Source organism: Zonotrichia leucophrys, chromosome 3 (genome assembly GCF_028769735.1).
Source record: "Zonotrichia leucophrys gambelii isolate GWCS_2022_RI chromosome 3, RI_Zleu_2.0, whole genome shotgun sequence".
Lineage (NCBI taxonomy): Eukaryota > Metazoa > Chordata > Aves > Passeriformes > Passerellidae > Zonotrichia > Zonotrichia leucophrys.
The window spans coordinates 50,335,564-50,886,038 of NC_088172.1; the positions used below are offsets into that span (position 1 = coordinate 50,335,564).

The 550,475-nt window shown below is 41.1% G+C and overlaps 6 protein-coding genes and 2 long non-coding RNA genes across 22 annotated transcripts; 7 read left to right on the forward strand and 1 right to left on the reverse strand.

The window, feature by feature from the left end:
* Positions 1 to 1,007: 1,007 nt before the first annotated feature.
* Positions 1,008 to 51,996, forward strand: PPP1R14C (protein phosphatase 1 regulatory inhibitor subunit 14C). Its single transcript, XM_064708137.1, has 4 exons — positions 1,008 to 1,401; positions 40,451 to 40,534; positions 41,881 to 41,913; positions 50,687 to 51,996. The coding sequence occupies exons 1-4, from the start codon at positions 1,117 to 1,119 to the stop codon at positions 50,759 to 50,761; spliced, it is 477 nt and encodes a 158-aa protein (XP_064564207.1). The 5' UTR covers positions 1,008 to 1,116; the 3' UTR covers positions 50,762 to 51,996.
* A 54,594-nt stretch (positions 51,997 to 106,590) lies between these two features.
* Positions 106,591 to 119,089, forward strand: IYD (iodotyrosine deiodinase). 2 transcript variants are annotated; one of them, XM_064706940.1, is made up of 5 exons: positions 106,591 to 106,902; positions 113,041 to 113,235; positions 115,317 to 115,476; positions 116,676 to 116,832; positions 118,522 to 119,089. In XM_064706940.1, exons 1-5 carry the CDS (start codon positions 106,725 to 106,727, stop codon positions 118,702 to 118,704), a joined length of 873 nt encoding a protein of 290 aa, XP_064563010.1. In that variant the 5' UTR covers positions 106,591 to 106,724; the 3' UTR covers positions 118,705 to 119,089. The 2 variants fall into 2 exon arrangements, with proteins under 2 accessions (XP_064563010.1, XP_064563011.1); XM_064706941.1 differs by having other exon boundaries at positions 117,006 to 119,084.
* A 7,419-nt stretch (positions 119,090 to 126,508) lies between these two features.
* LOC135444871 (uncharacterized) lies at positions 126,509 to 129,624 on the forward strand. Its single transcript, XR_010439329.1, has 4 exons — positions 126,509 to 126,719; positions 128,144 to 128,235; positions 128,671 to 128,796; positions 128,986 to 129,624. It is a non-coding gene; the product is annotated as an uncharacterized LOC135444871 (long non-coding RNA).
* Positions 129,625 to 180,483: 50,859 nt separating this feature from the next.
* On the forward strand, positions 180,484 to 307,477 carry PLEKHG1 (pleckstrin homology and RhoGEF domain containing G1). 6 transcript variants are annotated; one of them, XM_064708139.1, is made up of 20 exons: positions 180,484 to 180,721; positions 192,499 to 192,583; positions 217,687 to 217,761; positions 260,920 to 261,458; positions 278,071 to 278,171; positions 282,713 to 282,782; positions 289,779 to 289,825; positions 290,263 to 290,413; positions 291,392 to 291,523; positions 293,828 to 294,010; positions 294,099 to 294,194; positions 294,311 to 294,397; positions 296,221 to 296,254; positions 296,714 to 296,809; positions 298,044 to 298,082; positions 298,545 to 298,567; positions 299,414 to 299,632; positions 300,733 to 300,840; positions 301,650 to 303,318; positions 304,281 to 307,477. In XM_064708139.1, the coding sequence occupies exons 3-20, from the start codon at positions 217,713 to 217,715 to the stop codon at positions 305,375 to 305,377; spliced, it is 4,740 nt and encodes a 1,579-aa protein (XP_064564209.1). In that variant the 5' UTR covers positions 180,484 to 180,721; positions 192,499 to 192,583; positions 217,687 to 217,712; the 3' UTR covers positions 305,378 to 307,477. The 6 variants fall into 6 exon arrangements, with proteins under 6 accessions (XP_064564209.1, XP_064564210.1, XP_064564211.1 ...); XM_064708140.1 differs by lacking the exon at positions 180,484 to 180,721 and adding an exon at positions 180,844 to 181,038; XM_064708141.1 differs by lacking the exon at positions 180,484 to 180,721 and adding an exon at positions 183,183 to 183,269.
* A 1,450-nt stretch (positions 307,478 to 308,927) lies between these two features.
* On the forward strand, positions 308,928 to 453,661 carry MTHFD1L (methylenetetrahydrofolate dehydrogenase (NADP+ dependent) 1 like). Of its 5 annotated transcripts, XM_064708145.1 has the most exons (27): positions 308,928 to 309,062; positions 311,685 to 311,735; positions 311,813 to 311,866; positions 314,421 to 314,545; positions 315,580 to 315,680; positions 316,561 to 316,685; positions 323,777 to 323,888; positions 328,621 to 328,700; positions 329,409 to 329,506; positions 333,356 to 333,529; positions 341,270 to 341,406; positions 342,629 to 342,675; positions 343,537 to 343,644; positions 344,550 to 344,624; positions 345,966 to 346,068; positions 349,006 to 349,082; positions 353,252 to 353,392; positions 359,908 to 359,976; positions 367,239 to 367,350; positions 387,258 to 387,397; positions 389,085 to 389,126; positions 390,174 to 390,274; positions 390,674 to 390,851; positions 403,690 to 403,797; positions 405,207 to 405,359; positions 447,041 to 447,149; positions 450,785 to 453,661. In XM_064708145.1, exons 1-26 carry the CDS (start codon positions 308,928 to 308,930, stop codon positions 447,128 to 447,130), a joined length of 2,736 nt encoding a protein of 911 aa, XP_064564215.1. In that variant the 3' UTR covers positions 447,131 to 447,149; positions 450,785 to 453,661. The 5 variants fall into 5 exon arrangements, with proteins under 5 accessions (XP_064564215.1, XP_064564216.1, XP_064564220.1 ...); XM_064708146.1 differs by lacking the exons at positions 308,928 to 309,062; positions 311,685 to 311,735; positions 311,813 to 311,866; positions 359,908 to 359,976 and having other exon boundaries at positions 314,516 to 314,545; XM_064708150.1 differs by lacking the exons at positions 308,928 to 309,062; positions 311,685 to 311,735; positions 311,813 to 311,866; ... (5 more) ...; positions 329,409 to 329,506; positions 341,270 to 341,406 and having other exon boundaries at positions 333,494 to 333,529.
* A 25,886-nt stretch (positions 453,662 to 479,547) lies between these two features.
* Positions 479,548 to 487,000, forward strand: LOC135445552 (uncharacterized). Its single transcript, XR_010439553.1, has 3 exons — positions 479,548 to 479,616; positions 483,202 to 483,322; positions 485,857 to 487,000. It is a non-coding gene; the product is annotated as an uncharacterized LOC135445552 (long non-coding RNA).
* Positions 487,001 to 489,423: 2,423 nt separating this feature from the next.
* AKAP12 (A-kinase anchoring protein 12) lies at positions 489,424 to 519,324 on the forward strand. Of its 2 annotated transcripts, XM_064708151.1 has the most exons (5): positions 489,424 to 489,679; positions 498,909 to 499,095; positions 510,241 to 513,914; positions 514,679 to 516,555; positions 517,083 to 519,324. In XM_064708151.1, exons 1-4 carry the CDS (start codon positions 489,542 to 489,544, stop codon positions 516,551 to 516,553), a joined length of 5,874 nt encoding a protein of 1,957 aa, XP_064564221.1. In that variant the 5' UTR covers positions 489,424 to 489,541; the 3' UTR covers positions 516,554 to 516,555; positions 517,083 to 519,324. The 2 variants fall into 2 exon arrangements, with proteins under 2 accessions (XP_064564221.1, XP_064564222.1); XM_064708152.1 differs by lacking the exons at positions 489,424 to 489,679; positions 498,909 to 499,095 and adding an exon at positions 501,779 to 502,053.
* Positions 519,325 to 536,345: 17,021 nt separating this feature from the next.
* ZBTB2 (zinc finger and BTB domain containing 2) lies at positions 536,346 to 543,780 on the reverse strand. Of its 4 annotated transcripts, none has more exons than XM_064708154.1 (3): positions 543,683 to 543,780; positions 539,809 to 539,992; positions 536,346 to 537,830 (listed from the first exon to the last, which is right to left on the reverse strand). In XM_064708154.1, the coding sequence occupies exons 2-3, from the start codon at positions 539,979 to 539,981 to the stop codon at positions 536,468 to 536,470; spliced, it is 1,536 nt and encodes a 511-aa protein (XP_064564224.1). In that variant the 5' UTR covers positions 539,982 to 539,992; positions 543,683 to 543,780; the 3' UTR covers positions 536,346 to 536,467. The 4 variants fall into 4 exon arrangements, with proteins under 4 accessions (XP_064564224.1, XP_064564225.1, XP_064564226.1 ...); XM_064708155.1 differs by lacking the exon at positions 543,683 to 543,780 and adding an exon at positions 543,404 to 543,482; XM_064708156.1 differs by lacking the exon at positions 543,683 to 543,780 and adding an exon at positions 542,241 to 542,351.
* Positions 543,781 to 550,475: the final 6,695 nt, after the last annotated feature.

A 550,475-nucleotide genomic window follows, 5' to 3' on the forward strand; every position in this document is an offset into this window, starting at 1 on the left:
CTCATGCTAGCCTCTTTCTGAGCGCTGTGTCACATGCCGAGAGCAGAAAAAGCCGAAATGTCACTGCTACCACATGGCCATGCCAAACAGCAGCAAGGATCTGACTGAGGGAGATACACCCAGGCAGATGTGGCCAGCTAACCATGCCTCCTTCCCCTCTGCTTCCTGCTGACTTAAGACATTCACCCCCAGGGCAGTGTGGACAGTAGATAATTGCCACAGCCATACCCAAACTTGGGACACCAAGCTCTTTCAGACCCAGCTCTGCACATGCAAGAGGTCGTCTTCTGCCCCTTGTCACAGGCGAACCTCTTTGCTAATGGGGATGCTTTGGCAACCCTACCCAGTGCCTGTGCTATGCTGGCTGCTTGCTTGCAGTCATAGGCACATTATGGTGTGTAGGATGGGCCATCAGTGATTTCACTCAGTATCTCCTGAGAGACGAGAGGCTGCTGAAAGCACTGATGCTAACCTGAGCGTTTTAGAAAGCCATCTCCACGTGGCTTATTGTTACACTGATTGCTGATAGCTTGAAATATCAGCTCTTGGGATTCACTATCCTGAAACCATCCACGCACACCCACGCCCGCACACACCACGAAGAGAAGAAAACGGTCGCATTCAGCGTTTTAGTGCTGCAGGTATGCAATGTATATAAACGTAGTGTGCCTGACGGGGCAATACTGCATTTCCTTACAGAAAAAAAGAAGTATAAACCACCCAGCGAGCCTATGGTCCGCGGGAGCGCCCTGCCGCGGGCACAGCCGTTCCGCCTCCGCCGGCAGCGAGCAGCGGCCGCCCACGTTTCGCCGGCACGGGGCAGCCCCGCGGCGCTCTCGGGGTGCTCCCCGCTCCGCTCGAGCTGCTCACGCCGGGCACGCTGACCCGTGCTGTGCCAACCCGAGCCGAACCGAGCCACACAGCCCCGCCTCTGTCCCCGCCCCGGCCGGTCCGGGCCCACCCCCGGCGGCGGGGCCGCTGCGCCGCCGAGCCGTGCGAGGCTTTAAGCGGCAGGTGCGGGGGAGCGGAGCACACGCGTGAGCGGCGGCTGCTGCGGCCCGGCGGTAGCGGCGGCGGGCGCCTTTCGGCTCGGCGGGAGCCGCGGCGGAGCGGAGCATGTCGGTGGCGACCGGGGGCAGCGAGGCGGCGGCAGCAGCGGGCGGAGGCGGCGGGAACCGCGTTTTCTTCCAGAGCCCCCGCGGCGGCGGCGGGAACGGCGGCTCCTCCGGCAGCTCCTCCCGGGAGGACTCGGTGTCGGCAGCGGCGGCCGTGGTGCAGGTCCAGCAGCGGCGCCACCAGCAGGGGAAAGTGACGGTGAAATACGATCGGAAGGAGCTGCGGAAGCGGCTGGTGCTGGAGGAGTGGATCGTGGAGCAGCTGGGGCAGCTCTACGGCTGCGAGGTGCGGGGCCGGGGTCGCGGGGTCCCCGGCGCGGTTGCTGTCGCCTCAGTCCCCTCGCCCCCGGCATCCTCCTTCTGCTCTAGTCGCATTTCGGCGCTGGGCAGAGGAGCGCTGTCACCGCCACCTCCAAATGACATTCCCGGTCCACCGCCTCCACCCTGCCGCTGCCCCGCGCCTCAGTGGTGCCTCGGCTCGGGGAATGGTGAAAGGTGCCCATGTCCTATAGAAAGGGTGTCCCCCGTGCCGTCCCGAGGGGAATAGGACGGGACCGCCCTTTGGGGACGGGCGGTGGCTGCCGCACGGCCGGGCACGGAGGGGTTCTTTTCCCCCGTGGGGGCCCCGGCGGCTGCGGCAGGTCCGGGAATGCCAGGAGGTTCGTTCGCCCGCGGCTGTGGTGATCGGGAGCCGCTGTCCCCGCAGCTTTCCCGGGCAGGGCGGACCGGGGCTCCGAGGCGCCTTCCTCGGGCTGGGCGGGCGTCGGTCTCCGTTAGACGCGAGCTGGCCCAGCGCCGGAGCCCGGCGGGTCCGGGAGCAGAGCGGTGTGCTGGGCACAGGGGGAGCAGGAGGAGGGAGCGGGACCTGCGCGGGGGTTGTGCGGAGGCGGCTGGTGTGGAGGAGAGACTCCGGTGCGGGTACGGTCCCCTCTGGATCGTGGGTTTGCGTTATCCCGACCTACAAGAGCCGGGTAGAGACTGGCCGGGAAATTTCAGTGAGCAATTCGGAGATCATTAGGACGAGAATCGAAAATGCTGGGGGCTTGTATGTACGTGATTTGTACGTATCAAATCTGTTTTTCTGTTACTCTGGGCGAAGAGCGAGTGTTGCCAGAATGAATTCTCTTCTGTAGAGGACAGATGAGCAGGAGGATGTTTCAAGATTGTTCAAAGAAATGGCAACTGTTGTCTTCCTTGTGGAGATAACGATGTTGTAAGCCTAATCCCCAATGGATCGTATCACACTTCCACTTCGGGTATATTTACTCTTACCCAAACGTTAAGGCTAAACTGAGGTTCACACACACTTTCCCCATCAGTCGTCTAATTCACTTTTGTTAGAGACTTCTGAAGTGAGATTTGTTGAAGCCAGATACAAATTTTGCAACTAGCATGTCCAGGAGCCAACATCTCACTCCTGAGCATGCTGGAGCTAGGAAGACGAGAGCTTGACAGTCCTTGAGGGGTGGATGTGAAAATATAAATAACCTGGATGGAATATCTAGCACACACATAATACAAATGTTTAAAGAAACTCCTTTAATCCCAAAAGTGATTTATTGGCAAATTTGTTAGAATGATACATAAAAGATGTGTATGTGTCAAGTTAAATGTCCTTAACTGTTCACATCCATGAGCTGTAGGAAGGAAAGATACAAATGGAAACTCCAGTTAGAAATAATAAAAATAAGCAATTCTTAGTCTTCATCTTGGTGTGACTTGCCTCTCCAGTCTCATGACTTGTTTGGCCACATAGCCTGTAGGCTGTGAGGGTTTTCTGAGGCAGGAAGTGTTTACAGTTGTTTGTGTGAACTGATGATTCTGTGCCTGTGCAGGCTGATAACGTAGTTAGTGTCTGGCCTGCTGGATCCGTCCTCTGGTTTGACTCTCACTGCTCACAAACACCAGGCCTGTTTGGGCTGTGTGCTTTTGACATACGGGTGAACTTGTTCTGTTCATAAGAAAGGATGTGCTATGTAGGAGCAAAGCCCAATGGAGTTGTTGCTGCTCTTCGCAGTATTCAAATCACAGGCTTGTTGGACGAAAATAATTCATTCTTTTCCTTGTTATAGTTATTGCTTCCAACTAAAGTAGAAGGATGTATGCTTTAGAAGGTATCCATTAAGGTGGAGACCATATATAGCTGAATAAAAAGAACTTGTTAGATGGTTTGGTTTCTGAAGTGACTTTTAGGGGGAAAAGTGGTTTAGCATAACAGAACAGAATGCTTTTAGATTTGAAGGCCAAGGACAAAATATTCAAGTCATTTTCTGCTCTTCTTTGCTATTATGCATCAACTCTATCCAGAGTCAGCACAGATGATGGTAGCGAAAAGGTCAAGCTATTAATATACTATCAGAATAAAGTTGAAGATGTATGATGAGTGTAGTGATTAAAGACAATAGCAATTTAATGCAAGATGCTTTGCTTGAATCTGCTTGAATTACTTCTAGGCTTAGAGATGTAGCTCTCAGGCTGAAATTTAATCACCTATGCAGACAGTTAATAACCCTGTCTGAGGGCAGGTTGGGAGGGGGTTGGGAATTGCTCACTTCAACTTCTATGGAAGATCTACAATAACTTCCCAATGCAATGACATTTACATTCTGTAATGATCTAAAATCTTCCAGATTGTCAGAAATAGCCATTGAATTTTTAATCCTGGAAGAGCTAACCAATGTCAGTGTTTCATTGTTATTCTGATTCAGAGCTCTATTTCTAAGGAGCAGTGCACTTCATTTCTGGGAAGTGCAGAAATAAGTAGAGGGTGCTTGCAATGTGGTGCACTGAAAGTCTGTAAGAAGACTTGCATGTCTCTTTGTTAGACTGCACAAATGTAGTGCCTGCTCACTGTTTTCCATTTAAATAATGTTTGCTATTATGCTAAGATTCATCAGTAAGTGGATACTTACAGAAAGATTCCCTTTATTTAAAACTAAACATGTACTCAGTCTCTCAAGTACTTGCAAGTTAAGTCAGCTATAAGCCTGTCTTGGCATGGCAACAGACTTTAGGAGATGAGGTTGGGAAATAACGAGACAGGTTTGTTTGTGTTCTTTTTCTAGTGGATCTTGTCTTTACTGGTACATTTCTAGTTTTAAAAATTGGATGCCAAGCAATATAATGGTGTTGGGAGTGTGACTTAGAAGGAGACTATTTTTAATGCAGACCTCAGTTATATGACACAGAGTTTAGCTTTAGAAAGGTTACTTCCACATGATGCAGACTCTAGGGATAAAAGACCCTTTACCTGAATGGTAAAGGTTATCAAGGTAGAAAACTTTAACAGGACCAGAGAGACTTAAGCAGGATTTGTTTGGCACCAGAACCTGCCAGGCTAACATACTCAGGTCAGGTGCTGCAGGTGATGTTGGTCTGGCTGTCTGCTTCTGGGACTGCTTCATTAAAAAAAAAAAAGGTTTTTAACCAGTTTGTTCTGGTTTCTGTGAATGGTGAAACTGAGGTTATGGTTGCAGGTTAGTATATTGAAAATGCAATGCTTCAGTTGCAGGACTTGAACTGGCTTCAGTGTTGACCTTTATTAGGTATCTTGGTACTAAAAATAGTTTCTCCACAGATGCTTTGTGTTTTGGGCTAAGTCCATTATTGGCTAAGAATTGCAAAATAATGCTGCATAAGTGCGACTTACACCATCACTATTCATTCCCTGATGGCTTGCAACTTGTAGCTGAGCATGAAGGTGGTGACAGACCAGTTTTCCAAATGTATGATCTATGTTGTGTGCACCTGCCAAACTTGTATGACTTTGTATATGAAAAACAGAGACCACTGGACTTGTCCCCAGAAACCATTCAGTTTTGCAGGTGAATTTCTGTGTTCTGGGGTCCTGTCTATCCAGAATTATAGCATTTGTTATAAATGGTACACAGATTTTGGCACAATAATGAAGAAAGGATTTGCTTGTGCTATGGATTTGTTGCTGACTATTTTTTAATGTAGAGATTTACATGTACAAATCAAATGAGCCCCTAGACTTTGCATTCTAAAAGCTAAACACAAGACTTGCCTTCTGAGATATTGCTGAGCTTAGCTGAGTAATCAACTATTTTATTAGAGTATGTCTAGTGATATATGGAAGTCAGTGCTTGGCAGGGCATATGATGTTGGTCTGGAAGTACCGGAGTGTTGTGTCCAAGCTTATATTTTTCCATTCCAGGAATGGCAATATGCTGAGATTGTGTTTAAAAATTCACTGTACAATAAAATGCAGTTGGAAGAGCTGCCCATAAAGGCCCTTCAGGCGTTTCCATTAAGAGTACAAATCCATGTCAGACTGAGAATTGTTTTGTGTAAGATTTTCTTCCATCTTCTGGTATAGATATTGCAATGACAAGAGTGGCATGAAGCACTGAAATGGGCAGGGATTTCATGTTGGCAATGGAGTATGGGAGGGAAAGGAGCAGTTTAGCTCAGTCCTGTACAGATCAAGAGCTCCCTTTGCCTGGTTGCTCGGTGACTGCAGAGAGCACCCTCTTTGTCTGTCTTCCTGGAGCTGCTGGGATATGCTAACATTTCCCTCCACACACTGTCTTTTCCAAAACAGCCTGGTCAGCATGCTGCTAAGGCTGCCATGTGGTGATGTGGACCTGATGGTATGATCAGGTACTACTTATGCCTCAGGCTCTAGTGAGGTAATGTTTGAAATTTATTATTCATTTCTCAGAAAGGCGTTTGGTAAGAAAATCCACTGAATAAAATGCTACAGAGGCAAACTTTTGCCTACAGTCTCACTCTTTGAATAGACTTCTAACTTGGACTAAGATCTCAGAAATGGTAATTGGATGTGGATTCCTTTCTCAATGGATTAGAAGTGGAAAGAGGATGGGAAGGACATGAGAACTAGAGAGAGTGTCACTCCTTTAAAAAGATGCAAGTTAGTAGGAGGCATAATAAAGGATTTCTTTCTTTAGGAGATTGAATGTTGCAGTTCAGATGCATTGGAGTAAGGAACTCGTAGATCCACCGAGGTGCTTAGAAATTTATTTGAATTCTTTATTTTGGACAGCTCTTACAGATCTCCATGTTGTACAGCACAAACTTTGGTGTACTCTCTTGAGGGCAAGGAATACTGGGCAACATACTTGTGTCAGTTGAAGAGTTTCTGTGATCAGAGATCTGTACAGGACACAGGCTAGACAGGTGTAGCAAAGGCTTATTCTATCATGTAACAACCACAGAAAGGCATTTGAATCCCAAGAGCAGAAAATGGGAAAGCTAAGAAATGCACGTTGTCTTAAAACAGACTTTGTAAAATGCATGCAGTTCTTTTTGGAGGAGTGGGCTTAAGGATCTGTGAGGGTGGCAAGCACTTGATTGTGATAAAGCCAGAGCCTTTTGTTTCTAAATGAACTTAAGATCTTGCCTTAAGTTCTAAAGACCCTACTCTAGCAGGAAGTGTACCACTGTTCAGCTACTGAACTTGCCTTCTTTTTGCATGCAACAGTGCAAAGGAATTCAAGGAGAGAAATTCATCACAGTCAGGTGCAAGGTTCTGCACATGAGTCAAAGCACTCCTGACCACAAATACAAGTGGGGTGGAGAATGGATTGAAAGCAACCCTCAGCAGAAAACTTGAGGGTGTTGATTGACAAGAACCTCAATGTGAGCTGGCAGTGTGCACTTGCAGCCCTGAAAGCCAATTGCATCCTGGGCCTCATTAAAAGCAGCATGGCCAGCAGGTCAAGGGAGACAGTTCTTCAGCATTTGCTTCACTCTTGTGAAACCCCACCTGGAGTACTGCATCCAGCTCTGAGGCCTCCAGCATAAGAAGTACATGGACACTTTGGAGTGAGTCCAGAGGAGGGCCACAAAGATGATTGGGGGCTGCAGCACCTCTCCTGTGAAGGCCAAGAGCTGGGATTGTTCAGCCTGGAGAAGAGAAGACTTCAGGGTGACTTAGAGAGGGCCTGAAAGATAGTTTGAGAGGGGCATGTAGTGAGAGGACAAGGAGGAATGGCCTTAAACTGACAGAGGACAGGCTCAGATGAGGTAATAAGGAATAAATTCTTCACTGTGATGGTGGTGAGGCGCTAGAACAGGTTGCCTAGAGAAGTCGTGAACTTTGCATCCCTTGAAGTGTTGTTGAAGCTGGATGTGGCTGGCCTAGTGGAAGATGTCCCTGACGATGGTGGAGGGATTGAAACTAGATGAGCATTAAGATCCCTTCCAATCCAAACCTTTTTATGATAGCAAGAAAATTATTTTTTCTACTATTTGATCTTTGTTTAGTCTAGATGTCATTTCTGTGCTGGTCACGGTTCATTGTTGTATCTGAATTAGCAGCAATATTCTTGACTTTCAATTTAAAGCTTCACAACACAGATTATTGCTCAGCAGCTTTCCATGGCAATTTTTTTGTCCTTTTCCTCTCTGTTCAAGATTCAACTGGTTTCTTTGCTGAAGCAGTAGGTGTGGTTGTTTTATAACAAGGTGAATAAATAATTGATTGCTTACATCACTTAAGATTTTATAATTGTACTTCTTATTAACAGTAGCTTCCAATCTTTGTGGCTACAAAGACTCTTGTGCCTTTAGGCAAATTGTTTTACATAGAGCTGGTTCTTGATTATCCAGGGTAACAAAAGAGAGGAGGGGGTGGGTGGGAGAATATGGATACAATGGAAAAACTGTGGATAAAAAAATAAATGGTAAAGTCTGCCACAAATCATACAGTGAATGTACAGCTGAAGGGGAAGAGGGGGAACTGGTCATTAATCTGCCCCTTTTAACCGTTCAGGTGTATAACAAAAATTCATTATGTTGCTTTTGGGCTTGAGTGTAGCTTGGATGTGTTTGTACTTGTAGCACAATTAAACTACAACATGGATGATCCATCCCCAGGTTGTTCTTTGTTGAAGGTGCTGGGCTGACTTAACACAAGGAACCAACAGTGCTCATGACAGTCTCTCCTTATTCTCTGTGCTTTGCGTTAGCTGATCTAACCTGTGCTGTCAAAGCAAATGCCTGAAACAGAAATAACCCTGTTTAAATGAGGAAAATACCTATTTCATGGAATGTTTGACTCCTCTTATAAGGCATAGGGAATATTTCTAAATAGGTCCTGAATGTAAATAAAAAGATGTGAAGTTAAGTCTTACTTCAACCAGAACAAGTAGTGTGATAGTTGACTCTCATGACCACCCTAAACTCATTCTCTTTTGATTCATACCTTGCAAAGACTGGCTGAGCATGTTGCATTCTCACATTTCTCACTTAAGAACAGGTTATCAGCCACTTGAAAACACTGTAATGGGACTTAAAACCTAACCAAAAAAGCCTATGTGGTTTTGTAGAGCATACTACTGTACATAATGTGTACATACTTTACATAATGTTTTGACAGTGCAGGAGATAGCAATGGGGGAGAAAAAGCTATCCTGTCTCTAACCCGATTCAGTCTGAGTTATGGTCCCCTTGTCTCTTGTCACTACAGGTGATAAAGCAGCAGCAGCAATATCAATACATTCTTCCAGTCTTCTCTTGCCTGCAGTATTCAAAAGCCAAGCTCTCATTTTTCCCTGCCTTACATCTAAGTCCAGAAACTTCTATTTGAAAGCACAAATTGAGCAGGTTAGATGTGGCCATCCATCTTTGTCACCGCAGCTTTTGGCTGCCTGTTGTAAAACATGAGCAGCTTCTTTTGCTGTTCTCCCATGTGACACATGGAATTATGGAAGTCAAGATTTCTAGAACATATTAATGCTGGAGAAGGGGGTATAAAATCTTAATTGTATGCAGTCCCTACAGCAGCAGTACAACTTTATTTCAAAGGATAGAATAAATTTAGCCTGTTAAAGATCTTCTTGGAACAAGGAATTGCTTGGGCAGAGGTACACACTGAAACAAATCAAATCTTCTTTGAAGTGATAAGTATTTAATTCTGAGGATCACATTTCATTAGCAGAACTGTTACCTCCCCTCCCCACCACTCCCTCCCACCCTGGAAGCATGATATCTATTCTAGGAACCAGTTCAGCATGGCATCTTAAATTATTTTCAGGGAACACACAGATTGCAGCCCCAGAAGGCATCTTGTATATTTTCAATCCATGTGATTATTTATCAGTAGCATAGATCTAGTGGATCTAAATATAGAGAAAAATCATAACGTGTTACTATAGGTCTTTAATTATTAGAACACTTGTAGATTTTTAATTCAGTGCAACACTGTTCAGCCTGTAAAGCAAAGGTAGTATAGAAGATAGCATTAATGAAGAGGCCTAATGGTAAGTAAGTGAATGGCTAGTGTGTGTAGTGGTGCTAGTCTAGAGATGACACTTCTAGTGGTGACTCAGAAGAGTTCACCATTCCAAATATGCTGCCAACAAGAGGATCAGACACACTTCTGTCCTCTGTGTTGGACTTCATGAAGTGCAAATGATGGCACAATCAATGCCTAATGAAAATCCTCTTACCAGACTGTCTTAATAGGATTACTTTCCAGAACACAGGACTGGGAAGGATCTCCTAGGTCACATGGTCTGCCTTCTTATTTGCAGATAAGCTCTTTGCATTTGATGTAATTTTTTAATGGAGTAACTTGGCTACATGATGTTTCTTTCCACATTATTTTATGTATTTAAATATTACTTTTAAACCCTTTAGGCACTAGGATCTTTCCCATCCTTTCCATAAAATGTAGAAAGACATAAGTGAAAGACCAGTACTTGCTTGGAATGTGCTTGCTTGGACTTTCACTCTGGGGTGAAGTTTAAACAGATTGTAAATGTGCTTTACTGCCTCCTCTTACTCTGGGCATCATCAGACTCAAGTGATGACCACACCTAAGGGGTAGAAGTATTAAGACAGTGATTCTCCTGTAGGTCACTTACTACCTTATAACAAAATCCATCTTTTGAGTACATCTGCAGACTCTGGGAGAAATGTACTTACTAATATTTCATGGAATTCGTTTAGCACTCCGTAGAAAATGTTAGTAGCTTAAGATCCTAACTTATTTTAGCACTTGAATGATAAATTTTTTGAAGTAGATATCTAAATTAACTCTAGCATGATACAAGTGATTAGTTCTACTTTAGGTGACTGGTATATAACATTTTTGACATACTTTAAACACAAGAACAAGCCTTTACAGTTGGTTGGTTTACATTTTAAAAGAGTACCTGAAGCATATAGTGCACTATTTTTTGTCAGAAGAGAATTCCAGATGTTCTGAAATAAACTATTGTCTTTTTATTTTTGTTATGCTATCATGCCATTTTAGGTTTATAGTAAAATTTTGTACTCCTGTTTTAGGTGTGTTGAGGTAAAACTGCATACATAGTCTTCTTTCTTAAAACATTAACAAAGATCCCTAGAATTTGGATTATGTTGATATTGAAAACTGAATCCTTTCTGAGTGCAGAAACTGGTGAGGGGAAAGAGTGCTGGTGGTAACTAGCTCACTGGCAGCCAGAAACAGTCCAGCTCTTACTTCAGCTCTTGCTGCAGTACTGCCTAGTCTGCTTAGCTACAGATTTAATCAACTTGCTTACAGCTAGCCAACTACTTTTTGTTTATTAAATCCAAACTCTTAGGCAGAAGATTTGGTTTAGTGTCATGAAGTAATTGTGATAACCAGAGAATTCATTTATATGAGGAAGCAAATCCTTCACTGTATAATCTGGAGGCTGTCTTGTCTAAGGCTGGGGGCAACAGAGGCTTCCAGGACTCGTTTTGTAAAAATCAACACCTAAACAACATCTCTGCCTTTTGTTCCCCAGTATGTCTCTGAACACTTTTTATTTTCTTTATTTTAGGTTCTTATCAGATTTCACCTTAAAATATGTAATGATTACATTGGAATTGTTAGCTCTTGCTCTTAGTTAGTAGTTTGCAGTGCATTTAATGTAGCAAGTGGAAGGCGGTGAGACTATGTGCCAAAATACTTTTCTGAGAATCTGACAGTAAGAAGCAGCTCTGGAATCAAATAGGGGTCCTGTATAGTCTTTAGCTCCCTTCTCTTTTTGTCATCCTTGGTGGGATAGTCACAGCAGGTTATGCCACCTCCTGGATCTGGAGTTGTTTGTGAATTCATTTTAAAGATCCCTGAGGCACTTTTCCATGTTTTGCAGTTCAGGGACTTGCCCATGTAGCCAAGTGGTGTCTCTGGCCCCCAGGGAAGAGGAGTGTCTGCTTTAAAGCATGTTAGAACTCCTGCTGATATTTCTTGACACCGGTGGACCAGAGCCAAGATGCATTGACTGCCAGTCCCTGGCCTGCCTGCTGCTCCAAATGAGTATCTGGGGGGAGGGAGAGTCGTCACTGTGTAGAGCACACTGCTATGCCCAGGCACCACTTGGAGGAGAAAAAAAAGCATGAGAAAATCTCTGTATCTCTTGCATGCATGAATTTCTTCAAAAAGATTACATTGCTTCTAGATTCTGCAGGAATGTAAGTGCACTTGTTTTGTTACCACTGAATAAAACATTCCTCCCCCCCACCGCAGAAAACAGACTTCTTGTCTCTCGTGTTAAATCTTAAAAGACCTAATACTTCTGGCTAAAGAAATAATAATGATTGAAAACTGTCTCCTGTTCCAATCAGTAACACTTTAATTGGCTGGTAAGACAAAAATGTGGTGAGAAGACTATGATTGTGTCAGATGCTTGATGTACCCATACTGTATGACTTTTATTGCAGAAGTCAATTTACATGCAGCTTCTCAGTGTAAAGAAAATCAATACCGGAGACTGACAGATTGTTTTTACAGGGCTGCTGAAACTGAGATGAGGAGAGCCATTTAGAAGGCCTCATTATATCACGTGCTCTTTCCTTGTGTTCTTTCAAACAATCTGATGGAGTAATTAATCCTTGAAGTGCCCCAAGAGGCAAACCTACTTAATTGCACTGCTGTTTAGCCTAAATTCCCAGACTGCAAAGGACCTGGTGTTGATCCTGTTTGATCAAAATTTTTACATGGAGCATATATTCCTTAGTTTTTTTCCATCTTCTCTCATAGAAAAATGCAATCAATCTGTCAAATTTGACCTAGTGTGGCATGGTCCTAGTCGTTATTTCATTCTTGCTGTAGGCAGAATTATGTACAAATTGCAGGGAAGCAGTCAGCTGTGCCTGTTGTTGCTTGGAGATGGAGAGTGACCTGCTCTTGTGAATCGCAGAAGGGAGGTATGTCCTGTGACTACTATGTGGAAAATCATTCCACTTGCATAGTCATCAAGGCAGCAACATTTAAGCCTGGTGGCCTAAGCTCTGTGCTTCTCAAGAGTGGCTAGGTAACAGTGATTTGGTGTACAACCTGTATTTGCTAAACTATTTGCCAAACTATTTCTGCTTGATGGGAAAGTGGATGATGACAAAAAACCATGATGTGGTGTTTTGTTTAGCATAAGTGACATCCAGGCATAGACTTAGCACATCCTATTTTTGTATTGAGAACACAAAGCATTTGTTCTGGAGACAGCCCTTGATTTTCAACAAATGTCTTGTTGAGATTGAATCTATGTTATGGGTATGGTTAGGAGGTGTTGAATGCTTCTCTTCCACTGCTCAGTATAGTCTGTGATCAATGCCTCTTCTTCATTTAGCAATTTCACACTCTAGTGATTCCTTTAGACTTCTGTAGAGATGCACAAATTAGACAACAATTCCTTAACCAGCATGTTCTGGCTGTATTTGGATAAGTTGTTTTGACAGTTCAGTTATGAAAACAGCAAAATAGTGGTGTCAGTACTGAAGAAGATTAAATGAAGTCTGTGACTGGGTATCAGTTTCTTCTCTATGCTTACTAGTGACATTGAAGCTGCAGAGTGCAAGGTTCTTTGAATAATGAGCACAGATTTAATTTTTTAAAAAAAATTAACCAGCGGAATTGGACAAATGGAATACCTGGTGTGCTCTACTATGACTAGCAGTTCCTTCTTGGAAAAACAGGCATTTTGGTATTGTAAAATTTTTTCCCTATAATCACATCATGTCACCGATGATTTTTTTTCTGTACTGTGCTAAAGATGATAGAGCTGCAGCCATTGTAGCAGGGGATTGACTTTAATTATTGAAGTTATGGGCACAATGAGGTGGAGAGTTCTCAAAATTGTATTTCATGTGATGATTTTTTTTTCATCATTTAGTAGCAATGGCATGAATCCCAGAGAACTGCTCTGCCTTGTGTCTTGCCCACACCCCCACCTGCTGGCTATAACCCCGTGTTCACTGCCCGTGGTGGATGATTTATCCTCTTAGGATGCATACCACAAGGACACATCTCCTGCCTTGAGAACGGCTTTGAAATGTAAGTGCTTGAGAAGTTGGAGTAATTGGTAACTTTTAAAAAAATCTTTGTCCTAGCAAGTCCTAGCTGTCATAAACACCATGCCTTTTACTAGTGGAGAACAAATACACCTCTCTCCTCTAGAGCTTGTTTCTGTGTCTCTGCACTAGGCAGCAGAAGGATTTCCACTGCCTCTGAATGGGAAGTGCTGGGTTATCAGGGCCAGGTGGGAAGAGATTGGAGAAGAAAGTGGAATGTTGTTCCTGGAGAGGCAGAACTAAGGTAGAGATGGCAGTAAGCATGTATAAAGTGTGTAGTAGGCTGCCTGCCTCGTTTCCTCGTTTTTCTTTCACACTAGCATGTACTTCAGATCCAGGTATGTAGGTGTTTGTCTCTTTGGCCAAATTCTGCTGGCTGGCTTGTGCCAGTTTGATAAATAGAAGTAATTTTTCTTCTGGATTGCTTTCTTCCTGTGCCCTCAAGTCTCTGATCAAACTTGTCCCCTCTGTCTTTCTCTACTAAAGACTCACAGAAATATTCATGGTAGTGAAAGAGAGAGCTACAGAAGTCAGGGGTTGTAAGGACAAACGGGATTGACAGTAGTTTGCTATAAGCTTGCTTCTCTTCCTCTAGATGTTGCTCTTTGGACAAACAGGAGCTGGAACGTAGGAAGACTTGTTTGAATAATGTTTGAAGCAGTGCCACTATTGGAGAGCCCATTGGAGGCAGGTTAGAGGGAGAAGTAATATGGTTGCTATCAACAACTGCTAGTATTTTCTACAATTAATAAGGATGTCTGTACATTTAACTCTGAAGACATATGATGTACTGAAATGCTTCTAAAGCATTTGTCCAGTGCTTTTTCTAACTTGTACATCAGATCCGGGCAAATGTCTTCAGGTACACTTGTACAGTTGCCCCATCACTCCACGCCTATTGCCAACAGATGAAATGGTCCTTGTAGGTGGCTCTTTCTAAGATAGTTCTGGGATGATAAGTGTTCAATAAGATAAGTTGTTCATGGCCTTAAGATTTTCTTATGGATCAGGAACCAGGTCTGAAGGTTTGAAGTGCTGGCTGCAGCAAAAATGAAATAATAGGTTTGAATACATGTTCTGCACTCTGTCCCTTTTAAAGGCATGTTATGAGGCAAATTTTTAATAGTGGAGATTTGCCACTCATGAAACTCAGCTAAACACTTACTTAATTTTAGTATTCCACCTCTGATACAGTGGCTAGTGTTAGAAAATTGCAGCCTTACACCATTATTATTGAAGTGACCTGTTCACCCTGTCACATTATGGCATCTGCTTCTGTTACAGAATACCACTATTTTCTCATTCTTTTGAATTTTAATTTTTTTTTTTTTATAAAAAGGCATAACCTGAACAATATATGTAATTATTTCTGTAGCACTCAACAGGAGAATTAGGGATGTATTTTGGAAGCATTGTAACAGACTGGCTGGCTATGCCTTGAAAAAGCATATTTCTTCCTTTTTCATTTTCACAGCTGCAGTGTTAAGCATAAAAGCAGTGAAGTTAGGGTATGTCTGACTCTGTCCTCCCACACTGGCTTGTTTTTCATGTCGTGTGTTTGTTACTTTTAGGAGTCATTCGTGTTTATGTGGGTTTTGGTTTTGGCTTTGATTTTCAAATGGTCAGTTAGCAAATCAACATTAAGAAAGTTGCATGAAAGCCTAGCCTGGGAGTTTCTTGCCCTGGAAGAGAAAATACATTGACATATATATATAGACAAGGCAAAAGAAGGGAAGCCATCTGTGCGTTAGCAAAGACTGACTTGCAGGGTTGCTGTGTGCAGAGCAGTTGGCTCTCAGCTCTGCTGCTGTAGATGAGGAGTCTTTGCTTGCTATAGTCTAAGGAGAAGGGGAAGAATAATAGCAAGTGGAGGCTCTGTGTTACTGGAGAGGAACTAATATATGCAAATATATTCTCATTTGGCATTACTCTGACATTGTGTTGGAGATATTGCAGGAAATGAGACATGGAGTGGAAGCTGGAAGAAAAGGAGTGTGACTTCTTGTCTCCTCTCTTCTGATATACAAATTCTCCCCTCTCAAATCTTGTAATGCTCAGTGTAGAACAGCAGTGATGCTGGAGCTGACTTCTGATAAAAATGCAGCTGCAGAGCAGGGGTGTTGCTGGTGAGGTTGTCTGGCAGTGAGGGAAGAAAAATCTTAGCATCCTTGGGAAAGGAGGATGGTTGTGGAATCATAGAATTGTTTAGGTTGGAAAAGACCTTTAAGATTATTAAGTCCTAACATTAACCTAGCGCTGCCAAGTCTGCCTCTAAACCATGTCCCTATGTGCCACATCTACATGTCTTCTAAATATGTGTGGGTATAGTGACTCAACCAATTCCTTGTACAGCCTGTTTCAATGAATGGCAGCCCTTTCCATGAAGAAATTTTTCCTAATATTCAATCTAAAACTCCCTTGGCATGGCTTGAGGCTGTTTGCTTTTGCCCAGTCAGTTGTTACTTGGAAAGAGGGACCAACACTTCCTTTCAGATACTTGTAGGGAGCAATGAAGTCTCACTGAGCCTCCTTTTCTCCAAGCTAGACAGCTCCAGCTCCCTCAGCTGCTCCCTGTAAGACTTGTGCTCCAGACCCTTCACCAGTTCTGTTGCCCTTTTCTGGACATGCTGCAACACCTCAATGTCTTGTAGTGAGAGGCCTAAAATTGAACATAGGATTTGAAGTGTGAAGTGAAGGGCTCAGTACAAGGTGATGATCGCTCCCTTGTCCTGCTGGCCACACTATTTCTGCTACAGGCCGGGATGTCATTTGCCTTCTTGGCCACTTGAGCACATGCTGGCTTCGCTTCAGCTGCTGTTGACCAGCACCCCCACCTCCTCTTTTAATCAGCAGCTTTCCAGCCACTCTTCCACAAGCTTGTAGAGGTGCATGGGACTGTTGTGACCCAAGTGCAGAACCCAGTACTTGGCCTTGTTGAGCCTTAGTCCAACAATCCTGCCTGCCCAGATCCCTCTGCAGACCCTCCACCAGATCAACATTCCTTCCCAACTTAATGTCATCTGCAAACTGACTGAAGGTGCACTCAATCCCCTGATCCAGATCTTCAGTAAAGATATTGAGCAGGACTGATCCCAATACTGAGCCCTGAGGGACACTACTTGTGACTGGCCAGTGGTCACCAGCAGTGGCAGCCCTGTGTCTGGTTCCCAAGAGCTGGGCAGGAGGTGTTCTTTGCATGAGCTCAGCTCGGGATGCCTCTGCCAAAAATGACTACAAAAATGGTATTTGGTGGAAGATCTGCTCTTCAGTGTTGGTTTATGCAGTGGTCTGGCAGTGCTCACTGCAGTATGCAGCCCTGGGCCTGGCTGCAGGTAATCCACCTGCCACTCCTGTTCCATGGGCATTGCCTGGAGCAGGCAGCCAGCCAAGGACATAGGGGCAGCCCCAGCCCTGGCATCTCCCTGGGCCAGGGGCAGGCTGGGGTGTGGATCTGGCTCAGCAGGGCCGGTGGTTGGGCAGGGCTGTGGCACCTGGCCCTGCTGGGACATGGCTGGGCAAGGACTCATGGCCCCAGGAGCTGACATGGCGGGCGGTGGGGACGGCCCTGCAGCCCAGGCTCTCAGTTTGGCTGCCTGGTCTGGCTTGCCTGTGGGCAGAGCCTGTTTTAGGATGCATTTTTATAGGGGCCTTTGGGCCTGGGTGTTTCTTAAGGCTGTTGGGGGCAAATAGAGGAAGTTTGTCCTTGAAGGGAGAGCTCCAGGTCTGGACTGCAGGCTGTGGGTTGTGTTAACATGTGTGTCATGACTGAGAGTTTGAAGAGGTCATGAAGAGGTCTGAAGAACTGCAGACCCAGTTAAGTTATCATAATCAAAGTGGCCATATGAACCCTGATGAGAAGGTGTGTGTGGCACCATTACTTTAGTTTTTATGTAAAGACCTGTTTTTTGAAGTGCCTTTGTTCAGCCATGAAGCCCATTTAAATGTCATCTTCTGAAACTGCGTTTCTTATTTTAATTTCATCGCATCACAACAGTTTGATATGCTGAAAGATTTTGCTTGCTACAGAGTCTTTGTTGCTGAGGCTGAAATAGCTGTAAAAGGCAGAGCAGGAGACAGGAAGGGAGAAGAGGGGCAGGCTAAGCCCAGAGTCCATCAATGCTGCTTGGAGGCCCTGCAGTCCTGTCAGGGACTGGGGGCTGGCTGGAGATGTTAAAAGAAGAAAAGAAGGTAGGGGCATGAGTACTATACCTGATCCACTGAAGCTGGCCATGCACTCTCCTCCCATCACTGTCATGCAAGTGCAGTGGTAGATAACACAGGATTAAAGCAAGTACAGGAGCTGATTACTTTTCTGGTTGTATCTTCATAACATTTAGAACTACCTGACCTGCGAAGATTTCTGCAAAGATTCCTGTAGGTAATAAAAAGGACTAAATTTGCTGGGTAATAGTTTCTTTGCAGCAGTTTAAGCTGGTCTTGACTGCTGCTGTGTTAATGGTGCCTTAAAGAAAACTATCAGCAGGCTAATGGCAGCTTTGAAAACAAAAACTTAACCCTGCTTCATCCTATTCATATCCAAAGAGATGTACATTTCCAATCCTAATGATCCATTTAACTGCAAGATTAAACACAAGAAAAAATTATATGCAATTAAAAAGGAAGAAGCATGTTAATGCAACATTGAGGCTGTGTGATTGAGGACAGTCAAGCAACTGGAAGACAATCTTTGAAACTAGGTTAGTTTTCATTTGGCTCTTAGAGAATTTTATTCTTCCTGTTTCCCAGATAAATATTTACATTGCTTTAATTCTGAAGCACAGTCTGAAGTGCTCAAAGGTTAATGAACAAAGCTTCAGCATTAAGGGCTAGCTAAGTATTTCCTCCATGTCGGAGATGGAAACAATCACTTTATGACACACATACTTGATGGTGAGATACTACTGGAAGGTTGTTGGAATGATTCATCTGTTTAAGCTGTATTTAATTTAGGACCACCTCCATTTACTGTTTGTAATTCCTGTTTCCTAGGAGTGGAGCTCCTCACTCACTTCAGAAACCCAGTTCCTTGTGAATTGCAGACTTCTGCAGGGTAGCAAGCTTGTAGTGTACAAGCATGTTTCTTTAGTGTGCAAGACAGCCTTGCATGTAAACAGCCAGATGCAGAGCAGGTGCACTGACCTGGGCTCCTGGATCCAGTGCACTTGTGAGCAGCATGGATCACTGTGTACTTGGCCACTTCAGTCCCATGTGCCTGTTGCTAGGACTGCTGGTGTCTTATTCCCATGGGGTTTTTTCTGCATTAAACTGAGCTGCTTTTTATTTCCCAGGGAATTGTGGGAACTTGTCTGTTCTTGAGGCATGTTTTGAAGGGGATGGGAAGAAGATATTGTGGGAAAGCATCAAATAACTGAATTTGCTTTAGGGCTGAAATCAAAGGGCTATAATCATCAAAAGGTGGAAGAGAACTAGCCCACAAGAAAGCAGTAGTGAGGGTTTTGCCTGTAGCTCCAAATAGGCCAGGGTGGTTGGGAGTGGATCACTGAATGCAAGGTGCAGTGACTGCTTATGTGAGTGAGTGCTCATTTGGAGCAGTGCATGAGTAAAGGCCAAAGCTAACTTGCAGTAAAACAAAGTGTTACAAGAAGGCCAGAATAGTTTCCTGTGAATGAAAAAGTTAAATGAGACAGCTACTGTTGCCTTGGCTACTAGGGCAATGTGAAGATGCTTTGATGTAAAACTTTGGCCCCGTGCTCTTCTCACCTAAGCCAGATTGAGTGTGTAGATAACATAAACCACCAAGCTGCTCTTACTGAGAGACTGGTAATTTTTAACTGCAGCTTGTTTCTCTGTACATTTGGAATCTTGTAGATTGGAAGTTCAACCGGCTATTATTTCTCCTTTGGCTCTATCTGCAGTGTTTCAGGGCTTCATATGAGTGTATATATGGATTTTCAGTTATGAAAAGTAGGGTTTTTTTCTTTGTGTATACTTTCTGTTTGTTTGTTGAAACTTAAAAGTTAACCTGTATTCCTTAGTGTATTTTCATAAATAGTTACCCAGATCTACAGCAGAAACCACAGTAGGAAATGAGTTCTGGTCTGTGTAGAAACAGGGTGAAACCAATGTCCTAATTTTTCTAATTAACTACATAATTGTTTAATCCCTTTGGAAAATGGTGGTGTAAATGTGCATACTTTGGTTTTGAATATTTTTGTTTTACAAAGTATCTTATGCCTTGGCTTGTCTTTATTCAGTGGTAGATGCCAAAGGCATTATATGAAGCATCTTCAGCATTTTTAAAGTGGAATAAATATAGAAGTACTCTTGGCACAGCTATCTCCTTCTTGCAGCTGAAGGTAATGGGGATTTTAAACAAAGGGATATTGGGTATGTTTGATTTCAGTGATTGGCAATGGGTTCTGCTACCTTCTTTTTACTCTATGTTCCACAGGCCAGCTAGAAAGCTTGTGTTTGCCTCTTTTCTGGTTACACAATCTGTCCTGGTTGCCTGTATTTTGCTCTGCTGAAATGATGAGGCAAGGACTGCTACACCCATTCCATGTTCAGTGGATTTTACCCTGTGAACTCCTGTTATGGAAGGCAGCACTGTTTATTAGAAATGTAGGATTTATTAGTGTCCTGATTTCTGTGCTTTGCACTGTGTGTGCAGAATTGAACCATTTGTGCTTTATCTAAGGTACCTGCCTGTGGGAGGAATATGGGTACAGTGTCTTTTACACAGATCTTCTACAAGCTGTGAAGATGCATTTGAGGGGGCTGTTCCATCTTCTATCTTCCAAACCATCTGGGTTTGGAAGAATATGAGAAGGATTAAAAGTAGATATTTGGCAGCTTTGGGCAGTAATGAGAAAGTGGGGTCCTCAAACAGTGTCCAAATGTAGCTTCTTTAGAAATGTCTCAACCTTTTTTGTCTTTTTTATCTTCAGAAAAGTTCTCACTCCTCTAAACCTGTATGTTGTCTTTGAACCTCATAAATGGCCCAAGCTTTCTAAGCCCTCCACCAGAGGAGTCAGACATTTTCTAAGCTGTTGCGTTGACTGTGAAGTTCAGAAAACAGGGGCATGCAGGGGTGGAAAGTGTTTGCTGCGCTGGAGGAATTCCTTGTGTTTAGATGTGCTCATTGTGGAGACATTCTGAAAGTGATGAGGTGAACTTTAAACTCTGCTTGCATCGGCCATTTGAAGGATTAAGAGGACTGGCACCAAGTGAAGGTCAGTGGGAAGGAGCTGATGGTATCACTTGTGCTGACTTGTAGGTCCCTGTGCCAGCCACTGCCTTCTTTGAGCTAAGTTTCAAATGCTTTGATTTGGTTTGCTGAAGCAAAGCTTGCCTGTGGAGGCTGCATATGTGTGCAACCCAGCTCTGCTTAGTTGGAACAAAAAGTCTATCCAGGAGCTTGGATTCAGGCCAATTACTGCATGAGAAAATTCTCATTCTGCTTCTGTATTTTCACATGCTCACTCAGCCTGACCAGCTCTTGGAAAAGAACTGGTGTTTCTTTAGAATTCGAGGGTGTCAGTCAGCTCATCCAAACTTTATAATTTGAAACTGGGTATTCTATTATTAGCTGTAGCCTGAAGTGGTTTTCAGAATCCACCTGTCATTTTGATTATGCTTACTCTTTATTTGTTTTGTTTCCTTGTTCATTGATATGAGAAAATATTAAAGAAATGTGCATCCCTTGCAGCTTGTGGCTTATGTGGTATGCTAGCATGTTTTAGAATGCCTGAAAAGAGTTTTAAAGGAATCTGGTAATGTAGGTTGGACAGAGTGATTACATTCAACCATGACTATGCATGGGAGTTGTCTACAGATCAGGCTTTTGAGTTGAGAGGAGGGAAAAGAGAGTTTGGAGATAACTGAACACCGATTTACCACTACCAGGTATTTAAAAGCTGAGCAAGAGCGTTTTTTTTCCCCCCCCTTTAAAATGGGCATAAACACTTTTTCCAAGCTCGGGACAGTTTGCTGAACTCCCTCAAATACAAATCCTGAAAGCTTCTTCTCTGGCCTGTATGAGTTTGGATTGTAACTAGATCAGGGTTGGCTGCATTTTGAAGGAATAAAGTTTATTTTTTTCCATTATCAAGCTAAAATGATGTGTTAGAAATGTTTGACAGAAAATTTTGTCTGTGTGTCTTCTGCCACGCTCTTATCACCCTAGCTTGAAATTGGCCAGAGAGATAATGATATTATAGCACAATGATACCTGTAGGATTAAGCTGCTTATTTCCACAAAATTTACACAACCTTTGAGTATCTTCACTAAAGCGAAGAACTTCATGCTTTTTTAGTTGGCAGTGAATCCACACAGGTAAGTTGTTATAGCTTCAATTGTATTCTTGAAAAGGAAAAGGCTTTATTTGGGCACCTGAGAATCAAGACATGAATTACAGGAAACCCACACTTCCTTAGCACTGGTGCTTCCCAATCTGTGTCATTGTTTCTACTCCATGTGAGAAGAGACAGGAGGAATTCAAACACAGATGTGATACACAGCCTTCTTTTGAGTAGCTCCTTTGTTGGATACTGACAGACTAATCATGGCAGATTTCTCTTTGTTTGTTTTTTGGGTTTTTTTTGTTTATGGAAGACCATTCACTCTAAAGTGTATGTTTTATTGAAGAAAATTACCTGCTAGCAACAAGTCCCACACTGATGTGGAGCATTGTCAAGCTACCAGTGGTTTTCTGGATCTCCTTTGTTGATATGCCACTTCATTGCTCTTTGGTGTGCCACAGTGTAAAAAAAGCAAACCACAAACAAATACCAGAACAAAATGATCCACCTGAAAATACACCACCTCACTTCCCCAAGCCCCAGTGATCCTGGATGGTACTCTGGGAGTACCAGCAATCTTGTGGAAGTCAGTACTTTTTGTATGCATTGGATGTGGTTTTCGTGAAAACTCCTTTGACAACTGAAATCTTTTAAAGTGGAAAACAACAGAAATATGAGACAGTAGCAGCACGGAGCTTCCTCTCTTATCTTTTTTTCCCAGGGAGGGAAAGGGAGTGCCTGACTTTGATCTTATTACCTTCCTTCCACCTGATTCTGCGTGCATGTTCATGCAGTTTCATGTCTGGAGACTTGATTATCCTTTCTGAAATATCTCCCATTTGAGAAAATCTGTAGGTGGAGATAGAAAACCCTGTGAGAATTTGGAGGAGCAAAGATTATAGGAATCTTCTTCATTAACATATTTGTGTCCAGACTGATCTCTACAAGGGCTTCAAACCTTAAGACTTTGTATATTTATAAAAAAAGTAGCCAGTTAAAAATAACTTTGTTTGTTTCACAGAGTATTATACTTCGAATTCAAAGTTCATTTGAGCTGGAAATTCTGTATCAGATGTAGACTGGCACGAAGCTGGTACTTTAAAAATGCACAGGAGTGCTTCTGGGTTCCTTTGACGGCAGCAGTTCTGTAACCATGACTATAAGGTCAGGCTCAGTGTTTGCAGAAGGCGTGCCTATCCGAAGGCTTATGCCTATCATTTTGTCCCTAGAATGGAAATGGGCTGCTGCAGGTATTTGATTTATATGCAGATGTTTTGTAGGTGTGGCCCAAATTAAGAAGGAGCTCTACTGAAGGACTGTATTTTGGATTCCTTGGAATTAGTTCCTCAGATATGCCCTTTAGGGTAATGATGTTATGTTTCTTACATGTACTTCACTGGCACTTGAAACTCTGGGTTTCAGAGTATATGCTAAGTACAGTGTCAGTGAGAACACTGCTGTCCTTTACACCTACCATTTTATCTTAAGTTGCAGTGTTTACCTGCTTGAAGTTTTCTTCTCCTGCATTTCCAATCCTATCTTTTATTTCAAAGGTGGAGTAATGTGAACAAAATGCAAAATAGTCAGCTCTTTGTCTGAGATGTACTAGTGATAAAAAAGCTGAACTCTGAACTATGTTTAAGAACTGGAGCAGAAAGGATGCTCAGATTGTATTAGTTCCTTTTCTTGGAAGTCGAAAATAATTTTCTATGGAAAAGACTATAGCAACATATAGACTATAGCAACATAGACTATATAGACTATATTGAGTATATTAATTAAATCTGTCCAAGTTGTATGTTTGATTTGAGAAGGGTTGAGGTTATGGTTTGTTTCTTTGGGTGTTGGTAGTGTTTGTTTGGGGTTTTTTGGGGTTTTTTGTTCGGTTTTTTTTGTGGGTATTTTTGTGGGGATTTTTGGTCACTGAAATTACCATTTTTTGGTGCTCAGAGTAACCAGCTGGTAGTGTCCATATTCAAAACTTTTGGTGTGGTAGAAAAATAATTAGTCTTAAGATACAGTGTAACAGATGGAAAAGGCAAATTACATTAGTTATGATTTATAATATGTGTCTTTTGGTCAAGCATTATGAGCAACACAATCAGACAGCCTTTGACAGTCTGTGCTTAGTCCCATGTCCTGACCCAACCTTTATCATGGTACACTAGTTAACTTTATCAAGGTCTGAAGCAAAGGACTGTGTCCAGATTTTCTGGGCTAGGATAATGCTCTCTGTTGCCTTCAGGATCAAAAACAACAGCAGTGAACTTCAGCTACTCCTGTAACAGGAGGATGTAGGTCTTCAATGTGGTTATATGAGAGAGACCATTGGTAAGGTTTATCTGCTGGGAGACAGACCTCTGTGCTGTAGTGCTTGATGCTCCCTTCCCCCTGTTGTTTACTGCAGATGGATGGTTGCTCAGCCATAGAATCATTGAGTGGGTTGGAAGGGACCTTAGAGACCATCCAGTTCTAACCCCCCTGCTGTGGGCAGTGTTGCTCAAAGTGCCATCCAGCCTAGCCTGGAATAATCCAGGAATGAGGCATGATACTATTTCTATGGTAGACATAGAAAGCCTGTGCAGACATAGAAAGCCAGGTGAGAGAAATCCCAACTTGTGAGCCCTGGGCCTTGGTTTAAAAAGAAAAAATCAATTTGTAGCTTAGCTTTAAAATATTGTCCAACATAAATGATTTTGACCAGGTGAAATTCTCATTCTGGAAGATGTCTGCTCCTGAGTTAGATATGACTCTTTACATATGAAGTGGCTTAGTGTGTATGGATTTTAGTTGTCATGTGATGAATGTGTGTATTAGATAGCAGGGAAGGTGAAGAATGGAAAAGGCTAACCTCCTAGTGTTTCCAAGAAGCAAGATAGTTAAAGAAAAATGAGACTCAGGAATGAGCAGCTGAAGTGTGAATCCAGGTAAATCCCTTGAATGGTTCCTTGAGAGTGTGTCAGAGGCTAGAAACTAGCTAGCATTGTCCAGAAGGATGACACACATGTTAGTCTCACCTGATGGCTTGTTCAAGCTGTTCTGGCTCCTTGGTGTAAATGTATTGTATTGGCTGAGTTCCAGATCCAGAAATTTTGAGCCCATATTCCAGAAATCATGAAGTAATTTAGAAAAACAAAGTTGGTCTGTCTCTTTACTCTTAATTGTTCTTGCCAGCAACTTTTGAATGATGCCCAAAACCTTATTAAAAAGGCTTTGGCAGTTGTTACAGGTCCTTTTGGAGGACAAAGTTACCATTATTAGAGCCCTACTGTGAGAGGCACTTAGTCGTAAATGCAAATGAGATTTAGTGCCTGCCTGAGACTGCCTGAAGAATGTCTAGTGATGGTGACTGCAATGCACCCAAGTGAGATGGTGTTCAATCCATCCAAAACTGTTGGTAGTCTGCAGCTCTCATCTGAGGTGGCTGACCTCAAAATAGGATATTAAAGATGAGCACCATTTTGGACCATGAAAAGATTCTGGGAAGCAGAAGACTGAACTAATAATACTTTGTTTGTGAACACAAAGGTGGATTTCTAGAAGAACACTTCAAAAGGACACTTGCCTTTCATGAGCTTGCAGAGACAGGGGAATCAGCTCACTGGACATCATCTCAAGACTGTATAGTAAAGTTCCCAGTTTGTCTGTTAAGTAAAAAACTGCATTTTAACTTCCAATCACAGTATTTTTTCTGATGCAATTTCATGTGTTCTGGGGCCTGAAAGACACGTTTAAGCTTTTAACATCTCCTCGTGGGGATTTTCAGAAATTTGGGCTCAAAACTTCTTAACCCTAAGCACATTTTAGCCCTGGTAGCTAGGTCTAGTGCTGAAGCAGGATATGTGTTGTTTTTAGACACTGTCTGGCCAGGGAGCAGTACACATGGGCATGGCCTGGCTTCCTTGTGGCCCTGTGAGCAAAGCAGGATGGAATTTTAAAGAATTGTTAAAACACTTAGCTCTGGAGATGGCTCAGAATGAGGCCCCTACACAATGAGCAGGCAAAGAGGCTACTGTAGCACAAACAGATGGATTTTAGCAGAACAAAACAAGATGTAGCTGTATGTACTACCAGTAACACTTCCTCTGATCTGGCAAAGCTTGTGCTCTTTGCTGAACCAGACTTCAACTCTGTTTGGCTATTTGTTTGGAGCATCTGTCTTTGTTGTGAGGATCAAAGTACTATCTGGAGGTACATGTGAGGTAAAGTGTCTGAGATTGTTTCAGAGTTTATATGACAACAACATTTTTCATGAAGAGAAGAATGTATTTTGAAATTTGACTTGTTAAGCACTCCTTTTAATAAGACTTATGCTGTGTTGGTTTTCCTGTTTGGAATTCAAAGGCTGAGGAGTTAATATTAAATTTCAATCCCACCTCTCCTGATTTACTTGCTACACATTTTAATTTTTTGTATTTTTTTAAGATGCAGACCACAAGGTTTCTTGGTGTAGTGCAGGTGATACTGGCTGTTTTCACGTTTTTGTGGCTTTTAATGAACTTGAGCATCTCTTAGCATGGTGCCTGGCATGCTCTGAATTTCAGGATTGGAGCCTTGAGAAAGTTACTATTTTAACCTTGACTCTTGGTGACAGCTCTTCTAGGAGGAGAAACTGAGCTGAGGTTGCTGAGATTTAGCTTAAAAATTTTGGAACTAGCAGAGAGCTGTTTTGTGTCTCTTCATAATAGCTGGCCCTGACAGTTTAACAGAGCTTATTGACCATCTGCTTTGTCTAGTTTGCCACATGGCAGAGTAACAACTAAGCCAAAATACTGGCAGGGCAGTGTATTAATTAAACAAGTTTCTTGTGAACACTATCAAGATACGAATTTGATTGATGTTATACATTTAACTTGAAGAGTTTTGTCCTTTCTCTTGCTGTAGTTGCTGGTATTGAGCTGAAGACCACAGGGTAGTTGGTGAGGAAGGAGATGTTTGACTGTGTGTTGGAGTCCCTATTTGTCTCCTTGCCCTCTGTCTTCTGTTAACCCACTCTCAACAGATGGGGTCCGGACAGTATTACAGTCTTGTTCCCCTGCTGCTACTTCTGACTGCTGTTCTTTGCCTCTCACAAAGCTGGCAAAGCAACAGCTGTTTCATAATTTCTCTGTTTGAAGGGAGAAACATAGCATTGGGGTGCAAGGGGAGAGACTGAAAGAGCAGTCATCTTGCTTGCATAAGACTAGAGAGAAATACCATTCTTGTCTCTTTTTAGAGAGCCAGTAACTCCTCTGTGAACAGATTTCCTATTCTCCAGTGTTTGTGTTCCTGGAAATACAATGCATCTTTCTCCAAGGTGAGAGGAGAAGTTGAGAGCTTTAAGCAAATAGCACTGGTTCTGTCTGCATGTACTTAGCTGGAGGAACCTGACTGTGGGCTGCTTGTTAATGTGACTAATTCTGCTCAGAGGCACAGCCCCCTGGGAAGGCAGATTTTAAATCCACACTGTGCTGGTGGCAGAGATGTGTAACATGCTCTCTGAAAGGGATATGGTAAGACTTTGGCAGTATCCAACAACTGTCTGCTTGATCAAGGGACATGCTGTAGGTAGCATCTCTGCATCTAGAAGATGAATCCTGTTGAGCTTGTTATAATGAACAGATGGCTTGTTAATATGTTCTGCTGTGCTATGGCAAGTCATGCTTCTTCAAGGCATTGCTAGCTACACATTCATTGCAGAAATTTATGTACATTCTCTTTCTTCTGATAATTTTCTGTAACGATGGGTAACTGTTCATGCATATGTGGATGTAGGTGTATATTTCTGGTCTGTTAACACGGTCCTGAAGGGTTAGTGTTTATTTATGTGTGCACTGTGTATATAGTATGCTCTTGGATGGTGTAATGTGAAACAGTATTGCAATTCAGTGCAACATCAGTCTCAATGAAGCTACTGTTTGGTGCTATATTTAATATATCTAAGCTGCTGGAAAGGCTTTGCAAAGTATGGAAAGAACTTCAGGAGCAAACTGAAAGACCACTGTGCTCATTTGGGCTCTGTCTGAAAAGCTGTGTGTAGCTGGCTGCAGACAAAGCCTCTGATAACACACCCATGTTTTGGCCTCTGGAAACTCAGAGCTAACCAGAAACATTGCTCTGATTGTGTTCAGGACTCCCAGGAGCTGCAAGACTGCACCCAGGTAGTCTTGGTGCTTGCCTTGCCCTACAGAACCAAGAAACTATTTAAGAAACGAGATCTTGAGTATGTATGTGAGTTCTCTCCTTTCTGGGAATCTTTGGTATTCCTGATAACTGAAAGTGGCGCCTTCCGGCATTTAAGGTATACTTGAGAAAATTACATTCCTCTTAAAATCTTTTTGTCCTCTTCACATATTTTTCTTTTTTGTTGTTTTTGGGGTTTTTTTTTCCTTATCCCCCTTATGTGTTAATTAAGATACTTAACAGTAATCTTTCACTCTTTTGTTAACTTGATAACATGAGGGTTATAGTCCCTCTGCTAGGGCACCAGCCCTGGAAATGAAGGGCTAGGCTTGATACAGCTTGAAAAAAGTAGTATTATCCTGCAGCTGTAGTTCACTGATCGGAAACGGTTTAAGAAGTTGTTTTCTTTAGCACATTCAAGGGAGTGGCATTGCTAAGAAGAAAGGGTGTGGGGAATAAGTGCTCACCCTTCAGCAGCCTGTTGGAGTGCTCACTCCTCAGTTCAGCCCAATTGTAGTGTCTCTGTTTTTGCTATTGCCAGTCTGCAAAGTCATCTATTTTAGGGGCTCTCATCAGCCCTGGACTTTGTTTGCCTACATCATCTTTCTGCTACAGTGATTTGTGAGGACTAGCACCTGTTGCATGAGCATCTGGAATTTTATGGTTGTGCTGGAAAATGCCTGTTTGTGTATCAGAGGAGCAGATGGACCCCTCAGTGCTTTGGCCCTATTCTGTTTTGGGCTTGCTAACACTGCCATGATCATGTATCTCACTGCAGTTTTTCATTATCCAATATGAAAAGGTCTGTCATGTGTTTGCTGCTGGTGAGAGAGTATGTTGTGGAAGATGATAGGCTCTTTAGCATTTAAAAAGTAAAGCTGTAAGTAAATTAGAAGCTTCAGGAATTGCTTTGGTTTTCTACTTCTATACAAAGCCAAAACAACAAATATCTTGCCTTACATTATACTTTTCTCCTTCTGTATGTCTTAAATTACTTCTCAGGCTATGGTTATGGAACTAAAAAGCATTTATTTCTTAAAAAAAATTAAAATATATGCATATCATCATACTTACTTCTTTTGGAATGCCATATGGAAGAAAAACACACTTTTTTTTTTTCAGCCTGACAATTTCCAAAAATGAATGTGATTAGAGATTGCTGACAATTCCTGACTTTGCATGTTTGTGTCTCTGAAAAATAGATGCAAATATTTTCACATATATTTGACATATTCTTAACAAAGATAAATCTTGAAGTGAAGTAGGAGAAGAGAACAAATTTTAGGCTGACTACAGCAAAGTGAGAGTTCAGTTGAAAAAGTGTGCTGTTTAGGGATCAAGGGAGCTGAAATGGGAGCTCCTGGTGCTGTGGGCTGTCTTGGAAGGCAGTTAGGCTGATATCTGTTCTTAAAACAGTTGTTGCAGATCATCTGCAGGCCCTGCCAAGGGACACTTGCTCAGTCTGCATTTTCAAGATGGCAATGCAATTTATAAGGTTTGCTGGCTGTTCAGAGTGCAATTCTTTGGCAGTGAGCAAAGGTTAGCTTCTCTGTGGTAAGTAAATGTGCCCATAGGGGCCTTTATAGTGAAATGGGTACAAGAATGTGGGAGGAGTTGGGAGTCAGAATGGTTTGCTGGAAGCCTTTGTTTTACCTGGGCTTTGGACTTCTTTGCAATGAATTCTTCTCTTGCATCCTTGCTCAGGTGGCAAGGATGTGCTCTTGATGTGGAAATAGAGTGTCTCCTTACAACCCACTTTTGGAGACTCTCAGGAAAGTGTGAATGTGTATGCTTGAAACCAAATGAATGGCAAGGCATTTTGACAGACTCCTGAGAGTTTTTAAATTGAGGTATCCTAAAATGGTAACTAAAACTTAAATTCCTTTCAAGCATGCTACATTTGGATATAATAAAAGAATTTTGGAAAGAGAGTGGTTCAAAGCTTGCTGGCAATTAGATATTGACTAAAACAAGATAAAAATGACAGAGAACCCATGAGCACAGATGTCAGGCTGTGAAATGTGTGAAGGAAGGATGGTTCTGTGTGATGGAAATCCCAGTTAACAAACCAGCTGGGAACATAACACTTCAGTGCAAGAAAGAGATCTGAATGACTCAATTGAAAATCCTTATTTTGAAAGGAATTAATGCAACATTACAATGGCATAGAATATAGTCTGAGCTTACATGTTTAGCTTCACCTTGCAGTACTTGTTTTCTCTATCTTCCAGTGATACCAAATTTTCAGATGAGACATTTATTAAATTGTGAAGTGGTAATGAAATGGAGCTTTCTTTGTATGTTTCTTACTGGCTTGGCCTATTTTGTCTGCAGAGAAATGTTGGGCAAAGCTGGTTTTTTCTAACTTAATAGAAGCATCTGCATTGGCATCATGATGACTCTTCCTTGGAGATTAGGCAAGAATTTCCCAGCCAGGAGAGGAAAGCACAAAGAGGTGTTCTGCATGTTAAAGAGAAGTGGCCATGTTTCTGCTGCACTGGGTAGTTGCATCAGTGTCACAGTCAAAACCATCTGATTTTTAAGGGCTGTCACAATTTTTAAAGTTGTCAAATACATGATAAAAGAGAGTAAATAAGTTGTATCTGATTCTCAACTTCCATTTCCTAAATAAACTGATAAAAGTATTTAAATGAATGATGGGGCCATGAACCAAGCAACTCTTGCAAAACTGTGTTTTGTTGGCCAGCTAGGGATCCCTATAAACTGTTCCATTCCAAGTCAGAGCCAATTTTGGCTACTCAGTGTTGGATGTTTTATGGCAGGGGCTCTGAGCAAGTGCTTCCTAAACAGCTGCTTATTCAAGAGCTACTGTAAATGGACAGAGCAGGGTCAGCACTGCAAGTGTGTGACCCCTGACTAGTGTTTCAGTCACCCATTCAAGCAACAGATAAATACCAAACTAAAAATAGTAAGTCCAGGGCCCAGGATAAGTATTTTCAGTTACAGACATAATAGGCTCTTTTGAAAGTTGTTAAAACACAGGATACCAAGAAACTGATTTGATTTAAAAAAACCCTAAGTAGTGTGTGCATGCATTTGTTTTACCTTTAGAAAATTCCATTTAGCAGTTAATTGGAGGAAAAATTAGTCCTATTGATTCTTTGCAAATTACTTCCTTAACTCCAAATAATAATGAATAAATAAATAAAACAAAAACTGAGAGGGGGAAAAATCTTGAACAGAAGCAGGGAAAAGAAAAATAAAAGGATCTGTTATTTAAAGTAAAAGGATCTGTTATTTATCTTTCTTGGCCAAGGCACCTGCACAAGCTGCCAATGCTGTTCATGGAGTTGCAGGCTGCATCCAACACTGTATGAGTTACCTCCCTGCTGCTGATGGGAGAATGCAGCCAGTGAATTGTGGCAGGCAGCCCAGGCATCTAAATAAAGGGGTATGGTCTTCTCAAAGGGCACAGAAAGCCTTCCTTCCAGCAAGAAAACTCGATGGGTGTGCTGGTGGCCAACAGTAGGCAGTGTGTCTGCTAGGCAAGCATGGCCTCAGCTGAGTTGGCAGAGTTCAAAGTGCAATAAAACTTAGTTTTTCTCCTAGCACATTTTTCTTTCAATAGCAGCTTTGTGGCCCTGCTAGCAAGCAGGTTGGAGAACAGTGGAAAGAGAGGACCCAAGATTTCTTCTTCTGCAGAGGCACTCCAGAGTATTTGACTGAGGTCACCATGTCACCATTTTCATATGGCCTATGTAAACATAAAGGCAACTCTGACAGTAGTGGTCACATTGGTGCAGAAATGTAATGTGAATTTTAATTAAAGAGAGCCCTTGATCTCTGTTTGAAAAATCCCATTGCCACCAGTTCTGGGTGTAGGTAGGCCTGAATCTACATTGAAACAGCTTGCAGAAATGATGATGTTTCATCTGTTGCAAGCTGCTAATATTAAAAAGCTCTACCTATCAATGTTTTTTCAACTACTTGCTCTATTGTTGTTTGGGAAGTGGTACCATGTTTTGTTTGAAGCTTTGTGTTGCCATAACTGTGTGGCACTGAGGCAGTTTGGGCGTGATGAGTAGCATCTGTCTGTGATGCAGTGGAACACAGTAACTCAGTGGAACTGAGTAACTTCAGTAGGGGTTCTGGCAGTGCTTGTGTCTCACTGTGCTTTAGCTTAACTTCCCCTTTCCCCTCCTCCAGCTGACTTTTTGACACAGTTGGCTGTCTTATTTTTCCCCTCATTCTTTATGCAGGTTAAAATGTTGTGCTAACCATGTTGTGATTTAGGACCTAGCAGCTGACTTGAATTGAGTGCCTGTAACTGTAAGAGGTTTGGGGGGAACCATGGTGTGTTGCCATCATTTTTCTGCCCTTTAACCTTCTAATTGAAGGAAAGGCAAAACTGCAGTGGCATCTGCAAAGGCAGCAGCTGACTCTGTGTTGAATGTCAGTGCAGGAAGGCTTGTGTTCTGGGGGAGGGTGAAGATATTCAGGGAGGCTGGGTAGGGAGACTTGTGCTCTGGATGTGGACGTCCATTCCCTGTCCTCTTTCACAAGGACTTGCCCATAATTGGAGCTTTCACAGGAATTGTATTGAGAGATTGGTGTTCTTATCTCTGCCCAAAACCCTGATCCCTCCTTGCTGATAGAGGGACCCCACCTGGAATAAGGGCACAAGAGACTTGTGTCTTTCTGTATCACCTGAGTGCCAGGATTGTGTTGTTTCCATTTTTGTGTATTTGCATGTGATTTTACAGTAAAAACTTTGGGGTGTGTTTGCTGCTTTAGAGGGGCTGGTTCTTGAATTGAACTTTTAATTGGAATAGCATCTGTCTGTTTCCTCTGCTCTACTGTCACTTGAGAGCCAAGAGGAGAGGCTGATCTAAGATAGTGCCAGCTTGAGACAAACAATGGTTTACAGTGACTGAGGCAAGAAAAAGAGCCCACTTGGGTAATGAGATGGAAGAACTTGGCTTGAGTGGATGATCCTCCCCTGATTATTAAAAATATTAGTTGTTAATTGCTTTAATGAGGTTCACAGCTAGAATGTGTTTTGTGTGTACTGTATATCCATTGCCATGTTAATTTATTTTTCACTTCCACTTGAAGTCTGAAGTTGCAGCTGTACCTAACTGCTGGCATGTACATTGGCATTAAGATGCCTTTATACTTAAGAGATTTGCAGAAATTTTCAAGTGTTTTACACCAGGCTTTTTATTTGTAATTGTTTCTAAGTAAGGAAGTTTGAGCTGTTCTTGACTATTGTTAAGTAACGTTAACATACAGGATTAGTGTTCCAGTTTGCTTAGGGTGATATCCTTATACAGGGTTTGTCCTGCTTGAGATCGTTCTGATCTGAATTCCTTCCTCCTTCTCACCACCCAAACTCAAACCCCACAAATCTGTGACCCTCATGACTTACTCTTTCTAGGCAATTTGCAAAAGTACTGATTGACAGTCATGTCAGGTAACATATCTCACAGAGAGAGCATGTCCCTTTTGTTTGACTCTAAATCTCTAAATTTGTCATTTTGTAGGCTGATTACATCAAAACTGATGTCCCTCTTTTTTTCTGTAAGGAAAATACTGCTCAAACTGGTCTCCTAACTGTATGACAGGAAAAGATGATGGTGATGGTTATGGAGGAGGCCAAGAATTCCTAACAGTGCTCTTTCAGGGAAGGCTGACTAGGCTGTGGGATAGGCATGCTTTTTCAATTATCCAAGGAGCATGGTGGTATCCTTTTGACATATACTCCTATGCTTTTTCTTATAGTGTGTCTCTAGCTGGGAGCAGCACACACCTAACTTTCATACTGGCCTGGATCTGGGATGCTGTTATGCTTTAGATCTTGGAGCTTGAGAGTGCTTCTTGTTCCCTGGGTTCAGACATGAATTTCCAACAGATTTCCTGGTTGAGATTTCCTTGTAATATTATGTGTACTTCCTAATATAAGCTTGGGGCTCTTTCCCACTTATCTACTAACCAACATAGGGTAAATTGGCAGATGCAGACAAGGCTTTTCACAAGCAGTTTCTTTCTTCTCTGAGCCAGGTGGTTGTGGGTAAGCTTTGGTCTGGAAATCTAATTGCTGTGTTAATAAACTATGGCACTTGAATATAAATGCTCTGCCAACAGGGCTTGTTCTTTTGGTCTGAAAGCTGCCCTAATGCAGCTATGTTTTTTGGACCATGCAGTTTGTGCACACTGGCTGAACAAACTGTGGTCCAGCAGTGCCTGCCTGTGTAAACAGCATCACTGTGTGTTGAAGTGTCTGTCCATCTTCTCACCTTTTCTGCAGCTTTGTTTCATCCTCTATATTGCTAGACTTTGCAAATTCCTAGGTAATCTCCCCCTCTGCTTCACAGCAAGGTTTGTAGTTCTCCATGCAGAGCTCTGTAAGCATTGTTCTTGGCATTACTCTTGATTTAACAACTGGCAAACACACTTAAAATGTTCAACTTGTCCAAATTGAAATAATCTGAGCTAAGGAGGTTCACAGTATGTGTCTGCCTCAGCTGGAATATCTTGAAAAGCTTTTTAGGTAAGATTTCAGTTATTTCTGATGTTGAGATTAAAATAAGAAAGAAAAAAATGTGGTTTCCCACATTGCTTGAGGACTTTCGACAGCCAAGTGGAAACTCTGGTATGTGTAATCTTGGAAATTTTGGAGGGACCAGATTTGCTGTGCATCGGAGATGCGTGTGGCCAGTTTATGAAAGTGTTCTCAGTTTAATCAAGCAACTCCCCTCCTCTTTCACTTGTGCTTGTCATGTGCCTGAACTTGTTAAAGTTTGGCAATAAGCTCAACGATTGGCATATGTGAACAAGCTTGCTCTGTGGGTAACTAGAAGGGGCTGGGCTCTTGTAGTTTCATCTTGGCAGGGAGCTCTCATCACGGTGCCTGGGAGCTGAGTTGCTCCTTTTTCTGTTTCCAGCAGTCCTTTCTGTGGCCCTCAGATGCAGAGAAGGGGTACAAAGGATGGATGCAGAAGCAAATATCTGATAAGATAGGAGCGGAGGTGGTAGGATTTTGCAGGAAGCGACATGTTAAAGTAAAAGCTGCGGACTATGTTTTTAAGAACAGGAGCAGAGGACAATGTGTACTGTAATAAAATTAGACTTGTTCTCCAGACCAAGAAGTGCATGTAGGGCTCAGAAGACCTTTCCGTGCTTTACCAGCAGCTCCAGGGGCCCTTGGTGTTTGCAAACTGTTACCTCCCTCTAGTGGTGTGTGCACAAGGCTGTGGGCTGCTGGCTCCTGGGTGAGGCTATGCCAGATCTGCACCATATGGATAAAACACCGTGGTCTTGACTTTTATCCAGCCCTTCATACCATGTTATGTAGATGAAGATGCATTTGGTGCACCAGTGAGATACTGGGCAGCTTGCATAAGCCGTTCTGTTGCCAGGGGTGCACTTTGTGTCCCTCCTTTGTTGTGCATTTAACTGGATCCATGTGATGTCCGACTTGAGGACAGGCTCAGCAAAGAGAAGATTTCTGTTAAGGAGCCACACTGCCACAGATAAATTATGATTATTCATAAAGAGTAGAATTATTGACTCAAAATGAGTGAAGAAATCTGGTAACTTTGTCTTGAATGTCTCTGCGCTTTTATTCAATAAACAAGAGTGATAGAGGAAGATAGACTTTCTGTTGGAAGAAGAGGCTGCTGCTCTGGTTAGAACAGTGTTGGAACACAGGGTTTTCTACCTCTTAGTTGGAGCCAAGACTGAATGGCATGTGCTCTGGAGTGTGGGGCCTCTGTCTCTGTGGTGCCTTTGAGATTTCACATTCGCTGACTGGTTGCAAATGAGATAAGTGCCTGATGGGGGAGAAAATAATATCTAACTGCTTGCTAAAGATTGTATCATACTGGGAGCAGCGTCCTAAATGTGTTCACTGATTATCAGCAGTGCAAACTAATATTCACTGTTGCATGAACTGCTTCACCTGGACCAAAACAAAAAGCCTTTTTTAAAATCGTGTTCAACATTAGATCATCATGTCTGCTATGGCATTACTGCTCTTAATTGGAAAAAACATGCTGTCATATAGCAATTGGGTTTTAGCACTGAGGATTCTTGTTCTTACCGCAAATTTCATGAACCCTGGCACTTTTGAGTACCTTCTTGCTGTTTTCAGCATCCTTTCCTAATGTTCTTTTCCTCATACCAATCAATAGACATAGCAGTCTTTTTGTCTTGCAAATGGCTTTATTTTAGCTGTGTATTTTGACTCTGCACTTAACTAGGAATGGCTTTAAACAAAAAAGAGCTTTCTTTAATTCTGGATTAATAATTTTTGATCACTTAAACTATTTTTTTTGTTTCCACTTTTATCCACTTTTCCCCTTGTGCTTAAGTTCCCCAAAACAACTGAATGCTTTGAAATGAGAAGCACATAAGTTTTTCTTTTGAAAAACTACTACTGTTTGGTCATATTCATTTACCTGGACTAAGTGCAATCCATTCATAATCCCACCAGGCTGCATATGCAACCAATGATTTCTAGTCCTGATAATTTGTGGTTTTTTTTTATTTGTCATTCTGAAACTTGCACCCCTGTCTTGCAGTGCCATCCATGCCTGCAGATGAACTGGTTTAGAGCTGCCTTTATTAGATGCCCAGCAGATGCCTGTTCTAAAATGAATAAATATTTTAATATATTGAATGGATATTTTCAGAAAAACTGGTCCTATTTTCTACTTTGATTTTGATCACTTATTGGCGATCTTCCAGAACTCTGAAAGAAATCCCTGATTAGTACAATCTGAAACTTTCATATGTCTGAACTGTAAAGTCATCTTTCCTTCCTTTTCCTTCATTTTTCTCTTGCTATCCTTTCCTGCTGTTTCCTAGCTCTTTATACAAATGATGACTTTAACTTTCCTTGCTGTGTTTAACTTTTCTTTCCCAGATTTAAAATCTAAAAACAAAAATCAAGCAAGCCTATTTAATTATTAGCCAGCACTGCAAATGTGATGATGCACAGTGAATGACAGTGAGGATGTGGGATCATGGATTAATTTGCCAGTTGGATTTATAGTGGGAAGTTATCCATTGGGCAACCATTGCCCTTTAAATTTTAAAGCCTCCAATAATTGTTTAATTAGTAGATACTTGGAATGAGACCTGCTTTTGCTGGTTTTGTTTAATTTTGTTTTTTGTTTTTTAAATTTCTGTTTAAACCTGTTTTTGTTTAATTAGTAGATACTTGGAATAAGACTTGCTTTTGCTATGTTGGAGGTGCTCTCCTCAGGGTCAGCAGGCTGGAGTATGCAAGTGTTCTTCAAGATGCCCCTGCAAAATTCAGCCCTTTGGCTTAAGCTGCTGTGGGAGCTGGTTTTGAAGATCTTTTTCTGGTCTCACTAATGGATGTTCACCTGTTTCTGTTTCATTCACCAGTGCCAGCTGAAGAGGTTGTCTTAAACTGCTACAGCTATTTACTGCTTAATGCACGTCTGTGCCCAAGGTCTTTTGCCAGTAGCCTGCAAAGAATTCAGGCAGTCTAAAGAGTAATGGGGCTGTCTTTCAATGCAAGGTTGAATTTAAGTTTTATTAAATATCATGCCAGCTGTCTTTGATATTTTCTGACTTTTGAATGATTAAGCAGAAATCAGCTCAAGTTCTGCCTACATTGGCAATGCAGACTGAAGAGGGTGCTTAAAAGGAGAGTGTCCATCCTCCTCTCCCTCAGAAGTCTCAGTTGATAGATGTTTGCACCCAGAACCCCCACACCCCTGTTTTAGCTTTTCTGGAGGCTGCTCCCTGTCAGCATGCTGCTAGTGGTTCCTTGTCCCCCCATCTGCTATTTGCATCACTTTGTCTCCCTCTTACTGGAGCAGAACTGGTGGCAGTGTTTGTGTTTTTGCACAGCCTCATGACAGTAACAAGACCCTTAAAATACCATCCTTTGGCTATGCACAGACCCTTTCAGGCTTGGCCCAGCCCAATCTGTATCTAGCTGCTGAATTGTAGTTGGAGCAACCAAACTAATCTCACCAATAAAATCTGTCAAACAGAAGGCATGACTTTGTCTTTCCTCCCTCTGTCATTACAGCTGTTATGGAGTGGTCAGGCTCCTGACCTCAGGGCATGTTTTTCATGCCTTACATAAAACTATTCAGATTGTGCAGGCACAGTAGTTCAGATGGAGAAAAGGTGTTTTGATTGTTTGTTCATTCAGCCAAAAATAAGAGCAAGAGTTACCTTTTTGGGCTTCCCTCTCCATTTGTGTTATGTATCAGAGTTCTGCTGAAATTCTGCTGTGAAGTGAAGAAGCTACACATGATGTTTTACAGAAAATATAATTTAATTGAATGCCATTGTGTCAGATATAATTATAGTTACTTGTTTCAGAAACATTTGTAATTTATTTTGTTATCACTTTTTGTGATGTACAGGAGCTGTGTTACCTCTTATACTGAAATTTCAGTGAACTGCTGGTGCAGTTGCCCTCTGAATTGATGGCACTGTGAACTTTGAAGATGTAGGAGAAAGTTGATTTGAAAAAGAGGGAAGAAGCAAGGATTTCTTCCATTTGACTGGTACGATTCAGAGTAAAACTAACCTTTCAGGAGCACTCAACTTCGATGAAGTGTGATCACAAAAAAGCATTATATACCTTCTAGGCAATTTCCCCTCACTGCTGCTTTTTAACATTGTTTCAGTTTGCTAGAATGCTGCTCCAAGGGACAGGAGTTCAAAATGTGTATCTGACAAAATACTCAATGTGCTGAACAGCACTTCTGAATGCAAACATATGCACAATTGCTATTTACACAGTTCAGTGGATGTGTATTTTGATAAGTTTACAATATTAGCAGTAACTCCAGGCACCCTGTCTTAACAGTATTTAGGCTGAGCTGCTTAGATTAAATGTTCAGGAGATTTACTACCTATGTGGGGAATTTCTGGTTCTTGGTGAGATATGAGAATTAGTATAGAGTTGGGATTATAAACTACTAAGTAACTGTACTACTGTTATGGATTATTCTTTATCCTTCCAATTCTGATGGCTTTTACTGAATATATACCCTATGGAAGACTTCTCTTCATCTTCTTTAAATTGCTAGTGAATCTGTTGTATTGGTTTAAAAACTCCCATATTGCCAGATTGTGTTACAGTAATTGGTGTTTTTACTTCGTCTCAGCAAATGTCCACACTTCCTTTCTGACCAGGCTGACTGGGCAAAGGGTGTGCCTTGTGTATTTTTGTTCACTGGGTCTAACTGCCTGCATGACTGCCCTATGGTGTCACTGCACACTTTCCTTCAGAGATGAGGAATGAGGAACTTAATCATCCAACTTCTGTCCTTCCTCCTCACACTCAAAAAGATGTTGAATAGTTGGCATTTTAGCTGGAGTTTAATACAGTTAGTTGTTTGCCACTTTGGTGCTTAACTTCTCTTAGATTAACTTGAGCTAACTTACCTTTGTTGGTAATATTTAGACTGTCTTTTACCCAGTAGAAGAATAATTTGATATTACCTGAAGCAGTTGCTATTGGAGCTGTTAAATTATTTCATGGTTGTTGAAACTTCTGCAACTTGCTAGAACCACCACATTTTTGTAAAAATGCTTCTTTAAAGGATCTTGAGAAGTGTTGGTGGGGTGCAAGAAGGGGGCAGCTGCTGCTGTGATCTTTTTGCTTCATCCTGACTCTTAAATCCACCCTCTGCTTTGGAGACCTTCAGGTCCCTGTTTTCATTAGGTTGTGCCAAAGTGATGCCACATCAGTGAGTCAATTGATGGCAGTGCACTTGTGAGAGAGGAGAGTCTTGCAGTGCCCATGTGTTGGCTTAAATGGAGGAGGGGCAACAGAGGAGCTGTGTGCCACGGTACTGAGGCCACTGTCAAGGCTGGACTTGGTGTGGGAGAGTGTCTGAGACCAGAGTTTTTATGTGCAGCAGGGAGCTGCATAACAATTTTGATGAGAAAATGTATAAAGTGGCCAGCAGAATGTTTTTTGCGTAACTGAAAATGCAATACATGGTGATATCTGTGGATAATGAATTCTCATTGAGATTCTAGAGCTCAGAGGTCCTTCAAAATGTATGGACTGCTGCTCTGGCTCAGGGAACAAGGCATCTGATGTGTTGGTGATGCAAAGAGAGAAGTGTGTGGGTGGAGGAGGTTTAAGAAAAATTCTCTAAAGTACTCTATGCCTTAGACTTTGTGCTTTACTGCAGGTACTGAAAATCTGAGTTCTTCTGATGGAGCATGTATGCCATCCTTGTAAGCCAACTTTATGCAAGGGACATCTTCCACAGTGTTATCAAGAAAAGCAGTCCAATCAAAAATGCTTTCAAAACAATTTTGTGGCTTGCTGCAGTTGTTATCTACTTCCTTTTCCTTCTACTTTTACTTCTTCATCCTCTTGCCCAGTACTGTGAGAGTAGCATGACTTGTGCTGCTGGCCATGAGTTAGTAACAGGTCCTGGCTAAGAGCAAAGGATTTCTTAAGAACTGTCACCTTCTGTGAGGCTGGTACTTGGCCTGATGCTGGCCTGGGAGCAAGGAATCAAGCCACCATCCCCTATTTATTTCCTTTTCTGGCTCCAGGAAGATGGGTTTGTGTGTTATCATCAGGCTGCTTTTGGGGCTAGTTAAAAGATAGCTCTATGGACTAAGTGGGTATTTTTGCATTTTAGGAAGAAGAAATGCCAGAGGTAGAAATTGACATTGATGACCTTCTTGATGCAGCCAATGAAGAGGAGAGAGCTCTCAAATTACAGGTAATATTATTTTGTAATTTTAAATCAGAAGGTGGCTGAAGTAATGCATCTGGATCAATATCTTGTGTTTGATTGAATCCACTGTCAATGTAGAATGGAGAGATTCCTCGATCCACTCTAGCATAGTCTACCAGACTGTTCAAAGTTAATAAAAATCCTTTTAGATAAATCCTTTTAGAAGGTAGGTGATAACACTAGTAAACAAAAGTTCAAAGAACCCAGTAACAGAGGGAAACATGCTAAGCCAAATTAGCCTCATTCTAAATTGTTCAAGTATATAAAATAAAGAACAGAAAACATAGGAAAATTAAGAACAGCACATGGAAAAAGCTATATGACTGAGAGTCAGTTATGATGACCAGATAGTTTCTGTGATTCACTTCAGCAGTAGAAATGTGTATACAGACCAGAAATCTTCCCTTGTGCTTAGATTACTGGCAATTATTTCTTTCTATACCAGAAAGAAATTGGAACCCATCAAAAGGTTCAAAGAAAGGATAAGATGGTCAGGAACAGGAATTAGTTGGGAGATTCAAAAGCTATCTGCCAAAATTAAACAGCTTAAACCAGCTCTCTAAACTTCTGAATCTTGTGTGAGGTAGGAATTAATGAATGGAAGAATGAGGGGGAAAAGAAAAGAAATATCATTGCCTTAATATAAATCTCTCTCTAAATCAATATATAAACCCAATAGGAAATGTCTCCATTTATAATCTTTTCAGATGCACTAAGAAAAGGCAAAGTGTTCTAGAGTCATGGCTTGCCCTCAGCGTGCTCCTGGGAGGTGACTAATGTGGTGCTTCGATGCAGCACATCTCATTTTGGTGCCTGTTAGCCCCTTTGCTCAGTGCCTGCTGGCCAGCCAGAGAGACTGGGGCATGGCCCCAGGCTGTTTGCTCAGTGTTCATAAATAGCTTTGCTGCTTCTGCCTGAACTAGCTGCAGCAGCTCCCTGCTAGGAATGCCCTGCTAGGAATTACTAACGTCTCTATTTCTGCATTGCAAAGACACTCATGTCCTCACAGAAAGCTGCCTTTCACATGTCTGTTCCTGGGAGAAATGTTCTTGGATTCTCCTCCTCTTCTCAGTTTTCCTTGGAGACAGGGGTTTTGTAACCTCCTACAGGGAGAAAGAAGCCATTCTTTCTCTCCTGGTACAAATAATTCTGATCCACATAGGGAGCAAAGGTGACTTGTATAACTTTGGGTTTTCACTAACATCTTCATTCAGTGATTTCTGTTCTTGCTTATTTTCTTTCTCCCCTCCCTTGCCAGGTTTCATACCATGACTTGTTTATGTTCACTATTACTCTGTATGGATACTGACACTTTCATATTTTGCTTCTAGGAAACTCTTGTAGATTGCTACAAACCAACAGAGGTAAAAGACTTTTTAAAAATGCTATTAACCTGTGGAAACTGTAGTTATGTTCAAGCTAAACTAAATTTATTTTTATTCTTATAATAAAGTAATTAGATTAATATTAATGGCTAGCTGATAGACTTTATATCCTAAAAATGCTTATGCCTGTCACTTAGCTACAGTAGGAATGTGATTGTACCCTGTGGAGGAACTGCTGGTCATTCCCACTGAACTATCAATATTGTTTGCTGTAATATCCTTCTGGCTATACTGACTTTTAAAGCTGCTATGTTACAATAAAACTAAATATAGTTATCATCAGATGGCAAAAATATTTGCATGTTGGACTGTGCTCTTGGTGGTGAAATAATTTAATTTCATCTAGGACAACAGTAAAATTTATTCTGAGAACTTTTATGCAGATATGCAGCTCAGGTAATTGTTTGTGTGAATGGACTTGAATAAAATTGTGGGATAACCTGTACTAGCAGGATTTAGTTACTCAACTTTTAACTTGTGTATCTATTGATGTGTCCATTGCTATTATAGCCTGCTTTTCATACAGTAATGTGTGCTTACTAGGAAGAGTAAATATTATAAAGAAACCCCTTTGACTCACTGTAAAAATCAAAAGTCTAGGTGATGGGTCACTTAGTTCCATTTGTAGAGTCAGTTCTTTCCCAGAAGTGGATGCTGCACAGTGTTTAATAGAGGGGTTGGCTTACAGGATTCCTCTTGTCGCAGACCTTTCAGCTGTGCATGACTAGAAGCCAGGTGTTTGGTTTTGAAATAAGGCTGCAGATAAGTTGGTTCTTCTGTAATATCTGCAGCTGTAGCCACATAAACTGGTGGGGCTCAAGGATAATCAGACTATCAGGAAGAACTGCTGGTATGGTTGAATAGGCACTTCACAGTCCATGACACATTTTCTTCAAGGCTTTTCCATTTTTATTTATTCCTATGGTAGATTGGGAAGATTCTCCAGAATTGCTGTTATAGTTGCAAACATTTTGACAGTGGGGAATTGACCCAGAAAGACTCAGCTGATAACACCTGTAGAGTTTGTTGTGTGCTGTATCTCGGTTGTCTTACAGCAGATAACACATCTTCCATTATGGAGGTGCCATAATGCCAAGTCTTCAGGTGTCTCACTGTTGTAATGCTACACTACAAATGACCCTGACAGCCTTCTCCAGCCTTCTCTAAGCAAGTGCCATTGAACCTTGGTGCTTCTTCTTAAGATAGGTGTGAAGATGGACGCAGCATATGAAGCCTGGTGTAGTAAGAGAAAGCTGAAGTCATGACTAGGTGAGAGGAACAGGTTGCCAGGGGCTTACCAATCAGTCATGTGCTGACCTCTTATCTCTGTGCTATCTGAAGGCAGAGGAAGAAGGCAGAGATCCTGTAATTACTCTTCTTCCTTCTTCGTTAAAGATGCCATATGAATGATTGTTTTTTAGCTGTGAAGTTTGACACAATGCAAGGACAAATTTCAGAGAGTTGATAAGGATACATGACAGATGGCAGTGAGTGTTCCACTGGAAACCTTGGTTCTAGAACTACAGGGAAGATTTGTGCCATACTGGTAAATTGAGTTGGTGTGGCAGTTCTCAGGAAACAACATCCTGGACACATCCTTGTCTGCCCTCAAGGCACCTGGATCAAGGTGAGATTTTAGTACTGAACTAGTGACCTGTGTCTTCAATCCTTTGTGGATGGGATGGAGGTAGCTCCCTTATCTGTGAGAATTTTCATCTTCCTTGACAATCTATAGAGATAGCCAAGTTGAGACCTCTCACTCTCTACAACTAGCTGAAAGGAGGTTGTAGACCGATGGTGTTGGCCTCTTCTCCCAGGAACTAGTGGTAAGAGAAGAGGACATAGCCTCAAGCTATGGCAGGGGAGTTTAGGTTAGAAGTTAGGAAGAAATTCTTCACAAAAGGGTTGGTAAATATTGGAATGGCTGCCAAGAGATGGAGTCACCACCATGGACGTGTTCAAGAAAATATACTTTGTGCCATGGTTTAGTTGACAAGGTGGTGTTTGGTCGTAGTTTGGACTCAGTCTTGGAGGCCTTGTCCAACTTAATTGATTCCCTGATTCTGTGAGGATAGATTCCAAAATGAGTCACATCCCAGGACTATTTTACAACAGCAACTTTTCTTTATCTATGGCATGGTGAGCTCAGTAGTACTGCATAACTGCTAGCTTAGGCCACTTAAAAATGATGATTTTTATCCTGCCATGTGTGGACTAAAGAGCCTTTTAGTTGACTTAAACTTGCTATATAAGGATCCACATCTTGTCTAGAAAATCTGCAATCTTTTTATATTTGCAGACCATTCAAAACTATTGAGGTAGTTGGCTTGTGGAAGGATTTTTAGAAGATTTGTGGAGAATGGATATGAACTAATGGAATTTCTCCTGACTGATGAAATACAATCTGTCAAGTGCACTAGGGGTTTTATCATCAAGAGTTATACAATTTGCAAAAGATAGTGATCCCTAACTGGGGGAAAAGTTATGTAATATGATGTCCCTGCTATTCAGAATATCAAGAGAAATAGTACAGGCAAAAAGGCTACTAACTCAAAGCTCTTACCCAGCTGTGGAAAAAACCTTCTAAATCTGCAAGTGTATATCTTAAGTCAGTTTTGCTCAGTATCTTCCATTTAGACTAAAGGTTAAGGAAAGACTGAGGAATGTTTATATGTGTCCTGGATTGACTTTTTGTCAGGAAGCTGAGTTATCCAGGTCACTTAAAACATGGAAAGATTCCCAACTTCTTTAATAATTTGGCCAAAGATAGTATCTGACAGTAACTAATGAGGAACTGCTACAAAACCTTTCTTCTAATGAAAATACTACTAGACTGTTGAACATGCTTTAAAATATTAAAAGCTTTTCTTAGGTAGCAGTTATGGTTGTTTTAATTTGTATGGAAATATGCTTAATGTGGGACCTTTATGTAAAGAATTACTATGTACACAAACTCAAAGGATTTAGTATCTGCTAAATCAGTGCCGTAATCAAATTTTGGGTCTGAACTTTTGTAATTGAAGAGGAGCAGGGAGCAGCATCCTCTTCCTGCATCATCTGTGTGCCAGTCAGTTCTTCATACAGTCCCACATGTCAATTGTGGAAAGTCCCACTCTGACCTTTGTTGAGTGGCTGTCTCAGCTCTGTCTGATGTTCTCTGTCATCACCTGATGGTGGAGAATCTTAATGTTCACAGTGACTATAACAGATTTAAATATAATCTCCAATCTTGATGATCTTTAGATGATACTTCACAATAGATTCTTATTTAGGACAGGAAGACAGTTGTGACTGTGAAATCCATGAGGTGTTTTAAAGACCCTTATTTTGAAGAAGGCTGACTAAATCTGTATTGCTGTTATCTCTGCTATTGGTAACAGCAAGGGCACTTATTTAGACTGGGCATTGGAGAAAATTTGAAGTATTTATGGCTGATGTGAATTAGAGCTTCCAGTAGTGGGAAAGTCAAAGTGATGACAGGAAAAATTACAAGGAAACTCTTAAACTGCTATAGGAGAGAAATCCAATGAGTGGGCAATTTTTTTTGCTCACTGGCTCCAAAAGATGCAGCTGAGCAACACAAGGTCTGCAGATAATGAGTATTTGAAGAGAACTGAATAAATTAGATTTGCAGTTTATTTACTTCTTTCTTTTCTTATAGAAATACACAAAGCTTAAGATGAATGAGCTGGAGATCTCTCCCATTCAGGCAGGATTAAATCTATTTTGTTAGTACAATTCTTCACTTAGTGCAAAATGGGAGAAAAAGGAGATGAAATTGCATCATAAAAGGAAGTTGCAAAGCTGGAAGCTTCTAGTAATAATTTTTAATATGGTTTGCAAACAAACTATGTTGAATTGTTGTGCATATTTTCTGGAGAACTTTAGCAGAGATTTGATTACTGACTACTCAATTACTCCAGTGGTTGGACTATTTCAGCAGCTTCTAACATTTTTGAAAAAGGTAGAGATGCATTTGCTTAACTGTATGTTTCTCCAAGTTTAATTCTTAGTTGGAGCAAATGACAGGCTTGTGAGGCAACTTTTTAGAGTTAGCTAGGCGCTGTGGTTTTAAAGATAAAAGCTGTTTTGTGTATGTATTGGCATATTGTACATTTTTAGTATACAGGCATGAATAGAAAGCTCAATGCTTCTGAAACAGAACCCCATAACCCCAAACCGTAAGGTTTGAAGGATCTTATGTTTATTTTGCTCCTAATGTGTTATCAATTAATGTTACTGTTTGTTTTTTCTATTGCAAGCCAGCAAGATATAGGGATACCCACAAGAAGCAATAGTCAGGGCAGACGTGTCCTAAAGCCTCAATGCACTGCGCTGCCTTACATGCGGGCAAGCCAGGGCAGCTGATAAGTGGTAAATTATTAGGACACAGCAAATGTATTTTATGTCCATATTACTTGAAATGAAATAGGAAAATTTGTAAAGAAAAAAGGTTAGAAAACGTGCTTGTTTAAAAGCAATGCAGGCAGATGCATTTGAAGTAAAACATGATTTCTTGTTCATCCATTTTACCACTGAATTCAGTGAGCTAAACCTTTTTATGTGTCTGCTGAGATCTGCCCTATATTGTACTACAGCGTTGGAGGGAATTTAGGTTGCATGTTTTCATTTCTGCAAGTAATCATGAACACAATTGATAAATACCCATAGCAATATCAGAAGGGAAGAGCAAGTGGTGATTTGGCAAGAATAAGCTGTGCTTGTTTACGTGCTGCCCAATTGGAGAATCATTGGGCTGCAAGTCTTAACTGTAGCTAAGCTTTGTGGTATGTAGTTAGTGCCTCAAACAGAGCTCACCAAAAAGCTCAAGTGGTGCAAAAATGTCGTGCTCTGGTCAGTGATGGTGCTGTGGCCTTACTGGAGAGGGCATGTTGAGGGTATCATTCAGTGAGGCTACAGAGATGCTGTGATGGTTCTTGCTAATAGAAGGAATCTTCTGGTCCTGTTCTCCCAAAGCAGGGAGAACAGTTCCCTTTTCTCTGTACAATTGGCTTTAGGGGGGGTTTGAGCCTGTGTGGAAGAGGTGTTTGGCAGTAAGATGGGTTATTATTTAGGTTCTTTCCCAACCATTTATGGGATTGCTCTCCAGGCTGACTTTAGTTTTTACATCCAACTAATAAAGCCATCTCCAAGAAACAGCCTTGGGCAAACAGTTAATCTTGGTTTTTGACCTGGCTACAGGGAAGTAAAGCTGTGAAGGAAAGCTGACTTAGGATTCATTTCATGCTCTAGTGAAGCAGGAGGACTAGAAACTCTAAATCTTAGTTTAAAAACTAGTCCTACTACATGTGTACTGTTTGAGGAAGAGAAATCTGGAGAGACAGAGTCTAATTAGTCTCCAGAATTAATTGGAAGACTTGAATAGGAAGCCTGGAATTCATTGTCTGTCAAATGACCTCGTTAAAACAATGTCACACCACCAAAGAGGTGAAGTGATTTCCTCCCCTTTTCTGAATTATCATTTCACCTTTGTTTTTTGCCTTTATTATTTTTTTGCCTAAGGCTGAATATAGATGAGTTCAAATGAACTATAGATTTTGTCTGCCTCTCATTAAAATTTGCCTTTAGAATTAGAAAGATGTCTTCTAGAAACAATGATTTAGTATTACAAATTAAAAAGAGTCTCAATACTTGTAATAAGGGTGCCTCCTTGCAGAAAATCTGTAAAAAAAATTTTAACTGAGTCTTTTTATATTTTTGCACTTTGTAAAAACTTTGTTTTTTATTTTATTTACCAAGGCACAAAGTGCTGGTGTGAGATTTTTCTTGCATTAGAAGTGCGTGTAGCCTGTGTATTCCTGGCTACAACCCTTCAAGGAATAATGAATAGGTTTTTGAATCCTTAGCTGTATTATTCTTGTTTTTTAACTCCATGAATTACATCAGTATATATAGGTAGATAATTCAAGCTGTATTACAGAAGTGCTTTTAACATAGATTAGTACATGATCGGCTTTCAAATGTCTGATGCTGAATTTCAGCATATCTTGTTAGGGAGGATTTCAGTAAAATGCTTTGTGTAAAATGATTTTTGTTTACAAGGTAGAGATAGATGTGGATATTAAGTCTTGACTCAAATGGCCACAAGGAGCAACACTGCAATTTTTGAGTGATGGCTTAAGGAAACAAAATTGGTATTGCTGACATCAACCTGTTTTGGTTAGTTATAAGGTGAAGGTTTACTGAAATGCTGTGAAGTCTCCTTTCCTGCCTCCATGAGGGAAAATGTGCATCTTTTCTAGAACGCTGATTTTCCTTCATGGGGAAGGAAAAGCAAAGCAAGAAAGGTGCAAGCACCAGAGCACAACTGTGTTGATGACAGCCAGCTCCATGTGAGTGTCAGATGCAAAGTGATACTTAAATCAGAAATGTGCTGAACCAGTGCTGTGGTTTGGGTGTCTGTGGAAGTGCGCAACAGCGCGACTGCATTATGCAAAATGCTCTTGCTGAGTTTTACTCTTTGGTTACTGCAGACCCTTATTTCAAGGGGAAAAAAAAGTTTCTGGGGGATAAAGCTTTTAAAATTTTTATATGTACTTCTTCAAATGAATGCCTTCTCTGCCTTAAGAATACTTGCAGTTGCTTCTGATCTCCTTTAGGAGGTTGACCCTACACTTTGGTTCATTTTGGCGATATTAAGTTTCTGGATAGTGTTAAACTTGTCTGAAAACTTCAAGCAAATATCTTGTTTTGCAAAAGAAGGTGCTTTTGATAACTCTTCAAAGTTAAGGGGAGGAACTTTTTTTTTTAAGGGGAGAACTTTTGCTATAATGTCATATTAAAAAGCAACTGACCCTTGCCTACATTTGATATCTAAGAGAAATTTGCTTCAGACTCTACCGAGATGTGGGAGAATGGGCAGAGGAATGGCAGGTTGGGATGTCCCTGATGACTGCAGAGTACCATAGATATTCCTGTCTGCAGACGTCCCTTCCCATAAGGCTTTTACTTCAGTGAAGCTGCTGGAGAGTTTCCAGATGCAGTGTCTTCTTGTAGAATATTTGTGGCTTGAACGACAATTTTAAAAGTTTTTCTAAGGGAAGAACTGCACTTCAGCCCATTCTTCTCCAAAGCTGTCTTAGTCTGATAGGACTATTTTTTTAAATGGAAAGACGTGCTGAGAGGCAATACAAATGACACTAATCCCAAGTAAAAATCTGAGATTGCTTTATTTCTTTAATGATTGTACTGCAGGGCTTTATATAAAAGTTTGATAGTAAAAAATCCTGAAGTGTGTTTATATGCTTCAAGAAGCACCATGCCATATAGTTTTGCATTATGTAGCAGATCCTTACAGCGATGATATGGTGACACAGAATTAATGCAAAGTTTGTTGAAAGCTGTGAATTTTTACAGTAAGCGTGTCTTCCTCCTAATTTTTCAGTGGAGAAGCACTGGACTGTGACAAGTTTAAAGTTGATATTGTTCCAGTGGTGGCTTGTGCCTTTGTGATGTAAGACAGCCTCAAGAGGATGGAGCGAGAGGATTTGGGGGTCTAAAGAAACTCTATTTCTGATCATGTCATTAGGCTGTCTGTCCAGATGGGAGGCATGATATTGATATGAATAGATGTATTCCTGAAGTGGCCTTTGCTTAGTTCAGGGTGGAGACTTCAAGCACTCATCCAGGAAGTCATGCTTTTAGTTGTTTCATAGAATCATAGAATGGTTTGGGTTGGAAGGGACTTTAAAGATCACCTAATTTGACTGCCAAGGGTGGGGACACATCCACTAGGCTCAAAGCCCTGTCCAACCTGGCTTTTCACATCAACTTAACTGAATAATTACATTCCATATTTACAGCTAGCTGATTTCATAAGAACCTTTTTGTGTGTTCATACACGGTACTGTGGAAAAACATTGTTTTCCCAATGTGACAGTAAGGATGCCTTTAGCTTTTAATCCACCTGCAGGAAATTGTATACCAAAAGAATTTCCAAGAATGATGCAAATCTCTAAGCTTCTGTTCTAACATAGTCTAAAAAGAGGAAATATGCTGAAACTAGGGAAAATATAACTGTGAATAAAGGCCTTTAATTTGTTTGTTGTGTTCTGTTTTTTTTTTTTTTCCTGGGAAGTGTGGGGGCGTTGGCATTTGTTTGTTTTCAAAGTAATGTCATTCACTTAGTTCTGCAACCAGTTTAACCCATGATAAGCCAGTGGTGCTACCTCTGGCTCCTTGTTCCTGCCTTGCCTTGGACTGACACAAGTGTTAGTGTGGGCTGAGGGGTGGGCTGGGTCAGAGAGCTGAGCCAGCTTGGAAAGTAGCAGGAGAAGAGGGGAAACAGCTGAGTTCTTTAGCCAGATCAGCTTTCTTGTACAGCTCACTATGCAGCCAACCAAAATACTAGCTCCAGCATGGAGAGTGGCAAGAGAAGCACCTCTTTTGGCAAAAGTGGTGATTTCTGTGCAGGCTTAAGCCTGGAAGTCTGCTTTGACTGTTTGCATTGTATCCAGTCATAGGTTTTGCTTCATTCAGTAGTTGGCTTAAGGCCCTGTGAGTAAAAACCTGAAAGATGGGTGATAACTGAGCCAGCATAATCACAAGGACAAGCGCATTGTTCACACTTCTGCTGGATGGGATGGATATGTATAAGGCTTCTGGTGATCAGACAGAGAAATTCCAGCTTAGCAGTAAAAGCTTAAATAAAAATATGTCATTTGTGTTTTTTAAAAGAACTTGATTATAGCATTATGGGATCATTAAAATTGCTCTTTTTTTTTTTTCCTAGGAATTTATCAAAGAGCTGCTAACTCGGATAAGAGGAATGAGGAAACTCAGTCCCCCTCAAAAGAAGAGTATATAAATAACTCAAAGTAATAGCACTCCCTGAAAGACATGGCAAGGGAAATGGGACTTTGAATACAAGACCTTTATTAAAATAATTGTCTTTCTCCACAACTTTTTTGATTTTATTCAGTTTTAACTCAAGGAATTTTTTTTGTGTGTTTTAAGGGTTCTTTTTTAAGTGTCAATTATTTTTTATCAAAAATATCAACAATTTGGATGCTGCTCAACTTTCACCTGGAGGATTACTGAAGCAAGTGAAGAATCCAAGAGTTAGAGATGAGGGGCAGCAAGCCTATGTGGTGAACCAGAAGATCTTGTAAATTTACAGAGCTAGGAGACTTCTCCTTGCAACTAGTTGGATAACTTTCTTAAGTTGGTTGTACATTTAACTCATGGATGTCAAGTTTCTTGTGCTTGTCTGTACATAAATTTTAAAGTGGGTTGTGAATACTGTTTCACATGGATGGAAGGAGAAGTTTGTTATAGTAAATTATTTAAATGGTGGTTATTGCAAATTTGCTACCAAAAGGTACCAATTTAGATTGCTAAAATGAATGCTGCCATTTTTCTAAATACCCTTAAAGCAGCCCAGTGAAGAATCTCATCATATCTCCTTGTTTAGACCGCAGTATATGAAAATTGGGAGTTTTAAGGGCTTAATTTGTAGACTTAAAAGTTATTTGATTGACTTTGATGCTTTGCCAGGATCACTTCCTCTCCACCTCATGGTGTCTTGGAGCTGTGCTGACCTATGAAAATGGGCCTGGAGTGATATCTAGAGAAATGTCCACGAGCATTTAAAAGCTGGTTCATGCTGGAGGAAAGGCAGTGATACCAAAATGAATTGCAAGTACTGTATTGCATTTAAAGATGTGGTCTTAATCAAATGCAGATTCCTCTCCTATAAAGGTAGGCAAAGAGTAATACAGCCTTTGTTTATGGCTCTGCCCTGAGAAGTGGGAGACTTCTTAACTTGGGCTCTCTTACTTGTAAGAGCAAGAGCAGAGATCCCTGCTCCCTTCTGGAAAATGTCCTAACTAGAATGTTTGACAAGCTACCATTTACTGGTAGGTGACATTAGTCAGGCATTTTATATCAAGGGTGCTCTGAACATATTTTATTTTTCAAAAGAAGTACATGTTTGTGAATTTTATGTATACTGGCAAGCTTTTTTAATGTATTTAATTTTGTAATGTTTACTGATGATTTTATTTACCAGATATTTACTCAAATAAATGGAACAACTTGTGACTTGTTACATGTACACTTTACAAGACTACTGTTGCTGAGTAGGTTTGTAAATGGAATTGCTTGTCAAAAAGAGAAGCCTGTAGGGTGGTAAGTATGTGGGAACTCAGCTGTATTGACCTTAACTGGCTTTTAATGTAGCCAGTATCACTCAGCCCTTGCCCAGTATCACTCACACTCCTGTAACCTGGTGCACATTTGAAAGTCTCCTCCAGATGAGGCTTTCCTTCCCTGTGCCTTAGAGAATTTAACAAAGGGTGGGGAAACAAAGCTTTAGAAGTTCTTTCAGATAAATGCTGACAAATTCAGATTTTTTTTTTGTCCACCAGAGATGGACTGTAGGGGAAGGCTTACACTGGGTGGCTCTCAGTTTCCTAGTGAAGGTGTGGCAGAAGGGGATCTTTCAGAAGGAGACACTCTACCTTTCTTCCTTTAGGCACCTTTTGGGATTCTCAAGAAATTCCAGCACTCTTGAGAAAATACTCACCTACAGCATTTTAAATTTAAATCTTGTATCTTGCTGAAGTTGCAGTTTATCTCTGGTTTGGACTTGCTGGCAATTCTCATGTTCTCCTTTGAGATGGAGTCTGAAACAAGGCACAGTTTGAACAATAAGTGTTCTAGTAATTTTCACATTCACGGACGCATTTTGTGACTTCACTGACAATTTCAAATATCACTTTTTTTCCTTTATAACAGTGTGCCAAATCAGATGTCAATTAATGGCAACTATACCAGATCTCTCATGACCTACAGCAAAAAATGCTATCCACAAATATTTTTACTTTCATGTTGTTTGGCTAAAAGCTGTCCACTTAGCTGTACTCATGACATATTTGTCTCTTTTATTGTATTATTCTTGCACAGAGTAGCTGTGGAAAGTAGCAGTGTACCCCTTCTAAAACTAATAGGTCTGGTGGTGCACTTAGAAATGGTGAAGGCTGAGACAGTCCTTGCTGTTGTTGCCTCCTGGAGATGGGTTAAGTCACTTCTGAGAAGAATTTCCTCCAACACCACAGGTTTTGCTGTCTTAGAACTGTCAGGGAGCAAAACCAAGCTCTAAATAGCTTTTGTTTGCAGCTGGCCTGATTTTCCTGGGCATTGTGGGGTCTCATTCTTGCTAATTTTTACTTAATGGAGCTACTCTTGGCCTTGGTGTTAGTGAGGGAGGAATTGACCCATTCACTAAAGATTTAATTGTGCTTTATGTCTTTATACTGCGTGGGTGTTCTTGGCTCTGGGGAAATACTCAAGGAGCATATAAATAGCACTCTGTTACTGAAACAACTTGAAATGAAATCTTACAGCCCAGTCTCTTTACTGTCTTGGCTGGACAGCTTTCCTAAGAAGGGCCAAGTTGCTGCAATGAGAGCTTCCTCTGAGCTTTTTAAGTGGCTAATGAAAGAAACTGAAGTTCCTTCTTATAAATACAGAGTGAAGCTGAGGTTTTTGTTTTGGAATTGAAGTGCCCTTGCAGTGTTAAAAAATTGCCTTCAAAAGCATGTGTTTCTGGAGTCTGCTTTATGACATAATTAGCTTTTGCATGTTTTACAGCAGGACCTGGCAGTTGGGTTAGAAAGAAAAGCAAAGTGCTTGTGTAATCATACTGAGTGTGCCTCAGGAGGCTGCAGTGACAGGGTGCTGTATTCCTGTGGCACAGAAGAAAGGACATGAGCCATTTGCCTGCCAGCATTATTTTTGTTCCTTCCCCCCAGCAATGGGCTTTACTCCTGAAGCTGCATTCATGTAGGGAACGTCATGCAGAATGTGAAAGGGAGATTTTTTTCTGTTCTCAGAGAATATGGTCAAGAAAAGCAGGAGCAAAATATCTGCCCTGTTTGTGCACTTGAAATTCTTTGATGCAGAGTCTTAGTAAGAATTCTTAGTACTTTATGCTGGTAGGTAAAATAGCATAAGTGAAATTGAAATTACTCAGCAATTTATTTCTAAATGGTTTTTCAGAGTCAAGACAGTCTTAATGTAAACATGCAGCTCCAGGGTAAAAAAAAATTGCTAGCCACATCAACAGAGACTTATTTGAGTGGAAGCTAGAAGAAAATGCAGGTCTTATTCTGAACAAACAGTGTTTTGAACTGAAAACTCTGGTGAAGTGCTGTAACAAAAGGAAAAATTGCTTCTTGGCTGCATAAGATTTGTCATTGTATACTGCACAGATTGTTTACAGGTACTGAGTAACTGCATGCAGTACTTTTCAAAAGATGTTGAGATTTGGGGAGGAAGCCAGAAAAGAAATCAGATGTTGGGAAGTCCAGGAAAAAACATCACTGAGAAAATTTCCTGTTAGGAAAACAGAAAATTTGTGTTACTGCTTATATTTCTGTATGGAAATAAAAGGAGAGATGTCAATGCTTTCATGTATTGGAGAAAAGCATGAAGAGGAGAAATGCCTGGAAGATAAAGGAAAGAAACTTGAAGTGTTGAAGAAAATAGAGCATCCTGATGGTGATGACCCCTTTGAGCTTGCTACTGTGGGAATAGGTGAGATTGACATATATTAGTCTCTCCAAATGGAAATCAGATGCTTTTCTAGATCAGATGTCGTTGGACAGTTACTCAGTTTCAGTCAAGGTAATCAAAGGCCTTAAAACTCTAGACTTCCGCTTTGTGGGGTTTTGCTTGTTTGATGGGTTTTTTTCTATGATTGTTTTTGGTTTTGTTTTTGGTTTTTTGTTTTGTTTTGGTTTTTGGTTGGTTCTAGATTTTATGTTAAAGCAGAGGAAACTAATAGGAAACTGATTTCTATGTATTATCACAATGTAATGACATACTTATGTAGTGATTAAATCAGATTACTAATACTAGCTACACATTTTATATATAACTCAACTACTTTTTACTTGACTTTCATGGTACTGCTTTTATTTTTTCTGGAAGTAAGAAACTAGGAATTGTGAATGTAATTAAAGTTGCTGTTGAAAGCCAGAGAGAAATTGAAATGAGGAAGAGAAAATGTGACAAGTACTTACTGCAGCAAATTTTGTTTTTGCCACTGGAGGATTCTGTCATCAGTGTGTAAATAGAGTGTTTCTGAAGTTCTGAAATTGCTATTTGTAATAATCAAACCTAGAGCTGATGGGGTTTTAATTGTTTTGTGGTTTTTTTTGGTGGAAGTAATATCCAAATTCTATGAAGTTACACTGTTTACAGACTTTACTGTTTTCCAACAAAAACTGACATCAGTTTTTTAATGAAAGTGAGCTATTTAAAAAGTTCTCCTAAAAAATGTATATAAGACTGAAAAAATCTTTTGGAGCTGCAGCTAACAGGTTTTGTTTGGTAGCATTGAATTGGTCTTATTGAATTGGTATTTTAGTTAAACTTTTTATCTTCCATGATCAAAATCAAAAATATTCTGTGGCAGCCCTTACCAGAGGTTTCAGTCTGCCTGACTGTATATTACTGGGTTGGACTTGAAGCCCATCATTACTTGGCAAAAAACGTAGCAGCTGATCCTCTTCAAGGACAGAGAGTTGTTTTACCACCCCTTGTAGGGCCAAAGGGGATGAGAGCACAAGGGGCTTTCCTGCCTTCCTAAAGGAGGATCCTACAATCAATGTCAGCAAGGCTTTGGCTCTTGCAACCGTTTTGTGCCCAGTTTCTGCCACTAACCCAACAAACTGCATGTTTTCTGTTGTGTCTTTCCAGACTTAATTTCAAGCCTGCCAAAGCAAAAGTTACTAAGTCAGTTTTGGTGCCCATTGTCTCCTGTACCTCATGATGTGTTTGCCAACAGTCTGCATCTTTTTTCCACATTTCTTCAAGTTTGACAGCTCAATTATTTCTCTTAAGAGAAAGAATTAGTACTATATGGAAATGGAAATGTGTCATGGTGCTATTTCTGCTACAGTGTTTCTGCTGTCAGTACCAAATCAATCCAAAATACTAGAAAGAATGCTGTAAATTTTAGTGTCTTCTGATTTATGGCCTCATGCTGCTGAAGTTTATTCACTTTTTGCATTATTTCTTTATTTCCTTGAGTAAGTTTTCATCAGTGTGTACATGCAACTCAGCCACAGACTATAGGAAGAGAACAAAGCTCCTAGGAGTAATCAGTTTCTCTTACATTCTGAGAAAGAAATATAAATGTGGTGTTTATTTTTTTCCCCCAAATATCTGGACGATGCATTTGCAGTGCCACAGAAATGTTCTTGCTTAGAAACCTCAGGGTGTGGTGTAAGTGATGAAACTAGGGCTGAATGGTGCAGACACACAAACGCACCAAATGGACACACTCCTTGTGTCCTTTAGAAAAAGAAAAAATAAAACCAGATTCATGTCTCCTGAGCTCAGTGCTTGTCAGAGAATAACCTACTTCTCTTAGGCTCTGCTGGGCTTTGTGCTGGTCCAGGCAGGGACCCTGTGGTGATGAGTACTGGTCCTTGAGGAGTACTGCAGATATGAGCACATTTCTGTAATTGCAGACCAGTTAATTGCTCAATCCTGAATCCAGTGTTTGGGCTGTTAAGAAGCCAGTGTTTCAGGCAGTGTTGGTAGGATGTGACATCTCCCTTTTCCATTTTGCAGTGACTTGTGATGTGCACAGTCTCTGCTGCCACTGCCACTAAGGAATACTGCAGTTTTTCAGGCATTAAATCAGGAAAGAGCATGTTTTCATTTGGGAAATGCAGTAGTTTGTTACCAGCCCACACATACCAATGACTTTGTTCCTCTGATGTAGATACCTAAAAAACATGCCTTTCAAATGGGTATGGCTGTAAATACACTGTTACTAACTGGCAGTGTCGGGTTCTGTGAGAAAATGAAGCTGTTCAATGTTCTTTTTTCTGAACTAATTTAATTTATGCCTCCTAAACTCCAGTTAACCTTTTAATATATGTTTCATCATCATAAGAAAAGCTTTAGCACCTTTGGAGAATTTTTCTGGTGCTGGTTTAGATTTAGAACCAGGTACAAAATGATCTGATATTGGAAAAAGGCTATAACTAGTTTGTAAGATTCCCTTCTTTAGAGTTGTCTCAAAAAGGTGTTTCTGTTTCCATATCAACAATGTACCACAGTAGTGCTTGTTTTATAATGGTAAATCCTTAGAATTTTAATCATTTACCTCATGTGTCGGCTCTTTCTTTTGTCCTCTGATGTGCCTTGGCCAAGAGCTGATATTTAAAGTATTGATTGTTTCTTCATCTATGAAGTTGTATGTTCAGCTCAGCACTTAATCAGTCTGAGGCTGGGTTTTTGTGCTTGGCACAAGGACAACGTGTTTAAAAATATGTCAACTTCTCAAAAATAAAAGTTTTAATGCCAGGGTTGAGTGAAATGATAATTTTCCTCTCTTGGTTACCTTTGAAACTTGGAAAACCTGAGTGCTTCCTGAAATTTGCATGATTTTTTCAGTTCTAATCTTGTTAGATGCTTCCTAATTAATTTAGTACTTGTATTTCTTACAGTTTTTATTTATAGTAGCATTTAGTATCTGCTCTAACAACTTTTCACCCTCCCTCAGAATCTTCCTCTTTTGCAACAGAAATTCAGGTATGTCAAAATTATGCCACATCTGCAGCACCAGCAAAGATAACTAGGCAGGGATTCAAGAGAGATCAAATAAATCAGACTAACCCACAGTATTGCTGTCTTTTCTTTGCTGGAGACAGTTAGGCTATCATGCCCAGCCCACTCCTGAATTTCACATCTTCTCACACAAGCAGACTCTTCCCTAGGAAAGTGTGTTTACTTTAGTTGTTTAAGCACCCAAATTGACACACTTAAAACTCCGAGATTTGGTTCAAAAATCTCAGATGGAACTAATTTTTGAGGTTGGCTTTAAAAAAAATAAGTTTGGGGTTGTCCCTTGTATCCAACCGTTCGCTCTTGATAATTAGAAATGGTGGAGCAACTGTCAAATATGCAGGGGGGCAGGGACCCCAGATCAAGCAGCAGGCAAGGAATATGCTGCCCTTTCACTTCTTTCATAGCTCCCTCACTGTCTGAACCTTGCTCATCTCAAATGCTCAGGAATTACAAGCCAAGTGAAACAGGCACTCTGAGGCTGGAGTCCTGAATCTTTTATAATGCTTTGATTGTTCCTTGAGTTGCTTTCTCAGGGCCCACTTGTAATTTGTTCATACTGTTGATGGGGGACTGAAACTTCCTTTCCCAGCTTCAACAATTTCAGGTGCAGGAATTCTCAGAAAGATGCTGGGCTTGTGATAAAAGCATTAAAGTCACAGACAATCAGGGAAATAACATCTGTAGGTGCTGGAGCTGATATTACTCCTGATCTGCTACAGTGCCCTTTTGGATGCATCTCACGTAGCCCATGGAGCTCCCCCTGTGCTGGTAGAAGCTCAGGCCTGCTTGTGCACAAAACTCTACAAGGCAGACAAACTAGGTGAAATTAAAATATCCTGGTGTTGCTTGGCATCAGATGGTTTACTCTTTATCCATTTTAGTGGTTTACTCTTTATCCATTTCAATGCAGGCAGCTCATTTCATTAGCTGGAAAGCAACCTACCTTTAAAGAAGGTTGGGGATGGAGGCTTTTATATATCACTTCATCCCTGCTTTACTGCAGTACATAGGGACCCTGGTGGAAAAAAAGCAGCTCTTCAGTGAGTACTAGAAACAACCAGCTCTCTCTTTTTGGTATAAATAGTTGAGGACAGAGAGAAGCAAGCTCATTTTTAATATGTGTTTAGATTGAAAGTGAGTTGCAGTGGAGCCTACTAACACCCCAAGCAATTATACTTCCAATTTTTGCCCTTTGGGGAGAGAAGAAGGCTGTCAAATGCTGGGCTCCCTACAAATCAAAAAAGTCTTTTGAGTTCTCTGCATTTTTAAAAGGGTCACTTACTGGCAGCAAACAACTCTAATAAATGAATAGTAGTTGATGCTCAAAACTTGGCAGAAAGTATCAGAGCTGTGTAATGGCATTTGAGAGATGGGTACACAGCTTTTTATGCCACATTTGTGGGGAGCTCCATAGGGGCAGCAAACTGAAATGACAACATTTTCATTTTATCCTTTTTCTGTAAATGACAAAAATTTAGGTGTGGGGTTCAGTTATCCACAGATCTTTCCCTCATGTTCTGGGACTGCAGTAGTGCTGAGGGAAACAGATAATCAGCAGTCACTTTCTGTATAGAGCTTTGGACAGGGATTATTTTACAAGATTTGTGTGAGTGCTGTTGCGAGTTATTCAAATTAAACTGGAACCCTCCCCCTGTTAGGGTAGTGCAGGGAATTAAAAGGGTTCCCAGAGACAGACCAGGTCTGCATGGAAGGGGGCAGGTAATCCCACTGGTTTGTGTGGTGTCAGACACTCGATGCTGAGCCAGAGGTCAGTGCCGCAACAGCATATGAAAGACTTGACGTTATTTACTTCGACATATGTAAATATTAGCAAATGACTGAGCTCTTGTTTTTAAAGACCACAAAATACTTTCCTCCCTATTTGTTGGCATTAATTAAGCAGAATTTAGTTCTTTACTTCATCTGTTATTCTGGTGCCCAGTGACCTGGGTCAAGGCTGAGATTTCTGCCCCATCCATTCTGTTCCAACCTAAAAATCTGTCTGCCATTTTGTCATCTGTCTCCTGTGTTGAAGATCTTGGAGAAATGTTTCCCACAGAGAGTATAAGACAGCATTTTGCATTTACCCACTGCCATGAAACTGGATGTTAATTCCTACTACTTGCATGATCCCCACATGGATCACAACAGTGTGCTATCCATCACCACTTAGGGAAAGAGAAAGACTCCAGTGAGCACAGCCTGCCTACTGGCTCCAGCTGGGACTCAGATAAAACACACAGATTCTCACAAGCTCACACTTAAAGTGGTGTCAGCAAGGCCCCTGGCTGAAAGCCTGGGCATGGGTGATGCTCCCACCTACAGATGTCAGGTGAGCCTGTCAGCAGCAGTGCCAGGAGCAAGGAACTTCCTCTCCTCCTCACAGAGCTCTGCACAGTCAATGTGCCAAAAGCTTTGTGTAAGACAGTCTGCTGCCTTTAGGAAAACAAACGTGAACTCTCCTGTGTCTAATGTCAGATCACATTGTCAAAGCAGTTTGTGATCAACCTCTTTGAAGAAAGGAAAGGAAATCCCGGTGCCCCTCGTAAACTTCAGTGGTAGTGCTTCTCAGGACAGACATCTAATGGTATATCAGTATTTTTCCTTCCTTATTCCCTGATTTCTAGTTCCCTAAAGGAGTGGAGTTGGTCCTTTCAGCAGCTGATATGTCAAAAGCATTCAGGGGGAAACTACAGGAAGCTGGCAGTGACTTGGAAAAATGAAGCAAATCTGCAGGGAATCTCTTGGCTGATTCAGTGGCTTTCTAACATCTTTCCCTTCCAGCTGGACCTGCCTCCTGGTAGCAAAGGCCCTGTCTAGGCTGAACACATCAGAGACAGCACACTGACCTCTTTAATTTCTGAGGATTAATGAGGTTTTACTGCTTAAGGTAAACACCTAAATTAATGCTGAGAAGCTTTGCTCACATTTCTCTATCTTTTTCCATTCTCCATCACCTCCCAGTTATGACTCACTGGCAGGAGTCATAAATAATGTAGTGGTTTTAAAATAACTCTGAAAAAATTGAACTGTGCAGTATAAGATCACTTGTGAAGGAGGAGCTGTGGCAGATGTAACAAGTGGGAATCCTGCTGAGGCACTGTTGTTGTTTGGATATATTTCAAAGGTTTAAATAGGATTAAGGTATTTATTATTATTAATGGGAAAATAATCTTTATCTTTCCAGAACACTAGAGGTATGATGGTTCTTTATGCCATAGAGGAATACTCTGTGAGCAAGTACAAGGTTCTTGTAGTCTAAATAGTCAAGCTTGAAGCTTATGCAGACTGAGGATTTTCTCTTGCTAGCAACACACACTGCTCATTCTGCTGCAACCTTGTTGAGGCCAAAGGCTGAGGCATTCATAATAACCACTGACTGAAGTGCCTTGATTTATTGGTGTTCCACATGGGGCACCTTAAATGAGCCTTTATTTTTAGAATAATACTCTTTCACACCTGGAGCACCATAAATTTGAGGCTCCCAGCTTGCTGGCCATTCTTGAAAACTTTTGGAATATTGATGGATGAATAAATAGTACATGCCTAGGTGAGAAGGTCTGTGACTGCTTGGTGCTATAGCATTAAGAGAGAGAGAAAAAAAAAAGAAGATAGGCTTTATAGTTAAATAAACTGCCATATTTTGACAGGATAATGCTAGCATCTGATTTCTAGGGCAAGCCAAAGGCTTTTTCCCTCATAAAAATCTTGGATTGAATTTGAAAAAAAAAACACCCTCTCAAATGACCTTCTGTTACCCCAAGAACTCTTAAGCTTTCAGAAGGTAGCATTATGTAAAATACTCCTTTTACACTGACCACTGCTTCCTCCTTTGTCCCTGGCATGTGTGCAGCACTTGCTGCCATTTGAAGTGGGGAGAGGTGTTTTGGTGCTGTTGCCTGCCTCAATCCAGGACATTTGAATATTCTTTTCTGCTGGGGATGGTCTTCTTGGTGTGTGGAGAAGAGCAAGGTCATCTGGAGCAGCCTAAGGAAGGGAATAAATTAATGAACCAAGCAAAGGCAGTTGCTGGTAACTAGCTAAGAATAAAGAGTCAGGCTCGGGTGTGCAATATTCACTGTCAGCAAACAGAGCTTGAAATCCTCAAGCCAAATGGTGAATTTCTGAGCTCAGGATGGGCTTGGAGGAAGTGGAATTGTAATTGGATCTTGGGATGCTGTGGTCTGAGTGAAGGTCAGCTTCAAACAGTGTTTGCTGACAAGTGCAATAGATGAGTTGCTGTGTGAGCTGGCTTTAATGGACCTCAATGAAATAAGAAACGTTGGACCCTGAGTGTTGTTAAAGGGTTTTGTGTACGAAGCCATTATCTCTTGGTTTTTTAGCCTCACTGGTTTTGTCTGGGAGATGGCAGAAAACCTTTTGGAGCTCTTTCTGACCCAGCTGGTGGGTAAGGAGAGACCTGAGTGCCTGAGTGCAAGGTTTCCAGCCCAGTGAGTAGTCTGAAAAGACCTGGATTATTCAAACACACTATTAAAACCCTATAGATAGTCTGGGAAGGAAATAGCACATGTGAGGTTTCTTCAGTGCTTAGTCTGGCTTTGGATTCACATATTGCTCTTTAGTTTAACTGGCTGCTGTGGTTAGGTAATGCTGCCTTGACATACTTGTTTTCAGATGGTAGTAGCGTGCACTAGACTGGGGCTTGATCCAGCTCAGTAGAAAAGTAAAATAAAATATTCCTGACCTGTTACAGAGAAAGTCCCAGATTGCTTCTTGCTGTGCTTGCCCCCAGGGTCACTCCTCTGTTTGTCCCTTTAGCCTTCAGGCTCTGGTGGCCATCCCTCACCCATGAGCTGACCCCTCCTGCTTTGGCAGCTCTCCTTTGCCCACAGGGGGGTGACTGAACTGCCTCCTGCCTCACCCCCCTGCTGCCCCCAGGGCTCTGTTCAGCTCTAACATCTCAGTGCTCTGCAGCACTGCCAGGTCTCTGTCCGAGCTGGGGGCTGGTGCTTCCAGCCAAGCAGCTGCACAGCATCCTCCTGTGAGCAATTACAGGGATCTCCCAGTCTATTCCTGCTCTGGTGCACCTGGGTGCTGTGCTGGGGATTTCCTGCTTGGCAGGGAGGAACTCGCAATACAAATGAGCTTGGGCTGCAATAGAGAAAAAAAATGCAGTTGATAAAGGATGTTTTCTCCTCAAACTGTAATTTAGGCTTGCTCTTGTGCCAGCAATCTTCTGTGTGGCCTTATGACAGTTGTTTCTGTGTATCAACTCCCCCTCGCACTAATGGTCCAGGGCTGGTTTTGTCACAGGGATATTGCCAGGATAAATGCAGCTGGGGCCACAAAGCATTGTGGTGGCATGAAACACTTCACTGTCTTGATTGATTGCTTGCCATAAACAGGATGTCACCTAACTCTCGTCACCTCACTCTCACCTTGATGAAGCAGATTTTCTGGGCTTGCCTGGAAATTGTGTTGATATTGTAAAGCAGAAAACAAAAGCAGCCCTGAAGTCCGGCGCATGGAGACAAGGAAGGTTATTTTTAACAGTGTGGGAAGTGCTGTGCTCGCAGGGCTAATGCTGCCCACGGGACGTGCCTTGCATTTTGCTTAACAGAAGCAGAGCCCTCTCCAGTTACAGAGCTGAAGGGGAATAGCAAGCTGGTGTGCTAATAATTCCCATGTTACTATTTTTAAAGTTCTGCCTGTTGTCTGGAGCACTGTTACCCAGCAGTGCCTCCCAATGCCAGGTTATTTCAGGCAAAGTTGGTGTTTGCACTTAAATCTGTATTAATTTACTTGCTTTTTGTTTGCTTCCATTCCCCTCATTATAGTCTTATGCACTTGCACATAAAAAAAAAAAGATAAGCTTATAGACAGAAAATTGAATTTGACAAAATTCAAGTTTCTTGTCATGTTCAAATACTCAGAGCTGTATTTACAGAGCCCCAGCACCCTTCACCTTAGTTGTAGGGACACAAAATGACTTCCATGATTTTTTTTGTCTTGATGGCCCAGTGCTTTCCTAGTCACCTTATCTGTGAACACACCACTGGACGCATCCAGGCAAGCTGATGGGTCAGATAATTAGAGGTACAAAGCTGCTTTTTGCATGCCTGTCCTGGTCCCCATTGGGGGCTTGCAGGGAGGCTTGCCCTGCTGCTGTGGGGCTTGGTGGAGCCTCTGCTCTGCTGGAAAGCTGTCTGGGAAATCTGGATCCCTTGCAAAGGCTCTGGTGATATGTACCGACAACTGTGAGGGTGCCCCTGAAAGGAGAGCTGCTGGAGGAGCAAGCAAGGCTGTTATTAGCAATAAAAGCTGAAATATTTGTGAGAGTCTCTCTGAAAGTGCTTTTTCTATGAGAGTGGGGAAAAAGCCAAAGTACAGCTTGTCTTCTGCAGTAATGCTGTTTCTTGCCCCTTCCCATGCACAGGGAGATTCCAGCATGTCCCTTTTCTGTCAGCCTGTTAGTGCTGTGATAAAGCATCAATTACCTGAGGGTGGTAATTGCTGACTTCTGCCGTGTTCCTATAGTGACAAGCAGCCTTCCCAGGTGCATGGAGCAAATAGGGAAGGGGGAGAGCTGAAGGGGAAAGGAGGCAGCTCATTTTTGGGGTCTCAGGGGCAGGAGGTGAGAGCAGAGAAGTCCTTACATGTTGAGCAGTCTTGCCGCAGCCTCTGAATCCCCTTGCTGTAGTCTCCCATCTGCCAGCACACAGAGGTGTAATATAAAGGTTATTCCAGTGCACCAATCCAGGCTTCATTTTTATTCCACAGGGGGTTAAATTATTTATGTGCAGTACAGCAACAGCTGAACCTGCTGTTAGAAGGTACCTTGCAAGACCTTTTTAAATATTTAATACTTACTAACAGAACGAAGCAGGAGTAGCTAAAGTGTTGAGGATGCACTCAATTTTTAAACAGTTAAAACAAATTAGGCAACATTTCCAAAGACAAGTGTGCAAAGGCCATTTGCTTCATACCAAGTGGTCTGCACAGTGACAGGAGACCATCTGGCTGATCTGGATTTTTATGTGGGGCTGACTGCTCTGTACTCTTAGAATGATGATCCTGTAGATTCAGCTGCTTGGCAGCACCTGGGTCTATCTCTTGGGTAGCCACAATGGGAGCCAGGCACTTTCCTTTCTAAAGATGCATCTGCTGTGGGCAAATCTCGCTGTGGTACGTCCTTGTAGACCTACGCTGGAGCTCTCGCTCTGCCAGCTTCCCTCTATTTTCCCTTCTGCGTGGGTGGATGTTGCCAAAGCGAATGGGTAGCGATCGTGCTTCCCCCAGGCACAGAAAATAGAAAACATTCTCTGGCAGCTTTCTTGATTTCTTATTCCAAATTTGTGTTTATCTTATCAATATTCATGGTGCTCTGTATATTCTCAGGGTTTCTCATAGGCCAGTGTGAGACTAGGTGGGTTCAGCAAAGCTCTGTTCTCAGGAGGGCTTGTGGAGAAACTGGACTTGCCCAAGGTAATGCAGGAAGTACAGGGCAGGGGGCTTTGCCTCCAAGTTTGCTGGATATGTTATTGCTCCTGGCTGCTGCCACAGGAGCTCCGCAGTGTCCCTGCCACTGTTGCTGGTGGCATCCAGAAACAGTAAGGGACAGCTGCCTGTGTGGCTTTACAGCACCTGGGTGGGAGGAGTGGGTATGGCTTCCTGACCTCAATCTTCCAAGAAAGGCCAATGGCTTTTGTGGAATGTACAACAGTGATCTCGGGTCCCTGCAGGGAAGGAGGAAAAAGCCAAACAAACCCAACACCCATCTGAGGCCTGGATGCAGGAACAGCCCTGTTTAGAGCGTCTCCTCTCTATCCACTGAAGCCAAGGGGCAGGAATAGCTCTGCCAGAGTCAGGAAAGGTTGTTGGCTCTGTGGGTGGACTGAGGACACCTCTGCACCTGGGTCAGGACTGCGAAACACAGGCTGCCCAGGACAGCTGGCAGCCATCAGGATCAGGGATGAGGTTAGCACAGAGGACAAAGGGGAGAGCAAATGTGTCCTAGGGAAATGCTGCGCTTGAGCTTTGCCTCTCCCCACAGCAGGAGGGAAGATAATGTGTGACACTGGATTGCTCTGGAACAAAATCATATGAACAAGAGCTTGTGTCAAGCCAGAAGAGAAGAAATTTCTTCTCTGTGTCTGAGAAGAAATATGAAGATAGGAACTGATTGTGTGAGAGAGCTGCAGGGGAGAAGCAGGTGAGCAGCAGGAAACAGCTTGAGATGAAAAAAAGTGGAACAGAGTACAAGCAAGTGACATCAGATGCAATAAAAATCTTGGCAAGGACTAGAAAGCATAAAATGAGGTGTGGCTGAGGGAAAAGAAGATATAAATATTAGAAATAAATTTTAAATGTCCAGGGCTGAAGAAACAGTGGAAGACAATGCAATAATATTAAAGAGAGCAAACACTAGCACTCATTTTCTAGGACAGATCAGTACTGTATTTATTTGAGTAACACAAATACACTTCAGGGTTGCTTAAAAGGATTATATGGACAGAGCATAGTGAGTGCTGGCTGCAATAGCTGACAGTAAATAATTACAAGTGGGAGGGCTAGAGTTACTAATTATTGAAATTTTCTGGCCCTGCTCATTACAAGATGCTCATTTTGGTTACTGGACTATATGACTGGGCTGTAATTTGTCATACCAGCTGTCTGCCCCAGGCTGAATGTGTCTGAAAAACAGCATTTCAAGACAACTTCAAGACATTTCAAGACAACTGGGATGAGACTTGGGGTCACAAAGAAGATGGAAGTGAGGACAGACAATAGGAGTAGAAAAGCATGCCCTATATGCCTAAGGATGAAATCAAGAAGACAAAAGCCCAGCTGGAGCAAAGACTTGAGGCAGGCTTTTAAGGGTAACAAAGAAGGAATCCTGCAGGTATGGTAGCTGCTAAAAGAAATTGAGGGTAAATATGGATGTGCTGACAGAGAGAGGAGGCAGCCATGTTCGACACAGAAAATGGTGAAGGGCTCAAGTACTTGAAAAATAGTTACAAAGAATGCAAGACCCAAATATCTCCCAGTATATCAAGGGATGATGCCCACAGACTGCACCATGGGGTGCTTGGGTTGGAGCCCAGGTAAAAGGAGATGGATTCTGCATAGTAAAGATACCTAGAGGGGTTTTGAAAGTTTTTGGGGCTGAGACAGACAAAGCTGTGACTGACTTGATGTGGCTTTACTGATAGCCCTGCTGTGAATGGGGACTGGACTGCCCTCCAGCCAGCATCTCCTTGGTTCCTCTGAAGCAGTTGTGGAGAGTGTTGCTGTGACTATGCTGGTAAAAGCATCTTATTTGAGAAGATTAAGTGTCTCTGTATATTAGATTTGAAAGGCAAAAGAGGTCAGGTTTTGGGTCATGGTAGAGGACCCAAAACACTGTCCAGCAAGGCAGCTTTTATTTCTAAGTCTGTGATGACAACCTGAGGTTTTCCCCTTTGACTCTTATTCTGCTTTCTGGAAGTGTGTGCCATGGGCAAAATATTCCCTCTTCCCTGGTGCTGCAGATGGTAAAAGGAGCAAACCAGGTCTGGCTCTCTGATGTGCTTTTCTGCAAGTGGGAGCAGTCAGCTGCACGTCTAAACTCTGGCAGGGTTTGGATGTATTTTTCCCCATTTGACATCTGAATGTTTCTGACATGCTTGCAGATCTGATAGGATGACAGTCCTGAAAAACACTGGAGGAAGCAAATAATTATTTCTCCAGAGCAGGGATTAAGTCATACCTCATGCAGAAAAATAAAGGTGAAACCAAAGTAACTGTGAAGTAAAACCAAACAATTCTGTGTAGTAAATAAATGGAAGAGCCCTGTGGAAAAAATAATAAACCCTGTACAGTAAACAAGAACAACTGATAGAAGTAATGTCTTTTTTTTCTCAGCTTTCAATTACCCATGTTTTGGCTGGTGCCTGGCAGTCAGGTTTAAGCAGGAAAGATTTCTGCAGCAGTCTTACACAACAGACTCTAGTTTGCCCTGAAACCAGGAGAACAGCATCTTGATAAAAACAGCACTGGTGTATTTGTAGACCTCCTTTTAACTTAGCAGGCCTTTGGCATGTGAGGAATGGGTGTAGGCAAACAGGAAATGTACCAGTGTATCTCCTGTCTGTAGGGCAGTAGTTACCAACAAAGTTACAGGAATTCAGAGATGTGGTTTCAGCTTAGTGGGTCAGAGAGACAGAGCCCAGCCAAACAAGCTGAATCTCAGCACAGAGTAGAGAAAATTCACTTGCTGCTTCCTGGAATATCATTCTTGGCCAACCCACAGAAGGGAAAATCCTTACACAGGTTAAAAGTCAGGAGCCAGGGCAGAAGAAATTGTGCAGTTCTTGGATTGGAGAAAAAATCACCAGAGAAGCTTGTGGAGTCTGTGCAGTTCAGCAGATTTTGTTGTGACCTGGAAAAGGGGTCAGCTGTGAACTGCCAACATTTGCTGATGGCATTAAATTGTTCAAATTAGTAAGAAGCAGAACCAGCTGTGAAGACATGTAGAAGAACCTTGTAATAGTGGGTGACTGAGCAAAAAAAAAAAAATTGCATATGACATTCAGCATAAATGAATGTTCAGGGATGCATGTAAGAGCAAAACAGTTATGACTCCACGTATAAAATGATAGCCCTGATAAGAGCTGAGGGAGCAGGGAGATATAAGTCAGGAACTTGATCTGGGATTACATCAAACACCTGACACACTGGTAGTGATCAGTGCTCTGTGATGGTTAAATAAAACTGACATACAAAATGTTAGCAGTTACTAACGTGTTAGGGGACAAAATAGAACATACTAGTTTTGGTAAAACAGCACTTTCTGCTCTGACTTCACTAGATTGGTTTCCCAGATGATGAGTGTTCACAGCCTTTGTGCCATTCCCTTTTCTCAGAGGGAGAATGGGGAGGGCTAAAAAAGGAGAAGTTTCTTCGCCTAGTATGTAATGTGAATTTCCCCTTGACATCAAGGACTTGTTCCTCTGTCAAAAGAAGCCAATTTTGCAGTGTGTGGAGGAACAATGTGAGCCTTCCAACAACTGCTGTGGGGAGAGCCCCATAGCCCCATCCTATTTTCGTTCATCTCACCCCAAAGGTTGCATGAAGGATCCTCATTAAATGTAGTAAGAACAATACAGGTGAAAGCTGATATTGGGGGTGAGGTTATAGCTCAGGATTATCTTTAAAAAGAATCTTCAATAAGATGCAGTAAGGAGTTCTCGGAAGAAAAAAGTTCAATAGTATTACTGAAAGGAATACTGGAGGTCATTTAATCTAACCAATTTCTAAAACCAGCATTAACTTCTGAGTGGGATAGAATGTAACAGAATAGAGAGAGTAGAGAAGGCAATCTCACCCCTGATGAGTCGCAGCTGTGCTAATTACCAAAGATTAGGAGCAGGCCTGCCCTTAATAGGCCGCAGCTGCATCCAATAAGGATGAGTGCTATAAAAGCTGGCCAAGAGGAGAACTGCAGTCTTTTGGCTGTGCTGTGAGGAGATGTCCGTGAGAAATCATTGAGAAGATGGAACTTTTGCAATTTTTGCAAAAAGATGACAATAAACCTCAACGTGAAAATAGGTTGGTCAGGGGCTCTTTGTGATGCAGTTACTGTTGAGGAGTTTCAATGGTCAGCCATGGGCTAGTCCCAGTGCAATGAGTTCTGTGTGGATCACAGTGTCTTGTCCAGGATTGTGAAGAAGTAATGAATCTTGCAAGGTCAGATTTTTTTCTTATATCTATTCACATTATCTGTTTCTCACTGGGGCTGTGATGTTGGTAGTTTATGTAGAATGTTGAGATAAAAAGACAATTAAGTTGTCAGCCTGGGCTGGGGGGGTTAATGGCAAATATGTGCTACAAGCAGAGCACTTCAGGCATTTGAGCCAGCCCTAAGAGAGAAGTGATTGGGTAAGACTGACTCCCGAGTGCACTGCGTGAGGAAGGCTGAGGAAAATTAGCAGCATTTCCTGTCCATGAGAACTAGTCCTTTCCCAGCTGTTGACTGGCAGGAGGGCACTGATTGATTGTCTTGTGTGTTTTCTCTGGTTGCTCTGAGAGTACCTACCCCAATAGACATAACCTCTAGGCCTTGCTGTCTCCCAGAAAAGCTGGTGTGTGGGCTTTAGGTGAAACTTCTTCCTGGGTTGGAGAAGCCAGCTCTTGCTCCCTATGGGTCACTTATTTTCAGCCTCCCTTACTGTTGTGTTGACCACTGCTTCCAAAGTAGGTTTGTATTGGGAGCGAGGGTCAGCGTGTGTGGGGATTGGGGGTGGTGTTCAAAGGCAGTAGACACACGATTGTATCTTAAATACCTCTTTTGACTGCCTTCTGTGTGGTTTGCTGAACAGGATGATGAAGCACAAATGAAATCAAGTACCCTGGTTGCGTCCCTTCCTAGTCCCCTAGCTCAGATGTATAGCAGCAGCTTCTTGCTGGTGAGCTTGTGTGGCAGAATGAGGGCTGTGGCAGGACAGTGTCCCAGGAGCTGGGCACAGCACAGGGGGCAGTGAGCTGCCTGCTGCTGCTGCCCAGCTCTGCTCTCTGCTGTGGCCCAAACAAGGGCTCCCGGGCTGGCTTTAATCTATGCAAGCTTTCTGCCACCTGCTCACAGAATGAAAAATTAATATGCTTATGCACTGACTAAATTATGCTGTACACTAATTCCTGAAGAAAATGTTGATAAGAGTGCTTTGAGAAAGGCTTTTTAATATCCTTTCCTAGTGACTAAAGGAATTCCAATTAGACCTTACATGTCATTTTCATTTCCCTTGTCATTGCTGTCCAATTCTGAAAAATGCTTCCATCTCTCCTGCTTTAGTGTATCATCTGCTTTTCTTATTTGTCCACCCATAATCCTGGTGGGTGACATGACAGCTATTTCCATGGCAAGAGCATTACAAATTCTAATAATATCTTTCACTGAAGTAACACTTTTATCCCTAGTGGAGCTGTGCAAAATGAAGTTTTATATACATCATTTCATCACTTCATATGGTTTTCTAATCTCGCATTGTGCAGTTCCTGGTTACCACATTTCATGTAACTTGCTGGAAAAAACCCACAAGGCTCCTTTTTTACTTTGTGGTTCTAATCTAAAAAAAAAATCTTTTTGCTTGGAAGTATGATTTATTTAGGTTTTGGATTGGAAACAAAGCTATTCAGCATTTAAAAATGTTAAGAAAGTGTCCCTATTTTGGTTTGTGTAACAGAAAGAAAAAACGCATCCAACCCCTCTGAGTTTTAGCTAGACAGCTTTGCATTTGGTTACTTCTATCCCATGCATCTTTACTCTGAAAATTAAAAATGCATTTTTATGCTGAAGATTTTACAAATAATAATTGTTTCATCTGCCATTGAGACGCAGCTTTGTTTGGCAGGAGGTGTGGCTGGTGCTGAGCCTTGAGCTGTAGCGCTGCTGTGTGGTAGGGGCTGGGGGCTTTGGAGGGAGCACAATGCCCAGGCATGAGGATAGAGAGGGTCTGTGTAGGCTGCATGTTAATGACTCAAACTGCAGCTTTTCCAAGGCATGAGGCTCAACTTCTCTCAGGATGGAGGACAATGAACGAGAGATTTTCCTGGCCAAGTGTCACGGTTTTAGTTCAGCCCAGATGTGGGGGGAAGGTTCTTGCTGAACACTAGTGCTGGTTTGCTGGGTTTTTTGCAGTACTTGGGATTTCATTGTTCTTGCTAATTAAAAACATGTCTTAGAAATGAAGGAATAATGAAAAATAGCCCATTACTTCTTTGGGTGTTGGCTTAGGACAAAAATGGTATTTCCTAGAATTCTCTAATAGTTCTGCTCTGTGACTGAATATGTGTTGTTTGAATTGGATAACTACTGCTGCAGCCTCCTCTCGAGAGGAGAGAGGAACTAGAGCTCATTTGTTGAAACTCTCCTCTGCTACATTTTTTCTCACACAGTACTGAGCTTACCCTTGGCTGGTTTCTTATTTAATTGCTGTTGATCAGGAATAATTTCACAGGAGGCAAAAGACTGCTGCTGCAAATAGTGCCAAAGAGAACTAAGTAATGCACAAGGACTAAAAATCTCCTTGTGCATTACTTTATTAATATGCTTGAGAACAAAGAATATCATTTGAGTCAGTAAAATGTTCAGTGAGTCACTGCTGCATAGCCCCATCAACTTGCCAGGGGTGGCTGTGCAATTTGTATTTTGCCCCTGGAGAACCTGCTAGCTCAGTCATGTCCAAATCAGTATTACTTATGTATTTAGTCCATATTTGAGTTCATTTTTATTAATCCAAGGTTAAGTATGGATTGCCCTTTTACTCTGTGGTGTTACATCACTTGAAGGAAAATTTTACTTTTAGTTGTCCTACATTTTGCAATGTGTAGCCCCAAGTATCTTATGAAGGGGGTATTTCACAAGCAGTAAGTACGTACTTTTTGTTAAAGTGTGCACAAAAGACATCAATGAATGATGTTTGAAACCACTGAAAACTGACGTGAATAGTCCATGAAATTCTGGGAGAAATCACAGCATGACCTGTCCACTGCCCTTGCCAGCCTTGGATCCAGGGTCCAAAGAAAAGCACCTGTGCAGTGGTTTAAAGGAAAAGGAATTACACAATATATGAGGGCATGGCACAATGTACTGTGGCACTAGACAGTGTCCTTGGTCATGCAGAAGAACATTTTTGTTCAGGGAAAAGTGTTGCATTTTCAAGTTCATATTGCATTTGAAAGGGACCTGCAGGCATGGTAGCTGTGTGAAAAAGCAAAGCAAATTTGATTACATGTTCAGCAGCAAGTTCACCTTCTTTTGTTGTTTTTGTGTAGATGTCGAATGCCCCCAAAAGCAGAGGAATTATCCTACAAAACCCTTAATCAGTATACTGAAAGTTCTGGGTTTGAAGAACACTAATTATGATGTTAGAGATAGTTATTTCTGATTTTTTTGAGATCCCTTATTTTGTGCTTAAAATACAAGGCAAAAGTGCTACAAAACTAACTTCAGAGAATTTGTGACTAATAACAAAACATAGTAGATAACATCCTTGATCTCAGGGATACAAAAACTTCTGGAAAGGGATGATCAGAACTGTGATGTAAAACTCCAGTTCATTCTAGGATTCATCTAGATTTTTGGGAACTTTTTGCCTGCCCTTCACTGCTGTCCTGCTTAGGAAAGCTGATTCTGCCATGTTGTGTGCACTAGGGGCAACCCAGAAGAAAGCATCAAGCCTGAAACCTCTGATTGCTTTGCTCTGCTACTTCCATTTTCACTGCTAGACCTATTTTTTTTTTTTTTTAATAGCAGCTCTGTCTAGAATCAAATTGATTTAGTATCTCTGCTCTGGAAAAAGTTGCTTTAATTCTTCCTTTTTCTTCCTTACTTTCCTCAGAGGAAGTACCATCTATTGTCTGCTGTAACTAGCTCTGCCAGAGCATCTCTCTGTTTCCAGTCTGGCATCTCTTCCCTGCTGTTCCAGGGCAAATCTCACATTCCTAAGCAGCTCGGTTCAGTTGCCTAAACAACAGCCATCTAGTGCTGTTTAAGTGCCTTGCAGTATCAGCAGATGTGACACAGAGCCTGTGCATAGTCCATTCCCTACAGAGGAGAAGGATGTGGTAAACCTGGCATCTTAGGGGGAGTAGGGAGAAGTTGTGGATACCCTGAAAGCATCCAAAACCAGGTGGATGGGCCTCTGAGACACCTGGCCTAGTGGAAGGTGTCCCTGCCTATGGTGGGGGGCTTGGAAATACATGATTTTTAAAGTCCCTTCCAACTCAAACCACTCTACAAATCTAAATGTCCCAATAATTAGACAGAAGAACTGGTCCCACCCTCTCTTGGTAGTATCCATCTGTGCCAGAGTCAGAATGAGGACCACATGGATGGATGAACCTTGGCCTTCTAGCAGGATGCTTGCCTTGCAATTCCCATTGGCAAAGAGCCTTCACAGAGGAGGTGATAGGGCAGGAAGGTAGGATTAGTGTCTTAGGAAATAAGGACACTTCTGGGACAAGAGGGACCTGTGCAGACTATGCCATGGTTAAATGAGGTCAGGCTGTGCCTCTGAAAAGGCTGGGAGGGAAATAAACAGATTGGAATGAACAAGGAAATGAGGCTGCCTGTGGTCCCTCTTGGCCAGCAATGCTCAGTGACAGAGCTAGGCAAAAGCAAACCCATGCTTTTACAGCAGCACTTAGTGTTTAAAAATGAGGATGGGAGAATGAGCATTCCTGGACTCAAATGGGAACCCTGGCAGAGCAGTCATCCCAGGGACATGGTGGGAGGAGTAGGATCAGTGGGATATGGTGTTGCCAGGCTACCAATCTTACAGGAAAAGAAAGCAGGACATATTTGTGGGGGAGTGATGTTGTATTTGAAGAATAATATGAGGTGTAATGGCATAAAAATGTTCCAAGGAAAAGAGGCATGCAGTGGAACCCCTAGTTAATGGTGGCATGGTGAGACTGTAGTGGCAAGCTCCTGATTAGGGGACTGATCATTGTAACAGGACGGGGCAATGTGAGCTGAGAGGGGCTGCACTTGCAAAACAGAGAGCAAAAGGGGATGGTTGTGCTGCTCCTCTGTAGACTGGATCGATGCTTTGTCAGGGCAAAGTGTGGAGGTAAAAAAAGTTTGACATGAAGTGTTTCCTGCTCTGTAGAACAACCTGCAGAAGTTACTGATCCCTGTTTGGACCCAAGTGGCTCATGAGACCTACTTCAGGAGGTAGCTGTCTCAATGTGATTAGATTTCAGCAAAAGCAAGCCAAGTGAATTCAGAACATGAATATTCAATTTCAAGACAGGGCACTCTGTGGAAATGAGGCAATTTGTCAAAAAAGAAAATAAAACAACCTCGAAAACACTAGTCTAGGAAGTGAGAAAATTGAAGCTTCTAAAAATTACAGTATTAGAAGTTGAGGTAAACTTTGCATTACAATTAGAAAGAAAACAACATAAATCCAGTGAAATCCCTTCTAGACTTAATAAAGCAGTTGAGCCTATCACAAAGAGTGGATTGATATTAAAAAAATGGGAAAATTGCCCCAAAGGAAGAGAGTCCATAAATTATGACCAGCCAATAGGCAATTAGGAGAAAAGATAAAACTTGAAGATGGCCTTGCTAATATGCTTGAGCTGTTAGTGACAAGTTCCTCAAATGCATAAGAATTGGGAAGCCAATTCTTCCCGTGGGATCAATGGGACCACTTGCTGGCCAAAGGTGCTCTCAGGGCTTCATAGCCAAGAACCTCACTGTGTTTGCACGTGTCTTTGCTGCTGGGGAGATTCCTACACACAATGATCTTTTTTCACAACAGGAAGGTGTGTAAAAAAACCACACAGGACCCAGATGAGGTTTGACTAAGCACGTGAATGAAGACGTTCTGAGGACTAGATGGCATCTGTCCTGGAGATCTGAAGGATCTCCAAGGGGAAGTTACTGCTCTTCAGCCTGTGTGACACATTGTACCTGCTGTGGCAGCAGACTGGCGGGTCTCCCTGGCAATTCCTACCTATGACATGGGGCTGGAGAGGATCAAGGGATCTACAGTGAGTCTGATTTCCACCCTTAGCCAGTTAGTGCTGGAAAAAAGAAGGTCACTGAAAGTGTGGATGAACAAAGCTGGCTTGGAAAGTCTCCGTCACTGCAGTGAGATCCTGTCTTGCTGCTCTGCTCAAGTTTGGTACATGCGTCAAAGAACATGGATAAAGAAGTTCTAGTTGGCACACTGTAGTTGGATCTTCCACGTTCAGAATGCCAACGTAGATGGACCATTGCTCTAACCCAACAGGCTGTCTCCTGTGCTCCCAGACACAAGATTTAAAACCTTGCAAATCTTTGCAACAGAATAATTCCATGATGCAGGGCACTGTGAAGTGAAAAGCCCCTGAGGGCTGCTGCTTTGGCATGGCAGTCTTTCTCCTCTTGGAGTCTACCTGCTCATAATACAGAGAAATGTTTATTGTTCCTTTCTCCAATTTGTCTGAACACTGGACAGACAAATATATATCTGATCCCTGAGAACTTACATCTAGTTTCCCCAGACTGACAAATCACCAAATGTAATTTTCTTGCTGTTAAGAATTGGCAGAGATGTCCCAGCAAAAATGAATTTATAGAATCCTTCAGAGCAGCATGTGTTGTTAATGGTGGTTTAATTACCCAGACATTTGCTGAAAACAAACGTGACAGAACACAGATGGTTTGTCCAATTTTTTGTGTACTGGTGGAGAGTTGTGATACCAGGTGGTAAAAGCAATTGGGAAGAAAAGTACTTAAAGACTTATTTCTTACTAGAAGGAAGAGTTGAAAAGGTTATGCCGGGGAGCAATTAATATGATGGTGATCATGAAATGATACAGTCTCTGATCCTCCGGATGAGAAGAAGAGGTGACAGAACAGTCAGGGTCCTGGACAATGAGAAAATTACAAGTGTGATACTGATAATTAAAAAAGGGAAAGCAGGTGAGTTATTTTTAACCTGTCACCAGTTCTCTGATAAATTCTGAAACAAATAATTATGTGATATTTTGTAGGTACCCTTCAGATAACAAAATAAAGATTACTGTTGTGAATTTGTCAAGAACAAAGTGTTAAGCCAGTCTTTTTTTTTCCTGAAATAGCAACCCATTGGCAGGTAAGAAAGAATCAGCAGGAGCTGACATTTGATACTCTTTCACATGTCCTTATAAGTAAATGATAGAAAAATGGTTAAAATGGAATTGCTGAGGTGTAGAATCAAGATATGTACAGTATCCATTTTCTCAGGCGGCATTAAATGTTTGTAGTCAAAATGACAGGATGGATCAAGTGGGGGTTTGGGTAGTATATATTGGGGGTTTTCCTCCTTTTAGGATCCCAAAGCATTTTTGATAACTTGAGGGAATTTCTGGGAAATACAGTGAGACAGTTCGATAACAACAAGTTCAAAGTACTTGAACTACCAACTTCCATTTATTAACTACCAACTACATTGGTAGTTAATAAATGGAAGCAGTCAATATTTGACCTGAGGCAGTCTGATGATTCAAGTAAGACACAGGAAAATCTTTCCAAAAACAAAGCACTAGAAAAGATTTCAGAGTGGCAATGTTGGTGATGCCTCATCACTACAAGTGGTTAAGACAGGTTAGCCAAATCTGTCCTGGAAAAGGTAGAGGTAAAAGGTGATCCTGCTGTGGGACAAGATTATTCTGAGACTGACTTTTCTTCCCATCCTACGTTGTTCTGACTCCTTAATTTTAAATTAAAAACCTTTTCTGTGCTGCATTCCCTTCCCCTCTGCTCTATTTTGTGTTTTCTTTGAAGTAATATGTTCTTTGAATAGTGCCGCTGATACTTCTCTGTTCATCTGTTTCACCCATTTCAAAATCATAGGAATTGTTTGCATGACACTTTTATTCCTATTCTGCAGTAACAACCTGATCCTTGACACAATAATCACTGAGGGGCACAATTGCTTCAGTGCTGGATGAAAATCTCAGCAAATAGTGAAGGAATTGGAAATACCTTCCTGTGTTTGTTTTCTGAGTACCCTTTGGCTTTTTTTTTGATTCAATCCTTTAAATATTTTATTCTTCATCTCTTCTACCTCCACTTGTTGTATTCTGTTCTCCAAAGCCAGTAAATTTATTAGGAAGGCATTTCTTGTTCCCTGTGCTTGCACAGTCCTGTTCCCTCTTTAAGCACGTTGCTTCCCTTGTTGTTGCCTGGGCTAAGTAAAGGAGGATTTAATGTAATTATTGAGTGAATTTGGAGAGAGTGCTACATTGTTGGTAACTGGGATGAATTTAGGAGTTTGCTGTATGTCTATCTGAGCAGAAGGAGTTAAAGAGATAAAAGGCTGCTGTCTGGTCTCCTGTGTGCATTGTTTTACTCCCATGACAATTTTTTACCTTTGTTGACAAGCATGTGCCCACCCATTCTTTCTGTCTCTCGTATTAGGAGAAGACAGAGCAGTGAGTCAACATGTTTCTGTCCTCTGTTGGGAAGTATTAAATTTCTACAAGGCTTGTAAGATAGTATGGTGAAGAATCTATTCCTGTCACCATGACCAGGAGGTTTTGTGTGGAAAAATTGCTTCCAAATATGTTCAGCCATTTAGTTCTGCCTCTGAAAAAATGCACCTTTTATTCTGTGAGACACAGGGAACTTGTGTTGGAGCCACCTGTTTAAGTAGACTCTCAAAAACCCATCGGAGGGTGTCTCAAAACTCAGATGGGGTGATGCCAAATAAAGGGTGAAAGAGGAAAATGGGACTTCTGTGAGCGGGAAGCACAGGTAATCTGTACCCTGCAGCAGGCAGGAAACTACATCTGTGCCTCAGCCACCCCAGATGTGTGCCTGTATGAGCTGTGATGTGTGTTGCAGAGTGTGGATGGGAAGATCTCAGGTGCTGGTCACCTCAGCAGCCTTGGGAATGGCCGGCTGCAGCTGCACCTCTGTGCTGATGAAGGCTATAGAAGATAAAACAAGCTTGCAGAAAGGCAAATGAAAAGATGAGAGTCTTCAAATATTTGCTTTTCCCTTCTGTCAGGGTTTCTCACTTCTGGAAGTGAATGGGATATCCCTGTGAGATTTAGCTTGTTTGCAGGAGGGAGAATTGTGCTCTCTGCAGCATCCTGCACAAGGGCAGCAGCTCAGGGGAGGATGAGAAGACAGCTGGGCATAGAATAATCAGAAAAAAATTTCAAACTACTGAAGGCCATGAAAAATCTTTTCTCTGTCCTGCATGTTAAATTCACCAGCAAATTGCTCTGGGGCCATTGCAGGCAGCTCTGCCCTTGGGTTTGGAGTGGCTGGTGAGACTGGCCACTGTTGTCCTGGTAGGGCAGCTTTTCCTGAAGGGGCTGGGAAGGGATTTATTGTCTGCTCAGTCCATTTGTTGCACAGCTACACTAAAGGCAGGCCCACATAAGATTCAGCAGAGTGGCTCTGGCTGGAGAAAGGGCTCTGCTGTAGATATATGGGGGCATCTGTTTGGTCTTCACACTGCAGTGGTGATGTTCATCAGGGTGTGACCCGCTCGGCAGGCGCTGCTGTTTTGGAATAAGTGTTAACATTGATGCCTTACTTATTGCTAGGCTTGATCAATGATTTCAGTAATCTGGGGGAAATCAGTGCTTATCTATTAAGATTCCTCAGTAAATCAAAGAATGACAGATAGATAATAGACCTTGATGGGTCTTTTAAACCTTTTGTTTCCTTAATAAATGCAAGTAAATCATATTGCTTATCCAAAAGCAAACTAAGCAGCTGCTAAAGGAAAGAACTGGTATCCTTGCACCCCAAAGTGTGCCAAAAACAGGTGGTACAGAGAGCACAAGCACCCAGGTTGCTCCTGGTGGGGCCAAGATGGAGTGTATTGATTACCAGCAAGATGGCAGTACAGATGCCAAATTGGTGTGGCCTCCTGTGGAGAGTGGGAGAGTTTTGATCACTTGTTTTCCATGAATCAGCTCCTCTGACTGTTCCTGTCTAGGAGGGATGGGGGGGAGGATGGCAGTCAGAGGCAGCAGAAATTAAATTACAGCAATTTGGGATAGCAAAGTAGCATTTGACGTGAATTCTGAGGTTGAGATTCTTATAAAGATCACAGCTGGCATCAAAATGTCTGAGCTTGGGGAAATGAAAATTATTTGTGTTGCTTAGTTCTTTGTGACAGGGAGTTTAGTTCCTTGCATTCTAAAAATATGCAAGACCTCCCCCTGCTTTGAACAGCAGCATTTCAACATAAAATATTCCCCTCTACACAACCACACAACCTTATTTCTCAATGGAAGGGTCTTCTTCTGTAGATGCTATTTTAAATTTACTGTACAAGAGACATGTCAAATAAAGACTGTCTCTAACATTATTTATTGAATATGATTTAAATTGACTTGAACAACAGTTCTGTCAACTTGAAAATATCCCAAGTCATTCATGTGTTATAACAAGATGCTCATTCCATGATTTCAGACAAGCAAGTGTCTCCATTCTGGGGTTTTCCTTTGATTAGCGCCCATTACAATGCTTCTGTGAATGAATTCTTTTAGTCCTCAAAAATCTCATGCTGTTCAGACAGTGCTGTAGGAAAGAAATGGACCTCTTCTTTCAGTGTGTGCATTGAAGTATACAGCAGTGTTTTACAGCATGCCTTGGAAAAAGCAAGAAGTCAGGAGACTCTGTGAATTGCATTAATAAAACCACTGGACTGCGCTTGTGATGCTCTCTTCTGGGTGACCCATTACAATTCCAGGCAATAATCCCTCCTGCTAAGAATGCCACCCTGTGTGATTTAACCAGACCTGCTCCCATGCAAGGCTTGCTTCTGCCTCTGTGAGAAGGGAGCCAGGAGCAAGTGCTTGGATTTCAATATAGAGAGGAGGAAGGGCTGGTGCAGGATGTGGGGCTCAGCCCATTCTGAGAGAGTGGAGAGCAGCACGCCACTGCTGGGATCCAGGAGGGATGGGGAGAGGGTGTGTGTGTGCAGGTGGATGTGTAGGAAACAAGGACAGACAGGGATTCTGCAGGAGGACTGCTGCACATCCAGAGCTTGCTGTATGTTGACCTTGGGATACATGGAAGGCTTCCACTTCAGAACAGAGATAGCACAGCCAAATACAGGAACAAGTTGTACATTCTGAACCTATTTCATCACATTCAGACACATGAATGGGTGAGGTGTGCTCAAACCTCTGCAGCAACTTCTGCCAACTTAGTCCACAAGAAATGATGCTTGTATCACCTTGTTAGGAGCCTATTCCTTTTTAAAGGAAACCTTTGAAACCTTTAAACCTGTTAAACCTTTTCCTCTTTAATTTCTTGTATCTCACGCGTTTCTGTATTAAATGTGGTGCTGCATTTTCTGACCATGTTGGAAAATGTTCAGTGTGCTGTTCAGTGCTTTCTTTTTTCATCACAAGAACACTGCTTTAGACTTAAATATCTGCACTAAAGTAATGTGAGCTATATATTGAGTCAATGACTGCTAAATAAGTGAGGCTGTAGTTCCCTCCACAGTAAGTGTGAGTTATTCCAGATTTTGCAAGACCATCTGTATTCCAGACTTCTAGCTGAACTTAGTGCAGAATATGTTTGACAGACAATAGTGTTATTAGATAAATTAAGTGTTAGCAATTGGCTGTCAGCTTAATTATGGTAGCTGGCTGCTCCTAAAAAAACAGTGAGTTGTTTGGGATGAAAGTGTCAGTGTGATAACCTTCTCCAACTTCTTGCTGATCTTGAAGTTGGTACAGCAAGGCAGGAAAATGCCTGCAGCAAAGCCCTGCTCAGAGGCCCTATTTGTAGGTCCCTCATAGCATTTTGTGTTTTGACATGAAACAACCATTGACTGAATCATAGGATGACCTCCACAGCTACTGAGCCACAGCTCTCTTACAGGGCACTTGGAGATTCTCTTCTGTTCAGTTGGCTTGGCTGTTAGATTTTTGTTTTCCTTTTATCAGCCAATTCATATCAGATGCCCTGTGTGTTAACATGAGGCTGAAATGGTCAGGAAGCAAGATGTGCATGAAGCATCCTGGAGATGCCTCATGCTCTCTGTTGATGCTTGACAAGTACATTCATTCAAAAGTGAGCAAGGGGCTTTTTTCATGGACCTGTGCCCTGGGATTCATTGCTCCTACCTTAAATTACAACCCAGTCAAAACCTGTCTGCTTCTGCAGTCTTTTTCCTTGCTTGCTTCAAGGACTTGAGCTGGAGATGAGCTTTTTGGTAGGAATAACTAGACTCTGCAGTGAGGGCCATCACCAGCACTGGGTTTTGCAATAAATAGCACTGGTAGTTGAAACTTATTACACAAATGTCTTATATTCTAAAGCAATTATTATAGTTTGCTTATAAATGATGTTTGCATAATGTCATCTGTTGCATTTCAAGACTAGGGCTAAGGCAGTACCCAAGAGCCACAAAACCTGACTGTAACAGGGTGCTGCGCTCTGGGCAGTGGGAATGAAACTGGGGGTTCCTTCAGGCAAAGTTCCACCAGGTTGTCCAGGAAATGACCTTGTGCCAGCTTCTTGGCTATGCAGCTGTGTGACCAGGCCTTTTTCCCTGCTAAATTCTCCTGACAAACTTCTGTTCAATGGCAGTGAGCTGTGCTATCTCTCCCAAGCACTGCTGAATGGAACGTCTCTGTCTCCTCTTCATCTCGTTTGCCCATTTATGTGAAAATATTGGGTTACTCTGGGACTGGATTTCTCCCTCCTTCACTATCGTTAGTTACCATGGGGACTGCTAATAGGAGAAAAATCAGTGATTTACCCAAGTAAAAGCTGAAAGCACTTCCATGTTTTGTTCATGCTGTGCACTGAATATAAGGTTCCTGAAGGATGGATATATGAGTGAGGATTGTTGTGTGAATGGCTGTAAATGCTAAGTAAGGGGAGTGTTGTTCTTGCCTTCAATATATCTGGCATCATAAAAGAGTGTTCTGGTACTTTTGCTTCCATGTACTCTGTGCCTTTTAGTAGAGGGATTTTTCTATGAAATTGTATTTTTCCTCCTTTCAAAGCACTCATAAAATGCATATATATCAGTTAGCTGTGACAGGCATTTTTAGGATAACAAATAAATTCTACAAAGTTTCAAAGAGAAAGAATGCTCAGATCTTAACCAATGACTTTATTTGACCTGAGGTGAGGCAAAAGGCAGATTCCCAATGAGTCTCTTGAATGTGGTGACAAGTGCTTTTATGTGTACGCTGCTTGCTGAATGGCACCAGGCAAATGCTCAGAAATCTGAAACTGTGTTTTTTACCCTTATTTTTTCTTTTTTTTTTTTTTTTTTAAGTAGAAGTTGTAGATGACTGAAAGATGTCAAGAGTGTAATTTCCACTTTTCAGTACTGTGTAAGATTTTTTTCCTTGTTGGTGGCTTTCCTATAGAGGACAAATTAAACAGAGAAAAGAAACTGCTAGGAAAAATTTCAGAACAGCCCAGCACCAAAGATTTGCTATTTGGCTAGGGCTGCTGCTAAAGAACGTGGCTTCCAGGTAGCCACTGGCTGGGTCATCCTGTGTGATGTGATGAAGAGGAGGGGATGCAGCTCTGTAGCTTGCCTCTGCAAACCTGTGCCGCCCTGGCCAGGGGCAAGGTGAGCTCCACCCTCTGTCTTTGGTGCCAGGCTTGTTCAGGCACTGATTCTGGGTACAATACAGGTTTGGTGCATGCTGAAAGAACTGAGCAGGAAAAGGGAAGGTGTTGAAGTATTCTGCTTCAATCTTCAGCTTGCCCTTGGGATGCATTAGGTGTGGGTTTCTGGTCTAAAGTCAGCAAATGGTCCTTACAGAGTTAAAAAATCCCCATGCTGGTCTTTCCCCCACAAAAAATACCCCCCAAAATGTACATGCATATAGACACACATGCAGAAGAAAGGGTGCAGTGAAGGAATTTGTATGAAAAGCTTTTTTATTTTATTTTTTATCCCTATTAAAAGCTTATATCTAAAAATGTGATTTAGAGTTTTATTCTTCTCCAGCAAAGCAGAAAATTTATGTAGGCTTTACCTGCTCAGCCCTGTTTCAGTTCTGTATAGGATCTCTTCCAGCTGACCTTTCCCAAGCTGGCATTTATGTTTTGAGGGATTGTCCTTGAATCCTTCACCCTTATCCTGCCTCCTTCTGTCACTAACATCACAGTGAGTTGGCAAAGTCAGCATGGAGTGATTTTCCTCTCCTCAGACTACTGCAGAAGTAAAAGTTGGAAGCTGTGTAAAACGCCGTTACCCAGACTGAAATTAGTGAAGACAAGGCCCCACATGCCAGACTGGAAAACAATAACTGGGTGATGAAGGGCAGGGTTTCCAGGTGGAGACCCCTGTTCTTGATCTGCCTGCTTTTTCAAGGGGCTTGCATCTGGGGCTGCAGCACTGCTGTGGATGTGTTCACTGATGCAGGATGAGTGCACTCTTCAGCTCTTCTTTGGGCTTCTTCCTAAAGCCTCTCACATTGCCTTGCCCAGTCCTTCAGTGAATGCTTCCAACTCTAGTTCAGCCCAGGGAATTCTCACATTCCAAGAAAGTAATCCCAAGCTCTAAAATATTTCATATGCCCCTTTTTATAGCAGGAAGGGAAAATATGCCCTTGTGTGGGGTTTTCCCAGTGTGGGTGGTGATGGAATATGTCCTAAGCCAAGAGCAATTTTACAACCCCAGCTCTGCCCAGTGCAGTTGGTTTGAATGGCTGCTTCCAAAGAACTGTTAGAAATGTTTATGGGCCTTTCTGTCTTTTTTTCTAATTGCATCTGCTGTAGAGAAGCTTCCCATTGCCTGCTTCTGTTATTGATATAAAGCTCTGTTAAGGTTTTTTTAAATGTTGTATGGTGTTTCACTTTTTCTATAGTAAGAATTAATTCTGATTGAATACTTTGCTTCACTGAACTGCAGATAAGATGAATGGGGAGCTGCTGGCTAAGAAAAGGCTCTCACAATGTGTTTTAGACCTCTGTGTCCCTGAGCACTTGATCTATTGATGGGTTTTGTAATGCTGTTATCCTGCTGATCTAGTTGCAGGATTTTACCTCATGCTGCAGAGTGCCTGAGGAAGAAAAAAGGGAGGAAGAAGTAGTGGTGACCCAGTTATTGGCACGTGTGTGCACACAGAATGTCCTGGATGCCCTACAAGTCATTGTTGGTGGACAGTTTCCTTTGTGCTGGGGTCGGTCTCAGAGTTTGTTACTCCTGCTGATGTTCTTGAGGAAAAAAAGGAGCAGGACAGAGTGGATGGTATGCTCTGTGTAATTTTTTTTTTAATAGCCAGGGTTGTGGCCCTCATACTACCTTATAGAAGGTGAAATTGGTGTTTTAGGGCTGCTTTAGGAATGTCCTCAGATGTGTTTTTTGAGGCTTAATGCCCTTTGGTGTGAGCTGTGCAGAGTGAGGGAGAGAATTAGTATTAACAGTACTCTTAAAAAAAATGTGGTGGCTAACCCTCAAAATCCCAGTGCTGAAATTGCATTTATCTTCTTCCAAATGCTTTCTAAAACCATAAGCTTAATAATATTTGCTTGGAGGGAAACCAGAGATATTTTTAACTGGAAGACACCAGGCTGCAGGGAAGGGGTGTTTAGCCCAGGACCACGAGCATTTAGTGCTGCTTCTTGGCTCCAGCCCCCCTGAAGGGAATGAAAGGCAACTTATTTGCTTTGTCCTTGTACCACTGGCACCAACACAGCGCCCGTGACAGCCTCATTACCTCCTGGAGTTCTCTTAGCTTAAATATTTCTTTAAAGCAGATACCTACAGGGCCAGATTCCAGATTGTATATCCCTTCTCATTGGATATACACCCACATGGATAATTTACATTTCAGGCACTCTCATTATACATTTTTCTTGACTAAGCAACTGATAGAAAGTCCAAAGTATTAATTACAAGCATGATATCCAAAATATGTGCAAATAGTGAATGTTTTGGTCTTATGAAATGTCATATGGAGGGGCTTTACTGGTTTGGACCCCACTGTGCAGTGTGTGTAGAGAATTACACATGACTGGCCCAAAGTAAGGTCCTGTTCAGGTTCATAGCCATTGCCATTTATATCAGTGATGACAAAGTCACAAAGCTGAGGCATATCTTTCAGTGTCTGTTAAAATTGTTATTTTTTCTGTCAGATATGAAGTGCAGTTGGTAGCTACCTCGATGCCTTCAACATGTTTTCACAGCTGGCATGTAAATACACATATATCAGTCCTTCCTGGTAACTGGCTGGCTGCCAAAGCTACTGAATGCACTCACTGCCCTGTTTGAGTCTGGACACACATCTTGCAGCCTCTGAGATGCTAAATAAGCCATGAGCTGTTGCAGGAGTCAAACTAGTATTTATCCACTCTCTTGTACACAGTTCTTGGAGTTCTTCAAAACTTCCCAGCACTGTGTGGGTTTTCTGTAGGGCTTCTTGCAGGGGGCAGAAGATCTCTACACGGTAATTCTGAGGTGGTGCTGTGAGAGACAAATGACTACACTAATCTTTAAGAGCACAAGCACTGCATTGGTTGCAAAGCTGCACATAATTGGTTTTCAGTTTGTTTGGTTTGGTTTTTAATTGCCTCAATAAATTGATGCTTTCTGGTGTTAAGGTAGATGGCCCATGAGAGACCTATCAGGAGCCCCTTGCTTGTCTGGGCTTCCCTTGAGCAGCAGTGGCCTGAGACACACAGCTTGGGTGCGTCAGGACATTGGGGGACTTACATGAACTGCCTGGCTCATCTGTGTGCTCTTTAGACAGAATCAATTACATCTAAAATCAGAGGTGAAGATCACTGGGATAAGTCTCTGCCACAGGCATGACCTTCACATGTAGTAGCTGCCCTTGTTCCAGAGAATACAGTGCAGATGTAATTTAGCACAAAACCAGATGTGTTTGAGTGTGTTTCAAAGTTGATGCTTGCCAATATAGATGGTTCTTTCTGCTCTAGACATCAGCCTTTGAAATTAAAAAGAGAGCTGAATGAGCTTTTCTTGTAAATGGGGCATTTCTACCTCCCTTCCATGGGGCTTCCCTGCTTTCTAATTAAATGCGTGTTAAGCCAGAGCAAGAAAAAAGTCACTTTTCTTTGTGGCTATTTATTGTGATTATCTATTTTCAAACAACTTGAAATAGATGAAAATTACTGAGACTGCATAAAGGTATTTTGCTCCTTTGTGAAATTTCATGGAATTTGGCCTGTGGGTTTAAGAAACCCGTAACCTGCACACACTAGCATTGCACTGGGTGTATTTCCACAAAAAAATTGGGCTAAGAAGGTCAAGCTGTGTTTAGCCCCGAAGCCAAATATCACACATTGGAAAATGTGCCTCAGTTCTTGGCTTACATCTAAATGGAAAATATTATTTGTTTCTAACTCGTAACAATTCCTAGTGCTGCAGTGTTTCCCTACTTTATTTAAGGTTTTCTGCAATTAGAAGAAAATGAATAATGCAAAAATGGATTTGCAAATTAATAGGTTGAATTTATGGTGCTAAAAATGAGGCTGCGTTATGAATTATTAATGTATACCTGAATGAGCACTATCTTTTCTTATAACATTTGTGAGGTCCATAAGATTGAGTCTCTTTCCTCACCAAAATAATCTTGTTTGTTAGCCAAAAATAACAGCATCAAAATCACATAAGAATAACAAAAAAAACCCCAGATGAAATAGGTTTTATGAGTCATATTCATTAAATATGTAGAAACACAATGATCTGTTTTAAATACAGACTAACTTTGAAAGAAAAAAATAGTCTAAATATTATACAAATCAACGTGGATGTTAGTCTTTGTAGAAAAGAAAAGGTTGTTAGAGGGTGGCATGAATTATTTGTTCAGAAACTTGCATTAGAAGATGTTTAAAAAGGCTCAGCATATTTTATAAAAGGGCAGAAAGCCTATTCCAGCACAACTAGCTAAATGAAATTCACCTTGGGGATTCAAGTGCCCTGAGGACATCTACTCAGCACTCAGCTTCTGCAGCATTCCCATTGCTGTCCTTGGCCAGAGGCCCCAGAAGCACAGGAACATCTGACAAAGGTGACATACTGAGTCCTGTCTTCTGTCCTTCAGATCTGAAAGGGAAAATATTTAGCACTACAAGAATGGGACACATGAATGTTGAATGGGACACACAATATTATGAACTACATGCCATCCTTATGTTTGTATTTAGCAGGAGCATCCTGTTAATTAGACATGAGGAAAATCCAGAAGTCCCTACCTGAGGTGCTCCCCTCTGGTTAGTGCTCATTTTCAGGGCTCTGCACCTGAGTGACATGGTGATATGACCTCTGTGAACCCTTGGAGGAGGCAAAAGGCCTGGACCTTTCTCCTGGTCTCTTCTGCATGTGTGTGGAAGATTCCTGAGCTTGTTTGTAGAGATAAAAGTGGGCTCAAACCCTGATGCTTTGCAAATCACCATTTAGGTTTCTCCTGTTTAAAGACAGATCAGTTTTACAGCCCTTTGGGTAGCCTCTGCAGATGCTTGCCTTGTTCAAACCAGCTTCCCGAGAACTGAAAATCCCAAATATACTGTGGGTTTTCTTTGCAGTAAGTGTCTCCAGCTTCACTTCCTCTGTAATCCCTTCCTTTGGGGCAAAGTGACTCAATACTGCTGGTGGTAATGAGCAGACCATTTTGACTGATGAGCACTTCACACTGATTCTGTGATGCTGGGGTAAAGAGCACAGAGAATTCCCAGAGTGCAGCCTAAAAATGTGCTGCACTCAAACCTCTTTCTTCACACTGATAAAAGGAAGGGGAAAAAATGGGTGTGAGGTTAAATACTGTTCTACTTTCAGGTCTTGGCTTTTAGATCCATCCTTTTCATGAACAAATATCACTCTGTTTAAGCAGTTATCTATGCAGCTGGAGCACACCAGGCTTTTGTCAGTGCTGGGGTCCCAGTTTGCCAGGTGCTGGGCAGGGGGTGCCAAATCATTTAGAGCCTAGTGAAGCCAAGACACCATGAATGGACAGAGCAAAGTGCTGAAAAGAAAGGAGAAAAGTGAATGGAACAAGGAGCTGTGGGAACAGATGTACATTTGCAGGCTAGAGGCAAATAGTAATTAGGAGGCTTTGAATGATTTGTAGTACTTGCATACAAACATCACCTCTTTAACTTGCTTTTCTCACTTTCTCCCTAGATCTCATCTGATGTGGCACATCAGATGGACACTCAAATAGAATTTTGTACAAAAGGAATTAGAGGAAAATAAATATTCTATTTGTTACATCTGGGAGACTCTTTACATCTGTTTTTGCAAAGATTCATGAACAGGAGGTGTTCCAAGTGGGGAGAATTTGGTTGATGACAAGATGTTGCTCTGTCAACATCATAGGATTTGAAGAGCAGCTGCTGGTTGTATTTGAATCTAGAAGCGGGGGGAGAGGAGCAGTGCTAGCTCTGGGCTGGTAACTGCTGAGAAAAGGAATAATTTCTAAATCACTCTTTTTCCAAAATGTGGTGACTATGCACTAGGGACACTAACTCTGAAACATCTTGGTGCCTTTTTTCCCATTTATAATACTAATCCATCTCTAAGACCCTGGCTATGGCTTCCTTTTCTCTCTCTCATGATATTTGTCAGTGCTTTTACAGCCTTTGGCAGCTTCCCAGCCAGAGCAGGTTCCCTGCCAACAGAGTCCCCTCATGGCAGCTCATCCTATAAAGGGCTGACTGCTTTGATGGATGATAAGGCTAAAGAGAATGAAGGAACAAGGGATTTTTTTATTTTTAAGGCAAAAGTCCCTCTATCATCTGAAAGACACTTTGTAAATCGAGTCAGTCCAAACCTTGCAAGCTTTTACCAAGAGGGAGCCCATTTGGGGGTAAAAGCTGTTCCTGTGGTGCTATATGTGTCATACTGGTGTGGGAGGTGGAAACATTAAGGCAGGAAAGGTTAGGAAATTAAAAACAGAGCAAATTAGAGTTTTAGGCTGTGAGAGAAAAGCACAGTGAGTGAAGGGAAGAATAATCAGTCAAGGGAGAAAACTGGAACAAAGAAGGAAGGAAGTTGGAAAGCAGAAATAGAAACAAAAATGGTTTGTAAGCAGGAGAGAAGCTCAAGAGAAGTGCTGGATGAAAATAAGGTTGATATATACCCATCCATGTACAGACACTTGGTAGAAGAATGAGGAAGAGCTGAAACCAGGATGACAAATAAATCATTAGAAAAGATAAAATCTTTTTCTCACTTCCCTTCTCATCAGTCCAGCTGGTACCCCTCAACATCAAATCTATTATTGATGTTCTGCAGGTATCTGGTTGAGCCTAAAAGGCCTTGGCTATAATCTTCTTGTGGAGATTTGCCTCAGTGCTCATAATTGTTGCAGACACAGAAGGAAATACATGTTACAATCAATCCAGTGTTTCCTTCATTTTTTGTGTCCTGGCTGGACTCTGAAGTTGTCAACTACTCCAGCTTTGCCCACCTTACCTTATCTTACCTTAATACATTTTTTGTTTATCAGCTATTCAAGAACTTCTAGTACAATGTGAACCTCTCCTGTAGATTATGGTTCACATCCTCTGGCTATTGAGAAACATAAAATGACATGTTCCCTCAATGTCCATATGATCCTTCCACAGCATCAATCTGTCACTTCATTTCCTTGCTCATTCTAACAAAACCCCTCATATGAGTGTGATTACTCACGAGCATGTAAATTGTAACTTATGGGACAACTCCCTTGGTTGCTGGTTGCTCATACTGTTACAGGGATTAGATAACGTGTTTATACCTCAGCCTGGTTTGGCTCTTGTTACCCCCTACCTTCAAGGTTCATTCCCTGCTTCTGTCTTTGATCTAGCCTAGTTTACAAACCAGTTTCCTTAGGATACAGGTGGAAGTTCTGAGGTTTAAGCAGCAGTTGTCTGCTTAGTCACAATTGAGGTTTTATGGAACATAAGCACTGACCTGGACTCTGGATTTTTTTAAAACCAGCCTTCCTTGGATTCCAGTGAAGGTGGCAGGTTCTCTCCAGTTCATGTTGAAGTGTAAGCATTCCAGCCTAATCTCTGAGTTGCAAATGCATGCAGATCCTTCCCATCAGTGCCTGGGTACTGTAAGAATCATCTCTTCTGGGATTATGCAGACTTCAGTTTCTATGATGTGAGCATCCAATCTGACCTCCTATACTTCAGGCTTACTCCTATAGATAACCCTAAAGTTCCTGAAAATAATATAAATGGGTTTTAAAAAAATATGAATGTAAAAGTGAAATAAATGAGTTAAGAAAATTCTAAAAGTGAAATTCAGTGCGTTCTGCCTGTGCTTATTTTGTGAATCTTTGCTTCCTCTATCAATCAAAAAGAGATTAAATTTATTCACTTGCTTAATACTTGGTTAAACATTACACAGTCCATCGGCTCCAGATAAATATGTCCCCAATTACATGGGACTTTTACTAATAGAACTTGAGCTAAGTAGTAGTCATTAGAGTAAATCAAATACCCCAGTAAAGTGGCTTCAGCTGAAGTTAGGTGCAGTGCAATCATGGCCCTCAGGGCATGTGGCTTGATTGCTTACAGCCTGGCATGTATGTTTCTATAAGTGCGATTTTCTAAATGAAAAATGTCTTCTTTTTTCTTTTTTTTTCCTGTGGATCCTTTCAATTCGTAATAAAGGACCTCAAGTACTTTTTGAAGCCTCCTTGAGGGAATTCTATTTTTACTGGGATTTTATAAAGGGAAGTAAATGGGAAAACAGGGAGAATTACAGTGTTTCATCTCGCTCACCAAAACCTCACCTTGTTTGAACTCAGCAGTCTGAGTATATTCAAACATCATGGAAGCAGAAAGTGTTCAAGTTTGTGGAATAATAGCCTTTAAAAATTCACAGAGTGTTAAATATTGGATGAATAGCTGAATGAAAATTCCAGACTTAGAATGTGGAAAGATTAGTCAAACTTCCCAAAGGAAATGTAGCTTGGGCAGCTACACTGTCTTTCTAAGCTGCCTATCCCTCCTCCCCCAGGTGTAATTTTTGAATCCGGCAGTCACCTGAGCAGATTTGATGGAAGCATGGGGTTTCAAAGGACATGGAGCTGTTCCAAGCTCTGGCAGGGTGGTTAGTCAGAAGGGAGGAACAAAGAGGCTCTGCAGGAGGATAGAAGCTTCTCCATGCAGATTCTCCATGAGGCTCAAGCCCCTTGCAGCAGGTGCTGCCCTCAGTTCAGCAGGGAGCAGGACAAGGTGGGGGGATGTGCAGACAGCCAGAGGTGTTCAGGGTGGCTCCAGGGGGCCACATGGTGGAGTACCACAGGCTGGAGGTGGTGTGCTGAGGTCAGCAGGGTGCATGGGATGTAGAACATTAGTCACCAGGAAACCAGCTTCATTCATCTTGTTGGGAATAGAACAACTTGTTGGTGCCGTGTGAAGGAAGGGAGAGAGGGAATGAATCTCTGTGCATTTATATCAACAATTTTAATGTGTAGCTCAACACTCAAGAATACAAAATACTGCTGCAGCCCTCCTCAGCCCTTCCCTGATTAAGACATCAGGAAGAAACTGGGCTGCTAGAGCAGAGCAGGTGGGATGGGGAAGGCCCAGCTGGGATGATGCAGGAGGCACCCAGGAGGGCCTGGGCACTGCAGCTCAGTGTGATGCTCCTGGGACACTGCCTGTGCTGTGCTGGCCCTGTGGTGGCCACTGCTCAGCTGGCTGCAGTGATCACCCAGTGCCACAATCAGAACTGTAACTACATCAGGAATTTTTTTAGATATCTCTTTTGTGGTTGTTGGGTGTTTTTTGTTTTGTTTGTTTGGGGGTTTTGGGGTGTTTTTGCAGAGGTTTGTTTGGCTTTTTTCAGGGCAAGAGGGTAGGATGCTGCTGCTGAGCAGGAACAAGATGTCTTCCACTTACAGCTGCTCCTGCAGAAGCTCTGTCTGGTGATGCTTTGTTTATCTTCCTTGTGAGGATTGTGAGAAGGGAAGCAAAAATACCAGGCAAGCTCTGCTTTAAGGGATAACCTCTATGATATCTCTGCTTTTGCATTAGAAATGTGCAAATAGAAAATGACAGCATTATTTTCCTTTCCCTCTTTTTTTGCTGCAGTATGCTTTCTCCCCTGCCTGGCATACTGATTTGCTAGAGAATCCAGGCAGCAATCTGGTGGAGAAAAAAATTAAGTACACACAGGCTTTGCTCAGCACGATATCATGACTGGACTCCTACTAGAATCTAATAGGTTTTGCCCCCAGATCTCAAAGTACTTCATGTGTAAAATAATGTCCCATTTCAACAATTATTTTTTTCAAGCTTTAAACAAAGAGAATGACTGAAATATATTTCACAAATCATCTCATGGATGTCTTCCTTGTCCTCACATGTGCCTCACATGTGTCACACAGTTTTGCATACTTGAGATGGCATTTTGCAATGCCAGGATATTCTGGTTGCAAGGCCTTTCTTCATTTAAACTGAACTTGAGCAGCATCTGTAAAGCTTTATGCAAGCCTTGAAATCATCAGGAGAGTAGCCTAGAAGATGTAATTATGTTTGTGCTCTTTTGTGGTGGTGCTCTTATTTGTGAGCCTGAGAGACGTAGCCAAGCTTGCCTCTGGTATGAAATTTTAAAAAATATGCAATTCAGACAGAATTTAGAAAATTATTTGGGGGAGGAGCCAAGGAAAAGGGTAGATTTGACACAGAACCCCAGAGGTAAGTCAATCCATAAAGAAAGATGTTGAAATTTCCTTATAAGAGAGAGAATTTAGTTATTTTACAATATAACATTGGTGATGCAGACCCTGACCCAGGTTTGCCAGCCCAGAGGGCTATTTCTGACAGTATCCATAGGTGAAGACCTAGGGAAGAGTCAGAGCAAGACAGGTACATGTGGTACTTGATGTTCTCCCAGCCTTCACGTTTTTGAACTCGGAGACTTGGTGGCTAGATGTGGCCCAGGCAGCTGCCCTCTGTGAGAATATGTCCAGCCTTCCCTTGAAGCCACAAAAACTTGTACCATCTGTAGTGCCCTTTGTCAAGGAGCTCCTGCTGCCCTTTTTGCTGCTATTTTGGCTCCTTCAAGCTTCAACTGATTGACCCCCTGTTGCTGGTACTGTTTCTTAGAGAAGCAGACAATCAGTCTTTTTGCAGACTTTTTTTTGTATACCCAGAAGTCACCTCTTTCACAGACTGATGTGTCCTACCTCACTCATTTGTTCCTTGTTCAGCAGCTTTCTCTACCTTTGATCTTCTCTTCTGCCTTCCTCTGAACATTTGCCAGTTCTGCTATAAAGCTTTTGAGGGATTTTCTTGCTCAGTTGTATGAGATTCCTCTGCAATTTTTCGCAGCTGGTGCTAGTCCTTACTATCTTGAATAACTTGGTATTCTTGATAAGTTTTCTCACTTCACCCTTTTCTGAATTTTCCATGAAAATACACTGAACAGCAGTGTATTTATGGAAATTCAGACTCTTCTTGAACTTTGCTTACTTTTCATTGAGAAAATGTTGCTACTCTGTTTCCTAACCAGGCAAAGACCTTCCATGGATGTTTGGTTTCTTGTGATGTTTTAGAAGATGTTTTTGAAAACCAAGGCAGTCAGTGTCAACCAAATTACTCTTGTCTTCAGATCTTTGGATCCCTTTGCAGTTCTCCAGGGAGAGCAAGAAAGATCTTCTCATTACAAAAGCCTAACTTTTCATACTGTGATCATCCCAAGTAGCTTGTGCTTCTCTAGTTGACCACTAATTTTTTTCACTATTACCATTCCTCTAAATTGTCTTGGTTCAAAGGTCAGGCTGCTTTTCCTATGTCGCTTCTGATGATTTTTTTAGGAGTTGGTGCCACTTTGGCCCCACAGCTGTGACTGAATGTTGCAATGCATTCTAGAGCTGAAGAGATGGAGGAGCTCAGCACCCTGCTGGTGTCCTGGCCCCATCCTGGGCTAGCACTCAGGACACATCACACTGCTCTCAAGTGAAAAACTGTGTGCTCAGAGAAGGAAAAGGTATTAAAGCATAGATAGGTAGGCTAGGCTGGGTGCTCACATGGGAGGGGGGTATTCAGCCCCTGCTGTGCCACTGCTCAGTCTCTCTCTGCCTCTCTCCCTGCATGTGCTGTGGGTGCAGTGGTATTTTCCCAGCTCACAGGGTGAGGGCTGGATAAGTAGACTGCAGACAGCAAGAACCTTATTTACTACTGGAATCTGTGCCATAGTAGAGCCAAAAATAGGTGGGTGAGTGTACTTACAGTACCAGTGGAGCATTGCTAACCTTGTGTGACAGACTGAGGGCTAGCATGCTACAAATGTGCTGTGCAGAAGGAGTGGGAAAGCCCTGGCTCAGCACAGTAGGATCAACCTCTTCTCATGGAAAAGGTGCTGGTTCCCCTTGTCAAAGCATTGCCATAGGCAGGACTTTCCAAACAGGACATTTTTTGTTGGATTTGACCCTTTGTATGTGAGCAATAGGGCCTGCCTAGGGTTGTCAACATGTACCTTCAGACATGCTGGAAGTTCTTCATGGTCTGGAGATGAAACTGGGGTGGCAGAAAGGGCCAGGCCTTGTGAAACACAGAATGACAGAAAGGGACTGTCACAGAGGGGCACGCTGGCCACGAGTCTGCAGAGAGTAGTTCAAACTGGCTAGAGAGCAGCTATTCCTTACATTAGACTACACCTCTAATTTAAACTTCTCTGTGGAAATTACTTTCAGCAGATAGTGATTTGCAGGAAAAATAATATTATTCTACTTGGCATTATGAGAGATATCTTGGGCTGTCTGAGGCACATTGAACTGTGTGCTCTCCCTGCTCCATGCATTGTGCATTAGTCCAGCCACACCTCACAGAGGCATTTGCATGAGTAATTAACTGCCATTTCCTGCAAATCAAATTACTTGGAATTAGAATTTAAAATTACTTTCCAATTACTGAACCACACTTGTTAGTGAGAGCAATGTTTTTACTGTGCCATATTTAGAAAGGGCAGAGGCTCTTAACTCTTTCAAGAGAGCAATTATTTCTGAGAAGCGCAGTGTGTCCAGGGATCCCAACCTTATTTGCTTTACACTGCTAACAACCACTGCAGCTGGTGATGCTGTTCTCACAAGTGAGACAAATTAATTTGCTTCTTAAGCTTTATGAGTTTAAGAACAACATAAAATTTCCTTCATTAGCATCATGTTTCAAGGATGGTTGTATGGGCTTCAGTGCAAAGTTGGTTTTTGTTTTAAAGGTGATACAAGCAAAATTGTGCAGAGCCTTTTCATGACAGGCTGTATAACTGTATGTGCAGATATATATATAATTCTAAATGAAGATATCCCTACTATCACTTAGAGTATCAACTTAAATTTCCAATAGGAATGTTGCACTTATATTAGAGAACAGTATTTTCTAAAAATATTCTTTGAAAATTTACAGACCCTGAATTTCCTCGTGCCTTGTGTCTGATAGTGATCAGAAAAATTGCCTTTCTGTCTTCCTGAAACAGAACTAAATAATAAAAGGGATTTTGCAAAAATGATGAAGCTAGGACATCATATTTTAAAGTTGTGCTGCGGGAACTTTGGCTGGCATCAATGTGTTAAAGAAAATAAATGCATTCATGTTTCTTGATTCCAGCAAACCAAGTCTTGCATGTAACTTAAATGACTTCCTGGCCTATCTAGTGTGGTTTCACAGAGTCAAAGCCTTATTATTAATGTCTGCTTGAAGAACACAGTACCCTGTTAACCGTTAATAGGAGTCAATGAATCCTAATTGATTCAGCGACCAGGGAATATTTGATGTTCAAGATCATAAAATATTATGAGAGCAGCCATTAATTTTTGCTATCTCCTGCCTAGAAAAGGAATGGATTTAGTTAAAGGGAATACTGGAAGTACAACTTGTTTTTTCTGTGTTATATATAAAAGCATAATGACATTGTGTAGCTAACTTGAACTGACAGGAGCAATGAAATGTAAGGTTAAGATTCTTACTACCTCTAATCTTGCTGAGGCTGGAAGTACTGCAGTGCACTAAGCAACAACACTACGGAAATAAAGAGACCAATTATAATTGTAAACAGGGGCATGGAAAAAGAAGAGCTTGACTCATTTCTTGTCAGAATTATTGGCTGACTGTTAATATAATCATAGAATAAGCCCTTCTGAAACCAATAGAGGTCCCCAAATTAACAGCAAAAAGAGAATTTGCCCTATATCTGTTTCATCTTACCCCAAATGTTGCCTTTAATTTACCCTGTGAAGTCAGGGCATGGGTTTAAAGAGGAGTGATGGCACAAAAGTCATGTCATTGGTGCTGCCTCCTTTCTTTTGCTCAGGCCAGATGGCTCTGCTCTGGGGAACCTGCAGTGCATCCTGGAGGGCCATCATATTATGGGAAGTGATTGCTGAAGGTGAGCTCCTCTGCCAGCACCCAGACAACTAGAGCTAGGGTTTCACTGACTCTCATGTCCTAATTGTAAGGAAAGGCAATATTTGTGCTGTTAAAGGGTGTTCAGACCTGTGATGGAGGCTGAAAAGGGAAGAGTGCTATGAAGTTGGACATTGGAAAATAAAAGGAGAGGGAAGAGGTAGGGGAAGTGAGAGGAAGATGAAGCAGGACAGCATCGGTGGATGGAGCAGGTGAGCAGGCGGATGGTAAATGAGCAGATCTGTTTGCTGCCAAGCAGCTCCCAGAAGACAACACTGGGAAAGAGAGACTTGTCTCTGTGAGGCCTGAATGCACTGCCTCCCCCTGGGCTATGGCTGAGCTTGTCAGCTTGTGTCAGCATATTTTCAGAGCATCCTCAGGAGGGTTTGATTCAAGGGTGATGAAGAGTGCAGAAAAGAAGGCTTTTCTTAAGCCAGCTACTAGCACAAGAAGCCCATCAAGCAGAGGGTCATGGTAATTCAAACCTTTACCTTCTGAAGAGAAGGCTGACATACTTTCAGTGATCTGCCTTAACCATTGCCATGAAAGGACCTGGTTTTGAAAGAGATGAGGACTTAGCATCTGAGGCATTTTTTGCCATCATTGCCAGGATGCTGGAACAGCTGAACAGTTGCTTGGATCTGTTGGTTTGGTGTCTTTTCATTGGCTCATCACACAGTTTTGCTGAACAATTAGCTCCCTGAACCTTTTCTAATAGGAATAATGCTGGGCAGAAACCAGCCAGGACAGTGCTGGGCAATGTATTTAGACAGTTAAATGGTTAACAACAGAGCTCCTGTTGTGATTCAGTCATGCCAGTAGCATAATGCCAGCTTCTGTCCTCATCTGACACTTTCATGCTGCTCGGAAGGAACCGCTGGGGAAATATGCTTTCACAGATTGTTACTTGTACAGCCACAGCCCTCAGAGCCCTTGTATAATAAGGCACTGGCTGAGGAAAGGGAAATAACCAAGTGCTGGTCACATACCATGTCTATTTTTGCTATCAGCACAGCCTCAAAGGCAGCTGATTCTGGGTGGGAGGTAAGGCTTCTCAGAGGGCACCTCAATTAACACCAGGGCTTGGACAGGGGCCCCGCCTGGTTTCGTAGATAAAGCTTTGCTGCTTTTTCATTTACTGAGACAAACCTGACTAAAATGAGTAATTGGGTTCTCATGCTGCAAAAAGGCACTGACAAAGCTCTAAAGTAGGATCCTGGGTGTGTGTGTGTACCTGCTGGCAAGGCACAGGATGACAGACTACCTCACAGTTAGCAGGGGCAGGACAAATCTGTGGCACAGAGAAAGCAGTATATAGGGCCTAATTATTTTTTATTTTGGAGTGAAATCACACTGAAAAGCAAACAGTTGCAGTCAATACTGAAAAACGAGCTTGTTTATCTCTTTGGACACCAAAGAGGCTCCAGCATTGATTAACTGTAATGGACTGCAGGGCACTGATTGCAAGGTAAGATATGATTGATCAAGGGTGGGAAGACCCTTGGTATAGGGGCAGCACCTTGGCAACCTTTAAAAGACCATCAGCCATGCATGCAGAGCTGTCCCAAGCGAGCTCCATGTGCAGTGAGCAGGGACTGTGCTGCTGCTGCAAGATAATCTGGGACCATCAGGCAGGGCAGAAGTCTGTTCTGTCACTGTGCTGGTGACAAGGCAAAGTGAGGGTGAGGATGCTGGCAGAATGCCTGGATCTCTGAGTTCACTCATTTATGGTGCATGTTGTATTTTGCTAGAAATACCCATTCATAAGTTTTTAAGTAAAGTAACCTCTGTGGAGTCGGAGTTTCTTCTTCTTCATACCAACAACTACAGTCATAATATATCTGTGATGTGAAGAGTTTCACAGTGGATTTTGCCTGTGTAGTTAGTCTGATCTTTTCAATGAACTTAGATTCCAAAGATACAGAGGAAAATTTTAGATCAGCCCATTTCTAAGCTCAGTATGCATAATCTGACCCCACTGGGAGGAACCACATGCCAAGTTCACTGGCTGGTAGAATAGCAAACTTCAAGAAGTTTTATTGTCCCACACAGCTGTATTTTTCAAACAGTCCAATAATATCCAGTTTCAATTTCAGGGAGCAATTGTCTGTAAAGAAGTGTTGGCTGACTAAAGTGAATTGTTTGAACAGTGCTGGGAGTTTGAACTGTCCTTGTGAGAAAGGCTGTGTTTTTTTGTTTTTTTGGGTTTTTTTCTGGACCAGCCAGGGAAAGCTGCAGCTCCTTTCTATAGGAGGGAAGATGGTGGATATTAATCACCCCTTGGCAACCTGTCAGGTGGTGGATTGCAACCCCAGAGAAGTAATTTGCTGATTATCTGATGTGACAGGTTAATAAACAAATATTTACACATAGGGTAAAAGTAACAGCAGAGTTAGGCAAGAGATCTGCATCTCCTGAACTCTTAGGTCAGTGATTTGTGTGGGAAAAATGTTTTGCTTTCTGGCCTTGGGGAAAAGGGCGGAAATATTTTTGTCAGGAAATATTGTTTAAATTCTCTGTGTGCTTGGGATTTCTCTTTGAGCAGATCATTCAAGAAAATAACAAGATTGGCAATTCTGGGTTTCTTGGCTGACTTTCCAGCCTCAAGACTTCTGTGGCACATGCTGACCTGACTACACAGCTATCCCACCCTCTCTGAGTACCAAAATATTTGACATTATCAGACTCTCTAAAAATGTCTCCCATGGTGTCTGATGTCTCTGTGGTTTACCTGAGAGCTGGGTCAGCACGTGTGCTGTTCTGGGCTTTGTGCATTGCACAGGCATTTACTTCCCAGCTTCCCTTCATAAGCAACAAGTGCTGGAGCAAGGGAGAGGGAAACAGTGAACAGCATCATCCTTGCTGCAGTGAACCAGAGTCCCAGCTGATCCTTGGCCACTGATTCCACTGTGGGAAGGGAGGAAGGGTTTCACTTGGAGGTAATTCCAGAGAGGTGCAAAGTGCCCTTAGGGAGAAGCTCTCTGTTGGGCTGGGTGAGGAGCCCCTGTGGCAGCTCCGCCATCCAAGCCAAGCCTGCGGACAGCAAGGTGTGACTCCTGTGGAGGAAAACAGCAGGAGAGGGTAGAGCCAGTGATGGGCACACCCACCTTAATAATGAAAGGAAGCTGTGGATGCCCTTGGCAGTAAGGACAGGCCTTCAGACTCGTGATAGATTTCTTCAGGGGGCTAGGAGATGAAACTCATTCAAAGCATGTAAAGAAGAAGAAAAAAATTCAAAACAAGCAACCCACAAAAAACCTGAGCCCTTTGAACATTGCTATTTATGATTACATAGGAATTCAGGGCTTCCTTCATGTTCATAGCTAGAAACTGTTTTCCTAGATAAAGTTTTAGAGGCTTAGATGTAATCAGCTAAGGAACTCTTCAAATAAGCTAAGCCGTGTTTTGATTTGGTGCAAATAAGAAGTGAAGTAATAGGAATAGCTATTCCTGGAACAGCTGAAGCTTTGAAATGCTGATTTAAAATGCTCCATGCTGCCATTCAGCTGTCCTGTCATAGCAGTATGGAACAAAAGACAGTTTTCCTCTCTGTGAACATACAAAAAGAAGGATATATTAGCAATTGGAAATAAAAATCCAGCTCTAAAAAAATAGGAGAGATAATTTTTGTCCTCTTTTACCTTTTACTTTATATTTTTATTATTTTTTTTCCTCCCTGTATTTCTTCTTAGCATCAAAAAGACAATAGCAATGTTTCTTACAAAAGACATCCAGTTATCATTTCGCTACTGCTGTTACCTCACTCGACATCATGATCTGAAAAGCCTGATCGTGTGGGGCACGGCTATGAGTTTGCTATAAACACTCATTCTCCTGACGAGGAAGAGAGATCTGGGATGATGCCTGTGCTGCAGCCAGAAGCCCAGGCAGGGCAGGTGTGGGCTCTGTGACCCTGAGGATGAAGGCTGGGGAGCTGCAGGGTGCCAGCACGAGGAGCTGTCAGAGTCTTTGCCCAGGTGTTGGGTGAGCCTTTGGCATGGTGGTAAGTGTGTTGGCTCTGATGATGGAGCTGGTTTTGGTCTACCTATACATGTGCTTCAGCCCCACACCCTGGGCAGTGTGGTCAAACACAATCTGCCTTTTGGATTTCTGTCTCTGCATTCTGCCCCTGCCTTCCCCTCTTTGGCCCAATATGCAGAGAATGTTTCCTGTGATATTTGATCCAATGTTTCCTGTGATATTTGATCTGAAAGAGGCTATTCTCAGCCTGCTGGCCATTGGGAGGAGACCATTGCTACCCCTCCTTCCTGTTCCTTAAACACCCCTCTCTGAAGAGGTTTTAACAGCCTCTGTTAGGCTTTGTGCTCACACAGGGCTGCTCAGAAATTGACTTTACTTTCCCCCCTCAGCTGGTATCAAAGGTAACTCACAGAATAAAACAGATTTGAACACAGCCTATTATGAGTCTGTGCCTAAAAGTGATTGTGGAAAAACAATATTTTGTCTTTATTTTGCCCCCAATTTGGGGCATATATCTTCCAAGGTCTGAGTTATCTGCAGACCCTTGGTGGTTTCCATATAAGTTCAGTGATGTTATTGGGATTTTTTGTTTAGAGTTTTAGTGAGTTTCTGAAAACTCAGCCATGCAGCTTTACTTCAGTGAGTAGCACTACTAATGTCCACCAGATTCCTGCCATGTGGAAACTCATTCCTACAGCTTCATGGTGGTAACATTGGTACAGCAACAGCAAATTTCTTGTTCTGCTATGAATCTGGGGGCAAATTATTCTCTGGGTTAAATTTACTTTCTGAAATCAGAAATATTTTTAGGAGCACTTGTTTGTCCTTCTCAACTTGTTTGTTGAGAACAACTAATGGTGTATCTGATAAGACAGATCCCAATAAATGGATTATTCTATTTAGAAAGATTCTAGTGAATCATGTCTCTAGTTAGGTTACTTCTTCTGCCTGTGGTACATAAACACAGGGAGTTTGCAAGTGAAGGGCGCTATACTGAGGACAAATGGAAAGAATTGCTCTGTTGCATGGTGCTCTGTTGTCTTGTGCTTTTGTTGCTATGGGATGTAATTCTATTACCCACTGTACTGCTAGATTTCAAAAGGGTAGTTCATAAGCACTAATAACATTTGTGGCAATCTGAGCTAAGTTAATGAAAAAGATAATCAAATCTAATGCTCCAGGGCAAGATATGTGATATCTCCAGGGGTCATAAAGAGATCATACAGCTGTCTCGGGGCAAGGGGCAGTTGTATGTGTGAGTGCAAGAAGAGGCAGGAGGCAGCAGAAAAGTGAGGGTCACCTTGCCCACAAGCACTGTGTGCTGGTCACTGGCAGAGGCAGGAGGGGATTGCTAGGTATGTCTCAGAGATGGAGATGCTTATTAAGCTAATGATATTTTTAGTAATGCCAATACCTAATAGATAAGTTTCAGCTGATCCCAGACATTTGTCTCAATGTGTTGATTGGGAAATTGGATTAAGTAGCTCATGCATGGCTCTGCCTTGCCCACAGCAGGCATATACTGACTTGGGAGCTGACCAAGGATTGAAATGGCCTTTGGAATTTGTGTTTTGGAAAACACAAGCTTCAGCGTGAAACTCACTTTTGAAGCAAATGCCGTATTTTATTGCATCTCTAGATAGTACCCAGTGGTGAATTTGTCTTGCTTCTAGCTATAAGCACAGCTTATTTTGCAGACCCTTTCATCACTACATACTGGTATATGACTTGAGGGTCCAAGCAGGGGCTTTGTGTTCCTTGCAGGTATGTGACTGATGATGTTCAGCTGAGGACACTTGCAATGGGAATTATAGCCAGCACCCAAAGCCATGTTTGCTCTCACAGACTCATGCTGTATTTATTGCAAGTACCTCCTTCATCTTACTCTGCACTCCTGTATGTTCACTGTGAGCATTCTTCTATTTCTACTACTGTTCTCTTCTTCATATCTGCTTTTTGCTACAGTAAGATTCTGTCCTAGTTTCAGCCAAAGACAGGTTGATTTTTAGCTGTAGCCACGAGGTGGCAGAGCCTAGAGCTGTGTGGGTGTGCCTAGGTTGTTACTCTGTACAGTGCACTTCATCAGGGGGAGGCAGAAATAAGGGATTCTCACTTCCAAGGAGGATGATGTGGCTTGTTGACATTGCCAATGTGTTTTTCTCCTCTCCTCTGGCAGCAGAATGCAGGCTGAAGTTTGCTTTGACCTGGAGGGGCGTGCAGTACACCTGGAATTGACTCTCATGGACTGATCCAGACTGCAATGGAAAACTGTGAGGCTCCAGAACAACTGCAGTTCTTTGATGACATCATTGTATGGAGCAAAATGGCAGAGGAATTTTTTTTTTTATGGAGCAACATGGCAGAGGAGTAAAATGATGAATGCAAGGTGAATGTTGCCACGTTCTCATGGACATGGTCGAAAACCAGCAAAATACCAATTGTGTTCCCACCAACAGGCAAGGAGGAAACATGGTTTTCTATCTCATTGCTGTTTCCAGTAAATTTTTTGTATCTCCACTAAGGATAGCTGCCCTTGTCTGTCTCACTGGAGGCAGGGCTAGGAGGGGAGTTGGTCGTGGCTTTCATTTTAGTGGGAGCGCCAAATTATGTAATTCCATTCCTACACCACGACTCATACCAAATCCTAGCCATGTGAGGATATCAGGTACCATGCACACAGCCTGTGTGTATATTGCCAAAGGTAGATGATTAGGAAAAACAAGAAGGCTAAGGACTCATGAAATAGTCCCTCCTTCCATATGCCTTCCTAAGCCTCAGAAACTTCCTAAATTAGGTGTTTTAACTACCATACTTTATCTTTGACTGTTAAACAATTCTGAATAGACGTGTTGGATCCCTTTCCTAATGTCTGGATCTTACTAATTTTCTGTAGCTCTAAATAAGGAGCCCTAAGAGTTCTCCAGTAAAGAGACTTCTCAAAGTAAAAATGTGTGATGAGCAGGTGCCATTTGTTGGCTTCAGGTGTCCTTGCAGCCTACAATGGTGCCCATGCCCACCATGTGACAGTCTCGTGCCCATGGGTGATCCTTGTGTGACTGTCCCACCATGGGTCCACCCATACTGGCATTTGCTCATCACAATTTTTTTCTTTGAGGAAAAAAAATAGAGGGCTGTATTTGACACTAGAGTACTTTTTTCTTTTTCCTTCAGAACAACAGCTATCCACAGAATTTAATGCGAAATATTAAAGTATTTTGGGACCAGAAGCTTTTAGTATGATGGTCTGTACCTTTTAGGAGTGCTTACATGTTTTTCATGCAGTAATAGTGGAGTACTTTGCTGTTCGCAATTGTTGCATTTCTATCAACATTTTCTTTCTTTCCATGTTTGTCAGAAAAGCTCCATTAATTTCTCGGAGTAGGATTATTTGTAACATTTCTCCTGACTTTTTTGAGACTCAAAAAACCCCCAAAGATTCAGCTGCTAGTTTTTAGGATTTACTGTAGAGCAGAAGAAATTATTGTAATAACTTTTCTTGAATTTGCCATAACATTAATCACATTTCTATAAATCTTGGATTGAAAAAGTTTAACAGAAAAACTGATTGAAAGCTACTGTACAAAATTAACTGCTTCCACCCACCCCTTCCCCCAGTTCCTCAAGACACCCATGTTTCTGTTTTAAGTGCTCACAATATAAAGTTATTTAAACTATTTTAGGTTTTAATTAAAACAAGGTAGGCTGGGGTTGAAATGCAACCCAACATTTTTCAGTATGTAACACCACATAGATTTTGCTTAAGTTACTACCAAAGTGACTTTTATTTAACTTCCTTTCTTTCTCTGTTCCACAAAAGAAAAATTATTATCACCTGAAAGGAAGTCAAAGTTATTCTGGAGCAGTGAGCCATTACAAAGTTTCCAGCATTGCAAATAGAGGTAGTTATTTTAAACAACATAATTCACCCTTCTGTATTGCTCCTCTCTCTTTCAGCACAGACCTGTCTCTTCATAGGTTGAATTCTCAGCTGCAGAGCATCCAGATCCTAATTTACGTGTGTGTGAATAATCAAGGTTAATACATTCCCTGTGGGAGAAACAGTCAGTGCCATTCAGACCACATTCTGTTTTCCTCCCTTGCCACAGAGTAGGCTGTTGAAAATGTGTCTGATGAAATTGCAGGTTCCTTCTCTATTCTCATGAATTAATTTAATGTTTCTAATTGGGATTAGGTAAAGTACCTCTCCCCATGACTGGACAACCAGCAGGTGGGACAAATGAGTTTAAATATCTACTCTCAATCATGGAGAGAGAGGTTGAATTTACGTATTTTCTTTTTCCCCCACATGATAATTGTTTCTATTCCTATAAAGTGTACTGGTTTGGGGGCTTTTTATACATGCAGCCCAAATCAGTGACCCAAGCACGTGTCCCGGGTCACAAATTGAATGGAGAGTAGGAAAGACAAAATTCATGGCTTGAATTTTCAAGAAAATAGTCCTCTTAGCAGAGGTAAATGGAAGTTTATTGCCGACTTTACTGTATTAGATTAAATTAGGAAACTAAACACAACTTTCTCATGTCCTCTTTATTACATCTCTGATGGATTTGTGCAATCCCTTGGCTGGTACTGGGGCCACCCTTCTTACACAGATCCGAAATACTGCCCATAAGGACTGGTACCTGCAAGAACTGGGGGCTTGTGCGTTGGAGTAGGATGCAGTGGAACTGCAGTAAAGTATTTATTCTGTATCTGAGCTGGGCAGCTGAGAAAGCCCAGCCTGGGTAGAAGCCTTGAGGCAGTTTCATTTTGCCTCTAAGCACGTTTGGACAATATGTCCACAGCTGTGGAATTCACTTGACCTTGCCCTTTTAACACAAGGATCGTGTGTTAACAGAGGATACAGGTCTGCACTGTCAGCCAGACAGAATATCATTGTGTGTAGCCAGCCAGTGTGGTCACACATTCCTCTTCTTGTGCAGCAACCTGGCCACTAATCTGTGCTTCCCAACACACAGACCAGTGCTCAAGGCAGCTGGCAGTATCTGCTGGGGCACTGGAAGGCAGGGAGCCCTTGGAGTGACAGTGCCAAATGGGAGCAGTGAGGGTGTGCCCAGTGTGGCAGAACTGGTGGGGTGAGAGGCGAGTGGTTGGGCACGGACTGAGAACCTGTCAGGATGGAACCTGCGCATGCCCCAAATTCTCTCTCCCCTTTGCATCCTGGTTTCCATGTTGAGGAAAGGGGGCTGCAATGACCCCTGCAGGTGCCAGCTGGGACTCACCATCTCCTGGTATGGCTACACTCACAGCTGCTCCCACTTGTCTTGGGAGGGCTTAATCAAAATGTGAATTATTTTGCCGTGGATGCCAGGAGATCAGAAATGGCCCTGTGTGGTATGAGATGAGGCTTGGCAAGGATGGTGCATGGCAGGTGCTAAGGAGAGCTGATGGACACGGGTGACTGCATGCAGAGAGCACTCCTGCACCCTGCACAGCCCTCAGCACCCACTACATCTGACATTTCATTATCCAGTATGTCCCAACAGCCCCAGACAAAGACAGCAAATCAGTGTTGCTGTGTTGATGCAGATCCCAAGCAGCAGGCTGAGGTAAAAATGGGTTAAGCATTTAGACATTGACCATTATTGGATTATACCAGGATCCTATCGGTTTTTAATATTTGATAGGATGCTGAAGCATGCCTTTTAAATTCACTGCAACGCTCACATATTTTTTTACTTTGATTCCTTGAATTCTTCCTGTCAGTTACCCCAGAACAGCCAGAATAAATACAGGGCTCTGTGAATGGTTTCACTCACACTTTATAGAGAGGCAATGCTGCCCTTTTAGTTATCTGTTTTATTGACCCATTGACATAGCTGAGGGTGGTGCTGCAAACTGATTTGTGATTGGTGATATTCTGGATTCCTAGGATACATGTAAAATGTTAATTTTATGAGTTAAACATTGAAGAGGGATCATTAGTTTTTAAAAGTCATATTCCCACTTGGCTCTTCTCATAATCACTTATGCAAGGAAGATTACTGGGATGACCATGACAATAAAAAATAAGAAGGGAGAAGTCTTTTGCCTTAGTCTGGAGCCTGAAAACATCTTAAGGTTTTTAAATTTATTTTGCACTGGACTGCATTTATGTGTATGGTCAGTGCCTCTGCTTGCTGTTTGTAAGATGTTTCCTCTCAGAAAATATATAAACCTGGGTCTGGAGGTTTTTTGAACTGCAGGAGCTATTTATTAACAGCAGGAGCCCATCACAGATGAGATTGTGGGGGCGGTGTCTGAAAAGTAGAAGCAAGATAGGGTAGAGGACTGAACCTTGAGTCCACCCCTTTTTGCTTACTGCTTTGCTGCTCTTCCCTCTTCAGCCTCTCCTTTTCATGAGAAACTACTGAACTTGGAAGAAAGGCTCTGCATTTCCATAGTCATGGCACTCTTTTCTTCCCTCACACCAGTATTTATAGCCATTATATGTGTTTTGATTGGGGTAATAATGAAGAAAAGTGGAGAGAAGGAAAAACGTGACACTAAAAGCAAGCATCCATCTCGCCCGTGGGTGGATGAAGATTTAAAAGATGGCACTGACCATCCCTTAGAAGAAGAAGGTAAGAAAAATCTTATCCCAAACACTTTTATTGTTTGAATCCTATCTGCTGATATGAATAAAGGAAGTGTGGACTTCGGGACTTCTCCACAGTGGCAGCAATGCTTAATGCAGCACTGCTGCTGTGCCCTGAGCTTGTCAGCTCCCAGCCAGGGAGGCAGACCTCATGTCATGTCACTCTTGGTGTAAACTTCTATTCCCAAAAATCAGAGTGCAAAAAATATATATAAAATATATTCTTAGAGACTCCTGTCTGTTCCTCTGTACAGCACATCTCAGACCTATGAGGGACTCTAGGGACAGTGTAAGGAAAGACAGGAGATCCTGCTGAATTCCCCACAGTCTCTTCCCAGGTCTTATTAGTGTGAGCAAAGGGAAGGCCTGAGCAGATGTTTCTACCTGCAAGTAATCCCACTTTATCACTCAGTGGTATATGTTTGGTCTCAGCACAGCTAAAAATTTGGAAATGGGTTTATTACTGCTTTTACAAAGCTCCTCCCTCTGCGGCTTCTGAGAATGTCAATGACAGCTTTTTTGGGAGCTGTGTTGATCAAATATTTAAGAACAAAATGTGGTGGTGGTGATAATCTGGTCACTCAGCTGCCTATTTGAACCCATACAGAATGTCCTTTATTTTCATTAGCTTTTTCTGATTCACAGCTTGGACAAAAGTCTACGCTAAAAATGTACCCTTCCTTCTTCTTACCTCCTAACTATCCTCCATAAACTCACTTTATTTCTTTGTAAAATAAAAATCTACAGAGTTCTGGTCCTATCAATTTTTGAAAGTTGTAGTTAATGCAGCTCTTTTTTTTTTTCTGTTTTCTCCCTCAAGCTGGCTTCAAAGACTTGTTGAGGGGTCTGTCTGGGTTAGTTTTTTCCCCCATAATAGCACTTCCCCCAGTCTGCTTCTAGGAATCTTAAAACTTACAGTGTCCTTCTGCATATAGACCTATTTCTAAGAACTGATTTAGCTCTTTTCTCAGTGTTCAGTGTACTTTGAGCTAGTGTTGTTTATCAGTTTCTGAAAAGAGTTGATACTTAGAAAGGTTTAAACCCTGTTGACTATATTCCAAATATATAACATTTCTTTACAAATCAGTTCACCTATTGTATCCTCCTTTGTTCAATGCAAAATAGATTCTGTGTAAAATTATTCCATAATTTCTTTGTCATTAATGACTTACTATTTCAGTTAAATTGCTGCAAATTAGAATTCCTGTGGGTAGTTGAAATGATAATCTATGAATTATCATCTTGGACTATAGCTGTTTCTATCAGTTAAAAAATTTAGATCCTTTGCATAAACAAGCCTATTAGCTCTTATCAAGGAGCCTCACTGCTGCAGCTCCATATATAAAATTTTGATCTTTTATGTGTTAGTTGTTTTGGTCTTTTATGTGTTAGTTGTTGGTTATTCAGTTACTAAATTCAAAACTGTATTAGTTTTTGTTGCAAAAAAAATTTGCTTGCAAAAAAGTTTTGACGGGTAAACATGTTGGTACTGTTGCTAAGTTTTATTTACTTGCTAAGTTTTATTTACTTTTAAATAAAACCTTTCTCAATATACTATGTCACCCAATATTAAATTTTCTTGCTCTTTTAGTAACAAATAATGACCTTTCCCTTAGTGGTGTGTGATTCAAAGCAATTTCTTTGTAAAATAGTTGTGTCTTTTATCTCTAGAAATATTAAAAGGTAAATTTTTCTTCAGCCCAGCCTAAATGAGAAGAGTAGCAAGGAGAAGAAAAAGAGTTAGCAAGGATCTGCTACTTTGCTAGAGCCTTAATTAAGCATCAAAACATGTTGACCTTGTTGTCAGTGTTAAAATTTTCACTGACTGCACTACGTGCTGAAATGGAAACATGGCTGTAAAAAGAGATTTTTTTTAAAATACTGAAGAATACCTGATGTGTAAATTCTGTTGTTTTATTAATGTATCTTACTTTATCAGACAAGCTCAATTCTACTTAAACGTCTCTGGCTGGCTTGTGTTTAAAGATTCTCTTCAGTTCCTCTGAAGAGAATTTGAGTTAGGTAACATGAAGGTGACATTCTTAAGGCCTGCTCTAAAGCTAGAATCTAAGGTTGCCCCATGTGAACAAGCTGAATTTTCAGCAGCCCCCTGAACAGGAAGGTGCAGCTGAAGACCAAGTCTTTTGGTTCATGTCCCTGACTAAAGCAAGGTCTATTTGCTGAGAGAGTGAAGCACTCAGCTACAAAAACAGAAAAGCATTGACCTCACTTGTGGCCCCACGAGCCTTCCCTGCAGTGGAGCCCTCAGGGATGTTTCCCATGAGAAGGACATGCCTTTGAGCAGCAGAGCATTCGGGGCAAGGAGCTGAACTGCTTGGGCAGACTCAGTAGGGTCACTTATTGGCAGTGAAGGGTGGAATGGAGAGGGCTAAGTGCTCCTGAGCTTGTCTGTGTTGTGTTTTCCACAGCTGAAGAGATGGATGTTTCTCATGGCAGCCAGAAACCCAGTTCTTTTGTTAAGTGCAAAGCACTCAGTCCATTTGTTTAATGCTTTAACTGGCATTACTTCAGATTTCTTTGCACACCCATCTATCCCATAACCTTTTTCTTCATTTATATTATTAACTTTTTCCTTCATTTATATTAAGATCCAGAATGAGAGATTGTTATGCTGTGGATTGGCAAGGACACTGATGATGTACTCTACTTAAGGACTACAAAACAACACAAAGTCCCAAATGTTCCATTCCTCCTGAAAATTCTCTGCTTGTTGCTTGTGATACTCCTTGAAATAGACCTGTCCCACTTAAAAGCATTCTCCTCTCCCCAGTTTCAAAAACTTCCCATATCTTAATAACACTACTACTGACATGGATGAGGCAGTAGCAATTTAAACCTCCTTTTCAATGATAGTTCATGTTTTGCATCATTTGGGAACACAGGACTCGATGGGCACAATGCATTACAGTGTGTATCTTCCTGCTGCTGCAAATACATCCAGCCTTTGTCATCAGCTGAATGAACATGAAAACTGGACTTTTGTCACCCCTTTTCTTTAACCTTGATGAAAGGTTGGTCCAGAATTTCTTAGGATAGGGTTAAAAACCCTCCTCTACCTTTCTGCCTACTACTAATACTACTGTATATCTATTTAATCTGTTCCATCCTCTTGATTTCAAAGGATTCTCTTCTAGCCCTGACACATACTCTCCTGTGGTTTATGGATTGCAACCAGATTACCTCTCAGCTTTTCTTATACTAGGTTTTCTCTTTATATAATAGCCACTCTATTTACCCTAAGATTGTAAGAAACCTTCAGCAACTATATTCCAGTTGAGGTAATTTTCACAATATTTTGATGCTGGGTTATTTTTTCCAGGGTCTGTGCCTCTCCAACTTGGTACTTCTTTTGCTTAAGATCCCTGACCCACTCATGAGGTTTCCAGGATCAGCCTGCTAAGCACTATTTATAACCCACTGGTAGGGTAATCCATCTCTTTTAGTTCCCTATTAGTCACACTCAGTTCAGGGCTGGATTCACTACTGGGATTCCTGTAGTGGCCCATTTTGCAGCAGTCTGCCATTAATCAGGTAAAGAACCCACAGGGTCAGTTACCCAGCATTTAAGACTAAAGATGTGAAAACTTTCTTTACATACATTGAATTTTTTTCCTATGCATCATGTCTTTACACAGGAAAAGAGAGTTAGAGAGGAATTGTATGCTCAGGAAGCAATTCTCTAGAGAAGAAACTTGTTTGGAAAGCAAATGCAGTAGTCTTGACTGGGGTTTCTCAAGGATCAGTCTCAGGATCAATTGTTAATATTATGTAGTGGTCTTTGCATAAAACCAAGGAGAGTAAAAGTGAAATATCTTAATGACATACAACTGGAAGCCAGCAACACAGAGAAGTGTCAGTGTAGGTAAAATAAATGGCCAACAGAAGTGAAATGACAACTTACTGTTCTCAGTATGAGTTTTTAATTAAGAACTCATGCTTCAAACTGAGGTAAAATTTATTACTTGATTTGCAGGCTGATAATAACCTCCCATATGGACTGCTGGGAAGAACATAGTTGTCATCCAAAAATGTATCCAGAGAGGAATTTCTGATAGAGATAGAAAAATGTACTTTTAAAATGAGATTCCATTTGGGATGTGTGAGCCAAAACCATTCCAGATTTACTTAAAAAGCAGGAAGCTTGATGACTACTGTAAATGGGAATTGATGGAATTGATGACAATCTTGAGAATGCTAACAAGGTAAAAGACTTGCTAGCAGGATGTCTGTTGTCCATCAAGTGGTGGAATACAAAGAGATATAAACAAGACACTTATGGTATTGTGTAACGTGACTGTACAAACAGGAGAGTGTCTAAACACAGCAATTAGAGATATAGAGTGCATGCACCAAACAGATGGTGCTCATAATGATTTAAAGTTAGCATATGGATCATGTTATCTGCTAGGAAAGAATGACAGACACATGATGGAAAAGAATATATAATAGATTAATTTATTTTAAGAAAATAAATTTGCCAGGAGAGTTTTGGTTTTGTGTGTCAGTTCCTGCACTTCCAGGTTTTTCTGCTTCAGCCAGTATTCCCACATTGAGTGTATTGAGGTTTTCCATTCTCATTGGTCCTGTCACCTTTGTCCCATGTTCAAAATCTCTGAAAGTACATTTCTTTTTTCACCTTATTATTAAGTTGAGATTTCTTGACCAAACAGCAGCTTCATTTCTCTTCTACTTACACAGGAAAACCCCGCCACAGCACTAAACAAGCAAGCACTCACTATTTTACCAAGTGTAAATCACACAGGGAACATTACCAAGAAGCACCCTTTTACTTTTTGAGCGTGCACAAGATGATCACTGAAATAATTTTTACCAGGGCTCACTGCTTTCCACTAACCTGGAGTCAGGTCCTTGCAGACCAAGAGCGCATAACACAGGCATGAAATGTTAAATAAAACAAATTCTCAGGGTGAATTCTTTGTACACAAAATGAAATGATGGTGGTTTGGGGACCAGAACCATTCAGTTTAGATTCAATTTATGAAACTGGATTTATTTTGCCCCTTTGTGCAGGCTGAGCCACACGTGAATATTTCACTGCTTTTAAAATGAACAAAAAACCAGCCTGGTCTCTAAGGCAACTGCATACTACTAAAACACAGAAGTAATTGCTGTTTGAATTTGTGCTGGAGATTGCTATGATTTGGGAATAAAAGCCTAATAGCAGCAGAAAAAGAACTGGAATATTTTTTCCTGACTCAGCTCTCTGTAGCAGATTGCTCAATACTATTGACTAGTCAAAATGTAGCATTTAAATAGCTTTAACTTCCAGATCATAGCTGCAAAAAATGCTATCCATGCTGATTCTAGGAATATGGGGGAGAAAGAGGCCTCAGAGACAACAGAATATTCATTTTGCGATATAAACAGAGAGATTTCATTGAAATGGAGAATCATTTTGAGTTTTTAAATTAAAGCCAAGAAACACAATATCCTACATTTGATATGTTGTTATCCTAAATATAGATGCCTGACATCCATTTCCTCTTATGCTGAAAGTATCAGGAAACCAAAGAGCTTAACCACAAAGTCACATTTCTGCAGAGCCAATGCTTGCAATGTTTCTGCTATGAAACATGAATATGGAAGAAGTTGACATTCAGCTCTTCAGAGGGGATTTTACACATATTGGTAGTTAAGCTCTCTCCTTAACTTCAATAATTTAATTGATTTTTTTCCTTATTAAACAGCTCAAGAAGGAACACACATGTTCACATTTACTTGCTGAGAAAATTGGGCTGGAAGCCTGTCCACTTTTTCAGAGCTGTTTCAGCTTGCAACCCATTTTTGCAGGCAGGCTTTCAGGCTGAAGCGGAGAAGGCAATGACTTCATTGTGGATCACGCTTGCTAGAGCAGGTCAGGACCCTCTTGCCTCTTGGTATTCAAACAAGGTGTTTATTCAATAGCTGGAGCTGGGGATCCGTGAGTTGTGTCAACTGGAACCTCAGACTTTGCCTTACCAGTGGTGTAGAAGTGCAGCGTATGCCAGGGCAGGACAAGGTGCCTTACAGTGTGAATGCCAAGGATATCAACAGCATTCTCCAGCAAAAAAAAAAATCCCTAACCACTTGTGTTTCCTTGCAGAGGGTGAGGAAGAGTGGCAAGGACTTGAAGAAAATGTTGCTCATGTCCCCTTCACTGGCGAGCGCTACTCTGAGGCTGAAATGATCGAGAGGTCACAGACATTCTATGAGCTTCTAAACAAGAGACGGTCTGTCAGGTTTCTCAGTGATGAGCCAGTCCCCAGGGAGGTCATTGATAATGTCATCAGAACAGCAGGTAGGTACTGAGTGGTTCAAGGGCTGGGGGAAAATTAAAGGTCCAGCACCGCTGTTCAACTCTGTAACTGTGGTGTAAAAAGTGGTGTGGAAAAGCCAAGGGAACTGGAATTTTGCTTGTGGTTTTCCTAGATTCACCTGTAGCTGGAATGAATTAGCACCCATTGATTGATTGGAAATTACTCAGCTTGAACAACTGCATGTCAGAGACTCCTTTGGAGTCTCCCAATTTCTCTGTATTTGCAGTTCACCCATAAGGGAAGAAGAGCATTTCAACAGCAAGAAACAAAAAACTTAATTTTCAACTTATAAAAGATGTTATTTAAAATTAAATTTATGTGTGGTTTACTGAGATGTCTTTCAAATAGAAATATTGAAGTGTTTTCTCAAAAATGTCAAGCCACATGTACTTCACATGCTCTAAAATTTAATGCATTATAATGCTATTTATCATGTGTGGGTTTTGCATTTTGGGGTCCCTCCACAAACAAATAGATGAAATTGTCTTAGCCATGCAAAATATTCCATACATATTGAATGTATGTTGGCATAAATGGTTGGTGCTTAATAAAGGAAAGAATTTCACTCTAATAAACCTTTTCCAGTCCTTCCAACATTAGTGCCAGACCCCTGTTGCATACGATTGGAGTGTTATGCTGAGGACCGTAATAGAGGTTATTTGACTGAATATCAGAAATGGATTCCCTTTGTTGTTGTTGTTGTTGTTGAGATTTTATGTATTTCAAATCATTACTGTCATGTCCTGGCCAAATCTCATCTCTGCCTAACTAACATCAACTTCAGCCAGGAGTGGTTTTGATTGTCATGATTTCTCTTATTCTATGAGCCAGCTGCTGCTACTATAGAGAATATTCCCAAGCTGCCTTAGAGAAAAGTTCAGTAGCCTTTAGCAGGGTTAATAATCTAAAGAATCTCCACATTTGAGGTGCATTATTTTCCCTTTAAGAACTGTAAGCAGCTTTGTTACTGCACTGTAAAGACTTTCCATCTCCCTCTAATTAACTAGGCATCATTAAAACACTGAGCATGTTTTGGCAAATGCAGCAAAGCAAACAAGCCTGGCGTGCAGATGAAGTACTTAGTAACCCTGAAAGCTTTGGGCTGTGTAGAGAAAAAGAAAACAAAAGGAAGCATAAATGCCATCAGTTTTTACGCAAATCTGAGGTGAGACAAGGTTCACAATAAAAACCATTTTCATATATCTAGAGAGTTCAAGCTGCTTATTTAGTGTTTCTTGAACTAAAACCAGTCCTTAGTATTGTACGCATTCAAGTTCTTCAAATGTTTTAAAATGTGTATGAGGGACCAGAGAGATCTAAATAGTCTTCTTAATCTATATATCTGTGAACCTGTGCAGATATATATTCTTCAGCTTCTGGCTTTTAACCTCTAGGCAGTTGAAATATTTCTCCAGTGGTGTTGGTGGGTGAACAAGTACAGATGTAATATATATAATATATATTAAATATATGTACATAATATATATATAATATATATGTCCACACCTATGAACACCAGCTGTCTTTGGGACAACAAACTCAAACATGTACACAATATGGCAGATGTGTGTGCTGCACAGCTCCTTATCTTTGTCAGTCAGCAACAGGTTCCTGCCGGGGATCTCTCAGCCTTGTTTTCCTGAAAGCCATTGTTTTCTTCCTTTAGCTAAAACCACGTGTCAGAGTTGGCTGTGTATTTGGACAGAGCTCTGCTTTTGGTACAGCACTTTGTAATAACATTACTGCATTAATGTATATTGCACCATATTGCTGCCTCATCATAAGAACCACCACAAAAGGAATTTTTACAAATCCTTAACACTGGCTTCCTGTAAGATGGCAGTATGAAAGGACTAACCTCTGTTCTTCAATGGGATTTCACATTCTTTGAGAAAGAAATGAACAGGATTGGCTGCCAAAACTTAGTCCTTTTCTTCCCATCTCATCCACTTGCTTTACTATTGCTCACTTGGTCAGCCTAAAAGCTCACAAGAAAGAGCTGATACCTCTCACTGCTCACCCTCCTTCCTGGGTTTTTACTTTTCCTTGGTTTTGTATGAAGGTACTTCACCTAGTGGAGCACACACTGAGCCCTGGACCTTTGTGGTAGTGCAAGATCCATATTTAAAACATAAGATTCGTGAAATTGTAGAAGAAGAAGAGGAAATAAACTACAAAAAAAGGATGGGAGACAGATGGGTAAATGACCTGAAAAGATTGAGGTATGAAAAGTCAATTACCTAAGGGGTGTGAAGATAGCTGTTGTTTCAATGTAGGAAAGGCTTCTATAATTTTCTATTTCTTCCACCCTCTCACTTTTAATGTTTTTCTAAAATCTATGTTTGGAAACAAAAATTTCTAAATATATGTAGAATTGTGCCTTGGTGGCTGGTTCATAAAATTGCTTCCAGTAAAAGGGATTAAATGCTCTCTATTTTGAAAGTTTTCCAAGCGCTTGGCTCCATCATTATTTTTTCCTATGTAACCTCTGTGGCTGAAACTCTTGTCCCAGATTTTTTCTGTTGTTTGCCAAACAGTCAAGCTCCCAAAGTCACTGGAAGCTTTGCCACCAACTGAGGAAGCCCCAAGGCCTGTCCCTATCCAAGTGCTAAATTATGCAATGTTTAATTGTTCCAAATGCCCTCCCAAGTCTGACTTAACTTCACACAATGGGAAGATGTCTACTGAGCCTTGCTTGTCAAATGGAGCACGGGCACAAAGCTTTGTAGGGTTGACTTGCCCTGCTTGTTTGATTATATTGCTATTTTTCGGGTGCTTATGTGCTATGCAAATTTATGTGCTATGCAAACAACTGTCAGAGGTTCTTATGTTTTGAGTGACAACAGTAGAAAGCACTTATTTTCTTGTCTAAATCCTATATCACAATTGTCATTTAAGAAATTGGGAACCAAATGAATTGTATCAGGGATGAAATACCCAGGAACAGAAAAGCAATTTTTGCCATTGGAATATATTTAGGTTTAGACCTTAGACAAAAATGTTTTGAACTTTTCTGACAGCAGGCTTTCCTGCAATGACAAAAAAGTTGGTACTGCTGGTAACAGGCAAATCTGCAAAATTCCAGGAATTAAATAATCACAAAGGCAAATGCTCATGAGGCCAGTTCATAGATAAGAGGTCAAGAGCTATCTCTTATTTGTATGCAATTCCACTCTTCAGAGTGAGCACATCAACTCCTCAGCCAAATCTGTTAAAACTAAGAACTCTCTTCCAGCTTTTTTCCCTTTCTGAAATGTTTCTATTTAAGCTGATAATACTTAATCCTTCGCAGTAAATGTTCTAAGGTTTAGCCTGCTGCTTTAATTGTCATGTACCTTTAGTGCCACTTTGCAGACAGTAAATGTAACTTACAGGAAAGTGTAAAAGTTGCAAAATAAATGTCTTAAACATTCTTTCGCAGAACGAATTGGATCAAAGAGTACTTGGACACTGCTCCGTATCTGATCCTCATTTTCAAGCAGGTGTATGGGCGGCTTCCAAATGGCAAAAAGAAGACCCACTACTACAATGAAATCAGTGTTTCCATTGCATGTGGTATCCTGCTTGCTGCACTGCAGGTACGTTGACAGAACCAACATACAGTCCATATATTAATTTGGATTACCTAACAGGACTGTTCTGCCCAAATGAGGGTGGAACTCAGTTTAGATTTTAACATTTTTAATCTCCTGGATTACTCCAATTCCTGGCAATATGTCCTAGTTTTGAGTTTTAATGTTATTCTACACAGGTCTGCATCTGAGAAGGTGATTCCTACCCTCAGTACTGGTTAACAGGAAGAAAAATATAATGTAGCTTCCAGAGTGGTCACTCTTTTCTTGGCACAGGCTTCAGCCCCTGTGGTTTCTGCCTTATGCTAACAGGGCTGACAGGCTCCTCAGACTACTCAAGCACGACTGTGTGGTGCCACACTGGCCCCTTCTTTTCAGTAATCCCTATAAAACAGCTTGACACCAAACCACTTTTAGTATACAATGCTAAAAAAAAATCAGGGACATATTCCACAGAACGCTGTACTATTTCAATCAGTCTTTTTGAGGCATTTCTGAAAGTGCACTGATCTCTAAAGCTCAGCATGTTTGACACCAGCCAGTTAGATTTTCTCAGCAGTTTCTCAGAGCTCAGTTCTGCTTCTTGTGCCTGATGTACTCACACAAGTGTTAAATAGAGAAGCTATTCTGATAGTTAACCTGGCCTGTCAGCAAGCTAACAGCAAGGTGCCTCCTCTTATATTAGGCCAACTTCCTACCAGGCACTGCCATTTATCCTCCATTCTGTTTTGAATGAGACTTTCTTTCATGCATTGCTCCTCCTCAGGCACCACTCAGCACCATCACTGTTAGCTCTTCTCCTCTTGAGAAGATCGTAGAGATTACTAAACATGACAGGTGCATTTCCTGGGCACCTCTCCCTAGCTGACTTGCGTCTCAAAGCCTCCCAAAATGCTTGCATTGGGTACACAGAGACTGAAATCCACAAGTGCAGCTCTCAGGAAGTGACTCAGCTGTGTGATCACACCTTGGATGATGTCAGCTCTTTATTGTTTGCCCAGATTTTTTAGAGTTTTTGTGATGTTTTGAATGGAAGGAAGAGTGATACATAGACTTATTTTGGGATTCTGATGTAATCCATAACAATGGCCAGTGTGAGAGACGCCAACAGACTCCTGTGACAGCTTCTGAGGCAGAGCCTGTGTCCCCTCTCCCTGCGAGGTGTAGATCTTGAGGAGGAGCTTGTGTGTTCACAAGGCTGTAAGGCAGCTTCCTGCCAGCTGGATGGAGGCAAGAACCGAAATAGTTCTCTGTATGAGCCAGATCGTAGAATCACGAATAGTTTGGTTTGGAATGGCTGTTTCAAGACCATCTAGTCCAATCACCAGCACCATGGGATGACTTTCCAATCGTATCCCCACAACTGCCTCTCAACTTCCCTGTGGCCATGTGTTCCCCATCACACTGGCACAGCAGGCAGGCTCTGGCTCCACAGCACACAGACATGGCACGCAGACTGTGCTGCTGCTGCTGTGGTGGTGGAGAAATGCTCCACTTCTCTGTAAGCAGAGCAAGCATCTTTCATGGTGCCCCTGAGGCTGTTAGTAAATCAGGTGCTCTAAAGGCTGCAGCAGGTCTGACAAAGCAGCATTTCTGGGCCAGCTGACAGAAGGATATGTACAGGTGTGGTGGGAACAGCCACTACCACAAAAAGAGCACAGACCTCTGTCTCTGTTGCTGTGTGTCTTGCTGCAGAACGCGGGTCTGTACACAGTGACCTCCACCCCACTGAACTGCGGCCCCCAGCTGCGGGTGCTGCTCCAGCGGCCAGCGAACGAGAAGCTCCTGCTGCTGCTCCCCGTTGGCTATCCCAGGAAAGATGCCACCGTGCCTGCGCTGACACGGAAGCGGCTGGAAGACATCATGGTGGTGATGTGAGCCCAGAGCCAGGGGAAGGAGAGCAACCCTGCTGACAGCTGAAGTTGTCACTGCAGTTTCTGTGCATCATCCCCCTATGTTGCTGTTGCTCTTGCTGTTTGCACCTCTATTTCTCTTTGTGCTCATAATCCTCTAACAGCAGTGAGCAGTCAAGCACTGTGCCTTGGACAGCTGCTGTTACTTGTCTGACCGGGGTGTTGTTGCAGGGAATATGTACAATGGCATTTAAACGATCTCAGCACTTGATTTTTCTCATGCATTTTGGGGACGAATCTCCTCTTGACCTGGAATATATAGTTTCTTTATACTTCTGTGATTGCCATAACACAGTTATTTTAAGAATTTTAATGAAGGTTGTATTAAAAGACACAAAGAGATCAAACTGAGCTGTCCTATCTTGGCCAGTATGTGCTGTTTAAATGCCCCTTCCCCTTTACTGTGTGGAGAAAGATGGTATTTTTCTCCTGGTGGGATTTCTCTTGATTGAGTCACAAAAATTTTCTTAAACTATTGCAGCTACGAGTGTCTCAGGTTGGGGGAAATTGAGTAGGAGCAAGGCATACAAATAATTTCCTTGTTACCATTTATTTGTACATGCTCCAGGCACGGTTAGATCGTGTGGTAGCTATCAGTCGTGCCCCTGGAGGGAGCTCCTATTCTGGTTATCCTGTTCATTCCTACAACTATACCAGTTTAACACCCTGAAACCGAGACTGCTTTAGACACCCTGACACGTGGCAGGTGCTTGCACGGCAGCCCCAGCCCGGGATTTGGGAGCTGCTCGCTGGAAGGGCTGGCGCTGCCCGTGCCCGGGCGGGCAGAGCCCCCTCGTGGGGCCGCGGCTCCGCCAGCAGCGAGAGGGAAAGGCTGGAAAAGACACGTCCTTCCTGCAGGGCTCTCCGTCCCGGGAAACGCCTCCCCACCCTCGTCTCTGCTGCATCCAGTGCCAGGCACGTTCAGCCTAATCGGCTTCAGCCGTCCTTGAGGGATGAGAGGCTGGAGAGCAGAGCCACAGAAAGGGACATGGAGGTCCTGGTTGATGGCGAGTTGAACATGAGCCAGCAGTGCCCTGGCAGCCAGGAGGGCCAACCCTGTCCTGAGGGCATCAGGCACAGCATGGCCAGCCAGGCAAGGGAGGGGATTGTCCTGCTCTGCTCTGAGCTGGGGCAGCCTCACCTCCAGTGCTGGGGGCAGCTCTGGGTGCCACAGTACAGGACATAAAGTTTTTAGAGAGCGTCCAAAGGAGATGGTGAGCAACGAAGATGGTGAAGGAAGGACCTGAGGGAATGGCCTGAAGTTGTGTCACGGAGGTTTAGGTTGGTATTAGAAAGGGGTTCTTCATCCAGAGGGTGGCTGGGCACTGGAACAGGCTCCCCGGGGCAGCGGTCACAGCGCCAGCCTGCCAGACCTCAAGAAGCATTTGGACACTGCTCTTGGACACTCAGTGTGTCTCTTGGGGGTGGTGCTGTGCAGTGCCAGAAGCTGGACTCGATGATGCTTGGGGATCCCTTCTAACTCAGGATATTCTGTTCTGAGTTAACTCACTCCTTATCTGAAGTCTAACCTGGTCTAGTGGAAGGCTTACCAGGGGGACTGAAAGTACAGGATCCTTAAGGTTTGTTCTAATTCAAACCATTCTATGATTCTACAAGTCAAATCCCATTTACCATCACTTGTCAGCTGAGCAAGTGGAGGGGATAAAGTTTTGCAGAGGTACAGATTTTGGCTGCATCGATGCCTCTGTCACCTAGTGGGAAAAACTGTTTTCTTTTTTGACAGACTATTTTGTTGGTATTTAGGAGATACGGTAATGTCTTCATCTGTTGTACTAACCCGTTTCACATTCTCAACGGTACAGCTATGGCAGGAAATTTCTTGTGCAGGCCTAGTCTGCGATCAGTCAAACACAATCCTGTAACTACTGTCAAACACAATCTAAAACAGAAAAAAAAAAAAAACAAAAAAAGAAAAGTAGAAGATCCAGAAGTCCTGGATCTACACACTGTCAAGGATTAAAACTAGTAAGAGAGGTATGGATGAGCTGAACCAAGCCAAGAAGCCAAGGCTGATCACCTGGAGGTGCCCAGTTATCAGGAATACATGTTAAAGTCACTGTTGCCAGTTTTCCTTCTGTATAGTTGCTGCTCTTGCCCCGTCATGTCCCTTCACAAGCAGTTTGTACCTGCTGGTACTACTCTGTTTTAATTCAGAGTCCACATCAACAGAGGGAGGACTGATTCCCTGCCGTGTTGCAATCTTTCCTACAGAAACAAACTCTCAGCTACAGAAATAAATTGTTTCTGCCCGGTCTCAGTCTGCAAAATAGATGACACTCACAGAAAGTTTACTTAATTAATTCAGTTTCAAACAGTAGGAACTTGCATATATAAGGCTATTTCTAGTGTGGTTTCATAACTACAAAGCAAAGAACTAAAGCAGTTTAAAAAATATATAAAAATTGTCACAATAACGTGATTGGTATAAGCCAATATACCTTTTCACATCAAAGAAAATTAATGGTTGGTTTTTTCCTCTGTGTGTTCATTCTGGACACTATGATACACAGTAGTTTGAAAACTCAAGCCCTCACACCTACTAGATGGGAAAGATTCTATCCAAAATGCATTTCTGGAATCATGAAATGTAAGTAAAATAAGCTTCTCTTTTCTTCTTTTTTTTTCTTTTTTCCCCTTCCCTTAGAAATGCTTATTCAAATGGAAATATTTCAGTAGTATTACTACTGCTGATGATACTGCAGAGTCCTTTGTAAATCATGTTAGTACTCCTGTTGTGACAAGCCTACTTGGAATTGCCACTGTTCTCTAATGAATGCACTGTCTTTACTTAAAACACAATTAAATAATAATAAATTTTGCCTTTTCATGCAGTACACTGTTGAATAAAACAAAGGTTAGCATTTAAATTGTCTTGCATTTAACTAGGGATACCTCATCGGCATTTGCTCAATTTTAAGGTAAAAAATGTTTTTTCTGCTATCTAAATGGATTTTCCCATGCTTTCACTGGAGTCCATTGACTGTTGGCCTGGTGCCACCCATCTCCAAGATAAGTCTGATTTCATCTTTCCTGTATCTTTCCATCAGGTAGCTGCAGACAGCAGCTGGCTCTCTCCATTTCTGGGAACTTTCTTCCTTGAACTGCGTGGACAAATTTGTGTGCATTCAAGTACTCTCACTGTCTGAAATTTGCCCAAAATCAGGTGCAACACGGTGGTTTGCATTTTGCTCTTGAAATCAGGTGCAACATGGTGGGTTGCATGACAGTCCAGATAATTAAAGGAATAAATATCACATTTGTTGGAACCACAGCCAGCTGCCCATCTCCTCTCACTGCAAGGCTGGCTGAACTGGCACTGGCACTGTTTTCAGTCTGCCCTTGAGCAGGGAGCTGGAGGATATTGCAGCTGGGGTTGTTTAGCAATCCAGCTGGCCATGCCATGAGGCAGGGAAGCATTGCTCCTGGAGCAGCACTGCCTTCCCCACTCCACAGTCTTCTTTTCAGGACAAGTGAGCCAGAATGCAAATGATGCTGCAGAAATTTTTTGAACTGAGGACTCTGTTCCATGGGCACCACATGGTCTATGTGCCCATCTCCTCCACAGCTATGTGACCAAGTTCAAGATTCCCCTAAATGAACTGGGTTGGAGTAACTATCTAAGTGCTCTCTGCTTGATGGAAATAGCAGGTTGCCAGTATTTAGCTTCTTTACAAGTAGTTCAAAACAAAGTGCTGTTATCTTGAATTTGACAGAAATAATTCCCAGGCAGAGTTACTGTGTCTGAGCTGGTCCACAGGGATGTAACAGGCTACAATTTATTAGCTGTGGGTTTGAGCGTTTATTACAATACAAATTCACACTAGTACAATAAAAGTAAAGCAACTTCCGACTGTGAGGAGAAAGTCCCAGCTTGGTGCTGTGGACCCCAGGTGAACAAAAGCACACAAGGCCCTACTTCAGGTTGTGGTTTTGCTCTGATTAAGCTGCAGCACTTTGAAGACATTTAAGAAGGTAGATGTGCTGTCAGCATCTGATTGATTTATTTCTTTAATTGCTACACAGATGTCATGGGCCCATGAAAAATCAATATTGAGAAATAATCCAGCTTGAAATTCAAGGCAGGATCAGCTATACTTGACTGCCAGGTACTGACAAAACATGACTCCACAGCACTAATAAACTGCTCCCAGCAAAAGACTTGAAAGAAATAAAAATGCAAATGCTAATTCTGCCAGCACATGCAAGTCCTAAGAAGTTTTTGTTTCCAGAAGGGCTCAGCCTTGGCATCATGTTGTGTCACTGATGAGACCTCCATGGAGATCATTAGGAAGAGGTTGGGCTACTCTATTGGTTTTGAAGATTTCCACCCACATGAGTTTAGTCAAAGCAGAACAGCCATTGTACTTAAAAATCTCAAGGAACTTAATTATTTTTTTGGCTAACATTACCTATATCAAGCATCTATGAAAGCCAAGCCTTTGCAGATATAGACAGAACTCTCCTGTGCTTGTGGAGTGTAAATAATGAGAACACTTAATTACATGAGAGCTGGGCAACAGTTCCATTCAAATTTAAAATGGAAGAGTCATTGAAGCTTGAATCAGTGCAGCAGCAAGTTAGCAGTTAAATACACATCCTGTTCCAGGTATTAACTTAACCACAAGATTGGAACTGAGTTGAACTAGTTCTGATAGAAACAACAAAGGCATTCCAAGAGCCAGGTGACACAGTGTATGACATGGGAAAACAGTGCTGATTGGCAAGGTGGATAATAACCATGACCCCAAGGCATCAGTTGACAAGATTTTTGAGACATACATTTGAGAGATGAAGGATTTTGAAGGATTTTTTTTTAAGGATTTTTAAGAAAACTCTTGAGATTTTTTATGAGGAGCTGCCCTGTGCCTGAGGGTAAGTTCTTGTCTATTACCTGAGGGCAGGATGTTGTAGCTGAGACCACAAGTGACTGAGCTTGGAAGGGTGAGACCAGAATCCAACAGTTTTGCCCTACAACGTGACAGCATGGGTGAAGCTATCCTGAGGAGTACCTCCTGCAAATACCATGTTCAAAATGTGGATATTAGGAATCAGATAGACAAAAGCAGAGCTGTGGAGACCCACAACAGGCACAGATATGCTTCAAAGAGAGGAACTGCTTTAACAGGCTGCCTTTCATTTTCCAGTTGTATATGCAGTAGGGACATGGGGCTGTAGATTATGCACTGGATTTTAATGAAGATTTTGTGTCATTGTTTTTGTAGTGCAAATGGTCCAAATGTCAGAAGGCTTTTAACATCTTCAAACTATTCCTTTAGCTCACTCATAGGATAGCAATTATCCATTCAGCTTGCAGAAGGCTGTCACAGCCAATTCTCTGTGGGACTAACGCCAAGGTACCACTCTTGGGTAAAGAGAAATATGCTCCCTAGCAGCTTGCTGTGAAAGATCTCTCTATGCAAGTAGCATTACCAAGTGGAAGGGTTAACAACAACCTGCTGGCTTTGCCTTCCTGGGGCAAATAAATATGAGATGTGATATAAGTCCCCCCTTTTTCAGTCTGAAGATCTTAGCTTGCTTTCAGTACTAGTGTACCAGTAAACTTGTTCTTTGAGGCTTATTAATGAAGAGAAAAGAAACAGAGCAAGACAAGCCACAACTACTAGGCAATGCTAAGTGCCCACACAAAGGAGTCAAAAAGCTGAGGAGAAAAAAAGCTTTCCTACACTGACCATTCAGTTTGTTCCTGCTTGTGAACTGGTATGCATTAAATTTAGCTCTGACTAAATTTCAGGAGACTAAGTGACCCTTGAAAAATCTGTGTCATTCTTGGAATGATGTGTTAAAAGCTACTAATGAGCAATGACTTAGCTGCTGTCAAGAAGGATAGCACTCCTCTTTTTAGACTTAATACAATACAGCACCTCATTCTTTAATATTGTTCTCCATTTCCCTTTTTGCTGGAAAATGGAGATGGGGCACATGATAGGAGAAGAATAATTTTAAATTCAGTGAAATATAAATATTGGTCAAAGCAATAAGGTGACATAATCAATAAACAAAGTGATGGACATTAGCTTTATAAATTTAAATGTTAAGTGATCACATATTTTACAGTTTTGTAAAATTGTATAAAGTAAGAGCATCCTCAGCTTTTAACTAGGGTGAATTATCAATTAACTTTAGTAGCAGCTGATCCTGAAAAGGGAAGAAAAACTTCAAAATGAATACTTGAAATATTTATAAATAAATTATCTATTTAGAAATCAAAAGCCACTGAAAATACTGACTCATTTTGATTAACTTTCAAGAAGCATGAAAAGAATTGTGATTATTTTCTTTTGCTGCTTTGGAGACCAAAGCAGCATATGCAAGTATAATCACTGAAAAGAGATTTAGGATCTGTTTCATGTTGAATTGTATTTCACACTGCCCTTGAAATGAGAAATTGTATTTCCAAACTCTCTGGTAGCCAGGATGTTAAGGCATCAACTGATCATCTCTGTGTAGGATTGCAGATATCCTTACTGTGTTTCAGTTAGGATATGTTATGCACTGAACAGGGCATGGTGGCTCATTTCTGTGGTTCAGTGAGAACTGAGAGACAAACATGATGCACAAGCCTTAAATAAATTGCCCTCAAATGTCTCTGTTTGCTAGATAGCATCATAAATGAGAGGTGGTCGATGGATGGTACCTGACAGGGAGATTTCTTATTGTCACCACTAACTCTAGCTGTGCAAGCACATGCAAGTCTGTGTATAAGAGCTGTATGTATAAAGGATAGATAAGGACTGTGAAACAGCAGAACTGTTCTTGCCTCATGTCATACAGATTGATGCTTCCTAACTGGTTGCAGTTTTGCTACTCTTCCAGGAATAAATCTTAGAAAAAAGCACTAAGGTCAGAAGGATTCTTAATAAGTGTTTAGTTCTTAGCAGAAGATGGGAATGTTTTTTATAGAGGGTAACCTCTAACTATTGCTTCTCCCTGATACCTGGTATCAGGTATATCTCACAATTTGAGTGCATTCATAATGAATGAATAGCAAAATATCTGCTTCTTGTTTATTCTTATGGTTTTGATCTCAATTTCTTTTCTGTCCTTCATTTCACATCTGTCACCTCACGGTACATTTTTGCTATAGGTACTTTTTGAGCTTTAAGCATGGTGTTCCTATTCTTAATTAGAACAAGCATGAGTACTATGCAAAGTGTGTTGAGCTGGCAGAAGGGTCAGGAAAACAGCAAGCACAGGTCAATAGCAAGATATCCATCTTTCTGCCCTTTTTTTTACTGTGATTTTTTTATCTGTGTGGGTATAGTACCTGAACTCCACTGGATGTGTAGCAAAAAGTGGTTCTGACTCCAAAGTTTGTCTTCCTTTTAGCTGGATTTCTTGTACTATCTGTTTATAATTAGATGACAAAACACAAGTATGAATGAGGTCATAAACAAAGATTAGAGCAAACTCCTGTCAACTGTTGTCTATTTTAACTGCCAGCAGAAATCTGGCAGGCACCTCCTTTCCTGCAAATCAAAGTGAATAAACACTCTCTGTGAATATTACCTTCCCATTCAATTTAGTAAATTGTTGATGAACAAATTGCAAAGTTCAAGAATGTAATTATTTGGGATTAGTAGAGAATTTCTTTAGCACGTAATTGATATTCTGTGGATCATTTGATTAGCAGCTGAAAACAGTTTGTAATTGATGCTGTAATTAGCAAGCACAGTGCTCATTCCATATGAGACTGCAGTGTTATAAATTTGGGTAGACCCAGAATACAGAGCAATGCAGCTTGACTGCTAACTAATTCACACTGTTTTGTAGGAGACTACACTTTGACCTGCAGGAATTGAATACAGAAGATTGTAGCCAGGTCTGAATCAAAAATTGCCTCAGAATTCACCTGCCTTCTAACTCTGTACTAATGTCAGCCTTCTTTGGGTTCCCACTTTGTGGCTTTTGTATCTCAATGGTGGTTCAGGGCAGATAAAGGTGAGTGATTTCTAAAAATCTGCATGGAGAGTAGCTATGGATGGTGATGGGTCCTCTGTATAAAAGTCTCCTGTCTGTGGGGTGTTCCCTCAGAGCACGAGACTCCCTCTTGACTGAAGACTGTGTATTTTCACCTGCACAATCATGCAGCAGACCTGTATTGTGGGAGGAATGTGTTTCCTTCCTGTCCCTTAGATCCAGGAGAGCAGAGTCCTTCTGTGAGCAGCTGAGTGGGGAAATACTATTTTCTGCATGGATTATAATGTAATAATAATAATCTTTTTTTTGTTTGTTTGTTTATGAACTGTAGAACTAACCTGGCAGCTCTGTTCTGCTCTCTAAGGGCTGGATACATAAATGTAATTCTATGGTTTAGCTTCTCATACAAAGTCTATTCATATGGAAGGAGCTTCCCCCTAACCTTTTGTAGATACAATATTTTTTTTCATCCCCAGCTGCTCCTAATTGGCAAGAAAACACATGAAGTGCTCCTTTATAGGAGCATTACCTTTGTACCACTAGATGGCACGAGAATACCGTTTAGGAAGAGAGGACCTTTGCCTGGAAATAAATTGACTCCTTAAGTCCCCTTACTCCAGTTATCTTTAACCACACTCTGTTGCCCAAATCACAGATCTAGGAATATGCATCTGAGAGATAAAAGCTGGAGGTTTATCTGTGATCAAAAAAGGACCGCACATAAAGACTGAACTTGTCATGCACCTCAATAGTTTAAGAGTTGACTGTAAATGCAAAGGGTGAAGCTCACTTCATCCAAGCTCTGCCAGGCTTGTATAGGTGGGGCTTTTCTTTGCTGTAGAAGGGACCCGGTTTTATCTAGTTACCTAGTCACATACTGCCATATACTTTGCAGTGATACAGATGCAAAGCTTCCCACTAGTCATAGAGCAGGCTATGACTGGTTCACAGGTGTCTTCAAATAAGCATATGGTCACTAATTTTCAGCCATTTCCTTCCATTGATTTAATTCCCCATGTGTTTCCCTTCCTCCCCTGTTGGTCTTCACACTCTTCTCCAGACCTCTGCAATCCTGGCTGGCCAGCGGCAGCTAAGGCATGACACACAGACACTTTGTCTCTCCAGAAGCAGATCCAGCTCCAGTCTGCTCAAAGGCTCTTACTTGCTCATGAGAAACACAAGGCATGGATGGCCTCTGAGTAAAGAGTGCAGACTTTTTTAGTTTCTGCTGTTTGACTGAGAGAAAAAGGAGATAGTTCCTTCTTTCTTTCCCTTCAGATATGAGGGAATTATGTAACAAGAATGTATGGTGACCTTAGAAGCCTAATGGGAGCTTAGGAGGGCAAAAATGTCTGGGAGTGGAACACAGGTTTGAAGGCATGTCTGTAAGGCTGTGTCCAGGCTATATCTGCTGTGTTACAACAAAAATTGTGTCTTGCCTGCAGGTGTGGAGGAGTTACTTTGGTGCCCAAGTAGTGAATCAGTCAGATGCCAACATTAAGTGAAGGAACATTCTCCTCATGGAAGATTCAGTCAGGTAGCTAAGACACAAGGCTGGAACAGTGTCCATGTGACGCTGGATAAATCACTTTCCGTATTTTTTCTGTCAGTGCATGAATGGTGGGATTTGTGCTGATAATCTACAAAGGAAACAAACGGGGAAAATTATTAGAGCAGCCCATGATAATCTTGGTCTGATAATCTCAAATTTGCTGCTTACATCAGTTTTCCAGATTTCATATTCAGCTTATCTGTGACTAAACCTTATCTGCACTTGATCATTAATCACAAATGTATTCTTTCTGTAAAAGTCGTGGTTGCTAAAAGGGTACCAGGAAAGTAGAAGACCAAGAAAGGAAATACTGCAGAAATATTTTAACACTGGGCAGGCTGGCAGCAATGAGCTTTGTGCACGTGAGGAAGAAAAAATTTTACACTTGAACTTAAAATTTGTCTTGGATGCTGCTTTCAGCATTTCAGCTACTTCTGAGGAGGATTCCAGGTGTCTACTTGAAAATAGAAAGTGTTCCCAGGCAAGGATTTCTGTCTGTATTCTGCACTCCTGTACTCACAAAGAAGAAGAAAATTTCTTACAAAGGTAAGGAACTAGATTGAATATCCAGTGTTGGATTTTTTAAAAATAGATCCATACAAGTTTAATAAAAGCCTCCTTACTATGTTTTTTCTATAATGTATAGAATATATAGATATGAGTGATATTTCTCCAATTATTTAGCAATTCCTTGCTGTGTAAACTAATGTACACTGCTTTGCACTTTTTCACTAGAGGCAATGCAGAGCAGTTGATGGAGAAACTGACTTCGACAAGATACCTTTAGTTTCTACCTTGAAAGAGTTAAAGGTAAAATTGAAGGGAAAAATTGAAGCAGAGGGAGCACTAAGAACTAAGCAATGAGAGAGTCTTATGAATTCATGGCATATGTGGTAGAAAGTGGTTACTGTTTTGCAGAACTGCATTATTTGAGAGATACAATTCCACAGCAATCTTTACCAACTATTCTTTGGTGTTTTCATGAATTACAGCAATAGGAAATTATTAGCTGTACATGCCCTTGGCAGCCTCCCTGCATACATCCCCTTACTGGCTGCACCTGGAGCTGAGGAGCAAGCCTGCCTTGGGTAGTGTGGTTATGCCTGATGTGGTTAAAATTAAGAAGCAGAAATCAGAGCGATGCTGAGGACTGCAGGGCTGACCACCACCTCACCCAGACTAGCCCATGGCTCTTGCTGAGCTTGCATGTGCTGGGTGTTGGCTACCTATCAAAGCCTGTGGTGGTGCAAGGCAGAAGGAACAAGTTCTCCCACGTGAAGAAAGAAAAGTGTGTGTGGCTGAAGGAGGAAATAAAGCACTGATCCCACAGTCTTTAAAGATAAACTATGCAAGACTCTGAAGGGTTGATTATTTTTAGTGGGGGTGAGCCTAAGGGGAGGGCTTGTCAAAGAGATTAAACAATTGCAAGAAGCAGAGCAGGATTCTCCTGCAGCACTTTCCATCACACCTGCATCCTGATGTGAAATAAAAAGTGTGTGCATGGTGGGGGGGTGCAGGGGGAGACATGGAGGAGGGAAAAGCTGCATTTGGAAGAGCTAAAGTGGCAACAGTTAGTGGTGGAATTGTTATTTCCTGTCACTGCTTTTACCCTATTAGCTTCTCTTATGCTGATTTCTTTCTGTTAATCCCCTGGATAGCCTCTGAGGGTTGTTTATCATCCCGGGGCAAAATGGTTCCAGCCTCCTCTCACCACTCTTTTCCTGCACGCAGTGTTGCTGATGTGGCTAAGTATCCAGAAGAGCCTGAGGACAGAGTGGGAGGATATTTTCTCATTTTTCTAATCTCTCTGGGCCCATGACTTGCTCAGCACTGTTCTAGTTCCTCCTGCTTCTCACAGACACCCAGACTGTGAGGAGCAGTGCTGTCATGCTGCAGCCAACAAGGTGCTGCACAGCTGCTGGGCATTCATCCATGCTGGGCCAGGTGCTGTGTAACCTTCCCTTTGGGAACATGTGTTTGAACACTGCTCACATAGGTTTTTCTGAAGTGCTTGAACACTGTTCAGAGCAGTCTGATCACAGGGGGATGCCATGGGTGCATTGGGAAGGGTGGGGTATTATTCAATGCTGCCCTTTGCCAGCTAGGTTTTACTAATTTCCTGGTTCTGCTGCATGGCTTATCTACCAGACAGAAGGAAAAACAGGCTGGGAGGGTTTGTTTAACCCAGAGAGAGAAGGGAGGACAGTTGGAGGTTCAGCCAGGTGCTGTGACAACAGAAGCTGGCTTTTTTTTTTATAATCTGGAGCAAGAGTGTGAATATGTGACATGCATTCCAAGACTGGGAATTAGGGTATAACCCCATCTGAGTCTGTCTTCTCTTCTACTTTTCTATTAAATTGTTTAGGTCAGCCTTCTAAAGAAGAACAACTTCAGGTGGCAGTCCATCACAGAAGACTTCTGTGACTCTTTAGTCCTGATATCATTTTCTAGTTTCGTATTGCCCTACAGATCCTCTGCCTTAGAGTCTTGGAGTCTAGAAGAGGAGGCTTGTACATAAAACAGCACCATGTATTTCCTAATAAGTAAACTTTGGGGGAGAGGAATCAAAGAAATATACAAGCAGATAATCCATGTACAGACCTATTCCCTTTAGAAGCCTATCAAGCAAAAAGTGGAGTCTACTGGGACTCCTAGCTTTGAGTGGAGAGAAAGAGGGACTGAGGGCTGCCTACTCTCCTAACAATCTTTCTGAATACTTCAGAAAATGAGCCTCTAAACCCAGTCAGATGATCTGGTTAATCTGACTTTGGGAAGCTCTTGTACCATCACAAGAAAACATTTTTAAGCCTTGTCCTAGAGTATTCCCTCACCCTACTTTATAATCTGAAAGGAGGGATGAGACCCCCTCCATATCTTCTGAAGGGCCCAGTGATCATAAGTGTGACAACCCTCTCCAAAAATGGTAGGTAAATGGCTGACCTGCATGAAACTGAACTATGTTCTTCCTTGCCTGATGTAGGCAGCTTATTTTCCAATTTAACTCCCTGTTTTTATACAGTAAATTGCCTTCCAGTAATCAAACAAACATTTAAAAGATTATATATACAATTTCAGGCATCTTCAAATCCGTCACAGATGTCCTTGGGGTTTTGTATGCTCAAGGGAAAGCTTTGGTTTTTAAAGATGGAAGAAACAGGAAGAAGATGAGAAATGAAAGGGGAAAGGCTAGTTGCTTTCAGTCTGGCTCAGACTGATAATTCCCATATATCAGTCTGAGCCAGACTTAAACCATGTAGTCTGGCTTGGATACATGGGGTGCAGAAGGGGACTCTAATTATCACTCAGCACACACTGGTGGAATGCATGTCTGCAGCCATGGAGGCTCCTGGAGTCTGCACAGCTGAACTGTCTCCCTTTGGAGGTGGGATCCCTGCAAGCAGAACCAGAACTTAATTACTCTGCCTGTTCCTCCTGGGAAGGGATCCACACACTGACGTCTGATAGCAGGCTGAGCTAAGGGAGGAGCAGGGAAAGAGGAGCTGCTGCCTTACTGCAGAACAGCTGCATTTTGGGCTCAGTGCCAAAAGTGGGGGAGGAAAACTTCTGGAGGCCTGAAGAGATAGAGAAAGGCAAATCCCTCCAGGTCTTAGGCTTCAAGAGACCAACGCCGTGTGTGGGCAGGAGCTGGGACGCTGTGTGGGAAAGATTTGCAGTTTCAGTAGGAGTTCCCTCCCAGGTCTTCATGCAAAGCAAGTCCCCTAAACCCCAGGCTTTATCACAGATCTAGGCTAGTACTCTGGGATGGGCTGCAGAGCTACAGCCTCCACCCCTTTCCACCCACTGGCACAAGATAGTGGTAACCTCTGGATTTAAGGATGCACTAATGGAATTAAAGATGGTCACTAATTTTCAGCCATTTCCTTTCTCTGATTTAATTCCCCATGTATTTCCCTTCCACTGCTTTGGCACAGAGGGTCTCAGAGCTGAAACCAGCAGTGTGGCCATCTGAACCCCCCCTCAGTAGCATGAAGCAGAACATTATGGGAAGCCCATGCTCAGGGCATAGAACCTGGCAAGTCTGTGTAATGTAGCTGCCACAGCTCTCAACCTTGCGTGCTTTATGCTCTGTTGGGTGCAGGACAAGGGCATTTCAGCAGGGCAGGGAAATTTAGGGCTCAGTAATATGGCAGCTGACTGCTTGCTATGAAGTGAGAGCACAAAGACCATGTATTGCTTCTATTTTAGGGTGTTTGAAATCAGAAAACTTTGCAACACTGCACTCATGCCTGGGCTTCCAGTGACTTCATGATTTAGAAGTGTCCAGCCACACCTGAAGGGAGCTGTAAAGGGCAAGTCAGGATGACAGCATCTTTTGTAAACAATGGGATTTCCTGGGATTATGTTTGAATGGTTGGCCCTCTTGGAGAGGGGGAGTATATATTAGATCTCTGCAAAGTGATGAGAAGACTTTGTGTTACGTAATTTATAAGGCCACTGGTTACCATTGAGCCAAAAGCCTGCTTCAAATTGAATGGGTTAAGGTTATCCACATGGTGCTGTTGAATAACTTCAAATCCATGGCACACAATTACATTAAAAGCTTCAGTCATTGTAAACCATTTCTCTGTGGATTTTATTTTTGATAAGCAGAAAAACATCCTGTAATGAAGCCAAGTAATGGTGTGTTACTTGCAGGAATGTGTCATAGGATTAGGTTGTGACCAATCTAAGTGCTTTTTCAATGTCTCACAGCTTTCTGGCATGCTCTCCATAAATCTTTTTTTTTTGTATTTAAAATTTATCCTGACTGTCTGATCAGGACAGGATAAATACATCTTAATGAATCCTATCATGAATATGAAGCTGTTCTGGCAAACCAGTTTAATTCTCATGAATCTCATTGATAGAGGAATATGTTTTTAAAAAATAAAAGGTAAACACTTCCTTTGAAATTAAGGCAATGTTTTGTGACCATAATGCTTAGCTCTTGTTCAGTGGCAGTGACCAGGTAAACCATGCTGTTGTAGCCCTATTAGGTGGTATATGTAAGCTTTCTAATGTACGCTTTAAATGTGATATCAGCAAAAAAAAGGGTGTAGCTTCAAAACAAGCTTTGGCAAGCAATCAGTCTTGCAGTATTTGACTGGACTTTCAGCAAAGTAGAAATAAGAAAGTACACTCTTCTTCAAATTCGCTTGTCTGTTGGTGGAAATAGTCCTTGTGGTATTTGTCCAGTTGTGTTACTGAATCCAATCACTGCTGGCACCACTGGATGTCAATTCTGAAATTCTGACCAGGAGTTTAAGAAAAATGCTTTTTAAAGAATCAGTCTCAGTTGCCCCAGTGATTGGGGCTTCAGTGCATTGTGGCATGGTTGCTATCAGCATCAGGCCATGCTGACAGGCATCAGGAGCTAGGGGATAACCAGGATCTGTAGCAATGCCCATAATATTGGAAATTTGTCCTCCCCAGCAAATGCACTGTCCCATTCTAAGAAAAGCTGTTGGGTTTTGACCTTCTGAGGTTTTGCTGCTTCTAAAGTGAAGGGACTGAAGTGGGCCATGGATGCAGTTCAAGTGGTTCTTCGTTTTAAGCAGCCATTGGATCTCAGCAAACATGAGAAAATTTTGGGGTACCAGACATCGCCTTTGCAATCTGAGCTGTATCTTTTCTGGCATGCAGATACAATTTTCTTTTCCAATATAGAGAAAGGAAGTACATTTTGGTTAAGGTTGGTAGTGTCAGGAGATAACATTTGCTTGAAAATGAAGGTGTATTGTTCTAGCACAATGTACTGTAATTTAAATAATTCAGGATGCAATTTCTTCTGTGGTTCCAGTCTGTAAACTAAACTAGAAACTGACATTTTAGCTGGTACATTCAGTTTCAAAACATTGAATACTACACATAATGTAAGCAAGAATTCTCATTTTTTGCTCTGTGTAATTTTCATAAGTAGCGGTGCTACAACTCTTTTCTTCTCCATCTGAATAATGTCTCTAACTTTTTTTTGCTTCATTACTCTGGAAAAATACTGTAATATCACTCTGGAAAGATAATATTGTCATGTTCAATACACTTGTCTCAGTTTACCTGGTTTCACTGTGCCAGGCAGATTAATAAGTTAGAGTTTTGTTTTCTGAGACGGAAGCTGCTTGAGGGAACTTGAAGTTTACTGCTTTACTCTGTACCTAGATGTTCACTGAAGGGTAGTTTCCTTTTCTGAAAGTATCTTGTTTATCTGTACCAAATTAATCTTTCTTCCTCAAGAGGTTATACCCTTCTTCACTGTAGGTTTAAGTTTGAGTGTGGGGGCATGACAGCAGAGTTCTATGAATCTGAGCATACCTGGAATGTGCAGAAGGAGGCATCTGAACATGAACTTTGAGTCAGCAGAAGATATGCTGCTGAGGATGCAGGGGAGCTAGCCAGGATCCCTGCATTTACTCTTGCTTAGGAACTTGCTGCAGAGACATGGGTTGTCTCCCCTCAGGTGAGATTACTGACACTCAGTCCTGCCTTCCTGGCAGGGGACCATGGAGGCCAAATTCTCTTTCAGCCTATGCAAATCATGATTCTGCTTGTTTGCTTCTCTGTGTAGGTTTTGCTTTCAGCCCCATCTGCTGTCCTTTTGCCTCTTCCACTATCTTTTCCAATGCATCATTTGTTCTTAGTGCCGCCTGATTTGGACCTGGTGATTCATGTATATGCTTCCCTGCTGAATAACCAGCACAAGGCAGGAAAGTTCTACCTGCTGACTAGTGACTGCTTCTTTCCTACTTTGCCTTTTTCAGAGTAGATTGAAGTCCAGCTTTTAATGGAGAGAAGGGACAAGAGTTATGCAGACCACCAAATTGAATGCCACCTTCACTCAACTTTTGTGCAAGCTTTAAACAGTGTTAGAAAATTATATGAGGGGACAGAAACCTATCATCTTTAGACCATATCTAGAGGTTTTTCTTTAGATCTCAATATCACTATTATATTCCACATTAACAAACTTGTTAATAACTTGTTCTATTTGCTTTTTAAACCAAGGTTTAGCAGGGTTTTGTTTGTTTCCTGTGGTGACATTTGAGGGATTTCCATGTATGGCTGCATCATCTGAAAAAGATGCCAAGGCTAAAATGGACCTCATGTCACAAAGTCCACAGGAGTCTGTGTAATGTGGATTTCTCCCACATCACTGTTCTGCTCAGTGCATGGTAGAATGGATTTTCCTAGTAATGGTTGTGTGATGTGACAGACTAGGGATACACCAATTGGAAGACTGGGGAATTATTCCCAAGTCTTGCATAAGTAGCTCTGTTCAAGCTCTGTTTTGACTCCATTCATGAGCCAGCTTCCACATCTTTCTCTCCATGCTCAGGCTTTCAAGCTTCTAGAAATCAGCTCAAGCACATGAGCCTGAATGAAGTTTCACCATAGTGCAGTCAGACATTCATGACATCAAAACTAAAGAACATGCCAAGGAAAGAACTCACCTCACAGGCTAGATGTGGAAGCTGTGTATTTTTTGCAAGAGGAGTTGTCCCTCCAAGTAATTCTTTACTCCAAAATCACAAACATCAAGTCCCTTCAGGATGGCACCCATGAGGGTTTGGGCAGGCACAAAAGATGGGAGCTGCTGTGCCTTCAGGGGGATGACTGTGACTTCCAGGTACACTCTCCTCCTGAAAGAAGGAAATTCCTGTTGTGCACAGAGGTAATGTACAGCTTTGAGCATATGGCAGGTGGGGGCTTCTTGCCTTTTTGAGAAGCAGTACGTGATTTATCAGTAGGGAAAAAAATTCTGGTGTGCCTTTGTGGAAAGGTTGCTGGGCCCTGACCTCCTTTGACCTGATTTAATTGAGGATTTTGCCAAGCTTATTACATGGGATGTTCTTTGGCAGCACTGAGCAAACAAAGCAGGCTGATCACAAAATATCATTTTACACGTGCACAGAACGAAACATAAAAATAGCTCTTTAAAAAAAAAATTTCCTTTTCACTGACATATAATAACCTTCCTTTAGTGACCTGTCATAGACCTCAAGATCAGTATGACAAAACATCTCAGCTTCCTCAATTTTATGTCTTCCCAGACACATTATTAACACAAGGCTGAAAAATTTTTGAAAAATGCTTGTCCCATAATTTTTTTTCTTTTTTTTTTAAACTACATACTGGTTCTACAGAAGTATCCATTTTGCGTCTGCCTACCAGCAATGTCTGCCAATATGTACTGATGTACCTGCTTTACCTTTTACATACTCCTATACATGAAATACAGGCACACACTAACATATTTCAGGAAAAAATATCCTTTGTATACACAAAGCATTTGCTTTTGAAGTATTAAACCTCAGCTTGTTGGTCTGACAGCTACTTTCAGGACAGTGCATTTCATGACATGAATGAGTGAGACAACAGGATAGATCAAAAGGGAATTACAAATGAAATTACCTTTCCTTACTGTTTTTAGGCAAGATGCAATTTTTTTCAGAACATTATTTATTAAGTGAAAAGGTGAGAAGTAATATTTTGAACTTCTTGATGAAAATGAAAATTACATTCCAGTGTAACTGGCCTTGATTTTATTTGAAGAAGCAGTCTAGAAATTCTCCTGTGGTAGCTCATCACCTCCTTGACACCGGGTATGTTTCTGGGCCTAGGACAGTCAATAAGAAGGCAAGTGACAGCAATTTTTATTGTGCCCATAACAATTAGAAAGTGATAAATTCTCACAGTGACTCCCTTACTATTGAGAGTTTTCCCATGTTTGGAAACTAACAAGACTAGAGATTTTCACCTTTATGAAATGTTATTAGCTACAAGAATGAATCATTTGCCAAATCTGTGGAACAAAAAACCACTGGTGTCTTAACAGCTTTTAAGGTTCGTCGCAGGATTTGCTTTAGTTTTGTTATTTAGGAGGAGTCTACCTGTGACCTAAAGTAACTGCAATGCTGTATGTTGACATCAGTAGCATTCCTAAGTGTCAGGAAAGGAGACTAAACCATAATTAATGAGAAAACTGCTAAAGACTCATATGTGAGCTGGTTATTTGCCCCTTACCTTCTTTTTTGCCATCTCTTGTTTTCTGTTTGGCTGTTTCATGTTTATGTTTTAGAAAGAAACAGGTAAAGAATCACTTACGTGGGATCAACGTAGGATCCAAAAGAGATACAGAAATGGGAAAACTCGAGGGAATATGAGGGTTAGGCATGGCCTGTCAAACTCTGCAATTTCACCAATAAATTCTAAATTTTGACCAAATTCAGCAGAAGTGGAAACTTCTAAGATGGTAAGTCCCTAGAAAAATATAATGAAAATTCATTGTGAGGAAGAAGACAAAAGAAAAGTTTGAGTTCAGTCCTTATCTTACTTCTATGATGTGCAAGTGTTGCTGTCAGCACTCAATGGTCTAAATGAGCTGTGTCTAAAGCTGCCTCTTGCCCAGTCAAACAGGAAATGTGTGGCAGGAAAATAGAAGTGTTGTGAGAATCAGGGCTAGAGCATGGAATATGGATACTGAGAAACTAGGATCCTTACTACAGAAGAGATTCTGGGGATATAAGAGCAATCTGATGGTCCTGTGGGAGCTTTGATTAGTCTCATGGGGAAATTAAAGTCTTTGGTGACCATATGGATATGCAGAAGACAAGTGCTGTCTGGATAGCAGCTTGGATTTGTAATACTACTTTCTTCTTTACATGTTTGCCCCTTTAGTCACCCCACCCCCTTATCTTTTTTCCTCCCTCCTCTGCTTGACAAGCTTCCTCACTTACGTCACAGCCAAGGTGGCCATAAATCAGCTGAGAAATAAGGAATGAATAATTTCCTTCCCCTTGGGGCACTAGCACGTCACTGCTATGAAACACTTAGGTCACCTGTCTTCCCAGCAGGAGCGCAGCAAGGACACTGTGTAACCCAACAACTTCCACGTGTCTCCTCCCTTTGCAAGAATCACTGCAGTGGCTACAAAGTTGGGGGGTGATATTCTTAGTGAGTTCTGTTAGCTTTTACCTGCAAAGTTTTTTTTTTCAAGTCATGTTTTCTCACAAACTTCATGTTTTCAGATACTTCTAAAGAACCCTATGTTTTTCCTGAAATACTGCAGCAGTTCTGGGCTGATAATTGCAAAGAATATTAGTTGTCAACAGCTTTAAAACTATATGAATTTTTAGAAACAAACAAACAAAAAAAAAATACAGAATCACAGAGGAGTTTCAAAGCAAAGTGAAAGGAGAGTTCTGAACAGAGCACAAGATCCTAGCAAGGCTGGTAAGTGTAAGAAATGCAGGTTGCATAGCAAGCCTAGCCTGGAGATTGTATGACCCACCTTGGAGATGACAGTTTGTCATTCTGTGCCCAGTTTCACCTAGTTAGGAAAGAGGTTAGTACTCCTGTCTTTAGAAATACAGTGTTGCCAATTTATTTAGCTTATCTTTTCAGAGCATTTTGTGATGCATAGCTAGAAGGCACTGTAGAAATATAAATGACTGTTTGAGAATTAGTACAGTTCTGCTACCATCTATTCAGCTCCTCAGGAAAATGGTTTTACAGCCTTGGGCTGCTCCTCTAACACACTGAACTTGACACAAATCTGTTCCAGTGTGACCAAGCTGAAGGAAGTAAGCAACAGTGCTTGTTTTCCTGCCTCTGTAAACTCATCCTGCTTTCTCTCTCTGACTTACACAATAGAACCAAGACAGTTTAAAAATGGCTGTAAACTGTAGCCCTTGAGTTTCATGACAGACCTTAAGAGAATTTCCTCAGTGTAAGCTGAGGTGATTTAGAGAGATTGCCTTTCTTTAGCTGGAAATGTTTTAAGAATGTGTTAACAGCATATAAATTAAAAAGGGATTGAAGGCAGGAGCTTTAACACTAATGCCATAGGAGGACAAGTCAGTGCAAGATCAAGCAGTTGTGGAAGTAAAATCAAAGCGATGTCAGAGCGATTAAGAATAAACCACATCAGAAGTGCAACTGGTAAGAGCCTTAATCATTCAGAGTCAAAGCAAGGAATACGGTATTCCTTAGCACCACTTCTTGGAGAGATTTTTCTGGCCAGATTCAGAATGGAAGAAAGTGCAGTACAATAGGCTGTGGTTCTCAGATGAAAGATGAAACCTGGACTTATCTGGGCTAAATGGGGGCATATATGGGGTGTCTAGTGGCTGATATAATGTAGTTCACTCTTTTATAGCAAACACTTGTTTTTGGGGGTTTTTTTCCTCCTTTGCATCTGGTGCAGGAAGTGACTTAACTGCAGCAGTGAAACAGTGAACTAGCTTGTATTTGTATTTTTCCTATTTAATTCTATTCCATAGAGGGCTGTGTTGTCAAGGAGCTCTAAAACCTGTGCTCCACATTTTTCAGTATGGAGAACACTTCTGTTTGCTAGGCTGGCAGCTGCTGTGTAAGCTTTTCAGTCTTTTTAATCACCCTGCCTCCCATAGCAAGTTACTGTGAATTAGTTCTTTGGGGCTTATTATCCAGACTCTTTTACCACCCTTGAGAAGGAACAAGAGGTACTGAAGAAAGCCCAAGGGGATATCCTCTCCTTAATGAATCTCTGCTCTGCCTGTAGAGCCACAGTGCCAAGAGGAGGATGGAAGGGTCATGGCTGGAATGTATCATGCTCTGGATGGTGGTGCATGAGAATGGATCAGAGCAGGCATGAAATTGCTTTGCAAGACACTGAAAGTCAAGTTGGCTCTCAATGATACCAGGAAACAGAAGGATAAATTACCACTGGAAATTTCCTTTACCTATGTCCTCACTTGGGCTGCAGTGCTGAAGTCACTGACAACTGAATGATCAGTAACTGGAAAGAAGAAGGAAAAAGTCCAGTATCTCTGCATTTTCTTGGTGTTTTCTGATTCCAGAGAATCTGACCTTAAGCAGCATGCCAAGGTGGGGAGGCAGGGCTCTTCACATGCAGCAGTCACTCTAATTGACAGAAAAGAAATGTGATTGTATTCCTTGTACTTCCATTGATGGGTTTTACTTACCCAGATGCTGATGCTGCAGATTTATACTGAAGAGCTGTCAACTGAGATTTCAAATGAGGGTGTTTGCCCCTCTTGCTCAGCAGATGTGGCAGCAACAAAAATCCTCGCTTTTACAACAGAAAAAGAATTATTCCCTATTATGCATTGTAGTTGCTGCATTCTGATTGGAAACCTGCTGAGAAAATTTTTACAATACAAGGCTGTTCTCCCCCATTAACTCCCTCATGTCAGGTGCAGGAGATAGTACTAAACAAAGCATTTACAATAAATGCTGAAGCTTCAAACTCAACACACACCTCTGTGTAGACTGGAGGTGCATGCTACTATTCCAGGTTTTTACTTCATTAAATCTCCAGGGATTTTGACTCATTAAACCTGCTAATCCCAGGATTACTTTTTAATTGTAGTTTTCATCTCATCTGTTGTGCTACCTGTTGCTCCACCAAAGTTGTGCTCAGAAGGAAAAGCATGAGAAAAGAAACCAGGGGAAATTTGTTTCTGTGGTCAGTTGCTGCCTGGAGCTCTCTCACTGACTTTTAAGTATCTTGTGAAAGCATGACTGAGAGTGGAACAGTTACATCTGAATAGATTAGGATGTGAACATCTTTATGAAGATGGGGAGGTTCACTTACAGGTACAGTATGTTCTTGCAGCTAGCTGCATCAATATGAAGAGGGCAAGAGGCACACCAGCTGCGCACAACTGCACCACATTCAGCACCATATGCAGTGTTTGAATATGAACAAGGGTCTCATTTCAGTCTCAGTTCTTTCCTTCTCTCCCTGTTGAGTGAATAAATCTGCTTTGTTCCTGTTTATGTGATACAAGTGGGTGAGAATTAGCAGTTTGGAATTACTGGTTTGGGTTATTAACTTGGGTTCATGAATAAACAGAATGACTGCTGCCAGGGAATCATGCATTAATTATCATTGAGCTACACTGATGGAAGAGTGATAGAGAACCAGCAAATATACTACAAGCTTTTGACTGTTTTATTATTATTAGAATTGCTAAAAGGAGAAAACTGGGAAAAAATACTTTTTCTGTTTGTATTTGGCCTGTGCAGGGGGCTGCAATTCAGGCACATCCTCTAGAATGTGAATGACGGATGTGTTGTAGTTACTAGTTTTTTGTTGTGATCATTACTAGCCAGTCAGGGAAAGGATCCCATTCTGATTTCTCTTGCCTTGGCCATCCACTTGGCCTCCATAAAATTTGCTAACTGTGGCTGTTGATCTTGGGGCCAGCTCTGGTAATGAAGTTGCTAAGTGAGACCTGCAGAAAACCCCAGAGAAATGCACTGATTAAACACTTTAGTTTTTTTTAGTTTTTTTTTTTTTTTTTCTTGCCTGGTCTTTTTCACCTTCTTCCGGTCTTGTGTTTTTTTGAAAAAGCTGTATGGGAAATTATTTGGTTCAACATATGTTAAGGAAGTGGAAACAGCTGGGGGCCAAAGGCAGAATGTGGCTGGCAAGGCAAGTTGTTATTTTTATACAGAGCTGTTCAGTTAGGTCTCTGTGTAGAGACGTCATCCCACTTGGCCCAGTTTTACCTCGATGCCTCCTATTAATCCCCCTGCCTTTGAGCATTTTGTCTGAGTAGTTTACACACCTGCATGTTTATGCATTGTGATCCACTGCAGCTTCTCCTTATCTCTCCCTTTCCTCAGCACTTTTCTCTTCCTTTTCCTCTCCTACAGCAGTTGCCACTCCTACAGATACCAGGGGCAATGGGAGGGGTCTGGCCTGGTTTTGTCTGTCACCTTCCCAGCCCTTCCTCTTCCCAAGGGCAGGAGGGCCTAGGGTGAAAGCTGGTCTGAAGGAAACGAGACACCCAACTTCTGCCAAGTTTGAAGAGCCAGACCTAGGATCAGTTGAGAGGGAATTATTAGGCAGGGGAGAGGATGGGATCTCCATGGTGCCCAGGGAAATGGTCTAATTTAAGTGATTTGCATGAAGTCATAATGAGACAAGATGTAAAACTTCAAATGTATGGGTGATATTTTCTGCTCTGTATTATTATGTGTAATTAGATGTATATATTATTATGTATTCTAGGGTGATAGAGCAGGAACTCATAACCACCTCTTTTGGGGCAGGAGAAAGTCTGAAGTTATTCCATTAGGAAAACAGAGATGTTACTCTCTTAGAAGAGAAAAAAGTAATGTAGTAAGTGATGCTGTATCAAGACAAAGAATAAAATTGTCTTCTCCTTTTTTCTTACCCTTTCCCAGTATGTTTCAAAAATTCCCCCTTGACTCTATTGCCACTTACTCCCAGTAATGAATTCAGCTGAGCAGACTGGCACATTTTTACCTGTCACGTGGAGATCTCGCATAATGTGGGCGAAGCAAACAGATATACTTGGGCCTTGATTATACCAAGGCCACTTTATATGGCCACAGGGATCACTCTTGGTGTTTTGAGTCAAACATCAAAGACCAAGGCCATTCTGTTATTTCTTCCTGGTTTGCTAAGGAAAGTGATTTAGTTGCAGAGCTCTTACTGCTGTTTTGTTACTGTTGTGTACAAACCCTTATAAATTCCTGGGAACTGAAAAACACTTCCAAGCAAAACATGATTTTGACCTAATGGCTTTCATGTGCGAGCTTTGTAGCCTAATTCCTGTGTCAAAGATCCCACAAGACTTATTCAGAGTCAGCATGGCAAGACTTAACTTTTGGTTTTGTATCATCGACTCTGAAACAGGTGTTTGGCAGCCTTATGCAGAGAGGAGAAATGGGACTCAGAGCCACCTCACTGATTCCTGCCACAGGAGTCTTTAAAACAGCCTTAATTCTGATAATTTCCCTAACATAATTTCAAACTTTTCTATTGAGTGTCACTAACAGTATTTCTCAGAATCCATCTTTATATCTTCTAATAGTTTATTTGTTGAAATATATTTAGTATCTTCTAAAGCTCAGTAAAGAAGTTGCTGGTTTTATGTATTTTATGTGCAAAACAGGGTAGCCTTTATGTTATGCAGTGCCATTAGGTGAATATAGGAACATTAAGCTTAATAGCTTAAATGCTCAAACAGCAGGCATGGCAGTTGCTTTACCTGATTTTTTTTTTTATTAACGTTTTTGAAGTGTTTACTTGTTATGTATTTATCATATGCAATAAAATGCTCCAAGGGCAAAGAGCAAATGGGTTAAGCCATTGTAATAAGTAAAGCTAGTATCAGTTAGCTTGCCATTGCTTTCTCCCATTAAGCTGGAATGGATCTTAGCTCTGGCAGCTGCACTTTTGTTTCTTTAATGTTTTTTTTTTTAAAGGTCCTAGGTTGCAGCTATGTTTTTGTCAGTAAAGATAAGCTGTTGGTATTGATGCCAGCTAATTGCTTCATTTCTACAATCAGATGTTTTCCATTTTAGAATCCTTTGATTTCCTATCAGTCAGAAGGTAAAAAGAGGAGAGAAGTTTGTAGTAAAACTTTCAAAGTAGAAACAGAAAATAAAATCTATTTAGAGTCTAACAATATAATTCTTGCCTCCTTTCTAGTTCAGAGGGACAAATTACTAGCAGCCTCTGAAAAACCAGAACATGTACTTCATAAGCCAACGATTTCAGGAAATATTGACAGATCTAGTTCTGAGGCAGAATTTCCTGCTTCCTGTCTTGATGGATAAAATACTGACACACAGAGATTCATCTGTTCATTTTGAATATGTGCTGACAGAAGCAGTCTGACTTTCTGAGCAGTATACGCTCCAGGTGTACACACTCGGGATGTCCCTGACTGCACAGAGCAAGACTCTTGCATCCTGTTTGACATCCCGGGGGATCTACAAGAGGAAAACATAAGCTGTCATGGACTCGTGATGGCAAAGGTATGAAGGTGACACCCAGTATGCTTGCAGGAGAAGGAACATTGCCTCCTGCGAGGCTTCAGCACATATTTTTCTGCGTGAAGAGAAGTTGGCTCAGTAGCTGAGCTTTAACAGCAGTAGTTGAAAATGGTTTCTGTCACTTTCTTTGCATTGCTGTTCATTTGTTGCTAACCATCTCCATCCTTTTGGTCTTCTTTTTGAAGAGACCCCATGAAAACATTTTAAAGGAAAAAATCTCAACCTGACTTGACTGTGGAAGCATAATATGCCTAAAAATTTATTATTTTTTCCTTTTTTTTCTGTTGTAACTCAAACAGTTTCAACTAGTCCTAAAAATATCAGCCAACTTTTTAGTACTAAAAGATTTTTGCTTTTTCAGTAATTTGGAGCCAGTAGCATTGGTCACGCTTAGAAGATCGTCTCACCCGAAGCTGTCACAACTTGCAACAATGCTGCATCTTGGAATGATGGACCTATTGGTGGAAACCAATGGTTAAAGCTGAAGTTGAACAGGCAGAGAGAGAGATTTCTCAGGAACATTTTCTATCTGTAGGCCTTTAGAAAAGCTTGATTTATAGGCAGCAATGCATTGGCATTTAAGCTGTCTAGACATAGGTGCCTACTTTGAATTAATTTTGAGGGGAGTTATGCCCAGGCATACTTTCTAAGTGCCAAAATGCCATAAAAAACATGGCATGGTTATCTTTTGGGGGCCATTAAAATAAATAGTTTGTTCAGATATTGTACTGACAAAGACAGTAGTAAAAAAAAAAACAAACTAGGAAGACTTTGATAAAGTAATATACAGCAAATGTAGTTGCATACATTAGGTATGTGTATGGTTCTAGTCACACCCATGGTAGAAGTGAAAACTTCTGTGAGAGGATAACATTAAAGAGGCAGCAAATGTTTGGGGTACAGCTGTGGTTGTTGGCACTTAATGCACATCTAAGCTATGCATCTGAAAGCCATTCAAAAGGCCTAACTTGCATAAGAGTGCCAGGAAACACTACTTTATTTGTAGACATCCTGGGTAGCTGTTGCCAGACTATAAAGAAAAGGCAGAGAAGGCACAGAAAGGAAAAAGCCTAAATGTAATGTATCTTTTGGACTGAACCATCTGTCCTCTTCTTTTGAGACACTGCAAGCTTAAGGAGACTTCAAATAGCTCAAAAGCTGTAATTAGAGCCTTCTTCTGAAACATGCTTTTTGTTTCCCTGACACTATGCAGGACAGTTCCTGTTTTCCTGTTGTTTCCTGTGGCATAAACATTTACTTTAAATTTCTTTTGTCATCTGGGGAGATGCTGTCTGGGGGAGACGTGCTTTCACATGACATTCTTCCTTCCCGCTGCTGTTTTTGTGGCCTCAAAGGCAAATGCAGGATATTCCTCTTTCAGTTCCTTCAGTGCCTCTGCTTATTCCACTATCTCTGATCAATTAATTTGCAGTTATGTCAGCATTTCCAAAGAGCTGATACAATTGTGTGAAACAAACATAGAACAGACTGGTATTGAATTTCCTAGAAAAGGCTGAAATGTTCTTCAAGCTTGTATAGATTATAGAGGATTTGAACAATAACAAAAGTAGAATATTTCAAGTACTGTAATGTAAGTATATATAATATTACAAGTAATATAAGTGTGATTCAGTTGATACTAAAACAAGATAAGGATCTCGTTATCTGAGGATAAACATCAGATTGACATAATTTGTCTAAACCCTTTGGGGTCAAGAACGAGTTTAGCAAAACCCTCAGAATACTTTTTAATCAATTGGGACAATCCAGATAAAATTGATCCTCTCTGTGCGTGGCCCTGATCTGTACTATCTTTCAAGTCCCTTCCTTGCTATACTTCTGTGACAACTACATGACTCAAGTTGCTTAGCAGGTGATATCCTATATCAACACTAAGAGTTAGAAAGGTTGGAGAATTTCAATTAGCTGCTGGTGCGCACTGATGATCATATTTAAGATTCTGCCTTCTGCACATCATTTCTCTATAGCTGCACAGCAGTGATCTGGACTGAGCAGTCCAGTGGATAATCTATGCTAACAAAGCATTAATGGGAAAAGTCTCATAGGAGACTGGGAACTGCAGAGAACCCATGTTAAAATTAGCACACAGGTGTGCTCCTGCAAGAAGTGCTTGGCCTGATTTACCGCATGACCTAATGACTCATGACCACATGGTTAAACACCTCTGGATAATCTAGCTTAACTTTCTAATCGTTGCAGGAAATCATTTAAGTAAACCTTCAGAAAGGCCGGTGTAAAGGAAGAAGTTTCTTGGTTTAGATCCTTATAAACTCAAAAAATGGAAGAGTGACATTAGGAGCCCTGTCTTTTGAGATGATGTCAAGTCCAGTTTATTTAAGGTGCTTTCTGAAGGCTATAACTGATGAAAGCCAGAAGTTCGTGTTCATCAGGACAGAAGATGGGAGTCAGGTGTGTGTGTGTGCTTTACTCTGAAGAACTGAGCAGGAATTATACTTAAAGATCATGTGGGTTTATCTCCTACTGAGAATTCCATGACACTAGTTGACCTTGGCCTTCATTTAGTAATGCTCTTTCTCCTGTAATGCTGTAAATTACTCTAAAATTGGTTTGCTTTAGCATCATGTGAAGGAAAAAAGGTAGAAAGGAAATATGAATGGTCAGATCAATTGTGTAGGAAACAGAAAATATGTAGCACAAGTTTTAGATAGATGTGCCCATGATCAACGGAAAAGGATATGATAGAAGTGATCCAGCGATTTGTTTTAAATTAATTAACCCCTACAAGTAATTAACCTCTTTGTACAAAGGTCTGTATTTCAATAGAAAGATATGCAGTTTGAAGAACAGTGAATTTTGTTTGTGATGCACTTGCAACTGTTTACTCCAGTATTGCAAGAGGAAATCTTGTCTCAGTGAAGGTTTCACTATATAGCTTTTGTTGTTGGCCAAAACCAGCCTGTGTGATACTTACGAAATGTTGGTTATTTTAGAAATCAGGCTTATCCTCTCCTCAAGCAGCCTTTGCCATATTCCCTTCCTCCTTCCGACCAGAGCACTGTCAGCATGTTAGCCTGCCATCCTAGCTATGGAAATTTTCTTTTGTGTCGCTCCCCATAAACCACATCTTCTGTCCAGGTTAAGGACAGTTGATGTGATCACAAACCAACCATAAATATCCATAAAGATTTTTTTCTTAGGCCCTGGCATTCCTATGGAGTTTATAGCAACTGGCAGGGGATTGGGTCTTTCAGTAGGATCTGTTTTGGGGGAGGGTGTGGACACCAGGCTCTGGCAGAGGAGAGCAGGGTGTTGGGGGTGTGAATGTGGGAAGGAAAGGGCTGCCTGCTAGTCTGCAGGTTGGTGCTACTGCTCAAGGAGAAGAGGCAGAGGAGGCTGAAGTGGTTTTGGTGGTTGGGATGTCAGTGGGCTGTTTACCCAGGCAATACCACAGCATCTCCATGCAAGGCCCCTTCAGTTGAACTAGGCCTGAGTACTGACGGCTGAAGTAAGATATAAATACAGTGTGGGTGTCAGCTGCTCCTTGGTACCTACCTGGGTATGCATTCTTACTACCTGATAAATTTTATCTCTGTTTCAGTGATGATTCACTCTCCCTGAAGGATAATGTACATTGTGTTTACTACAGAGAAGTGGCATGTAAATAAGCAGTTAATGCAAAATAGCTGGCACAAATGCACTACTACTTACAATCTGAAAAATGTGACTTTCCAGATGACATAGTGTATATTTGTTATTCTTAGTCTTCTAGTTGAAAAATATCTCTTCCCTTTCGTATGAGGCTTCTTTACCAGAAGCAGCAGGGTGTGGTTTTGCAGTGGGAAAGATGGATGTGGGAGGAGGCTTAAATTAGATGTCAATAAAATTCAGAGTAGGAAGGAAAAAGCCATTATGAAAGTGTTTATCACTGTTGCTTCCATTGCTAAGGCAGGTAAGTGTGCCATGAAACCATCAGGTGTCAGGTTCTAAACAAACAAGAGATAACAGACTGCTTCACAGGCATGCATGTTGAAGTTATGCAATCCTTGGCCACAACATGCATGTTGAAGTTATGCAATCCTTGGCCACGGCATGTCTTGGGATCCAGAAGTTCTCAGAGCTTCAGAAGCTGGCTTTGAAGGTTCACAGATGAAAGACGGCTTGAGATTTAACGGGCACAAATATACCTACCATGGCTTAAGGTGTCTGTCATACACCAGTCCCTGGAAACCAAGCATTAAATCCTGCAGAATGTCAGTCTGGGCTTTCCATGCTGATTTATTCCTCGCTGATGTCCACTGCTGGCCAGTGTCAAGCACAGTACATTGTGCTAGATGCCATTTTTGATCCACCATTAATTTTTTAATGTTCATAACTGTGCTTTTAGAGGGCACATTTGTACCAGTACTACTGCTTCTACACTTGGAGAACATGGCGTTTTCTTGTACTGCTTTAACTATTGTCAAAAGGATCTAGTCTTTCTGTGTGGATGAGGCAGCAAAAGGCATTTCAGTAACAGCTGGGCTGAACCAACAGTTTATCTTTTGCTCTGAAGACAGAAATGCGATAGAAGATATCTTTAATGCAATCTTTATAACAAAATAAAAGTCAGATGTTTAAATTCCATATGACAAAGACTACCTTTTAGGCAGAATTGCCTGTTTGAGAGTTCAGTGACTTGTTCTGAGTAAAGAGAATTGCTGTTTGGATTTTGAAAACAGAGGGGCAAACAGAGACATTCAAATTTGTTATAAGGAAATTTTTATTAGTCTGTGGGTACCTGCTAAGTTAATTTAACTGGGACTTCATATCCTGTTTTCCCAGGTGTGTGATTAGAAAACTAATGCTGCTTTTTATAAAGACTGACTGGAAAATTATAATTTTGGCGGGAGACCCTAATGGTTTGCACACTGCAGACACCAGCCTGCAAGAAACTTGGGTGAAGCTTCTTGGAGAGGGAGAAGAGGAGGTTTTCCAGTTATTTTAATTTCTGTAATGAGGATGAATTAAGATATTATCCTTTCTCTGATAGTTAATGGGCTACAAGTCACTTGTTGGGCACGAGGAGAGGATGAAGTTGCACAGACTAACTTTCTTGGATACTCCGTTGTGGTACAAGCAAGAAAAATGGCAGATAAGCCTTTGATCATGTGATGGAGTCAGTTGCTGGCCACATCTGCCTTCAGGCTGGGCAGCAGGACAAGTGCAAACTGCAGATAGGTTATTGCATATCTGTGTCCATAGCTATTGACTAATATTAACCTTAGGATAAAGAAGCCAGGGAAGCCCTCCATACCTCCTGCTCAAGACTCGCTGAAACCCCCCTGCCTCATGCTGGTGTATCCTGTGTCCTAACAAGGACATGGAGTCCTAAGGAGGAAATTCAGCAAACCTGCACCCAGCACCTTCCCTAGTACCTTGGTCTCCTTTCTCTTAACAGCTTCTCTGAATGGCTTCAAGGCCCCTTAGTGCCAAGATCCTGGAATGTGGTGTCCTGGGAACAACTTCTAACCACAAGAAAGAGCCTCCCTGTCTCAGGCCAGTGCTCTCATTGGTCCCTCATTGAAACAGGATAGTAGGAATAAAGTTCTACCTTTTTACCTGCATAGGCAGCAGAGACAAATGCAGCTGCCAGGAAGGAGGCCACAGATGCAGCAGTGATGGCTGAGATAGAGAGTTCAAGTGTCTCCTTAGACTGGGAGTGCTGTGGGAAGGTGAAGGCTGCAGCATGGTCTGTTCAGCCCCAAGTCTTAGAGGCAGCAGCCTTTTTTGGCTGAGATCTGAACCTGTTTGCTCCTGTGCAACATCCACCTCTGTTTAGTGTCCTATCCATGACTCTCCTGCTGTTCCTTTTGTTCCCAAAGCTCTGGATGCAAGTATAAGAACCAAAACAACTGGAGACAGAACACTGCTGAAGGCTGACAGTTTAGGGAAATGTGAGAGCAAGGGAAAGGAGGACTTGTTCTCAGCTTTCCTACATGCAAGGTTGCTAATACAGCCCTGGTGATAATGCAATGGTGATGTTCTCAAACCTTGTCTGCCTCTCTTTAGCTCAGTACATGCGTTTGAGCACACAACTATCTGCATTAACCTTGGCTTGGACCATACGCTTCCAGCTGTAGAGTGAATTGGTGGTGAAGTGAGACAACAGAAAGCAGGAATTTCTGGTCAGGAGGCAACCCAAAATTGGGAAGGGGCTTGTATGACATTCATTGTGATTCAGAGGAACCCTGACAAGAAATGTGCAGGTTTGGTAAACAAGCCAATAGCACTAAGAAAACCTGGCTACATGTCACCAATTTTGACTCTCAAGGGAAACTGATTTGCAAAACATTGTCATTCAGCTCAACTCTCAGAGGCTGTGCAGCTTTTTCTCAGTAAACATTGCCTTACTCAACAAAGGCTATTACTAGTGAAGAAAGAAAAGACCAGGTATGCAGTTGCTGTGAAGTAAAAGCCTGCAGGCAGAATAGCTGACATTCACTTAAAACCCTATAATTCTGCTAGTGAAGAAAAGAAAATGCTCTCAACTGGCAGATGAAATGCACTCTTTTCCTTGTCTTCATGTAAAAGGTCAAACAAAAAAAAAAAAAAACTCAGGAGGTCAGAAATAAATCAGGAACAGTAAAAATAGTCCTTAAGACACTGCAGCGTTAACAGTGCTTTTCTTCCTGTAGCCTGATCTTGCTGCAGGAAAAAAAAAAAGCCTGGAGAACCTGCCAAAGCATTAAAAGCAATACAATTGTGTTTTGAAAGGCAATAAAAGCAGACTGTGTGGGTAAAGGGCTGTGCCATTCACCTTTCATCTCTCTGATGATCACCTGAGGATCTCTTTTGTGCTTATAAAGGGTGCCATTTTAAGACCATTTTTGTTGTTCAGGAGAGTTATTTGAACTGTATCTATGTATTGCTGAGGTAACTTTAATTGGGTTGCTGTTTAGGTGATGCAATTAAACTGTTGACCTTCTGATAATAAAATATTCAAATGAAATAGTCTTGTTTGGGTAGGGGCTGTTAAAATGTATAGTGGCTTATTGACATACTTCAGATTTATTGACCTAACCTTCTGAAGTTACCTTTTGTAATGCAGAAAAACTCCTCTGTGCCTGGCATTAATTTCACAGACTTTTCCCCCCTGATTTGTCAAGGGCAAGAGCTCAGAGCATCCTTTACTCACTATTTAGTGAAAGTCCTCCTGGAATTTGCATGTGCAAAGAAATTCAGTTCTTGAGTAGAACCGTGCCATAGGGCTTCAGTTTTAGTTTGCAGAGGAACCTTTCCGCCATCCCTTCCAGGAAGAAAGCCAGGTCAGACACAGGGCATTTGATTCTCAGTTGTATGTAGACTTAATAACATCTGCATTTTTTCCACATATTAGACATGCATAATTAGAATAGCTTCTCATGTCACCTTGCTGGTTCATGAACACAGAAGGATTTGTGCATTTATACTCGATGCTCTGATCAGACATAGATTATTTTGTAATGGTTTTCTGTTTGGAGCTAATCTCCATAGAAGGCTGAGACCTGGAATGCGATATCAGTGTGAAGAGGGTCTGTCACTTCATAGCTCTAACTGGGGTAGATTAAGACAAACTCAATTAATTGACCTTTTCTTCTTTGATATCTAAGGGCTACTTTCCATTCTCTGAATTCTGATTAGCTTTTATTTCATCACCACCCTGAAGATGATGTCTGTGTCTCTGAAACACACTACACAATCTAGTCTGCTTTCAACTTCTATCTACCTGCACTTCATTCTCCCTGGGTTGTATCTGTTAGCAATCTGATGGAGAGACTTCTCCTTGAGGTCTTCTGTCTGTCAGAGCAATTTATCCTTTGTGGTTTAACTATTTTCCTTTTTTATATCCTTGGGTTTTACTTTTGGAAAAAAAAAAATGTAGTCACAGATGGCAGTGGTTTTCCATACTTCAGATACAGATAACTTCTCTTGACCTGACCAACCAGTTTGTTTCTTACCATGTTTTCCCTCCCTGCCCTTACCCAAAACAACTTTTCTTGACAATTCAGGTAGCTTTCTGACTTCTGGAGCATGTTTATTCCTTTTCCTGATGGGCAATGAAAGCTGGTCCTTCCTGGTTGCTGTGAGTTGTCAGGGCTTAATTTCAAGTCCTACTCTGAAGAGCTCAATTATGGGAGTTATTTTTTTTTTTCCTCCTCCACCCCCAAGATTTAGCATAAGCCAAAAGGGAAATTAATCTGATGGCTCTTAGAAACAAATTTGTAAAGTTTTTTATATCATACTTTTGCCACAAAAGAGTTTCAAATACTGTTTTTATGAAATCCATGGAAATTTCCAGTGGATCCAAGTCTGAGGTGGGTGTCTGTTAAGAATCAGAAAACAAAATGTGGTATGAGTTAGAAACAGAGATCTTATTAACTATTTTCTTTCCAGTTTCCTCTCAAAAGAAAGTTCTGCTGTCCCACATATTTCTTCTTCAGGCTGTTTTCCTGGACAAAGTCTGGATGGGCAGTAGGTTATCAGTTACTCTGCCCCATAAGTTCATGTTTTTTCAAATTACTACCTGTAAATGAGGTAAAAAAATGTGTGCCTTTACAACTCTAGTTTCCTGCCAAACTACCTGGGCTCAAGGCGCCTCTTCACAGTGACATGTCCAAGGCCAAAAGCAGTCCCCATATATACCATGAGATAAGAAGTTTTTTTGACTTAATAACATGCCTAGTTTTCCCTAAAAAGCTAAACAAGCATCAAGCTTGTTAGGATAATTCATCTTTTATGTGGTCATTTCTTTGCTTAATCTATGAAACTTGTTAGAGGCTGGAATACATCTAATTTATGCAATATGGTATTGGGACTCCAGGGAAAGGTACTACTGCTCAAAGAAGAAAGGGAAAGTGAGACATCTGGAAAAAATCAGATGAGGAAAACCAGAATACAAGTTGGTGGAATTGCCACAAAAGTTTTATTTTGCTAGAATTCCTAGGGTGAGCTTGCGGCATTATTCATTTTACATGCCAATTATCCTTGCCTTTGCATCTATTTATAGTTGCCTCCTCTGGAGGCCCAGACTGAGAAACATACTTTTGAACTCCTTCCACACTCTTGTTGCACAAACCCATTTCATGCTATTTTGGGGCCAGACACCTGCGGCCAGAGTAGTGGACGGGCAGTGGAGAGGAGCAGGCCCTCAGAAAGAAAGGAACTAAAACAATTCCTGTACAACATTTTGTAAGACTTTGACCAGTTCCAAAATGGGATTCATCAATTTTCAGCAGCCTTGAAGAAATCACGTGCCTGGTGCCTGACCAGTTTAACCACAGGAGCTTGTCAGTGCAGGGGGAAGGCCGGGTGTTAACATCCAGAGTCAAAAAGCAGCTCTGTCTGCAAGCGCCACCATCCCACTGAGCTCTGGCTGCTCCAGGGCAGGTGTAGGAACGAATCCTGCAGAAAACCTGGAGTCAGAGCTCTGGCCATCCATCCATGGTACAGTCAGAGGGCTCCTGGCTGCCCTGCCAGCCCTGGGTGAGCCCTGTGGGCCTCACACAGCCCAGCACGGCCCAGCTCTCTGCCCGCCCAGAGCAGGGGCTCGTGGCAGGCACTCGGCGAGTCTGGAGGCTGTTTGGCACTGGAAGCAAACTAATGCAAAACACAGTCAAAGCTTTCATGTAAGCCCCTGAGGAGAGGCTGGGGTGGCTGGAGAGGATACGCACAGCCTTGGGTTTGTTTACGAGGAGAGAGAAAGGGCTGTTGTGGGAAATGGCTGCATCATTTGTGGTGTACTGTATGCTGTTTATACAATAGTGCCAGGTGGCAAGCACAAACACACTCGTGACAGAGCACCTCAGGAACTCCTTTTGATCTTCTTCAAAACCTAAAAAGGGAGAGAGTTGTTTAAATTTGTACTACTGTCACTCCTGCTCAGCTGTTTGAACCTTTTTTCCACCCACTTATGTTTACTTCTCTCTGAGCCAATGAGTTTCTAGAGCACATTAGAAACATTGCAGGCAATGCCAAAGTTTGAGCAGCTGAGGTCACTTCTTCAGCCTGGAGGTGGGGAGACTTGACAGATCTTATGGTGGTCTGCAGCTTCCTCAAGAGGGAAAGTGGAGATGCAGGCACCAGTCTCTCTTCCCTGGTGACCAGTGACAGGACCTGAGGGAATGGCATGAAGCTGTTTGGGGGGAGTTAGGTGGGTTATTTCAAAAAGGTTCTTCCCCCAAAGGGTGGTCAGATACTGGAACAGGCTCCCTGGGGAGGTTACCACAGCACCAAGCCTGCCTGAGTTCAAAAAGTGTTTGGACAAAACTCTCAGGTACATGGTGTGACTCTTCAGGCTGTCCTGTACAGAGCCAGGAGCTGGACTTTGCTGATCCTTGAGGGTCCTTTCCAACTCAGGACATTTTGTGATTATATGAAATCCATGCTTGTCTCTTTGGATGGATGTTTTATAACAGTGAAGAGCTGGGTAGTGTGGTCATAGTTGTATTTGTAGCAACCTCTGTTGTCTGCAACTTCCCCTTTTTTACGGACATGTTCATAAGTACTATCCCAGACTCAAATGAAAAATACTTATTGTTTCATAAGACTTTAGCAAGGTTGGTACATTGTGTGAGTCCAGGAGTGTAAGAACTCCTGGCTTTTCTATTCATACTTTTTGAATTTAATTTACATTTTCAGATTAGTTTTATTCCCTGTAGGTATGTCCTGGACTCCTCTCTAGTAATTATTTTTGATGACTCCACCAACGCCTACTTCTTAAGACAGAGATGATCTATTTCAGACTCCTCCGCTGAATGAATTTAGCCAACAATCCACTCATGACTCTGGCAGATGTTTTTACTTTCTTTCTTTCCTTCAGGCCAGTAAAAACTTTATAAATCTTTCCTCTTCCATTCTAGAAATGTGAGAGCTTCCCCTTTGACACCTGAAACATCTCACTGACCTTGTCTGCATACAGTAGAATATATTTGCAGATACTGCAGACACCTAAGTTTAAATAAATGAAACCCCAATATTTAGTCGTATGAAGGGTTGATCCAGATCAGACTAGTATCCACAAAACTAGGTTTTTCTTAAGAATACTTACTCCTGAGGCTCATATGCCCACAATTCAGTAGCTGTCAACATGATCCAAATCATGAAAGTCCAAATTCTTATGTTGGTTGCCCCTGTTGTTTAGAAAACAACATTGTGTCTCCCCTCCTAATATGCACATCAGTAGCCATGAAATTAATGGACTATTTCCGTTGATCTCAGGAAATGTTAGCAAAAGGTCTGCAGAAAATGCATGAAGTCCTTCTCCAAATCAAGTTGAGGCATGCTCACGGCAATCTTTCCTTTGTCTCAGTTTTGAGACGTTAAGTAATTGGTCTGCTCTCCCATTGAAGAAGACCTGAGAGTTCAAAGAGGCAACTTCAGACTCTCCATATGCCCTTTATGGCTTGTCCTGTTTGGTTGGAACTGGAAAAGTTGGTTATTTCCAGGGAAAGAGTAAAGTGAACTGATTGCTGTAGTCTATCTCTCCCGAGACTAGGGGACACATTGTTTTTTGGAACTAGGATTTGCTAAGAAGCCAAAGATTAATTGGTTATGGAGACTAAATTATCCTTTCACTTTTTAATTTATTAGAAAACTTCATGGCATTGTAACTAGAGGCTGTTAGAAGCCTTCATGATGATGAATAATTATGACATGATGAGACATGTCTGAGGAGGAATTTTTGAAATCACTCTAATGTGAATAAATAAAATAGAGATTAGTATTCCAGAGAAAATACATAAATTCACAAAACTGCAAATGAAGATTAGCATACACTTTTGTGGTTTGGTTTCTTTGGTTGGTTTTTTTTTTTTTTTTGGTTTGTTTTTTTTTTTTTTTAAATTGTGAAGTTGCTGGAATTTTTCCAAAGTAGTAGCATAAAAGGGGGTATTTTGTATCTTATTATCTCTGTGCTAATTGCATCTCATTTACAGCCATTTTAAAAGAAAATTCCTATCAGGGCAATACACTATTTCAGTTTTCTTCATAAAGGAGTGGTATGGGAATCTCTCCCTTGTCATTCTATCTCAGTGCCATTCTTTTTCTTCTGATTCTCAATGAGCTTGCAAGTTGTCTGTGTAGAATTTACAGTATTTTACTGTGAAAATTTGTGTTGTACTCCCTGGACATCTTGATATCTCACACCTACCTGAGTATTTTCTGCTTTCTGTGCATTCTCTGCAGCTGCAAATCCCAAGTGCTTGCATCAGTTAAAACTTAGTGTTAGCGGTTCTATGGGATGGATTCACTCAGGTTCTATGCTGTGTTGGGGAACAGCCATTAGTGTAAAACTCACAGACATGAGACAAAGTCATGAACACTTTATCCAAAAAACTCACCACCCCACAAAAAAGTAAGAATGACTTGGTTAGGACAACTATACAATTTGCACTTCCATCCAGCCACAACAGCAGAGTGTAATCAGAATGAAATTTTGTTCTTCCTCCTTTCCTTTTGCCCTCTTTGAAAGAAAACATTTAGACCTGTAGCTTTCTGTAGGATTTACTGAGATTTCATGTAACCCAATGTCTGGGACCTGACTTTTAGAGGTAGTGAGAACCTGTAACTCAGGTTTTGATTTGCATCAGGTATGGGAAATGCCTGCTCCTGCACAGGAGGCAGTGTAAATCAGGAGCTGCTTTGTAAAACCAGTGCTGTTGTCCTGGTAGTGATGGAAGTAGTAGTGATTCAGGGGACAGCTGTAATGAGAGTGCCATTTGCTTATAAAATGCAAAAAGGTTGAAATAACCATTACTCACTTGCAAGATAGGTGTGTGTGCTTATTAACCTTGAGCACCTATTTTATTAATTATATTGCTGTGAACATTGTGCTTAAACTATCAATCCTTTATTAAGCCTGAGAGCAGACAGCCAAAGCTATCAGGGTCTTTCATATCTGGAAAGGCAAATTTTGCAGGACGATATGCCCACTGGGGGACACCTGGGAAGCTAACAACCATAGAATTGTCCACTTAGGTCACCTAACCATCTGTCATGACTGCCTTAAGTCGCCTCCTCAACAATAGCCTGACTATTTCCACCTGTAGTGGGTTTTCCTAGGAGTGACTTGCTGAATTTGAGAAATTAGATCCCTTCATGGCTTAAGGGGAGTTTTATCTCTGACACCCATGAGGCAGCGTTGAGGTTTTGATGATGTGTGAGGAACAGCAACCTAGCTGTATTGCCCATCTTTCTGGAATAATCACCTAGAGAGGCTACAGGAGTTCTTGACACAGAGAGCAGGTATGCAGTGGGGAAAAATGCTGCTTCTTTGCATCTGCTTTGCTGAGAACACTCCTCTAATGATTTCAGGCTTAGAAACAATGTGCTTACCAACAGCAGAAATAGGTCCAAACCATTAATAGCTGCTCAGATTTTAGGCTGGATGTTTGGGGATCTCCTAAGCCTCTACAAGTGTTTTCTGTATCTGTCTGGCATAAGAAGCAAGTAGTATTCTGCCATTAATACTGTTACTGTAATCCTGTATTATTTGTCCATGTTTTACACAGCATTGTTCTGCTCCCTAAGGACTAGACTTTGGCCAGTGTTGGATTATCATCAGTGAGGGATGGCTTGTGCATCTGGGTTTTACATCAGAAACACGCTGTCTCGTTTGTGTGGAACTCATTCAGAAAAGTGACTGAACTGTTTTTCAAAAGTGGGATGCTGCAGTTTTATACCAATGGAGTGCCAAAAGACTTAAGTTTATGTGTCCTTGTTTCTGGTTGCAGGAAAATACATTAATACAGAACACATATGAAATTCTGCCTGTATAATGAAGAATATTCTTTGACTATACTGTTTCCAGCGTAAACTACTGAACGTGCAAACACAAGTTTCATGGGAGATAAGCCAAGGTGATGAAGTCCAAGCAAGATGAGGAAGCACAGAGACCGTAAACACATTATCTTCTATTAAAGGAAACATGTGTTGTAAAGATATAGGGTCTTGTCTTTTATTTTGGTAAGAATATGTTGTTTTTTTCTGATACAGGTGGCAAATTTACCAAGGAAAACATCCGCCAGAGAGTAGAGGTAGGCCAGAGCACTTAACAAAAGCTTCATTATCTGTTGTTCTGTTAAGCAGAAGACTGAATGCTGGTCTCCTGAGTTACTGGCAAAACTAGCTTTTTCAATGGCCTAGGAGTTTATCCCAGGTGTTTTGCTACCATAGTGACAGTCTTTTTCACACACGTAGAGAGCAGTTGGTTTAAATTAAGAACTGCTTTTATCAGCATGCAGTTTTTGGAACCAAATGGCAGTTACAGTTAAATGCAAGCATAATGAATAGTATTTCTCAGTACATCTTTTAGATGTAGTTTAATACTAGGCAGGATACTGCAGGCATCACTGCAATGCTAACAGATCACAGTAAATACAGCAGAAGCATATATGATACAGATGATTATAACCTTTTTTTTATTATGGTCACAGGAATAAACTGGGCAATTATTTTTCGGAGGTGCAGTTTTTGTGAACCAAATGAGTCTTATTGACAGATCTGGTTCAGATGATGATCTGACAGATGATGTGGATTCGCAGAGAATTTGCAGATGCCACTTGTGACTTTCTATTGCAGTTACTGGGAACTGATTTTTAATTCTTTGTTGCTGTTTGAGACAGTTTTATTTGTTTCAAATTTTTAAGAAAACTGAGCTGTTTATATCTTTGAATATGCTTATTACATCAGCTATGAAGTCATTTAAATGGTAACAGTGCTAGTGATCATAGCGGAGTACTAAAAACAAAAAAAATGTTTTGATAGATCAATAGGTTTTTTTAAGCTCAAAAGCATCTATTTGACTGAAATCACATGATGTGTGACTGTGATATCATTAAAACAAATATCCCAAATGAGCCATCCCTCACCCTTCATACCAAAGGGGTGATATCATTTCTGCACATTGTATTGATAGTTTTTGTCATTCAGTACAGAGGTCAGACAAGTAAGCTGGGAAAGCAAGCTGTGATCCAAAAGGCCACACCAAGTCCCAGCATGAGCTTTTTATCTTCTTTGAATGTAAGATCATAAGAAATTAACTTTTACTCTGTTTTGTCCACCTGTGTTTACTGTAGCTAGGGGACCAATTGCTTTTCTGTTAGGATTCTATTTATTTAAAAGCAAAATGAGAACAGAAGAGTATATGGGAAAACTCCTAATAAGGCAAATATGGCAAAAGGAGTCTGCACATTGCCACCCCACACAGTGGTAGCTTCAGAGCAGACTGCTGATTGTTTGTCTGGTTGATTTTTTCCTGTGCTTCCTACTTCAGGGTATGGCTCCTACAGCATCAGTCTCATTCTTTATGTGTTGTGGAAAATGGCATTTGCATTGAAGGCAGTGATAGTTGAGTTCATACACTGGAGAAAATAAACACAAACATTGCTTTCATTGTCTCTTCCTTCCTCTACTATGCATACTAAACTGTTGCTATTGTTGTTTTTTGCTTACAGAGAAATTTGCTTACATGGAAATTGTGTCTTTCAGTTCCTTCCTTGAAGGAAGGACAAGGAATCAGTTTTTTATTTTTATGTTTTTAATGATGGAAGAGTACCAAGTCACAACTCTGAAACTTGTTCTACTATGAAAATAGCCCTGCTGAGAACATAGCATGGCTTTGTTTTGCTATTCCACAGAAAAAAATCAAGAAGCTGATGAGCAAATGGAAAAAATATGTTGGAAAAAAAAGTTTTTTTCTTATAAAAATTTGCACATGTTTATCCTTAGAAACATTTGCAAAAGGTCTTTTGTTATGTCCTGAAACAACCTGTTCACTGAACAATATGTAACAGTTGAGCTAAATGCTGTTTGCTTTTATCATAGTAGCAGCAGAATGGATGTGACAGTGCCTGTAGTACTGTTTTCAAAGAAAGGTATGCAAACTGAGGCTCATACTGCTTGTCAGACACAGAATATTCACTGTATGGAGAGATAAATTAGTTTCCATTTTTATGCAAATTTTCCTGCTTATTGCCTATAGTGATTTTCTGTCTATTTGGAGGTACTGCACGTCAAGCAGAGGAGATGCTTTGCATTACTTCCAGAAGTCCCACTGAGATATGAGGGGATATGTAAAGCAGTCAGAGAGGCAAATTAATGCTGTTTCTTTCTGCTTTCTCTGCACTTCATCATTGATTGAAGACACAATTTAGGAAAAGAGATTTTGACATCTCAAGTTGAAATAGCACATTTTCCAGACCACCGTTATTTATATAGCTTTGTATGTAAATGTGTTCATTGTGTTGAGAAGACAAAAAAACCCCAGCAGAACCATCTCAGATTGCCCTGTGTGGTACAGACTGCGAGGGAATGAGAAACTAAAGTTGCCATGTTCAACATAGAATGACTTCTTTGCTGTTGGAACATTTCAGTTTTGAAAGTGGTAGAAGAGAGATGAGGAAAATAGGGCAGGGATAGAAAGTGTGACTTTGAAAAGTCTATCAGAAGGATTTCCTGTTTATCTTACAGCTCATCCGTTGGAACACTGTCCTGGGATGCGAGTTTACATTTCCTCTCTGACTAATTCTCTCAGAGAGGCCATCCCCTCCTAATGTTTCAGAGATGAGAGTCCTTCTCAGGCTGTGGCACATTCCTGGCTCCTGCCTACTGGAGCTGCCCCATCAGCACTGAGCAAGTGAGACCTCAGTTTTGCCTGGTCCCCTGGGAAGCAGGACTGTCAGGTTCCATGTTGCAGGTCCTACTTTGGATGGAGTATAGTCCAAAACTTCAGATAACTGTGCTGTGTATACCTGTGGTCTGAGCCCTCTCATGAAACGTAGAAATACATGTTCAAGTTGTCTCAAGCAGAGGAAGAAACCAAACTGAGGTTTCCAGTACCTAGGCAACATCCTCAAGTCAGGAGGGATAAAGAAGTTATGTGCAGTAATAGTGTCCCATGATATTCCCTGGCTGTTCGGCAGACATGTAAGCATTAAATGGGAGATCTGGAATGGGAATCTAGAACAGTTTTTTCCATGTTTTTCTACCATGGGAAAGCAAGTATTGCTTATCATACCTCTAGCTTAATAAAACTTGTGGGTTTATGATTATCTTGGAGACTTTTAGCCCATGTTCATCTTGGACTGAAACGTTTCTATAGCCCACCAAACACTTGGGAGTGAGAAATATGATTATGTATGTCTGGCTTTCTGGACAATATCCAAGAACTCTTGTTTCTACCTCTTCTACTTTTGTTGCTGTAATTCTCTTGGTATTTTTAGCAAGCTTTGAGCACTTTTGGGGTGAGGTGGGCGTGGGGAAAATATTCATTTGGCTCTACTGTCCACAGAGTTTTTAAAAATGCTTCTTTCTTATTTTTAGAAGTTATTTATAAGTTGTCCATATAGTATGTGAACTCATGAATAGCATCACGAGATGAGTATTTCAGTGCAACACAGAATTCCTCAGCTTTATTTGCATCTTCTTTTTTTGGCACATTTCCAACAAATGCATGCAGCTTAGGTATGTAATTAATGAAATTTATGTCCTCACTGTATTTTTGTAGAGTCTTTTTTTACCTTGCCTATTATTAGTGAATAAACAAATTTTGCTTTCTTAAACAAGGTCTACTACAGTACAATTCTAAGATCATTTCTGATGAAAACTCCCCAGGTGATTGGCAGACTATACTAGAAACCACTCATTAATACTGTCCCTTTGTTAAATGTCTTTGAATTTCAACAGAAGTGCTTTATGGAGACTGCTTCAATGGCATCTGCATTTTCATTTCTAAAGGATTTGAATGCTGGAAGACCTATAATATGTATAACATTAATTCTAAATGACATAGCACTTATAGAATGTAATTAAAATGTTGCCTGAGTGCTTATAATTCTGTGCACTATATTTTTGTTCTTACAATCTTTCTTAATTGAGAAGTCCATTTGGTGACTATATTTTTAATCCCCCCACAATTTCAATTTGTTGTTTTTCTGAATTTGTTCTGAATGTCAGAATAGATATCGAGACCATCCACCAAGTGGTCACTTATATAAAGCTAGATTTTAAAAAAATCTTGGGGTTTGCTAAAAAGTGTGGTCCACTTCACTCCTTATCACTCTTCTTCTTATTGACATAATTACCATGAATTACATTTTCCTGCAATTTGAAATTATGATTTCCCCCTGGCCATATTGATTGGAGTTTTTTGTTGGTTTGTTGGCTTTTTTTCAATTGGTTGGTTGCAGGGTTTTCTGATAGGTTGAATATTGTGTGCTAGAGTAGAGATGGCACACTGTCCACCATTCCACAGAAACTGCTTCAGCTTGTGTGGGAGATCTTAGGGTTCATGTCCTCATTACATGTTCTCTTTTCTGAATTCTTTTCTATTTTTCACTGCAATCTATTTTTCATTGGCTTTTCTCTCATTAATACCATACAAAGGTCAAACTGAACTTTTTATCTCATCCGGTTTTAGTTTTGGTTTTCTGTTTGTTTTTTGGGGTTTTTTTGTGAGCTCAAAATTAGGCAAAAAAAAAACCTGAAAACCTCTTTTTAAAATCTACACTAATAACACTGGGATGGAAAAAAAGGTTGGAGAGAGTTTTAATCCTTAAAATGCAAAACAAGGACACATAAAACATAGACAGTGAAATGTGGAAATAAACAGAAAAGCAAGAGGGGTTTTTTGTCAACAGTTTTTGGTAAGTGGAAAATTGTCAGAGTCCAGAAAGGCCATAAAGACTTCATTGTGTCTTTCAATCAAGTTTTAGAGCCAGATAGTTACAAGGCAAATTCATTCTCAATATACAGCCTCTGGAACGATGACCATAGCATTCAATTAATCTGATGTGACCAAAATGTCAAGAACCTCATAAAGAAATCTTTCACTCATCTGGATTATTATATCAAGACGGTTTTTTTTGGGTTTTTTTTTTTTTTTTGTGAGTCTGATAAATATAGGTCATAGAAGGAATTGACTTATTTATAGTTTCTTCTTATTTTCATAGTGATAGTGCTTGCCATCCCTCCCATACAGCTGTAGAGATCCTTAGATAGGAAAGACATAGACTGAGTAACCATAATTGCTACTAAAAAGGAGAAAACACAAATGGATTGTGTTCAAAACACGATCCAAACCCAGCTCTGCTGCCCTGCACTCTCTGTGTAATATTTTACCATTGCTACTTCTAAATGTAGTGTTGAAACCCATTCAAGCTCAGATGTCACTGGAAACTCATAAAAACACCAGTTGAAGCAATCCCATGCTGGTTGAGCATCCCGTTAGCCTATCTAGGACAATGGCCAGCACCAACTGCTCAGGGGAAAGAGCTTAAGAAACACAACAATGATCCATTCCTCCTTCCTTTCTTCTAGTGATCAGTGCTGCAGGCATTTCCTCCTCTTGATATCACATTAGAGCCATTGTTTAGTTATCCTCGATGGACCTTTCTCCAATTGACTTGCCTAATGCCATTTTCAACCTGCTAATATTTTTCACATCCAAACTTAATTTAGAAGTGAGTCATACAGCTCAATATCTTGTTGTGTGGAAAATTGTTCCCTTTGGTTTTAACTGTTTTTAAACCTGTCATTGGATAAATTATTTTGTTTATATGGCAAGGAGTAATGAACAATTGTTCCTTATTCATCTTCTCTGTGCTAGTTATGATTTTATAAACCTCCTCTCCCCACACACACAATCCTGAGCTGAAGAAAGATGGCCTGCTTTGCTTGAGCCATACTTGCAGCCACCCTTGTGTCCCTTCAGAGTACTCCAAGTTCTACTGTATCCTTTCAGAGGGAGCATCATCATATCAACACGCTTGCCAGATGTAAAAAATGTGCAACAATGGAAGTACTCCAGGACATAAAATAATAGGATTTGTGGTTTGTCTATAGATTTAATGAGTAACTGGTTTGGGAATTTGGTTGGTTTTATCTTGAATAGAATGGTGATTTTTTTCATCTCTCTTTCTAAATGAGTTCAAGCTGCTTTGCATTTGGACTAAGCAAGCTAGAACTTCCTCTAGAATAGGAATGTTCACTCACATAGAGGCAATCTGAAGCAGATATCCATTTGAAAATGTCTCCCTATCCTCTTATACATCAATTTTCATCCATCAACAAACCCTCAGTCTCAGAGCTTTCTGCATTTCTTTCACAGGAGCACTGTGTGGATTAATTATTGCACACTGTTGGTTGAAAATAATTAGTGACAAAATTTAATTACCTTCAACACCAGTTGACTCTTATCCACACATGTGCAAACTATAATTTCCCATTCCTTTGGGATACATTTCTCATGTGGGCCGCACATGTTTAGTAAATTGAAATGTGTTGGAGGTTCTCCTTATATTGGGAAATTTGTGTGGTCTGCAAACCACAGAGACAAGAAAAAGTTCAAAAGGCTTCAGTAGAATACAGTTGGCTGTAGCACAGTAGATAGGTCAATAAACATCCAAGTAGTGCACCTAAGTTGATAACTAACTACTGTGTGTGCTATTTACACAGAACTGAGAGATGAACTGCCTTCCAGTCTCACTCAGTTAAAGCAGGAATATTGTCCACAGTTTGAACTCAGAAGAGACAGCTATTGTCCATTCAGTCCCGCACAAATCTGTAATGAAACTGTTAAATGGCAAATCCCACAGGTATTTTTAGCAATTGATATTTATGAGAAAATACTATATAGCTGGAATCAAAATGGTCATTTAAACAAACTTTTTCTTAAGCCCAAGGTCTAGTATGCATTTAAACGTAATTTGAATGTTTTTTTAATGCAGCTTGATGGAGTTGACTCTTGACCAATAACAATTAAAGACTCTACAATATAACATAGTGGAGCTCTTACTAGGTTAAAGGCACTGAGAAAACAATAGAGATGTACATGACAATGATCCAGGACTGCCTCAAGGGACCTGGATTTGAATTCTGAAATTGCTGATTACCTGTATTATAGACATGGTAATTTTTCACTTCCAATTTTGTTTGGCTTGCTCAGCTGTAATGTATTTGCAGAAGACAATTTTTGCTACATATTTGTAGTCAAACACAATGCAGTCCTTCTCTCTTGGACGTCTGCTAGTCATGTTCCCTGCTACAAACCTAATAACACAGAGATTTCCTAAACTTTCCTGCAGAATATCTTTATGCACTTTGTAAATTCATGAAATTAGTATGAATTAGTTAGCTGAAGTCAGCAGGAAGGGTCTTTTTTAGCAGAGGAGGTGAGTCCTTACTCTTTGAGTCTTGTCATATTGTTACTTACTGAGCAGTGGTTCCTCGCACTAATGACTCACAGATTCCAAGATACGAGAGTCTTGTTCTTGTCCATGCACGTGCCATCCTGTCCATTCCTATTGATTCATTTCCAGGCTGAGAGCAGTGTAAGTGACTGGTCCAGCAGCATAAATTACTAAGAAGAAGAGCTGGGCATTCTTCTACAGGGTTAGGGCAGCATCCAAAAGAGTCCAGAGTCACATGTGTGGTGTAGGAGCAGGGCAGGGGAGAAGAGAGGCCAGGCAAGGGTCACACTTCCTCTTTGTTGGCCACCATAGGGCACCAGGTTTGCTCATTTGTCCATGGAGCCTTAGCTTAATAAACTATTAAATTGTCTCCAGTTGTATGTCGGAGGCCTAGAAGATTCTACAACTCTAGGCTGACCCAATTTCTTTCTGAATTCATGCAGTATGATTACTTACTTCATTTACCAGAGGCTTTAATTCAAATGCTGTGTCCCCCATATATCTTTGTTAACAATGACACAGATTAGTAAACATACTTCACTGTTGGAGTGATGACTGTCTTCCGTGGGGAGGGAGCAGTCTGTTTTGGCATTCTAGGAAACTGTTTTCATTTTATCAACAGACTTTGTTTTGCATAGCTGCATAACATGAGACAGAGTTGAACTTATGGTCAGGTTTAAGGCTCCTACTGAGGATTTCAACTTTTCAACTACAGGGGAAAAGGTCTTACATTTTTTTCATCACAATCTCTGTTGAAAATGTTTGAATTTGCCTAGAAATAATTACTGTTACCTAACCCAGTAAGATCTTCCAACAAATGCAAAGAGCTGCCTGGAGTTCAGACACCATGCAGATCTGTTTTGTTGTTTGTTTATCTTGGTAAACTAGGAGTTTTGTTACAATAGGATGCATATTTTGGCTTTTGAAATGCAGCAAGGAGCACAGGAAATTATATGTGCTGACAAATGGATTCTGAACTTTTGTTAGGAGGAAACAATTTCAGAGCCTTCACTAGGAAAACTCCACCCATCTTGTTATATGGAGTTTTAACCACTAGCTGTTTAACGACTTAGATGCTATGAAGGACATGCATGTTTTCTCTTAGAATAAATTCTTATACTCAACCCTGCTTGTACACAAAATTTCATGGATTTCACTAAACAAAAATCACTTTGGTGAATGTTTCAGGAAAAAACCTCTACTGTATTTAACTTTACTGTTGAGTTCTGTGTTCTTTCAACATAAAAAACTCTTCTCCCACTATGTAACAGAAACACTGCTATTAACTGAATCTTCAAAGCAATGATGATGATTTACATAATATATAGCATGTATATATATTAATGTACATAATATATAGAATCTCTCTCTGTAGTATCTTGTAATAAGGAGAGGGTCTTTCTCAAACAGGCTTAACATATGTTCTTACTCTCTGTTTTCCTTGAAGTAATTTAATGACAAAGGGCAAGGAACTGCCAAGCACAGTGGAACAGAAGATTTGCCCTCGTGGGTGAGGGACAGTCAGGAAGGTCGGTGTCTCAGGGCTGGGATTTCCCATCCATGCTGCATGCACTTGGCTGGGCCGCTGACCATTGTTTCAAGTGATGCGCTGTGCTGGCTCCCACGCAAGGTGATTTTTTTCTATGTCACATTTACTGAACAAGCTCCTCTCACAATATCTGGGATAACGGCTCATTGTGGCTTCTGTGAATACAGGGGAAATTCCTGGCATATTCCAGGACCAAGACATTTGAAGGCCCCTCAGTGACTGAAAATGGGACTGAACCTTTCTTGAAGGTACGTGAACGTGAGAGTAAAATTCACTTTTTACTGTGGGAATAAATAGTGCTGTCCTTGGCTTTCTGCATGGTCTTTTCTTTAGAGCAATGTATATCGCACACATTTTTGCCATTTTTCAGTAAAAGTACTGAGTGATAGTGTTTGACATGGAGCTGTTGTTCCTTCAGATTTTCCTTATTCTGGAGTTCCTGATTTATTAAGGAAGCTGTACCAATCAGGGCACCCCTTTTAACATTAGACTGTGAAAAAGAAAGAGGAGTGCATCAAGTGTTTTGGGACTGAGGTTTCAAGGGAAGAAGTATTAGCTTCATTTAGCCAATCTTCTTCTATTACAGCACTGACTTTGCCTCTTTGTCTTTGGTATATTCTTTGCTATACTCCCAGGAGAGAAACCTGTATGACAGAAATGAAGAAAACAATAGAATAATGGATAAACAGTCTAAAACTTTTGTCTTTAGGACATCATGGCTTATTTCATCTCCCCTCTAACTATCTGCTCTCTCTCTCCCCTCACATGTCAGATGAACTCTCGGGGTCTCATATGTCATCTTGTTTTGGGGTGTTAATCTCCTAGGACAAGGAGGTCAAATATATAAACTATAATATACTGATCAATATAAGGTTGGCTAGTGAAGGTCAATTAAATAATAAAAAATATTAAAACTAGAATCACTCTTTTTATTGTAAGAATGTCGCTTCCATGGAACACAGGCATCTCCTTATATAAAGGTGGGGCTGCCTCTTGACTTGTTTCCTACTTCCAGATTTCCGTTTTAACCATGGCAGGAAGACTGGGATTGTGACAATAGGAAGGGGAAACACAGAAGAACAGTTAGTAGCAGTAAGTTTTCTCATGTTTAGAAATAGCCTCTGTGTGCAAAAACAATTGTCAGCAGCTTTCAGCAATTTCAGTGGTGGGTTTTTTTTCCCAGACCTGACCACCCCCTGTTCACCAGTCTTTTCACATCCATCAGGCATGAGTCTGAGTCTCTCAGCATCCCCATGCTGAGCTGTCATTAATCAGTCTGCACTTTGGAAGCTGCTTCTAAGTCTGCTTATGGCACAGCTTAGGCAGCAGGGACCAGCTCTGTTTCAGGTTATTATAAGCACAGTAAAGCTTTTCACTGTCCTGTATAAGAGGAAAGATAGAAATGCAAGTTCTCCCAGATCATTGGGAGAAACAATGGCAAGCTGCTGTCAGCCATTCCAGAGAAAAAGGAACAGGGTCAAATCTGATGTACACTCACTAAGAGTGGTGTGTATACTCTTATCTGGTATCTGAAGTCAGATGCAACTTTTTAATTATTTTCATGCCTTCTAACATCAATATAAGCTACTATGCAAGCTCACCAGTGGGGAACAGCACAGTTCTGGTGTGAAAACACATAGCTAAGATTTGGGACCAGCGCTTAAATTCCAGCCTCATTACACCATGAAATTCTAAGTTACAACTTTCTGTCGTGTCTTCTATGGGTGGCGAAAGCTGAACAGCAGTGAAGACTCAAACCATTGTGTGACACACTGAACCATGCTATGCCAGGATAAAGTTAAACAATGGAATAGTAAACACATCCAAATCCCATCTCTGCTACAGTGTCCACCAGTAGGACTGCAACTGCACCATGGGATCCTGAATTGCAAGTCCTTTTATTTGAGGGAAAGGGACACACATTCTAAATATTAGTATAATTTTATCACTTAGTTTATTATATTAGTCCAAAATGCTGTAGTGAATGTCTAGATCAGGTATGCTTTTTCATAACTGCCATCTTTTATAGGGTAATGCTAAAAAACATCTAGTACTTTGGTTTATCATTCACATCAGAATGACCTACACCCTTCTGAATTTGGGTGCATAAATGTAACTGTGTCTGTTCATATTTTTTATGTTTCTTTGCAAAAGAATGTTTGTACTCTGCGCAGTTCGGTCCTGCATGAGGAGCCACCAAGGATTATGTTGTCGTTCTTATGTATGAAAATGGAAGAAAACAACAGCTTCTTTCACATTCAAATTCAAAGTAGAGGTGAAACGAAAGGTTTAGTTGCAGTGATTTTTGCTGCTTCAGCTGTTTACACTAAGGGGGGTAAGGTGCTTGAGTGCTTTTGCTTTTGAACAGAGTGCCCCATTCTGTCTCCCTTTGGTGTTGGGACTGGGTGGAAGGTTTGCTTTGTTTGCAGGGAATCTGTCTGCTTCCACCTGTAATCAAAAGACTGGTGTATTACACCCAGGCCCTTATGAGAGCTGTCTTCCTTCAGTGCAGATGTTGTGGATGGACTTCCTGAGTGTCAGATAGGAGAGAGGTGAGAGATGTTATACCCAAGCTAACCTGGTCTGTTACAAATTTTTGGGCATCCTCTAACTTTGATTAATGAACTGTTCTGCCCCAAATATTTCTTGGATGTCTACATTACCATTTTCAATTGTGCTAACTCAAACAAACCAGCAATCAATTAACTAGAATTACAAAACTCTAGGCTAAACAAAGCCATCGTTAAGAAACTGGCTTTCAGCCCAGTATCTGCTGATGATGGGATATGAAACAGCCTATTGATTCTGCAGCTCTCGAATTCTTGTACAAGAGTAAAAACAATGGTATTTGCCTTTTCAATAGAGAGAGAAAAAAACCCCCATTTTATTCAATACCTCCACTTAGAAAAGGCAAACTATATTACTGAGCCAATTTTTAGAAGGTTGTACAGAAAGAAGTGCTTCCAGCACATTAAGAAAACTTCAGCTTAAAGCTATACAAACTCTAGAAGAAAGGCAAGAACATTAAATTTTAAGTTAGATTTATATGTCCACCTGTCAAAAATGCTGTGCAAACTTTTTGAGGTATTTTTATCTTTCATCAAGAACGCAATTTGAGAAGACAAAACAGCTCTTTCAAGTTTTTGTGCTGATGACTGTCAAGTTTATTGCTAATACTATGATATTTAGTGCTTTTCATCTGGCTTCAGATGACAGAACCCTAAATTGTATGAAGATCTCAGCTTCTAGTATTCATGCTTTGGGGGAAAAAAACTTGGAAACTTGAAACAAACACACACAAATGGCTTAAATAAGAGGACATGCAACAACAACTGAAAACATCACTTTCCTAAACCTCTTCTTTTTAATTAATTCTCTGCTCTGGAGGAGCAGTTTTGTAGTTTTTCAATGCACAAGGGTTGCCAATACAAAGAGCATGTGGTAATTGTAAAAGCAATAACCAGTCCAGCTGCATTCCCTGTGCAGAAACTGAGAGGGACAACAAGCCATAAATAGTGGTGTCACCGCCACTCTTTGCCTCAGTTAAGGAGTATTATTATTCTAAACACAAAACAAACTATTGCTTGGGCTCCAACTGAAAGTTTCAAAGCCTCATAAATCTGCCAGGTCAAACCCAATTTTCATTGGAATTTTGGAAGGGAACTACTTGAGAGAAATAACCAGTGCTAATTTTAATTTCCTTTTACTACTTGTTTTAACAGCCTTGTCCAACCCCAAAGTGTTCTTCAAATGGAAGAATACAAATTTTCCTCTGATTTTCCTCATTCTTTGTATGCCTACAGCTCAGCATTAGTCTACTACAGCAAACCCAACCAGGACATCTACAATGAGTACATATTTTCCTTTAACCTGAAGCTGCTGAGAACTGTCTGTAGGCAGAGATTGATGTGATGAGTGACTGCATCTTAATTACTGATGGGCTTTAGGTAGAATGTTGCTGCCTAAGCTGTTGTGTCCAAGGTCCCAGTCAAGGCAGGCACTTTTCCTTCAGTGTAAACCTTTTTTAGGTTTGTTCAATAACAGTTTGGAAACTGCTGCCAATGAGGAGAGTTGTTGGCTCCAAAACATGAAGAGGAAGGTTTTGATTTTTTTTTTATTAAAAAGGAAAAATCTTTCCATGAGAACTCAGCAGACATCTGAGGCAATTTTCAGAAAAGTCTACTCAAAAGGAAGGATGTGTGTATGTGTTCACTCTCTGATTGCCCTTCCAAGAATAATTTTTTTCCACAACTTTTTCTGCTTTGGAGTATCTTCCCAGGTGGAGAGGTCAGCCTTCCCAGCCTTCTGAAAAGGGAGGGGAGGCAGGTCAGAAATGATGGTCATTTTCCTCCTTTTTCTTAAGAAATTCCTCTTCCCCTCACTACCCTCCTGCTATAACACTTAATTGTCTTCATGCATTGTATTCTACACAGAAAACCTGCTTGCAGCACAGTGTTTCCTAGACTCAGTATTTTATCATTACAGTATATGGCATTATATGTTTGCCAATATGTAAAAGAAACAAGATGAGCAATATAAGATAAAATCAGAGGTCTCTTTCTTTCTAGGGATATTTGTTCCATTTTCATGGCAATGAAATTGTGTTCTCCTTCTATGCAAAAAAAAAATTGGCTCTAAGCATCAATGAATGCAGCGATAGGATAGACATGATTAGAAAGAACTTCAAAAATGAGAAAAGTGGCAAAAAGGTTGTAGAGTGAGAGAGATTGATCAAGATATTTGGTATTGTGAGAAAATTCTCTTTTTTCCCCACTTGCTAAATCTTTTGCCCCAGACAGGAACAATTGATTTTAACAAACATTTGTCTTAATTTTGGTGGGTTTTTTTTTGGTGGAAGCATACAATAGGCCCATACCATGCACTCAGCCAGTCAAAACCTAGGTCTTGGGCCTAAAGAAAGGCAGCATAAAAGTGTGGGGGTTTTTTCAATTAAAAGACAGAAAGTAGTAAAAAGGAGTATTTTACACAGTTCAAGTGATTAGGGTAGAACAGAAAAATATTCTGCCTCTAATGTGTATTTAAATAAAGATGTTTCTTTGCTTGTTAACCACTGTCAAAAGGGACCTCATTCTGGGAAACATGCTGAAAAAAGTTTTTCTTTGTATACCATGCATATCAGCTGCCTAGTAGACAAAGAAAGATTCTTTGTGACTCTCTTGTTTTTATACACAAAAGCAAAAAACAGTGTCTGCATAGGTATTGTTTTCCAGTGAAACAGTTTTATATCATACCAGTCCGTAAGAGTCAGAAAAAAAATTGTACTATTGTTTGCCGTAATGAAATGTTGTAATTAAAAGAGATCTTCACTCTGCATGTCAAAATCAAATATATAGGCTTGGGAGCATTTTTTAGCTTTTTGCTTCTGTGATTTGCCCCAGATTGACCCTGCATTTCTGAATTTCTTGCTCTACTAGGATAGCTCTTAACCTTATTAACATAGGCTCTTATGAAAGGAATTCCTCCAGGAATGACAAAACAGATAGTTACTAACTATCAAAGCGAATTCAGGCTTCAGACACAAGTGTTTCTTTCTTATTTTTTTTGCCCTGATACTGTGCAAGCTATAGCGGAGGTTTTTTCAGCAGTATCCTTGTCAATAAAAGAGCCTGGAACTTTGTTTATAGCTTGGCAAAGCCATCAGAGGCTGAATTAATCACAGCAGCAAAGCTATCTGCTCACCAGTAGGGAATCTTCATATTACAAACATTTTGCATGAACCTCATGAGGTTTAATAGGAATTACTTTATATACTAGTAAAATCTATAGATTTTTACAGACTTTAGAGCCTGTTTTTACTCTTTCCAACACTTTGCAAATCTTAGGCAAGTTCCTCTGGCTCCTAGGCTCTTCTCTCTTAGCTTTCTACCAGATGCTGCTGCTAAATGTTCAGCATGCATGGATGAGTCTGGAGGCTTGGCTGGAAGGCAAAAGAAGTCTGGGGCTCAGGAATACTGCTGCCTTTCCTGTCTCTCTCAGTCAACTTCCCAGAGTGACTGCTTCTCTTGTTTAGCCAGTAGTGTGGTTACGATCCCATCAAACAACTGAGCACAAATGCAATTCTGTGGTATAGTTTACAAATCTTTAGGAAGATTGGTATTTTCAAGCTGTCTCAAATTTGTGGACCCCTGTAAAGTGAATCTAAGTCCACTGAAGCAAACTTTCTTTGCTCAGTTATCTTTCCAGGTCTCCTAGGAGTAGACCACATGTTAAAGACCACCGATCTAGTAAAAGGGACCTCTCTTCCAGCTGAAATTTAAGCTACCTTTACTCAAAAGTTCAGAACACTTTCAACATCACTTAGATAGTAAATTCCCTGTTATAGGGACCACCTTCTTTTTTACAAATGGTGCATTCTGTTCATTGGTCACTGTGCTTTGTGAACATTATTGCAGTATAAATAATAAATGGTAGTTTTATCTGAGGGTTCTCAAAAATATCACTCTGTAAGCAAACTTCTCCTCACTGGATTTGGAATATTTGGAAATGATTACTGTTACATTCTCAGAAGCAGGATGTGTTTCATGACGGTTGGTAGACTAGAGGTATGAGGTAAATATTGTCCTAGCTGACTGAGTTTTTGTGGTTGCACCCTAACTTGTACAGCTTTCATAAGAGAAGCCAAGACTGAAAGGAAACATGGGAGTTTCATGGAGCACAATTACAGTTGTTTATTCAATTATTAGCCAGTCCTGAAATGACTCACAACACAGCTGCTCAGATTTACAGGCAGTTAACAGACTTTAAGTGTTTGTTGGTTTTTTTGTTCAAAGTGATGTAGTGGGACACTGTCCTGGGACAGATGTACCACAAAGTCGAAGGCTTGAGGAAACAGAACAGACTTTTGTCAATGGCTGTGAAAATCACTATGGAAGTGATTTTATCTGCCATATCTTGAGATAGCAGAGTAATCTAGTGATGGTATTCAGTGAAAGTTGGGCACTATTGTCTCTGAGATGCTCTGAAAATTCTGGGATTCTCTGATCTGTTATTTCCAAATACTCCAATTTTGATGTGACTTTATTTGGTAACTCTTGCATCTGTAATGATATTACAGTTTCCTGGCTGCTTGACTGATAGAATTATTTCAAAATAGTGATAATTGACATTCAGTCAGAATAATTTGGAACTGTTTTGGTTACACTGACATTCAAATTTCATACTTTTTATATTCTATCTCTTTGTGAACAGAGATAGAATAGCCAGTAAACATAGGCCGTGTCATGTCATATAAACAAGTATTTACAAAATGCTGTGACACATTGCCTTTTCTAAATGATATTGTTTCTGATTTTAATTTGGGGTTGTTCTCCTGTACTAGACTTCTATATTAAGTAACAGGAACTAACAACACTGACCATAATACCTTAGGATTTTTGGGTTTCCTTTTTTACTTTTCTTTTTCATTTTCTTCTGTTTTTCTTCCTTATTTCATTAGTTCACAGAGCTATCTCTTCTGCTCTTAATATCATCTGCCTAAGGTTGAAGTACCATCTTTTTTCTTGCTTCTGTTTAAAGTATTTTGTATTTTTATACTTCTATATACAACCATTACAAATTGAAAGCATCTATCCCTACTGTAGGTAGCAGGATTTGTAAAACTGTAAGAGGTTCTCTGTCTTTTTGTCAATGACAGATCTTCATTTTAGGGCTTGCATCCTTCTTCTGGACAGGCACTGATCAAGCTCAATGCAAGTCCCTAATTGGAGGTTAACAGCCTTCATTGTTACAAGTCCTGATAAAGCTTTAGACTTCCCTTTCCACTGCCCTGTCTGGACTCATGTAGATAGAATGGAACTACAGCGAGTTTGTTACTTTCTTTATCTTTGTTCTGTCTTGACAGGACCTGAAATATCACCTTCCCTCAATGAGTCTGCAGTCACTGAGAGTGAATTTTTGAGTGTTTCTCAAACTTCCTGAGGGTTGTGATGAATTATGCTCCCTGCCCATGGTCTAGTTGGCTTTTGCCACTCATAGAATTTAGTAAGAGAAAGGAAAATCTTTTGCTGTGGTAGTGGATGAGGACAGCACAGGATGCAGCTTTGATGCGGATTGGATGGCTGAACAGTGGCCAAACAGTTATCTGATAGGTGATTTGGACTGCGAGTTGCATTAGACAGCGATACAGCAAAGGAGATTACAGTCCTCTTCGCTCCTTCTTGGAAATTCGCCCCTTGGGATCCTCTCTGATGCATGCCCAGAGAAATGCCCTTGCAACCTTCCTGCTCTGGGGTCCTCACTCTCTGATGGGCAGCAAACCAGAATAAATGCAAGGAAGAAGCCAGGGCTAGTTGTGCTTGAGGTAAATACTCCAGGGACTGGATGGTGATCTTGAAGAAATTAGGGGCTGAATTTAGTTTATTGCCTAAGAAAAAAAAAAGCATATTTATTACTTATTACTCAGAAGGTAGTTTAAAACAATTAGTCTAATTATTGTGGAGCATTGTACTTTAAAAGTTACAGCTGAAAGTAGGGAACCACAAGATTTCCATGCAAGTAGTAAAATTTCTTTTAAAATAACCTAGATGAGTCAGAAGAAACCAGTGGTTTCTTATATTTTAAGGAGTTTCCTTGAAGTTGGAGTCCTGTAATCAGATGAGTTCATCTGCCATCTCAGCACCTGTATTAGCAGTGTTGAAAAGCAACTCTTAGTTGCTGCTTAAAACAAGTCCTAATGTACCCCTTATTGTGCTCTGAAGACCTTGGACTTGATCCTGCTTTTTTGTACACGTAGACTCACCACAAAGCATGCAGCAAGAAAAAACCCTTTTAAAAAGCATGATCTTGCAGCCCCTAAATAAAACACACAGGATGAAGGCCTCCTTGTGACATCTTAATACTCTTTTTGTGAATAATTAATTTAAGCTAAGAAGAGGCAGCTGAATTTTGAGAAACAAGCACCTCCTGTGTGTCCAGTAAGGCTGTTTGCTGTGCAAGCAACTAAACAGAGTAGAGGAAGTGGCTGGGATCCTGCTCCAGCTTTATTTTGAGCTTTTGACTGTCCTGTCCAGAGAAAATGGGGTAAGCATCTTTCACTCTGGAGGGGTTGCAATGAGCCGTCCTTAACTGGTGGCATTGTTATGAGGAGCATGGAACTAGTGGGCAGTTTCTTCTAGAGCAAGACGGCTGCAGGCCAAAGTTTGAAATTAACGGCTCAATTTTGTAACCTAAAATGCTCCAAAGAAAATTCAATTGAGAAGAAGATGAGCCCTTGTAAGACTGAAACATGGTTTTTGTTTGCAAGGGTGTAGATGCAAATGTTTTCAGGAATAATACAGAGGAAAAACTTTCTGTAGAAGAACAGAAGGGAAACGTAGACAGCTATTCTTTAACACAATGAAAAAAGCATCATGGTGGAGGCTGTGCTTAAGACCCAAGGCTTGTAAGGAATTTGAGACCTGAGCTGACAACGTAATTGCACCAGCTTTTGAATTTACCAGAAGCCTATTTCATGAAAACTGCAGCTGGTCTCCATGCTTTTTTTATGAAATACAGTTGCATTTGTGGAAGATCCAAGCAGTGCTGCTATGTAGAAAAGCAAATCATCTCAAAGATGTTTACTTCTGCATGGAAATATTCCCAGACAAAGGAATCAAACCTTCTCCCTAGAAAGATTAAATTCAGTCGTTTCCTTCTGTACAATATTTTGCTATTTTCTTATGTTGACCGTCTTCTTACTTGTAACCACTAAACTTTATCCTCTTACTCCCATTCTTTATGCACACTATTTGTTTCCCAAGGCAAGTGGCATGCAAAAGTACTTCCACTTAAACTTTACAGTAAGATTGGGAGTAAGATATTTTGAACTTTGTGATTAAATGTTTTAGCAGCTGTTGCTGTAAAGACTTAAATATGCTTCCAATTTTTTTTTTCAAACAGGTATCTCATCAGCTTAGAGGTAATTGAATACCTGAAGGATACAGGCATAAAGTAGGTATGATAGCATGATAGCATTTTATTTGGTATTAATGGTTTTACTGAAACATGTAATTACTGGAATGGTTGTGTATTCCTTGGCATAAGTGTACATGAAAGAGTGTGTTCCATGAAACAGGAGCACAGCTCTAAAAACCTACTACACTTAATAATATTGCTTTGCAAAGCAAATGAGTGTACCTGTGCCTGCCAATTAAATTGTATTGTGGGTGGAAAAATTAATTTGGACACAAGGCAAGGAGAACACTGCATATTTTAAAATTATTATTATTGCTGACTGGGGAGTGCCCAGGTTAACATTATATCTGTTTTCCCTGTTTTACACCCTTGTGCATGGCATGGATGAAGCAGTTTTCTTCTACAGATCCTCCCCCTCATCAAACAATCAATTCTGGGATGTGTCTTTTTCTTTTAAGTGTGTGTGGGGGGTGTCTTTACAAGTAGCAGTTTTCTATTATTGTACAGACAGGCTTTCCCCCTACCCAGGTTCTAACTCAGAACAGATAAACTTGTGCTTCTCCTAATTTCAGCATTCATTTGTGCATCCAAGTGAATGCTGAAATTAATCATCAGTCAGCAAAACTGAAGTGACAGCGATCTCTGTACATTTAAAGGCATTGGTTACAGTTTTGCTGAGTCACAGCCAGAATGAGGAAAACATTAACACAATGACTGGTGCAGTTCAGAGCTGGTGATGTAAAGATATGCTGTGATGTTTGAGAACATATGTACAAACTTATTGGTAGACCAGTTGATATAAGCAGGCCTAGAAGGAAAATAATTTTAGGTTATAGATGCCCAACACAGTATGCAAATCACTTTCAAGTAGTATATGAAGGAAAGTCCTGGCCACCTTTGTGAAAGACACCAACTCATTAGCGGTGCAAACTTCTGACTGCCAGCACAGCTGGAAGGATAGAGGTGAAGAGCTGGCAGATGGAGCTGGATCCCACCTTATGTATGGGGGAAGGCAGGGATCCTGCAGTGTGAGAGTGAGAGACATGCTGTGAGAGTGAGCAGAAAAAGATGTGTGTCAGAAAAGGTGGAGCTGGGGGAACAAAGAGCTGCTTCTTGCCTGTGCCCAGGAGTGCTGCTGAGAGCGACTGACAACAACTGGTGCTCCCCCTCTGCCAGTGACCTTCTGGTGCACAGGCAAAACCCAGGAGAAAGGTTCACCTGCCTGCAGCTTCCTTGTTATCCCCGCCCTTTTACCAATAGTTACGCGAATTAGCTTCAAAGACAAGAGTTCCCACAATTTGTCCATGTATCTAATTCCTCCAAAAATGTGTGGTTCTTCAGATACACTATGTTGTGTCACACTGTTGTTAAACTTGGCTTTTAAACCTCTCTCACTCCTTCTGCAGTGATAATCCTATATTATCAGTCAGTTGCCTTAAAACTCAGGGTATTTTGTCAGTCCACTGTAATGTTATTTTTAGCACAAGCAAACAGAAACCAGACAGACTCATGATCAGTCCTTTGGGGAAATGGAGGTAGAAGGATGAAGAGAGAGGAAGAGACTTCTCCTCTTGAAGATTTTTCCTGTTAGTCACAGCACTGAGGAAAAACAAACTCCATATGGAACAGATCATGTAAGGCCTTTAAAACATATTTGGAGAGACTGTACAGTTTCTTAAAGGAACTTGGAATAGTCTGTGGTTTGGGGCTTTTGCTGTATTTCCCATTTGGGGATGTGTGTGCGTTTTCATTTGTTTTAATTTGGACCGAGTCAAATGCATCAAGTAGTAGTTTGTTTTATTACTATCTTTCAAAGATCTATTCATAAAGGAAAACATTCCCTGATTCCCCAAATGGGAAAGAGTTACAAATGCTTCTCTCCCAGTAGTTTCATCAGAGAAGTATTGCTGCTCTTTTTCTTGATTTTTTTTCTTTTTTTTTTTTCTATTGACTTGCAAATGAAGGCTAACTTTTTGTTCCTAGCAAAAGGCCAGAGTGTAGTGTGCTGAGGCAAGGATGTGTGCTCAGCTGGATGCTGAATTCAGACACGGAGTAGGTATGTAGTGCAGGAGATCACAACCAGTGCGCTGATTTTAGTGAAGCTGCTAAATCTCATCTGAAATTGCCCTTTTCCCGCTTGCACCCCTGCTAAGCAACTTTGTAGAATACCGTTCCACAGTATTTACTGTGGAGTCCAGCCTTCTGTGATCTGCTTTTCCTGCCTGGTAGGACAGTGATGGTTCCCAAGGAAATAGGAGGGGAGTGAGATTTACCCCTTGGTGATAAGGTTCTTCACCCAGAGGATGGCTGGGCTCTGGAACAGACTCCCCAGGGAAATGGTCACTGCACCAGCCTGGCAGAGTTCAAGGAGCATTTGGATAACGCTCTCGGGCACAGGGTGGGATTCCTGGGGCTGTGCTCTGCAGGACCAGGACTTGGACTTGATGATCCTTGTCAGTTCTTTCTAACTCAGAATATTCTGTGATTCTATGATAACTCTGCTGTAATTCTGCAATGTCAATAAATGTTATGTGCAAGAACAGCTGTAATTAAAACATTTGAGGATTTTTTTTTCTTGAAAAGTTAATACAGTCCCACTTATTAAACACAAACTTTTGTTTAGAAATGGGCCCAAAATGAATTAATAAATGGGGTAATCTTTTAAAATTCAGCACTGGTCTGAAGAATATTCAGTGTGTATACTGGAAAAGAGCTCTGGGCTTCTGAATCAATGATAGAGAAACAGACCCTGACCAAGGTGTTTTGGTGGTTTTGGGCGAGTTTTTTTGTTTGTTTTTTAAGGATTCCAATGAGAACAGGTAAGGTGAGGGCAAACACTGAAACTTCCTGCTTTTCTGAATTACTACTGTAATTACTTCTTGTGACATCTGAAAAGTATGAGCTGTTCCAACCTCTCAATTTTCCTTGCATTCCACATGCTGTGTATTAGCATGAGCAGAGGGAGAAACTGTTATAGAACAAAAGCAATACAGCTTTACTAAATGTGAAATATGGAATGAGGTTTTACAGGAAACCAAGGATTTTGTTAGAGCTCAGAGGAATAAGGAGCACTGAACAGGTATGAACAATTCAGGCTTTATTGAAGCCAGTTTTTTTTCTCTTTTGTGTGTGTCTTTTTAATGTATTCTTTTTTAATGCTGTGTTACTTTTAACACACCTTTCCAAAGAAGATGACCCAGCAGCCTGCCACGAAGCAGGTGTAACCTCTATCTACAACCTGGCGGAATTTGCTTTTTACGGGTCTGTATTTCGTGGTGGACTTACCCTCTTCGCATTTTGGCAATTGGGTAAACTCATTTACAGAAGCGCTCTCAGACCTGTGAATTGAATTTCAGACCTGTGGTGGCGGAGAGGAGCCGGTGGGCAGCCCGGCGAGGCGGGGATGGGGCTCGCAGCCGGGCGGAGAGGCTGTGACCTGACACACGGGGGAGGGCAGGAGAGCCCAGCGCTTTTACCTCCGTGAAAACAGTAGCGGATTTTTAATTTTTTTTTCTTTCCATCCCCCATCCCCTTTTCCTCCCTTCTTCTTCCCGGGGCTGTAATCCGACTGCTCTCTTTGGCTCCATTCCAGAGACAAATCCGAGTGGTTAATCGCTGTTCCCCCTTTCCCAGCCTCGGGGGCTGGGGGGCGGCGGAGCAGGGAGGGGAAGGAGAGCCGAGCAAGCCCCAGCCCTGAGCCGGGCCAGGCCTCCCCGGGGAGGGGCTGAGGCAGCGGCTGGGCTGCGGGAGCTGCATGGAGGAGGGGAGTTGCAGACTCCTCTGCCCGGCCGGCAGGAGGAGGAGGAGGAGGAGGAAGTTTGGCGATTAAGCGGCTGCCCGGAGCTGCAGCGCACGGAGTGAGCCGGGGCGCGGCCGCGGGCGCTGCGGGGCGGACAGCCGGCAGCCGCTGCACGGGCTGCGGAGCGGGGTGAGCTGCCGCACTCCACCCGCACCCCCGTGCCTGGATTTCCAGCGGGAGGAGGAGCGCTGGAAAGACGGCGATAGGCTGCCGGTGAGCGCTGCCGGGGGCTTTGTTCGGTGGGGCGCGCCGGAGAGGGGGCGGCGGCTCCCGGAGCGGCTCCCGGAGCGGGGCGGGCCGGTGGGACGGGAGGCACCCGGTGTCCCGCAGCCCCCGGGACCGCGGCGGGGGCTCGGCAGCGCAGCGCGTTCGCTGAGCGCCGCCTTTGTGCGCTCCCACCGCAGGCACCGTGCGCCCGGCTCCCAGCGCGGCCGCCGCGCCGCTTTGTGCCCGCCGGGGCAGCCTGGCCGAGCTGCACCGGCTCAGCCCCAGCCTGGCCGCTTCAGCGACTTTCTGCGGCGAGGGAGGAGGTACTTCTTTTAAAATATGATAAAATTCCAGAGGGCCTCAGGTTCTGTGGGGATGCTTTAACAAACCCCCAAAACCCATCCTCTATTTAAAAAAATGTTTTAAAGTTAATGGGATTGTGATAAGTATGGCATAAAGAGGTTTAAAAATTGATTGATCTATTGTTAAGTAGCAGGAGCTTTGATTCTGTGGCGAGGCAGTGGGGTAGAGCTGCCCCATAGGGTCCTGTATGCATTTCCCCATATCCTGCGCTCATCTTTTCCTTGCTTTGCGGTCGTGTGTCCCAGTCCCTGTTGCTGGAAGAGAAGCCCTTCAGATCTCATCCTTCAGTGACAGACCTGAGGCACTCGTTTCCTTCTTTCTTCACAAGCCACACTGCTCCAAGTATGAGAGAAAAGGCCCTGAAACAAACATAGACGAACGTTCAGCTAGTTTCCAATACGGTCTTTCTCTAGTTGGCTGGTTTTCCTCCTTTGATTATTAATTGGCAGGCACAGAAAGAGCTCTGGCCTTGCTTTTTTCTTTTAATGCTTACTGGTACTTCAGCAGTTTAGTAACCCTGCCTAGAGAACCTGATGACTTATAGGTGTGTTTTGAAAGCTGTGTAATAAGAGCCTACTAATAGTCATCTTTTGCTACTGTTTCATTCTTGGAGGGAGCAGTCTTTGCTGCTGGAGAGCTGCGGTTCGAATTTCCACAAGTGTTTGTTGCCCGTGCCTCTAGCTAAATTTATAAAGGAATCCTGTTAGCTTGTGTGAAGCTAAATCTGGATGTAGCGACTCCTGGCTGCACAATTCACTGTGGTTGGCAAGGCACAATATATAGCTTCCTTGAGATTTATTTTTAGGGTTTTTCCCCCTGGTGTATGTAGGGCACGTAGTTGTCATAATTTTGGGAACTCTTCACCAATGTGTGTGTGGGTGCTTTGGGATGAAAACATAAGAGTTATGCTAAGGTTAGGAAATGTATTAATAGAGTGCTTGTCTCGAAAATATGAGAAGGCAGTTTGAGATTGGCCTCTTAATGAATATTGGTATTGTTCTCAGGTCCATGCAGATGCTTAGCTATTAAACTTGGACTCCACTTCTGCTCTGTTTTCAGTTGGCAAACTAGAAATAGTGCAGAACACTCTGATAAAAGGTTCAGTTTTAAATGTGTTCATTTACGGGAATGCTGGCTGTTTCTCACAGATCTGGAGAGCCCTAAGCCAACAATGTGGACTTGTGGACACACAACTTATTGCATCTCTGCAAAGGCATGCTATGATTCTCACACTAGGTGTTAAGGTGTCATTTTCCTTGCTGTTTTACTTTTGATTTTCCAAAAAAAAAAAAAAAAGAGGAAAAACAAATAGGTTTTTAGCCTAATCAGTTTGTAATTTATATTCTTACTTGATAACATCTTGCAAAGACAGCATTGACTTTATTTTTAAGTGGAAATCTTCAAGTAGGGAACCTAGTTTGTTGGCAGCTCTCATCACTTCAGGACATCTGCTAATGTGTTCTTCCTTGGGCAGGATGTGAGACTACAGATTAACTGTCTAGAGGCATACTTTGAGACTAAAGTGTTTGATTGTGAGCCCATGGAAAAAGGTAGAAAGGGTTTGGAGCTAACTGACTGAACACTTGGTACCTTCCTGTGTGGAAGTGGGCTGTTTTTGTCTAGGTTTTTTATGGGGTCGTGTTTTGGGTTTCTTTGTAGTTTTGTTTTGTTATTTAATTTTAAACCTTTGTTGTTCCCTAGAAGGGAAGTGAGAATACCTGCTTACTTTCCTAATAAGTGGCACGTAGTGAGCTTGGGTACTTTTTGCTAATGTTATTTGTGTAGGTTGGTTTGTTTGAACCTTTCACTGACACAGTCTTTCATGTGGCACCGGTGATAGTATTTCTGTGAAGTCATTTGGAGCAGTATGCATGTTTGAGAGCTTCCTTGTGTGCATTTATTTGGATTGGGCTGTTGTATACCTGTTGTCCTCTGCCTTTCATATGCTTGTGATTTCTTGGCTCCCGTTCAGGAAAGGCTTTTTAAAGCCCTGCTAACCAGATAGGGCTGTAGCAACTGACAAAAGCATTTACTTGAAGTAGTGCCTTATTGTCTTTGAATGCAAACTCAGCAATGCAAAGCTGGTCTGTTTCTCTAATCATAGAACACTAACAGAACTGTAATTTGACATTGGCTTCTGCCATTTTATCTTGCTTTGTGGTAGCATCACCCATACAACTTTTAGACTCTGGTGAGTACTTTTGAGATCAACCCAAAAATGGGGAAATCAAGAAAACAGTTACAGAATCTGCTGTTACTAATTTTGAAGAGTAGTTCCACAGATTAGCCTGAGATACTGCTATTGAAAAAAAGTTTATGTACAGAGGTGTCATCTCTAAAATTGTCACTAAAAAAGACCAATGGTAAACCAAAGCAATTCTTAGGGAAGGATACTACAGAATGTATGGAGCTTTTTTATTTTATCTCTTCATTTTTTAAAGAATTCCAAAATAGCAATATTTTAACAGATACTTAGCACAGTTGTTAAAGTACGTCAAAGACTTGTTCAATTGTTGGTGTTTATTTATTTTTTCATTTTCTTCGTGCTTGGTTGCCATTCCAGCAGTTGCTGGGCACCACTAAGTTTCTACTGGCCAAGCCAGAGCTGCAGCTCTTGGTCTTGGGAGCATGGGGTTGTGAAGAAGAGGGACCACATTTCTGGATGGCAGCATGGCCCTGTCATGCACCCCAACTCCATAGGGTCAGGAAATAATGGGAACATCCAAGCTAATGAAGGGAGCCATTTGCAGGCTCCATTTAGAAGTGTTTCTCAGATTAGACATGTATAGAGCTGTGGCAGTTATAAATTAGAACAATGGAATTCATCTGATGCATCTGATGCTCTTTTGCATTCAGTTGTGTTGAGAAGGAAGGTTGCTGTGTTAAAGAAATGTTTTATTGACATGTTAAATTAATTATGGCTTGAAGTTACTTTGCCATAAATTTCTTAATTGCCTAATATAGTGAGCAGATATATAATATATATATAGAATATATAATAATAATATATCTAGATGGTAATATATCTGGAATATATAATAGAAGATAGAATAATAAAATATGAAAAAATGTAAGTTAATAATGTAATACGTACTGAAGACATTTGGAGAGATGGTGATCCTCTTATAATAAACTGGATTTTTTTCTAGTGGGGACAATGGGGATATCTTACCACTACTTACTCTAAATGACATTCTGTTTCTGTAGAGTTAAGAGGGGGAGGTGGGGGAAAAGAATTTTTGCAGCCCTCAGCAAAGTCTGGAGTGACTGAAAGGCTTGCAGAGCTGTTGCTGAATGGTTAATTCTGAGAACCTGCGTTACTGTCACTGCACATAGAAAGTTGTAGCTAGTAGGACTGTCAATGAGGAAAAAAAAGTGGAAGAAAGTGTTATTCTTGTAAACTTAGAATGCAAAGGATGTGGAGCCTAGATTTCCCCTCCACTTTAGAAAAGCCTCACACACCACAGTGAGTGGTGAAACCACAAAACTGGCCTGGGAACAGGAGTAAAGGGAATGAAGAGTAAAGTCAATCTTAGTGCAGTGGCAACAGTTGCAGCTCTAAGTACAGGAGTCTTTTATATATGTGGATAAGAATACAAAAGATGAATGTGAACATATGTAATAATAACTAAAGGTACCAGTATGGCCTGTTGGTATTCATTAATTTAAAAAAAAAAGTGTGTGACAAACTATCTCTTAGTGCTTAAAGTCTCCCAAATCACTTAAGGATATAAACTTTTTTTTTTTTAGTTATGGTGTTTGTATCAAATAGGTTAGTCTAGGCTGATTCACCAAAATTTGAGTTTATATGAACTTGGTCTGAAATAAGCTTAACCATGAACTTGATTACAAATACAGGAAGAGAAAGGGGCCTAGTCAGGGAGGACTGGGGAAGGAAATGGAGGGGAAAACTACTTCTACTTGTGAAGGAGGCCTGAAAGAAGCAGTTGTCTAAGCCATGCTACAACTCTTAAACCCACTGTCATCTCTTGACTGGGGTGCCTACTGAAGTATCTGCATATGGGAGTGGTCACTACCTGTGTTTTCACTAATCACAATGCAGGGCATCGCTGGTAAAATACCAAGCAAGGTGACACTGTGAAAATTTATATGTAAGAGTGACTTCATGCATTTGACTTGATTCTTTTCTTCCTTCCTCAACGTGAGCTCCACTAGTTCTGCTTCCTAATGTTCTCTGGGACCATGATGATTATGCTAGTGGAGGCTGCATGTGTTTTTTATAAGGGTAATGAACAGGTATAAATTGAGCTGCCAGCAGTTTCCCATGTAAACTTTAAACTGAAGCAGTGCTAATTAACTTTGAGTTAAGTCTTGCTTGCCTGCTCTGAGTTTCAGACTGCAAGTGGTGCCAAACCTCTTCCTGTAAGCATACATTCTGTAGAAGCTTGCTTGTGAGCCCTGCCCAGATGTTTTAAAACCTAACTTAATGAATGCTAACATTTAAATATTTGAACCTTCATATCCATTCAGTGTTTCAGGATCATGCTCCAAGCATTAATATTATCCAGCTACTGTTTTCTGCTGATAAGATGCATGCTTCCTTTCCCTGGAAGTACAGAGCAGAGATAAAAAGTGTGTCATGGCTACAGTGATTGAATCACCTGCTCATTTGCTTGCTCACAGCCATTGGAGATAAAACCTTGGGGAGAGGATGGCTGTTTGGGTTGTCGTAAGGAGCGGTATCGGGAACAGCGTAACAGCCGGTTTCTTTTCATGGTCATGGCTGACATCTTCCAGCCCTGTCATCTGGGTGTGGGCTTCAAGGTCGGCTTCTGCCTTTTAATTAGCCCACATAAGGAGTCTCTAGCTCCTAGGTTTAGTGCATAGGCTCTAGTGCTTGTACTTTCTCCTGTCCTTCCCCTTCTGTTATGCAAAGTTATCTGTAAACACAAACAAGTTTTCCTCCCTAACCTCCTGTAAATGCTGGTTTGTTAAAGTATTTAGAAAATGTTTACCCTCAAGTATGTCCCCTAAGATTAGATGCACTGTCTGCTGCAGCTTCATTGTGATTTCTACATACTGGAATCAATGTGTTGTTTGGGGGTTTTCTTTCTGTCTTTATTTCTTTTTCTGTATTTGCATTGCCTGTCCCAGTGAGTCCAGATCCATAGCTGATGTCCCAACGTTTCAGAAAGGCAGAGACAGAGCAGCTTCCATTCTGCTGCTGCCACTGATCTGTGGTGCTTCAGTATAAAGTAGCATAGTGCTTTGTGTCCTTGATGTCTGATATGGGGGAAAAATGATAGTTCTGTCTTTGTAAATATTTTCGAAAATAGGTGAGATGAAGAACTACTTATTTGCATGTCAGTAATCTTTATCACTTCAGTATGCACTGAACTTTCCACTTATTGTTTTAAACTGAAACCAAGTTAATAGCAGAAACTTGGGTTTGGCTTACAAGCAGTATTGGTGCTGCCAAGATGAGCATGCTTCATACTCAAGTGCTTATGAAGCTTTCTCACTGTTTAGTTTCCAGTTCCTTCTCCCTATCCTGATAACAGGCCTCGTGAGAGCTGTCACACCTCAGTGTCTGAGTGATGTCATCATAGTTCATTTGCTTGTGTCACATCACATTCATTTGCTTGTGGAAGAGCTAATTTCTCTGAAGAATCAGCAGTCAGCCTATTTGAGTGGTAGACAAAGATGTATTTAACAATAAACCATTATTGAATTTGGAGAGATAGTTTGCCTTCCCTCATACTCTACCAGAATGTGGTTTGTAACATCTTTCTGTCAGTCTCTTCTGGTAATTGTCAGTCTTTCTCATGTTGGATGAATCTGAAGTCATAAATCTCTGATTTGTTTTATCTTGGTCATTCTGTGCTCCTCCTGCCTTGAGAACGGTTGCTGTCTGTGTCCTGCTGGCAGACAGGACCACTTAGCCCACTCCTCACTGGACACAGCCTCTGACAATCCTTGCCTTATCAGGTTGGTTGCACTGTGAAGGCTCTTCTGCCTTGTGGTATGAGGAGATTGCCTTCATCCTCTCTTCCTCCTGAGCTCGAACTCATTCAGTCTCCTGAGTTTTCCCAGATTTCTGGAGCAAAGCTGCTGGCTTTCTTAAGTCAGTACCATGCATCAGGCACAGTGTAGTTGTTTTGGCAGGCCACTCTAGAATACTGTGATCTGTTATTAAGTGGAAGTAAGTAATTTCTGAGGGAATTAATGACCATTTAATCTCCAAGGTTTTTTTTCTGGTATCTTGGGACTGCCCAAGACTGACTTGGCATGCTTGTGCTCCTCCATTGCTCTAGATGACATGGGTCCTAAATTCATTGGAAATATCTGTGTTAGGAGAGTCGGTGCTAAGCACATTTCTCAGGTGAAAAGGACAAGTTTTCTGCAGACCCTCCCTTCAGGAACTGTTTTCCATTTTCTTAGAGTCTGCCAGAGGGAAGTGCAGACCAGAGCACTAAGAAAACCCCATTCTAGTGTGAAGGACAGAGTGGTTTGCTAAGGCACAAGCCATGCTGGGCAGATTTTAGAGCTGATCTCCTGGTGCTGACTCATCCTGGTGATCTCAGTTACTGCAGTTTGCACTTTGCCACTTCACCTGCAGCAGCTCTCTGCTTGGCAGTTTGGCCTGTTCCCAGCCCAGGTGTGCTTCCTCACTTGTGGCTGTGCATGCTGACAGGGTCACTTGTGTTCTTCATCTTAGACCTAGGCTGTCCTGCTGCTGCCAAGCACACTGCAGATCCAGAAGGATCCATGTTAAAGAGGTTCTTTCTGCAACCTTGCAGCAGAGGATCCTGCTGATAAACAACCTTTCCTCTCAAACACAGATTTGGCTCTTGCACACCTCAGGCCCTTTTAAAGCAGTTTGTTCATCCAAAGCACAGAATAGGTACTGGCTCGGAATCTAACAAGGTCAAAGCAGGGAGAATAGGTGATTTTTTTTTTTCTGCCCTGTTTTGGTGAAGCATTGATGTGGTGAAGCATTGTTGTTTTGGTGAAGCATTGATTGGGACCTGTAATATGCACAGATAGGGTATGGAGGAGAAAGGTTTTCTCCCAGACACCACCGCATGCTGTTTGGATAGGATAGGGGCTGTGGCTGCTTTTCAAGGAAGAATTCTGAAAAAAAAAAAAAAAAAAAAAAGATGATTTCATTTGCTCTCTTCAGAAGAAAAGCTGGTCATCAGCCTTTGTTACTGAAGATCTGTTGCTTGTGAGTCTCTTTTCATCTCAAGAGGGGCCAGTGCTGACACACATATCTGACAGATACACCTGCCCTGCCCACCCTGTGTGCATCATGCAGCTCCTGGAGCTTCCACAGGGGTCTGGATGCTAGGGCCATCTGGATGCTTCTTCGTTGGTGCTGTCTCATAGGGAGTCTGCCCACTAAATGTTATGGGTTTTTTCCCTTTTGCTCTTTAAATCAATGTCAGTGTTGCACAAAGAGTTCTTTCAATATTTAATAGAGGATCAGTGATGCCCATCCTCTGATGATTTTAGGAAAATGTCCTGGGTTGGTTCCTTTTATTTGTTAATTATAAATATTGAGTCATATCAGGGGGTGATTAGTTCTGGTATCTGGATCACAGTTACTTGTCTATGCCCATACTTGCCCAGTACTGGCTTCTTTCTGGGGACAGTTTGAGATCATAGCAGGGATGGTCTGGAGGAGTTCTGGCAAAGACTCACTCAGCTGTTGACCTTGTCATGCAATTCACCTTTGTGCTGTTCACTGTTGTGAATGGGTAGAGTGAAAGAAACTCCTGGAGCGCTGCATGAATTTAGTCCATGAAATTAGCTTAATGTGTCTGGGAAGGCTCTCAGCTGATTGCATGTGGAATAAATCCTTTTACTTGGGATGTGGCGCATTTTCCATCTGTTAATGGGTTCTGTCATGCAGTGAGAAGGTGCTACAGCATGTGGCCTTCCTGTAACAGCAAACTGCATTCCTCAGCCAGAAAAGCTGGGCTTTAGGAACTGGCACATAGCTCAGTAAAAGTCATGTCAAATAAATTTTTACTTTAGTCCTCGTCTCTGGTGATTAAACTTGCACAATGGTTTGCTGTCTAGCACATGTGAACATCTACAAAGGATTTAATTCTGAGCTTTTCTTAGAGGGTCAGTATATGGAATTGTTCAGCAAGAGTGTTTGTTTTAAAATGCTACAGTATGCGTTGACACAATTTTATTATGTCCAATGCGCAATAAAATCCAGGTTGTAGGGATGGAGTTCTATGGATGTGAGGTGTGGCTGGGGACTAGGTGAGAGCAGGAATGTCAATGAATGGAATGAATATCTTGATATCCTACTTGAAATGGAAGCAAATTCCCACCTGTAATTTTGTGGAACACAATTACATGTAGTTGAGTGGCTCTGGCTTACTGTAGTCTTTCAGCCTGGCTGAAATGGGATAAGGAAATTATTTAAAAGCAGAGATTTCAAAGCTCAGACCTCATGATTTGAGGGAGCCTGTTAGCTGGACTAAAGTGATAGTGTTAGCTTTCACCACACTGAGAGAGTCAGTAGAACACAAGGGTTATGTGTCATTTACACTTCTTAGGGAAACTGAGGTAAAGATAATCTCAGTGACTCCTAAGGGAAAAAGTAAAACCCATCCTCTTACTGAAAATTATTTTGCTTGCCTCCCAGGTATGCTAGAGTATACCTGAAAGGAGCACCTCAATTTTACAGCATTTTGAAAGATAGTTTTCAATCTTAGGGCTTTTAATTTAACATTATAGTGTGAGCCCCAAGTTCCGAAGTGTTTTTCACAGGAGAGCCAGACATTATGGTTCGAGTCAGTTTAAATATCTGAATGCAGGTTTTTTTTTTGGTGCTTTTGCTCTGCTATTTGCTTGATGCTTTAACCCTATGTATTTTCTAAAAGTGATTAAGAAGTCTAGCTTTTTGTTAATAAGTGTTAATAATATATTTCTAGACTAAGACTATTTTAAATCATGCAAACTTTTTAAAAATGAAATGAAAATTACAGGACAAATGATGATATATTTGTTAATCACTTACTTGAAGGAAACATGCAACATCTTTTCTTCATGGTAGTTTTTCTAGTACAAAAGTATTCAATTTTCTTACACTGATGGTTAAGAAATAAATCACTGAATGGATAAAAAAATTTCACAGGATGAAATGTTCCTTTTCCTTACAGATTGTTTTGTTTTATAGTGTGAGGATAGTAAAATCATAGAAAATTTTCTTGGAAAAGTTAAAGAAGGCTGATAGAACATTCTGTAGCATCCAAGAGCTGGTACTTTAGTCAATTTGGATGTCACTGTCTCAGATCATCAGTTGAAAGGTTTTGGAAGTCCATTGTATCTGCTGGGGGTTGGAGAATATCTCAGTTTTTGGCAAATAATTTTACCCTAGAATTGAGAAACTGTTGTTGATGAAACTACTGTCAAACAAGAGAGCCCCAGTAAAAAGTTTAGGCTTCTCTGGGGTTATCTAGATTCCTGATTTTCATTTATTTATATATAATGTATATAATATATATATATATATGTATATATATACACACACAAATGTGTGTATATTTAAATGGTTATACTGTCAGTCTGTTTTTTTTTTTTTTACTAGGGTTCTTAAAGAAACTGGGTTCTCAAGCAGTTGAAATTGAGTCCTTTGACTTTGGAGGATTTGAGGCTAGGGAAGCTTACATGATAAGTGGAAAGTACGATGGTAATTGTAGGTCACTTTGCATTTCTGTTTTGCTTAATTTACAATCTGAAGTACAGTCAGGTGGTTGGATATTTGAATGTTACAGCTGTTACAGTCTGATCGCAGGAACTTGGTGAGACTACTCATGTAGTCTTCTTCAGATTCCTCGAAATGTTAGTGGAGAATGCTCTGTGTCTTCAGTTGTTAAAAGGAAAAACTAAGTGAAGGAAATAAAAATATTGCTGTAGTTGTCACTCAGTGATATCAAAGAAAAAATATACTGTTTTAGTCTGTGAAATTGCTAATTTATTGCTATAAAGATAGCATGGAGAAGGCAAATATATTGATATTTTATTAAAAGAAAATTTCCGATGGATTTGTTTTTTGTATTTAAAAATGTGTTTATCTGTAGATGAACATTCTGCCCCATTAGCAAGATTGAATTGATGGCATTACTGTTGAAGTTAAAAATAGACCAGTATTTTTGAAATGTGTTTTTGAAATAAAAAATTTTGTCTGTTTATGATTTGGGTCAGCTAGACCAAATGAACTTGGACACTTAGCAGGGTCTCTCATTTATTCTGGCATAAGAACAAGTGTTGGGCAGAGCTTCCCAGTCTCAGAAAACTGATGGTGGTGAGAGGCCTCCATAGTGTTCCCAGCCAGCTGAATGCCTGAGGTATTTTGCCATACAGGAAATCAATTGCAGCTGAATGTGCACTGTTTCCATTTCAAGTATATAAACAGGCCTTATGATGGTATAAAAAAAGAAGAAAGATATTAAATAGTTTCTTGAAAGTTCAGAACCGGAACATTTGATGTTCAGTTTCTGTGGATTCTTCACTGTCACCTTTGGCTAAGTCCATGGCACGAAAATAGCACAGAAGGAGAGGTGAATTAATGTTGGATACTGTAGAAAAGGGAAACGTAAAGCAGTGTCTTAGAGAAATGAAAATAATAAAAAAGGTATCCTTGTTCAGTTCCAGTTGATATTCTGCTGAGGCTGGGAGGGGTTACAAGTTTAGCAGAGGGAATGAGCTCTTTCCCTTGTTAAATCAAAAATCCTCCATTTTTAGGCTTCAAAGCAGGCTAATAAATTTTGTAAGAAAAAGCTGCACCGCAATTCTACCTAAATAGCTGGGGTTGGTAGGAGAAACACTATTTTTGTTCAGACATTTATCATGCTTTGTTGACCTTGTGAAAATACCTGGATTTGGTGGAGGTACCAGGCAGATCACAGTGACCTATATCTCTGATGTGCTTTATAGGCCACTGATGTTGCTTACCAGGGAAGTGAGGGCTCATTTGGATAGAGGTTTCCAGGCATTGAAGATAATTATGTTGAGAATCAGCTCTAACAATTTCCAGAAGGAGTGTGGCCTGGAGCCCTTGGGGTTTAAAGCTTGGGAATCCAGCAGTACTTCCTTGCTCCAGCACAGGCATACAGCACGACATGGGCAAGCTGTCTGATCCACATTTTTAAAGATATGTAGGTAGGCAGAGGTGGTAAAGGCTCTTAATAGGATTTTCAGAATGACATTAGTGTCTAATTCCTATTCAAAGTCTGACTCCTTAGCTTGTCTGAACTGGATTCAGCCCGTGCTATGTTTTATTCAGCTGCTCTTTACGACAGAATGGGAGGTGTTCGTATAGCAAGCGTGACTTAGGGGGAATAAACCGAGGTGTGCCTAGACCCCTGCTGAGCTGTGCAGCTGAGCTCCCTTTTATCCTTTCTCTAATTCCATAATTTCCACTCTCCTTTCTACAGAATGCCAGAGACTCAACAGAGGAGAGGAAAAGTGACTCCATTTTGCCCAAACAAACAGCGACATATTAGGCGAGTACTCTACCAGGTAATTTTTTTTACTATTATTTTTATATTTTTTCTTTAACATTATTTTAAATGTGAGATGATTTTTGGTGTGTCTCTGACTGAGAGGATTACCACTGGTGCACAGTGAATGTGTCTTAACCATGAGGCTGCTTAGTGTCCAAACCCACAGTAGGTCACTGTGCTGAACAGCCTGGCATGTGGGTTAGCCAGGAGAGAGGGTGTTTCTCATGTGCACACTAGTGGGGTTTTGTGCTCATTAAATCCAATTTTGGGGGGGCACCTAAGCAGTTAGGGGAGGTTAACAGTTCAGTTTTAGCATTTGTTTCTGAAACTGAGGTTTTGCTAAAGATCTGTAGCTGAAATTTTGTTCAGTGTCTTGATTCTGTCCCTTTTGGAAGTGAAAGTGCCGGTTTTATGGAGAAACAATGTACCTATGGGGAGATCCAGGACAACTTTGTTCTCCTGAGATTTCCTATGTTAGTCTGTGTCATTTTAGCTTATTTGCTAGTGATTTTATTTTATTTATATAATCTTACTGCCTGGCAGTCTTGGAGCATATAAGAAACTTGGGAACATAGGAAAAAGCAGGTTTACATGCCATGGAAATGTAACCTGATTGTCATAACTGATTTCACTCATTGACTATCTGAAACAAATCAACATTCCAGAAAACTTCACAATAGGACTGGAAGGAGACTCTACAGAAAAGAGAGTCTCCTTCTCTATTTTCTCTGTCTTATAAGAGCTTTAGGCAAGATCCCTTTTTCCTGCTCTCCAATAAGAAAGATTTCTGGTGCCAACCTAAAGGAGTCTTTTCTTCTCTCTGAAAAATGCAAACATTCAGTGGCTAACAACTCAGACACTGCTATTTGGAAAAACTTGATGCCTTACAGGTAATCTACTTCACTCCTTGCAGTTCTACTGTTGAAACCAGCATAGCATAGATAAGTATATTTAAAAAAAAGGTGCATTGTGTTAATTGCCTCTCTGGCTTCTGTGGTCTGCAGAGGGAATACTAATATGCTATATTAGACCACTAATTAATAATATTTATTCTTTTTACCTTACTGTTAGTGGGGCTTGTAGTATAATTTTGTAGTATATATTTATGATCCAATTGTGTTCAAGTGTTTATGAAATTTTAGAAGAATGGCAACTTTATTTTGACTCCAATGCTTTGAGGTTGCATATCTGCAATAAAGAGACACTTGCAGGACTGTGTAGCACTAGATTAAAGCTTACATCTGACAAACATTAGTGAGATCTTACTTTCGTTTGGATCCAAGGGAGAACAGTCTCTGTAAGTAGAAAAACGTTTTGTGGAGACTGCAAGAGGAAAGACCAGAAATTCCTCTTCAGCCTTTTCCAAAAATAGCAAGATTTGAATAAGGTTGCATGTTTTAACATGCATTAGAGAAAAATAATTGTCATGACCTAAATTCAGTACACTAGTTCTCTGTCTTATTTGCTGATAGTTAATTACTAGCATATTTTTTTATCCGCAAGCATGGAGGGGCTGTACATTCCCATCTTCCACACAGGAAATAATTTTATTTATTTAGCTCAAAGTTTGTGCATATCCAAACGCATGCAAAGTATTTGCCTAGTGACCTTAGAGTGAATTATTTGCACGAACTCTCCCCCTTTCCTGATCTCCAGTTCATTTCAAGTGTGCTGCTTGGCCTTGGTTTTGATTTGCAGTGGTTTTATTGTGTTTTCATGATGAACAAAAAAGCTAACCAGACCAGCAGACTAAAATAACCTTTTTTCTGAAAGCAGAGATAACATGGATTGCTCCTGTGGCCTAAGATGCAGAGGATTTCCTAAGATTCTTTGGGATCCCTGGCTGACAAGCATTCACTGTGAAGTGCTTCAAAAAATTGTTGTGTCAACAAAGCTGGAGTGTGTGGGAATGTATCAGCTAAGGGGATAAGGCATTCAAGGACTGGATGAAGTGCATATTGTAAGGAATTCATTTTGTGGGAAAAAGGAAGAAACAGAAAATATGAGGACTGGTGTTCTGTAAAAATAGGAGCTTAATGGTTTAGGCAGATACAGCTTTGAGGGATGGATGTTGAACCTTGCCAAACAGCCACCAGTAATTTTTCCAAATTTGCTTTACATGCAAGGCTTACATCTGGAACATCTAAGAAAATTTTCATTCTGAAAAACTTTTGGGGGTGGTGGGGGGAAATGCTTTATGAAATTTGTTTCTGTTTTGTTATTATCCATTTGAGTTACATAACAATATTGTCTGTTTTTAATTGTTTCAATAAGTTGGTGGTTAGAATATCTTTAGAAGGATTAAAATGGGCTTCAGCATCTATTAAATCATAACATATTGTAGCAGAGAAGGAAACATTAGATCAATATACTTTATTCTGACAATTCCATGTGACTTTAATATGCAGTGTGTTTATGCTAAAAGTCAATACATTAAGAAAATTCCTTGAGCATTTTTGCATCACTGAATGCTTTGTTTAGGTCATGCCTTTAGTGGTGTGAGGGCTTGCAAATCTGTGTGGGGGTGGAGAGGAATGATCCTATGCCCACGTATGAGCTTTTCTGTAAGTTGGGTCTATTTTTGGTATGCAATGAAGCAGAGGTACCGAGTGAAAATAAGGGTTCAGTTGCAATGTGAAGGCCTGTAAAAGCTTTCCTATTGTGGGAAGTGCGTACCAAGCTCTTAGAGCAGTTGCATTAGTGTCCATGGGAATATTTGGAGTTTAATTTAGCATGCTAGATTAGGGCCTAATACCTTAATTAAGGCTCACATTTTTAATAAGTTTCCTGCAAACCCTTTGTGGCTGACTACAGTTGTGGAACAGACATAATATAAAGCCCATCTCTAGGGTTTACTGTTGTTGGCATTTTTATGAAAGCTGTCATTCTACTTCAGAGTGATGAAGCTGACCAGCAAACGTAGTTTTTAATGGAAGGATTCACAGCTCTTACTAGACTTCTTAAAAAACGCTAATCCAAATAATTTATGCCAGCGATGTGTTGAAATTCTATGTACCTAGTACATTTAGACTGATGTTTTTATAAAAATTGTGATAACTGTTTTAGAAAAGCCTTTGTTAATTGATAAAACAGCTTTTCCAGATAGAGGCTGCTTAATTCTCTTGTCAGTTCCCATGTTTGGGATTTTCTGCTATGGAAAGCACTAAATGTATTGTCTGAAAAAGTTCAGAAATAATATAATTAGTATTTTTTGGTGTAACTTGTAGGCGAAGTGGTTTAATTTTTAAACATTTGTATATTAAAGTATATTAAAGTTGAACAAAAATTCTTACATATTTTTTTAAAAATCCAAAGAAACCAGCTCACTCACGCCTCTCTGCTCTCCCCCGCCGCACTTGCTCGGAGCAGTCAGTCCTTTCCCGCTTCCATCCCCTATTGTTGCGGTCAAGTGACCAAGGAGAAGTGTACACTTCCTTTTGTGTCCTGTAGATAGAGCTTCTTAATTGATGACTGCAGCTTTCTTTCTGGCAGAAAGGAAATGAATGGGCAGTAGTGATTATAGCACATCTGTTGTTTTCTGGTGAGCATCCTGTACAGCAGTGACACTGTCTTTAAGACTCCTTTTTTTTTCCCCTTTTTTTTTCTTTTTTTTTCTGTTGGCTGTTTTTTTGTTGGTTGGTTGGTTTTTTGTCCTGTTCAGGACTAGTTAGTAGAGAGGGTACAGGGACAGTGTTATTCCTTTATCACAGGTGTAGCCAGAGCAGAAAAACAAATTGCACACTGGAAGAAAAAACCTTGCTTTTCAAACAAGTGTATTTTACACATGCACACACACACACAATCTTACAAAATTTTTATGGAGGTGATATGTATTGGTTGCATGTGAATCCTGTCTTCGTAGTTGACTGCCTTGTAGATTTAATACTCAAAAATCAAGCTGGAAATGGCTTCCTTTAGGGAAAGGAAGAAATAAAGTAGCGTTCATACCAAGGACTCAAAACCCAAAATATTCACACATCTTTCCCTAAGACGCCATTTCTAAGTCTGTGATACCATTGTCCAGCTCTTGCTTGAGCATCTACTGCTTGATGTGTTGCAGCATAGCTTTCAGAAGTGCTAAGAAAGAAACAGGGGAGCTCTGTAGTGTGCTCCTGCTCTCCCAGAGAGGAGGTTGGGCATGTATGGAGCTCCTTACTTGGCTTTACAGATGACAGGGAAAGAGGTTCTGGGGCAGATGAATGGTGAGCTCTTGGTAAGTGTCTGGCCTGAGAGAAGAATGGGACTTGATGCTTGGGAAGACAAATGTCTGGAGAAATGATTGAGGAAGGCCAGTAAATCAGCTGGGTGAAGTAGGTTATGGTAGCAAAGTGTACAACAGCTTGTCCCTTTCATCGTACCAGCCTTAATTTTTCCACAACTTCTTTTTAACTCTTGTTTTATAAAGATGTGAAAGTGGTATGCACTCTCTGCAAACCCTGAGTGTGTGTCTTGACCATTTTGTTGTCTCTTGCCATGCAAAGTTCTTGAAAAACCATTAATTGAAAGAGCTCTGTGAGTTGCAGTTCTTACTACTTATTTGGTTGTTCTTTGTTCCTTCCTTTTCTTTCATTCTGTTTAATTGCACAATTTCTTGTAAGTAAGGTGCCAGTACTCTGCTTTTGCACGGACTAAATACATTGATACTTGAACTAAAAGAGTTAGTGTTGAGCTTGGATGCAGCTGGTTACCTAAAGTTGGTGAACTGGGTAGTGCTGCCCTCTTCCTTGAGGGTTTCTGATGGGTATTGGATTAAATTGGGGGGGGGGTTTCATCAGCCCTTTCTTGTCACTTGCAATCCTGAGAGCTGCTTTGTCCCTGTCCTCTTAGGAGAGGATCCTTTAACAAAGGGTATGTTGAGATGTACAACTTTCTATCCATACAATGCTGGAAGCTTACGGCCTTTCAAAGGTTTTTCAAATAACACATACACCTGGCCACTGGAAATGGGAAAAGTGAGAGAGTGTTCTGTTGTTGCACACCAACATGGGTGAACACAAAATTTGTGATACTAGAAGTGAATCATGCTGCAGTTAATGTCCCAGGTTAACCTTTAGTCGCTCCTTGATCAGAACAGAATTCAGAAGATGAAAAAGCAGGTGACATATACCCAAATTTAAATTAAAATTTGAATTGGTTGGGGTTTCCTTCTACCTGTGTTAAAACTGGGTTTTGTTTCCCCAAAGACTTATCTAAGAGTAATTTAAGCAACTAAATAATCCTTTTGCTTTCTGAGTGAGATACGCAGAGACCCTGTTCATGCCTCTGAAGTTTTTTGAACATTTAGCCTACCCCCATAGGATTTCAGAATTATCTTGCATCTCTGGGCAAGCATTATGGTGTAGCTAAATATTAGTCATGGCAAAAGCCAAGTAATACAGGAAAAAACCCACAGAATCATTTAAAATGTATTTGTTCGAGTTTTTGTGTATCTCATTTTATGGATCTCTTAATATATTAAGCTTTATAAAGAGTGCATTATTAAGAAACATAATATATTGTTAATGTGAGCTTTTTATAATTCTGAGCCCTACATTGATAGATTATTCTGCACCACTTGAATTACTTGTGAGAAACACTTGAATATTTGTGTGACTTAATGTATTCAAATTACTATATACAAGTTTGCTAGGATGGTTTTAATATGGAATCTTGGCTTTGAGAACAGATGTGACTTCTTTTATCATGAATTTAAGATGCACTACATGATGTAGAGCATGACTATAGATTGTTTTACAAAATTTTCAAAGACAGCTCTTTGAGTACATATGCATTGATGACTATACACACAAGCCAAAATCCTATTAAAAATTAAAACTACTTCTTCCATTGAGGCAGATATTCATTAAAGCTTGATACATAGCTCTTCAGTGAAAGAAACTTCAACAAGACCTTCAACCTCTAAAAGAAAGATTAGCTCCTGCTTTTATCAGTACGGACATCGCTTTGAAGAAACTGAACATCTGGTTTCCTTCTGAGAGAATTATGTTCTGTCCACTTGACCCTTTGTAAAAGTAAATATTTTTATTAGTTATGTTATGTAGGAATTTGAAAAAATATTTAATAAATGAAAAGCCCCCACCTTTGCATATTTAGCGTCAGTTACAGAAGTGCAATACATCAAATGATCTTATGTTCTTGATTAATGACTTTCTATTGTATTAAAAATTATACCAGTATGGAATTTGATAAGAGATATAACTTTTTCTTGTTTTCCTTTTAATAAGAAAATATTTCTTTTTCTGCCTTGTTCCCTTCCAGAATTATGTTTGTAAAACCACAGACATTTCAGCCCTCACTCCTTTCATTCAGCTATGACTGTAAACTGCACTTCCAGGGTAAATCCCCCTGGATGATATTTGCTTTCCACATAATTTAAATGTGTAAAGCTTTGGCTGTGGTCAAACAGAGGCTAAAGTATATTGGATATGTAGATTCTAATCCTGTTTTCAAGGCAGAATAGAACAGACTGTAATATTGTAGGTGTTATATTATTTCTTCTATGTAGAAATAGATTTCTTAGGAAAAATGCCCCCTATGCATCACAGGTTTAAACACAAATGTTACTTGTTTTGTGCTGGTATGAGAGTGAGTGGATATCTTTAAAATACACAATGCAGCCTTTTAACTAAGGAAAGGCACAGGACTTAATGAAATGTTACACTCGAGAAATTATTTTACAAGTCAAGCTAGTTAGGAATTTTTCAGCCAAAAATATTTTGTTGGAAAACAACAATTTATTGAAAACAGAACATTTCACAAAAGCAGTTTTTGACAAAACTATCAGCAAGAGAAGTTTTTCAGATACAGGATTGTAAGAAAACCTGTTTCAGTTCCATAGAAAAATAACAATGTAACTCAAGCAAATACTATCTCTCTGGAAAGCTTTTTTATTATACTTTCTTTTTGAATTAGAGTCCTTCAATGATCTCTAACTTTTTTTCACAAGGAACATGGCTATTTTCAAAATTACACTTTTTATTTTTTCATTAAGTGGGAAAGATGGCTTCCTAGTTGATTCTAGTCTATTGATGTTCATATTTGGAAATTGTTCCTATGGAAAAGAGTCTTCCATTGTTTTAATGCAAACTTGCTGTCAGACATGACATGACTCAAGTCATGACAAATTATTTCCTCTGTTCTTTTTCATTCCTCATTTGAGGTGTATCAAAATCTGCTGGTGACTTGTCAATGAAGTTAAGACTTACTCCAAATTCTTATAAATTTTATTTGTCCCATTTCTTGTTGTTATTGTTATTACGATTGGTCTAAACTGTGTTGCTTATGTAATAGGCACTGTAAGTGCCTGTCTCTTTACTGGATATGCCAGAGTTGAGGGTTTATTAATCTTCAGGGTGAAGTAAAGCCTTTCAAAAGACTGTGTATCAGAGCAGACAGCTTTTGATCAAGTGGGTTGCAGGATAATTGAGCAATGCTTGTGCCAAATCTGTCTAGGATCTAAACCAAAAATACAGAGTTTTTGTGTTTATTTTGGGAATAGGTTGTAGTTGTACGTTTGCCTTGTACAGCAATATTTATGAGAAATGACATTAAAGTGCACTTTAAACAGCACATTATAATATAAAATGTTACTGTGTCTCTGAAGCACATCTGGTAATGCAAGATGTAAAGCTATTAATTTGGTCAGGACAATGAGTTCTTTATGAATTGGGGCTAGCCCATTGAAATGAGTTTGCTCCTGAATTAATGATGATGGAGGGTGGGGAATTTGGAGTAATGACCATCTGCTGGGTTGTTGATGTCCAGCAGGCTTTAAGAGACAGAGTGACGCCTGTGGTAACATGCTTGGGCAAATCTTAATTTCTGTATTGTTACTAAGCATAGAACAAGGAAACAAAAGATGGGTGAAACTGTAAATTTAGGTAATTTTTGCTTGAGTGAGAGGACTGTCTTCCAAGGGTTGAAGCTTACTATTATTCTCCATTCTTGAGAGCAGCTTGATTTGATTCCCCCACCAGCCAGGAGAGTTGAGAGGCAAAAACCTCAAATGCTTTTTACTCTGGGGACTGGAGGAGCCCCACACAAGTGCTGTTGTGCTTCATCTCCTGTGGTGCAACAGTGCATATGTGATAAACTGAGTCCCCCAGCTCTTCATCCCTGTTGCTATTCATTCCATGTACCTAAATGGCTTCTCAAGATGTAGTTTATCTGCCTGAAACTAATTCTTATGAAGCTCTTTAACAACCTTTCAGCACCGAGAGTGGTGTACATTTCTTGAGATTGTCAAATCGTATTTTGTCTTACCCATACCTTTATGAGACATAAAGATACTTGAGTAAATTCTGTAGTATAAATAACTTTATAAATGATGGAGGCATGAAATTCCCCTGCACAGGTAGGTTCCTTCCCTGCTTTCTTGGATATTAGTCTTCAAGGTGAGTGACATAAGCTGCTGCATGCTTGCTGGAAATGAGATTAGTAGCTGGAGTTTTTTCCTTAAAATGAATGGGCAGTACTGGTACAAAAATGCATGCTTCTTTCTGTATATGTGGAAAGCATAATGTAAACACACATCTATTTATAAGTAGGCATCACACAAATATCTTAATAACTCTATAGTATCATGCTTCCTGCCATTGATCTTTATCACTAGGAGTAAACAAATAAGTTTTCCTTGATGATTCTTATATGTTAATCTAGGATTGCAAAACTCTACTTCCAAAAATGCTGCTCATGGTAGATATCTTGAAGATTACAGTGTCCATGGTGTTCTGATATGTTTGGGTGGAATATTTTCAAAGTGTATTTCATACTCTATATGAAGTGTTAGTTTGGATATACGGTTTTCCCTGCAGTCTAGAGTAGCAGGCTCCCACTTGGGAATAGGTGGAGTGCAGCCTTCTTGGGGGAGGCACCAGTATCCCAGAGGAAAAGTGGAATGTAAAACACTACCCAATAATCAGGCACTGGGTGGGCCATCTTCTTCAATTTTGTAGAGCATTCAGTGTTCTTCCTAAGAGATTTCTTTTCCTTCATTGCAGCTAAAAGGTTGATAGTCTTTTTTCATTTGATGTCTTCTTATAATCTTGCTAAGTGTGCACTGTGATGCATCAGTTAAAATAGATCTTTGATGGAGTTCTTGCAGGGTAGAAAAAAGAGCAAAACTGCAGAAAAGAGCAGAACGTGTATGTGGTTGAAATGGACTTGATTATCCATTTCCATGTTAATACATGCTTGAATTGGTAAAAGAAAAATATATTTTTCTAGTTAATTCTCTGAAAAGTCGAGCGGTTCTCTTATTTCCTTAGAGAAATATGCTGAATCTTCAGCTGCATAGATTTGAGGCTGGTAGTTACGGGTAATCTGTTTTAGCGAGTAACTTTCGTAACAAATTAATAACCAAACAGTTGAGTTTCTGTGTAAATTTTGCTGACAGTTAACTCTGGAAAAAGACAAAATAAATCTAGACATACTATAACGGTTATGCTAATTCAAACCATTACAGTTTACATGATTCAAACCCTGTTCCTTAGTTTTGTTTTTGGGGTTTTTTACCTGTTTGGTAGTAAGAACAATTCGAAAGAAGTGCCACATAGTTTACATGTTTTATAATAGATCAAACTTTTCTTAAATTTAGGTGTAAAAACTCAAAGCTTTTAAAAATAACTGGTAATTTTGAAGTTTGGTAGTTGCCTTAACATTCACTATAGTTGCTTTTATTAAGTACCCTGGGTTCCTGTTTTCCACCAGCTGGGGTAGATGCTAAAATAACTGAACAGTTTTTTAAAAAGTTTGGCCTTTGTTTTACGATTCATTCAATCAACTGTGATTCATTGCAACTTCTTCCCAAACTTTAATAATTTTTGCTTAAACTATATTACAGTTGGATTTTAAAAGAAAATCTGAAGCCCCCAACCACAGAAAATTCCCTCCCACTAAGGATCTGCTTTACATTTCATGCTGGCATTTGGCTGGTAATATCACAGAGATGCCCAGACTTAAACTTGTATATGGATTGTGTATGGAACAGCCAAAAGAGGAATTTGCTTGCTACAGGAGAGCTGGGTGACTGCCCCTGAACTCTGCTTGTGTCAAAATCTCTTGCTCTGACACAGTGAAAGGAAGCATCCACCATTTGTTGGATACACAGGAGCTGAAAGTGCAGAGACAGAAAATTATGCTTTTTTTGGAAAGGTTTGTATCTGGTCTGTTTTAAAGGTCAGGACTGAAAGGTGAAAGTAAACACTGACCCAGTGGCATATGCATAAGTAGAGGAGTTCAGTTGAATGTAATTATACTTTCTCCTCTGCAGAAAGTATGGTTGTCTTTTTTTCTTTCTTCTCTCCCTGTTCTGCTTTTTATGCCAGCAGGTGTTTTTCTCTCTCCAGTCAGAGTTCTTTAAATCTTTGAAGTGTGTAATAATACACAATTTAGAAAAAATTGTTCTAAACTCTGTGTCAGTAAGTTTTTATGAGCATAGGTGGCCTGAGAGAGGAGTGCTGTAAGGTTGCACCTGTGTAAAATTCAGATGGGCCTAGGAGTGTTCCCAGGCCTGGGAGAAGACGGTCTGTGATGGTCATGTTTGCTGGTGTGATGGTGGGAAATGGCAGCCTTCCCCACAGACAGTTTCCAGGCATGACTCAGTCTCTAGAGTGGGTCAGCCATCACTTGAGAGATGGCTTTTATGTACCCTGTTTTGGAGACTAGGATTATTTATTACCAGAGAAGTCTTACTCTGTCCCAGCTTGCTTTTGCACCCAGGAGCACTTTTTGGGCACATCTAATGCATTAATTTAAGAATAGACTTCGTTTTTCTCATTATGAAACCCTGCAATGTGACCTCAGCATTTATTCGGCATCAGAGAATCTGCAGGTTGGTCCAGAAATCCCATGAGTGTTTTCACTCTGGGGAAAATCAAGGGTCACGTTTTATTTGATGTCAGCACATCTTCTCAGTCAGCATTTCTCTGCAGATTTTTCATTCCTTGCTTGGGTAAGTTTGCTCTACAGAATTGCTGTTGTTTATTTCAAAGTGAATTTCTGGATTGGTTTTTTTGTAGAGAGAAACGGAGGAGTTTGGAACTGGGAAAGAGGAAACAAAAGAGTTTGGAACTGACTTGGCACTTTGATATGCGTTGGTGGGTGAACACATAGTGGTGACCACTGGGGAAAAAGTGTTAAAAGCTTGGTGGTATCTCTGGGAATACTGCAAGGCTGTGGGAACTGTGACAGGATGAGGAGGAGATCAAGTAACTGTCACTGGATTTAAAGGGAGCAAGTGCTTCTTCCCCCTGCTCCTCTTACCTAAATGCAGTAAGGCTTAGCAGGCTATAGAAATTCATTTGCTGATCAGATAGAGTGGTTCCCTGCTTTTTGTGGTAATATACATAGCTCTTAGAGTGTGTTTGAAATACAGCAGGGACTTTTTCTTTTTTTCCTGCAGCCCCACTGAACAGGCTGGCATAGTCTCAGAGCAAGGCAGGGCCAGGTGGTTTCCTCACTCTGCTGTGCCTCTTGCTGGGTTAAGTGGGAACCTGGTGTTGTTAGTATGCACTCTGTGTGCCTGTGTTCCTCAGAGGACAAAATGTGGGCTAGGCAGCAAGAATGGAGGAGCTGGGGTTTTTATGTACTAAGGGGATGGTGTTACATAACTTGAAACAGCATTATTGGAATACCTCTGTGTTGTTTCAGTAGATCAGTGCTTAATATTTGTATGAAACATTAAGGTTTATAAATGGTTAGCTGTGTGTCTTGGCAGTGCTTTAGGTTTGTTCCCCACTTACTAAACTCAGAAGGGTGTTTTGCAGAAAGTTCACATAAGTTATTTCTTCCCTTAAAAGTGGAAGAAAAGGAACTTTCATCTGAATTCACCGGGCTTAGCTCTGAGAATTCAAAAGGCTTTGGAAACTGGCTGAAGCTCTTGGTACTGACTTGAGTAATATCCCTTTGAATATTTACTTTAATCAAGCCTATTTAGAGATTCCCGCTCACACCCTGCCCTTATTTTTGTTGGTTTCCAGTACTAGATAAAATGACCAATGAAATAGAAAGCTGTTTTCTTAAAAATAGGTTCTTCTGGAGTTCTCAGTGGTATTGCTATAGCTGGAATTTGTGTTATTTTAGCACATAATAGGTATTTCTTTGTTTCTGTGTTTGAAAGATAAGTCCAGGTTATTTATTTTACTTTCTGAGAAGGTGAATGAAATATCAAAGTGCACAATGGCTCAGACTCCATGCAGTTGTCGAGATTTACTTATAAACAACTGATTGATCAAACCATATCTCTTAGACTGATGTAGAAAGGAGAAAAACATTCATCTGAAGGAAATCGCCTTTCCAGCTATAATCCTCTTAAGTCATGTTATTTGTTTCCCCATGTTTTTTCTGAATGGAAGTAATATTTTGGTCAGGAGCCAGTGAAGGTTTGCATTTGGCGATTCAATCTTTAATAAGAAATTTGGCTCTTCTGGGAAAGAATAGTGGAGATAAGAGGCTTTACATATTTATATAGAAGGAGTTTCCTTATCTAAGGAATACAGCTGTTTAACCCAAAAGAAATGTTCATTCAACAGCTTGTCACTTGCTTCTGTCAAAATGGTCATTCACATTGCTTTGGAAATTCTGGCAGGTTAAAGATTGTTCCTGTGGGTGTTTTCCCTTTTACCAGTTTTAGTCTCCTAGACTCTGTACTTGTGCTGATCAGGTAAGTGCTGAAATAATTTCCTTTCCTTTTCTAGTCCTATTTAATCTAATATTCCTTATTTTTTCTAATGAATATATTTAATGACTCTATAAATGCATGTGTTCTGTCAGAGATGAAGCATGAATGTATTTTGAAACTGTAGTTTCTCTGTGCTCTGCATATGCAATTCAGTGCCACAAAGGCCGGTTGGACTATGCCTGCAGTTACAGAACTCTGAATTGAGGACATGCTTTTCAAAGCTAATATACAGCAAGAAGGCTCTGGCTTCTCCATCCCCACTAGTTGCAGTGTTCTGTAGATAACTGCAGGCTTTGGCTCTGGAAAGCATGTTGTTTGCAAGCCATGCTTCAACAGTTGCACTCTGGAGTGGCTTGATAAATAGTGAAGTGTTTTTACAGGAAATGTCCCAATCTGAGTTATGAGGCCATTCATTTGGGTAAATTGCAAGGGAATGTACTCAATGCTGTCAGCTTGTCTGTTATTAATTTCCTCTTTTTTAACATGTGTGCACAGTGTGTATATAAATATGTATACATATATACACATAGATGTATGTATTCCCAAAGTAGGGAGAAGGAAAGGCTGGAGGAATGTGAAAGGGTCCTACAGTCAGGCCCAGTCAGCTGGTCCTGAGCCAGGGCTGGGGGGCTGCCAGGTTCAGCAGCATTCGGAGCCTGGAGTATGTCAGGGCTCAGAAAGCTTTAACTGTTGACTCTTTCATGTGATTTGCTGTGTTGTTTCCTAATGTTTCATACTCTGTGATGAAAACTAAACCCCAAAATTTTCATTAATGATACTTCACTGCATTCAGAAAGTTAGATGGACTTTTTCTGGTGGCTGTGGGTAAAAAACCCGCAACAAAACGTGTTTCAGAGGGCATGCCTAAGTAGTTGTGCATGGCTGTGCTTTGGCTAGCCACTGAAATGACAATTTCTGGAAAAGCCAACTGAGTATTACTTGTCTAATAATTATAAAGTCTACGTCTAAACCTCTCATTTCAGCAGTAATGCCATACTCAGGCAATTGCAGTTGAAGGAGACACACAAATGGGCGTTGTAGGGGTCCGTTCTCCTCATGGTGGATCTGTGTCTGAGTCTTTCCTTGTAAATGTAATGGTGTCACTGTGTGTCATGGAGACAAAACTAATGAAGGGTCCACATATAAAGCAATAATTATCCATTATTCTGGTTTTAAGTAGGCTTCCCCTTCATGAACATTCCCCTTGTCAGCAATGCCAAACCAAACATTCTTTTGTATCTCCCCCCACCCCCCCGCTTTAACTCTCCTCAAGAATTTGCACTTGAAGGGGAAAATATCATTCTCTCTTCTTTACTTGGAATTAACATTGTTTAGGAAAATTTTTAAGAAAGTAAACTGACTTTCTGGACAGTGCTGACATTTTTGTCTTTCATCAGTATGACCTTATTCTGGAAGTTCTGTGGTTTTCTTTTACAATGAGGTCTGAAGTTATTTCTTTGAAAATATGCAGTCAATCCAAACATATTGCAAGTATTTTACAGAAGAGGTGTAGTAACCTAATTGGAGTTGATGCATACTAATTGCTCTGCTGTTAGCCAAATTGAAAGAAAAACAGCAGTGCTTTTAAAAAATATGCGCATGGGAGGATAAATTTGTGTTTGTAATTTGGTGCAGAGCAGCATTTTGTGGCTTGCTGTTTTTTGGTTTGTTTTTATTTTGGGGGGTGGGGAGGAGTTTTCAGAAATGTGTTTAAATGCAGAGAAGAAATACCCCTGAAACAGCTGATTTTGAATAGCACTTTTCTGTACTTATACCCTTGAAAAGCATTGGGCTGTTCTGTACTCTTGGAGTATTTGCTTTTGGATGCACCTTATCTCTGTCAAATTGTCAGGGTTTACATTTCATACTGGTTATGTGAGTTGAGGAAGATGTCATTCCCTATCTCAGTGCCTTGACTTTGGCCCTATACAGAGTTTAAACACATACAAATTTCATTCTTGCCATAGATAATAGCTTTCTACTGACCTTGACTATAAGGAATTTCTCTGTAAGAGGGCTATGAAGTTTTCATTTAAATGAAGCAAGCCCCAGAAAAACCTTCATTATTATCATAGTCCTGTGATTTCAAGAGAAGCTACCCTGCGTAGTAGAGGCAGCCTGATGTCCTTACTAAGCAGATGGCAAGGTTGTTTCCTTTCTTCTGATGAGTAAGTGTGACAAAGTTAGTGAACTTTAGTTGGGTGTCAAGAAGCTTCCTGAAACAGAAATGAAAAATACAAAAAGGAAGTGTCAGAGGGTGAAACACCTGCAGACATGGTAAGATTGTTTCTACCATTGTTAGATCAAATTTTTCAGATGCATTGGGGTTCACTGGTATGTATCCATCACTGTTATATTTATTCAGCACGTAGGACTGGATTCAAGTAGTTTAAGGCTTTGCATATTATAGTTTATTTTCACTGTTATTTGACTTGTTTGCTGTAATTGGATTCCTTGAGATCTAACAGCAGCTTTGCATCCTCACAGCCTGTTTTGATTTTATTTCTTCCATGAAATGATGCATTTACCCATCAGTGGTCTTTTCCAAGATGTTGTTTGGTGATACCCCCAGCACAGGCATCATGTAAAAAGACAAGTGTCTTTTTAAGTGCTACACAACCTCTCTAATAGAAAATATAATTTGGAAGAGGCTTACAGCCTGTAAAAGCAGGTACCAGGTGCTCTTTACTATATAAGCCAGATGCAAGTCTGGAGGATTTTTTGTTTGTTTGTTTTGCTTGTTTTTTCTTGTATAAAAGAGAAATGAGAATAAAAGCTGCATGCTAGGATGATAGCTGGGTTATTGCTTGTTTTTTTTTTTTTTAATATCTGTGAGTGGAGTGTAAAAGCAGCAGCAGTCCTTGTCTTTAACCCGAAATCATAAAACTGTAGTTACTGAGCACTGGAGGCTTGAATAAAAAAAAGACTAAAGGGGGACAGAATGTGAAAAGGACTAAAGAAGGACTCTTTGCATGTGTTTATCCCTACAATCACCATCTCTTCTAATTGTAGCAAAGTTCAGAGCTTTGAAAAGAATTTGAGTAATTCTCTGATAAACAATGCTGAAATTCTTCCCTCTTCAGTTTCCTTTTCTTAACCATGTGCACTATAAAGCAATCTCTGCTACTGAAGAAGTTTGACAGGTTCACATCCAGCTGTGGAATGTTTTGGAATTTTTTTTCTTCATTTATTAAGCCAAAACTTTTGGCCTGGTAGTGAGGTTTAACCTCTACAGCTCATTAGAATGAAATCCTAGAATGGCTTTGGTTGGAAGCGATCTTAAGGTTCATGTAGTTCCATCCTCCCTGCTCTGGGCAGAGACACCTTCCACAAGACCAGGTTGCTCAGAGCTCCACCTAACCTGGCTTAAACACTTCCAAGGATGAGACATCCACCACTTTTCAGGGCAACTCCTTCCAGTGCCTCACCACCCACAGTAATAAATTCGTCTAAACCTATTTCCTTTCAGTTTGAAGCCATTCTCTCTTTTCCTGTCACTACATGCTCTTGTAAAAAAGTCCCTCTCCAGCTTTCCCATAGGCCTGCTTCACATTCTGGAAAGCCACAATCTGGTCACCCTGAAGCCTTCTCTTCTCCAGGCTGGAAAACCCCAACTGTCTCAGCCTTTTTTCCTAGGAGAGGTACTCCATCCCTCTAATAAACTTGATGGCCCTCATCTGGACTTTCTTTGACAAAGTACAATACCTAATGCATTTGTAGTTGTATTTCTCCTGAGAAAGATTCAAGAAGAGGGGATGCTAGTGACCAGTCAAAATAACTAATGTAGATTTAAAAAAATATACTTTATTTTCCCCCACAAAGTCTGAACAGTTACCTGGAGTGTTTAGCTGGGAGGGTGAGTGGTGAGCTAGGCAGAAGTGCAGCTGTAAACCCAACATCCAGAGACTGTACTTAGGATGACATGGTAAAAGGACTGTGTAAATTCTGACAGTGACAGAGAATTTGTTGGGGGGAAAGTCACGTATTCTTTTTTGGCAACTGTTAGAGTTCTGGCCATGGATTTGGCTGTTATCACAATATGGGGACTTGTACCCTTAAATCCTGTAGGCTCTTTAGTGCTGTAACTGGTCTGTGTGCATAGTACATGCTCTTTGTCCTTTTTCTGCACTTGGTGTATGCATTACTGAAGAGCCACAAATTAATGATGCTGGAAATAAGCTCTTGTAATAAAGAAAATGTTGAACTGTGAGTTCTTGTCTATGTTGAGGCATTTGGGTTTCTCTTAAATAGGTTTGTTTCAAATTCAGTTTTCTTTGTGTGGCCCTAATTAGCACTTAACAGTAGAAGTACTATTATCTAAAAAATGAAATCAGGAAGCAATGTACGGAAAACTCAGTTAAAAGATTTTATCTCTATCTTTCTAAGAGCCAGTGAAGAAAACCATGCTGTTGGTTGATTTTTGCAGAGTAACCACACGTAGTGCATTATGTGGGGCTCTTAATTGGCTCAGAAAATGCTTTGCTTAGAATACATTGTGTGCTTCACTGTATGGTTGTTGAGTAGCAGATTTCTTTGAGTAGATGACAGCAGTATTTTGTGATAACGATAGCTGTTCTTGGCAGCGATGACTTACTACTGCTGTACTCTCAGCGGTCTGTGCTGGGACTTGCCTCTAAGGCCCTAAATATCTCGGGACTGACCTGCTTATCCTGCTTTTCCTTGGTTTTCATCAGTGTATGTCAGGCATGTCCTGTGCTGAGCCACTTTACCTAAGTCTGTCTGTTTTCTCAAGCTTAGATTCAAAAGAAAGTGTCTGAAGTGACAGACTTTCTGTATGTAAGTGAAACATGATCTTTTGATGGATTTTTTTTCCTTTGTTCGTGTGGGGTTTTTTAACTTTAATGAAGAGCTGCTGAGATTAACTGCGCTGTACAAAGACATGAGAGAAGCAATATGTGTACATAACTTGAAAAATGCCCGGTGCTTTACAAAATAATTCTGTTCATTCTGGTTATAGGGGGTTTTGAAATAAGGAAAAGGTGGTAGAGCAGTTTAGCTCTCAGGCTACCCACCCCCAAATCCAGACTCGAGTGATGGGTACGGCGACTCAGAACGGTTTTTACCCCGTGTCCGACACGCTGACCGGGAGGGAGAGGCAGGTTCTGCTGCAAGCGCTCACTTTTGTCTCTGGGCGCAGCAGCAGCAGCGGCAGTGCCACCTGCGGGAGCTGCGCTGGAAGCGGTGCCCGCGGCTCCGAGCATCCCGGCAAGGATGCGCTGCCGCCGCTGCCAGCGCCGCGCACGGAGCGACGCCTTGGGTGGATTTCTGTCCGCGTTCTGCAGCGCAGCGTGATTCCTTGTCGGCTTGGGCAAAGCTGCGGCTTGGGCAATAGTGCTAAAAATATTTTCAAAAATATTAGTCAGTGGTTCAATTTTACAGAAAGAGAAATAGCAGTGGTTAATCACAGTAAGGAATTTCCTACAAACTGCGCTGAGATGACTTGAGTTTTAAAGACAGTGCTTTACCTGAGCTGAGAAACTCCCGTGATCAGCACAGAGTTAATGCATACATGCGGGAAATGCATGCATTTCACCAATTAAAGCGGATGTCTTTCTGCTTAGGCTGTGAGCATATGCTTCACAAGGGTATTTGGGAAGTGTCAGTCAAGGTTTTGATCCCTCTTCCTCCTCCCACAAGACCCTGTGGGGAGTTTTCCTCTTTGTTTCACTTGGCATGGAAGCAGCATATGCTGTTTTAAGTAAGGAGCCTTACAATGTGGTTGGACACAGACCAAAAGTTGAGTATAGCTCATATTTTCTAGAAGTTCTATACAAAGTTTGAAGGAGAAAATATTGTGTCACATGCCCTTCTAGACCTCATATCCGGCGTTACTTTGTAAAAAACACTCTGTCATGCCTTGCAGACTGAAACATGGTGATTAGCTGCTGAACTTGATCTTTTAGTGGGTTTGGAAAACCATGACCAAAACCTTGGAATAGTGCTGGGAATGGATTCAAAAGTTGGAGAGATGGGAGGAGGAAGAAGACATAACGCCTAGTAGTTAAACCACAGAGGAGCCAGACAGCTCATTCCTTGCATTAGAACATTTATGATGTTTTTCACATTCAAACACTGTGAATTTGCAGTAAACCAGAATGAAAGTGACAAAGGGATTCTGTGATTTGGTCTTTGCCTGCTGGCAAAAAGTTAAGTGTTTTGGATTGGAGCCACAGTATGGATGATTATCTCCAGAAACTGGGCAGAGGATGCTGTAGATTAAATATGTTTTGAAAAAGTGGGCAGGAGAGTGATGTTACTGTGACTTTCATCAATGGGCAAGTGTGTAAAGGAGGTTTTGCTCCTTCTTGCCAATGTAGATCAGAGGGTCTTGTTTGGACCAGCTCATCTCTTGCTGCATTTGTCTTAAGTGTCACAGTTACTGCCTTTCTGTGGAACAGAAAGTGAAAGGATGGCATGGTTTGGGAATATCAGCAAAATCTGTAGTATCTTACCAAAAAAAGCCCACAAAATCCAAACCCCCAGCTCCAGCAAAACGCCTCAAAGCTGGAACATTTTGGTATGTGTTGATGTGCGGGGGGGGGAAAGACTGGAAGATTTTTGTGGGACATTGTTGAAGAAGGAAAGCTGTAACTCACATCCAGAGTGCTGCTGGAAGGGAATGGAAGGAGCCGTTAGAATTCTGTGCAATTTTTGAAGGAATAACTATGAACTTGAAATAACATTTGAATCTTAAACAGGTTTAATTACTGTTTTTTTCCTAAGCCGTATTACTTAGGAAGGCTGAGGGGTGGTGGTGAATAGGAGCAGAAATGAGGGCTTGGTTTATGTCCTCATAATGATCCCTTAGGTCAGTGTTATTTAGGGTTTCATTCAGTGTCACTTCTTGGTTCATGTGAAAGAACTGTGTTAGTGTTAACATATGAACTTGTTTTATGGTTTATGTGACCTGGGATCAAAGCTATTCTTGTGGGGTTCAGAGCAGCAAGGCATCTGCTCCAGAAGGGATTTTGTAGGCAAACAAATGGCAAAAACTAGATCAGGGACAGATGTCCTTATTCTCTAACAAAGACAGTATGCAGTGTTAACACTCAGATGTCAGAGCCTGAGTGTGTTGATGTGAGGATGAATTTTACCATAGCCATCCTTGGAGTTTGGAGTTCATCCTGAAACCTGAGAATGTAAGTGCTGGTTTTGGGGTTCTGTGAGTTGTTTTGCATTCAGAAGTGCAACATCCAGTACCATTCATCCAAGAAGGGGGGCTGGCTGTGCAGGCTGTCTCTGGGCATCTAATTGTCCTTATTTGTTTACAAAATATTTTATGTCAAAAAACCTACTAATATCTATTTTATTTCTACCCCCCTTGCACCTTTTTTTTGATTGCAGCAGAAAGAACTCATCTAGATACTATTTTAAAAATAATCCATCAGACAGCTTTTCTGTTAATGATACAGTATGTAATGTAGATTCTCAGGAGTTGAGTTGTTTTACATGTATTCATGTGTGTATAAAGCACTGACTGTTTAATTTTAATCTGTAAAAGGCTGCATTTAAAATTGTATTGAAGTATTATAAGGGAACATGTATTCTGATTGTGAATAAAGTGACCACAGCAGTGGTCACAGTAATCTTATATTAATGTTGATTGTGCCTATGGAAGATGGGGAAGAAGTGCAGTGTCTGTCATTGAAAAGTGACTGTATTTGACAAGTTTTTGAAGAAATACAACAAACTTTCTTGAATATGATCACTCCCAGCTATTTGGAACAGATGTAGACTAAGGGCCAAGGGTTTGACACAAAGGAGGAGGGTCAGGTTAGATTTTGGTTAGTGATGATCATTGTTCAACATAAATACATAGCTGAGCTCCATAGTTACATCTGCAAACAGTCCTGTGACAAACAATGGTCTCTTTCAAGTTCCTGGATACTTTTTTGAGAGTATAGAAATAATTTTTTCAAAGAATGAAAGTAGAACAGAAGTCTTCTCTCCAATGGAAATTGGTCCATGAAATTTTAAATGTGAAAATTGTGATTAATAGTGATTTTGAATAGTTGGAAACCCTTACTGGTGGTTTTCGTTTATTTATTTTTGTTTGTTTTGGTTTTTTTTTTTTGCAAAGACAATTAATTAAAGAGGCAAGGAATATATTTGTCTGTGAAACACAAGTAATCCATATTTTTTGTGAGTATGATTTTTTTAAAGTATTTTTTAGCCTCCCATGTGCTATAAATTTGAATGTTTTACTAATTCACCTACAGCACACTATTGGCTTAGATGCTGTGTTTAAAGGATCTTATGTTTTTCATAACGCTAAAGCTGATTTGCAGTTTTTAGCAGCTCAGGATTTTAAAAGCAAATCAATCTACTGGTAGGAACAAAAAATTTCTTGAACTAGGACCTCCCAGTATGCCTGTTTGGGTGGCCCTGGCTGATTATGGCCCATGAAAATGCATGGTCATACATCTGACTGGTTTTGGTTGCTGTTAAAAGAATTTTGCTTAACTGAGCAATGTAAACAGTATAGCTGTGTTTATTCATAAATTATCAATGCATATGTATTTCAAGTTCTCTTACTAGGATGTTCAGTGAAAAAGTGCTCTAAGCAATAGGTAGCAGTTTTGACTAATGGACTAAAAAATACAAGGTACCTCACGGACTACTAGAATAGCTGAGCCTGAGATTCAGAGAAAATTAGAACTATTTCAATAATAATATTGCAAGAGTATTTAGAAGGGTCTACCTGGAATGTTTTTATAAGGTTCTTAAAAGCTTTAGGATGCTACTACTACTAAGGTTGTCTGGATAAGTGGAAATTATTTGTATAGAAGGTGAGCAAGCATTATTTCCTTTTACATTTACTAGCAAGCTTGTACCCCATATGCTACTTTTTGACTGATTTTACATGAGTCCAGCTTGGCCTTACTGCAGAGAGAGGGAGATTTAGTTTCCTCATCTGGTTAATACTTTTTGTCAGAGATTTCCTTCCTAGATTAAAAAGAGGAATTGTAGAAGTAAAGGAATGCTCAACATTGACTTCTGTTTCTTGAATAATTCAAAACTTGGTGTGTTGCAGAAAACAACAGCAGAGTTCTCTATTTCTTTTTCTTAAAGTTTTTTAGTATATTCTGCAATTTCTAGCAATAGAATGGAACTGGTTTGCATTAATGAGACAGAAAAGGGGAAAGGTATTTTTAAAAATATATAGATTTGTGTACTTTTTAAAGAATTAATAAAACACTTTTCTGTGCCACGTTACTGGACCTCAGTTTTTAGATGTAATGTTTTCAGTTGACAGTGAATTGGACAAGTGCTGAAGACTGTGTCATGTTTGCACCTGGTTGTACAATTCTGGTACGACTAATCTCCTGTAAGCTTTAGAAAAAGCAGCAACAAATTTCAGACTGTTTCATTACGGAAAACCATTACAGACAGTGGCAAGAATCTTTGTGGGGGGAAATTCTTTATAGAAAGGGTTTTTCAAGCATTGAAACAGGCTGGCCAGGGAAGAGGTGGAAACACATGGAGATTAAAAGACACATAGGTGTGGCACTTAGGGACATGGTTTAGGGATGGACTTGGCAGTGTCAGTTTAACAGCTGGACTCAGGGATCTTGGAGGTGTGAGAGTTTTCAGACATTGTTCTGAAGATGCGCTTTTCTAGGCAGAGAAGCTGACTTACTTTAAACTGTGGTAGTGTGTTAAGCCCTTGCTATCATGTTTTGTAACGCAGAGCTGCTAAACTGGCGAGTCTGTGGAAAACCATTAGTGGGACTGTAGTTTATAAAATCGCCATGGATTATCCAAATGAGCTGTTGAGACAGAGTTGTTGTGGCAGTGGCAGGTCTGAACCTGTTCAATGAATACCTTGGTCTGTGTGCAGTAATTGAATGATCCAGCTTTCAAGTTACTATTCCATTATTAAAAATGACAAGGTCATTCAACGCCCATTTGAATCCCGCTTGGTTTTGCACTGGGAATGATAGGTCATGCTCCATAGCAAGGGATAAGCACAGGAACTCCATTAAATTCGCATAAATGACTGTTGGGGTGTGCCTTACTTGCAGTAAAATTGCTTTCTGGTTTTGAGTTTAGATAGCAGAAAAGCAAGGCTGTCACTTCCTTGGAAGGCCAAGTAGAAAATGCTGACCTACTTTAGATAAGGAAAGGTTTTGACTTACGTAAATAAAAATCAGGGCAGAAGAGGAAAGAAAAAAGGTCTTTTTTTCATGCTTCTATTTAGCACCTCTACAAAATGTCAATGAAGAAGCCCAAAATTATTTCTGAGACTACAGATCTTTTTTTTGTCTTTAATATGTTAGTAAGTGACTCTGTGAGAATTTTCATGATCAAGTTTACTTAACATACTTATTTCAAGTATGTGCAACTCCAACCAACCAAAACCAGGAAACAAATATGTGGATATCTGTGTTTTTCCATTTTTAACATATTTTTTCCTGAATAAGTGATATTAAATGATTTATTTAAAGTTTAAATAAAATGGTTTTTGTATTAATCACAGAAAGTAAATATAGTATTTATTGATGACATTTCTTGTTTCAAATATATTGTGTGATTAACTGGTTCCTATCAACTTTACTAGTAAGTCACTGGATAGCTGAAATTTGATTTATAAACCTGTGTAATGTTCAGAGAATATGTAGTGCATCATTGAATGCAGAGGGTTGGACACGGGCTTGCCAAGTTTTAGAATTAATTGGTGTATTTGTTCTAGCCAACTGCTTAGTGATGATAACCATAGATAATTAAATTTGAGTAATCTGTTTGAAGAACAAATTCATTTTTTAATTGTCTTGTGGAGAGCGGGTTCTGTTTTACAGCAGATTTATAGAGGAGTATGGAGACCCCGAGGTTTTTATACTTGTTTAAGCCTCTGTTGTGGTCACACTTGTTTGTTCAGTTTGTGGCACTGTCCAGCTGTGTTTTATGAACTCATAAACCCAGACCTTCAGGTGGATAAGCATTACAGCTATTAATTTGGGCGAATTAGAGATGTTTAGCTAGCTCACAGTCTTCACTATATGTACTGTTGTGTGGGTGAAATATCTATGTTAAGGACAAAGTAATTCCTGAGTAAGACATGGTGGATTTTATCTTGAGAAGAGATGAATTGGCTGATCTAGAAAATCATACAGAAAATCTAGTAGAATTTCCATCAGCTAAATAGAAATTAATTTCTACCCTAAGAGGATTATAGCCTCATGTGTGTCTAATATTTCTAAGTATTTTACATATTTGTGAATTAAATATGACAAATATACTTGCCCTGGATATAACAGCTGAAATACTGTTTTACAACTTAAACATCTTAAGAAATCCTACAAATTTTGTATAGTTTGGTTGTAATGTAAACCTAAGATCTTTATTGGACATTAGGGCACAAATGTTTTCATTTTATGTCTGAAGATAGGATTCAAAACAAGATATATGAATTTGAAAGCAAAGTAATTTAAGAAGGGAGGAAAAAAAGGGCCATTTATTTGAGTTCAGTCTCAGTTCTGCTGCAGGGTTATCCAGTGAGGTCTCCAATATTTCTGGATCTAATGGCTGTCTTGAAAACTGCATGCAAATTTTCAAAATTCATTAGGAATTAGGGCTCTACTGTGGCTACTTCTGTTGCTGTGCACTCTGTACAGTGCTGTACACATCACTGAACTGTGTGGATCATCAGCTGAGATGAAGTCCCACTTGGCACACAAACTCCTTCAGACAGAGAATCATCCTTGTTCTGATTTGTCTGGTCTTGGTGCATCCTGTCTGATCTTGAGGCTTTCATTATGTAAAATGGAGTGTCAGCGTTGCTGGTGATGAAAAAATATTCAGAGATGCCAGAAAGAAGGATACAAAATCCCAGCCAGTGTGTGGTGGCCAGATGTTGACTGCTGGCCAGTACCACAGAGGGTACATAAGGTTGCTGTAAGAGGAGACGTGTTCACTGCCTTCCTGAGAAGCCTTTTCTTCTCTGCCCACTGCTATGCTGGAAGAAATACTGGTGCTCTGCAGTGCAGTAAAGCCCCAAGTTAGGGGATTTTCTGTTTGATGCAGGCTGCTGTGACCCTCCAGGTGGTCACTCCATGGTTAACTTCAGCAGTACCTGAGTGTAAGCACCTCTTCCATCCCAGTTCAGACCTCTCACTCGAAATTAACTGAGGCAAAAAAATGTGTGAAATGAAAGGCAGAAGTTCACCAGATGTAATTAGTGCTCTCAGGTCTGAGAGGGTCCTTTTGTGCCTGCCTACCTGGAAGAACATGCAACTGAGAGCGTCCTGAATGCCGCAGTTAATCCTGAGAGAAGTTTGTCTGTTTACACTTCTTACATCCAGACACAGAAGTGATGAAAGCTGAGAACCCATCCTTCACAGGGGCTCTGGAACAGGGGAGGGCCTTGCTGAAACGTGCTGGTTTTGATGGAAAACTCTTCTTTGCTTTGTGTCCATCAGGTTCTACTAAGCCTGTGTCTGCAGAGATGCCAGATAAAACACCAGGTGCTACAGAGCCTGTGCCCAGAAGTGAAGGTTAGTAGTTTTCTTGCATTCTTTTGTCTGTTGAAAAAAAAGAAGTGCTGTTTGGATTCTGTGAATAATTTTTTGAAGTTAAAGACTGATTTCCCTTACTGGCCTTAATTTTAAGGAGGGGGCTGGATCAGTATTATATATGCATGTTTATCTAGATAGCAGGAAATTTTTACTTGTCTTTGAGTAACCTCTCCATCCCTCCCTAGCCCAACATCCATGATTGTATTAAAATATATAATAATATAATATAATATAAAAATATAATATAAAAAATAATATAAAAAATATAATAATGGGGAAGTGCACTGCTAGGATTTCAGCATTTGGAGATGTTTTGTCCCATTTGCTAAAGAGATCTTGTTAACTGAAGCCAGTTTTTTGTATGGGATACTTGAGTCTAACAGAACTAAAGCTGACATTTAGGATGTGAGTTGATTGATACAAAGAGGAATTGTCTGTGTGATTTTCACTAAATCAGTGGAATCTTGAAATGCTCAGTCAGACCATTTTGTTTCCTCTTGAGGTCTATTAATTTTAAATTTCCACATCTGAAGGTTTGGTACTTAGTTTCGTTGAGGAATTCCTTGAGGACAACTGTAACCCTGCCTAACTTGATTCCTTCTCCAGAAGCACTGCTGGATCCGTCATTAAAGCATTTTATAAAAATTTTCTATTTTGTGTGAAGTGAAATTTGCTATGTTGTTGTGAGGTGTTTCTGACAGTATTGTGTTAAAACTATAGTAGTTCTTGTATATCCTTGCTTTCTAGATCATTGCTGTCCTCACACAAGGACTATATTAATAAAAATGTGTGGTTTAGTTTGACTACAGTTTACAGCTCAGGATTGTTTTTTCTATGCCTCAAGACAGAGATCTCAAAATTTAAAGTATTTTTGTAAATTTTTGAACCTCAGTTTTGGCATTTGAAAGGCATGGAGGAGCGAGCTGCAATAATAATCTCAAGAAGTGCATCAAATATAGTTGAGAATGGTACTTCTCTTCATGTAAAGGGTATTAAATTATGCTTAACTGTGGAAGGCCTTTTTAAAATTTACTGTAAATCTTAACATGTTACTGGGAGAACTCCCCGCACAAGGGGAGAAACAATTACAGCTAGTCTTTTAAAGACTGAGCTCTCTCTGATGCACATGTTTTGTGTCATCCTTATAAATAAATGCTTATGCTAAAAGTATTGGAGTGAGTCCAATTGAAGCAAAAGCCTACAATAAAATATAGCCAACTAAAATGATGAGATTATTCTGAATCTTCATTTTCAAATTGCAGTTATCATTGTACTTTGTGATAAGAGGTCATGAAGTTATTCCAGAGTCAGTATGGAATATCCTTGCTCAGTTGGTTAGAGCAGGATGCTGATAATGCCAAGGTCACAGCTTTAGCCCCTGTATGGGCCATTCACATTAAAGTTGTACTTGCTGATGCTTGTGGGTCCCTTCCAACTCAGAATATTCTGTGTGATTTTGTGTGCGTGCTTTAACAAATGCAATGTTTACTAAAACAAAACTTTATCCAGGTTTCTATCTGCATGTTTTGTTTTTAATTGCTCTTTAGGAACTAATTTTTAGATTAAAAAAGAAAAAAAAGATGAGCTAATGAATAATGATGAAACTGCACTTAAGAGACCTGTTTTTATGTCTTGATGAAAATGCTGTATTATAGATAAAACATTCTAATGATATGAAGTCATGAGTGCTGGAAGTTAATGAGAGTTTGTGTTGGTTTATTGTAATAAATACATTCAAAGATGTTATGATAATGTTTACTGAAAAAAGATCAGACATGTATGACAGTGGCTGCTGCAGCATGGATTACAAGATAAACTTCCATAGTTAGTCTTTGATCATATACATCTCTATTTATTTAGCATTTATACAGCTAAGTGGTATGTAGAAATATTTTGCTGGTATTACTGAGTCAGATTGAGAAGTGGGTGTTTCATTTCTCATGGTTAAAATAGCAATGCTCCTTATGTGCATAAACATTTATGTGAACTTCTGTAATTATTTCCAGAAATCATAACAACTTATTACTGCTTGTTTTTCCCCCAAAAGAAATATTCTTGCAGTCATTGGTTAAAAGAAAAGAAAAAGGTGTATTTGTTGTTACAGATTTCTAACAATTAACCTCCAGTGTTCATCAGGGTCAAGTTGGGTTGAGCGAAGTGTTGGCAAGTAACTGATTATCTGGAAACTTTGAAAAAGCCAGTGTTGCTTTAACCTAGCAGTGCCCCTCCCTGCCCCTGACCCACTGCTCCATATACTCCAGTTGAGCCATGAAGCACACAGGAGCAGACAATTGAGAAAGGAGTTTCCTGTAATTAAGTTACTGTAACTTAGTCCTTGACTCGAGGGTCCCCAGTGGGTGGGCAGACTCTTTGCTTTTCTGCCACCTCTTCTGTCAAACCTTCTAGAGTCAACAGTTGTATTTATAAATGTCAATGCTTGCTTTGTGCTATCAGGAGAAAAAACCCAGGACCTGGAGATTTGGTTGTTGCAAAGATGGAAGTGTGTGCATATCACACAGGGAAAAATACTTTTCAAGAAGCTTGTCTAGCTATCAAGGAGTGGTAGACAAACAAATTAAAACAAAAAACTCCTACCACGATCCACGTATAACTATTTCTTAACCATTTTCCTTTGGCAAAGCTATTATATTCTATTTACAATGGATGCATTTAGAACAATGTACTGTGTCAATACCAGGAAGTGGATTGAGTGTATTTCTGGTTTAGCTTGCAAAGGAATTAGCTTTTTTTTTCTGCTTGTGTTTGCTGAAAAATCACTCTTAAACTTCTAGTACAGTTAACCACTGGAAATGAGGCTGTGACAGGAGCACCCCAGCCACAGCTCAAATTCCTCTTCTCTCCTTTAGAGAGGCTGCTGTGATTCACAGTGGCTCATGATGGTATCTGGAGCTGAGGAGTTACTTACTTGAAAAAATTTAGGGGAATGATTGTAGAATTCTTTCACTACAAATTATCTGTTTTATAGGATTAAAACCTTTTGTAGCTTAACAAATTTTGATGATACTGCAAATTTTTTCATAAAACACAAGTGTTTCATCCTGTGGATAGTGGATTAATTTTTTTGGTCCTGATACCCATGAACAGCTGTTCATAACATAGCTAGGCTTGCTTCAAAGAAACCAGATGAGGTCTACCTTAGTATCTATTTGGAAGATTCCCAGACACTTAAGTTTTTGGGATATCAGTCAAGTGCTACCTTAGCAGTAGCTTTGTGCAAAACACTTAGAAAATATATATGAATGTGGGAACCTTTATTCAGTTTCTCCAGTCAGCTCGAGTGGTTGTTTTTCTGTGTCTTAAAGTAGGCATATTTGAAGAAGACATGAGGAAGTTAAACTCCCATAAAGTGTTCTTCCTTTCCCTCTTCCCACACCAACTTTTTCATTAAGTAAGAGGCATTACTTCCCACAGCTGGATCCTCTCTTACTGACTTCATGGTCCACACTTGCATCCTGAAGGAAACGAATGTTACACCTGGACTTTATAAACAGCCGCTGACAAATCCCTGTGGACGACAAGCTTATGTCATTGTAAAATATCCTTCAGCAACAAGCAGTGGTTTTCCTTGCATTGTGTACCTGGTGGCACTAGTGGGAGCCTGCCAGCTCTTTCTGTTGCTGCTTGTGATGTCTCATTGCATTTTGTAACTCCTCTGGCTTAGCTTTGTGTGCTGTTTTTGCTGTAATGTGCAACATTGCACAGGAAAAACGTGCAAGCACTGCCCCATGGATCACTTCAAATGCAGTGAAGAAAATAGCTTCAGTATTGCCACTTCCAGATTTTGCCAAGGCTGGCTCTTTCATGGCAGGAATGCCAGGGTGTGGTTGTATGGGTTAGGAAGTGCTGCCTTTTGTCCCAGTGCTGCGTGGGCTTTCAGTGCATCGTGTGTAATGGAGAAAGTTGTTGTTGCACTTTGTTACTGCACCCTTTTAAAGAAATACAGAAATAGATGGGAAAATGAAGCATCTTATCTAAAGATGCTTCAGATCTTCTGTTTCAGATCTTATGTGCACGTGAAGTTATAGGAAACTGTGGTGATAGTGCACTTGTAGGCTTAATGGTACATCACTGGGCTGGGATGGGCACAAAAAAAATCTGTGTGCTGACACTGAGTGGGTGAGATGGAATATAAAAGGCCTTGGCTATTTATGCAGAAGGTAGTGGACATTGTGGACTTCCCTGCAAAATAATATTGTGAATTTTTAAAAATCATTAGTTGGAAGGGAGACCAGAGAAGACAGCTCCAAATAAATGAGCCATTGTAAACTAAGGAAAGGCCTTTAGCTGAAAAGGGTTGGAAGCTAGAAAAGTGATGGGGAAAACATAGTACATGCTTTTTAGATGCTCACTATCCCCAGTAATTTAATCTTTCTGTGCCAGGTTATTCCTTAGTTACTATTCATAGGCTCATTTTGCAGTAGCTTGTAATGTCCCCAAAATCATATCGTGATGGAGGAAGAAGTCTGTGTATAAAGACAGTATCTGAAATTCTTAACCCTAGTGTTTATAAAAGGAGGTGATGAAGCCTAAGTAGATTTGAAATCTCATTGGAAATGGGAGAAAAGCAAAGTGGAAGGGTGATGAAATTGGTTATTTTGTTTCAGACTCCTCACTAAATTGTTGGCTTTCCTCTGCATGCTGCAAGAGGGTGGCACATCTTCCTTTGAAAAAAGGGGTTGTAGGCTGTTGTCACAAGGCATAATGACTCTTGTCATAACTCTTGACATGTGGGCGAGCCTCCAGCCCGCAGAAGTTGAGCGTTCCCAAGAGCCTGAGCCAGTCCGTGTGCAGCCCCTGCGGTGTGCAGCGCAGCTCATGTTCTCTGCTGGTGCCTGAGGCGTTAAACCACAGCCTGGAATCCACTGGCTATTTTCCTGAAAGCCCTTCGGTGAACTGCCTTAGTCACTGAGCCACTCTGGCTGGGTCCCACTTCCTTTCTCAGTCGCCAACAGGCTGAAACCAGATGGGCTTCTAAACTTCCTCAGCTCAGTGAGGAGGAGGAGGAGCAGGAGGTGGTGGCTGTCTTGATCGAGGGCAGCGAAGGGCAGTGAGAGGCAGACTGTTCTGAACATTGTGAAGTGTCTGGTACAGTAAAGCCTCCTCCCCATCAGAAGTGAAGATGCAGTTGCTGTAATATCATGGTGATTAAGTCACTGATAAGGTTGGGCCATTAACAGGTAGAATGACTTGTTCTTCAAATGCCGAGCACTTTCCCTGGTGTCCTGACTGGCTGGTATCCTGCCAGAGATCAGTGTTCCGGTCATCCACAAATTATAAAAAGTTTATGTAGCCTGAACTGCTTAAACTTGAGGTTTGGAAAACTATGGAGGGTTTTTTTATATCAGCGATCCCATTTTCAAAGAATTACTTAACGTTTTTCTGTTTCAATAGTAACTAATTCTTAGTTCTCAAGAAATTAAGAAGTGTAGCAGTTGAGTTTGATGCATTTTTTTTTTTGCTTTTGTATAAATAAATTGCACACAATGTAAAATTATGTGTATAATGTTTCACAAATAATGTGCACATATTAAATAACCAATTTGGGGTAGTTCAAAATAGAGAGGCTAAATGTGGCTTGCATGGAGCAGTCAAATGTGATGCATCTGGATGAAAACCAGCTAGTTTCTTTAAAGCCCTTCTGAGTCCTAATGTTATTAATTTGTTTCTGAATTGATCTTTCAAATTGAGAGAAATCTTAAACAATTCAAACATTCCTGGAGGAGCAAAGGTTCCTTGCTAGAGAAAAGAAAGAAGTGGCATACTAATTTTCTGTGTATTGAAGTGTAAACATTCATTTTCCTATCAGAAATTATAAATAGTGTCTAATTATTGAATTTATTAATTATTTTGAGCTTAGATGTGTATATAAAATGCTTGACAAAAAGATTGATTTAACACTCCTTTATTAACAGGTTTTAAAAATTTTTGTGTTACGTTTAGCATCTGTCTTGCTTATCACCTCAGAAATGTGCTGCTGATCCTAAAAAAAGCTATTGCAGGTTTAAATTATCTTTTTATGTTTAAAAATAATTTGAATACCGTAATAGTTTTTGGAGAAGGCCCCAACCAGAAGTTAAACTCTAATACTGGCATCTTAGCTATGCATGACCTGGAGTAAAAACATAAATGTGCTATTCTATGATTACAGAGCTTAGCAGTATGCTTTGCATCTGCTCATTCTAGATTGGGATAGATAACCATTGCTTCTCTTGAGATTCCTTTATTGGGAAGACTTTGTCCCCAAACAGAACAGTTATTGTTGTTAAAGCAGCTACTAGGTGTTAAATTGCTGTTCTGCAATAACAGAAACAGCCTAAAAAGACAGTTATAATGAAAATTGTTCTATTAAAAATGCTGATTTAAAATAGTTTCCTTTGCCAGTTTCATAATGACTTGTTTTGTTTTGTTTTTGGTGGTGGTGGTTTGACGTGTTTTTCTTTATTAACATATATTCCATGTCATTGTGTGGAAGCACAATCCAGATTGCTCGCAACTGCATGGGGTTAATATATGGAAAATAAGTAATAGTAACAGTTAGTCTTTTAACAGTTTCTTAAATGTAAATCAGCTTTCATCCCCACAACTGTGCTTTTTTCCCTCCCTTTTGGAATTTCTGTCATATTTTGCCTTGCTGCTTTATTCAAGTGACAAGCCAGAAATCTGTTTTCAGATTCATTGATTCCACCTCCTCCCCAGCCATATTTCTTCCAAAGTAACTTAAAGGACGTGGAAGGATAACAGACAAAAATGAATTACGTGCTACCAATTAAAGTGAGCTGCAACTCTTAAGAAAAATTACAATGTCAAGGTTACATTCTTTCATCTTGTGCTGACCATATCCTTAAAACCAAAAGATCCAAAGTAGTAAAAATAAAGATAAAACCACATTTTGCTGTTTGAGTTGCAGCAGCACAGGTACCTCCCCATTATTGACCACTCGATTCTGAAGAATTTTGACAGGTGCTATATAGATAGCAAATGTAAGCCTGCTAGTAGTAAGTATCACTATTTTTTGTTATTTACCCAGTTATATGTCTAGCAGTAAGTTTAAACTATTTCACTGACATTAGAAGTGGGCTGAGAGGCCTTGATATGCTAAATTTAAACTTGAGAGATTAATATATACACAAGAAAGCTTAGTTGTAGTTTTGCTTTTTTAATTGGTTCCCTGTAGTTTTATTTAGCTTAAAAAGGGGGTAAATGCTGCTTGCTGATAAACCGGAAGGGGAGGTAGCTTTGATGTTTTATGAGCAATAAAAAATTTTGAAGCAATATGTCAAACTCCTGAAGTCAACTTCTTGAAGAGTCAGCAAGCTGAGGAGAGCAGGGAAGGGGAGTAAAGGTGGGAGGCTGCTTTTGTTGTACTGTGCCCACATCCATTAGTGGTGCAGGCAAAAGAGCAAACAAGATACTTTAATTCTTTAACTTATATCCACATTAGTTTCTGGTCATCTCTCTGGTCAGAATACACTGCAAAACCAATTGTGCAGTTCAAGACATGAGAAGTTAATTAATTTTTTTAAATCTGTTCTTTTTTGTGGAGTGAGTCTTAAGATAAATTCCATTACATACATGTTGGCAATGGTTCCTCCAACGTATATATTGTAGAATAATTTAAAAGGGACACTGCTTCCAGGTGAAGTAAACACTTTTTTTCCCATATGCACACAATGTAGCCTGTGCTTCAAATGATAGAATGACCAAAAAATTTATTAAGGTGATAAGAATTTGAGCTTAACCTCTGTCCTAGGAAATCTGGACTCTTCTGGTTTAGGAAAGCCAGGCAATCCAAGTTATTTGGGTTATGTTTTGTCTACTTTCTGTCGAGATAGTTATAAACCACATGCTTGCTCTCAATGTCTGTTTGTTAAGAAGGGTGGTTATCAGTTTGTGTATTTGTACTTTTCACTGCATAAAAATTTCATGTTCATGGTTAAATCTTATCTCTTGTGAGGGTATGTGTTTCACAATGGAAAGCAATATTGGAAGAAGCAAGTCAGTCATGTGTGAGACTAATTGTTAGGGAATTTTGCCTGATGTCTGGCCAGGAGATGGTTCTGTCTGGTCATATCTGAAGTAAGCCAGTGTTTCTAAAGATGGAACATCCTGCCGTGAATGTTTTGTGGTTTTGCCATATGAATACAAATTGTAGGCAACAGGAAATCCTTTAGGAAGATAAGACCCTGCTACAACTCTCCCAAAAAGCAAATGGCTGCATTCAGAGTTTGGCCCCAGTTAGGATCCCTACCCTGTGAGGATCTTGGTATTAGATCCCAGTCCTAGGAGCTCTGTAGTCACTCAAAAAGAGACACAGAGAGCCTTCTTCACACTGTAATTATGATAGGTATAAATGGAATTTTTCTTATGTCATTAGTGATTTTTTTTCCACAACTGAGTAGTAGTAAAATACATTATTTTTGTTTAAAGGCTGTCTAAAATTTTGAGGATCTTTTCCCCTTCAGAGAAGCATCGATATTAACTAGAGGCACTGGTCTAATCTTACAGCATTTGGCAAATTTCACATAGGAAATTGAAGGAGTCCCAAAGCTGCCCTTCTCACAACACACAAATATTTTGTGACCTGCTGAAACAGGCAAAGTATTTAAAGACCCATTCCACTGACAATCTTTTTGCCAGGTAATCCTTGTGACAGAAAGAAGACGTGACAGAAAGATGACTTTCTTGAGTGTGAAGTCTGTCATGAACTGTTAGTCATTTCTCTCCTCAGAAACATTGATGAAAAATGTCCTGATTGTATTTTAAATCCATATTCATTATTAATGATTGTTGTTTAGTTCTGCTGCTTGCCACTCCCTCTTATTTCAGCCTCTTGAAGGAAAAATCTCACACCTGCATCTTCTTACATACCTGGACTCCACTTCTTGGGAATTTAGTCTTAAAAGAGCACTGTGCTACAGTCCTGCAAAGAGGTGGCTCCTTGTAATTATGGAGTAATCAATGGGTGTGAAGAGCTGTATGGTGAGTTGTGTTGCAGCACTGAGGTTTCAGGTTACATCTTCAAAAGGTAATTTTAGGACCTACAAATCAAAATATTTGTCTCTTTGCATATTTCCTGTCAATGTTGTGCATTTAATGAAAGGCTTAGAAATATTTTAAGTGTTTCATAAGAGAAATGCTGAAGAAAAATAATGCCTTCATTTAACATGCTGAAGAAATTGAATGCTGTTGAGATCCTGAGTTCCAGTGTTTGTCACAGTTCTTCAGCTCTTACTGCAAGATGTGGCTACAAACAGGGTGACAGGAACTGATGAATTTTTTGAACAGGTCTTACATTAATGCCTAAGGTTTTCTAACAATAAAGTTTATCTGCTCTCCAAGGCTTCAGGTGTACTGAAAGTACTGGTTTTTTGGCCAACACCCCAAGCTGAAGGGCTCATGATGACATGAGAAGCTTTATTTGATTTGGAGAAGCAGCAGTGGGAACTCACAGTGCTTTATGCTTCTGGGGAAGTTGCTCCACACACTGCTTCCAGAAACTTCTGTGTCAAGTCAGAAAGCTAGAGTTTCTGCTTTAGAATCAGAACAACTGATGTACAGCTATGTACAGCTGGGGCACTGCAATCCTCTGTTGTGACTTAAACTTTTCTGTCATGCATGAATGCTGTGCATTCATCACAGACCACGACTTGCTCGTCACTTCAGGCCTGCCTGGAATCCACACTATTAATACAGCAGCTCCAGTTCCTTTTGCCACATATCTTTCAGACAGATGCAGACATGTGGATATGATTCAGGTCATGCCTTTGGAGTAGTTTTGTGGTCTAAATCCAACTGTCCCAGCGTGTTCCTGTGCCCTGTGCTACACTGAGCTCTCCTGGCCACCAGGGAGGAGCAGTATGACCCTATCAGAGCTAGCATTGGCCCCAGCCAGGGCTGTGTTTGTGTAATCAGGGTGCAGGAGAGTGAGCCAAAACCACCAGAAATGCAACGCATTTTTAAGTGCTGAGCCCTCTTTCTTGTGAACAGCCTGAAGATAGTGGTTTAGACTTTGTTTGGATAGAAGTAAATTTTTTATGAGCCCTGATGGGGCAGGATTTGACTCTGCTTCATACATTTTTTTAGTTTTTTTAGAATGTAGTGTTTCTAAATGAGAAGTTTTTGGGGGTTGTTTTTGGTTTTTTATTTTCTACTTCTTTGTTGGTGCTTAGCCGGTATTTAGATTTTCACATTTTTAAAGACAGCTGGGCTACTTGGATAGCTGGCTTCTGTGGACCCTTTTCTTGACAGGTGGGATAATCAAAGTCTTACTAAGAATAAAAATTATTGCACAAACTTTTTAAGTTCACAAATTTAAAAGTCATGGAATTACTGCTGTGATTGAAGACCACGATACCCAAACCTGAGTTTGCACTTATCTATTGTGGGGAAAATGTCACTGCATTGTTGTCACTTCTGAATACAGACAAATAAATGCCTTTTATAAAATTGTCAGAGTTTATAGGCATATTTACTTTACAGCTACTTTTATAAGTACCCACACCCTTTTCTGCATGTGAATAAAAGAGCTGGAAAGGCCACACTGATAATGTCATACCAGGAAATCTTTAATGTGAAATACAGAGAATATAAGGAGGAGGGAAGCTTGTGGGACAGGAAAAATCACACTGAAGATACTGTATGGAGGGGAAAAAATATAAGGTTTGTGTCTATTCCTTTTTTTTTTAAATTTTTAAATTTAAAGAAAATAAATTTAGCTTGCCTTTGATATAAAACAGCAGATGTGTTTGTAAGCACTGATATACAGGAAAGCTTCTTGGTTCCAGGTTTAAGCCTTTAAAATTCCTCTAAAATGAATGCATATTAAAAGGAGAAAAAAGAACCAGAAAACTAAGAAAACAACCAACCAACCAACCAACCAAAAACACCCCTGAGTCTCGTAGAGCTGAAAATACTGCCTGTTGACCAGACTTGATCCTGCTTAATCTTTTTCTGCCAAGTTCGACATTCTGGCAAGCTTCCTCAAGTCTGGATGTATTCAAGTACTGTATTTGGCTGACTTAGTTTGTTACTTTGTAAAGATATATGAAAATCCCACTTCAAACATTTCAGCCCATAGTTGTTTTTACAATCTGTCAAGAAGCACAACTAATTGATATTTCACTTTATACATCAGATATAATTTTTTTCTACCAGTACATTATGTATTTGGAAGTACATTTTCCATTTAAGAAAGTTCTGCTACTATGTATTTTACCTGAAACACTTCATAGTTTTACAGAATATGTTCTCTTTCTACTGAACAAGGTACAGTAACACTTGGCAAGTCATTAAATTTTTTCTACATTTTTTCAAATTAGCAACATCTTCCAAGTCTTGGCTTCTAATGTTTCATCTGACTTTAATGCACAGTGTGTCCCTGCAGAGATGACATCTTTGTTGTCTTAACTTTGATTTTATGAAGAACTACAAAACCATTACATATGAGACATTCTGTATTGGAATACCTTTGATAGTTCCGTCCCTTGTATAAAGCTGAAGTTAAAGTGATAGAAGTAAAAGTAATCAAAACTGTATGGTTTTATTGTAGATGTTAATTGGTCTTTCTTCTAAGGCCAGTGCTGATTTCAGCAGTAATTCTGCTTGTCAATGCACATATTACCTATTGCGTTTGGTGTATGAGGAAAAGTGGGAATTTTTGTGTTCTCACAGGAGTTTTAAGAATTGAAGAGAATGAAGAGAATTAACACTGACTCTACACCTGTTGGAGAGGTATCTAGAAGTTTCTAAAACCTGGAAGTACTAAAATGGGTGTATGAGCCTATCCCCTGCAAAATGTGGTCTTTGGAAGCTGAAGACCGGAATTGCAAGGGTTTTGTTTCTGGGATCTTGTACTGTTTAGAAAGAGATTTAGTCTTTTAAGCAATAATATATTGTAGAATCAACCATGACAAAAAGATTTTTATCCCTAATTGTGCCATCAGTTCAGTCCCATTTCTAGACTGAACATGTCTGTGTGTTTAGCTTAAACCATTAAATTTTTGTTTGAAGAAATGGTTGTGACCCTCAGACCGGTACCTGTTGACTGTGTAAATTGAACAGATGGAGCTTCTTTTACCTGTTGTTGCAATGTAGGATTTCTTACAGCACGTTTCTCATGTCTTCTTTTGCAATCTTTACAATGCTTGGATGTTTAGAAATGCTAGAGCTTGAGTGCAGTGAAATCCTGCACATCTTTTCATTCGTCTAGAAGGCATTTTTTCCCTATTCCCACTTGATTAAGATGCTTAGGATTATTTATAAGTAGGGGAAACCCCCACCATTTGGAATTAAAGTGTACAAGCAGAAACTTGATGAGATGGAATATTGCTCTATATTGTTCCTAAAATAATGTGAAAGACTTCGTAAGAAAGGTACTGTCTCATTACTAGACAACACAGAGTTAAACTTAGGCACAGAAACAAGCCAAAAGTTGATTTTCTTCATTTATTTCTCACAAGAAGTCCACTTGGAACAGCAATCCTTGTAATTGATGCAGATGTTCGGAATTCTTTTCTGCTGACATGGAATAAAGGCTAATCCAGGTCAGTCAGTACCTTGTAATTAATGCACATTCTTTTCCCTTTTTCTTTTTAAATCTCTCTTTTAATTTATTTCCTTTTTTTTTTAACATTTCTATTCTTTTTTTCTCTTGGTAGGGAAAAGGGAGCAGTCCCTGGTTTAAATCTCTGAGCTAGTCCAAAATTGTAATAAAAGTTTTGAATAACATTCAGGTTACAGAGTAAAACTATGCTAAACTACTAAATAATTGAGCCCTTACATTTAAAATTTAATTACAGGTAATTCTTAAATGCAGGGTGATTTTTTTTTGTAATGTTCTTCTCTGCCCACCCTGGTATTGTGAGTTTGCAGAGAAGCAGTAACTTGCATTACCATATAATAGTGCAGGGTGTTAGAAGGGTTAAGCAGAAAGGAAGATAAAAGCTACTTTGAGCTCACTTTGTTGCCTTGAACTTTGGATGCTGTTGAATATAGCAGTCATCCGTGATCACAGGTATCTTAGCAGCTGTATAATCAAAAACTATAAATGTCCAGATAGGAAATGATCCAATAATTAGAGGAAACAGCACTGAAGTGATGACTTGAAGTCACTTTCGTTCTTAAATCACACAGTTGTAGCTGTTAGACTTTATCCTGTGATCTTTTCTCAGTACCTTGGCAGAGTACTTGAAAACTCTGATAATCAGATTGGCCGAGAGTTGGAAAGGAGAGAAGGATTGGGACTGCTGTTTGTAGCTCCTTGCCAAAGAAGCACCTCCTGATGGAGAGGTGCTGTAGCTAAAGTAGACTGGAAGGAAGCTAAGGGCTGGTCTCTCTCTTACCTAGGTGCCCACCTTTCTTTCTTTGTGTGTGCTGTATTGCACATATTAATATGCAAGGGAGGGCTCTAGGGTGGTTTTGTATATGTGCCACTGAAATCTTAACACTAATCAAAGCTTCAAAAAGAGCTCAGATTTTTAGCTTGGACCAGTTTCAGAATTAAAAAAAAGAAATCTGTGGCCTACTTACCAAACAAAAGGGCAATACGTTTTTAGTTCCTGTGTGTAATACAACCCTGAATGTTGGAGGTTTGTGGGTTCTTTTCTTTCCTATTTTTTTTACCTACCAGAAGAACATTAGGAAACATTCAAAAATGAAATGAATTTGTTTCAAGCAAAGTGGGATTTTGTAATTTAGGCTCACAAGTCATCAGTGAAGGATTTCCTAAAAGTTATGTAAGAGAACTCTGTTCTCAGAAACACAAAAAAATCCTCTACCTCTTCTATGGTGTTGAAGAGTTGCTTAGATATCGACACGTGTGCACACAATATTATCTGCTTCTTCAAGGTACTCAAGTTTTGTGTTTTTGCATATTATGTCTACTAACCTTGTGCGTGTGACTGGGGGATCAAAATAATGACTCACAAATTTGCTTGCTGGCATGGTTGTAATTATGACTTATATTACTGAGGAATCCCTTGTCAACTCTTCAGATTCTCTCAAGAGATTACTCTTCTCAAATGCCAAGAGTCCTCTTTATGAGTACTGAATACTGAAAACAGTATTGTGTCAAACAGTGTGATGCAAAAGAAACTGAAATATATAGTGATTCACTGGCTTTATTTACCACTGTGGTAAATAAATACAGGTTATGGTTAAAAGTTCTAAGGACTCTGCATTTAATGCTAAACTTCTTCTTAAAATACATCCCTTTTGAAACACTAGTATGTTCTGGGGAGGTGACTAATCTAGGCTGATTTGTGGACTGCCAACTTTGAGAACAACAACAACAAAAAAATCCCTGAAGAAACTGTCCTGAAGCAAATACACAGACACAGACAGACAAAATCTATTTGTTTTCTATTTTGAGTCATAGGTAGTTGGCTCACAGTTCATGTTACTGTGCTGTGTCCTTGTAACTACAGAATAATTGTGGTTAGTATCACAGAATAGTCCTCTGAAGTTTATTCAGTGTGTTTAAGATACTCTGAGATCTTCATGTCAAGATGTCATAGCAATATTTTGTGTTTAAATTAGGTGTGGAGATGGAATGTCTGGAAAGCTTAGGTGTACTTTGAATGCCATTCCTCTGGTTAAAAACTAAAATAAGTTAGTTTTGAAACACCTCCTGTAAACTATGCTGCCAATAGCAGCAATTCTAATATTAGCATAGAGAAAACATAACTTTAAAGTGCCTGTTGAATCAGAAATCAGTATATTTGAACTCAGTGATACAAAGCTCTCAGAACAAGATATTTAAGCAAATGAGTAACTTTAAATTCATGAAGGATTCATAGATATAGAGAAGTTGGCATGCTCATTGCTAAGTACTCACATTAAAATTTCCAGCTTGCAGGGAAAGAGCTATGATTTCTTGATACAGCTAAGCAGATTTATCAGTAGTACCATAAGAAGGAACAGTCCCATCCTGTGTCTAGTTACATATTCACTTACCTCTGCTTGCTCTCACCCAGCATGCAAACCACAGCGTTTCCCAAGCAAGACCAGCAGGAATGTAATTTTTTTTTTCATTTGAGGGTTTGTTTTTTTTCTCATGTGAACCGATTAACCATGCCTGAGCCCACTTACCTTTGGTCTTTGCTGCTAAACATCCATGTTCATTTTAAATCATACTTGGTGCAATGGATTTGCCCAGCTTTATTAAATGAAAAGGCTTTGTTCAACATTATTCAGGCCTTAGTAAGATGTTCTGCTTCGTGCCTGCTGAAAAACTGGCTGTAACTCATTTTCCCTTCACTCTGGTGTTAACTCTGTGCTAATGAAATAATGGAACTTCTGGACTCAAGCAATAAAAATATCACTTCTGAAGCAGATGAGAGGCTGTTTCTCATCCAGCCAGGGCAATTTGATACTTTTAATGCCAAGTTGGGAAAGGATGTAATTGATAGCTTTACACAGAGCAACAGGCACAGCTTGCAGAGGGAAAGTGGCGTTTTTGTTGGCTCTGGGACGAGACTTTGAAATCTGGGTCTGTTTATTTCCTTGCCTGTAATACTTAAACAAGTCCCTGACTTGCCTAAGGAACCTGATAGGAACTTGACAGTGTTCTAGGCAATGCGAAGGGAGGAATTTAAGCTGTCAACTCAGGGGAATTTTCCTTTTTTCTCCTCCGTGGTTAGTATTTAATAATGTTTCACTCTGCCTACCACTCTTCTTTGTCCCTATAGTCCCAGATCTTATCCTAAGGCAAAAAAAGATGCTGCTGACAATCCTATTTGTATAAAGCAGTAAGTATTCACCACTGTAAGGCTCTTTAATGACTACTGCTTGTTTTGTTACAGGAGATAGATAGTTGTTTGGAGCTGGAAGGATGTAAGTTCTGACTCAGACACAGAACTGAGGTGTAGTGGCTGGCTCTTTTTCAGGTGAAGCTTCACCCATACTCTAACACATGCTTGTTGGCAGATTTTGTTGAGAGATTAAATTACAATGATAATTAGCCTTTGGTTATGGATTTACAGAGGATGGTTATCATAAACAAATATAATCTTAAAAATATTTTTACAGTGATAATTGGACACTACAGCTCTCAAGCTCTCAGGTCTCTTCCACTGAAATTAAAGGGGAGAAGCATCGTGGTTCTAGAATCCAGAAGGATCTCTGCTGAACTGCAGATTACAATCCAAAACAAAAAGCATGAAACATACTCTTTTAAAAAAATATTAAAATCTCAATGTCACAAGTAGGAGAAATGCAAGTGTCATTTTACTGACAGATGAAACAATCCCAGTTTGAAGGGGTCAATATGCACATAAACACCAAGAAAAATAAAAAAGGTATCCATGGGTTACCTCTGAAACTGCATCCCCTGAGGGTGGATGAAAAGAGACCTTATCCATACTTGAAGGATTGGAAAATGATGTAAAAAAGTGGATGTGCCTGTAAAATACACCACAAATGTCTGGGCTTTCTAGGAGTAAGTGCTAATTTTCAAAGTCCTGGGATTATATTTACCAATTATTTGATATAATTACTTGGTTGTATTTGGAATGCAGTGCCCAGAGTAGCTTATTCTTTGTACAATGATATTTAAATAAAGCCTGTGATTATGATCTGTGCTCTCCAAATCTCTAATCTGTCTGAAAGAGAGCAAACAGGACCTCTGATTTTAAGGTGTGTTTTTGGTGGGTTTTAATTTTTTTTTACAATATTTGCTCAGTGGTTGGTATAATCCTGTTTAAAAGGGTTTTTTTGCTTACTGGGCATGTTTTGTCTGGCTACCATTGTTTCATCCCTCATTCATAACTGAGTAACTTAATACTGAAGTCAAACAAGTTGGAGTTTCAAACCCAGACAAGGTTTTTTTGTCATCCCATTTTCATTTTGTTTTGTGCAAACAGGTAGTACTTTTGTTGGCTGTTCTGCTGCTAGTGTCACATTGAAAACGTGAAGCCAATTTTTGTACAGAGTAAACATCCTGTGGTTAGAAGGGCTTAATTAGCTCAGGTGCCTTTACTGCTGGCATATACCTCCTTATCTTGAAAGTAGTGTCCACCAACTAATCCTTTATTTATGTTGAGCTTTGGAATTTCCCTTGAAATGCCTTTTTGTAACCTCTCCCAATATAAATGGTAAGTGAACAAAGTGTCAGGTAAACAGCGAGGTTGCTGGTAAGCAAATTAATAATACAGATGAATGTAAATTTCTTCTCACTGGTGGCAGGTTGGATGCCTGTGATTAACCTCCGAAGGAGCGCCAGTGATGTGCTTATGCCTGTGATATGGTTTGTTACCTTTTGTTGTACCATTTTACAAAGGAATCTTTTTCTTTTGTTTATGCATGGGAGGACTGAATTTGTTAATCAGGTGTCCAAGGCTATGTTTTCAGTGCTCCAAAGGAGGGAATTGTTCAATGACAATGGCTAATTTGCGATAGCAATCGCAATGTGAAATCCTAGTGGGCATTTGGATCTCTTCGTCTAAAGCAAGCTGATATCACAGTGTATTCTACAATTCAGCATGAACAAAATGGGAGCCTATTTCCATTTTTACAATGATGGTGCTAGCTCAACTTGGCTCCCTTGGCAAAAAAAAAAGTATCATTTTAGTTTGGTTTTGGTAAATTCTTAGCCCCATTGTGAAATGGTCTTTCTGATTACAGGATTAAAGGTAATCCTAGAGAATCCTGATAGTGGTGGCTGAAAAAGAAAATCTGTAAAACCATTGTATTCTGTTTCTCAGGTTTCTGGTTCTATAATAGTATATGATTGCACTGACAACTGGTTAATTGAGAGTATTCCATCACAAGAGGAGAACAAGGAGTATGGCAGAAGTTACTGCTTTATTCTGTCCCATATTGAGAGAAGGGTAGTAGTGTAGGGAAGTTGAAATAAACAGAAGTAAAGAAATCATAATTTTGGCTTAACTATACTCTACATGGTAAAAGAAGCTTCTAGACATCATACCTGAAAAAGCTGCCTGTGTATTCTTTTTGTTTTTTATTAACCCAAGAGCCAGGTAGCTTGCCATTTCAGATCAGGTCATGGTGTAGGCCTTCCTTACAACAGAAAAATAAATTCTGATCTGTTTTGAGTTTGTTTTGTTGCTTTTATTCAAGATACTGCAGTAACAGCAATATAGCTACTAGTGTATAATGGAGTAAATAATGGAGTAAATTGGAGAATATAGACTATGATATATCTCCCTGGTGCAATGGAGGGCGTTTGCCTGTTTTTTCTCTCATACTCCCTGCATTTAGGCTCTGAAGGAAGGATTACAAACGCCCATAGCAGAAAACTTTCTTGAGCTTTAGGGGGAGTTAGTGGGAATGGACCCTCAAGCAGGTGTCATGGCCATGGGCACAGGTGTTTGAACTGAAAGTGATCACCCAGGCTCCAGCTGGCAGAAGAGTGCAAGAAAAATGCTGGTTTAAGTCCAATAAAAGCAAGCACTCATGAATGTGTTATTTCTGCTGCAAGTTTAACGTGTAACGGTAGTACAGAATATGCCTGCTCAAAGGCATTTAACTCGGAATTCAGGGTTGACTTGTTCAGATCAAAGGGGGAACTCAACCAAAATACTGATTTTGAGAGCTCCACTTTTAAATTTTTTAATGTTGCTGTTATTTTTACTGTTTTTTAGAATGTAACAATCTGCGCATCTGAATGTAATGCTGATCCTGCTGGTAAGACTTTAAGAGTGAGCAGGTTCCATGGGAAAATCGAAAGCATAACAGCTTTTGGTATCCAGTCGCTTGTGGAATGGAGTCAGATCTTTGTTTTTTATCAGAGAAAGGGTCATAACCTCATCAAGCATTCCCTCCCTTCCTCATGACTCCCCAAAGGTGCAGTGCTCTTAATTGCTTTTGGCAGATAAAAGCTATGAGGAAGTCGGGCAATAGGTTTTATTTTATGTTACTGTCATTAGTCTGAACTAGTTCTTAATCTAAGATTACAAAGACATTGTTTATAAGGTTATACCTACTGCAGTTTCTGTTTCTACTCCTCTAGGTTATAGAAGGCAAACAGTAAAAGATCTTAGATCCTTAACTTACTGAAAATTGAAAATGTTGTAAATGCTTAAAATTCAACACTTTTCTCTTTGTTTATAAAATCATTGAGCTCTCTTCATGTTAGCCCAATATAATGACTGTATCTACAGTCCATACACAACACTGACTATTTTTCATCTATTTATACTTGCTAGGTCTATGTAAGGACAAATTGTGAAGTAACATGAGATGTTTCTAATCAATATAGCAAGTGAACAAAAATGCAAAGCCTTGCTTAGCATTTGATCCTAGTTTTGTGAAAAGACTTCCAAATCATACTACCAAGGCAGCAAGTGTTGTAATCTTCGCTGCAGTGTTGTTCTTGCCTCTCGGCTGGGGCTCTTCTCCATTCTCTGCAGCACAGTCTTTCTTGTCTTCTCAGGGGCTCCTCCTGGGCTCTTGACCCACCCCTATTTATCTCAGTTACCTTCACGAGCTACAGCTGCTGCCCAACTAAGGACCCTGCAGCTGCAGCTCGTTTGGAGCAACTCGGACCCACACAGACCTTACAATACAACATATATTCAGGCCCCCACATTTCCCCCTTTTCTTTTAACAATTATACGATTATAATATGCATACAGGCTCAGCTCTTGGCTGTCTTTGGATACATACATAGAATATAGACATATCTCTATACAGTCCCAGCTCTCAGGCTGCCACAGCTCTCGGCTGTCTTTAGATACAACTATAGAATATATACATATCTCTATACAGTCCCAGCTCTCAGGCTGCCACAGCTCTCGGCTGTCCGGGGGATTCTATACCTTCTCTAGTCTCAGCTCTCAGGCTGCCACAGCTCTCGGCTGTCTTATCTTCTATAGTCCCAGCTCTCTTGGCTGATATTCTGAAGTCCTAGCTCTCAGGCTGTCACAGCTCTCGGCTGTCCGGGGGACTCTATACTTTCTTTTGATGTTTGGCTGCATATTCTTCTTCACACAGGGCACCAGTTGTTGTAATCTTCGCTGCAGCGTTGTTCTTGCTTCTCTGCTGGGACTCTTCTCCATTCACTGCTACACACTCCTTCCTTTCTTCTCAGGGGCTCTTCCTGAGCTCTTGACTCACCCTTATTTATCTCAGTTACCTTCACGAGCTACAGCTGCTGCCCAACTAAGGACCCTGCAGCTGCAGCTCGTTTGGAGCAACTCAGACCCACACAGACCTTACAATACAACATATATTCAGGCCCCCACAAGCAAGTAATCTATATTGTACACTTAGATTCTATATCTAGACCATACTGGCAGTATATGTTTTATTTAGCATTGAATATAATCCAACAGTGATGCTGGGGACTTGGTGGTCCTGTGGCTGTTCTTCCTTTAAGCTGAGTAATGTCAAAAGAGCTGGTAGCCCTTCTGATGCAACATTTGCACCAGGTTGTTGTCAGTTCAAAAATCGATAGCTAAGGTGGTCATGTGACTGTATCTGTCCTTTCCTTGGTGTGTCTAAAAGTGCTGCCTTTAATGTATTGGTCTCTGGTCTTTCTATTTGTTTTAGGGAAATCCCTTTTGTATTTTCACTCTAACATTACTCTGTAAAAATGTGTATTTACATAAAGAACTAAAATTTCTCTGTTGGTTGATACATTCCACAACAGAGCAGTGACATTGTCACAATCTAAGCAGGTTGTGTAATTGTGATGGAAGAACTTTTAATAAAAAACAAAAAAAAAGAGTACGAAATGCTTGAGTGAATTCATGGACATATAACTTCTAAGTAAGATATGCTTAATATTTAAATGAGGAACTCTGCTTAAGAGGACAAGTGAGATTGCTCTGACCTTGATTCTTTGCTCTGAAGAACAAAGTTAAGCATATGTGATAAAGATAAAAGCACACATTGGTGTTTGGTGAATTGGAGCCACTATTAATATTTGAATGTGGTGGCCAAAGCCAAGCCTGTAAAAATGGGAAACTTGGAATCAAATTGAGTATTACCTGACACAGTAGTACTTTTTGATACATGCAGCTGAAAATCAAACCCTGCTTTCTCCAAATTTTTCATGTGTATTCGAAAGGTGCAAGTCAAATAACTTCATTTTTGAACAAGTGTGATATAAAACCTCCAATTTTTAGATGCTGATTACAGTAATGAAAGGAACAAATTCCTGGCCATACAGAAAAGAGCTGAAAAGACAAACATTGTATTTACTCATAAATTTTAGTTCAGGAAGATGTAGCTCATTTGCTTAGTGCTGCCGGAGGGAGGGAGCTGCAAGACGATGAAATTAGTTTTCTGCTTGTTTGTTCAGAGGCTTCAAGTGTTATCATTGGGTTGAGTTTATTTTTCTTTTCTGATCAAAGTTAGGTGCAGAACTGCAAAGTTAAAAATTGCTGTGCTGATGATGGGAAACAAGCTGCCTCTTTTGCTCCTTCCTCTTTGCTATCCCAGCTCCTTTTTCCCCCATCCAGCCCTAAAACCTTCAATAATTACTTTGATGATTGAAATTATGGAAATGTTCCCAGTGGTCCAGACCTGCCAGTACTAATTAAATCTCAGGATTTGTCAGTCTTTTCAATTTAAAATTAAGCTTTGTAAAGCTTTTCTGAAGACATGATTTTCTTATCTCTAGGGGCCCTGACTCACTTCATACTTTAATATGATTTCTAGGGAGTAAACATGCTTTATCTTTAATTCTCACAGCTGTGAAAAAGAATTAATGAAAAACCTTCATTACTTAGTCTCTTTCCATTTGCAGCTTCCTTGTTGCAAAATTTGGTCAGAACACATGAAAGAAGGGACAGGTAGTTTCCCTGGAGCTCAAATGAGCAGGCTGTTGGCCCCCACCCATGAAGTATATCACTTAGGTTTGTGGGGTGTATTTTAATAAATGCTGGGAAGCATGTAGTTGCTGTTGTGATAACTGCTGAAGTTAGGTTCTGGAAAATACAGTGAGCTTTCTTGCAAATTTATTGCTTGGCATGCACATAGCTGTTTGACAAACACTGATGGAGCATGCAATTGTAGTTCTTATTCAGCTTAGCACTTACTCAGTGTATGTCTTGCCCTCCAACCCAGCTAGAATTTATCTTTTAATGCTAGGATAACTTCAAGTAATATTTTGACTCTTTATGAACAACTTTACTGAGGCATGCATTGTACTAATAATAATACAAGCGGTAGTGAATACAGCCAGTGATAGTGAGCAGTAATGGGTGTTTTAGAACATGTGGTAACTGCACATCTGGCGTGCCCTGCTCTTTGAACAGCTAATTGGTACTTCTGGGACCTAAACTCTTGTACTCTTTAAGGACTAGAGTCAAAACTGTTCAAACGTCAGTGCAGGCTCCTTATTATGCAGGGCTCTACCCTTTGCTTATCTACTGACATTATTTATGTGTGAAACTGACGTCCTGCAATTAGTGTGAGTGTGGCTTTGCTAGCAAGTGGTACCATATACCGTAAGTATTTTTGCTCAAAATAATCTTAGAAAAAAATTTAGTATTCATGCACACCATGGAAAAGAAGTTAAGTTGATACATTATAGTCTATTTCTAGTAAAGAGATGTCCACTGCGGCTTTGGTGCTGCTTGGTAACTTCAGTAATTTAAGCATGTGTCTGGAAGGGAGAATAAAGAAAGAGATGTTGTATATGTAAAGATGTGCACTGCAGAAGTTTGAGAAGGTTCTGCTTTTGTCCTTGAGTTATTATAATTAATTTAAAATACAACTAATTTATTTTCTTCTGGCAGAAAATAGAATTTTTCTTTCTATTTTTCTTGCCAGATTATGTGGGTCTAGGTTGGTGATGTGGTGGGGATGTTACTGTTTTAAAAAGTCTTTTCTGTCAGTCTTTTCTGCAGTCTGTACAAGGAGCTTGAGTCCTAAACACAGTGTGAATTTATCAGGCAGCATTTCCCAGACAGCTTATGGAAAACAATCCTGGAGGACTCCCAAACTTAAGTAACTGAAAGATACTGCTTGCTGTGCCTGCGGCTCTCTGGAATTTGGAATGTAAAACTGGCAGTGGAATAAACGCACTCCCCGAGGAGGCTGAAGATGCTGCAGAGCAGCAGACAGGGAAAAAGAACTTTCCCGAAAGAACAAAATACGCTGCCTTTTTTTTTTTTTTGTTTAGCCTTATTCCTCTTTGAGGCCTGCAGTGATGGCAGATGTCCAGCTCAGTATCAAAACTGCAGTTTTAAAATTGGAATGAGAGGATGGCTCTTAGCCACAGTTAATCCTGTGCTGAAGGTCTCCAGGAGAGTGACCGGGGCTGCACAAGTGCCCGAGGAATCACGGCGGGGTGGGGCGCAGGGCTCACTCTGCAAGGGTGTTTCTGGACAATAACATTTCTAGGATATCTGAGAAGCACAGTACCTAATTATCTGCTGTTTCTTGGCCAAATTGGGCTGTATGGTGTATATAGTTATGCTTCCAGAGAAAATGAATCTGCATTTGCTGTAGGAAGAGTTTTATGGGGTAAGCTTTTCCTATTTTTTTCACCCTTTCCATCTTTCTCTCTTTTGCCTGCTTCCTCTAAGAGTTTTCACCAATATTTAGAGTTCTTATAAGATCTTAAAACCAGAATATTTTCTAAATTTCTGATAATGCTGTTCTGTAAAACTATGTATGGCATTTTTTTAATCTTTTCATGTACCAGCTATATAATGTAGTGCAGTAAACATTGAGTGTTGATTCATGTAAAACAGAAGATGTGTTGTGCTATTTCAATTAATTTCTAAGGTGAGCTAATCTCTAAGAATGAAATAGCAAGAAAAATGACAAACAGTGACACCTTGTATTTTCATGACAAAATTTTGAGAGGTGGATCTTTGAATCACTGAGTTAAACATCACTAGGATGACCAATCACTGTGGCCATTGAAGCTGGTCCATCTCTGTGTGCTTGTGTTCTGTCATCTCAGTCAAGCACCTGAATGTCTTTGATTCACTACCTAAGTAACAAATGTCAAATCAGCTGTGGGGCTGATTTGATCATCATGGTAATTGTATTTTGTATGGGTTTACATAGCTGTATAAGAATGAAAAGCTTTGTTAGAACCCAGAATGCATTATTCTGGATGTTTCATTTGTCATTTCTCTTTGAGACTGGGGGAAAAGAAGCAGAAGATAGAGAGAGACACTGCAGACTTGGAGTGTTTTAGAGATGTTTCATGGCGTGTTTATACATAAACCATAGAAGTGCAAAGTCTTTTTATTTTGGGTGTCAGCATAATATCCTATTCCTGTCACTGCTGATGTTTTATGTCTAGAGATTGATTTGTGGAAGTGTGATATGCAGACACGTGAAAACACAAGTAGTTGTTGTCTTTAGTTAAAGGTTAAGGAGATCATGGCCTCACATATCATTCTAGTTTACTTTAGTGACTGAAAGATTTGCTCTCTCTAAAAATTGATAGCTACAGGAGAAAAATGCTTTCCAGAAGCATTTTTCCTTTAGCTTGCTGATTTTTTAAGTTCAACAATTTACCTTTCTATGGTTCAGAATAAGTAACTTGTATGTCTTGGCCTCCATGTAAGTGATCTACAAAGGATGGATTGAAGTGAAGCCTTACTTGTGGGAAGCCTTACTTGTGGGGAAAAAAGGAAAAGAGTATATTTAACACTCTCCAAAGGCACTACCTCTAAAAGAGATAGAAAGTCCTGAAATGTGCATCTGAAACCATTGACGCTTACTGCAAGGTGGTTTTGTTTGAATCAGCTGACATGAAGCGATGTCTGTCCAGAAACTAAGGTGCCATGTGTGCATTTCTACACATGCACACAGACACAGACACACACACACACACGTGTTAGATTTCTTAATTCCAGTTTACTCAATGGCTCTGCATGCCCGAACCTGAAGTCTGTATTTAAATGCGGATATAAGGAGGATATGGTCTGTCAGTCTGCCTGTCTATCATCAGATTCTTATGCTTTTTAATAACCCACAACACCTTCCCAGAGGTGCTTTGATAGGCAAGGGCATGGGCATGTTTTCTAGTTGAACCTGCAAAACCATCTACCCAGTCTTTGGGACATCTCAGTCTGGTTTTTGTGCAGCTCCAGAGTGCAGGTACCTTTGTTGCCCCTGAGGTTTCCAAACACAGAGGGAGCTCTGGTGCAGTGACAGAGGGGATAATTCCTCCTCCCCCCTGTAGCCCCTGGGCTCCGTGCTGTGGCAGGAGCAGTCCTGCAGCTGCCCAGCTTGAGCAGAAGCCTGGTGCAGGTGGGAAGGCAGCTGAGTGTCCACAGCACCATTACTGCTATAGTGAGCTCTTAGCGGGCTTGAGGGTGTGTGACCCAGAGTGAGAGGAGAGAGGCAAGCCCACCAGTGGGCTTAACAGGGATTTAAGGTGACTCCCTTAGAGTGCTTTGAGACTGAACTTGTCTGAAAACTAAGATCATAAATGCGTTTTTCTGTCAATTATATCCTTATGTTAGCATTTAATCCTCTTGCAAGGATTTTATTTAGCCTATAAACCAGATAACTGTTTCATTGCAGCCTGTCAAAAGGAGTAAAAAAATATTTAAAGACTATTTATTAAGAAAATATTTTTTAAAGATACATTTTTCCTGTGCCTTTAGAGTACAGAGAGAAAGACAGCAGATGGAAAATGCATTATATTATTGTTTCCTTCAGGAATTAATGTCTTGAGTGACAAGAGCAAAAATTTGGGGAGGTGTGTTGTTCCTGTGTATGGTGTGAATTTTTTTGCAATGCATATATTTATATGCATTGCAAAATACATATAAATATATATGTTTGCTAGCAATGTCAGATACTTTGTGCATTTCCACAGCTGTGTCTGGGTTTTGGGAATAGTCTAGAGAATACATGTCCAGTTACTGTAACCTTGGATAGCTTTTGGTAGTTAATTTATTTTTGTAACCTGGGGCTTTCCACTGCACTGAGCATTTACTGACCTTTAATTTCATTTACTGGAGGGTGGAGAGGAAAGAGGAGAAAAGAAAGGCTTTAGGAAATCCCTTTCCCCACCCTGCAGAAGAAGGTAACTTTCTGTTTAAGTCTTCTTTGGGTTTAAAGGCTGTAAGAAGAAGAAAACATACAGATCATTTTGCATCCTTCATAAAAGCCAAATGTTGAAAGCAAAGTATCAAATATTCAGGAGCATTACAAATTTGATAAAACCTCTGGAAAAGATGATAAAATGTTTTCAGTCCCTGTTGAACAACCTTTATGCTGATAGATGATTATTACTAATATGCTGTAGTTAATATTTCAATAATGGTCTCTTAAACTGGGTACTTTTTATAATGGATTTTGCTTTGGATTAATAATGCACACACCAGATCAATAATATCTTAAGATGCTTTTCTTCTTACTTCAAGATCATCTAGTTTTCTCAAACTGAAAATATTTCCCCATGCATTTGCTTACTTTTTGTGCTAGATTAATTTAATCTGCTCCTTTATTTCCATTTTAAATCAATAGCAGACATTTAGTATAAATTAATATTTTTTTTCTTGTGGCCCAAAAGGTTGGGTTTGTCAGCTACTTTCCTACAGCTGGGGAAAATCTATTTGTTCATTTCTTAACCTTTTGACATGTCTGTTTTTACAAGCCCGGCTGTTTGTGATGGGGAATTAAAGTATAGAGTAACAACAACAGAAGGAAACATCTCTTGTTATGATCAGAGTGTAAACTGAGCCAAATGCAGCGAGGGGTTTGTAAACCTCCTGGTTTACACAAGATTTTTGCACACTAGGGAAAATAAAGAAGAGACCTTCTTCTTCATACAATTCTATGTTGAATTTTCATGTGGCATAACAAAAAGTTCATTTTCAAAAGTTTTATTCACATTTCTTGGACATATGACTGTAAAATTGATTTGCAAAAAGTTTAGACCGCCGATTCTCCACTCTAAAAGGAGGCTCAGCCAAGTCACAGCTGTATTTTCCTTCTGTTCATGTGGCAAGTGAGACAGGTCTGAAGAGTCAAGACCACAGAGCCCTGTGTGAAGTTGCTAAAATGCCTTTGCTGTTGTAACAAGCAGGGAAATGCAGGAGTTTGGAAAGGAATTAGTTGACAGGGTGTGCACTAAGTGTTTTCTCTCTCTGGAGGCTCACCCCAGCCTCAGGAGTGTCCCAAGTTGATGGCGCATGTAGGTGCTGAGGAAAGAAGTAGCTCTATCTGTCTTCCGTCTCAGAGTGTTACATCTATCAAACCTTCAGGCTTCAGCAACTCAGTGCCAGTCCTACTTTTATCACACTTGGCAAGCATAACCATTATATCAAAAGTATTTAACCTTGCCTGTGTTTTTCCAGTAAGAGTGGAGAGTTGTAATTGTGACAACAGATCCAGCTTTGTCCTTCTTTCTCAAAACAAGCTGTATCATCTGGCAACAGATGATAATGATGCACATATTTATGCCACATATATATATGTTGAAAGGTTTTTCCCTCTCCTTATGTCATAAAAACCATATCTGAATGTGTTGCAGTGCCAAAGGACACCAGAGTGATTACATCTGCTATAAGCATGTGTGAGATAGCTTCTGCATTGATCTGAGGAACAGTTAAGGGTCTATCTACAGCAGCAAAAGTATCAGAATGGTGCAGTCCTGTTCTGGACCCTACAGAGGCACTGGCTGAGGCTTCTGTTGCCAGTGGGACTGGGAATCTGTGGTAGAGAGCCAGCTCTGCCCCAGCACAGGGCTGATGGCAGACACTGCAGAATCACCTCTGGGTTATGCAGACAAAACCAGCTTTTGCTAAGTGTGTAAAACATTATTCTTATGGGTTACTGATAACTAAGTACTAATGAAAAGTATGATTTCCCCCCCACCCCCCATATTGGTAGGGTGGCTATTTTAGCTTCTTATTTAAATACAGTAAGTGTTTCCTTAAAATTCACACAGAGAAAGTCCATGTCTAAGCACTTTGAAAATTTGAAAAACCTGAAACCCTGACATGCTGCATGTGCATCCCTTCTGTACTGCTTTGGCAAGTCCAAAGGTTTCTTTCTTTCTTTATTTTTTTTTCTCCCTCCTTAAAATGAATCTGTTTCAGATGAGAATGTGGAGTTGCATAGTGAATTACCTTTATTTGTGCAAAGTATAAGCTGTCACTGCCCACACCCATTCATCTCTGTAACAAAGGGGATAAATGAAAGGGGCAAGTGGGAGTGCTAAGGAGGGATTCCTAGCTACATCACTATGTGCAGAGTAATATTACAGGCTCAAAGCAGAACCACTGGTATCAGTGATATGTTCCTGAACCAACTGTGTTAGTCTGAAAAGAGGAAAGCAAACATAAGAGGAAGGAGTGTCAATACAGGGGCTGGGGGAGGGGGGGAATGGTGGGCGCCAGTATAACACACTCAGTGCATACTGCATAATTGTTTTCCTGTTTGCTAGTGGTGATTATTGTGTCTTTTATCTTAAATATGCTTCTTGCCACCTTTGGATGTGAGAGATAGTGCTGTGACATAGTGAGGCTTGGAGTTTGAACTATCCTTTTCATAGTAAATATAAATTGATGATGAAAAAATCTCATGATCCTTCCACTTACAAATCTGGCAAATCCCTATGATACTAGTTTGCTCCCATCCCTGTATGTGTTATTGTGACTGCTAAGAAAATCCATAAAATGGAAGATGGCAACTCAGAATCTCACAAATTGGCAGTGGTGACTGGCTAACACTATTGAGTGGTTAGGCATTGTCTTCTTGCTTTCCTGGGCTTTCATCCTCTCACATTTCTCCCTGTGCAGTGTTCTTCCATTGTAGAGTTATTGGCAGATACAAAAGTATGATCAATAAATTATCAGCTGTATCAGGATTTTTTATTGAATGTTCTTCTTTTTTCCCCTGGGCATGAACGAGTTCTAAATGAAACACAAATCCAACATATATCAATATGTGTTAAATGTAGTGATCAAACTGGGTTAGATTTTGTACAATCCTCTGGCAGATACCTCTAGAAACAGTTTGTGTTAATGCTGTTAATTGAATCTTAAAAATGACTTCATGTTATTACACCTAAAGGGCAAAGGGGATTATGGATATTGAAGTCTCTTAATAATTTCAGTGAATCTGTACTGTGCTTGTTGGGAGATGCTTTTTACCAGTCTCTTTCTGGTAATTTTGCCATTGAAGATCTCTTACCCATGGTGATCCAATGGCAGCTTCCCTTCTTTCCATCAATGTGCACATTCATGTCACAGTTTAGCTGTGGCATTCTTCAGTTTCTGATGTTGGGTTTTTCTGAGTCAAGACCAGCTGTAACAATTGCCATGCAAAAGGCAGCAACATGAGCACAGTCAGTTTGGCTATTCTTGCTATGAAGTGTTCAGGCCTTCAGTGCAAGATGCCTTTGTCATTATTTTCAAAGTACTTTGCTGTAATTTCATCAGGAGGGGAATGCTTCTCCCAGATTGTTTTTCTAACCTTCAAAATATTTTGCAATGAATTTGTAATTGGCAGGATCTGTGCATAGTTTAAAGGTTTGAAGTGTTTCAAGTCCGTTAGTATTACATTATAAAGAACATGTATTAATTGAAAAATCATTGAAGAGGAAATTTTAGTTTTGCTGCTCTGTTAAGTGATACTGACCAATTGTAAAAGGGACTTGTACTCTTATGCTATTTGGTCTGATGGCAAGAGGATATAGCCATCCTTATGGCCTGTGGTATTAAGAGATACATGGTTTTGGGTACAGAAATAAGTATAGCTGATTTCATCCATGGCTATATTTAGAAATTAGTGCAAAAGAACTGAGTAAACCCACCATCCTTCTTTTTTGCTGAATAAAGTTACTTGAACTGAACCGGCTTGCAAATAATTTCATCGTCTTACTAAATTGTTATGGCTGGTCATCTGCTTGCATTCACTTACTGACTTAATTACAAAAACTTCACTAATCTTTTGTCAAGATCTTTGTTAAGGGAATGCTTCAATAGTGACAGAATTTCTATATAAATGTAAAAGTGAATGCTTCTTAATGAAATTCTGCCTATGTGAGTCACACTTTATAAGTAGTGCCAGAGAGGGAAGAGTAGGGAACTGCCCAGCTAAACTTCTTTTAACCTGTGCCTCTTTTGTAATCAAATAATGGTAGTCAGGGTTTCCAAAGAGATGAGGGTTTGAAAAGTGAGCATGCCAGCTAATAGCTGTGGTGGCAGGCTGAGGGCTGCGGAACAATGCCCGCGTAGCGGCCTCTCGGTGCGTCTCTGGTGTGTCTGTGCCGCGGAGATCAATAGTGAATGCGCGGCATTGTTCAGCTGGGAAGAGTCTCGGGCGCTGGGGATGTCAGGGCAGACCGAGGGAAACCGATTTTCAGCTTGCAGCCTCCTTGTCAGAGGGCTGGGAGAAGCCTGGGGGCTGTTGGCCATTCCTCAGGGCTGCTCTGCTCTGCCAGCTTCGTGCTCGTCGGTGCGGGTCCCCTGTGGGAATCTACTGCTCCACAGTGTGCCCGTGGGACAGCATGGGACACAGGAGAAGGATTTTTCCCCCTTGTGATGAGTTTCATGTTTGAATGTCAAGTGAAAGCTTCCCTGAGGGAAGTTCAAAGATGACATTTGAAATTAAGGAAAAGCGTGAACATAACAGAAGTTATTTCATTGAGGATTTACACCTTAATGGTCTGAATTTGGTCACAGGTTTTGGAAGAAGAGAAATGTTTAACTGTGTGGGGGTTTGGGTGTTTCTTAATATAAAGAGACTCTAGATAAGTCATGAGAATGGCTCTTACGAGAATTACCTGGTAAGTTCCCATGTGTGCAGGCCATGGAGTTGAGAAAGCTTTGATGTTCTCTCTATAAACAGGAATAACAAAAAGAATTGGGGTTTAGAATGGCTTGTTAGGAAAATCTTGCTGTTCCACCACAGAGTTAATACAACCTCTCCTCCTCAGCTCCCCACCCTCACCTGTCTTAGACCACAAAATTGGCCTTTGTGGCCAAGTTGCCGCAAGTCCAGTTTGTGTGTTTTGGATTTGAGAATTTGATTTGGATTCTGGCTCTAATATTTTAAAAAGGAAGGCTTTGCTACTTCTTTCTTATAGAAAACAAGCAATTGGAAAACCCAAACAAGGAAAGTGGTGGGACTGAATGTCCCCATGTAGAAGAACTATAAAATGCAGAGGAAAAATCTGAGAAAAGTAACTGCTTTAACTATACTAACTGGATTTAAATAGGAGTCTAAGTTTTTGTTTTCCCTGTTTCTGATCTAAACACTGAGAAGATTCATCTGAGTTGTTTACTAAATACTAACGGGGTTAGATGTTGTTTACTGTAGTTAACAAGAACTCTGAAAACTGGCCTATATAGAAGTGCTTGAAGGCTGCAAAAGAGAAGTAGAATGTTACTGGCTATAAAAGCCAGAAAAGCAGAAGGACAGTAGCAGACTGTTGTTATCTGATGTCTTTTCATGAATGTTTTAAATTTCAGCTACCTTAATGTGAACCACAAATTAGTACATTTTTAAGAGGTTTCATGCCCCTCTCTTGTTTGCATTTCTCAAGGCTTTTTTTCCCTCCAGATTGACAAAAAATTGCATAATAAATCCAATGGTCAGAAGAAATCTGAAGATCCCTTTATTTTACTAACTTTCTTTGTATGGTGTTACATGTCTATAAAATTCAATGGATATGTCCCTGAATAGGAATGTTAGAGAGTTTTGATACTTTGAAGTCAATAGGGTTATTTTTCTGTAGCTGTTGGTAAAGAAGACACAGGGACTCTGCAATATATATAGCTTTAATAAAATGACTGTCTGGTTCAAATTAAGCTTTTTATTGCTCTGATAAGAAGGCACAGAGAAAGGCTTATGACTCAGGAAGTCAGTTGCTGTGAATTATGCACCAAATGTTCTCTGTAACCAAGTCTGGGCCTCTAATCTGTTTGCTTCTTGCCCTGTGGCTTCTGAAGTGTGATTGTTGTCACTGTTAATCTTGAATTCTGATATGTCAATAAGTGTTGCAGGCATTAACACCATCTGCATATGGGTGCAGAGGCTGCACTGCTCTGTACACTGACATTGCAGAGATTTCAATCTCAATTCATGCTTTGTTTCTTGAATACAAAAACTCCAAGGAAGGTATTGCATGTTGGGATAGGAATTTTGCACTCAATGGTTTGTCTTCGTGAAATAACAGCAAAGAAGTAGTAGGAAGCATTGTAGACACTGCAGAAGGGCCTTAAAGCAACTCTGAAAGCAGTGTGAAAACTTCTTCGTCACAAACCTGAATCTGTTGGAGTGGCTTTCATAAACATGCATGAAAAGCTGACAAGGCAGGGAAGGGAATGACAAGGAAGGGAAGTTTCATTTTCATGTAGCACTGTATTTTCTCTGTATTGCAACAGGCAAGGACATTGAGAGGAAAGGTGTAAAATATGATTCCCATAATTTAAAAATGCAGATGTTCTCCCCATGCTCCAAGGGGTTATTTTGAAGGACCAAATCAAGGTAAATGGCAGTCCTCATGTGATAGGGTCATCAGTAGAAAATAAAAAATTAAGAACTGGAGTGGCTACATTTTTAAGGATCTGTTGTTTGTGGCAGCAACAAGACACCTTTGATTTTTCTGCTGTGACCAGTTATTTTGCTGCCATTTGGCAGTCTTAGTCTACTTGACCTTATTTATGTAAAATTCCACGCTTAGCTGTAGAAACAATACTGTGAGAATACACTGTGTATGTTAAACTCCTTTGAACCTTAGCATCTGCTTGGTTTCTTTTTGTTTCTTTTCATTTAATGGTTTGTGAGATGTCAAAATACTGATGATTGTATTTTTTAAAAATCTGCTGCAGTAGTTATTAAATTCAGAGTCCTTTAACTGTCATTCCATATCTTCCTATTGAACTGGGATTTTGAGAGAGCTGTTAGCTTACTGTTGTAACGCCACCTTAAAAATAAGACTTAATGTTCCCTTTTAGGAGGGTGAGCACAAGAAAACAACTGACTTGAAATGCCAGAGCCAGTCTGTGGTGCAGCCAGACCACCAATATGTCTTAGTTCCAGCCTGTGTAGAATTTAAGGATTCTTCTCTCCAAGACGTAAACATGAACAGTGCTTTCTACAACTTACACTTTTATTCCAGAGAGGAAATGCAGAAGAAACTTTTCATTTCATTGTAAATGTGAACATCTGTTCAGCAGGAGGAGCCTGCTGTTACTATTTCAGTTCTGTTTCAAAATTCTGGTTGCTTCCTGAGGTGCAGAGGAGGTTCCAGTAAGTGGCTTTAGTTGGAAACCAAATGGGAGAGATCATTTAGCTTTAGTATTTAAAGAAAACCATCAATTATTTAAAGTTTCTGAAACTCACTTCTATTTGGCATCTAACATTGTCTGCTCTATAAGAGAAGTGGCTTTTATAAAATGTGTTTTGCTTCATGCAGGATTTTCACTGGAAAGATTTGTGGGTCAACAGAATTTGGAGGCAGAAGCAAACAAATAACTGTTAAAATGAGTTTAAAAGAACTAATCTATTTGTGCTAGATACTGCAATTACAAGTTATATTGAAATTGAAAGGTGAGTTGTAAAAAGATGTCATACAAGTTATTGTATGTTGATCATACAAGTTTTTCATGGGAACTAGCAAGAATGATTCATAGATGCTACGTTTCCTTCTTCCAAAACTGCATCACTTTCTAAAGTGTATTTTACCTGCTTTAAAGTGAGAGACAGTTAACAATTTTTAGTCTTAAAAACCTTCCAATGTTCTCGGTAAAGCAGCAAATGTTGTGTGCTGTATTGGCTGACCCAAGACCCTCTGTGTGTTCATGCTGCTGTGGGCTTTGAAAAGTTGTGAACTTCATTAGCAGCTTTGGGCTGCTTAGATGAAGTTGAAAGCGGTAGTGTGTCACATGTTGGCCTGACAGGACATTTGCCCAGATTAGTCCAGGAAGAAGTAAAAACCAAATGTGATGTCCAGGCACTGTTACAGTGATGCAGTGTGGCATGGAAACTCACTAGTTAGGTGCCAGCAGCAAGGCCTGATCCTGTGTGGTGCTGAGTAGATGGAAGCCTATGTGTGGATTTTCATTCTGGCACAACAGTTTGAGTGTAAAACTGAGTTTGAGTTGTACTTAAAACATTCAAGCAGCATCCTGTTGAACACATTTCTTACACTTCTTCACTAAATGCCAGCTGGAGCAAAGAAAAGGATGTAAAAGCTTTGATTGCTTGTCATCTAGGGTATTGCCCCTCCTTGTCATCTAGGGTGTTATTCCTCCACATGCATTCGCATCTACAAATCTTCACTGAATTTTCATTTGCTCTCATTTAGAAAATAATTGAACTGTGCCTTTTTAGAATTCTTTTTGAAGAGGAGAGAAGCCAGCCTTCAAAATTGACAAGGAGATGCAAAACAATTCTTCTAAAAGGCCTATAAATGGAGGATTGGATCCATATGCTCTGTTTGTGTTGCAGTACATCAGCAGCATGTGATGGCTTGTTCCTTTTGTTAGGTGTCTCTGCAGCACTGTGTACAGATTAAATAGCTACTGCATTGCAGAGAGTTATTAATACATTACATTGCACTTCCAGGGAAGATGTCAGTGTGTCCTTTAGCCTGAATGTACCTTGTGGTTGAGTTAGGGGTGATTTTTAAAAATTTTGCTGAGGATAACTTATTTTTCAGTAAGTTCTTAGCCAGCTGGGAACTACAGAATAACATTGTTCTTAACATCTATAAACTTCACTTATTGTTGAAGTTTAGAAAAATCAAAGCCTTATTCCAAAATAAAAACAGGTCACCTTTCTCAAATCTTAATCCTTACACACTAAAAACGTGATTTTATGCCACTGTACATACAATAGAGGGAAGCGGGAGCAGAGAAAGATGTGCAACTCCTAAAATATAATGCAGATAAACAAAATGCATGAAATACCAGAGAATGAGAAGTGGGGCCAGCCCATTATTTTTCTGACCTATCTGTATAGTGTTTCATTTGTGATGCACATCAGTAAAACAGGAGGCTTTTTGCTTTCCACTCTTCTGACCTGACAGCTCTCAGAGCTGTGCATGTTTAAAATGATGGAGGTAGAGAGGTTGTTCCTGGGGAAATTCTTATGTGTGGGGGAAAATTCTGCTGACTTATACATGGGGATGGAAGGGAGAGCTAAGGTCAACTGTGGGCGTGCAGAGATGGAAGACCAAGACAGAGCAAAGTAAGTATCTCAGCTCTGTTTCCCTCTTCTCCACCCACAGGAGTGCTCATGAGAGCTCCCTGTGCCGGTTCAGGCTGAACCAGCTAAAGCTCTCACTGCAAAGCTGCAGCCCCTGTTTTTACCCAGCCCAATGAAACAGATGTAGGGCACTTTCTGTCACTGAGACTTCAGAGTTCAGGAGTTTTGTCACCACTAGATGATGAAGCTGCTGATACTACTTGTATTTCTTAGGACTTCTCAGAATTGATCAAGTAGTGCTCTATGTCTGGTTAATGCTCTACAGGTCTGTCCAGGAATTAGTTCAAACCTCTGACTTGGAGGTGATAGAAGCTTTGTAAGCAAGGTGGGCACAAGGTGTGAGGAAGGAGAAGTCCAGAGGATTAAATCATTAGCTCCTGACAGAAATATGTGTGCATGTGGAGCATAGCAAACCTATGGTATATTTGCCGTATTCAAGTGATTTGAGTAGCTGGGTGCTGCGCTGTAGATGTACTGAAATTTTTGGCATCAGTGTTGTCCATTCTGTGCCTTTGAGTGTGTCCAGGACTTACAGATATGTGGCAGCTCACTGTAAAGTATTTTGCACAGATCTTGCAAAAAGATCTTTTAATGTAAATATGTAAGTATTTAAAAAAATCCTCAGAAGCTGCAGGAGAACCCAGAGAATACAGGAGGGAGCATATCTCAGTGATCTGTGATGTCAGCATGGCAGGCTGTAAACACCTGATTTCTTAGCCTGGGTAAATGGGACTTTCACCCCAAGAGCCCTGATGTTCAGATCAAAGTGTTTCACAGCTTTGCCAATGGTCTCAGGGCTTCCTTTTCTACCTCCAGTTTCCTGCTGTAAGGCATTGTTCAAGGACTGTGCTCTTTAGGAATACTCTGAATGAAGCTGAGGCTGTGCCATGTGCAAGGACATTGGCAGTGGATTTCAAGTATAATTTTAAAGATAGAGTGCCTCTTTGTGGGCTACATTTCAGCATGCAGCTGTGAGAGCACACCTGGAAAGTGGTGCCAGCAGCTGGGAACTCTTCTGACTTCTTTTGCCTCCCAGCTCCAAGATGGAAATGCCACCACACCCTCTGCAGGCAAAGGAGATGTCAGCTTTCTCATGGGTTAGCAGGTTAGCACCAGCCGATATCCTTTTTTCTTATTTTCTGTTTTTCATATTTTCTTTTCTCCTGCTTTTCCTCTCAGTGTGTCCTTTCTTTTTTCTTTTTTTTCCTTTCTTTTCTCCTTTTCCTTTTACTTGTCTTCATTGTGTTTTAGCACAGAACACTTGATGGTATGGTTTTCACATTTTCTTCTGAAATTCATTTCTCTTGCCCTGAAAAAAACCCCAAACCACTGAAGCTTAGCAAGCACTCTGAAAAAACTGGTGCCTGTTTATGTTAGGGCAGAATGAGATCCAGAATGCTTCTATTTCCCAGGATCATCCTATTATATTGCAAGTTCATGGAAGTTTCTAGCATAAACACAGACATTTCACAGTACCAGCAAGTGATTTATTTGCTTTACATGCTTATCAATATTGTCTACAAATCAAGCAAAGAAATGCTGTGGAAGTGGGGGCTCTACTTGATGTTTTCTCAGTGTTATGCCTGGAAAAATGGAAGTTAGTGGGTGTTGCTCGGTGAAGTGTGCATTTTAAAGTTACCCACGGCGATGCCCATTGTCCTGTCCCTGAATTGCATGATGTCATATGTCATTTAAAGCTTGTAGTGATGCCGAAGGCTGCCGGTGCGCTGGGAAAAAAACGATGAGAAAGTTGTGAATCAGGTTTCTGTGAAGCCTTTGTGTTTAGGGTTTTGATAGATAAAAGCTGACTCATGCAATATTTCTGGCGGAGGAGCTGTACAGACTAGTAGGAGCTTCTCGTTTTACCTGAGTGCCCAATGAGCTAATTCGGGAGCAGCTGAAGTCAGAGCCCGCGCCTCTCTCCCCTCTGCCGCACAGGTAGGTCCTGGGCTCTTCCCTCGTTCGGGGAGGACTGGAAAAGAGAGAGGACTTGTTCAGCCCGGGTGTGAGGAGCCAGAGACATTCCTCAGCGGTGAGATACTGTCGCAGAGGATTTTCCCTGCAATAATGTTCTCGGGCATTAGCGTGCTGAGTTGTGACAGAGGCTATTCTGCTTTACATACTGCGGGCAGCGGGGGTGGGGGCACGTAGGCTGGACTGATAGAAGCGCATTAGTTGGTGACTCTTTTCCCTTGTTGTGAGATTTCTAATAAATGGGATTTCTGTTCCTCAAAGTTCAGTTAAAATACTTGGCAGAGGATCGTTTGTGACAGTCCAGGCTAGAAATCTAATCCTGCAAATACTGTAGCTCTCTAGTGTGCTGTTTTTCACAGAGGGTGTTAGTTTTAGAGCTGATATGTATTCATATACAAAATTTAGTGATTAAAAATCTGCTGACCTTCACTTGGACAGGATTCAGAGCAGAAGATATAGAGAGTGTGTTTAAGATCATTTGGGATTCATAGTGGATGGATTTTAATCTTTCTCAGGAAGCTGGAGAGCGGTTTTTTTTCACAGTTCCAGTGTTGCATTTTGGATTTAATACTGAGTGTAGAAATTGTTCTCAACTAGTTTTCTTAATTGTATCCACAGTATGAATGCTTTATTTGAAATATGAAGATATCTCACGGAAAAAAACCAGGAAAGATATTACTTGTACTCTCATTGCTTTTTGGTAGCTAAACTCCAGAGGTTGTGAGGACTGTAATTTCTGGTAATGTTGACTTTGTAGATAACACCTGAGGTGCTCTTTTTCTTGCCAGGAGAAAAGCAACAACAATGCTAATCATGAATATAAATTAACTTTGGAGTTTTTACTTATGCAGTATGTTGTAAAATTTCATGTGCAGTAAACAACTTGGAGGAATAAACACCTATATTTAGATAGGACTTTGATATCTTTAAGTCAGTTTTATATTTAAAGACAAAGCACTTTATCTCTCATTGTATACTAATGTTCTAGCATAGCCAAAGCTGCACAGATAATGGAAGGCCATTTATCATTACCATGAATTATTTACGTACTGCGGGCAGCGGTAATTATTACAGGAAGGAGGTTTTTGTTAAAGAAAAGCAAGTGATAGAAGAAGGTTCAGCATTTTTGGTGAGAACTTGTTTATGACTGCACAATGAAAATCCGAGACATGCCGAGATGGTTGTTTTGCATGTGCCTTCAGCCCTGTAACTAATATTAGAGTTGCCTGTTGGGATGAAACAGTAGTATTCCTTGCCCTTGCTTGTCTGTGGAGCAGGGACGTGTCATTGTTCTTGCTGGGGAGCACTCTGGGGTCGTGCCTTGCCAGTGTGTGTGTGACACAGGAGCAGGGAGCTTTGCAGTGGCTGGGAAGGGGAGAGGGTAACTGAATTAATGCAAAGGCACAAACAAGAAATGACCTTGTTTGCGGAGCACGTTTCCTTGTGAGTAGGGACAAGTAGTAATTATCCTCCTTTCAGTGCTGAACTAACAAGTAATTACTTTTATTCCTTAATTAAAGTATGCAAATTGGAGGTTATTTTTTTTTTTCTCCCCAGACTGAGTTAAATACCGTTATTCACAACTGACAAAAGTTCTCAATATTATTTTGGTTCATCCTTGAAAAGGTTCAGTAACCAAAAGAAAGCCTAACAAAAAAAGCAGTGAACCAGGCCAGACATGGGTCAGGGTATAGAGGACTTGCTCAGAGTGTGTGCCTCCAAAGGCTGTGGGGGTACCTGCAATTTCACACAGTGTTTGCAGACTGAGTTTTTATGAATGCACCTACCCTGGTGCTGCTGCTGAAACTGGGAATTTGGGGTGGACTGGGCTTGTAAATCAGTCCCACAGGGTATGGGACAAAGTACTTGCTTTTTATAGTAAGTTTCTATGAAAGACAGAAATTTGCAAGAGGTTACAGGGTTTGCAAAGGCACTGGGTCACTTATGATTCATAGAGAGCAATCCTGGGGAAGGCTGTTTACTCTCTCTTTACTCTCATTAATTCATTGGTGAATTTCTCAACAGGCATTTGCTACAGACCTCAGGTAGCTGGTGCGAGAGTGAAGTTACTTAGTGGTACAACTGCAGAGTAAAACTACTCTTCAGAGTTCTGAAAAGCCAAACTGCAGTGGTTAGTGGTAAAACTGCAGACTAAAACTACGCTTCAGAGTTCTGAGAAGCCAAATATAGATGCTGACAAGAGAAAATAGGATGGGCATGTGGCTGTGGCAATGAACTCCATTCAACTGCTCTCTGTCCTGATGCCCTGACTGCAGAAATCATCTAAAAACTCTTCCTAATTTTAACAGCAAGGGTAATTGTAGAGGTTGTTTTCCTACCTAAGTGTTTTAAGATGATCAAGTCCAACTGTTAGCCCAGTGGTTATGCCAATTCCACCACTAAACCATGTCACCAAGTGCCACATGTACACATCCTTTAAATACCTCCAGGGGTGGTGACTTCACCGTTTCCCTGTGTACCCCGTTCCAGTGCACTTGTGGTGGTACCAGTCATTGGTTTTTCTGGGTCTGGATTGAAGGCACTTGAGACAGTAATTCTTGTTCAGCCCATTTGGTAAATAAATATTTCCTAGTATCCAATCTAAACCTCCCCTGGTGCAACTTGAGGCTGTTTCCTCTTGTTCTAATATTTGTTATTTGGGAGAAAAGACCAAACCCCATCTGGCTACAACCTCCTTTTAGGCATGTAGTTATAGAGAGGAATAAGGTCTCCCCTGAATCTCCTTTTGTATTCATACCCTCACCTCTTTCAGATGCTCCTCATAAGATTTGTGCTCCAGACCCTTCCCAGCTCTGTTGCCCTTGTCTGGACACACTCCAGCACCTCAGTGTCTTTGTTTCAGTGAGGGGCCCAAAACTGAACACAACATTTGAGGTGTGGCCTCACCAGTGCCAATTACAATGCTCAGATGGGTTTCTGCAGACAGACTTGTGAAGCCTTGGAAGATTGACAGATCCAGTGTTACTGGGAATGGCTATAGCTTTTTCACAGCTCCCTATACCTGAGGCAGGAACTGGGAGCTGGGCAGAAGCAGGGTGTGCCCCCAAGCCCTGATTTCCATGAGCAGGGTGTTTGGTGTAGCACTTGGCAGCTGAGGGAAGGGAGCTGCTTCCTGGTTCCGTGCCATGCTGAAATCCCCACTCTGCTGTGCCCTGCCTTTCTTCCAGGTGTGCCAGCTACCCAGGTGCCTACCTGCTGCTCTGCAGGAACACTGGGCTCCTGCACCATCACAGTGCACCCTGAGAAACATATTTCACTGGTTGGAGACACAGTGAGCAAAACTGTAACAGAACTCTCCACAGAGAAGCCAAATGACAATTTATATCTGCCTGGGAAAGGAGTAAAAATGAAGCAAAAAGGAACTTTTCAGATTAATAGTCAGGATGAGGCTCTGAGGACACAACAGACCAAGTAGAAAATAGCTAGTTTGCTGTAATTTATGTAGAAGCATACAGGAATAGCAATTTGTGTAAAAAATAGAGGAACTTGAATCAACCATATTGCATGCAATTAATTAGCCATGCCTTGCAGTTGCCTGAGGTTTGCCAAGGTCGCTGGGAAGGCAGGTGTTAAAGAGCAAGCCCATTTTAACTATTACAACTAATCCTCAGCTTTTTTAGAAAGCAATGACACTGTCATTAAACATAAGAATAAGTCGATTTACTTTGGTTTTCTGAAACGTGTTAGGTTCTCCTAATGCTTCTGGCTACAAGTGTGTCCTATGTAAAACTACCTTACCATTTTTTCTGACTCCACTGTCATTGATATGAACTGTATTTTGCTTCTATTTTTAATATTACTGAAAGTTTCTGTGAAGCTACTTTTTATAATATTACAAAAATTCTTCTTTTTGTGAAAAAATTTTGTAATACTGCTATTAATGCCTTTGCATTATTACCTGAGAGGCAGACCATATGTCAGTGAAACAGGAAGAAAAGAATGTGGGGTAATGGAATTTCATAATATTTTGCCTTTACTTCCCTTCTAAATGTAGCTAATCAGGTGTTTCTTTGTCATGTAATTTTAGTAAAATACCTTGGAGTAACTTAGCGGAAGTGCTGCTCCTGTTATCTTGTTTATCCTGCACATTTTTCAAGGGGGCATTTTTCATTGAGCAGTGTTGTGCTTTCTAACTTGAATGTGAAAAATTATCCAAAGCTGATAACAAAAATACATTCTTTCTTATCAAAAATGTATACTTTCTTATCACCAATAATAGCAAGGCACACATCATTTTCTGTACCCACACAGAAACAAGAGAATTTCAATTTTCTCTTTTAATTTTTCTGCATTTTTCTCTTTTAATTTTTCCCTATTTTATTGCTTTATATCTTATTTTGGAATTGGTACTTGATGTGATTTTTTCAAAAAGAGTATGAAAATATGCTTCTGTGCTTCAAAACTAGAAGAACCTGGCACAAAGAAAGGCTATAGATGTTCAGACTACAAGATAAAACCAGAGGTACAGACCTTCTGAATTAGGATTTTAATCTCATGGCCAATTTCTAACCCTTGTAATGAGCAAATTAACTCTCAGTGTTAATTCTTTGCATCACCTTGAGGGCAATACTTCTTCTTAATAGAAAGTTAATCATGACTGAAATGGTGCTAATAATGCTCAAGTACAAATGAAATCTTATGCATTCAAGATAGACCAAATAAATCAAAACATTCTTCCCTGGTATTTTATTTCTGCTCGCTTTGGATTTATTTTGAAAAATGGGAGAGTTGCTTTCAGCTTTGGATGAAATCCTCCCCCTGCTCTGACAGCTGCAGGAGCTGTGTGTCGGGGAGGTTTCTGCTTGTAATTGCATAGCAAGTCTGACTCGGTTCAAGAAGGGCCACCTTAAAGGTTGGGCGGGTTTGATTTGCAGCTTTATGGTTTCTTTACTGAAACTGCTGTCAAGAGCTGTAATTACTGGTATGAATTTTTGAAAAGTTGTCACTGGACTAAAATAAGGACTAAGCTACTGTGCTGTGGGTAGCTTCAGTATTGCATTTCTTCCTAAATTGTTGCAAGTGTCCCTTTTTTCACAGGACAGGCATTATGAAATTCCATGAGTTTGTGGCAAGATTTTTTTTGGGAGGACATTTCTTACTGAAACAGAGCTTTGAAGTATTGAACTTATCTGCAGCTACTTTTGCTGATTCTTATGCTGTATTACACACAACTTGGCCAGTGACAAATCTGCATTGCATCGTGGACAGTGTCCTGCAGGGCAGTTTGGCAAGGAAAATAAAGCAGAATTGAAATGCCAACAGGAAAACAGACGTCTTATTTTGTTGTTGCACTGATCTGAAAAACAGCTTTGGGTCAGTTCAGCAGGGGGTAATATTCTGGCTTGAGTAGAACAGTTTTAGAATTACTTATTTTTCCCAGTAGAAAACTGAATTATTTGGCAGCACTCTTTCCGGTGGGGACTCTTTCTTCAGACACTACATTATTTTCTTTGGGAAATCATTCTGCTTTTAGTATTTTTGTGCAAGCCACAGAGCTGGTAATTGATAACTGCTTTTAGGTTTTTTTAAGACTGTTGGCTTTAGGGAATCCAAAATGAAAGACGCTTTCTGGAATCACTGTGTGTTTCTTGAGGTTTCTAAACCTCCCAAGCCAGGATCAGGGCTCAGCTGGGAGATAGCAGGGACTGCTCCCAGTAAACTTATGTGGGTCTATTATAACCTTGGAGAAAATGTTTTAGGTTCTGTTTTTGTCCTGGGCTGAGCCTGAGCAGTGGATGTGCCAGCGACAAGCCCAGCACACTGGCAGAAGAAGGATGTGCCAGAGGCAGAAATGTGAGCAGGAGGAATGTGGTGTTGTAGCCCTCATTGGGGGATCCCCACAATCTAAAAAGCATTAGAGTTACAGTGTGCCCCAAACCATGTTGTTCTGGTTGTCTTTTGGTTTAAATTGAATTTTGGCTGCTTTCTATACAAAAAGCTTTAAAAGTATCTGCCGTCGACTTTTGCGTTACATGGAGCAATAACAATAAATTCACTTCTTGTTTGTTTGTTTAGATGACTTCCACTTACCTCTTGATGTTGTACCAGCTGTGACAGAGGCCCTTGACTCCAAGAAGAAGGAGGAAGATTTGCACAAGGAGAGCAGAACTTTCCGCTACTGTGAGAAAAACACCATGGACCTGTCAGACAGTGACCGTCCTGTCAGCTTTAGTTCCACTTCCTCCTCCACATCCTCCAGGGACAGCCACTGCTCCTTTGGAAGCAGAATGACCTTGGTTTCAAACAGCCACTTGGGTTTGTTTAACCAGGATAAAGAAACAGGTGCCATCAAGCTAGAGCTGGTCCCAGCCAGGCGATTTTCCAGCAGCAAGACACGCAGAAACTCTGCTGTGGAGCAAGAGGATCCTGAGGGAAGCCCTGAGAAAAGGCCAAGCATGCCAAGGAAAGCAGAACCAAAAGGAGCAAGCAAAAACTGTGCAATGTCCCTGGTCACAGAGCCCACCAGCCCAAAGCTCCTCTACGTAGACAGAGTTGTCCAGGAGATTCTGGAGACAGAGAGGATGTATGTGCAGGATCTAAAAAGCATTGTCAAGGTAGGGGGCTTGGTTAATACAGTGTTGACTGTTTCTTAATGCCATTTTTTACTTGCTTGATTTCAGAGTGGGACAGATGGACCTGACAAAGGAACTGGCGTTTGCTGGTCTTTATAAATTAGTGTAACATCATTGTTCAAATGTATTTCTAGTTTTTATTTAATTAGATAAATCTAGGATGTTACTGTGTGTTCATGAAGAAATAAGAGAAAAAAACATCCAACAGCTGACAGCAGTAGTGAACAAAGAGTGATTAAAAAAAATTAGATTGCTCTGTGTCCTAGAATGTATAGTAAGAAGCAAGAGGGATTTAACTGCCTTTTATGCTTTATCTGAAGGGTCTTACTGATTTTTCCCGGCCCTCTCAGAGTCCTTGCCCTGCAAGTTCTTTCCTGCCTTTTCCCCTGTCCCTTTCATACAGCTCACAGCTGCAGTCTGTTCTCTCTCTATCCTTGGCCTGTAGTGTTTAATATGGCATATGTATCTGCTGGAAAATACTGATTGTTGGCTGTAATATGAAGTAATTACATTTTCTTTAATGTTTATTCTGAAGGGGTGCAGCATTTATTAGCAGCAGTAGAGTTTTTGTCCAATCCCTAGCCTAACAGTACTTTTCATTTTCTCTTTCTAGTACAGGGAAAAATATGGACGAGTCCTTCTGTGGATTGTTCTTTTCACTCTGTACTTGTGTCCGTGTCATCAGCATCATTCTGCTTTGCATTTTTTAAGATGACAGTTGATTTCCTTGGCTACTGTTTGTAGCCTACATGTTTAACACACAAAGAAGTGCTTAGTGTGCTGTTTGTATAACCTGGAGCTCCAGGTAGGTGTATGTGGCCATCTGAGATAGGAAATACCAGCCAGCTGGAGACACTCTTCCCCACCTACAGCTCTAAGCTGCATGGTCCCACAATAGCAGGGGAAAAATGTGAAGGCTTTGATAACTAAAATTCATGTTGTGATTAAAACAGCAGTACCCCACCCTGCAAAGTTCTGAGAAAGGTTGCTGCTTCTCCAAGATTTCATTGGTTTCCATAGCTGGTGCTGTTTCACTACATTCAACTGTTGCCTGAGTTTCATTTTGGACTGTTTAAGGTTGTCAGATGTTGCAGAACCAAGTCAGCTTCTGTGTATAGTAACCACCCATAAGGCACGATTTCCAGGGTTTTGGTTCCTTAGCCCTCACTCATCCTCCTGTGCTGTGAACTCTACAACTTGAGAAACTGAAAACTAAAATGAATATCTTGTAACAGATTTTCCAATTACAAGCAAGAATACTAATAAATGTTTTCTGGAAAATACTTCAAGCATCACTAGAGTGGATGTAGAGTGAATAAGGCAAATGCATTTTTAGTTGTGGAAGAACTGAAGCAGTTGTGAACCTGTGAAATGCCCAAGCCTGTTTCCTGCAGCAACTGATAAAGAATCTAGAAAGCTTCATGTGAAACTGTCTGGTCCAACCTCCCAGCTCAAGCAGGGCTGTCCTAGAGCCCTTGGCACAGGATTATGTCCAGATGGTCCTTGAATACCTCCAGTGAGGGAGACTCCACAAACCTCTTTGGGCAATCTGTTCCAGTGCTCAGTCACCCTTCCTCATATTCATGTAGAACTTCCTGTGCATCAGTTTCTGCCCATTGCCTCTCATCCTAGTGCTTGGCACCCCAAAGAAGAGCCTGGAAGCATCCTCTTCACACTCTCTCTTCAGGTGCTTCATTGACAAAATTCCCCTCTTCTCAAGGCTGAACAAGCACAACTCTCTCAACCTTTCATTGTAAGAGTGATGCCCCAGTGCCCTAATCATATTCATTGTCCTCTACTGGACCCACTCCATGTCTCTGGTGCTGAGGGGCCCAGGACTGGACACAGCACTTCAGAAGTGGCCTCATCAAGGCTGAGTAGAGGGGCAGAATCCCATCCCTTGACCAGCTGGCAATGCTTTTCCTAAGGCACCCCAGGATACCATTGGCCTTCTTGGTCACCAGGGCCACTGCTGGCTCATGGAGAGCTTGTTGTCCACCAGGACCCCCAGAAGCTTATGTGCAGAGTCTAAAAGTAGTAAGGAGGGCTGGTTTTTTTGGGGTTTTTTTTGTGTCAGGGTGGGTTTTTTTTTTGGCAGAGAGAGGGAGAAAGAGGAGGGGGGCAACCCACATACAAAGAGCTGAAAACTGAAGAGGTATCAGATTGAGGACAGCACAAGAACAAAAAGGAAAAAATCAATAGGTGCTCTTTTAATCACCCTCTGCCCCATCTAAGAACTATCATTAGAGATGTAGTCTAATGCTTTTTGTCCTCTAGTAGAGGGATTTGCTGATGTTACATTCTCTGTAGGCAGTAGAAACATACTTTAAAAGAACATGTTCTCACTGTTATTACCAGGACTTTCAAGCACGTTTCAGGGCTGGAACTGAAAGGGTGTCAACATTCACATCCATTAATCTACATTCTCTACATTTCTGGTGTAAAAATGCAAAGCAAATTTGCATACATTTTCCTTTCCTTTGGTGGGGGTGCTATTTGTTTGGGCTTTAGATTTTTACGGTGTGGGAGCTTTTTTGTATTAGTTTCAGTGGTAGTTTTGTTTATTTCTCTTGATCATTTCTTTTTTATATCCACGCTCTTTCCCATTAGCCAGATCATTAATGAATACATAAACCAGGATGGAAGGCAGGATTAGCCCCTAGTGTATGCCACCAGCCACTGGCCTCCAACTAGATTTTGTGCCTGTGATCACCACCCTCAGGTTCAGCCAGTTCTCAGTCAAACTTTCTGTCTGCTTATCCAACTCCTGCTCCTCCAGCTTGTGCATGAGGATGTCAAGGGAGTTAAAAGCCTTCCTGAAGTCAAGGTAGACACTATCCACTGCTTTCCATTCATCTACCAAGCCAGTCATTTCATAGTTAAAAGGTTATCAAACTGGTCAACTTTCCCCTGGTGAATACCTGATGGCTGGTCTTGATTACCTTTTTGTCTTTAGTGTGCCAGGAACTGGTTTCCAGGGCTAACTGAGCACAAATGACCTACTAACATGGGTGGTTGTGAAATTGCATGTAGGATCCTGGTACTAGTCATAATATCAAAAGTCAGCTCATTAAGCATTAGCCTAGCACAGTATTTTGGGCAGTGTCCTTTCCACCCTATCTTGTCCTTAGAACATGGAGTTGTCATGCCTGAAGTAAAATACTATGGAGGAATGGGGCAAAATAGAATTTCACCCTTTTTTATGCCCATATTGACCTAATGATGTTAGGTCATTGGTTAGTAAATAAAGTCATAAATTCTGTTGCCTTTTGAATATCTGGGTGATCTTAACAGTGCCAGGTTGGTAGACAGAAGTAGAAGTTGACTTCATGGGATGTGGTTAATGCGATTTTTAAGTGATCCTGGAGAGCTGCTGAGGTTTTCCAGTTTTCTTTCCAACTGCTGACAAGAAGTATTTGGCAGGCTTAGGATGAGTGAGAGCAGGCTGTACAGGTGCTGTTTGGCACCTTTGTTCCAGGATAAGCATTAAAAACCAACTGCTTTTCTAGCAGTACAGCCATTTTGCCTGTGACCTGGAAGGACAGTTTGGGTTAGCATTGTTTTGAGGTGTGCTGCTGTGATTCTTGCACAGGCAAGCATTGCAACAAGGATAGAGTGAACTTTTCCACCATTTGCTACATTTTATCAGATGATCTGTTAAGGATAATTACAATTTTGAATGAGTGCAGCTTGAAGCTTGTTTTGGGCAAGTTTGTGATGAGAAACTGGATACCTCTGCTTCCTGCTTGTGTCATGCTGACAGGTGTACTGGCCAGGACAGAACTCACTGACCTTTTCCTCTTCAGGACCTAGCCTGACTTTTTCAAGTAGTAATGTAATTATAATAGACCTAAACTTCAATTAGAGTCACTTACAGAAGTGATTTTATTTTCCCCTGAGTAAAATGCTGTCCCTGAAGTTATAAAAAAAATCTGTGTTTTGCCCTTGCAGTTCATAGGTGTCAGAAGCCCCCATTCATAATGTGTATAAATGCTTGTAACTGTAGAAAGACATAGACATTTCTGTTTTGCCTTTGCAAAATTAAAAAATAATGCAAATGCACTATTACAATACTTGCATCTGCACCCCTGTCAGTATAATAATATAATTAAAAGGTCATTGGTATCTGTAGAATGACTAGAAGGGACTAAAGTGTGCATTGTTTGCACATATATATATACATATATTGATGTAAACATAGGTTGAGATTCAGAAATCTTGAACTCTGTCTGAAAGCTGGGAGATTCACTTATGTAAATTGATTCCTCTACACTTTAATCCCAAATGTGACTTCCGTTTTTAAAGCATCTCCACTGAGCCAGTTGAAGTCTTTGTCCTTTCTCCTCTCCAGATTTTTGGTCCCTGGCCCCCTCCTTTTATACTTAAGTCTCCTCATTTGAAAAAGTCTCATTCCCCTCTGCACAATCTCCTGCTTATGATCTTTCTGCCTCTCTGTCCTAAGTCTTCTTTCAGTAAATCCCATCTGCATCCCATCAGTATGTTGTCTCATTTCCTTAAATGATCTTTTGCTTTTTAGTATTAATCTTTCCCATGTTCTTCATTTCTGCTGATTCCGGAGCTCTTTCCATAGTTCTGTCAGCAGGCCTGACAACATTTTCATCACCATTCCTAATTTTTCTGCCCTCTTAAGTACACAGAAGTTAAGAGGGATGTCCACCAGGCTTTCCTTGGTTCCCATTTTGTCCTTCTTATCTTTCTGTAGCACTCCTTTATGTCTCCTCTGCCCTGAAATTGCACAGCATGCTTTTCTACACTGTTTGTGGCTTGCAGAGAGTCACTGAGATATGGGAACAAACTTTTCCATGCTCTTGCCTCAGAGGATTGGATCTGAACCAGATATCACTGGCAGCACCTGAGAATGGCACTTGTGGGTTAAGGCCTTGTGAAGCCTGAGCTGAACCTTGCAAAGGACCATTGCTAGAAATTCCTATTGAGGATACATGAATTTGGAGGGTTTCTCTTCCCCCCACCCCAGTATGGTCAAAAGTAGGGGAATTTACATTAAGGCAGCAAAAGGCACTACTCTGAGAAACAAAGTCTCCATTATGCTTGAATCTGCTGCTGTCTCTCCCTGAGACACGAGGATATGGTTCATGTCCCTGCTAGTCAGCCTGGGGGTGCTTGTCTTCTCAGGGGAAAGGTCACCAAAATTTTTCAACATGAGCAAAAAAGGGCATTCCTTCTCAAAAAGCCTCAGGGGAATGGCTTTGCTGAAATCTCCTGGAACAGCTCATCAGGGAGGCAGGTTTCTGGCATGGAAAGCTTCATCTGAGGTGAACACGTCTGTTGAAGCTGTACACCCCTTGTGGGCTGGGGGCAAGCCTTGCAAGGGGAAATATTGGATATTTGAGGTAGATACGTGTTGGGGCACCCGTGATGAGGGGAAACCCTTCTGAGAGGAAGTCAGTGTTGGAATGTTATTGTTCCCTGTTTCCTGTCTCCCAGTGCTGCAGTAGAGGACGTCTCCCTCTGTGTTTTAAGCAGTTAGTTAAAAAGATCACTCTGAAGACTGCAGTGTGCACATTGCCACTTGTGATGTGTTAAAAGAATAGCTGATTGTGTTCTGGGTTTGTTGGGTAATGTAGCTCTGAAAGTTAATTCTTTGTAGACTCAAAACCTGAGATTTCCAGTATAGCTAAGGCATCTTTGTTCCCACATTATAGTTAATTTCTACATGTGACCTCTTTTTCTGTGCCTGCTAGCCTGCATATCTGGGAAAGACACCTTTGGATCGCTGACATAGGTTGCATGTGAAAATTTGGATAAACAATTTAAATTACGTGAAAAACAAATACTATGTTTTGTATAAATGCAGTATGATTATGCAACAGTGATAAGTTTAATTGTGATTAGTATTTGTTAAATTTTTGAGCTGAACTTTCTCACTGTTTTTCTTTTGTCCATGAAGAAAGAGCAGTGTCAAATTCTGATTGACCTCCTTAAGGGAAAGCTTGGCTTAAAAGCAAGGGAAGTTTTGTCTAGTACTGAGATATCACAGCTGAAACTGAAGCATCTCAGTACATGTCCAAGAGGCATTCTTGGAGTTTGTGAAGTTTAAACAGAGCAATATAAAGCAGAGCAGAAAAATGTTCCACTTAATGAATTTGTAATGAATTTGTAAATAGGTTTATTAGAGGGCAGTATTGTTGTGTTTTGTTTCTGGAGTTGCTGTTTATGAATCAGGACCAGTGCAGGCTGCTGAGAAGGGAGGGAGGTAGGAACGCCACAGGGTAAGTTACCAAACAGGTGTAAATAGCTGTTCTGGCTACCTTTGAATAAAAGCAAATCAGACTTCATTCTTCTGATGCATTTCATAGTTCATAGGGATAGTTGCATAGATGCATTTCAAGAAGTCCACAGGGATAGTTCAGTTTTCCCTGTGGACTTCTTCCTTCCTGTATGTGAGCCATATTAAACATCCTTAAGCAACCTAAATTAGTGGAAGTATACACAAACTGGGTTTTGTGTTTGTATCCTAAATAGTTTTAGATGCCGTTGTTTCTGGAACTCTGAGATCTTGAACAGAAGTGTTTTGCCAGGTACATATGCTGTAAACTCCTCATCATATGTGCCCTTTAGTGATGCCTAACAAAAGCAGAAGCAAAACCCAAACCTTGTTTTGCTTCTGGGCAGGATGGGAATGGTTCTGGGTTTTGGAGAAAGAGGTTTTATAGCTGTACAGTAGGAATATCATAGGTTGTGTACAACCAGAAGTAACCTAATAAACAACTTGTGTGGTGTAAGCATCTGCTTATGCTGTGGCATGAACATGGAGCTGTTTGTAAACTAACTTCACAGGAAATACACAAAGCCAGGGTTAAATATTCCAATGCATGGTTTTTCTTATCTGCATTGTTACTACTTCGGTCTTATTTCTGCTGGCAACATTTATAAATGTCTTTCATTCAGCATGTTCCCAAGTAAGACACTCAATAAAATATCATTGCTGCCTTCTGTTTCCTTCACCTGTACTTTGCATCCAGTTCTTATCTTACATCTACATTGTAGAAACTTGCTGGGACAGAGTCTGTCTTTGTCAGGTGATTGCAGAGCTTCACTGGTTGACTGGGACTGCAGACATTAAGACAGCACAAATGTATAGCTGTAGCTTTGGGTTTGTTTTAAGGTCAGCTCTGTGTTTGGACAGCACAGAAGGGTGAGTTACACTGCAGTAATAAATGAGCTGTCTATAAATGTACAGTGAGCCTTTCTTAAGCTGTGGGTGGGAGAGAAGCAGCAGGGAGGGCTGCAGCTCTTCCAGGGAGCCACAGAATTGCCGAAAAGCCTGGCTGCTGCTGCTCTTGTCCTCCCTTTTCTGGCAGCAGGGTGTAAATCATTCGACCGTGCTGTCTGCAACCTCCTACCCACTTGCTGAATGTGAATGAATATAGATTAAAGGATAGAAGTTAATCTTCTGTTCCAGAAAGCTTTATTCTTTTGGGAGCAGGGAGGCAAGGGGAAGATGTAATTTGAATATGGAGTGTGCCGTTTAGGAGTGCTGGTGGCGGCCTGGGGACTGCAGGATTGAAACGGCCTTCCTGTGACTGCACTGAGGCTGGAGCAGGAGGTTGTATCCCTGCCTAGGGGGGTGCATGGAGCCCTTCTGGGATTCAGGAATTAACAAAAGAGAGGTCTGTTCACCTCTGCCCTCCGTCTTGTTGTTGCTTACTGGCCGTGGATAAGGAGCTCCACGGAGCAGAGCAGCGGCAGGTCTACAAAAGTTTATAGAGTAGGCAGGAAAACTGTGAAGAAGAGATCTGAGAGTGAAGGGGCAGGGAGGGGATGTACAGCTTATGCTGCAAAATTTTCAGTAAACATTACAATGTTTAATGAGATTATATCTTTTTTGCAGAATGCTTGGGATTTTCCAAAGAAATTCCATCACGTGGAGGTGATATCTTAAAGGCAAAGATATTTTGCATTTCCACCCAGGCCATAGTTTCTGGACTTTTCTTTGTGTATATACTCATTTCCATTTTGGTCCATGGAAACACTTGACTACTTTTAAAGTTGTTATATCACTGTTATTAAATATTACTTGTCAGTGAACAATGTTCTAGTGATCCATGACCTTTAAGCCTGAATGCTTAACAAACCACATAGTAGTCTCTCTCTTTTCTGCTCTTACCACTCCTGCAAATTAAGGTGTGGAGGTAGCTGCTATTTTTCCTGGTTTCATGAGCAGACCATTTTGCAAATAAGACACTTGAACAAAGTTTTCCCTTGCAAACCACCCACTATAAAGTTCCATTTCATTGCTCTTCATATATTCATAAGAAAAGCCATCCAGAAGTCTCTGGTAATCATGTGGTTACTAGGGTTAAGATAAATGTGCGTTTAGGATGTGTGCAGATTTTCTCCATTTTGCTGGGTTTGCATTTTCATTCTTTGGAAAACAGACTCTTTCAGTTTCCCTTCTTGCGTTTTAAAATAAACATTTCTCTTCTGGAATGTCTCATTTAACTTGTAAGCATATTGAGATCTCTTTTAAAAATGTTATCATTCATTTGCCTTACAAATTGGGGGAAAGTTTATTTAACAGGGCAAGGGTCTACACCACAAGGCTCAGGTTCTTTTCCTGGGCAATTCATATATTGGAAGTCCAAATATGCCTTAATAATTCTCAGTGTTTTGTTTGATTATGGTTCAATAAGCTTATAATCAGACCCTCTAAAGTGTTTTGTGAAAAATAATTTATAGATGTCCTGATGAAGTTTAATTTTTTTTTAAATTTATAATTACTAAGAACTTCCAGCTGGTACTTTTTTTGAGTAAGATTGAGATTATTGAATGACGATGGTGATTGACACCAGTGATATAGATCTAGAGATCTTTATAGCACTTCATCTGCCTGGGTACCTCAAACTAATTGACATCCTAATTACTACTACTAATATTACTATTATTGTGTTCATTTGGCTGTTTTCATTACTGTAGGTTATTTCTTCTGTGTTTCCTTTTAACTTTAGAAAGGCATTAGGTGAAGGCATCACATTACTCCTTAATGACATGTCAGTAAACTACTGATAGCATTTGTAATTCCGTGATCTCCACCTGTGCTCTGAACTTGCTCCTTACCACACCTCTGAGCAGCAATTTTGAGTGCCACTTTCTGGGAAAAATCTTGTTACTCTGATGTGGCAGTGGATGCTGGCTGATAACTGAAGATAAATGTGGGACATGGTTTTAATCAGTGGGTTTCAACTTCAATAAGTTCTTGTGCTGAAGTGTCTAAGTGGGGTTTCACATGAGTTTCTGTTCCTGGTGATTTACCCATAATCATCTTTACAGATGTTGGACCATTTACAGAACTTGTCTGTGTAGAAGCCATCAATCACAATTTTGATGTGAGTGCTTTTAATGCATCTCTGTAAAATTACAGTTTGATTTAACTGACATCCTGCCTTTCAAGGTATCTTTTTAAGATGGGAGATTTTAGCATGGAATTCCTGCAGTGGAACAAGGGAATAATATTAACTCTGACCGTGTTTCATTAGAGCAAAAGTTCACTACAACAAAGAAGGCAAAAATCCATGAGAGCAGTCCATACAGGCAGGCTGACAGTTCAATGCTGGATCAGCTGGTGTCAGGTTTTAACCCTCCCAGAGAGCTTTATAGGCACAGCATTCATGCTAAAACTTCTCATGGGACAAAGAATAAAGCATACACTGGGCAAAAGAGAGGACATAAGAACCTTGACTGGTGGAGTAGATATTGTAGGACATGTGAGTCGTCCCACCCCAGTCCTAGAAGGGAACTGTGGGCCAGAGCTGGAAATTGATACAGGCATGCTCTGACACTGGGGCAGGGCAAGAGGATGTGCAGAGCTTGCTTTAAAGGCTCAGGCTCTAAAGCAGGGATGGGGAACGCAGAGCTGCAGGAAGCTGTTCTGCTGTCTCCCAGCCATGCTCGCTGGTGAGGCAATTGTCCTTGCCCAGGGCCCCTGTGAATGGATTCAGTGCAACAGAGTGTTGAGGGACCTCTCACTGACAGAGTTTTCCAGGGCAAATTCTTTAGTTCATTTCCTGAGATTAGCTGTGCTCTGACAGCTTGAAGTCCTGTGACAAGATCTCCTGACTGTTAAATTGTTGACATTGATGTGCCCTAGAAATTTCTAACTTTGTATAGGACTGTGCCTGTGCTCATGTCTGCATGGGCACAACTGTTCAAAGGCAGCCTAAAAGAAAGTGTGTGTTTCCAAGGTGCAAGACATAGTGTTAGGACTGAGGAATCTCTCACTGCTAATTTTGGCTGACACATAACTCCCCCTGTGGCTTTCCATGCGTGTGGATGAAGCCAAGGGGGCCTACTAGGGGTCACTACTTCCAGGCCTAGTAGCTGCAAATGGGACAGTGTTTTAATATCTATAATATTGGTGAGGAAGTTGAATGTCCCTCAGGAATAGCTACACAGAAAAAAGTGCTTTTTTTAAAAAATCCACTTCTCCAGGAAAAATTTCAGTTAATACTGTTAACTTATTTACAAACCCCTAACGGTGTGAAGTGTAGGGAGATCTCAGTCACGATCACCTTACTCTGCAGTGTTAAACAGTGGAAATAAAACTTACATGTGCTTTCTCTATTTTTAGTCTTTCCTCATGCCCTGTTCTCCCGAGTGCTCCCACCATCAATCTCTGCCCTTCCTGCATGCAGTCAGTATCGCCTTACCGTGTCACGCTTTATTGCCGCTGCCCGCGGGCTGCGTGTGAGCCAGCTGCACGTGTCCTTTTGGCACTTGGCACTTCCCAGGAAGCTGGCTCCAAGCACATGTGAGCTCAGTGTGGACCCTCCACCATCCGCCCAGGGAGAGGGCTGGTGCTGGTGACGTGGCCTCCTGCCAGCTCAGACACTCAGCTCTTCAGCAGGGATATAAGAGAGGAAAGAAATCAATCACAAGCCACAGCTAGTGTCAGACTGTGTAAAGCAGATGGGTTATCTTGGCTGCTCCCATTTGGAGGGGGGCTGGCCGTCAGTGCTGGGAGGTCTTCTCCATGTCCTTTTCCCTTGATGGCAGCGTAAGTGCTCTCCAAGCATGTCCTTGGATGTGTAGGCATGTCCTCCCAAGCCCACCTGCAAGGCCTGGCACGCCCATTTCCCACAAGGGCAGAGCTTTGCTGCTGCTGTCAAGTAGCAGTCTAACATGCAAGGTACAGAGGGATGTAAAGCAAAAGGAAAAGGTGAGGAGGAAGCACACAGAGCACAGGAGCTTTCTGCTCACACTGCAGAAGAGAGCAGAGGAGGCTGTGTCTCCAGGCCTGCATTGTGCTCAGAAGGACCCTGGCTGAGGCTGTTGGTCAGTGGCAGCACTGTGCTGTGCCTTAGCGGCCATAGCCCCAGGTAGAGGCCGGTCCTTCAGACCTGTTCGTGCTTTGGTCTCTGTGAGCTTTTTCCAGCTTCAGATGTCTGTGTACAAAACCCCACCAAGTACCAGTAAAAGCAGAAAGTAGAAAGACATGCTCACATAAATTTTCTTTTTTATTTAGGTTTCTGGGTTTGCTTGTAGTGAATCTGTAGGGTGGACAGTGCAAGCATTTTTAGGTTTCAGTCCCTTGGACTCATATAGCTGAAGGAACCAGAGCAAGATAGCAAAGTATGCTTAGTATATAAATGTACATTGCCTTTGCAGAGCAAAGCAGTACTTTAAATAATTGAAAAGAGCTGCAGTGAGATGCCCTGACCAAAATTCATCATCCTTGGCCACCTGTTGTGTGGATAGCCTGCTATTCTTTGAACCACAAGGCATTCAGAGTATGCTGCTATGCATGCTGGATAAATTAATAAATAAAATAAATAATGGGGGAAAAAGAATAGAAAAAAAAATCAGGCAAAAGGTGAATTGGTACATATTACAATTACCTGTAAATTAGCAGAATAAGCACTGGGAAGCATTTTATAGTGTCTAGTCTAATGTAGATCTCTGTTGCCCAACTTTCTTAGTGTGCAAGTGTGTGGCTAGTTGGGGCAGCATGGCTCGAGCTAGCAGGCTACATACAGGATCCATTCCATGGCATGTTTTCCTTCTGGCCTGCAACCTTTGCCTCCGAGTGGTGTAGAAGCAGTGCTTAGGTGCCTAAGGCTGCTGAGCTGTTTCAGTGGTCCCTCTTCTGCACAGTGATCTGATTTTGGCCAAATAGATCATTATTGGGTAGAGGGGAGTTGAGAAATAATATGGCCATGAGTATGGGGTAGTACTTAGGAGTAAAATCTGCTTTACTGGTAGCACAGATCTAGGGAGTTTCAGAAAACTGAGGGTCTGAATGATGCTATGGCACTGCCTGGATCATGCCCTGCTTGATTTAATGTTACCTATCCTTCCTCTGTCTACAACACTACTAGAAGCCACTGAAGTTTTGATAAATACCTGGTTTTAAATAGTTTTAGGTCAGAGACTGAGGTTTTGTGATGTAAGTCTTCAACTCGAACCCAGAGTGTGTTGCTGAAATCAGAGACACAGGGCAGCTTCTCTTTCTCCTGCAGCTTGTTTAGGCATTAGAAAGCAGTTTCCTAGTGGATAGAATCCCTTTTTGATTCGTTTCTGGTATTGATATTTAATCAGATTTTCAGTGCTGTGTGCCTTGTGTGCCTGCCTCTTGGCAAAGGTGTACCTGTGCCACTACACTGCTCTTTTAACAATTTTGCTTCTCTTTTGTGATATTTCTATATGCACACTCCTGCCCTGTAAAGGGATTATGAAGAACTTGTATATATATTTCTTGCAGAGCAGAATAAAAATTGTTTCTTGTTTTATAAGGCAGTCTGGTTTTTTACCTATTTTTTTAGAATTACTATATTAATATTAGCATTAATATTATTCCTTTTTATGTGCAATTTTAACATTACCACAGTGATGGCTGATTTATTCTATGGTCTAAACAGCAGTAGATGGAGTTTTTAGTGTTAGGGGTGTGTATGTGTTCAAAGAAGAACCAGGGTGGCTAGATAAAAAGGTCCCACTCATTTGCATTTGGTTTCTAAAGTTTGGTCATGGAAAACATTAATCAGTATGTGAAAATAATTTTGCTCATGTTGTGCTTTTCTTGACAGTTTTCTCATTTCTGAATCATATTTTTTAGCCTCTAAGGTTAGTGTTTTCATAATTTTATTCCTCTAGAGATCTTTTTTTTTGTGATTGTGGAGGAGGAGACGGTAGTTAGGCTATGCAGCTTCTAGCAGACATTGCTTCTGATGGATTTGGCATGATGAAAGACAAATGGGGAGAACACCAAACCCAGCAAGAAGGGCAGGGCAGTCTGGCAAGACTCTCCTAGTTTTTGGAGAGTTTCAAGGAAAAGGGAGGAGAAAATTATGCAATACTATGAGAGCAAACCATGGTCCATAAATCAATCTAAAGAGCTGGGCATTTGTGAGGGGTTTTTCTCTCCTATAAAGTAAGCTAGGTGTTTATGCCATAACTGCAGAGAAGCAGTAAAAGGCAAAGGTTATAAACAAATCATTCGGTGCCGACAGAGGGTTCATAGATGCTGACAAGAAACAAATAAAGTGAATAAGGTCAGTACTCTGTTCTGATACATTTCATTGATTTCTGAACCATGTCATTACATTTGCAGCCTGCCCTGTTATCTTGTAGCTCCAAACCTTTCATTATAGCTCCAGATGATAACAGCTGTTGATACACGGCTGTGACTACCATGGGGGTAAAGTACCATTTGCTAAGAAATAATGAGGAAAACCCCCACGTCTGGATAGCTTTGATCTGCCTGTGGCATTGTCCTTGCAGAAGGTGTTATATGCCAATACTGCATCTGTTTCCTGGATGAGTTCATGAAGCCTTTATGAGAGCACACGTGCCCTATAAAGCAGTATAATCAGACAGGTCCCACTGGCTGAGCCAGTGCAAGCAATGTGCTGCTGTGCAGGGCTTGATCTGCATGACAGCAGTGTGTTAGGACTGTCCAAGGTGCACCTTTTTCACAAAAATTTGAATACCTGGAGCTTTTTGTTGTGTGTCAATCTGCTTACACCAATAGTAGCAACGTAAACATGTCTGTGGTCTCAAGTCAGTAATATTGACAAAGTTAGAAAGCTAAGCCAGGACAGCAGTCCCCAGATTGTGTCATTTCATAGCAGGAAAATGAGATGAAGCATAAGGTGGCTCTGAATCCCAAGCATTTTGAACAAATAACCGTCTTGCCTTACCCTAGGGAAGCACAAATCCACCCAGTTGTTTCTGGTTTGTTTCTGATCTGAGGCTGGATGAGGAAGGGGGCCTGAAGCACAGTCTGAAGGAACTTCTAGCAAAAGGGAGCACAGACTGTGGGTGTGTGGTGTTTGCAGGCTGATACTGGCATATGTTAGAGGAGTGTAGGAAAACTGCCAAAGCACCTGCAGGCTGCTGCTTGACAGCAACATTAGAAGGGTGCCTGGCTCCCCCTTTCCTACTAATAATTGGTAAAAGACTGAGAAGAGTAGGTGTATGTGGAAGGAAATCAGGCTAAGAGGACAAAAGGAGCAGAAACCAGGTCATGCATATAACACTGTCTACAATACTGGAAATAACTGTGGACTGCTTGTTATTTTGAAGAAACCCAAGCTTCAGCTATGTTGAGATGAATGAATTGGAAGGGAACTCCTCTATTCATTAAATGTGCTGTATGGAGTTACTTAATGTAGGATTTCCATTCCTCTGCAGTCCAACCTTGTCATATCAGCCCAGGGTGCTGCAGTGTCCCTGCAGCACTGAAAATGTCTTCAGAGGGTCACAATTACACTGGGGTCACAATTACACTGGAGCTTTTCTATTCTTTGCTTTTATATGATGAAGATGTGTCTCAGGTCAGAAAAGGTTATTTGTTTAGTACTATTACTGGAGTAGACCTGAATATATTATCTGCTTCTGCCTTTGACCCAATGTACTGCTTGCTGCAATTCTGTCTGCCTCACCATCCTGAACCTTTTCACTCTTCTGCAGCTTCTGAGTATAAATAAAAAGCTGAAGTTCAGGGAGCCTGGGATGTGATTCCAAAGACTTCCTGCACAAATACATTTCAAGGTCAGGGGTGGGCTCTGAGGCTGCTGCCAGCCAGGAGGGAAGGTAGAGTAAGTTTGGATGCTATCACAGGAGAAATTATATAGCTCTCCAGGGACTTGCCTTGCTACTCATTGCTCTTCTTAAAGACACTGAGGTTACCTTGGAATAGACTTACTTGCTTTGCCTTGGCAAAAAATACTGAGTTTTGGGAGTGATGAGGGCTACCTTTAACTGGAGGTGATGATGGAGTGTGGATTATTGATAGGGGAAGGGGAGAGGAAATTCTGCTGATACCTAAACCTGCATCTTGGCTACACCTCTGAGTTTGCTGACACTGTTTCAGCTGAACAGAAGGATATGGGCATGGAGGCTTAAATGCTGTCATTCTTAACCTTCCTTATGAGGACACCTAGAAACCAAAAGTTAGGTCCTTGGCTGATTCAAACCCTTTGTTTGCACAGAATTTACACAGAATAAATCTTGACCAGTGTATGTGTTCTGTAATACCTTTTTCTATGTGATTCTGGAACACAGTTACATCTTAGAGGTTTTCATGGTCTTTTTGGCATTTCACAGGGTTCCTTCCCCACAGCACCCTGGAATGCTGTGTTGCTTTTGGGAGATTGCCACACCACATTGTCTAGCCACAGACTGAAGGATTTTATTTATTTTTATTTCACATTGTTTCAGCTGTTTTCACTTTTATTTCCATACTCCAGCAGAATTTCTTTGTGAATGTGGCAGCACATCAGGTTTCTTGTTTCATGAGCTGTAGTTAAATAGCCTGCTGGATTTGTTTGCCCTTATGAGAGATTTTTAATACTGTAGCAGCAACAGAAAAAAGGTGACATTGAGCTCTTATCGAAGTGAGGGAAGAGGTGGGAAAGTTATTCTCCCAGAACACTGCTGATCTGAGCTTTTCTAGCTGTCATGTTCTTATTCAATAAAATCCCTGGATGAGAGTCTATCAGTCTTGTAAGGGCAAAAAGAAATTTATGCTGAAGTATATAGCAATATGTAATTTGCCATATAACTCTCTGCTTTGTAAATTGCATGGACATAGATACATTGAGATCTGTCTTCTAAATAGTCTGCATTCTTTAGTAACCATGATTTTTTAAAAAGAAATTTATTCAGTGGTTGCTTTTTTTGAGCCTCTGTTGCTTGTGTGCTTTCTGTTCTTCATTATATAGCTTTTCTGTTACTAAGACTGCATTAAATGACATTCTTCATCTCTTACATTTTTTTTTGTCTTTGAGCCAGACAAATGATCAATTAAATTGTCACTGTGAATGAAATTTGAAAACCTTTGTTTATCAGTAGCGAGAGAAACATTGGCTGTGCTGTCTAAGAGGTATAACTTAGCTTTCAGCCTTTTGTTATTTTCTTGGTTTCAGGGAACAGATAAGTACTGTTACCGTTCATAATAGAGTGACTGTTCTCAGAGGGGCTGCTGAAGGCTTTATTGTAATTATAAGGTGAAACTGATATTCAGAGACTCGTCTTGTACAATAAAACATAGCTCTGTTTACTGGTCTAGGAAAGGAGGAAATGTCTGAAGACCTCCCTCTCATTTCTCTTGTAGGATTACCTCGACTGTATCACTGATCAGACCAAGCCGTCTCTGGGAGCAGAGGAGCGATCAGCCCTGTTTGGAAACATACGGGATATCTACGATTTCAACAGGTAAATTCCTTTTTCGCTAAATGGAAACACCTCAATAGCCTGGGTTAACGAGAGGGAGCAAACCAGCCAAATTCATTTTAATCACTTTTAAACTGCCAAGATCTATAAATAAATTATCTAATTTTAATTGTAAACAACGTTGGTTTGCTAACACCGGATTTTTTAGTGATTTGATGCACCAAGATGATCTCCATGTACTTTTTTTGCTTTTATGCTGGGTATTTACATGATTGTAAGCCTAACCTGCTCTATGCTTTAACTGAGCTTAGTGCAAGACCACTGTAGAAGAAATTCTTGCCTTAATGAAGAGATTTTTTATTGCTACTATATCAGCTCCTTTTGTGTACCTATGTGCATCACCCAGATCTGGCTTTTGTGGTGTTTCATGCTACTAGTTGCTCCCTGAATTAATTTCTCAAACTTGTATTCAAGTACCTTTCCTTAATTGAAGTTTTTTGTTCAGTGTGTTTCCAGCCTTCTCTAAAACTCTGCAGATGGGATTCTAGTGTGTATTGGGAGCCTGAAGTAAATGTCTTGCTTGCATAGCTAGTGCCACATTGTGTGGGATCTCAGTATCTACAGTTTGAGGAGCATGCTATTGCTACTTCTGTCTGAATTCTCTGTTACTATAAAAATAATTAACTTAGTCAGCATTTAAGGAAAACCTGACTATTCAACCAACGCAGGAAATATATTTACATAAAGTTCCCACCTCTTTTATATACCAATACTCCTGTAAAAGCTCTCTTAGCTTTGCTATAGTTGACAAAACATCTCCCAAGCTGCTGTGTTCTTTGCAGAACAACAGATAATTTAATTGAATCAAAGAGGATTCTGAAGCGGAGCACTTGTGTCAAAGATCATCTTCAATGTTTTTCCATCATCATGGGAAGTTACTTTTAAGGGCTTCAACTGCTGGGATTGCTGTTTACTGTCAAAGGAAAGAGTGAGAATGGATCTATTCAGAATTTATGGACAAAGATGAAATCTAAAGTCTTTTCCTGAAGCTTAAAATAGCTACTTCAGGGTAATGGAAATATGCTTAACTTGAAAGCTGCTGTGTCCTGCTTCAGCTACAGCAACTGACTTTACTGAATGTCTAACAGCTGGAAAATACATAGTGGGAGCATGCTAAAACAGGCTCATGGACTGTTTTAGAGCCATGAGACAATGATTGTGAGCTTACAGATTCCCAGTGGTCACAGAGTGGAAAAATACAATCCTGGCCATTATATTTTCTGGTCCTTCAAAAGCTAGAAAAAGGACAGATGTGATACCTAGGATGCATTTATGCCAGCTTCATTGCAAATATTGCCTACTAAAACTACTTTCAAGTATGATCAGTTGTTATATAGAATTACTGAGCTGTGCAAAAAAAAAAAAATGCAACAGTTGAAAAGAAAAAAAAAAGAAAAGCAGTTTTGGGAAATTAAGGAGATAGATATGTTAGAATGTTATAACATACTGGAAAGTTGTCCAAAGCATCTAGCAAATTACTAATGTGTTTCAGGCCTTCTGATATAAAGTTCTGCTTGGAAATTGTGAGTTCTTAAAACTGAACACTCACTGTAGATCCCAGTATAGCTTCAAGGATTAAGTTTACTCCTGTGTGAAATTTGGCATGTGGCACTTGGGTCTTGAACAAACTCTCGAGCCTTTTTTTATTTATCCTTAGCTTAAGAAAAAGATCCATTTGGCAGTTCTGTGTTAGTAGTTTCAGATGGTTTTTGTGAGCATTTTTTTATAGATTTAGAATTACCTTGTTTTTCTCAACTTTGACTGTTAATTCATAAGCAAAGGTTTCAGTCTGGGGTTTTTTTCAGACTTGCAGATGCGAGAAATTTCATGTCAGTGAATGGGAATTTCTCTCAACTAAACTACCTAGGATTTTCAAGTGATGTGTTGAATGGCAAAAATGGTGGTGGTCATGGTAACTGCTAGCTACTTCATGATTATTATCTCTTTTTGAAAAACTATTTCTTTCTGAGTTTCATGGTAGTAAGGTCTGGCTTCCTCTGAGGAGAAGCCCTCATCAAACTTCATCAAAAAATCAAAGTGTCCTAAAAGGCATTGTAATAAAACTTTCATTCATTTGACAATCATTTGATTTCAAACATTCATTTGACTTGAAAAGATAATGAATGCACTGTATTTAATGTCAGTCTTTATGCTTCCCTCTCTCATCCTAAAGGAGTTAGCATAAGCTCCCGATGATGTTCGTACAGATTCAGATTTTCCAAGCTCTATAGCTCAGTACATGGTCTTCACTGGCCCTGACTCCTGTGTCATGTTTCAGTCTGAATCCTGTTAGTGATCCAGCTGAAAGAGCACAGAGCTCCTCCAGCAGTGCTCGCTCCTGCTCCCTGCCTGCCTGCCTGGCACGAGCCAGTTGCAGAGGCCAAGAACTGTGACCAGCAGAAAACCTCTGGATATTCAGAGGACCAACACCTTTCTTCATTGTTCTTTCTGCCTCCTGCCAGGTACTTAAATACAGCCTATAATAAAAGCCATACTTTTTCACATCAGCTTGGTATTATAGGAATTTAAGATTTTCAGAGTGTCTGAGCATGGCAGTTTTGCTGTTTTTACAGTGGCAGACTGCTCTTAATCCTGTTCTTACCATCCAGATGAGGCAGAGTGCAGTATAGGTAACAAACTCTTTCAAAAACCATTCTTACACTCTGGGCTTGTGCTGAAGACACAAACCACTAGTGTATTTAACACATACACATGGATTCAATTGCATGAATACATACAATCTTTAAGTGTTCCTCTTCTCTATCATGAAGGAAAAATGATGTGGTTTCATTGGAGACCTGTAGGAATAAACTGACAGTCCAGGTGCTGCCTACTTTAGGCCATCAGGAGAACTTCTGACTGCCAGCCAGCAGGAATCCTCTGAGCCTGTTTGTCATGTTTGATGTTATTTCCAAAACTCAGACAGTATAACTGGTGGCTATGGTCACCATTGCTACAGCTTGCTTCTTTTGCTGATGTAAATGAGCTTCATGAGGTTGGGGTATCAAGCAAGGGCCATATTTTTATTCCCATTTTGATGAAGGGAGAAATTGATGTGTAGAGGTTAAATTGTCACTGTACAAAGTGACTTAGTGACTGCTGAACCTAAGGTCTTTGCCTGTCTTTCTTCCTTGTGACTGCATGTTGATTCCTCCCTTTCCTTCCTCCAGTAATTAGAGAAGCAAGGAACAAGTGAGGAAACTCTTCTGATTGACTCTTTTTTGTACATGCAGAGGGAAATTGTGTCTGCTTACAGGGGAAAAGGGTAGATCCCTAGATACTAAGCCTAGGAACTCTTAGGCAAAACTTGTTCAGGGAACCAGCTGTGAATTGGGAGAAAAGTGGAAAATGGAATTTTCCCTAAATGGAAAATCATCTGTGGGAGTGTGTGGGTGGGGGTGGGGGAAGGGTCGGGGAGAAGAGGATGAGGAGGAGGAGGAGAAGAAGAAAATTCTTTTAGAGAACAATTTGGCAGAAAATTCAATTTCTTCTCTGAGTATGTCCTTCAGTAAAACTGAAAATTCTTCGCATCAAGGAGATAACCTTTGAGATTTTCTACTTCTACTTGAACTCTTTCTTTCACTGAATTTAGTTTCAATAACTGAGTTTAATTCAGGAGCTGACAGGCTCCGTTATTGCTTTGCTCCTGCTCAAATGAATTAATTTTCTCTTTGGCATGTAAAAATTATAAAATCCTCTCATATGTTGTTTTTATGCATGTAGAACATATATGCATAAAAAACAGAAAACTTTTTCCAGGCTAACCATTTTATCTTTGATGAAGAAACACACTAAAAGTAGACTAATTTTCCTGAGTGAGCTACAAAACATTCTTCATGTCTGAGAAATACGTTCCCAGTTCTCACCACTATTTTTCAGAGCAGTTCATCATTTCCCTTGGTCAAGTAAAGCTTGTAAACACAAAAAGTCTTTATAGGACAGTGCACGTGCTTTGGTGGCTTTTAAATTTTCTTAATTATTTAATTAATTAGTTTTATATCATGTTCATTGATACACAAGCTACACAACTGTCTGACTGCACCACTATGATAAATGTTAAAGAGCTGTCAGTCACAGAGTCATGAAATATTTTGGGTTGGAAGGCACCTGTAAAGGTCATCTAGCCCAGCCTCCTTGCAATTAGCAGAGATATCTTCAATTAGATCAGGTTCCTCAGAGCCCCATCCAACCTGCCCTTGAATGTTTCTAGGATCTTCATCTACCTGAAGGAAGGGGCTCAGCTTTGCTTAGCAGAACAACCAATTCATGGTCAACCTAATGACTTGAATTTTGAAAAAGTGGGAATGCACTTTCCTTATAGTTCTTCTCTGCCTGCAAATAAAACAAAAACAGTGTCTGGCAGGGGGAAGGGGCATCAAAGGTGTTCTTGTTCCCTTTGTAGGACTCCCTGCATCATTAAGTGCTGCCATGAATACCACAGCAGTGTCTGGTTCTGAATATACAATTGTGTCTAGTCTAAAGTGTGCCATAATTGGCTTACCTTGTCCTGTTCTTTGTTTTAGTGGACTTCTGCAAGATTTGGAAAACTGTGAAAATGATCCTGTGGCTATAGCAGATTGTTTTGTTTCCAAGGTAAGTCTGCAGCACCAGATTCAAAGTGCAGTGGGGGAAATAAGATTAATTTATTAGTTTCTGAGACCTAATCCTGACAGCTTGTGTAATGTTAGCCAAGAAAAGTCAGCAAATCTATGGAAAGTGAAGGAATTTCTCTTAGCAATTGATAGGGATATGCCTCTGATTTGCATTTCTAAAAATCAAGACAAAGGTGTCATTTTCTTCAATAAGTGTATCTGAGCTGGTGGAGCTGTTTATTGAGTTCATTTTTAGGATTTACTTTTTTTTGTCAACTATTACAGGGGTTCTCTGTTTTACTTGCATCTGTAAATGTAGGTGATCAAGTCTGTTACTCTGGTTATGCCTTGTCAGCTTAAAAACAGCTAGAGAGTAAAACTTGGCTGCATTCTTAAAAAAGGCAATAACATTAACATACAAAATGTGCCCATATTGTTTTCTGAGAATTTTTCCTGAAACCCACAACTCTACCTTAAATTTTCTTTTTGAATTGAGTGGCCCAAAGTCTAGCCTTAAGATTCAAATCCCATTCTCTCTGTAATGCTTTGAATTTTCTGAACATTGATAGGACATCTTGATTCTGTTGGGCAATAGTGAAGCCAAAAATATGGATTATGGGAGGTTGTTAGATGCAGCAGAAATACAGGGAAGAGGGTGACCTTCATTGTAGGAAACACAGAGAGCCAGTCAGGGAGAAGAGGAATGGCTGTAATGAGTAGGACAACAAGAAATTAAATAATTTGGGCTACAGATGATGGTAGTTCACTGCAGACTTCACCAGAGAATCAATATATATTTTGAATCTCTAGAGCCCAAATATGTTAAAAAAATAATGCTATCTCTGTGGTATTTCTGGAGGAAGAGAGATCATGTAGTTGTCTAAAGTTGAGTAATTGCTATATAGGTGTGTTTGCCTTTTTGTATTAAAAAAAGAACAAAGAAAAACCAAAATTAAAAAAATACAAACATGAAAAAACTCCAAAGAAACCAAAAAGCCAAAGGCTGTCATGTTTTATACTTTGTCCTGTACTCAGCCATTGTCAGCACCAAGAACTTAATGTAATAAGTCTAACACATGAATTTAGGATTAACAGGACCACCCCCTCATTAATTCAGTAATTTGTTTGGCACTGTTGTGACATAAGGGATTTTATAGTAAATGAGAGTGATGATACCAGCTAAGTGCTGCTGTTTCACCAGATCTCTTGGTTCAGCTGAGTTTGAGAAAGCTGTAATTTATCTGGTAACTGGTCTTTTGTAAGCACTGAGAGACCTTAGTGTTGGCACCACTAATGCAAAAGTAGGATGCATTTTTGCCCCATTGCAGTGGGGTTTATGGCATGCTGTTATTGCTACAGATAGCCTGGATTGAATTGAATTGAAGGAGGGAGAATGGGATAAGGGCAAGTGCAAAGTCCTGCTTCTGGAACAGAATAACCCCATGTGCCTGCTGAGTCTGGCTGACTAGAAAACAGTTTAATAGAAATGATCTGGGGTCCTGGTGGGCAAGAAGCTGTGAGTAAGTCAGCAGAGTGCCTGTGCAGTGAAGGCCAACTGGGAGGCCTTCAGAGTGTTTACAGATAGAACAGTTTGGAGCTGGTAGATATTTCTGCTCTATTGCTTGCTTATAGCTGGGATCCTGGGACTGCTCCTGCTGGGATGTAAAACAGAGATGGTGCAACTGATAATAAGAAGTCCAGGAAAAAATTGTGTTCTCATTCAAACTGGCCAACTGAAAGGGCTTGTCTGGTAGACTTTCTGGCCATTACTTCCAAAACCCATCTGCATATCATTGCTTGTGCCTTTTGTTCCCTTGTCAAATGCTTTTAGCATTTGTATTATTGGCAGGCAACTGCCTGATGGCTCAGAAATTGCTAGAGATTGCAATACTAACAGGCATTTTTTAGCTTCATCCAGACAAGTGCAAACACTTAAAAGCAAAATCAAACAATACCAAAATACCCCACAGTTCTGGTCTTGGCCGAGAGGATTTCATTACAGCAACTGCTGACTGCCTTAACAAACTCCAGTTGTCCATTCTTGGTTGCTTGTGTCTTCCCAGCGCTGAGAAGTGGAAATAAAACTGCCTTTTTTGGCAGCATGTGCTCCTTCAAGTCTTACGGGACTTTGGCCATTTATTGTTTCATTGCTCCGTTAGATCTTCTCTGTGAGTGAAGCACAGGGATATTATCATGCTGAAGTCATAGCTCACAGCCTTAGCCAGTGGATATGGCTGTGCTGGAGCTTCTTGAATGCTTCCAGTGGAACTGTGCTTAGGTCCAGCGAGCTCTGGACCTAGTGCCATTTTTTCACCCAACTGTGAATATTGTAGGTGTTGCAAATCTTAAGGAATAACCAAGTTTTCACTGTAGTTACTGTGTTTGCTTTTTCCACTCTTAAGAAGCTCAGTAACTGCATAAAGTGAAAGTTTTTTTCTTTCTTAGGGTTCATGTGAAATCCCATGAAGTTAGTTTGCCGTATAACAACAGTTATGGTTAAAGTAACTCTGGAGCTTGTTGTGTAAAATGTTTTATATTTGGGAAGATGTGGGAATCTTGATTTTTGAAGTTTTGGATCATTCTCTTTGAACTTTGTTACTGGGTTTAGCTCAATTAAATTTCTTGTATTGCATATTATACTTCTCTCACACAATCATACATGACTGTGTTTCCTGTGTATAAATTTCATGCTTCAGTAGTAAGAAGCTTTGTAACTTTTAAGGGAAAGGATTATCAAAACACACTTCAGTGTAATTTGAACAAAAACCACATCATTGTGGGTTTGAATCTTTATATTAACACTTTCTGTGCTGAGTGCCCAAAGCAAATAGCCCCTAAAATGGCAGCTTTGATTTATTAACAGACTTCGACAATGTTTTTAGTCTGAACTAGCCAGTAACATAAAACTCATTAACCACTAAAATAATGATGCAAAGCTATGACTTTATGGAAATGGAAATATTTAATAGCAACTTAAAACATTATATTGAATCCCTTGCTTCCAAGTATTTAAATACATTAATAACTCACCAGCAGATAGACACAAATGCAGAAAAGCACACTTATTTTAAAACCTGCTATGCAATCATGAATTACAGTCTTTTTTTCTGCCTCAAGATGCAGATAGTATGGGTATGGATATTTGTTTTACAGTGGGATGGCTGCTGCATGGAAATAACCTGCCTCTGAGGGTAGTGTTGTACTAATTCAGTTTATACCAGTTCTGATCCTCTCTCTTTGTCTAGAAGAACTGTGTTAGCATTGGATGTAAAAGTTCTTGGAGACATATTGCTGGTAACTAATTGGAGACTAATAAAAAGGTTCCAGTGCAAGGTTAGCTATGGCTTAGTTATTCACACAGAAGACTTTATAAGTTTTTTTTTGCCAGTCCACTCTTTCATTTTCATAGTAATGATGCCAGTGTTAATTAGAAGATTGACTTCAGTATTCTATACGTTTACATTTAAGTGAGTTGTTTTAAAGGAGAGCTGAATTCTGGCACATCACTCTTCTCACTCAACACCCCAGAAATTCAGAACATATGTTTTCTGCAAGGCACACTAACAGCTTAACCAGGGGGAAAGGGAGAATTACTTTAATCTAGCATCTCATTAGTGAAGAGGATATCCAGGCAATTGGCTTCAGTTTGCACACTGACTCCACTCATTTTCTCAGTCTCCATTTTCTTTTAAAGTGCCTTTTATGGCTATAAAAAAGCACAGTGCACTAACAGTTGAGGGAAGATCTGGAAAATATGTGGAGGAGACATGCAGTGAATTGATTCCAGTGTGAGGGACCAGTGTAAGTGTAGCTGGGGTCTGCTCACACTTTGCTTTGCTCTTGAGAGGGACTTCCAATCAGTGTGGACAAACTCTCAGCTTGAGTCTCAGGTTTTTTCAGCTTCTAATACAACAGCTTTGTGCCCTCATATTTAAACTGATCCCTGGAGCAATTCCAGAGCAGAGATCAGAGATCTCTCTCCATGCAGAGATCAGTTTTCATTTGGTCTGAAGACAGTTGATGTGAATAAAACTATTTTCAAGCTGAGTAAATTTAAGAATGTCAGAAGAAATACTGATGAGCATAGCTCGTGTTTTCCTTATGTTGTGAAAGTAGTTGGAAAAATAATAAAACCATCTTAGTTTTTGGTTTTTCTCTTGCTCCTGTTCTGAGCAGGGCAGTTTTGTCAGGATGAGGAAGAACTTCTCTTAAAAGTGGCTCTCTTGGCCACTTTCCCAACAAGTACACATGAATCCAGCTAATGCCTGGGCAAGGTGTATGGTGTTGATTCACAAGAGATCTGCAAGTTTGAGTGCGTATCAACAATCTCATCCTGGAGGCAAAACACATGTACTTGACTTTCTCCTGGCACTATGCTTGCATTGCTCAGTAAAAGTAAATGCTCTCTGATGGTTCTGTGTGGTGAAATGAGCTGTGGCTCACTGGAGCGAGTACACACGTAAGTGCAGTGTGGAATTTGGTGTTATGTCTGCTCAGAAAGCAGGGGTGATAGTGAAACCATTCTTAAGCTTTAGAGGTATCAAGGGCATAAGAAACTATCTTTTTTTAAATACAAATTTGTTGCATTTAATAGCTAGACAAAAGTTCTTTTAAAACAAAAAAAAAAGCTCCATTAAAAGTAGTTCTGACCTTGTGTAAAAAAATCTCAAACCAAAAACCAAACCAAAGAGCGAGAGTGTGAAAAGGCTCCTGGGGATTTCAGACATGCTTTTGATTTTGAGGGGAATGTGCACACAGCCTACTCTGTAACCCTGAAGTGTTTGGCCTTGTTTGTTTTACAGACAGTACTTTCATTGGTTGAAATTTCACAGGAGATACTCTTTTCCTTTTTGTTTGAAAAGCAGACTAATCATGTGATATGAGCAGAATAAAAACATAAAAATAAATTGGCTCAAAATGTTCTTCACGCTGCTTATGAAGTAATTCTATAAATTGTATTGTTCTGTTAGGATAGCTATGGGAATATATTAAAATTTTACCAAAAGCCCTTGAATGAAAACTTTGAATTAATATATGCATATATAAAATAAATTACATTTTTTCTCCATTCTGAATTTCACCTTAGTGTTCTCTCTTAAGCACCCTGACTTATGAGTGCTGGCTAATTTGGTCGTGATTGCCAAAGAAAATTACACAGTGTAATATCTGCAGCTCTCTGAGGTTTGTTAATTCTTCATTTTGAAGGGAGAGGGTTTGGAGCTGTGGCTGTGTTTCCAAGCATTGACAGGAGCAGTCTGTGACACAGGCTCACTTCCTCTGCATGTGAACATGGGGCATAGGTAACACCACCACAAAACCTAGCTGAGATGACAAAATTAGTTCAAGTGTGAAAAACCAAGATAAATTATTTAACTGTATTTGTATCAAGACTACTTTTAGTTGGTTTGTTGGTTTCTAAGAGAAGAGCAATTTAATAAGCTTACAGCCCACCAGTGAGTAAATGGGGATCACAGTCCCCTGGGGAAACATTTATTAGAAGTTTGCTTGAGTTATTTTCTCAGAACAGTGAATACTGAAATCCAGTAGGACATACTGAAATGAATTGCAATGCCTTGTACTCCTGCAGGGTAACATCTTACTTTGTACAGGGTCCTTATGGATCACTGCTCAGTGCAGAGATGAATGGCACAACCTGCATTACCCCCGGGAGAGGGGGACGGGAGCAGTGCTGCTGGAATTGGCAAAGGGCACTGCCTGAGATGGCTCTTTCTGATGAATGGCTGAATGAAAAACAGCCAAACCCCAACAGTGAAAAACAAAAGCCACAGCCTGTGTCAGCCCTCTCCCCAGGGGTGCTGTTCCTCAGGGCACTGTGCCTTCTGTGAATGCAGATGTTTGGTCTCGCCATTCACCAGCATTGGTCCCTGGGAGACAGCCCCTCGTGGAGCACAGCTATTGTGCTGCAGAATGCCAGAGCCCGTTCTGAAGATGCTTGGAGTGGAAACTGGGTCTTTTTCACTGCTGGAGGATTGTGTTTTATCTGTCGAGGGCTTATGAAAGAAAAAGTGATTGATAGGGGGAGCACTTTGCATTTCTGCAGTGCTTTCTTAGCCTTTAGGACTCCAGTAAGCTGCAGAAATTGTGTCTTCTTTGGGATAGAAGTTCATAGGCAGATGTGGACTTAGAGCACATGGGAATGCTTCTGGAAATCTGTTCTTGCATAGAATTAAACGATGATTATTAAGAAAAAATCTTAGGCTAGGGAAGAAAGAAATGAAACTCAGACTATAGCTCTGAGAAGCTTATCAGCATTAAGTTTGAGTAATTTCAGTGTGACAGGCAAGTGTGGAAACCCACCCAGATCTAGTTACAACTTGTTGGGGTAATAGCTGTCTGCTTTCACATAATTTACTTCTTTAAAAAAATCGCTTTTGTGGCTTCTAATTTCACGCTTAGACTGTGCTCACATGTGAAAGTATTTATAATTGCTTGGAAATGGCACACCAAACATAACCTGCAGAACTTAATTCTCCCTGTAAATACACCAGGTGCATGGTGTGATTGTTGGGGTTGTTTTGTGCAGGGCCAGGGGTTGTTTGTTGGTCCCTTCCAACTCAGGATATTCTATGATTCTGTGATATGGGTGTGCTTCAGCGCACAAAAAAAACTATAGATAAGTTCATCGAGCTGTTTGAAGGACATAAGATGGTGATGGTGTTTTCGTCAGGTTTTTGGCTTTTTGGAGTTTTTTTTGATATGCATAGATTTTCATAGGGTACCTTGGAGGCTTTGTTGCAAAGTCACTTGTTTTATCTCTGTGTAGGTTTTCTTGGTTTTTCTTTCAAGTAAAGGAAGAATCTCTCCCACAAAAAGATGAAATTAAATTCTGGTTGTGTTAAGACTATCACAGTGAACACAGAGAATTAATGGATCAGGAGCTGAAGGAAGTGTTGTCTTGACATCATGTTTATCTTGCGCACATTAGCTGCTAGTTTGAACAAAATCTCAATATATGCAAACTTTTCCTCCTGTGCAGAGTGAAGATTTCCACATATATACACAGTACTGCACCAACTACCCAAGGTAGGAATTATGGGTTCCTTTTCTTCCTTTGTCCCTTGGCCAGTTTGTGTAGTGAAAGTTACACACCATGAAAAAAAAAACTCAGCTTCTCCCCTTCCTAAATTGGATGGAATTTACCTTTTATGTAAAAAAGAAAAAAAAATTAATGAAGTTTTGTTTCTTCTTGTGGTTCACTGCTTTACCCTTCTTTAGAAAATTATGGTCTTACTCTGCAATGCTGCTTATAGAATTTCCAGTAAGAGAGATTGGTTGCATGTCAAGGGAGAACATAGCTGAATGCACAAGATAATTTTTAAAAAAGCCAAACCAAACAAGAGAAACAGCAGTTATTGGATTGGGAACCTGCTGCCCCTTTTTACAAGCTGAAAAGGAAGCAATTCTTTACCTGCAGACTTATGGAAACAGAGTGTCTTAAAGCCGTGTGTGGATGTTTCCAGGTCCGTGGCTGTGCTGACGGAGTGCATGAGGAACAAGGCACTGGCCAAGTTCTTCAGAGAGCGGCAAGAAGCGCTGCAGCACTCTCTGCCCCTGGGCTCTTACCTCTTGAAACCTGTCCAACGCATCCTCAAGTACCACCTGCTTCTGCACGTAAGAAATGTATTTCATCTTGGGCTGCTGCACATTGGGGTTCCCTCCTCTGGTAGAAGGCTTGGTGGTTAGAAAGGTTCTGGTTTTCCTTAAATGCTCATCCTTTTGTGGGTATTTGATTTCAACATGTGGAGGCTTTCTGTCTTTGTCACTTCACACCATATGCATCTATTTGGAGCGGGGAATTTATGGTAATTATTTTAGACACATTGCATCAGTCTTTGCATCCAGATAATTAACACTTTTTTTATATGCTGGTCTGTAATTCTGAAGTTGTTCGGAAAATTCTTGTCATGATTAAACATTTTGTACACAAATTTATTGCTCCAATGAAGAACAATGCTTTTCCACATGTTGCAATGCTGGGGGTGGTTGAAAAAAGGACTAAATACATATAAACACCCTGACTGCTAAGAATTTTGTGGAGAGGAATGATGGAGGAAGTGGGAACTCTTTCCACATTCAGTGAATTGACTTAAGCAAGTTTCGGAAATTCATGCTTTATTGTTAACATTTTCCACATATGTTACCTATTACAGAGTCATGTTCTAGTGAAGTGTAAAGACACTGATCCTTATTTTAAATGCCTGGTGCTTTTCTACTCTCCAACTGTAACGCAGAGTGTAGTGTAATTCCATCAGGGTTTTGCAAGTGTAGAAATGTTCTGCGTTGTAGGAAAGCCATTAAATGCTGTATGAAGGATCTCCTGTCAGTGTGCTGTGCTCCCTTTCTGTGCCTCTCTGGTCACACTGGCTGCTTCAAGTGTCCTTGCTGCTAAACTGGCCCCAAAGGCTTGATTTGTTTGTCATCTTGTGTTAATCAAATTGATACCTACATGCATCACTAACAAAGGCAGGAACGTTGCCTTCGAGTGATTGCGAAGCACAGACAAAACAGTAAGATATAAACACAGTACTGCATTCGACTGGGAAAATTCACTTAGGAATAAGGGGACTGTTTTTTTTCCCTTTGTCTTAGGAAATAGAAAACCACCTTGACAAGGACACGGAGGGCTATGATGTGGTGCTGGATGCCATAGATACCATGCAGAGAGTGGCATGGCATATAAATGACATGAAGAGGAAACATGAACATGCCATCAGGCTCCAGGTGAGTTCCCAGAGAGATTTTATGGGTGTTTGTGAGCTGGTTTTGTCAATATATATGCAATTAACATTTTTTAGTTTATCTTTTCTTTTAATCTTTGTCAGTCATAATTTAGACTACTGTTGAGCATGCCTGTGGCTGTTTGATCTTGGAAACCATGGTCATAACTGCTGCAGGAAAATCTCAGACATCTCTAACCTACAAGCAGCATCCTGTAAAGCATTTATTTTGCAGTAATATGGAACTTAAGATAACTCTTCTTTCTTCCTTTCCCTCAATTGTACAGCACTGCTGTACAACCCTAGGGCATGGCTTTGTTCAGAAATCCTGTGGTTTCCGATTTCTTCCCTTTGTGCTGATTAATTTTGTTTTGAGGCATTTCTTTTGCTGATTCTTGTTTAAGCACTTTCCTCTTGGGTTTTAGAAAACTCATTATCGGTTGCTTTGTGAAAAGCATAAACCTAGAAACATGATACTTGGAAAAACTCTAGCTTCGCTTCAAATGAAGGAGAAGAAGCAAAAGCTACACCCTGAGTAATTTTTGTCATCAAGAGCAAGGAGCAAGCTCTTTTGTAGAATTTATGCTCTCATTCTGTTTCCTAGTTCCCAGTGAATCACACTTCTATACTACATTTTCAATATTTATATCACTTTAAGTAAAACTACGAGGGTTTTTTGTTTATAAAAGGGAGTAATAAGCTTATCCCATTTCAGAAATCCATATAATGTAATTCTTTGCCCATTTTTTTAACATTAAATTTATTCACCCATTTTGTGGTTTTCTTCTTTTTTCTATTTTGGGTTCTTTTGAAGATTGTTTATTTTTTGTATTGCTGTTGTTCATGTGTAAGGGAAATTTTACAATGTCTTGCCTGCAGCAGGGTAACCTTTGCCACAGATTGCTGGAAATGCATGCTAATGACTTTTAACAACAGTCTGCTATAAATCTGAGTAATTCTATTCAGAAGTAAATAGGGGTTAAATGCTTTTGGAAAAAAACAAAAGCTTATTTTTTTATTTATTGAGCTCAACTGGCAAATGTTTGGGTTTGTGGAAAATGTTTATGTTCATAATTCCCCCTTAAAAAAGTAAAACCTACTTCTGCAGCCATAGGGATAGGCCTTCTGTGGGCTCTTACACTGCAATGTGGTCTGCAAGTACTGCAACAGTAGTTCCTGCACAAAGTGTCCCTCAGGAGTGGTGGACTTGATCCCTGTGCTGTATCCTGACTTATTAACAAGCTCCTGGAGAGATCTGATACAATGCAACATTTTTTAAATCTTGGTTTTGCCTTTTTTTTTTTTTTTTTAACAACTTCTGTATAGTCCAAAGTTGTCTGGTTGGGGGTTTTATTCCTGTGAATGCTTTAGCCAGCATTGGAGCTTCAAATGGACTGGGATGTTTTCTAGCTGAAAGCTTTGTAATAGTCTAATGTTCTAGAGTGACCAACCTGGGAAGAGGCAATCTGTCCCTGCTTTGCTAATGCTGCCAGGTTTAAAGTCCAGTGGATGTTTTTAAAGAGTTCCCTAGTTAAAAGTTTAGCCTGCTTTTAGAATTTGAGCTCCCATGCTTAAGTTCTATGTCATTGCCAACAAGTAGTTTAAGGAAACAGAATAGCCATAGCTAAGTGACACAGTCTTGTGGAGATGTTCTTAGATGCTTCTCCAAGCTTTTTTTTTTTTTTTTCCTTAAATAATAAATAAGGTGAGAAATATCTGTGGTATCTATACAAATCATTAATATACAAGCAAATATTCAGATGTTCAGTTGACTGAATCACTTGTGGTTGTTTAGTCTTCTGAGAATTATCTCTTCAATGCAAACACCTCACAGAAGTGTCTTCTGTCATGGGCCTATGGGACATGGCATTATAATTAATTCAGTGGGAGACCACACAACTTCAGGAGGGTGCCCAGGGTGAGAGGGAAGTGTTAAGAGGGATGGGTTGAGGGCATGCAGGGGAGTGTGAGAGAGACTGATGACTGAATGTTTCTGGGAGCAAGGGGAGCAGAGGTTGTGCTCTTTTATTACAGACTGCCCCAAGGAGTTCAGGGCTCTTTTGGGTCCATGTAAAGGCAGTAAGGACTCAGGGCTGTTTAGTGTGGGCTTTGCAGTGAGCCTCCAAGCACCTGGCTGCAATGTTATATATAACCTACCAGCCTCAAGATTGGTGTCTGGTGACTTTCTGCTGTTGGTCGTTAAACATTGTGTAGGAGAGTGCAAATGGCCTCAGCAGATCATTTGGGTCTTTTGTTTCAACAAGGTCTCTGAAATTAATTTTGCATGTTGTTCTTTGATGTGTTGCAGGAGATACAGAGTTTGCTCACTAACTGGAAAGGGCCAGACCTTACGAGTTACGGGGAGCTGGTGTTAGAGGGAACGTTCCGCATCCAGCGAGCCAAAAATGAGCGCACGCTGTTCCTCTTTGACAAGATGCTGCTGATTACAAAAAAGAGAGATGAAATGTTTGCGTACAAAGCTCACATACTGGTATGTCAGAGAGCAGGTGGTAATGTGCTGTCTACAGGTCTCCCTAAAACTCCTCTGTGATTCACATTGTTTCCTCTCTTTGTTGCAGTGTGGAAACCTGATGCTTGTTGAGGTAATACCAAAGGAACCACTTAGTTTTAGTGTCTTCCACTACAAAAATCCTAAGATGCAACATACTGTCCAGGTACCACAGAACCCCCCCCCCGCCCACTGGGTAATGTGGCTCATGTCCATATGGTGTTTATGGCCCTTCATAGTGCGGGAATGAATTTTTCTCATGGTGCCCAATTTTTTTATCAGGCAAAGTCGCAGCAAGACAAGCGCCTTTGGATTCTTCACTTGAAGAAATTAATTCTAGAAAATCATCCTGCTAAAATTCCTGCCAAGGTAAAAGAAAAAGCGAAACCAAAAACTGAGCAAACAAAAAATGCAAACAAAATCACAAGGCACCTCCTTGTATGGGTGTTGACTTAAAACACTGTTAGCTGCAAGATGCATGCAATATACAGAGAGCTTAGACTTCAGGATGTTGATTAATGTGTTGTTTCCTTATATCTTTAAAAGTTCCTCAGAACTAATGGGAAAGTTCCACTATAATTATCTGCAGGGCTTGGTATGGGAATAGAAGAATGGGTTAGCAGCATTTGCTTGCCAAGACAAAAGTAGCAGAGGTGCAATGTCAGAAAGCTTCACTCTAGGAGCACATTTTAGCTTGATGCTGCCTGTCTGCAGGGCACTGGGATGCACTGTTTGCAGTGCTGTAGGTTTTTTAATCAGTCTTGATTAGGTATCATAGCAGTGAAGCCATTGGCTGCACACACTTCACTGCAGCTGCACACACCCATCCTCAACCCAGCATCCTTAGCTGGGACATCTGGCCCTTTTTAGTGGGATAGCTTTATGGCTAAAAAATGAGGCACTGATATCATATTCATAGCTATAATATCTTGGAATGAGGAAATCTCCTCCTCTTATTTATGGAATCCACTCTTAGAGCTTCAGGTGATGTCTGCAAGTGTAACATACAGCAGCTCTCAAAGGGTGTTAACTCTCTTTAATTCTTGCCAAGACACAGCAGACATTGACTGGTGTAGAAACAGGATTTTTTTTCACACTGAGTTTACTCTTTGTTTTTCAGTTTCCCTGACTGTTTTTTCACTCAGTCCTATGCTATAATGGCTAAAAAATGTTACCTGTGACTGACATGCACCATACTGTACTAACATGCATTTTCAGCAGTGTGACAAAAAGAGACTTAAGGAAGAAAAAAGCACTAGCAGGTCCTATTGCTAATTCTCCTCTTTTTGTTAACAAAGTCTAATGAAAGATTCATGTTTATGCTCGTATCCACACTTACACTGTGAATACTCTATTGGGTTATTTAAAAAGTACAGCATGATCTTGGCCTTTGTATCATTATTTTATTATTAAGTTATTTCTTACACAATTTTTATTTTAGCTGTAGAAAAAAATGTGAAACAAAGAATATTTTTTTTTCTTAGAGAAATAACTTCACTTGAGAAAGGAAAAGTCTAGTGAAATAAATCTTTGAGGTTATCTGTACATTTTAGGGTTTTTTTCCTGTCAAACTGGTAATTGCTTGTTGTGATGCTTCAGTCTGCCCAGCTTCTGGAGAATGCAATAGTAGTCCACATGTGACGCCTGGTGGAAAATTACCAAACTGCACCTGTACAAGGGCAAGCATCTTAGACAGGATATTTCAGTTTAGGTTGTTTTCTTACTTAGTAGCTGATATGCTTCCTAAAACATCCAGATTTTTTTTTTTTCTACTAAAAAAAGGGACAAATTTTAAGCAATCAGGAGATGCTCTTTATCCTGCATCAAGCTTACTTAAACCAAATTATGATTTTTTGTGGCACACACTCTTCCTCTCCTTGTGCTGCCTCTGCAGAGGTGAGCACGCAAGACAGCGTGCTCACTGGGGGCAGTGAACAAGAGGTTTTGTGTGCAGACCTGGAGATAAACTGCTGAGTTCCTGCCACCAAAATTTTCCTCCCCATATGAAACATGTCCAATGTACAGAGAAGAACAAAAAATACAAACCCAAAAAATAATGCTGCTCTTTATTAGTTCCCAAATTAAAATTGCTGTTACTTTCATACAAGTTCACTACAGTCTGTAATATGCAATGCAACTTGCCCTGCTGCTATCAGTTTTAACTTCTTCATTTGTTACTTTTTCTCTTCCAGGCCAAGCAGGCAATTCTCGAAATGGATGCCATACGTAAGTTGGTTCTTTTTCCCTTTTGTTTTAAAAATTAATAAAACCATATTCAGCATTTTGGCTTTAGCTGTGGATGTCATCTGAAATGGAAGAATGCCAGGCTTATGTTCCTTGAATTATGACCCTGCTGGAAAAGGCAAAATTAGATACAGATCCTGTGGAGTTTGTTGGGAAGGCTCTGACTGAGAACGTGGCAGACAGACATGATGGTGGTGGATAAATGTTCCTGGGTTAGCCCTCTGGAGCCAGGCCCAGCTGCATGGGTAAAGCATTCCCATGGCTGCCTGGGAGCCAGCTGCCCGAGCAGCATGTCTTGCTTGTGTAGCTTCAGGCTCTGATGGGGTGCAACTGGATTAGGCATAAAGGGATGATGGCACTGCCTCCAAAGAGAGCTGCCAAGGTCTGTGAAGTGCCATCCTTGTCACTCTCTTATTCCCTGTGCCTCTGCTTGTTCCTCAGATCACCCAGGCTTCCACTATAGCCCTGAGGGAGAAATGAAATCGCCATACCAGCCTAAGGAAGGCACTGCTCCTCACAGAGTGAGACGGAAATCAGGTGAATAAACTCATTTATACCCTAGATGACAAGAGGAAAAACAAACAGGGTTGTTTTAGGGGTGGATTAGGCTGGGTACATGGAATTGGTTTTTAATCTGCACTCCAGGCAGTTTAACGGGGTACAGTATCTCTCCGATGTGGATGAAGTATCTTATTAACCATTTGTTGTTCTTGTAATTTATTTTTTTACCTACTGTTTGCATTTAATTTAAGGAATATACATTTGTAATGGTGAATGTATAAAGAACAGTTGGTACTCTCTAATAGATTAAAGTTCATATGCAGTAAAGCCTGTCACATTATTTAAATTTGACATCCCTCCTTACTGCAGTTATTATTGTCTCAGAAGTGGTCCATCCTGATTATGATAGGCTTATTATTTCAAAACATGATTACTATCTATACTTAGTGTCATGTTTGCCTTATGAATAATAGAGATTTGAGAGGTGGTTTTGCTGGGTGAGCTTTTTTTGCCCTCCTAGATCAAACATTTATCTATAATTACTCTCAAAGACACTACCAATGTCTTTGTAGTTGGGTGACTTCATATTGCAGTCCCTGTGTTCCCCTCTTTGTGTCCTTAAAGACCTTTCCAATTTGGTGTGTAACACTGGATGTTGGGAATAACTTAAACAAGGCTCATGAGAGTATTGGTGTAATGATTTAACATACAGCAACATTTGTGCTTGAAAAGCAATCAAGTTCTAATTATGTTTGAGATATGTTCTCCTTTGTTTCTGAGGTGTTTGCCCACCTTTGTTGCATTGGTGCTGCTCTTTCTGTGAAAGGAAGAATACAAAATGTTTCTACTGATCAAAGGGCCTCCTATGTAATCTTCAGCTACTTACACTTTCTAAGCCCATCTAAGACTTTGGTACCTTATGCATATTTCAAACAGAAAACCTCTAACACTGCAGAGCAGTAACAGAGGTGATAGGGTCTTTTGAAAGCAGGAATCTTTGCATGGGATAAAATTTATGTATGCCTAGATGAATGGAGGCAACTGCTATTGCATTAAGAAACAAGTATATGCTTTGGTAACAGCTATAGATTTGATACTTCAACAGATCATCTTTGTGAGGAAATTTTGCAATAAAGAAATTAAAATCTGGCTTCACTGTGTGGGCTCAGAAGCTTAAATTTTTATATACATGTTAAAAAAAAGTTGTTCAGGATGTCGACAGCTTTCTTTGGAATACCACAGTGGGTAAACATGTTGTTGTCTTTTTCAGAACCCTCATCTAGAGTCCATAAAGTTTTGAAGTCAAATGGTAAGATATTTTGTGTATTGTTTACTGACCTGGTGCTCCTGTACTTTGTAAAACAACTGAAGACAGAATCTTTTTTCTTGTAACTGTCCCTAAATACATTAAGGGGAGGAACAGGAATTTTTGGGGGAAAAAAAGCCAAACCCAAAATGTTAGTGTTTAAATCTAATAGCTGGTTTCCCACACTTGGGGATTGGTCCTGTAAACATCCTAGGAACTGAACACACCAAGTCTTGGTGATTGTGAACAGTTCCTCAAATTGCAGCATTGCTGCAAAATCAGGGTCTCAGGTGGAACTCTGGTAAAGCTCAAGCTGTCTCTGCTTTATCAGAAATCCCCATATAGTCTGTTTGCTCAATTGCTGCTTCATTCAGCCCCCTTTGGGGAATTCATAATTGGGGTGGCATTAAAACAGGCATAGCCTGACACCAGTTTGGTTATTCATTGATGTGTTTTTGTTTTCAGATGTAAGCCCAGACATGCAGAAGGTAAGCCATTTCTTAAATTCCTTGTTTTAGCCCATTCATATGACTTTAGAGCACAGTGTTTACTGGAGAATCTGTATCTTCTTGGTTGTGTTGACCTTAAGAATGAAAACAAACCCATAAATGTTATTTAGCATCTCAAATAAGATTACTGGAATGAAAAAAGTAGAAATACAGCTTACTATTTTAGGAATATTTAATAAAGAAGAAAATCAGCAATCCATATATGGTTGCGGTTTATAATACACTCCAATCAATTAGTAGTGCTACAGGATACTTAAAAATACCACTAGAATCAAGGAAGTGCCGTGTATAAAAATAGTGTTTATTCTTTGGCTCATATTACCTTATTAAATACAACTGGAAAGTTTCAACTTAGTCTTACATATAGATGTATATATATGTAATGATGTATCTCCAAATAGAGCACATGCAGCTTGAGCAGATTGTAATGAACTTTTGTAAGTTTTACATTTTCTTTAAGAATTTGTATGGAAATTCCCAGTGCAATTTGAAAGTCTACTTTTGAATTTCAGGTCTTGGGGTTTTATTTAAGATGGAATTTTAAAAAGTGTGTGTGTTATAAACAGAGTACATTAGGTATTACTTCATTGTCATGCCATAATATTGAAGCCCAGGATTCGGTGTGAATGGGGTCGTTTGCATATATTTTTTCAGTTTTAAATATTACATGGAAAAGTAATGTTGTACCTACTTTTTTGTAAATCTCACTTCAGTGCAGCTAACTGACTGTAGGCTAAACATTGCCTGTGAGTCTGATTCTATACTAAAATACAAAATCTCTAAAAACTTCTAATCAGAGTTTCATGGTTTGTTTTTTTTTTAAAGCGGATGGGCATTGAAGGAGCCCTGTTATCTCAAGCCACCAAACTAGGATCAAGTGAAGCCCTGCTGAATTCTAGGAAAAAGGTTTCACTGGAATCCAGTGGGCTGGAGAGCCAGTTTCAAGAGTCTATTGAACCAGCCTACAGTAGTGATCACGATGAAACTCTTCAGTCTTCTGCAACAGAACAGATTGATGCTGATGATGAAGAAGAGTCTGAACAGGTAGGAAAAAGTGGGGGAAAATGATTTTTTTTTTGTGAAGAATGGAAGAAGGATTAGAATTATATGTAAAACAGGCAGGAATGTGTTGCAAATGTTTACAACTTCCTCTCCTCGGAAACATTTTAATTTAGGCTTCACACAATACTCACTTGCGTTTTAACAGAGAAGATGTAAAAACCCCTACAGAGAGGGAGAAATTCCCACTACTTGAATTTTACTTACTCCTTTGCAGTCCTCCAGCCTGGTTGTTACAGAAAAGTTTTACCTGTTGCACACAACTGGCTTTTCCTTGTTTCTTCAGCTGATGCCATGCAAAAACCTTTTCAGGCCTCATGCAGAGACAGTGCTTTCAAAGCAAGGACTTGAATATTATACTGAGATTCAGACGCTGCTGCATGTGATGGGATATTTCTTGATCTGTGAGCCTCTGGCAGTAGCTATGAATGTGTGAACTTGAATATGAGAAGTTTTGAGTATGATTTATGAAAATGAGTGTCTTTATCTCCTACTACTGCACAGATGGTAGTTTTTTCTTACTTGGTATGATGTTTCACACATATGTAATACCTTTGAAAGCTAAAAATCCAACTTCAAAATGTGGCTGCGTTAAAGAATCTAAATATTCAGTTTATTTAGTTTAGTTGATACTGAGGTCATATCGTTGTGTGGCTCATCTGTTTTATGAATTATATGAAACCAGTGATTGAGATTCTTTTTGAAGCTGATTGCATTTCCTCTTTGAAATGACACTATTTGTATCATAAATATTTCATATAGTATCTTGTACCAGTGTAGTGCAGTGACTTGTAATTCCCTCTCTTGCCAACATAAGTAAGAACGAAAGAATGAGTAAGCACAAAAAATACCACAAAAAACTGATACTATTAGCTTAGTGGTTACTACTAGATGTGGCAATTGTACTTTTACAGGTTTTATAAGCTCTGAATAATTCTTGTGGCAGTGCTAACAACTCATAAGCTGCTTCATGTCCCAGTATAGGTCCCTGGCCTGTTGTAGCTCCTAGTAATTCCTCTGAACCAGACTGTACAAAGAACTGTAGGTTTTATTACCTCTCACATTTTTTTTCTTTAAAATCACAGCAAAACTCACTGCAGAAATCAAAAGGGGGAAGAAAAAGACTTAATAGTCAAGCTGCTGAAAATGTTGAAAAACGAAGAAGTCTCAATCTCAATAAATGTGAAATGCAGGTAAGTAATTATTATTTTTTACTTCTATTTTGCTATGCGTCATAGGTATGTCAAAGAAATGTTTTCCCTAGGTTGACAGATACATCATCTTCTGTTTATCAATGTTCATATCATTAAAATATTCATGTCTGTGACAAAAGACTATTTCTTTTGGGGGCTGGGAAAAACAAGTAGCTAACTAAACCAATCCGCATTAGCTGAAGACAAAAGGAATTATCTTTCCCTCTATCCCCCAAATTCTGGCCAGCAATATCTAAAGCATCCTTTATGTTGGCATTAGGGAGCACGTGGCCTTGCTGTAAATTAGATCTGGATGAAAACTTACGCTAAAAAAAAAAAAGACATTTTCAATGGCATGTGCCAGAGAGCATAAGATTCCTTTCTGCTAGGGTTATAGGCAAGGAAAAGGAGAAGAACAAAACTTTTGGCACAAGCCCAGAGTCAGATTAGCTTAATCCAACTGTGAAACTGCAGAGTTAGCATAAAAGGTTTAATCCAACTCCTGCCAAACAGATTTGCCTTTAATTACTCATGCATTAACATAGGCTACTGTCTTGTATTTGAAGTAAGATGTTATTAAACACCGAGAGTAAACTCTGAGCCATGGTAAGGATTAGGAGGCAAAGCAGTCTGGCACTGCCACCCTGGCTCCCTCACTGTCTGTTGGGAGAGAGCACTTGCCCTGCCCATCTCCAGGTGATTCTCTGCTGCAGGACAGACTGGCGCTGTGGCAGTCCTGTGAAAAGAGGGAGTTGCTGTATTATTACAGGGATATGCTAATGTTACCTGCAAATTTCAAATCTCCACAGAGCTCCAAGGACCCTTCGGATGAAGAGTCAATGCAGTTGAATACCGATCTTCCATTTCCCTGCGCAGCTAGGCAGCCACAGTCTCCTAGACAGTTCAGCACACCCCAGAGCAACTCTCTGATCATGAATATCCTGGGGGGAAGTACCTCTGTCAGAAACATCTGGACAGACCATCAGATCAGGCAGGCATTGTTCCCCAGCCGGCGCCCACCTTATGAGAATGAAGATGATGAAGACGATTACCAGATGTTTGTACCATCAGCGTCTACATCCACCACGAGCTCAGCTCCTGGTGGAGAAAGGAGGGGTTCTTCTGGCCGTCCATGCAGCTGGCACTTGGGGCAAGTGCAGCAAAATGAGACTTCCAGCCCCACTCATCACAAAATCGTTAGACGGGCCAGCAGTGCTGGTGAAAGCAACACGTGTCCAGCCAGCACCAGGTGCAAAACAGGGGAGCGTGGCTCTCGGAGGGAGGTGAAGGCAGCAGAGGGGAACAGTAGGAATGCGTATCCTGAATCTTCAGAGGAGCTGACTATCGATGATATTGAACATGTTTATGATAATATAAGCTATGAAGACTTAAAGCTGATGGGTCTGACCAGAAGGGAGGAGACACACCATGGTCCCCAGAGATCTGCTAGAGACTCTCTGTATGAGGCTGAAAACAAAAGCAGCTCAGATTCAACTTCCAAAAAGACAACAGCAAATCAAAAGAGGACCTCTGTTCATACTAGCAGGGAGGAGATACTGCTCAGTAAAGAAGCACCAACTTCAAGTTTGGATGAGCTCAGAATTATTGAAGACAACATCTATGACACCATACGGCTTCCAGAAACATCTCTATTGAGTTTTAAACGTGACTCCTTAAAATCCTCTAAAAGGAGGAGTTTTTTGGAAAAAGACTTTGCATATTGTGACAATCTGCGACATTTTGTTTCTGAGGAGAGTCTGCAGTTCAGTGAAGATGAAAGCTCTTACCATCGTGTGCCCATTGACACTGACTATTTGAGCTTAGTCGATAGCTCCTCCAACTCTGACTCACTGTCGCATAAGTCTGCAGCAGACAAACTCTCAGAGGAAGTAGACGAGATTTGGAACGACCTGGAGAACTACATCAAGAAAAATGAGGAAAAGACAAGAGACCGTGTCCTTGCAGCCTTTCCTGTTTGTAAAGATGACATGCAGGAAAGGCTGCATGCTGGTAGCACACCTCAACTGAGTAAAGATGTAGAGTACTCACTGTCTACTCTCTCTCTGCCGGAAACTCCTATTTTCCCTAAAACTGTGAAGCCCAGGGCTGCCACCATAAGTGAGGCTAATCTCAGGCTTGAAGACACTACACCATGCAAGGAGAACTCTTTTATGAGTTTGAACAGATCTTCCTTCTCCAGTGAGATGCCTTTTGTAGATAGTCCATATGAGCCCGTCAGTAGTGTTCTGTCCAGCACACCTGCAGAGGGCGTGGAAAATGACTTGGCTGTTATGGATAAAACAAAGAACAGAGTTTTTATGATGGCAAGACAGTATAGTCAAAAAATTAAGAAGGCTAACCAGCTTTTGAAAGTTAAAAGTCCAGAGCAGGAACAGCCAGCTAGCAGACAACAGAAACTGAAACACAAAGATCTTGCTGCTATTCTGGAGGAGAAAAAACAAGGAGGTCCTGCTATTGGTATGTTAAAAACATTTCTGTACAGATACATTTCTTCAGTAACTTTCAATGAACTTTGTGTTCTGAACTGGAAGATTATGAATTTTTCGCACCTTGATCATTGAGTATCAGGATGGTATTTTCTGTGTTACAGGTGAACTTAATTTTCTCAGACTGCTTTAACGTGAATGGTCCTTTATTGTCTCATTTCTTGTTACTTGATAACTTTGGGAAGAAATAGCAGGGCAGTGTCAGAAAAGAGCAATTCAGCTGAGGCTGGAAGTAGAAATCATGCCCGAAGCTCTGTTGGCCTCCCTACAGAAAAGCAGTTATTTCCTTTAATAGCGTGATCTTTAGAGTTTGACTAAACCAATGTCTTTTCAAGTTGGTCTGCCTTCTAACAGGTCACATATATTTGCTCAGGTGCCTTTCAGAATCATACCCATAAGCGTAAAGAATGTGGTCAGATAAGAAAGAACTGATAATCTTTCTATCAGCTAGTGAATGTGCAAAGTCATGGATATGCAACAGGTCTGGAACTATTTTTGTCCATGATCGATTGAAACAAACAGAAGATGGGGAGCCAGCAGACTCCATGCACCAGAGTGTCATTCTTGCTTTCTTGTGATATTTTTAAAATTCCCTAAATGTCTTATTTACCAGGCCATTTTTAGAATGTTCTTTTCCATTTTAACATGAAACAAGCAGCATATTATTGGAACCATGTGCTGCATTGTGTTCTGCATGACTGCTCACTGTAGCAAGATATTTTATGCTTCTTTTCCTCAACAAAGTGTACTGAAATGTGATGCAAAGGCCTCCAGTGTTTCATGTTACTTTGCAGAGGCCAAATTTATTGACACAACTGAAAGCTTTTCTCTAAGAGCTTTTTAATACTAAGGGTTTTGAGATTTTTAAATTTTTGCATGATTTGCTGAAATGGATTCCTCGTCTCTGCTAAGCTAATTCTCTCTTCTTTCTAGGTGCCAGAATAGCTGAATATTCCCAGCTTTATGACCAAATTGTCTTCAGAGACAGTACGCCTAAGGTCCAAAAGGAAGCCGGGGCCACTCCTCAGGAGCCATCAGCTGCGAGGTTCTCCACACCCACATCTCCTCCCCGTTCCCAGCCTGCCTGTGACTGCTCAAGAGCAGAAGATTGGCTTTTGCATTCTACCTATAGTAACGGCGAGCTGGCCGACTTCTCTCCGTGCTCCGAATCCCAGGACCCAAACTCCAAGAACTCATTTACAGAAGCTGGTACAAATAGCAGTTCGAAGCAGTTGCCATCAGCTGGCTCAGTGCCTTCCCTTCAAATTTCCAACCGTTTGCACATCCCGGCGCAGAGGTGGAGTGCCATTATAAGCCAGCCAAACAAAGAAAACTTGCATCAGGATCACGTCTATAACTCGCTGGGGAGGAGAGTAAGCAGTGTAAAACCACAGGCATACAGCAGGTCACAGTCCTCTTCCTCAATAGTGGTCAACAGGTCTGGAGAATCAATTGTATATAATAATGAAATTGATAAGAAAAGGCTCCATTTGAATAGGAACTTTCGATTCAACAGCCATCAAACTCCTGGAATTGCTTCAGGATATACAGGGTCTGAGATGAGAAAGCAGATCCCTGAAAACTATTCAGATATGATTCTGCAGGATTCTCAAAAGGTCCTGAGAGTGAACAGAGCCTCCCCTCTGACAGCACAGATGGCTACTCAGAACTATTTTTCGAATTTCAAAGATTCTGAAGACGGAGAAGGGGATGATGATGACTATGTTGAAATAAAGTCTGAAGATGAGGGATCTGACTTGGAGACTTCTCAGAACCAGACAAGGAAATCAGATCCTAAACTGCGTAACACAGATGCTGTTCCTTCTGAAATGTTCTGTGGCAAAACTGTCTCCTGCACTCCTGCAAAGTCTGCCAGCAGCAAACACACACTTACCCCATATCTGACTGCTTACAGTGATTCGGACAAACTGAATGACTACTTATGGAGAGTACCATCTCCTAATCAGCAGAATATTGTCCAGTCTTTAAGGGAAAAGTTCCAGTGTCTCAGTTCAAGTAGCTTTGCTTGATGCTTTCAGTAATTTCTAGCTGTACTGCCTTATCATGACAGAATATATACTAGGACAATCAGTACTGGCATCACGTATTTCCATAATATTACACTATCAGGCATTGTATTGCAATAATGTTGTAAATAGAGTCAAAATGTATCTTTTAAAAAATGGTTTAGAATCCCGGATGTGAAAAAGGCCATGTGCACTGTCTGGGGTCTCTCTGCAGCACATGTGAACTTCTCATCTCCTACTGAACCTTCACATCTCTTCCTTTCTTAGGTGCGATACCCCCTGATTCTTGCCATCCAACCAGGTGTAATAACATTTGATTCTTAAGCCATTTTATCATTTGGAAACTTTGGTATTTAGACTATCCCGTTGGTGTCCAGTGTTCTGCATCCAAAACACCTGTATGATTACTCTGCTTGCATACAGGAGCATTTAGCTGGGCAGCTGCTCCTGTGACTGTTCAGATTTCTGAGCAGGATTCTGGTGATTACACCAACAGGCTGCGTGTGCAATTGCACACACTTTTTTGCACATTACTTTTCATCAGGCAGATTCCAAGTGTGTGGGACCAATGCATATACTACATTACTTTAGAGCAAGCTTCTTACATTTTAAAGAAAATCTAGGTCTAGTACTTGTGCCAGGCTGATAGCTCCGTGTCTGAAGCATCTTCTCTACTTACTGGAACTGCATAGGAGGCAGAAGACAGGCAGTGGAGGCTTTTTATGAGAACCTGTGGATGTGACAGTCCTTGCCTGGGGAATGGTTTTGGCATTAGAAGGGGAGCTGCACTGCTTGTCAAGAGGGCTAGGCCAGTCTTGGTACCTCCAGTGATGGTGGCATTTGTGATACACAGTCCAAATCTGAGTGTCTTGTAGCTCAGCAACCAGCTGTCAAAAGCTGCTGGGTAGAGTTTGAAACAAAGCTGTGTGTTACATGCAGTGGGCTGCTGGGCACTGGTTCAAGCCCCAGTGTCATTAACCCTGTGAGACAATGAGGTTTGGTCAGATTCTTGGGTGAAATACTAATTGTGGGGCACATTTGGCCCATAGGGTGGTTCAGTGATACTGCTGGTTGAGTGACAAGCTGCAGTCCCCAGGGCATGCATCTCCTGCAGCAGGAAGTGACACTTCCTGACAGAGAGAGGTAAAAGATATCTTTTGTAAATCAGTCCGTGCTGACTCTAATCCAATTTATGTACAATAAAAAAGTAGCTTAAAAATGAGAATACATTCCATTCTTTTGCAAATAGTGTATAGAATAAAAGCTGCCATTTAGAGCAAGGACAGGCTTTCCAGTACCATCTACACTTAACTCCCCTTCATCATCTTTGTTGCACAGTTTTGGATTCTGTTACTTGAAAACATTGTACCGAAAGGAAAGCCTAGATACATCTACACTGATCATCTTGTGTGACTGTTGTTCTTTTTTGGTGCTTACATTTTTCAGATTACATGGATAAAGCCAGTACCGAGTTAAACATATCAATAAACAAAGGAATTTCATTGAAATACTGTTTTTACTAACCACATATCACTCCCCTCAGTTACAGAGCACTGTACTACCAGAACAGCTGTTTATTTACTACATTGGTTACCATGAGGAAAAACTGAAGTTATTAGTGTACAGCTAAATACTTGTAGACTAAGATTTGAGGACTTGAATTTATTAGAACTGACTAAATTATTTACCACAGGTATCTTGCATTGGCTAGGAATTGTTATTTTGAGGGCTGGTTGGTCATGGTACTTACTAGCTCGTACCACAGGGATACTTGTTACAGTCAGCACAGCCCCTGTGATAGGACCCGTATCTATCTAGTAAAATCCGACTGAAAAATAATGTTGTACATATTTAAGACGCCGAGGTGTAGCAGAGCCCATATTTATTTAATATAGCTTGTAAAGTATTGTAAATATGGATAGAAGGTAAATCTGTGGGCGCACATCTAGATTTGTTTAAACGGCTTTAGGAGAATGTTTAACTCGCATCTCATGCAATCAATGGAATTGGGAGGGAGGGGAAAAGAACCAACCAACCAGAAAAAAAGGGACTTTACTAGTATTGTAACTTCTCCCAGGGACCATTTCATACTATTTTTAATAAACGCTGAGTATGCAAAAGCTTTGGGTGCTTTTCATTGCGGGGCGCGCAAGAATGAAGTTATTGGTTACAGTCTGTCGGAGCTGCTGTTCGGGGGTGATGTGGATGCATTTTTTCTCTTGCAAAGAAAAAGCGGAAGCGACAGCGGGGGAGCGGCGGGGCGGGGAGCGGGGCAGGCGGCGCTCCATCCCCGCCCGCCCCCGGCCTCGCTCCCGCCCCTGCCCCTGCCCCTGCCCCGTGCCCGCCGCGGCTGCCGGGGCGCCCCGGAGCCATGAGGAGCGCGGCGCTGCGGCGCTGCCTGGCCCCGGCACTCACCGCCGCTCCGCTGCCGCTGCCGCCGCGCCGCGGGCTGAGCGCGCCGCTGCCCCGGGCCCGCAGCGCGGCCGCGGCCGCCCGGTAAGAGGCGCACGTGGGGAGGCAGCGCCGGCTGATGCAACCGGGGGTGCGATGGTGTGGGCACGCAGGAGGAGGGGGGGGGGGATCCGGGCGATGCGCCCTCATCGGGTGCGTCGGGTTGGGTTTTGAGGTGGGATTTTGGGGGGACCCCGTAGTAAGATGCCCCCCTTCCCCCAGAAGCGCTGGCGGGATTTGCTCCGGGTTTTGGTTTTGGTGGCGTTTTGGGAGCGGGCGGAGCTGCCGTCATGTGGCGGTGGCTCAGGTGAGGCGGTGCGCAGATGTGTGCCTGGAAAAACGTGTCCCTGGTCCCTTCTCGTCCCGATTCAGCCCTGGTCGGGATAGTTTGCAACGACATTGAATTGAACTGGTCCTTGGCTTCTGCAAGGATAGGAGCTGTCAAAAATCCACTCCAGACTGTTCTCTGTTTGTCTTCCTTGCTTTGGGGGACAGACAGACAGGGGGTCTCCTCTTTGCCCACCTGCACCCGCAAAAGGTAACGGAGGAGAGCTGGCCGCCACTTACCCAGAATTTTTTTTCCAGAAAGCGTTCCCAGTGCCTGGCTGTCACTAGTTTTTCCAAGAAGTAATGTGGGAAACAGAGCTGCCTTGTCTCCATTCTGCCAGTGGTTTTGAAAGGCATCCATGGAAGTGGCTGCTCTGCTGCCCAGGGGTTGGTGTAGCCCGGGTTAAGCCGTGGCAGCCCCAGCTGTAAAGGCTCTGCATCTCCCACTGCCCTGGCCAAGGGTACGGGGATGAAGGACCCACCTCACCCAACAGCTGATCAGACAGCTCACGGTGCTGGTTCCCTTCCCATGGTGGGGCTGGACAAGCCTTCTAATGAATTAGCACAGCCTAGCTATAAAGTTTTGGGCATGCCAGAGCAATGGCCCGCATACCTATTAAAAAAAAAAAAAAAATTGGCCTATTGAGGTTTTCTGTACCGGCCTGCTGAGCATCAGCCCTCACAGTTCACATCCAACCATAACTTTGCAGATTGAAAATTTACAAGCCCAAGCATTTCTGTTACATTGTTGACTAATGTTGGTTTCTGCCCACTAATGTTTGGAGGATTTATTTTGTTAAAGATTTGCTTGTCACTGTGTTGCAGCAAAGTTACTGACAATGCAAAGAATTCCTTGGCCTCTCTTAAGAGAAAAAACCCCCGGCTTGAGCCAACACTTGCCATTATTCAGGTAAAGTATGTCTGTGCACTCACTGGCTGTGAGAGATCTCCTTTGGTACCATTAGTTGTCTGAAACTTGAGAAGCACACCCTGCAGAAAGTAATTGTAATCCTTTTTTATAAAGAATATTGTCTACTTTATTATAAAGCAAAGCAATAGGATGGGGTAGCTCCACCAGATGGTAAATTGCCTTTCTTCAGGCCTGGCAAGGCTTTGCAAAGGAAAGGAACAGTTTTATCCCTTCTTCCTTTTGCCAATATAATCTTCGTTGTTTTAAGTATGGATCACATTTTCTCACACCTTGTCTAAGCTGATTAACTTAATAGTTGAATTAAAGTAGTGTTCTCAAACCTTTATTTAGCATGAAGCTTTTTTTGCAATCCTGAGCAAAGTCCTTACATTCCTGAAAATGTGGGCTCCCTTCACTTCCCATCCCTGAAATAACAATGCCAGGATTAATGAAAGGCCCTTTTGCTTCCTGTCAGCCATGCTACCATGGGGTAGCTACAGCTTATCAATGTCTTCCTGCTCTTCTAAGGAGAGGAAAACCACACTAAAAAGTCCCAGCCAGCTCAGAAGGTCTGTGTGAAATAAGTGTAAAGTGTCAGCATCCTGTAAAAGTAGCAGCGCTTTCTGCTGTGAAGGAATCTTGCAGAATTGAGAACCATTGTTATACTAATGCTGTGAAGAGATTTCCATTTCACTGATGGTGCCATTTTTGATAGGCAATCAAAATCAGAGATGAGGATAGCTATCCTTGCAAAGCTGAAAGTTGTTCATTCTTAGATTTCTAAAGGTTTGAAAGCCACAAAATTATTAGGGATGTTTATCATTCAGAGGGGACCCACTGCCATGCTGGCAAAAATGTAATTGTCCTGTTTCCTAGGATGGTGGTATTGATTTTGAGTGGGCACACACTCAAACTGACCCAGTAGGTTTTAAGTTCAAAACACAACTGTAAGTATTTTTAAAGTACTGGTAGTGAATTTAAGTAATGCAACAACAGCTTTATTTCAGAAGGTCTTCTAGTGAGGCTGTCTGGACAGACTCTGTCATCTCTCACCCTTCCTGATAATTGCATTTTCACAGAGCCCTCTAGGGCTAAAGCTTAAGGATTGATAGGGAAAAGCAGTGACCTGTTTTTTCTCACTCCTGTTAGTCTCCAGCCAGTTGCACCATGATCTGGACTGGGACTGAGATCTACTCCAGCCCAAGGGGTCTAAAGACACTTCCTTTCAACCACATTTGTCTCCTGGGTCTGGTTTTCTGCATGGCCACGTGCATGTTTTGTGCTGGCACAATGGGAGGAATGTCCCTTTTGTCCCTTTTATCCCACTTGGTCTGCCTCATGAGGTGCCTGTAGGAACATGTGGCCTAGATCCCTCTGGGTAAAATTCACCCAAGCTCTGTTCTCCAGCTTTCCAGTCACTCTAGCTCTGGTCTAGTTGTGAAGACTGAAGCAGAGCCCATTTTAAATGTGTATTTGTTGGTGCAAAGAAAACTTGCTTTGGTGTGCAGATGTTCTTGCATGCTCTGCTCTACCAGTAGTGTGGGCAGAGCCCTAATGTTTGTGCTGCTCCCCATGTGCCACATCTGCCCAGAGGAGCAGAGGGAGGGCAGGGAGGTCACCTCCTTTACTTGTGAGTAACAGCAGCTGGCATGACAGGGCACTGCCTCTTCTGCAGGGCTGGGAATGAGGAGCTGCAGGCTGAACCTGCAGTGGAATGGTTTTAGGACTGTCCTTTTCCTCTTGAGTCAACTGAATCTGAATCAATGCCAAAATTGATACCTCTGTTGCTTATTATTATCCACATTGAACCTTGATTGAAGCTGTGCAACAGCAAAAAAATGATTGGGGGGGTGCTTCTTAATTTTTTTGATGCTGAAAATTAAAATAAAACATCAGGATCATGCTTAACAGTGGAGCTGTTGCCCTGCAAAGCTCAGCAAAGCACCACTGGCTCCCCTGCACCTCCTGCCCTGCCCTTGCACTCTGCCAGCCCCTGTGCTGAGCTCTGGCCTCATCTGTGCTGCTCAGTGGGTTTTGATAGGAGCTGGTTTAGGGCAGGGACTGTCTGCACTCACACAAGGTAAGTGTTCACCTGCCAGTGCTGCAGGGACATTACAGGGGACAGTGTGGTACTGCCAGTTGCTCCATCCCAGTTAAACTTCTTGAGCAGTCAGTGTGGGGGCACAGTCCCACATTTACTGTCACAGGGGAGCAGCTGCTGGGCTGTCCCTAGACTGTCTCTTCTTCCTTGGCACAGTGTGAGCCCTGCAGTGTCCTCAGTGCAGCAGCTTCTGTGCTGCCACTCAGCACCTGCTGCCACACTTGGGGAGTGGGATGCTGGCAGTGCAGGGAGGGATAGAGGGCAAGTCCTCCTTCCCTAACAGGAGTTGTGCCTCTCCATGAAGCCTGTGCTTTTTCATCTCTTTTTTTCACTGTCAGCAGTCTTGAACTATTTGTGATTATCAGGGATGGCCTTCTGCTTCTTTCTTGGAATTGTTTCTTATTAGTTTGAATACCTTTAGACACAGACATTGTCACTATGTTTCTTGCATAGATGTGCATTAGTGTACTCATTTTTAAAATGTATTGCTTTAAAACTCAGTTACTGTTTTGTTCCCCAAGGCACATAATGACCAGTTGATTCAAGAAGCAAACAAGAACTTGGCCAAAGAGGTAAGCTTTAGCTGATACATGCGTTAATAATCATGAGCTACTTGCCTTTGGTAATTTTAAGTCTTTTCTTTCAACAGATTGGTCTACGTGTTATTCACATCTGTCTTCCTGAAGGCAGCACCAAAGATGAGGTAACTGAAGTACCTGAACGAGCCTTCCTTTTCGATTTTTGTCATAAACTTCTATTTATTACTGACATTCATTATTATTTTGACTGACCTCTGGTAACTCAAATTAGGCTTAGGATTGCCTTGGTTTAAATAGCAAATATTATCCCCTTACTGGCAAGAGTGGAAAAAAGAGAATTAATGGGCATGTCTGCTGTTCCCTGGCAAGCTGGGGTAGAATCAAGAGTAATGTTTTGGGTTTGTGCTTGGTGTTTAACCCCATACCAGCTCAGGTATCCTTTCTTCCACAGTTGCTCTTCTGACTGTACCTGATTATTACCCAGATTATTCAGGGAAATTATAGATTACATGATTATATGGGGAAGGGAGGGGAAAAGAAGGGGATGTTGAATTTGTCTATTGATCTTTTAATGTTTCAATTATGTATTAAAAAAGAAACATCCCCCCCAAATGACTAGAGGCCTGAATTCTTTGCCTTGTTGAAGGTGCAGCACTTAATATAAATTATGTTTTAAATATAGAAAACCATGTGAAAATTAAACCAGTGAAGGACTGTATAGTAGAAGATGTCTCTGTTATCAGCTGGCCTCCTTGTGCTTGGCAAGTTTGATAATCCTGCAGGCTTGTGAGTTCTGTGTACTCTTTTGTTTTTTGGTACACTTTGTTCTTAAAATGTTGCTGCCTTGCAGTGTAATCTCAAGAACTGCTTCCAGATACATTGAAAGGAATTTATTGTGAAGTTTTGTAGATTATGCATAGTCAGCTACCCATTTAAGAAGAGTGGGCTTTTGAAATGAAAAGAAAAATACACTTTGTTGTTGGAAAATGCATTTTATCTGTTGAGTAACATAGCAGGAAACAGGTAAAATACAGTGCCTGTGTAGCAGTAGTTGCAGTTAGTTTGAAGCCGTATCTTAGAAGTGGCTTAGCTGTGTATTTAAAGAGAAAATTGGGGTATTTCTTTTATTTAAAGGAAGTTATTTCCAATAAAATTTATCATGGTTTGCTGACTGTCTTGCTTACTCACTATGGCAGTTTTTTTTCATCTACTAAAATCCACATCTCAGTTGTGTTCCCTGGTGTGGGAAGGTAGGAGGGATTTCAATCCCATGCACATTTTGGTTTTGTCATAACTTCCTCTGTACAATAAAAGCATGTTAATACTATGCTACTTTACCCTGCATGAGTTATAAGTAATTTAAATGCTGTGATGATGGAAAGCTGAATTAAAGTAAGATGCAATTAAAATGGAAAAGTGAATTACTTTTCCAGGAGGCAGAAATACAGCTTGAGTTTTTAATTGCTCTGTAGGCCCTCAGCATTTTGTACCATATCAAAGGGGTTTTTTTAAAGAAAAATGCAGATATTTTCATGTCCATATACATTCACCCTTTCTAGTGCAATGTATACCAGTCCTCTTGCTGTCAAGTGCCATGGGACCTTAAGAAATATGCCTGGCTTTGCCCCAGGAGTCAGGAAACTAAAGAGGCATTTCTGTACCAGTGACATGCTTTTGTAATCTGTGTTTAGCATGAAAGTAGTGTGTTCTCTTGGTTCAGAGTTGCAGCTAATCTAACTCCTGCCTAGTTCCTAGCTTAAAGTTGATTGCATATCAAGTGTTTGGGTAATAGAGTTCACAATTACAATGAATAATTTAAAAGAAAAGCATTTTAAAAAGGCATGGTATTAGTTAAGGGGAAAAAAAACCTAATTATAATCCTTTACTGTTGGATATTAATCCAATTCTATTATAAAGCTTTATGATGCTTGCACAGTGGTTTTGTATATAGGATGGGAAGACATGCTTGCATGACATTTCTCACCTAAAAAAACATGTTTGACATGTTTTGTTCCTTTGTATTCTTTCTGGTCACAGCAGAATAGCATGAATCAGCATTATATTTTAGAGAGGAGGGAATCAAGGGTCGGTAGGACAGTCTCAGATGTCAGATATGACCAATTATAAACTACTTGAACTTGCATCTGGTTCAGAACTTGAACTCCATAAACTTCTCTGTGGTGCCTTTTCAGCCTAACAGTTCTTCACAAGGCAATTGCCAGCTCTTAGGATTGGGGTATTTTGAGAAGGAAAATTGTTAACCATATATGCTGGTTTAATAAAATGATTTTTTTTCTTGTATAATTGTTCTTTCAAGTGTTACAGCTTTTTGTCCCTCTGTTGGGATGTGATCTGGTCCTGTTTAGCACTATGTATTAACTCAGGTGTCCTGTGTCTGAAAGCAGCTTCAGAAGCCATTACAGTGACAGCCTTTTGTTGAGGTTTGGAGTGCTGAAACACAAACTGCTTTTGGCAGCATAATGTCACATAATATGTGTTTGCTTTGCAAGATGTTTAGAATAGAGTCAGGGTGGCTTAATTTGGTAAGCCACTGATAATAAACTGAGTAGAGCTTTTTCATTTGGAATTTACAGTAATAAGCAAGAAAAGCCAAGGTGGCCATAAAGTAATTGAAGAAAATTTACAGGTTTTACCTCATTCTAATATTCTTCTTTTATCTGTTGTTCTGGTCTTTAATGTTTTTTATTAACTTCCTAGATTGTCAGTGAAATCTTGAGACTCAATGAGGATCCTAACGTGCAGGGCCTTGCTCTTGACCTCCCAGAAAGCTTATGTAGCAGTAAGGTATTAAATGCTGTGAAACCAGAGAAGGATGTGGATGGGTAAGTGGAGCACTGAGAAATAATGTTAGCAGGCACAAGCCTGATGGCTCTGTAAAATCAGTTTTCTCCTCTGCTTTTCATTAATGAATTCCTCAGTCAATGTGTCTAGCTGTGCTTTTGAGCAGTGATAAAAGATGCCTCTGAATCAATGAGAAGTCTTTTGCTGAAGTAGTTTTGGGCATTATCTTTTTGTTTTTTACATAATGTACATTCAGGGCATAGTCCTTTCAAAGAAATAAAAAATGAAATCTTGATTTACTGGCGATACTTAAGGTATTTCATCACTTCAGTAATACAAGTGGTAGGCACAAAGTACTGAATTTTCTCAAGAAGGATTGATGGAAAAATTGCAGAGGGGTTTTAACTTCCTTACAGCACTCTCTTGTGGTGAGAGAGTAAGCTATAATAGTTTGGACCCATTAGCACAGATTTCCAATCAGTGTTGAGTTGTACTGCTCTCAGAAGAGACCACTGGTGTAATTTAGGTTTGTGAGTTATCATTTTGCTGCTCTTGTAGCCTTCCTGCTCTTAGCTGCAGGCTATTACCATTTTTTTTTATCCCACTCTCTTCTTTTTTTTTTTTTTTCATGTCAGGAAAAATATCTAAAAATCCTTCAAAAACCTTTCCATTATGTGGAGTACAGGATATTGTCAGTATGGAAACACCTCTGTTGCCCCCTCCTAGGCCAGCTTGTCTCTGGCAGCCAGTCTGGTGTCACTGCAGCCACTGAAGTGCTTGTGCCCAGTGTGCTGTGGGTGACATGGTGACAAGTAAAGAGCTGCCTGTGTATCCTGGGATTGTGTTACTCATTCTAACTCAGATCCCTTTCCTGGCCTCTCTTGAGGCTCAGTGTTTGTCTAACTGAGGTGTGGGATGATACAAATTAGCTGCAGTACATGACTGCCAAAGGATTTGCTTTTGTGAGAGATGTTTGCTCTTGGGATTTAGCTCTTAGCCATGTTACAAGCATTGCTGAGGATTTATGCTACACAAGCTCTTTTTTATGTTAAATTGCCATATTTTTCCACTGCAGATTATCCAGTGTAAACCTAGGACGTTTGGTGCATGGTGATGTCTGTGACTGTCTGGTTCCTCCTACAGTGTGTGCTGTGATGGAGCTTCTTGAAGATATAGGTGAGCCCTTCTATCACAGTCATTACGTTAATTTTGGCCTGTTTTAATCCTGGGTGGGAGCCAAATATAATCTGACCTTATTGTGTTTTCTCTTTTGGGTTGCTTTCCCACCTGACATGTATTTATCTACTGCTAGTGACAAGGTGTCCTCCTGCTCAGTGACATCTGAATGCTGTATTTGTAGAAACAGTCTCAGGCCTACAGATTTTGGGTACTAGGCAGGGGTTAGCTGCCATCAGGAGGTTTAATTTCTCTGAAGACACACAAGACATGTGAGGCTTCCAAACAGAAAATACAGGCATCAGTTGGGGATTTCACTTGATTGTCTTGATTAGTGTGAGGAGTTGGGGAAACCCAGGTTTGCCTGTAAATTGCTGCTGAGCAAATCCTTTGGTTTGGATTGTGCTGTGTCAGTGCTGACACTGAAATGGCAAATTCAAACAAACAGGTTTAGTGTGTGTGAAGACATTGTTGGTTTAAGGCGGTGTGTCAGAAGTTGTCTCTCTTACAGTGATTCCTAACTGTTGAAGCGAGCATTTCTGTAGCAGAACTGTAAACAGGAGATCAAATGTACTTAGTAACAAACATGAATGAAAGGATTTGTGCAAAAAAAAGCCGGAAGAACAGTATTTGCTTACTAGAATTTAGAGAGTCACCAGGAAACTCCTGTGGTTGCTGTCACTGTGCGGGCTCCAGAAGAGCCAGCTGTGCTGCACAGCTGCTGTGCTGGTGCAGCCACAGGGCACTGTCCTGTTCTGAGCCCCTCTGCAGCCCCTTCTGCAGTGCTGCAGCCCAGAGTGGCCTGGGGGAGCTCCATGCAGCTGCTGGTGCTGGTGCCCTGCGCTGGGGGTGGCTGAGAGCCGTGCCTTGTGTCACACAGGTGGGAAGAAGGTGCTGCTGGTGGGGACACACGGGGCAGAGGGAGCTGCCCTGCAGAGCGTGCTGCAGCGTCGCGGAGCCGCCGTGCTCAGCTGCCACTGGGGAGCCCCACAGCTGCAGAGTGAGGTGAGTGCTCTCCTGTCTGCCTGGCCTCATCCTGCATCCCCACTGCCTGCCCATCCCTGCCCACCTGACAATCCTGCCCTCAGCTGCCGTTCCCAAGAGGGAGACTCCTCGTAGTCTCAGGAAGCACTGGAGTTGCTGGTAGCCAATGTGGGTTAGGGTCTTTTCTCCTTCCTGCTTGCTCAGAAATGGTGCAAACACTGACCTCTACCAGAATATTACATGCAACAGCAGCTGCTCTAACTTAATTATTTTACACTAAGAGAATCCAACAAACAAATGTTTTAGCTCTCCCTTTCGCTTTGTCTCTGTGCAAGAGAAATGCCCTCTTTTTTTTCTTGTCCTGTGATTCTGTCATCTGCATGAAATTATGTCCACTGGATTTGTGTCCTAAGGGTTTGCAAGTGTTGCTGCTCTTGGGACAAAGAAATCCCAATCTTTATCTTTGAAGAGAACCGTAAAAGAATTCAAAGAAATTCAGGAGTCTTAGCATGCATCAGGAGTCACAGCATGATCTCCGTGTCTGCTTTTTGCAGAACTTTTAGACACAACTTAGAAGTTGGTATGGCTTCCTGTGGAACTTAACAGTTTGTTCCTTAGTCCCAGATTCCACAGAATGCTCCAGCTGGGGTGGCACTGTCCTGGGGGCATGTGCAGCAGGGCGCAGGCTCGGTGCTGGGGACAGCTCTTGTGTTGGACAGCTCAAGCCGCAGGGTGGCAGCCAAGGCAAACCGATGGGCTCCGACCGCCGGGCCTTGGAGCCGCCGACAGGAGGAGGAAACAAATCCGAGCAGCTGGGATAGAAAGTTCTCTGGCACACCCGTGTTTTCACAGCTGTGGATGTTGTTGTCAGGCCTGTCTCAGCTCTGGGCTTTTAAGTGACTGACAGCACTTAGGAAACATATGGCGCTCTGGGAGATGGAGTGCTGTGAACTTGATCCTTGCCATGTCTCATTCCTCAGCTATTTCTCACTGCTCGGGGCTGTGCTAGAGGACTGCCCTGGGCTGGATGGGCTGGGTGACAGGGTGGCCAGAGGTGTTTCCACTGGTACACAGCAAAAAATCTGGATTGGGCCCAGAGCTGCTTGTGCAGTGCTGTCAATAGCTGGAGAGAATTCTGTTTCCTTCCATCCAGATGCTTTCCCATAATCATGCTTTGCTTTTTGGCATTCCCCATAGCTTACCTCTTGGATCAGGCCACTGATGGGAAACAGAATGGGAAGCCTAAGTTTGAGGCTTTGTGCACTTAAGTCTTCCCAGGTTCATTTTAACTTTTGGCAGTAAAAGAGTTTGTACTTTGCCTGTGGGACTAATCAGCAGAGCCCAGGGGAAACCTACCTTCCTCTTCCTCACCTGTGAGCCTGGAGCAGCATGTCACCAGTAATCCCAGAGCTGTGCTGAACCTGTCTGGATGTCACTCTGATAGTTAACTCAAATTCCTTGATAAAATCTAATGCATGCAGGGAAAACTATCCTGTTTCATATTCCCAGAAGCCGGAGAGTCAGAAACTGAGCACAAGTTTCTAACCAAACAATGAAGTACTGTAGCAACTTGAATTTGAATGACAATGTTGTTAGATAACATGATTATAGAATTTATATTCTTCTGCTTGTTTAAAATGCTGATTATGAAAAACAGGTTTAATGTTCACCAAGTTTCTTCTCTTGATTTTTTTAATTTGAATTTCAAGTAAGAAAATGTGTTAGTCGATGTTTAAGTTTTTCAAAGACTTGAAAGAATCAAAAATTCATGTTTTGTTTTTCCTGCACAATACAGTAACTTTTCCTTTCTCTGAACAGGACACGTCTACGGTGGCAGTTTGTGTGCTGTGGTTTGGAAGTATAACCTATGGTAGCATAATAAATTCATTTAGGAAGTGAGGGATAAACTTATGAAGAGTATGATTTTTTCACTGAAATGCATTTGTTTACAATATATACCAGGAAAGGAGAAATTTATCTTAAGGGTAGGAGAATGTTATTTGTTGTAACCATTAGCCAGGCCTATTTGCATTGGAGCACTAACTCTGACCTTAACCATGTAATGTCTTTCTTAAGTGGTTACTGCATTACCTTAGACTAGCTCTGATGATTTGTTCTTCTTTTTAAAAAGGACAGCATAACAACAAGTGTTTCCTTTAGAAATTCTTTTAATTTAAATGAGTTACACAACACTAAGTTTGTAGATTTTTTGGATGAGGTTTGGTATTGCTATGCACTTGTTATTGCTTTTTTCGCTTGTGCACTTTTGCAAAAATATTTTGAAAATGATCAAGAGGAACTATGTTTTAATCCACCTTGGGAAAAGTTTGAAAACATAAGGGTAGCTCTCCTAACAAACAGCATAATGCCATCTACCATCTGACTTAATGTGCTCCTTTAAAGCAAGCCTGTTCTGTCTTATGGCAGGAAAAAGGAATAAAATAAATAATGGTACATTTCCATTTCATTGCTTTGATCTGAAGTAATGGACACTCAATGTTCATTTCCCTCTCCACTTCATGTTTTTTAAGTTGAGGAGATTATTAATATTTCTTTTTGTTCCATTTTGGTTTGCTTGCCTTCAGTTCTCACAGCACAGCCGTGTCCTTCAGAACTGTTGAGCTTCCTGGGTTTTCTAATAGTTCACAAATGGAAGAAAGTATTTTGGAAGGTTCTGGCACATCTGTGCAAAGCTGTCATGAAGAAACATTGTTCTGTTTGCATTGATAGGTTCATTGTAAAAGAAGTTACAAAGTGAGAGATAAAGACACAAGCATCTTAGAGAAAATACTTAAGATGTTATCATTCTGTTAAGCTTTGTGTAGATGCTCTTCAAAGCACATTCACTGCATTGTGCCTGAAGTATGACCTAGTGACATACTTTTAGGGACATGTCCCCTGTAATTTTAAAATGGGACTCCCCAAAAGTCAGTTCCATATTACATGTGAAGAATAGGAGCTGATGTCTCTGATCCTTTTTAATGTCAGAATTATGCTTTCTAGTTTGAAAGGAAGTTGTCAAGTAGATTCATATTGAAAAAAAATGGATTATTTTCTTGCTAAAACATGGGTAATACTTAGTACCTGTAAGAAAACAGAATTTTGTTTCAGTTACCTAAATTGAGTCAGTCATTACTTCAGCACGTCATCTTTAATGTTGTCCGTGTGTGAACCACATGGTGTCTGTTTTAAGAGAGCTGCTATCATACAATTTTGTTGTAAAAGAAGTGAGCATTGGTCTGTCTAGGTATAATTAGGAATAGAAAAGTTGTTTGCAAAAGTGAGGTTAAGAACTATGAGAGTGGTTCAGTGGTTCAGCGGAGTGCTGAATGGGAGTTGCCTTTTCAGCTTCTTTTGCCCACAGTGTGCATTTACTTAGAGCCAACACGTGAGCTTCAAACTCTTAGACATTTCTGAGCTATTTGCTCTCCTAGTTTTCCTTTCTTGCTAAGGCTCTTGTTATGGGCAGAAGAACACATTTTGTATTGTAAGCATGAAGGAACAGGAGACCAGGCACATGGATCCTGTAAGAGGTGAGGAGAGGGAAGCTCCATGAGTGTTTCTAATGATGATGATGTAGACAAAGTATTTCCACTTCAACATCTTATGCACATCATCTCTGTTCCTTGCAATTTTGAAGTGTATCCCAGTGTATCCCCTGTCTGTAAGCTAGAGGAGCAGTTGCTAAAGTGTGGATCATAGTAGCAGGCTGGAGCCCACAGCAAAGGTGTGGGCTTGATTTTCAAGTGCACTGTGTAGAGCAAGTGCATTCAGGGTGATGTGGCAGGGAAAGCTGGAAGAAACCATGTAATTAGTACATGCCTTGGTGGGAAAAGTACCTGAAACTAGTCACCAACTGAAAAAAATTTCAAGATTTCAGAAAGTAGTTAGAATTGCTGTGGTTAAAGTGTAACCTGATCTGTAAACTAATGTGCAACAAGAGTTTTTTCAGGAAGAGAGTTGTGAAAAAACTTTAAATCAGATTTCTATTCCTCATCACATCTCTTTAATTTTATATGGCCTAGCTTCATACCCAGGACTCTGAGGGTCTACATTTCAATTTTTAATTTTAATTTTTATTCTGTTTGATCATGCATTTAAAAATGGCTTTTGTAGCAGTCCATTTTAACTATGGGAAAATGAAAATTTTATGCAGTCTTCACAGCAAAATGGAGTTTCAGTGATCTGTAATATACAGCTACTTTGTGCCATTATCATTTAATACTTGGCTGGAAAGTCTGTATTGTTGTTTTAACATTTGGTGTTCTGTCTTGGGAATGGGTGGTGCTTCTTAATCTGCTTCAACTTAAACCTTGGTGGAGGGGATCATATTTTGTTATGAGGTAAGGTTGCAGATTATTTATTGGCACAGCTCTTCCCAACTGAAAAAATATTTACCGGTGAGAAGGCAGGATACTGCTGGACTCTTGGCTTTGTCTCCAGCCAGTTGCCTAGTGCATTAGGGAGGGTTTGGCCTGCTGCTTGTCATTCCTTCCTCTGGCCAGCCTGATGGGATGGAGCCTGGCTGTGCAGGAAGCGTGAGGCAGGCAGCCACATGCTCTCCCTCGTGGGTATCTCCTTGACCTCCTGGCTGTGGCTGCCTATAACATCTGGTTCCTGTCAGATGTGTCCTCTGTGTCCTCTGCGCAGGGACTGGGGTGCATTTGCCAAGGGAGGCTAACTGTGATTATTTCATTGGACTTTTCCATCTCTCACGTCCGTGATCGGTTTCTGATGTAGGAGTTGACCCTGAACACGCGTGCCAAGGCTTGCTTCTTGCTTTAGTGACTAAACAGGCAGTCAAAAGGGTGGGTTATGGCAAGAGAGAAAAATCTAAAAGCAAAGGAGGCATGGGCACAACTTCTTGCAAGTGAAACTAAAATTTCCTGATGGAGATCACATAAATCTCTTCCAAGGATACCCAAAATTCTGTACACAAGTATTTTGCTTTCAGTGGACTTGCTCTCCCAGTTTCTGGATATGCATTTAAAAAATACTCACAGGGGAAAAAATCTCAAAAATGTTTGTGATGTATATACTTTATTGACTCTGCAGGAACTTTTTCAATAGTTGCACATAAAATATTGTTTTCTTTGTGAAATAAGGGAAAGGAAATCACACTGGGGAAGGCTCTGAGAATTCAGTGTGTCTTGAACCTGTGTCACAAATCTTTGCTGCCATGTGATACAACTTTTTTTCATGGAGGAGGTGGGGCAGGGTAATGAGATGAAAGGTCCAGCTGGTTTTCTGCTAAAATTTATGGGTATGTGTGATGTTAGCTATCCGAACCACCATTAATGTTGGCTACAAAAATAATTGTGTTCAGCTGTTAAGAACATTTTTCAACATTAGGGTCGGTAGTCATAGAGATGAATATTTGGTTCCATCAGTTGTTTTCTGACATTACAGTTACTTTGAATCAATTCTGTCATAAGCATGTTGGCTGAACATTCATCAGAATTATTACTTGTTGCATACAGCTCTCAACTTGTTCATCAACTCAGGATGCTAAGCGCTGTGCAAAGCTCTTAGTCCTTGTCCCAGAGGCTTTGCATGGAAAGGCATCTTGACTTACAGTATATGATTTATAACTGCTAGAATATGAATTATTTTTTCCTTGCAAAAAAAAAAGGCTGTGATCATGCAACTGAGAAAAATCACTGTTTTTCTCTGTGTTGATGTTGATTGTTACAGCAGAGATTTCCTTTATTTGCAGGGCAAAGTGTGCCTTCAGTGTGGTAACCTTGGTACATGAGGCATTGCAGCATCTTTTTATCCAGATTTCCTTGCAGATTTCCCAGTATCATTTGACCTGACACTGGACAAGCATTATGACTTAAGTGCCGCTCTAGGAGTGGCCTGTAAGCTGATATTTGCATTAGACTCAGGAGTGTGACCAATTTGAACAAGGCTGAATGGCTGTGCACAGGCAATCACAGGAGTGTTGCTGGACCTGTGACTGAAGCCTGAATCCGCTCATTGCATTAGTCATTTGTCAAGCAAGTAAATCTTCTCCCACATTTCTGGCTTTGTTTCCACATGGAGATCTCAAAGGAGGGTTAGGCCATCCTTGGGTCCTCTGAGGGGAAGATGGAGTTTTTTTAGTTTTCTGCCTTTTCCGCTGCAGTTACATTCTTCTCCCCTCCTGGATGCTCAGCTGTGCCAAAAACCTGCTATCCTGACTAGATTTGTAGCTGTTCTTTCTTGGCAAGAGTGTTGGGCAGGGCTGTGTCAGAGCACTTTTGGCCAAAAAAGAAGCTGGAACTCTTGTCAGTCACAAATCAATTCACAGAGTGGCTCACTGGGTTTATGACACTTGGAATTAATTTGCATTTATCCAAAATATTACCGAAGCTGCTGTATTTCTGAAATAATTTTTGCAGTCAGGCTTGAGGCAATGCTATGTCTGTGTTTTACTTTTTTAGTGTATCTTAATACATCTGCCTCTGGTACTGTCCATTATCTCATGGTGATTCTGGTAAAGGACTGTTTCAGAGGAAGTGGGGAAAGAAAGGCACTTGGGTCTTTGATTATAAGAATTTTTGTGGTAACCATTTTTGCTCCAACATCTGCCAAGATGAGCTAAATCAGGAGCAGTGATTAGCAGACATGAGCTGAGAAGGAAAGAAGTGCTTTAATTGGTATTCAAAGGCACTGATCTTCGCAGAAGGGGCCATCCTGCATTCCTGACAGCTGGCCTGATTTTCTACTGTCAGACAATCTGACTGTACTCTTTATAAGTGCCTATTTACTGTCTTTCAACCCTTCTTTTTCTTAAGTTACTCAAAGTTATTTTGGACTTTAGGACAATGGTAGAACTTTTTGTTTGGAAGGATATAATTCCCATTAAATATTGTTAGTTTGACCTCATTCACCTGATCTCACATTTTGTTTACCTAACTTAATTTTAAATGCTATTAAGTTTTGTTTCAGGTAAGAATCAAACTATCAGTTTGGATAGTTTGGATCAGTTTTTGTTCTTGTTGTCTGTAAAAGCTTTGCTCAAAAGGCAATTGCTGTGTAAGTGTGAACATTTTAAGATGCCCGTCCAAGTGTGTGTTTCTAAGATGAAGTGCTTGTTTTGTTTCTGGGGTGCTTTGGGCCGTGCCCAGCTCCGTCACGCAGACGCGGTGGTGTTCGGCAGCACGAAACCCCACGGAGTTCCTGTGAGCTGCACAAAGCCTGGGGCCACCATCATCAACTGTGCTCGTGGTCCTCTGCCAGGTAAGGGGAGATAAAAGGTAACAGTTCTTGCCAGTGGTGTGCAGTGAGCCTTTGGGATGTGTGTGGCGTCTTGGTGACAACGCAGTGTGGTTAAAAGCCGCATCTCTGGGAGGGCCTTTAAAGGAGTGTGCACAGGGCATGTGCACACCTTTCTCTGGTGTATAAATAAGGAAAATATGTTAGGTGGGAGAAGAAAGGTTGGAACAGATTCTTCATAGCAGGATGGTTAGATAAGTGATGACCCAATGGATTCAGGGAGTTCAGAGTCAAAAGTCATCATCTGATGACTTTTTTGGGTCATCAGATGAGCTGTTACAGAGTTTTGCAGTGTCTTACCCTGTGACTTCTGTGGACTCACCTGTAATATGAGAAAAGGAGAAGAACAGAAGAAAAATCAACTGCAAAGTGCTGTGAAGCTGCAGAGAGTGGTGCAGGAGGGAGTACAGAAATCATGTGTAGTTAAGAAGAGGCAGAATGTCTCCTGCAGTAATTTTTCCAACAAAAAAGGGTTTGGATTCATGTCCTTCCTTTTCCCCTAACTTGTTGTGGAGTGTGTATGTGTTCAGTAATTTCTCAGTTGAAAAAATGTTACAGAATTTTCTTGGGAATAAAATTAAGATATCTTCCCAGAAGTTACTCTGCTGCTAGAATAATGTGTAATAATTATAACAATATATTAATTTTATTATTTATATATATTAATAATAATAAACATGTAATTTTACGTCTCTCTTAAAATTCTATGAAGATCTCTAGATATTTTCTAGATTCTTGGTGTATATGAATTTGACTGCTCAGCATCCCAATGAGATTATGCTGCAAATGAATAGGAAAATGAGGAAGCACATGGGTAGCATGACTGATTAATCTGGGGTTTTTTTAAATCTTATCACAAGTGCACTAGATTGACATCTATCGACCAAAAGTGTGGAAATGAGCATAAAGCTGAGAAAACTTAATTGCATGGATTTTAAACTAAGGATATTCCCTAATGAAGCAGATATTCCATGCAGAGCTAATGCAAGATCAGGCTCATAAAAGAGCAGCTGCTGTTCCTATGCCAAGCATGGCCTTAGCAATAGATTTTTTTCCTTGTCTTTCATGATATACCCTTGACTTGAACAGACACTGCAGGTGTGGAGATCTGGGTTATTATTCACTTGATTTTCTGAAGGCATTTGGACATTCACTGTCTGCCTCCCAAAGCAGATCTCTGATCCTGCTGAGGATATCAAGGGTGGGTACCAAGCCTTTTCCCTTCCTGATACTGCACAAGTTGTCCAAAAAGAATCCATGTTTTCTTTTTCCTGGACTAGTGACAAAGAGAGTCCTTGCATCTCTAATGCTCATTTGTTTCCCCTAGGGGTTTTTGGATATAATTGTTAAGTATCTGTAGGGCAGAGCTTGGCACACAGGTCTCTTGAGCAGGTACCCAGCCTACTAGCATGAGACAGCTTTACATGAAGGAGGAATGGGGGAGAGAGGGAAAGGAATAGAGAAGAGAGGGAGTGGTGGTACAGCAGGCATACCTAAAAATAAATAAATAAAAAGGAATCTCCCCTCATTTTAATCCTGAAGGCAGAAACCTCTTATGTGACAGACCTGGGGTGGTTTTGACAGGGTGGGATGAGCCAGTCCATGCAGCCTGAGTGGGCACCAGGAGTGACTGCACTGTCCCAGCACTGTGTGCTGCCTGGTGCAAGCCCCACTTTCAGACTCCTAATTCTCTGCATTGAGAATTGAGTCTGAGCCTTCACAGGCCTGAAAGTTACACAGTGTAACTGCATGCTACATCTTAAGACTTAAATATCTTCATGCCTTAGTTGCTCTAAAGAACTGTAGATAATACTAGTGTTTCCCTTCTCTGAAAGAGTGTTAGAAGAACTGCATTACACACCACAGTAACATTATTTCTAATGCAGGAAATGTAAGATTTGCCATAAGCATATACATCTCTTTGCATTTTTCAAGTTGTAGCACTCTGTTGAGTACTGCATTTTTTTTTTGAAAGACAGCATGAGATTTTTATCAAGATAATTTAGGTAGAACTCATGTATCAAATGTCTATCTTTTGGTAATGCTTTTGAGGTTGTCAGAACTTTGGGGTAACTCCAAAATTACAGCAGAAATGCATTTTACCAGCTATAAAAATGTTGGTCTCAAGGCTTAGTAGAGAGGAACATGAAACACAGGTGTCTGACAGGAAGAATGCACTTACTTTAGATGCAAGATGTTTGTGGAAAGCCCATGGTGGAGTAGTTGTGACCTTGGAGAAACAACTGAGTCTTATAACTGTCTCTTGACTTCCATGGAATCTGGCTGAGGTGCTTGGAAGTTGTTCTGGATTTTTTCTTGCTTTAGAAATGTCCGACTTAACATCTGTGGGGTCACAGGAGCTAAATGAAGCTTGAAAGCAATAATGGCCATGAAGTAACATTTGTTCTTGGTAGATGGTGGCTAGATTTCCAACTTGTGTGGGTGTGCATGTTGTCTAACACACTTGCATGTTTTAAAAGCACTCAGAATTTGCAAGGATGTAGCTGAACTGGGGAAGTGTAATGTTGTAAATCAGGAGAGTAGAGATAAAAGTGTTCACTCCAAAGTGACAATTCTTTTTCAAGTATTTTTTTGACCAAAGGTTTTTAAATTATCACAATTTTAAAACATTCTGCAATTTTCTAGCAGTGCAACATCTGCTTCTGTTGCACTGACAGTCTTGGAATCAGGTGAGTGCTGGTAGAGTCTTGCAGGAATATACTTTATATGTGAATGTATGAAAATGAAAGTAACTTTCTGAGCAAAATTTAAGGATCCCAGAATTATTTGAGATTATTTGAGATGTCCAACTCCTTTGGGGTCACTTGAAAGCTGAAGCCCACATGGTTTAAGTATGTTAGTGGGAAATTCAACCATTTCCCCATCTCTATTCTGAGCTGCCTGAGCAGACAGGTAGCACCTGGCAGCAGCTCTCACTCACCTGCACAGTAGGGTATGAGTCAGAGGAGGGAGCACAATATCTAAAGTTCAGCTGATCTGACCGTAGTCTGAAGCAGAGAGTGCTATTGCAGCTTCCATGTGGAAAATTTATCCTAGGAGAGCTGTTGCAATCCTGTGATTGTCTTGCTAACTCCATGCATGCATGACTTTCACCTCTAGCTTCCCCTTCACCCCTGTAAAAGCCTGGTTAGTCATTTGTGGGGTGACTGTGTAGCATAGGCAGTCTGAGAGAAATAGTTTCTTGAAGGGAATTGTCTAATTCTAATATGTATTTACACACATGCTAGCTCTGCCCTGATAAAAATAGTTGAATTAAGCCAAATAACATAAAAAGTCAAAATGGTTCTGTAAAGCACAGCTGTCTGAAAGGGGATTTTAAACTTCATTCTTCCTACTTCATTTGTCTGTTTGGCAGCTCTCCCAGCCTGGTCTCAAAGCAACAAGAGTCAGCTTATGACTGTAATAGACTATTCCAGTAAAACTCCTCTGTCTAAATCTAAAGCTGAGCAACTCCAGAAGAAATTGTTGGTTTTTTGTTTGTTTGTTTGTTTGTTTTAATTGCAAATGTTAATGCAAGAAGAAGGACTTTTTAGACACTTTCTTAATTAGAGTTTAATATGAGGACTGTTGCCTTCAGCTTGGTTAGCTGTGTCACTGATGTGTGGATGCCTGCTGGCAGGAAGGTTTGAGAAAGGGTCAGGAAACACATGGAGTGAGGCTGAGGGTCTGCAGGGAGGCTCTCCTGCTCTCTCAGCAGTGGATGTGGGAGAGTGGGCTGTGGCTGCCACTCTGTCTGCAGTCTGAGTGTCCTGTGCCCTGCTGCCCTGGGACCCTTGTGGGGAGGGCTGGTTGTGCAAGGAAACGTGAGCCTTTTATGACCAGTACAGAAGGGCTGAACAGAGCAAGAGCCTGACCAGGTCAGGGCTTGCACTTCAGTTCCCCCGTGGCAGAAGGTTAAAGCTGTCAGCGTACAGTTGTTGTTTTTTATTACAATTGTATCTACGCCCTTCAGAATGTGGCCACGGCCTTGATATGCCCACAGAGACTAGGATGTGAATTTTGGAGAAATTGTGTCTAGATAAAAGTCAATGAGCAGCAACAGAAGAACAAGCCAGAAGAAGGATTACAGCAAAATGACAAAATAATATGTTTAGTTGGGGTAGCTAATGTATGATTATAATTTGATATATTGCCACTAGAAACAATCATAACTGTCTCTGAAGTTGAAGTCACTCTGATTTGTGTAGACTTTCCAGAATACCTGCTTTTAGTATCATGCTGATGAAGATAACTGTTGCTATTAAAAAAAAAAAAATTGCATCTACTATTTCTAAGTTATAATGATCCTTTATGGTATTTGTGATCATTTCATTGTTCTTGCCCATTGTAGTGTGTGTGTCAAAGAGAAGACATGAAGACATTCTTTACCATGCTCATTTAGGTGTTCTGTTTAAGAGTGCATGTAGCTTTTCAAATACAGCTGTGTGAATTTCTTTGTGTGGGTTTGTGTAATATGTTTCAGAACATACAGTTACTCTCTGATTTTCATAGTCTATTCATCCTTCTGGTTGGTTTCATTTGAAGTATTAGAGAAGCCACCTATAATTTTGTCAGTAATATTGGTAAATTTCAAGTCAACCTTCAGAAATTTTTTATTTGTATATAACTTTCAAATGCACATGCTCCCACTCACAGAAGATTTGTGATTTATAACTGCAATACTTATATTTTTCAGAGAAACACAGCTATGGTCAGCAGAACAACCCTGCTGATGAAAAGACTGTTGGTTCTCTTGCAGTAGCAATGAGAATGCAGGTTAGTGTACCTCTGTTTGTAGATTGTACCAATGTTACAGATTTGTTGCTCTTTCTATAAGTTGCAGAAATTGCTTCTACAGTTTGTATTTGTTTTACTCGTTTGACCATCTTACATGGCTTCCATTTTAATAGCAGCTCTTAGTCAGATAGAGTAATACCTGTTGTATTTAATTAGAGAAAGGTAAATTAAAAATCAGACATCTCATAATTGTGATTAATACAGTAAAGGTTGGCAGAAGCACTTGTGTCAATAGGCTAATGTCACTCACTCTGGTAAGACTGAGAAGATTAATTGTATCTGCATTTTTGCATTACAATGGATAGAGGGTCCAAAACTATGTTATTTAATTTTAGAAGCAGCATGAGTCAATCAGTGAACAATCAGTATCTTCCATTATTTTTAAGGTGTGAGACAAGAATAGTAATTCTCTGTCTTGACCAGAGTAAAATGTCCAACTGCCTAATTAGAGAATCTTCTCTGCCACTTATGTGTTAGTGGGGTTGTTTCCTTTTGAAATGTGGTCATACAATAGAAAAGTGGCTCTTACTTTGTCCTATAACCATGAAATGGAAATTTTTTTAAGTTTGGGACTTTTTGTTAGCCTTTGCCGTGGAAGTTATTTCAACATACTCTAGAGATTGTTTGAAATTGCTGTTTAGCATTTATGATGCAGCTGTTGTGTGCTGTTTTCTTGTTTAAAACCAGAACATGGTAAAAAACATGGAGCGATGGATCCAGTCCCAGCAGTACAGGAAGTGGGACCTCCACAGCTTAAAACTGCAGCCCCTCTCCCCAGTGCCCAGGTAATAAGTGCTTCTAAAGAAAACAAAAGTGAAAAATATTTTTGAAAAGAGCAAGCAAGTGTGACAACCTAAAAATGTACTGTGCCTAAATAATTTTTAATCTTATATGGATTATATGTTGTGCCATTCTCTTGTGTGCTTCATCATGACCATGGGCTTCTGTTTGATATCGATTTTTACTTTGATTTTTACATTGGAGTCAAGCTTTATTCCATGAAGTCCTAAAGCTGGAAGGTTTCATTGTCAAAGGGAGGAGAAGTCTTGTGCAGAACAGAACAGAACAACAGAAATACAAAAGGCAAGAGGTTCCTAATGGCTGAACCCTGGTGTAGGAAGGTGTTTAGTTAAGGCTCAGTGATTTCAGTGGCATTTGAGTTTGTATTTATTTTCTTCCCTCAGTAGAAGTACTTTCTTCTGCATTAGACTTTTAAATTCCTGTGTGGGTGTGAAAAGCAGGAAGCATATTTATTCTCATAGCCAGAATCTTTTCAATCAGCTCCTGTCATTCACTTCCCAAGGCCCGTGTCTGGGCCTCAGGGATTACAGGTCTGCCTTGGCATGATTGCTGACATCTCTGATATTTAAAGCAGTTGAGCTCTTCACTGTGCTAAAGTGCTTTGCTATGTGTTGGTTGTGTTGGGTGACAGAGAGAGGAACCAATGGCTTGAAAGTGAGGAAAGTGTCAACAATTTTTTGTGCTTATTGATACGCCTGCTTCTGCAGAAGCTGAAGGAACCTCGCACCAGAAGAAAGTCTGAGAGAGTTGGAACTCCATAGTCTGGAGGATAAGAGAATCTTACCAGTGTGTCTAAATACAATGTACAGTAATACAAACAGGAACAAGGCAGGCTCTTTTCAGTGGAGCCCAGGGACAGAACCATCAGCAGTGAGCACAAACTGAAATCCAGGAAGCTCCATTTGAACATCAGGAAATACTTCTTCACTGTGAGGGTGACCAAATATTGACACAGATGTGCAGGGTGGTTGTGGAGTGTCCATCCTAGGAGACATTCAGAAGCCACCTGGACATAGGCAACTAACCAGCTCTGGATGCCCCTGCATGAGCAGGGGGGTTGGACCAGATGACTTCCAGAGGTCCCTTCCAACCCCAGCCAGTCTGTGATTTTGTAATTCTGAATCCTGCTGGTGTCGTTTTGGAAAGCCATGACAAAATATTGTATTTTGATTTATTTTTCACTGTCTCTTACAACAGTTCAATGGGAATGAACACAAATGTAATTTAAACTAGAGATGCCAAAAGAATGAGTTTTCTCTTGTGACCAGGGACTCAAGGAGGCAGAAATGCTTGAGATTTTTCTGGAATTCTAGAATTCAATTTTTAGAATTGAAGCCTAAAAAACTATCCTAATGCGATTAAAAGTTAAAGTATGTGATGTCATGAGAGTGATGGTAAAAAAAATCTCACAAAAAGGTATTCCCAACCCTCTCTATGACATTGTATGTTTAGTACATCAATAATTACATAATTAATAAATAATGGGGTGTGTGTGTATATATATACACCATAATATGTAGAGTATAATAAATATTATATAATTAGTAATATGAATTGCATTTATCTGCTAACTCTATAGCTTTGTCTTTTTTCTTTTAAATGTAAAAAATCCGTTCAGATGGAAAGTATCCTGTAATAAAATGTAAGCTTTCAGTAATACACCACGTTGTGTGGAAACAGATGGAGTATTCATTGAAAGTGAGGCAAAGCTGCTTAAGCACTAAAACTAAGAACATCTGCTTTTTGATTTCTGTGAGATCTGGGTTGAAGTATTTCCAAATATATTGGAAATGGAATGGAAAATTTTTTTACAGTATGCAGTAAAAAAAAAAGTCAGGTGAGTAGATGTAGAGCCTTCCTCCGTCTTTTAAATTTTTCTGTATTTTGTAAATTATCACTTAGCATTGTCAGTAGTGGACTTCTTGCTTAACAGTTTTCATTCATGCAGAAGAACCACTTTTGCATATCTCCAGCAATACTGAATAACATAACATATTGAATAATTCTGGTATTTCCCATACAGAGAATATTTTGTCAGACTAAAAGAGTCAGCAACAAATATAGACTTCTAAAGTCCAGGTATAACCAAGTCTTTAATTTTCTGTGTCTTGGGAAAATATATTTAGGAGGAGGAAAAAAATGTAAAGTAATGTTGTCGAATTAGTCTCTATCTTTCTCCCCTTGCTAAATGCATAAATTATTTTAAGGAAAATAGTCACTCTGAAATTTTTAATTGGTTAGATCTTTAAGGGACGACACTATCACCAACTTAGCAAGAGTTTTCTGGGACTGTATTTGTTTATATATATTGGAAGCTCTGAGTGAAAACTTCAGATGGTCTTTTGCAATGTGATGTTTGTAAGCCACTCCATCTTGTGCTCTCATTTAATTTTTTTGGCTAGCTGTGTTTGAAGTCACACATAGGAAGACAAAGGTATATCCTTCTGTGAAAGAGGATACACTTAGTATGTCTTTGAAAGAAAGCAGGTTCCAGCTTAGTACTGTGATTGAGTAACTCCTTGTCCTGTAGTTCTGGATTATGCCATTGTTTGGGTGGGTGGTTTCTGGGTTTCACTTACCTGCTGCAGGGTGCAAAAGGGGGCTACTTGAGAGCTATAAATGAATAATGGAGCCAGTTTAGGATTTTCTCAAAAAATTGCAAGCCATTAAATTGGCACAGACTGATCATTTGTCGACTGGTTGCAGAATGGCTGAAGTACGCACACAGAGTTGATGTCTGGTTGTAGTTTTATGTTCACTGGTGAGTATTTAAGGTCTTGCAGAATGTTTGAAAGTTCAGGACATGAGCTTTCATGACACTGCCAGATTCTGTCTTAAAAATACTGAGATCAGCTGAAGCTACAGGAAGAAATTTAGCCTGGTTAGGCTGAAAGTAATTTTTAAAGTTGTTTTTGTGGTAGTGCGAGCAATTCAAAGCCCAGGGAGACAGCTCTTCACATCCTGTGTTCCAGCCCCTGGGCTTCCATGCTGCAGGAGCTTACAGCTTCTACACGCTTATGTGGACATAATGGGCAATGAGGTCAAGCTCACAAATGCAAATCCATGATGGAATATTAAATCCAAAACCTCAGGTTGTCCAGGTCAGGAATTGCAGTTACAAAAGTGTCCCCTGCAGCCACATTCCTTCCGGGAATCTGTGGCTTGCCTCAGCTACTGCTCACCCTTGCTGGAGGTAGTTTGTAAGCTCAGTGGATGTTTTGTCTGAGCTCTGTGCTGTAGACTCCTGCTCTGTGGCCATTCTTAGTTTAGCTGTGTTTTAGAAGTGCATGAGTTGGTCTTCAAATGCCTTGTTTCCTTTGTTTCCTTCGGTGCCCTCGTGGGGAGCAGCGATGGTGGCGCTGCCCTCGGATGAAAGGCGCTGCATGCACAAGCTTCGGGTTTAGCGAGTGTGTTTGTGTGACTGTTGGCCAAGGAATGCATGCACTTTTTAGTAAATTGTATGTGCTGAAATATGCTGTGAGGGAGGAGAACAAAAGGGAAAAACAAATCCAGAAACATCCATTCCAGTGGGACGTGCTTGAGCATCCAGCAGACACGTTTCTAGCTTGATATGAAAGCATTACGTAATATTTGGAATCTGATTAAAGGAGAGCTCTCTGTGAAACTGTAACAATTAACAAACTCTGTATGTGATTTTCAATGTTATATTAGGTGTTAGTTAATATTTAGGTTTGGTTAATAAAATGTGAGAGGGAATTTAAAAACTCATTACAATAATTCCATTGTTGGATTATTTGCTGTTGTTTTGTGCTCTGTTGTCGACCACCTAAGCTGAGAGAAATCTCCTGGCTCCTATTTGTTTTCTTTTCCAGTGATATTGAGATTTCCCGAGCACAGAGTCCAAAAGCTGTTGATGTACTTGCCAAGGAGATAGGATTGCTTACAGATGAAATTGAGATCTATGGCCAAACCAAAGCCAAAGTACGTTTGTCCCTGCTGGAAAGGTTAAGGGATCAACCAGATGGAAAATATGTTCTAGTTGCTGGGTAAGAATGCTATGTAATGTAATGTCATTAATGTCTGCTGTTTCCACTCTTATTAATATAAACATGCAACTCACATCTTTTTTATACACACTGTACAAATAAGAATCTTGAATGTTTTCATCTGAATGTTGCTCTTTTCTGACAGTGAGCAGGTTTTGAATTTCTTTGAAGTAACACAGCTTTTCTTCCAAACTCTTTTTACTGAATTAAAGTGTATTTTGTAAAAGGTAATTTGTTCTATGATTCTGTGAAATGTTGGTGAGTGGAGTTTTTCTTACTGTTTTATCAGAATTTTAAATGTTTAACTTGGATATTTAAGGCTGCTTGCATTGTGGCTGTTTATAAACAAACATTAACAGAAGCTAGATGCTAATCTGTTGATATTAACAATAAATACTTTTTTTATTGAAGAACAGATTACAAAGTTTAAAAAGCCATGTTTTTTCTCTGAAATGTAGACATGTCTCCAGACAGGCTTATCCTGCTAGCTTTTCCCACGATTATAGCAAATGCAATGCTCAGCAGGAATTGCACACTTGTCTTCTGAAGAGCTTCAGGTTTTTCTTGCATTCAGTGACACAACCTTTTCATTCACCTGGTTTACTAAGTGGAAACTTCTACTTGTGAACAAACATGTGAAGGTTTTCATTAATACTTAAATTGCAGTGTGTCTTTATATTCTGAGTTAATCTATTGGTTGCTTCCTTTTAACTAAAACCAGTCAGGTTTATAATGCAGTTTTGGCTGATGCAGAAGGAGAAGGCTGTTGTTAACTGCCTTTACCTACTGATTCCTCACCTTGGATGGTGTTTCTCGAGCTGTTTGCTTTACTGCCTTCCTGTGGGAGCAACCTGGATTTCTGGCACTGAGATGGAGCTGTTGTAGTCTGACTTGGTGTCACAAAGCTGAGACAGGCAAGATATGAGGCTTTCCTCAAAGCTATGTGATAGAAGTCCAGTGTTGAAGATATTCCTGGAGGATGCTGAAGCAGTTAAGAGAAGCAAATAATAACTTGTTGAGCTATTATTGGTTTGGGTTTTTGTGGCATTGGAGAAACAAAAACAGGTTCAGCATTTAACTGAGTTTGAAGAAAGTTGCTGCCATGTATTTTCATGCTCATGATGTCAACAGCATCAATTGGTCATCATGCTGCGGACCAATCCAGGCTTCCCCAGCAACAAACCTCTCTCAGAAGAGGAGGTTATTTGAAGATGTCTGGAGGTGCAAAGATAGCACAAGTTGCAGAGCCCCATTCGGGTGGATTTTAGCTGCGTCAGATTGCATGCACCAGTGCTTACATTTCTTCACACTTCTTTGTCTCCCATTCTCATTCAAAGAAGGTGTATCAAGCAGTTGTCACAGAAAGAAGTGCCATCTGCATGTGGAAGAAATGCAGAAGCTTTGACCATCAAGATAAAAAACTGGCAAAAAGTAGAAAATTGTATTCTCTTTTAAGTTGACATAAAATATACCAATACAGAATGGTGTTTCAGAAACAAAGGGCTGGGTTTGGTACCATGCCAAGCTGGTGATGCAATATGTTGCTATTTGTAACATCTCTGGAGTCATTGCGTCTTGTGGGATTAGTGCAAAGCCACATCTGCTGCAGAAGTGCCTGGGCAGGGTCACTACAATAGTGGGAACATTCTCTTCTGAGAGAGTTCAAAGCTTGACTTTGAAATATAGTACATATAAAATATACATATAATGTGTGTTTATATGCTCTCAGTTGCTCTCCCTTGCTGAAATGGCTGTAGCAGATGACAATGATTTTAAGAAAAGCAGGGAACTCTGTCTGATGGGGAAGTGTTCAATGCAATGAAAATCAAGTATCATAGAAGTGTGGAAACTGGGGAGTGACATATCCTCCTTTGCCTTCATTCTCTCCCTTGCCAAGGCAAGATCAACCAGAACCTGCTATTTGGATTATTGTGTTTGTTCACAGTAACCAAAGATATTTTAAAATTATTTTAGAATGATGCAGTGCAATGAAGCCTTCAGAATAAATTTTCTATGCTTCAGAGGAAATATTTAAGTTATATGTTTATACTTACAGTTCTGGTGGAAACATTTGTAATGTATGATGGGAACTTCTTGTGTGTGAAAAGAGTGTAAAGTGTGTGTGTATTCAAGAAACTGCAAAACCTCCAACCTCCATCCATGATGCAGCCAGTGACATTTGTGCCTTTAATTGCACATTCAGATTTAAATGTTTCACAATGTCTAGGAATTTATAAATATTTGCTGCAGATGCATGTCTAGTTTATTCCTGATATGCTAAAGACCAAACTTCTTGTTCTGAGCAGAAAATACAACTGAAATGTACCTTTTTATCTCTATGGAAGGTTTTGGGCCCTTTAAAAAGTTGCTAACTGCAGTCTTTTTTGTTCCTTCTAAATGCAAGCAAATATGGCTAAGTGTCTCATCCATTATCAACTTTGTATGCTGAAGTATTATAAACTTTGTATGCAGTTCAACAGATCATGACACCTGAAAATAAGGTTAAGACTTTACTTCTTCATAAATTCCATTTACCTCTATATGGAGACCATTCTTTTATAATTTTTTTTCATTCCTGCTTTTTTATTTTCTTTGTGTTTGGCTTGCTCTAGGGCTCGTGTTAAGACACTGGGGGGGCAGAGCCACAAGTTATCGTGGAGTAATTGGTTCTTGGGCATCAACTGCCTGCAAACAGGATTTTAGTGTGCTAAATAATACATCACAGGATCTGTTAACTCAAACTGCCTCCACTCATTGCCAGCTGAGAGCATGCAAATGAATGCAGCTTGTGCTTGACCTAGAAGCTAAGTTTAGTGTTCAGGGTAACCTAATCATGTATTCAAGCATGTACATGGCATATTCACAAACACAATATGAAATTACAGCTGCAGTTTGTTAGAATCTATGTCTGTGTGTGTGTATGTTTCAGTATCTTGTTTCTAAATGCTCCAGTGTTGTGACTTTTAGCAGATAATTCTGCACACTTGTTCACTTCAAAAATGCAAGATGAGGAAGAATAAACAGTGGGAAAATGATGAAATACAATTCTGCTTTTAACAAGAAGTGTGTTGGATTTTGAATGCTGGAAAATTTAAAATCAGTACTTTTCTCCTAACAGTAATAGATTGTTCTGTGATGAACCACCTTTTCAGTAAGGTAAAAATGGAGGGAAAAAAATCTGTTTCTTTTTACTGTGTCCCTTGGGCTGCAAGGTGCTTAAAAGTAGTAAGTAAGTAAAAAGGAAAATAAAAATTAGAGGAAAGATACAGGGAAGGATAAGAGGGGAAAATACCCCTGTGTAGATGCCCTGAATTGTCTTACAGTCCAAGGTAAAGTCATAGTTGAGACAGTTGTCATGTATTGGTCATGTCATTACTCAGCTCCTGATTGGGATTGTCGTGTATGAGTCTGTAGTGGATTATGAGAGTTTGTAGTGGAGGATTCCTCAGTCTCTTCCTGTCTTTGTTCAGTCATTTTAGCTTCATAGTGACCTCTGTGCTTTTGTATTTGGAAGCTCCAGTCCCAACCCAAGGATGCCACTGCAACATTGCCATAGCCTCATCTCGATGAGGTGACAGCAGTTGCAACACTTCTGTGCTCAGAAATACATCTTTGACAATTGTAATCTAGGATGGCAGACGTACATAGGTGGGAACTCAGTTGCCCATGGCCTCCATAGCCTGGCTTTGCAGGTTTCCATGTGGATCACACAAATTATGAACTCGTTAAAATCTTTGAACCTGCTGATACTTATGAGTTGAACATAGAAAATTTGAAAGAGAATTGTCACATATGCAGTGAAGTTCTTGCTGGAGTCACAGTGGCTGGTGTAGCTGTGAGGAGGTTACAGCTGGTGCAGTGTATGTCTCCCTGTTTGTTTATTTTCTCTTTGGGAGACCTCGTGTAGCTTTCCCACAGAAACAGCTCTGCTGTAAGCTAATGTGATGTATAACAAACAAACAAAAAGTCTGCATATTCTTATCTTTGTTTTGATATACATAAAGAGAGAAGGCTTTCCAATGTTATGGAAAACTTACTTTGCCAGGGAGCTGATGACTGCTTGGTAGGTGGCAAAGTTTAAGGCGGAAAATTATTGTGGGGTTTCTGTGTTTTGATTGAAAACATACTAAAGAAATTTGAAGAATAATGCAAATGGCTGTTAAAGTCTCTTGAAGTTCATTAAAATTTATTGCGTTTTAAAGCAGGTTTTTCCTTAATTTGCATAAGGTTAAAGCACAGCATTGCACAATTGAGCCAAAGTTAGCCATTGGCAGTTGTAATTTTATACCCATGTGAGCAAGTGACCTAAGGTGCAAGAGTGTAGGCTCAGTAGTGTAGCCAGCAAAAACAGCTCAATGTCCACAAAACAGATTAGGTGGATTATTTCATTTATAAACCCCAATGAAAGTAGAGCAGGTACAAAAGGGAAGATATTTAAAATAAACTTTCAAAAGAAAATTATTGGAATAGAATTTTCTTTAAATTTTAGCTGGTTCTTTTTTCTTCTTCTTTTAACTAATGTTTAAAGCTGAGATTTTGGTAACTGTTGAAACTAATAAATAACTGTTTAGCTCTTGCTAAACAGTTTCCTGCCAGTTTAATGAAAGACCAGTGGTGTGTTTCTCTTTTTGCTTTCTGGAAAAAGGTCTGTCTCATAGAAAGCTCTCAGTGCTTTCTGGTTCATATTACAGTGTCATGTTAGAGTAGGCCAGTCCAGTTACCAGAGCATTTTAGTAACGTGACACTTGACTGACTGTGTGCTGTTTTCTTCTGTGACAAGGAGATATTATTCTTTATGCTACCAACGTGCATTCTGGTTATGCATTTGTCAATTGCAGTTTCATTTCCTTTGCTGGATGAAGGCTGCATCTTTGATTTTACTGTTTTCATAAGAGTTGTGAAGAGTCCCTGTGTTGCTGTGCACGCCAGATCAGCCACCTGCCACATTTTGAGCTGGAACCAAGTAAATAACTAGGGATGGTGTCTCTGAATTCTCTTGAGTGCGAACTTCATATGACTGATGCTCAAAATTAGAGGTAGCCACCAACAGGATGCCCTGCAAATGTAATTTTTTCTGTTAGTAGTGCAGCCATTGTGTGCACAGAGTTTTTGGAAAGTTCTTTACTGGCAACTTCCAGTAAACAATTACAGGTGTCTCTTTCATAGTAGAATACTTTTCTTTTGAGTGTTTCATTACTGTTTTTTCTGGTTTTTTGGGGGGTTTTTTGTTATTATTTTTAAATAATTGTTTCATGAGTTGTTACCTTGTTAAGTCTTTTAACACAGTAATGCCTCAGGATTACTTTTATATTCCTTAAATATGGTTCTAATGCACAGGAATAAGAGGATCAAGTAAAAGAGATTAGGACAATAGACAAAAGTGAATGAGATAGTAGAGGAGAGCAAGGGATAAGGAGAAACCATGCTAAGAATTACTTGAATGGGTTTGGGGAAACCAATGTTAAGACAGTAGTCAGAAAGTGAAACTGGTAGTAAAAGTGAGTTAACCTGGCTGTGATGCTCTGAAAGAAACACATTTGTACAAAAGTAAGGATCCTGGGACAAAAAGGTGGTGAGAAAGAGAGTGTGGGAAAAAAGGAAGCTCTCTGTGTGGCAGCAGTAAAGCCCTGATGTCTCCCTGTCCTGACAGTGCAGAGATTAAAAGTATCCTTTCTTCTAGAAACTGCAAACTTGAAAGTAAAAGAAATGAAGTAGCATTCTGTGCTCCTGCAGTAGATCAGAAGGAAATAAGAAGGCCTAGTATGGATAAAAAAATTACAGGGACCAAAACTGCTTTTGGTCTAAATCTCTCACCTTTTTTTTTTGGCTCTACATAGATACTTTGCTAGAGTTCTGTGAATTCTTTTTTAAGTCAAAGAAGTGCCATTCTAGGATAATTGAATAGTCTAGGATAATGAATAGTAAGTTACTGATGATATTTTAGAATCTGATGGTTGGTGAACACAATGTTATAAAATGTGGGAGAAAATTGCTAAAACCAAGTGCCCAAATAAGTGGCCCGTGGCCACACAAGAGTAGTTCAAAGAGAGGAATTCAGGGAATCTCTTATACATGTGCTTAACCCCATTGATTTCACTGAAACTTTGGTTAAATAACTACATTTCTGATTTTTTTTTTTCCCTAGAACAGTATAAAGATGTTGATTTGACTTGCTTCCAAACTGCCCACATTTTCCCAGACATATCTATCCAGGGCATCTTTTTTAAAGTAAAAGCCAAGGATCTGATGATGCTGTAAAAGATAGATTTATGAAAAGTTAGCATTTTTCATCTATTTTCTCTTGTGGGATGAAGAAGTGCTTTTGCCAGTCTGTGAACTGACTGAACTAAGCTGATTCTTACAATTACTCCAATGTTTTTGTGCCATTTGAATTGTGATCTGAGGATAGGAATATCTTGGAAAAATTACTAGTTGGGGAAGGAAGTGTTTCTAATTAGAGCTAGATGTTTCAGCTCAAGTTTTGAAAAGGTCACAAGATAAGGGTTCCCCTTTGACTAGATCCATGTGCATACTTGTAGTTCCTTGGGAATGAACACCAGTTTTTACATCAGCTTCACTAAAGTACTTCTCTGCAGGTAGAAAAGGCACCAAAGATATGAATGGTTGCTCTTTGCCAAAAAGGAAGATTTGTGTGAGAGTGGTGTGAATGGAAAAAGGACTGGGGCTTTCTTCTTTTGCCAATCAGTAAAAGAAATGCTGCCTCAAAAGAATCATTGAAATGCATTTTGGAGCCATGAGATGTGTTCATACCTCAAGAAAGAAAAACAGAAAGAGAAGAAAAACCCTAGCACCCCACACACACTTTTAAGATGGATCATAAACAAATGTGCTGATGTTGAAAGTAGAGAGAGGATCATTTAAACTGAGGTGTGTCTTGTTCACTGAAGGCTGATGAAGTTTTCTGCTTGCAAAATCAGCTGTCATTGTCCCTTTATTAAAGGAGCAAGAATAGACTCTGCTCTAGGGACAAGAATAGAGTGGAGGTTAGAGTCTCTGATTTGAGTTTGCAGGTATTTTTAAAATTCTGTCTTGTTTCAGTCATGGTCTAAATATGGGAGCAGTAGCATGAGGCTTTTGATCTTTTGTATGGACTATGATTGTCACTGTCCCCTATTGCCCTTAAATCTCTGAAACAGAAGTGTACAATGAATCATGTTCAGTTGAATATAGTGGATTTTGTGTCCTGTTATATTTAAAAAGCAGTTGCTCTGTCATTGTTGAGGATTATGGTGACATGGAAGCTGGAGAGGCACAGCTGAGTTCTACAAAGAAAAGTGTTGGTTGTTTAACTTAAAATATTCTATTGTTTCATTCAAAGTTTGAACAGTGGGAATAAAAGATCTCATGCATTACTGCAGAAAAATATTAATACATGCTTAGAGTATCGTGATGGATGGTTTGTTAATGAAACTGGTGAGACTTTTGTGCTGTAATAAAAATGTCTAAATTCAATATATTCTTTTTAGAACTTTTGCCAAAATAATCTTCTCTTTTTCTGCTATCATAGTAAATTGCTTAAATAGAAGACACATGTATATTAGCATTCCAGCTTGAGCTAGGGGCTAACATTGTGGCAGTATTTTTGTGAAGATAAAGTAATCTTATTGAAATTTGCTGTACAAATATTCTTCATTGAAATCAAAAGCTCTAAGTTCTGATATCCTTAGCCAGGCTGACATTAGCAAAGAATTTGATTAATCTTTTTTCTTGTTTTGCTAGAATAACCCCTACACCCCTAGGAGAGGGGAAAAGCACAGTCACAGTTGGTCTCGTTCAGGCGCTTACTGCACACCTTAACATTAATTCCTTTGCTTGTCTGAGACAGCCTTCTCAAGGACCTACTTTTGGAGTGAAAGGTACATAATGTTTGCAGAACCCATGACCTTTTTCAGATTAAAAGGAAATACTGCTTTTCTGCCTTTTTGAATTTATTTCTTCTGTTTTACTTTCTTAATTGCTTCACTCAGTGGATTGTTCCAGTAGTAGCATATTTGATTAATACGGATGTAACTGATAGATTAAGGTTTCTTGCACATGACTTCCTGTGCAAGGTTCATACCTATGTTCCTGCATTTAACATGTACTGATAATGCAGATAAACCCTAACCATAAGGAAAGGCAGAGGGATGTAATTAGCCATGAGGAATTTTGTGTGAGTACACACTCTTCCAGCCACCCCTCTACGTGGGGACACTTTAAATACATTTCTAAATATTACTGTCTAATTGCTCCTTGAGAAAGGGTCCACATTGGATATTCACAAGCAGTACAAGGAATTTAGCAGTTGTGGTTCAGTTGTGTCAGCAGCACACGTTTGGCTAGGTCTGAACCTCTTCTCTCTGTTCTCCTGAGCTGTCGCCTCTAATCGTGGGCTGCTGCCTTTTTGCCTAGAAACCCTGTAAGAGCCTGAGGGCCAGGTAAGACCCAGCCAGATTTCAAGCCCATCTTCAATGCTGGTGATAGGAAGTAATGCAATCTCTTTTTTGCCATTTCTCAGCTGAAATTGGTGCCTAAGTGGGCAAGCACCCCCATCTGCTCTGCTTTGCTGAAGTTTAAGTTAACAAGTTTGGCTTCAGCTGGAAGGCTCCTGGTGCTTGGTGCTTCTCAGCTAAGACTGGTGCATGTGAGTGCTTTAATCCCTCCACTCAGCTTGTGTGTAGGCAACAGCAAATTTCTTTGCCTGTACCATGTACAGAGGAAGGAGTGCCCAGGCAAGGGTGTGAAGGTTTCATTCAGAAGCAGTGCTTGCTTGTGACTGCTTTGTCTTTCCACCCAGCAGCTGCATGTGCATGACTGTGTCCTAAATCCAGGCAGAAGCAGATTTACATAGCCAGAGCCTGCACCACCTATCACATGTAGCTTTTCATTTCAGAGCAAGAATTCCCTTTTTGCCACCTACTGAAAAAAAAAAAAAAGGCAGCAAAACAAGGAAATCATGTTTATTTGGGTGCATCACTGATCTTCTAATAGAAATCAAAATGTCAAAAATGTGTCATCATTGCTGTGTGTTTCACTTAGTGTGTTTAAAGATGGTTGGTTTTTTCCAAAACTGATGTGACTGTGTGCTTCCCTGTGCAGGTGGAGCAGCTGGAGGTGGATATGCTCAAGTGATCCCCATGGAGGAGGTGAGACAGCCTCAGCCTGCAGTCTGTGGGATGGCTTAATGAGCATGGTGATATTCATAGCTGAAGATTGACTTGGTGATCTTGGATCTTTTCCCACCCTAATGATTCTGTGACATTCACAGTGCTGGTTTGGAAATGTATGGCTGTTTTACCCCAATAGAGTCTAATTTAGAGCTCAGCAAAACCTCTCTATGGCTAGAACTGGTGAGGAACCACCTTGATGGGGCACAGCTGATCCAAGGAGAGTCCTAATGTCAGCCCTGAAGTGCCTTTAAAACTGATCTTCTAACTCCTTCTGTCAGATACATAAAAATACAGTACCTGTGTAACACAAGTCTTAATTTGAGATGCTCATTTCAGAGTTTTCACAAAACTTTGTTTGTTAAATTTTGTATCAGCAACGTTCATGCCTGTGAGGTGTGGGGCTGTTCTCCTGCAGCTAACAGGAAGCTGGGCTATGGCCACAAAGCCAGGATGCAGGCTGTGCTCTGGGGCACATTCAGCAGTAATGCACACCTCTGCTCCAGGCCAGGTAGTGGGTAGTAATGCTAAACTGATTCCATGTTAATGATGTGGAACTGAAACTCTGGGCTTCTTACTCTTGAATCATTTAGCAAAGAATGAAGATGTTCTTGGCTTTGTTTGGCTACCCTTAAGAGTAGTTTACCATGTGCTCAGATGAAAACAAGTCCTTCATATGTCCCAGTGTATTTTCACCTGGAATTCTTTAGCCTGTCCTGACAGCTGACTAACCAGAGCTGCAGTCTCAAGGAGATAGCAATGATTTGTGCTGCTAATTTGTCTTAGTGAATTGAATTATATATTTTCTTATAAAAAGATCCTATTGTTTCCCCCTTCTAGTTCAATCTTCATTTGACTGGAGATATTCATGCTATAACTGCTGCAAATAATTTGCTGGCTGCTGCTATTGATGCTAGGATCTTGCATGAGAATACTCAATCTGATAAGGTGAGAAAGATTTTCTTCTATCCAGATGACATTTTTCATTTTTAGTTTTTCAATAAACTGCATTTCAGAGAAAAACATGTTGTTTATCATTTTATATTTTCACTATGTGAACAGTAAGTGTTGCTGAAGCCATTTTATGTTCTGCTGGGAAATTTTCCATATACAATGTATTTTTCTAGCAAATAGCTATCATAAGGTAGTCTTTAAGATAATGATCCTGCGCCCAGAACATTGACAGCTATTTCTGACTGTACTAAATAGTGTAATAAAGCATATTTTCCCTACCTATAATCCTATTCTTGTCTGTAATTTGAAGACTCATTTCAAAGTTACAAATTGTTATTTCTGATGTGTGGTTGGGTATGATGCACCTTAAGAAGAATGAGTTATGGGGAAAACAAACTATATCCTTGTCCCTCTGCTAAATATATAATGACATTAAACAAATCTTAACTTGGGGCTTTAAAGGGAAGGAGATCAAAGAAGAAGCTCTTTTTGTTGTCTGCAGCATTGAAACTGAGCAGAGTTGTATCCTTTGCTTGGTACATTTGTACACAATGTACATTTAGGTCAATGAACTTCTAGGCCAGTTTGGAAATTATAATTGTAGTTTAAATACTTTGGATCTTGGTTAAAGTTTTTAAAGGTTCCCAGTTTCAAAATTAATATATAATTATTTGCTGAAACAGAGAAAACCAATGATTTCTGGCAGTTGAATTTCAGACTGTTAAATCATAGACATGGCTCAGAAGCCTGCTGCCTTCTCAGAATTGTTTTTTGAGTCTCTAATCAGAAGTCCACAACTTATGTGGTTAGGAAGTTCTTACTGAAATTAGGTGAAATAAATTAAAAAAACATTAGCTTTTTATAACTTTTCCCTTCAACTTCTTGTGTGGTTTTCCCAGTCTCTGTATAACAGGCTGGTTCCGGTGGTTAATGGCGTGAGAGGATTTTCTGCTATTCAGCTTGCCCGCCTGAGAGTAAGTTGTTCATTCAGTCTCTCCTCTTTTATGGTGCCTCTTCATGAAATGCATTCTCTTACGCAACTTGTTTAAAATTACTTGATGTATGGGACTGAGTTTGTATAAACTCTCATAAATATATCAAATCTAGACTTTTTTTCTGAAAGCATCATCCTTGGAGTAATAGGATCTGGGTCTGATATTATTTTTATAACTAACATTTTTGCTATTCTTTTCTCCTGAAATAAACCAATAATGTTTTTAAATGCTGTGTCTTTTCTGATGAAATATTAAAGTCGGAGTTTTTAAAATACTTTTCCAATTATGGTATAGGCACATTTGAAAGCTCACATTCTTTGGTTTTGCAATATTTTCTGATTTTGAAAGTCTAATATAGCATATACTTCTAGGGTTTTATTGATGTCAGTCTGACAGTGTTCTTCCTTCAAGGGGTACATTTGCATGCTCAGTGTATTTTTGCATCCCATCTTGCTCCCTGAATGCTTCCAGAAGAGCTTCCTGTGCAATTCATGTGTGTTCAACATGTTTGGATTTGAGAGTGCCGTTCTGATAAAAACCTAGACAGGAACACAGCTCATCAGTGTAGCAGAAAGAGAATATGAACCTCTCAGATATGACCCCTAAAGACAGCTCCAGTTCTTCTGTGGCCAGTTCCATGTTTGTTGTTGGCTTCTGAGTCCTGACTGACCATGTTTCAGTCATGGGATGGCAATGGGCAGCTGCCACGTGCACACTTGGAATTTGGGGGTGGAAAGAAGGATAAGAGGTAGTGACAGCTTCTGTTTTGGTGGGGGGTAAAGGAGGCCTCATAACATTTTAAGCTTTTGTGCTGCTCAGTTGAATATCAGTCAGCTAAAATGAGGCTGATACCTGCTTGACTCTGAGGCAGGGTCAGGCTCAGAGATTGTTCCATCAAAATTTTGGGATATTTTCAGTTTGTTCTTGTTTACACTGTTGCAGAAAACAGGTTAGGGAAGGAGGGGGAGTGTTTGCTTTATTCATGAAATACCAACTATCTCTACATTTGAAATGGATTTCTCTCTTCACATGATCTGCAACTGAGTAAATAAAAGTTTGGCTTAATAGCATTCAAATACATGAATCATAATTTCCAATATAATTGAATTATTTTGTTGTGAATTATTCTCAGTGTAATGATTCCTTATATCCAACAAGATGTCAGTTATAAAGAAATCACTGTGGCATCAGGTTGCCTTTTTCTTAAAACAGGATTACTAAGATTGAAATTTACGTATGTGGGGTTGGTAAGCCAGAGCAGCTACACCATTTGAAGCAAATAAGCCATTTCATTGCACTTCTTGAACTTTTTGTGTGTAGAGGCTGGGAATAAACAAGACTGATCCTAAGACTTTAACAGAAGAGGAGATCAGCAAATTTGTACGCCTTGATATTGACCCAACCACCATAACATGGCAAAGAGGTATGTAGTCAGAAAACTTCACTTTATCTTGGATTTCATCATAACTTATCTCCTAATTTGCTTCATTTCACTTGAATCAGAGCTGACAGTGAGAATAACCAATTTGCAAGTGGGAAGTGTGGGTTCATAACAAATGCAGGTGCAGCATGTTGCCCTAAACTTCGTCAAGTATCTGCAATAACTCAAGAGACTTTGCTAAAATTCTGAAAGATAGGTTTCTTTGGCAGTTTAAAGACATCCCCAGTCACTCTCACATTAGGTCATACCTCTCCAGACATGTGAAAGTGTCTTTTTTGTGCATTCTGCAAATCTTAGCCATTCTTTTCTTAACTGTGTCTGTTATGGTTCTAGATTATTTGTATTTATCCTTCTTGAATTTGGTCCCTCATCCTCCCAAGCTCAGCAGCCTGGATAGCTCAAGAGACTTAATAGGCTTAAGGGATTATGTGTTTTTCTGATTTTTGAAGTCTCTTGAGTTGTTTGCTTCATTTGGAAAAAGAGATGAAAGATGTGGTGCTGTTGCCAAGCAAACTGATACCCACTCTGATACCCTTAGACAAGTCCCCTCTGCTTTTTCAAGTGCTGGGTCAAATTTCAGTGTTTACCTCAATTTCTATACCTATCTTTTTCTTCTTTAGGGAAATAAACTTTGCATAAAGTTTTGAGATAAATACCACTGGATTTTATTTTCTTTCTTAGTTCTTAAACACTGACGTTATCACTGTAAAATGGAATGTATTGTGATGCTTAGAAATAAGGGTGAATCTGTTGAGAAGGGAGAAGCCTTGGCCATGCTTTGGTGTGCCCTTTGTGTGCATGTCATCTCAGGCTTGGGATGTTTTTCTCAAGACAGTTCTGGGGATGTGGCATAAGATGTTTTTTATTAGTCACACAGTGTGTCTGGAAGAGACCTGTATTAGGATAAAGAAGTAATATAAATGTTTAGTGTAATATGACTCCTCTTTTTTATCAGCAAGGGTTTGGGAGAAGGCAACATTGCTCAACAGCTGTTAACCTCAAGGGAGTTATTTAATTAATCTCAAACGATGTTAGTGAAATTTCTATTCCACACAGCTCTATATGATGTACATACCTTAAACATTTTAGAAAAAAAAACCTGAATTGAGGAATGGTTTAGATAACTTGGAGAATGTTTTATTTAGGACTGTTTCTGCAGTCCATATGTCTATGAAGCTTGTTACATACCAGGGAATTTGTGGGGAAAAAGAGCTAAGCTGTCACATCTGAAAATTAATTTTGGTCACGACCTGTTTCCATAGAAGTATCACAAACTTTCAGTTCATGGTCAGCTTACACTAACTTGAAAACATACAATATACTGAAAAGTGGGAAAGTTCCTTCTTTGTCTTTCCCTGATAGTCAGATTCTGTTTACATCTCTAGAGGATAAGAAAGTGGCTACATTAAACCTAACACTTATTTGAACCTAAACCTTAGTGAAAGCTTTACTTCGGGTAAAGGAAGAGGGAAGACTTGGAGAAGGAAAATTTGTTTTTATGGCAAAACCAGTTATTTCTCATTTTATTACTACTTAGTGCAGCTATTGGAATCTTGTTGGAGAGTAAGTGACCACAGTGAGAATTGGTCAGAGTGACCCCAGTAAGTATACCCCAGTGACCAGGGGCTGCAGGAGCAGTTACAATTTCATAGTAAGGGTGTTTAGGTTACATGATTTCACAAGGAAGGTGCAGATAAAAAAATCAGCTCACTGGCTGTCCAGGCTGGTGGGAAGGTAAGTTCCTGCCATTAGGAGTGCCTGTGTAGACAGGGAAGACATTTAGGTCTGCTTAGGCTGAGTTTCCAAGGACGAGAAGGGAGAAGTCTGTGCTGGAGAGATCAGCTTGCCATATGGCCTCATTGTGCCATGTGGTGCCACAGCTTGGTGCAAGGCTACAGCTTCCATCCACCAGGCTCTGTTCTGCAGCTCCTGCCAGCAGTGGAGTGTTTTAGAGCATGACTGTATATATAGAAAGAAACATGAGTTGGCCAAATCTGCTTTGCACCATCCCTTAAATGGGATTCCTGAAGAAATTAGGGGCCTAAAGACTGAGCAGAGGGAAAAAGATATGTGTGGTATTTACAACAGCCCCAAGGGAAATGCCCAAGAAGGGGGAAAGTGACTTAAATCTTGGTTTTCTCCCAGCTCAGTCACAACCCTGAACTGGGGTTTAATTAACATTCAAAGTCCCTCTTGTTCTTGTGTAATTATGTCATCTTTTTCTGTGCAGACAGATTTTTTTTTTTTAATTTCCAAAAGCAGCAGGAAAAGTGGAAGGAGCTCACTTACCTTGAGTGCTGACAGCTTCTTTGGAGGTTCCTGGACACTCTGCTTATAAATGAACAGGACTCAAATCTACCAGGAGATTGAGTTCATTGCCAAGCTAAAAGCTGAACTTATCAAGAGTACCTTGCACCCTTTATTTTAGGATTGGTGCAAATATAAGCATTTCTAGGACTACAGAGACTGTGAGAAAAAGATAGTCTGTTTTTTCCTTTAAAAGAGGAACTGACCAAATCTGACCAACATGATGTAGTCCTAAAGTCAGTTCTTAAAAAATCAGCAATGAAGCAGATGATTTGGAGTAGATCTGGTGCTTTGTATCTACTAAGACTGATTTTTCTCATGTAGGTAAAATACTAAATAGCATTTTAGAATTCTAAGAAGCTCTTACCTTCAAATGCTGCTCAAATAAACTGTATTTGAGTTGTTTCAAGCTGTCATCAAATGGTATCAACTAGAAGGGAGCAACCAAGTCAGTGCCAGTGCTGATATGCAGAAGTGTGGCCATCTGGTTACGCTGTTGGAGCACTTCAATCTCATATGTGTTGAGTCTCAAAAAATACAGGTATGCCTGGAAAAACCCATATTCCTGAGTCCTTGTTAACATGTTGTGCTTTTGCCATTCCCTTATTTCAGTGGTGGATACAAATGACAGATTCCTGCGCAGAATAACAGTTGGGCAGGCAAACACGGAGAAGGGATTTGTCCGTCAGGTATGTAAAGCATTAATAAATCACACTCTGGACAGACTCTGTGTTAGAGGCTGAGAGGGTTTCTGCAGTTCTTTCAGCATACTTTGAATCACCATAATGATATCTGTTGCTGTTGTATAAGAATCTTGCAGTGAAACTGATGGTGTTAATGAGTAAGTGAATCTGAAATTTCAGAAACACAAACCAATGCATATTCTACAATGTGTCAAAAGCATGTGTTGGGGGTTTAACATTGTCTTGTAACAAGATGCCTTTATGCCCTCACAAAGTTAATTAGCATTACTTTTAATTGTTTTTAAATCTCTGTAACAATTTATGTAGGACACACATAATTCAAATTACATTTAAATTTCATTTTAAATTTTCTTTAAAAATAAGCTTTTTATTCAGAGTTCTCATTTGCCTGTCATGCATCTCAGCTTTGGAATCTGAGCTGTAAGAACTTTGAGCATGTGCTTGCTTTTGCTGTGTGGCTTTGAAGGGATACTTCAGCAAAAGAGTATGTGTGTACTTTTCAGTGGTGTAAAAAGCTAACCTCCCTTACTAAATGAGAGATTATGGAAGTTTATTAAAGAACTTACTGATAAATTGAAAACCAGACTTTCCCAACACCATCTGAGCAAGTGTTCCTGGTGTAATGTAGGTAAATGAATTTCTGAAACAGCCCAGCATGGAACAGCAGTGTCAGGAGGAATAAATTCATTGTGCTGATGTGGTGTGGCTCTTAATTTGATGAAGATCTTGTAATCTAACATTCTGGATCATGAAATTCATGAGATTCTGACTATTTTGATGTGAACAGCTCTCGTGGTAAAGATAAGGCTTTCCTATTTTTGGAAATCCTATCATTAAGTTTTCTTTACCATTTCTTCAGCATTTCTTTTATGTATGCCTAAATAAAGACACCAAAACATAGTGCTGTGGTTTCTGCAGCAGGTAAAGCAAAGCCAAATTGGAGAGAAGAACTTCAAAGAGAAATCATAAAATCCTAGAGCAGTTTGGGTTGGAAGTGATCTTAAAGATCATCCAATTCCAACCCCTCTGCCCTAAGCAAGGACGCCTTCCACTAGAAATGCTCTCTTACTTTGGTTTTGAATGCAAAAAACAGAAATGTTTCTGTCTGCAGCTCACAGGAAATTCAATACTAGCTAATAGTCATTTCTGATAATGGGCTGGGACTACAAAATATTATATTTGGTGTGAGTTCCTTCAACACTTGAGACCTTTTCATATGTTTAAATTTGTTTCAGTGACTCAATATGATTATTAGTCTTAAGCTGGATTCTGACAGCCTTATTGTGTAGTGTTTTACCACTGTAATTGTACTACTGAGTTAAATGTGACTATTTTATTTTAGAGTAGTACTTGATAATATTGCTGTCAAATGTTGCTTCTGTACTTTTTTAGGTAAAATTAATGCTTTTAGTATTGAGATGTTGGACTGATGCATATCCATTCACATTTTAACATGGACTTACTGACTCAAGAAATAGAGGTAGCAGTTAGGAAAACTCATTTCAGAGCCTAGCTAGAGATCCAGAGCAAACAGGACTTCATAGTTAACAGATGCATTTTATAAATATTTGGAGTGATGTTCTAGCACTCTTAAAATCAATGACACCTGTGTAAAAAGGCAGAGCACAGCAGGCACAAAAGTCTGCATTTTAATGAACAGGGATGCTGTGGTTTCTGAAGAGTATTACATGACTGATGCCCTTGATCCTGCAATTGAATCCATGTGGGTGGATCCTTTCATCAATAAAAGACTGACTTTGCAGCTAAGACTTCTATCAGCACTTCATAGGTGTATAAAGGTTATTTAGAGTTAAAATAGCACCTGCTACTACTATCTTTTGTGCCTGTTTCTTCAATTAAATTTTATGCCGCTCTTTGAGCATCTACCTGGGATGTTTTTCCTGTCCCTTTGGATTTATATAGAAATAATGATAAAAACTTTCTTGGGGATCTTCCAATAAACATTCTGATAAATCAGAAGTATTTTACCATATGGGTTGGACATAGATTTCTCAGGCTTATTTCTTGTCTCATATATGCTGCAATGACTTACTGAGCACATTCTCAAATTCAGAAAAGATAGTGGAATCCATGTCATCACAATGCTAACAAAGTTCATTGCATTTAGAACTGCTTCCAAAGAATACAGAAAATCTGTTTTGTGATTTCACCATTTCACTTGAATCACTATGCTGAAAATCTCAGTTACAGAATTATTTTTCTTTTCTGCGGTATGTAGGACTCTCTGCCTATGTCCGCAGCAAAAAAGTGCTCAGGTGTCTTCAGAAGTTTTGACTAAACAAGTGGGTACATAGAGGTCAGCCTGAATGGGGCTGCTCTGGGCGGTAGCTGTCAAAAAATAAAATCAGGAACATGGGTTTAAAAAGTGCAGAAGTTCTTAAAGTACTAGGCAAATGCACAAGAGTGGTAGGGGGTATGTTCTATGTAGATACTTCTTAAAAACAGACAAAGCTCTCAATTTGAACAGATTCCTCTGGTATTAGTATGGGATACATCTGCCAGAGGTCTGATAGAAGCAGTCCTGGGCTTTTTTCTTACATAGATAGCAGTAGGATGTCAGTTACTAAACTTTATGTAGCCTTTAATTGCTGGAGATGGAGAGATTACCAAGGAAATTGCAGTTCTTGATCACTGCCAACACTGCATTCCTGTCACATAGTACATTAGTGGCTTTTCTGTTCTTCTCTGTTTATGTTCTGACAGCATGTGGCCTGAGCTCTACTAATAGTGTATTAGTACAAGTACTGCTAATCTATACTCTTCAAGAAAAGTAAAAACTATTGCTTATGTTGTGCTGAAATGCTGCACAGTATGGGTGTGTTTCTACAAGAGCAATAGAACTGATGCCACATATAGTTAGTTCTTTGTGCTTTTTGGTTTACATATTTGTTCATTTAATTACAAAAAAAAAGGACCAGAGATATATTTTATGTTTTCATAGGTCAAGCACAAGAATTAACAGCACAGACTCTAAATTTTGAGCTTAAGTAGAAAAAGAATGATCAAATGTAACAAGAATGTTTTTGAAACCAGAATAAAAACCTGTTGGAGATCATTACAGAAAAAAAAAAATTAAAGAACCCTCCACAATGCAGTGTTCCTTTGCTCAGGCCAGTAAAGCTCAAAAGACATCTGGTGATTTCCTGTTTCTGCCACAGAAAGAAAGTTCTTGATCCTTCAGGGAGCTTCTCTAAGGATAATGTGAGCCAAGGGGCTAAACAGTCTGCAACACGGGTCCTCAAATAAATGTAGTGTAATGGAGAATATTAATCAGGAAATATAAAGTGTTTGAAGTTCACAGAATCATACAACATCTTGAGTTGAAAGGGATACATCAGAGTTGGACTTGGCCCTGTGCAGGACCATCCCCAAGAGTCATACCTCATGCCTGAGAGCATTGTCCAAATGCTTCTTGAAGTCTGTCAGGCTGGATTCTGTGATCACTCCCTGGGACTCTGTGCACAACCACCCACTGGGTGAAGAACCGTTTTCTAATATCCAGTCCAAACCTCCCCTGACACAACTTCAGGCCATTTTCTCAGAGAAGAGAAGAGATCAGTGTCTGTCCCTCCTCTTCCTCTCATGAGGAAGTTGTGACTGCAATGAGGTCTCCCCTTGGTCTCCTCCAGGCTGAACAGACCAAGTGACCTCAGCTGCTCCTCATATGGTATCCCCTCAGGATCTGTTACCATTTTTGTAGCCCTGCTTTGGATGCTTTCCCATATTTTTATGTCTTTCTTGTATCATGGCACCAGAACTGCCCCCAGCACTGGAGGTGAGGCTGCCCCAGCCCAGAGCGGAGCAGGACAATCCCCTCCCTTGCCTGGCTGGCCATGCTGTGCCTGATGCCCCCAGACAGGGTTCGCCCTCCTGGCTGCCAGGGCACTGCTGGCTCATGTTCAACTTGCCATTGACCAGGACTCCCAGTCCCTTTTTGCAGCTCTTCATTCCCACAGCTCATTGTCCAGTCTGTATGTAAAGTCTTAATTAATCTCAAAAGTTGTAAGTTACCATTTAGAACTTGTTTGAATTCCAGCGTGAAATTTATCTTTCCTGAGTTTATTCCTGATGATCCCCTGTGAGTATTTCAGCTGACTTTGATTTGGTTCATGATTCTCATTTCTACTTTACAGGCTCAGTTTGATATTGCTGTTGCAAGTGAGATTATGGCCATCCTGGCACTTACCACCAGCCTTCAAGATATGAAAGAAAGACTGGGGAGAATGGTGGTGGCTAATGACAAGAAAGGACAACCAGTAACAGCAGAGGATTTGGTATGTTCAGTGCTGTAGAGACCTGTGAATAACCTCAGATGTTTGTTTTGCCTCTTGAAGCATTAAAAAGGCAGGTACATGCCAAAGATTTTGCTTTGAACAGCACAGTCAGATATCAAAGGAAGATCATCTTCTGGGCCAAAACCTGCTTGAGAATGAGAACAAGATGTAGAACTCATTTCTTCAGCTCTGGTAACATCTGGCTCAGAAAGTCTCTGGTCTCCATAACCTACTTGGATCATTTTCTGCAATTCTTAAGGCAAACAAATTCAGTGCTGGAGGGAGTCAAAGTGCGGGCTCTTATTTGAGAGAGCTGGTAATGTTTGCTACTGTGCTTTTAGAGTCTGCTCAGATGTTGCAGTGATAGTTACCACATGAGTGCCTGTACCACTGAATCAGAGTGGAAACAAGCTGTTCTTAATTCAAAGGTTGCTGATAGTGCTTGGGACAGGTTTATCTGTCATTTGATTTTGTTTTTCTTCTTTACCTTCACTAGTTGCTGTTTCCTCATTCCCTACTTCAGCTTCTGAAAAAAAACAGTATGTTTTTTCTTTAAATCACATTCTATGCCTTGAATCTGGGCTGTGAGTCATTGAACAGTGGTTGGAAGCTCACGTGAGGTTGTGTATGGCAGGTCCTGGTGCAGCCAGAAGCTACCAGCTGATGTTTGTAACCAGCTGTGAGCCAGGAGCAGTCTGATGCCAGCCCATCTCTGATGGCTGCCTGTATCACACGGGCTCTGTATGTTTTCTTCTCTTTCTTCCTGTTTCTCCCTGTTTCGTGAACATCTGCTCAAACTTACGAGTAATGAATGAATAAAGCAATGAGTATCCTGCCCTGTCAGCAAAGATAGCAAATCTGCAAGTCAGGAGCACCTTCACAGCTGTAGTGGGTTCCAGTTTAATAAAGAAATAAAAACATGATATCTAGAGTTCCTGGATTTAAGAATGAAATTAAGATAAGGTTAAAAAAATTTCTAAGTACAGTCATCATTAAAATTCAAAGTAAATCATCTTCTCCCAATTATGCAGGAGACATATTCTAGCTATTGAAGTTTTACTTTTGCTTTTCAATTGTATAACTTTGTCTTGGCCGCATTATAAGGCATATGCTAATACTTTAAATTATTGAGTGTTAGAATTATAACTGCATTTGTAGCATGTGATTTTAATTTTGACACTACTTTTGTATGAAGGTACTTTTATTTATTAGCACTGCAAAATAGTTGACCTGCTAACACTTAATGCTAATCAGCTTGATGAATGAAAGAAATGGCTTTTCCATTGGGGCAAAAGAATTTTAGAACTTTTCCATCGTGTCCCTAAAATGAAAGTAGTGCTCAGCAAAATGTCTGTTACTAATTCAATTTTCTTTGGCTTTTTTTAAAGCAAACTTCCTATGCTTAGTGTCTCAATCATTTGATAGTTTTGCTTGTACTGAACATATGTTTCTAGTTGTTCTTTAAAGCAGTGTTTTGTATTATAAAAAAAAAAAAAAAAAAAAAACGAAAAACCTGCCCAGAAAGAAAAAATCATCACAGTCTGAAGGACATGTGTTATGAGTATCTGCAGCTATGCTGCTGCATTCTTTTCCTTCTGGAGATTCTCCATACCATGCACAGGAAAAACTTGGGTGCATGTCATGATTGGGAAGTGCAGGAACTCCTACCTCTTTTGTTGTGCAGTGTGTTAAAAACGAGTATGAGAACCATGGGAATAAGAGGAATATGATTTCATGGTTAAGGATGTAAAGCATCTCTTTGGAGAGCTCCATTCCTGTGTTCTTAGCAAAACATTCATGAGGTGCTCTGTCCACACTGATTCTTGCAGTACATAAGGAATTAGTCATTACTCAGTCTGGTTTAATACTAGAGAGCTTAACAACTCAAATTTATGGAAAGAGTGAAACTTCATCAAGTTCCTTGAACCAGGAGAAATTATTTTCTGTTGTCTCAGGTTGAGCATCCAAAATTGGCGAATATTTTTGAGCTTGATTCTTGTGTGCACAGGTTTCTCTTTTGAAGAACAGAAACAATTGTTCATTTCTGAAGACTTACTAATGTTGCTGAAGAAGTCAGATGCTGTGGTGTTGGGATTTAAAAAATGTCAAAAGAATTTAGCAGTGGGGTCTCTATGATTTCTGTACCAAATTAAATAGTGCTTACTTTGTACAGGAGGAGAGAGCTCACAAAAAACCATACTGCACTGGTGGAAGTCTATTGTATAAAGTTGAATTCTCTGGAAACAACAGCAAGAGAAGTATAGTCAAAGACCATAACAAGTCATAATTCTTATTCATATGTAGGAAGAAGATAAATTTCTGTTCTTTCATGTAGCATTTTGTCTCCTTTGCTGGTTTCTTCCCACAGGTGATCAGTCTGTTTGAGCAGCTTGGAACTAAGCCTACCATTTCTAGACTTTAAATACAGTACCTACTCTTCCCCTTTTCCCCTGCAGCTTGTGCTGCCTGTGTTGATATGATCCAAGGATTATTTCTTGGGAAAATTTTCACACATATCAAGAGGTTTGATGTGAAGCAATTCTGCTCCTGAATTTCAATCCTCCTTTCAGGTCAGGGTCAGTGAAGAGGTAAAGCTCTCCAGTTCAGTAAGGAAAGATTTCAAGACAGGTGAACAAAGAAAGAACAATGTACAAGATGTTAGAATGCTCTCAATCCAGGTTCAATAATTTTGACTTCTATTTTTGTAAAACAAAATCAAGTTCAAAAGCTTGAATCTGTCATAGTGTGTTGACATGGAACATTTTAGCCCAGAGAACTGCAATTGCATATAGTTCTAAGAAACTTTAAAGGCACTTTTATCATGAGAAATACCACACAACCTGAATAATGGGTCAGTTCTGCCTATTTTTAAAAAAAATTCTGGGGTTCATGTTTATATCCTATATAGATTGAATTTATGCAAGTTTAAATATTTGACAGTAGTCTTTAGTTTTTTGAAATCTATGTGAACCAAAACCACTAAACCTTTCTCTGTGATTTGTTTCCAGATGTACACACAAAATACTTCACAGAAATACAATTGCTCTTAATTTTGACTTTATATGCAATATATTTATCATAATGCAATAGTAAAACCTAAAATACACATTGGCAGATATAAACCATATGCAGAGACAGGCTAGGAATAATAGAAAAAAGATAAATTGAATATTTCATGAATTGAGAAGACTCTTTCCACAAGAGTAATGGATTAAATGTCTATCCTCTGTAATGGAATATGTTGAAATCTTTGCCAAAATGTGGTGCTCATTGTACAGTATTTTGAAGACTTAATTGCTTTTTGGCTTTTACAGTGAGGTAGAATTCTGATGGACACATACCATATTTTTATGTGAAGCTAAATCAGAATATATGCCCAAGATCAGTATTTCAGCAGATATGAAAAATATTAAATAAATATGTCACTTTTTTTTTTAATAAGACTTCTTCTCAGCTTACTTGCTGTGCCATACTGTTAGCTTTCAGTAATTCTGGGACCAAAAGAAAAAAATAAATATCTTCATATTTGCTTATGTAAATGATCTGTCAGCTAGTGAGATTTTGTTCTCTGGTTGATCAGAAACATTGTGTACAGTGTTCACTTCAAACAAAAGGAGTTGCAGTTCTTCTCACATTGTGGTTTAAGGTTTAGTTTTGTTATAGGACTGAAATTACAGAAAGTATTATTTTTTTGTTAGAGACTATAGTTTCAATTGAAGGGAGGTTGCAAGTACTTCATTATTTTCCTTTTGAAGAAAAGGGTTTTTCTCTGCCCTTCAGTCTGTGTAGCCTTTATTCATTTCATAGTAGTTACTTTCAATCACTTTCCTTGTCATCTGGTGTTGGCTTTCATTTCCAGTCTTGATAGACTTCAGAGACTGCTCCACTGGAAGTTGCTTTGAAAGTATTTTGGATTTTTATCTAAGTTTGCCTTTCCTGTGTCATGTGTATAATTTATTTTATGCTCTGTGATCTGTGCTGTCCTGGGGAGCATACCTGCCCTGATGGCGGCTGGATAGATGGAAGGAGCATTATTTTCAGGAATACCTGTGATCAATTCCAGGAAGGAGCCCAGAAAAGTTGAACATCTGTATACAATTGATTCAGAGCCCTGCTTCTTTCCTCTGACAGTGAGTTAGTGGAAATCTAATGATCTTTGGGCTCTCACAAGCTTAATTGGTGTGCAAGTGTCAAAGCTTCTAATTCTTTTATAAGAAGTTTACCTGTTCTGAATTGGAAATAGTAACCTGATTCCTAAAAGAGCTTTGTGAATCAGATCCAGGACTTGGAGTGAGCTGTAGGAATTGTATATTAGATACTTGGAGGATTGAATATACAAAGAAATGAAAACTTCATTCTCAGTTGTGTCAGGTATGAAAACCTAAAAAAAGTTTGTTTAGCTTTTAAGGACTGCTATTGACACCAAGCCTGGTTAAGAACCATGGGAGGCACAAGATATGCCTATGCATCCTTTTTTCTTTGCTTTCAGCTTCAGATAAAATGAGTTGTTGTGTCCAGAAGGTGTGTCTAGTATTTCCGAAATGATGCATAACTAATATCTCCCAAAAAGTTCAAATGCAGAGGAAGTGGTTTTTTACTTCACTGTTTTTATCAGACTGGTGAAGACATCAGAAAACAAAGGAGACAGGATTTGAGCCATTATTATCTAGAAGGAGCAGGGGAGGAGGCTGGGGGAGAAGTGTCCTGATTTTATTTTTCACTTCTTCTTTCCCCAAGTCTTCTTTCCAGTAGGCCTGATCCATGGCTGCTCAGGTAGTTATTCCTGCTGCTGACCACTTGAAAGACCAGATGTAAAGTTTTGCATTTGGCTTTTTTTTTTTTTTTTTTTCCCTCTAGAAATGAGAGTATTTGGGTCTGTAAACAACATAGCACCAGGCTGTTTTTATGGAGGTGGTAGAGTCTCACCATTTTGAAAGCGCTGGAGTGCTTATGTTTCCTTGCATTTTAATCCTAGCTTCTAAAATCAACATCTTAAGAAACAGCAATCTAATTCAGAAGATGAAAAACTGCTGTTTCCCTATCAGCTTCTCGTATTATATCTTTGTGGATCCGTTAGGTTTTGTAAATAGTGGGAGATGCAGAGTGCAAAGACAAATCTTTTCCTTCTCTCTCTCTGCTTCACAGTCCTCCAAGGAAACACTTGCTATGCATCAGTAGAAGCCAGTTTTACTGTTTTGGTTTCAATTCAGTTTTATCTGAGGCCAAATATTCTGCATCATTTTCCTCTGAAGTCTGTGCTCAGAAGTGATGCTCAGAAAGGGGAAAATTGTATTTTATAAAATACTGCACTTAATCATCACATACTTGTATATCTTATCTGTTGCCATCAAAATTTTCATGCAGACTTTGATTTCTCAAATTTGGGGTTAGTTGACAAAAGCTGTGTTGGGAATTATAAAGGCACTATTTCTATTGCTTTTCTTTATTTGAATATTATTGCTCATCTCTTTATAGGCAACTTGGATATTGTACCCATGTTTTTTAATCTTCATTTTAAACAATTTACAGCAGCTAGGATTTTTGTTTGGTTTTCATGTTTCTTTTCAATACAAAAATATATTCTTATTTTTTTGCGTTCTCTGGCAAGTCTATGAGCCACTCTTTATAACACTACTGTGGTTTTTTCAAAATTAAAGTTCTTTCAAAATGAAAACCATCATCTCAAAATCAAAGTAATACGAGAATAAATTTGGACATATGCTAGTGGTTTCTAGATATCACTCTTCATAAAATCTGATCATGATGCGCACACTCTGTGGCCTTTTTTTCCCCCTAGAATGAGCATTGAAATTTGGTGTAGAGGTTGTTATGACTTTTATTTATTTTAAGGTTTTTAAGGTCAGTCAGTGTGAAATTTATACTTCAACAGAATTTTTAGGGAGGAGTAAAGTTTTTTGCAACCAAAATGCAGGAGTTTGCTCAACTCCTTTTGTGATCTCACAGTAAGGCACCTCTAACTTTTAATCTTGTGATGTATTTCTTATCTGTCCCTAGTAAGCTCTGTGCTCTGTGGGTACTTTCATCCTGTATCTGTTGTGTATATATTTGTACAAGTCTTGAAAAATACTCTTTCTGTTTCTGCTAGCTATTGATTTATGCTATAGGTTCTGTCATGAAAGAAATACATCTATCATTTCTTTAGGCAGTTTTAGCAAGCTGTTGCCTTCTTGCTTTCTCAGGTCTCAGTGGCCTTTGGCACTTCATCTGTTGTTACCTTGAACATCCTCATGCTGATCACTTAATTCTGTTTCTGATCTTTCCATGAAATTGGATGAAGAAGTTACTTGTTGCCGTTTAAGTGTATTCGAAATGAAATAATTTTTGGTTTAGACACACTATAAATGCAGAATTTCAGAAGTCTTGAGGTAATATTTAAATAAATTCTTTATGCATCACTGCAGCACTGCTTTGAACTGTAAGGATTTTTAAACTATAACTTGGAAATATTGCACCTTAGAATTGACTTACTTAAAATGTGGACTCTTGTCTTTTAGGGAGTAACTGGTGCTTTGGCAGTTTTGTTGAAAGATGCAATTAAGCCCACACTAATGCAGACATTAGAGGTAAGTATGGCTTATGATGCCTGCCCTTCTCCAACTTTCAAATTCCATACTGTGCTGATCATGCTTCTCTTCAGCAACTGTGCTTGACTTTCAAAGCCAAGGGTCTGATCCATAAAAGCATTCTAGCAAACGTTCATTTATTTATGTTTAACTATTCAACTCTATCTGCATTTATATATTTTTGTTGTGTTTTTCCTTTTTTGAGATCTGGCTATAGTCATAATTTTGCCTAGTGTTGCAAACAAGCTGCAGTGCATTGTTGAGCTGCTTGTGAGCACAGTGGGAGGCAGGGTCATCTTCTAAGTCGCAGGTTTACTACTATTTTCCACCTCCACACAGGGAAGTGTCCTTTTTGTGTCCTTTTTGTGTATTTCTTTTTATGTTCCCATGACAATTCCCGCAGCCCAGCAGTTTGTGAGGAAAAAGGTGCTTTGCTGTGGCCATTCTAATTCGTATTACAGTTTGTGCTATTCAAAGTCACAGGAGGGTCCTTTCAGCTGTTTATGCATTTTCAAAAGATGGCTCCCAGCCACCCTATTTTGCCACAGTGCCTTCATGGACTAAATGAAGCTTTCATGGGCTATGAGAGGAATGTTTTACACCTACCCTAGTGAGCTTTCTTCCAAAAGCTTAAAGAATGTAGAATTAGTGCAAGCTAACTTCGTGCCTGGGCAGTCTGGTATTGATGTTTTGATGGGAAACTGATGAGCAACATTCAAGGGGAGAAGGAGAAAGAAAAATGAGAAAATAATGAAGCAGCTTTGAAAACAAATGCACTGGGAGAAAAATGAGTGTATATATATTTTTTCATTTGACCATCAAAATTACATAGCTGGAATATTTCACTATGACTCTTGATATGATGAAAAGTTGAAGAATGCAGAAAGATACCAGTGCAATCATCAGTTGATAAAAATGTCTCATTTTCTACAGCATGTTGAAGCTATAACTACTATATTTTTGCTTTTGAGTTTGGATGGGGACAACTTCCTAGTCTTGGGGGATATTAGGAAAACAGAATTTAAGTCTATGTTATTTTATTATAGCCATCTTAATTATTTTCCCCTGCAAAGGAAACCTGTTCTTTCATGTGGCTGTCTGAAGAATGTATGTGTGTGTGTGATAATTTTAATATAACATCCAATATCAGAAACTGGAGGTCAGATAGCATTGAGAATGTCATGGCCAGAGCTCAATATTATAATCACCACTCAGATAACATTGTGTGTGTTAAGCACCAGTGACAAGGTAGCTTTGATTCTGACTGTTTAGTCACTCTATTTGCACTTTGCATATCTGTTGGAAAATACTGTGGTTTTGTTGCAGTGTTCTGAAAGACAATTATAAATGTCAGAAGATATTCTTTTGATCGATAGGCATTTGGTTCTGGGACATGCATGCATTTATTTTTTCCCTGCGCTTCTTTATATTCACATTTCTATGCAATAAAATTCCTGCCCTTTATGTGGTATTCTTTTCTAGTCTAATCTATGCTATGGCTGAAACATCTGCCAGCTTTCATCAAACACTGTTGCTTGTTAGCAGGACCCTGACCACATTACCCAAAGATTCATTTTCCCCCAAAATTCTTCTCACAAAATTATTTTTAAAACACCAAACCAAAGCAGCTCAGAAGACTCCTTCATGCTCCACTCCTCCACTTTGAGTCTTAAAGATGAATTTTTGTCACCCTTTGGATACTTGCTGGCTTGCAGGCTAATGCGAGTTACCTATCCAAGTAATGGAGATCCCCAGTTTATCTCAATATTTTCCAAGCTAGTGCTGTGCTTTGGCTGAGATCCTTCTGGGCTGGGCCATTGCTCTCATGTAGAATCACCGACCCTGCTGAGTTAGAAGTGACCCCCAAGGATCACCAAGCCCAGCTCCTGGCCCTGCACAGCACCAACCCCAAGAACCACATCATGAGCCCGAGACAAACACTTCTTGAGCTCTGTCAGCCTGGTGCCGTGACCACTTCCCTGGGGAGCCTGTTCCAGTGCCCAACCACCCTCTGGGTGAGGAACCTTTTCCTAGTACTTAACATAAACCTCCCCTGACTCAGCTTCAGGCCCTGTCACTTGTCACCACAGAGCAGAGATCAGTGCCTGCCCCTTCTCTTCCCCTCACAAGGAAGCTGTAACTGCACTGAGCTCTCCCCTCGGTCTCCTCCAGGCCGAACAGACCAAGTGACCTCAGCCACTCCTCACATGGCTTCACTTCAAGGCCCTTCACCATCCTCATGGCCTCCTTTGGACACTCTCTAATGGCTCAATGTCTTTTTTTACACAGTGGCACCCAGAGCTGCCCCCAGCACTGGAGGTGAGGCTGCCCCAGCCCAGAGCAGAGCAGGACAATCCCCTCCCTTGCCTGGCTGGCCATGCTGTGCCTGATGCATCCCAGGACACTGTTTGCCTTCCTGGGGATGCAGTGCCCACTCTACTGCTGCCTGTGCTATTGCTGCTCTTGAGCTCTCTTCATTATTTTTAATTCTTCAACTGAATAACTATAAGAGGTGCTTTTAATAGCTTCAGTTTGAAAAAGAAAAAGGAGGGGAACAAGGAAGATGTTGTGCCCTGCTCACTTGAGTGTACTCTAGTGCTCCACTTGTGAGTTTAGAGCCCTCTAGCATGACAGATTTTAAGCCAGATTTATCCTAGTATACCCTGGGGTGGTAGATGTAGTAGTATTTCTTCTAAGTAATGCCATCTTTCTGATGAATGTGTGAATTGCAAATCAGAAATGAGGATAATGAAACCTACATTACACTTGAAATAAACCTAGTAAGTAGCATCCAAAAGTTAGCATCTTAAGTTTCCAAAGAGATTACCAGTAGTAATTGGGCAACATAATCCTAGTCCCTTTGGGGAGAACAAGTTCTTCATAAAGCTGTAAGGGCCTTTAGCAACAGCACCACAATTTGACAACAGAAAAATTAGAAATAATTCTGCAGCACATAGGTGGTGAAAAAACAGATTAATATTATTACAGAGAACACAGATATAGCTCAGAATGTGCCATGGACCTGTCTGGCAATTAGGGACAAAACTGTTCACCAAAGTAGATCTTCCAGATCACTTTGGAGAATGGCAGAAAGACTGCTGGATGAGGGAGAGCAGGAGTTCTGGATGACTGAGTTGATTTGGCATAATTTGTAAGTCATGGTGACTGTGGATAGCAGTGACTGGAAGGGGCCATTGCAGAGAGAGCAGGCAGATAGAAGTAGCCAGTGCAGCTGCACTCCTCTGTGGTCTGGCCACAAACCTGTGGATGGCAATTGTGTTAAGCCATGGCAGTCTGAGGAGTTGCTTCTAAGGGCCTGTGAAAAGGGAGAAGAACAACACGCTCAGTAGATTTCCACCAACTTTATATGATGTCTGCATGCACTGGAGAAGAGGCTTAGAAGGTCATAAATCAAAAATTACCAAATGTCAGTCCTGCATGGAACTGAACTGGCAACTTATGTCAGTGCTTTTTTCATATGTGAATTGATGTGTGGTTTAATTTACTGGTTTTTAAAGAGATTTCTTGGTGGGTTGCTTTCTGTCACAGTCCTGCTACTTTGACACCAGAAATTCTGCCTGAAAGTGTTACTGATTGACAGTGTTTTATATGCAGGAATGACAGTAAAAATCTGAAAATGGGAGACACAGGGCACTCCATCTACAATAACCAAAGACTTTGGTGGAGCTTACTTATATCCAGTGCTGTTGAATTGAGATTACTTTGTTTGGAATGTACATAATGATTTCATAGTGTTTATCTATGTTCCTCATGACAGATTTGTTCTCTTGTCGACTGATCCCTTAATGTTCAGCATTTATTTATACCATGCGTAACAGAGCAGCTGCTCTATGGGACAGCCCTTTGTAGTTGCAGGCTGGCTGCTCTGGGGTGGTTTGTTGTGTTACTTTTGAAGTGCCACTCACAGTAAAGATGAGAGAAGAATGGTAATAAGTATTATAAACATCCTGCTAGCGGCCAGATAACTTCAGATATTTATTGACATTCGGGGTTTATTTTCTTTTACTGAAACTTGGATAATAATATTTTCTGTACTGAAAGCAGTCAGCAGAATGTATCCCTGTGCCACTGTTGGGTTCTCCATATAGTTTGTTAAGAGTGTAGCAGAAATAAATGGGACAGATGGACTGGCACAGTTACTAAAGCTGGCCTGAGAAGACATTGTTGTCCCTGTTCCAAGGTGTGCCTGAGGCTCCCAAGGTCCTGCTGGAGTTCACTCTCTTCAGTACCTAGGGTCTACTTCCAGGATTGCTCTTCTAAAAAACATTCCAATTGCTCTTCCTTTCCTTCTGGTGGATTTCAAAGCTCAGGGGAGCATCTGTCTATGCCAGTGATTTAGTAGTATGTTTGGATTTCAAGTTAGTCATGGGAGCCTCTTGACTTCCAATATTCTGGATTTTGGACCCTGCAGTCCACATTCCCTTCCTATCCATGTTGTGTGGATGAACTCTTGGAAGCACAGTAGCACAGGGAATGTGGGAGGAGACCCTTCTGGCCCCTCTCTTTGCGTGGGTGCTGCAGTGTGTGCTGGGCTGCCCAGTCACTGCCAGTGGCTGTGGGTCCATGCATCACATCTGCCCCGTGTGTGCTCTGGGCTCTAATAAGACCAGTCCTGTGATTGCTTGCCACAAGAAATTAGGGGTTAGAAGAGTAAAATTAGTCTTACTGAGTAATAAAAGACAAATTGGGAAAAGCCTTATGGATCTGAGTCTGGTAGCTGGAAATTTGTGGCCTTACTTATTTGAATGCCAAATACTGGATTAAAGTAGAAGTAAAGCTTCAACTTAGTTTGATGAGAGTTGTTTGCATTTGATTTTGTATGTTACAAGCTCTTTGGGATAGGGATAACATATTTTGCATGGCACCTATTAGTCTGATGCCTAAGTAAGAAGCTTTGAAGGTACTTGTAGTTCATGTTAAGTTTTTGTGTACCTGTGTAAAATCTCAGTTGATTTTGCAGTATGTGTCCATTAGCAGATAGAAAACAAGAAAAAAAGCTAACCCATAGTAAGCACTATGTTATGATTATAGTGATCTACATCAGTTCTCTTGTTACAGGGCACGATTTCTCCTTCATTTACTTTTTTGGCTCCTGTTTCTACTCTAACATGTATGAGGCAGTTATCTGACTTGCAGCTTAATTGTGTTGTTCCTGGAGAACAGCCCCTACCCATGTGTGTGCATGTGGCAGTGGCTAAAAAGTTGCTTGTCTTTCCTCTGAGCAAAACAATTAATTATATGCTATTACTTCCAAGGAAACAATAATAAGAGATGCTTTTTGTTGATACATCATTTTTGTATATGATTTCTAGTCATCATTACTAAAATGTCTATGTTTTCTGTAAAATACCACTTAGATTACAGCAGTGAAATAGAGATTTTCATATGTAGGTTGTTTCCTTAAGTTACTGGTGGCTGGGGGAAGGGAAGAGGCAGAACCAACTTGTATTTTATGGTTAATGGTTTCCAAGCTGTGGTTCAGGGCACTATTAGATGTGCCCTGCAGCTGATCCATAGAACTCTGTCTTCCTCAACTGGTGTTTCTGGCCAAAACTTGAAGGAGGTTGCCTGGTAGGTTGTCTGAAATTTTGAGGGCTGGCACTATCTCCTAGTACAGAATGTGAGAAGAACATCAATGGAAATAATGTGAAATTGTCTGCTTACCTTTTCTTTAACCAGCTGGGTGCTTTAAGATGCACAAACACAACAATGGGCATTTGTTTGCCTAAGTATTTCGTAGTAGAACAGCTGAAGTGACATTCTTCTGTCTGATTGTGTATTCTGTTTTAGAGATAAAAAACAGCAGTTAATGTAATCTCACCTAATCCTAATCCCTTCTGAGAGTGCTTATTTTCTAATTTCTCCTTTCCTTTGGGTCCCTGCCAAAAATATAAAAGAGAAACTGAGAACTGCTTTCTACGTCACAAATTCCCTATACATAGCTAATTTGCTTGCTCCTCGCCTCTCCTTTCTCTCGTTTAGATTGGAAAACCAATCTAAACCAGAAAAAGGAGAGGCAAGGAGTATGCCATTAGACATAGACACCATGTATTTGTATTTACACAGGGAAAATCAGCTCTGTCAATTTTCCCTGTATGTTTAGTGCAGGACCTGGGCTTCCAGCAGCAGTGAATGTGTTTTCCATTGTGTCAGTATCCCCACTGCACCTCGGCACATCCCTTGCCATTTCCCTCTCACCCTTGACTCTGGTCCCTCATAGCTTCTGCTGGCTCCCCTGCCAGCACAGGAATGGCTGCTGCAGCCAGTGAGGAAAACAGGAGCACACAGGGCTGGAGCTGGGCTCTTCCCTGGGTGTCTGCAGTGCTGCATTTAGTGCTTCTAACAGGATTGTGCCACAATAGCACACCACAGTATTACAGCTGTGGAAATATAAAACATGAACTAGTACAAGGTAGGATGAGGAAGTTATGTAGGTTTGCACTACTGTTTATTACCTTTCTAGGAATGAAACAGGCAAATGAGGTCTCAAGCACCTGACATGTTCCCCTAAGTTGTCTAATAGCATTTCCTTGCTATATGTGCTTTGATTTATTTGTGACTTTGATAAGTCTGAAAAATTATTGAGTTTCTTACATAATGTGCTGGTTTGGCCTGGGATAGGGTTAGTTATCTTCACATCAGCTAGTCCAGGGCTGTGTTTTGGATTTGTGCTGGAGACAAATGCCATCACTTGGCATTTGTTGGTAACACAGGAATGTTTCTGTAATTGCTGAGCAGGGCTTGCACAGTCAAGGCCTTTTCTGCCTCTCACCCCACCAGCAAGCAGGCTGTGGGGTAGGCAAGACATTGGGAGGGGACACAGTTGTACACAGCTGACCCCAATTGGGTATTCCCAACCATGTGGCATCGTGCTGAGCATACAAAGCTGTGGGAAGAAGGAGGAAGGGGGGGCATTTGGAGTGATGGCATTTGTCTTTCCAAGTAACAAATTACATATGATTACACATGTTTTCCTGGGCTGAACACCTGCCTGCCCATGGGAAGCAGGAATGAATTCCTTGTTTTGCTTTGGTCGTGTGTGTGCAGTCTTTTCTTTACCTATTAAATTGGCTTTATCTCAAGCCAGGAGTATTCTGACTTTAACCCTTCTGATTTGCTCACCCATCCCACTGATAGAGGAGTGAGTAATCAGCTGTGTGGGGCTGAGTTACTGGCTGGGGTTAAACCATGGTGTCTATACATTGAATTACTTACCTAAATTTTTTTGTTTTATCACCCAGGGAACACCAGTATTTGTTCACGCTGGACCTTTTGCTAACATTGCACATGGAAATTCTTCTGTTTTGGCAGATAAAATTGCTCTTAAATTAGTTGGAGAGAAAGGATTTGTAGGTAAGTAAATATTCAGTTTATTGTATTACGATCTATTAGCAAATTGACAATGATGCAAACGAATGGAAAAAAGTAGCAATTAATGGTAAGAACACTACTTCATTATTAATATCAGTATAAAATAATCTTAAAGTGAATGTGTAATAAGACAAAAGCACTTCTTCTCTTACTCTGCCTTTTGTCTCAAGTCCTGTCACCATGGTCCTGTCACCATGTTTGACTCACAGGTGACCTGTTCACTGCACAAGGTGGCTGAGCCAGTCAAATGACTGGATTGCATTTAAAGAGATGTCCTGTTGTTCATTCTATTAGCATTCATCTGGCCTCACTTGATAAGCCAACAGAAACCACTCTTTTTTTCCTGATGAATTATTTTTCTACCAGTTCAGTAAACTCAGCCAAATCAGAGGTCAGGTGCCCCTGAGCCAGTTCAGAGGCAAGGTGGAGAAAATATTAATTCTCACATTTTGTGAGAATTATGTGGCTGTGAGCCATTGGGTTGGTCCAGCTGCATTGTCAGACCTCACCGTGAGGCCCTTATGTTCCCATGAAAGCATTTGAGTGTGCTGACTCTTTTTATATGAGGAATTCAGCCTTCACAAGCAACAATAGACACACAGAGCTTACAGTTGCAGGCAAAATAAACTCATGGCTGAACAATGAACTAGCTTTTATAAAAATTGTTGTGAGTGTTTAAACCTTAGAATTAATTAAATAAAAGGGGCATTGCAGCCCCTTCACTGGTGATGCCTTTGCACTGCTGCAGCCATTCTTTTCTGAGTCCTGAACACCCAGGTTGGATTACCTTAATCCTAAAGCTGAAGTTTGAGTACTTGTGGAACAATGCCCTTGAAAAGATGCAGCAATGTGAAAAATGAGGTTTATTATGCTAGCCCCCTTAAACTAGTAGAGAAACATGCATGTATATGCTTATGTCATACCTACATACAGGAAAGGATTGTTTTTTACAGTGTTGTGCATCTTAAAGGTCTGGTTTTTTCCCTCTGTTAATCAAACATCCATTCAAAGAAGCGCGTCTTGCATTCTGAATGCATTTATTTAATGATAGTTGAATTCCTGTTTCATTGGGCCATGTTCATTGTTACATGGCTTTGTGGAATGAAGAGCAAACGAATTTAGGGTAGCTAACATTTTTCATAAGCCACGTGAAATGACTTTGTTTCTGCAGTGTGCAGCCTTTTCAAGTGAGGAGTCAGTTGTGTGTTAACTGAATGAAGGGATGCTGGCAACAGTCTTGAGTCTTGATCCAGGTTTCAGAGTCCAAAATGTATTGCCTTCGATTTGGATTCCCTTCCATTGAGTGTGTCCCTCAGGCACAGAGAGCAAATCCTTGCATTTCTTGTGCTTTTTTCAGTCTTATCCACCTGTTTGTCTTTAACGCTCTTTTCTGCTTTGTGTGTCTTTGGCTCCAGTTTCTCTGCTGGGAGACAAAGCAGCGTAGCTTCAATATAGGAAAACCTTTGTGTGTTGCCAGCTAAGGGCTCTTGTTCAGATTCTATTCCACAGAACACAAATCCCCATGAAACTGGCTTCAGAATAAGACTGCCTTTGCTCTGCAGAGCCAGGAACTTCAGCATGATTTGTAGTCCTTTGTTAGATTATTAAAAGCAATAGTTTTAGAGCGGCCTACTTAAATAAACTTTTCAGGTAGTCACAAGTGTAAATATTTGTTCTAATGGTTGTAATTACCATAAGCTTTATGGTTTAAAAAATTACTTTTTTTCTGGTAACTAGTCAGAGTGCTTGGGCAGAGACAACACTGGTTTGTTAAATACTGTCCTGTCCTACCCTACACAACTGAAATCTAAATGACAGCTCCAAAGTGCTCACCAGTCCACACTGAGGTGGCATCCATACAGATGGAGGGCCCAGTGCCTTGTGAATCTGCACAGCAAAGCAGGCAGCAAGAAACTCCACTGCATTCCTGCTCACAGGAGTTTGCCTGAGCTTTCTGTGGCCATTGAAATTCCAAGGGGAAAGCTGATCCTCTAGTTAATTCAGACAGCCAGGGTGCAGGACAGCTATGCTGCAGTTAGGGAAGTAGCTGAGTAAGTTCATTCACTCCTGCTAAAAGTAGAAGTTTTTGCTGTTCCACATTTCTCTTTTGGGAGTGTTCTCATGTATTAGCTCTGGCACTCATTAAATCTTGTATGAGTGATTACAGCCCTGCCATGTCGCTTAGTTATATAAGCTGAGGAAAGAACTCAAAAGGTGCTAAGAGTAGAGTAAGGTATCTTGCAGAGCCATGTGGCGGGGAGAGACATTTGAGGGACCACAGGCTATGAGATTACTCTCAGCTGCATCCAAAGCGGGAACATTAGAAATCTGTGACATATTCTGCAATTAAATTACTTTCCTGAATAGTAGAATCAATATCTGAATGTACATACGTTAGCTCACTCACTGTGAGATGGGATGATGATAGAGAAAATATATAATTCATATATTTGTTTTATATATTTAGTGTTTATGTCTATTTCTTGTAATTCTTTTCTTTTTTCACTTACACCACATTTATTTTAGAGCAGAATTTCCTGTTAAGTGTGTGGACAGTACTGAGGAGAATAGCATGGCTTGAATTTGCAACACAGTTTTACAAACACAGACTTTTTTAACTCTCTGTCCTGGTTTGAGCTCCCTCCTTCCTGCAGCTGCCTGTTTCCAGTCCCTTGCAGCCCCTGTTTCACCAGCACACCTGTTCCCAGAGCCACCTGACAAGCTCAGCTGGACACTTGGTCTCGACTGAAAACAACTACAACAAAAAAAAGCCTTTCCTTCCCCCTCAACAGACAGTGTCTGGGCAAACAGCTTTGTGTGACAGGGGGAAGATGAGATAATGCCACATAAGATGGTGTTTTTGCTGGAATAAATATTTATAGTATTAAAGCCTCATTTGGAGCTTTCAAGTGCCAGTAAAGCTACTGTGGATGCACTAGCTGACCAGACTGAGCCTGCATTGCCAGGGCAGCTAAGCCTGTCTCCTTTCTCAGCCTGTGCTCAACTGTTTTTGCATGACATCCCAGCAGAAACCTATTGCTTTTTTTGTTGGCTTAGTTTTCTGCTGACTTAACACAGAAGCAGTTCAGCCCAGAGTCACAAAAACACCAGAGCTGGTGCAGGAGAGGGTGAGCTGGGACAGCCAGCAGTGAGAAACCAATCTGTTGTGAAGATCCAATTACTTGTGTGACCGTGTGCTATGGCCAAGGGAAAAAAAAGAAAAAAAAAGAAAAAAAAGAAAAAAAGAAACACTCTCAAAGTGTTCTTTTAAAATTTATTTTTAAACCTTATTTTTTCTCTCTACCCTGCATTGCCCATTTTGCTGCTTGCCTTTCAGCTGGAATGGCATCGTGCTGTGCCTTTTGAGTAGTGTCGGGTAACAGTGATGTAGGCAGTCTGCTTTAAAGAAAATATAAATGAAGTTTAACCATTGAGTCCTGTTGTGAACTCTCCTTAACTGAAGGCATTCCCTGCTTCAGTTTCAGCTATCCAAGTGAATCACAGGTCTTCATTAGGTTTAAATAGCTTAAGCCTTTTAGCTCATCTTTTCCTTTTCTCTCTTTCCTGAGCCTTGTTGCTGTGTACCAATAATTCAGCCTTTTTGCTGTAATTTTGTGTTCTTGGTATGAATTTTGTTCCTGAACTTTAGGTGTGATGCTGTAGCTGCCACTGCCCGGTTTGCGCTTGTTTGTCCTCTCAGCCTCTTGGTGTTTCCCTGCTGCATAGCACCACTCGCCCTGGCCCTGCTGAGAGCAGGAGTGGCCCACTGAGGAGGGCTGCAGGCAATTCCTGCATGGGGAGCACCCACCCTGAGGCACAGTGAATGTACCGATCATCACACCCTACAAACTGTAGGGTTTGTGGCTCTCTGAACTCGGGGCTTGTCCTGAGCTGTCAGACGTTATTGCACTATGCAACTCAACAGATCGCCCTGTCCATCTCTTTCATCCCTTCGTGTTCAGCTGAAGAGAGGGTTTATTGTAAATCAGAAGACAAGCGAAGCATGAGTAGATCCTTGGAATCCTAAAGCAAAGTTCTTCTCAAGTTTGTTTTTCAGGTTTGGACTTTATGGTTGTCGATTGTTTTCTTTGCTACTCTCGATAAGCACATCACCTTTGATGCTGAGAGCATGCTGTGCTGGGCAACCTTGTCCTGCTGTTTTTTATCAGGTGACAAGAGGGGAATTATTGCAAACTGTTGCTGACTTAAGAAAAGTCCACTTTCTATTCCTTTCTATAGTTGGTACACTTGATGTAATTGGAAAGAATTTGTAGACACAGTAAATTTTTATAAGCCAAGTAATTGACTCTTTTTATTGTGTTGGTACTCTGTTGGTTAGAGTAAGCTAATGATGCTAGCTGTTGTATCTCAGTACATACGAAGTTTTATTTCAAAGGCGATCCATTTTACATACTCTCAGAACAGACATTGTTTAACAAGTTTATAAAGCACCTTATAAAAACTGTATGTGTTTAATACACTAAGTGAATAATCTTCAGTAGATTTTTTTTAATGTCATAAGACACTTCAATCCATTTTTTTGTGTACTCTTTTTCCAAAAAAGGAAATAAAGCCCAAATACTTTGGCTAAACTTCTCTTGGCGCCACTAGTAATGTGATATTATTACATTTAAATGTCAAGTTCAAGGATTTATTTTTAATATTTTTTTTGCTTGATATCATTAGAAGGGGATTCCATGCAGTGACCCTCCAGAAAGCTTTAATTTTTAAGAATCTGCCCAACATCTTTCTAGCTTGCATTATTTAATCTCTGACTTCTTCACTCTTTCTTTCACAAAAAACCCCAAAATTTAGTGTGATTGCGTTCCAGGATGTTGCTCTCTGAACAATGTGGCTGTTCCTGTTAAAGTGTTAAAGCAAGGCTAAGGTTTCATGGTATGGGGTGGTTGAGAGCATTATCAGTGTAGGTGTTGCTTGCCTACTCTGACCTAGTTTGTGTACTGCAAACTAGAATTAGGGTGTTCAGAACTTTACAGTATTTTCTCTGACCCCATTCATAGTGCAGCTGCTCGAGCAGCTGTGCTGGGCACAAATGTGACAGTGGGGCAGGGGGAGGGAAGGTGATACTGTGTTAGCTGGAATTGCTGTGAGGCTCTTAAAGTCATGGTCTAATAATACAAGTCCCAGTGGTACCACAAACTGCAAAATAAGGTGCCATTACTGCCAGAAGATCCGTGAATCTGTGCCCTTCACTTGTGAGTGGTGGGGCCATTCACATCCAGGCTGCCCTTGCTTTCACTTGCTGTAAAGTGGGAACAAAAAAAATCATCTCCTTCTTCATGCTTTTAAAATCTTAGCAAATTTTCTTGCCAGTAAGCAGGAAAGTCTTCAGAATGAGATGTAGTGCAATGTGGTTTTTACACTGGCATGAAGTCAGAGTTCCTGGGTGCTGAGCTTACTTACTGCCTTGTCACAAATAATTCAGATGCAAATCATGCTTGCTTGTAGCTTGCTGCAAGTGGACATCAGGTGACAATGATTTAAATTACTATCTATTTGTGCTTTAGTGCTTTAAACAGTCTTGAAATAATTTATTAATTATCATGTGAAATGAGAAGCAGATATTTTCGTATATTTTTATGTGTTTGGAGTCCTTGAGAAAGTTCTGACTCTACCTTGTCACTGCAGATTTCTATAAATTTTTTCTTCTGCTCTTTATCATGCATTGCAATATAAAGCTTTTCAGGAGAGAGGTTGAGTAGAAGAGAGCTGTCCTGAATGTTTTTGTGCATAAGGAAGCATCCTAGCATTGACTTCATTATCATATATCACTGTATTTCAGCGCTGAATTAATTTGAAATGCTATAAATTATGCAAAGCTGAACTCAAAACTGAAAGTTGGTATTGATCATGAACTATTGAATTATGTCTGACAAATATCACACTTGGCATAAATAAGTTATGTTTTTCCCAGGCAGGGAGGTGGTGTTATTTCGAAGACAAAGCCTCCTAAATTATGGACTGTCTTGTAGTGAGATTTTACCTTCTTCATTAAAAAAAAAAAAAAAACAAAAACTAAAAAACATGTTGGAAATTCACTTAGTCTTTCCTTGCTGCAAAGCATATTTGTAAATGTTTGTTCCCAAATCTGCTGTTTGTATCCAGAATTGCAAGGGGCAATTTACAGGAATAAAATAACATGTGATTATAAATCATCGGCCTTTTAGCTGAGTTCTCTGCTTTATCTGACAAGCATATCAAGTGGTCTCCTTCATAAACTGACTTAGCTCCAGTTTGAAACCAGCTAGGATTTTTAACTCTTGCCATAGCCAATTGGGACTCATTTGATCTGTTTTTTGTAATACTGTGTTGCAGCTTAGTCCTCTCTTTCTCAAGTGATAATTTTCAGTAATACTGACTCTAACTATTCAAGCACACATTTTCCATACATGACTGTGATTGACTCCATACTGCTAGGTTCCCAGACTCCTCCCTGATGTTTGCAAGTATGAAGTTCCCAAATCATAGGTCAGATTTTTGTCACTTTTCTCCAATGGTAGTAACTCTTTACTGCAAATAGTTTTCATTCTGTTTCTCTTCTTTGTAAATCCACAAAACCTTTTCCCATGTGATACCTTTTCAAGCTTTGCTGTTGCCAATAAACTCCATCAGTGTTGCTCAGTCTTTCTGTGGACATGGTTTAACAAGTATTAAATGGGATCCCTGGGGGTGGTCCTCTCTCCTGTCCCACAGTTCTCATGTGGTGGCTGCCTATTCTCCGCTTAATCATGGAGTAATGTTCCTCTAGGCTAGTTAACAGACTCCCATGTATGTATTGCTGTAACTGGTGCTTTTGTTCATCATCATTGATGAGATTTTGTTGTATTTTCATCACTGGAGAAACTTTTAATCTGGCATGGCCTCCCTTTGGTAGACAAAGGTTATATTTCTTATTTATTTCAGTTTTTTTAAAGTTATTCTCTTCTGTAAAATCTGTTAGAAAACCATCATGTCTGTAGTCACTCACACTTTCCCCCATTACTTGAAGATAGATTTTGATACTTTTTAGGCATGAGGCACCAAAAGAAAAGGAACTTAATTAAGACGTTGATACAAGCATTGTGGTTTGTATTTTCCTCTTCTTCCAGGATTTGGAAAATTCTGATAAAAAGTTTATTAAGAGAAGTGCATTCAGCTCTTGTGTATTTTGGTTTTTTAATTCCATTTGTAATATATTACAGTATCCTCACATCATTAGCTTCTCTGTTTTAATTGGTGGGGCTGAAGACCCTTGTAATTTGTTTGCATTTCCTTTGCAGGTTCTGACACTTGTTCCCTAGCATAGCAGCTCGCTTTGTCTTTTCCTCTCTTTTAGAGCTTATGTAATTAATAATGACATTATCTTCTACTCAAGAAGTTAACCCTGCAGGATAGCAAAGCTGTTTATTTGATTGCCTTTCCTCCTAGTGACCAGGAGTTACCACTGTTCTCATGCCAGATGTCATGTGAGAGACCAGGCATTTTAATTTGTACATTTAGAGAATTTTGAATTAATGGGTGATTTCAGTATGAAGAAAGAAATTTTAATGGCTACATGACAGAAAATAATTAAGAGATAGTGTGGCCTTCTCACAGTTATTTTCAATGGGGTTTTTGTTGTTTCTGGGTGGATGGATGCTGCTCTGTGCCTCACTGGAAAAGGAATTAAATGGTTTTCTCACAGTGTGTTGGCTGTGTGCTGAATGAAGTGCCACACCGCCACTGAGCTGGCTGGGTCACAAACAAGCAGAGAACTGGATGTGTGTAGCTTATTTGCGAATTCCATGTTTTCTTCCCTTCGTATGGTTTTTCAGAGCAGAACGGAGATGCAGTGAGATGGGGATGGGACTGTACACCTGGGGAATGTGCTGCTGTGATGATGGGTGGCAGGAAGTGCTCCTTCTGCCTGGCTCCTGAGGAGCTGATGCCATGAGGAAACCTGTCCTGTCTACTCTTTGTGGCCCAGTGAAAGACAAGGAGACAAAGCTGCCGAGCCCATTGCTTGCCACCAGCAGCACAGTCTCTGCTGGAGACCTCCTGGTCTGTGGCACTGCAGTGCCTGACAGGAGCCATACATCTTATTCCCACCTCCATCCTTCACTGGCTTTCTGGCCTTAAGCAAGTAATTTCAGCCTCTGTGGCTGCACATGTAATCCTATTCTTCTCAACGTGTCTTCCAGTTTATGAACTTTCTTGGGGGCAAAAACTGTCTCGCCATAGCAAAAGGGGAGATGACAAGCACTGCTGTAACAGGAACTTTAGGGTAACAGGGCTTTTGTAGACCCAGGGCAGCTGCCAGTACTTAAACATGCATCAGGAATTTTCTTACAAGCTGACATGGTATTTTAATGTCCTGTATGCTGACCTCTTCTGCAACATGTTAGAGATTAACACAGCTCTTTCCTCTGGCAGTGATATTCATAAACTAAATGGCGTGTACAACTGTTAAGGGCTATCCATTATTCTCAGTCTCAGGATAGTTACCCAGAGGTAAAAATAGATGGGAAGGATCTGTCATTCATTCAGAAAGTAGAGGCACTGCCCAGTTCCTGAGAAATAAAATACCATTCTAGTGAGTAGAAACTGATGACATTGCAACTTCTGTTCATTTTCCCTTCCCTCTCCAAGTTAGCAATCTTACCTAGTTTTAATACTCCCAACACATAAGAAGCAGTTCCTTTTGTTCTCTTGTTGCCGACTGGTTGTATTGTTTTTATTTTTAAGAAGAAAAGAACCGGGGGTTAAAAAAATTACAAGCAGTAAAACATCATGTATGCTAGGAAGTTCTCTTAATTCATCACTTGGCAAAGGAAATAAAAGCAGGCTCCCCAGCTAACAGCGTTACTTTTGCTTAGGGTTATTTGGCAGAAAATCCATCATCCTCTCTCCATTTGTGAGTATTTCATATTGACTTACGCCCTTTAGCAAGGGTCAGCAGGGCAGAGTATGCATAAAGAGTTCAAGTCCCATTTCAAAGGCTGAATTTTAATTTTAGTGGATGGTTTATTTTTAATATCAGTTGAAAATGCTAGCTCTTTATTAGATTTTTGTTTGGTTGGTTTACTGACCTTTTGATCCTGAAACCTAGTGTTCTTTTTATGCACAACTTGTGTAAGAATTAGTTTTCTTCAGATATTTACATCATGTTGGAGAAACCAGTGTTTACTTTTTATTTACTGACTCATTCTGAATCTGCAGGCAGAAGTGTTTTGTTTTCTGAAAGCTTTTATAATTAAAGTTGTTAATAATGCACACGTATTGAAAGGGCAATGTTTGTTTATTTATTTCGTATATTTACTTTTAGAATGGGTGACTCAATTCATCAAGGCTCCAGAGAAGTCAATACAAACATGGAATGTGAAAAGGACATAAATATATGTATTTCCATTTCTGATTACAATAATTATAGTAGGCAAAGTTTTCATAGCATCTAGTACAAATTTGCATTTTGCAGAGTTGATTTTCTGTTTTCCTCTAGTATTCAATAAGCTCAGGCACACTGAGGGCTCTCTTAACAGGGGTTTCAAAAACCATTATTTAAAGCTACATTTTCTTATTCAGGATCAGAACCCTGATATGTTTTCTTTTCATTCTGTGCTGCCCTCTCTGTGAGCCCAATTAAAATAATGTGGTTTGGGGAAAAGGTTAAGATTATGTCTTTAGATGTTCCTGGAAGAAAAGTGCAGATGCTAAGGTCTCCAAATATTTTTATTTACAGATGTTTTGTTTTTTCCTTAGAAATGAAGTACTATGGTACTACAATGTAAAAGAAAAATTTTGTGTGATTTCTCTGAAAATATACTAACTTTAAATTCTTGTTTTGTTGGGATTTTTTAGTTTTCAGCAACAAACTATATGTATTATTGTATGCTGGGTATTTTAACAGAAAATAATTACTGAAAAATAGTTATTTCTCTTTGAGAACAGAAAGTATGTTTGTTTACATATCTGATTTTATCATCTAATTGGATTAGCTTTAAAGAAAAGTTCAAGAATTCATGTCTAGGGATGTAAATTTGTTTCTAAACCACTTTTAAACATGTTAATGAGATTGCAAATAATGCTAGGTTATGTATGGCCAGTATGATTTGTTAATGGCAAGAGTGGTGTTTTGGCAAAGAGCCAAAGTGCTTTTGAAGGTCGGCTGCTGACAATATTTGAAAGTGTTCAAATGCTGCTGTCTGGTTCTATAAAATAATACATTAAAAGAAAAGATTAATATCCAGAATGGTATCTCAGGGTCAGTTTAATGCTCTGACCTTGTAATTTAATTTTTGCAGTTTTATAAAGCTGCTGTTTAATTAATTTGATTTGATTGAGGAAACAGGTTAGGTTGCTACAATAAGAGAAAATGTAGGTTACAGCCTTTTTTAAATTTTGGGTGGCCTACCTGTCTTTTACATGGTGGGCCTTATTTTTTGGTCCCTTTGTTGCTGGCTTTCTATGCTGACAGCTTTATTGAGGCTGACAGTCTCAAGATCTTCAGCTTTGCTACCTGCAGGAATAAGGGACATGCTTCTAAAATATTTTCAGCTTGGCACTGGCTGCGAGCCCTGAGTGGGAATGAAGCTTCAGGGACAAGCAGATATTTTGCATGCATGAGGACACGGTATCTCTGTGCTGCCTCCATCTACAGCATCTCAAACAGAGCTCCCAAGGGACTGAGTAATAGCTTCATAAATCAAGGGTTGCAGGTTCAGCCTGCCCAGAAGCCCATTAGGAATTCAGTGTACGTTTTGGGGGTCTTCACTGCACCAGGAGCAAGAAAGCACAAAAATGTGGGGGAGGGCTAAAGGATGATAGAGTAGCTAAGATGACAAGATGATGGGCAATTATGAAGAGGAATTGAAAAAAAAATTAATAATTTATAATCTGTAGTAAGGAGGCACAACTAATAATGTAGAAATATTTCAGAAATGGTAATGGGTAGTTTGCAATGGCAATTTTGTTGCCCTGATTACATGGATTGTGGTTAAGTGGATAAATTCACCACAGGCATTAAAGAATTGATTTAGCCGTGAGCAGTTGCAAGGATTTGTCATGTAAACCAGCAGCATTATGGTTTGGTTTGATTTTGATTTTGACTGCATTTTTTTAATTGGGAATTCCATGTAGGAAGATGGGATTTGTTGGTGTGTGACCTTAGTACTATCTCTCTCGTCAGCTTGTAATTCTTTCTGTAAGATAAATTACACATGACATCATATCATTTAACAGACACAATTATTTTCCACTTCAGTTTGAACCAGGTTTGAGTTTTTTTTCCTTATCCAAAAATTATAGGGAAAACAGCAAATATATATTAATAAGTTTGACACAGATCATCAATCTTATACTTTGAGTAGAGGTTCAAATACCGGTTTTGAATATTATATTTTTAAAATGCAGGTGATTGCAACCAAACTAATGCCTACCTGCAAAAAGTACTGGAGAGCTTTCATGAAAAGTTTCCATGATTTCTGAAGTTGCTTCTGCTGCATTTCTCCATGTATGTGGCTATTGCATGAAGTCTGTGCAGCACCATGGGCTTTACCTGACTGCTTCTTTTGCTTCTTTTACCCTCTTCTGCTCTCCTGTGGCTTATGCTGCACGTTCTCACCACTAGGCATTATTTCCTGTCTCCTAAAATACTACTGTCAGTACCTGGTGTTTTCTGTCTCCATGGAGCATCTTTCTGTTTATTGATGTCTTAAAGTTTGTGTGTGCTTAATACACACATATTGCACTCTTTGTGGAATAATTTCCCCTCTCCAGCAAAGGTCTTGGGGTGGTCTTGTAGATTAATTTACAGCCTCTGTGTCAGATGTTTTGCTAGGCCATTTTTACATCAAGACAACCTGCTCAAGCAGGGGAATAATACTCTTCTTCCTGGGGATACATAACAGGAGATGCCCTTTCCCATGAATTTCTGAAAGATGTAGTTGTGCTGTCAAGAGTGTTGTTGGTGTCCTCTCCAGGCCAACCATGCGAGGAAGGCATTCTGTCTCCTAGCGGAGACTTAAGTGGGATGAAGTAAAACCAGAACCTGTTTGTCTTTCCGGGAGAGGGATGCACTACACGGGTACACAGAAAAGACAGTCAAAATGATTATCATAGTGTGTGATAAGTGCTTCCCGGATTGTGTAAGTGCGGAGTGCAGAATGCTTCTCCAAGTGTGCGCAGAGTCGGGGGTCCTGCCCGGGGCGATGGCTGCGTGCACTGCGGGGTGGGCTCTCGGGGCGGTGATGGATGGCTCCGTGCCTGCCGTGCCCCGGGTGACTGCGCCAGCGACAGCAGCATTGATCATCGCGATTCAGCGGCCCTTTGTTGTGTGGCACTCGCCGCCGCTCCTGCGCTGCCTGTGCACGGATGCTTTTGTTCTGTGACGAGGGCGAGGGCGGCTGGCAGAGGGATTTCCTGGCACCCACAGCCCAGCAAGTGGTGGGAGATGCTGCCTAAATGGATTTTGTCTCAGAGTTTTGAGAGGTTCTGATGGCTGCTTGTCTGGCTGCAAAAATTCTGTGTTCCTCATCACGACCTGTATCATCACTCATTGCCCGGTTGTGTTTCTGCTGCCCTTCAGAAAGTATGTCTTCTTCCAGGGCATGTGCTGAAATCGTGGTTTGTCTCAAGAAGAGGGTTCTTTGCATCCCTTATTTTCTTTTTCACAAAACAGTACAATATTGGTGCTAAAGCATGCTTTGCTTCATGACCATTTGATGAAATGCTTAGAACTTTTCCAGGGAAGAAATTTTCAGGCTCTCTGCCTGCCCCTTGAAGTTAGTGTTTTCCAGATGCTTGTAACATGAATTCTCAAAGCATGTTCAAAGTCCATTTTCAGTAGCTTTTTTAAGGGGAGTGTAGAAGGACCCAAAACCTGAGAGCTCAACAGAAAGCAGTTTCACTCTGATGAAAGGTGCTTCAGCCAACTGGATCTTTTAAAAGTGGAAGCAAATGAAAGTCTGGTAGTGAGATATGCATTGAGTAACATGGTTTAAGTGTGATGAAATTTATTTTAAGCCCTTAGGGAAACACTGTGTATACCATAAGTTAATGTACTCCTTGCAGAATTGTAAAAGAATGCTCTTAAATGAAGAGCCATCAGTGCTGCTGTTAATTATTCCTTCCACACAACTCTAAATAGAGAGGTGGTGAGGTTTTAATTTTGTAATTACCAGAAGACTAATAATTCTTTTGCCAAAGACCATGGTGATCTTTAAAGTATGTAATGTAATTGCCTTATTCCTGTGCCATTAATTGTGCTCCAAACGTGGTCATCTGTCTTATGAGCAAATGTTACTCTGTTACCTCAAAGAAAACGTGCTATGAATGATGAAAGGATGCAACCTGAAATTCACTGTTCTTTTGTTTGAATTTTTCTGGTTAATGTTGTAACAGAAGGAGGTTACTGAAGAGGAGGGGGACTGTGTATATTTGGTTTGTGTATTCAGCTATGCATTGTAGTTCATGATACTTAGCCTAAGAGTTACACACTTTTACATGACTATAGGACACAGAAATTAAGAGAAAGTGACTGTAAAACCCAGCAGGCTTAGCAGAGCGATTCAAAGAAATGTGTAGCTCATGAATCCACATTCAGCTCACTTAGTTTCTATTAGACTGAATCATTTGTGACTTGTAAGACATCTTCTGTTTTTAATCTCTAGTAATAAATTTAAATAATGAGCTCATTACTATAGTGAGCTGCAAGAAAATGTCAAATTTACATTCAAAGTATCGGAATATGGTTTGACAAGGTGGCTAGGGAAGAATTAAGTTTTCCACTGCTGAAATGTATCTTCCTTCCTTCCCTTGTTTCTGCTGCTTGTTTGAACATGTTCAGATACTTGTCTGGTCTTACTTCAACTAATTCAAAGATAGCCCAGTAGAAAAACTGGCAACTTTTGTGTGTGTGTGTGTGTTTTTGAATGTTTTTGCTTTCTGTTTAGCGAATTGCTACAGTTCACCTTCCAATTAAATGGATGCCAAAAACGTCTGGGCAGCAGAGACAGAGCAGGAGAGAAAGGCAGAAGACATAAGAATGAACAAGAATTACCCTTTCAGCAAGTCAGGGTGCTCATTTGGTTCAGCCACGGTGTAAAACCATGCCCTAAATTGGTGGTTTGGAGGCAGGAATCACTGCAGTTGCACTTCTGCACATTTTCAAGACAGGGAAGCAAGCAGAGCTGTGGAGATGTGCAGAGCATGCTTTCTGTCACACAGTGCTACTCCTGCCAGCTCCTGGAGTTTTCAGTTTGATTCCCACCCTGAATTTAAAGTCCAACATCTGCAGCATACATACATAAACAGGCCTTTAACACCCACAAAAAGGAATTGTATCCTTAATTGTCAGAGGATTGAGATTTAAAAGTTTTCTTCACCTGTCTGGCTGGGAATAAATAAATGAATTTTCTGTACTTATTTTTTGTATATAGTCTGGGGATGATCTGTATGAATCATTGTGATTATTCTTTTGTTTAATGTATAGGATGCTCTTGGAAAGTTAACAGCAAATGATATTAAAAGTGAGTAACTGTGAGAGGTTATGAGGTAACCTTTAGTTTCTTATTTAAAGCTGCTCTGCATTTCAATGGTAAAATTACTTTCTTATGGAAAAATAAATGTTTCTGAGGAAAAGATTGAAACAGCTTGTTATGGAGTCCCAAGGGAACCAGCACTTAAATTAAGTGTATTCCTGGGAGCCAAGTTTCCTATGCAGCCCTTGCTGCCAGCAGGCAGTGACTGTTAGCCGAGGCCTGAGGCTCAGCCAAAGGAGATAATAAGTCTCCTTTGAAGGAAGGCAAAATGAATTGCCATATCTGCTGGTTCAGTCAAAAGCATGGATTGGGTGTCAACAATCAGAAACCTCCAGTGCCCTGATGTCAGCAGGACAAATACTGCCCTGGCATCTTTCTTTAGCAAAAGATGGAAAGTACAGATTACATCCAATTAGCTTATGGTCTGTTAAACTTAGGGGTAAATATTTTTCCTATTACCTTTTCTTCTAGACTTCACAACAACAACATAAAATTTTAACAAGCAGTGCAAAATATTTTCTTTATGGCATGGGAAATGTTCAGACTTGACATATTCATGTGTAGTTTTGTGCTGGACTTTGTGTCCAGCAGTGGTTGCAGAGAGTTCCTGTGTTCCATGACATCTGAGAATGCACGGAAAGAAAAATGAACAGGAAAACTCCCTCTGTTGGGGGGGTGGGGAGGGGGAGAAGAAAGTATTTGTTACATTCCAAAATCAGTCATAATAATGGAAGTTCACATCAAATAATTGCTAGAGTCAGAATGGGCAAACATCTGGTTATTCATCCCTAGCTATACTAACAAAAATACAATATCCTGTTCGAGAAATCACTGATCATCCTGGTTTATTTTGGCGTTAGCACACCTTGGTATTTTTCACTTAAAAAAGAACATATCAGTACTTCATAGCTAGCATATCTCCTGCTCCAGGTTCACAGTTCATGTGCTTCTGTGACTTTGAGCTCTTCCTTTCCTGAGTTTACCAGCAGACAGCTGCACTAGAACAGATATGTTTACATGTGGGGAGTAAATGGCAACTTGCAGCTCAGAGTTTCCATTTCCTTTTACATTGTTCAGGAATCCAGGCTCACAACTCGTCCTCAACTTTGCCTCATATGTGTGCATCTGACTTGGCCCTTTATAGTACAAATGCTTTATTTTGACATTGATTTCTTGATACAAAGGGCTGACTAGGGAAAAGATACTTTCACTAGAAATTACCCTCAATAAGCATCAAGTTCAATTGTGGGTGAAATAGCTTTTTGAAAAATATTCCAAACATCACTTTCTGTAAGGCTTTTAAGCACTATATCAATGTAAGAGTAATGTGGAACCACTTTATGCAGCTTTATGAAGATAGATGTATTTTTAGATGGAGAAAAATTAGATTTTGTATGAAGAATGATGGTGAAGTTTGATTAGCTGCTTAACACATGACACTGTCTATTTAAGCTAATGTCACATGTAGGTGATTCCCAGATGTCCTTGATAAAGCAGTAATTACATAAAGGAGGTTGTGATAATTATAAACAAGAAACAAAACCGTGAGAGTGATTTGTTCATTTGCCTGAACCCTGAAATAGAATTAAAGACTCCAGTGAAGAGAGTTTGTTCTGACTTTGCACCACCCAACAGACTTCTCTCTATTGCCCAATTTCACCTATGGGCTTCTCCTTCCCCATTTTCCACTTAACTAATTTTGATCTTTTGGGTTATTGCTCTGAAAGAAAACTATGGTTTACTGATGATTTTGGTAGCAAGAGTGGGTGAAGTGAATGTCACATAAATGATCTCTAGAAAGACCTGTAGCAATTGTGTGTTGTGTTTTGCCTGCTGGCTTTTTGACCTAAGATCCGCAGTTACCCAGATATGTAAGAATGAGCTGCTTTTGGTCACACTCATGGATATTTTATGAGAATAAATTATTTGACCTTATTTGACCATTTTGATGCAGTTTATTCTGATATATATGTAAATTAATTGCTAGGTTTGACCTATAGCCCACTCTTAACAGTAATGCAATGGTAGTGCTGATACTTTGATTCGCTTTGATTTCCAGGCCACAAACACAGTTCCTGTGTTCCTAACAGCGCTGCTGATACATGATATTTTAATTTTTAATTCTCATTCCAATGTTCTTTATGATGCTTAGGCTCTAAAACTCAAGCACAAAATCAAAGAACAGGTTTGCACTTTAAGTTTTGCACTTTACATGACGACACAGTGAGATTCCAGAGAACTGTACTGACTGAAAGTTGCACCCAGAAGATAATCTTTTAGCACTTGTCCAGCTCATCGTTGAGTCTGGTCAGTGCAAGGATGGGATTCAGAAGGCAAAACAAGGCCTGGGACTGTAATAACACTGATCTAGTATATGTTTGCCACTGAGTTGTGTTCTCAGCCTGGAAGTGCAAATTCCTGTGTGTTTTCTGTGAGCTTGCTGAAGGCAAATCATTTACCTCTTTACTTTCATTAAAACTGCATTGGAACTGTGTTTGTGGCCTGGAAATCAAAGCAAGCAATTAACACCATGCTGGTACCTATTGCAAACCCCCTACCTGGTTTCAGGTCAGCAGCCTGGGTAGCTGTGATTCATGGAGCTGGGAAATGGTCGCTTGGCAGGGCATGGGATAAACAGGCATCTGGGAAGGGGGAAACTGAAACTGGGCAAAAATGTATAGGCAGTAGCAGTGCTTGTGTCATAAACTTTTCTTCAGCTGAAGTACAGCAAGCCACAGCTACTAAAGTAGATGTTTGTTGCCCAAAATTTATGTGAGTTCACCTGTAATTCTCTTCTGTTGACAAACTAGGTATGAGAAATTATTGTCAAAATAAATGTACCTGCGTACTACTTTGATTTTCTGTTGTTGCATGTAAAGTGATTAGCTCACCACGTACTACTTTCAATTTCTGTTGTTACATTTAAAGTGATTAGCTGGTTTATCTCATGATCATTAAGTGTAGAGTAGTTTGAAACTTCCCATTCCTAGTCTGTGTTTTTCATTGACGCTTTCATTTGAAAGCAGGAAACAATCCGAAAGTAATTCTATTAAGTGTTTCAGCACAAAGATTTTAAAATATAATAGCTTGGCATGTTATTCTGTCTTCTTAATATTCCTTGGAGGAAATAAAATGGAGTTGCAACTTTCATCCAGGCAGCTTTTCTACTACATCCTGTTTCCTTCCGCACTCTGGAGAAAGCACTGACGTCTGTCTCCCTTCCTCCACTTCCAATGAAAAAATCCCAGTCTCCATGTTGTAGCACTCATTCTGGTGAACTCTGACACAATATTTGGGTTCTTTAGGCAAAAGTGAATTTTATCCTCTGTATCAAAGGGAATATTGCAAAGAATATGGAATGTGCACAGCCCTGGCTGCCTGGACTGCCCAAAGGGTGACTTGCTGTGCGAGCAATTGCTGCGGAAGGCTGACATCTCTGCTTTTCTCCCACTGAAAGTCAGACTTGCAGTCCCCCCTTTCTCAGAGGAAAGCTGACCCTTGAAAAGGCTTGGCATGAAATAGATTAACTCCCTGGAAATTTTGTTTGGAAATGTTAGGAGACTGCTATGTATATGTGCTGGCAATCTCTGTAAGAGACAAATTATTTTCCCACCCTCTCAAGCACTTGGTAGTTTATCTGTTGTTTATATTAAAGATTGATCGTGGCTATATATTCCTAATTCAGGGTTCCCATTAATCACCCTATGCCACATAAGAGACTGGAGAAGAAGGATGAGGGTTACTGCAAAGCAGAAATGTGATCCCTGGCTCTGCTTTTAATGGGACTTATCCTGGCATTAGCTTTGCTCCTATGAATTACTGCATTTGTGTAAACATCTTTTTTTTTTTTTTTCCCATGTTTGGTGTGTCTGTTTTTCTCAGGGCTATTTAGAAAAAGATGATATAGTTATTACAGTGATTGAGGAGAATGTTAATCATGACACTTGCCATGTTACTATTTCAAGAGGTCCCTGCTCCCCCCCAGCAGGCCCTCCCCCTTGTTTGCTACTACTTGCTTCCTCTCCCAGCCCCAGCAGCCATTTCCTCCCTAGAGCAGATCCAGGCAATTGTTTCAGCCTGTGCAAACTGAAGAAGAGGTGGAACAGGACCAGTGGGGTTAGGACAAAGGCTGGGACTTCCTAAAGTGCATCGGCTGCCAACAGTGCGATGCATTCTGCCACAGCAACAGAGCAGATCTGTATGTCCTCCTCCTTGACCCTGCTGAAGGTTGCCAATTTTGAATGTTCAGTCACCATTTGTGGTCCCTTCCCCTCCTCACTATGAGAGTAAAACTGCTGTCAAGAGGGAAAGAGAAGGGAATTTATGAGTTTTTGCAAGTTCATTTGGGCTATGAGAACATATTACCAGCCCTGCATGGAGTCAGGTCCAGAAGCCTCTGGAGCAAGCTGTTTTCCTGCCCTGACTTGTCTGCCTGAAAGTCCCTTCACATCTTTAAGAAGTGTGCACTGAGCCCAGCTCTTAATTGTGTTCTGGTGGGAAATCGTTGCATCAGTAAATTTTCAGCCAACAGGAGATCTAATCCCTAATTTTTTTTATTTGCTCTGTGCTTGTCTTTGTCTAATATAAAGAAATTACTTGGATTTTAAAAGAAGCAATCAAAATAATTTCTATTTGACAAATCAGAACAAATTCACTCTCAAGAGACTGTTGTCCTTCAATACAGATTATCTTCTCTGTATTTGTGGGTCCACTAAACATACTTTGCCAAGTGTATCCTAATTCTGCACAGATTTTTCTCTTGAGTCATGTTACATTCATGTCTGACTTCTTCGGTGCAAAATCCCATTATCAAATTAGTTATTTAACATCATATCATATTCAACACTGACATGTGGCTGTAACTGCTGGTTTGTGTTTATAACTAAACATCCTCTCAATAAAAGCAAGAGTTCACCAGAAGTTCTGCAAACCTAGGAGAATTCAGGTCCATTAATGGTGATGAAGGCACATCTTTAGTGAAATCGAAGGAGGAGGAGTAATATAGGAAAGTCTTATATCTGACAATTTGGAATCATTTTACACATAATTGCACCAAAACAGTGATTTTAGAGGACTATGTATTTTTTTAAGTACTTTGATTCAAACTAATTTAGATTGCTTGGTTTTCCCCCTCATGGAACTACCTTTGATGGCATATTGTAGATATAAGAATAAGAGAATTTATTTCTGAGTTGAGAATTGGTTTTTAATCAGACTCAGTAATGTAAATAGACCTCTATTTAAAAGTTCATTCAAAACTGAGTACTGGTGTGTATTTAAGTGCACTGTATGCTGAAGTAGAAATATCCCCCAGTGTTTAACCAAAAGCATGTTTAATGTGTGGTTTTGTTTTGTTTTTTTAATGTTTAACAGTAACTGAAGCTGGCTTTGGTGCTGACATTGGGATGGAGAAATTCTTCAACATCAAATGCAGAGCGTCTGGCTTGGTTCCCAGTGTGGTTGTACTTGTTGCTACAGTGAGGGCTTTGAAGATGCATGGAGGTGGGCCAAATGTAAGTTTTTGTACCTTTCTTTCTTGGAAAAATCAAATTGTTGCTAATATTTGAAATAAGTAAAATACCTTGATTTAAGAAATATTTGGGGTAGTCTATTGGGCGGTATTTAGATAACCCTTCTGATATTCTTCATTGTATAGATGTTATCACTAAAGTTAATGCTGTGTTTAAAATTAAGCCACAAATGAAAGATGAGGGACAAAAGAGCTCTGAAGAAGTACTGTATCTTGCAGAGGAATGGAAAGTTGTACATTAAAAAAAAAGCAGTAAGAGATAGATATTCTTTTCCCTGCCTTTTGAAACAGCATTTGTAAGTGCACTGAAGTCGTCACAGGCTGGGAAATTTGACAGCCGAGGAGGAATGAGACAAGTTCAAGTTGCAGTATGTGAGTGGAAGTAGAGAACATTGTTAGTCAAGGTTTTGACATTTCTTTCATTTCAGTAATGGGTACTCCTTATGTCCTTTTATTTTGCTCAGATTAATTCCCTCAGGGATGCTGAGGTAACTGATGAAATTTTGCAAGTGTTTTCTGGGTGTACCAAGAGTCACCAGTGTATAATTTTTTGCTGTCTTAAGCCACAAAGAGATTTTAAAGATTACTGTTTGTAGAAATGCTCCCCGAATGTGCAGTCCCATCAGACTGTGCTAGCCAAGCAGAGAGACACTTAACTCCTAGGAGCACTTTCATCTGCCCAGCAGCACGCTGGAGAGTGATGCTGCCAGGGAAACAGTCACACTGGGGGAAAATACCAGAGCTGTTTCCACAGCCACAACATTTTAGAAGGCATGGTTTCCCTTACAACTAGTCTTCTCTAAAAGTTAAAGCTGAGCTACTCTTTTCAGTCTTTCAAGTTGATGTAATGATATAATTTTCTATCATTTTAGTATCATTTCTGATGCATGTTTTCTTTATTTTGAATTATATTTCTCCATCTCTATCAAAGCAAGTATAATTTCACATGTGTTATCACTCAATCTAGCAAAAATAGGACTTAAATATGTCTTAATAACTGTCTCTATTTCTGTCTCCCTTGTGTCCTTAGAAGTTTAAAGGTTTCATTTGTTTACAAATGTGATGCATTCATCACTGAGGCATGTAGAGTACCAGATACTTTTACTGGGAGGTTAACTATAAAAAGGACTAATGATAGAGACAAAAGTAAGTCTGGTGCCTGGGACTGACATTATGTGCCCCTTGGAGACTCAGCACAGTGTCCCAGTACCCCTGTGATGCACTTTGCATGTCTACCTTTGTGCTTTCCAACCAATTACTTGCATGCAGTTCCTTGCCATGGGCAGTAATTAAAGAACATCAAAGATGATGTTCTTCTGTGTTGCTGTTATTTCTTCAGCTGCTGGAAATTGCTGCCTATTGTCTTTGCACTGCTGGTGTGCTGTAACAACATGCAGAATGAGATCCAGCTGCCTCCCCTCGTAATCTTTTGCAGCTAATTGCTGAGGCACTACCTGTGTCCTGCTTCCCAAATACAATAGGAGGTGTTGCTATTGTTTGTGTGCAACTGGGAGTAAATCACAAGCTGCAGTCAGGCTGTGATGCTGTGAGCACTGGTATGGGTTAACTGGCAGTACAGAAAGGCAGCAAAATTGCACTTCAGACCCTTTAGGGTTATGGCAAGTATCAATCTGTGATGACTTTGCTTGTTTATTATTACCTGATCCCAGGTAACTGCTGGTGCCCCCTTGAAGAAAGAATACACAGAAGAGGTAAGAGGAACTGTTATAAAACTTCAAAGAGGGTTTTGTGTAAAGAAACAAAATAATGTGGTGTACAGAGAATCAGAACTTTTCCTTGCTCTGGCTGGACAGTGTGCAGCCTCAGGTTTGACAATAGCCTGCTCTAAAGCTGACATTCAGTGAACATCTCTAATGGGCATTGCCAACAACTGAAACCACCTCATCCTCCCTCATCCCCTTTGTGTTACCCCTCTTAGGTGTATGGTGTGAGTGACTGTGTGATGGATTGTAATAACTAACTGAAAAATAATCTTTTTTTAATAGTTTTTCCAGGGCCACTAAGTTTTCAGACTGATCAATGTACAGGCATTTATGGAAGCACAAGGGCAGCACGGTGTAGGGCTCAAGGACACTCCCAGAAATTAATGATAGCATAAACTGTTCATTATAAAACAAGGTTTATATGTTTATGCTTCACATTTGGGGTGGGATGTCACTCTTCAAACAAAGAGTGAATTCTGCTGGTTTGTTTTCTTTGTCACTTCACTCCAGACAAGTTCTGGTTTCTGCTTGTGTGAAGCTAAGGATATGTGCTTTGTTACAACTGAGACAAGGCCTACAAAGTGCGAGGTAAAAGAGTAAATAAGGAAATCTAGCAATGTGCTTGGGGTAGTCTATGTGTGTGCATACATGAACTCTGCACCTGACACATCTGTATATCCAACCCCACCCCGCTACTGCAGCCTGTTTGTAAACTTTGCAAACAGCAAAATCCCTTTCACAATAATGACAAGCAGCCACTCATCAGCTGCACCATCTTCCTGTGTCTCAGAAGAGAGCAATGGGTTCATGTACAAATTTTGGACACTGCTTAGTTACTTAAATATGTCTGATGCTTATTAATTGGAATGAGAATTAATAAGTGCCAGAATACTTTTGTCTGGAAGAATTTCACTTGCCTGCAACATAAACAATGCTGATCATTGTTTATGTTCACTTAAATTTATGGAAATTTCTTTGGCTGGAGAAGACTTTATGTATCTTACCATTTCCATTAATTTTCATTTAATTGCACAGAACCTCCAGCTGGTAGCTGATGGCTGCTGTAATCTACAGAAACAGATTCAAATTACTCAGCTCTTTGGAGTTCCTGTTGTGGTTGCTCTGAACGTCTTCAAGTAAGTCTGTTCTTTCATTACTCTTGTTCAAATTCCTCACTTTTCATGGTTTTTAAATTATTCAATTTGGCATGAACAAAGACGCTATTAAAGAATTTCCTTTTTTCATCATGAATATAACGATATTTAAGTTTTTAGCTTGTTCCTAATGTTATATACCAAAAAAGTATATACTATTACAGAGCTGATAATCTTCCATGTTAATTAGCTATAACAATTACAAAATTTTCTTGAAACATGTAAATGCATATGCTGTACATAAATGCATTATGCATGTGGCACAATTTCTATATATACATCTACTTTACCACTGCTGGTGGTAAAATAAGGCTAAGTTTGTAAGGTTGTAACAGAGAACTAATTAAACAAACTAATGAGACAGGACTGTTTGATTGGCAGAACTGACTCTCCAGCTGAGATTGATCTGGTGTGTAAGATTGCAAAGGAGTCTGGAGCATTTGATGCTGTACCCTGCCATCACTGGTCGGCTGGTGGTAAAGGAGCAGTAAAATTAGCTCAAGCTGTGGAAAAGGCAGCCAATCAAAAAAACAGTTTCAAATATCTCTACAGCTTGGAGGTAAGCTTTCTTTCTTTTTTTTTTTTTTTTTAATGAATGCATTCTGCATCAGAGTTGGATTTAAACAAGAAGGACATTGAGAACATTGAAACAAAGTTATCCAAAATACTTGGAAAGAAACTTGCTTTGGTTTAAAATCATAAAAGCTGGAGAGAACAAGCAATCTGTGGCTTGTCTAATCAGGGAGCAGGATACTTACTGGTAATGATTGTTAGTGCATTGAATGACACTGATCTGATACTTTCATGTATCATATTTTAACATAAAGGTATGTATGTTTAACATAAAGGTTTAACATAAAGGTATGTTTAACATGAAGGTATGTATGCAGATGGAACGCTCACTGATTAATTTGGGAGACTTCTCCAAAGATGCCACAGTGACAGTATTTGTCCTGTTGGTCAGATAACAGGAGATGTAGTTGCTGTCCCACAGTCACAGGTATTGCACCAGGTTGTGGCTTTCTGAAGCATTCACTGTCTGCATGAGAAGGATGTGACAGGGAGCACATCCATGCTCATCCCACACATCTGCCCAGGTCAGCACAGAGAAGAGGCACTGCCCTTACCTGCCCTTTCTGCACAGCCAGCTCTCAGGTGCACACAGAGCCCACGTGACCCAGTCCTGTTCCTTCTCTCCCATGATCAGATTGGAGTCTGCCAGTGCAATATGGTGCACACAACACACGGGTCGCTGCTGCTGCTGGCCCCAGGCCCTCAGTCTATGCAGGAGCAGCCCCCAGGGCTTCTGTCCTGCTCCAGCTGATGGCACCAGAGTCCACAAGCCCCTGAGGACTGCAGCTCACTACAGCTGCTGGGCACAGCCCTTTCCTCGCACTCTCTGTCCTCATAGTGCAGAGCAGAGAGCACACCCACACAAAAGGCAGTCAGAAACCAGATTTAATGTTAATAGAGAGGTCCTCAAGCACACAGCTCAGTTAGTCAGACTACTGACCAGACACCTTTACACACAACTGACCCCTTCTTCTTCTATTCTCTCATGTTCTTTCCACGCTTACACCTTTTCAATCCACCTTGATTGCTCCCTTTTCCCATCTTTGCTCCTTCCACTAAACAATCTTTACACATTCCCACTATCCTCTTTGAAAATTGCATCATAAGGTTCACACAGTCCCAAAATCTGCTTTTTCATACATCCTATAGAGTCCTATGCTGCTGTACACAATTACTTCCTTTCATTTGCAAAGGTTTTTGATCAGAGAGGTTCCCTATTGACCCATCTTGGTGCATTTCACACCAAGGACAATGGTCTCATCCTCCCCTTGGGTTGGCATAGGAAACAGGCTCAGGGTGCTCTAATTTTCACTGATTAGGTTTTTCCAGTGATTACGTTACAGAGGGTTCCTCCACCTATCATTGTTGCTCTGATCCTTGCTGGGGCTTCAGGGCTAATTTGCTTAGCCCTTAGATAACCTAACAAAGGACAGTGTGGTCCAAGTTTCAGTCCTATGGCTGCCAGAGTTAGAGACTCTTTTTCCATGCCTTGGAGACTGTTATTGCAGTTGTCTGCAAGGTAACATCCCAGCATTGTGAGCTGTCAAGGGGAGCTTGGACCCCTGGCAGCACTGGAGGTGCTGGGGTACCCTGTGCTGGCAGAGCATTTGGATGCACATATTGCCAAGGAGGTTATACAAATGATTTCCCAGGGCCTTCCTGGCTATCCAAATGTGGGTGGGTTTAAATCTGAGCAGCCAAACAGACTTCTCTGGCTCCAAGGAAGCCCTTGTCAAGTTTCAGATCCTGTGCCCATGCTACTTAAGTTTCTTTAGAAAATGTTCAAATGCTATTTTTTTACAACAGAACCTTAGCTTCATTCTTTTAAATGGCTGGAAGTTCCTGTTTTGATTCTTCTCTCCAGAAAAAAGTTCAGCCTGAGGTAGATATGCCCTATGGTCATCTTAAGTTCTCTCTTCTCCTTGATATGCACCCTGTATCTGTTGCACCCATTCTGTTTTTTCTTTCCACCTCCCCTGCTGTTTCACAAAGTGTCAGTAATCCAGCCAACCCATATCAGTATTAACCCCTGCCCTGACAGAATAGATGGAAATGAGTTGGATGGAATATTTTGTGCATAATAATAAAAGATGGAATATTTGTGCTGCAGTATGTATTCAAGGCATTTTGCCCATGCAGCAGTTTTACAGCTGAAAAATGGACAATGTATATGCCTTTCTAAGTTTGTCTCTACTGAGATGCTCTGAAAACTGAGGCTGTCATCTAATGGGGCTTGTGTAATAAAATGGGGAAAAAATTCTTTGAGAAATACATGCTACAGTTTTCCTCACTGGACACTTGTGTTAGAGGGATCGTGCATTAACCTTTGCCAAGGCTCATACCAAAGCCCTGGTGTTACTATCCACTGTGTAGCTTACAATCTGGTGGTACAAGTGAGTAAAAAGGATTGGTAGGGGTGGACTCTGCCTATAAAGAAAATCAGATTGATTTTCACTTTAATGTCTTTCCCAGACACGTCGTTTCGTGCTGTGTTGCATAAGCAGCATGAGCACAAAGGGAATGAATCACGTCTTTAAATCAACTTAGTATCCTGTAACTTCACACAAGTACTCTAAGCCTCAAAAATACATTGAAGGGATTTTATAAAAACATATAAAGATTTTTAAATACTGTAAAATAGTACATTCAGGCCAACAAAAACAGTGAAGTGTAAAGTTCAGGCTTCTGTTTCATCCTTAGTGTGCAAAGGATGGGGACTGAAGCAGCTGGAAGTAGGAGAGTGAAACAGCAATGCTGCCACTTTTACAGTATGTAGGTCAATTGGTTACTAGGCTCACAGAGAAGTGAAGGAAAGCCACCTCTTCCAAATAAGCCTGCCCTGATTTTTTTTTTTTTTTGGTTGTTGTAGCAAATTTGAGGTGTGGTTTCTGCTGTGCAAAGGGGTAAAATTAAGAAATTTAAGGAAGATAGGAAGCAGTAAAATAGGATTCAGACAGATTATTTCCCCCCTCATTGTGCCTAAAGGGAGTGTAAGTGAAAGGACATAGTTCCATCCCTTATCTGATTGTCAGACTTGTCCAGTTACTTGAATAATATTAAGTCCTGATTGCCTCAAGTTCCACAGGATTTAATGTGGTTGTGGGGTTTTTTCTGTTTTCTTTCCCTTTTGGAAGGTCAAAGAGGGGAAATACCCTGCTTAAAACCACTACCACTTCATTCATATATCTGTCTGTCTTCATGAGAGTGCTCTGCTGTTCCCTTTACTCCACATCTCCATTCCATCCTGTCATGTCTATGCACCTTGTTTTTCTGTTGGAAAACTTAATCAGAATTTGCTTCCAGAACTAGTTATAATTAGAAAAATTTCCAACAGCACAGACCACTGTAGCTGTACCAGGTTCATTCAATATTCTGATCTTTTGTTAGAAAGCAACACTCAGGGTATTTTAAAAAAAGCTTCAAACCCTTATATGTAAAACTGATTTATAACCTTTCTAGTCTGAACAAACTTTGCAGTAAACTATCTTATTAGTGTGCAGTCAGACATGTACTTAGAGGATAGCCCATGTCAAGTGGGCTCTCTTTGTTTCATTTTTTTTCCAAATGCATTAATCTCTCTAGTACTTTATGTAATTTCCAAATATGTCTTTGAAAACAAAAGCTTCTTTGAAGGATGTTTACAAATACATGTTTACAATATGTATAGTGTGAGAAGAAAGAAGACTAGAAGTATAGACTAGCAGAAAGTATTTTCTAGATCTGTCAAATGCTGGGAGTTAAAAGTTGAGAATCAGATGTTTTTTTCTGAAGTATCTTTATACGTTTATACCATCTTGTCCAGTGAAACCTGAGCATGTGCCAAATGAACAATTTCAGACATTGGACACGGCACAGTTGTGTGAGTTCAGGATTCAGGCTCTGCTCCTGTTCAGTATCATAGCAAGCCAGTCTAATTAGAAGACTGTGCTCATTTTATTCCTTGAGGCATCTAATTTGGTCTCTTTACATTTCCTTGGGTGTCATTCCATGACATACCCTTCTATACTCCCTCTTTTAGATGGCTTTTTGGGTTCTCTGTATTTGTTTCTCTAAGCAGGTAATATTTTTTTCCTAGTGGCTGCTACTTGTAGTTTGACAATTTTTTAGTCTTGATTATAGCAAGGATTTGTTTGACATTTGGTGTGAGATGAACAAATATTTTTGGGGGTTTCAAATGAGAACAGAATATCTTACATGTGGTTTGGGGAGTGCCTATGTGTGGCAGTCATTTCATGGATCAAATACAAGACATGACCTGTGACAAGTAAATCCTGCACCATCTCCACTGTAAAAGTGTAAGAAAAGGACAGAAACAGAGTACCCTGGAATGCTTACAGTGTTAGGAATTGCACAGGTCGGGGGGATTGGTTCAGGAGCAACAAGGATTTTTCATATCATAGACTTCAGAGTTTATAACATAGGTTAAAATATTATTGGCAGTAATTGAAGTAAATACTACAGTATTGGGTGGTTTTAGTATGGATTTTTTGCCCCCTCTGCACAATAATCTCTATTAAGTTACCGTTGAGTTGGTTTCTTGCAGTGTGTTTCTCTTCAGTGTTTGAAGGATGGGTTTGTTTAAAAGGCCTCCTGAACTCTTTGTGAAATCATCTGTGGCGGTTTATTTTAATATATATTCTTGCTACATATGGAAAATATCAAAATATCAATCCTCTTATCACTGTTGACTTCCCTTCTGGGCTCAGTTTTCTTGAAGTATGGGTCTTTAAGTTGCAGCAGAAAGCTATTACTCAAAATAAAGTTGACTGAACCATTAAAAGTGAGTTTAGATAAGTAGGGGGAGGAAAGGAGAGGATGGAAATGCATCCCGTTCCCAAATTTCTCTGGCTCCAGTGCCTGTTCTTGATCAGGAGAAGGGGGAAGCTGTGTTCCTCACTAATGCACGCCTGCTGAGTGACCTGCCTTCTCTCTCCTGGCTCCTCTCTTCTGCTGGGGTGAGCTCTCCCTTGCCTTAGAGCAGCCCTCCTCAGCCTGGGATGGGAACCATAGGTCTGAGGAAGGTTTTTAAGGGACACATTGCCCCTTCCTGCTAGCAGCTGGAGTGGAGTGGGCACTGGGGGATGGAAGAAAGGAGAAGGACAGGCATTTGGCATGAGGCAGGATCAGCACATCTGGCTGCTCAGTGAGTTAGCACCATCCCCTTCAAAAATGACATGGTAACCTGACAAATATTATTGAAGAGCCTCAAATAACCAGATTTATGCTGCACTGCAAAACTAAATTGGAGACTCTAAAGGTCACAAATGGGAGGGAAGAGAAGGGGTTGTTCCAGCCTTCCAAATTTGTCAGATGACAACCTTTTTTGACAGTGCTATGCCTTTAGGTAATATCATGACAAATGAAAATATTTCCTGGTTATACAGTGAAAGTTGATTGCACAAATATTTTGGCAGAGTGCAGTGCATTGCCTGGCCAGCCTGCAGGACAAAGGAGAACTTTCTCAGCTTGGGACCATCACTGGGAGCAAGGTTGAGTAGCAGCACTTCTCAGAGAGGCATTCAAGCAGTTAGCAGCCTCAGCCCTGGTGTTTTTCTTCCCCTGCTGGGAGCATAATAATAGTTTGGCAAATCTGGAGCATCTGAGTCTGGAGTTTTGTTTGCCCCTGCCTCTGTTTTGCTGTGGCAGTGTGGTGTGAGCTGTCACTTATCTCATTCCCTGCGTCTTTGCTTCAGCTGTCACAGACAATGGGTCACTCAGAGGGGTCTAAGGGTAGCACCGAAACAGAGAAAACTCTGCCAGCAGCTGTTCTCTGTGCATTATTTTCTCTTCCATCCATGATCTCCCAAAGCAAGAATGAGCTGTGGGTGAGGGAGGAGGAGGAGCCCCTCAGTGCAGGACAAGGCTCCTTGGCGCATGTACTGCAAGAGGACAAACAGCTCAAAGAAGAAGGCACAGTCAGAAAGGTTCATGTGGTCTGTGTTTGAGGATACCAACCTCCAGGGGAATATCCCAAGGCAGAGTGTTTCTTATTGTTTGTAAACAGGAGTATTTTCTGTTTCCTCCACTAATACCACAGAGTTGCTAAGCCATGAAACCCATCCATTGTGCATCTGCTGTCACAGCAGCCCAGCAGACCTCTGCTCATTTGTCCAGGAAGCAAATAGCTTCTGTGTTGTTCTCTGTACAGCACAGAGTTCAGTCATGTGTGCACCTAATGGAAAGTCCTTAGGTACTGCTGGGGTGGGAATAAATGAAATGGTCCTTACTGAAGCTTTTCCTAATAATTGATGGCAATCATTTCTCATTCTGAAAAGCAGGCTGTGCTGCCTTGCACTGTATGCTGGGCTTTAAACTATTTCCCCCCTCCCCTCTACTGCCAGTAAGACATCTAGCGATGAAGCCACATTAAAGAGGAATTCCATAGGTCTGTACCACCCACTCCTCCCACTCCCATCAAAGAGATTTCTGTGGAGTCTGGACACTTGTTTCACTGAATTGGGTGTTCTAGGGTTGGAAGCTATCTTTCTGCCACTCCATGTCTTTATTAGTGGATGTAGGCTCTTAACAGCCCTGTACTTTCATGTTTGTTTTCATTATTTCCCTATTCTTTGCTTAGAACAATTTTCTTACGCACAGCTGGGATTTCAAAGTTGGGGAAATGGAAAATAAATCTCTAAGGCCACAGGCTTAGGTGTTGATTCACAAACTGTTTAGCTTGACTGAAAATGCTTTTCCACTAATTAAAAAAACCAACTCTTGTCCTCTGCCAGCAAAGGAAGAGGAGTGCTAAAGACTTGGAAATCCTTTTGTCAGCCACAGATCTTCTGGAACCAGAATATACAGATACTTTAATAAATGTGTTTTTATTTTATCCAAGGGAAAAGCTAGAAGTAGGAGTTTGAATGTGCAGAGTCAGCTATTGTTTTAGCATTGCACTCTGTCACCCCACACAGCACCTTCAGCCATACTCCCATCATGTTTTCATTTGGCAGCCTTCCCAAGAAGAGGAATGAGTGATGTCTGCATGCTGTTTCACTTAGCCAACCAGTGATTCTTCTTTATTGCTTTCAGTGAATGTGTAAGTTTAAAAAAAAAAGTGCCACTGCCTTGCATTTCAAATTATATTAAGAATTTCTGCTAAAACACAAACAGCTTAGTAACAGTGAGCCCAGAGGTTCTCACCTTATAATTAAACTGGTGATGTCATAATTTAAAATAAGCATTGAAGCTAAAGTGAATGTTTGAGGTACTTGAAGTATTAAATGTGTAAGTTACAAGTAAATAGTGCTTTTGTATATTCTCTGCTTAAATGCACGTTTTTTCAACAGAATCATAGTTTTGTTGGAGAATAAAGTAGTTTCAAGTACTGATGTTGAAAAAATGTGAAGGGATCCTGCCAGACAGTGCTGCACTAAAGGGAATTAACTTATGGTATACTCAATTTAAACTAGACCAGGGTTTCTCTTGGAAGTGGGACTTACCTGCAACCTAGTGGGATGTAGTATGACTAGGGACTCACTACTGTTGTCTCTGGCTTTACAGAGATGTGTTCTATTGGTGAGGAAGTCAGGAGGATGTTTAAAAGCAGAAGAAATTAAGGAGGAAGGGAATAGGGGTGGTTTTCAGCAGTCTCAGGGATTGGCTGTGGGGAGTTAAAAAGATTAACTCCTTTCTCCAGTAGGAGAAGAGCTTAAAAAGTCAGGTGTCCAAATTAGGATGCAAAAATGGAAATCTTGAGCATAATCTCAGACCAGATGCCTGGTAATATGCATGCTTTGTTTCACTTCATACTGACTTTTGGCAGGGAGACTGATTTCAGGAATCCCAGCCAAGGTGTGTGTCCCTGCCCCAGGTCGCTTTCTCTGCTGGTACCTTTCATGCTCAGATTTGAACAGTTTGAGCAATTCTTCCTGCTTCAGACGGGCTTTGCCTTTATGATAAGGTGGATGTGTGAACTGATATGGGGTTGCAATAGGGTTTTTTCCCTGGGCTATGTTTTGGCCTGGCATGTGCAGCTGCACAAACAGCAGTGCTGCCTGGGTTGCACTGGCACTTGGGTGAGTGTGAGCAGCAGAGGAAACAAGGGTGAAAGGAAGATCTATTGTAGCTGGTCTGCTGTCCATGGAAATCCTTATCAAGCCCTACATGAAAAACAGAAAATCTGAAGTCAGATGTTAGAAGTGAAGGAAGAGATGAAGGAAATGTGAGAAAAGGTTAGCAGAAATTAAGCACTAATAAATTATCTTTTAGTAAAACATTGCTGTCAATAGTAAGGGAAGAAAGAAGATTTTGTAATAAGCAGCACCACTTGGCACTAATATCATGTGTTGCAAGTGAGATGAACTGGAAGTGGCAGTATGGCTGGATGATAACACTGGTATGATTCAGTTTAGATAATCAAAACACTCCTGGGAATGACAGGCTCTCACCTTTATCAGTGCTGATTTCATGGTTTAATTATTCTCTATCAAGTAATGAAATGTACAGCTACATAGATGCTGTTTTTGTGAAAGTAGTTTGTGCTTTAGCACTTGTTGTGCTTTAGCCTAGGAGATAATCTCATTTATGGTGTGGGTGCTTGGCAGCCTCAGCAAGCCTGTGTGTTTGTGCTTGCCTGAAAAGCAGCATGTGGCTTTGGTAGCTCTAAATGTGTGAGATTTCAGAAGTGAACATTCTCTCTGGCAGGAGTGGCAAGATTGGTTGTTTCTGAGAGACTCCTAATGAATTGTCTGCAGATATTTGTATTGTGTGGCCCTGAAGCATCCTCTTATATTCAATGTAAATTTGCATAAGTATTTTATGACATCATTTTCTCAGGAAGCTGAAATTGAATTTGGAATGAATTCTCTGAAGCTGCCATAATTCCTTCAGCTGTAGCACTGATAGGTAGTTGCATATCTATAAAAGTCAGGTTCTGTCCAAATCTATAGTGACTATTGTCTATCTGTCACCTCATCTTCACCTAAATGTACTTAGTTGTGCAACAGTCACAACTTTACGTAAGGGAACTGAGAAGAGGGACAGATTTTATTGCTGAACATAAATCTTTCATGCTTTTGACACCCTGGACATCTTACAGATTTCCTTCTCACCCTAGCTCTCCAGGTGGCAGAGGTGCTGCGAAATCAAGTTGTTGTTGATATGGGTGCATCAACACTCCCCATTTAGAATTTTAATCCTCCTTTCCTTAAGACTCTCCTGGTGATGGCCTGCAAGTGGTTGCATCAGCACAGCTAAGGGTGCAGCACTGGAGTTTGCTAGTGGGAATGAACAACCAGTTCAGGAAATTCCTAAGGCCATTGTAAAAAATTCTCAGGCAAAACAAGAAGTGAGAGATGGTGTCCTGCTCCTGGCCTGGACAGGGTTAATTTTTGCAGCAGTTGGAAGGGGGCAGACCAGGAGGTTATTCTATGCAATCTCACATCATGGGGGGAAGGGAAAAGGAGTTGCTTCCTGGGAGAAGGAATTCCTGGAGGGTGTTGGTGGGGACACTGAAATGGAGAGTATCACTCCCAAATCACAGCAGATGTGAAATTACTCTTTTTTAAAGTATCTGAAATATGTGGTTTCTGCTGGCAGACATTTGACCAAAGTATATAAGGTACAAACAGGTAGTTCACATGATTTTTTTTTTCTAGATAAGTCTGGTATCAACTGGAGCAAAAATCCAGCATAAAATCCCCTAATGATTTAGTTACTTGTGCAATAGGAGTTTAATTTTTCAGCCCCCTTCTCCATGTGAATTAGCATTGTTGCTGCATATGGTGGATGTCTTTGCGCATCAGTGAGACTATTTTGATAGTGAAGTGCTGAATAATCAACAGTTTTGTTGAAAACCTAAAGCTAAACAAGTGTCTTGTAAATCCAGACTTCTGCTATGTAAAATGCCTCTTGAACAAGTAGAACTTCTTTTCTGTTAAAATACCATTATGGCACTTTCAAGCAAAATTAATTTTTATTTCCTGTGTAAAGCATTGGTGGTTTTTTAGTTTGGAAAACACTTCTTTAAATTAAAATGAAGTTTCCTAGCAGTATTATTTGATAACTGAAACACAGGAAACTTTTTAGCTTGAAATGCCCTGATACACTGTGATTCTAAATAGATAATGCTTTAAAAATCACAATAAATACTAGGAAACAGGTGGATCCTTAGCATGGTGTAGTGTACTCCTTTCCCTACTCCTGAAACTTCAGGAAGGAAGCATAGCTGAGAGTGTGCATGTGCATGGGCTGTGTTGATGTCCATTCCATAGCACATCTGTGCCTTCCTGCTGGTTTCTGTCTGAATTTGGCTCAGCCAAGACTCATCTTGCCTCTGCTGAGGTTAAATAGGCTCAGACTCTCCTCTGACACCATGCACACATTGCCTCACCTGTCTGTGTGAGCATGCCTGGCAAGAACAGGACAGGCTCAGGAAACCACTTTATTTTGCTATTCACACTCCCACAACTCCTTCCTCAGTGGTGATTCTTCTGAGGTTACATTTGCAAAGTTTGAGGTGTGGGTACTGACCCAAAAAGTATCTGAAATTCTGGTTAAAGAAAAAACAAGCCAGGAAAAAAGCCACAAACCATAAATCCACAGGGATATGCTTTGACTGTCCAGCCCAGACTCAGCCATGCAACACACTGCACATATCCCAGGAGAGGCAAAGTGCCACCACTGTCATTAAAGCATTCTCCTCTGATATTATCCAGAACCCTGCTGGGTTTCTTTTGGAAAATACAGCTGTGGTCATTGGAAGGGGGCTGAAGGCGCAGTAGTTACACTGCTGTCAAATTAGTTTGAAATGTTTTGACACAAATGCAAGTTGAATCTAAATGTCCATCTCCATCTCAGTGAATTTACTGAGGTTTAAGCAGAAAGCTGTTCGTTTCCATGTTGGCCTGCTGACAACAGGGAATGGAATTCATTTTGCCTTTCCATTTGCCATTGCTGTTAGTCCTTTACTGCAAGCAAACAGCACCCAGAAGGCAAATTAACAGACATGTTTTGCATTTCTCCCACTGTGTTGAAAACTGCCATGGATATGAACGTACTTAATAATCACGCTGAGACAAATTTCATCTCGTGATGGCTGTCCATGACACTAAGTATTCCATTCAGCTTGCTGCTGCCAGGAATTATACCCAGGATATTTGCAATGTGCTATATCTAGTCCTGATTAGATTTTCCTGCACTGCTTGGATTCCTGTAAAAAGCCTGTTGTTGGGAATGTGACATTATTCCACCCAATTAAGGTGCAGTAATTGTATCGTGAGGATGTTCAGAAAGTGCCTTGTGAAGCTTCTTTAAACCTGTCTTTGTAATTTCAGATCTGAGGGGGAATTTTATCTGAGCCTTAGTAGCTTTTAACTGCCTTACATTTAAGGTACTTGGAAGTCTGGAGAGATTCTTTTCTTGTGATAACTCTGTTACTGAAGTTCTTTATTAATGTAAGCTTTAATTTTTCTAAAATTTAAGCGTAAATACAAAGAAGATTGGCCTGACACAAACCTTTCAACTGATGTATCTTTGCAGAAAAAGAACTACTTCCAGACAGGTATTGCAAAAATGTGGTTAACTACGGAACTTCCTATAAATGCATCAGATAGGGTTCATTATTCACAAATTAATTAATTTCTTGCCTTTGTTGGAATAAAATTATACACTTCTATTTTGTGTCCTGGTGCTTTTTGTATTGCTTTTTGGATTGTACTTGTATTACCAAGTCTTCTTCCGCAAGTGAATATCTCCCTAGACTTTGTTTCGCACTTATTCCACGGGTGTTGTTAATTAAATATTCTACAAGTTACTGATGAGATATGCCCTTTAATATTGCACGCATCTCTGGCCATCTACCGTGAGCACAGAATTATCTGAACTCGTGGTAAGATGCCTCCTCCATCATCCTGTTCCTATTGAAAGAAGTCAGAGAATGGCTTGTTTAAAATAGGCCAGAGGAGTCACAATTGCTGTCTCATGGGCCATTAAAAACAAAAGGAAAGAGAACAAGGAAATAGGAAAGAGTTGTTTACTCTAAATACACAAAAATGATGGCACAAAATGTAAATGCCTGATCTGACCACAAAAACCTGTTTCTTGAAAATATGTTAAGGGTTTTGTAACAGATTGAATGTGAGAGTCTGCCTCTGCCTTCAAATAGAAGCTGTGAAGGCAGAACTTGTTAAGTTTGAGCTGAATAACATGATGTGAATACTCTTGGAGACTGGGATTTAACTTAGTGACTTGGGGTTTCAAAATGAATTCTAGAATTCTTTCATATTATTTTTTTAAGTGTCCAAAGTGCTTTACAATATCAAAGCTACAATTAAAAATATGCATGTTACAAAGGATAGGAGGTAAGAATAATAATAATGAAAGAAAATCGCAGTCAAAGGAGCAGTGATCAGGAACTTTCTGCTACAATTCCTGTCTTGTCAGGGGAACCTTCCCTGAGTGCCTCCTACCTTGCTTTGTCTACTCATGTAGGTTGTCTTTATTCTGAAATGAAACTTCCTTGTCTAGTGATCCCTGCCAACCCAGTGGAGATTGAGGTGTAGGTTATCTCTTCACTCTCATAACTAGATGGCAGTAATTTTCTCCCCTCACTTCAGGTGAGCATTAGCTCACGTTGTCTCCTCTGTAATGCACAAATTGTGCAGCTTCCAAATGATGGAGTAGCTGAAATCACAGCTGTTAGTTCATGTACCTGTGGCTGTGTATCATATCCATCACCACTGCTCCTTACTTGGTCTCTTGCTTCAGCAAGCCTGTTTAACAGGGATGAATCTAAATGAGAGATTCAGAGACCTCACTCAGCAAACAAATCCTAGTTTCTCTTGGACAACGTTCATCCTTGTGTTGTTTCCTTATCTCTGCAGCTTCCTATTGTTGAAAAAATAAGGATCATTGCTCAGAAGGTGTATGGAGCTCAGGATATCGAGTTGTCTCCTGCTGCCCAGTCTCAAGTTGATCGTTACACCCAGCAGGTAAGAGCACCAGGGAATTGTGCTGGATGTGAGTCTTGGGAAACCTCAGGGTGTAAATGTTCTCAGACTGGAGTGTTAAGCAAGCTTTACTGAAAGGCATGAGCTTACCCATGGTTGTGAACTGTGGAGGTCAGTATGAGTTGGTTTAGGTGTGGTAGGACAGAATGGTTTTAACCATGAGGGCAATCTCCTGTGAGATATGAATGGAGTTCAGAATACTTCTGAGATTGTCCATGAAACTGTACTTTCTGTGCAGTTTGAGTTACTCTCCTTAACCTGACAACTGCGGATCTGCAAAAGTTGCTGCTAGCAAATGTAACCAATTTTAGCATAAGAGTGTTCATTTGTACCTGCAAAAAAGAGTTTGCAAGCACAGTAAGACCTGTGCACAGCTATACACATTGATAACAAAGGTCCCAATATTTGTAAAATCTTTTGATTTCTTTCTGTTCCTATTCGTAACTCCTACTTTCAAGGAGTTACAAATAGTAGAACATGAAATACATCGCCTATCCTAAAGCGTGTGAGAGCATGTTACAGTTTAAAAAGTTTTGAGACCATGTGGAGAGGTGAATGTGTTTATTGTAGTGGAATGGCTTCTGGACATAAATGTGGCTGGAGCCTTTCTGTCAGAAAATAGAAACAATATGCCCAGGAAAAATTCCTGAGTAAACTTCAGCAGCGTGGTCAGACGAGCAGAAGTCCTTGGTCAGACAGGTGGACAGCCATCTTCCCTAAAATGCAAACTTCCTGAGAATTAATTTGATTTTTCTAAATGGAAAAGAAGGTTACTGAGTTTACTGGAAGCTAAATAATCCATGCCCTTTTTTTTCCTGCTGTGATTCTCCAATCCATTTTTTAGTCTAAGTGTTAGTATATTAGGAAATATTCTCACAATGACATTTAAAGAGTTGTCAGCACTGGGCTGCAGAGACAATTCCCTGAAGTGCCACCTCTCCTCCTGGCCCTGTTTGTAAAAGAATTGAACAGAAGAGTGGAAGGTGCCTGACTCAAGATTAATCAATAACTTGGAGATAAATGATGGGCAGGGGGAGCTACTGAGGCACTTTTCCTGATTTTCTCCCACGTTTTCAGTAATTAGCACTCTGACATTAGTGAAGGGGGTGCCATCACCTCATGCAAGTTTTGTCTTGTTTAAAAACAAAGAAAAGGAAAGCATCATGAGCACCATCTGTGTTTACGCCCAGGAAGACATTGAAACCCTTAGAAAATTTTGGACCCTGAGTCCTGGTCTCGGGTTGCTAACTGGATCATTAGAGCCCGAAGAGAACTGCTGTACGAGAGGTTTCTAGAAGATACTGATAACAAAACAAAAACATAATATGCCTTTACTCTGATTTTAAAAACATTTTTCTTTTCTTTTCCCTTTTTTTTTTTTTTTTTGTTAGGGATTTGGAAATCTTCCCATTTGCATGGCAAAAACTCACCTATCCCTCTCCCATCAGCCTGAGAGGAAGGGTGTTCCCACTGGTTTCATTTTGCCGATCAGCGATGTGCGGGCCAGCATTGGAGCTGGATTCATCTACCCTCTGGTAGGAACGGTGAGTGCAAAGCGTTCCACTCATTAACTCCCCTTTCACCCAGCTTGACAGGGAAGTGCATTTCCTGTTTGCCTCTAAAAATAATGTGTAGAACCATGTGAGTTCTTGCTTTTGTGTGATAAACTTATCCTCAAACCTTATGGAGCTCTGCGTTGATAGGAAACGATAATCAAGAAAATGCAATGTCATATAAGAGCTTTGACTGTCGGGTCTGAGAGAGTGGCTCTTGACGTTGCTTCTGTTGCTGTTGTTTTTAGGTTAGTCTAGGGTGTTTAGGCACCCTAATGCCACAGAAAAATGAATTTACTTGTCATTGTCTTTTCTTATTCAAGTTTCAGCCTGTAAATAACTAGTTAGATATTATTCTAAATTTAAAATCTTTTCTCTATCATTACAAACCATTTCAATGCATTTAGATTAAAGGAATTTTGTTGGGGAATAGAGTATGCTTAAAAGAATTGCTCTTCAGCTGATGAGCCTGATTTGCTCCCAGTCTTTGTGAACATCACTAGTGGTGCTGTCAAAGTAAGTTATGGTGGGAAGGGGTAGATTTTTAACTGCAGAAGTAATAGCACATTCCTTCTCCTTTATTAGAGATTTAAACAATGAGGTGCTAAAAAGAGACAATCATCATCCTTTCTTCCTATCCATCCTTACAAGTACAGACTGAGATTAGGAAGCTCCTGATATTTCTTACCTTGCAGGCCTTATGGAAATAGCTGAGAAGTGAGTTGGCTCATGCCTTCTGCCAACCACGCACATCTTAATCCAAACAGCAGTTGAACTGCATCTGACATCTCCTAGCTAGAGTTATTACTTATATGTAGCTGATTCATGGGATGGTGCTGGAGAAGGGATGCAAAAGCCATTGCATTTCCGGAAAGAGTACTCTCCCAATGTTATCTCATCTTCCCAGAGCACGGCCTGATTTCCTTGTGTAGCAATACACTTAGGAAAGGTTGAAAGTTTCTAATCTATTGTTTTGAATTCCCTCCGAAACAATCAAGTGTTTGAAATGAGGAAGGAAGTACTTTCTGACCAGGAGGGTTCCTGGAGTTCAGGAAACTGTGTCACTTTAAGTCACTGGACTTGGGGATACGCTTTCCTTCTGCATGACCACATTATGCACATCCTCCAGAAGCAGAGTGCAGCTGTGTATTTAAATTGTGTAAGACCAAATTCCAGTTACTGGTGACAGGGTTAACATTTGTCAGAACTTCTAGTATCTCCTTCATGGCCTGGATTCAAGTTTGCACTGCAAGTTGTGTGTCATGAAGTTATGAGAAGGAGTGCATGTGAGTAATGGGCAGCAACTAATTCAAATCCATGAGGGAGCTTTTCTGTTGGATGTCAGAATGAAATATTCTTGGGTTGAGCTTTCTGAATGAGTCACACCCTGCATGCTTTGCTATAAACTAGCTGCAGTTCGATGTCATAAATCCATAGAAACTGTCCATAGGAGCAGTATAAACCAAACCAAGGATTACCTCTTTCTGTTACCATTTGCAAACCTAAAAATGAAGTTCTTTTGAAGGATATTTTGTATATGAGATTTCTTTTTGGAGGAGAGTGTAAAAAATACATCTAAGTTAGTTAGCCTGACTTTGGTGAGAAGCAGCATTAGCTATGGAACCTCTCCCATATCCTGAGCTGGGAAGGCAGTATAGCCTGTGTTATGTATTCCAAGAGAGTTTGTAGGCGAGGTATTGTATAAACATAAGATCCCCAAGAGGTAAAAATGTAAATACATGGACATCGATCATTGGTTGTTTGGAAAAATATTGCTAATGCTCAGGAATGTAATGCTCAGGAATGTGGGACAGAACACTTCTTGGAACCATCACAATTGCTACAAATCAGAATGAATGAATGAATTTGAATGTATTCCTAACATCGTTAACGCACAGTTCTTTCTTTAGAATTAAATTTATAGCAAGGCAAGGTCCCACTTGCTGCCTTTCAGAGTGTAGAGTTGTGAGCATCATGAAACAAACTTTCATAATGTAATTGCACCACGACTTTCAAAACCACTTTTCTAATTTTTCACCTTCTGATTTTTGTGCGCGTTGTTGTCAGCAACTATGTCTTAGGGTTAGTGTTACTTCTTAAGTTGTGCAAGAAGAAATATTTTTGATGTCTAGCTTCAAAACTGAAAGCCTTCCCTTGGCATTTTTCTTACTAATAAAGCTATCTGAAAATGTCTGCAAGAACAAAGCAAGTATAAAAGGGCATGTCCTGAAGGTTTAGAATGGTTGGAAGTCAATGTTGTGAGTAGAGGGATTACAGAAATCCCAGTGACAGCCTATGGTGAAAACATCCAGTCATGAAAGTGGGCTAGATTTCTTTACACAGGAAAAAAAGAAGGAGCAGTATAAATTTTTTTTCCCTTCCACTGCTGACTGGCTAACTGTATTTAATAGAGAGGTCCCTTAATACCTAAGCTGCTCAGAACCTTCTTATAACTAAGGCTTTTCTGATGGCAGGAAAAAAATACTATTTTTCATTAAAGTTGTAGCGATAATTCTGATGCTAGTTAAATGTCAAACACCATTCTCAAAGCATATTTTTTACCAGGCAAACTTCTCATATTCTAACCTGTCAGAATTGATCAGTAAAGCAGGATCGCAAGAGTTCTGCTCCAATGTAATGGAGAAGAGCATTACAAATGAGAGAGATAAGTACTGTCGAAAGATAATAAACTATCTGCAGTAACTAGCATTTGTAGTTCAGCCTTGTCACTAGCACATGCAAAGTAATGAGATTTGTATTTATCCCAGCTCTGATACACAGTGATTTTTTTTTAAACTAAATATTTAGCATGTTGTCTTCATATTCTCTAAGCAATATTTGGTTTGTGTTATGGTTGGCTCCAGTTCCCATACAGCATGGAAGTCTTTCCAGGAAAAATGAGCTGAGCCTTATCAAAGGAAATCAGCAGTGAAACAAGAGGTGCATTTAATTAACACTGGCACAGCTTTTATCCAAGTTCTCTGAGACCATGACCCAGAGGGCTACATCACTCTCACAGGTGGACTGTTGACATCATTGCTTGGCTCAACAGAGTGATGGCAGGAAAGCTGCTGGAGTATATGTAGGAAACCAGTGAGGTCATTCACTAGCAATGCTTGGGTGGGGAGTTATTAGATTTTTTGTAGTTTGTGTGTTTCTCTCCACACCCACCCAAAAAGCCGTAGCAGTTTTGTGCTTTCTCACATTCAGCCACATTTCCATTGTTCCTTTTCATGTGAGTTGCAAGAATGCAGGAAGGTCATAGAAATAAAACCTGTTGCCTTTTGCCTTTGGGAAGTGATGCTACCAAATCACTGCTGCAGGAAATAAATCAGTGTCTGAATCACAGTGAGATTTTTAAGCACGTACTGCTCTTCTCCAGCCATGCACTTTCATTTCAATGGGTTAAAATTACAGGCATGGTCACTCTGAAAATATGTGGAGCCTTTGGAGTCATGGCCAGCTTCCAAATTCTCACAATGAACTGACATCCTTCAGATATCAACATATCTGAAGAAAGGTCAACCTATTACAGAAATATTTTTCTCCTTGTAGAGAAAGAAGTTCAAGTCTCTGGAGCTCGTGCTGAAACTATGGAAGAGTTCCTTGGAAGGAACTCTTGTGGTGACCCAGTGTCGTTTGAAATCAGTGCATGGGAGGAACAAAGCTCTAGCTCACTTGTGGGTGAGAGCCAGGATTGCTCTGCCAAAATATTACCTGGGTATAGTAAGAGGGAAAAGACCTCACAAGTAAATATTTTTATTAATAATTTCGGAAGGAAAATATTGTTCCCTGTTGAATTAATATCTTCTTTCTTAGTGCTTAAGAGCTTATTAAGTTTGGAGAGTGTCTATTGAACATAAGCTGGAGTCCAGGCCACCTGAAGTGAAATTGCAGTTTTTCAGTAGTGCATAATGCTCAGATTGCCTCCAAACTGTCATTTTGTCACTTTTTTCAGGTGCTTTTATGGGACAGATGAATAATAATTGTTTGATTGCTCAACTCATCCTGATGATCTGTGTAACACAGGGTAGCATTTCAAAAACATAAGTGATGGTGAGGTTTATATTTGCTTTGTACAACATTTAGCTTGCAGCTCAATTTTGTATTGTTTACAAAGGATTTAAGTTCTGCTAGGTATTCGGACCACTCTTGGTCAAAAAAATGTCCCTGGGATGCGGCATTTGGCCTTTTATAGTTGCTGTGCTGTGCTGTGAAAGCTAGGTGCTCACAGACTCTGTGGGCTGGTTTTGAGATAACTGCAAGAAATGTATAGTGAAAGTAACTGCAGTGAGAGTAAAGGAAAGTCATAAAGTTCACCTCATGTAGGAAAGTAGGTTAACAATTTTTTAGTTCTAAATTGGAAATTGGTAACAGGGAAAGAAAAGCTGCCCTCTGTTAGATGCTGTGCCTTTGTATGTATCACAGTAGGTGATAGATGAGGCAGAGGGGTTTTCTGAATTACAAAGGCTGCATCATTCCTGTCCAGTGACCAGCTATGCACACATGGAAATGCTGAATGATGTTCTGCTTGGGGGAAGGCTGAGGAATTATTCAGGATAGGGTTGATGGGCTGGGGGTGACCACATAGGTATGATTGATGGCTGGAAGTGAGGGTGGGGACAAATCACCCTCAGTCTGTTGTGTCTAAAAGCCAAAGGCTGAGAGATTAGTTAGTAGGCTGAGGTTAGTGTAATAGCAGGAAATGCACTTCTGGCCCTTGATGGATTGCATGATGTGGTTGTGATGGTATTGGGGTGGCCAGAGAGGGGAGGGTCTCTGTAGATGAGGCAGAAATAGTCCTAAGTGAAAGATTTAGCTGAAGGGCTGAGGAAAAAGTTGTAAATTATAATGGAATGGTTTGCCTTTGCAAACATCCCAGGTGTATGGACTGTGAGGCAGTTAAAATTCAAGGATGGCAGTGTCCAGTTGTGATCAGAAGATGGGAATAGAAGATTGAGGGCAGGATTGGAGAGATGGGATTGGCTGGAAAGGAAAAAACTGAGAGTTGTACTGATGGGAGGAGATACCTGTGAAATGATTTGGAGACACATCCAAGATGTACATGGAGATCTGGAAGAGGACACTGACATAAAAGCCATGAAGGTTAAAGAACTTGAAAGATGTTCCAAAAGCATTAGTTAAAACAATGAGATTACCTAAGATCTGGGCAGGAAGAAGTCATGTGAGTAATGAATGTAGTTACAGGAGAACAGAACATGCCTTGCTGATGACTAAGGATTTTTTTTTTTAATTTAAGAGGAAAAGAGTAGAGTTCAGCTGGCTTGAAAATATTATTATAATTTCTGTTACTTTTGAAAGGGAATAGAAAAGAATGTATTTAAGTGGTAGAAATTTCCATATAGTCTGTGTATTTACTGTTTACTTCACTTGTTTTCAACTGATGTGGATAAGCCAGTGCTTGTTGGAAATACAGAGTAAATATACTTTGCTTTGGATCACTGTACCTCCATGCCATGGCTGTGACACAGGCATATGGTAAAATACTCTCTTACAACCTGAAACAAAACCCAAAAAACTCCACAAACCAACCTCTCTTCCTCCTCTGCTGTGTCTTGACAGACAATAAAGGCAAGACACTTACTTAGATTCTGTGTAGTTCATGCTGTCACTCTTGGCTGCTGTTTGTTTGCTAGTGAGCATTATTTAACCTACATCATAATAATGTGCCATATTTTGCCTCTTCTGAATGAATGACCATGTCCCATTGCCGGCCAGATTAAATTTGTTGTTTATTATTGCTTTAATCCACCTAACCTTACATTCCTTGAAGGCCAGCACTTGTAGTTAGAGAAATGAATGAATGGTTTTGATTTGTTTTCTACTGAGAAGAAAAAAGAAGTTTTGTAGGGGTGTGTGTGTGTTATTCAGTGAACTGAATTGTTGAAGAAAACCTGGTTTTTTGGGACAGGGTGAAATCACTAAATAACACATCAAATAAGAAAATAGACCCTGTGGTTTGGTAAGCAATTTAATGTTTAGTTTTGATGAGATTTTTTTCTTACTATAACTTTCATTTTAAGCAAGTCTTGTATTGCTCCTGTGAAATTATTTCTTTGTATCCAGTGTCCACTATTTTTCAAAATAATTTTCCCATCTTACCATATTTTAAGCCTTGTCAGAGAGTTTTTTATACAAATGTTTTAAATTCGGTTTTAAATAAAATTAACTTTTAAGTGACAAAAATGAACCAAGTGTATTTCTTGTATCAATCAGGTTTCCTTTGTCATCTTTTCCAAGTATATTTATATTAAATCCATCCATAGAAATGTAACATTATGTTTAAGCTCTTAGACATGTCAATGTTAACCTAAAGTAGTTTATCTGAATAGGTAAACTTAAAACTTATTTACAAGTACAAGAGGTGACTTTCATGTTTCACTTTAGCCAGAAAAAGTTTCAGACTGTTCCCCTGAAAATGCATTTTGATGGTCTCCCATCTCTTGAGGGAATTTTACCTAACCTCCTTTGCTTTACATGTGAAAGGGCATGGAAGGTGTGGTGGATCAGAGCTCAGAGCAGCTGCAGAGGAATTTCCCAGGCTGGTGTGCCAGGCTCAGGAGTGCCGGAGCAGGTGCTCTCAGTTAAGAGGAGCTGACTGGGCACTGCCTGGCCAGTGCAGGCACGTTTGAGCAATGCAGGAACCAAGAGAACTCATTGTGCTCTGGAACAGTTTTGTTCATGGTGGTTGTGAATGTCTTGCTCTCATCACAGCTGGGAAGTTCTGTGTAATGAACTCAGTGCAGCTTAGGCGTGCAGATGCCATCAGTGCAGGCAAATGGGAATCACCTGGAGTGCACATGGAGCCAAAGGCACACCTCTGGGAAAGCATCCTATGCTCAGGGCCTTCAGGGAGCCTGGGAGACATTAAGATCCTACCTGTGATCATAACCAGTTTGGGTATGTCTTCTCTCTGTTTCATTCCCTTGTATCTGATTTACAGTCCATGATCCCCATAAGGATGGATATGGCTGCATCAGTTAAAAAGTAAAAAACAAGAGATTGATAATCCATATGGAGAGTAGGGCTCTTTAAATTATGTACATTAGCTTATTTGCTCAGGGCTTGCTTTTAACAAAGATGTATCAGTTAAAAGTGGGAAGTGCAATTTGGACAGAAGCCAGCACCAATTTTGGACAACTGCCCTTGGATTTTATGCATGACTTCAGAGAAGAAATAGGGATGTTGCAGTGGGAATGCAGGCACGTGCAAGTCTGAGCAGTCAGTGAGTGCCTCTTGCTGGGTGTTCTGCAGGGCAGAGAGGGGAGCAGGAGGGTAAACCGTGGCAGCCTCTCTGAGCTGCAGCCGTGCTGCCTGCCCACCCTGGTCCAGCCTGCAGCTCTGACCCTGCTGGCTGGCACACCTGATGTGTCCAGAGCAGGTAAATGGGTTTGCTTCAGAGCTCATCCAATCAGCCTGGCACGTGGGGACTTTGATCAGATGTGAAGAGCTCAAAAATCAGTTTTGGAATGCCTTGAAACAGCGGTGTTAAGGGTTAGATTATGCTATTCATGTGGAAGATGTACAGACTTCAGCATCAGAGAGGGCAGCCAGGGATTTCTTCCCCATTCATGATATTTTGGGTGACTTGCTGTGGGAAGAGGCTGACACTGCCAGACAGAGGAATCACTGAATCTGATTGCTTTGGGGCAGGATGGGTATTGCTGCTGCCTGTCATGGTTCAGTGTGGTAGCAGCAGCCATCCTGTCATTCCAGCTTTCTGCTGTTCCTCTGTATAGGAAAAAATGAAATTAGGTTTCATGCTCTCTATTTTTGCTTCAGCCTGATAAGCTTCCTCAGTTGAAGAAACTGAAGTTTCTGAAAAGGTTCTCTATGGCTCAAATGTGAAATTTAGATATCCAACCATTCATTAAGGAATAAGTAGTTACTTTTTAAAACTATGTGCAATTTTTTTGAGAGGCTATCTTATGCTCACCAAAAGGAAAAAACCATTGTCCTTTCAACAGATGCTGAACAGATTTGTACAGATTTGTACAGATGCACTTTCAAATGCTGATTTGCAAATTTTAAAAAGATTGATTCCTTGATAGCAGCAAAAAACTTTACAGTTTGGATCAAGTGAGTGAATTTTTTCCAGCCTGTCCAGTAAGACAAACTATCTAGCAGATGTAGATAGCTGTACATTTGAGCTTGGCAACTTACTGTTACTGAAACTCTAAAAATGATTTAAGGCTAATAAGCAGGAACCTAGCTGGAGGCTGCAAGTCTGTGACTGAACAGTTTTATTGAGTTCTGGATAAAAAAGGTGAAAGATGTTTTGAACTTAATAATATTCCCAGCAACTTGCTGTCTTTTGTTAAATTGTGACATATAAAATAAACAGCATGCTAATTAACATTAAAGAGGGATGAATATTTGTGCCTTCTGGTCAAGGGATTATCCTTGTTAAAACGGGAAATGGACTCTGATTTCCTTTTTTTAAGTATTTTCTCCATAAACTTTGTATGACAATGTGAGGTTAAAAATAGGTTATAATTTTAGACAGTAAAATATATATCTATTATTAGTTAACAAATAACTTTTATGGGGAAGGAAGGACATTTTCCAGATTGTTTTATATTGAAATAAATGCATCCTGCATTTGTTATGCACAAAATAGTATTTACTGAGAAATTAGAAATTGAGCTTCTCTAATTTATTATGTTGTGACATGGACTACAGAAGCTGTAATCCTCAACATTTACGTACTGTCTCTTTGTATTAGTAATTTGCTAGACAAGCAACATTTTTACTTTTTTTTTAAAAATAAGGAGTCCAGAAGTACAAACAGTAAGGTCCCCCTGACAATTCTGGGACAGGACCATGAATAAAATTCACAATTTCCTGGCCTACAAAATCATGAGATGTTTACATCTAAGAATGTGAAGAATCAGCATGGGGTATTTCCATTGGAGTAGGCTGACCTACATTCTGTGCACAATGCTAAAAGATAAAGTTATGCTGCTACTCCTCCCCTACTCCACCCACCCGCCCACATAAAAATCCTAAAGTATTTCCTGAGATATTCCTCATGTGTCCTTATTTTTAAAAATACAAAATGTACAAATGCTGGCATGCTGAATTTTCCTTTTGATAAGTGGTAATGGGTTTGCTTTGAAAAGAGCAATTTTCTTTACTTATGAAATGATGAAATGCCATGAATAGAGCGTTACTTGTGACCAACTTGGCCTCACATCAAGTCCTGTGTGCAGTTTTGGGTGCCACATTAAAAAAAAGGCTATAAAGCTATTAGAGAGCATCCAGAGGAGAGCTGTGAAGTTGGTGATGTGTGTGGAGCAGAAGCCTTATGAGGAGCAGCTGAAATCACTTGGTTTCTGAAATGAACAGCAGAGGAGACTGAGGGGAAGACCTCATTGCAGTCTATAGCTTCCTCTCTCTGGTGGCCAGTGCCAGGACCCGAGGGAATGGCAGGAGGGAGTGTCAGCAGAGTATTCCCAATGAAACATGCCTGACAGTGCTGCCATCTGGGACAGCTGCAAAAGATCCAGGATGTGGCACCACATGGGTGGGTGTTCACTTTGACAGCAAAGTTTGGCTTCTTTGAGGTAATTTTGGCTCTTACCTCCATAACCATCCAGTGGATGATAATCCCATGCTAGCTTGACACTTTACAGGTTAGTGCCTGGCAACTGGACATTCAGCTTTTCTTAAAGTCATATAAAAATGCCTGATATAAATGGAACAGTCTTTTTAACTGGTTTCACATTTTTAATAATGTTTTTTAATAACATGTTGAAGTTTGGAGCTAGTAGGCTAAACAGTTTCTCTCTAGGGACTCCATATTTTCAGAAGATAAAATTCTGTAATTGCATGATATTTTAGGGTGGAGTGCCTGACCACAGCATCTTTGTTTAATAACCATGTTTCTTTGGACAACGTAAGGAGCTGGGCTTTAGGGTTAATAAGAAAAGGTAGTGACATGAAGAAATTCAGAATGAACTATTCAGTCATATATAAGAATGTTGCAATTGAAAAGAAAGTATTTTAGAAATATTGAAGTTCTGCACGAGCTGCCTACTTCAAGACCAGAAATGCTCTGAAGACTTTGAGTCTAAAGTTAACCTTAGTCAGAGTACATGCTTTCATGAAAAGTAGTGAGAATTAGGTAATCAGGTCATGGTTCCTTTTCTGCTCAGCTGCTCAGGGACTATTTTTTCATGTCACTTTTTTACAGGGTTTTACTTCACTTTTTTTAGTTGGACACTACATGTCTACAGCAATTTTAAAAGCATGGTCGAGTCCAAATCAACTGGTTCTTTTTTTTACAAATATGCAAAATGACATAAAGATACTAATTTTCAATCATCATTTAGCAACCAACACATCAATGATTAAATATGTGGAGGCTCGTGATAGTTGCAGAAATATCATTTATACCCCCTTCAATCTTCAGAAAATCTTGCTCTGATTCTCCTTAAATTCTGGTTTTATACTCAAAAGCAGTCTGTAAAGGAGCACTGGGTGTGTGTGGATGAGAAAGCTGCATTGTTGCATGGGAAAGGATTTCTCATAACTCCCACTGAAGTGGCAAATCTTTTGGATCTTGTAGGGCACCTACCAGGCTGACACCCTACAAACACTGAATATTGAGTGTGTCTTGAGGTGGCCTTCTGGTTTCAGTGTTGCAATCAAATGAGCATACCATAAGCAAAAGCAGCAAAGAAATGTAGAAAATGTGTTTGCCTTTTAGTAAATCATCAGTAAGCTCTTACACTGAGATGATCTGGCTTTGTTACTTGCTCACTCAATAAAAACAACAAGTAGACTGAGGCTGGAAGAACTATGACAATTTGCCACCTGTAGAAACCTGTTGTACTGTTTCTAGTCTTTTTTGAGATTAACTTAGATAAGTGAAAATAAGTCTCCTGGTTTAATTTTACTTTTCACTTATATTTTTTCACAAAACAGCATGAAATTCAACGCCACTTAAGAGTTCCTGCTTGACTCATTTTCTGTCAGATGTGAGGGGCAGAAGTACTTCTGGAGAAGTGTACTTGGGGACATCTGAGACAGGTGGACTCTCAGTGGTGTTAATTTGTATTACATTTCTTTTTCTTTTAGGCGATGCTATTTATAACATAATATGACAAATGCACCCCGAAAAAGAAGTGGTTAACATCACATAGGTGATACCACTGGGTTGTTTTTTTCCCAGTTCCATTTGCAACATTTGCCTCATGCTGCTCAGAAGTTACCACATTTGCACAGCTCTCAGAAACTGCTGGGTCTCACTGCTAATGTGAGAGTTTGTGCGAGGAAGCTGCATGATAAAGCTGTGACTTTTACCTTTCTTTGATTCGTGAAATAGCCCAAAATACAGGGGTCTGTGGTTGTTTTCCTGGAAAACAGAAGCTAGTTTGGTATCTTACATGCAGTGCTGTTAATATTATATTATAGATGCCCGATTTCCCTGCTCACGGTAGAGTTCCCTTGTGAGCATCTCCAGGCTTCATTCAGCCAGTGGTTGTTCAGAAGGCTGTCCTGCAGATTTTTCTCACCATCCAGCTCATGGTTTTGGCCCAGATCCAATTTCAAGGTTTCCAAGAGTGTTACTGTTTGAAAGGATGTTGATATATAAATAGTGCTTCTGGTCTCCTATAATTTTAGTCTTTTAATAGAATCACAGAACCAATTAGTTTGGAAAGACCTCTGAGATCATGAATTTCAACCTGTCACCTAACACCACCTTGTCAACTATGCCATAGCACTGAGTGTCTCTTACAGTCTTTTCTTAAAGACCTTCAGGGGACGGTGACTCCACCACCTCCCTGGGAAATCCAATCCAATTTCAAATCACCCTTTCTGTGAAGAAATTTCTCATAATATCCAAACTGAACCTCTCCTGGTGCAGCTTGAGGCTATATCCTCTCTTCCTGTTGCTGGTTGCCTGGGGGCAGAGGCCAGTCCCCACCTGGGTACAGCCTCCTTTCAGGGAGTTGTGGGGAGCAGTAATGTCACCCCTGAGCCTCCTCTTCTCCAGATTAAACACCCCCAGCTCCTTCCGTTGCTCATCAGACTTGTGCTCCAGACCCTTCACCAGCTCTGTTGCCTTTCTCTGGGCTCACTCCAGCACCTTGATGTCCTTCCTGTAGTGAGGGGCCTGGAACTGGGCAGAGCACTCAGGGCCTCACTATGGGGGAGTAATCATTTCCCTGCTCCAGCTGGCCACACTATTGCTGATTCAGGGTTCCACTGACCCTTCTTGGCCACCTCATGTTCAGCTGCTGTTGATGAGCACCCCCAGGTCCTTCTCTGTTGGGCAGCTTTCCAGCTGCTATCCCCCCAGCCCGTGGTACTGCCTGAGCTTGTTGTGACCCAAGTGTAGGACATGACACTTGAACCTTGTTGAGCTTCTGTAAATGCCCATTCACACCCAGCCTCAACAGGGAGCATTCCTGCTCTTGAATGCCCTGTTATCACTATTCAGAGGAAATGTATTTGCTATACAGATCAGTTCCTATTCATCTTTGTCATTGACCAGCATTTTTTGAGTGGTATCTCTTTCTTGTTGGAAGTGTTTTAAGGATTTCTGTGTATTTATGTTGAAAAGACAGTTTTCCACCCATTGGTTTATACATGTTTGACTTAATTCATGATGTTATTACTGGAGGTGGAGTGCAATGAATGAAGCAGTCATGATGTGATGTAAGAAGAATTTCCTTATAAGTACAGAAAAATGTAAATTGTGGGAATGAATTTGTTGATAGAAGGGTGCTTTTAGTTTGATCATCAGGTATTTGTGGAAAATTTCCCCTGTAACTGGAGAGATTTCTGCTGACAGTTGAGAGTATGAGGAGTCATCATTCTGTTATTTCCCCAGATTTTGTTTGGATTGTGGACTGCATTGAAAATGTATGCATTGTTTTACCCATTAAACCATGCCTTTGTTCTGCTCAGTTTTAGTACATGTCATTGCAGCAAATTGATATGATTTTGATAGATTATAGATTTGATAGATTTATGATAGCTGAATATCTTATCTTCATTATAGTGGTCAAGAGCTTAATTTTTTTCCTCCTTTTTTCACCTTTTCCACCTCTTCCTTCTTTTATTTTTTTTTCCTTCCTCTCACTTTTTTTCTCTCTTTTTTCCTCCTGGGAGCTGTTTTGGCACCTGGAGGCAGTTTTTATTTTGACACATTTGACATAAAGGATGGGATGTGTCCAGTTTGGGAAGTAGAAAAGCTAGTGGAGGAAAAAAAATTGAACCATTGCAGTGCAGAAATTAAGAATATTCTTTCTGGTCCTTCAAGTATAAATAGTTTTCGGTTTCAGTTCAGGATATGCATGAGAATAAATTTCAATTAAAGGGCTTTATTTAAGTGGAGAGAATTTAGCTATGTTGTTGGAACCATAAAACTTAACATTTTGTGGAAACAAAATGGCAAACAAGATTATGGCATACATTAAGCACAGAATGTGTAATTTACAACTTCAGGGATCCAGCCAAGAGGAAGTTGTATATTAAAAAAACAACAAAAAAACCCCAAACAACAAGACCAACTAATAACCACATACATGCTGTTCTTGGGATCAGTCCTGGACTGAAAAACATGTGTATCCAAATGTGGGATTTTTCTGTGTGGTCAGATTTTCAAGATGTGCATGCCAATATTCCTGAGTTCATTCAAGGAATGGAGGTGTTTCCATGTGCCAGCAGCACCTGTGCAGAAGAGCAGGAGTGTGAATACCCTGAAAATGTGTGTTGTTGCCTCCCTCCTTCTGCCTGTGCAGGTGTAAAGGGGAGGCTCGCTGGCCCATCTCTGTGTCACTCAAATCCCCATTTTACTCCTTGAGCATGGAGTGTTACACCCCTTTGCATTACAGTCACTGTGTCTTGTTCTTCCAGGCTCCTCAGAAAGGACAGAGGGTGGGGAGGGAGGTCAGTTAGGAGTCTTCTGGCTTCTTCCAGGCATGAGTGAGCCAGGGAATGTACTGAATTAAAGGTGTGTTCTTAATAGTACTTGCTTGAGCAGTAAGCAGCTTTTACATCCTAAATTCAATCTCTGAAAGTCCTGAACTTCTCATGATCTTCAGCTCTCTGCTCCAGCTCTCCTTCACATGTTGTGTTGCTGTTTATGGGCTGCTGTTGCTGGCTCTCTCTTAACTCAGACGTAACCTCTGGAAACCAAGGCAGTCTGCTGTATTAAGGCTCCTGCCTTAATGTGATTCTTGGAAGACATAATGTAGCTTTTGCCACAGAATGAGCTCCCACTTTTTAAAATTGTTTTGGTAAATTGTACTTTGCCCTCCAGTAAAGTTTATTCTGTAGTTTAGTGAAAACCAACAAAAAGAAAGTAGAAGGGCAATTTGTGTGAAGCCTCAAGGAATTTCTTGTGGATAAATTCCTAGAAAAAGTTGACAAATTAAAAGAAAGTTTGGAGGAAAGGTTGCCAAGTGCATAAAATACATTTGCTTTCATTGTAAAATGAATTCAAACCTTCAGCTAAATCAATTTTAACTGTAGTGTAAAGATCTCTCTCGTTTGGGCCAGTGTCGTTGGTTGTGTTGCATTAGTGTGTCATTTTGCATGAGGTAAAATTACCTACAGGACCACATTAAATTGAAATTGCTACACTTGTTTGTAAATTGAGGAGACACCCCCAGCCATTCAGAGGAAGACCATCTGAATCTGTTCTCTCTATGATGCTGTCATTAGGTCTGCTTTTCTAAATAGATGGGTTAGTGTGCTCATCACCAGTGCAGGTCATGGGGAAGCATTGCCAAATAGTTTGTATTCGTTTTGTTCCATGTGTGTAATAAGTCTGGTGCAACTTACTGCAGTGAGAAATTCCGAAGATAAATCTACTCTACTGAGGAAGCGTTAAAAGCAGCTGCTACAGGACAGCAGTTTCTTACAAATGATGAACAAAGCTACAGGAGCTGTTTTAAACCAACAGAAAACTAACAAAACTCTATGAATTTTTGTACTTTTATGGAAAAATAACTAAGTTAAGAGCTAATTGACTTTTTTGTGTCCAAAGATTAAATGGGAAAGAATATGCCTGTTTTTTATTTTGTGTATCTTGTGATGCACTTCAGTCCAACTGTGAAAGTAACTATAGGAGGAATAGACTTTCAGAGGAAATTAGCTGCCGAATTTTTTTTTTTAATCTGTAGAAATAATGAAAGAAAACCATTTCCAAAAAAGAGGGGGGAAAGGCAATCAGGTGTTTCTGCCTTTTCACAATCTCTAAATAATGTTATTTTCAGCCCTACATAATTCTAGCAGCTCTATATAATTTCCATGGAAGAAAAGATTAATTACATTTTAAATTATCTGGCTTTGGATGCAATGGCATATTGATTCCTAATTCCACTGAGAATAGGTTTTAAGATGCATATGATAAATTCTTAATAAGTAGTTCTTTACTGCAGCTTTAAAAATGCAGTTCTCAGAAACCCTCAGTATCTTTAAATTCTTCTCCTTGTTTGCTTTGGCTATTTAGACTTTGAGGTCTTCAAAATTGGAATTTCTCCTAGTTCACAGGCACCAGGACAGAATTGTTCCTGAAGTTCAGGCTACAGAGATGGATGTTGTTTGTACTGCATTATAGATGGTATTTGTTCTCAGGTCTCAGAGAGGTATAAGGACTCTACAATGTCATTACTACTGCTTCATTGTTTCTATCTTTTAGCAATTATCTTCTGAAGTCATGTGCAAAGTCTGTTCTTTGCATTTTGCTGATGAGATCTGTCTGTTAGTGTTTTTCTCTGCTTCCTGCTATGTTTTCCCAAGTGGCTTTGGTACCATCCCTGTTTGCACAGGACATATTTCCCCCATTTTTTCCAGGCCCTCTCGTTCACCTCACAGCACTTGTTTCTTCTCCCTGTACTGTTTTCCCACAGTCCTTCAAAGAATAAAGAGCTTTTCTAGATATAAAAAGGTTGCAACAGTGCAGCAAATGTTGAGGCAAAATTAGGATGGGGAAATAAACTAATTTTCAGTTACTCTGGCTTTCAGTCATTGCCACATACTGCCAAGCACCAAGACACACCTGCGCAGGTCACCTCCAGCATCCAGGCATCAAGACAGGTGTGCTCAGAGTAGGCACCAGGTGTTGGTTCTAGATGTGCTACTTTATTTTATACCCTTTGGCATAACAAGTAGTCTTTTGGCTCTCCACCCTGTTGGTATCTGAGAGTCTCTGTGATTCACAGCATCTGGTTGTTTCTCTTGCTGTTCAGGGTTCCTTTCTTACTTGTCCATTTTACATATCATTTCATAGGTGGCATATTATTTTCTGTCTTGTCTCCAAAGCCATGTTCTCAATCTTTTTTTTCCTTCCAGTCGATAGACTTCAAAAGTTTTGATTTTTCTATTTAATAATTCTGTTTCACATCTCCATTGATCAAAATATGTAATGATTTTCCAAGCAATGTCTTACTTCTCTTCTGAAAGAAATTTTTGTGTTCATTTGAATGCCATATGCACACTTAGCCATTTTTCAGCCCTTCTCACACGTTCCCTTTGGATCAAGCATCTCCTCTGAATAATGCCTTCAGCTGATAGCCAGGAATCAAGGATATTAACTGCAATTTGCAGACTCAATTACCCAATTGTAAAAGTGGTTGTTGATTTCTTAGTGTACCTACTTATGCTGTGAGGCATTCATGAAAGATAAATAAGCTATGTCAGAAATGACCTTACATTAAGGAGACTGATTTGGGAGGGGCTGCATATTTTGAAGAGTTTATTTAACTTATATCACAAGTTACTTCACATACTCTTAGATAAAGGCAGCAAAAAGTGTATTTTGGAAGTTGTTCATTAATGGATACAAAATCTGTCGTCAGTGGCAGACAAGTGAGATGTCAGGCAGTAGTAGATGCTTACTGTGCAATGGACATCCTTAGCAACTCCCAAATGTGCTGTTCAAAATCAATCTGCAGTGCCATTATTCCCATTTGATAGGCTGTCATGTGATATATTTGCAGTAACACACTCTTTCATAGTGCTTTTCACCACTAATTTTCTGATGCGTCGCAGAGGAGGCACAGGTTAGGTACAATCCTTGTTCTCGGATGCGAAGGAAATTGTCCATCAAAAGCAACACAGCTGGGAAATTACCTGGTCTCTGTGGAAATCAAACCAGCGTGCTAGCAGTAGTATGTGCCACTTGAGGCCTTGTTTGAATGACAGTGCAACCCTGTCACATTCACATTTGCTGAAAAATCCCTTTGCCCAGGGTTTTTCTCCTGGGAAGCTGAGAAGCCTCAGAGAAAAATGAAAACAATAATTATCTCATTTGCTTCTCCTCTGTTTTGCTTATGTGGAATGTGTTTGGAGATTGTTTATCCACAAGTGATTGTTTAATTGGATTCTGGTGTGAGTGTGTTTTCATTCATTGGCCAATCAGTGCCAAGCTGTGTCAGGACTCTGGAGAGAGTCACGAGTTTTCATTATGATCTTTTTAGCATTCTGTAAGTATCCTTTCTGTATTCTTTAGTATAGTATAGTTTAGTATTCTTTATTTTATCATAAAGTAATAAATTAGCCTTCTGAGAACATGGAGTCAGATTCATCATTCCTTTCCGCCACGAGGGTCCCTGCAAATACAATGCAACCCAAGTCTTAAAATCCTTTGAGATGTTGAAGCTGGTTATATTAATTCCAAAACATTTCCATAGGCACAGATTAACCACTTAATACTCAGGGCATATTAAGTGACCCACATGTTAACTGGCAGACGCCACGAATGTGCAGATATTAGAAAGCTGCTGACCTGAGTGTGTATACGAATTCAAGGTTATCACATCAGAGAAGGATGGCTAGTCCCAAGTTAGCTTACACAGAGCTAAGACAAAACTCCTGCAGTCCCACAGGACCATCCCCTTGGCCGTGGATGAGCAAGGACAAGGCTGCAGTCTGCACATGAGTGCGTGTACCTGTGCCTAGGGGCAGCCTCATCCCCTTCCAGCTGCAGTCCTCTCCTTCCAGAGAGGAGATGGAGCCCCTGGGCAGAATGGAGATTTAAGTACAGGGCAGGAAAGAGACCAAAGTAAGGAATGCAGACTTGTATTATTTTTTTGCACTGAGTATCTATTCTTTAGTACTGTTTTCCAGCCTGTTTATGTTAATATATACAGGTTAACCCTTCCCACTTCCTGATGTTCACATGGTCTTGAACACAGGAATGTGTAAATTGTTGGTTTGGGTTTTCACTTATTTTTAATAAAATATTAAAAAGTTATGGTAATTAGAAAAAAGAAGCCCCAAAACAGCTAAAAACATCCACCTTAAATGTTGTAATTTAAAGTTTAGCTGCTTATCTGCAATCCTTTGGAGGGATCTGTCAATCTCTTAACCAAACAGAAAACAAAATCTTGGTATTTTCCAGCAGAAATTTTTAGTAGCAACAGAGGTATTTGTTTTGCTTTCGTTTTGTTTACTGATCCCATGATACACCCCCGAGGCCAAGCAGCTGCAAAGCCTGGTTTTGAAATAGTTTATGAAATGTTGCTACAGTGTGGATGATGCATTAGGGCACAATGATGCTTATGGAATATTGCCTCTGACTCCTTACCACTTTATTTAGTAAAAGCTAGGTCTCTTTCAGGTCTTCATTTCATCTTTTTAGGCTGTCCTTTATGGATGGTCAAAAGGTAACGTTAACTGTTGATTCAGCACTGTAGGTAACACCTCAGATTATTCATATCTCTTAAGCAAAAAGACAGGTGTTTGTTATTCTTCATCTGTTTTGGAAGTGTTTGAAGAGGGACCTTTCCCACCTTAGGAACAGAGTATTTGCAGGAGGAAAAATAGAATCACTTCTCCTAGTAAATCTTTAGCATTTATTTTGAATAAAAAAGTTGCTCAGAGGGTTTGGTCCTGTACTGATAACTCAGTGGAGAATGGAGCCGGTGTAAATAAAGAGTTGTGGGTAGTGTTGAATTCGTGTTTGAGTATCCAATTGCCTCAACAGCAAGGATAGAGAAGTGTGAAGTCTGGAGAAGCACAGGTAACTGAAACATGCCTGCATTTGCATAACATCAGTTGAAGAAAAATATTGCACCCGTTCGTTTTCAGGACTAATTAAATGGGCCTTAAAGCTTCTGCCAATAGATGAGACATTCCTTTCTAATTTCAAATATGAATTCTTTTCGGAAACTTGATTAGAATTTCAACAAACCCCAGCTGCCAGCAAAGCTTGCTGTTTTAATAACCTACACATATTTCATTCCACATTGTCAGTTTTATCTCTGCCAAAGCACCTATCACCTCATGCTGCCAATCCATTTTGGTGCTGGAAACATTTGGAAAGCTTTGATTTATAGTAAAGACTTGCCCTTCCTTCTAAAATGCCTGTCTCATGTTTCCTGTCGTCATGACTATCCATCTAATCATTCATGTTTCATTTCATTTCATTTCAGTAACTGTAGGCTTTTGAGAGACATGATGAGCCTTTTCTTTTGGGGAGAAAACCTTCTGAAGAAAGTTAACATAGAAAGAAAAAGCAAACATTTTCTTGGGTATGACAGTGAATGGAAAAAAACAGTCAGTGTTTTGTGGTTTCAACATTTCTTGGATAATTTGATTGGATTACACAGTTGTTTTTTCCTGTGTGCATTACCCTCATTGAGAGTTTGGTGTTGTATTGCTGTAGAATATGTAGAATATTAAGAATATTCTACTCTTAATAGAAAAAGGATAAGAGCAGAGGAAAATTGAGAGTTCTGCAGTGGTAAGGATGTTGAGTTCGCAAGCTGAATCATGATGTTGCCATCTCATATAGATCTATATTTATATTTATGGTGATTTATATTTAATGGAGTGTAAATCAGAGAATCTGTTCCTTGGACTGCTGTTTGAAAACTTGGTTCAGAAGGTAGGAAGAGCCCTAGTGCCAGCAGAGTTAAGTTTCTTTGTGAGTTACTGGGGAATGAAGAAGCATGTAACAGGCGCTGCTTCCGTTTGCCCACAACACGAGCCACCGAACATCCATTGCCGATACATGAGGAGTAATCGAAGATGTTTGTACGGTGAGTAAGCAAAGGCATACCCAAGTGGTGCAAGATGCAGCTTCCACTTGTAGTGCGAGCTCTTGAGGGATTCTCACTGTGGTTTAATCAGCCCATGCTAAAATCTGCATTGCTGGTGTTGCACCTGTTGTGTTAAAGCTCACACATGTGCCTGTGTGCTCATGGTGGGCATTGGGCATGAGTTACCTCCTCAGTTTTGCCATGTAGGTCTGTCTTGTACTATTTTAAGTAGAACTCCAGAGTTAGCACTTTTGTCCAGTCAACCCCTTTGGCAAATGTGACATTGATTGCATTTTTTGATGTATTCTTTTCCAAATATCTAATGTCTGATGCTGAAAGCAATGCATTTTCTTCTTTGCTCTATGCAAGCTGCCTTTCGTATATCAAATTTGCTTTCATACAGGCTTACTTCTTATGTAGAGGTTTGTGTTTAGTCTGTCGTTGGTGCTGTATTTAAGATTAATGTTTGTTATGTTGCTGGCATTAACTTGTAAGTTCAAGCTGCCAAAGGAAAGCATTTGCTCCCATTCCATTTCAGACAGTGTCGGAGGATTTATTTAGAGTGTGCCTTCCAGGCCCACTCACTTGCTCCTTGGAAATAAACCTGGATCCAAGCTGGATTATCAGTACCTACGTGAAGGACCATGCTTGACTTCCATAAAATTTCTCTTTCTTAACATTTATTCTTCTTCCTTGCCCTGGAGATTACACCACTGAAGATAAATGCAACTTACAATAGTGAGCACAGCAGTACTCTCTGTCTTTTTGCACAATAACTGTTTGTTATCTTTCCAAAAAATGTGACTAGCCAGACAGCAAGCGAATGCCATTTCATACACCTGTGTGCCAGATGTTTTACAGCTGTGCACATACTGCTGCTGCTGAACCTCCAATGAGTGTCATGGGACAACTGGTTCAGGAAAAGTATAAATTTTTCTCTTGGGATGGGCTGAAATGGGATGGGAAGGAGATGGCTGCCAGTCAAAGGAACTGCACAGCACAATTAAGAAGCAAATCTTTTGGTGTCTTGTTTGGGGATATTGCTACCATTGAGAGTTAGCAAGATTCCCTCTGGCTTCTTCCCAGCTAAAATATTTTTCACAGCCCCTTAAAGTCGAATGAAATTTAAGTAGGTATTACTGAAATTTGATTTGGTAGCATACAGGTGAAATGATTCTTGTAATGACCAGCATAAATAGAGTCATGTGTTACAAAGCTAGGTAAGAATTAGTGACTATAAAATTCATGTTGTTTTTAGGGGTAGCTCAGTATCTAAATGTCATAAAGCTTGGAAAATCTTCTTGCTGAACATTGGAATTTTATTCCTGGAATGCACCTTTCTATTTCTTAGTTCTTAAAACTATGGCCAGTGTGACAAAGGACTTGGTCCTATCATCACAATCCCCATCCATTTTCTTTCTTTATGACTCCTACAATGATTCTTCTTTACAAAGTACATTGCAGCATTCATTTGAAGCTTGCACAATCCTGTAAGGAAGTAGGTTGATTTTACTATTGTGTAATCTTTTATTTATTTAGGTATCATAACTCATTGCTTTGTATGTCAGACTGAAAGTTCCAGCAACTGATATGCTGCTCATGGTATTTGCATCCAAATCTCAGCGTGGCTGCAGCTGGATTCTGTGTCACATCTTTAAAGAGTGGAAGGAGGATATCACACACTGCTCTGGGAATGGGGCCAAGGTATTAGACACGAAAGTGGGCAGGCACATGTGCCTTTATGGGGAGAACAGGGGAAGAAGGAGTGTGGTCCTGCAAGTCTGATAGGCATGGACATTTGTTGGTTGCTTTAGAAGCTGACTCAAATTTTGGATTAGCATCTGTAGTCACTGACCCAAAGCTTCTAAGCCTTTTGAAAGTCTGTTTTTAAGGTGATAGTTTCAAGAATTTGTTTACTCGTGTCCTTCCAATTTGGCAATGAAACAGTTTTTACTTTGGTTTCTTATTTGGAGTGAGACTGCAAGTATATTGATGTGAGAAAGAGAATTATAGCCACTGCTATGATATTGATTTTGGCATGCAGAAGTGAACAAAAATTACGTTAAATTAGTATCATGGTAACTCCGTGTGAGAGACATCAATAGTTTTAAAGGAGGTGGCCAAAATCTTATCACTAGAGCACAAACTTCTCCAAAGCTCTGTGTTTAGGCTTTTTTAACTCTTTCCTTTGATTAACATTTTGATGCTTTTGAGAAACATTGAAGATGGTGCTTTATTAGGCTGTGGAGTGGGAGGAGCCCATGGCATGCTGTGCAGTGCAGCATGGAGATCTGTGATGGTACAATGGATGGCACAGCAGGCATGGGAAGGATTGCCTGTGGTTCCAAAGTTGGTAGGATGGCCATGAGCAGGGCACTGTGCCCATTGAACACCCTCTGGCTCAATGGCATGTTCATCTACATATACATACACATACATATACATACACATACATACACACACACACACATATATATACACATATATATATACACACACACACTAGCTTTTGCTCCCAAAGATATTGTGTGTTTTCTTTGCCACCCTTATGTTATGCTGAGCTGGGTGTTGTCAGCATGGGTACGATGAACAAGCAGGGAGGACGGCAGTTCTGGACCAGCATACAGCCAGGGACAAGCCTTCCCCCTGGTTTTGGTGAATGCTCCCTGTGCTGCTGGGAAGGCAACTCACACCTTCTGTCTGCTGAATGGGTTTTTTGACTTTCACATCATGCTATGAAGTCCATTTATTTTCAATCTCAAGTGTAATATGCTTTTAGTGGAGGGTTTTCCCCCTGTGATTGTTTCCTGAATTAGTAGATCTTCCTTCACTTTGGCAAGGATTTTCCGTAATAAAAAGTTTCATCATCAGTTATTAGTTTCATATGACTGGTCTGTGAAGCACAGAGGATTATTGAAAGCTATAAAATTTGTGTTAGCTGTTTTCCTTCATCATGATCAAAATTATTTCAGTTGTGTCTCAGTGGGTTTGATCATATAAATTTATTGCTGGTTACCCACAGTAAACCAACAAGATGCAACTGTGTGACTAGAACTCAGATGAAATTATCCATTTACAGCTAAAGTGGATCAGGGAAAAAGTAGCTGTAAAATAAGTGCTTTAGTTGTTTTAGTAACAATTCCTTTGCTTTTAGTGGTTTTATTTTTTTTTTTTTTTTTGTAGTTACTACTGTCCATAACTTTTAGTCAGTATTAGTAACATTAGATTACAACTTTATATAATCCTGTTTTTAACCCAAATGACAAAAATGTTGATACTCAGTTCTGGTCTGTGGTGAAGTGGGAAAGGAACTTTGGTAGAACACAGTGTGCTACTAATAGCATCTGATGAACTAGCATGAAGTATAGTATTATTAATTGATTTAATGAGTCCTTAGATCCTATGATACTTGAAAGAAGGTTAATTGATTTCTTTCAACATAACTCTACTGGACTATGTTTAAATGCATTATTTGATTATTATTTTCTTGAAATACCCAGTTCTGAGATTTTCTGTCCCCCTTCACTACTCAACCCCAAATTTGTATTCCTTTTGCTCTGAAGCATTTTAAGAGGAGTAGCTCGAAGCACAGTGTTTCTTCCTTGTCTACATCCCTTTCGTCAGCTGTGAATGGCTGCTGTGCTGGGCACAGTCCTCTTCTCAAGCTAAGCAGAAACATGTCTGGCTGACAATCCAGGAGGCAGATAATGCTGAAAGGTGCTTGTCTGATGTGCATGATCAACTCTAATTGGTTTGGCACATTTATATTCCATATTAATGTCGTCTTTTTTGTATAGACCGTATGAAGAGTGGCATGGAAGTGTCAAAATTTATTGTTTGTCATTGGACTCTAAAATAAAGTTGTTTTCATCACTTGGGAGGACAAGTGGCAGAGGGGTGGATCAGCTTACCTGCAAGGCCGTGTTGGACACAGCCCTGCCTCACAGACAGGTTACATTTCTGCTCTGGAAGGCGCTGCCATAAAGGGAAATGTGGCTGCAGAAGCAGTGCTGTGTGAGTGTCAGGAAGGCAGGCTGGGGCACTCTCAGCCCACGTGCCGCTCCCCGTGCTACTGCTCTGCAGAGTGCCTGAGCAGGCTCACCCAAGGTTCCTGTCCTGACAAGACAAAGTGCTGCATTGTATATGAAAGGGAAAGGTTTGAACTGTTTGGCTGCATCCCCAAATTCAATTAATAGTGCTGGAACCTGGAGGTGGGGCATGCATGGGCTCTGCAGCACAGATTGTGACTAATGTGCTGTGAACCGCAGGTGCAGCAGGCCAGGAATGGTGGGAGCATTTCAACCTAGTCAACCCTGTCAATTCAGCTTGTCACTCATCATTTTGCTTTGGGATAGCTGGTTTCAAAAAGAAAGAAATAAAGTAGAAGTCTCATATAAATTAAAATCATAACCTGAAGGCTTATGTGAACAAGACAGGAAAACTTAACAGAAAATATTGAATAAAAACAGCAAAACCATTATTTTTAACTAGCTTCCCTTTGACAAGAAAAGTTTTCCTTCACAGGCATTCAGAATAGTGGGAACACAGATATGGGCACCCCCTCCTACCTGCACACTACACACCTTTAGTAGTAGTATGCAATTAAGGATGCTCCCGCTTCTGGATTTGCATATTCAGGAGAAATCAAGTCCAAATTTCAGAAATGTTCACAAGTAGGTTACATTGTCAAGAATCTGTATGCTTTGACTACAGTCAGAAGCAACTGATAAGTATTCATGGGGATAAAATTCCTCTGTGTATGCTCATGTTCATTTTGATTGGCAAATAAGTTATTTATCCTTCACAGTGGCTCCCTTCCAGATGCCCTTCACAGATAAGGGTACAGATAAGGGTATCTTTCATCCTTCCTCCTCCTTTCATCTCTTTTCCCCACCCCAGTATATTGGATGTGTGCTGGAATAGAATCAAATACAAAAGTTGTATAGATCCACAGTGTAATGCATTTTAGGATTTTTGCATCTTTGCTGGAAAATAAAACACTTTGGACAGTTGGAGAATTATTTCTGTGATGTTGCAGATGTATTTATTTATATGCTTGCTTGTTTAATAATTATTTGGATCCTCCCTTAGCTGTTTTCATCCATAGTTTTCTTAACCCTCCTCTGTATATTTTACACCCTTGTTTCTCAAAAAAATGATGTGAATTATTTTCATCAGGAATAAGGAGAAGGCATCCAGGATTCATACATTTTACCTTTCTGCTTGCTTTATTTTTAGCTTCCCTGGTGCCTCATAGAAAGCAGCAGCCGTTTTGCATTCTGTATCACATGGCATCCTTTCTAACAAGCCACTTTAGTGCATCCTTCTTTGGTATTTTGAAGGATGCAGGAGACTTACTGGTACTTTGCTCCTTCCTTCTTATTTTACCATCATGAACTGGCAATATGTCATCTATGTGGTGCTGCTCTGTATTGTCCGAGGACTAATTTAATTAATTTTTATTAACAGTGCCTTAATTGAATTTTTGAAAGACAGATAAAATTACAAACACAGCACAGGAAGAGCATAGGAAGAATGTCTGGCAGAGCTATACAAATAAATGTATTGTTTCAAATATTCCCTGTGCTCTTGAACAAGACATGTAATCTGTAAAGGATTATGTGTAAGAGTGAGAAAGATACTCAGAGCAATACTGAAACTTATTCAAGTGGTCAAAGCCAGTAGAAAAGGGAAAAAATAAAGTCAGACACATGAAATCACGAGTGCCTCCAAAGCGCAGTGGCTCCTCTTCCCTCTCCCAGACACTCAATCAAAAATAAAATAAAAATTATCCTAATTCTTGTGCTCTGGAAGAGAGAGCGAGAAGGCTCCTTCAGGAGAAAGAGCCAAGATGGTATTACAACTCACAAATTCCTAAAAGGTGGGCATAAAAAAGTGGAGATCACAAGCAAATAGTTTTCTAATAGCTCCAGTTGTTCAGTAACACAAAATGCCCATGTTGCATAAGGATCATCAAGTCCCATAACTGTTTCCACTGAGCTGGAGAGTTCTTGGTATTCCTGAGTTCCACTTCGGACCCCTTTTGAATTTGTTTTAGGCTAACTTGCTGGTAACTGATATAATTCATTAAAAAATATATTTTAGTGAATGTGGCCTGTCTTCCAGAGCTCCCATCCCTTGGCTTATTCAGCAGATTATCCCAATTTGAATGTAGAAAGTCCATCTGCCATGAGAAACCTGGTAGGTGAGCAAGCTGTGTCAGTCAGTGACCACACTTCTTATATTACTGATAAATGTGCTGCTGCAGAGTCTGCAGTAAGAACAGATTCTTTCACCTTTTTCTGAAGGAAATGTCAGGAATAATTTAAAATTATTTAGATGCCATTTCCTAACTGTTTACATGCACTTTACAAAATAGGCACAACTGGGAGACTTGCTTTACTCCCCAGTCAGGAGGACCATGATGGAGATCTGGTGAATATAGACACCACACACATGCATGGGTCAAGCTGGAATGGGGTACCTTCAAAATTTAAACAGAACGGCTGCAAGCATTTTTATTCCAGGACAGAAGTGCTTTTTTCTAGGTAAACTGAATCTGCTCTGAAATGTTAGCTCAGCCTATGTTTACTATTGCAACTGGAAAACATTTAAAATCACATTTTCTAAAGGGAAAGCAACTTTTTTCTTTCCTTGGATTGTTTAGACCAAACGGACCATTTCATTAAAGATATGTTCTAAAGTCTGTTTCCCAGACACAAAAGCCATGATAATCCAAAAATGTGCCTTCTTGTAGGCCTTTCAGTATGATTTCCAGTAAAGCTTAAAAAAAAATAGTAGTATATGAGATGAATCCCAGATAACTGCAGTGTAATGTCTAGTGGTTTCATCTTCCAGGGATATACTCATAAAAGTTCATTTTTAGGGGTCTAAAGTAATCTTCATTTTATGGGGCAGTTAAAGACTTCTGTTTTGATGTTGTCTGCTGTTCTCTGTGGGATTGATTCAGAATCAAATACATACTGTAGGGGAAAATTCAGCATGACAGTTTGCTGCTGGCATTTTTCATGGAGAATTGCAGTATTCTCCCAGATGGAAAAGAAACTTACAAGGGAGTTTTAGTTTATTGTAGGTCTATATTATAGCTAACCATTCTTCTACTTATCACTGCAGGTACATGGAACATTGCCTGGTTTTGGAATCTTTCCCCTCTATAAAGTACAAGTTATGTTAATATTTTTTGACACTTGAGTAAGAAAAATTCTTACATATTATCAAATTCAAGAGAACTGACTGCCCTTTGATTATTTCCAGACCCACATAATATCAGTCACAAAGCTAATACAGTATGAGGTTTAGGGTTCTGACAGACATGTGTCTACAAATGAAAATCATATTGCTGGAGCTGTGTCAGCCCCTGTCTCTCTGAGGGGTGGCAATGCCCTGAGTGTATGAACATCTGATTTATTTGTGAATCAGCTCCACAGTGGTTACAGTTTGCTGTATTTAGTGTTTAGTAGGTAAGCCTCTGGTATTTTCACTTTGCTTTATATCACTCTAAAAAAAAAAAAAAGTGGTTGTCCAGAAACCGGGTTGAGAAGTGGCCGAGGTATTTCAGTAACAAGAGCTAAGGGAGGGATAGCAGGAGTGTCTGTCTCTGCTCCAAGTGCCACTGTCCTTGTCCCTCAGTCAGTCCTAAAGCTGCTGCAGTCCTTTGGTGATGTGGGGAGCGCTCCATCAGGCTGCAGATGTGTCCCTCTTGGCAGCAGTTTGGTGTAGGAGCCTGTGCTCTGGAAGCTGTAAATCGCTGCTGCCTTGGGGAGCAGCCCAGGCTCCCAGCCCTGCCTGCCTCAGCCCTCTCTGAAGGAGCAGCAGTGGCAAGGGCTGCCTCTCGTTTTCTTTCTAAGGGGTTTTCACTAGCAAAGAGACCATCAACCTTAAACATCAGCATGAGGTAGGCAAGGGTCAAAATCTTATGAGAGGAAATGAGTAATAAGGATGTCACAGACCATCTCCTGCATTACTTGGAGTTGTGCCCTAGATATGTCATCGTTTTCCCTTCTCTCTCACTGAATCTTCTTTATTTATATATATTTTAATAGTAGCCTCAATGACAGTGAAATGGATGAGTGCAGGACCTGTTAAGTGCCAGCTTCCCCTTGTATGGCATCCATCTGTAAATGCACTTAGAACAAACATCTGCTCCCAGATATTACTTTCTGGCCTGTGCTGGTTTTTTCAGTGTCTGCCAGGCTTTTCATCACCTTTCCCAGTAATCCCAGCAGGTCCACAAAAATGTAAAGATCCTTATTTGTGTGACATTGCAGCCACTTCAGCTGGCTTGTTAAAACTCAAAAGTTATAACTGGAGGAGCAATGCAACCCTGTTCACAAGAAAGAGAAACTTTTCAGTTGTGAAGGTCATTGCATATGTTAGGCATACATAACCCTGGTTACTTCTAGATGATAATCTGGATCCCACAAAAAATGAAATTCGTGTAAAATACCTTTTTCAGCTAAAATTTGAATTAATGGGTGAGTATCTAGACAGTTATCTTGAAAGGCAGAATGTTACAGAGACTGTCATGCAGCTGCACATTAATATGTGGCCATTCCCTTCTGAAAACAAAATACTGAACTGGGTTTTAAATATCAGCTTGCACACAGTATGACATGTAGTATTTTGCATAGGTTTGCTGACTTAAAATGTGTGTTTAGAGCTGATGATGTTATCAGAGCTCTGCTGTTATCCCTGAATCAATTTGGCAAAAGGTTCATATTCTTTAGCAACTTGACCACTTTCTTTCTCCCCATTTAATGAAAACTTCTTGGTTCATTCTTCACATAAACAGTTTTAAGACACTTGACATGTTACCATGTTTCTAATATTTGAAGTACTGAGAAAGCCAACAATTTTTAAGTTGTCATGTTCATATAGAATTTGTATCTCCAAAGCCTTGAAGTCTAGAATTTGTAAATCCAAAGTCTTGTGAATTTCACAGACATGTATTTATACCTGTATTCTGTCCCTATGGTGTTATACATAATTTAAAAGTTATCTGAAGCTGTCTCCATAGCACCTGGAAACTAGTTTTTCTTTAAAAATATTTTCAGTCGGTGAAGAGATGCTGCCAGGCATTTATATTAATACTTCTATAAAAGAAGGAAATACTTTCTCACATGTGACTAAAATGTGGAAGTCATTAACACAGGAAAGCCATCGAGTCCAAGAATTTAACAGGACTTCTGAGAGATTATAGCCATCAACAATATACAGGGTTGTAATAAGAACAAGTAAGTAATTTGGAAAAAATGCTAAGCACAGTGTTCAAGGATTCAGTTGGTCTTCATCTCTCAGCTCCCAGGTGGACAGAGATTGCTTTGTCAACCTCCATAGTTTCAGCTTTTCTCCGTGCAGCATCTGGCACCAGCCCTTGCACGAGACACCCCGGGGACAGGAGCATTTGCTGTGCCATGGGAGGGACACGCTCCCTGCCTGCCTTCTGGCTGCTCTGAGGTGTGCAGCTCCTGCAGCCATTGATGACTGCACATTGATCTCTGAGCCTGCACAGATCATTGATCACTGCACAGCTTTCTGAGCCTGCACAGTGCCCTGCTGCTCCGTGCCTGTAGGCAGCAAGGCTCCGGGAGCTTTTGTTACTATGCTGAATCAAATGGGAAGGTGATGTCCACAAACAAATAAAGCAAAGTGGGTATAGACTCCCCTCCTTCTAGCTTTGACAGCTCTTTGTCATTCCTGTGTTTCAGCTGTGGCCAGGCACGTGCTCTGCACTATCCTGCAGGGTCAGGCACAGTTGAGGCAAAGCAGCAGGAAAATGGAGAGGGAACATGCAGTGGTGCACAGGGAGCAGAGCAAAGCCTTTTCTGTATGCACCAGAGAGAAACATCACACTGCTGGCACTGTGTGTGTCAGATTTACTTTGTGTCTGAAACCCTGAATGAGCTGTGCTGACTGCAGAGCTCTGCTCCAGACTGTAGGAAAGAACATCAATGCCATTGTACTTGGCACCTCTGGAAAAGATGTGATGCAGAAAGTAGACATGGAAAATAAGCGCTCTGCAGGTAATCTGTCCAGAATGGGATCAAGGAATGCTTGTGACAGCACAGATAAGCTCCCTCTGAGTTTGTGAAGCTCTTTGTCTCTTTAATTTTCTATGGAAAAAAGAAAAAAGCTTATTTTCTTCATAACTCACAGAAATAAAATCAACTTTAAAATAGCTTTACTGTCAGTATTTATTCTCTCAGTCTGAGAAATGCAATGTGGAAGCAAAGATAAAGCAGCATTTTCCTTACAAATAAACAACAAGCAATTTTCAAATGAGAATGACTGCATGAATTCCAGTTGCTGGAGGGGATGCTGCTGATGAGATTGCAGCTGCATTCAAGGGAGAGCGCTCTTGCTCACCAGCAGCCTCTGCTCAAGGCAAGGGCCCGGGCAGGTGGGTAGGAACGCACTGCAGCTCTGCAGGTGAGTCTGGTGTGCCATCCTGGGGGAATCTGTTCATGGGGCTGCCAGGAGGGAAGAAGGAAGGCTGGACATTAGTGGCTGTGTTACAGATTGTGTTCTTTATGCCTTGGCTGAGCAGTGGAGTTGTAAATGATTTCTTTGCCAAAAATGAAAGTTCATTACAGACTAGGCTTGTTTTGATTCGGAAGAGTTGGGAGGATATACCATAAGAGTAAATAAAGCTTATGGCTTTACCTGCTAGTTTGTTCACTTTGGCATTGAAGGGATTATATTTTAACTGGTTTTTGATTTCTGTGTTACAATTTTTTTGCTTTTAGTCTTTTTAGAATTTACTCTATACGTGCACAAAAACCTTTCCACAATGGTGACACTTTTACCGTTTTTCTAGTGCTTGGAAGGAAGTTCCCATAGACTGTACGAGATGTTTGTCAGAATAAAAAAACTATTGTTCCAACTTGTGTTGGGATGCAGAAATTCATTACCTTCCCTTTTCTTTTTTGTCCTTTCATATACTTCATTTGGGAAAAATACTACCCACAAAACATCTGTTTGGGGGTTGGTTTGCTTTTCAGACTGAAAAAATGTGTTTCCAAATAGAGTTGATTTTAATTAGATAGTTTAGCAACATTTTTGTTGCTTTTGTGAATATATTGTTATCCCTTGTTTTATTGCTGAAACCGTGGTTAGGGAAGTGACTTGCTGCAAGATCATAGAGAACATATTGTGAGAAATTGAGAAAGCTGTGTAAAAATGCTGACACAGCATTCATTATGTAACAGAAGAAGATGTTGCATGCACTGTTATTTTTGAATTTCAGTTATATGAGACTAAGATAAGAATCAGTTACCAATTTCAAGTTCCATTATCCTGGCAGCACCTCAGCTCCTTTTGGCAAATCATTTAACCTTCTCTGCTTCCTAGCTAACAATTTAAAGTCGTGATCTTATTTCATTTATTTCCCAGATGTACTTGAAGTACTTCATTCATATGTGTAAGTACTTTGAGGAGAATTATATTTATAAATAAAAAATATACAAATCTTTATTATATTATGTAAGGATACATGTTTGTGGGATAAAGATTGTGCTCTCCATCAGCTAACAAAATTTTATTGTATTTCCTTTGACAATTAAATCTGTCTTGACAGCTCATTAACTCATGGTTAACAGAAAGTGAGCAGAAATTAGAGCTTTAGTATCTTCTTAGAGAAATTCTGAAAATCAATACTGCTGGAAGAAAGTTTTGTCCCACATTCATGGGTAGAATTTTTTCCTTTCTCTTTACAGCTATTAGTGCTGTTAAGATGGCTTACAAAAGAGCTGGCTCTTCTGAACACTCGAGTTCATCACAAGTCAGTAACTTTCAGCCTTTTTCAAAGTATTTCTATGTTCCTTTATTTTCTAGGAGAAGTGTGAGCTCTAGCATAGGTTATTCAAGGCTTGCTTTTCTCAGCAGCCTTGTGAAGACTTCTTAAAATAGTGGTTTGATAGACTAGAGGAGGAAAATTGCTGATCTAAGTAACATCCTTATTTTTTCTATTTTGTTCCTTGTCAAGGAGGACTGTAGTACATCCTGGCGTGATTCTAGAGGACACACTATATTAAATAGTGTGTAATGCCAGAGGTCTGCAATGGAATTGTGACTCAGACTATCTGATTTATGTAGACAGTTTAAGAATTTGGCATCCTTGTGTCCATCCAAGCTGGATCCATTCTGATCTTCTGGGTTAGGAGCAAATAGAAAGGAAAAGCTTTTTAATTCCTCAGTGGAATCATTCCTAAGATTGAATGCATGAACCAAGCCTATCAAAACAATAGTTTGTCTGGAGAGCAAAGCTGTGTAGGGTTAGAAAGCCACATCCACTGCTTCTTTGTCATTGTCTATTTCTTGTTTGCTTCAGTCTGTCATGAAATAGGGTGTGTTAAGTTTAATTTGTAAAGAGCAAATAATTTAGATTGTTTATCCAAACAACAAGTGACTTGAGAAAGTAAATATAGAAACTTGAACTAATGAGGTGGGAGATGCTCACAAGTCAAGGTTGGTTCATGATGACAGTCCAGTGATAGTGACTGATGCTGTTGGTGCCCATCACACTTGTTATTCTTTGGAGACAAGCTTCCCAGGCTCTCCTTTCTGACTCTTCCCATGATACCTACAGACCAGAAAGCAGAACTGCACCTGTGAAGTGCACATGCTAGCTTTTATTGTTTCCCAGTCCTGAAAACTAGATTGTGTCTACCTATCTGGGACCAGCAAAGTATAGTCACCTCCTCTACCACTTTTTTCCACTTCTGTTGTTTTGAGGTAGTTTCCAAAAATCTAATACTCTTTGGTACCACAAAGGTCATCACTGGCACTTAGTTTAAATCCAGTAATGAGACCAAGACAGTTTGCCAATTTAACAGTTTAAAAGAATTTATTTTAAGGAGTTTTTCACTATCCTTCTATGATCTTTAGAAGCAGTTTTTCCCATGTATATACGCACACGTATGCACACATGTATGCATGTTATCTTTGCCTGACATGGTATTTCCTAGGAAACTTTACTTACTCAGGAATCAGTGGGTCCAGTTAATTGTAACCAAAAGGGCTAGTATGGCAGCAGTTTAATGTGCTTTTATTCACCACAGTTATAGAATCTTTTTTGATTTTTCCACATTGTAATTTGCCATGAAATGACTGCATGATGCTCCTCGTGCTCTTCTAGTATGGTGTGCTGAGAAGGATAAAGTTTGTTGCATGTTGAGCACACACATTTGCTTCACATAAACTCCTGCTGCCACCATCTACAATTTCTGGGCTGTAATTGAGGTTTTCTCAGAAGATTTTAACCAAAATGTCATAGTGATGATCAGCAGCACAAAGTATGACTTGCTCCCAGAGTTTGCAGAACAGCACTTCTAAAGAAACCCTTGGTACAAAATAAACAGGTTTCAGAGGAAAGGAAGGGTGCCCAGTCCCTGAGCACATACAAGGCAGCTGAGATGGGTCATCCAAGATCTCTTCCCTCCAAATACCACAAAACTTGCTCTGTTTTCAACAGAAATGGAGCTGCTGGCAAAGTTTGGAGACCTCCTCTTTACCAGGAGACACAAACTCTGAACAAAGCAGGAGAATTATTTACCCGTGAACATCAGGTGCTTTAAATTTAATAATAAATATTATTTAGAGCACTTGAGAAAAATGCCTTTATCCTCTAGATTTATTCCTTCAGAGGCCCACTTCAAGCACTGATATATTGGACACTTTTCAAGAATGGGAACAGCCCTGGGAGCATCTGACATCAGGATTGAGCTGCAGGGAAGGATTTCTCCTGGATGAGGAGGTGATTTTGTACAGGAGGCAGTGAGCAAGAGTCCTCTGCCAGGGATTCTGTCTAAAGCCCAAGAGAGAAAGGAAAATCAGGATGCAGGCTTTGGTCAAGGGAGCAATTACTTCTGGAAATGGATTTGAGTGGGCTGGGATGAAGGAAGTGTTTTGGAACAAGTCACCTGGAATTTGTAGTCTCCTTTTTTTCTCACTCCCTTCATTTCCTTCATGAATGGATTTTTTTTTTCTGAGGAGTTGTTTGGTTAAGTTGGGTTTTGTAGCTTTCATTTTTGTAGTATTTTGTTTATCAATTATCCTGTGTAGGGCAGAATGCTCTGTGAAACATGGTGTGGATTGTATAGAATACAGTTCACTCAGCTAACACCATCTGATGTGCTACCTCAGTGAGGTGAATTTTTCAACTTAAATTTAATATATTGTTTCCATTGTGCTGTTATAACGGGGACCATTTTCTTCTGCTTCAAGTGTGGTTTTATAAATTCTAAGATGAAAATAAGTTGAGAGAACTGTGCCAAGAGGAACTGCAGTCATATATGTGAGTCATAAATATTTTACTTAATTGGGGAAATTGCTCATTCTATTACAGATTACATCTATTCCTAAATATTTTATTTAACAGCTAGAAAAATGTCCTTTCTGGGTCTTTGGTCCTTCAGCACATCACTAACAGCAGCATTTGAGTTCCAGACTGATTGACCAACAAATCCCTTGCTTCCTTTGGGATATGCACCCAAAGATCTCTCCAAAAGTTGTACAGGATAGATGTGGACTATTGTGTGGGTTTTGTTTGTTCCCTGGGGTGCCCAGGAGGTCACTTTTGGGTTCAGATCATCTCCATTCAAGATGAGTAATTTTTTGGATCCTGGTAATCCTTCAGAGGATGTAGCAGGGCACAAGTTGCTTCTGCCTAACTTGAGCACCTGGCATCAAGGCCAATTCAGCTTGTATAATCAATATTCAGTACTTTTATAACTTCATCCAGATGCTGAGAGCAGAGGAGCAATGTCCATACATTTTGTTGTTGTAACTCCTTTCACAAAAATCGAACAATTGCCAAGAATGTGTAAAACATCAAAGTAAGTGGCAATTATAATACAGTAATTGATGCCAGATGGACTTCTGCACCTGAGATCAGTCAGCATGCCAGTGAAAAAGAGACTTTTACTGCAAGTAACACTACAGCATATGTCAGGGTGGCATCAGCATCTTTTCAAACATTATTTTAACCATTTTGAAGGCTGCTAAAGTGTTGAGTTTCTTGCTGTGGTTGTTCTTAGACATTGCAGCAAGATCCTTTCCTGTTAAAGATTTCCTGAGAAGGAAATATGATCTTCACTCTCCCTAACTCCTGTTGCCATCATCAGGTTTGGCAAATTTTCATTAAAACTTAAAAGTAAACCATTATTTAAACAGTAACTAAAGATCATTGGTTAGCTGCTTTCAGAAATCCTTGTTATCTTCAGGCAATGAAAAACAATGAGATAATATTTTCTTAGACATTATGTAGCTATTAAAGTAATTTTTTAAAAAACATTGCCATTTCCAAAACTGAATTTATTCGTTTGTAAAGGTTGATATTTTTTGAAGGAAGCACAAACTTGCCTCCACTATGCATCTGCTTTTCCTAATATGAGATTTGGAGGTTTGTTTGCTTTTAAGAGGTGGGGAAAGGTCACTTGAGTATCACTTCAGGCTTTGGTATGGTATCATTCCCCTCTGTAATACATAGTGGGTGGGTGAGATGAAAACTATATTGTGCATTTTTTTGTTTTGGCCATTTCTTTCTGATGTTCTTGTAGTTATTGGGGGGCAGGGGGGTGTGGAAATGCTGTTTTCTTAACTATTCTCTTTTGTTATTTCATGCAAATTTTTTTTTCCATCATTCAAAACCTGAGCTACCTTTGAAGTGATAGAGCTCTGTAGACTGGAGGAATTTTCTGTTCCGTCTTGGAACAGACTCCAAGATGATTCTGGAAATGCTTAGTGTATGCTGCCTTATTTTTCTGTGACCTTTTCACACCGAGTGCCTCTGTGTGCTGTAGGACAGTCCAGTTTGAAGATGAAATAAGTGGCTGCTCACCGGAGGTGTTTGCACAGTTGCATGCTTCAGAGCGCTGGAGCCCTACCCACGATCCTCATTGCTTGGATAGTCTCATGAAGTATTTCCAAGTATAAGTTTGAACTGGAGAGTGCAGGGACCGTGAGGGATGCAGTGAAGAGATCTGCACACACCTCTGCAGCCATGCAGTGCAGCGAGGTGACTGTTAATCTCTCTCTCCTGCTCCATGCACTGCAGTTCCCCTGGTGCCAGCTCCCAGTGCATGGCCAGCATTACTCCCATGTCAGTGGGAGCAATTGGCACTCAAAGCACAGCTAAGGGCAGGCAGGACTGGAGAGCTGGAAGGATTTCTTCAGAAAGTTATTCCATTCACCTTTGCATGCCCTGAGACTGACAGAGTACTGAAGTTGAGCAAATTTCTGGTGGTGGATCTGTCTTCCAGGGCTCTAACTCACACTGGGAAACGTTGTTGAAACCCTGAAGCGTAGCTCCTTCGTGCTGTGCCTCAGGATTCCAGCAAGTTCTGGCACGCTGACCATAATGCATACAGGTTTATAGCACTATTTATAAATCTCTTGAGTTTCCTCTTGTATTGTTTCTTGCTGAGGGAGTGTGGGATATGCAATTCATCCCATCAGATTTTATTGAGGAGTTATCCGCAGTCATGTGCATGCTGGATTCTCTTGAGAAACAACATCTGTTTTCTGCAGTATTTCAAGTTTGAAATGGTTGTGAGTTGTTACAGCTCATTTAATTAACAAAAGGATACAATTAAAAATGTGAAGTACTTGTGTTTTTTGTCGAACACAATGTTAACTCCATAAGCCACAGAATAGGGAGGTTTCCTCTATAAGCTATTTTTTGATTTTTCAGTATTTTCTAATGAGTTTTTTGCCATACTTTACGTAAGCACAGATTCCTCTGATTTTCTTTCTCTATTCAACAGAAACCACGTTATGCCTGTAAAACAGACACTTCTTGTCTTATAGGTGAAAAAGACACTGAACATGAGTTGGATGTGGTCCTTGGGACCATCTGTTTTGCAAATTGTGCCATTGAGCTAACCCTGTTAAGGCAACCTCAAGTTCTGCTAGGATCTTTTCATATAGATAAATGAAAAAATACAGGTACATATATGGATGAATACACCTCAAAGGCAGGATGTGAAGCACTGATAGGCATGATAGGTATGATTAAAAAAGGAAGCTAAGCAGCAGAGTTCCTTGTGGGACCACAACAAACCTGGTGAGCAGAGTCTTGGTGCTTGACTGTGTGCAGCTGTTGTGTAGATCTCATGGCCAACTCAAATTACAAGGCAATACACAATTGTAATTTAAATGAAACTTAGTTACTCTTCTAGTAACTTTGGATGCATTTGTGGAGAGGGTGTGGAGCAACACTTTCATTTGGCTTTCTTGAAAATAACACATTCTCCATTTGTAAGGAGGCTCATTATGGTATTTTTGTTCAGTCATGTAAGTAAACTTCTGGAGGATCATAAATGCCTAATATAACAGTAGCCTTCAGGCATTCTTAATTAAAATTGTATTTTATCTTCCACCAGCTGTGCATTTCCAGGAGTGTAAATGATCCTTAGGATAAACTGTCTGTAAGACTTACTGCTCTAAACACAGAGAGCCGTAGTAACAAATAGCACTGTATTTTTCACATCATCTTTCTGCAGTTGATTCGTTCTCATGGATGTATGGACAGTTGCAGAGTTTGTAGAGAAAATGGTCTGCTCCTAGTTCCTATTAATTCCTAAATTATTTTTATAACTTTTTTTTTTCCATGCATGAAACATTCATATGAATTGCATTAAGCCTTAAGGTACCAAGCTTATGCCTTATATTTTCCTTCTCCCAGGAAAAGTGTGATAGGAGCAGTTTTGTCCAAATTAAGTACTAATTATTTCAGCCATCTAAATCCAGTTTGTGATTTTCAGTGGATAAGGTGCTGTCATTGTCCAGTTCTTACCCTGTTCTTTTCTCACAGCCACGCTGTGCAATGTTGCATAGTTACCATTCTATAACCCAAATGTTGTTGCAAGAGAGTGGAGAGAGTTTTGTTGCTCTCTGGGCAATATATAGAGGATGTATATTTTATGAGATGCTAAGCAAGTGCTGCATGGCTATAAATTTCTGTGGGTTTTTCTCATGCTGTACATAGCTGCTAATAAAGTGATTTACGTTTTAAGCATATTTTCACTTTCCTTGTTCATTCTGCTTTTTTCAAGTTTGGAAACGGAAGTAATTTTAGTAATTAGTTATTTCAGGAAGAGAGGTGGAGATAGTCTGCTGGGCACTGTGTACAGAAAGTGCTACAGCCAGGGGGTGGTTGGCTTTCTCTCTCCATGCACAAAAATCTGAGCTCTAGTAACTGAGGTCAGGGAGAGGGATCCCTCTGGATCATGCCTGCTGGAGTAAAGACCAACTCACTTATTAATGCCTTCATTCAGCATCACAGAAAGGGGTGAGAGGGAAGAGGATCCTGAGCCTGCAGCCATGTGGAAAGCCAGTCAGGTGAAGCCTCTCTGCAGCCTTGCATCTGACTGAGCCCTCTTTTCTTTCCTGCCTTTGTGGTTGAAGGAGAGCAATGAAGGGCTGCAGAGGGAATAATCAGCAGTACCCTCCTCAGCCAGGCAGCCATCTCCTCCTACTGACCTTGAAGCAATGAAAAAGGGATGGATTCTTCTGCAGGTTACCTCTGTGTGTACAGATAATGAGAGCAGAGAGTAACGATCATAAATCTACATGGCTTTGCCTGTTTGAAAGTCTGAGCCATGGGAAAAATGATAATGCATAGTTTATTTTCAGTCTGTATTTCAATAAGTATTTGTTCCAAAGTGTTCCTTCTGGAGGTGGATTTTTTTGCCTTATGCTTCATTTTATGCAGCAGTGGTTTTAATTCAAATTAACCTATTCCCTTTTGTTGACTTCAGTTTTCAATATGAGAATAGCTGTATTTCCCAAACCAGCAATAAACTGGTTTGATATTTGCATTTGTTTAAATGTAGTAACTTTTCATTAGTTAATACAGTACAGTTATACTGGTGTAGAACTATGCCTATGAAAGAAGAAAAAAAAAAAAAAAGTCCAAAATACAAAATAGATATCTAGGACTTGTATTTAATATTTCTTTTAGAAAACAAAAATAAATAAAACAAAAAACCCCACCCCAACCACAAACTCCCTCCCACCCCCCCAAAAAGGAAAACTCTTCTAAATTAGCTTGGGTTTTAAAGAAACCCAACAAAAAATAAAAGTAAAAATAAAAATTTAAAAAAACACCTTGGAATTTGGGAGTTTGCTTTCAGATGTTGAACTGCCATACACAAAGTAACCAGCAAGTTGTCTTTGGCAATTTGTTCATTCCCCTCCCAGCGATACTAATTTCATTAAGGCAGTTCCTTGTAAAACATTAACTCAGAAACTGGAAGGAATCTGAGACAGAAAATAATTAAGTAACCCTAATGATGTAGTAGTCCAACTACCGTGGCCAATGGATAAAGAATAGTAGCAAGGTGTTTTAGTACTTAGCTATGATGCCAGGGTAGTGTCAGCCAATAAATGATGTCATGCAGTCAGAGGCAGGGTTTGGTCAACACAAACTGACAGTTTTGTCTTTTAATCCTACTGTGTACGATAACAAAACATCAGGAAGAACTATATTTAAAAACAGAGGAAATGTACTGAGCCACTAGAAGAGCTTGTTGCATTGTTTTCCCTCTGAGCGAGATCTCAAGTGAGATGATGGCTGAGCCAGTACTGAGCCTTTCCCCCTCCCCAGCACGGGATTAACCTCTGAAATGGCAGCAGCATTTCCTCTCTGGAGCAAATGGGACTGTGCTGGGGAGGTTTTACATTTTGCTTGTATTCCCATGGTGGAGTCACTACGTGAGTGTTGGGAGCTAGGCTGAAGCATAAGGGAGATGCTGACCCTTCACTGAGAATGCAGCACTTGGGGTTGACAGAATGAAACACAGTCTGACCCAGAGCATGGGGGGCCTGCAAGTCTGGCACTCTGGAGCAGCTAGGATGGTGGTCATAAGTTTTTCCTCTTTGGAGGCCAGTTATGCTGTTAGGGCTTGCCTTTGGCCAGAGCAAACACTGTAGCTGAGCTGTGCTTGTTGGGGAATTAGGGAGGATAGAGGGAGGAGTTGCCTGGCTTTGGCTCTCTGCTGGAAAGCGGGAGGTGATGGCTGGCCACAGTGTACTCTGGCTGCTCCCCCAGCACAGCCTGGGGCCTGGAGGTGGTCTGGTCATGTGGTAAGCACATTTATTTCATCAGCCAACCGGCCCTGGCCACAAAAACATGTACTGACATCAGTTCTGTGTGTTGAACAAGGTTGGTTGCAGTAAGACAAGTGCCAGAGCCAGCTTCAAGGTGGAATCATTCAAGGGGTTCCCAGGGTGAAACTTCCAGCAAGCTGTTTCAGCTCACTCACGAAGACATACCCTAATCTGACCCTTTGTGTAGGTTATTGTGTTTGGAGTGTTTCTGGTACTTAGGTCTGTGTAAATTTTTTCCTACACAGCCACGTTTTAAGGTTACCTCCTGTGGTCAGGTTAACCATCAGTTCTCATGAACTCTGCTGACTTGCCCTGGTGAAAAGTTTGTTCCTCAAAATCTAGTAAATAAGTTTTAATACTTAAAGACTCTCAGCCAACAGTCAAGCAAAGTTGAATTCCAGGTTTGTTTTGAGAGATTGTAAGGTCATTCATCAATTTAGGCATTAATATAGGGCCTATTATAGCAGGGCATTCTCCACTTTGTCCACTTATGATGTTAAGATATCAAAAGGGTTTAAGGAGTCATTAAGCCCAAATGCTGTTTTTAGAGTTCCTTGAATTAGTGGAAAGATGGCGAGATATTCAGGGTGTGAATCCAAAATTAACCAAGTTGATCCAAACTTGGTCCTGTTTTAAGGCACAGCCTTTACACTCCAGTGGGGGCACTAGGAGTAGGGATGCCCTTCCTGGCTTAAGGGACTGAAACAGGAGAAAATGAGACAGATCAAAAACCAGCATTATTCTGCCAAACCTGCTCTCCAGACATCTCCTTTGCAAGGGAGAAGTGAAGAATCCTGAGGCAGGGAGTTGGGAACTGGGGGAACCTCTGATTTAAAGGGACTTAAACTGTTGTGGGGCACTTCGAGATTTCAATGTCAGTCATGTGCCTTTAATTGCTGCTAAAAATGGCAGTTTCAAATAATAGTGTAAATAGCCTGAGCAGAGTTGTAGCTAACTGTGTAATTTAATTCCATGAAACTATTGACATGTTTAAAAGCATGCAGATGCTAGTGTCTTATGCTAGATCAGGATCTTAATTATGCATAGTTTGAAATAATTGGGTTGCTTTAGCTTAGTATCTCAACCTGTTAATTCTAACTACTAAATTAGGATTCAGCTGTAATTCCTGTATGTTTAGTAGAACTATTTCAATTTGCTCCTGACATTAGGTAAGTGTTGTGATTAATTCTGCTTCTGTATTCTGGTTTTCTGTGGGAGAGGTCTGAGTTTAACACGTTCCTATCACCAGGTAAAGTCAGATAATTACTTCTTTGGCCTTTGCTGTGATTTTTTCTCTTTCTTGTCTTTTAGAAGCTCATACTTAAAAATGCATCAAAAAAGTACCAAGTTTGACATTTTTAACAGAAACAAAAAATGTGGTACAGATGTGTGTGCATCTGTGGCTGAGCCTGTGTTGAACAATCCAACCTTTCTCTTAATCTAAAGTTTACATGCAAGGGCAGACTGATTATCTGCTTCCAGGTGCAGGAGTATATCTGAATGTCATTGTTTCCACAGATGAGCACCATGCCAGGACTGCCCACAAGGCCATGCTTCTATGACATTGACCTTGACCCCATCACAGAGCAAGTGAAAGGATTGTTTTGAGAGTGACATCCAAATTCAGGTCAGTCAACAGCCTTTATTTTCCTGTTCCAGCTTGGGAGAGGATGTTTGTGCCTAGCATGTGTGTAAGAAAGGTTGTCAGGAGTTTATCTAGGCTCTAGTTTCAGTAGGGATTTCAGACACTTTGGGGGTGTATTTCATAATGTGTGATTTGGGTATCTCATTTCCTGAATGGTGACTGGCACTTTGCTGTTGTGCCTTTTGGATTTCCTGGCACTGTCAGTTTGGCACAGGAGGAGCCAGCTCTGCAACTGTACTGCTCTTGGCTATGGAAAAAGGCAGTCTTGAAGAAACCACGTCATCTTACCTCAAAAGAAATACTCCTTGATACTGCACTCACGTGGCAGTGTGTGTCTGTCATTGCCTAGGTATCAAGGAAGATATTTCTCAGTTTGTTCATGAGCTCTGCTTTGTTTGTTCATGTTTTGTTTTCATAGCTCTTATCATCTCTCTCAAATGGTAATAAGCATTTCAGGAACACAAAGCTCTTCTCTTAGCCTGTTTTTCATGCTGGATTCTCTCCCTTTTCCTCGAAGGTTGCAGTTCCCCCACCACCTCCTCCCTTTCCCTAAGTACTTAATCTTCTTGGTGTCCTGCTTTAATTTTGTGCAGCACATGTTCCTCACTTAAAAATACAAGATGTTATGAAAATATTTCATGCTCCTCCACTTTAACCTTTTAACATAATAAGTGGAGTAACAGAGAATGTAACCCTGACTGAAACAAACCATGTGTGCCTGTCATGGGATTCTCTCCTTTCATCACGTAGCTCTCTCCCCCAATAGATTGGTCTGGAGAGCAAAAGGGTTTTTCTTTTTTAAGACAGAACAGCACTATTACTATGAGCTAATAGGACTGTGATGGGACCCCAGATCAGCCACAGCTTTGAGATGAATGTGCCCAGGTGCTTCAGCCCTGCTTTAGCAGTCCTTTCTTACTGTGGACAGAGAAAGGGATTTCATTTTCTGTTTCTGAGTTTTGATGGATTGTTTGGAGGAGGGGAGAGGCTTGCTCAACCCAACCAGACCAAGTGAACTGTTCACTTGCCCACACATTCACGTGAATGCCACAATATTCATGAGAATAAGAGATTCTGAGAGCAGATTCCACCAGTTTGTGTGTGTGCCAGTCAAGACAAGTAAAAAGCACCTACCTTGAAAGTTAACATGCATGCACAGGTAATTGGCTGTATGCAAACCAGCCCAGACTATTCTGTGGCTGGGTGGCACTGCACGTACCACTCCTTGGCATATATCCCATTTTTGTTACTGATACACATGATATGTCTGGCAGCTTCATGCATACATATTGATTCATCATGTGTCAGCCATGTAATTGCTTCTGAATCATTTGGAGTGACTGTAGAATCCTAATGTAAAATCTATATGCAGATTCACATAGCCTGCTTAATTGGGTGTTTACTGCCTAGTCTTACACAAATCCATCCAAAGCAGGGACTGATGAGTTTGGAAGAACAACAATAATTAGGCAGACAAAATACTCCATTTCAACTGTGAAGGCCTTTCATTGGAAGCTGTGCATGAAATGAATATGTTAAATTTAGCTTTTAGTCAGTGATGGTGTTTTGTCAGATATAAAAAGAAATGCTTATGAAGTCACAAAAACATAATAGGTAGGAAATAACATATATAGCCAACTGTTAATAAATTATATAATTTCATTGCAGAGGTATTGTTGGCATCTGACAGATGAATGATTCATTAAGTTTAAGCCTTTTAAATAAAATCCAGCTTAACTATATATATATTTCACCAATATAGACACATGCTCACGTCTTCCTACCTTTAACAATCTAAATAAATGCCTTGTGAGTATGGTAATACCCAGTAAGTACCACACAAGGTAGTCAAGTGTTCATTAGCTCTAGAATTCATCTGGTTCATGTGCTAGATTTGTACATTGATAATTTTGGAAGAAGAGAGAAATAACATTCCCATGTAGTCTTTACTCCCAACTTTCTGTGGAGAAGTTTAGTAGTATCCTTTGTTTTCACATACACACTGAAGTGAACCCACACTGTAGGTGATATTACACTTTTGAGCTCTTTGTGGGTTTGTTCCTGTGATGGCAAATCAAGGGATTTTTTTTTTTATTTAATTTGAATTCTTCGGCATTTTAGTGTATGATGTGCTATTACTAATAATATAGTGCTTTGCCAGGTCATTAGGGCTGATTCAGATCTTTAAGACATTTTAATTGGAAAATATTGAGAAATTTGTGGAAGAGCTGCAGATATTTCATTATAAACATGCCTGTAGAGCTGAGAACAGTTGTTTTAGTGTGCAGTTAATATCCTCCTCTGCAATACTTATCTTCAGACCTGTGAAGGAGATACAGGCAGAAGTTCCTGCTTCTCAGGATGCCATGTAAGGCTCTGGCTGAGCTAAAACACTGGGTGTAATTTGCCACTCTGATTTTTCTCTACCGCTTCACACCAGTCATTTGAACATGCTCTAAAAAGTCATAGAAGCAAAAACCTTATCATAAAAGTCAACTCTGTTTTTCCTCTGTTGACAAATGGCCAATACATGGGTAGACAATATTGCAGTCTCTCTGTAGGAGCAACGTGATCTATCAAAAACTGAAACATTAATATACAGAAATGAACCCAAAGGAATCTGGCTAGTCCTTTGTCACTGGCCACTGTCCTATTGAAATTATACTGCCAACTCATACATTAAGAAAGTTGAAATTGTTCCCTTAGGAGCTGTCTGTAGAGAACACCAGTCAGAGTAAGACTTACCTGGAGACAAGTCCGCCAATAGGAAGGAATAAAAAAAAAAAAAAAAAAAAAAAGTAATATTTGCTCAATGAGGGGAAGTCCCAAACTGGACCTGCACAAGTAAAGTCTTATAAGGACACTTGTGAGCTCTGAGGATCCCTCTAATTTAATCTGTGGCAGTAGGTGCCTGCTCTTACTGTGCAGGCTTTGAGTGTCTGGGTTGATGGCAGCAGGGGGAAATTGTTCTCCTCAGTTGGTTGTGACTTCATAAGGCTGCCACTGCCCACAGTGGCTGATGTATTCTCACACTCTTCTCTTCAACACTGGCACAGCATCAGAATTACTTTAATACACAACCTGGATACTTTGAGTTTTTCTGAACTTGAGAGGAATCAGGGCTCTGCCTGTGAGCATCTTCATGGCCATAAAGATGTCCATAAAGAGAGAGGAGACCAAAACTGGTGTTCTAAAATTGCAAACTATTTGTTAGATATTTTCATCTTAATTTATTCAAGTACAAATAGAAAGTGTTTTAAGACCTTTCCCTTACATCCACTAAACTGAGCCTATGGACAAATAAAATTACTTCCTTTAATCTCATTCCACAGTATTAGCTTTCAGTCAGCAACAATGACTACAGTAATGTGCACTCTGAAGTCTGTATCATGCTGGAGTACGAGTACAAATTTTTGTTTCTCACCTAGTAGGGCTGCACAGATAATAAATAGGAGGTGCATATGGCATAACTATACATTTTTGTTTATTGTGGTTAAGGCAAAAATATCCCATTTCACTGAAGCACTCATTTTAGAATGTGACGCCTTTTTTTTTTCTTTAAAGAAAGCAAAGATATCTTGTTTCAATGTATAAATTTCTTATCTTTGTCATTTCAGAAGCCTGAAAATTAAGAACTCCAACTTTCCTGTTTCCTGCAAGTAGGAGACAAAAAATGAATCTGAAATATTCCTGTTATGTGTCTCTGGAGCAATGTCAAGATAGACCAAAGAGCAAAAGTTTACTGTTTCTTCAAACTAGTTTTTATGATGAAATATAGCTGTATGGTTTAAAAAAAAAAAAAAAAAAAAAAAACATGGCTAGCTAAAGTTTTACTCTCTGTAATGCAGGAAGCTCTCTACTAGGGCTTACGCTTGTTTGTGGATAAAATGACATTGAAAAAGAGCAGTTTTTCAACTCAGAGTTTTTGTCTTTTCTCAGAGGAGTGTACAGAAGTATTTCCTTTATCTTGGCTATCTACTAAAAACTTGCATAAACATGATTATGCTGTGTGACCAAGCCTATTTCTCTCTGAAAAGTACACTTTTGCTCCTGGCATTCAAGAGCTGAAACTACACACAGATTAACTGCACATTTTTGAGTTATCATCAAGCGTTGCTCTGGATGCGTTTGGGCAACAGCCAAGCTTCAAGCAAGGAAGATATTAAACAGAGAAAGAACAGAGCATGTATTTTGTAAAAAGTTTTTAATGCATAATTTGTTTCCTTGTTGGGCAAAGATCTTTTGAAACACTTAAGCCGTGGCTGTCTTGTATCCATAGGTCTGTCTTTATCCGAAGCGTGTGTTACAGGCTGTCCAGCTGATTATGTGCTTGTTGTGGTGAAGCTGGTTGCTCAGACAGGGCACTGCTCCTTCTGAAGCGCTGTTTTGCTCCTGTTCATGGCTAATGAAGCCTCCTGCTGTGCTGGCTCCCGACCTGGAGTTCTTCCCTGGCAGTACACAACGGCCCAGAAACAACAGAGGAACATCCATCAAGCGGGGATGCAGACAGGGCACAGCTTTTTTTTCTGCTTCATTTTGCAGGTTTTAACGGCCACACTTGTGCAAGTGGAGAGTATTTCCATTTGAAGGGGCATTCAAACAAGTTGAATTACAGACCCTGTGCTTTCATTTGTCTCAGTAACTTTACTTGCATGGTTTTTCCTAAAACCTGTAGCAAAACAAGCCTTAGGCACAGGATACTGCATTGAACTTTCCAAACTGCTACTCCTCAGGAAACTCTCGCTGACTGACTGTTGGTTCCTTCAATAACAAAAAATGCAACAGAACAATAGGGTGAATCGAGACAATAGGCCATTGTTTTTTTAGGTAAAAAGTGGTGAAATAATGATGAGAGAGTTTATTTTCCTGATGACGTTTTCCATCCTGTCGCTTTGCTCTGCTTACGCACATCTGCATGTTATGGGCTTTTGCAGTGTAGCCTTGGTTCCCTTCTACAGAGCCACATTTGGAGACTTAATTATCTCAGGAACTCTGTAGTAATTGAGGGGTTTGTTTTGGTTCTTAAAATCATGCTTTGTTATTTATAAACTCAAAACTATAATTATGGACAGTAGAGCAAACTGGGGACAATTAATTGTCTGTGCCTTCCCTGGAGTAGCACGGAAATGTCTGCTGACTGCATTTCAGTGCTATTCATAGCATGGTCCTCAAGCACCATGGGGATTGCTGTAAAGATAAGTGTAAAAACTAGAGCAATTTAATATTTTATCCTTACAAGACGATAGAGCTCATAACAGCCTAGATTATGGATGCTTTAATTACACTGGGGCATGACAAACATGGTAAGTAGAAAGTAGATTCAAGCTCTCAGAGCTGCTGGGAAGAGACATTTCTTATATTTTCTATTAAATTGTGCCACAAAATACAACTCAGTGCTACTCATATACACAACAGTGTTGTAAATCGGTCTTGCACACACTCATCTATCTAGCCAAGAAATAGTCAAAGAGTTTTGGAAGAAAATAAGTGTGGTTTCAAGAAATAGTTTTCCTAGTAGCTTCGTTACAAGAAAAATAAACAAGGTTTTCTCTCCATTTTGTCCAGAGAAATTCAGAAAATACATAATTGTGGCCTTTCTTGGAGTCACTGTGGTTCCCCTGCAGGTGCACTGGAATTGTCCCCATGCAGTGTGGGATACTAAATGTGGCACTGTCTGATTGCCTGTGAAGCTTCTGTATGGATGTGGATGTTTGAGCAACAAGTTTTATAAGCCATCTCAAGCTGCTGTTTGATACTTTCTATGGTGTTTCATCTCATCCCTTCAAGCTGCACATGCTGGGACCATTTATCTGACCCAGCAGTTTCTCCCTAAAACACCATTCCAGCTCATTCAGTTGAGAGTTTGCAAACATCCTGTAATTTTTCTACTGTCATGTGCACAGGATTTGTTTTATTGTTTAGATAGCTTCAGTAATTCAAAGAAAGCTGAAATGGCCACTTTTGTCATAGTTTTTCCCCCCACCCCATCTAGTTAACTAACTCCAAAATCTCTCATGTTATTGCATTTTTGGTCCTTTGATCCAGAGGGACTGAGCTATTGGCCACCAGCTGAGCCACTTCCTCCAGGAGCGTTTAACATGAAAACATTTTAAGATCACTCCTATTGGTATGTGTGTCACTTGTTACATGGATGTGACTGTGGGACTCCTTTGGTTTTTGCATCTACTCTGAGCAACATTGTCACATGGCAGAACCGGAGCTTCATAAGGCAGCTTGCCAAGCTTATCCCTGCATTGCTGAAGTGTGTTTAGCACCATGCAGTTGTTTATTGTCAGAAGATCTGCTTTCTGTAGTGACTGAATACTTTGCTATTGCTACTGCTGAACTAGTTCTGCAATGACATTGAAATACTTCAGAATACATTCAAGAGGTTTCTTCATTTGTAGTGTGAAACTCAAGCTTCTAGAATTTCAGTTACTATGAACATGAAAATAAAGTCTGTGTGCTAACGTTTACTTTGCACAAGTGGTGCCTGTCTGAATTCATTAATAAATACATCATCCATTATTTAATATTGTTCTCTCTCTATGATCTTGTCTACTTAAATAGTGACTTTCTTTTTTTTTTTTTTTTTTTTTTTTAATTCCTCCTAAGCCATTTAGTCTTGTCATGCCCATGTCTCCAGCTAAACACAGCTATGCCAAGGAGAGGAGCTCAGCCAGATGTGGGCAAAGCATGGGACTCTTACTAGAGGGTTGTCCATGGGTCCTTCTCCATCAGTACAGTCCTTTTGAAGTTGGTTTGTGCTTGGGGAAGGACACACTAGGCTAACATCCTGTCCTGGTCCCAGAATAATCTTGCTGCTGCCTTTGGTCCTTGACGTGAAGGGCTGGGTCAGATGCAAGGGTCGGTTGGACACTTTTCACTTCTCAGTTGTCAGCTGGATTTGTGTGAAGCAGTGTCAGGTACAGGAATATTACCTGTGGGCTTCTCAAGGTAGGATTCAAACACAAGGAATGCAAAAGCTTCAGGAATTATGGATGCTAAATCATTAGGCCATAACAGAGCAGAAAACATCCTGGGAGCACAAATTAATAAAATGGGGAAGGTGGGGGAAGAAGCCGAACATTGTAGGCACATAGTGGACAGTGCTCCTGTTTTCTAAATAGCTACATGGAGTCCTAGCCATGTGGTTTGCATTAGTACTGGGTTTTTAACATGCTTCTCATAGCTAGATTTCCAAGCAGCTTCTCTGCAGTGTTTCAGCCAGGACCTTACCCATATGGAACAGGTCTCCAGCAATGGGTTTGTTCTTGGTGGCCCACAGGTCTGCCCTGCTGACAGCCACCCAATCAGCCGGGGGTGAGTGTGGGAGGCAAGTGCAAACTCTCCCCTCCATGGAATTACTAGGGTGTTGAGGGAGGGTGTTCCCCCTTTAAACATGCAGGTTTTCATAGAATTTTCTTTGGAGAAAATATTTTAGAGAAAAATGTTAAAGCCAAGATATGATACCCTTCTTGAGAGGGTTGGAATGGAAACACTGAAAGCTCCTTCAGGTATTTGTCTCAAGAACAGGACTGCTGTGCTATACATGTCACCATTCACCATGGAGTTAAGGCCAGAGTGTTTATGTAAAGTAAGCTAAATTCAAATATTTTCACAAGTGTGGTCATAATAATAGTTCCCTACTCCATGTGGTTGAGTATGTAATGTATTACATACACACAAGCATGAGCAAGAATCAATATGTGCATGCAGCTTTTATGCAAAATCCTCAACATTTGCTCCCACAGTAAAATTTTTAACTTAAACCTTTTGAATAATGATTGGGAGGAGCTAACTGCTACATACCAACATAGACTCAGCTGGGCAAGACCTTGACAAACCTTTTTAAATCAACCCTGCACTGGACCTGATCTCCAGGTCCCTTCCAAGGTAAATTGTTCTATGCTCTATGAGCTGAGATGTTAGCCAAAAAAGTTAATACTGAGGAAGCCCAGGGCTGGAATACACCCCACACACACACCACAGGCACCTTAAGAACTTTACTTTGCGGAGTACTAATAAAAAAGAGGATGTATCAAATATAAGTCATGCCCACTTCTATGCAATGCACTAAATCAAGGTTTAAGTTATGACATTTTAAAAGCTAAATTGTTTCCCATTGGGCAATTTCCATCATGCTCTTTCAACTCAATTACCATCAACATCTGGTCAAAGTTACATTCTTAATGCCAAAGAAGAGTTTCAGCTTTTCAGAATACAGCCTGTTAGTTGCCTGTATAAGGCAGGCCCTGCATGTTCTTATCACATACACAGCTTATATTTATTCTCCAGAAAAATACAATTATGGCTGTATTTATACAAAACGTGTATTATGTACATGACATGTAGCTGCACCACTATATGAACCCCAGGATGTTTCCTTCCATTTTCTTTTTTGAGGAAAGCCTGAAGGAGAGAAGAATGTCTGACTTGGAATAGCAGACTAGCCCCTACACAGCTTTCAGTCAGACAGAATCTCTGCAAGGACACAAAATTCCTTTATTCACTGGTTCTGTGCTTGGGTGCAACACCTATTCCCACTCAGCTCCAGCTCATCTCGATCACCTTGCTGTCTCCATTGCAGTCAGAAAAAGTTCTATTTGCCAACCTATTGTTTTTTTTTCCAAGTGTTTGAGGTAAGTGAATGCTCCCTGAGGGAGGTTTTTGGGGACAGCAACAAGACCAACATCTTAACTCCCATCTGCTCTTCATGACATTAGCTTGAGGTGGCAGTTTAATGAACAAGGCCTGGCACATCAGTGCCATACAAAGGTTGATTTTTTTTTCCCCCATGTTTAGAATGAAAACCACTGTCATTCAGCGATTCAGAATGATAATCACTGTCATTTTTCAGACATTAACATCTGGCAAAAGCTTGGCCATCCAGGATGAAACCTGTATCTAAGTCTGCTTCTTGAACTACTGAAAGTCAGGCAGACCTTAAACCTCAGTCCTGTCAGTAATAACCAAGTATCCAAGTTATTTAATTCTCAATAGCATGGGGGAAATGAAAAATAATAAAAGAAGAAAAATGATGAAGATGGTAAATGAAGGAACAAAGCTTAGGAATCAAGTTCACTCTTTTGGGACAGATTTGTATGAAAGCAGTTGTAAATCAAGGTGAGTCTAAGAAGTAATTTCACTAAATCTCACATAAAAAATTCCTTTAAGTGGAGCAGTATATAACTTAGCACCAACAGTTCTGAAGAAGGCTATATATAAAGCAAAAGTGCATTTAACTGCAAATTGCTGCTGAAAAGGGGACTTTTAATACTAATTTGATATTAAATAAATACACTAAGTCAGCACAATCTATTGAAGTGTAACTAGGAAATAGTAGATAAAGAGATGACCAGCGAGTGAAAAATGTTGTCAGTTAAAAAAAAAAAAAACAGAAAGTCTAAAATAGTTTCTGTGATAATAATACACTTGGAAAGTTAATGCTGCTGGAGATGACCAAGAGCCAATTCACAGCAAGGTGTTGTAGGCTGTTTCCCATCAATTCTTCCTCACAGTATGGATTACCAGGTCCCCAGGGATAGGAAGAAGATCTTGCACTGAGCTTGTGCCTGGCATTACCCACAGCAACTGCAGGGGACCAGAGGGGCAGCAGCAATTGCCATGGAGCCCAGAGAGGGGGAGGCTTCAGGCTCAGATTCCTGTATTTACTGACTCCTCTTCATACGTGCCTCCTCTGTGGCAGGTCACTGCAACAGATAACCTCACCTTGGCTAAATTTGGACACCTCTATCCCACAACTGCAGTAACTCAGCAACAAACAAACCACACACCAGCCTGGAGGCAGAAATGGAAGAGTTATACCTAGTATGATTTAAACATGTCTGGGAGCTGTGCAGACAACCTGCAATTATCAAACCAAGAGTTTCATGAGCTGTTTAAAAGACAGATGGTTTCTTTTTCTAACCCTTCAGAAAGGACCAACAGCATCCTCATCCAACACTGTGCTTAGGGAAGGAGTACTTGAGTGCAAAAACCATTCCTTAAAACACTCCTTTTCTGCTGGCATTCCAGTTCTGTCCCTTTAAGCTCTGACAAAAGAAAAAAGTTCCAAAACCTCACTCTCTCCCAGTGAGAGGACCCCATCAAATATATTTGTGTATCTGCAAATGGACTCTTGCCCCAAACCTCTCTAATGCTCAGGTTTTTCCACTGTTTGAAGACAAGTGGTAGGAACAAACTGACAGAAGAATGCACTGTTTAATCCTGTATAAAGGATGATAAAGTGAACCTCCAAAGCCAAATCCAAACATTTAGAGAGACAAGCCTGGATGCACAGGAGCAATTAGGCTTGCATACTTGGGAAAACATGTTTGGGGAGGACATTTTTCATAACTCCTGAAGTGAAGTGGCTATGAAACCCAGCTGTGGCAGGGAGACATGCTGGGAGAGCCATTCCTTACTGAGTGCAACTGAAATGGAAACAGTCCAAGTAACCATTTACTCATCTACATAAACTTCAACCTTAAATTTAGCAGCATTTCACCTTTTGACCTAGAATTTTACATTGCCTCAACCAGCTTGACTTGAGGCTGAACAGCTACAGAAATGTTTACAGTCATCTGCTACAGCAGGACAGAAGGAAACTTCGCCTGGATCTTGAAACCAGTCTGGGGATGCTGCAGACACAATCAGCACTGGATCACTGGACTCACTGCAGACATTTGCCATCATGCCACCAAGCCCAAGGGCTGGCCAGAGCACCCCATACTACAAACAGGGCAAATCTTGCTCCCTGCAGCCCACCACCAAGTGAAGATGTAGGTGTTTACGATGTGGAAAGACGTGCATGACAGATGTAAAAAAAATTTTAAAAAAACCAAACCAAAAAACCTCTTCCAAGATTTATAAACTGAAATGCTGGACTCAAAAATTCAAGCACATCTTGAAATTCTACATGACTTATTAAAATGCCAGTGCCCAGCAGGAAAATAGATTTCTTTTTAAAATACTTTCAGTGGAGGTAAGGAATCCAGTATAGAGTCAGCAGGTTATAACTCTATACTTTTTCTAATAAAAATATTTTAGAATCTAAATATTCACTCAGATCTGGTACAGATGCTGGCCCTATCCACACTGCTTACACAGAACCACTCAGGATGGAAAGGACCTCTGGAGCTCACCAGGTCTGACCATATGCTCAACATTGTTTTTATTTCTAAACAAAATTCCTTTAAGTAAGATGGTGTTTTCATGTACAATTTTAGGGACTAGCTCACATGCTGTAGGGCTGCTTAGCAGCTGTAAATTCAAGGACTTGCTCATTCATGCAATGTGCTGAACAACCAAAGGCTTGCTGCAAAGGTAGGATAGCCAGAACCAGCCAATCCCCCGGACTGTGGAAGCATGGCACAGCTATTCCCCCACAACTCCCAAAGGAGCCACATTAAGACCACTAACCTGCTCATTCTCTGGGATGACTTGTCACAGTCCAAGTCACATCCTGCCTACTTTCAGAACCTAATCACTTACTTTGAAGCACTTGACGGGAAACACAAGAAGAAAAAGCCTGAACACCCAAAAGAAACAACTCTCACTCCACCCCAAAGCCCTCAGGTGTTTTAAGTTTCTCTGTAACAACGAGGGCTGGCAGGGGCAGGTGCTGCCTACCTGGAAGTGCAGAGTTTGGGGTAATTGGGAGTGGGGCTGCAGCCGAGCTTCATCCCCAGTGGGCTGCAGCTGTGAAAATCAGGTGAACAGTGCTGAAAGCAATGAGACAGGAGTGCCCAGGAGCACTGAGCCTCATCCCCAGTGGGCTGCAGCTGTGCAGGACAGGTGAACAGTGTTGAAGGTAATGAGACATGGAGTGCCCAGGTGCACTGACCAACCTCAAAAGGGACACACAGGTGCAGTGCAGTAAGGTGAGGAGGGGTATAAAAGATTGGGCTGAAGGACAAGGGGAGTAGGTACTTGTAGCCTTCTGAGGTGATGTTGGTCTGTATGGGTTGATGCTTGAAGCCTTCTGAAATGCTATGGTGTTGCTCTGTATGGGTTGAAGCCTTCTGAAATTGTATGATGCTACTTGGTGCATTGTGACCATCTCAATTGCAGCATATGCTGCAACACCTGCTCACACCAGATCCTTGCCTCAGAGTTTTGGTCTTGCAGTGTTTGATGAACTCAGGTGTTTGGCTCAATGGCCAGAACTACCCTTACCCAGCAGAGGTATCAGAGCTGCAGCCCCTCCACAGCCCCCTCCTATGAAAGCAGATGGATGGGTTTAAACCACCAGCTCTGGGTGCTTCAGCCCATGCAGGCGGCCTTGCCCCAGGGTGGGTGGGACAGTGCTGCAGGAACCACTCCATTGCTAAGGAACATTGGTGGGAATAGCTGGTATGGCTGAATGGCCATGCAGCCAGCTCTGCACACTGTGCCAGCTGTGCCATGAGTCACAGCACCACATGTACCCCTGAGACAAATTGGCCCTCAGACCAGCCTGGGCAGGCTGTCCTCTGTGTCCCTGGGGAAATGCCTGGTGCTCCTGAGGATGTGGATGGTACTTGGGACTCTGGATGGTATTCAGGAATGGGTGTCAGGTCTTAGAAATCAGCATCCAAAGACAAAATACCATGACCTGGCACAGAGGTGTTTGTGAACCCACAGCAGGACTCACACACCACCTGCCTGGTTTGCGAGCACAGCAAGTGCTGCCATCTCTGTCCCACCTGCAGCCTGCTGGATAAGCCAGCAGTGCTGTTGCCAGCCCATGGTAACATTTCCTCAGGGCTCTCAAGCTAAGGAAAAGGAGCAAGGAAGGGGGAAGAAAACAGCAATTTACTCCCAGTAGTGTGCTTTTCCTCTGAAATTGTTATCCTGCTGCAAACTCCCTTGGCATTCAGAAAGTATCTGTGTTTAATCCCTGGTCTTGTTCAAAATGCAAAGTACCTTGCCTTGAGACTGATAATTTAATCTCCTTTGGATAATTGCTACCAAATAGACTAACAGCTGACAAAGGTCAAGTCATTGGTTATTCAAAGCAGGATTTCCCCCATTTTACAAAAAAACTTCTACTTGATCTTTGACTTGTCAGCTGCAGCGTGTGATTGCTTTCAGCACTGGTAATCGCTGCCAGGGCTGTGTGCACACACATTTCACACACATAAATGCAAACTGGAAATGGCCTGCTCACTCATACCTCTGTGTGATACCATAGATCACTTCCAATTAATGTTCAATAAAATTTATATCCTCCACGGCACTTTGTATACATTTGCATATATTAAATTATCCCAAAGCTTGCTAAGTAGTGAAGGGGCTTCTTAGCCTTATTTTTATTCTTTCTCAAGGAAATTGGTTTTATGGGATCATGATATTTTTGCATGTTTGTCCATCCCCTAATACTGAATCAGTCCCTAAGCAGTAAATTGACAGACAAATAAATGACTGTAGATTTCATGAAAGCAGTGAGAGATGAAGTGGAATGCACACATGAGAGAGATAAGATCTTTTCCATGGTGATATAGAAATTTATGAGGAACAAGCTTTCCAATTTCACTTCTTGCCAGGCTATGCTTTCATTACATGTAATATTTTAACTCAAATACAACAATTCTGTTGCTGTATTTTAGAATCAGGAGTCATATTGCTTTAAGTTTGTAAATCTGTTGCAAAGCAATATAATGTTCATAAAATCCTAAATTGCTACAATCTCACATGTTAGGGCCCTATTCAGCCCTGAAAATGGGTCTATGAACAGGGGATAAACCTAGTGCTCTTTACTGCATCTTATGAATAGAAAATACTCAAAACAGGACAAACTGACTTCACTTTTTAAACTGTACAGACTGAGAGTCAGCAAAAATTACTTTAGAGGAGAAAATAAACTCAGAACCTCAATGCTGCTCTTATACTCAAATCACATCAACTTCATTTGATGGAGGAAATTCTCCATCAAAGTTTCAACAACGCATTGCAAAAGTCTCAGTTTCCAACTATTAATTGCCCATACTGGAAGGACAAATTCAGGACTTGTCTTGCAAGTCCTTGGACAGACACTAAGAAATACAGTTTCCTGGAACAATAAGAAAAACTAATCCTGGCATCATTTTTCAAATTACTATTTTCCTCACCACTGTTGGGAGCCTGCCATAGCTACTGAGATTTGACTCTCACCTTCCCAGACCCATGGTCTGGTGCTGTCCCCAGGGCTGGTCCCTCTCACATGCCCCAGCAAGGGCACCCCCTATGTCCCCATGGTTTCTTCTTCCCCCAGGAGCACGGGCTGCTGGGTCATGCTTTACTCCATAGGACTGATCATCAGACCCAGACTTTCACTCCTGGTCACTTCTCTTTGTGGCCAGGATGAGACTTCTACAGTATTTCTGTGGTGCAAGGCAGCTGCACAGGGAAAGGTGTAAAATCAAAGGGATAATTCACACACTGTGTTACAGAAGTAAAATACCAAATAAATCACCCCTTGTTCTATCTGAGGAAATGAGATTAATAATTACATTACTTTTCTTGGCACGTAAGAGAAGGTCCATCCTTGTTTATCTGCTCTGTGGTGCCTGGGAAAGCAGAGCTGGTGTTATTGCTTACTGGCCTCTGCAATGCCCCAGCCATGCCCTGTGCATTCCCCATGCCCCTGGAGGAACTGGGCAGCTCCAGGGACACATACCCCTGCAGGACCCTCTTTCTGGGGAGGGAGCACCTTGGTCTGATGCAACAGGAAAGTGCTTCTGTTGTGTAAGAGAATAATTTAGAAACATCATTTCAGCCTGAACGTTTTAATCATGGGAATGTGTGTAATTAGCAATTTTTTACCTGTGATCAATACCTGGACACTATTAGGGCACAATGGAACAGCTTCCCAGAGCTCTGGGTAAATGCTGCCCAGCAGTTCCAGAGCTGCAGTGGTGAGAAATTTCTTGGCTGCCTCTGGTGAAAGGCTCAGGAGCTGTTTTTCAGAGAGGCCAGATTGCCTCTGCACCTGTGGGTGAGCAAAGGCTGGCAGCTCTTCAGGGCACGCTTGTGCCTTTCACTTAAACCATCCAAGGTCTTCATTACTGCTACTGCTGCTGCTACAGAAAAATGCTGCTGTACATGAGCTGCACAAAAAGCAAGGTGGGAAAAGGCAGATCCATCACACAACTTCAGGCTAGGAAAATTCTGTCTGCATGGTTGGTTCAGGTGTGGTGTGCTGTGTAGCTCTACACTGACCTACAGCATTGCTATCAGTTTACTGAGGACACAGAGAAGGGAAAATATTTTCGTCTTAATTACAGTCCTGATGTTTATTGCAAAACCATTTAGAGACTGTAAAAGCCAGCTTGACAAACACTTACTGCTCACAGGATTGAGGGACTGAGGAGACAGAAGAGCAAAAAATTAGGCCCAGGGGAATTGCTGGAGGAGACAAAACGCTGTAGCTGTTTCTATGTGGTGGGAACATGAGAGGCACAGCAGGGCAGGTTGGTGTCTCTGTGTGTACCAAGCAATGCCAGGCACAGGAATGGCTCATTTCAGGTGCCTGTTGGAATTGCTGAGAGTAAGAGAAATTTGCAACTCACCTTCTTGTAGTTCTCTGTCTTTGCTGGAGCACAGTTTGAGAGGTGAGAAAAAAATTCAAATAATGACACAAAATTTGCAAAATTCTTAAGCAGAGGTGAAGCAAGAGAACAGTGGGAAAAGAGACAGCAGGCTAAATGGGCTGTGCACCATCATCAGTGGAAATAGATGTATTCAGGAGTTTACACATCTGATTTTTCAGTTCAAAAGAAATAATACAGCAGTACTGGTTCTGACTGGTTCAATGCTGTTTAAAATAGTTTAAACTATATAAAATACTCTGTGAACTCTGTGAAAATTTGAAATTAGACTTCTAAAAAATATTTTTAATTTTAAAAGTACATTTCAAAACCATACACTGTAAGATAAAACAGTTACATCTCAAATACTGAAAGGCAAAAGTAAATTGGAGTTTTGGCTGATATTTTCATACTCAAATAAAAATACAAAAGAGTAAATTATGTGTATCTTTATCCTATTTGCCCAGTCTTGTAAGAAAGCTGGCTTGAGCACACCCTAGATGTTACCTAAAATCTTTTACTACAGCCCTGTAATCACCAATAGCCTGATCCAAAGTCTATTGATCCGTTTGGAGCCCTTCCCTTGACATCCACCCAGCCCTGCTGGGATCAGGGGAAGAAAGGAAGGTGGGACTACAGACAAGGTGCTTAAAGATAAAAATCAATGGCAAGGTTACCAGGAATGAGGCCTTTTGTTTGAACATAGACGTTGTTGGCAGAGATAGACAGGTCACAACTCATGGTCTTTCATCCTTCTGCTTAGATTTTGACCCAAATCACTTTTCATTTCTTGATCAGCCCTTTGATAAAATGTATAGGCTTGATAAAAGACTTATGTCGATTTTATCCTATTGATCCAAGACTCTAAGATAAGATAAAAAAAAATATTGTTCTTGAAAGATGGGAATGATTCCTTTCCAAGAGATTCCTCAGTCACTGCTGGTAGATAAGAGGTCTTCATTATCAAAGGCACGTAAGAAGCACTGCTGCTTATACAGGAAATGTATTTGAGGAGGTTTTATTTAGACAAAATGTGTGACTCAAGCAAAAGCATCTGGCAGACAGGACAAAACATTTCAGAAATTTATTTTTCAAGATGATAAATGGAAATAAATAGATCTCCAAATGTTCATTTCAAAATGGGGGAGGATTTATTTTCTCAGCTTTTTATGTTTTCCACAGGGAAATGATAGGAAATGGTTGGATTTCTATCACTTTTTAAATACTCTTAAAAACATTTTCCTACCCAACATTAATGGGCAAATAATCAAACAAGACAAAAAAAAACCCCTAAAATTCACAATGAAGCCAAATTTTCTGTCAGAATTCAAGCACTTAGATTTTAATGTTTACATCAAAATCAGGAAGGATTAAAATATCCACAGTGTGGCAAAACCCAATCCTTTTCTCAGAAAAGGCATGACGAGAGTTAGTTCCCATCAACAGCAATGAGCAGCAGGATGTGGCGGTGAGGGCAGCTCTCTGGAAGGACACAGCTCAGGCCAGAGACCCCTGGTGATGCCAAATCCTGCTGCATTGCCACCTCCAGACACCCAGTGAGCCCTCAACTCGGAAGTGTGAACACAGGCAAAGCAATTTTCACTGAGCTCAGCAATCCTGGGAAGGGTCTTGGTGCAGACCTGTTCTGCTCTCTTTACATCCTCAGTTTGTCAAAAGAAAGGTCAAGAAGATCCTCCCTCCCCTGCCATGCTTGGTGAGACCTTATCCCAAATCAATAACAAAGCTCCAGCCACTCTCAGCAGAGGCAGATTTTCACCCAGAAATATTATTGAACTTTAATTTGAGAGCAAACCCCAGTGACTTCCGAAGCACTGCTGTTCACTGATCAGAAGTACAGAAATTTTTAGAAGAAAACCCATCCCTTGGGATGTTCAATGAATGTGATCCACCCTGAAGGATACTTCCTGAAGGGCTCTTTCTGCCTTGTTATGGCAATAGCAGCAACGCTTCTGCTTTCCATCACTAAAAATTCCACTCTTTGAATTTACAGGTTCCTGCTATTTATAGTCTCTGAAAGTCCTTGACCAACTGTTCATTTCGTAAGTAATGCCGTCATATGAAGCCTAATTTGCTGAATATGATGTTTCCTTTCCTTTGTCATATTGAATTACCAGCAATTATGGCTTTAGTCTAACGTAATATGAAACTAAGGCCATATAATAATTTACCCAATGAGCTGCACCAACACTGTATGAGCTGTATCTGCAGCACCACATCCGAAGTTTAAGTCAGTCTGGGGCTTCCTAAAAACATAAGTAACAAAAAGGTACTATATGTGATGGAAAAGTGGATTTAAAGGTCCCAATTTTAATATGCAACTGAAAAAGGGAGTACAAAAAATGTAACTAATGGGAGTATGAAAAATGTAACTAATGGGAATATAAATAAGTAAGCCAAACTTTAGCTCATTGTGAGCAGTACGTCTTAATTCCAACCTAATAATATAGAGATATTTCCTTAGGAGATTCTGAAAAATACTGAATAAAAACCTTGAAATCTTTCTGAACGAGGGACTCCAAACATCTGGTATCACATTTGAAATACCACTTGTTCTTCCAGTCACTGAGGGGGGAAAAAAAGATGAATGGATTATTCTTCTTACAATGAATACCCTAAGCAAAGAGTCACCCAGCATTAGTCTCTCTCTGGTATTTTCCCCCACCCATTTCTTTGCTACCACTAAAAATTGTTCAGAGCACTGTAAGGGAGGAGGCAGACCCACAGGACCTGTGGCTGCAGCATCCTCCAGAGCTGGCCTAGGACCCAGGGTGGTACACAGCCTCCACCCAAAGAGCCTGGCAGGCTGCTAATGGAACCACTGCTCAAGCTGCTATATCCTGGGGGTGAATTATTATTTCTATCTTGAAAATAGCTTGCACTTTGGCTTAATGTTCTCTGACAGAGCGACAGCCCATATTCCAGTTCTGGCAAGCTTCTAAAGGCCCAGAAGGTTGACTGAGGACATGAAATTTTAAATACCTATACAAACTTCTCCGAATAGCAGAGGGCTTTAAGTAAATTCCAGTCTTTTCTTACGTCAAAAGTATCCCATGAGTGACCTCTCACACTGAGTTCTCTTAAATTTGGGCCAAATTTCCAAAGTGCCAAGACTCACAAATAAACAATGGCAGTTAAACTATTGTAGCTTTGAGCCTTTTTGCAAGTTTGGGTAAAGATTTAGAATTTCTTGCCCATTCATTCTGCCCTACTCAGGTAAAAGGGAACACACTGCTGCAGGGAAAGAAAAAGGCAAATCAAAAAGAAGATGTATCAATTGTCCCTAGACAGAAGAGAATTAATATCACAGATGCTTGTTCCCCTTTTGCACAGATACTGATTTGATACTTGAGTGAACATTGTGAACTTGAGTTCTTCAGGGCTGAAGCAACTCACTTTCTCAGCAAGATGTGCCAAGAAGCCCAATTATAAAAGGACAAATGATTCATTTAACTGGACTTTTCATCATGTTGCCACACTGCCTGACCTCCAAATGTGCCAGGATGCTACAGTATCATTTAAACTGGGAAAAAATGCCTCTGTATTAGCATGTGTGAGGTTAACGAGGGTCCCATTATAGCTGTAATGTTAAAACCCCCCAACCAATACATAAAATAATAGTCTAACTTGAGGAGCCCTGATGGAAAATCAAATAAACACAGGATTTAAAGACAAAACAAAGTACACACCCATATGAAAAATAATTACAGTTCATAAGGAAAAAACTGCGTTCAAAAATCAAGATGAAAACCTTGCTGGTGCTCATAGCTGAGTGCATGCAAGAGTGGGGGGATGCAGAAGGGAGAATGATATCACCCATTCTAGGTCCACATCAGCACAGCCCTCCAAACTGAAGTAGTTTTCTGCCATGTAAAGTTAAACCTAAATCATGTTCTCCCCTCGCTGCAGGATCACTCCTGCTGGAAAGGGTGGCCCTGCCCACTCCTTCTCCCTCCCTTCTCCTGACAGCAGCTCCATTTTCTCTCTGCTGCACCTCTTGCTGCAGTCTGTCCGCTGCTCTTGCTGTCCATAAACCACTGCTTCTCAGAAGCCGTAAACTGTCAGCCAGGAGGAAGAAGTATTTACTGTTTTATTTTTTCCCAAGGTTAGCTTTCCTTGGGAGGCTGAAATAAATCTAACTGAGGCAGTGAACTCCAGCTCCATCCTTCATGATTTAACTGCTGCTCTTGGGTGACTGGCTTTGTTTCTCAGCTGCTGTGTCACTGGATGAGATTTGTGCACTAGAACCATTTGTTGTGGCCTGCCTTTAGTTTCTTTTCCCATTTAAATTAAATATTAACTAATCCCAGGGGTGCTACCAGTTTTAAACAAAGCCTAAAGACTAAGAAAAGCCAGACCCGCAGCAAAGATTTTTTTTTACCTGATCTGCTGCAACATCTGGAAACAAAAAGATTCTCAGCTCAATAATTCATCCTCTTTCTCATCTGTATCAGTTGGAAGAACAAACCTTGATCCTGTCTAAGGAGCTATGCACTGTCCAGTGCAAAAGCTATCGCTTGGTTTTACAGCCTGAAAAGTATCTAACAATTCCCACAGGGCAGGCTGGCAGGATCGGGATGCTTTTTATCTCAGGAGAAACAAAGGAAGGAAGGACCTTTTTTTCTGAAGACAGTTAATCAGTATTGATCACAGGGACTTTATGCAAAGATGCTCGGGCAGGGAGCGAGAACAAAGCGTAGGCAGCACTCTCACATCCTGCCTTAACACAGACAGAAAGGGGAAGAGTTTCCCACTCCCACACCCGTCCCCCATTTCTCTCCAGCCCAACTGGAGTTTGGTACCATACTGTTCCACGTGTTCCCATGAGGAGGAATGCCAGGAGAGGTCTGTCAGCAGGCAGCAGCTCTGTCTCCTGCTCTGCTTGTGCTTTTGGCATCAGCCCCACCATGCTGTAATGTTTGACACATCCACAGGATCGAGCTCACCATTCAAGCAGGGGGGCAAACCCCAAATGCTGGGATGGTATTTAATTTCCATTGAAGCCTTCACAATGGAGTTTTAAATCCTCCCAGCCAGGAGGACCTTGTCCTTCAGCAATCCTTTAACTGGCAATCCTGAAGCATTTTACATCTTATCCTCTCAGAGCATCTCACAGACAGTTTTGTTTAACAGTGCATCTAAGACCAGAAGAAAAATCCTCTATTCCCTTTTTGCTGTGTCAACAAGCAAGAACAAAGGGTAAATGCTTTGCTTATGGCTGAACAGCAAGTCCTCACCAGCTGAGAATCAATCACCACCTCTCACTTAGCTTTATAACCAAATCTCCTGCCTCAACACAGCAAAGATACACGACCATCTCACCTCAGTGAGAAAAACTCGCCACTGTGTCATCTCTTCTCCTTCTTTTCAAGCCAGCAGTGCTTGCTTGCTTGCTGCATTCGGTGTGATGAGCCTGCTCTACATCACCCGAGGACAGGAAAAGATGATTAGTTTAGTGCTCAGTTAGCTAAGGTTGCTATGCTGGCCATACAGACTGACAGCACCCCCATCTCCTGCTGCTAGTGGCACACATCTCTGCACCACAGCCTCTATAAAACACACACAACAGCCTGATAAAACACAGGCGTTGCTGCAAGTAGACACAAAGGACCATATCTGCAAAATGGAGCAATCTTGATTTGTACCAATAAAAGCCACAGGATGCTACATTTACAGGGAAAGGTACACGTGTACTTCATAGCACTGAATGGGAAGGGATGCCTGCAGATGTATGTACCTGTCTGCATGTGACCTTACCAATATGCTGGAGTAATCACTTGTCTGTAAGGCATATGCATCTTTAGATATGAGATTAAAAAATACCCTCTGTGTCTCTACCTGTATTTTGTTTTTTCTCCCTGCTCTCATCATAATGCCTTACAAGAAGTCTTCATAAATCTCCACCTTTCTGCTGCCTTCTTTCCTTCCACTGCTCTTTTTATTACCAGACTCACAGGTCTTTATTATTCTTTGTGGCATTTGTAACACCAGTTTCTGCAGAGTGACCTCAGACTTTGCTATTTTTAAATAAGTGTAGATGTGATTATCACTTAACCTGCTGATCCTGAGCCATATTTTGACCAGCTTGTGCTATGCCACTGGGACAAACTACCCCCACACTTGGTGACTACAGCTCCTACAGAGCCTCTCTGGTCTCAGACACCTTGGGTTTCAATAACACAGGATCAGTGTCCTTAGGTCTGCAGGAATGGTAACGTCACTTTCGTGATGCCTTCTCTCCATCTCTGGCCAGAGATACAGATATGTTCTTTCATGTATCCTTTAACATTAATTTCTGCTTGCTTTTAAATGTAAAAATTCAAAATATAAACATGTTCTCTAATCTTATTATTGAAAAAGTTTTGGTTAGGCTAATGATTTAGATTTCCATAGATAAAGCCAATTACAGAATAGGAATCTGTTTAGCATTTTCTCAGCTTAGCTCTGTACTTCATTTAGCAGGGCATTTTCAAACCTCAAATAGTTGTAAACAACACAAGCAGGCTGATAAAAGTGCTGCAGACCCACAGTACCCCAGGCAGTAAGTGGGAGTGGGTGTGTCAGTCACTGCTTCAGAGTATTCCCAAGGGGTGAAGGACTCCAACGATGGCTATCATCCCTTTAATCTGCATATTGCAGACTCAGGGTAAATGTTGCCCCGTGGAAGCAATCCTGCTTTGCCACTAGCTGAGGGAAGGAAGGCATCAACCACCACTCCCCTGCTCCCGGATTTCGATGGGGTCCCTGACCGGCACTGTCTGTGGTGTGTGTTTGTGAAGTGGGTCAGAACATGGGTCCTCCGTGGTTCAGTCATTACCTCCCTGCACTGCCGGGTCACCTGGATGTACAGACTTTATTGGCATCATATCTGTGTCACATTAGTCAGAGCACATTGTGTTTTTGCTGGGTTTGGCTCTCTGTCAGTCCTGGAGGCAATGCACCATCCAGCAAAGAGCCTGCCTGCCGCCCCTTGGAGAAAGCTTTTGAAGAAGGCTCAGCTGGCAGCACCCACAGGCACCAGCTCAGGGCCTTGCACCAGGACCCTGACAGCGCTTGGCCCAGCACCAGCTGCTCTAACACCAAAGGAGCCACTGGTGAAGCTGCAGCAGGAGGCCTCTGCTGCACCTCCTTTGGAGAGAAGCAGGCAGAGGGTGCCCGGAGCTGGCCAGCCTTGGCAAACCTCCCACCAGGGACACCACCAGGGATGCGTCCTCCCTACTTTAGATTTTAGTCCCTGCTCAATGTGCATGTGTGTGCGTGTGGATAAAGGCAGGAAAGGCACAGCAACAGCAGGGAAGAAGGCAGGATGGTGCTCAGTCCTTACATGAATCCCTATCCAGCAGTGTTTGGAAGTGACTCCCCTGGACACAGAGTTTAAAGAAAGTTTTTACACAACATACTGCATCTGCAGTGGGGGATGGCTGAGATACAGGCTGAGGGAAACAAGGAAATCATCTGGTCTCTAGTACAGATGCTGAGGAATGTGTACCATAAACCAAATCCAGATGGGCTGAATGATGAGTAAACGCTATCTTCACCTCTTATCTCTCCAGCTTTGTGTTTCACCATCATGCTAAGTGGCCCCTACCCTTGCAAGTAGCCTAATGATTACTTTCTCCAAAAGGTTTAGGTGTGATTCAGAAACAGAAAGGTGACTCCTCACATCAGATTGAGTTACTGGCCTGAGTGTCTCTCTCTCTCTCTCTCACACACACTCTCTCACACACAGATTTCCCCAGCTGCCAGCACTGCTAGCACAGGGTGACCCCGTGGACCTGCCCAGGGATGGGTGCACCCAGAGGCATTGCAGCCACTGACACCCCACCAGAACCTGTGTATGCCCACTGCCCCTACAGATAAAAAGCTGCCACTGACAAGCATGATAATGGCTTGAAATTGTTTTCCTCTCAGAACTACAGCTTTGTGGATTTTATTTTTTTTAAAGTATGTGTCACTTTGAAATGCTATAAAAGTGCAATACTTTCATGTTGAAATGTTAGACATCTGCACTACATGCATTAAAAAAGCAGTTTCATGTCAAAGCCAAGCAGGTTGTGCAGAGAACCATTAAGTGCCACCATTTCACGTGCGGGTGGTTTAGTCAAGAGCAAGAAATTGGAGCTGTCAGTAGGGATGAGCTGCTGGCACCCAGCAGAAACACAACCACAGCTGTGGTGTGGTGGGGGGACGAGAAGAGTGTTTGCCACCCGTTTATCTCTGCTAATTTAGTCCCCATGATGAATGAAGAATGAGGGAAAAAAAAAGATCTTTGAATCAGGACAACACCTTGGCTTCCAGAGCAGAGAGGGTAGAAACTGTTTCAGCATAGCTCATACCTGTGAAACCTTTCAAAGCTGTGAACAAGATGCTAAATAGATTTAATAACACTATCCCCTCAGGATGCAATAACTTATCTGCTTACAGGTTTTATCACTCAGATATGGCACTGCTGAGAGGCCAATCCCTTCCGTGACAGCACTCTTGCCCTGCCAAGGGCTCAACAAGCCCCCAGGAAAAAGGGAGGCACATCCTCACCGTACCTGTGTGGACCCTCCCCGCACTAGCAGACCTTGAGTCTGCTCAGACAAGCCCTCTGAGCCCCAGAGTGTGCTCCTGCCCATGTCTGGATTCAGGGCTTGTCAGGGAAGTCCCCAATGGCCACAATACCTGTGCATGTGGCCCTCCTGTTCCATGAGCAGAGCAATCTGTAATCTTCCCACCAGCAACAGCTCCACAGCAGCTAAGGCATCCACATATGGATACCATGGAGCTGCCAAGAATTCATGCCTCTGTGGCATGAGGTCATGCAGCCACAACTCTGCTCGGGATGTTGCACTCCATGGTGGGTGGGACAAGCCAAACACATGGTTAATTATCAGCAACAATTTCCAGCTACTTTATTTGAAAGACATTAACTTACCTACATCTTGTCTCTCACACGCCTGCACACGCACACATGTGCATATACACTCCCATGTTCTTTCCAGAAGAGGGGAGAAAATAGGCCAGGCAACATGAATAATGAAGATGATGGCACTCCCTGGGGCCATATTCTCATACAGCTGTGATCCTTGCAGCTCCATTATGAAAGTATCACCTTCTGAATTCAGACACGTTGAAACTCTTTGTAATTGAACTGCAGATTTATGTTTAAATCAAATGCCATTGTTCTTTCAATTGTGAAAATAGGGTTGTGTCATTAGGTTGGACTTTCATTTCCCAGTCTGGGGGATCCCTGTGTCATCTACAAGGCAGATTGCTGATTCTGCAGCACTCTCCTGACTCTCTCTCTCTGTGCTGTGGCCCAAGAACCTGCTTTGCTACCAAATAGAGACCAAAGATATCAGGACGCAGACACACCACATGGCCCCTGGTCTAGCTGAACAAAAATTCAGCTGAAGAAATATTTTATAAAGCTTCTTCTTTTTCTCATTTCCAGTGGGGAGTATTGGCTGATGTGGCAGCAGGGTTGCTCTGAGGTCAAGATGGAGAGATCAAAGGCAGGCACTCTGGTCTGCAGCGCCTGGGTCTTTGGGATGCTGCCAGGAACAGGGCAGGCCCTTGGGAAAGCTCCCGTGGGAGAACAAGGGTGTGCTTGCTTCCCCCCCTCCTCTTAGATGCTGCACCAAATGGGCTGTCCCTTTCCACCACTTGGTTGCAGTGAGAAGGGAGGAGGGAAAGGGATGTCACACGGGAATTTCACGTTTTTCCCGTGGTAGGGAATTAACCTTGCTCATTTGCATGATAAAGGGTGAGATTTCATTTGTTTAATGTGGTAGGCAGTACTTGCAGCTGCTGGGAGGGACACTGCTCCTCAGAGCTGGGCCACCTTCGTGCTGGGCATTGCTGCAGGGAACACTGTGATGGCTGCAAAAGCTGCGTGCAAAGAGCAGAAGCAGCAGTGCATCACAGCATAAGCTAACAAATGTGCATGTTTCACTTTGGGAATGAACTGCATCCAGGTCTCTCCAGGGACAGACCAGACTCCTCCTCACTAAGAGTTCATGCTGCCAGTGATGCTCTTAAGAGGAAAGTGATTACGGTTCTGATGTCTCAGCCATGACACAGCTATGAGTGAGCTAAATCACATGCTGTATCATTTTAAGTAGATCAATGTTAACTTGTGTGAGCACATGCACAGGACTCCTCCATATACTGATATGTTTCCAATTGGAGTGCTTTGCCAGCACAGGAATGTTTTAAATCCTTGGCAGCTTCACTACCAAAGCTTCTTTAGCTTTGAACATTTTCTTAAATCATGCATGACATTGTGGGTAAAACAAGCAGCCCTTCCCTAAGATGAAGAAAGTATCCCAGTAAATATGATGATCTGGCAGCGTGGCTGGTCTGCGTGAGATGCTTCTGCTGACACAGGGATGTTGATGTGGGTTCACAGCTCCTCACACCCCTTGGCTGCCACAGCCATCATCCCCCACGTCTGCAGGGCAGATGTAGCTCCCACAGGGCCAGATATGACCAAAAGTGAATGCTGGGGATGAGCTCCTTTATCAGCTGCAGGGGCAAAGCACGTGGGGAAAAGGCTGAGGGCAGTGGCACCTCCCGTCACCTTCCCTTACGTCAGTAAAGCCCGATCTGGCCACTGTATCTGCACTGTCTGAGCAGGTCAGTGCCAGGGACAGAGTTTGCAGGCGCAGAGGAGTGTTGGGTTAGCACAGCACATCACAGTGGCCATGCTTACACCTGCCAGAAAGCCTGTATCTTAAAGCCTAGAAAACGGTATCTTAGCAAAATGGAAGTCGAACTCCAAGACTCACTGACCAAAGCAGTTACATTGTTAGGAAGCCCATGTGAAATCAGATGAGAGTGACTTATTTCACTTCAGCTTTAACCAACATCTACCTGAACCTGTCCAAATCAAGTATGTCCATTTCAAAGGAGGGATCACAACAATTTTGCACTGGCTTAATTATGTAGTTTCAGGTCAAATTGACAATAGAACCAGTGCAAGACGTAAGATAGGCATGAGAATATTATAACCATAAACATGCAGGGAACAGAAATAAATATTTTATCTTGTCAACATGGGTCATATAATAATTACTAGAGCTGAAGAGAAACATTTAACTGCAAATGACATTTTAATTTAAAAAATCATGTAGCTCTGAAGAGGAGCTTATATGATGAAAGACCTGCTTAGTCTAATGAAATTGTACTTGTGCCCTTCAACCCACAGTTTGCTAAAACTCTTAAAACTGTCATGGCTATAACATAAAAACCACTACACAGCACACAAGAGTATAACAAGAGTATCCAAATGTATATGGAATAATAGTATTAGAGTAATATTTATCTGTGCAAGCTAATAAAAGTAAACTGACCCACAGACAAATTCTTACAAGATGGAAAGACATTGCTGAAGGATATCTGCAAAATCATACAATAATCCTCTTCATACATCTCAAAGTGTTGCCTGAAACTAGCTGTAGAAACACTCATGCCCCCTTCTGCCCCTATAGTTGTCCCTCTGTTCACCTTTTCAGAAGATGTTCTTTTCTAGTTTATTTTTTGTGAACCACAGGTGATTATATTCAAGTTTGTGCAAAAGGTAGCTCTCTCAGACCAAGATGTAAGGTCTAATATTTCCAGCTACACAAGATCATCGTGCTTTGCCTGGAATGCCAGATTGATCTCATGTAATTAATATTTCAGATATCTTCTAACATCTTCCCTGATTTGGTTAAACTATTAACACATGTAATGCTTCTCTGCATTTCTGGATTGCAGCAGTACATTCCTGAGTAGAGAAGGTGCCAGATTAAAGACTTTGTTAAAAAACTTTATATTGTTGGACTATTAAAAGTTAATTAATCTGACAGTTTAATTGCTATTTCATAATATTCTGCATTTCCCTTTTTTATTTTGCCTAGTTTCTGTAAACAAACATCAGGTTAATTTTTATTTGTAACTGAACTTTTTGCAGTCCCTGCCAATTCTGGCTCTCTTGGCCCAACAGTATATCAGTGTGAGCATTTGCAAGCACAACAAAGCTTGTTGAAACCTAAACAAATAGAACTTAATTAAACAAAACAAAACAAAACCAAAGAAAAAGAGAGATAAAAAAATTAAACCTTTGAGGTTTTTTTAAATCATACTGACGTTAAATTTTATGTGGCACTCCCTTACCATGTTGTTTACAGAAGACAAAAAAATTAGTAAGAAAATCTCCAGAAACTAATGGTAACTCAAGAAAAATTACACAGAACCATATTTATTCTGTGCATTCAGAGTTTAATTTTCCACTTTGGCATCTGTAACAATTGGGTCAGAGCTTATGAAAGGGTTTTTCTCTGAAAAATAGACAGCATTATAAAATCAGAGCTCTTGAAGGCACAAATCAAATCCTTGCACTGAAGACTAACAGCATCTGTAGTAGACCCTTATTATCTCATGTCTCTACTGTCTCCAGAGATCCTACCCCACAACACTGGAAATACTTAAAAAAAAATTATTAAGTTTATAATGACCAGAAAGAATAGGTATCAAGAGCCTGAAAATTTAAGAGGATTAAGTTGCTTCTGCAGAGACCCTACTGAACAATGCCTTTTGTTCATATTACATATCTGTAGCAGAGCATTACCATTTGCTGGAATTCTTCTTGGCTGCATATTTTTATCTAATGAAATGCTCCAAAGTATTTCCTCCCTGGATAGATACCACAGAACGTTACACTGGGACAGTGTAACTGAGGATGTCCTGTGCAAAACAGGGTACTCAGCTGTTTGTTTTTTCACCATTTTATTTGCATCTTGCATCAGGTTTCAATAATCAACAACTAAATTATTCATCTGCTTCATATGCTCAAGCACAGAGCCATGGATACTCCTATTGAGTCTAGACATACTGGAAAAATGGTTCAAACTGAGAAAACGTTTGCTGCATCCACCCTGATTTCCATCTCATACAACCCAGCAGCTGAAGAGTGAAGGGATATAAAAATAAACATGTTAACCCATCCATTAGCTTCACTCACCTGTGCAACTCCTCTAGCTATGCTGCAGCTGTTACTGAGAAGAGCAGGGACATGCCTAATGCATGTAAAGCATCTTGAAATATTTCCTTTCAAGCAGAAAATTTTGTGGTATTAAAAAATAAAAAAATCTTTATTGTTTTGATAATCTCTGACTAAACCCATTTGTTTCTGGTCAGGGATAGTCTCCCAAATGTCTCCCATCAAGGATACCTGGAAAACTAGCAAGAGAGACATTGTAGAACAATGTTCAGACCTGGAACATGATGGCATTGAAAGAAAAACCAGCAAAGGGAAAATAAGTTTTACTTCACAATTTGAGGTGACCTTGTGTACTGCATTAGCAACACGATGTTCCCTCAGTTTGGATAAGAAAATTATGTGTGATTCACAAAGAAACATTTTGAGCACAGTTGTGCTCGTTAGTCTCTGTATTTATGGCTCTGGCAGCTCTTCCACTGTAAACACCAATGCTGAGGATCAGATCTCTGCTGTGAAATGCTCCTACAGAACAAAACATCACCAGAAAGCACCACAGGAGGGGTTTGAGGGCAGTACTATTTCTCACTTTCCTAAAACGAAGTTAGTTATGTTTTTTGTAAGGTTATGCAAAGTTCAATAGAAAAAGAATAAATAGCAAATCTGGGTACTCAGAAATACCTCAATGATTTTGAGTTGTTATGATCAAAGTTAATTTAAGGTACTTTTAATAATGGGTTGCTTCATGACACAGACTAGCATCGTTTGTAAAAGGGATTTGAAGTGGTTTAATCAAGGCTGAGGCTCAGACTGATCCTTATACACGTGCATGAGGAAGGAGTCCCTGAAGCACAAGTGTAGGCGCTTTTTGGAAGGCCGGATGAAGAGTAACAATATCTCTGGAATATTCCAATTAAGACCAGTTGCTCTTGGCTACCTAGTGAGAAATGTTAGAGTCCCTCCCATGACCATTTACCCTGGCAGCAAATGCAGTGAAACCACTTCAACCATCCTTCTCTGGAACCATTCCCTTTCTCTGCTCCTGTCCATGACTCCTATTTACCACTGGCCAGAGGAATTGCAGGTGTTCTCCTCATGCAGGTGGTCTCAGGGATCCAGTTCACATCACAGTCATGACAGGAAGCTGAGGGGGAGCAATATATCATCTTGTGGGGGGCTCTGGCAGAGGAGACAGGGGAAGGAGGAGAGTGAAAGCTATGAACAAGAGTGGTGGTGCTGTCTTGTAGCACAGTCCAGGAGCAGAAAACCTTTTTAACTCCCTTTCTCTAAAGCTCTCTGCAGAGTCTGGGGTGGATCCCTGGCCTCCCACAGAAGGGGATGGGGTGCTGTGCAAGTTCCAGGCTCCACTGCAGAATGTGGAGGGATTATTTTAGGAAACTGAAATGTTTCCATCTCTGGAGGTCTTTGAGAACCGGACAGATGAGCAGCAGTCAAGAATAGCTCAGTTATAGTTGATCCTCCCTTGGGCCAGAGAGGCAAAGTTGGTGATTTTATATGATTTTTTTTCTACTCCTGTGATTCCATGGTTGAAGTAGGACCATGGTTCAACAGGGCACCACGGTTAACTAACATCTCATAACCAACACTACATGCAGTTAGCCATCATATGCATCTCTGAGTTGGCAGTTTGCATTTGCTCTTTCATACAGTATTACCCTACATCTACAAAGTTATCAAATAACCAAACTTCTCTTTCATAGTCAAAAGTAGTTCTTACAAAAGATAGGGGTAAAAATTCACAGAACTAAAAAATTATGCTTACAAGGACAATGCAAGAGAATTAACACATTTATATGAGAATACTTTTATACTGAAGGTCCCACTGATGCTGCATGTACTTCTGTCATGGAGAATGGAAACATGAGAGAAGGGAATCCTTTTGCCAGCACTACCCTACTTGCAGGGAATTTCTGTCTCTGCACCACCATCCATCCCTGGAAAAAATATTCTTATTGCTGATGGATGGGAAGCCTGCAGCATCCATATAAAGTCAATTAACTTCTGCAGCATTTCTGATCCTCAGAGGGGAAAAGAATTCTTGCCTGTGCCTTTTGGGGAATCTGCAGAAATATGGCTCTGGTCAGCTTTACATTGCCTTTGGGACTGATGCACACACCCTGTTTGATTGAAAGGGATCAGATAATTATGGGAAAAACCCCTTGGGACAGAGGAGTAATATGAATATCTGTTTGATACTGCAGTGTGGACATTCAGACAGAAAAAACCACAGCTTATACCCCTGTTTCACATTACTTTTGGGGTATGGCAGGTCACTTTGGGGTAATGCTCAATGGACTTGAAATAAAAGTAATGTTCAAAGCAGTTTAATCAGGTGTAGCAGTCACTGAAATAGAGATTAAAATTAAAAATACTACACCTAACATAGTGTTAGATGGAGGATAGTTAAAACCTTAGAAAATATTATCACTTTTTCCAATGCCAGGTTCATTTCCAGATACCACAAAAACTCAATCTGGGGTAGCTTCCAAAAATATTTATTGTTTCTGGAAATCAGATTTAAAATACACAGTAAGCTAAAAAATAAAAGCAATCTAGTGATTCTATCAGCCACTACACAACAGAGCTTAGCAAAACCATACATATATGAAATAGAAAGCAATTTCATAACCATTCTTTAAGAGATCTGTTCCGCTGTAGTAATCTGGTATTGAGCAGCATCGATGTCACACTGTGGACTTGAAGAGACTTTAGTGTGATCCAGTCAGACACTGCCTCTGCTCTCATCGCTCCTGACTTCACAGCCACAGGCTGACAGAGGGGCTGGCTTTAACCTGCAATTTCTGTCACACTGGTTGATCCCTGTCTATAGCTCCATGGGCAGCACGCAGCCACAGTGAGGCTCACAGGTATCATTTAAATGCAGGGCTCAGCCCCTGAAGCATGCTGTGGGAGCCCAGCTTGGTACTGAAAAGATGTATAAAAATAAAAATTCCACACTAAGCATGACTTACCATCTCTGATTTTCTGGTGTGCCTGGCCACCAGACCTGAAAAGAGTAACTGCAAGTTTTAATAATAACTTATTTCAATATAGGTTGGGTAACTTTACCACTGAGAAGAGACTGCTAATGAATAAAGGAGGCATTAAATTCCCAGCCTCCAGCTAGAAGGACAGCTTGGACCTGTGCTGGTGCCAGTGGAGAGGGGACAGCCCAAGTGACAGGGACAGCTCTGCCCACACAGGGAATAGACTTCAGGAGACCCTCTGCCTCACTGATGGGCATCCATGTCATGTCTGCACCCATTTGTGAAGAGCTCATGCTAAGAAACACCTGCCAGACACAGACCATGTCTCTAAGGCAGCTGAGAGTCCTCTGGGAATGCTTCAGTACCACACTCAGCTTTTCTGGGAAGGAATTCAGTTCAGGACTGATTGCTTTTGAGAGTGAACTTCAGTAAAGCCCACCGGAGTTTTGTTGTCATGTAGTGTCCATGTTAATTGCTCATACTCTTAACTAGCAGTTTGCAGGTTGTTGGATAGAGTGGCCAAAGGGATTTACCAAGCTTCTGCGTGATGCCACTTAAATCTGAGGACAGGTCTGAAAACAAGGAGGAGAATCATACAAAAGGACTGCTTTTAAGTTTTGCAAGAAGGTTCATATTTTGCTACCAAGATTTTTTTTATGCTACCATCACAGGATGAGACTCAAGCCACTGGCTGCAGGGGGATAGAACATAAGTAAATAAAGGTAGTATAGAATGTAATCTTATCCTCTAAAGAGTTGCAGCTGAACCACTTACTAAAGATTAGGAGCAGGCCTGCTGTTAACAGCCACACCTGTAGCCAATCAGAAGAGTGTTATAAAAGAATGGATTGGTTGGTTGAGGGGAGCTGGTGCCTAGAGGAGCTGTCTACAGAAACCATCAAGGAGGTATGGCGCTCTAGCAATATGGAACCCTTGCAATGTAATGACAATAACTGACAATTACAGCTGTGATATTATGACTTGTAATTCTGTGAGAAACAAGCTACAGGCTAGCACCCATGCTGGTGCCTGGTCTGGCTTTCCTCAGAGGGCTGCTGCCATGCCTGGAACATGCAGCACTTCCATGCAGAAGTACTTCTCTGAAAGATCTCTGGTCCCCCAAGTCATTGCCTCTGCAGCATCAGATGGAAATTATTTATGAACCACTTGAAGGATAAAGCCCCCTTCTGCCCCCCAGTTTTGGCTTTTGTCAGCACCTATTCCCCCATAGGGCCAGAGGAGCACAGCTGATGCTCCTCCCCATGGCCTGACAGACATGCCTGCTTCTGAGTTCTATGTGTTTTGAGAGACTGACTCCTTTTAGGATAAACCAACCTTGCATGCTCCAAATTGTCCTGCTGGTCCCTGGAAGGGCATCTTGAAGTTGTTAATTGTGTTTTGTGAAGACCTATCACCTTTAAGGAGTATTTTCAGCTTGTTTAGTCTTGCAGCCAGAGCCAGGCCAGATAAAGAGGGATTCATTTCCGTCAGCATTATCTCCATGCCTCCCCACCACCTCACATGGGCAGGCACAGAGAGAGGGGTCAGCCCACAGACCCAGCAAAGGGCTATGGGCACAATGATGTGGCAATAATAGCTCCTGATTTTATGAAAAAAAAGTGTTTATTGATATGATATCAGTTTAGGGTGAAACCTTTGTGACTATTTTGCATTCACTTTTCAACCAAACACTATGTTTGAAAAAAATTGTTTCCTTTGCCCTCATTCCTTGTTCTCTCTGGGTCTCACTGATTTTCATTGCTTCTTCCTACCTGCCCTTTGCTGTCTTTGGAGTCCATAACCATCATCCCTGTGTCTCTTGATTTCTGCCACTCCTGACTTTGCTTCTCTTTCCTCTTTGCTTTCTTTTTATCTTCTTTCTTAATTTCCCCTTCCTTCCTGCTTGTGAGATGCACAAAGATTGATTTCCAGCCGAGTGAGGAATCCCACACAGGGAAAGTAAACCAGGGAAATATTTCTTCTGAATTATTCTGAGCAGCCCCTCTCACTGCTGCAAGCTATCATTGAGGCAGAGAAAAAAAGGGGTGCAAGCTCAGTCTGTGACATGTAAAATGACACATGGGAAGTCAAGTGGCCAAATGGAGAACTCTGGTTAACGCTGATCTGCTGTGATTTGTGGTCACCTGCTGACTACTGCAGCCTCCTCCCTTTTCTGGTACTGAAATCTTCTCCAGACATTTTCCTCAGCAAACCCTCTTACTTTTGCCAGTCTGCTCTAAAGACTTTATAATCCCTTTTGTTTTTACATTGTGTTTTCTCAGCCCTGTGTTATTTAGTTCTGTACTGAAAAAAAAAATTAGCATTCTGGCATGCAATTACTAATTCTGGTGGAGCTAGACATTTTTGTAGACATGGCTGAACAATGCATGTTGTTCTCTGTTCAGGCTCCATTATGACCTCTGGTAAAAGCCACTCATCCAGCATGCCTTGGTCTCATCACATCAGGACTTCCAGATTTCCTTACATTTTATGTGAGGCAACCAAAGTTTTAAAAGACAAGGGGGCAATACACTATTATTATTTTTATCCTTTGCCTGCCCCTGTGTTTTTCCTGCTGCCTAGCTTCCATGCAGCTGTTGAACATTTAAGAAAAACATGTCTCCCACTGAGCAAGTTCCCTACAAATGTGAATTGAGCTTCAGGCAAGAGGAAATGTGAGTCCTGAGGTCACTCCTGAAATCAAACTCTTGCCTGGCTGCACATAATTCTGCTGTTGTGTTTTAAGGGTGATTTAGAGAAAAGTAGTATATATTTCCCACAAAGAGCATAAAAAGAAACAAATACTGGTGATCATGAGATGATCATATGATCCTTCAAATCTCACTGTTTTTCTGGTCTTTTCAGTCATGCTTTTCGAGTATGCAGCTCAGATCCAAGCAGAGAGGGGGAGAATGTGGGATTACAGAGAGAAGATGACCCGCTGGTGCTGACCAGAGTTAATATTGGGAGGCCCCTGTGCACTCCATGCTGATGAGTGGAGAAGACTGAACTTTCCTTTCCACTTAAAGATGCTGGAGCTACACCCCCTTGTTCACCGGGGAGTAGTATTTCTGTCAGATATGAAAGCAGCTTCTAATCTGCTCTGACCTTGGCAAGAAATTCAAGTCCAAATGTAGTAACATAGAAGCTGACAGGTCAGCCTGAAGAATTTGAAGTGGGGGAGGCTTCCTTGCCTTCTTGCTTTCTTTCTGTCTTTCCCTCCTTTCACTTGAAATCTTATCAAGGATCACTTCAAGTGCAGTGGCAGCCTGACCAGCCCTAGAAATGACACCAGCTGGGTCATTGTCCCTCCTCTTACAGCCGAGGTGCAGAGACCATTTACTGGCTGGGCTAAATCCATGCTACTATTGTTATAAATTCATAAAGGTGGAGACCCCCAGAGAAAAGCTTGTTACCTTTTTGTGTAAAAATTGATCTAAAGTTTACATCTGTACGTGGTACCTTACTGAAAGGCTCCTGTCTTCATGCCAGAGGCTCTCTACATTTTGTTTTCCGAGACAGAGACCCACACAAAGTTTGAAGATGGTTCTCACTTGTTCTGACTGCTGCTGAAGGCTTTTGCCTGCCAGGTGTGCTAGTGCCTTCTTCCACAAACTAAGACAAAACCAGGACTATAGAAATGATCTATGTTTGCTCTACTTCTTGCATGCTTTCTGCATCTCTAAGATTTTTCTATGTGCCTCAACAACAAAGGGGCTAAAAATGCTTTGAGCTCAAGTCCTGATTTGGGCATTATTTAAAAGTCTGAATGAGGATGGTTATCTTTTTGGTTATCTTTTTTCTGGTTATTTTTCTAGGAGTGAGCTTATTTTTGATCATGTTGGCAGAAAGTTAAAAACCTCTGGTTAAGAGTTGAGGTGCTGCTTTGTACTTTGGCAGTCAAGTGATCAGACTAGAATTTCTATGGATTGCTCACAACAAAAATTATAAATTACGAATGACCAAGGGGTATTTATAGTTTGTATTAGCTCCGAAATAGGCGAAATAGGCTTTTTGAGCCACACCAGGACCCCCCCCCCTTATATTTGGCATTATACTGGCCAGAACAAAAGCACTTTCCTTGCATCTGAAAATTTACAATCCCACTACCAAGTAGTGTAAACAGCACATCTTGTGGCTTCCCTCAATTCAGTGGCCATGTGCACCAGTCCAGGAAAAGGAGGAGGTATTGCCCACCCAATGGCTCTGCACCCCTGGGCATGAGGGGCTCACTGGTGAAACCCTTCTGCCAACAGGGACACTGGGCTGTTCCGTGTCTGGACACCCCCTGCCAGCCTGGGCTGACAGACACCATGCAGGTGAGGGGTTAAGGGAAAAGGGCCAACTCTCAGAGGTGAAACCTGATGCGTCTGCAATAGCTAGGGATGGGCCCATGAAGGGATACAAGGAAATAACAAAATAATGTTGCTGAGTAATCAGTAGTCATAGGTCAGCCACACTGCTACCTATCTGCTGTCCCATTTTCTGTAGATGACATGTCAAAGGCATGATTTAATGAAGACTCTGAAGGACATTGCCTCCAGGCATTAGGAGCAGCATAGGACATAGCACAGATGCTCCTGTTTGAAAATCTCAAAAGCAAATGAAGGAGGTAGGTAGTCATGACTATTGCCAGTACTGAAAGATAACTTATAAATACAATAGGTTTAGATGGGAAAGCCAAAGATAAGTCAATCACACCTGGTGGAGACCCAGAGGTGAGCTGCAAATAGACAAATCAAGAGGTAACAGTCTAGGGAAATTATTCTGGGTGGGCACTAGCAGAGCAGGACAGTGCTTGCTCAGGCCAGAGAAAGAATGTGATAGTACTAAGACACAATCTCAGTGGTCCGTGTTTCTTCTTAAACATTTTGCCATTTCCTACCTGCAGCTATAAAGGCCTCCCAGGTGCATAGACCCTGCTCAGGGTAGAAGGAGGGAGGAAGGATTTAATGGCTTATGCAGTTTCACACTGCAAATGTCTGCGGGCTCAGCCAGCAGCCACAAAACGCAATGAGAAACTGCCAGAGGGGCAGGCAGTCTGGAGAGCACACAGAGCCTGGTTCCCAGTTATGGGACAGGGCTCCTGAGGGGGATGTGTCTGTCCAGGTGGGCAGAGCTGTGGCACCCAGTGCCTTTTGGGGTGGCCGTGGGTGTCTCCCCATGGAGAGATACAGCCTGCTTGTGTCACCAAGCCTTTGGGAGAGCAGATGGGGATACGAAGGCTTGGCAGAAACTGCAGGTAAAGGGTGTGCATCTCAAGTGCCAGCCAAGCTTGTGAGGGATGGGGACCCCTCAGCAGCAGTGACTGGAAGCACATTGCTGCTGGTGAGAGAGAGAAGGTGTTTCCTTTACCTACTGATGTGCACACGTGGGGCAGACACTGGGTGGCAGGGGAGCAGGAACAAGGACTCACTTGAACAAAGCCCTAAACAACCTCATCTAAGCCTGAAACTCACCCTGTTTTGAGCAAGAGATTGGACTAGATGACCTCTGGAGAATCCCCCCAGTCTAATTTACTCTCAAAGTCCACTCCAGATTCCAGTTTAATTTTCAGGGTGGTGTTTTAGCACCTGCTGGCTCTGAACTCTGCCATTCTTGATAACATCAGTAGTGCCAAGGCATTTCTAAACAGTCACTGGGCTCAGTCCCGAGCCATAGGGGTCTCCTCCAGAAGACAAAAGAGCCTCACTCACCTGCTGCTGGAACAATGGGATAATGGCATTAGGGGGACCTTATGTGCCTCTTTATCTCTCTCCTCTGGGCATTCTTCCCTTGATGAGGAATTTCCTCAGAGCTCTGCCTGAAAGGCTTCTTGAGTGAGATGCATTTATCTGTGCAGCAGATAAAACACTGCACTGGAGGTCACATTCTTCCATCTTTGACACTGTGACTAAGCTTGCCTGCAAGCTGGTGTCCCCTTGCACCTGCACACTACATCATTTATTCTCCTATGGCACTGCATGACTATTATACTGATAACATGACACTAAATTACAGCCTCACTGTATATTTCCCCTTCTTAGCTGGAAAGTGGACACTTGGCATTATAGGGGTATGATGAAACACAGTCCTTTGAGCTTATTCCTTCTTTTCTTATGAAAAGAGTACTCATAGAGAATACATTTTTCTTCCTTCTTTATAAAGACAAATTTTACATTTCTTCCTCATTTAAGAAAAAAATTTAATCCACTGTCACCTTCAAGCTTCAACACCCAAACGTTGCCTCCTGAAAACGTGAATATAATTATCCGGACAGATCAGAGCCTGTCCAGTAACCAGAGCTCTTACAGGTTTGAGAGGGTGCCATTTGGGCTATGCCCGGGACATGCTGTGAATCTCTTCAGCCAAACTCCCAATGGGATGGACTTTTGCAGTCTCCTGCCCTGTCCCATGCCCCTGTGAAGAACTGTCTGTGGGCAGATGACAACAGCTAGGCTCCTGAAGCTTAACATACCTGTCCAACACCTCCTGGGAAGAGCAGGACAAGTGAAGAACTGGTGAGGAGAGAAACCACAGCGAAACTACAGAGAAACCAGAAATCACAGGCTGGGTAGTAGTAGAGAGACAGCAGTAGAGACAGATTGGTACCAGAGGAAACTACAGGCTGGATCTCTCCTGAAACAGCTCTGGGTTGTCCAACAAGGGTCTCTGGGTGCTACAGAAATGTGCAACTACTTGCTGAATGACACACTTGCTACACAAATATGCCTTTACTGAAATAGCCATCAAATTCAAGACTGAAGTCAATTTTTGCTACTAACATTATTTTCAAATTGCACAGTGTGAGGAGCCAATTTAGTTTTGTTATGTGCGACACACAGATGTGTGTCCTTACCCATGAATAGGTTTTTTCTGATACAGATCACCTCTGTGATGTCAACCTATTAGTTGTAAAGATTCTGCTCATTTTATCTGTTACTGTGATTTTTCTGGGATAGGTGAACTCCTGGAAAGTAAAGAAACAGTCTCCTACCAGCAAAATTTATTCCTTTTTCCTTATTTCTTACTATGGCATTATCAATTCCACTTGCAAAACAAGTATTTTTACACAGATTTTTGTAGTTTTCTTCTTTTTATGCTCATCAGAATTGTTCTTGTCTGATACATATTAGCTCCTTAAGCATATCCATGTATTTCTAACAGCATCCTATAATTTCCTATCATAACTGGACAAGAGAGAGGGGAGAAAAAGCTGAAGATTGCAGTAAATACAGCTGAGGTGAAGTCAGAGCACTGTATTCTCTATCCAGATCTAAGGTATGTTCTTGAGAGCTTCCCATTTCGAGAACACTTACACGATATGTTTCCACTTAGCTTTTATGCCAAAAATATCCCAATGCAGCTCCGCCACTGATAAGGGAAGCAAGAGCCTTCATCTAAACAGGGCTCCAGGCAGCTGCTGGTGCTCCCAGCCACTGTCTCACACAAACCTGTGAACAGCCAGCCTGGATGGGATATGGAGGAGCCCCTGGCTGGGCAGGCAGTCCTGTTCCCCATCATGGATGCTGGGGACCAGCCCTCCCATGCCCACCTTGCTGCTGGCTCCCCATCCACCCTGCTGCCCTCAGGAGCAGCCAGAGCAGCCAACAGCAGCACAGCTTGTGGCCACTTGCAGGGACCAACAGAGTCAAGGCTGGAAGGAAAGCATGGGGAAAATCATGGATGGGGCAGAAGACTGCAGGAAAATATTTCATCAACACAGGCTAACAGCCTGAGACATTTGGTTCTGTACAAAAGCATCAGCAGTGGTTACATCAATCATAAATGCTTTTGGAAAAGAAGCAATTTTAAAAGTAAATAAATTAAAACCTGTCTACAGACTCTGCATTACAAATATCATTATGAAAGCTATCCAGGTTTCAGGGGAGTTTTAAAACAGTCATGTGCTAGCTGCAATGCTGAAAGATTGTCCTGCCATTTGGAAGGTCTGTGCTTGCACCTCTTAGTGGGAGTTTCCTCAAAGATGTTTCACTGGAATATTTCTAGATAACGTGCCAGTAGAGCTTTAATAATTATCTTTCTCAATTCCTTGGATTCATCCTAAAAAGTGTGCATGCATACTTTTGTCAAAAGCTTGAATATTCTTGCCTCAGCGCCAACACTTGGTGACTTTGCAAGAGGACCAGACTGCACTTCTCTGGGAAGTCTGTCATTAGAAACAGACATAGTGCCTGAAGAACACTTAGGTATAGAAGGAGGCAGTTGCAGGGTTCAGGGTAAAGGTCTGGGCAATAACCACCCCAGCACACAGGCAGAAGGCAGGGAAACAGGCTGACAAATGCCAGAATCAGAGCTGTCATTCATCACGGTTTCTTCTGTACAGGCAGCGTGCAGACCATCAAGAATGGCAAATTGGGAACTGACCACCCTCTGGACAAGATTGGAGATGTCAGATATCTCTCTTAAAAGTTCCTATGCTAGATGTACTCCAGGAAAGAAAACAAAAGCAAATGCAAGAGGAAAGGAGACAGAGGCTGTGCATATATCAGGGATTATACAGGGATAGACAACAACTCATGGCTGTCTGCAGCACAAGTTTGCAGAAATGTGGTGGTTCAAAGTGGGGAGAAGTTACAAGTGTACACACAAACTATCCTGCCATCCTGTGCTGCTCAACTTTATCACCAGAAAGCCATCCCCAGCACATTTTATTTCACTGAATAGCTGTAACCAAAGACTTTCAGCCAAAAGAAAGTAATTTGTGTTGAGAAAATGGCTGGTGAATGGGCATTGAGGGGTGACTCTCTCAGCTGCAGTGCTTGCAGCATCTTTGCTCTGAGACTTCTGGGCACAGAGCCGGTGCTGCCAGGCACGAGCAACAGGACTGAAGAGCAAGTTTACATGGGAGGAAGGAGGCAGTGCTCTGGTTGCTTGCAGAGAAAGCATTTTGTGGTCAATGACCACTGAAAAGAGAAATGATGTAGCACAGACCTTGAATTATGTCACATTTCCCTTCTTGAGGAACCTCCTGGCAAAACCCTGATCTCCCCATGGCACAGACTGTTCCCAACCTCTCTGTCTGCCACTGAGCCCCACAGCCAGCCCTCCCCTCTCCAAAGCCCAGGAATCCTCTGTGTCTATGCCCAGGGTCCATGGCTGAAGGGGAGCCCAAGACAGCCCTGCAGCAGTTGGGCAATTCTCAGCTGCACTTGCAAAGGAGCAGCTGAAGGCAGGGAGAAAGATTTGGTGGGGAGTGGAGGTGGTACCACCAGCACTTTCTCCACCAGAGACACGGTGGAGAAAGGATGACAGCCAGGAAAAGCTGGGAGCAGGCTCCTTGCTCCCTGTTGCGAGTGCTGGCTGGTGGGTAATCCAGAAGGTACTGGGTGGCTATGGCTAAGTTCCACTACAGGGACTCAGGCACTACTTAAAGCTCAGACCTGTATCTCCTCTCCCTTCTGAAAATGACAAAGACTAAGCAGAAAGGCCATTTATCCCAACTCTGTGATCCACAACACCAGTTTTGGTCTGCCGAACACAAACAATTCCAGTAGGTTCTTGCGTTAGCTAAGGGAAATAATGAAAATGCTTTTTCAGTCATTGACTTGATGTGTGTTGATTTTTTTAGGGAAAAAACTGACCTGCATGTGAAGATTAGGCCCTTTGTAGAATGGAATTTTTTCAGAATGTTTTTTTTTTTTTGGAATGAAATAGTGCTTCGGTGGGTTTAAATGTTCTAAAAAAAATCTTGTCTGTACTATAAATTCTTCAGACCATTCCTGATTTTAACAATGAACTCTGTATAGTATAGGTACATGCATATGTTTAGAAAAAAAATTATAGTTACGGTGAAGAACAGTTAATGGATCTGTTTGCTACCCATTGGGCACATTGTGGTTAGGTTAATTTAGTTTGTGCTCTATTTCACTGCTGATACCTTTGAAAGTACCAGGTAAGAGCGTGCCTACATACATGCTGGTCCTGCATTTGTGGCATGGTAAAGATGCTTTGTGTATTCTGGGCTAGGAGAGAAACTACCCTCTCCTTGGCTTTCCTCGCTTGTGCCAGGATCTGCTATGAATTAATAAATGGGAATCTACCCTGCATGACAATTAAAAAAAAAAAACACCCACCAACAAAAAGAAGTCCAAAAAACAAAAAGGCGACTTGATCTTTTTGTTTCTTCAAAGTTGCCTAAGACATGGGACCTTACATTTCTGCATTAGCTGGAAGCGGGACGTCCTTCCCTCGGGCAGGCCCAGCATGGCTGAGGTCGGGGCCGGCGCTGAGGGCTGCTGGCCGCGGAGCCGAGCGCCCGGGGCAGGAGGCGGCAGGAGCCCCGCGGGGGGCGAGGGCAGCGTGGCCGGGCGGGGGACGCGGTCCCTGGCGCGGAGCCCGTGTGGGTCCCGCGGGTGGGCGCTCGTCCCGGCCCCACGGGAGCGGCGAGGGGCCCGAGGAGCTGAGTCAGCGCCGCGGTGCCGCCGCGGAGGGCCGGGGGCCGGGCGGCGCCCCCGCCCCGGCGGTGCCCGGGAGGGGCGGGGAGAGGCGGCAGCGGCGGCGGGCAGGGCGCTGCCCCCCTTGGCCGCTCCTTATCAGCCCGGTTTGATGCTGCAAGGCGTGTCCGGGGATCTGCTCATGTGATGGAGCAAGAGGCAGGCGGGCGGGGGGACCAGGGGAGGAGGTGATTTTCCTCGCTGCTCTCGCTCGCGCTTTTTTTTCCCCCTTCCCTTTCCCCCCCCTCCTTTTTTTTTTTTTTTTTTTAAATTTCCCCCCTCTCGCGCCCTAAAGGAGTTTGCGGAGAGCCGGGCTCCTTCATTCCCGGCTGTGCCGCCGCCGCCGCCCACCGCCAGCCCCTGCCCGCGGCTCCGTACGGCCGCGGGGCAGCGCCATGGGCGCCGGCAGCTCCGCCGAGCCGGCCGCCCCGCAGGACGGGGCCGGGGCCGCCGCCGAGCCCCCCAGCACTCCCCCAGAGCCGCTGCCCGCAGAAGACGCGGCGGAGCCCCAGCCACCGGCGGAGCCCGCCAAGGTAAGGCAGGGGCGGCGGGGAGGTGGCGGGAGGGACGCGAGGCGGCGGCCCCCGCCGCACCCCCGGGCCGGGGAAACTTTCCCGCCGCGGCTGCGGCCACCTGCCGCAGCGCTGGGCACCCCCGGGCCGGGCGCGGAGCCGGGGCGCGGCGGAGCCGGGACTGCGCCACGGCCGGCGCCGCAGTCATAAAACTCCCGCCGGCGGCAGCAGCGGCGGCGGGGCGGGGGGCGAGGGCGGCTGCGGGGGCGCCGCCGCTTTTGTGTGCGGCCGGGGCGAGAGGAGCCGCACCCACCCGCGGCGAGGTCTGCGCCAAGGAGCCTCCTGACTGCGGTCCTGCGGCCGGATCGCCGCGGCTCCCGCGGCTCTCCGCAGCCCCCCCGCTCCATCCTCTCCCCTCCCGAGGGAGCAGGTGGGAGGCGCGTCGGGGCGCGGCTCGGCAGTGCCTTCGGCTGGGCGCCAGCCGCGCTGTGCCCCCTCTCCCGCCCCGTCCGCACCCGCGGCTCGGCTCACCTGAGCCGCCGCCCCTCGCCAGCCGCCCGGGAAAGGGGCGGCGGCGTCGGCGGCGAGGGCTGGAGCCATGCCTGTGGTGCGGCCCGCTGTCGTACCGCATAGGGGGCAAAGGGGGAGGGACTCCCGAACTCCCAGCCCGTGGGGAGCGAAGGAGCTCTAGGTATGTGTGATTTAAAATAAAGACGTTGAAGAATTGAAAGAAATTCTTTTAAAACATGTCTGGTGTTTAAAAATAGATTATGAATGAAGCCATTTATCCCTCTGGAATAGGCGCGTTTAGGGGATTTTGGGACTGAAAGGGAGGTTATGTGCATCTGTGTGTTTACATAGCATGGCTTTCGGGAGTTAGTGAGGGGAGAAATAATGCCACGTTCTGCCGAGATCCCCTTCTCTGGGCTCTTCAAAGTTTGGGTGCTCAGAGCAGGGAGACTCCGAAGTTTCTGTGACTGGTGCGTGGGTGTATTAGAGCTTGAGAACCGGTTATGACTTTGTTTCTTTGACCTTGTGGTTCAGATTTAACTTTCAAGTTGAATTTCCCATAGTTCCTGGCTGCCACTAGACCTCCTTGTGCGTGTTTTGACAGATTTGAAAACCACATTGCGAATGAACTTTAAATTAACTAAGATGTATTTTATTTTTTTTTTAACTAAATAAGCATTGGGGGTTGATGTTGGTTCACAAAGTATTTAGCAGTTTTGTCGGGCAATTTTAGAATTCAGATGCTGACGTTGAGAAAAGCGGGAATTTATATCAGGCAAGCATTTGGCTATTGTGGTTGTTTAAAATTTAAGATAATGCGACTTTGAAGAAGGGACATAATATTCATAGCCATGTTTATCCAGTTATGGGAACTAAGGCCTTCTAAAAAAAGGGAATCACAGTAATACTGTTCTGAAGTAGAGATTATTATTAATACTGTGTTTTATGTCTTCTGAGCTTTAGGAAAAATGTCTTCTGGTAGATTTTTGCCTGATTATTCAAGTAGAACTGTTTAAAATTGGGGAGGTTCTATTACCATTTCGCTGCTATAAGAAGTTGTATTATTGCTGTTCTGATAAAACAGCTGGTTTTGCCTTCCATTACATTGCATAAAAAATCAGTTTTAATGAAGTTTAGACATACTTTTTTTGTGTCTCATTTAGTCCGTCTTACTAAAGTAAAGTAACTCTATGCAGATTTGTGACAGTTTTTCATCATTATTTCTTCCAGCTCTTTGAATTTGAAAATTACCAGGTCTTGCAATGCCCCTGGAGAAATCTATCAGATAGCTAGTATGTTTGTGGAAGATAGGGAATCTTTTGGAGGGTGTCCTTCTATCTTGCATTTTCCAAATTAAAATGCTTATTACAACCTTTTTAGAAGAAAAAACTTTGGAAAATGACTTCAGTGGAATCCATCTCGAGTGAGCCTTGGCAAGGCAATTACAAATAAACCATCTAAGCAACTAGTCTTGTACAGGATATAAAATCCCAGACAAGTTGTGCTTTCTTTTGTGATGCGAAATCCTTGAAATATTTAAGTAAATTTCTTTCATGATGTAGTTGCACTTTTTACAAGATGAAAACCTTTTTGCCTTTTCTTCTAGAAAGGAAAAAATTTATAGTCATTAAGCTGTTTTGTTACTCACATGTGACTCTTTGGCCGGGTACCAGTTTTTGGGTGTCCTGGTTAAAAAAAGGGAGGGTGTATGTTTCAGTGTTGCTCACTTCTATGGCCTAGGGACCTTGGAAAGCACTTGGTCTGCAGAGCTTTGGGTCCTGGCTTGTGAACACGGTGGGTTAAATGTGGGCTCCTGTGGTGAGTACCTCAGCTGTAGACCCATCTTCTCAAAAGTTCCTGGTGAGTTACACATAAAGCAGCTCCAGAGTTTCCAGCCTGCCACAGTAGTAGGACTTGAAATGGGCAGATTTCTTTACTGTAGCAGACAAGACTTAAACTCCTCCTCAGTGGAGGAGCTGCTCCTTATCTTGCAGAGCCACCACTGTGGGAAGCTGCCTCTGCAGGGAGGTGTGGGAGATCCTGGTGGTACTAATCCATTCAGCTGCCTCAACTGAATTAATCAGATCTGTGAATTGACACCTGAGGTCCTGTTGAAACTAAGCGGCAGGGTATGGTTCTACAGAAGGCTGGTTTTTGTGATGGAGTTACCTCCTTGCTGTTGTAGCAGCAATGCTTTTTTCCCCCCTCCTTTTCTTCCTCCCCTGTTCTCCTTTGTTTTGCTTTAGATGACACAGTCTCACTTGGCTGTGTTGTGTCCTAACCTTGCCTTCCTGTAAGCAGATTAAACTCGCTAACCCTTCAGGAAACTGAAATTTATTCTTGCTGGACCATTTTCCTGATCTGCTTGTGAGTTCATTTGACTCCTACATTGTAGAGGTGAGACCAAGAGCCAGGACAAGGCAAGCATTTGCAGCAGGGCAGGAGGGGAAATGAAAAAAACTTCTCCTGTTGGTAGCAGTGAGCTGGTGAAAACCCATTGAAACCTCAGGGACAGACTGTCCTGAGCAGCATGGAGGCCTGAAGCTTGGCCTGAGAAGGATTTACTAGTGCTAGAAGTAGGAGCAAGTTCTTTCTGGTCTTGAAGAAGGCCAAACGAAACTTTGATGTCCTGAACTGGCAAAATCCCTGGAGATGTCTGGTGAGGTGGTTCATGTGCTCCTGCCTCCTCTCCAGAGCACCTGCATCTTCTCCTTTATTGCATCTGGCACTGTGTGAGCTCATTCAAGGAGGTAAGCCCGTGGAAAAATGTTCCAGTTCTTTGGCAAGGTCATTCTCTACTGATTGAATGAGATGTGTTAGCCTCTGGGACTCAGCAGCAGAAGCTGCAGGTACAGGGGAGCAGGCAGGATCTTGTGTCTGGAGTTGGACAAGAAGCTGGCTCACACTTCTGTTGGTGGCAGCATGTGACTGGATTGGTTTGAGCATCTCCAATTTGGCAGTGATGTGGCTCTCACCCAACTTCCAATTTTGATGCTAAGCATCAGAGAGATGGGAAAAAATGCCAGCATGGTGCCCTCCCATGGGACAGAAGGTGACTTCAAGCCAGGATAGCAGTGTCATCCTAGCAGCATTGCATCTAACACTGACAATCGCACATGTGCCACTTCTATTTTATTTAGAAGTTTGAGGTGCCAGCTTTAATACAGGGTTTTTTCCGTGGCCTTTTGGAAGGAGCCAAGCTCTGTTGGAACAGCTACCTGAAACAGCACAGGGAAACTTCCAGAGAGAGAATTTGGAAAAATATGGGCATGCTAATAAGCTATTCTTGCTTGGTTTGTCAGAGATAATATTTTCATGGGGATTGATGGCTTGAAGATGTGGTGTGGTGGATTGCTGGCATGCAAGGGCCCCCCACTTGAGCAGCAAGTAATTCACACAGTGTATTCGTGATGGTTCCCATTTCTAAGTAGTAACTGGATTATGCTACCTGTGTTGTAATGAGAGCAAGTGTGTGCTAGACAGTAAATATTTGGAACTGTCTCTTCTAAAGGGGTTACCAGCTGAGATGTCAGTGTCTTATTGTCCGAGTGCCTGACAAATAACAGCTGGGGCAGACTTACATCTGCTGCTTAAACAACTGCGTTCTGGTGAGGGAGCTGAGTCAGCCTGAAAATACTACGTTAGCAGTGGTGAAACGAAGCTTATACAAGGAAAGTCCCTAGACTGTGTCTCTGAGAGCCCAGTTGGAGACATTTGGTCTCAGGCTGCAGGGTTCCCCTGGTTCAGGAGGGTCTGATTCCCATTAGATACTTCTTTTCCATCTGGGGAGGAAGAAACTGGTACAATTCAGTGGTAAGGTTTGGAGGGCTGACCATGCCTGTGGAGTGGCTGGGGTGAAAGAATAAAAATGTGTAATTGAAAAAATGCACAATGGAAATTGGTGTCGTAGCGGCACCAAAAGCGTGAAATAGCCCCCTGGTAGAGGAGATAAGAGGGAGGTGGTGGAGGGAGTGGCCGGGCACTTTGAAAGCCGAGGCAATTAGCTTGTGTTTGATGTGGTGGAGGCTAAAGAGATGCAAAGAGGAGCGTCGGGACTTTGAAAGTGCTCCAGGTTGGAAATGCAAGCCTGGGTGTGGTTGCTGAGAGGAGAGGAACGTGCTGCGTGCTCAGCCCTTGTTCTGACGGGTCCTTAGAGCCTGGCTGAGCTGTACCTGTGCAATGCTTCCGTAAGGTGCTGTCTGAAAGAGCTGAAAGGTAGGAGACCTGGGAAGGAGCTCCGTTGGGATCAGGCCTCAGAATAACAGACTGGGGGTAGTGTTTCTTTCACAGGTTGCAAAAAGAGATCACAGGGATGAATTGGGTGTAGAAACTTTTTGGTGTTTTGACTGTTTTGTTTTATCCATTTGGATTTCGAGGGTAGTCGTCCATAAGGAGGTGTCACAGTGAAATCAAGCTGAGAATTGGGGGAGAATAGGGTAAGTGAGGAGCTGAAAGGTGTGGAGCAAGTTCTTGGCTCTGTCTGCAGGAGGCAGAAAGAAGATAATGAAGTTAAGCGTGCTGTTATGTGCCTTACAGAGGAAGGGCCTTGTGTTTTCTTCACCTGCAACTTGCAGTATCCCACAAGCCTCTAATGTTTAGCTAATGCAAAACAAGACAAACTGCTGTGAACAAAGAGTTGGAATGATCCAATTTTTTTTTCTTTTCCCAAGTGTTGGTGTTTGAAGTTCTTTTTAATGAAGCAGCATGTGCTAAAAGCAGACCCCCTGAGCACAGCAACAGTCTTTCCCAGAGTTTCAAAATCAAACTTCAGGAAAAATATTAGGGACCATTATATTAGTTTGCTCAGTTGTTCAGACAGCTGGATCTGGCTATTTTAGTAATCTAATGTAGAATCAGTGTAGCAGGATTAACAGAATGAAGCAAAATTAACTCTGGTACGTTTGGGCCTGGTGTGAGGAATCCCTGGAATGATTTGGGTCTGGTACAAGGAATGTTGGGAATGATGGTGATAGCTGGTGGGGGAAGAGGCTGGGTGCTGTGAACCCCTCAGGAATGGTGCCTGAAGGAAGCATCCACTAATGTACAGTGAGATCAGGGACCTGCAGTTCATCCACATCTCATGCAATTTGTCTGTTAATTTATCCATTTTCAATTTTGTGTGCGTTTAATGGGATCTAACAGTTGGGCCTGCTGCTGGATGCACGATGGAGCAGAAGCTGCTCCTGGTTAGAGTGACATGGGCAACAAGCCCTGTGCATTTTAGTCTCATTAGCTGGGTGTCTGCCCTTTGAGTCCATCTTTGTGGTGAATGTGAGGCAAATATTAAAAAAATATATGCAGGATGTACAGTAATGGCGTGACAGAAACTGGAGTGTTGCTTTGCTAATGGCCCTTTGTTTTGGGAATGAAGAAGCTGAAAGATCAGTGAACTGGATAACCAGTTCCCCTTGGTTTCTCCCATGTTCATGAGACAACACATTCATAAATTAATAATCAAAAGAGTGTAATGAATGTGTGCCACAAAAAACTGATAAATGTTGGTAAACCTGCCAAATGTAATGTCTAATTACTTGTAGATAAATGCGTAAAGATGAACAGAAAGATTCCTGATACTGTTAATTTTTGTCTTTTTAAATTTTGTTTTCACCCATCTCTCTAAACTCTGTTGTATTTGTCTAAGCTTTACAACTATTCTCAATGGAATTAAGAGCACTGCTCACCAAATTAGATATAATTGGACTAAACTGCAGTTTAGATCCCTTCAGAGAAATGAAGCAGTTAATGTGAAGGAAAACTGAAATTAGTTTCTTTTGAGGACTAATGCAGTGGGACAGACTGCACTGACCCTCGTAAAGAGCCTGAGCAACTTTTTTTAGGACAAATTTTTTTTCTTTATTTAAACTAATGATGCTGTTATGTCTCCTTTCACTTTACAAACTCCCCAAAGGTTTCTTCTCCTTTGCATGTTTTAATTTGGAAAAAATACTATTGTTTTATTAGTTTTGATTATTCAATTATTTAAAGCAGAACACTTGATTTGAAAATCTAAGTTTGCCTTCCCAAGGCCAAGAATCACATCAAACTCTTTCCCAAGAGACTGGGGTAAAAAGGTAGGGTTATATTGCAAGTCTGGTCAGATTTGAAAATGCTGAGGTTTTTCCATGTATTTACATTTTTTACTCAGTTGTGACAGATGGATCCTGTTTCCAAAACTGAATTTATGTACAAGGTGAACAGGGATTATAATTATACTGGCTGGTTGTAAAAACTGCCTATAGTCTTACATTTAGTGATGTTTTATATTTAATTATGTTTTTCATACTAGAAGGTATTGCAGATTTAACAGATCTAAAGGGTTATCTGCTAGACCCTGTGACTTCTGAATTTTGGTCTGAAATCCCCAGTCTTCAGGATTATATAAAGTCACTGTTTTCCTGAATGCACCAAAACTATAGAATATTCAGAGCTGGGGTAATAGCAAGTACTACCATTGTTAATATTTTATCATAACAGTCTGTGCTTGTTTTAAAAAGGAGACAAGCTGTACTGCATTGAGGTACCAAGCTCCTTTGTACTCTGGTTCTTTGCAGAGCCCACTGGTGCTTATCAGGCAAATGGTTGACTGTGTCTGTACATGTGTGTCTGTACATGGGACTGGCTTTAAAATGGTGTGCTGCCCAGGGGAGGTTTGGAAAGAAAGGCGAAGATATCTTTGAATAACGTGAGGAATGCTAAGATATTCAATGCTGTTACCTTTCTTGTGACTTGAAAGAATTTTTGGTACTAATTATGAGTGTGTCTTCTTGAAATAGTCATCCATGGCTTTTTCTTCAGATAGACAAGTTTCCTGAGAGCCAGTCAAGTCAAGTTGTTCTTGTGTTTGCAGGACTAGCAGGTGTCTTTCAAGAATGAATCATTACAACTTATTATTTTTTTAAAAATCAGTAAAGGTCCTCTGCTGAATTTGTGCTGAAGAATCTTAAAGCCCTTTCAGAATTAGGTTGTTGTTTTCTATGTCTTGATTTTCTCAATTGTTTTTAATTGGTTACTCCCATTCAGCTAATGCTGTGTGCAACTGCAGAGGAGCTTCCCAGGGTTTACGTGCCTTTGTTCAGTAGTGTGGTGTCTTTATCCCTCCTGAGTTCCCGTGTTTTAGATTTATGGGAAGGATGATGTGAGAAGCGGGAATGTAATCTGAGTGTTGAGCCATTCCGTATTTCTTCTATTTAATATCTGGTCTCAGCATGTGAAAGCTCTAAAGCCAAATTATTCCATCTGTGGTATTGGCAGTGGAGCAGAATGGGATCCTTTTTCGTGAGGTGGATTATGTGGCTGTGAAAGGCAGCTTTGAGGAGCGCAACAACGCCGGGTGGAAACAATTTGGCTTAATTAAGGGCTTCTGAACTGAAAATTGGGAACCTGAATGCACACACTTCATTGCCTGTGGAAGTGGGGTACGGCGCTTCTCCCAGATCTCCCCCAGCATGTGAGAAGAATCTGATGATTAAGAGGAAAGCCCTTTTCCTGGCACTCTGTCTGCTGATTTGAAATTATGTTGCACCAGGCTAATTACTAGTAAAAATAAATAAATAGATTTCCCCATTCAGGTTTATGTGGGTGGGGGAAGGGGCTGGAAGAGAATCGTCAGGAATGTGGCATCTTCCTGATCCCAGTTTGGTGCTTCAGGCATGTGGTTGTGAGATCCCATCTTTGGGTGTGATGTATCTGTGGTACCTTTGATTAATTAACAGGGCTTCAGTGGCAGTATTTTGGGAGTACAGACAAATCATAAGACAATGATACGTAATTAAAGTTTGCTGTTCCACCAGAGGAACTTCAAACCTTCGCTTCAGGAATAATGGTTAATTAGTTGAAATGGTTTCTGTTGGAAGGTAATAGGTTCAGTTGGAGAACTAGTTCATTAAAGGGTAATCAATAAATTAAAGGGTAATTAAGTATCTTATAATGACCACAACACATTCCATGCTTTAAAAAAAAAAGCTTGTGAAAGTATATTTCTTCTAATAGGGAAAGCCAATGCAATTTCTGGAAATAATTAGAATGTGTCAAGTGTGGAAGCTGAAAAACAGATTCTTCTTTTTGCATGTATTAGCAAATCTAGAAAAAATATTTCAAATGCTTTGAGTCCCAAAGAATTGTAAAGCTCTTTCCTCCTGTAAGAATAGTTTCTGCCTAATAACAGAGGTCCAAAAATTCTAGTTTTAATCTCAGTTTCACTGCATTTCCTCATGGGAAATTCATATGTCTTCTGCTTTGTGTCCCGAATAGTTCAGTCTCTTTGTGGTTGTATTGTTGATGATGATAAGATAAGCCCATCAGTAGAGGAGCAATACCAAAAGCTGTATTGTAGAGAGGATTCATTCATATATCAGAGCAGTTGTGCCAGACACTTTGAATGAAGAATTTCTTCCCGTCAGCTAGATTCACCTTATCCTTTTCCTTCATGGAAGAAATCAATTTCCACACAAGGTTATAGGCCATGGTCTGTAAGACCTGCTTCTTCTGTGTATTTAATGTGGGACACCAGAAAGATAAATAGTCCCAGATTATGTGTGTTGTTTTTTTTTTTTCCTCACAGAAGTACTTTTATTTAATGAAGTTAAAATGGCTTGCATGTATATATTCAAAATGAGAGTGAAAGAACAATATTCTGTAGGAGTTGGGGGGGAATCCAGCCTAATACTGACATTTTCTTTTTCTTTCCTTCTCTCTTTATCTTTCTGTACTACCATCCTTCAATCAATATTTGACCACACAGGCTTTAAATGCAAGTTTTCCAGTACCTGATGTTGGTGAAGACAGTTTGAAGGATGATGCCTCACCACAGGAGCCACTGCAGCTGGGAGCTGTTACAGCATCTAAGGAATCGGGTGGGCAGCAGTCAGAGGTGGCTTCACCGCTCCAAGAACCACCTGGAGAGCAAACAGAGTCTGATGGAGCAAATGGTGAGTACAAACGTGTGTTCGGTGCACATACCTTAGAGGCCTGCATGCTGAATGGGATGAGGAGTACAAATAGGGCTTGACTAGCTGTGTGCTGCTGAGCAGGTATTACTCAAGTGATCTGTTGTTGCTCGGGTGCTTCTTGGGCACTGTTTTGTGGGAGATGTTTTCTCTGTAGGAGAGAGTTCATATGACAAGTGGCTTGTGGACTGAAGGTGTTGGTGTCAGTGGTGGACATCCACTTGTTAGGAATCAGCTCAGTTTCCACTTCTTGTGTTATGCCTGCTGCATAGGCCTGTCCCTTCCTTCATAAGGCAGAAATCCTTTTTATGTTAATTCATTAATGGTATTAACGATAAATGATTCAGTACTCATAGAAAGGACAGGCTGCTAATCCTTTCGTTTTACCTTGATTAACATTCCCTTTCCTACAGCTTTTAATTGGATTTGCGTTTCTCGTCATAGACATGCCAGTGTCTTCTGTCTTGGGACTGTCTCCCTTGCCTTGCTGCACAGTCAGGAATGTGCTGTTCTTTCTCCTGTGTGATCTGGCAGCCCACCTTTCCTGCTCTCATCAGCCTCTTCTTGCTTCCCTCTGTTCCTGTTCACAGGCGTGTGTTGAGAGATCTGCTTCAGCAGTCCTGCTCCCTGCTGACTTCTTGGCAGGATGGCAAGAGGGAGGGCTTTTCTTTCAGAGCAGGCATCTGATGCTGCTCGTGGTGAGCTGGGAAGGGATGGTGACAGGGCACAAGGCACTGTCTTCAGTGTCAGCCTGTAGAGTGCCTTAAAGGCATGTGTGTAACCCGTGGTGTACTCTAGGGTTTGAATCCTGGTAAAAGCTATTCTTTGTCACATCTTCACATTAATTCCCAGTAAAAGGGAATTATTTTATATATATATCTTATCCGGAGCCTTTGTACCTTTTTTTTTTAATCATATCAGTAGAGACTTTTGACACTATAAAAACAGAACGCAACTTGTTTTATCTTTCATGAAACTCCACTTCTCTAAAATTTTACTCTTAAGTGGACAGGGATTGGGAGGAGGATACTCGCTAAACAGTGTCACAAAGGAGAAGAAAATACTTGATGTTTGGAAGTAGTGTCAGAAGATTTCGTGTTGATATTCAGCTTCTTGATCAAGTAAAAGAAAAGGCCAACAAAAGGGCATGAGTTTCAAGTCAATAGTCAAAGATTATAATTATTTTTGAAGAATCCTGGGTAGTTTCAGTTTTTCAGAAATCACATTCCTAGGATATGTAATGAAGAGGTGAGAAGCTTCCTCTGAGTGCAGGTAATTATGTGTAACCAGTTGCATGGCATGATGTGAACATACACAGCATTAGGAATCTGGATTTGAGTGGGCTGCCTGAAAAACCTTTGTTTTGAGAATCATCTCTCTGTGGTTGTGAGGTGTTCCTATTCAGTGGAGCCAAGTCCACATGGTAGTGTTATTTATATCAAAGGGAAAACGGTACTATGTGTTTGCTCTTGAAGTGAAAAAATCCTTTTATGAAGATGATGCAGCAGGTATTTGCTGGTAATGATAGATGAAAGTGACATCATCTGTAGAGACAAATAAAACTCATCCAGTTGAGCACTGAAAAGAGTTCTTCAAATAAAGGTCACGTTCAGATGTTTCTTTTTGTCCACTCCTCTGAACCTTAGAGAGTCTGGTCCACCTCATCTGTCCTTAGGCAGATGAATAAAGGTGGAGAAGAGGCATCTCTTAGTTGCTTCATGCACACAAATCTTTCCACATAGAAAAATCTCCCATTTTAGTGCTACACTTCATGTTCTGCACTCATTGTTTATTTCACCTTGCTTGCAAGTCTAAACTCAGAAGTAAAGTGTTGTGGCACCAAGCACTGAAACAAAAGTGTTTGCCTACAGTAAAGAAGTGTTTATGATTAAAAGTTTTTTGGTGTGGTTGATTCTTGTCATCATTATTTGAGTCTTGCATTCAGAAGACCACTTGAGAGATGACTTAGACTCATTAAAGTTGCCACTATAAAATGAAATTAACCAGACACTGTGGTAAATTGGCTGGGAAGTTGGCCAAGAGTCAGAGAGATGAAGGCTCAAAGTATCATCAGAACTTTGGAGATATTCAACATAATCAGTTGTAATCAAAAGAGAAATAGTGTTGCTATTATAGCAGGGCACCTGTATTAGATACGGAGCCTTTACATTTTATTTTATTATATTGCGTCCCTTTTTTACTATCAGTAGGAGCATTAAATTATTATACAAGTATCTGGAGTCTATGAAACTCTTGACAGCAGAATTTGAGGCAATTTATAAGTAATTAGGTTGTAGAGAATTCCAATTAAAAAAACCCTTCAGACAAATGAAAATAAAACAAACCCAAACCAACCCCACAGTAACACGCAAAGGAGCAAATATTTCAGTATGGAAGAACAGAAGTGGTTTTTGTATGGTTTTGTTTATGAGGGACAAAATCCATGGGGCTTTTTAGCAGCATCACTTGAGGCTGGGTGTGGATGCCTTGTGGGAAGCTGCATCGGGCAGGAATTACAACAGCGGGAACTGAAGCGGGCGGCGCTGTTCCCTTCGGGGCAGCGGGGGATGATGAGGGCTCGGAGCGGCAGTTCCGAGGCGGACCCCGTGAGGCACCATCCTTGTGCCGGCCAGCGGTGGGAAGAGCCGGGCGGGCGGGAGGCGGTCTCGGGCGGGGCCCGGGGCTGTCCGGGACGGGGGGGAGCGGCCGTGGGGCCCGGGGGAGAGCCCAGCCCGCCGACCGGCAGACTTGCATCAGGCAGGCTCTCCGTCGGCCGGCCGGCCGTCCGTCCGTCCGTGCAGCCAGCCGGGTGCCGGGGCTGGAAGCGCCGCTGCCGCCGGCTGGGGCTGCCCCGCGGCCCTGGGAGGAACCTCGGAGCGGGAGAGGGAGTCGGTGGTGTCGGTGTGGCTGCAGCCATGCTGGGGACAGTGACGATGGCGGGTAAGGCGGTGTGTGCCTGCCGGCACACGCGGTTTGCTCCCGGGCTGTGCGGGCGGCAGCAGCGTCCCCATGCCGGGGCTGGGCGGTGCGCCGCTGCCCGAGAGCCCCGGAGCGCTGAGCCCCTGGGTTACCGGCTCTGGAATTCCTGGCAGGGCCTTGGGAGTTAAAAGGTCTGCCTTAAGTGTTTTTATCTCGGTGAGAACCGCTTCCAAGCGAACGCTGCTGGACGTGTCATATCGCCTCAGTCGGACGTACGATGTACGTACCTGCGATACGGGGCTTTGTGAATGTGGAGGTGCTGGCTGCAGGATGGGGCTATGACCTGGTATCTGAAATTGGAAAATGGAAAGAAAAGGTAGTGACTGCGCTGATGGTGCTATTTTACATCAGTCAGGCAATAAGGCAGTAAAATACCTTAAGAGCTAAATTTGGTGAAATTGGAGGGAGTATGGAAGTTAGCATCGTTTATATGCTGTAAAAATATTTGCATGAGAGAAATGAAGCTGTTGCTTTATTGCTGTTTTATCTTAACAAAGCAAAATTCAGAGGGGATTAGCACAGTGGCAAAGGGGAGTGTGTGTGTGGGGGGCAGCGGGATCCCAGCCTGCAGTACCAAAAACTCAATGCTGTGTGTGCTGAACTCCACACATCTTACTTAAGGAATTAGCACACAAGCCACTGAAGCTGAGAGCTAATACTGTAAACTAATTGGACTTTCTGAAAAGATGACTTCTGGAGGAGCAAAGAATTAAAAGAAAAAACGTTTTTTCAAAAAACTTATGTCAAAGAAAGACAAACTTATGTCTTTCTCTGGGAGACAAAGTGTTGTTACTAAATTTAAATAACCAAACCCCGGATTTTTTCATGGTTTTTTTTTCCCTAAAGATAGCTAATTTGCATCAGAATTTCTCTCAGATTGATGATATATGGCTCTAGATATCTAGGAAATCTTTATTTCATTGTATTAGTAATTACTCTCTTGTATATTGTTTGCTAGAGCCGGTGAATGAATTCAGCAAATAGGGGGAGTTTATTCATGCAAAATACTCCAACTTTACAATACATATGGACAACAAAGCCGTAGAAGTGCGGCTCCATTTGGAGCGGGCCCTGGGGAGGACTGTACGTGATTTGAATCAGTGAGTAGTGGAGGAGATATCCTACTGCTGTTTACAATAGGGTTTTCATTAAACTCGATGCTTAATGAGCTTATCACATGCTGAGTCTTTTTCCTCAAGGGCTCTCTATTTTTTTTATTTCCCTTTATTGTTAGCAATTAAAGGTTAAACTGTTTTTCAAAAGCAATGTCTTTATAGGTTTGCAGAGTTTTGATTGTTTGAGGTTTTCTTATTTAATAATTCCTGTGGAAGAACCTTAGATTTTCACTGCAGCACAGCTGCTTTTACAGTACATTTCCCAAGAACTGCATTTAGCTTGTGGTATGTGTTACCATTTCTTGGAAGGGACAGGGAACTTCTGCTTATTGGTATGCAGGAGTGTATTAAGCTGTCATGTGTCTAATTAGTGCAGATGCCGCTTCATCTCCTTTGTGGTGAGTTTGTGATGTTTACATTAGGCTTTATGTGGTCGTTTTGATAAAGAAAAAATTTCAATCTGCTTTTCATTGTTCATTAATCATTAGGGGTTCTCAAAAATGTCCCAGGGTTTACTGGCCTGTATTGCTTATCCCATCACTGTTGGTAATGGAGCCATGAATTTTTTTCCCCTCAAAGACCCAAGTGCTAGAGTTGCGTCTATCTTACCCTTAGTGAATAAATTTTATTTTAAGAAGCAGAACCGAGTCACTGAATGTGTGATGTGGACAGCATGTCTAACCATGTTATTTCATAAATATTTGTAGCATGCTGGTTTGGTTCCCAAACAGAGCAGCTGTGCTGGTCTGAGAGCAGTTTATTATTGTGAGCGTATTTAATGAAGAATTTTTAACTACAGCAACTATATCCAAGCCATAGCTAGTGACACTTCTGGCTTTAAAAGGCTTCTGTTTGTTTTTAAAGAACTACAGCGTTTTCTGGTTTTTAGGGCTGTTTCTTGAAACACTGAAATGAAAAAAGAAATATCTTAATCTTGAATAAATGAAATACATAACTTTTCCTGCTGGAATTTGAGAAGCTGGGCTCAGAATTGGAATTTGAGAAGCTCTGGGTTGGAGCAGACAAGTACAGCTAAATCAAAATCCTCTAAAAATAAAGATTTTTTTGGGAATGTTAGAATGCCACAGTATCATAGTCAAAATGATTGTGTGTTTGAGGTTTTTGTTTGTTTGTTTGTTCAGTTACTTTTCTATGATGTCATTTTCTGGGGATGCTGCTTTTGCTTTCTGAGGGAGCTCTAAGCCATGAAAAATAATAGATATTTTGCAGCTTGCTCCTTTTTTCTGATTTTAAAAATGATCACAAAAGGATGTGAGATTTTATAACCTAACTCTTCGGTCGCCACTGAAGTACCAGAGAACTGAAGACTAAATAGTACTTGTTTCAAAAGCTTCGAAATAACAACGTGGTTGAAAAGCTCATGAATTGCGTGGATATGCAATTGAGATTTAGCATGCAGAAATCTCTGTAAATCCTCCCTCATTACTTAATTAATCTGAAAGAACTTGTTCCCTGCAATGAACATGACAAGTCAGTCCTTGGAAAATTGAGTGAATAGAAGGGAGAAGGACATAGTATCTGCTTTCTATGGAAGAATTGTTTGTACATTGAAGTGGAATTAAATACGGTGTGTGGCAGGCAAAGGAAGGAAGAATTTGTGAAAAATACATTGTTAAGAAGCAGCAATGTCACAATTGTAGTTTAGGAAAATTGAATCATTAGAAGGATAAAACATAGTCATATTTCTGTGTTATTTTGTTACTGTGAAATGAGTAGTGTGTTTCATTTATTAAACTCAACCTTCTGAAACTTGTGATTAAAATAATCAGAATTTGTGGTATAATGCCCAGATTTTACACTCTGCAGTGGAAACTTAAAAGCACAGATCAGTTTTCTTTTTTTTTCTCTCTCTTTTTTTTTTTATGCTAAAGTGCTCAATTTCACAAATAATTCCAAATAGCTACTTTATTCTAAATAAATCTGTTCAGGGTAGGTTTTTCACAAATATTGTAATTTCAGGCTGTGTCTTGTTTTTTAATTACTTGTGTCAATTTTTTGTCCTCTCTTTATATTGTCATTAATGTTTCTAATGATAATTAGAAGAATTGTGCAGTTAAGAGAAAGCTGCATTTGACAAATACAGGCTTGGTTCAGATTTTTTTAACAGCCTTCTGTTTGTATCATATGAGTTTTAGAGCAGTAGCTGGTGGTTTGTTTGTGGCTTATTTTGTAAGTTGTGTTTGTAGCAAAACTAGACACAACGAAGGCAAATCGTTGTAAAATACACCTCAGGGCTGCAGCATTTGCTTTTGCTCATGCAAAGTGAGAGTGTTGTGTATGTGACCAGCAGCACGGTTTGGCCCTGAACACTGAATAAATGGAAGCAGCACAAAGTCCTCTGGAGCCTGGCAGTGGCCGGAGGAGTTTGCGAGGTGGGCGCTGGGTGTGTGTCACATCCATCCATCCGAGAGATTGAGAATGCAGGGAATTCATGGAAAAAATCCAGCGCCGTCCTGCAAATCCTTAGGGGGAAAAGTCAACCAACTCCAGATGTTGACATGGTTGACTTTGAGCCCACGAAGTGCTGGAGATTTAACTCTTGCAGTCACCGTGGGTTTTGTTAACTCTGTGGCAGCTACCAGGGGAGAAACACATTTTCACTTCTGGAGAGAGATGAGAGCTGGGAGCAGTGAAGTTGTGCTGCCGACTGTGTCTGTCAGTCTACAAAAAGAAGAGTTTAATTACTCATTTTATTTTTAATGCGATGAGACAGGAGTTCAGTCATTCTGAAAATACTAATTTTCCAACAACTGATCAGCATGCTCCTAATAAAATAGAAATAAATTCTTACGGTGGACTAAGTACCTATGAAATTGTGAAATGAAGCACCTTTGAGTCCTCAGGACTGTCAGTTTTGAAAGTTTCTTTCAGAATAAAAGTTGCAGTTACTAAAACACGAGCAGCACCTCGATTCATTTAAAAATATTTGAAAAGTTAACTGGTACGTAAGCAGTTAAAATAAATTTCAGTGTCGGTCCTTAGCCACAGTGGATTTTAAACAGCTAAGTGTATCAATTTTATGATATCACCCCTGATCTTTATCACCTTCACTAGGTATATTTTTGTTGTATTCTATTCCTTGGCTAGCACATAGCTAGTAAAGTATAGCCCTGCTCAGGAGAAACCTAAGGAAATGTTATTCATATCAGTATTTTACTTTATTTGTTTTGTTTTGTTTTCTGGTAGCTGTTTGGATGAACCTGTCTGGTGTTTCTTAAAGGTGCTTTCAAAACCACTGAATTAATTCAGAAAGTGCTGGTTGTCTTGCCAGAATACCTGTGGTAGTGACATGCTACAGAACTCTGATCAGCAATGCCTTGTGTAAGTAACTTCCAAACCTTTCTGCATTCAGAATTGCCCTCACAGTGTTTGGGCACTGAAGTATCATTAATAAAAACATGGAATAGAATTGAATATAGAATTCAACTGCTAAATACAAAGTTCCAGGTGTTTACGTTGTGACAGCTTGGATATTTGTGGCACTGGAGCTTTGTCACACAGCAGTGGCAGCCTCCTGGCAACATGCAGGCAAATTTCCTGAATGGCACCTCTTTGCTCAAACGCTGAGGAAGGGCATCAGAAATTCAGTTTTAAAGAATCTTCCAGGGTTTTAAAATGTTAGAGAAGGAGACAAAGTAGAGACTGGGTGCAGCAGCAGCAGGTCACTTAACAGCTGACACTGGAATGGTGTCTTGGGGATGAATACCTTCTGGACAGGTTAAATCCTTTGGTGGAATTGAGGGAGTAGTGCTCAGGCAATGTCTCTTAAGTATATCGTCTGTGCACCGTGAGGGAGGGTTTTTTACCTTTAAGTGTGGTGTGTTGTAGCATAGCTGTGATTTTCAGACTGGTATTAGTGTGTTCAGTCAGTCAATATTTCTGTTCGTTTTTCCTTTTGCACTGTGTTTAGTGAAGTATTGCAACGGAGCATGTCTGCTGGATGGACTGACGAGGAAGACCTAATTGTTGTCAGCTTGACTTAACAGTTCTGAGAGCTTATCACTGCCTCTGAACTCGGTGTTCTCTATTTTTATGATTGCATTTGCTATTGTAATGCATACCCGTACCTGCAGATTTTGTAATAGTCACTGCTCTTTTCACCTGCAAAACATTTTACAGAGACATGGTCTTTATCTTTGGGTGTTATAAACGCCTCATTTTATAAACAAAATAAGCAAAAACCCTTTCAATACTTATCTTAAGTATAAGAGATGCCTTTATTATACTGGTTTTACATCTTATCTTTCTTTGGAAATGGAATGCCTCATTTATTCATATTCTTTATCGTTCCACTCTTACAGTAATTCCATTTATCTGTAATACCTGAAACTCATTTTAAACACAGAATTTACACTAAACACCTGTTCTGGCTTGGGACAGAATTGGAAGGAAATTTGGAAGAAAACTTCCAAAGGGATGTTTTCTTAAGGGAATTAGGAAAAAATTATGAATAAATAAAAAAAGAAATGTCACCTTTTAACAGTTTTTTGAAACCTCAGGTTTTTCAATGTTTGAAGGGCATGCATTCCCAGGGAGTGTTTGCAAGAGGAAAGGTGAGCCCATAGAAGTCCATGTCTCTGGCTGCTCAGCACTCCCAAGTGCCCTCCTGAGTTCTCCATTCCCTTCTGCCTTCCCGCACTTCTGGTCCTTCCTGCTTGGACCCAGAATTCCCCACTTGCTCTCAGCCCTGTATTTCAGTCTACCTTTATCTAACTCATGTCAGATGGAGATTTTCATGTGTCTAAGAATAAACATGTTGCGTTAATGCAGGGCTGGGACAAACAGAAAGATTCTATGGACCTTGTTTCCAGCAGAGATGCTAAGAGGCCTTGCTCATGTGGAAATTTTTATTCAGTGTTAAATGATCAGCATTTAGCTTCATAGCTGGTTAAGCCAAAAGAATAATTTTTAGTGTAAACAAGCTTAAGAATATATTAAAGTACCTGTTACCAAGTAATTACAAAATATGTGATGTTTTGAAGATAATCTCTGAATAAGTGCCTATAACTTCATGAATTCCCAATAAGCCTTTGACAGTTTTCTGTTAAATTACATCATTTTATGGAAATGACAAGGACTTTATTTCCAGACCTAAGAATAAATGAACACAGATACAAGAGTGGTTCCTTGACTTTATCATTGTATAGACTCAAAATAAAACTATATAAACAAAATGTGTTTGAAATAGACAAAAGTGTTTGATTGATAAGAGTTATTTTGCTTGTGAATTGTACTGATGTTTGCAAGAGGTATATTACCAATAGACTAAAAAATTCTGGCAGCTTCTTCAAAATGTCTGTTTTGTCTTGCCCTTCGCCCTCACAAATGGCTCAGTTCAAACTTCTCTGGTCTGAAATGTTTGGCGAGTTAGCATGTTAGCAGAGATCAGGCTTTTAATTGAATTAGGAGTTAACAATTGAGGTAAATAATATTGCACTGTTAGCTAAAGGAAAAACAAAAAGCTTTGCTTATGTTGACTTGGAAACAACAACCAGTAGGCTGCTGATAGTGAAACATAATGTGCCCTCTGCACAGCAGCTAGAAGCCATTATTCTTGTAGGTTTTGTTTTGCCTATTGTGTAGTTAGTTGCAGCCTTACCTGGACTGCCCTGTCTGTGTGCTTCTGAAGAAGCAGCCCTTGAAAAAGGGAGAAGCAGGCAGAGCAAGAGGCGTTGAGGGACTTGTGGAGATCAGGTGTTCCAGCAAAGTAAGGCCAGCTGCCGAGTCAGAGACAGCTTCAAGGTGGTTCAAATAAAAACCAAATCACTTTGGGAAGCTGATGATCCCATGCTTTGTAAAGCTGTCTCCTCCTGCCTCTGAGCATTAACGTAGCACATGTACAGCTTAAAAGAAAGGGACTGTGTCTTCTTTTAGGGTGTTGCTGTTCAACATTTAACATTTTAAAATAATTTTATTTTTTCATATTGGCACTCTAACAGGTTTGGTCAGAGAGAAGAGCATGTTCCTTCGTGGCCTTGCACTTTTGCCTGTTGCACAAAATCTAGGGTCAAGGAGAATATTAAACTGAAATCCTGGGAGCATCCAAGCCCAAGAATCTTTTGGTGTCTTGAATATGCCATAGATGTAATTTACAATGCCAGTCTCTGAACTTGAGTTGACTAGAGGAGAAATAATACTTAAATTATCCTGGCAAGACTGAGAGAGGGGGGTTGCCAGTGACCTGAACAAAAAATGCAAACTGTCCTCAAAGAAAAGATAAAGCAAACAGACGTGAGCAGTGGGGGATTTTACCTTCTTGCATAGTAACAACTTTATTCATTCTAAACAACATGGAATTGCTGTAGATGGTGATGGTATGTATGTATTGAATACATACCATAGAAGAAGTCCGAAGATTCGTGATCTTCAAAGCAATATATTGTTACGTGCTTTGTAGGGGTTATGAGTTTTCAGAAAAACTGGCGATTTCCCATGGGTGTTTTCACATATTACTATTCTTTTGGGACAGAGCTGTAAAATAAGCTTTCTTTTTTTGTCATCGTTTTAGGTCAACAGGCTTTTTTTGAGTTTTGTTTTGCTTTGTTTGTTTGCAGGTTTTTTTTTGTTCGTTGGGTTTCCTCAGATGTGTCTGTCTGCATGGAAGTATTTAATGAGCTTTGCTTCAGGAATAATTGTATATATTATTCGGTATCGTCTATGATAATTTTTTTTTTTTTAATCTAAGTTTGCCTTAAAGTAAAAAAATCCACAAGCCACACAAAAAGAACTGCAAAATCAGGCTATAGAATAAGAGGATATAAGCTTGAAAGGTGTATTTGCAAATAAACTGTGGAAAGAATTGTAGAATGATGTGAAGAAGGAAAATAATTATAATAGGGATAGAACAGAAACAAATTCTTAAAAATGTACTAGTAGCACATAGAAAAGATACGCAGATAATAATAGAATGTGTATGTTTATGAAAATTAGTAATAATGAAAAATATATAAAGGTGTATTATAACATTACATTTAGAAGGAAATTAACTGGGCTTTTGTTGTTGTTTAAACAGTTGGACAAACAGAACATTCCAGTGTAACTGTGAAGGAAGACACTGAAACTATGGAGACAAATCCATCTGACTCAGGCACCACAGACGGTGTAGATGCTGAGAAGGAGGATGCTCATTCAATTAAGCAGTTGCCAGCTTTGGAAGAAGTTGCAGAAGACCAGGTGGCGGAGCCACAGTCTTATGATCTGGGTTTTAAAAAGGTTTTTAAATTTGTTGGGTTCAGGTTCACAGTGAAGAAGGAAAAGACGGGAAAATCAGAACCGGTTCAGCTGCTTACTGTGAAAAAGGAAGCAAAGGTCCCTGAAGGAGCTGATGATGAAAAAGAAGTTGCCTTAGAAGAAGCAGCAGTGCCTGAGGATGTGCTCTCTGCAGAAGACAATACCAAAGATACACTGAAAAACGAAAAAACAGAAGAAGAATCTCCTAAAATACCAGAAGCAACTGAGACTTGTTCTCAGACAGTTGCCTTAGCCACTGAAACTGCATCACCATTAAGAAAACTTTTTACTCAAGGATGGACTGGATTTAGAAAAAAGAAAAGTTTTAGGAAGCCTAAAGAAGATGAACAACAGTCTCCTGTTAAAGAAGAGGAGATAGAAAAAGAGGAGACAACATTAACAACTGAAATCAGTGAAAGGGAGGAGAAACCTGAGTCTGAGAAGCAAGATGAAGAGAGAAATGTGACAGCAGTAACTGTTGAAGCGCATGAAAAGGAGCAAACTGAAGGTGAAATGAAGGAGTCAGAAGAGGCTCTGTCAGCCACAGGAGTAGAAGGAAGTGAAAAGAAAGAGGTAGTCAAGCATGATGAGGAGGGACAAAAAGAGGACCCAGCAGCTGTAAAAGAAAGTGCAGAGGAAAAAAAAGATGATCAAGAAGGGAAACTGGTGGAAGTCCCAGAAAATCTTGGTAAAGAGGAAGAAAAAACCGAAGAAGGAGGGAAAGAAGGTGAGGTGACAGAGAAACCACTAGAAACAAAGTCAGTGGTACCTCTTGTCACTGACAGTGTGAATGGAAAATTGACAACATCCTCAGAAGGCCTACCTGTGGGAGAAAAACTGGAGTCAATGGAAAAGTGTGAAAGAGATGACAGAACCAAAATAGCCTCTGAAGAGACAGGTGAAACAGGATCTGTGGCAATGGAAATTTCTAGTGATCAGCTTAGAAAATCTGAAGGAAAAGAGGGAAGTGAAAATGCTCTACTTGGGAAAGAGACATTAGATGAAAAAACAGAGGAAGCAGAATTAAAAATGTCACCCACAGCAGAAGATGTTGCACAGGGAGAAGCTCTGGATAGAACCACAGAGAAGAAAGAAGGCAAAGAACATGAAACCAAGTCAACTCTACTCTCTTCTACTTCTGAACAATCTGTCGACACAGAGGGTAATCAACAGTCAGTCAAACCCGCTGATGAAGGACTGCAGGGACAACCTGACACAGATACAACTGATACTGTCAAACCAGATGAAACAACCATGGAAGTAACTTCTGAAGAGGCAGCTGGAAAGAGGCCTCCAGAAGGTATCACAAATGAAGCAGAACTCCTGTCTTCTCAAGAAAAGACTAAATTACAAGGTAGCCCTTTAAAGAAACTCTTTACAGGTACTGGATTGAAAAAACTGTCTGGAAAGAAGCAAAAAGGTAAAAGAGAAGAATCTAAGTTAGGGGAACAGGGTGAACCAATTCAGCAGTTATCAGATTCCCCAGATAGCCCAGAGGAACAAAAGGGGGAGAGTTCTGCTTCTTCTCCTGAGGAGATGAATGAAATTCCCTCTTTGGAAAAATCTGCAGATGGAATGCAGGTCACTGAAAGTGAAGATGCCACAATTACAGATGTGGAGCGAAAAAGAGAAATTGTTACACCTTGGGCATCCTTTAAAAAGATGGTGACTCCCAAGAAACGTGCCAGAAGGCCCTCTGAAAGTGATAAAGAAGAAGAAATTGATAAGACAAAGAACGTTGCAGTATCTGCAACTGAAAATCTTGCTGATGAAAATCAGGGGGAAATACAAGAAAATGGGATTGACCAGAAACCAGAGAAAATTACAGAAGAGCCCAAAAGAAAAGTTGATACCTCTGTCTCCTGGGAAACTTTTATATGTGTAGGTTCTTCAAAGAAAAGAGCCAGGAAGTCATCATCATCTGATGAAGAAAGCCAAAAAGTAGAAGAGTCTGGACAGAGCAAAGAAACAGCAACAGATGCAGTTCTTACTAGCTCTCAGGAGAGTGACCAAGGACAAGGGAATTCTTCCCCAGAACAGGCTGGAAGTCCATCTGAAAGTGAAGGTATTTCAACATGGGAATCATTTAAAAGGTTAGTTACTCCAAGAAGGAGATCCAAAACCAGAATGGAAGAGAGAAGTGAAGACTCTGTTGTGGAGCATTCAACATCGGATGGTGAGCCTGGAAAAGATGAATCATGGGTTCCATTTAGAAAACTGATGCCTGGGCGCAGGAAGAAAAAGTCAGATGGAAAGCCAGAACCAGCTCATCTTAAACAAGCGAGAGAAGACATGGCAGAAACAGCTGAGGAAGATTCTGATGTTCCAGCTGTTGTTCCTTTATCTGAATATGAAGCAGCAGAACAGGAGAAAATGGAAGCTCAACGAGCGAAAGATGCTGAAGCGACAAGAGAACAGACGTCAGAGGAAGAGAGAGCAGAAAAGACGGGGCAAGGATCTGAAGGGCTGATACATGCAGTAGCTGTGGAAGAAGAAAGGGCCGTGAGCAGCATTGAGGAAAGGTCACCATCATGGATATCTGCTGCTCTGACAGAGTGCATTGAGCAGGTGAGAGAAGAGGAAGAGAAAGAAACTCAGAAAACAGCTGAACCAGGTGTAACTGTGGAGGATGCAGTGGTAGCTGCTGAGACAGTGCCAGAGACTAGAAAGGATGTAAGTGATGACACCACAGCAAGTGAGCTGGAGCTAACCTCTGAAGCTGTGACTGCTCTGGAGACAGCAGAAGCTTCCTGTGCTGAAGAAACCATGGAAGTGTCCCTTGCTGAGGAGACAACTGAGATGGTTTCTGCTGTTTCACAGTTGTTAGAAACCCCAGATACTACAGAGGAAGCTACACCAGTTCAAGAAGTAGAGGCCACTGAACAAAATTTGAAAGAATTGGACAAACAGACACAAAAAGTTCTTCATGAAGTTGCTGAAAGAGTAAAATCGGATGTAACACAGCCTGTTAGTGAAAGAGCTACGACAGAAACTATAATTACAACAGTACAGGGACCTGAGTCAGAAGTGAAAGGTGCTGCTAAAGATGAGAATGTTGTCGGCCAGGAAACCGATCTGCTGGAACAGTCCTTGGAAAAAGAACACAAAGAGGATGGCTCCCAGCCCCAGCAAAGTGCAGTGAGCATTCAGGGCCAAAATGGAGTTGAAGAGAATGTATTACCTGAAGGTTCAGAGAAAAGTGAAATACATTCTGTGATGGAAGAAAGCACAGATGGATGTCAAGGATATGTAGAAGACCATAAAGAAGTAAATGAAGTGCAGATGACAACAGAGGAAACTTCATCACATGACAAAGAGTTTCACAGCATCAAAGCCATCACTCCCAAGGAAGAGCTGCTTGCAAACCAGGAGCCTTCAGAGCAAGAGAAACTGCCCATTACAGAGTTGACACCAGATGAGACAAGAGATGAATGTGCTCCAGAAGGAAAGCCTGCAGTAAGTATTGCATATAACACAAAGGTTCATTTGTCAAAGTAAAAGTCAGCAGGTGTTAGGCACTATGCCTTGTTTAAAACCAGGTTATGGGTGTATTACTGTCAAGGACCTTCCTTGTGTAGCCTGAGGCAACTGAAGGTCATTTCCAGTGAGAGATACACGGATGTCTAGAAGCAGCAGGCAGTGCAGCTTGTGTGCAGAGTGAGGTGGATGCAATAATGGAGTGGGAGATCGTGTGCATAGATGCAGAGGTACTGAAATGATTGTCATTAGGGCTCCTGCACTGCACAAAGTGACTGAAGATACTGTATGAACACCTGAGATACAGATGTGATCCATGTGACACCATACACATTGGATGGTATCTTCAGTAGTGGGCAGAAATACAGGTGAAGCTGAGGTACCTCTGCAAAGGGAGGACATGGAAACAACACCACTGTCTCCAGCTTTAAATGCTGTAGTTGCTGTGGCTGGAAAATTCCTACCTTCTTCCCTACCTCCTCATCTTCTGGCTTAGTCTTTGTTTCAAGTGCTGCCAGCTGTCCCTTCTTTTAGTTAATTTTAGGTTGCCCTTTGTTTAATGAGCTCCATGTCCTCAGAAATGACACAGGCTGGGATCTTGGTGAGGTACTAATCCGTGTGTCATCACCGTGTGCTCTTCCCATAACACTTTTCCTTTTGGATGTTGTGGTTTTTCACCTAGAACATTGCTGGTCACTCCCTGCTTGTACCCTTTTACACAGATCTGTTGCACTTCTTCACAGGTTCAGGACAAGACAGAGGATGGAACCTCATCCTTGGGGCTTACAGCTGAAAAGCTTGAAGGAGAGGGCAGAACACTCACTGTGGGATCAGAGTGCACAAAAGCAGTTGTCACTGTTAAAGCTGAGAAACAAGATGGAATTCCTGACTCAGAAGAACAAGTTTGTACTAATGGAGTTCCTAGCAGGACACCTGCCCAGAGAGAGGAAGATGATGCTGTGCACAGCGGAGTAGAAAGCACAGAAGTCACTGTTCCTGAGTTTCTGCTGCAGAGCACGGGAAAAGCCTCTGCCCTTCCCTCAAAAACAGTTGGCTCAGAAGCAGCTGCAGATGCTGAGCAGAGCATGAGCAATGGGTGTGACAGGGACATTGCAGCAAAAGATTCTGTGCCTGTCACAGAGCCACAATGCAGAGACAAAACAGCTGAAAGCCCCTCCAAGAGTGATGAAGTGGAAGGTGCTGTGCTCACATCTGAAACACGGTTGGAGGGCACTTCCATCGTTGCTGAGGCTCCCGTGCAGATTAAAGCAGATGGGGCATCTAATTTATCATCAGCCTGCCCAGAGATTGTTGAAAATGGAAGTGCTGTTATCACTGATAAAAGTCCTAAGAAATGTGAAACACCCAGCAGTTTGGCTGGAGAAGAGACTGTGGGAAAAGGACAAGAACTTGTAGAAACCTTGAACTGTCAAGGTTTCCAGAAAGAAGATAAGAAAAATGAGCAATTGCTGGATGGAGCCAAAGAAGTATTTGAATATGGAAAACAGGAAGCTGTGAGACACGATGAATGTCCAACTGCTATCCAGCAAGAGGAAGGCTCTGGCTTAGCCTTTCCACAGTCTGAAGGCTTGGGGGCTCTGAAAACACCTGTGGCTGTAGCAGCTGCAGCAGGTGGAGAGCATGTCGTGGCAGAAACTGCGACACACACAGACGTGACAGCCAAAACTGTACACTTGGCAACCACTCCAGAGCAGATGGCTTCTGAGGAGCTCCCAGTTTCTAACACTGACTGTTCAGGCTGTGGGACTGCAGAGCTTGCTGGTGTGGAGGCACCCAAGCCTGGAGTGACTTGTGCTTCCATGAATGGAGTATCAGAGGAGCAAGAGTGGCCCCAGAGCACAGGGCAGGCTGAACACAATGGCATTCCTTCCAGTCACAGTCTGTCTCCCAGCCACCCTGAATTTCAGAAGCATGTTATTCAGTCTGTGATCATAGAGTCCCAGAGCACAAAAATTGTGTTGAATGCCATCCAGTCAGCTGTTGACAAACTTGCAGAAACAGAAGAGTCGGCTGCCCTTGAGTCAGAGGAGAGCATTAAGTCCATAGGGAAAAGCCCATCAGATATAATTGTACCTGAATTTCTGGGAAGTACACAGGTAGATCAACAGCTTCCAGTAAAAGAGGAAGAGATACAAAGTAAGGAACAAGAGCTCAAGCAAACAGGAATAGTGAAAACTGCTACCTTAACTGAGTCTGCAGAAATCCATGCAACTGTGGAAAAAAAGGACATGCCTTTAATTTCTGAGATGCTGAAAGATGGGCAAAGTCAGAATTCTTTAACAGTCGTGACAAGCCCTGAAGAAATTTCAAGGGGAAGTGTGAGACTTCAGAAATCAACCCTAGAACAAAGTACTTCAGAAGATTCAACCAAAGACACTCTAGACATGCACACACCAAAATTAAGGGAAAAAGAGGTTGGGTACATTATGGAAATTTCAGACCAACATACAGGACAGCAAACATGCAGAGAAAGTGAGGAACAACTATATCATCCACCAGTGGAAGATGGGAAAACACAAATGTGGGAGGATGACGGTTGTCAAGAAGGAACATCTTGTGATAGACAAAGTCAGAACTCAGTGGCTCTGACGCCTTGAATGTAAGTAGCATTTTTAGCCAGTAATTTATTTTTTTTTCTGAGATAGTTGTGAGGATCTCTAAACTGTCCTCTCTAATGTGTTGTGGTTGTTTGTTTTGCTGTTAATTATTTTGCTGTAGGGCTGCCCTCACTTCAGTGGCCTTGGACTTGGCCTATATTTTGGTGTGGTGTTTCTGGGAGGTAGTAAATATATTTTTCAGTTTTCCTAGGTAGGAACTCACATGACACACTTAATGCATTCAATTTAATGTGCAAGCACACTCTCTAACAAAGCTCTTTTTAAAACCCTAAAGGATGTGAGTATTGCCTTCCATGGTAAACCTGGAGTGCCTCACGTACAAAGCTCTTTGCACTTCAGAGGAATTTGAATCAAAAATTACAAGTACAGTCTCTCCCTAGGATATGTACTGCACTTGCTTCACTAAGTCATAAGACCTTTATCTCTGAGAACTGCTTGGGAAAATAATGTATTCTTGAGAAAGTAAGCAGTCATTACTAAAGCTTTTTTACTGTCATCTTTCTTTCAGATGTGCTAAGCATCCATGTGGCATGTGGAGAGATGCCAGTCCTAGAGAACAACTGACAATCCTGCCACAGAACCAGGAGCTTTATTCACTACCCTTTATTCTTGGATGTTAACATCTGTTCTTTTGAAGACCTCGCCTTGCCATTTTTTTTAAAAAACAATGCTTTTAATATTGGCTGTATCCATACCTGTGTTCCATGAAGGTTATTTGTGTCTGCCCAAAATAATCCATTAAGACTGGAGCTGCACCACTCAGTGACTGGGCAGACCACTAGAATTTTTGCCATGGTTATTGCTGTCCCCTCATTTAATGTGTGTCCTGACTGCCCAACCTCCTTGAAATCCCTTCACTTGTCCCTGAGTCTCCCTCCCTTGTTTAGCAGTCTCCCTTACCCCTCACATCTTTCCTAGCTGCCTTGATCTGACCTGTGAATGGCTGTAGGTGCTACTCAGCTTGTGTGTGAGGGGGAAGAGGAGGGCTGGCTGATAAGAACACATGAGACTTCTGGATACGTCTGTCAAACAGCAGGAACTGGATCACGCACAAATTGTTTGAGCAAGGTGCTCAAGTTTGCTGCCTTTCAGTCCCCTTCAGGTATCTCTGTCCATCTTTCAGTTGTATTTGTGCAGCCCTGATTCAGTCAGAAATTATATCTACAGTGTAGCTTTGAAAGGAGATGGAAAATACCCTTCCTCTGTTGTTCCAGACTTAAGGTCTCAGGACTGGACTGTAATGTATTGAATATTTATATGTATGTCTTAAACCCAGTTCTGATTTTAATGTAGAGCGATGATGCTTCTGTACTGTTTAGGCATTCCCTTAAATGAATATTGTAGAGTAGCCTGGAGAGGAAATTGATACTTATTGGAGCAGAAATTGATAACGTGTAGTTTCCTATTTATTGTTCCAGGTTTTCCCCCTGTAAAATCTCTCAAAAAATTTGGCTGTCTTGCTTTGAATATTTATATGTATACCCTAAACCCAGTTCTGATTTTAATGTAGAACTATGATATTTCTAATGACAAAAGGAGAGCCCTGACCTGACCCACTGCTCACTTCTACTTGCAGCCCTCCCTGGTTTCTGAGAACCCTCCGGACACCACCACTTGTTCTGGTGCCACTTTGTATCTCGCCCCTCTGATTCCAAGCTCTGCTAATTTCTGGTGACTGCCCCATCCAGTGCAAAGCTTTTCCCTGCCCTATAATGTCTTAACATCTTCCCTGCATACACACTTCCTTCTTTCCCAATCCCTGCCTGAACTGTTTTCCCATCTCACCATTTTTTGGAATTCTCCCCACTCCTGACAATTCTCTGTCTCTTCTGAGGCGGGAGTAGAAAAGAGGAAAAAAGGGACTTGGTAATGAGTTCTGCCTTGAATTTCAAAAAGCTGATGAGATTTTTGAGGTCCTGAGGTCTTAAAAAGCTTCTTGAAAGGTGGATTGGATTGACAGCATGTGAGACCAGAATGGGCAGGGTGATATAAAGATGCTTAGAAGCCCCAAGACTGAGAGTCCTGGGATATCTGTCCCCAACAGGAATTGTCCTCTCCTTTGTTGTTTACATTAAAATCAAACAAGGGGTACAAGTCAGTACTTTCAGCTCTGATTTCCAAAGTGAAGGTTACAATCACACATTGTGAAACCAATGCCCATCAAGTTGAACAATAACTCACTCTCATACCTGTATAGTAATTTATTTTGAAATCAGCTTTAGTGTACAAATGCTCTTGTTACGGCAGGTGCTGGCCTCTCCTCGAGGCTGCGCGTCCAGCGAGCGATGTGACTGATTGCACTGGTGTGATTGCACCATCTGGTGCTGCCTGCGTGGAAGCATCAAAAGATTTTTCCTTACCTCAGAGCAAATTATATAAATATTTAAAGCCAAACAATGTGGTTTCAAACAATCCAGTCTATCTCTGTCCATTGTTAGTGGCAGCTTTCCCCCGTAGCTTTGGGCGATTCCAAAAACCTCAGTTGGTTTCCACGCGTTTAGATTGGCTTGCAAGGTAATGATGCTCTTAATAACACCTCACAAGTGCAAACTTGGCTGAATTTGTACAAATTGTATACCTATGTACCTTAAGCCATATTGCAATAACTGCAGCAGGTAAAACAAAATAACAAAAGCATGACCTGTGTAATCCTGATTCTTACATTTGTAGCTCCAAAGCTGTTAATAATATGTAAAGTTACTTCTTGTCTGAACCTCATTTAAATAAAGCTAGCTTTACCACAATGTAAATTGTCTGTTGGTAGTAATTGAGCAGGCAAGGGCTTTTAACTTGCCTGTTCTCTCCATTAATCCAGGGCCTAGGTAAGCGATGCAACAAACCTAACTATAAAACAAATACAAAATCTTCTTTTTATAACTGACAGCTAAAAATACCTGCTGCACCCAAAACCACGCTAATGGTGCAGGGAGCATGTCTCCACAAAAAGACACTACTTTGTTCCAGTGTATTGCTTTGGCCTCTGAAACTCTCCTTGAGACTGTGACTTCTGGCTTGTGCTTAAAAGCTTGAAGCTTCCTCTAATCCAATGTATTGGGTTACTAAATTTGATTTTGTGTTTTTAAGGTAGATTTCATTGATTAAATAAAATGCAACTACAGATTTGTTCTAACTTGTGTATGTGGTGAGTTTTTTTTCACCTTGCTTAGTGTAAATTGTTTTCTGATGGTTGCTTCATCTTCAGGCAGTTAGATTTGCTCTTGAGAATTCACATTCAGGTTTTGACGTGAATTACAGAAGCTAATTACAGAATTAAATTATGATTTAGCTCTAAGTTTCAATAAAATGTACATATTTCAGAAGAAGTAAGAATGGGGTACTCCTGAAGACTGAACTACTTTAATTAAATTCAAGATAGAAAACGGCATTCTGTGAGCCAGAATGAAAAATTAGTAAATCATGTGTCTTGCTGGTGGAACTAAAGTATAGAAAACTCCAACAAAGCAACAACATAAATGTCCACTAAACCTTTGTTATAGATTAGCAGATTGAGGGTCTTGGGCTCATAACTGGTATCTTTTAGGCTCCCCCACGTCTGCTTAGTGAGGGTATACTCACGGCACCAGAAATCTGGGCGTGCCTGTTATTTATCTTAACAAAGCTTGGACTTCAAACATAAAGTTTTTGCAGCTGTTCATGTTTTGTGGCTGAGGCTGATCAGCAGTGTTTGTATCTCAAGACAGATTCACACTTGAACTAGTTTTTTTTTATTATTTTATAATAATTGGTGCCTTCCTATCCTCAGCTAAAATGCTGAATCCTGTATCTGCAAACACCTAGTTGTACTGATTGCAGCAAGTGCAGGGATATTGGAGCGCTGCATGCAGCCTGTCTCTCATCTTGCTTTGGCATGGTGTCAGGCTCACACTTCAGGGGACTGATCTCACTGTCCCCTTTTGGCATCTGGAGGTGCAAATTGAACCAGCATCTCCTGCCAGACATTGTGCTCAAGGTGCACACAGCCTCTGCTGCCCTGTTTGCAATATTTGTGCATTTATACTGGTGAGTGAAATCTCTGAACAGGCATCTAACCAGGGATTGGAGTCCAAGCCTCTTGCACCCCAAGGAAGTTTGTCTGCTGTTTCCTCTTGCAGGGTTGTTTTATTGGCAACAGCTCAAGTATCCTGCCTGTTAGCTCAGGCTATGGAAGTGGATCTGGCTTTCCCATGCAATCCAGAGCATATGGGAGGCAGCTGTGCTCACTGAGGAACCTGCACAGCTTGGATACAGCAAGTGCTTGGGGATGGGCAGGAGGTTTGCCAAAAGCAGAGAGGATTCCTGAGATGTTCCTGTCTGGATGCTGAACGCTGGATGTTTGTCATTCGCAGCTGCCACATGGGAAGGGAGCGGGCCTGAGGAGGCTGATGGCCTCACAAGGAAGGATGTGGCTTGGAATGAGGAGCAATGTGGAGCAGAAGGCCAGTGCAATTGGCAGCATGGGGTTTGGAGTTCTGATTTGGCAGGGGGAAGAATGATGTGATAAAGGAGGGGTGACTTTGCTCTGTGAAGGTTTTGGGATACTCCTAACAAGGTGGGAACAGCCACCACAATGCTAACACCTGCAACAGTGCTGCTGTAATCTCTAGTTGGGCATGACGTGTAGTCTTTACAAAAGTAAGAATTAAAGTCAGGGGTCTGGCGTCTGTTCTTTTTTCTGTAAAGTTAGCATGTGTCTGTTCTGCTTCAACATCCTCCTGAAAAAATACTATCAACTCTTTAGAACAGGAAGAAGGGTTTTAGGAAGCATCTCCTATTCCCCCTTGAAAATGACATCCACTTCCAGAGCTTGAAAAGGCTGTGAATAATCCTAGAATGATTTGGGACAGGTGAGACCTTGAAGACCATCTGGTTCCAACCCCCTCTGCCATGGGCAGGGCAAGGAGTGATCATTTGATGAAATGAGGGGAGCAGAGGTCTGATACACCACAGGAGCTGTGCCCTGGGGATGGACTCTGTGTCAGCTTCACCCTGTCCTCTTCATCTGTTCTACAGATACACCTCTGTCCCTCCTGCAAGGACAGGAAGGATAACCAACACGATGCCTTTTCCCTAAGCAGCCAGACGAGAGGGGATTGTGGAAAACTGCAAGGCAGGTGCTGCCCTGGAAGGCAGACATCCCAGGAAGCAGCCTGGGAGCAATCCCTGCCTTCTGCCCAGCAAAAGTGCTCCCCTGGGAGGCTCTCCTGTGTCCCCTCAGCCTGCAGTACCATGGCCTCCTCTCCCTACCCCAGCTAGCTGTCTCTGCTTTGTAAGCTGGTTCCTGGTGAACTTTTAAATGAATTTCTGGGAGATTTTCATGGGACAGTCCCAGAGGCAGCGTTGCAGTCAGTGGCGCCTGTAATTTCCCATAAAAGCAGCTGTATGAAACAGAAATCCTGACCCACAACCACTTGGACTAGCATGTCTTCCTTTCACTATTCCAGGGTAGCCATGAGGGTAACAAAAAGACAGACAGAGGTGATGCTCAGCCAGTGTTTGAGGGTAAAGTATGCCCAGGGACAAAAAGGAGTAAAGTTTTCAAGACTGGCTCACTAATGTAGGGGAGGCTGGGAGGTTACAGCTCCAAGGAAAGTCTGCTGGGTGAAGATGGGGCAACGGGAAAACATTATTTATTCAGAGGAAGTTTTCTTAGCCCAATTACATTTATTTTTTAATCTCCCAGATAATGTTTTCATTATCATTTCGTGAGCATGATTAAGAATCTGAAGGACAAATATGAGCTATCCATTATTCTGGAACTGACATGAACTCTTCTAAACTAGAGTATTTGCTGAATAATGTTGAAAATAGCATTATTTTCTTTGGCATACATCTCCCTGCTGGGAAAATGCTTTTATTGGATTTTTGCATAATCTGTCTTGATCCTGCAATTGGATTCCAGCTCATACATCCTCTCTCCTCCCCACAGCAGAGCCAGCTAATGCCTCACAGATGCAAGGGGGGAACCTGCATTGGTATGAATGATGTGGCAAAGGCTGGGCATATTGCTTACAGTTCTCATACAAAAGCATGTTTAATTTTAAAATTCCAAACAAACAGACAAATCCCTTGAGCCATTATTGGCACCAGTTGGTAGAAGCAGGCTCTTATTCATTCTGGGCTCATATTAATCATGGCAGTATATTGACTATGTTGAAATTACTGTTTGGTTTTCTTTCACTCATAGGCAATAGTTGCTCATGAAGAGAACAGACAATACTTCTTTCTGTAAATATCCCTTGAAGTGTCTCAAGGCTGAGAGTTCCTGTTACTAGTTATTTATTTTTCCAATAGAAGAGGCATCACATTTGTTTTCTCTTTCCAGTCAAGAGCTTGCATCACTTGGGTAGCATTAAACCCTGCAATCTAAGCAGGTGAGATGGTTTTGCTTAAAACTTCTCAAAATCCTACTTTTAGTTTTAACTACTGTACAGGGAACACGGGGATGATATAACATGTGCTATAACAAAGCAACCTGCTATACTTCTATATTGTACCACAGAAACCAGGAAACTTGGCATATCACTGAAAAAATAATACTTGAATTTTGAATTGTAAACTAGGAAAGGTAAGGATTATTTTTTCCCATTGAAACAAATTAAAGTTAGCAGGAAAATGGTGGTGGGTGGCACTGACAACAAGCAGGGAAGCAGAAGAGAACAACTTGAGCACTGCAGGAGCAGAGACCAACATGCATCAAGTGATGTAAAAATGCTGCTACTGGAAACAGAATGTTTATTGTGACAAACTTGGAATTAGGAAAAAAAATCAGAGATGTTCCACAATCTGCAAATCCAGGAAAAGATTTAAATGAGTCGAAAAAAAAGAGTGCTTTTATTGAACATGAATTTGTGACCTGTTTGCAGGAACGAAGATAATATGGCCACTGTGGCTTCTCAAGGATAAAGTGCTCTTTAGACATTTGAAGTAAGAGTATCTTCACTTTAAGATAAGCTGATAGCTTTAACATAACGCTTACCAATGAACCAAAGAGTGTGAAGATAGTGCTTTCCTTTCTGCAAGAGGAAAGACAAGTAAGAGGGCTTTTAAAAATTTGCTAGAAATAAGAAACATGAAAGTGTATGGTTAACTAATAATGATCTTTGAAGTGTAAAGCTCAATTGTCCTGCTCGTTACCAATTTTCTTAAGGGAGAAACCAAAACCCTCTACCTGGCTCCTACTCTAAATATAGCACACAAACCAAAGTTTAGAAGGTTATGTTTGAATTTTAAATGGGCACAAACCAAAGTTTAGAAGGTTATGTTTGAATTTTAAATGGGCTAAGACTGAAATATTAATGATTCCTCAGCTTAGAAGAGCCTTAAATAGACTATCAAGTGAGCAGCGCTGAGGTTAGACTGTTTTAATGTTCCAGGGAAGAATCTGTGGCTCTTTCTAATTCTGTTGTGATCTCAAAATGTAACCAAACGATGAGCACAGTGTCCATAAAGTGAGAAGATACTCTGGCTTTTAAGCAGAGAGGAGGAAGGCTAAACAGAGGGAGTATTACTGGTGATGCTTGGGGAGTTAATATTTTTCATCCCTTCCTAAGCCAGAGCTCTGGGCTGGAGGAGCAGATGGACATTTGTGTGCTTCGTGTGCACACACACATGTGCGTACGTGCACCCTCCCTCTGGCAAGGACGTGCTCAGGCTCTGTCCCCTCTGTGGATTTGGGGACAGGGAACTTCAGCAGCTGCACCGAAGCTCAAACAATCGCTTCCCCTTGGCCTTGCGCTTCCCTGGCGCCGCTGGAACATGGTGTGCAGGGAGGTGCCGGTGTTTCCGCTGCGCTGAAACTTCTCTGCCACCTGCTTTTCAGCTCTCGGGTCCCTCCTGGCAGCGCTGCCGCTCTGTGGGGGACACAAAATATCCTCTCGAGGCGTCTTTTCCCTGGTGCACCTGCCCCTGCCAGCCTCGGGACTTGGCGCCTCTCAGTGGAACGGCGGAACCGCCTCTGGAGCCCCCGTGGAAAAGGCTCTGCTCTCCGGGACGAGCCCGCTGTGGGATAGGGCTGCCGGCGTCCCTCCTGCCCCTTTCCTTGGCTTTCCAGTGCAGCCACTGTGTGCGGGGATGCTGCCCGGGGATGATGCCCTGGGATGCTGCCAGGGGGATGCTGCTGGGGATGCTGCCTGGAGATGCTGCCAGGAGAATGCTGCCGGGGGATGCTGTGCGAGAATGCCTCTCGGGATGCTGTGCGGGGATGCTGTGCGGGGATGCTGCCAGGAGGATGCTGTGCGGGGATGCTCCTGGGGGATGCTGTGCGGGGATGCTGCCCGGGATGCTGCCCCGCGGAGGGCCGGGATGCTGCACGGTGTGACGGCACCATCTAGCGCTGTCCCTGCACACCGCCGCTGCATGCTCGGCCGGCAGGAGGCTCAGCTGGGGCTTCTCTCAAAAACAAACCAAAAGGAAAAACCGACCCAGGCTGCACCATTCCGTGTGCGTAGAACCATTATCTCCTGCTTCATAACATCCCAAAAGGTGGAGAAATCGATGTGGCAAAGGAAGAAACTTCTGGCTGTTTTTTTCCCAGCTAGCTGAAATTCCACCCAGCTCTGACAGCTGTTGAAGAGTAAAAAGCAGGGCAGAGTATTAGTTTGCATTAGTGATGTATGTGCACAAAACACACGTGTGAAATGATGAGCTGCTTTAGTGGGCTCTGAAGGGAAAATGCAAGTTCAGTTCTAGATGGCTGCTGGTTTTGGGGCCTGAAAGTTTCTAAGTGAGCTGCAAGCTGCAGGAAAAGTACAGACTGGGCTTTTGAGCTGGGAGGTGGGGATACACCAGCTTACCCCAAAAGCCTTTGGCAGCAGATCCAGCAGAAACTGGGCTGCTGAGGCTCTCCTGCTTCCTGGGTGATGGAGGGAACACCTGCAGCATGATGCAAGGGAAGCTGAGCGAGCACTGGAGTCATTAGCCAAGGAAAAGTGGCAACGTCTTTCAAGACTTTCAGCCTGTTTGCAGATACAGCCAGTATGTACCACAAATGGTAAAAACCAGAGGAGAACCTCAATGAAAATAAAGGTAATGGAAAAGGAAAAGAGACAGCCTATCTATATGTGAAAAGGAGAAGGCAAACGGGGGAAATAGAGAAGCACCACTGAGTACAAGTGGTTGTGGAAAATGTACCTAGATGAAGAGCAAACTCTAAGTCAGTTAAATGTACAGACAACACCAGTTTTACATCAATTAGCTGAGTTTCCTTCTTCATAATAATCCCCAGGTATCCATACCCAGGGATTGTGGTGACAAAGTACAACTTCAAAGTACAACTTCAAAAAACGTAATGACCAAGGCAGAGGGTTTTCGGGATGTGGTCTCTTGGGCACCTGCATGGCAAGGAGCAACTAATAGCAGATCGTGGAGGCCCAGCAGCTGCTGCCAAACCACTCACTGCATCTGCTCCCAGTATAGCTGATACAGTCACTCCTCTTAATGATGGATGGCCACTATCAACATGAGAGGAATGTTTTTCATGACCCCAGCACTGGGGGCAGATCAGAGGAGGTTTGCTTTCATCAGCCAGAGAATTCACTGTACATTTACTTGTCTATTCCGAAGCTTAAACTGTAGTTCTAGCATATGTATAGCTCATGCTACATTGCCTAAAGAGCTGGAAATGTTCAAATTTCCACAAGAGGTCACTGTGAGGCAGTGCATCTGTGATGGAGGAAGGGGCTGCTTCACAAAACCTGTGAACACTATGTACACAAGGTCCCAGAGAGACTAAACAAGAGCCCAGTCACAAATTCATCTTTTGGGGAGTCAGATGGACAGGTGGGAGACAAACAGGCGCTACAAGAAATCCAAAGGTTATCCCTGTCCCAGAATAAGAAATTAGTTATGTGCTGTGCCAGAGACTATTAGGAGAAGGCATATTCCAGGATGAAGTGTTATAATCTGAGTACTCCTTAATTTACTAAGGAAAAATGCAATCTGGGAATGGAGCCCATAAGCAGGCCCTAGAGTTGTTGAAGAAAAGCATCAATGTGTTTCAGCCACTGGGACTCATCTGCCCTGTGTGGCCCCCTCACTGTACATCCAGGTGGGAGAGAAGGGATGGCTGGGGGCTGGAGCAAGAGTGACTGCCTGGACACATGCAACATCAGCCCACTTTGGGTTCAAAATAGAATGTAAGAATGCAATCATATGTAACAATAAGATTGCTATAAAATAATTATGAAAAGAAAAATATTTTGAATAGGACGCCAGAGATTATGGTTTTAGAGGATGATCATGAAGCTGGGCAGTGGGATCATCATGAAGGCAAGTGCACTTACCTTCTAGTAAAGCCTTTTGAAAAGCAAAGAGCATGAGTGTTTATTTCTGTGGTAAGCATGGGCTGCCTCACTCCCAAAGCTTTTTTACACTTCAGTGAAATCTGCATCAGAAAAGGTGGAAGGTGTAGCTGCTCCCTAGACCATTTTTTGCGTTTACTTAACTGAGACCTTTTTATTTCCATCTCTAAGAACTGCTTGGGAAAATAAGATAATCTTGAGAGATTAAGTTGTCGTTAATAAAACTTCCATAATTATCTTCTTTCTGTCAGATGCACTGGGCATCCATGTGCCCTTTGGAGAGATGGCAATCTTGGAGAACAGCTGCCAAGGTTGTGGCAGAGTCAGGAGCTTTATCCATGAGGCTTCATTCAGGGTTGCTCACAGTTGCTCTTTGAAGACCTCACCTTTCTGTCATGGTCATAAAAAGCAGTGCCTTTAATGCTCAGTGTAGCTAGATGTGTGCTCCGTGCCATGGTCTGCACAACAGAGCCAAGATCATGGAAGATATCTCAACCCACTCCCCTCATGGAGGACATCAAGGATTCCTCTGCCTCCTTCTCCCTTTTCCTGTCAGGAGACAGGGACAGAAACAAGGGCATGTCCTGCACATGCTCTCAAGTGAAAGGGAAAACTGAAGCTGAAATTAGAGAAGATTGAGTGAGAAGGGGAGAAAATCACATTCTGTTTAGTGGCTGCAGTGGTTAAAATACTTGTTTGTTGTCATTCCAGCTGAACAGGCAGTGTCCTGAGCCTTCACTTTCCACCAGTGGCTACACTGACTTTCTACAGCCCCTCTCTTCCTTCAGCAGCTCTTTTGCAGCCCCATTCTGGTGGGAGGTGACCACTCTGTTTCTCTCCCCACCCTAACCCTAATCCTTGTCCTGGTTCTGGCTAGGATAGAGTTAACTGCCTCCCTAGCAGCTGGTGCAGAGCCATGTGTTGCACTCAGTGTGGGAATAACGTTGATAACACAGGGGTGATGAAGTTGTTGCTGAGTAGTGCTTGCCCCAAGCCAAGGACATTCCAGCTCCCCTCACTCTGTGGTGAGGAGGAGCACGAGAGGCTGAGGGGGAGCACGGCCAGGACAGGAACTGCCTGGGACTGCTGGGCTGTGCCTCTCTTGGTTGTGGCAATGCTCACTGCTGGCTGTGCCTCTGTTGGTTGTGGCAATGCTCACTGCTGGCTGTGCCTCTCTTGGTTGTGGCAATGCTCACTGCTGGGCTGTGCCTCTCTTGACAGGCCCAGCACGGCTGCTGCACTGGGGACTTGGCCGCTACAGTCCCTGTCAGAGGCATTGCCATTCCTGGACCCCAACCATCGCTTCTGCAGGTGCCTGAATTCCCTGGGATCTCCTTTGGGTTCCTGAGAGCTGGAGCAACTCATCCGTGAGATCTTAACACATTTCCTGCCGCAGGATGGTACCAAGAAATGAATGCGTCTTCTTGGTCCCATTAGACACTGAAAAAGAATTTTGCGACCCAGCTGGTAGCTTTCAAACACAGATTGAGGAACTGCCCTTGTCTGTAGCACTTTGCAAGTTGGCACTTCTGCAAAGCCTCCTGCTTAACTTCAGGCAGAGCAGTTCAGCTCAGTCCAGGAGACCTCTGGAAGCCTGGAGTGTCACTGCTTTGGAAACCCTGGTTGTGCTCAGTGGCACAGACATCAGTGCTGAGTGCCACTGTCATTGTACCTCTATTTCCCAGCTCTCAGAGCCATGTTTAATCATGTTCCTTGACAGCAAGAGGAACCAGATGTGCTCATTTCCTCATGTGAGAGTCACCACGGAGGTGTGGCTCTGCAAGCGAGTACCGCTACTGGCAGCTGCATGACAGAGCAAATAAATCCTCTTGGCAGCAGCAGCTGCACTTTTTTCCTCTCACCATGCAAACCCTCAGCTTCTGGAAGCACTCTGAGGGAGCCCACCAGCATGGCCAGATGCAGAGCAAACCATCAGCTCACGCTCCCTTGCATAGTATCAGAATCAGAGAGATGTTTTCTGTGGCATTGCAACATTAGATGAGTTTCTCATGGGTCTACCATTGATACGGGAATTTATGCATTTTAATTTCTGTAGGTCAACTTCTTTTTAGAAGCACAAAACATCTCCTTTAGGAGAAAGAGGAGCTATCTATGGTGGGGGGAAGGGTGGAAAAAGCATTAATACAGCCACCATTTCCAAATTCCTAGTATGCTTTTTTAAGACACAAATGCAAATCCCAAGCTAAGATTTCTGACTCTTGAGCTAACGAGAACTGAAGGTAGTGCTCCCATTCCCTGGGACAAGTGTACCACTCTTCTTAGAGGAAATAGTTAATATAATGTAAAAAATCCCAAAGCAAAACAAAAACCCCAAACCCCACCCCAAAACAGGAAAGGTGGTGTCTTTACAGGCAGGATCACAGCTTCACAGCTTAGGTGGCTGCTTCCTGAGTAACTGCTCAGCTCTTTCAGACTTTCCCCATTTAGTCTGAGCTACTGTTTCACCACGTTGGCTTTCCACTCTATGTGGCACAGCTCTGCACACAGATGAAAGCTGATCCACATTTCAGCTGATTCCTTCTGCTGATTTTTGCTTTTGCTTCACTTGCAGCAGATAGACTCAGAAAAAACTGGTGGTTTTGTGGCCCTTGGCTCTATTTCCTATGACAGGAGAGTGATGCACAGCAACACTTACATTCTTCAAGTTATGCCTATAGTAGGGTTTTTAAAAAATTAATATCATACTACAGTTTTATTAAAAAGGGCATGAAAATTTTGAACATTAATAAACTCAGCGAACAAGGATAAAGTTTCTACAAATGTTTTGTTTTCAGTTCTTGTGCACAAATCAGGACTTGTTCTGGGTCCCCATTCTGTTATCAGTATTGCAAAGGTGCCTCAAAATGAGATTAAAAAATTAATTAAAATTGTAAGAATGCAATTATATCGAAGAACAAGATTATTGTTATTATTATTGAACAATTATTACTCCATATTCTGTGCATATGTCTGTGTGCCAGCAGCTGGAGTGGTGCTGGTTTGGTGATGCGGCATCCCTTCCTTTCCTCAGTACCTGCCAATCGCATGCTTTCAGTGAATATTTCACTTCACATCCTTTGAGCACTACTGCTGGGGTGGAAGGACCTGACCTTCCACTTTTTCCTGACTTTATCCTTTTATATGACACTCAGGAAAGGCCTGCTCCTGCTGGGTTGGGACCTTCATGCTGGCAGAGACCAACAGAGAGCCTGTGGCCAGTGTCCATATCCAGGGCTGGCCAAAAGCTGTGCTTTTAAAAATTGTGTTAACGTTTGTTAATTTTTAACTTTTGTTAATTGTGTTAACTTTTCATTATCTAGAGCTGCTGTATTGCAGCAGAGTTCCAGATCACTGCTGTATTGGTGCCAGACTGGCTCAAGTCAGGACATGAGAGGGCAGCAGCAGAAAAGGGGCCCAGATCCACAGCATCAGAAAAGGGGCCCAGATCCACAGCAGCTCTGGCTTGGCTCCTGCTCGGTGCTCCCTGAGGCACAGCCCCTGCTGAGGCCCAGCCCTGCTGCCAGAAGTGCCTGTGGCTGCAGGAACAGTGGCACAGGGGACTGCAGCCTGGCACAAGTGACTGCTTGGCAGGTCTGGTGAGCCTGGAAGACTTTGGAGTGAGCTGCAACAAGCCACAGGAAAGGTACAGACCGGGCTTCCAAGCTGGGAATACAGGAATACACCAGCTTACCCAAAAGCCTTTGGCAGCAGATCCAGCAGAAGCCAGGCTGCTGAGGCTCTCCTGCTTCCCAGGGTGATGGAGCGGACACCTGCAGTGTGAGGCAAAGGAAGGATGAGCACCCTGACCCTCACCCTGGCAACTCGCTTGCTCATAAGCATGTGCTCCAGTCAGTTCCTGAGTTAATGGATGTTTGAATTGTTGAAGCAACACAATGAAAGATCAGACTAATTTGTCAAAAGTAGTCTGGTTTGACTTTTACCTAATAAGCTCATGAAATAAATCTTGATTGACAGAGTACATTGATCTGTGAATTTGAGAGACCCAAATAAACAATGGCAATATATTAAATAATTCACTGCTGAAACTGTAATTGCACAATACAGTAGTAACAAAATAGAAAGTGCTTTAACCATGTGGTTGAGAGATTAAGGATAGAAGGAAACAAAGGATTGATCAGGAATCTCCCTTACAAAGCGTATGAACTGCTTCAAAATGAGTCCTGACACAGTGAGCAGATTGGGTACAGGCTGTGGATCTGTGCTGAGGCATGCTGGAGTGGTGGGTGCCTCCTCCACACTCTGCAGAGCAGTACAGTAAGTGAACATTTGTGTTAACTTTCATTCTGTGGCTCTGCTTCTCTCTTCCCTGAGCAGATTTCCTAAGGTTCCAGGAAGGCTTCAGCTTTGGCCAAGGCAATAGACACAGGCTGAATATGAGGAAGTCCTGCTGGCAGCTCCTTTGGCACTGGAACACTGGCACTCATTCCTCAAGGAATGACAACAGTCACTGACAGCTGCTCCTAGGCCATGCTGAGCTCTTGCATCTTGGCACACGTGATGTGTTCACAAGCATGGATGCACCAACATCACAGCACCAGGGCTGTACTGCACAGGAAATGTGTTACGTGGTTTTGGCCAAATTCCATCTAAATATGTCCTTCTTAATGGCAGACTTGATAGGAGACTATATTTAAGGACAGTGAATTCCTCTTATTTCTAGAGATGATCACAGATAATTTGGCAAATGCACATTTGTTGTGGTGTGTTGCAATATCCTGTTTTACCTTCTCCCTTCCCCCTCGCCCCTCGCTGAGTGTGCCTGTCAATCAGGCTAATACAGCAAGGCGTGTGTGATAGGAGTCCTGTACCTGAGACCGCTTCACCTGGTTGGTGATCACTGTCCTCCCTTCTGTCCTGACTAAATGTGAATGAGACATGCGTTCATTCTGACAGCATGCCCAGTGCAGACGTATCTTGACTCATGGAAACTATTGTACTTCTAGCAGAATCCATCCCTTTCTCTCACCATCGCCAGGGCTCTTCTGAGGAAACGGTCCTGTCTGTGCCGCTGCTTTTGCGCCAGCCAAGTATCCTGCGTTAACACACAGTGCTGCCTCTGCAAGGCAGCGAAGGTCAGAATGGCTAGGCACATCTACTGGTATTTTGGATGATACATAATTCCAATACACATTAATGGTGTTGCAAAAGATTTCTTGCTTCTCTCTATTTTGTTCTACTTTTGGTATGAGTGGGATTTCATTATCCAGTGAGAATGGGCATTTTTACAAATAAAAACAAGTGAACAAAATAAGAGCTGCAGAAGTGGAAACATTCTGTCTCAGAGTAACAGCTGGAGTACCTGAACAGCCAGTCTCCATCACCACTGGTAGTCTGTCACCTAGATTTCATTAACCAAAGTATGCTGCTGTAATTAACAGTGTAACATTTACAGTGTTGAAGTAGGAATGTAATTGGTTTTAAATATTTTTTTAAGGTAACCCGATTACTCCTAATCATTCATAACTACGAAGTATCTTAAAACACTTGTTGATGTTTGGGAAGCAATAAAGAGGAGAATCAATGACAGAACTCCAAAATTAACTTCCTTTATATGTCTTTACTTTTCAAGATTAAAAGATGTGGAAACACAATCAAGGAAAATTACTTGAACTTGGTCAAGAATTAATCTGATTGATCTTTAAGTGCTTGGGACAAGAATATCTAAAGAATTGTATTACTCTCCACAAAGGCAAAATACCCAATCAAGGTAATCCTCCAGTTAAGCAGATTGGGAAAAAAATCATTGAGAGACTGTGATGCCAGCAGGTACCAGGTACCACAGCACCTGCTTGAGTCTAACCAGGTCTCCTTTAAAAAAAAGATGCAAAAGATGTTGCAATGCCAAAGAAATTATTTAAAATAAACAGAATGAAATATGTTTCTTTTTTTTTTCCTACTGCAACTCACAAGTTTTTGTGATTGAGGCTGTTACTTTATGGGATTTGGAGCTGAAGAGCCAGCCAGATTTTTTACACATCAAGACAGCAACTGCAGGCTCTGCAGTGCAAACAGGAGCAATTTTAAGTATCCAGTGTTTGTTACACAAGTCTTCTGATAAATTCTCCCTCTCCTGAAGCAGAATGACTATCAGACCAGTGATGGAGAAGATACTTGATGGAAAAATATTGACTGCAATGGACTGCAAACCTCACTTTCAGAAGTGATAATCCTCTACTGGAGCAGAGAGATTTGTAGGTGTTTGGTACTTTTGAAGTCAAGCCAGAGATGTCAAGTGGCATGCCTAGGAAATTACCTTTGAAGATATTCCTTTGGAAAAACATGGAGCTGAAGTTCCAGCCCATGGCCTTGAATGATGGCAGATTTTCACCAACTTCTCAGCAGTTCCTGCTAAGATGTCTGCTTTTATTTGGTAGAAAATTCACAACTTCAGCAGGTGAGCAGACTGAATGAGCAATGAGCAGTCACAAATCTCCAAGTCAAACTGAAAACTAGACCCCGGAGTTATCTCTAACTGTAATAATAATTCAGAGGGTTTAGAAAAAGAAGCTTGAGCAAAACTGCATTTGTGCCGCAATTTCCCAAATTCTTGATGCAGCTGTTAACCAGAATTATACTGTTTCTAATATGTTGTAAAGGAACAAAACTGCTCATGAAATTGAAAGGCAATGACTTAAATATCCCAATAGAGCATCAGACAATAAAAGGGTATTTAAAAGAAACCATTATCATAGCTCAACACATATTAAAACAGTCTCTTTATTGTGGCTTTTTTTTTCTTTTTACCTGACAGTGTTATTTCATAAGAATAAATATTAACAGGTGAAAGTATCTCTGCTGAGCCTGCAATTTCACATTCCTTGTAGCAACAGGACCATCACAACCAACTCCTTCCATGGCTGCTTGTTTCCCTGCCCCACCCTGCTCATCTTGCTGGGCAGCACACCAGCCTGCAAGGCCACTCTGCCCTCCAAAGGAGCTGCCTGCCTGAGTGGGAGTCACCCCTTCCCATCTTCTACATCCTGGGTGCTGCCAGCAGCAACGCTGCCTTCAGTAAGGCTCTTCCCAGCTCATCTCTGTCTCTGCACAATCTGTGAGCCGTTCAAAACCTTCTACAGAGCTAAAATAAGGAACAAGTTTGACAGAAAAATAGCTTCTTTTAAGACTGGTTGTTTTTCGCTTGAGTCCATTCAACATGTAACCTAGAAAACATCATGATGTCCAAACAGTGGAGAAGGAGAAGTGAGAGCAGGAATAGTGTCTCACAATAAATGCTGTGGCCACATGCACCCTTACACAACCAGCCATCTGGGGAGTTGAGCTGAACTGCTGTACTTTGCCCCATAGCAGAACTGGATTAAAAAAAAAAAAAAGCATCTAAGCAGTAACTAACAGCTGAGGTGGTATCACCTTTAGCAGCTTCAGTCATTTTGGAAATGAACTTGTGACTATCCCCTAAACCACAGATATCTCAAAAGCTGATGTTACCCTGAACTAGGAAAGGTTTATTCTTTTGTTTTTCTATTCTCAGAGCATTTTGGACTAAGAAAGATTAAATAAACCCCACATTTAAGAAAATTTTACTGGTAGATGAAGATCCTAAAGTTTTAAAATGGGCAGCACTAAAATAACCTCAAAAGACTTCTAGACTTTGAAGTCAATTGATTTTAAACTTATAACTCTAATAAAAGACAGATAATAAAATCAATAGCACTTACAATAAACTTTACAATAATGGTCACATTATAATAAGCTGGGAAAAAATCTAGTATGTAGAGACTTTTTGTGCTAAATCCACCTCAAGTTTTAGTAAGCTCATTGTTCACCTGTGTAATGGAGGTTTTAGTCTGATAAACAGAATACATTGCTTGGCTTTTAAACTCATTCAGCAAGAGCTCATCCAGGAAGACCGAACACCAACAACCTTTCACCTTCAACTCAATAAATCATATCCCATTTAATTCAGTTTTTATTCAATGAAATGATGTATAAAAACTTACAAATCTGAGAACTTAACTATACACAAAAAGATGATATTCAGTTTAAACGTATACACAGAGAAGAGCTGTGGTTTGTGACTTGCCCTCTCCCACCCCTCCCCCCAAACACACACTGTCTCCATTTATGATGGGGCACTTTTTCTGTCCACTTAGACCTTCTGTTGGCCCAGTAATTGCTCAGTGGGCTTCACTGCTGCTGTCAGTTTAGGTTTTTAGGCTACCAGCAAAAAATCTGGGCATCTATATAAAATAATAAAAATCAACAACTTGATTTTTAACACAAAGATGCAGTACTACCATCAGCAGTAACTAAAACTACAGAATTCACCCTTTCAGTTTTTGCAGGCTTTGTCTTGGCTTTCAAAATAACAGGACTCTCATAGAGCAGAATTTCCCAGCCAGCACTACAGATTCATTTTAAAACAACCATGATCACCTGTTGCTGTAATACCGCTTTTCCTTCCTCTTAACTCATGCCATTAGACCAAATGAAATCATGGACATTCCTTGCCTGAGTAAGGAAATAAAGCTTTTCCTCTCTCCTTTCATCCAGAAAGACTCAAAGCTCTGTATAGCTAACAACACACGCATGTGCTGCACTAATGATGGTGCAGTGCTCACCTGTATGCCACTTCTCTAGTTTCCTTGGTAGCTTGGGTGACAACACTTACCTACTGGCTTCTCTTCAACAGGTCAATAAAAATGCACACAGCTCAGGATGTTTCAATTTGGCTAAAAGCAACCTGTGCAATGACTAGCTTTGTCCAACAACTAAAAGACATTCCAGGCTGAATCTAAGAGCAGACGGCCAGTTACTTAAAAAGGATGTGTGCATTTATTTACCTGTACCAAATATACACACAGACACTTTATATATATATAAATCTTTATACATATACAGTATTTATATATATATATATATAAAGATTGCCATCACATTACTATTACAGCTACTTGAGTCAGAATTTGACTAAGTAACGACTTGGCTTGACTCTGAAACAGATACCCAAAGGCATACTTGAAAGAAAACATACGGCTAAAAGAAAACCAACACCCTCAGCTCTTTTTAACTCAATGAACAGAGATTCCTGCATTCTTTGAGGAAAAGTTCTAAGGGCTTAGGTTATAACCTTAATCAACTTGCATGCAGACTTGTAAAGAGCACGGTGTTTAATCTGCCAGATCTCAAAATGCCTTCTACCAGGGAAACTAAAATACAAATATCCTTGGCTTACCAAACTGATACTCTGTTTCTCATTACACTCATCATTGTATCTAAATACACTTTTAAGCAATCCAAATTTTGTTTAAAATCTATTAAATTTGGAATAACTAATACTATCAACATAGTTAGCTGGATTGTTTTTCCACATGTTCCTTTGTATTAAAATCAATTTTGTTGTGGTTTGATGCAAGAGCTTTTTGTTTGTTTTGGTGGGAGAGGCAAAGTCCAATTTCCTTAATGTGCCAGTACAGTTCTGGTTGCTGAAGACAAAGGGTGGGAAGGAGGTTGCTGGAAAAGATGGTAGGGGTGAGGTAAGAGGTAGGGGGAGGAAAAAATTGATTTAATAAAAAATGAGTAAAGAAACTTTAAAAAATTGATATAGGTTTCACATTCAGTCTAACAACACTGCTTCCTGCTCCTTTTTGATGGAGGCTAACACTGCGTTATCAGTCTCTGTGGCTTCTGTGTCCCCACCACCTAACAGAATGGAGCGATCTTCTTCTAGCGTAAAGACAGAGTTTTGATTTTGGCACGAATGTTTGACTACTTCATTGGGAGTTGAAAAAGTTTTGTCACACAAGTTACATTTGTAGGGCTTGTTGGTCTGTACAAGCATGTTGTCCATTTGACTGCCTTCCTCAAAGGTACAGAGCTCCAGAGTCTGTTTATCCACCATGGTGTACGTGTCCATGCTCTGGTTTAGGCACACGTGTCTGGCAGCCTGGTTAGCCCTACAAAAGCTTTTGTCACAAGTGCTGCACTTGAAGGGCTTGCCCGTGTGTATGTACATGTGCTCCCTCCAGTGGCTTTTCTGAATAAATTTGCGACCACAGATGGAACATTCGTATTTCCGTCTCTTTACCTCCCTCTCTTGATCTGCCTGCTCCAGGTTGTCGATATCTGCGATATCGGAGGGGGGAGGCGTCTCTGACTGCTGCTGCCCATCAATTATTGGGGAGTCTGAGATCTGCTGCAGCTCGCTGTCACTAATCATCCCCGCTTCAGGCACTTCCATGGCATCTTTATCAGCTGTGTTGTTACAAAGAGACAAAGAAATATTACTTTCTCCCTGCTGGCTAGATGTGAAGGGAACTCCCGTGTGGATCTGCAGGTGCTCCCGCAAGCTGCTGCGCAGGTTGAACCGCCGGCCACAGAGGTGACAGGCATAGTATTTTGGGAAGCTTCCGTTCCTTTTCATAATGCTTGGCTTGACATGTGCTATTGTGAGAGAGGCAGGCTGCTCATCTGAAGAAGATGCTTCCATATTGGCCTCTTCTCCCGAAGGTGAATTATTACCAGCAGCAGACACCAATTCCGGAGACAGAGAAGATGGCAATGGGTCAGAAGCAGACATATTTGTCCGGCTCACTTGTGGCAGATTTGCACCCAACTGCGAGAGCTGTGAGCCATCAGAAGCCTGCTCTTGGCTCATCCTGGATGTCTGAGGCCGTGGTTCTCGCCCAAGTTTGTCAGTCGCTGACGTAACCTTAGTGGGATGCCTTATCTGGTGATCTGCAATCTGAATGCCATATAATGAAGATGCTAATGGAAAGACTTGATCCGGGTGAGAAAAAGTTCCCTGACTTGCAAGGCTGGCCTCTTGAATTAGTGGATATGCATGCAGAAACTTTATTCCCTGTTCTAGTCGAACTGGGTCAATGAGTTGTGGTGCCATCTTCCCAGTGTACATCAAATGCAAGAGATAACTGAAGATGTCTGGCTGTATGTCGGTCGCTTTCAAACGGACACATTCACTGAAAGGTGAAACAAAATTATAAATAGGACATAAGGAAAAGATTTTTTCCCAGTTCTAGATTATTCAAGCCTTGATAAAAATAGGAGGTTTCTACTTAAATTCAAAAGACAGAATCTGCAATAAATATAAAGGGAAATGCTTTACTGTGAAAGAGCTAATCTCAGGAGCTACTTGAAAGATGACTTCTTTCCTCAGTGAAGTAATTGGCTTGAAAGCAAAGCTGTCCCATTGCGACCTATACCATTTTAAATTGCTGTTATGTTGTGTAAATGTGTTGTCACATATGAATATATTTTGTAAACTGCAAAGACATTTTCCCCCTTTTGTTGGCTGGATTCAAACACATCTGTAGCTAAATTACAACCTGCTAGCATGGGACTCTAAATTCACAGTCCAATAAACTTTTCTCAGTATTTAGTCCTGAAAACACCTAATTCATCTGCCACTTGCCTGCTGGGATTCTATGTCCTACTAGGGTTTACAGCTACAGTTCTGCAAATGTGTGGTATTGTGTTGTCACAAGTGCATTATGATCCAGAAACCATGCAGTACAGAGTGTGAATTCACCCAGGGATCTCATGCAACAGGTGTAGCCCCTGGAATCCAGTTTTTCGTACACAGCCGAACAGCAGATTTTTTCCTTGAATAGGGAGGGAAAAACAGCAGCACCAGCGGACTGCCTGTTCAGCCTAGCAGTCCCTTGATTAGAGCACTCAAAGGGAGATGCTTTGGCTGTGATACCCTCTTCAGCCCAAGAGGGCTGAAACCAATACCACCCTCCAACTCAGTGTGCCCTATGCATCAACCTCTACGATGCTCTGGACTGAGACAGCCACCACTGCTCTAGCTGAGGCTTTATCTCTGCGCAGAAAGTAAGGCAAGGTTCACAGAACAAGAAAGGAAACAGGGAACATCCTGGTGAGATCAGAGAGGAACTGGGATTCTAATTATTTTTCATAAGTATTTGTAGCTCCTCTATTAGAAACAAACATAAATAAACCACAGAAATTCAGAAACGGGCATGATTACGTGCTGTGGTCTGAATGCTCTAACTACAGTAGGCTACCAAGCTGAGGAGGAAATTACAGCCAATTCTTCTGTTTCTTGAGGTGCACCCCTCTTGAGCTCTCTCTGTGACCGCTTCTGAATTCAGATATATGACTCAAAAGTAAACTTGCAATACTGTCTTTCAAAGATAACTGTGTGCTCTTGATGGACCACCAAGACTGATAACATCTGCTTGCAGTCCTGTTTCAGAAGTGCAAATGCACTTCTCTCCTAGCAGCTCACTTCTGGCTAAGAACTCTTAGCCAAAGAGTTAAGTGTGAATCACTTTAACTTTTTGAGTTAGGTCAAGTATTTTGGAAAAAGACCAAAAAATCTTTAAAGTGGTCTCACACTCTTGTGATCTTTTCAATCATCTCCTCAATGTAAGCCTGTGGTACAGAAATAATTAAAAAAAAAAAAAAACACTGAAAGAAAAGCACCACAAACCCCCTTATTTTCCACCATTACATAGTATTCTATTATTTAATTGACAATAAAATGCAAAGAAATGAAACACATATACCTCTTTTGTAAGTTTATTTCTCAAAATCTCCTAGCAAGTACTTATTGGATTGTATGTAACATTGCACAAATGTCAAGAACAGTGTCAAGACAGAGTAGAAGACAGTGAGTGGGGGAAGGAAAGTGCAGCAGAGAAGACAGGATTTTTGAAGTATTCAACTGTAGAAATTAAATTTTCTATGCTTTTTTAAGGATAAAGAACTTGTGCTTAATTATAAAATTAGTGTTAATGAATCACAGTTCAACTTTAATATGTTTGAAAGTGAGGTTCTAGTTTGCAGTTAAGACTGTTTGCAGTTAAGATGTTCTTTATGTCCTAACAAGAAGCAAAAAGAACATTTTGTTGCTAGATTCTCTTAGCTTAGTTAACTGAACAACATTTAAATGGTGAACCTTTTTAGAGTTACCTGGTTTGATGAACAAACAACATCTTGAAGTAGTTGGAGAAAGAAGCGAGGACAGATTTGTGTGCCTTGAAGTAGACATCCCCAATGGCAACTGTGCAGTCACACAGGAAACCGAACTCTCTCTGAGCATTTAGCTGCTGCAGCAGAATAAGTCCATGGTTGGCCAAATCCATTTTTTTACACTCTGAAAAGCAAATGACTTGCATGTAAAACTTTACAGTAGATGCACAGATGCAACAGTAGCTGTGTCATAACAGATATTTTCTCCAATATCCAGATGTCATACTTTAGTAACACATCTTAATCCCAAGTTACTGTATAAAAGATACCTTACACATAGGCAAGGACTTCTCTTTCACGATGGGAAATGTGATTCACAAAGCTGTGAGTGATTTGCCAAGGCTTAAAGAGCAAAGAAGAACCAGGACCAAATTGTTCTGGAAAGGCATGGTGTGGGTACTTGGATATAGAAATATAAATAGCTAAGGAAGAGGAAGATATATTAACAAGTAGTAAAAACACCTATACAGAGTGGGAAAAAGAAAGTGTTTTGGTTGCCACTTGTCTGCTCAAAGAGGAAACTGATTCTCCTTTCTGATGTCAGTCGCTCACCCACACAAGTGGGAGTGACACAACCCAATAAAAGACAAGTTAGATACTTTTAACCTAGGATTTCAGTGTCTCGTGTATCTTTTACCTAAAAGTTATGAGTCCATCCAGCTGAATCCAAGGCCAGCGTTAAATAACTGAACATTTGTTATGGTTATGCCCTCTCCTGGGAAATACCAGATACATACCTGAATCATCCCAGGCTCAAACAGTGAATTCATTCTAGGTATTGGCAAGCCCTCTGGACTATCAATACAGGAGGGGTCAACATTTTCACCTAATAACTATTGATCTATTTATTGAGACCAGCCACAACAGCATTTTTAAGAAGTCTGCACGCCTCATGCCTGCCTAGAAAATCAAGAAACTCAAAGGGTGGGAGGTGCAGTTCTGTCCATGGCTGGCCACTGGCCACCCAGCAGGCAGGATAACCAGGGGTGCAATGTGGCACTGACCCGAGCCCCCCTAGGCCAGGGCTTCCACTGCCCCTCACCCTCTGGGCACCTCCTGGTACCAGGTGCTGGAGGCTGCCCACAAACAACTACCTAAGGGCTTTAAACCTTTTCTCAAGGATTCAAGGGCAGTCTTGGAAGCAAAAATTGGTAACTTTGAGGGAAAAAAACACAGAGGAAAACACATCAGGACAGTTACCCATGGCTGGATGGATGGATGAATATAGGGCTAGTAAGATCAGCGAGTGGAAACAAACTTAATCAAAGCAAATAGAGCTTTGGGCAAACGTATGAAGCACTGTAAATCTGTACATAAACATATAAAACAGCAAGACAAGCCAACAAAATTCCTGGCCATGTAATGCCCAGAACAGAACCAGAACTGAGCAGAAAGAGAAGGTGAAACTAGAAGTGGATAAAAAAGTTTGTAAGAAGTCTTGGGTGCTTTCCCCTCTAAACTTAACAGCAAGTTACCAGAATTTAAGTCAGGTTTAGGCAGTTAGTTTCTTTTATACAGTAAGAGCACGGCTTTTTGGGAAAGAGAACAGAAATATGCCAGTATGTTTAGTCATTGGGGAAGCAAATATTTCTGCTTGCTGGACAGGGAAGAACTCCCTCATATTTAAAGGAATAACCAGGACCAAATGCATTCCCTCGCATTCACATGAGATCAGAACTCATTGGAGACAAGGGTGTAAAGACAAAAAAAGAAATACAGTGTAAGATACAGCTGATTATTCTCTTACAGTTAATAAGAGAAAAAGAAGTGAGGTTTCAGCTCTCTTTAGGTACATATTCTCCTCCCTCAACTAATGTTTGGATAACTAAGTTTGTACATACAATAGGCTAAGATTCTCTCTCTCTCTCCACAAGAGGGAATACTTGCTGTCAGCAGGAACAAAAATCATGTTTGGTGTTATTTAATCCTGCAAGATGCCCCATGTGGGTGATTTACAGAAAACTCGCTAGATTTTTTTAACCTTTAATTTTGATTATTAATGTGCTTTACATTTTTAAAATTCAGTCTGGTTTGCACTTAGACAACAAAACTTGCCAAGCAGAGCAAACCACCAGTGCGAAGGCACTCAGAGCCAGACAAGCATTCTTTCTAGTTATTACCGTCCTAAGTGTGTTTAGTTTGGAGCTTCACTCTTACCCCGAACAGCAAGCCCTTCCTTACAGACCTGAATTGAACTTTTAAAAAAATGATACATGTGCACAACATTGTGTTTCGCATGTATCTGGATGATACCTAAGCGCTCCAGCTAAAAGCACTGCAGTAATTACACTCTAAGGAAATGACAGGGCAGATGAGAAGAGCGAGGAAAGCACTTTGCACATTACAGGCATGCGTGTGCTCAGGAATTTTACCCTGAGCTCAAGGAAGCGGCGATTAACACTGGCAAGGCGGTACTTCAGTGCTGACCGATGCAACAAGCGTGTGAAACACTTCTTGTGCCCTGAGACCCGTGGGGACAGTGCCTCCCTGGCCGGCCCTGCTCTGCCTTTGCAAGTTACCGGATCCGTTCGGCGCTGCCGGAGCCGCCACGCGGGCGGGGCCGAGCCCGTTCGGGCCGGGCGCTCGCTCGGGAGGCCCCGCCGGGACACGGGGGCGGCACCGGCCCAGGATAACACCGGGAGAGCGCCGGTACCGCACCGCGGGACTGGGCAGGGCAGGGGCAGCCAGCCGGGCTGGCAGGGAGCAGCTCGGGCACGGCGCTTCCGGCTCTGCCCTCGCACACCGGGCAGCGAACCTGGACAGCACCGAGCCCGCGGCGCTGCTCCCGCTCCGACGGCAGAGGGCACCGGCGCGGCCCCGGCCGCTCACGGACGCGCCGCGCCTCCCGCAGCGGCGGCCGGCGCCCGCTCGGCCTTCGCCCTCAGGCCGGGCGGGGAGCCGGGACGGGCCTTCCGTGCCTCCCACCCCCCCCGTCCCCGGGGCGCTCCCGCCTTCTCCGGGCCGGGGGCGTGTCCGGCCGCGCGCCCGCTCCATGCCCGGAGCACGCTCGGCCCCAGTGCGGGAGCGGAGGCGCGCTCCCATTGGCCGCCGGGGCGGAAGGCCGGGCGGCCGCGCGCCGCTCTCACTGGCTGCGCCCCGCCCCTCCCTCCTCCCGCTGGCCCCGCCCACTCCCCCCGCGCACGCCACGCGCGCACGGACGGGACGGAGACGGCGCGCGAGACGCAGCGCGAGCGGAGCCGCCAGGGCGCGCGAGACGGGAAGAGCCGCCGCCGCCGCCGCCAGGGCCGGCCCATCCCAACCCGCCGGGGGGGGGCGGGGGACAGGCGGGGCCGCTCCGCCCCGCGCGCGCCGGATCCCGCTGCTGCTGCTGCTGCTGCTGCCGCCGCCACCGCCGCCGGAGGGGGCGGGAGGGAGGCAGCGCGGGCCTTAACCGGCCGAGCCGAGCCCCGCGCCGGGCGGCACCGGCCCCCCCCGGCCTCCTCCCTCTCTTCCTCTCTCTCCGCGACCCACCCACTCCCCTCCGGCTCGGCCCGGCCCTACCCTCGGTGCGCACCCATCCCCCCCCACCCCGTACCGTGTCCCGGATGGAGCCGCCTGGCCCGGCCCGGTCCGGCGGGGATTCACCGGCAGTTCCACCTCCCGCCCCGCAAGCCCCTCGGCCCGCTCGGACCCGGCGGGGCCCGGGGAGCCCCTCACACACAATGCGGAGGTAGGGCCGAGCAGGCCCCGCCGCGCCCCCGCCGCCGCCGCCTCAGCCCGGGCCGCGGCCGGCGCGACGGGGCCGGGCGCACGTGCGGGCGGCGGGGCCGGGCTGCCCCGCGGGGCGGGCGCGGCGCGGCCGGTGCTCGCTCACCTGGGGGGCGTGGGGGCCGCCGGGTGCCGCCGCGCGGGGGCCGCCGCCGTCTCCGCGCCCGGCAGCAGCAACAACGGAGTCAGCGCGGCGGCGGCGGCGGCGGCTTTTCCTGTCCGGTTACGTTCGGGTCACATGACCGGGAGCGGAGCACAGAGGCTGCGGCGAGGAGCCCCCGCCGTGGGGGAGGGGAGGCGGCGAGCGCTGTGGCGGCAGCGGGAGACACCCAGCTCCCGCCCCTCCCTCCGCGCCCGCCCCACCGCCGGCACCGGGAACGGGAGCGGCCCTCTCGCCTTCCGGGCCCCCCCGGGGCACAGCCGCTGCTCCCCTCCTAGCGAGGCGCGCTGCCCCTTTAAAACTCCCGGGCGGCGGAGGCCGGTGTAGCCCCCCTGCACCCCCCTCCGCCTCCAGCGCTGCGGGATAACGGGGATCGTGGCGGCGTGCGGGGCTGGGATGGGGTGGGATGGGATGGGGCGGTGCCGTGCCGTGCCGTGCCGCGCCCGCCGCCGCCTTCCCGGCGCCCGTCCGGCCTCGCCGTGGCGGCAGAGGCTGCTCGGTGCCGCCACCGGGGGGCCCCGAGCGGCTCCGGCCGGGCGGTGCTTGGCGGCGGGTGTGGGATGGAGCGATGGATGCCGGCGGGTGCTGCCCTCGCTGCCGAGGAGGAGTGACGGGCGCAGGTGCGTCCCGGCGCTTCCCGCGGAGTCGCCGGGGATGTGGGAGACGGGGACGGGCCGGCAGCGGCGGGACGCGGTGTCCCGGGCGTATCGGGCACGAGCTCTGAGAGCCGGTGCCCTCCTCCGCGTCACTCTGGCTGCTGTCCAGGTGTCATTTATAGCGAGTGTCGCTCCGGTGCGTCGGGAAGGGGCGGCGTGAGACCGGTCTCTGTGAAACTGCCCTGGGCACGCCGTGGCTGAGCTGTCAGATGGGAGGTTACAAGTTCAGTTGTCAAAAAGAGTGATTGAGAGTACGAACGTGGAAAGGTTGGGTCTGCTGGCAGTCTGTTTAGCTGGATGCAGGTTTTTTGAAGGGGATATTCTTAACTTGCCTTTTTAAGGGATGATATAGCTGCCGTATGTAAAAATCACATCTGCAGCTTCCCACAGTGGCAGATCTGGTTGTGGTGGAGTGCAGAGGGAGGGTGGCTGTAGCAAGGCCTCATTTTATCCAAATCCAAGGTGTGCTGTAGAATAATACATGAATGCTTATAAAACTGCATAAAGAAATACACCAGCAGATGTACCGGAAAAAGTTGTCGGTCTTGCAGAAGTTACTAAGTCAGAGCTGTTAGCGTGGAGCAGGGATGCGGTTTTCTACAAGGGGCTGGGAGGCCCTTGGATGTGATTTCTCCAGGCAGGGAATCAGTCCAGGGACAGCCTGGATACATCTGCTGAGCAGAGCAGTGCCACGGACCGAACCATTTTCAGAGAGAAACTTTGTTGTTGAATACCTTGTGGGAAGATGTTTGGCCAGCAATAGGTGAAGGGGGTTCCTTTGCACCCCCTGCCCTGGAGCCCTGCTCCTGCTGCCCTCCAGTGTGCTTTTTGTTGTTCATGGCATACAGCATATGCTGCAATGCCAACAGTCTGAATTAGGTCCAGATGATTATTACCTTTTTTAGGGTACTTATTTAAGCCAGCATTTAGGGGCTTAGCTGTGCCTGGGATGTTGTTTCCATGGTAATTAAATAAGATATACTATGGAAAAAAAGGCCCAAACTTTGAACTTTGCATCTTGACAGCAGGTGTGCTGATGGGGAGGAGGAGTCTTGTATCATGTCTGGTTTGTAGATCCACAGATGATTGCAGCCATCCCAGACTGTTGTAACTTCTACAGGATCTAAATTGATAAAGGATTAGACCAGTTTTATGTGTCTGACTAAGCCATCTCCACTGAAATTAATGGATGTCTTGCTAGGCACAGCTTGAGTCTTTGCATCAAATAGCTCATGAATATTAATTTATTTACTCAGCTTAAACTTCATTTGAAAAGTGCAGGTTTTTAAAACTAGTGAAGTCTTAAAAACTTTAAAACTTCACTTAATAACCCAACAAACCAATCCCAAAACCCAACAACTTTTAATTTTAATGGAACTGAAAGCTGTCTGCTGCTGCTCCAGTACTTAGAATCTGAACAGAACCTAATCTTTAAGACCCATCTCAAACAGCTGAGATCTTAAAACTTGTCCATTGTAGTTCAGCACAACTCTCTGAGTTCTGCTATGTGAGCATGTGTCAGAAAGTTTATAGAGTGTATTTAACCAGTCTACTTGGCAATTTTTTCCCCTGAATGCTTTCCCTTGCATTTCAGTTTTGCAAGCTAAATACAAAGTAAGAGAGTAGATGGGCATTTGAACTCAAGTTCCTTAGTGGTTTGATGATCTGTCTCATTCTCCTGGAAGATGCTGAAAAAGTGATATCATTTTTAATTTAACTGAGTGGGCTACTTAGTAAAACCAGAGTGTTTCTGGCAGATATCTGGCAGGCTTTTTGGCCTCTTTTTCTCTTTTATGCTGCACTTGCTTACTTGTGTTGGCATTTGTGTGGGATTCTCCTCTGTGCTGTCTCTGAAACTGGAGAAAAATTAACTTAGCTATAGTTTATTTGTATTATTAACAGCTCATAATTCAGCTGTAAATCACCTTTATTTGGACTGAAATACTTGAATCCAGCAATAATGGAGTTTCTAATCCTGTTGGATTCAAGGCCTGTTGGAATCTGTAGGAAGATGGTTGTGTTGAGTGTAATGTTGCCAAACTTCAGACCCTCAGTAGTGACTGTCACCTGAGACGTCATCTGTGTCGCAAGGAGTAATAAGCATTCACCTGATGAATTTGGGACACTCAGCTTATCATGTGAATCTAAAATATTACTCTATCTCTTCTTCAGATTTTTGGATTTGTTCGTTTCTTAGGTTACAATCCATGCACGTGATAGTGTAATCAAAATGTATCCATGTCTCATCAAGTGGCATTAGTTTTTAGTTTTTATGTGGCATGAGCTTTTAGTTTTTATGTGCTGGCTTTTCCTCCTGAGTTTCTAGAGTACTTGATTAGGATTTCTTTCCCACTTTTATGACTTTTTGAAGGGATTGTTCAGACAGTGCTACACACATCTGAGCACATTCTTAGTTAAGTGTTATGCTGTTGATGATAGGATGAGTCCCTAGGTTTTGGGTTTTACTTCAGTCTGTACGCACTTGGATTAGAGGCAGCATTTTGTCTGATAAGATCATATTTTACATTGTAAATGAGCATGCTGCTGATGATATAAGTGTTAATAGGATGATGGAAGTGTCTGCTAATCTGAGTAAAGTCACTTGAACCGTGGGAGGAACTTGATCAAGTCTCAAGTCCTGTAAGTGTGTCTTCTTGGATGAGCTCAGTTGAAATCTGGAGTGGAATAGCAGATTTTTTTATTGCTATAGTCAAAACCTCACCAGCTCTAGTGATGTTAATTAGGCTCAAAGTGCTAAGATTTTTTGTGAGTTTTCAAATTTCTCAGCATTTCTGAAAAGTAACAGAGCACAATTGCTGTTCTGAAGAGCTCTTTGCTCGCTGCTCCCTGCAGCACTGCTGACACACTCCCAGAGGAGTAGACGCCATGGGGATCTGGGAGCTGCATGTCCTAGGCAATGCGTGGGAATTGTTCCCTGAAGGTGTGGGACCCTATTTCACATGGGTACAACTGTAGTAAACCAAGAGTTTATGCCAATGCTGTAAATCTGTTTTATTAGCACAGCTGCCATTTCTAACATTTCCACTTTGGATTTATGCTGGTGAGAAGGCCTGGTGGCAAGTTGTAACAGCTGCAATAGCTTCTTCCTAGAACATTGTACCTCTGAGTCTCCAATCTTTTCATCCAGGACTCTGTCCTCCCCGTTAGAATTGTGCACATAGTTTGTCCAAGTCTCACCTATCTTTCAGACAGCATTGTAGGAATGTAAAAGTGATCCCTGCGAAAACTGATGTACGGGCCCAGCAGCAGTAGTGCAATGGCTCTGCTTTTTTTTGCCTTGGCTTCTGTACTCTTCCTTGCCTTGCTCTTGGGATATGTTTGTGATAGGTGAGTGCTCATCCCCAAGGAGATCTGAGCTTTCACATTTTTGTTGCCAGTAGGTTTGGTGGTCTGACAAGTGAAGGAGATCCATGGTGTGGGAGCCACCTTTTGTGTAGGCTGTATGAGGTGAAAAGATGAAAAAATGGATCTTAGTTGTTTGTAGGCTAAGCTGGTTTTCTGATATTGGGATATTAGGAATTGTTTCTACACCTAGTGAACAAAACTAGTTGAGTAGCTGCAATTTAGACCAGGGTAAATAATTATAACCACCCTTTTGTCAGTACAATGTATGTCATTTAAGGAAATAGTTTAACTGTGTGTATAGTTTTTCTTGTTAGGAGCCTTCTCTCTGTCAGAAATTTTTAGTGTAACCCCACTAACACAGTTCTTGCAGTGCAGATCAGCCATCTATTTTCTGCCTTTGGCTTAGTCCAAAATGAGCCTTTGATATTGGCCCTGCCCACTTTTAACAGGTAAAACCAAACATGACAATGTCCTCTTGGCTGGAGCGACATTTTTACTGGAGATTGCCTATAAAGTTACAGCAATATATGTACTTGCATGTGTTGTTTTCCTTAGAAAAAAAAAGATTCAAACTGCAGTGGTTTCCAAGTGCATTTGTAATGTCCATGCAGGTGAGGTGTTCCAGAGGAAGCAGCTCCCAATGACAGAGCTCCAGGGAGGTGTGTGCATGCATCCAGCAAGCAGAGCTGATGTGAACAGCACAGCAGAGAGCAGGATTGACTCTGTAGCCATGAGTGCTGTCACCCCAGAAAAACAGGTCTGGAATTGAGTCATAGCTCTCAGCATTCCTTGCTGTTTTACAAATAGCTACTCTGGTGACAGCTTCCCAGCAGATGTGCCAAAGAAAATCATGTGTAAGTTATCCTTTACCTTATGTGACAGAAAAAGCAGACAGATAGAAGCAGTTGGCACAGTTGAGATCCTTATAAAGAATGGTCTAACAAGGCTCATATGAACAGATTTTTACCGTTCAGTCTTAATTTTTTAAAAAAGGTTAACATTTCAGAGTTCTGGCTATTTTAGGATTCCTCTCTGGTTTTCCTTGCATATTCTGTATTTATTGCTATTGCATCTTTTTTTTTCCCTCAAGTGACCCTTACTGGTTAGTGTAGACCCATTTTGATGAAGACTCAAACTGTGCAAACTATAGTGATGATGGTTGTTTTCAGTTGCACCAGGAGACCATGGGGTGGGTGAGGCAGGCAAAAGATGGGTGTGTTCTCACAAATAAGGCAGTTTTGTGTTGCTTCTGGAGCTGGAGTCTCATCCTGCCCGTGCCATAAAACTTCCCCCTGGTCAGGCCATGTGTACATGTGCACGGGCTCCCCAGGGGATCTCTGGCTTGAAGCAGAAGCAGGGAGTGCAGGCAGGGAGAGTTTCCCACGTGCTGTGTGGTCGCAGAGGGCTCTACTCCCTGGTATACCGTGCAGTGAAAGCTCAAGTTACATTCTTGGTGAATTCAATTCCCAGCTTGGTTCTCTATGTGTAATATACCAAGAGGATTCTCCATAGAGTTAGCTGCTAATACAAAAGCCCCTCATGCTTGGATGCAGCTGCCTGTGTGTACCCCATGAAAAAACAGATACAAACTTTTAAAGATCTGTTCAGGCTTAACTGAAGCTTTTGCATTTTTTTAAAAAGTGTGACTAGCCACTCAATGGAGTAAGCAGGGTTGAGGGCTTGGCAAGAAGCACAGTATGACTTTATGCCTGTGATTTTATGTGCCAAGATAAACTGATTTACAGTTTCAAAAGTAACTGCACTTCTTTTGTTTTGAGGTGTTGGTAATTCTTACAGTCCTGAGAGAGAATACTTCAGATGATCAAGCCTACACACTTGATGCTTTTAAAGAGCATTTAGAAGTCCTCCAATGACTTTGTTAAAACCACTTTTACTGATGCAGTTGGTCTGCATATTTACATTTTAGCAATTTAGTTGAAACACTGAAACATTAAATGTGAGATGAATGGGAAGTAATGTCCTTGAGTGTAAGTATTACCTCAAAGAATGGGAGGGAGAAGCCTGAAAAATATTTGCTGGAAAAATTAGAATTAAAATGTAACCTAATTCTCCGTTATTAAGTGGTGCTTGCTAAATTTTCCTGCTGCATTAAAGAGGTAATGTTCTGTTTCTCAACAACACTGTAAGTCAGGCTACAGATGCAGAGCAGTTCCACAGTGACAAGTATTTGTCACCCTGCTGCTCTGACCAATTCACTTCCCTGAGCAGGGCCTGACTGTTTAGACCTTCTCAGCAGTTCAGAGAAGAGGAACTTGAGGTATTCCAAGACCTCCAGTTACAATCTGTTCTGATTCCAGAGGAAAAAGCCTCCACTTAAGAGCAGCAGCTGGTTCTTCAGAGGCACCCATGGCATTGTATTGCAATTTATGGCAAAAGGATGGGTTTGTAGCCAGATGTTTTTGCTAGCTGTGCCTGACTTTATTTTTATCTCCATTATGTCTATTTGATGTATTCAACAGGAGTCCAGTATTGCGCTCAGAAATAATTCTCTCAGGTGAACAGAGAACAGTAAGCTACTGCAACTGTAGTTGCATTTTTAGCCAGAATTTAGTCATCATGGCTTGTTAATGATGCTCCAGGAACTTTTAACAGAATCTTTAGGTTCTGTTCCTTATTCAATACACTGGACTAAAGTGAATTTGAAACAGGTGATAAAACAGCAGTTGTGTACCAGTTTCTGAAAATACATTTAGAAA

Coding starts and splice junctions, on each gene's coding strand:
- PPP1R14C (XM_064708137.1), top strand. CDS start 1,117: ATGTCGGTGGCGACCGGGGGCAGCGAGGCGGCGGCAGCAGCGGGCGGA. Junction 1,402..40,450: donor GGCAGCTCTACGGCTGCGAG/GTGCGGGGCCGG, acceptor TTTGCATTTTAG/GAAGAAGAAATGCCAGAGGT. Junction 40,535..41,880: donor AGAGAGCTCTCAAATTACAG/GTAATATTATTT, acceptor TTTTGCTTCTAG/GAAACTCTTGTAGATTGCTA.
- IYD (XM_064706940.1), top strand. CDS start 106,725: ATGGCACTCTTTTCTTCCCTCACACCAGTATTTATAGCCATTATATGT. Junction 115,477..116,675: donor AATGACCTGAAAAGATTGAG/GTATGAAAAGTC, acceptor ATTCTTTCGCAG/AACGAATTGGATCAAAGAGT. Junction 116,833..118,521: donor TCCTGCTTGCTGCACTGCAG/GTACGTTGACAG, acceptor GTCTTGCTGCAG/AACGCGGGTCTGTACACAGT.
- PLEKHG1 (XM_064708139.1), top strand. CDS start 217,713: ATGCCAGATAAAACACCAGGTGCTACAGAGCCTGTGCCCAGAAGTGAA. Junction 294,195..294,310: donor AGATGCAACATACTGTCCAG/GTACCACAGAAC, acceptor TTTTTTTATCAG/GCAAAGTCGCAGCAAGACAA. Junction 294,398..296,220: donor CTGCTAAAATTCCTGCCAAG/GTAAAAGAAAAA, acceptor TTTCTCTTCCAG/GCCAAGCAGGCAATTCTCGA.
- MTHFD1L (XM_064708145.1), top strand. CDS start 308,928: ATGTTTGGAGGATTTATTTTGTTAAAGATTTGCTTGTCACTGTGTTGC. Junction 309,063..311,684: donor CAACACTTGCCATTATTCAG/GTAAAGTATGTC, acceptor TTGTTCCCCAAG/GCACATAATGACCAGTTGAT. Junction 311,736..311,812: donor ACAAGAACTTGGCCAAAGAG/GTAAGCTTTAGC, acceptor TTCTTTCAACAG/ATTGGTCTACGTGTTATTCA.
- AKAP12 (XM_064708151.1), top strand. CDS start 489,542: ATGGGCGCCGGCAGCTCCGCCGAGCCGGCCGCCCCGCAGGACGGGGCC. Junction 499,096..510,240: donor AGAGTCTGATGGAGCAAATG/GTGAGTACAAAC, acceptor TTGTTTAAACAG/TTGGACAAACAGAACATTCC. Junction 513,915..514,678: donor CTCCAGAAGGAAAGCCTGCA/GTAAGTATTGCA, acceptor ACTTCTTCACAG/GTTCAGGACAAGACAGAGGA.
- ZBTB2 (XM_064708153.1), bottom strand. CDS start 540,014: ATGCAAGTCATTTGCTTTTCAGAGTGTAAAAAAATGGATTTGGCCAAC. Junction 537,831..539,808: donor TTGTTTGTTCATCAAACCAG/GTAACTCTAAAA, acceptor TTCACCTTTCAG/TGAATGTGTCCGTTTGAAAG.